At 39.9% G+C, this 523,288-nt stretch overlaps 2 protein-coding genes across 2 annotated transcripts; one reads left to right on the forward strand and one right to left on the reverse strand.

The window, feature by feature from the left end:
- The first annotated feature begins 80,023 nt into the window (after nucleotides 1-80,023).
- Nucleotides 80,024-83,816, forward strand: LOC115896496 (sphingomyelin phosphodiesterase 4-like). The gene is given in 3 exon segments (XM_030927540.1): nucleotides 80,024-81,400; nucleotides 81,464-82,234; nucleotides 82,237-83,816. Coding segments are annotated over 3 exon segments (2,481 nt in total). The 5' UTR covers nucleotides 80,024-80,112; the 3' UTR covers nucleotides 82,659-83,816.
- A 91,577-nt stretch (nucleotides 83,817-175,393) lies between these two features.
- SEMA5A (semaphorin 5A) lies at nucleotides 175,394-482,004 on the reverse strand. The gene is made up of 20 exons (XM_030927820.1): nucleotides 481,911-482,004; nucleotides 463,173-463,218; nucleotides 384,317-384,379; nucleotides 373,621-373,719; nucleotides 371,379-371,592; nucleotides 348,562-348,847; nucleotides 343,870-344,005; nucleotides 336,978-337,182; nucleotides 304,650-304,857; nucleotides 285,336-285,453; nucleotides 272,297-272,478; nucleotides 268,639-268,782; nucleotides 257,828-257,975; nucleotides 215,131-215,356; nucleotides 209,981-210,199; nucleotides 201,285-201,455; nucleotides 199,071-199,226; nucleotides 197,614-197,661; nucleotides 191,586-191,797; nucleotides 175,394-177,790 (listed from the first exon to the last, which is right to left on the reverse strand). Exons 5-20 carry the CDS (start codon nucleotides 371,551-371,553, stop codon nucleotides 177,671-177,673), a joined length of 2,754 nt encoding a protein of 917 aa, XP_030783680.1. The 5' UTR covers nucleotides 371,554-371,592; nucleotides 373,621-373,719; nucleotides 384,317-384,379; nucleotides 463,173-463,218; nucleotides 481,911-482,004; the 3' UTR covers nucleotides 175,394-177,670.
- Between the last annotated feature and the right edge of the window lie 41,284 nt (nucleotides 482,005-523,288).

Below are 523,288 nucleotides of genomic sequence, written 5' to 3' on the forward strand. Positions count from 1 at the left end.
ACTTCTGCCTTAATTTTATTCTTTTTTTTTCTTATTATTATTCTTTAAGTTCTAGGGTACATGTGCATAACGTGCAGGTTTGTTACATATGTATACTTGTACCATGTTGGTGTGCTGCACCAATCAATTCGTCAGCACCCATCAATTCGTCAATTATATCAGGTATAACTCCCAATGTAGTCCCTCCCCCCTCCCCCCTCCCTATGATAGGCCCTGGTGTGTGATGTTCCCCTTCCCGAGTCCAAGTGATCTCATTGTTCAGTTCCCACCTATGAGTGAGAACATGTGGTGTTTGGTTTCCTGTTCTTGTGATAGTTTGCTAAGAATGATGGTTTCCAGCTGCATCCATGTCCCTACAAAGGATGCAAACTCATCCTTTTTTATGGCTGCATAGTATTCCATTGTGTATATGTGCCACATTTTCTTAATCCAGTCTGTCACAGATGGACATTTGGGTTGATTCCAAGTCTTTGCTATTGTGAATAGTGCTGCAATAAACATACGTGTGCATGTGTCTTTACAGCAGCATGATTTATACTGCTTTCGGTATATACCCAGTGGTGGGATGGCTGGGTCATATGGTACATCTAGTTCTAGATCCTTGAGGAATTGCCATACTGTTTTCCATAATGGTTGAACTAGTTTACAATCCCCCAACAGTGTAAAAGTGTTCCTATTTCTCCACATCCTCTCCAGCACCTGTTGTTTCCTGACTTTTTAATGATTGCCATTCTAACTGGTGTGAGATGGTATCTCATTGTGGTTTTGATTTGCATTTCTCTGATGGCCAGTGATGATGAGCATTTTTTCATGTGTCTGTTGGCTGTATGAAAGTCTTCTTTTGAGAAATGTCTGTTCATACCCTTGCCCAGCTTTTGATGGGGTTGTTTGATTTTTCTTGTAAATTTGTTTGAGTTCTTTGTAGGTTCTGGATATTAGCCTTTGTCAGATGAGTAGATTGCAAAAATTTTCTCCCATTCTGTAGGTTGCCTGTTGACTCTGATGGTAGTTTCTTTTGCTGTGCAGAAGATCTTTAGTTTAATGAGATCCCATGTGTCAATTTTGGCTTTTGCTGCCATTGCTTTTGGTGTTTTAGACATGAAGTCCTTGCCCATGCCTATGTCCTGAATGGTACTACCTAGATTTTCTTCTAGGGTTTTTATGGTATTAGGTCTAACATTTAAGTCTCTAATCCATCTTGAATTAATCTTCGTATAAGGAGTAAGGAAAGGAACCAGTTTCAGCTTTCTACTTATGGCTAGCCAATTTTCCCAGCACCATTTGTTATTTAGGGAATCCTTTTCCCATTTCTTGTTTCTCTCAGGTTTGTCGAAGATCAGATGGCTGTAGATGTGTGGTATTATTTCTGAGGACTCTGTTCTGTTCCATTGGTCTGTATCTCTGTTTTGGTACCAGTACCATGCTGTTTTGATTACTGTAGCCTTGTAGTATAGTTTGAAGTCAGGTAGCGTGATGCCTCCAGCTTTGTTCTTTTGACTTAGGATTGTCTTGGCACTGCGGGCTCTTTTTTGGTTCCATATGAACTTGAAAGCAGTTTTTTCCAATTCTGTGAAGAAACTCATTGGTAGCTTGATGGGGATGGCATTGAATCTATAAATAACCTTGGGTGGTATGGCCATTTTCACGATATTGATTCTTCCTATCCATGAGCATGGTATGTTCTTCCATTTATTTGTGTCCTCTTTGATTTCACTGAGCAGTGGTTTGTAGTTCTCCTTGAGGACGTCCTTTACATCCCTTGTAAGTTGGATTCCTAGGTATTTTATTCTCTTTGAAGCAATTGTGAATGGAAGTTCATTCCTGATTTGGCTCTCTGTTTGTCTGTTACTGGTGTATAAGAATGCTTGTGATTTTTGCACATTAATTTTGTATCCTGAGACTTTGCTGAAGTTGCTTATCAACTTAAGGAGATATTGGGCTGAGACAATGGGGTTTTCTAAATATACAATCATGTCATCTGCAAACAGGGACAATTTGACTTCTTCTTTTCCTAACTGAATACCCTTGACTTCTTTCTCTTGCCTGATTGCCCTAGCCAGAACTTCCAACACTATGTTGAATAGGAGCAGTGAGAGAGGTCATCCCTGTCTTGTGCCAGTTTTCAAAGGGAATTTTTCCAGTTTTTGCCCATTCAGTATGATATTGGCTGTGGGTTTGTCATAAATAGCTCTTATTATTTTGAGGTACATTCCATCAATACTGAATTTATTGAGCGTTTTTAGCATGAAGGGCTGTTGAATTTTGTTAAAAGCCTATTCTGCATCTATTGAGATAATCATGTGGTTCTTGTCTTTGGTCCTGATGGGGTTTTGGTATAGGTGTCCTTCCTGTTTGATAGTTTTCCTTCTAACAGTCAGGACCCTCAGCTGCAGGTCTGTTGGAGATTGCTTGAGGTCCACTCCAGACCCTGTTTGCCTGGGTATCAGCAGCAGAGGTTGCAGAAGATAAAATATTGCTGAACAGCGAGTGTACCTGTCTGATTCTTACTTTGGCAGCTTCCTCTCAGGGGTGTACTCCACCCTGTGAGGTGTGGGGTGTCAGACTGCCCCTAGTGGGGGATGTCTCCCAGTTAGGCTACTCAGGGGTCAGGGACCCACTTGAGCAGGCAGTCTGTCCCTTCTCAGATCTCAGCCTCCGTGTGGGGAGATCCACTGCTCTCTTCCAAGCTGTCAGACAGAGTCGTTTGCGTCTGCAGAGGTTTCTGCTGCTTTTGTTGTTGTTGTTTTTTAGCTGTTCCCTGTCCCCAGAGGTGGAGTCTACAGAGACAGGCAGGTTTCCTTGAGCTGCTGTGAGCTCCACCCAGTTCGAGCTTCCCAGTGGCTTTATTTACCTACTTAAGCCTCAGCAATGGCGGGCTCCCCTCCCCCAGCCTCGCGGCTGCCTTGCGGTTAGATCGCAGACTGCTGTGCTGGCAATGACGGAGGCTCCGTGGCTGTGGGACCTTCCCGGCCAGGTGTGGGATATAATCTTCTGGTGTGCCCGTTTGCTTAAAGCGCAGTACTGGGGTGGGAGTTACCCAATATTCCAGGTGTTGTGTGTCTCAGTTCCCCTGGCTAGGAAAAGGGATTCCCTTCCCCCTTGCACTTCCCAGGTGAGGCGATGCCTCGCCCTGCTTCAGCTCTCGCTGGTTGGGCTGCAGCAGATGACCAGCACTGATTGTCCGGCACTCCCTAGTGAGATGACCCCAGTACCTCAGTTGAAAATGCAGAAATCACCGGTCTTCTGTGTTGCTCGTGCTGGGAGTTGGAGACTGGAGCTGTTCCTATTTGGCCATCTTGCTCCGCCACCCTTAATGTTATTCTTTACCCAAAAGTCCTTCAGTAACAGATTGTTTAATTCCCATGTAATTGTGTGGATTAAAATATCTTCTTGATATTGTTTTCTATTTTTATTGCATTGTGGTCCAACCGTGTGCTTGGTATGATTTTGGTTTTTCTGAATTTCATAAGAATTGCTTTATTCTGAGCATATGGTAATTCTTAGAATACGTGCTTTGTGCAGATGAGAAGAATGTATATTCTGTTGGTGTTGGGTGAAGTATTCTGTAAATGTATGTTAATCCTATTTGGTTCTGTGTTTAGATCCACCTATGTTTGTTTGTTTCCTGACTTGATAATGTGTTTTACTGTCACTGGGGTGTTAAAGTATCCCACTATTTTTGTGTGGTTATGCAAATGTCTTCATATGTTTCTAAGAAGTTATTTTATGAATCTTGTTGCTCCAGTGTTGGATGTGCACTTATTTGGGATACCTAAGGCTTCTTGCCAAATTGAACCCTTTATTATAATGTAATGCCCTTCTTTGTACTTTTTGATTATTGGTAAAGTCCGTTTTGACTGAAATAAAAATAACAAACTCTTTTCTCTCTTGTTTTCCATTTGCTTGATAGATCTTTCTCCATTTTTTTACCTTGAGCCTATGGATGTCTTTATATGTGAAATGGGTCTCTGGAAGACAGCATACCATTGGATCTTGCTTCTTTATCCATCTTGCCACTCTGGGCTTTCCAATTGGGTCATTTAGCAAGTTTACATTCAAAGTCAATGTTGATAAGTGAGGATTTGATGGTGTCATTGTGTTGTTAGCTTGTTGTCATATAAATTTGATTATATAATTGTTTGATAGTGTCAGTTGGCTATGTACCTAAATGTATTTTTGTGGTGGCAAGTATTAGTCTTTCATTTTCATGTTTTGAATGCCCTTAAGGACCTTTTGTAAATGTAATGCAGATCTGGTGGTAATGCATTCCCTTAGCATATGTTTCTCTGAAAAGGATTTTATTTCTCTTTTGCTTATGAAGCCTGCTTTGGCTTGATATAAAATCCTTGGTTGGAATTTTCTTTCGTTAAGGATGTGGAACACAGGCTGCTAGTCTCTTCTGGCTTTTAAGGTTTGTGCTAAAAAATCCACTGTTAGCCTAATGAGCTTCAATCTGTAAGTGATCTGCTCCTTCTCTGTAGCTGCCTTTCAATTATTTTCTTTCATATTTACCTTGGAGAATCTGATGAATGTGTACTACAGGGATGGTTGTATTATATAGTATCTTGAAGCAGCAGTTCTCTGAATTTTATGAATTTTCATGTGGACCTCTCTAGTGAGGTCAGGAAAATTTTTATGGGCAATATCCTGAAATATGTCTTCAAGTTGCTTGCTCTCTGTACATCTCTTTCAGGAATGCCAATGAATCATAGGTTTGACATCTTTACATAATTCCCTATTCTTGGAGTTTTTATTCATTTAAAACATTTATTTAATTTTTTTTCTGCCTGTATTGATTCAAACGAATGGTCTTTGAGCTCGGAGATTCTTTTCTCTGCTCATTCTATTCTGTTATTAATGCTTTCAGTTACATTATAAAATTCATTTAGTAAATTTTTTATTTTCTCTTTTTCTTTCTTTCTTTCTTTCTTTCTTTCTTTCTTTCTTTCTTTCTTTCTTTCTTTCTTTCTTTCTTTCTTTCTTTCTTTTCTTGAAATGGCTACGTCTTTCAACTTTCAGATTGTTTTACCATTTTCCTTGGATTGGGTTTCAATCTTTTCCTGTATCTTGTTTAACTTCCTTGCCATCTAGATTCTGAATTTTATGTCTATCATTTCAGTCTGGTTAAGAACCATTGCTGGGGAGCTACTGCAGTCATTTGGAGGTAGGAAGACACTCTGGATTTTAAGAATTGCCAGAGTTTTTTCACTGGTTCTTTCTCATCTGTGTGTTTCTTTAATCTGTGAAGTTGCTACTTTTTGCTTTTATATTCTTTGATGACCTTGAGGGTTTGATTGTTGTACAAGTTAGGTTTGGTCAATTGGCATCATTTCTGGATGGGTTCATGGGGCCAAAGTTCAGCTCAGCATTCTTGGACTACATGCTCTGACCCTGGGTCTAGGGTTAGACACTTTTGTTTTCTGGCGTCTTGAGGTCAAGCATCTGCTGTGCTGGAGGGGACTGAAATGGTCCCATAGCAACAACACTTTGACAGGAGCTGCTGGCAAAAGTGCACAGGCAGGGAATTGGTGCCTGAGACATGGATGAGTATGCTCTAACAGGGAAGTGTTGGGGGGAAGGTGGTTGCTGCCTGAAAGTGCAAAGTGGAACAGTGGCCATGAGCATGTGCATGCTAGTGGGCCAGTGGTGCATCCACAAGCACATGCATACCAGCAAACTGATGGATTTTCATGTGCACGTGTGTGCCTGCAGTGCAGCAGGGGAAGGCTGTAGACAAGTATGTCAGAGGGGTCTGTCTGCAAAAACACTACAATAGGAAGGTGGGGTTTTCTACCAAATGAGCTACGGTGGTGGTTGTGGGCAAGTATTCTGGTAGGGCAGCTGAGGCTGCACTGCAGACAGTACAGGTAGGCAGGGACTCTGGACAAGGCCAGCATACAGGGGGGCATTCAGATCAGACTAACTTCATCCTGTGGCAACACAGCCCTGCTCTCTCCAAGACAAGCAGCACGCAAAGGCTAAAGCTACCTTTAGGAGTATGGCAAGCCTTGGGGAATGAGCACCCATGGTCATGCTCCACTGCAGCCATTCCCATGCCAAATCCTCTGCATTCCATGCATCTTTCCCATCTCTGAACTATTCTCCTTGACAACTAAACTGTCCATGGGGGTTGTTGGGTCTTCTGCAGCTAGGATCCCAGAGGTCCGTGGCAAGAGTGGGCCACTTCATGCCTATTTCACTCATCCCTTGTCTAGGAGGGACTCAGGGTCAGGAATGAGTTGTAGTGCTTAGCAACCCATTCAGGGCTTTCAGTTCCCTACCCTTTCAGTCCAGGGTCTATGTCCTCCTTATGTCTACTCTCAATGTCTTCTTTCCAAAGATCTGCTTGGAATGAAATGCCACACTTTTAAACTGAAGTTTTCTTGGTTTGCCAATGTACTCATATAAATTTTTTACCAAATGAGCACCCAATGTCATGCTCCATGGGTTTTTTTGGGGTCTGAATGGGAAAAACAAGTGTTGTTGGCAACAACTTGAAATTCAGTTTTAGAAGCTTTGATCACATGTAATTCCAAATATTTCATTATGGTTTAGGAATCCAGTTGAAATCCATTTCTTCTGGATGAAGGCAATAACTAGATAATAGTCCTGTCTGACATAATGCTACTGTCTTGTTATTGTGATTTTCAGGATTTTAAGTGTTATGGGTATTAGATTTTAGGAATTTAGATTTAGGAATTTAGAATGTTGATTTTAGAGGTTTTTGAATTTTCAAAAATTTCAACATTCCTGATTATGGTGTTCAAGATTGTTTTTCAGGATTATACCACAAAGGCACATTTACCTCACCAGAAAAAACAAAAACAACAAAACAAAACAAAACACAAAACACAAAGAAGCACTGTGAGCAGATCATAATTCCAAACGTAAGCTTCAGTTTCCCAGTTGCTCAAACTATGATTTTCGTTTTTATTGTCTAGCAGAGAAAACATTCTTAGGGTGATTATGCTCCAGTGATTTATACTTCTTACTTTGGCTGCTTTCCTCTTGACATGGGCAGGTTCCCAGTGAAGGCAGGTGGCTCTCCAGAAAGATTTTCATCACCAGAAGGCTCAGAAACCCTGTAGATGGGGTTTTGACTTTAAGGGGAGATCCAGATGAAGTCTGTATGTGCTTTTCACTTGGAGAAAGGTGAGTCCCTCCAGGGCTCAGCCAGGCCAGGGCCTGTTGTGGCTGATAGGGACTGAGTCATCACAGACTGCTACAAGAGGGTGGAGGCACATGGACCCAGGTGGGACTTCAGGTGGGACTTGAGGGAATCCAGTAGGAGGTAAGAGATCCGGGCCAGCATCAGCTAGCCAGGTCCCAACTGGTCAAAGGGAAGGATATAGCAGAGGGCAGCCTTGTGCCAACTAAATAATAAAGCAGGTGGATTCATTTTATGTAGTCAAGCATTAGTTCTCAGGCTTTACAGAGTAGTGAATGGCCCCAGAGACATGTTGAAATTATGACCCAGGTCTGGTGGGGCCAGGATCCAGCATTTCCCACTTTCTTTGCCATGCCTATGCCTTGAGGACGAGTCCTGTGGACATTAGGGCTAGAGATGCAAAGTGAATGATAGACAGGCATTTCCCAGCCTAAGCCAGCAGTTAGGATCCCTCAAAGAGCAAGAACCCAGAGAAAATGCACAGTACAGTGTGGTGTGTGTGGAGATGGCAGGTCATTTAGGGGAGCCATCAGGGAGTGTGGAGCACACATCTTCAGACATGAAACTTGAGAGTATGTCTGAGGCTGGAGGCCTCAGCCTTGTGCTGAGATGCTTGCTTAATACCATCTGTAAAGACTGGAGCTCATTGAGTTATTGCTATCTGTAAAACTTTGGAAAAGGAGCTAACGCTCTTCATGTAATAACTGCCAGGCGTTAAAATAGGTATCCTGAACCTACTCTTCTTGTTCTTTAGAGATGTAAAAGGAATGATGGAGCCATAGTCAAGGATTGGAAAACTTCTCAGATGTCTTTGTGTAACCTGGGCTGAAAGAGAGTGATTGGAATCAGAGAAGTTGGTGGGGTGCGGGTGGAATGAACTGCTTCTTCCAGGCAAGGAGTGGAGAGAGTTGGGAAGAGACACCAAGCACCAAGGAACTGGGGCCCAGTCCATCTGAAGACAACTCAAAAACGGTCTTTCTCAGTCCAGATTTCTGCATATTTCTCTTGTTCAACATTTAGATTTCATAATTGTAGATAAAAAGATTGCTGTATTCTCATGGACATTGGGGATTGATGAGAGATTCATACTGCACACTCTGTAGCCCTCCTCAAATCAATATTATCCTCAACAGAGCACATTAGGAGCAGAAAAACACCCAGCAAACTGACAGATCCACCCAAGTAGGAGACATTGAAAGCATCACACACTTCACTATTATGTAAGACAATCGCATTGCCTTGACTAGCTATTAATAAAATCAGTAATTCTGAACTTCACTGAGAAACAATATCATGTCTGTAGTAGGATGAGCTGGTAAAAAATTCAAGGCTTTCCTTCAGCCTGTGTAAAGCCATGATTCATAGGCCCCGTTACTGTTCATGAAGCCCAAAAGTTGCATCTACAATAATGTTAATATTTTACATGTAGCACATTTACAATTTTCTGCCATACCCTGAGTTATTTTTATTTGATTATATTTTCTATATATGTATGTAGATTTATAATAGTGTATAACTTTTAGTGTATATTCCATTTGTAAACAAAACTTTTCCAAAGGGTTTATATCAATTTTTAGATGGTTTACACACCCCCAAGAAGTTGACATAATAAGGAAATGAGGCAAGGATAAAAATGTGAATACTCAAATAAAAAAGGGCCAATAGTTACCTTGAAAAGGAGTCAAGCATTCTGGGATTTTAAAATCCAAAGTCCCATTTCTCAAAGAAGTCAAAATGTCTTTGTTAGCAGATGACATGATCCTGTATATAGAAAACCCCATGGTCTCAGCCCAAAAGCTTCTTAAGCTGATAAGCAACTTCAGAAAAGTCTCAGTATACCAAATCTATGTGCAGAAGTCACAAACATTTGTATACATCCACAACAGTCAAGCAGAGAGTCAAATCATTAATGAACTCTCATTCACAATTGCTACAAAGAGGAATACAGCTAACAAGGAAAGTGAAGGACCCCTTCAAAGAGAACTACAAACCACTGCTCAAGGAAACCAGAGAGGACACAAAGAAATGGAAAACTATTCTATGGTCTTGGATAGGAAGCATCAGTATGGCCATTTTGGCCATACTGCAAAAAGTAATTTATAGATTCACTGCTATTCCTATTAAACTACTATTGACATTCTTCACAGAATCAGAAAAAAACTATTTTAGGATTCATATGGAAACAAAAAAGGAGCCCATATAGCCAAGACAATCCTAAGCAAAAAGAACAAAGCTGGAAGCATCATGCTACCGGACTTCAAACTATACTATAAGACTACAGTAGCCAATACAGCATTGTACTGGTACAAAAACAGACATATAGACAAATGGAACAGCATAGAGAACTCAGAAATAAGATAGTATATTATAACCATCTGATCTTTGACAAATGTGGCAAAAACAAGCAATGGGGAAATGATTCCCTATTTAATAAATGGTGCTAGGAGAACTGGCTATCCATTTGCAGAAAATTGAAACTGGACCTGTTCTTCACGACTTATACAAAAATCAACTCAAGATGGATTAAAGACTTAAATGTAAAACCCCAAACTATAAAAACCCTAGAAGAAAATCTAGGCATTATCATTCAGGACGTAGGCATGGGTAAAAATTTCATAATGAAATTGACAAAAGCAAAAACGAAAATTGACAAATGGGATTTAATTACACTAAAGAGCTTTCACACGGCAAAAGAAACTATCATAAGAGTGAACAGGCAACCTACAGAGTGGAAAACAAATTTTGCAACCTATTTATCTGACAAAGGTCTAATATCCAGAATTTACAAGGAACTCAAACAAATTTACAATAAAAAAAAACAACCCCATTAAAAAAAAAGTGGGCACAGGACATGAACAGACACCTCTTGAAAGAAGACATTCATGCAGCCAACAAACCTATGAAAAAGGCTCAACATCACTGATCATTAGAGAAATACAAATCAAAACCACAATGAAATACCATATCACACCAGTCAGAATGGCCATTATTAGAAAGTCAAGAAACAACAGATGCTGGCAAGGTTGCAGAGAAATGGGAACATGTTTACACTGTTGGTGGGAACGTAAATTAGTTCAACCATTGTGGAAGATAGTGTGGCAATTTCTCAAAGATCTAAAACCAGAAATGACATTTGACACAGCAATTCCATTACTGGATATATACCGAAAGGGATATAAGACATTTTATTACAAAGACACATGCACACATATGTTTATTGCAGCACTATTCACAATGGCAAGGACATGGAATCAACCCAAATGCCCATCAATGATAGACTGGATAAAGAAAATGTGGCACATATACACCATGGAATACTATGCAGCCATACAGCGGAATGAGATCAAGTCCTTTGCAGGGACATGGATGAAGCTGGAAGCCATTCTTCTCAGTAAACTAACACAGGAACAGAAAACCAATTGCCACATGTTCTCACTTATAAGTGGGAGCTGAACAGTAAGAACATGTGGACACAGGGAGGGGCACAACACACACTGGGGCCTGTCAGGAGGAGGCAGAGCATTAGGAAAAATAGCTAATGTATGCTGGGCTTAATACCTAGATCGTGGGTGATAGGTGCAGCAAACCACCATGGCACACATTAACCTATGTAACAAATGTACACATCCTGCACATGTACCCCAGAACTAAAAATAAATATAAAAAATAAATAAATAAATATAAATAAATAAATACAAATAAAATGCAATATTTCTCCATCACCAAGTTCGTCAAGGCAAAGAAAGTAAAACCACACAATGTTGTTTATTCCAGTCCTTCCCTTTGTTTACCTTTAGTAGAATTACAAAAAAAAAAAAAAAAAACCCACAAATTCACAAATTTTGAGATAAATGAAAAAAAAAATTTAATAGCCTTAAAAATTTGTTTTTCATTTACTCCATTTATGAAACACAGCAGAACTCCATGGAGTGTGTGATGAAAAAGACATTGTTAATTCCATTTGAATGGCATCCCTTGCTTGGTTTTTGGCTTCAACAACTTACTAGAGCATGGTGCTTTGGGGACAGAAGAATCAAGTCTGGGGTGGAGAAGAGAATGAAAACATTTCTTAGGCATAGCTGCAGGAAGTAACTGGTGCCTTACATGCAGCAGTTTGAATTGTGTGTTGGCAGAAAAGAGATAAAAGAGCGAGTTGGGGAGTAGTAATGAAGAAATAGAACAAATGTAGGCAAGTTTTTGGTGGAAAATAAGGGACATGGGTGACTGGAGAAAATGTTTTTCAGATATTTAAAAAGTAATTTTTTAAAAAAATAGGAGATTGTTGAGCATTTAAAAATGCTGATGAGGAGACGAAGAGAGTAAGGTTGAGTATAGATCAGGAAGAAGATAATTGCTACATCGGGGCTCCTGAAAATTGAGAAGGTTTTGGGATAAAGGAGCCCCAGTGCACTCGAGGAGAATGTGGGCTTAAGTAAGTAGCACCTGTTCCTAGTTGACAGGAGCGAAGAAAGATAAAATTAATGCAAGTAAAACTAGGTGTGTGCAATTAGTGAAAAAAAATCTGAGATAGATTCAGTGATGGTTAAACTCCCAGAGGTGGTAGAAATAGGGCTTCCGCAGAATTAGAGGTGGAGTTTTAGGAGAGTAGAAAATATTAGTATTTGTAATAATCTGCAGAGAATGGGAAAGTTATTTGGTTATAGTTTGGAGACTTAAGTGGATTGCAAGGGAATGAATTTATATTTCATTCTGTGATGCAATTTTAATCTAAAGAGGTCTGCACATTTGCCATCTTTACTATAAAATATTTATCAAAATCATACTTTTTATGAAAATTTTGAACAAAGATTCCTTTCTGAATATCATGTGGCTTCTCTGAATACTGGTGATATTTTTTCCTATTTACTATTTCTATAAGAATCGGGAAGAGTTTGATTTCTCTCCCACTCATAAACCCCATGGGTTTCATAAGACAAATACATAAAAAACAAAAACTAAACAGAAGACCAAACAATAATAAAGTTCAATCCCAAGTTTTGTTTGCAGAAAAGACTTTTCAGTCATTTTTGTTCTACATCATTTTATATTAAAAATGAGAGTGAGAAGAATGCTTAAAAGAATTAGGAACAACTACCTTTATAAAAGTATTACTAATGATAATCTAATGAGAGGTATTGAAACTTTCATATATTCTGTATATTGCATTTTACTAGACATAATCCCAATGGTCGATTTCTGAACTTTCAATATGGTTGTTAATAAGTTCAGTAAATTCCTTTCAACCGAATATTACATTTCTTGGATATTGTTCTAGGAGAATTAAATTTGTAAGTGAATCATGCTCACATTTCTATAATATTCTAATTAATAGATTTAGTTCTGCCACATTTTCCTTAACATATGCCAAATATATTTTAACTGCTTCCTAGACACAGCTATGGGCCAGTCAAATGGGGTATATTCTTTGTACAAGCTCACACTCATGCAATTCCACCCAGATCCTTTTGTTTCCTGTTCACCTTTTCCCTTCTTTCCTCCAGCACCCAAGTATCATAATGTCAAAACGTAAAATGTCAACAATAGGAAAACCCAGGCAAGCATAGCAGCATGACTTTAGCAAAACAAGGGTCTTGTTCTGGCAAGAGTTTTCAGCCTGGTAAAAATCCTGATGCCTTCTGGAAAAGGACACCAGATTTTACTTCGGAAATCAGAGGCCACAGATTTTCATTACCTGCTAGTTTTATTTATTTATTTTTAATTTTAATTTTTGTGGGTACGTAGTAAGGGTATATATTTACGAGGTATATGATATATTTTGATATAGCATTACAATGTGCAATAATCACATCAGCCTAAATGGGGTACCCATCACCTCAAATATTTATCCTCTGTGTTATGGACAATCCAATTATACTTTTGGTTATTTTAAAATATACAATTAAATTATTATTGACTAGAGTCACTGTGCTGTGCTATCAAACACTAGATCTTATTCATTCTTCCTATTTGTTGTGCCTTACTTCCCCCTGGCCCTCCAGCTACCCTTCTCAGCCTCTGGTAACCAACCTTCTACTCTGTATCTCCATCGGTTCAATTGCTTTAACTTTTTACCCTCACAAATCAGTGAGAACATGCAAAGTTTCTCTTTCTGTGCCTGGCTTAATTCACCTAACAGAATCACCTCCAGTTCCATCCATGTTGTTGCAAATGAGAGGATCTCATTCTTTTTTATGCATGAATAGTATTCTACAGTATATATGTACCACATATTCGTTCTCCCTAAGACTGTTCATAGACACTTAGGTTGTTCTCAAGTCTTGGCTATTGTGAATAGTGCCTCAGGAAACACAGGAGTGCAGGTATCCCTTTGATAATAGTGATTTTGTTTCTTTTGGGCATATACCTAGCAGTGGGATGGCTAGATCGTGTGGTAGCCCTACTTTTAGTTTTCTGAGAAATCTTCAAACTGTTCCATAATGGTTGCACTAATTTACATTCACACCAACAGTGTACAAGGTTCTCTTTTCTTCACATTCTTCTTGGCATTTGTTACTGCCTATCTTTGAATAAAGGTAATGTAACTGAAGTGAGATGATATCTCACTGTAGTTGATGAAATCCCTCAACTTTTGTTTGTCTAGGATGCTCTTTATTTCTCCTTCATGTTTGTAGATATTTTTGTCAATATAATCTTTTAGGGTACCAATTTTTCCTTCAGCATTTTCATGTCATGCCACTCTCTCCTGGCCTACAGTTTCCACTGAAAAGTCTGCTGCCAGATATATTGGAGTTTGATTGCATGTTACTTGTTTCTTTTCTCTTGCTACTTCTAGGACACGTTATTTATCCTTGACCTTTGTGAGTTTGATTAATAAATGGCTTGAGGTAAGGGGTTAAATTTGGGTTAAATTTGTTTGTGTTTTACATCTTTCTTATACTTGAATATTGATATCCTTTTCTAGGTTTGGGAAGTTCTCTCTTATATCCCTTTGAATAAATATTCTAATACCCCCTCCACGTTCTCTTTAGGCCACTAGATCTTTGATTTGCTTTGTGAGGCTATTTTCTAGATAATGTAGATATGCTTCATTGTTTTGTATTGCTTTTCTTTTGTCTCATTTGATTGTGTATTTTTAAATAGCCTGCCTTCAAACTTACTAATTTTTCTTCTTCTTTATCAATTCTGCTGTTAATTAACTTTGATTCATTCTTCAGTATGTCAATTGCATGTTTAGCTCTAGAATTTCTACTTGACTCCTTTTAATTATTTAAATTTCCTTATTAAATTTATCTGATATAATTCTGAGTTCCTTCTCTGTGTTATCTTGAGTTTCTTTGCGTTTTCTCAAAAGAGCTATTATGAGTTTTCCCGTCTGAAAAGTCCCATATCTGTGTGTTTCTAGGATTGATTCGTGGTGTCATACTTAGTTTGGTGAGGTCATGTTTTCCTGATGGTCTTGATGTTTGTGGATATTCATTGGTATCTGGGCACTGAAGATATCAATAGTCTTTGCAAGTCTGGGTTTGTTTTTACCCATCTTTCTTGGGAAGACTTTTCAGGTATTCAAAGAGACTTGGGTGTTTTGATCTAAGTCTTTTCTCACTACAGCCATTTCTGTATAAGGGTCACCCTAAGCCCAGAAGTGCTGTGGTCCTCAAAGTCTTGTAGAGGTACCGCCTGGGTGCTCCTGGCCAACATTTAGAAAAATTCTTTTTTTCTCTTTCCTTACTTTTCCCCAAACAAGTGGAGTCTCATTCTCTCTCTCTCTCTCCACCCCCCCCCCCCCCCCCCCCCACTGAGATGCTGGATCTGGGAGAGGAGTGACACAAGCACCCCTGTCACCACCACCACGGGAACTATTGGGTCAGATATGAAGCCACCATGGCACTGAGTCTCACCCAAAATGCACTGTTAATGCTACCTGGCTAATACCTATGTTTGCTAATGGCTGTACAATCAGCAGGTGGTGCATCCAATCAGGCTTTTTCTCCCCCCTCTTTTCAGGGTGCTAAGTTCCCCCAGGCTCTGGTTTGTTCTAGAGGTGCCATCCATTAGCCAGAACCTGGAGTTGGAAACCTTAGGACTCTACTTGATTCTCTGTTCTACTGCAGCTGAGCTGGGAGCCAAACCACAAGACTCTTCTCTCCCCTTTCCCCAGGCAGAGGTGTCTTTCTCCATTTCCGTCGCCACCACAGGCCCATGGTTAGTACCACTAGGCTACTGCTGATGTTTACTTAAGGGCCTCAGGCTCTTCAATCAGCTTGTGTTGAAAGCTACCAGGACTGAGACTCACCCTTCAGAGCACTGGGCTCCTGTCTGCGCCAAGATAGGTCAAGAAATGCTATCCAAGAGCCAAGGCCTGCAGTTGGGGACTCCAAGAGCCCTTTCCTTGTTTTACCACACTGTAGCTGAGCTAGTACCTAAGCTATAACACCAAGTCCCTTTTTCTCTTCTCTCTGTTTTTCTCAAGGAGAAGGAGTCTCTCCTCATAGCTACTGCAGATGTGAGTGTGCTGGGTCACACTGGAAGCCAGCACATGTTGGTCTCACCCAAGTTTTCCTTCTTGTACTTCCTACTTACCATTGCTAATTATTGAAGTCCCAAGAGCTCTTTAGTCAGCAAGTGATGAGTCCTGCGAGAGCTGAGCCCTTCCCTTCAAGGCAGTGGGTTACGTTCTGGCCCAGGGTGTGTCTAGAAATGTTATCCAGGAGCTAGAGCCTGGAAAGGGGTCCTCACAACTCTGCCTGGGGCACTATCCTACTGTGATTGGGCTGGTATTCAAGTTGCAAGAAATGTTGTCTTTCCTCTTTCCTCTCCCCTCTTCAAGAGGAAGAATAGGTCTCTTTCCAAGCGAACTTACTGCCTGGTGTAGGGGGAGGAGTAGCCAAACACTCACTTAGCCCCTCTAGCTGATGTTTCACTAGGTTGTGTGCTTCCCAAGTCGGCTATACCTGGGTTCTGAGCCCAGCACAGCACTAGGACTTGCCTAAGAGTTGCAGTCCTTGTGGCCTAGACTGCCTTTCAAGTTTATTTAGAGCCCCAGAGCCCTTTATCCCATGGTGGTAAGGCTTGCCAACACTGAGGTTTCAATTGCTGGGATGGGCAATTCCCCTCTGGTTAGGGCTCCTCTAAATGCTCCCTCTGTGAGTGTTAGCTGACTTCTGCCTGGTGTTGACAGCATGAGTTCCAGTGAACGTCCCACAGTCCCTGCACTCTTCCTTTCTCAGGCACGCAGATTCTCTCTCCTCACCCTGCTGAGGGATGGAGGAGGGATGGTGTTGGCAATTTAAGACTGTCTTTCCTACTTTCTTCACTGCCTCTTTCAGCAATCTAAAGTTAAAACCAAATTCTGTGATCACTAACCTGATTTTTGGTTCTTACGAAGGTGATTTTTGTGTATGTAGTTGCTAAATTTAGTGTTCCTGTGGGGAGTACAATTGGTAAAGGCTTCTATTCAGCCATCTTGCACCTCCTCCTAGTTTTAAAAACACATTTTCTTTCTTTTTATTGACATCTTTTGTATACACAGAAAAAGTGAAGAAACCATATAAATTCAACTTGAATTCTCCCAAAATGAACACACCCATGTAAACATTACCCGTATCAAGAAATAGTGCCTTTCTAGCACAAAGGAGATTCCCTCTGCCCTTCTTGATCACTGTCTCTTTTCTCTCCCTGAGTTGAAAAACACCGTTTTCGCTTCACATATCCTAGCTAAGTGTTGGACATTTTTGAATTTTTGTTTTTAAATCAGGAAATCTGTATTCTATGTCGTGCTTCTTGTGTGTTTACGAGATTAATTCATGTTGTTTTGTACATATTCTATTTGCTGTATAGTTTTCTACTGTATGAATGAATATACTTTGACACTGTTATTAATGACAATTTAAGTTATTTATTAGTCAGTTCTCACATTGCTATAAAGAAATACCTAAGACTGGGTAATTTATAAATAAAATAAGTTTAATTCACTCATGGTTCGTCAAGATGTGCAGGAAGCATGATGCTGGCATCTGCTCGATTTCTGGAGTGGCCTCAGGAAACTCATAATGATGGTGGAGGGAAAAGGGGAAGCTAGACATTTCATGTGGCAGGATCAGCAAGAGCAAGGAGGGGAGGTGGGACACACTTTTAAACAAACATATCATGAGAGCTCACTCACTATCAGCAGAACAGCTCCAAGGGAGTGGTGTTAAACCATTCATGGGAAACATCTTCATGATCTAATCACCTCCCACTGGGCCCCACCTCCAAAACTGGCTATTTCAATTCAACATGAGATTTTGGTTGGGACACAAATCCAAACCATGTCACTTTGCTTCTATTTTTTTTCTATTAAAGATAATGTTGCTACAGAATTATATATACACACATATATATGTGTGTGTGTGTCTGTGTACATGTACACATTTATGTTGGGTATACAATCAAGTATAAATTTGCCAGTTGATAATACATACATGTACTTAGGTTTTACACTAGTCAATCTTTAATGGATACTTCAGAGAAGGTTTCTCAACTTCAGTCCTATTGAGGTTGAGCCTTGCTGAGAACCACTGGGCCCATCTGAGAACCATGGAGTCCAGCTGAGAACCACTGCTCTGGAGTTTACAACATGAATTCATAATTACTTTCACCACTTCAAGGAATTTAGAATACTCTAACTCTATTTATTTTTATTTCATATCATGTGCACATTATATATTTTAACATTCTGATATTTAAAACTTAAAATTTTATAATTGATTCAGAAAATCAACAGATATTCGATTTTCACACATTTATTTTTTCTCTTTCTCTTTATTCATCCTAATATCTCTGTTCTTCTTTCTGTAATCATTTTACTCAGGATAGAGGTTGCAAGTTGTATTATGTTTTGATTGTCTAAAAATTTATTTATTTGCCTTTTTGAAATATATTATATTTTTATGGATATAAAATTCTAGGTTGTCATTTCAATATATTGAAGATTTTATTATCAGGTCTTCTGGCTTGCATTGTTTTCATTGAGAAATCTTCTGTAAAACTTTTTTCCTCTTTAAAGGTTTTATGTATTTTTGCCCCCTCTAGAATTCTTATATTTTTCCATTTGTCTTGAATTTGGAAGTATAGTATCCTAATGGGCATGCTTTTCTTCTTTATAGATTTAACAGTATACATTATAAATTACGAATATAAAGTTTGATGTTGCTCATGTTTTACTGAAAATTCTTGGCATTTATTTCTTCTTCATTCTCCTTTCTTCTCTACTTTTGGGACTCCAATTAGGCCTATATTAGACCTTGTTCATCATGTATTACATATTTTTTATGCTCTTAACTGTGTTTTTCTTCATTTTCTGACCTGTTTTCTTTTGATCAATCTTCTGGCTTAATAATCCTCTTTTCAGCCTCAGCATTCTGTTGGTAAATTAATGTATTATGTTCTTAATTATATTTATAATATTTTAAATTTTGTAATTTTTTCTTTGATTCATTTCCATGGTTTCAGTTTCTCTACTGATAATCTCCTATATGCCATAGATTTTATTGATTTTATTAATATATATGTATCTAATTTAAAGTTTATGTTTGGAAACTTCACTATCTATATGTGCATTTCTCAGAAACCTGATTGTTTCTGGTATTTTTCTTCTTTATTTTCTATCATTTGATGTTAGTTTCTAGTGTGTAAGTAACTTTTTAATGTAATGCCATACATATGTTTAAATGTTGTGAGGACAGTTTGTTATTTTTATAGAGAATTTATTTTTACTTCTTATAGGCAGAAAAAAAAATCTATTTTTACTTCTTACAGATGTTTGATTCATTATTAAGCATAATTTTCCCTTGGGGTATTTGTGAAATAAAAAGTCAGAGCCTATGGCTCAGAAGCCAATTATAAATTTAATCTGATGAGGGATTGATAGATAAAGGCTGAGTTTTAATCTTCTTGAAGGGTGGTTCATTCCTGTTTGTACTCCTTCATGGTCACCACTGAATGCCTGAGTTAATTACCAGACATCCTTCTCTTTGCTGTGACCTGAACTTCATCTGTGGTCTCTCTAGTGCAATGAAATTTTGGAATCTCTACTCTGCTTCTACTCTACTTAGCTTTCTGACTGGCTTCTGAGCCACTGGGAACTGGTCTTTTAGTGCACAAATTACTCAAGGAAAATATAGTGCTTAGTGTTAAATTTACTTCTTTGTACTTCCTTTCCCTGGGATCTTGGTTTTTACCATCTTGGTAATTCTGCAGAACCTTCAAATGGATATTTTCTTAACTTGGTCAGGGTTTCTAGTTTTTCTTGTTCAGAGGGTTGGCATGCAACAAGCTAATGTACAGTTATCAGAAAATCCACTATAACACATTAGAAACCTGGGCAAGTAGATACAAAATAATATAAAAACAGTTACTAATATCAGACAAATACATATATGATTGTCATGTACCTCCTTCCCTTAATCCAAAGGAATTTAATCTCCTACCTCAAAGCACTGTTGGTCAATGCAGAATAAGGACTGAGGATGTTTATGTTACTGCGAGAAGAGACCAGAACTGGAGGTCAGATACCTTGACTCACATCTGACTTTGCCACTCTCAAACTTCAAGACCTTGAGGAAATCATGTAACTTTTCTGTCTGATCTTTCTCACTTGTTAAAAAAAAAAAAAAAAAAATACAATAGATACCTTTTCCACAGCTTTACTTTGTGTATAAAGTAAAAATGAGATACTGATATGAGGCTTATATAAACTTTCTAGAATTAAAGAAAAAGTGTTAGTAATGTTAACTTGTATCGTTACTAGATTGATGTGTTTATTAGACCATAAACTATGCATCATTTCTCCTTATAATTGTGTTGTGCAGCAGAAAGGGCAGAAAGAACCATGAGAAGAAACAAGATCAGGTTTATTTTCTGATTACAAAATTTATATGATCTATAGAACTAAGGCTGCCCTTTTTTACCCTCAGTATTTGAAATTAAATGAATTTTAAAGGCTCATTGGGAAGAGAAACACAGCACCATTGACCCTAAGCACTCTGCCTCAAGGCCTAGTTGGTTCTGACCAATCTGAAAACATCTAAGAGAAGCTAAATTCATACTCTGATTCTTTCTTTCCCAATAGTGCTTCTGAGGGAGGGCTTAGTGTTCCACAAAGTCACTGGTTGAAACTCTGGGGAATTTTGGAGCCCTCTTCTGCACTTTAACGTGTTCCGTGAGATTCCTGGTAAGTGGGAAATCACAAATCTCTGTGGATTTGAATGATTCTTAAGTATTTACTGCTTTGGCCACATTTTATGATTTTAATTTATATAAAGCTTATATAAAACTTTTAGAGTGATGCTATCAATGACTTTTATTAATTTTCCTGATAGCGCAGTGTCTTCAGTACTGGCAGAAAGCAATAGTGGTGCTTCTATCATTGATGCCATAAAGCAAATCGTAAGTTATTTCCACATGTGCCTGGGTGAATGAAAGATCCATTTCAGAAAGAATCAATCACTAGATAAGTAAAAAAGCAAAGAGTATATGAAGGCATTTACTGTGGGAAATCACTGAGAAGATGAAGAATTACAGATGGCTTAAGTGCCTTCTGTGAGGGAACAGGCATTGTCCCTCCCTTCCCATTTCCCCACAAGGGAGTTCCATGAGAGCAGAAAAAGCTGGAGAGAGAGAATGTGGTGCTTGTGAATAATGCAGAGAGGATGACAAGCTTAAATCTGGTGATGACAGAAACCCACAACATTTATTTCACATGCTTCTGGCTGGCCGGTTTATTGTAAATCTCTGTATGATTTTATTTATGTATCTATAGTGAAAAGTTATCCTCCCTCATTCCCTTTGTGGCAAACTAGTTACAATGCTATTTTTATTGCATCATAGTTATAAATATAATCCTACGTATTTTGAATATAGTTATGAAAACCCACCATTTCTTATCATCTACATAAAAGAAAATAAAAGCAAGTAACAGAATAAAAATATAAATAAATGTATAGATAACATAATTATAGAATATTTAATAGAATGAAAACATTAACATATGAATACTTCTAAAATATTCATGTGGGGGAAACTTTGGGAAAAAAATGAGTGGCAAAATAGTGGCACAGAAGTAAGATGCTGTCCTCCCTCCTCACACCCCAGCAGTGAGATGCTGTCCTCCCTCCTCACATCCCAGTACTAAGATAGTGTTCTCCCTTGTCACATCCCAGCAGTGAGATGCTGTCCTCCCTCCTCACATCCCAGCAGTGAGATGCTGTCCTCCCCCATCACACCCCAGCAGTGAGATGCTGTCATCCCTCCTCACATCCCAGCAGTGAGATGCTGTCCTCCCTCCCTCACATCCTGGTAATGAGATGCTGTCCTCCCTCCCTCACATCCCAGCAGTGAGATGCTGTCCTCCCTCCCTCACACCCCAGTAATGAGATGCTGTCCTCCCTCCCTCACATCCCAGCAGTGAGATGCTGTCCTCCCTCCTCACATCCCAGTAGTGAGATGCTGTCCTCCCTCCTCACACCCCAGTAGTGAGATGCGGTTGAGATGCGGTTCTCCCTCCTCACACCCCAGCAGTGAGATGCTGTCCTCCCTCCTCACATCCCAGTACTAAGATGGTGTTCTCCTTTGTCACATCCCAGCAGTGAGATGCTGTCCTCCCTCCTCACATCCCAGCAGTGAGATGCTGTCCTCCCTCCTCACACCCCAGTAGTGAGATGCTGTCCTCCCTCCCTCACATCCTGGTAATGAAATGCTGTCCTCCCTCCCTCACATCCCAGCAGTGAGATGCTGTCCTCCCTTCCTCACATCCCAGCAGAGAGATGCGGTCCTCCCTCCTCACATCCCAGTACTAAGATGCTGTCCTCCCTCTCACATGCCAGCAGTGAGATACTGTCCTCCCTCCCTCACATCCCAATAATGAGATGCAGTCCTCCCTCCTCACATCCCAGTACTATGATGCTGTCCTCCCTCCTCACCTGCCAGTAGTGAGACGCTGTCCTCCCTCCCTCACATCCTAGTAGTGAGATGTGGGATGCTGTCCTCCCTTTTCATATCCCAGCAGTAAAACGGTGTCCTCCCACCACACATCCCAGCAGTGAGATGCTGTTCTCTGTCGCACCTGGTAACTGAGAGGCTGTCTCTGCTGTTTTACTGGCTTCTACCTCCACCTTCCTATGTGCCGTGTGTAGAGCAGCCAAAGTTAAATTCTCATATGTGGATCCCCCATTCACCTTTTGAAAGCACTTCATGTATTTCATTGTGTGTGAGTTTAAATAAACAAACAATGCTTCATATGCCCTTTGAGGCCCTGCATTACTAGAACCAGACTGTCTTTCTACATCCAACTCCTGACACTTCCTTACTTTTCTTTATAATGTCCAGCCATGGTGACCCCTTTTCTCATCTGAGAACATTGTCTTGTGCTGCTCCCACTGCTGAACTAACATCCCGTCTTCACCTACATCCCTCCTGCCCATCTCAGTCTACATATTACCTTGGAGACCACTGTCACTAATCTCAGACTCAATCTTTCTGCATCCTACGTATTTGTTTTAATAGCTGCATATTGTTTTCAATTACATAACTTATCACAACTTACAGTTGAAATTTATTTGTTCTTTTATTTAACATTTGTATTTTCCGAAGCCAAAATAATATTTTTTTATTCATAAAGGTGGTTGCACTATTTTTCACAAAATCCAGAATATAATTTGTTAAATAATTTTTGAAAGGATACATGACCTATATCCTCAATAATGATATACTAAGCTCCTCAAGAGAATACAGTGAAAATAAAGAAAAGGTATTTATAGTACGTTGCATATTTTTCCTTTTGGTTATAATCTAGATTGTCTTCAATTCTCAGAATAAAATCAGTACCTTTTGCCTGTATGTGTGTGTGAAATTCAATGTGCTTTTTTATGCATTTGAATCTTATAAACATCTGTGGGAGTAGAAAGGGATAACCATGCCCATTATATAGATGTCTAATATCCAATTTTTACTATGTATTTGTTGAGTAATTTTCTTTATAGCAATGACCTGTTTCTTATTAAATTCATTGTTTAATTCATCTTCTTCTTCTAACACAAGTGCAATATTCCAAGTGCCTTAATAAATAAGGAAGTAGGATTTTCTGTGCAGCCCCTACAATGCCTGGGACCCTAGAAGTTTTCTCACCTCTGCAGAAAGAAGGACATTTCTACTTCTGTGCAGAATTGGAAAAAATGAAAAAATGAATGTGATATAGCAATTATAGTGCTTGACAGTGGAATCATTATATTATTCTTTTGTTTTGTTTTATTTTTGAAATGTTGAGTGATTTTCTTCACAGCAATGACCTGTTTTTGATTAAATACCGGTCACTGTTTAATTTATCTTTTTCTTCTGACACAAGTGCAATATTCTAAATGCCTTAATAAATAAAGAGATAGGATTTCCCCTGCAGCCTCCACAATACCTGGGATCCTAGAAGTGTATGACATTTCAAAAACTAAACAAAACACCACCAAAGAATAATATAATGATCATTCTGCCAAGCGTTGTAATTGCCACATCACATTCATTTTTTACGACTATGCACAGAAGTAGAAATATCCTTCTTTCTGTAGAGGTGAGAAAACTTGAAGCTCAGAGAAATTAGAGAAATTGCCTGTAGGCATATCAATGATATATGTAAGTGTTACAATTTGAATCCAACTGCTTGTGACTTAGTCCAAAGCTCATGGTTGTTCCAATAAGCAATATAATGTTAGGACTGTGAGGGTAACCTTTGATGTCTCCAAATCATTCAAATAAAAGAAATGCGTTTACACTGAATCAAGAATGTTCACATCTTACAACGCACTTCATTTCCATATATACAATGGTACTAGATTTTTTTTAGAAACTAGTGCCTATAGTTCCTTCATATTAAAAGTGGATGAGAAGAATATTTTCTTCAGATCAGTTCTGATGTGATTTCAAACAAGCTTGAAACAAGGTGACCAGCGAGTGATGTCAGTTGACCCATCTTTATCTTTCTATAGGTACAAAAATTGGCCTCCAAAGGACTGCCTGTATTACCAGGACCTGGATGTGATCTGATAGATTTATAAGTGAACAAAAGTTCAAAAAGTGCTTCTTGAAAGTATATATAAACAAAAAAACTTACTACTCATTTAGTGTTTAAGAATATATGTTACTGGTGGCTCACGCCTGTAATCCCAGCACTTTGAGAGGCCGAGATGGGTGGATCACGAGGTCAGGAGATCGAGACCATCCTGGCTAACACAGTGAAACCCCATCAAAAATTAGCCAGGCGTGGTGGCAGGTACCTGTAGTCCCAGCTACTCGGGAGGCTGAGGCAGGAGAATGACGGGAACCCGGGAGGCGGAGCTTGCAGTGAGCCGAGATCGTGCCACTGCACTCCAGCCTGGGCGACAGAGCGAGACTCCGTCGCAAAAAAAAAAAAAAAAATATATATATATATATATATATATATATTACTGTTTTCTGTCATTGTATTGAACTTGAATCAAACAAATGACATAGCTCTTTATTCAAATATTTTCCCATATTAATTAAAAAAGAAATGTAGCTGGTGGCAATGTCTTAATCCCTTTTAGTATGGCACTTTTAAATATCAAGGAAACCAATAGCAGGAACGTCATTTTGTTTCTGCCTTGTCTGATAATATACCACCTTATTAAGAAAATATTCTTTATTCAGGCCGGATGCATTGACTCACGCCTGTAATCCCAGCACTTTGGGAGGCTGACATGGGTAGATCACCTAGATCAGGAGTTCAAGACCCCTTGGCCAACATGGTGGAACCCAGTCTTTACTAAAAATACAAAAATTAGACAGGTATGGTGGGGCATGTCTGTAGTCCCAGCTACTTGGGAAGCTGAGGCAGGAGAATCACTTCAACCCAGGAGGAGGAGGTTGCAGTGAGCCAAGATCGCACCACTGCACTGGGTGACAAGAGTGAAACTCTGTCTCAAAAGAAAAAACAAAAACAAAAACAAACAAAACAATTCTCTATTCAATTCAGGAAATAATAGTTCGTGGGATGTCATTTTATATTAAGTACTGTGTTAGCCGTGTTCCTATGTAACAAAGACATGTGTTATAGCAAATAAACCTGTAACAAAGGAACCACAGAAGGTAAGGATGCATTAGCAGAAGGCAGTACTGATTCTGACTGTGAATGAGACTTCCTGAAAGAAATACATGGCTACTCTATTTATTTATTTGAAATATTTAATTGAAAAACAAAAAGTGAAGACATTCAAAGTGCGCAATGTGATGATCTGATGTAGGCATACGTTGTGTAGCGGTCATCACAGTCAAGTTAATTTACGTATCCATCATCATCCATGCTGTACCTTACACCCCCAGGACTTGTTCATCTTGTTACTTATTCTCAAATTTGTACACTTTGACCAACATCCCCCCATTTCCTCCCACCATCATGATCAGATATCTCCTCACACCAGTTAGGATGGCAATTATGAAAAAACAACAGGAGATAACACGCTTCACAAAGGTGTGGAGAAAATGGAAACTTAGTACCTCATTGATGGGAATATAAATTGGTGGAGCCATTATGGAAAATACTGTGGAGGCTCCTCAAAAAAAGTTAAAGTTAGAGCTCTCACGAGATGGAGCAATTCCACTTCTGAATATATATCCAAAGGGAATGAAAGAAATCAATGTGTTGTAGTGATATCTGCACCCTCATGTTTATTGCAGCACTATTCACAGTAGTCAAGTTAAGGAATTGATATGATTTGGATTTGCGTCCCCACCCAAATCTCATGTCCAGTTGTAATCCCCAGTGCTGGAGAAGTGGCCTGGTGGGAGGTGATTGGATCATGAGGGTGGATTTTCCCCTTGCTGTTCTTGTAATAGTGAGTGATTTCTCACAAAATCTTGTTGTTTAAACATGTGTAGCACTGCCCACTTTGCTCTCTTCCTACTGCTCCACCTATGTGCCTGTTTCCTCTTTATCTTCTTTCATGATTATGTTTTCTGAGGCCTCCCCGGCCATTCTTCCTGTACAGCCCATGGAACTGTGAGTCAATTGAATCTCTTTTCTTTATAAATTACCCAGTCTCAGGTAGTTCTTTACAGCAATGCAAGAATGGACTAATACAGGAATCAACCTAGTATGCATGGATGGATGACATAATAAAATTGTGCTATATATAAGCACAATGGAATACTATACAAATTTCAAAAAGAAGGAAATCCTGTTCTTTGGGACAACATAGGTGAACCTGGAGGACATGATGCTAAAATAAGCCAGGCACAGAAAGCCTGCTCCATCTTAACTGCACAAAACTGGAGAGTGGAAGGGCATGAGCCCAGGAAGGTTAACAACTGAGCATGGGAATTTACTGAGATCACAATCTGTTCATACAATGGTGGGAACTCAGGCTGGAAGAAGAACTAGGAATAAGATTGTGAAGGGCCTAGGGAGTCCTGCTGGGGATTCTCAAACACAGTCAAGTTTGAAAACCGCTGCTTTTCTCAAATACAGATTCTTTCTGTTTTGGTTCACTATGGGCAGGAGCATGCTGCAGGCAGAGAGCGTTTGTCAGGTTTCACTTTCTTTCGGGTACTCTTGTCAGGACGTTGCATGCATATTCATTGCCCTAACAACCCTATGAATTAGGTACTGCTATTACACCAGCTTTAATGATGACGAAACTGGCAGCCGGCACAACTTGTCCAAGTGACAGAATGATTGTCGGTAGAGCCAGGACTCACATCTAGGCGTTCAGTGGCCATGACTCCCATGTGCCTGCTGAGCCTGGGTTTCCCAAGGTTGGTCTGAGCCCACATCATACAATGAGGTCTGGTTTTTCTCAAGCAGTTTATAGAATACTGGTTCAATTATAGTCATGGTAAAGTGGCTCCATATAAAAAAGCCTGTTGGTGATAATACAGAATTCTAGACCCTCCTCAATAAAGTGCTTGTGAAAACTCTTAGCTGAATTTAAGTAAGAAAGAAAATTATCTCTATTCTGATTGTTCTGATCAGAATTTATTTTTCACGTGTTCTGATCTTGTTTTCTTGCAAAAATAGACTACCATGTTTTCTAAGGTTTTGGTTTCAGTACCGCTTTATACTCTTAAAATATTAATGAGTTTTCCAAAAGAGCTTTTGTTTATAAATGTTACATCTATCTATGTATTCCATATTGTAAATATAATATGCATACAAAATCACATTTTTGAATATGATCTCCAATCTCAGGGAGTATGGCTTAGGTATTAAGAAGGAGCCAAACTCAAAGTGTCAGACATAAGTTTGCAAAAACTCTAATTTTCACTTGAAAGCTCAGATTTTATTGAAAACATATATTGTCAGCTGTTTACCTTGATGCTAATGGTTCACTTTATACATTTTAAAGAAAATATCTGCCAATTATTTACATTTAAATAACCATAGTTTGTCCTTCTTTCAAATATAAAAGGTGGTTTCTGGAAAAAATGGTTTGTACCATTTGCAACTCAAATAATCACATAACTGATTTATCTTGAGATAACCACTGAATTTCTCATTTTAACAGGTAAAATATTTTTAAAAGGATGAGTACTAAAGGGTTGAGATTTGATAATTGTGATGTTTAATATTAAGTGTCAAATTGATTGTATTGAAGGATGCAAAGTACTGTTCCTGGATGTGTCTGTGAGGGTGTTGCTAGAGTCGATGAACATTTGAGTCAGTGGACTGGGAGAGGCTGACCCACCCTTAATCTGGGTGAACACTATCCCCTCAGCTGCCAGCATGGCTAGGAAAAGCAAACAGAAGAAGGTGAAAAGAGTGGGCTTGCTGAGTCTTCCCGCCTTCACCTTTCTCCCATGCTGGATGCTTCTTGCCCTAGAACATCAGACTGCAAGTTCTTCGTCTTTAGACCCTTGGACTTACACCAGTGGTTTGCCAGGGGCTCTCAGGCCTTCCACTACAGGCTGCACTGTTGGCTGCCCTACTTTTGAAGTTTTGGGACTTGGACTGACCCACTGCTGACTTCCTTGCTCCTCAACTTGCAGACTGCCTATCTTGGGACTTCACCTTGTGATTGTGTCAGTCAATTCTCCTTAATAAACTCCTTAATAAATGTATATGTAAATTATATTAGTTCTATTAGTTCTGTCCCTCTAGAGAACCCTAGTACATTAATTGTAATAATTTTTGATGCATTCGTAAGTCTAACTTATTTGTTTTCTTTAGTGGGAGTATGTGGTGGGGAGGAATATAACTGCTGCCTACACAGTTTCATGCCATTGCCTTGATCCATAAGCCACCATTGCTTTTTGCGTCATCAATAAAAACATGAACACAATTCTGGGATAAACCATGATATTTCAAAATGGTTCTTTGATACTTGGAATATTTCAGCACCACTTAATGTTTTTGTTAGTCACTCACATAGTGGAAAATATTTCCTGATGACCGTTTCTCATATTGGACCAATGCAAGCAAAATAACAAGTCCCGCCACATGTACAGATGGAGCCATTTGTAAGGCAAAGGGAAATTCTGTTGACGAGATCTTACCCTGAGACTTTGGGTTTTCAGCAAAATGCTTGAATCAACAAGTTACTGTATGGTGGGAAAGTGGCCCTGTTTCTTATGTTGCATTTTCATCCAGCTGGCATTCAGCAGTGTGTGCCTCAGCTATTGCATGTGGTCCTTCAGCCAAACCAATGCTGTAACTCACCTTGGAAAATGCCGCCCTTGCTTTCTCATTTGTCATATGAAAGTCCGTAACAAATAATTCATGGATCTGAAAGAGTTCATCATAGCTCTGATTAGCATATTCAACTTCCTTTTCTTTATTCTTTGATTGATTGATCTCAAAGTGATGCTACGACTTACCTGGTACCATAACAGTATTCAAAAGGTCCCATTGCGTAAGATTATAGTAAATTATTAACATTTATAATGCCAGCATAAAATAGCTTTCATCATATTTCTATTTATTATATATAGTTTTACCCATTTCTTAGTAGATTATGTCCTTTAATAAGTTAGAGAACTCTCTGATAAGTCAACTCTGAAGAGTCTCTTCAGATATAGATGATATTGATATGGGTTAAGTATTATAATCGCTTCTAAAGCCAATGCTGAATTCTTGAATAGAATACAAATAAATTATCTTGTATTTTACAATAATACATTACTAGATTCTAAAATAAATAGTAGTATAAATCAACTTTAAAAATTTAAATATGTTTTCCAAAAAATTTTATTGCAAAATGAGACAAAAATTTTACTTGCTTCTGTGTTTCTGTGTACAACTAAGAAAAATCACCAGATTTGGTAAAATTATGTACTGAACAGTAATGAAGCTAAAGAAAATTTAGCAGGTATAACCAAAGATAGAAAGGACCAGATGGTAGGAGTACTGAGAACAAACTAGTTAATCTCTGGCAGTGAACATAAGAACATTCTAAATGTAATACGTTAGAATGCTCTGGAATACACATGAATACACAGACACACATTCTGTTAGTTATCAGACTGATGATGACATCACGTGATGTATCCTCCAGAAAACTCAACTCTACACTACAACAGAATAAAAGTGGAAAAGGCAAATAATGTCATCAAATTCTTTTTGCTTTGATGTTGCATACTGCCTGGAAGAGACACAGGACCTCTCTGGGGTCTTCAGGTCCCATTCTGAAGGCCTCTCATTTTCCACTATTTTTGACTACCTCTACTTACAGGTAAGTGTGTCAATCTCCTTTTCCTGGGAATGTTGGAGTACAACATGAATACAAAATTCACCTATTAAGCAGGACACTTATATTTTGTGACATTTTCTGGGTAGCAATCTTATAAAATTATCTGTCAAGGAGGATAGGTTTCAGGGCCATGGGATCTTCTTCTTCCTAAAGGGACATAATAATTCAACTGCCCTAATTTTAGAGATAATGAAAGTGAGTGCCAAAAAGAAATTAGTATTTCAAAATCACAACCAGATGGATGAAGGACGTGAAACAATAGGCCCAGTTTTATTTTTTGTCTTGCTTGTACTAATTGTAGTATTAAACATATTTGAAAGTACATTCATGTTTCTACCTAAAGTATAGAGCTTATTTAGTGTTCCCTCAGGGTATATATATAATGAACTACAATTTAACTATCTCCCAAAACACCCTATTTGCCATGCACAGAAACACTGTTTGACCTAAACTAAAAAAGTAAAACGAAATCCTCAGCTTCTGCTTCAATTAACCATTGACCCTGTTGTATGTATGATAGAACAAGAGCAAGATTCGGCTTGATGCATCTTTTTCTAACCTCAGGATTTAGTTGAGTGCAGAGGAGGAAGTCCTCACCTTTCTTTTATGACCTAGTCCTATTTAATTCCCTTTACTCCTGAATACATTTTCTCTGTTGTTACTCATTATCCCTACACCATAGTAGTTTATTGGCTGCCCAGAATAACCAAAAGTCTTTAACATACATACTTCAACCACCAAGAAACTCTCACTTTGCAGAAAATTCTTCCTGGATGGTAGAGGATGTCTTACCAACCAAAACATGGTACTTTTTGGTACCACTTCATTTAGCCATGTCCACCACTCCTCCCTGTTGCTGAGCTCCGCCTAATATCCTAATGACTAAATGAGACATGCATGTAAAATCCTTAGCACGATGCCTGGCAAATGCTAAGTACACAATTTTTGTGCACTATTACTGCCTCATTTTCGTGAAGATGTAAAGGTTACTGCTCTTACCTCTCCATGGAGTCGGCACGATTTCTGCATGACGTCTACAGAAGGAGTTTTTTGTTTTCTGTGTCATAACTTTGCCACCCTGGACATATCTTTATCTACTCTTCCTGTTACCTGGTATCACACACTTTAGATTAATATTTAAGGATAAGTACATATGCTTAATGTCACACATCTGATGTACTGTGTTCAGAATTTATATTAAGCTATAAATGTCACCTCTGAGAAATCACAGTATTCTGAAAATCTATTAAAACATTTATGTCATAATATCCAAATTGTGTAGTATTTGTTTTTCCCAGTTATGAAAAGTGTTCCTCAATGCATGTAACTGAAATACATTTAAATCAAAAATTCTATCATAAATATTTAATAGTAATAATACATGGATGAAACAATTACTTGTCCACATGGATTTGTAAACCATTTTGAGGAAGACTGTCTAATGAGGATCTAGACTTTAACTGTATCTTACTAAACCAGGACTTCTGGACTCAGCTGAGTTACAAATCATCATACTCTTGTTTTGAAAGTCTTTCATTGCTGCCAACAAATTCTTGTCATGAATAAGATAAACTAGAAAGTAAAATTTTCCAGGCCTCTTATAACATCCAAAATAGATTTAGTTGTTCTATGATAAATGTTGAAGTAAATACCATTAAATAGTTCAATTTTCTATAGTTTCAAATTCACTACATGAATATTTCTTTTGTTCCTTTTCAACAATGAAACCGAATCCCTGCAGTAGAGGCAGGCACTAGTACTGGACAAGAAATGTTTTGGCAAAGACGAAGGCATGTTCTATAATGGAGAAGCCAGTATTTTCCCAGGTGAATGGCTTAGCTGAGAGGTCAGTTCATCGAACTTCCACTCCAATGGGCCACCTGTCAAGTCATTCTGAGCTACAGAAGCTGGGCATCCCTTAGCTGGTTCAGATTCCTCTGGTGGTTCCACGTCACTGGAGAGAAGAGTGCTAAAGCTCTGGATAGGAAGAAAGACAGGCCCCTTTGTATGTTTCAACTAAGGAGATACTCTCCTCAAGCACAAGCTTTGTGGCTCCAAGGAGTGACCAACCCATATCCCCTCTTTCATCTCATGCCCAGGTGAGCAGGTGCCTGGAGGGGGGCTGGTCTCCTTTTTGCAAAGAGATGCAGGATGTACCAAAAGATCCAGTTGAAACCCAGCCAACCATGAGTCATGTGCACTCTCTCTGTGACACTGGGAAAGTCACTTATCCTCAATTTCTTTCTTACAGAGGAAAATATCCCTACTTTAGAGTTGTTGAGGAGGACTCTCTGCTGCCCCCGATGGAGGGAAGCTGAACTGCTCCTATGTCTCCCTCACTTTTTTTTTTTTTACATTTACAAACATATTTTTACTTTTTTAATTTTTTAAATAATTTTTTTATTATACTTTATGTTCTAGAGTACATGTGAACAACGTTCAGGTTTGTTACATATGTATACATGTGCCATGTTTGTGTGCTGCACCCATTAACTGCATTAGGGATATCTGCTAATGCTATTCCTTCCCCCTCCCCCAGCCCCACAACAGGACCCAGTGTGTGATGTTCCCCTTCCTGTGTCCAAGTGATCTCATTGTTCAATTCCCATCTATGAGTGAGAACATTCAGTGTTTGGTTTTCTGTTCTTGCGATAGTTTGCTGAGAATGATGGTTTCCAGCTGCATCCATGTGCCTACAAAGGACATGAACTCATCCTTTTTTATGGCTGCATAGTATTCCACGGTGTATATGTGCCACATTTGCTTAATCAAGTCTGTCACTGATGGACATTTGGGTTGGTTCAAAGTCTTTGCTATTGTGAATAGTGCCACAATAAACATACGTGGCCATGTGTCTTTATAGCAGCATGACTTATAATCTTTGGTATATACCCGTAACCGGATGGCTGGGTCAAATGGTATTTCTAGTTCTAGATCCTTCAGGAATCACCACATGGTCTTCCACAAGTGTTGAACTAGTTTACAGTCCCACCAACAGGGTAAAAGTGTTCCTATTTTTCCACATCCTCTCCAGCACCTGTTGTTTCCTGACTTTTTAGTGATCGCCATTCTAACTGGTATGAGATGGTGTCTCATTGTGGTTTTGATTTGCATTTCTCTGATGGCTAGTGATGATAAGCATTTTTTCATGTGTCTGTTGGCTGGATAGATGTCTTCTTTTGAGAAGTGTCTGTTCATATCCTTTGCCCACTTTTTGATGGGGTTGTTTGTTTTTTTTCTTGTAAATTTGAGTTATTTGTAGGTTCTGGATATTAGCCCTTTGTCAGATGAGAAGATTGCAAAAATTTTCTCCCATTCTGTAGGTTGCCTGTTGACTGTGATGGTAGTTTATTTTGCTGTGCGGAAGCTCTTTAGTTTAATTAGATCCCATTTGTCAATTTTTGCTTCTGTTGCCATTGCTTTTGGTGTTTTAGACACCAAGTCCTTGTCCATGCCTATGTCCTGAATGGTATTGCCTAGGTTTTCTTCTAGGATTTTTATTGTTTTAGGTCTAACATTTAAGTCTCTAATCCATCTTGAATTAATTTTTGTATAAGGAGTAAGGAAGCGATCCAGTTTCAGCTTTCTACTTATGGCTAGCCAATTTTCACAGCACCATTTATTAAATAGGGAATGCTTTCCCAATTTCTTGTTTTTGTCAGGTTTGTCAAAGATCAGATGGTCATAGATGTGTGGTATCATTTCTGAGGGCTCTGTTCTGTTCCATTGGTCTATATCTCTGTTTTGGTACCAGTGCCATGCTGTTTTGGTTACTGTAGCCTTGTAGTATAGTTTGAAGTCAGGTAGCGTGATGCTTCCAGCTTTGTTCTTTTGACTCAGGATTGTCTTGGCAATGTAGGCTCTTTTTTGGTTTCATATGCACTTTAAAGCAGTATTTTCCAGTTCGGTGAAGAAAGTCATTGGTAGCTTGATGGGGATGGCATTGAATCTATAAATTACCTTGGGCAGTATGGCCATTTTCACGATATTGATTCTTCCTATCCATGAGCATGGTATGTTCTTCCATTTGTTTGTGTCCTCTTTTATTTCACTGAACAGTGGTTTGTAGTTTTCCTTGAAGAGATCCTTTACATCCCTTGTAAGTTGGATTCCTAGGTATTTTATTCTCTTTGAAGCAATTGTGAATGGGAGTTCATTTGGCTCTCTGTTTGTCTGTTATTGGTGTATAAGAATGCTTGTGATTTTTGCACATTGATTTTGTATCCTGAGATTTTGCTGACGTTGTCTATCACCTTGAGGAGACTTTGGGCTGAGACGATGGGGTTTTCTAAATAGACAATCATGTCATCTGCAAACAGGGACAATTTGACTTCTTCTTTTCCTAATTGAATACCCTTTATTTCTTTCTCTTGCCTGATTGCCCTGGCCAAAACTTCCAACACTATGTTGAATAGGAGTGGTGAGAGAGGGCATCCCTGTCTTGTGCAGTTTTTAAGGGGAATGCTTCATGCTTCCAGTTTCTGCCCATTCAGTATGATATTGGCTGTGGGTTTGTCATAAATAGCTCTTATTATTTTGAGATATATTCCATCAATACCGAATTTATTGGGTGTTTTTAGCATGAAGGGCTGTTGAATTTTGTCAAAAGCCTTTTCTGCATCTATTGAGATAATCATGTGGTTTTTTTCTTTGGTTCTGTTTATATGCTGGATTACGTTTATTGATTTGCATATGTTGAACCAGCCTTGCATTGCAGGGATGAAGCCCACTTGATCATGGTGGATAAGCTTTTTGATGTGCTGCTGGATTCAGTTTGCCAGTATTTTATTGAGGATTTTTGCATCAATGTTCATCAGGATATTGGTCTAAAATTCTCTTTTTTTGTTGTGTCTCTGCCAGGCTTTGGTATCAGGATGATGTTGGCCTCATAAAATGAGTTAGGGAGGATTCCCTCTTTTTCTATTGATTGGAATAGTTTCAGAAGGAATGGTACCAGTTCCTCCTTGTACCTCTGGTAGAATTCAACTGTGTATCCGTCTGGTCCTGGACGTTTTTTGGTGGGTAGACTATTAATTATTGCCTCAATTTCAGAGCCTGTTATTGGTCTATTCAGGGATTCAACTTCTTCCTGGTTTAGTCTTGGGAGAGTGTAAGTGTCCAGGAAATTATCCATTTCTTCTAGGTTTTCCAGTTTATTTGCATAGAGGTGTTTACAGTATTCTCTGATGGTGGTTTGTTTTTTTGTCGAGTCGGTGGTGATATCCCCTTTATCATTTTTTATTGCATCTATTTGATTCTTCTCTCTTTTCTTCTGTATTAGTCTTGCTAGCAGTCTATCAATTTTGTTGATCTTTTCAAAAAACCAACTCCTGGGTTCATTGATTTTTGAAGGGTTTTTTGTGTCTCTATCTCCTTCAGTTCTGCTCTGATCTTGGTTATTTCTTGCCTTCTGCTAGCTTTTGAATGTGTTTGCTCTTGCTTCTCTAGTTCTTTTAATTGTGATGTTAGGGTGTGAATTTTCGATCTTTCCTGCTTTCTCTTGTGGGCATTTAGTGCTATAAATTTCCCTCTACACATGGCTTTAAATGTGTCCCAGAGATTCTGGTATGTTGAATCTTCGTTCTCATTGGTTTCAAAAAACATCTTTATTTCTGCCTTCATTTCGTTATGTACCCAGTAGTCATTCAGGAGCAGGTTGTTCAGTTTCCATGTAGTTGAGCAGTTTTGATTGAGTTTCTTAGTCCTGAGTTCTAGTTTGATTGCACTGTGGTCTGAGAGACAGTTTGTTATAATTTCTGTTTTTATACATTTGCTGAGGAGTGCTTTATTTCCAACTATGTGGTCAATTTTGGAATAAGAGCGATGTGGTGCTGAGAAGAATGTATATTCTGTTGATTTGCGGTGGAGAGTTCTATAGATGTCTATTAGGTCTGCTTGGTCCAGAGTTGAGTTCAATTCCTGGATATCCTTGTTAACTTTCTGTCTCCTGATCTGTCTAATGTTGACAGTGGGGTGTTACAGTCTCCCATTATTATTGTGTGGGAGTCTAAGTCTCTTTGTAAGTCTCTAAGGACTTGCTTTATGAATCTGGGTGCTCCTGTATTGGGTGCATGTATATTTAGGATAGTTCGCTCTTCTTGTTGAATTGATCCCTTTACTATTATGTAATGGCCTTTTTTTTCTCCTTTAATCTTTGTTGGTTTAAAGTCTGTTTTATCAGAGACAAGGATTGCAACCCCTGCCTTTTTTTGTTCTCCATTTGCTTGGTAGATCTTCCTCCATCCCTTATTTTGAGCCTATGTATGTCTCTGCATGTGAGATAGGTCTCCTGAATACAGCAAACTGATGGCTCTTGACTCTTTATCCAATTTGCCAGTCTGTGTCTTTTAATTGGAGCATTTAGTCCATTTACATTTAAGGTTAATATTGTTGTGTGTGAACTTGATCCTGTCATTATGATGTTAGCTGGTTAGTTTGCTCGTTAGTTGATGTAGTTTCTTCCTAGTCTCGATGGTCTTTACATTTTGGCATGTTTTTGCAATGGCTGGTACCTGTTGTTCCTTTCCATGTTTAGTGCTTCCTTCAGGAACTCTTGTAGGGCAGACCTGGTGGTGACAAAATCTCTCAGCATTTGCTTGTCTGTAAAGGATTTTATTTCTCCCTCATTTATGAAATTTAGTTTGACTGGATATGAAATTCTGGGTTGAAAATTCTTTTCTTTAAGAATGTTGAATATTGGCCCCTACTCTCTTCTGGCTTGTAGAGTTTCTGCCAAGAGATCTGCTGTTAGTCTGATGAGCTTCCCTTTGTGCGTAACCCGACCTATCTCTCTGGCTGCCCTTAAGATTTTTTCCTTCATTTCAACTTTGGTGAATCTGGCAATTATGTGTCTTGGAGTTGCTCTTCTTGTGGAGTATCTTTGTGGTGTTCTCTGTATTTCCTGAATTTGAATGTTGGCCTGCCTTGCTAGGTTGGGGAAGTTCTCCTGTATAATACCCTGCAGAGTGTTTTCCAACTTGGTTGCATTCTCCCTGTCACTTTCAGGTACACCAATCAGACGTAGATTTGGTCTTTTCACATAATCACATATTTCTTGCAGGCTTTCTTCATTTCTTTTTATTCTTTTTTCTCTAAACTTCTCTTCTCACTTTATTTCATTCATTTGATCTTCAATCTCTGATACTCTTTCTTCCATTTGATTGAGTTGGTTACTGAAGCTTGTGCATTTGTCACGTAGTTCTCATGTCATGTTTTTCATCTCTATCAGGTCATTTATGGACTTCTCTGCATTCGTTATTCTAGTTATCCATTCGTCAAATCTTTTTTCAATGTTTTTTGTTTCTTTGTGCTGGGTTTGTAGTTCCTCCTTTAGCTCTGAGAAGTTTGACTGACTGAAGCCTTCTGCTCTCAACTCATCAAAGACATTCTCCGTCCAGCTTTGTTCGGTCACTGGCGAGGAGCTGTGTTCCTTTGAGGGGGGAGAGGTGCTCTGATTTTTTGCATTTTGGGCTTTTCTGCACTGCTTTTCCCCATCTCTATGGTTTTATCTACCTTTGGTCTTTGATCATGGTGACATACAGATGGGATTTTGGTGTGGATGTCCTTTCTGTTTGTTAGTTTTCCTTCTAACAGTCCGGACCCTCAGCTGCAGGTCTGTTGGAGTTTGCTTGAGGTCCACTCCAGTTAGACTACTCTCAGTTAGGCTCTCTCGGTTAGGCTACTCAGGGGTCAGGGACCCACTTGAGCAGGAAGTCTGTCCGTTCTCCAATCTAAACCTCCATGCTTGAGAATCACTACTCTCTTCAAAGCTGTCAGACAGGGACACTTATATCTGCAGAAGTTTCTGCTGCTTTTTATTTAGTTATGCCCTGTCACCAGAGATAGAGTCTACAGAGGCAGGCAGGCCTCCTTGAGCTGCGGTGGGCTCCACCCAGTTGGAGCTTCCCCGTGGCTTTGTTTACCTACTCAAGCCTCGGCAATGGCGGTCGCCCCTCCCCCAGCCTCGCTGCCATCTTGCAGTTAGATCTCAGACTGCTGTGTTAGCAATGAGGGAGACTCTGTGGGCCTGGGACCCTCTGAGCCAGGAGCGGGATATAATCTCCTGGTGTGCCATTTGCTAAGACCTTTGGAAAAGTGCAGTATTAGGGTGGGAGTGACCCGATTTTCCAGGTCTTGTGTGTCAGGGTTTCTCTTGGCTAGAAAAAGGAATTCCCTTCACCCTTGTGTTTCCTGGTTGAGGGGATGCCTGGCCCAGCTTTGGTTCTCCCTCATTGGGCTGCACCCACTGTCCTGCACCAATTGTCCAACTCGCCTCAGTGAGATGAAGCTAGTACCTCAGTTGGAAATGCAGAAATCAACCGTCTTCTGTGTCACTCACGCTGGGAGCTGGAAGCTGGAGCTGTTTCTATTCGGCCATCTTGGCACCCCCCTCTACAAACCATCTCCCTCTCTCTTTTGCCAACCCTAGGAAGGCACCAAGAAGTCTGGAGCTCTAAAAAGCACTCACAGAAAACAAAGAAATAAAACTGCAAGCTTTTCCACGGAGATGCTCCTTTTGACGTTGCCAGACCTAGCACAGGGCATCCTGCATAGTCCCACTACCTGTAGTCACAGGACCTGTGTCCAGGGAGGCACAGAGGGAAGAGAACACAGACATGAGGGATTCCAACAACTTTTTCCCTGAATTATCATTTAATTCTTACTTCTGTTCTGTGATAACTGGTCCCATCATCCTCATTTCACAGATGAGGAAATAGAGGTTAAAGAATTCTTCACCTCCCAGTGACTTCTCTACTGAGGAGAGAGCAATGAGTAACAGAGAGGAACAGTGCTGCTTTGCTGTGGGGTCTCCCCATCTCCTTTCTCATGTCGCCTGGTCATGGCAGGTAAATGGGAGAGAAACCCACAGCCATGGCACTCCCATCACCCCGGTACCCCATGCAGGGAAAGCCAAGTGGCTACAGGTGGCCCAGATTAGTAAGAGAAGTAAATAATCTGATATCAAGTGCTTTCTTATAGCCTGTTAAACAATTGTTGAATCTATGTTTTCCAGCAGAAGTACATGCTTTTGAGTCATGGTTTTTCCAGGAAGTGCTGACATTAACATATATGACTATGTGTTTTATTCTTACACACAAACACACATAGCAACATCGATCCATTAATAACTGAAGGAGATTTGAAAAAAAAAGTCCAGATTCCATCCTACTGTCCAGTTTGATTTAAATGTGAATTCCCAAAAGCTAACATCATAACTAGACTAAAATAATAACCTCTTCCTCTATGTAAACTTTGAACAGATGACACATTGAATACCTGTGACTCAGAAATTTTTAATGTAAACAATATGTTGTAAATTCAGCTTCCTAGTAGGCCTTTGTGCCTCTGTAGTGGTTTAAGGTGACTCACATCTTTTCCATAAATTATTTCAATTCAAACTCTCAAAAAATTCATTAAGTAGTGAAGGTAGGTGTTCGGTTTGTGTTGCTTTAAATAAAGACAGTGAGGTTTTGGGAGGAAAATGCAGCCAGTAATTTTTCATGCTGAATTTAGAGTCCAGGTTAACATGTTTTCTACTAAAGCGTAATGGATAGATTAGATAATCTGATTGAAATTAAGATCAGGCAGTTTGCTCTTTAAGTATAATAGTTACAAGTTTTGTAGTTCACTAGAGGAATTATGTCACTAATAAAAATATAAATTAAAAAAATCAATTTGTATCACATAAAATATTAACAATGTAATTCCTCTTTTCAGTCTCTATTGTTTTGGGAACCCATTTGCTGTCAATGGTGGACAGCTGTGGGATTTTGCTTATACCAGGGGGTGCCCATTTCCAGATTTTTCCCTCCTGTTTCCCTCTGAGAGCTTTGTGGTGGTGAATCATCCATGCCTTGCCCCTAGTAGACATCCCCTGTCATTGCACAATGCGGAGCTCTGGGGTTAATGAGGAAGCTCCACGTGCAAGGCTCTGCTGCAGGTGCTCCAGGTGTATTCACTCATTTGCTGCCCACGCACAAAAACCCTTTGAGGTAGGCACTATTATCGTCATATTTTACAGGTAAGGGTCTTGGTTCAGGTTAACTAAGAAGCTGAAGTTGCATGACCAGTTAGTGGCAGGGCTTGGTTAGAGCCCAGGTGTTCTGGATCCCCATCTCTTGCCATTCACTTCAGTGCCGCACAGCCTGGCCAGTCACAGTGGGACGGTGAGCTGTTGCGGACACCCCCAAAGGCGCTGCACTTGCAGAATGATCTAGTTGCTCTTGTTCATTTTGAAAATAGTTTCAAAGTGAAACTACTTGTTCTGAAACCATCTATATCGATTCTGATCATATAATTTAATTCTGTAATTTGTAAATATACAGGTTCAAATTAAGAAAGGCATTATCTTATTTAATTATGCCATGTTTAATAAAGAATACTCTGCCCAATTATCAAAGTAAAGAGAGAGAGGATGAATTAATTTGTCCAGTTTCCCAATGGGGCACAGTTGAGGAGCAAAACTTCAGTGGGCAGAGAGGGGCAATTAACCTCCTGTGGCCACTGTGTTACAGGACGTGATACTCTGCCTCCCTCCCTCAAGAAGCCTAGTGTCCAGCTGCTGAGAATCCGGGCATCTGAAGTTGAATAATACCGTGGGAGAGCAGGTGAGAGTGAAACAGCCTGTGAAGGAGAGTGGCACAGAACAGAGTGCGCTTAGCAATGAAGGCAGAGTCCGTGGAGGCTGCAGCAGACAGAGGCCTTCGTGAAGATGCAGGCTGCAAACTGGGCTTCCAAGGTCCGTGAGTGCTGAGAGGAGGGTGAAGCCTGCCTGGCAGGGAGAGAAGCAAGGACAGAGTCGTGGATGGTTGGGGTAATGCATAGTGATTGGAAGATGCACAGAGATGGCTTCATAGAGAAAGGCAGGACCTAAGAGAGAAGTTCAAGGTAAGATTAAAGGGTAAACTGGAGCCCAGTTCAGGAGGAACTTGGATAGTAGACTGGGTGAATATTGTTTTTTGAAGTTTAAGAGTAGAAAAAGAGGAGAACACAAATACTTATTGCATACCTCCTATGAGACAGTCATGGTACTGGGTGTTAGAAATACAGTCTCATTTAATTTTCGTAAATCTTTAAACAGAGGGGCTTATTGCCATTTTACAAAAAAAGGAAACTGATGTGGAAATATGAGAATTAATGTGCCCCCAGTTCTTTCCAATTGGTACGAGCCATACATTGTGAGCTCCACTTTTGCCTTTTTACACTGCTGGAAGTTGAGACACTTCATCTTTGACTTTGGGAAGATGTGTGTTGATTCAACAAGTACCTTGGAAATGTGACCAGACAAGAACCAACACATTTGGTAGTTGCATTCTAAACACATTTTCTAGGAATTTTTCTGATACACAATTTGAAAGAGGCCTTTGAAAATATGGAGTTGTTTCATTGCCTCTTACTTCTGTAAGAGTAGGGTGTTCCTCTGGCAGGCTTCCAAATGGAATGCATTTTAAATCACTGCCACTGGCTGACTGTCAATAATGCTTCAAGGAAAGGAACTGGAGACCAAAATTCTACTCTATAATTAGTTCAGATTCTTCTGACAACTTATCTTTCCATAATACATCAGACAAAGCTGAAAGCATGATAAATTTAATTATAATTGACTGTGTGAGTATTGTCACTCATTTGCACATATACCAAGTCCCGTGGAATAATTTGTCTTACCTACTTGAGTGTTAAGAACGAGGAAGGATCAAATTATGGAAACATTTGCCTATAATTAAAAGGGAAGCTTCTCTTTGGGACCAGGTCTGCTACTGTCCTCATAATTAGAAACAACCTGATTCTCTCAGGTTGGAGGGCTTGTGGAACATATGGAGTATTTCTAGCAGATCGAAGATAGAACCTACCCCTAACTGCTTAGTGAGGAAGTAAAGAAGTGACCCTGAGGTCACACCCTGGAGATACAAGTGCCCCGCTGGCCTTGGTGCTGATGGGTTCTCTTGCTCAGTTGGGCCATAGGGGATCCAGACTCCCTGTCTCTTCAGTCCCTGTAGCACAGTCCAGTTCTGAGCAGGGTTGGTTCCCTGAGTATGGAGTTGTCAGGACCCGGGGCTCCAGGCATCTTCATACCTGGGGATGCAGAGAGCTGCTCCTGAGCGTTCTCCCAGGGGAGCAATGGAAACTTCCCATGAAGCCAGTGGGAAACTTCATTTTATACTTCATTGGCCCAGATGCTACCAGGTCTCCAATCCAGATCTCAACACTGGCAATGAGAATGGACTAAATCTAGTTGTTTAGATTACCTGGGGGGACACACCTACAAAGGTGTGAGTTATTGAATCGATATTTGAAAATAATATCTGGAACAAAATAAGGGCTATAGAAGGGGTTGCTAAATGAGCGAATGCTGAATGATAAATAATGAATGTGTGGATAGAACCTGCTTCTGTTTAATTACCTGAATATAGGGACCACTTGAATAAAATTACAGTTCTGTTAGGAGGAACTACTTAAGAAATAGGTAGGTACTCAGTAGGCAATAAATTGCACGTATATGCATGTGCCTATCTCTATATGCATGTGACTGAGTTACTAAAGAGAGAAGAAACTAACTAGTGCTATTTATTTAATTGGTTTTGGTGGTGGGGATGGTAGGGGAGCCAGAGCTTCATTAGGAAAGAATAAAGCAGCACCATCCCTGGCTCCTACCTTTTGATTTAATGGCTCTCTTTCTGGTTGTGAAGGCCTGGGCTTTGAGGGTCAGTTGTGGGGGAAAATAGTTTCTGTGCTTCCAGCTCACCGGAGGCCATTGTCCTGAGTTTTCTAGAACTGAGATGGCTGCTTAAAGTTGAGGCGGCAGAAGTGACTGACTCAGGATAGGAGAGAAGCCTGTCTCTGAACTTCGGGCATGAGAAGAATGGGAGATTCTGAAAGTTCTGGGATGCATTGAGTTGATGTGCACTGTGATAGAGGGCACAAAATCAGGAGGCTGAACTCAAAGGGGTTTGATAAAAGCCCATGGTTGCCACAGAGAAGGGAAACCCATGATTCTAATGAAGCACTCAGGCTCCATCTGTGTCTGCAGTTCTAAGAGGACATTGTGAACTTAGTTGAGATCATTTGTCAAGGCTGGCTTATGGCAGCACAAACCAGCAGGGATCCTGTACAACCTGCATAGGGAGGGAGCAGTGAGCAGAGAACAGGAATAGTGATTGAGATAGAACTTCCCAATTCCTAGGCAGGTGAGGGTCAGAGCAGATTTAACTTAAGCACAGAAAAGCAACTTTTGCCACAGCAAGTGTTGCAAGACAAAACGCATATGTAACTGATTTTATTCTTAATCCAGAAGACTCATGCCCAGTGCTAGAAATGACAGTGTTCCATGATCGGTTAGGTGCACTCCCAACACTCATCTTCTGACCATCAAATTAACACTAATGGCACCATACTTTAGAAATAACTGTATTCCTTTTTTCATATGGTTTGGCTGTGTCCCCCCCAAATTTCATCTTGAATTGTAACTCCCACAATTCCTATGTGTCCTGAGAGGACATGGTGGGAGGTGATTGAATTATGGGGGTGAGTCTTTCCTGTGCTGTTCTCTTGATGGTGAGTGAGTCTCATGAGATCTGATGGTTTTAAACACGGGAGATTTTCTGCACAAGCTCTTTCTCTTTGCCTCCTACCATCCATGTAAGATGTGACTTGCTCCTCCTTGCCTTCTGCCATGATTATGAAGCCTCCCCAGCCATGTGGAACTGTTCATTTTGTAAATTGCCCAGTCTTGGGTATGTTTTTATCAGCAGTGTGAAAATGGAATAATACACTTTTAAAGTAGTACATAATCTTATTTAGCTTCCAAAACAACATTTAAGGAGGAGTAGGGCAAAAATTATTATACCTATTTTAAGGAGGAGAAAACTGAAACTCTGAGTGATTTATGCCATTGGCAGTAGTGAGATTTGAGCATGGGTGATTGAATTCCAAGGTTAGTGGTCTTTCTCACTGGCCTCTCTACCTCTGTCATATTGTCTTTCCAATTCTATTATAAAACAATAACTGCAGGAATCAAGCTTGGATATCCATTTTTTATTACTTGTGTGACTGTAATGAATGAATGGCTTTGTTGCTAATGACTCCCCAGATGGGCCCCTATCAACCTGTAATAATTGAAATTTACATTTATTGTTGATGAAATCTAGGTGCTTTCAATACAATGATTGCTTGAGGGACAAAAGAAAAGCTGACCTCTCTTACCACACAATCTGTTTTTATGGCTGTTTTCTTCGTAGCTTCCAGCCCTCTATGCACCTTTTATTTTATCTGAGTAATATTCATTTCAATGAATGGTTCATTTATTATAGCATAAAATATTAGATGCTTCTTTCTAGAAGCAACGTTGTCTTATGTTTTCATAGATTTATTAGTATGAGTATAAATTGCTCTGGAATATATTTTGAGTATCTTTTTCTTCATCGTTTGCATAAGATGCCAGTAATTTATTCTCTTACATATAACAAAATGACAAAAGTATTTTTAAAAATTATCATTCCATGATAATGTGCCATTCAGTGGCCTGTTACAGGAATGTCTAATAATTTACAGAAAGGCATCCAGGGTAGATGAAACAAGAAATTAAGTAAAATAAGATAAAACATTTCTCCCACCTACAACACACACATGCACATCAAAGCTGGTCACTCTGCGGACATAGACAGTTGCAAAAGCTTTTTCTCTAATTGGAAGAATCAGGAATTTAGTCCTATGCCTTGGGACTATAGAAGAAATGATCTTGTCGTGAGGTGTGGTTTGCTTTGTAAGATTATTATATGTTGCCCTAAAGTAATAGTAGTTTCAAACACTTGTCAGTATATCTAGGCAATGTCCAAGACATCTAAGCTGATAAACTTGCTCCTGAAACAAGAAAATCATTTAAAATTCCCACTATTTATTATGCATCAGCATAAAAATTTCTTTCTGGAATATGTGGTGAAGAGAGAGTAGGATGCAATTAAGCAGTGGATTTGGGGATAGGATGGGACCACCCTAGATCATGTGTTTTCTTTTCCTGGGCTCTCAGTGCTAGTGTTTCTTTTCTGTGAATTTCCTGACACTTGTCTGCGTCTGGTATATTTTAGTGCCCTGAGAGTTCACATAACTTATCTCAAATTAAGTGACTTAATTGGTAAGGTGAAAGATTCTAGTGGCTTTAATTACCAATTACAGGATAATGATAGGTTTAAAATTATATTATAGGTTAGAGATATAAAATTATAATTATATAACTATAGATATAGGATCATATTTCCAGTTTAGATACCTTTATTGAAATATAGACAGAAATATTCAACCATCAACTGGATATCTTTACCCAGATGTACTACAGGCACCTCAGTCTCAACATGTCCACAGTGTATCAGTCATTTCCCCACCCAAATAATTCTTCCTTTCATAAGCCCCTCCTGAGATCATAGCATGTCCATTCACCTTGTCTTCCAAGCCTTAAGACAGGAATTTCCAGGAATTTTTGATTCTTCCCCTTTCTTAATACGCATGCCCAGTGTCTGTGGCCAGTGCACTCTACTCTTCTGACCCTTCAGCTGCCCTGTCTCATCTTAGTTCACACTGTCATTGTCTCCCACTAGGACGATTGCAATGAGCCCCCAACCGTTGCACCTGCTTCTAGTCTCCTTCTCTGTCACTCTACCCTGACAATGAGTATCTAAAACTCATTCCTGATCATTCTACTCTCCTGTTAAAAACATTTCTCTTAATGTTCAATTAAGTTTCTCTTAACATTCAATTAAGTAAAATTTTAGTTTAGGATGAGATGTAAAATCCTTTTATGATCTAGTCTAAGCCAACCTCCACAGTGTAATCACTGGTCTCCTCCATAAACTCACTTCAGAATTTCCTATACACTATGCCCAAAGTTTTTAATTGAGATACAATTTACATACCATAAAAATCGATCACTGTAAAGTGTACATATCAGCTATTTTTAGCATATTCACAAGGTTGTGCTACCATCAGTACAATTTTTTTTTAGAAAAATTTCATCACTCTGCCTTCAAAACAAGCCATGCTCATTAGCAGTCACTCCCTATTTCCCCTTCCTTTCAACTCTGGCAACAACTAACCTACTCTGTTTTTATCGATTTGTCCATTCTGGTGACTTCACAGAAGTGGAGTCATACAATTTGTGGCCTTGTATACCTGACTTCTTTCACTGAGTGTAATATTGTCAAGGTTTCTTCATGTAGCATGTATCAGTACATCACTCATGTTTACAGCCGAATAATATTCCATTGCATCAATAGAACACATGAAAAGGTGTTTTATTCTTCAGTTGCTGAACATGTGAGTTGTTTTCTTCTTTTGACTATTACAGCATTACTATTATGCACTTTCATGTACACGTTTTTGTCTGAACATATGTTTTCCACAAAGCTGGCTCATGAAAGATGCTCAGCATTATTAGTAATTAGGGAAATTCAAATCAACACTGTAACAAGACGCCATCTCACATCCACTAGGAGGGCTATAATAATTTTTCACATGAAAAATAATAAGTGTTTGGAAGGATGTGGAGAAATCAGAATGCTCATATGTTGCTGGCTACATTGCTGAATGTGAAGTAATGCAGCCTGTATGGAACACAATTTGGCAGTTCCTCAAAACCTTAAACATGGAGTTACTACGTGACCCCAAAATTCCATTCTTAAGTATACACCCAAAGAAATAGTTATGTCTCATTTAGCTTCTCTTGGGTGTGATATTTTCTCAGATTTTCTTTGTATTTCATGACATTGACAGTTTTGAGGAATACTGCTCATGCATGTTATGGGATATCCTCTATGTTAGAATTTATCTGATGATTTTCTTATGGTTAGTTTGGGATTATGGGCTTTGGGGAGGAAGTAAAACACCATTTTTATTGTATCAAGGGTCCATGCTTTAAACGTGACTTATAACTGTTGATACTTGCCTTGATCACCAGGCCAATGTAGTGTTTATAAGGTTTCTCTTTTGTAAAGTTACTCTATTTATTCTGTCTTTCCATATGGCAGTCTTTGGATGGAAGTCACTGTTTGCAGCTCAGACTTAATGACTATAGAGTCATGGTTCCCCTCCTTCAGACTGGAGTATGTAAATAATTTATTTGAAGCTCCATATTAGAGATCTGCAAATTCTCTCTATTAATCTGGAATATTAGATTGTAGTTTTCTTTTCTTGTAATGTCCTTTGTTCTGATGTCAGTGATATTGGCCTCGAAGAATGAGGTAGAAAATGTCCCTTCTTTTTTTTGTTAGATTTCATGATGGATTTGTGTTAATTTTTCTTAAATATTTTATAGAATTCAGCAGTGAGGTCATCTGGTCCAGCATGCATCTTTTCTTTGTTTCTTGGTTAGTCTAACTAAAAGTTCATCATTTTAATTGTTTTTCAAAGAACAGAATACACTTTAGGGTTTGTTGATTTTCCCATTTTTTAGTTCTCTATGTGGTTAATTTCTGCTCTAATTTTTATTGTTTTCTCTTTTTTGGCTTTCTTTCAGTTTAGTTTGCTTATATTTTTCTAATTTCTTTCTTTCCTATTTTGTTCTTTCCTATTTGTTTCCTCAGTCACCCAGGCTGGAGGGCAATGGCATAATCATAGCTCATTGCAACCTCCACCTCCTGGGATCAAATGATCCTCCCACCTCAGCCTCCTGTGCAGCTAGGACTACAGGTATAAGCCATCACACTTGCTATTTCTTTTTATTTTTAATTTTTTTTTTTTGTAGAGACTGGACCTCACTATGTTGACTAGGCTGGTCTTGAAATCCAGGCTTCAAGTGAACCTCCACTTTGTCCTCCCAAAGTGCTGGAAATACAGGCATGAACCATCTCATCTGGGCTTCTAGTTTCTTAAGATGGAAAATTAGGTTGTTGATTTGAGATCCTTCTTTTTTTAGTGTAGGTGTTTACAGCCACAATTTTTCCTATGAACACTGCCTTTGCTGAATTTTATAAGTTCCATTATGTTGTTTTCTTCATTTTCATTCATCTCGAAGTATTTTCTAATTCCAATTGTGGGAAAAGACAGTCTTTTCAAAAAATGGGGTGTTGAGAAAACTGGATATTCACATGCAAAAAAAAAAAATTGAACTTAGACCCTTATACTGTGTACAAAAATAACTCACAATGGATAAAAAGAGTTAAACATAAGTTGTAATTTCTTCCTTGACCCATTTATTATTAGGAGCATCTTATACAGTGTCCGCATACATATACATTTTCAAAATCTCCTTTCGTTGACTTTTAATTTTAAGCCAATGTGATCAGAAAACATCCTATATATGATTTCAATTTTTTAAAAGTATGATTTCAATCATTCTAAATGTGTTGACTCTTGTTCATGAAACAACATTACCTCTTCTGTAGACTGCTCCATGCACACTTGAGTATGTTGGGTGAGCATTCTGTGGATGTTTATTATACTTCGTTGATTTGTGGTGTTGCCCAAGTCTCCAATTTTCATCATGATCTTCTGTCTAGTGGTTCTATGCAAGATTGAAATTGGAGTACTGAAGGATGAGAGAAAATACCTATGGAAGGAATTATCGTGGAAAAGTCTCTACGTCCAACCCCAAGGCTGAGATTCAAACTTTGCTGAGGAGAATACACCTGTGGGCCACAGTCCAACTCTCCCAAAATCACAAGTAACAACAGCAACAAACCACTACTCACTAGCAGTGAAGTGTGTTGAGGTGCCATGGGACATGGTTGGCCAGCAGGAAACTAACTCCAGAGGTACATATGAAATTCACTAGAGGTGGTGTGCCTCGGCTAGCCAGGCTGTGAGAAGAAGATGAAACCCTTCCTCTTGCAGTGACTCTTCAGTGTCCTTAAATATCATGTCAGCTGGCAAATAATAAATGTTCACAGGTACAGGTCTAGCATTACCAGGAAGGGTGAAAAAAATGTAGCTTTCAGCCAAGGGGCAATAAATTGTTACATGATACAGACTGTTCCTTTAGCCTCTCAACTTCCAGTGCACCCTTCTACACATTTTTGAGCTTCTGTACAATAATGGGACTCTGTGTTTCCACCTAAAAAGGGGAAGCCATCCTCCATATAACTGAATGAGCTATTGTTTTTCTTCCTATCAGGAAGATGCACACAGTTGTAACAGTCTGTTAGACTCCTTTCTTGGCTGTATTAATTACTGATCAAATTCAGTTATGGTAGTATTAAATATTCTATTACCTAAAGACTATGTAAAGTTATTTTCAAACAACTTGTACATAAAATAAAAATGAAAAGGAGAAGGAAATTGCTTATTAAATATAAATAATATAAATATGTAAATAAACTATAATCCTCAGTTTTGAAATTGGTAACAAGGCTATAGTTGATATCTCTTTTTTCTCTTTTACTAATCATTTCACCTTTCCTTAACCAAATCCATAACCAAAGCTGGTCAAGGCTCTCTTTCTAGTGGAGTGGCCCAAATCCTCATCCCTGTATGGTATTGATACTCAAAAAATCCATTTTGATTACAGTAGTTGTATTTTATTATAAATAATATAAATATGCAAATAAACTATAATGCTCAGTTTTGAAATTGGTAACATAGCTGTAGTTTATATTTGTTTTTTGTTTGTTTGTTTGTTTGTCTCTTTTACTAATCATTTCACATTCCCTTTTCTTTCAGCCATAACCAAAGCTGGTCAGGGTTCCTTTTCTAGTGGAGTGGCCCAAATCCTGTATAGTATTGATACTTGAAAATTCTATTTTGATTACTACAGTTTTTCATTAACTTTTAGTGTTGAGAATGGGGAGTACTAAGCATCAGCCCTGAGAACAATTACGGGTTCTAGACATAGTCTTCCTTACCCTCCATTGGTAGCAGCAATGGATTTTTTTCCTCAATAATAAGAATCAATTCCTCCACCAGGCAGAGCAACTTCATTTTCTCTCTGTTGGAATAAAAAGGCCAAAATGTCCAGATAGCAGTCTCATTTTCCAATGCAGTGAATTCTCACCCTTTAGGAAACAGGACCTCAAAACCGGTAGATCTCTGAGACAAAAAGTAAAGCTTTTGCAAGTTGGCTATTAGGAATAATTTTGAGAGGAGATGGACCACCTTCTACACCTTGATCCTTAGACTCATGTGTTCTGCCTCTGGAAGGAGAGAACATCATATAGTGATCTCCAATTCAAAAACTATACTTCATCTTGTAAGACAGAATGTCATTCTCTTTGGGCATTCTGCTCAAACTGGTACCATGACTGAGTCCCTAGTAAACCATCCCACTGTGCAATTAGACCATCTGCTTCCAGGAAATGTGATAAGACCAGTTAATTCTATGCACATCAGCCCATTGCTGTACTTATTGCTGTGAAGTGAGTTCCAGATCAGAAGCATTATTGTGCAGAATACCATGCTGATGGATAAGAATTCTGTAAGTCTATGCATGGTGCTGCTGACAAGGAAAATTGATATTCAGTATGTGGCTATTTCAGTGAGGATGTTTATATTGTTACTCATATGTACATGTTTTTATAAATATGAAATTGAATACTCTTTATTTTTCCTTTCTCAGCATTCTACGTAACTTTGTTCCATGCAACAAATTGTTGCATATTCTTCATCATATTGAGTGGTTCCAAAGTTTCCATGTCAGGAATGTCCAGTTTTTGCTTGTGGGAAGTTAGGTGAATTCCGAGTGTTTCATTACAAACAAGTCTGTGATGACGATCTTTGTAAGTCTGTCTTAAGACATTTCCCATATTTGAAGTTACAGGGCCAATGTCTGGCACATTCTTGAGGCTTTTGATTTGATGGTTAAATTATTCTTTGGAAACATTATCCCAGTTTATATTTCCATCTCATTTCCAAATACCTTCACCAGTGCTAGGGGAAAATTATCTGTTTTTTAAAAAAAGTCTTTGTCGGTTTTAGAAGTGAAGTCATTCTGGAATTGTGAAAGATGCCGAGAAATTGTATGTATTTAATTAGGAGAAGGAGTGGTCCATCTGCATGAATGGTGGGAGACATCTCAACCAAGAGATCACAGGAAATAGTTATTGGGCAGTGACATGGCTATGTGAAATAATGATGTAGTTGGCAGCCACTGCATTGAAAAGTTTCCTTTGTGTTAGTGATGGAGCATCTGTCTTTTCTTCAAGGGCCTCCAGTTATTTGTGGACCGTAGAGGGAACCCTGTGTGTCCTCGTAAACATACAAGTCTGTCTCTTTTTCCTTCTCTCTGGGTAATTTCTCAGGGGCCGATGAGCTCTCCTGCAAAGTCTCTGGAAAACCCTCTTGCCTCCCATGCCTCCTGAGAACACTGAAGACCCAGAGTAGGTCTTGGAGCTTCTGGGCATCTAGGTTGAAGGCTGGTGCTGTGTAGAGGCTCAGAGGGAAAAGAGGCTGCCTCCAATTCTCAGAGAGAACTTTGGGTGGCCTGGTTGTGCTTTAGCTACTGACTTTCAAGTGTTACCAGCATACTGTGCAGAACCATTTGTAAACCAGGCTTGAGTCTGTACTTTCTCAGTCAATTGCTCCTAAGGAATTTCCCAAGAAGCCATAGGAATGAATTGAGGGAGAGGAAGCAGGGCACCAGAGTCAGCAATGAAGGATTTGGAGCCACCTGCTCATGGGACAAAACTTATTGTGAAAGTTTTTTACGGAAAAGTGTCATAACCCATTGATGGAAATTATACAGAATATTCTGCAGTCTAACAGAGAAAACAATTTCATAGTCAATTAAAAAATGAGATAAAGTAGCCTACACAAACCAGTTCTTCTCTTCAAAAATTAACTACCTAAATATACCCAGTAATTAAATAGAAAATATTATACTTATTTAATTAATCTGAATCTAGACGAATCATGTAAAAATGAAACATTACTTACATCGAATAAAAGGTTCATTAAGTTCAAAGCTTATCTTTAATGGTTAAACCAATCAAAGAAAAAACTTCAAGGGAAGGAAAGAAATAACATACCTCTTCTCACATATAAAGCAGATTCTTCCTTTTATGCTGTCCCATGGGTACTGACAGTGCTGTGACCTGGGAACATTTGGAAGACGGGCTGAATCAGAAAGGGGCAAAGGACCGTTGCATATCAAAGGACTGTTTGAAGAGCAGTTTAGGATATAACGCTCATCTCATTTTATTGACTTCCCAGGCAACAAGTGCCCTTTAGCACCAGGTCACAGAAAAAAGAAACAGTTCATCTAGATATCTTCCTGAGTTAGAGAATCATCCACAGCAATTTTTAACAACAATTATCCTGGAAGACAGAAATTTACAAGCACTGGATTGGGAAGCAAATGTGACTCTGGTTGAAACTGGAATGAAAACAAACAACAACAACAAATAAAAGAAACAATAGGAGAGAAAATAAAAAATACAGGGAATCTCAGGTTGGGGAATTGTTCTCTTGACTTCTTTTCATATGATTATATTTTTGTTGGGGAAGCAAGGTGATGGGATGAATCTATTCTTTCTAATGTAGGCTATCAGAGGCTGAATGTGTCTACTATCTCTGGTTCAAGAAGTCTGTGGCAGAATTCTCATTTTGTGTACATGAAATAGACCTAGTACTGATGGTTTCCTGACAAGGAACGTCCACGTCTCCCGTGGGTACCTTTTTAAGGATGAGATCTTGTGACCCATTCTTGTTTCCTTGTTCTCCCCTTGTTTGGTAAAGAAATGGCATCTGCATTCTCCTATGGCTGAGAGTTTCTGGTTTTGTAAGTGGCTTAGGATGCATTCAACTACTGACCACTTCTTACCTTCATTACATTATCTTCACATTTTTGTTTCAATCTCAGCAAGAATATATAGCTGACTTTCTCGTGGAACTGATGTAATTGGTTATTAGCGTTTTTGTTCTCTCTTAAATGTGCTTTTTTTTTTTTACTGATGTTTAATCTTCACTGCTATTGCATTTGTCATGAGTTTCTCTCATCTTGTGTAAAAACACTATCTAAAGTCTTAAAGTATACAAAACTATACTTAAGACTGCTATTACCAATGTGATTGTTTTTCTGTAGGTTAAATTACTGGGTTTTCAAAGCAATTAACTTGACCTGAATCTTCAGCCTCAAAAGCTGTACGTGTGCTATTAATATGTCCATCATCTTGTTCCAGGATAGAAGGTACTTCATGTACTGAAGTCTCATTCAGGGTCCATTAACTCAGAGTTCACTGGAGTCAGGCGTGCTGTGCTGAATGTTCCCCTGACAACCTCTGTAAGAAAAGGAGGCCCTGAAAAGTAATCACAATGCAAATAAAGAGCATTTTCTCCAAGTTAATAATAACACCAAACATATTGTCCTGGCTTTGCTTTTTAATATGTCTCAAATTCCAATGTGAAAGTGTGACACAAAATAAGATAGAAGTACCTAAGAGGAATAAAAGTCAAATGTTTACAAAGAATTCCTTATATTCTAGGCATCATTATAGGCCCAGATTAGGCTGCCATAACAAAATATGTAGGCTGGGGGCTTAAGCAACGGAAGTGTATTCTTCCCAGTTCTGGAGGCTGGAAGTTCAGGGTCAGAGTGCTGGTAGGACTGCTCCTGGTGAGGGCTCTGCTCTTGCCTTGCCAGTGCAGCCTTCTCGCTGTGTTTCCATACAGAGGAAGGAGGGAGGTTTGGTCTTTCTGTCTCATCTCAAATCCCATTATCATTAACTCATCACATCTTCTCTTTATAAACCCCATCGTGGGGATGCCTACCCTCATGAACTCACCTAATCCTTGTGCCTCCCATGGACCCTACCTCTAATACCATCACTTTGGGGGTTAGGGCTTCAATGTATGAATTTTGGGAATGCACAATTCAGTCCACAGCATCTTAGCTTCCCTCTAAGGAAGGAGATCTTGGTAAAGCGTACCTCTGAATAGTTGCCCCAGAGGCTCACAAAATGATGCAGAGTGTGTCAGGCAGAGAACACAGAATAAGCAAAGCCTGCAGGAAAAGCACATCATGATGTGCCCATTAGCACAGCAGAGGCCCAGGACCGAGCCAGTGGTCCCAAAGAGGGGCATTCAGAGTGGGGTGCCTGGAAAAATTGTCAGAAGCTGAAGCTGAAGGGAGGGTGGGCTTTGAGTTAATACTGAAATGAGTTAAGACTTTGGGGGACTGTTGGGAAGGCATGATTGGTTTTGAAATGTGAAAAGACATGAGATTTGGGAGAGGCCAGGGACAGATGATATGGCATGGCTCTGTGTCCTCACCCAAATCTCATCTTGAATTGTAATCCTCTTTTGAGAAAGGAACCTGTAACCCCCATGGGTCGAGAGAGGGAGGTGATTGGATCATGGGTGTGGTTTCCCCATGTTGTTCTCAAGACAGTGAGTGAGTTCTCATAAGATCTGGTGGTTTTATGTGTTTGGAAATTCCCCCTTCATTCTTCTCTCTCCTGCTGCCTTGTGAAAAAGGTGCTTGCTGCCCCTTTACCTTCTGCCATGATTGTAAGGTTTTGAGGCCTCCCTAGCCATGTGGAACTGTGAGTCAATTAAAACTCTTTCCTTTATAAATTACCCAGTTTTGGATATTTCTTTATAGCAGATTGAAATGAACTAATAAAGCATGGAGTGGAGGGAGTGCAATAGAGTTGGGATGGGCAAGAGAAAGAGGATACATTTTGAACCTGCGAAGCTTGAGGGCCCTGTGAAACCTGTAGGGGAGATGTCAATAGACAGCTTGCCATGTGTCCCTGCAGCAGGTATACTAGTTAAAGTGACTCCAGCTGCTGTAGCAGATAAACATGTATATATACTTCAAGCAAAGCAGAACCAAAGCAAAATCCTTTGTGTATAATACCTCAAACCTAAATAGAAGGCGATTACTACTTACATACATAAATCCCAGGGTCAGTGTTTCTGGTTGGCAGAAGGTTTTCCTTTGAGCAGTGATTTAGGAGCCCAGCCCCCCTTTTCCTTGTGCCTTCATCATCTTGAACATGTGGCTTCCAGGATCCCCATGCACGGTCATGGGGAGGAAACAATATACAAAATTGATTGAGAGAGGATGGATTGGGTCATTTCTGCAAGTATCAGATATCACATAGACTCACTTGCCATTGGCTGAAAATTAGCTATATGGCCACACCTAACTGCAAAAGAAGCTAAGGAAGGAGTACCTAGAAACTGTATTTATCAATCTCCATATCTCAGGGCCCTATACTTAGTATCTGTGCAATAAAGTTAGGTATTATCATTAGATGAGGGATTTAGCCTTAGGTGAAATGTATGAGAATACAGCGTTATGTGGAAGTCGGAGAGAAAAGTCCCAAAGCCAGAGAAGACAGTACATAAAATTCTGGGAACTATTTAAATGAAGCTTTAGAAGTGGCCTGGCACAGTGGTTCATGCCTGTGATCTCAGCACTTCGGGAGGCTGAGGAGGGTGGATCACGAGATCAGGAGTTTGAGACCAGTCTGGTGAAAACATGGTGAAACCCAGTCTTTACTAAAGATACAAAATTTAGCCCAGCATGGTGGTTCGTGCTTGTAATCCCAGCTACTCGGGAGGCTGAGGCAGAAGAATCGCATGAACCCGGGCGGTGGAGGTGGCAGTGAGCCGAGACCACACCCCTGCACTCCAGTCTGAGTGACAGGGCAAGACTCTGTCTCAAAAACAAAGACAAACAAGAACAACAACAACAACAACAACAACAAAAAGCTTTAGAAGTAGCGATGGAGTATTCTTCATCATCACTGCCATATGTCACAGCATAAATAAAGCTGATGAACATAATGTTGAGGAAAACAAATTTGATAAAAGGGTACGTGTTGCATGACACCATTCATATAACATTCACAATCAGATCAAATTACCCTGAAATGCTTGTAGCTAAGACAGAAGTTAACTTTATTTGGCAATGTGATTGGTGTGAGGGAGGAGAGGGCTTGAAGGTAGCACTTTAACATTTTTTAATCTTGATCCAGGTACTGGTTTTATAAGTGTGTTCATTTTGTTAAAAGTTATTGAGGTGAGCGCTCCTGATTTGTGTAAATTTTGTATATTTCATTTAAATAAAACATACTTTAAAATAAAGTTTATACTTTAAATTTTTCACATACATACTCTCGTATAGAAATTAATTAATACCTAACTCTCCCTAATGAGGAATTATTGACCTTTACTCCATTTTCTCAATTTATATATTCTGGTCCTTTTATACATTGCTTACTGCTCTACCCTTAAAGTAGGAATTATTTTATTTCAAAGGCAAGTCTTTCTAGCAATTATTTTTTGGATAATTGAATCCAATTGCTTTGGATATTTTGACGTCCAAGGCAAGCATTTTATAGTTTGGACACATTAAAACAACTTACTGTATTAATAGTCTTGAAAATTATTTTCAAACAGTACTTTTGTTGTCTGTGGTGGAGACAGCTCTCAGGCCACCAAAGACTCATGCCTCTCTTCCATAATATAGCTGTTTTTGCTGGCCACTTTTTAATCTAGATGTAGCCACATGACTGACTTCTAGCCAACCAGATATGGACAGATATGATTGATGCTGCTTCCAGACCTGACGCTCAAAGCCCACCAGACATACCCACCACTCTGTCTCTCCCTCAACCCGCTGAGAGGTCACCAGGATGTGGGTAACTGGAGGATCCAGGTGGTACACAGGTTGAGCTTCCCATGGTATGGGGCCGTGAATGGCCCCACAGAAATGAACATGCTTATTGTACTTTATAGGAGCAAGAAACAACTTTCTATTATATTGAGTCACTGAGATTTTAGATACATCTGTTCCTCCTCTAAACATCGTACTTGTTTTCCTTGTAATAGCTGTAAATTGCTCGCTTAGAAAATTGAGTGCTGTTTCTTTGTAGGACCTTCACAGTGTACACAGCCCAGGACTTCAACACTCTACCATGCACCATCTAAGCAGTCTATCCCTGAATCAGTCATTATATTATTAATTTATATTAACATTAGCCAGCCCTATTTGTTAAAAGTTCGTCATTATCTTGCCTTATAAGGAGAACAAAGAAACCCACTTACATGGAGAAAGCCTGGCAGTGGTTCAGATTTTGGTCTTCTTTAATTTGCTGCTGTTTCGCATATTTCTTTTTGAATGGAGCATTAGGTAAAGGCAAAAGATTGATGGGTGTCAATGCTCAAAAAGAGAACTAGCTTCCAAGTTGTTCTATGATCCATAGTGTTCTATGATCCATAGTGGTCCTGGTAATTAAAAATCTACCAGTACATACAGCCTCCATGTGGGATGCCCGGGTTAAACGGTGTTTTCTGCCATGAGATAGTATGTGGCTGTCATAAATAAAGACAAATACAGCATGCTCAGGGCCGTGGTGTTTGAAGATTCAGCAGGAGGTTGCTTTGCCTTTCAGGAAAACTCCGGGACTGGGTGATGGGGACTTCCACTGATGGTAAATTGCTTTATTTCCCTTTTCATTAAATTGAATCCCACATGACCAGTGAGCTCTGTGATTAAACAAAGCCTGCTTGTTCCTTACTCTAATTTATTTTTATTTGAGATCTCTTTTAAAGAGGAAAGTTTCTTACAGGACAATAAAATATTTCCAAATCTAATTTTGCATTTTCTCAATCAGCATCTCTAACAAAATTAATTCTATCAAGCCCAGTTTTGTACTCATTCATTGAGAGAAGCATGCATAGAGGGAACTGCACTAATAAGTGTGCAGCTCAAATGAGTCTATATATTCACATGCATATGTCCCTATAGAACATTTCCAGCACCCTGAGGGTACCTGAGTGCCCCTTTCCACTCAGTATCCCTCCTGCATGCAGTTGCTGTTTTGACTTCTATTGCTCTAGATAAGTCTAAACCAGTTTCTAAATATTCGTTCAATACTCATCTAACTTTTACCTATATCTCTCTGTTCTGGGCTTTAGAAAAATAGCTCTAAGTAGTGTTTACTTATTATTCAGTTGTTAAAAGCTGTTTTTTTCGTTTGGGTTTTCCTTTAGGTTTTATACCTGGTACTACATAAGTTGCCATTTTTAAAGTAAAATATTTAGAATTGAGAAACTTTTGAAAAGATGAGTCTGCAAGGGCAGCAAAAAGTATTAGCAAAATAAGGCCAAAGTGTATGTCACTCATTCGAAGCCCACAGTGTTCCAGGCTGCCAGGGCCTCTGACAGGGAAGGTGCTGAGTCTACCAACCCTGACTCACCAGTCTTAGCATAACCTGGAGCAGAAGTGAGCCACACAGAGCAATAGCAGGGATCCTTTATGATCCTCAGTCTGTCACTGAATCCTGAATTCTGGAATCATCTTTGAAAACGGTCATAATTTCTACAGCCTCATAGCTAAAATAAGGCTGTATGTGGGTCCATACATTCACCTGGAACCCCTATTTACTGCTTTTCAGCTTTCTAAAAGTCTTGAGACAAAGCAGTGTAAGTTGTCCAGTTTGTTGCTTCTCTTTCAAAATCATTTTGGATATTCTAGCTTATAAGCATTTCCACATACATTTTAGAAATATCTTGTTCAATTTCCTTAGAAACTTGTTAGATTTAATGTGGAATTACCTTAAATCTGTGGATCACTTTGAGGAGAACTCACCTCTTGACAATATTGAGCTTTCTAATCCAATAACAAAATAGGTGTTTTCATTTATATAAATCTTTTTATAATTTCTCTCAGGAATGATTCATAGTTTTCATTGTATAGGGCTTGAATATTAAATTCAAGGCTTTTATTAAATTTGTCTCTGGTTATCTCCTGGTTTTGGCATAATCATGAATTTCTAAAATTTTATTTTTCAAATGTTTATTTGCATATAAAAGTCATTGTATTTTTGTGTGTTGACTTTGTTCCCTGTAACCTTGCAAACATAACTTATTAGTTCTGCTATTTTTATGTAATTTTTTAAGGATATTCTGCATGACACATTCTTGTCTCTGAATAAGAATAATCCTGTTTCCTCATTTCTAGTCTGTATTTTAAAAATTTATTTCCCTTGCCTTATTTCAATGGTTGAGATCTCCAGTATAAGGCTTAACAGAACTGGTGAGAGCAGAAATACTTGACCTTTTCTTAAACTGAGAGAGGAAGTTTTTATTCTTTCAAATTCTGTATTAGGTTAGTTTAGGTTATGGAAGGCTTTTTTTTTTTTTTTAATTAATCTTAGTCTTCTGGTTTTAAAAAATATAATGAATAAGTTTTGAATTCTTACAAATTATTATTTGCTTCTGTTGAAAGAATTATAGAGTTTTTCTATATTGTCTCTGTGTGGAGAATTTAAATGATTGTGGTTTGAATGATGAACCGATTTTGCATTCCTAAGAATAAGCTCACTTGACCTTTAAGTCTTTCTATATATTTCTGCATTTGTTTTGCTAAGCAGTAAGATTTTGTAAAGGATTTTGCATAAATATTCTTGATAGTCATAGCTACACTTACTTGTACTATCTTTGGTTTTGGTAATGAATAGGGTAATGCTGGCCTCATAAAAGGATTTGTCAAATGTTTTGTCCTCTTACTTAAAAAAATATTGCATAAGATTGGTATTACTTTTGTGTTAAATATTTGATGGAATTCACCAGTGAATCCACCTGGGACTTAGATTTTTATAAAAAGCTTTTATTAAACATTTAATTTTGGGTTAAAGGTTATTTGAATATTTTCCTTTATGTTTCAATTTTGTTTTCATCTTTTGAGGAATTTATTTACTTATTTAAGTTGATTTTTTTTGACAAATTTATTCATCATATATTTCGTTATTCTAATTTCTTATTTAAAAATTGTTTTTATTATACTTTAAGTTCTGGGATACATGTGCAAAATGTACAGGTTTGTTACACAGGTATCCACATGCCATGGTGGTTTGCTGCACCCGTCAACCCATCATCTACATTTGGTATTTCTCCTAATGCTAACCCTTCCCTGGCCCCCCACCTGCTGACAGGCCCCAGTGTATGATGATCCGCTCCCTGTGTCCATGTGTTCTCATTGTCCAACTCCCACTTATGAGTGAGAACATGTAGTGTTGGGTTTTCAGTTTCTGCATAAGTTTGCTCAGAATGATGATTTCCAGCTTCATCCATGTCCCTGCAAAGGACATGAACTCATCCTTTTTAATGGCTGCATAGTATTTCATGGTGTATTTGTGCCACATTTTCTTTATCCAGTCTATCATTCACAGGCATTTGGATTGGTTCCAAGTCTTTGCTGTTGCAAACAGTGCTGCAATAATCACATATGTTCATGTGTCTTTATAGTAGAATGATTTATAACCCTTTGGGTATATACCCATTAATGGGATTGCTTGGTCAAATGATATTTCTGGCTTTAGATCCTTGAGGAATTGCCACACTGTCTTTCACAATAGTTGAACTAATTTACACTCTCAACAGTGTAAAAGCATTCCTATTTCTCCACATCCTCTCCAGCATCTGTTTCCTGACTTTTTAATGATCGCCATTCTAACTGGCATGAGATGACATCTCTTTGTGGTTTTGATTTGCATTTCTCTAATGACCAGTGATAATGAGATTTTTTTCATACATTTGTTGGCAGCATAAATGCCTTCTTTTGAGAGGTGTCTGTTCATATCCTTTGCCCACTTTTTGATGGGGTAGTTTGTTTTTTTCTTGTAAATTTGTTTAAGTTCCTTGTAGATTCTGGATATTAGCCCTTTGTCAGATGGATAGATTGTAAAAATTTTCTCCAAGACACATAATTGTCAGATTCACCAAAGTTGAAATGAAGGAAAAAACATTAAGGGCAGCCAGAGAGAAAGGTCACATTACCCAAAAAGGGAAGCTCATCAGAATAACAGTGGACCTCTCTGCTGAAACCCTATAAGCCTGAAGAGAGTGAGGGTCAATATTCTTAAATATATTTAAGAATAGTCAAGACCCATTGGTGTGCTGTATTCAGGAGACCCATCTCATATGCAAAGACACACAGAGGCTGAAAATAAAGGGACAGAGGAATATTTAACAACCAAATAGAAAGAAAAAAAAAAAGCAAGAGTTGCAATCCTAATCTCTGATATTGCATAATGGTAAAAGGATCAATGCAACAAGAAGAGCTAACTATTATAAATATATATGCACCCAATACAGGAGCACCAGATTCATAAAGCAAGTTCCTAGACATCTACAAAGAGACTTAGACTCCCACACAACAATAGTGAGAGACCTTAACACCGACTGTCAATATTAGACAGATCAACGAGACAGAAAACTAACAAGGATATTCAGAACTTGAACTCAGCTCTGGACCAAGCAGATCTAATAGACATCTACAGAACTCTTCACCCCAAATCAACAGAATATACATTCTTCTTGGCACCACATCAAACTTATTCTAACATTATTCTAATTTTTAAAGGATCTCTATGATAGTCTATCTTTCACTCCTGATCTTAGTAATATTTTCAATTCTCTTTGCTCCTTTGTCAGTGTAATAAGAGTTTTTAAATTTTACTGATGTATTCCAAGATCAAGCTTTTGCTTTTATTGATTTTCTATACTGTTGCTTTATTTTCTGTTTTGTTGTTTCAACCCTTATGATTTCCTTACTTATACTAATTTTGGTCAAACTTGGTCTTTCCTTCTTTTTCTAGCTTTTTTAGGTGAAGCTTAAGTCATTGATTATGACCCATTTACATTTAATGTAATTTATTATATTCTTGGGCACATGATTAACATTTTATTGTTTATTTTCTATATGTGCCATATTTTCGTATTTTCTTTTTTCCTCTTTTCCTGACTTCTTTAAGATTAAATGATTATTTTTAATGTTATATTTTATTCTCCACTTTTAGATTATTTGTTGAATTTATTTTATTTATTTTTAATAATTGCTCTAGACTTTCCAATTCACATATTTAGCTTACCATAGGCTACTTCTAAATTATATTATAGAGCCCCAGGTAAAGGATGAGAATCATACAAAATTTACCTTCATTTTTTCCTTCCAACCTATATGCTAATGTTTTCATATATTTTATTTCTATATATGTCATAAACTTCAAAGTACATTCCTATTATTTTTGCTTTAAACAAGTAGTTTCAAAAGTGTAGTCTGTGGTCTCCTGTGGTTCATAAGATCTTTTCAGGGTATTCATGAGGTGGAACAATTTTCATAATTGTAAGACACTGCTTATACTTTCATTCTCGTTCTCTCACAAGGGGAGTTTCTCAAACGCTGCATGATACACGATATTGCAACAGACCAAATGCAAAAGCACATATTATGCTTTAGCTTCTCCTTATTAAGTCTGACATTAAAGAGATTGGCAGAATACTTTTTTAAATGCCATTTTCCTCACAAATCGTTTTTCTCTCTTGAAAAAATGTAGTTACTTTTCTTAACAAAGTATTATTTTTGTTAATATAAAGGGTTATTATTACTAGTTTTAAACAAATTAATAAATAAATATTTTCATTAATAGATACTAATACATATGTCCGTTTTAATTTCTAATACAGAAAATATTAGTAGATATAAACCACATCGACACATTATCTGGGATCCTCTATAATTTTCACAACTACAAAGGTGTGATGAGACAAAAGTGTTTGAGAAATGCTTCTTTAAACTAAATAGAAGTCTAAAATACTTGTCTTATTTACATAGATATTTATCATTTCCAAGTCTGCACATTCCTTTATGTATATACAAATTTTCTTGTACTATAATTTTCCTTCAACCTGAAGAAATTTATCTATCCTATCTTGTAGAGAAAGTTGGCTAAAAAAGATTGCCTCTGATTTTGTTTGAACGAAATATGTCTTTATTTTGCCTTCATAATATAAAATTAGCTAGATTTAACATTCCAGGGCATTCCCCCATCCCCTATCCTGCCTGCCCATCACTTTGTGACATTCATTATATTATCCTTCCCTGCCCTCTTCCAGCTACAGATAATTATTATTTGAGAAGGTCAAAGTAAATTTCATGTTAAGAAAAGAAGGTAGTTGGAATGAGAGGATGGATATTAACTTAACATTTAATACAACATGTGCATCTGCCCTTTTTACCAATTCATGGTCTATAGGCAGAAGCTAGGGTATGTGAAGTTGAGTTGCATTATTAAGTTTATAATCTTCACATAACCTCAAATCTATAAAACCTTTGTTCAATAGTCCAAAGAAATTTAGATGAATTAAAACTCTTACTTTAGTCAATGGTACTGTGTGTTTTGAGAAAGAATCAGTTGGGTGACCTTTCTATTATTTTCCTGATATTTATTCTGCTAAAGTGACATAAAAAAAACTTTATTAGAACATGAAAATTCTTTATAGAATGTCATATTATTATTAAATTGTTTACTTGGCATTTAGGCACAGGTGTTTTCTTAGAAATTTTAAAGGGTATTGAGCTTTGCTTCTTTGATGCTGACAACTTTGACTCTATTTTAGCAATAGATGCAAACCCCAGAGCTTCCAGAAGACAAAAATGCAAACCTAGTTGCTGGAAGACAACAAGGTAAAGAACCTATTACCATCAAATACCAAACCAAAATTATAAAAAAAAAATTTAGTAAAATCCAAACTTTAAAAATATATGAATGTTTAAGAGTGTGTGCTATGTATAGAAGCTCAAGGCTGACCCCTTCAGAGAAAGCAATGCCTTGAAAGAAACGTGGAAAATCAGCTTGTAGAGAGGGGAAAAAAAAAATTCTAATAGATCTCAGATGCTTTCATCTCTTTTTTTTTTTTTTTTTTTTTTTTTTTTGAGACGGAGTCTCGCTCTGTCGCCCAGGCTGGAGTGCAGTGGCCGGATCTCAGCTCACTGCAAGCTCCGCCTCCCGGGTTCACGCCATTCTCCTGCCTCAGCCTCCCGAGTAGCTGGGACTACAGGCGCCCGCCACCTCGCCCGGCTAGTTTTTTGTATTTTTAGTAGAGACGGGGTTTCACTGTGTTAGCCAGGATGGTCTCGATCTCCTGACCTCGTGATCTGCCCGTCTCAGCCTCCCAAAGTGCTGGGATTACAGGCTTGAGCCACCGCACCCGGCTAGATGCTTTCATCTCTATGCTGTAGGATTTCCTATTTATAACTACTCTATTGGTGTTGGTATTTCTAGGAAGGCTGTGGCATAAACCAATGCACAGTTACTCCCTGTGCCCTTGGTAAAGAGCAGATGTGATTTGCTGAGAGTACACACATCCAAACCCTATAAGCTTCTCACCAGCTGAGCACCCTACACTCTTCTCAACCACTTGCCTTTACCCCAAATGCTTCCTTCCTGGCTCTATCCAAGTTTTACTCAGTATTTAGGCCCCCCCTTAATCGGCAGAACCTTCATGAAACTGCCCCATAAAATGCTGACGGTATTAGTGCTCTTTTTCTCAGCAGTGCAAAATAATGTTGTTTTATTTTACTTTAAGACTATGTTGGTTGGCTATTTACTTGTCTGTGCCCCTCTTGAGCTATGCAAAGGGGTTACTGTCAACACCACTAGCATGTGGTACAGAGAGTGTATGGAGTTTACTTGGGACAAGCTTAGGATCAGAGAGGTAGGAGGTATACACACCCTTGAACTATGTCAGTACCTAACATCATAGTCTTCATACCTATGTCCAACAAGCTGGTATACAGCACCTTCATGTCTCTGATCCTTTGTATATGTATATGGCTTGGGAGCATGGAGCACTTGTGTAACTAGTACCAATGGATGCTCTCTGGTTTAAAAGTGGCTTTATCAGGAAGAAGTAGTAGTGGCTGGTATCAGCTTGTTCTATTGAATTAACTATGACCTGCTGAGCTACTGATCTGATGAACTCCTAGAAGAATAAAGAATCTAAACCTTTAAAGTCAACTAGATTTGTCACCTTGAAAAAAAAAAAAAAAAAAGAAAAAGACCTTGGCCTTGTTTGTTTATTTAGCCCTAGGTTTAGCACATAGCCATGCAATAAATACTCTTTATGAACTGAGTGAACATCAATGACCAAAATATCATTTACTCTACTATTGTGGACAGGAGGACCCTGCATGCAAAACAATACATTAACTAATGTTTGAGGTCTGTAAAAAATCTTTGCCATCATTTTTCACCAGAATATTCCACCAGATTCCCTTCTGGGTTTCTCAAGACTCATTGTCTGAACTACAACCCAACAGGTGAGTGGTGGTATCAGGCTGTCCACTAACATAGTGAGACTCCATAATCTGCTGTACTTGGGCTCAGAACCTTTCTTGCTACTTTAGCTTTCCATGAGCCCCTGGCATCCTCTCATTTGTTCATTTGACCTCACTGTTTTGCACACTACTGCCTCCAACCTACCAGCATCAGAGATTGCCATTTCATGACTTTTTATGCTACACTTATTCTTGAAAGCACTCCAGTGAATAACCAAAAGATAAGACTTTTCCTTCAATTTTACCATGTGCTTCTAGAATTCAAATACACACTATGGAGTCTGTTAACAAGGAAGATGCAGTTCCAGCTATCAGACAAGTTACAGGCCCTGCTTTTTGACTCTGGCAGTTCAAAGTATTTTCAAATCTTCAGCAGACACAAGAGAACAAATGGAGAACATGCTTGTTGCTGTCACAGCGGTTATTCTAAAGTTTGAGCGCTGTTTGGTTTTGTATTACCCTATTTTGCAAGGCATGAACCAAGAGCAAAGATACAAGGAATTGCATTTTGAAAGGACAGGAACACTGGGGAGAGTATACTGACAACTTCAAATTCGAATTAGTCTAGGATCGCATCAGACAGAGCCATGCCTGTATTCTTCAGTTATACAACTAGGGACACTTTTTATTGCAGTCTGAGGTTCTGATTGATGTTTAATTGGGAATACTTTCTCATGCCTTTGTCTTAGTTTACTCGTGGCTTCTGTATTTTTTGCAGTCTCAGGTGGAAGTTCCTGTTACAGACTAAATTTCTTCATTAGTAATACATCTTCATTAGCAAGCAGCTATAGTAAATGAACCTTGCTATGTTAATTTTTAATGTAATTTTGTGCCTATGATCTCAGCTAAATGCCATCTACTTAGTTCACTGCCACATGTATAAGCTAATAACCACATCTCAGGTATGAAATGTTAAAACCAATAAAATAAAACCTCAGTGGGGAAAATTGACTTTCTGTGAAGCTTCTCATACAGAGTCTGTGGGTGTTGATGCCCAAATCACTGACCACTGGATTACAAAACTACATCCCGCTGCTTTTTTTATGGCTGTCGCGATAGGCAAAATCCCTAGAAAATCTGTTATTTTCAGCCCTAGAATCATAAAACTCTGAAACACATTGAAATTTGTAAATCACATTGGCCAAATCCCAGAAATTGCCAAATAAAGTCATAAACATGTTTTATAGCTGTAACACAAGAAAAATAATCTCTTTTTGGTAAGCCAAACACATTACTGTATGAGGATCATCATCACCACATATTAGATTAAGTTACTTGCAGAAAGCCACCATTTTCAAAATCCCACAGGGAGCTTTGAGAAGTTGAGTTCCAGTGTATCGGACAGAAGAAAACTGTGGTGCTTCAACAACAAACAATTCTAAAATCTCAGTAGTTTTCAACAATTCATGTTTGTTTCCAGGTTATACAATGAAGTCTGGCAAAGATACTGTGCCTGTAATAATCAACGCACTGCCAAACTGAAATAATCGAAAGGATCAGATTTGTATTTTAAAGAGTTTATTTAATCAAAAAGATAGGAATAGCCATTGTGGGATGCACCACTACAGAGAAACAGGGATAGTGCTTAGAAGTTAAAATTCTTGCTAACAGGAAGAAGACAAAGAAATATAATGGGATTACAACATTTTTTATACAAGGCTGGGCTTATGAGTTACAATAAATTAATTATTCATAGTTTGTTTTATTTTCTCTGTGGCTTGTTTTCTTTTCTTTATACCTGGATTTCATTTTCTTTCCAATATAAAAGAGTGTATTTAACATTCCATGGTAAGTCACTGTGATAACCATGAAGGCTGTGTGAAAAAGGTAAGAGGACTGGAGAGAGGCAGAGAAAGGTGGCAGAATAGAAGGCTCCATTGATCATCCCTCTGGCAAGGAAAACAATTTAACAACTATTTACACAAGGAATGTACCTTCATAAGAACTAAAAATCATGTGAGTACTCATAGTTCCTGGTTTTAACTTCATATTGCTGAAAGAGGCACTGAAGAGGTAGGAAAAGCTGTCTTGAATTACCTCTAACATCCCCTGGCAGCGCAGTGTGGTGTGGAAAGCGTCCCTGGGCACTGGCAGAGGGAGAGCACAGCAATTTTGAGGCATTGAACTCAATGCTGTCCTGTTAAAACAGAAAGGTAAACCAGATGAAACTCAGCTGATGCCCACCTATGGAGGGAGCATATACACCAGCCCTAGTCAAAGAGAATCACCAATTCCGACAGTGAATTTAAGTTCCTGAAAGCCTCACCAGAGTGGGCTGAAGTGCCCTGGGGCCCTAATAAACTTGAAAGGCAGTCTAGCCACAAGGACTGCAAGTATTACATGAGTCCTAGGGCTGAGCTGGGCACAGAAACAACAGTTTGGGCGCACGTAAGCTACTGAGACACTAGCCAGGGCAGCTAAGGGGGTATGGCATCACCACTTTCCTAATCCCAAGCTGCACAGTTCATGGGCCCTAAAAGAGACCTGTTCCTTCCACCTGAGGAGTGGAGAGGGGAGAAGAAAGAGGACTCTGTCTTGAATCTTGGATACCAGCTCAGCCACAGTAGGATAGGGCACCAGTCAGACTTGTGAGGTCCTCTTTCCAGGCCCTAGCTCCTGGACAACATACTACACATGCCCTTGGACAGAAAAGAACCTGCTGCCTTGAAGGGAAGGACCTTGTCCTGGCAAGATTCATCACCTGCTAATGGAAGAGCCCTTGACCTCTGAATAACCAGTAGCAATAGCCAGGTATTATGTTGAGGGCCTTGGGTGAAACTCTGAGACTTGCTCATATCAGTTGACACTCAGCACATTCCTAGCTGTGGTAGCTATGAGGTGAGATTCCTTCTGTTTGAGAAAAGCAGAGAGAAAAATAAAGGGAACTTTGTCTTGCACCTTAGATACCAGCTCAGCCACATTGGGGCAGAGTACCACCTGGGCTCTTGGGGTCCCCTACACAAGAACATGTCTTTTAGACAGCATTTCTGGACCTGCCCGGGGGCAGAGGAGAACCCACTTCCCTGAAGGGTGAGTCCAGGGCCAGGCAGCATTCACAAGTTGACTCAAGAGCTCTTGGGCCTTAACAAGAACATTAGCGATAGTCTGGCAGTACTCCTTGTAGAACTGTGATGGCGGTGGCCATGGGATGGGACTCCTCTGCCTCTGGAAAGGGAAGGGAAGAGTGGGAATGATTGTGTCTTGTGGTTTAAATGCCAACTCAGCCTGCAGTACAGTAGAACACCAGGTAAACTTCTAAGGTTTTTGACTCTAGTCCCAGACTCCTGGATTTACCTCTGGACCTGCCTGGGGACTGGGTAACTTGCTGCCAAGAAGGCAAGGACGTAGGCCTGACTGGCTTTACCACTTGCCGATTGTAGAGTCTGAGGGCCTTGAGTGAACATAGGCAGTATCCAGGGAGTGGTCACAGCAGGCCCTGGGCAAGACCCAGTGCTGTGCTGGCTTCAGGACTCACCCAGTAGTCATAGTGGTGGTGGCCACAGGGCTGCTTGTGTCACTTCACACCCAGCTTCAAGCGGCTCTGAACAGAAAGAGAGACTGTTTCTTTGGAAGAAAGTAACAAAAGGGAACAAGAGTCTCTGCCTAGTAATCCAGAGAATTCTCTTGGATCTTGTCCAGGACCATCAAGGTGGTACTTATATGAGTCTGCAAGAACCACAATATTACTGGGCATGGAGTGCCTGCTAAAGTAGACACAGCTTAAATCACAAACCCAAGTCCTTTTAATAATAAAGATCAGAGCAGAAACTAATAAAATTGAAATGAAAAAATACGAAAGATCAACAAAAAAGTTGACTTTTTAAAAAGTTTGACAAAATCGACAAATCCTTAGCCAGAGTAACTAAGAATAAAAGAGAGAAGACCCAAATAAATAAAATCAGAAATGAAAAAGGAGACATTACAACTGAGACTGCAGAAATTCAAAGGAGCATTGGAGGCTACTATGAGCAACTATGTGCCAATAAATTGGAAAATCTAGAATAAATGGAGAAATTCCTAGACACATAAAACCTACTAGGATTTAACCAGAAATAAATCCAAACCTGAACAGATCAATAAAAAGTAATGAGATTGAAGCCTTAATAAAAATTCTGCCAATAAAGAATCCTAGGACCTGATGGCTTCACATCTGCATCCTACCAAATATTTAAAGAACTAATACCAACCCTACTCAAACTATTCCAAAAAATTGGAGGAAGCAATGCCTCCAAACTCATTCTATGAGGCCATGTTACTTTGATACCAGAACCAGACAAAGACACATCAAAAAAGAAAGCTACAGGCCAATATCTGTGATGAATATTGATGCAAAAATTCTCGACAAAATACTAGCAAACTGCAATCAATACATTAGAAAGATCATTAATCTTAATCAAGGGGGATGTATCCTTGGGATGCAAGGTTGGCTTAACATATGCAAATCAATCATTGTGAAACATAAGATCAACAGAGTAAAGAATAAAAACCAGATGATCATTTCAATTGATGCTGTAAAGTATTTGATAAAATTTAGCATCCCTTCATAACAAAAACCCTAAAAAATGGGTATAGGAGAAACATTCCTCAACACAATAAATGCCAAATATGACAGACTCACAGTTAGTATCATACTAAATGGGGAAAAACTGGAGCCTTTCCTCTAAGATCTGGAACATGACAAGGATGCCCACTTTCACCTCTGTTATTCAACATAGTAATTCAACATAGTACTGGAAGTCTTAGCTACAGCAATCACACAAGAGAAAGAAATAAAGGGCATCCCAACTAGAAAGAAAGAAATCAAATTATCCTTGCTTGCAGATTATATGATCCTATATTTGGAGAAACCTAAAGACTCCACACACACACACACACACACACCCACACAGACCCCCCACACACAAACTTTTAGAACTAATGGACAAATTCAATTATGTTGCAGAATACAAAATCAACATATAAAAAATCGTTAGCATTTCTATATGCCCAATGGTGAACAACCTGCAAAAGAAATCAAAACTGATCCCATTTACATTAGCCACACATAAAATTAAATACCTAAGAATTAACTTAAAGAAATGAAAAATCTCTACAATGAAAACTATAAAACACTGATGAAAGAAATTGAAGAGGACACCAAAAAGTGGAAAGATATTCCATGTTCATGGGTTGGAAGAATCTGTATTTATGAAATATCCATATTACCCACAGCAACCTACATATTCAATGCAATTCATATTGAAATACCAATGAAGTGCTTCACAGAAATAGAAAAAAATTCTAAAATTTATATAGAACCACAAAAGACCTAGAATAGCCAAAGCTACCCTAAGCAAAAATAAAAAAATAAATATAAAAAAGGAAAAAGAAAGGAGGAATCACATTACCTGACTTCAAATTATACTACAGAGCTACAGTAACCAAAATGGCATGGTACTGGCAGAAAAACAGACATACAGAACAATAGAACAGAACCCAGAAACAAATCTACACACCTACAGTGAACTCATTTTTGACTAAGGTGCCAATAATATACACTAGGAAGAAGTTTCTTTAATAAATGATGCTGGGAAAACTGGATATCCATATGCACGCACACACACACACAGAAAACTAGGCCCTTATCTCTTGTCATATACAAAAATCAAACCAAAATTGATTAAAGACTTAAATTTAAGTCTGCAGACTATCAAACTACTTTGGAGTAAATCTCCAGGACATTGGCCTGGGCAAAAATTTCCTAAGTAATACCCTACAAGCACAGCAACCAAAGCAAAAATAGACAAATGATATCACATTAAGTTAAAAAGCTTCTGTACAGCAAAGGAAACAATCAACAAAGTGAAGAGACAGCCCACAGAATGGGAGAAAATATTTTCAAACTACCTATCTGAAAAGGGTAATAACCATATATGTAAGGAGCTCAAACAACTCTATAGGAAAAAATCTAATAATCCGATCAAAAATAGACAAGAGGTCTGAATAGACATTTCTTAAAATAAGGCATAAGACATACAAATGGCAAACACAGGAAAAGATGCTCAAGATCATTGATCATCAAGGAAATGCAAATCAAAACTACAAGGAGATATCATCTCATGCCAGTTAAAATGGCTTATAGCCAAAAGACAGGCAATCATAAATGCCAGTAAGGATGTGGAAATTAGGAATTTAAGTTAATACAATTACTATGGAGAACAGTTTGGAGGTTCCTCAACAAAAAAATCCAGCTACCATATGATCCAGTAATCCCACTGCTGGGTATATACTCAAAGGAAAGAAAATCAGTATATCAACGAGATTTCTGTATTTTCATGTTTACCACAGCACTGTTCAGAATAACCAAGATTTGGAAGCAACTTATGTGTTCATCAACAGATGAATGGATAAAGAAAATGGTACATATACACAATGCAATACTATTCAACTATAAGAAAGAATGAGATGCTGTTATTTGCATATGGATGGAACTGGAGATCATTACGTTAAGTGAAATTAGCCAGACACAGGAAGACAAACATTTGCATATTCTCCCTTATTTGTGGAATCCAAAAATTAAAACAATTGAACTCATGGAGATACAGAGTAGACAGAAGGTTACCAGAGGCTGGAAAGGGTAGTGAGGGGTGGAGGAGAGGTGGGGATGATTAATGGGTACAAAAATAATAGAAAGAATGAATAAAACCTACTATTTGATGGCATAGCAGGGTGACTATAATCAATAATAACTGTACATTTAAAAATAACTAAAAGAGTATAATTGGATTGTTTGTAACACAAAGGATAAATGCTTGAGGGGATGCATATCCCTTTCTGTATGATGTGCTTATTATGCATTACATGACTATATCAAAACATTTCGTGTACCCTATAAATATGGACATACTATGCACTCACAAAAATCGTGTACACATACTGCATACTCACAGAGTAGACAAATGGTTAACAGAGGCTGGAAAGGGTAGTGAGGGGTGGGGGAGAGGTTGGGATAATTAATGGGTACAAAAATAATAGAAATAATGAATAAAACCTACTATCTGTTGGCACAGCAGGGTGACTATAATCAATAGTGACTTAATTGTACATTTTAAAATAACTGGAATAGTATAATAGGATTGTTTGTAACACAAAGGAAAAATGCTTGAGGGGATGCATATCCCATTCTCTATGATGTGATTATTATGTATTGCATAACTATATCAAAATAGTTCATGTACCCTATAAATATACACACCTACTATGTACGCACAAAAATTAGAAAATTAAAAAAATGAATGGTAAGAAAGAAGTTAATCTATAATGAAAGTCAACAGGAAGAAGGAAGCATCTTCCCTGGCATCCTTCACCATTTACATCATTTTACAAAATAATGCAGGTAAAAGACTTAATTCAGACAAACAACAGCTTACAGCTGCCTGTCACATGACTTGGACCTGTAATTTACATTGCTTCAAGGTTCAAAAAAAATGTAGAGTTCCAATAGCTTAGATTTTGAATTACTTATTTTCACCATCTGGGCTAATGAAAGCAAAAGCTACATCCTGGTAGAAGTTACTTGCTGCAACAGGTTAGGGAGGACGTGGGAAGTGACATGCTGGCTCTTAGGGAGTCTGCCCGGCAGTTCTGCATTTCCTTCCACTCGCATGGCAATGGCGAAATCAGCTACACACCAGTCAGCCAACTTCTTAAGGGGCAAGGAAGTATAGCCCTGCCATTCCCTGGGAAGGAGGACAAACACACATCTGTAAATGTGTCTAATGATCATTTGATGGAGAAACTGTTGGTAGAGAATGCAAGTTGAGAGCAAAGGCACAGTGACCCAGTGTAATCTTGTCAGTTGACAAGTCGAAAAACTGTGTGGTGGTGGAGAGCCCTGAGGCTTTTGGGTCAGCCCTCGGATGGCCTCAGGGCATTTGGTGAAGTTATTAACTCTTTGGGGTTCTTTCGATTCCCTAGGAATTCTGCTTCTTATATGGGTAAAGTAAGGACACTCCTGGAGAGAGAAAAGGTACGTGAACTTAGTAGACATCTCATTGAACCTAGAAAGCTCATTTCTCCAAAGCGAATTGGAAACTTGAAGAGTATGTGTGAACAGAATTGCCATACTGTTGTTACTATTTTTAATTAGTTTTGGAATCAAGTCCAGAAGACAAAAAATATCTTTGGAACAATTGCCCGACATGGAAATACTTGACTCCAAGATGTATTTTCTGTGTAAATTCCTGAACACAGATTCTCTGTGATATCTACCCAGGGACCAAAAGTACAATGGTAACCATTAATGTTAATTGTCAGAAATGCATCCCAGGTGAGAGATAGGTGAGCTCCACAGTAACTTAACTTCAAGCTCTGACTTCCAGGGTAGTATCATATTAGTGCTCCTGGCTCATACACATTCCTGCCCACAACACAATGCTAGTTATCTTCCTCAGCTGACAAACTTATAATAAGTGATTGCTTTTCAAACAACATTTTATTTTTCTAGAATATTATTTAGCCCCTTGCAAATATAAGGCTTAAACTATTCGACCAGATCAGAGAATTCCTTCTCACGGAAGGTCATCAAGAAAGTGTGGGTCCCACTGACCACATGTAATACATTGAAAAGTAAAATCCAAATACTGAGGATTTCTTTTTCAACCTGATTAGTTACTGTTGTGACTTCTAGGTTAAAGTCTACAGGAAACAAAAAGTAAAAGAATGGGCAGTGCTGCTGTCCAGGCATGACAGAAGTGAGTCTTGCTAACCTCAATTATTCTCCAGCCATGTCATTGTCTCTAACAAGGGAGTGTGGTGTGTTGGTTCAGACAAGCAAGAAATGTCGCATGTTTTCTCACAAGAGACATACGAGGCCTCATGAAACAGCTGCCTGTAAACCTCTAGCAATGACAGGAAGGGATGAGCAACTGGAAAGCAACTGCCACTGCGATGGGGAACCTGTGGCAGGTACAGCAGATGGGAGTGCAGCCCAAGGCTTTTGCCTTGACTATGCCAGTGGCCCTCAGGTGTCCAGGAGGCTGCAGGTGGGCTGGGTCATCAGCCAATGTCTGTGCAGGACAAACCTCCACACAGAGGTGAGTGGTTTCTACACTTGACAGTGAGCTGGATGTGGCGAGGGGGCGAGGGGGTTTCTTCATAACATATCACCTAATACTAACATCTGTAGCTCCATTGAGTCTTCTGAATTTCAGAGGGGCCACCTAGTACTTATCTTAGTTCAGCTCCATGGTCACAGTCTCCTAAATTGTCTCATTCCAAACCCCCTTCCCTGCAGCCTCTAGTACACCCTGCAACTGGGAAGTTCCTTTGTTTGATACCAATTTGATCATGCCACTTCCTTGGTTGGAAGCTTGCACTGGCTCCAAACTACCTGTCACAAGAAACGTGGAAGTGCCTCTTCCTCCTCCCAGGCAGAGGCTGAGAATGCAAGGGTGCCTGGGCAGGAAGTCAGCTGGTTCTTGCAAGTGTTCCTCTTGAAGCGCCAACCAGGTTTCCTGCAAGTGAGGGAGGGATCCATTGCAAGTCAATGGACCCCAGTGGTTCTGCATCTTATTCCTAGCCAGACAGAAGGGCAGGATTTCATAGCATGGGATGAAGAAAAGAATACTAATCACTCACTTACTTGAAAAAAATCAACTGTCAGATACAACCACGAAGACTACAGTAGAAAACAATTTCTACCACCTTTGAGAATTGTTTTTGCCAGGTGTGTGTGTGTGTGTGTGTGTGTGTGTGTGTGTGTGTGTGTATTAGTGTCTAATTCATCAGTCTCCCTTGAAGCATTGGAAGTACACAACAGCATACCTGCTGTAACTCATATTTGACTGTGGGCAGAGATAAGGGGCTGTGATCCCTGACGGGGCTGGATAGGGATTGTCCCTGGCATCTCTGTCAGCCCTAGGCTCTGCAGCTGAAACTGGAATGTCAAAACCTTTTATGGAACATTGTAGCACCTGGAACGCCAGAGTACATCTGAGGTCTGAATAGTACTCATGCTTCTGGGAGAAGAGATGGGTTATAGAGCAAGCCCATGCTAGGTTTTGAGAGCCATTTCTGGAAAGATGGGTAGAGCCTGACCCAGCAGAAGTTGAGGAATTGCCTTTGCTCCCAGAGTCATGGGGATGTGAACAGGAGAAAACACTATGAAGTGGGTGTGCCCTGATGCACCTGTAGGGCCTTGGGTTGGTGGTGCTACAGGGAGTTAAGGAAGTATCAATCAAGGTAGGTGAGGTCTCCTCACCTTGGAGGCATTCTGTGTGGCTTCATCACCAGGGAAAGGGCAGTGGCTCAGGGAGGGGCAAGGGCTGTTAGGTAAGTGGAAGGATAGAGAGAGGATGAGGGAAGGAAAAGTGGGAAAGGTGTTGAGGGGCCAGGGAGGAGCTGGAAGGGTAGGAATGGATAGAGACACGGATGTTGGCTGGGAGGGGAATGTGGACCTGAAGAGTAAGTGCCAAGACCAGGCACACACTTGAAGGTTGAACATACACTCTGACCCCTTTTTATTCATCACCTGGCAAAGTGCTTTTGGCCTCTAAAGAAAGGAGAGGAGGATGATTAGACCATCATGTGTCTACTGAATAATATGGTCTCTGTAGTTGGGCTTTTAAGGCCATTTGCAACCTGAGCCCAATCCGTTTAACCCCACTATTCTCTCACACATTCCCGAAACCACAACTGTGTTAAAAATTGGTGCTTTCTCAGAGTGCAAAGAACTTCTGTCCTCTACAGCTTTACAGTGTCTAGAGATTGATGCTTTTCCTATCATTCATATGTGGACATTAAATATATCTACAGCTTTTAACAAGCTCCATGTCCCGTTCTCCAGGAGCTGAACTTCTAGGTCAGGTTGTTTGTGGCAACCTCATGAAACATACTGAGAGACCTTGTATTCGCATCAGTCATTCATCTCTGTTTCCTATTAGATCACATCTCCTTTTAGGTTTGGGAATATGTCCCACTTTTAATTGCCAATTGTAATTAGAAATGTGAATTGTAAAATTAAAATAACTTTAGCTATGGAAGCTACTAAAATTACCATCATTTAACATTAAGGGCATTTTTCATTTCTTGTACTAACTCCTTAGAAAAAGACAGTTGAATTGTGTTTGCTTCATAGTCATTCAATGGTTTTCCTTTAGCTATAGGATAAATTCAAATGGCGAAGTCCATCATTAATGGTTCTCCATAACTTGATTACATCTTTGCTTCCTCCTCTTTCTTCAATCCACACATCCCCAATAATCCAGAAACACAATGTCCAAGATGGAAGAACCCTTTTTGTATTACCTGAGGCCATGCTTCTTAAAGACTGAAGCCTCCATGAAATAAGTTTCCTTAACATAGAACTCCTTTCATTATGTTTGCCTGGCTTCTTCTCCCCTCCCCTTCCCTCCCCTTCCCTCCCCTCCCTCTTTCTTTCTTTTCTCTTTTTTTGAGGCTGATCTCAAACTCTACTGCTGTGAAGATTTCTGCTCCTGTCACCCTCCTTCTGTGCCCACAACAGATGCTCCCATCTCTACACAGCACATATCTCAATCTGACTTGTATTCCACTTGCCTGTTTATATAGCCATCTCCCCTGATAAAGTATCTTTCCTTTGAGGAAGCGATGTTGCCTTATTTTGCTGTTTTGTCTCTGATTCAAAATTACTAAATAAACAATTGTTGGTTGTGCAACCTTAAATAATGAGATTACCAGAGGATTTTTTAAAATGGTAACATCTGCTGTTGATATGGGGGAAAAAAACAAGCACTAGAGACTGATTAAAGATTTAAACATGATAATTAAGGATTTAAATATAAAGAAGTAAATAATAAAAGTTCTAGGAGGAAAAATATAAGTTCATGGAGGATAACATGATGATAAGGATTTTCTAAGTATAATACTAAAGGTTAAAACCTTAAAGAAAACAGTTAATTTTCATTTTCAAATTTTTAAATTCATGCATTGATAAAGCATGACAAAGTGAATAGAAAATAGACACCAATATTTACATTTTCATGACAACCCTTCAAATAATAAATGATGAATGCAAGTAGAAAAACTACGAATGTGTATGTATCAGTTTGCTATGCTGCATTAGCAATGTAAAGCAGACCGGGAGCCTAAACAACAGAAATGTGTCATCTCACAGTTCTGAAAGCTGCAAGCCTGAGATCAAGGCGTGGGCAGGACTGGCTTCTTCTGGAGCCTCCCTCCTCGGCTTATAGATGGCTATTTTTCTCTCTGTGTCTTTACAAAAGCTTCCCTATGTGTGTGCGTGTGTGTTCAAATTTCCTCTTGCAGTCATATTGGATTAGGGCCCTCCTTGCTGACGCCATCGAGTTTAACGTAATCACCTCTTTCAAGTGCCTGTCTCAAACAAGGTCTGGGGTATTGGGGCTTAGGACTTCCATACAGGAGTTTGGGGAGAAGGTGCAATCCAGCTCATAATGATACGGGAGGGAGCCGGGGAAGTGCTGGGTAGTGAAGGGCGAGGTCCCTGGTGAGTACTCCACCCTGGGGTCTGTGCCCACTGACCTAAGTGAGAACAGGCATTTCTGTTTTCATGCCCAAAACGGTGCCTTTTGGCCTGCCACGCCCCACATCCTGTTCCCATATTAACCTGAGACCTAGTAGGCACAGATACAAGAGGCTGGACGTCAAGAACAGCAGAGGAACACTGCGGCAGACACCAGTGGGGACACCAGCAGACCCTGGCAGACACCAGCAGACCCTGGCAGACACCAGCAGACACCGGGAAGACCAGCGATGGCAGAAGAACAGGGACGCCGAGGGCAGTTCAGCTGGGGCAGTCGGAGAAGACTTCCGCTTCCGGGCCGCCCAACTCCACGGGAGACCATCTTCACACTCCATTCCCCTTGCTGAGAGCCACCTTCACGACTCAATAAAACCTTGCACTCACCCTCCAAGCCCACGTGTGGTCTGATTTTTCTGGTACACTGGGCAAAAACTCGGGATACAGAAAGCCTTCTGCCCTTGCCATAATGCAGAGGGCCTACCTGAGCTGATTAACCCAAGTCGTTTGCAGGCTGCAAAGCTGGAAGAGCACGCTGTAACACACACCCACGGAGGCTTCGGGAGTCTTAAACACACCGCCAGACGCTTGCGTGGGGTGGGAGCCCAACAGCACTCCCCACAACCTCTGCTTTCCCTAGGGGTTTGCACATTGTGACACTGAGCAAGTGAGCCACACCCCTGTGGCACGTCCTGCAAGCAGGCTAAGACAACTCTCCCTTATCAATAACAGTATGTTATTATGTTATTATGAAATTATCCAACAACAAATTTGAATAATTAATAAAATGAACTAAACCTTTGTTCTTTCACATTATTTATTATTAGGTTAGAAAACAAACAAAAAGAAAGCTAACCCAGTGTTGACTTACTAGCTTCTAAGGTGAGGCTGTTGAAACTGTGTCTGAAATGATGGAGACTTTTTGGCGGTCTCATTACATCTCCTAGCAAAAGCCATTCTGTGTGCACATCCTCTGACCCAGCCATTACACCTCCTAAGGCAGAAATTGGCCCAGTTCTTTGAGATGTGTATGAAAGAATGGCCACCATGGTACTATTATATCATTTATTTTATTTGGAATTGACTGTGACAAATGGGAGTAATTAAGAATGTAGATATTCTCCACAGTGAGTATTGTAAATCAGTCAGTCAAGCAAAGCATATAGGGTGTGTAGTCAGCCCTCTGCCCCACAGCTGTAGCTCCTAGAGCTACGGGATGATGTTTTGGAAATTGATGATGTTTGGTGTAACTGTGGGTCTCTTCCCTCACCACCAGGTGCCTTGGCATGAGAAAGGCCCAGAGTTATGGCATAAGCCTTGGGAGCAGGGGTCACAACCCAAGGAGCTAGCACGAAGTCTCCTACCTGGCTGGTGAATTGGTAATTGAGACTACATTATGTGAAGCGACAGCCAACAAAGGTGTATTTCTCATACACATGTATCTGTGGGCTGGGATTCATAATCATAGCAGGTGCTATAGGACTGGAAGTTTGTATCCCTCATAAAGTCAAAACTCATATGTTGAAACCCTATGCTCAGTGTGATGATATTTGGAGGTGGCGGTCTTTGGGAGAAGATTCAGTCAGAAAAGGGAGCCTTTGCTGCTGGGGTTAGTGTGCTCATAAAAGAGACCCCAGAGGGCTTCTATGCCCCTTCTAACATGTGATGATACACTGAGAAGATGGTTGTCTATGAGGAAATGGACTCTTACCAGATACTGAATCTCCTGGGGCCTTGATCTTGGACTTCCCCAGGCTCCAGAACTGCAAGATATAAATTTCTATTGTTGATAAGCCACCCATTCTATGGTATTTGTGACAGCAGCTTGAAGGGAGGACACCAGGTATCACGCAGTGCAGGGTGGCATCACGTTGATCTGATGAGTGGGTCATATCAGAATTCTGAGATAAGAAAGCTGCCCTGTTAATTTGATTCACAAATGACAAAATTTCATTGAAATAGTTGTTATACTTGCACTGCATATAAACAGTATGAAACCCAGACATCCACGTAATAGTAATTAATTTGGTGGTTATAAATGGACAGTTTATCCAATGTCCCCTCCTCATATTTTAATAGAAATGTATTCAAAAAACATTCTAATGGTGCTTAGAAATAGGGATCACTAAACAAATAAATTCTAGGTTTCGGCCACTCAAAATGTGGTTCCTGGACCATCAGCCCAACATCCCCTGAAGGCTTGTTAGTGATGCTGTGGTGTGGGCCCCACCTCAGACCTCCAGAAATGGAACCTGCACTTTACTAACATCCCGTGGTGACTCATAATTCCAGGAAAGCATAAGAAGCATAGTTCTGGGAAACTACTCTCAGTCAGTTGAGAATAGTGAATGAGAGCATGGAAGACCTCTGGCAAAATGAAAGTCATAAATGGTGGTTCCATTTGAGCCTTGGTTTTAGAACAAGAAAATAGACCAGGGAATATGACTATTCAATATATGTGAATTGAATTGTATATGGTGAGTCCCAAAGTTTTCTGCATATTAAAAGTACCTGGGAGGTTTTTAAAAATTACAATATTTAATCTCCCACTTACCAGGCCTGTGGAGTGCAGCTCCCAACAATGGTATTTAAGACTTTCTAGGAATGGCGGCTCCTACCTCTGAGGCGGGCGACGTCTTGGGTCCCACAGTGGTTTGCTAAGAAGGCCATTTTCAACTCTCCACTGGAAGCTACTATGGCATTCCCTCACCTCCAGCAGCCCAGCTTTCTACTGGCTAGCCTGAAAGCTGACTCTATAAATAAACCCTTTGCACAGCAGTGCCAAGACCTGGTTAAAGTCATTGAGGATTTCCCAGCAAAGGAGCTGCACACCATCTTCCCATGGCTGGTAGAGAGCATTTTTGGCACCCTAGATGGTGTACTCATTGGCTGGAACCTCCGCTGCTTACAAGGGCGTGTGAATCCTGTGGAGTACAGCATCGTGATGGAATTTCTTGACCCTGGTGGCCCCATGATGAAGTTGGTTTATAAGCTTCAAGCTGAAGACTATAAGTTTGACTTTCCTGTCTCCTACCTGCCTGGTCCTGTGAAGGCGTCCATCCAGGAGTGCATCCTCCCTGACAGTCCCCTGTACCACAACAAGGTCCAGTTCACCCCTACTGGGGGCCTTGGCCTGAACCTGGCCCTGAATCCGTTCGAGTATTACATATTCTTCTTTGCCCTGAGCCTCATCACTCAAAAGCCACTCCCTGTGTCCCTCCACGTCCGTACTTCAGACTGTGCCTATTTCATCCTGGTGGACAGGTACCTGTCGTGGTTCCTGCCCACCAAAGGCAGTGTGCCTCCGCCACTCTCCTCCAGCCCAGGGGGGACCAGCCCCTCACCACCTCCCAGGACACCAGCCATGCCCTTTGCTTCCTATGGCCTCCACCACACTAGCCTCCTGAAGCGACACATCTCTCATCAGACGTCTGTGAATGCAGACCCCGCCTCCCACGAGATCTGGAGGTCAGAAACTCTGCTCCAGGTTTTTGTTGAAATGTGGCTTCATCACTATTCCTTGGAGATGTATCAAAAAATGCAGTCCCCTCACGCCAAGCTGGAGGTTCTGCACTACCGACTCAGTGTCTCCAGCGCCCTCTACAGCCCCGCCCAACCCAGCCTCCAGGCCCTCCACGCCTACCAAGAGTCGTTCACGCCTACTGAGGAGCATGTGTTGGTGGTGCGCCTGCTGCTGAAGCACCTGCATGCCTTTGCCAACAGCCTGAAGCCAGAGCAGGCTTCGCCCTCCGCTCACTCCCACGCCACCAGTCCCCTGGAGGAGTTCAAACGGGCCGCTGTCCCGAGGTTCGTCCAGCAGAAACTCTACCTATTCCTGCAGCATTGCTTTGGCCACTGGCCCCTGGACGCATCGTTCAGAGCTGTCCTAGAGATGTGGCTGAGCTACCTGCAGCCATGGCGGTATGCGCCTGACAAGCAGGCTCCGGGCAGCGACTCCCAGCCCCGGTGTGTGTCGGAGAAATGGCCCCTGAGTTGTTATCTGGGACAGCTTGTCACCTTGGCCAGGGAGAGTCTGAAAGCCCAAGGGGCGCCCTTTGTCCAGGAGAACCTGCTGATGTACACCAAGTTGTTTGTGGGCTTCCTGAACCGCGCACTCCGCACAGACCTGGTCAGCCCCAAGCATGCGCTCATGGTGTTCCGAGTGGCCAAAGTCTTTGCCCAGCCCAACCTGGCTGAGATGATTCAGAAAGGTGAGCAGCTATTCCTGGAGCCGGAGCTGGTCATACCCCACCGCCAGCACCGACTCTTCATGGCCCCCACCTTCACTGGGAGCTTCCTGTCACCCTGGCCACCCGCAGTCACTGATGCCTCCTTCAAGGTGAAGAACCACGTCTACAGCCTGGAGGGCCAGGACTGCAAGTACACCCCGATGTTTGGGCCCGAAGCGCGCACCCTGGTCCTACGCCTCGCTCAGCTCATCACACAGGCCAAACACACAGCCAAGTCCATCTCAGACCAGTGTGCGGAGAGCCCGGCTGGCCACTCCTTCCTCTCATGGCTGGGCTTTAGCTCCATGGACACCAACGGCTCCTACCCAGCCAACGACCTGGACGAGATGGGGCAAGACAGCGTCCGGAAGACAGATGAATATCTGGAGAAGGCCCTGGAGTACCTGCGCCAGATATTCCGGCTCAGCGAAGCACAGCTCAGGCAGTTCACGCTCGCCTTGGGCACCACCCAGGATGAGAATGGAAAAAAGCAGCTCCCCGACTGCATTGTGGGTGAGGACGGACTCATCCTCACGCCCCTGGGGCGGTACCAGATCATCAATGGGCTGCGAAGGTTTGAAATTGAGTACCGGGGGACCCAGAACTACAGCCCATCCGCAGCTATGAGATCGCCAGCTTGGTCCGCACGCTCTTCAGGCTGTCGTCTGCCATCAACCGCAGATTTGCAGGACAGATGGCGGCTCTGTGTTCCCGGGACGACTTCCTCGGCAGCTTCTGTCGCTACCACCTCACAGAACCCGGGCTGGCTAGCAGGCACCTGCTGAGCCCCGTGGTGCGGAGGCAGGTGGCCGGCCACACCCGTGGCCCCAGGCTCAGCCTGCGCTTCCTGGGCAGTTACCGGACGCTGGTCTCGCTGCTGCTGACCTTCTTCGTGGCCTCTCTGTTCTGCGTCGGGCCCCTCCCATGCACACTGCTGCTCACCCTGGGCTACGTCCTCTACGCTTCTGCCATGACCCTGCTGACCGAGCGGGGGAAGCTGCACCAGCCCTGAGGGTGTCAGCTGCCTTCAGAGCAGGCTGGGGGGATTTGCCACGCAGCCCCACCCTTGGGCCTGAGAGGACCTGGGAAGCCCCTCCAGGAGGGAACATGGTCATCCTCGGGCTTCTGGAGCAGGGTTCCTGCAGCCGCAGAGGCATCTGGAGGAAATGCAACCAAGAAGGGAAGGCAGGCGGGGCTCAGCAAAGGAGTGGCTGCCAGGGCTCAACAACCACGCTCTGTGACAGCGCAGAGCTCAGCGCCGGCCCCTCCCTCCCTCCGCCAAGGACTCATGGCCCAGCCAGCTCTCGGGGCCTTTTTCCAGCGCCCATTTGGGTACTCTGCCACACTAAGCTTGGGAGCCAGCCTGCCAACAGCCCCCTGGCCTGGCCTCCGGACTGGCTGGCCTTGAGGTGGGCAGAGCGGGTTGTGGTGCCTCCTCTCCCTGTGTGGGACCAGGACGGTGGCTCAGCCTCCACTCCAGGGAAGAATCAAAGTTTCTAGAGTCGTGAGAAAACTATTGAGAGTGGCTGTCCTCTGATTCTTCACTGTGAGGGGTGTTCTTCCAAGACTGGGCCATAGAATTCCATGTTTCAGGAGCCTAAGACCCGCCCAGAGCCCAGGTGCTGCACCGCAGACCCCAAGCCATCGAGCACATCGCCCAGAGCAGTGGCCAACATCATGGACCCCTGTGCCTTGTCACAGATGGGTGCTGGTCCTCAGGTGTTGCGGATACTGCTGGGTCCATGGGGTCGGATTCTGCCAGTTTCTGCTCTGTAGCCAAAGATGGTCAGAAGCATTGTCGCTTCACTAACATCAAGTGCTCAAAGACATGGCAACTGTTTGATGGTACTTAAGTATTCAAAATGGACGACAACTGCAGATTCTCTTGACAGAAACCAGCACGGGGTCTTCACCTTCCTTCACCCCACAGATGACACACCAGGGACAACAGCATCTCAGTGGCGATTTCCAAACCAAGCCTTTGTTTTTGGTGTGGGGGTTTAGGGGTTTGCTTTAATGTTTTTCATATTGTAAATGTTGGGCTTTGTATTTTGATGTAAACAGAATAATGGCATTTTAGGGCCTGTGACCAAAAATCAAGCTTGTAACTCGACCATGGATCTGAATAAACCTGTCCTTGCTTCTGAAAAAAAAAAAAAAAAAAAAAAAAGACTTTCTAGGTGATTCCAGCCTGCAGTTTATGCTGAGATCTGCGAACTACATTGCCTTGCCTTCTGACCCACTCAACCATCATTGAAAACTACGAGCACCTTATAATAAAATTTTATTTGAAATCCTAGAATAAAATCCCACCACATGGAAATGCCATATCCATATGTAAACTGACATCTTCATTTGCTCTGGGTTTACCAGTCACTTCTTAAACAAATAACCATTCTTATCATATATTTCACTCCATAATTTTGCCTTTGACAAACAATTCTGAAAAATTTTACTTTCTAAGTTCTGAATAGTTTTCGCTAAGATAGGTTCTAACTAAGTCCTTAGTAGTATTTAATGTTTAAAGTTATATTCTTTCTGTGTTCTGAGTACTTCTGAAGATTACTATCAGAGCTTGCATGTTGTAAAAATACACAGTCTGGGGACAATTATAGCTATTTGAGTGTCTAGGCTTCTGTTTAACTGTGCACTTGTAATTGGCAAGCTACTTTGCTATAAGAAAGTAGAATAGAAGGGGAAAGGACCTGCTGATTGGGCTAAGGACAGGTGCACTCTTCTGTAATGGTCAACTTTCCGAAGTTGCATTAAGCAAATGCATGCATGGCAAAAGCACAAATGAACTGAGAAGAGCTGGTATAGATGGGTCCCATGTGCTCCTTCTAAACATTCTTCTTCATTGCATAATGCACTTGAATGTGGGTTTCTGTGTGCCAGATTTTGTAGCACAAATTTATGCCCACTTCTATTGTGTTGTGAAGATCACAAAATACACAGTGGCTACCAGATCTATTATATGAGAGACTTTCATAGCTGACACGTATTGTAATTTCATTCAAAGCATATAAACAATAACAACAAAGTCAATCAAGGAATGAGAACAATTCAGCAGGAGAGAATCGTTTGAACAAGCTTCAGTGCAATTGTTAATGAACATTAAGTCATGCGCCAGAGACCCGAATGCTGCAACTTCAGGGTTTGCTCTTACATTGGATTTTCAGCTATGAAACAGAAATAAAAGAGAAATGTCGATATCTGTTTCCTATTAGCTCCCATTTCATTTTAGGTTGGGATTATGTCCTATTTTATTGCAAATTATGATTGGGAATACAATGGGTAAAATTAAATAACTGATTCTACAGCAGCTATTAAATTGGTACCTATTAACAGAAAGGCCAGCTTTTCATCTGCAGTACTGGTTCCTTAAACTACACTCAATGCATCTTGCTTCCCAATCATTCAGTGGTTTTCCTGCTCAGCCCTGTGCCACTGTCCTCACTCAGTGATACCCATTCTCCTCTCCCACCTCAACAGAATCCTCGTAATTGCACCACCCTTTTTCCTACACTAACACTTTATTAGAAAGGAACTATCAAGATTATTCATACCAACCTATAATTGATGAATAAACCAATCCACTATCTGCCACTCAATGAGTATTTTTAAGTAAGAGAGGCTAAGAACCCTAAGTTCTTAATTTTCAAAATAAGACACACACATATCAGGGAGAACAGGAAGCTACATGAAAGAGATGGTGAACTTTCAGGGATAATTCATTTTACTTGAAGAAAGGTTCCATAAAATATTTTTTTTCCTCAAAAGGTGAATGTATAATGTCACGCAGTACAAAATCCACATAACATTTACAGGTGAGATACAAATATTCACATATGAATTTCACTTTTTCTGAAGCGTCACTGCCAGCCACCCCCATATCTCAGTGGTCCCATTTCTCTTTCCTCTGCTTCGAGGAATAATTCAAGAGGAAGGTTTTGAGAGGCATTGCCCCAAGAAAGACCCATTGACCTCTTGATGAAATCCACTAGAAGCAGGGGAACTGCTTATTTTTTCCCAGGTCGGATGAAGGTTGACACTCTGGGTGATGTTGCCAGTACTTCACATTCTCAACAGTCAATTACGTACTCAAGCAGGAGCTGGAAACATGCAGTGGTCAGCCCTGCCCTACAATGACTGTGCCGTGAGAGTACAGAGAAGGAAAGGTTTCACTGCTTCCAAAGCCCCAGAGACAAGCAGGACTGCTCCCCAGAGCGCTATGTTTTACAGCTCAGGAGGTCGCTTTATGGGTGATAAACTAGAATGATAATCCTTTTGCAGGGAAACAGACATTTGAGAGAGAATCCATGGCTCATGATGGTACCTTGGAAAGTCTGTGTTGTTACATCAATGGTCTCTTTGTCCAAGATGGGGATGAGATGCATTAGACAACACACGATAGCTGAAAACGAAGAAATGTCAGGAACAATTGGCATTTTAACACTAGCAAGCATCTGCAACAAATGGTCAGGTAAACAAATGGGGCAGAAGAAAGCTTCTCTCCACTCCTGCAAGTTCCTCCTCTTATCTTGCCTTCTGGGAAGGTAATGGTAGAAGAACAAGGGGTCTGAAAGGTTCCCCAACCTTTCATGGCTGCTTTTTGCAGTGTTCCAGCCCAAAGTATGTTGGTTTCCTTTATCCCTCACCCTGCTGCAAAACTGCCATTGTGCTGACTTACTGGCTGGTGCAAGGCACCCCTCTGCTTAGAATGAGTTTGACCAGCGAGTTCCTGAAAGAGAATGGCTTTACAAACTGGTTTCTAATTGGCTTCAGCCCCTGAGTTATCTTTTCAATGTATAATACAGAGAAGAGCCTCACTCTCTGATCTATCAGGAAGCTAGCTGCTATGGTTGCTTAAGGTAAAGAGAAAAGACGGCATGGATTTTTCTTTGCTCAGGACCCAGGGGCAGCAGCTCCATTTCTCAACATTTACTATAGTGAATATAGACTCCTCTTTGAACACAGCATTTTGCTAATAATAATTCAATGGTTTATCCTGATATGTGGCCACTTCCTATTATACACAGAGATGAGAGGCCTACAACCCATGAGAGTCTGGGCAGCTGCTGTGTGTGGAGATGGAAGCATCATCTCCTGGGGGGCAGGGGAGTTTCCTCCTCTCTGTCTGAATGCTTGGAAACATGGAAGAACTACAAAGGTAGAGTATAAAAGCATTAACGACACATGAATTATCAGTTCACCCATAATTGGGGAAGGTAGATTCAACAATTTGATAATGATCTGGAACAAACATATCTGGCCAGAATGTAGATTAATAAGAATTATAATATACTGTTTTTGGTCAGATAGATAAGTATAAACACTGGAGAATTATTTAGCATTACCCAAAAACAAAACAAAATAGTAGATTTTTCCATGACCTCACAATTTCTACTCTTTTGGAGATACTAAAAATTAAATGGATTATACATTCACAAGAATATAAGCACTATTATGTTAATTTCAGTCTGATTTGTAATAATACATTTTTAAATATAAAATTTAATTGAGAGTTTAATGGATGCATAATGTGTGATGTATCTATACAAATATATTTATATTTATACATGTATCTTGATAAATCTAAGAAAGATGTTGAAATAAAATCTTGATACAAAAATATGTATGTATGTAATGGCTGCTTATATAAAATTATAAAAATTCACTGTATTTTATCAGACACACATCTATAAAATTAAACAGAATGTGTTACCATCAGAGAAGGGAGTAAAAGGATGTGAAAGGGATATAAAATGATTTATCCTCAATCTATAGTGTTTTACTTCTTTAAAATATAAGTGACTTACCAGTGATAACATCACAAAAAGAAGACAAATGAGATTGAAGTGTGTCCTGAGGTCACTCAGGAGGAGGCACCAGCATCCCCACTAGCATGTCGTTGCTTTCAGTGGTACCTTCCGTGTTACTTACGTGATCAAGTCTTTACAGATGACAGTCAAGGTACTGGTGAAATGGGAGTGTTCCCTGATGCCCCTGCAGGAGGGGTTTGACATCCATGTGCTCAAACCCCTTAGGGGAGGGGGAGCGTGCAGATGGGCAAGTGCAGGAGCCAAGGTGAGCACTTTTGGGGCTCCAGCCCCATGGTAGTGTCTAGGGGTGGGTGCCTGTGGCTCCCAAAGCCCCAGCAGTCATGTTACAGTGCTTTTTTTTTTTAGCTCTGCTGTCTGCAGACAGCTCAAGTGCTAACCAGTTCAGTGCCCTCTAGGTACCCAGGTTCTTGTCCCACATTCAGGAAGAATCAGGTCACATGGACAAACTGAAGGATGGTAAATGCAGGATATTTTATTACCAGATGGAGGTGGCTCTCAATAGGATAGATGGGGAGCTGGAAAGGGCATGGAATAGGAAGATGATCTTCCCCTGGTAATCCTGTGGCCAATCTCCTCTCTGACTGCCCCCATCCTCTAAGTTCAGAAGCTCCTACTCCTCTCTCCTTCTCTGCCGTGGCACTCTTCTGCTCCTCAGTTCTTCTGTTTGTTTGCTTGTCTGCTCATGGAGCCTGGGGTTTGGGGTTTATATGGTTACAGGATAGGGTGGTGGGACAAAAGGCAACATTTGGGTAAGAAAACAAGAATACCTGTTTCCATTTAGGGCCATGGGGTTCCAGGCTTGAGAGTAGGGTCTTTGCCAGGGAACCACCCTCTTCTACCCAGTATTTCTCTGTCTTCTGTCTGTATCATTGGAAGTACAAAAGAGAACCTGAACAGTAATTAACTTTATTCAGAATGTGGTAAATCCGACAGAACAAATAACCTGGATTTCTATAACCAATAGATGACAAGAAAAACAAAGAAGGGGCCAGAGAAAAAACCTAAGACCAAAAAATATTTGTTGACACTTTCTGAAATTTGAACAATGAATGAGTATTATATGGCATTCAGGAAACACTAGAGTTTCATTATTTACAATAATGGTATTGCCTCCTTATCTGTTAGATTCATAATGGCAAATATATTGGTGAAATAATATCATGTCTGGGGTTTGCTTTAAAATACTTCAGTGGATTAGGGAGTATGGGTAGTAAAAAGGTAAAAATGAAAGGAGGTTGGCCAAATATGATTGTTAACACTCATAGAAATCAACAGTCAAAAACCATATGTGTATGTGTAGATGTGTGCATGGGAATATGTATATAAGTGGATATCTGTATATTTCACTGTGTAGGTTAAAACGTATGTGTGTGCATACACACATACATAAACATACACACATACATACACACATTTTATACACATTTGTTTTGAGATAGGGTCTCAATTTGTCACCCAGGCTGGAGCACAATGGCACAACCTCAACTCGCTGCAACCTTGACCTCCTGGGTTCAAGTCATCCTCCTCAAGTGAGCCTCAGCTCCCCAAGTAGCTGGGACTATAGGCACACACACCTATACTCAGCTAATGTTTGTATTTTTTTGTACAGACAGGGTTTCACCATGTTCCCCAGGCTTTTATACACTTTTTATTTGTGGGAGTCTCTTCAACACACACATATATGATATTTTTCTCTCTCTCCTTCTCTCTTTCTGCCTGAACACTTTACCAAAGAAAAGATAATATTTAATAATAGTAAAATTGTATTAAAATACCAACATAAATAATACAGCTAATGGAAGAGAAAATTCATGCAATTCTTCTAGAGTTTTATTTGATGATAATAGAAGCTCAAAATCATTATTATCTTTAATCTAGGGGTCCTGTTTCACGCATTTATAATGAGGAATAAATTAGAAGTCAAGTAAAATGTTTATGTAAAATAATTTTATTACGGTACTATTAACAGATTAAAAATAAAAATAATTATATACTCTTCATTAAGAAAAGGTGGAAATAAATTATGCTCTAACAGACCGAAAATTGCCCCTTAAGAGATTTACATGAATAGAAAGACTCTTGCAGAGGAAGATTCATAATCTAAATATATTTATTATTATGAATTATTCTATGTGCTTAATAACTCAATCCATCTAGTAAAAAATATTTAAACCTGATGAGATATTCTAAAATTGTAGTGAACAAATACATATCTGACCTATAGTATCAGTCAGATAAACTAAATTTTCCTCTAGTAACAAGTGACACTCACATCTCAGTAATTAAAACAACAAATATTTACTCTGCATTCAGACCATTCCGTAATCTGCTTTGTGTCATTGTCATTTGCATGCCAAACCCACCCTGGAGAGACTCCAGCTGTCTGGAACATAGGTGAACAGGAAGGCAGAGAAAAAAGGGAACACGATGAAGAATCTGCTGGCTCAGACAGCAACACCTGGAAGTGTCACGTGCTACTTTCACTCACATTTTATGACTGAAGCACGTCATACTGCCACGTACAAATTCAGGAAATTGGGGAAGTACAATTCTACTAAGGAAGGACAGTGAAAACAGCTGAAGAATTTTAATCTGTCAAATGGGAAATAGTGAAACTAAGCCTCCATTAGAATATATACAAATTTATATTATTTAAAGCAGAAATAAAAACTCAGAAATTTGTACATGCGTGTTGTCCCCTAACCACACCTATATTTATGTAGGGAATTTATAATAATTAAGCCATTTAAGTAAGTTATAAAGATATGTATTTTGAAGCACATACTGATGGGGGAAATAGCCAGCCATTAAAATATGATGTAGCTAGGTTCATACTTTATCCAAAATATAATATAAAAACAAATTATTAGAAGAAAATAGGTGAGCATTCTTATATGTTATAGGTTGTAAAGGTCTTATTGTCAGGGCATAAATTTTGCAAGCTATAAAAGATCTATAATACAGTATTGCTAACTAAACTCTCATTGCTGGGCATTAGATTTCCAGAGTGTTTACAACTTGCATAACTGAAACTTTATACCCTTTGACCAATATCCCTCCATTGCTGCCTCCTCTCAGTCCTTCTCTCTGTTTCTGTGACTTCAACTTTTTTAGATTCCACATAGAAGTGAGATCATGCAGTATTTGTCTTCCTCTACCTGGCTTATTTCACTTAGCATAATGTTCTCTGGGTCCATCTATGTTGTTGCAAATGGCAGGATTTTCTTCATTTTAGTGGCTGAATAATATTCAAATTTTCTGTATGAATATATGTATACATACAAACATACACAAAAATAATATAAATATTTTGTTATATTAATATATATTATTTTTTATTCATTTATTCATCAATGGACATGTAGTTTGTTTACATATCTTGGCTATTGTGAATATTGCTGCAATACACATGGAAGTGCAGATACTGCTTTGACATATTGATTTAAATTCCTTTGTGTATATGCTCAGAAGTGAGATTTCCGGATCATAAAGTAGTTCTAATTTTAATTTTTTGAGGAACCTCTACACTATCTTCTTTCTTTTTTTGAGACAGAGTCTCACTCTGTCGCCCAGGCTGGAGTGCAGTGGCTTGATCTTGGCTCAGCGTCCCAGATTTAAGTGATTCTCTTGCCTCAACCTCCCAAGTAGCTGGGATTACAGGTCTGCACCACCATGCCTGGCTAATTTTTATATTTTTAGTAGAGACCGGGGTTTTTCATGTTGACCAGGCTTCTGTCACCTAGGCTGGAGTACAGTGGTGTGATTGCATCTCACTGCAACCTCTGCCTCCCAGGTTCAAGCAATTCTTGTACTTCGGCCTCCCTAGTAGCTGAGACTACAGGAGCATACCACCATGCCCAGCTAATTTTTTGTATTTTTCGTAGAAATATGGTAGAGATGAGGTCTTGCTATGTTAGCCAGGCTGATCTCAAATTCCTGACCTTAAGTGATCCATCCACCTTGGCCTCCCAAAGTGTTAGGATTACAGGTGTGAGCCACTGTGCCTGGCCTCTATACTATTTTCTATTATGATTGTACCACTTTACATTCCCATCAGTAATATAAAAGATTCTGTTTTCTCTGCATTCTTGACAACATGTATCTTTCATCTTTTTTATAATAATCCTTCTCTCTAGTGTGAGATAATCTCATTGTACTTTTAATTTTACATTTTCCTGATGATAGTAATGTTGAACAATTTTTCATATAGCTGCTGTCCATTTGTATGTCTTCCTTGAGAAATGTTTATTTAAATAATTTGCATTTTTAGTTTGTTTTTTGGTGTGTTTTGTTGTTTGCTATCGGGTTGTATGAGTTTCTTATATACTGTAGACATTATTTATAAGATACATGGTTTGCAAATGTATTTTCCTATTCAGTATGTTGTCTCTTCAGGCTGTTGACTTTTTGGGCTGTTGATTCTCTATGCAGAAGTTATGGAGTTTGATGAAATCCCATTTGCCATTTTTGCTTTTGTTGTCATAGTCAAAATATCATTGCCCAGACCAGTGTAAAAAAATATTTTCCCTTGTGTTTTTTTCTTGTAGTCTTCCAGTTTTGGGTAATACATTTAAGTATTTAATCTATTTTGAGTTGATTTTTGAATATGGTATAAGATAAGGGTCCAATTTTATTTTTTTGAATGTGGATATCTTGTTGTTTCAACACAATTTATTGAATAGATTGGGTATTCTTATTGGATATTCTTGACATCCTTGCCAAAGATCAGTTAACCATAAATGTATGAATATATTTCTGGGCTCTATTCTGTTTGATTGGCCTATATGTCTGTCTTTATGCTAGTGCCATGTTGTTTTGATTCCTATATCATTATGCTACATTTTGAAATCAGAAAGTGTGGTACTTCCATCTATGTTCTTGCCCAAGATGGCCATGACTATTCAGGGTCTTTTTTGGTCTTATTGAGGGAACCAGTAGAAAGCTTCAACAGCCATTAAAAATATAAAAGTGAACCAGATGAAAATTCTGAAAGTGAAAAGTTCAACAAAATAAATAAAAAATTAATTGAATTACTTAACAGATGACTGGAGTTAGAAGACAGACAATAGAAATTAACCAATCTGAAGAACAGAGAGATCCCAATTGAAAAGAATTGACCAGCTCTTCAAGAAGCTATGAGCAACATCAAATGATATGGTATACATGTTGTTGGTTCCTTAGAAGGAGAAGAGTGTATAATTAGAGCAGAATAAAATATTTGAAGAAATAATAGCTAAAGCCTTTCAATGATTGATAAAAAATCACTCATGCATTCAAAAATCTCAGTGAGACCCAAGTAAAATAATTATTAAAGACCCATAACTAAACATCTTTTATTCAAAACACTATAAACCAAGTTTTAAAAAAATGACCTGGAGAGTAGCCAGAGGAAATAGACACATTATGTACAGGGGGAAAAGGATGAGAATAACTGGGGATTTCTAAAAGATAACAGAAGTGCACTTTTTAAAGGGTTGGATATTAAAAAAAGAAAACAAAAATCTCTTATCAGAAAAACAACTTCCAAAAATGAGAACAAAACCAAGATACCTTCTTGCCAACAAAAGCTGGGACAATGTGCTGCCAGCACACCTGTATTGCAAGAATTTCTAATGGCTGTCCTGATTGAAGGAGAAGGCGTCTAGTTGGAAAAGCAGATCTACAGGAAGGGATTATGAGCACCATGAATGGCGATTAGATGATTAACTATAAAATATGGTATGCTCTTTCTTCTTGTAATTAATTTAAAATAAAACTGACTTTTGAAGAAATAAACAATAACACTGTAAAGCAAGTTTTTTGACAAATGAAGAAATATATAACAAAAATAGCAGCAATTAATAATTGAAGAAAGTACTTTTATTATTCCCTGTATTATGGAAGAAAAAGGACAGCACTGTCAATTAAATAGCTTACCTAAAACCACGTGGTCAGCAAGTGAGATCAGGACCTGACCTGCCACCCTGCTCTGTTTTTCACTGTTATTATCAACCTCTCTTATTAAGTTTTCATAGCATTTTTATAATTAAATTCTCACATTATGTTTATATGATGAACATTATATTATATGTAATACCATTATATTATATTGATTCATTCTTATAATTTCATACTTTATTCAGTTTCCTTAGATTTTATCTAATATCCTTTTCTTATACCACTATTGGGGGAACCCATCCCCGATAATTCAACGTTATTTCACATAGGTTCTTTTCTATTTCCCTAAGTGTCGTGTCGGCCAGTCTCAGAAATAAAGGGAAAGAGTACAAAAGAGATAAATTTTAAAGCTGGGTGTCTGGGGGAGACATCACATGTCAGCAGTTTTCGTGATGACCGCTGAGCCATAAAACCAGCAAGTTTTTATTAACAGTTTTCAAAAGGGAGGGAGTGTGTGAACAGGGTGTGGGTCACAGAGATCACATTCTTCAGGGCAACAAAAGATCACAAGGCAGAAGGTCAGGGTGAGATCACCAGGTCAGGGTGAAACTAGAATCACTAATGAACTTCCATGTTCTGCTGTGTACGCATTGTCATTGAAAAACATTTTAACAGGGTTCAAGAGCAGAGAACCGGTCTGACTAGAATTTTCCAGGCTGGAATCTCCTAATCTTAGCAAGCCTGGGGGCACTGCAGGAGACTAGGGCGTGTTTCATCCCTATCTACATCTGCATAAAGGCAGACACTCCCAGGGCGGCCATTTTAGAGGCCCTGCCCTGGGAATGCATTCTTTTCCCAGGGCTGTTAATTATTAATACTCCTTACTGGGGAAAATTCAGCGATATTTATCTTCCTCATTTTTGGTAATAAGAGAAATATGGCTCTGTTCTGCCCGGCTTCCAGGCAGTCAGACCTAATGGTTGTCTCCCTTGTTCCCTGAAAATCAAAGTTACCATGTTCTTAAGGTGCCCAGATTTCATATTGTTCAAACACACATGCTTTATGAACAATTTCTGCAGTTAACGCAATCATCACAGGGTCCTGAGGTGACATACATCCTCAGCTTATGAAGATGATGGGATTAAGAGATTAAAGACAGGCATAGGAAATCATAAGAGTATTGATTGGGGAAGTGATAAATGTCCATGAAATCTTCACAATTTATGTTCAGAGACTGCAGTAAAGACAGATGTAAGAAATTATAAAAGTATTAATTTGGGGAACTAATAAACGTCCATGAAATCTTCACAATTCAGGTTCTTCTGCCATGGCTTCAGCCAGTCCCTCCATTCGGGGTCCCTGACTTCCCGCAACACACCAGGATTCCATCCAAATTACGAAATTACATTGAGCAGTCATGTCTCCTTAGGCTCTCCTTGGTTGTGACAGTTTCTCAGGCTTTCCTTGTTTTTAACAATCTTCAGAATTTTGAGGAGTGCTGGTCAGGTATACTGTAGAATTCTTCTCCTTTGCAGTTTGCCTGCTGTTTCTGTCCTGATTATATTTGGATTATGGGTTTTGGGAAAGAAGATCACAGAAATAAAATGTCATTTTCATCACATTCTACCAAGGGTATGTACTTGGTACAATCAACATAACTAATTGCTGTTGATGTTAACTGTGATTACCTGCATGAGGCAGTGTTTAACACATACCAATAAAAAACAACACAAGGCTGCATTAAACAACTGGAAATATGATAGATATATTTTAAAGGCTGAGTTAAATGACACCGCTTTTTAAGACTTTCAAGGGTGCTAAATTTCTAGATGGTCTTATTATTAAGAGCTATGAACTACTCAATAGTAGATTAACTTTATAAAATAAATGTTATTTTACCCAATCTAAGAACTTCTGAGTTTTAAAGGCGATGTTAAAAAAATGAAAACAGACTTCATAGATTGGAAGAAAATATGTGCAAATCACATATTTAATAAAGTGCTTGTATCTAGAAGACATAAAGAACTCTGAAAACTCAATAAAGGGAAACAAACATGTTAGTAATAAAACGGGAAAGGATTTCAAAAGAAGATTTCACGAAGGGACACGTAAGAATGGCAAATACACAAATAAAAGTTTCTCAAACTCTAGTCATTAGGGAAATGCAAATTAAAACCAATGTTATATTATACACCTACAAGGAGAATTAAAAGTAAAAAGACAGCTTATAAAGACTGCTGGCAATGATGCAGAGTAACTGGAACTATCACACACTCTCAAGGAGGATGTAAAATGGTACAACTACTTAGAAAACAGTTTGACAACATCTTAAAAGTTAGAATTCCAAAGTTAAAAGCTTCATATGACTTGGACATTCCACTGCTAGGTATTTAACCAACCTAAATGAACACATCTGTGCACACAGAGACTTACATGCTAATGCTCATCTTAGCTTTATTGTCAATAACCAACAACTGGAAAAGTCTAGATGCTCATGAGCAGATGAGTGGGTGCTATACCCATACCATGAAATATTTAGAATATTAATAATCAAACAGAATGAATGATTGTATTTATACACTCAACAACCAGAATCGATCACAAAATATGAGTGAAAGAAGTATATTTTCCAAGTGTGTGTACATATATCCCTGTAAATATACCTACTCTACAATTCTACAAGATTCAACTAGATCAGTGTTTGCCTGTGGACTGGTGTGATGAAGAGGGAGAAGAATTTTAACCTTTAATTAGGCTTAATTTATGATGGATAACTAATTGTTTAAAGTAGTGTCCTGCTGAGTAGAACATGGTGCTTTATCTAGTGGAGCCGCCGGTGCGAGGCTCTGCTTTGTCATCACTCTCGTTTAATTGAGTATCATTAGTGGTTATTTATTAAAGAACATGCTGCTATTTAGAGTTTTGGACAAGAACAGTTTACTTGGGAGAGTGACTAAAAGAATAGATTTCCCCACTATTTAGAAAGGAGCTCCAAGTCCATAAGTGAAGTCCCATTTTTAAGAAAATCCTGAGCATTTTGTAATAGTTTATACATTTTGTAATAAGTATTTCTACTTCCATACCTTAACATTAATCATGAACACTGGAAAAGAAATTCAATAAAAATAGTTTTAGATGGTAACTATGGCAATGACTGGCTCTAAATACTTCTTATAAAAATTCTGGTGACTGTCGTGAATTAATTACCGGTAAAATAAGTTTATGCCTCTTTATTTGCATTTTTGAAGACATAGACTTAGATTCGAATTTAATGTAATATTATCTTTGATACCTTATACCTTTGACAATGTTTTTAGTTGTGTATCCTGAGTGGAAGGGAAAGAAAATTCTGTTGGCAGTCAGCCATATTCATTGTTAAGGAGTTCTTATTTTTTTAAATGAACAATAAATTTACAATACTTTTAGGTTTACAGACAAAATGCAAAGATAGTTTGGAGAGTTCCTGTATACTCTATGTTCCATTTCTCTTGTTGTTAAGGTCCTATGTTTTACAGTATACTTGTCACAACTAATGAACCAATATTGTTATATTATTATTAACACTAGACTTTATTTGGATTATAAAAAGTTTTTCTCTGATGTGTTTTTTTTCTGTTCCAGGATCTAATATGGAATAAATATCAAATTTATTCATCATGTCTTCTTATAAAGCTCATAAAAAATATATAGACCTTCTTATAAATCCCTTCCTAATAATTACTGACAGTCTTCCTCCCTGAATTCCAAACATGGCCATAGTTTTGTTCAGTGGAACTACACATAGGTAAGAAGAGATTTGCATTTCACGTAATAATTTGCCAAAACATGGATTCAGATGAAATTTCTCTAAGTTATCTGCTACTGAGGCTAAACCTGCCAATTGCCTTAAACCTTTAATCTTCCTTCAACCTCATGTGGCAATGCTGTGTGTGGCCATTCTGGTTGGTCTCCTGTGAGGCCTTGTCTTCTGCAGCGAGAACCCAGAAATGGAATACATAGTTCTGATACACACCATAATCACTGTGCTGAGGACAGCAGAGGGTGATTGCCACCCCTCTGGCATGATCCCTGAGCTTCCACCGAGGATACATTCACAAGGGGAAGTGGGTCAGACTGTCCCCAGAAACCTGTAAGCTTTGAATTCTGCTGATAGTTACAGCTAACTAAAAAATACACAGTCTTTATTTTATAAACATCACATCTGTACTTTTCTTTATAACATCTGGCTATTTATTATCTCAGTATAATAATTGTAGTTGAGTAGAAATGTAAAATCTTAGAGATACATGAGTTTTTAGAAATCATCCAATCTAAGACAGTGTGGTGATTCCTCAAAGAGCTAAAGACAGAAATAGTATTTGACCCAGCAATCCCATTACTTGGTATATACCCAAAGGAATACAAATTGTTCTATTATAAAGACACATGCATGCATATGTTCACTGCAGCACTATGCACAATAGTAAATGTATGGAATCAACCTAAATGCCTATCAATGATAGATTGGTTAAAGAAAATGTGGTATACATACACCATGGAATTCTATGCAGCCATAAAATTAAAGAGGTCATGTCCTTTGCAAGGATATGGCTGGAGCTGGAGACCATTACCCTTAGCAAACTATCACAGGAACAGAAATCCAAATACTATATGTTCTCCCTTATAAGTGACAGTTTAATGATGAGAACACATGGACTCATAGAAGGGAACAACACACACTGGGGCCTGTTGGAGGGTGGAGAGCGAGAGGAGGGAGACAATCAAGAAAAATAACTAATGGATACTAGGCTTAATACGTGGGTGATAAAATAATCTGTACAACAAACCCCCATGTACCCCTGAACTTAAAATAAAAGTTAAAAACAAGAAATCATCCAGCCTAATGCCCACCAATATTCACATTTGAAATATTTCGATATTTTAAGGGTTAAATGTATTTTTTCTCCGTCCAAGTTCAACATATGTCTTGTTTGGTATTTTAGAGCATCACAAAACAGATCACCTTGCCCTTCCACCACAGATCCTTTCAAATCCACAGATTTCATAGCATTGGCTATGAAATTCTTCTTTAATCTCTACTAAGACCGGACCAATGCTTGTTGTTACTAGTCCTGTCCAATGAAGCTTCCAGACCCACCCCATGTCCTGCCCACCCTCTCCTGAAATATGACAGTTATTGGTCTATCTCCTTTGTACCACAGAGTTGTTCTCTGGGCACTTTCTAATTTTATCTCTTTAGCTTTTGTCCCCACTAAAATCGAATTTTTTTCTTAGCCCAGATGGCACAGACCACTAGGGAGGAATCCCTTGTTGTTCTTTTATTGTACTTATTAGATGTATTCAGGCTTAGAGCTAAGACTCTATGATAAGCAGCTTCACAACCTCTCTCAAAAGTGGCTTGCTGAAGCTCAGATAATCTGGTTTTAAAAACACAAATGTCTCATTCATAATAATGAATGTTATATCCAGCAAACTCAATGTAGGTGAAAAGAGAAAGTACAGAAATCATACGTGGAAATAAATGAAGGCCAACCAAATAAGAACAGCAAAGGCTATTAATTCAGAGCTTCTTATAGTAAGAGATTCATCCAATCCCACCTGCATTTAGCAGAGACTCCAAGACAGGCAGAAGAGCTGGAAAGTTTCATGGGGGAGAAGAGGGAAGGCTCTAGGTGTGCCCTGACTGGAGGATGTTGGCCTGGGGAAGCTGTAGGTGGGCTAAGGAGAAGCAGGTGTTTTATGAGATGCATTAGGAGCATATTTGCCTTTTTTTCTAGTTGGTACTAAGTTTGAAGCAGGGACAAAAGTTAGGGAAACTGCCCATTAAGAATCAAGTCCTGGCCATTTTGGGCCAATTGTTACAGGTGTTACTGTTTGGTTTCCCATATCACTGCTAGAGAGAGTGCCCTGCCTTCCTACAAGTCTGACTTAGAGAGAGAAGGCTGCCTTCCTCGGCTGGTTACTGTAGGTCATGAGTTGGTTTCCTGGGCAGGATGCGGTAGATTATAGGAATTTTTCTGCCTCTCCAGGGTACCCCAGATGCCAGAGTGATCCACAGGACATGGCTCACAATTGTGCTTCCTTGAGGTTTGCTTCATACCGTAGCATTTAATAGAATATGCAGGTTATAACTCTGATGGAAATCAATTAGAAACTGAATGAACTAGTATGTTTTGGTGGTACATAGATACATCTATGCAGTATCAAATGTCCATGTATTTCCTCTCTGGGAAATATTCAGTGAATTAGAAAAGGAAATACATTATGTAGCCAATTTAAAAATAGGTCTTGCTATATGGATGCTCTGGTACCTTTGTAGAGTACACATGTATCTCCTGTATGTATGATCAATCAGATTATCACAAAAGCATGGACTTCAGTCCCTCAACAACTTTCAGACCACAGGACTTGCAGAATTTGTTGCTTGAACATCAAACAGGCTTAAGAAAGTCAAACAGAAGATGCAGAAAACTAAATTAAAATAAGAGTAAATCCTCAGGAAATAACAAATATTTATTTTAAACCACATTTCTGTGTATTTGATGAGAAATGTCTTAGGGGGTCCTCCCTTCTCTCCTGGCACTAATGGGTATGGGGTAGCGAGTGTAGTGGGAGCATGGGAGTTATAGTAATTATCTGTTTATTCTCTTCTCCTGCAATTGAATCTGAACCAATTTTGGCAGAAACTAATTTTGTTTGTTTGTTTTACTATCATCAGTCCCTGGGAACAGATCCCTAATCCTTCCTCCAAAGACAAAAAAAAGGAGAATTTCTGATTCATGGGAGGTGCTAGCGAATGCTGTTAAACACATGCATGAATGCAGCAATGAATGGATGAGTGAATGAATGACTTTACTGCCCTTTTCCTGTTCATTCCAGGGGTTAATAAAACTTTTGTATTCCATGGATACTTTATCTTTCACATATTTAGAATAAATGTCATACTTGTTGCTTCAGATGGCCTTCTTGTATTACATTCACAGAATGATACTGATTGAAATACAGTGTCTAAAGCAAAACACTAGTATATATTTCTCATGCAGGCTTACTTGAGACCTTTGGGCATAAGTGATTGATCAATGAGGGTCTAAAAAGGAAAAAGAAAATTATTTTGTGCATTTTAGACAGACACATTTAAACAGTAATAATTTAAGCAGTAGTGTTTATCCATATGATGAAGAAGCTGAGAATCCAAGCTGGAGTGTGTGAGGCCAGCCAGGGAAGAGCCACCCTAGACAGCTGTTGCCACCCTGGGCTTGAAGACCAAAGGCAGGAGGCAGGCATCAGAGCCTAGAGCTGGGGCCACCCAGTGGCAAAGGCAGGCACAGAATTCTACGGGGACACAGAGGAGACCCAGGCCCTGCCAGCCTCCACCTAAGAAAGGAAGAGAAGCAAAGCTCTGGTTTCTCCCTCTCCTTCCCATTCTCATTTCCTGCTGGGACTTCCTATTGGCTGAATCCTGCCAGATTAAAGCTGTCCTGGAAGAAGATAGGGATCAATCCTGTGTGCAGGGAAGTGGTGAAGAGTGGGATGAGGACCAAGAAAAATAAGAAGCAGCCCAGGGTGAGGGAGACACTTTCGATGAATATTTCTGAATCTAGCGTGACTAGGGCCATGGCTGTGATCAAGTTATTAACTTGCATGAGCAAACCCACTGCCAGTAGAGTTTTCCTGACCCCTCATGTTCAGAAAAAAATTGATTCCAACCTTCTTTCCAACAACTATGGAAATCTGAAAACATTCCCCAGGTCTCTCCAAATTTTTAGCAGGTCTACATTTCCCCATCTATGTTGTCAATGTAGTATCTCTATGAATTAGATTGTCTTGTGTGTGTTTTAAGGAAGTCCTCACATAATTGCTCTGATATGATCTCAGGTCCAAGAAACCATGTGTTCTGCTTTATTTCCCTCATCAAAGACATTTGAAACATCAGGGTAGAAGAGTCTCTACTGGAGACCTGGGGACATGGGGGGGTCACGTCGCATACTACATGAGGTAGAACTTACAATAGCCTGGGTCTCCTGACACTGATAGTCTCTCACCCGTTTATACAAATAGATACCTCCATTCCTATTTTATCTGCTTTTTTCCTTTGTTTCCTACTTCTTCTACATTAACTGTTCACTCTCTTTTCTCATGAATAGTGCCTAGACTCTCAAAATCCTTGTTTCTGTTGAGCATTTAAGTCACCCCTGACATCACTGATAAACTACACTCTACACCCACCTCGAAGTATTTCACAGACCAACAAGAACTCTCCGGTGATAGGACCTTTGTGGAAAATATAAGTTCTTAGATTGGATGAAACATTTATGGATTTTTTTTTCTCTAAGTGAATCTATTCTCAAGGAGTTTATAGCTCCTAATATTGAGATCATCTAGAGACTCAGCACTCTTGAAAGTCATAAAATATGTGTGATTTCACTTCGCCTTTAAGATACATCTATCATATTTAAAGTTATTTAATATACCTTAGCATTATATCATGTATGTATGTTAAAAATTACCTCATTCAGGTGATCAAAGTCAACATCAATAGCAATTAGTTAGGTTCATAGTATGTACCCTTGGCTGGGGGTGGTGGCTCACACCTGTAATCCCAACACTTCCAGAGTTCAAGACCAGCCTGGCCAACATGGTGAAACCCTATCTCTACTAAAAATACAAAAATTAGTTGGGCGTGGTGGCAGGCACCTGTAATCCCACCTACTCGGGAGGCTGAGGCAGGAGAATCGCTTGAACTCAGGAGGTGGAAGTTGCAGTGAGCCAAGATGGAGCCACTGCACTCCAGCCTGGATGACAGAGTGAGACTCCACTGCAAAAAGAAAGGAAGGAAGGAAGGAAGGAAGGAAGGAAGGAGGCTTGATAAGATGTGATGAAAATGGCATTTCATTTTTGTAGTCTTCCTTCCCCAAACCCACAACTTCAATCTAATCAAAAGTAAAACATCAGTCAAGTCCCAGTGGAGAGGGATTTTACCACATACCTGACCAGTGCTCCTCAAAACTGTGGAAGTCATTAAAAACAAGGCAAATCTGAGAAAATGTCACAGCCAAGGGAGCCTCGGGAGATATGTCTACCAAATGTAGGCTCTACCCTCAGCCTACCCTGGGTGATGTCACCCACCTATGGTTGTTGTCATGCACTTGGATAAAGGCAGAGTAGCATCTGATTCATTGCATAAACAATGAGGCTGAGTCCCTGATGCCAGTTCTGGCACCAAAGTCAATGCCATGAGACTCCATTTGTGGGATTTCCTCTCCACTTTGCCTGAAGTTTTAAACTCCCTTTAAAATATTAAAGGCAATTAAGAGAAGAGTTTTACAATTGATAATGGAAATGCTATAAAATCATGACATCATGATTTTATACGATACTTGCTCAGGGCAGATTGTCTTGTATTTAATATTTCCTTTCTGTCATTTCTGTTATGATTTTTTTTATTTAACATCTAGCACTGTTCTTTTCTTTTTGCCAAATCTTTGCTTTTGCTAAGCGATGGATTAGAATAGATTAATTTCAGTGCATTTTTCTCTGAATTTATCTTACATTAGAAACGTTCTATAGGAAATGAGTTAAAAATCAGCATTTTATTTTGATCATAAATTACAAGCTGTTGTGAAAATAGAATTTACTTTTTTTAAAGAAAAAGAATAAAAGAATATAGCTGGTATAGGTAGTATTGTGACCTGAATTTCACTGCTTTCTTTAGAAAGTAGGCCTGAACGAGGCAAGTTTTCTCTTCTCTGATGTTAACTGTGACAAATTTTTTTTTTTTTTTTTTTTTTTTTTTTTTTTTTTTTGAGACGGAGTCTTGCTCTGCCGCCCAGGCTGGAGTGCAGTGGCCGGCTCTCAGCTCACTGCAAGCTCCGCCTCCCGGGTTCACGCCATTCTCCTGTCTCAGCCTCCCGAGTAGCTGGGACTACAGGCGCCCGCCACCTCGCCCAGCTAGTTTTTTGTATTTTTAAGTAGAGACGGGGTTTCACCGTATTAGCCAGGATGGTCTCGATCTCCTGACCTCGTGATCCGCCCGTCTCGGCCTCCCAAAGTGCTGGGATTACAGGCTTGAGCCACCGCGCCCGGCCAACTGTGACAAATTTTAGAGCAACAAAAAATTGCTTGGATTCTTAAGGGTTTTGATATATTTTCTCTGTGGCTTGATAAAAGCCAAAGCCATTCTATGAAGTGCAGGTCTTTTGAGGGTTTGTTGTCTTTTTTCATTGATTTGGAATGAAGATTTCTGAAGCAGCAGGGATTAACATCAGGCCCTGATTTTGCAACTGTCTATCGTCTGCAGGACCATATTCCAATATGCTTCTTAGAAATCAACCCATGGGTGGTTGGGGCAGGCTCTCTCAGCAGGTGGATCTATGAGGACAAAAGAAATAATAATAGAGAAGGCAGGAAGAAGCTTTTGGAGGTAATGGGTATGCTTACGGTAAAGATTGTGGCTGCGGTTTCATGGATGTATATTTGTCTCCCAATTCACCAAGTTGTACACGTTAAATGTGTGCCATTTTTTATATATCAAGAATACCCTCCTTAAGTGGTTTTTAAAAAGAAATCAACCCAGTTTGCGATTTGAAAGTTAAATATGTATTTCTAAGAAGCATATAGGTAGAGGTAGTATTGTGACCTGAATTTCACTGCCTTCTTTAGAAAGCAGGCCTGAACGAGGCAAGTTTTCTCTTCTCTGATGGTAACTGTGACAAATTTTAGAGCAACAAAAAATTGCTTGTAAATAGGAATACAAAACGTTTGTGCCTTTAAAAAAGTGGATGGCACTATAAATCAAATACAAATCATTATCATCATTCATTTTCCCTTTCAATTTGAGTAACTGTAGAATTTGGGTTGAGAGCGAAGGTATTACATTGCATAAGAGTTCTAAGATAGTCCATTATGTTATAGGGGAAAACAGATAGAAAAGAGCAAATCTTTTTTCATGTGTGTAATGCAGGTACGTTTCCCCCAAGGAAACTACCTTTAACAGTTTTACTAATGACTTAGGTAATAAATGCTCATTATAAAAATAATGACAACACGAACAAAAGACCATCAGCAAATATCAAAGAGCAGTAAAAAGGATAAAGAATCATGAGAAATTTAAATACTTAATACAGGTAAATTTTCAGTGAACATTATTCACACCTTTAGTATGCACACACATATATACGTATGCTAATTATAAGTATATACAGTATTTTACATAGAATACAAATATAGACAATATGCATGGGTGGAGTAAGAAACTTAAGGAAATGGTGCCAACATGAGAGAGATCGCCTTACCAAAATATTTAAACAGTATAACTCAGTATTAACTAATTCCCAATAATTTAAACTCAAAGTTCTAGTATTTCATTTCAGAACGGCAGGTGATTATATGGGGACAATTGCTAGACCTTCTGCATTACTTTAAAATAGTTCCAGTTAGAAAAAGTAACAGCTCCCCAAAGATGTTCATGCCCTGGTTCCTGAAACCTGTGAATTTGTTCCATTAAATGGCAAAAGGGCTTTACCAGATATCATTAAATTTATGGATGGGGAGATTTAGCTTAGATTAACCAGGCTCAGATCGCATGAGTCCCTAAAAGCAGAGAACTTTCTCCAGCAGAAGCACAGAAATAAGGCACACAAGAATATTGTGAAATTTGAAATGTGAGAGAGACTTGAATTTGGCTTCGAAGAGGAGGGAGGTGATGAACCAGGGAATTCAGGTGTCCTTTAGAAGTTTAGAACATCTCTCAAAAAGCTAGGAAGGAAATGGGGACCTCAGTGCTACATCCACCTGGAAGTGATTCCCGCCAACAACCAGAATAAGCTTACGAGTGGATGCTCCACTGCCTCAAGGATGGAACACAGGTCTGTAGACATCTTGATTTCAGACTTGCAAGACCAGGAACACAAACATCAACCAAGCTACCTGGACTTCTGCTCTACAAAATTATGAAATAATAAATTTGTTGTTTTAAGCCTCCAAGTGTGTGGTAATCTGCCATGGCAGCAATAATAAAACAACTATAATACCTACATTTATTTCATTCTTATTTTGTTACAGAGCAATTGGAATATCTAAGCAGTACAGTTCACCTTCTACTAAGCAACCTTATATTTTGGCTTAAAATGCAGCAGCAAGAAGGGGTATGCTTGGGAGTAGTAAATTTACCTCAGAGACAATGGTTTTCTGAGTATAGGCAAGAGTCTTCCGAACTAGTTTTCTGAAGCCTTCAAAATCAGTTACTTTTTTCAGAATAAAGAGCGAATATCAAGTTGTGCAAAACAATATGGGACTGGTGAAAACAAAACTAAAATAGTTGTGCTTAATTTAAGCAATATAATACTCTTATTTTTAATTCTATTTAAATAAGTATATCCTCATTTAGATATGTAAAAATAATAGTTTAATTTATAATTTATTAATAATTTGCTTATTTTGTAGATTTTAAAACAATTTTTCTAGCTCTTATATTGGTAGGGAAACACCAGCTGTACTTATATTTTCCAAACTTTCAATAACCAAAATCTTTTCCACCATGTCAGAACACACATTTTAAAATTTAGCCCTAGCTTTCACTAAAATCACTTAGTTTTATCTAGATCTCATGAATCCTGAATATACCACTTTGGAAGTCTGACTTTTTTTTCTCTTAAAATATTGATTAGTTTCAGCATTTGCTCAGAGCTAACAACCTGCTTTCTCTTTAATGAATGAAAAAAATCAAAGACACTTTAACTGAAATGTTTGTTCTCAGCTTTGTTGAAAGAGATGCATTTCTCACTGGATATAAAATATGGTTGTCCTTAAGTAATACAGGAATTTTCGTGATCTGAACTTACTTAAACTAATAATAAAAATCTACTCCAGTGCTGATTGTAGAATCTTGGGTTTGGTCTTCTCTCCTTCTCAATTATTTGCAGCACACACCAAACAGCAGAGAATGTTGGACTGTCTTTTGAGGCTAGAGAAAAACTAGCGCATGCCCATGGATATTGGTGTAGGCAGATAAAGCTATACCATCTACAGGTGATTAAGATAATGTTCCACAGGTGTCATTAATTTGTGGCATTGGCTCTCTCTCTGCATTCTTCAATTAAGTGATTTTAAAAATCCTTCTGGGTCTCTATTTTGAGTCACTAAGACAATCTCAGGGCAAGAGTATCTGCTGCAATTGCTGTTTCTGTGGAAGTGAAAATATCTCAAACACCTAAAATGGCAGAAAGAACACTAAAATGCATTTGAAAGTATTACAGGGTATATTCTCTGTCTCTGGCTTTGGTCCATCTTACAGAGAGCTGACTGGTTCATTTTGACAGAGTGTTGATTGGTGCGTTTACAAACCTGTAGCTAGACACAGAGTGCTGATTGGTGCGTTTACAATCCTTTCGCTAGACAGAAAAGTTCTCCAAGTCCCCACCCCTCCCAGAAGCCCAGCCAGCTTCACCTCTCACTGGCCCTGGCCGGGGGACTTTGCGGCACCTAGGCCAGGCACTTCGGCAGCCCGGAGGGACCTGGTCCCAGACAATCAAGAGGAAAAGAGGGGAAGCAAGAAAGAGACAGAGACCTGCTCTCGTGGCCAAGACGGGAATGGCGGTCCACGCACGGGATTCAGTCTCAGATCGCGCTCAACAGGCGCTGGCCGGCCTCGCCAAGGGCGGAGCTTGCCGAGCTCTCGCTCACCTGGAACCCGCGCCCGGCGGCCCTGGCTCCCGCCCGCGCCTCTCTCTTCACACTTCCGGGAGCCGGCTCCTGCCTCGGCCAGTCCCAGAGAGGGGCCCCCACGGCGCAGCGGCGGGGCTGAAGAGGTCCTCAAGCGCGGCCAGAGCGGACGCCGAGGCCGAGGAGGCGCCCAGAGCCAGCGAGGGCTGCTAGCAAGCCGTCACCTCTCACCATGAGCCACAACTGGGGTGCTGCCTTCACGGCTTTCCTTTGCCTTTCAGGTGGAGACGCGCTGACCTGCCCCAATACCTATTGTTGTTTGCTAAATTACTCCAAGATATAGTCAAGGGCAAACACCCATTTATAAACACAAATCATGTCAGATTTTCAAGACCAGCGCAATCAAGTAAACAGCACCCTCCTTGAATATGTGGCAGGTGTGTGAGGATTTCATGAACCCGCCTGCGTTTCCAGATCCACCCTGAAGCCTCTCCCTGGACACAGGTCTGTGGATCAGCCTGTACTCGGGCGGTTTTACCCTCTGTGTCTGTTTGTCACAGTCCTCTTGTCCTAGTGCTCATCACTGCACGTTCCCAGCTCCAGCAAGTGGCCAACGCTTTTCCCTCCACAGCCACAGGCCCGACAGCCGAGCCCCAGGGTGGCAGGTGGCCCTTCCATGGCTGAGGTCACACACCCAGCCTCGCACGCTGCGCTTCTCGGGGCCTCGGGCACCTTCGGCTCTTCTCCAGGGACTGCACTTGTTCCTGCTGCCCACAGAGGTTCCTTCCTGGGATGACACTCGGAGGGGGCGCTTTTCTTTCCTGGCTTCAGCCATCACAGAGCTGCTTTGTATTCGCCGGCAGCTGCCGCGCTTCCCTGAAAAGGCGGCTTCCGTTCTGCTGGAGATGAACTGATTCGTCTGGCAGCCAAGTTAAACAAGGAGGTACTTTGAGACCGTTTTCTTGGTATCTGTCTTTTTCTCTCGACCTTCGGCTTCGTAGTTGTGAGATTATAAATACTCGTGGGGTTTAACACAAGGTCTAGGGGCTTTTGAGGATTCCATAGTGATTCCTGTATCCAGTGATGACCACAGAACAAGGTCACAGGGGAGAACAGACCGTTCATTGTGACATTTGACACCGGGCAGCAGATGATACAGTGTTCCCCTTGTCTGTAAAGAAGGCGAAGTTGCATTTCTGGTTTCCAAATCCAGAAATTAAGAGTTCACTTAATTGCCAGGAATCTTCAAGGGTATGGTAGGCTCTGAGCATTGGTCTGGCCCCTTATTTCCTGGCAGTAAGTAACAGTTCCTGAAATTCTTTTTCTACTATTAAATGTAACCTGCTGACTTGAAGAAGCATTTAGTCACTTACTGTCACTGTAAACAAAAAATAACAATGTTGGCTGGGCAAAGTGGCTCACGCCTGTAATCCTCACACTTTGGGAGGCCGAGGTGGGTGGATCATCTGAGGTCAGGAGTTCAAGACCAGCCTGGCCCACATGATGAAACCCCATCTCTACTAAAAATACAAAAAATTAGCTGGGCGTGGTGGCGGGCTCCTATAATCCCAGCTACTCAGGGTGCTGAGATAGGAGAATTGCTTAAACCTGGGAGGCGGAGGTTGCGGTAAGCTGAGATGGCTGCTGCATTCCAGCTTGGGTGACAAGAATGAAACTCCAATCAAATAATAATATTCATAACAATATTCATAATAACAATGCTCAGTGCTTATCTTGTTTCTTGCTTTCTCCCAAAATGTTAGTAGTTACATATAAAAAATGAATTCCCTCTTTAGTTAAACTAGCTTCCTATGTGGTGTTCACTTGCTGACATAGCATAGCAGGGATCCCGTGTGTAAAAAACATCCCTCTTCAAAAGAATGAGGACTGACACCCATAGACAGCCTTAGTGACACATTTTCTTGTCTCCACTACCCTCTAGTACATCAGTAAAACCGCTCAGTAGCCAGGCTCCCAGGTGGCACCAATTAACTATGCCTCCTGGTAGTGCCCTCCACGCTAATTTGGACGAGCCCTGTATAACCAAGAGAATGTAGTGGTGGCAATGCTGTGTGACTTCTAAGATTAAGTTATAGGAAGCTTCTGTGACCCTGTAGAGCATCTGCCTTGATTTTTCAGACCTCTCCGTCTGTAAAAATCCAGGTGCCAAATAAGAAGCCTAACTACCTTGAGACCACCATGGTTTGAGGAATCCCAAACTGGCCACGTGGAGAAGGTGCCTGCCTGGTCTACCCCGGCTTTTCCAACCCTCTCAGTCCAGATGTCAGGCACATGGTTGAAGAGGCCTTAAGATGTTTCCAGCCTCAGCCCCAGTCTGCCTGTAACTGATGGAGGAATCCAAGAGGGAAATGTCCAATTGAACTATAAACTTCCAGAACTGTGAGAGGCAATTATAAATTGCTGTTTTAATTCTTTTAGTTTTGGGATGGTATACAGCATAAACAGAACAGCACTTCATAATTGACCAAATGGGAGAATGTGTGTTTGAGAATTAACGAAGCCATTTTGAATTGAAACTAATGAGAATACTAACTTTGTTCACCCACACAACCCCCATCCTTTCAGCAAATGCCCTTTACTTAAATTCTTAGTTTTGGCAAACATGTATTTTGAGAAATATGTACACAAATGTATCTTTATCTCCATCACTAGGAGGTGCTCAGTGCAGAAATCACCTGGGTCATAAAGTTCCTAAATTTATCTGCAACACAGTGTGATCTTTGCAATTGTCATGTACATTTTCTTGAAATATCATAATCCTGAAAAGCATTAGACACAGAATACAGACATCCTTATTGGATACAGGACCCAATTTTAAATTTGTCCTTATTTGTTAGCCTTTTGGAATGTCTGACATCTTACAAATTCAAAACTGTTCTTGGCATTTTTGGAAAATTTAATGGTGTTTTCTGAAGTGTCTCCACAGAATGTAACTTTTGGTTAACTTCATGTAATGCATATGACAGAAAAAAAGCCAGTTTTTGAGACTCTCATCTTAGAATGATGGCATTTAATGCCAAAGAGAAACATGGAGATAGTCCAGCCTAACAACACATGTGTTCTTAATCCTGTAATCTGTTTTCTGCACTCCATGGAGAATGGTATTTTAGATTTAAAAGCAAATTTCATCATGTCTTTCTTCTAATACAAACTTTAAATGATTTTTTCAGGGCTTGTAGGATATAAAGACCAAAGTTTTTAATATATGTATGAGATCTCTGCATGGTCTCATATCTACTGTTCAATAAAAGTATTGCAGTAATTCCATATTCCAATGGAAAAAATATACACCTAACAGCATACAAATATTTTAAAGATGCATTAAATACTAGAAGACAATATTATTTATAAACTTGACACAATTAGCAAATATATACATAAACAGTGAAAGCAAAAGATTAAAAAGCATAAATGGCATAACAAATTTCACTCAATAAAATTATATTTTCTAGAATCAATAACACAGTCAAAATAAACAAAGAAAGTGAAGGAACAAATTGGTAGGAAATATTTATTACATGTACCTAACAAAGGGTTCTAAAAATTGATACAGAAAGAAGTAGCAAAAGCAACAAATAATTGACAAAGGATATGAACGGGCATTCATAAAACATATCGAAATGGATATGAAAAATAAAAATGTTATCTCTCTCTAGTCATTGGAAATCTGAATACTAAATGAGCGAGCTTGTTGCACATCTTGATCAAATCAAAACCAAACCAAAAAAGTAAATTACCTTGAAAAATTTAGTAATGACAATATTGTAGGAAAGTAGCCTTTTCCTACTGTGTAGTTCTATTCTATTTTAAATATGTTTCAACAGATGTCTTTTTTGAGATGTATGATATTTTTACACAGAAGACCGAGATGACAGGTTTCTCATCAGTTGTCCATGAGTCAGTAGCTCCCATTTAGGGAAATCTAGTCACTGCTATGCTCTTAAAACTTCTCACGTGAGCTTGGAGGATGGTGGCGGGAGGTGGGTGGGGGGTCCTAGAGAAGTCATCATTGTGAAAAAGAAACGTTTTAATGATTACCTCACCTGGAAACAAATGAAAGTGAGGCCCTGACATCCTCGAAAATTATTGCAACCATGAGTTAGATGAATCCTCTCCTGGGACTCTCTTTTAGACTTAAGACATGGATACATGTTGCTCTGACTTTAATGAGAGACCAGTTTTATAACAGTACCAGTAAAGATGACTCTGGTTTTCATATTTGACATTTTTAATCATCTTCATCCCTTGCCAGTATTCATTTTGAATGCAAACCTCTGTTTCAAACACCCTAGGAGCTTCCAGTACATGTTTTTCCAGTAGACTACCAGGGCCGAGGTGCCTCGCTCTTTATCTCCATCACTAGGAGGTGCTCAGTGCAGAAATCTGCTGCACTCCAATGCAGTGTGGGTGCCAGAGCAGAACCCCGGCCCACGGGCCCTCTGACCAGCTCTTCATGAGTGGTGCAGGATTGTGCATGAAGGAGAAGGCTGTGATCCACAACCCTTGCAAAGAGTGATGAGCAAATGCATGACAGTAGAATTGACCATTAAGTATATGAGTTTCAAAAGACTGAATTACTATTGGAGACACCATCGCTACTGATCTGCATGATAAAAACATGTATTTAAAAATTCTGTTACAACATACAGCATTTGGTTTGTAAAAACACTGTCTCTTATTGCCAGCATTGCTTCTGAAGCCCTATGGTGACATCTGTTTTTTTGGGAAGGGAGGCTTGTGTCTCCTAGTTGATATTCTCTTCACATACCTGACTTTGAAGGAGGACTTTGCACAGGTGCGTCCTCCCACATGTGTGTTCATTAGGTGCACTTAATGGTCTATGTAAAAATCGTCATTTTAATGATCACACCACAAAGACATAACATTTATTTCAAGCTTACCTTTTATCTTGTAAAATTTCTCTTGGTATTAATTCCTCAAGCAATTTTATTCAGCTCCTATTGCTGTGCTGGGAACTAGGACTGTAATCTGGGTCTACAGTAAGAATAAACAGTCCCTTTTTAATTTCAGGCAAGAAGACAGCGTAGACTGCGCTCCCAAATACATCTACATGGATTTAATGGACAAGGTAAGTAGTTCTCAAATTTAGTATATCTTACTTCTCTGTGTTTGGTAGTTGGCAGCACTGTATATATTTGCTGTAGGTGGATGGATGTTTTGTGTTATCATAAAGCAGCATTTAACATGGCTTTCTTAAGAGTTGGTTCTCTCACTCCTTGTAGCTCTCTCTATGATCAACGTAGGCAACGTTGGCAAGTATGTGGTGTCAGAAATAGAGATGTAGCTGTTACAGCTGTTATAGTTTACATGAGCCACGGTTATGTTTTTGTCTTCGTGTGTATTGGGGGCATATCTTTTCCATAGCACTTTCTTTCTCCTGATCCTTGGGTACTGGTTAGTCAATCACAGATTGGTTAAAAAAACCTATAAAATATAATTTAATATGAGGTGTTTTAGAAGTCATTTCCTACTTGTTAGAATAAATTTAAAATATGCCTTTATTTGTTTATATTTTTAACATATATTTTTTATTGTGATAGCTTTTGGTGTACAAGTGGTTTTTGGTTATATGGATGAATTATTTTGGTTATATGGTTTTTGGTTGTAGTGATGATGTCTGAGATTTTAGTGCACCCATCACCCGAGTGGTGTATGTTATACCCGATATGTAGTTTTTAATCCCTTAACCTCCTCCCACCCCTCCCCCTTCTGAGTCTCCAGTGTCCATTATACCACTCTGTGTGCCTTTGCGCATTCATGGCTTAGCTCACACTTACAAGTCAGAACATATAGTATTTGGTTTTCTATTCCTAAGTTACTTCACTTGGAATAATGGCCTCCTGCTCAATCCAAGTTGTTGCAAAATACCTTATGTTCTTCTTTTTCATGGCTGAATAGTAGTATTCGATGGTGTATATATGCCACATTTTTTTAGTCCACTCGTTGGTTGATGGGCACTTAGGTTGGTTCCAGATCTTTGCTCTTGTGAATTGTGCTGTGAAAAACATACACATGCAGCTATCTTTTTGATACAATGACTTCTTTCCCTTTGAGTAGATACCCAGTAGTGAGATTGCTGGATTGAATGGTGGATCTACCTTTAGTTTTATGAGAAATCTCCATACTGTTTCCTATAGAGATTGCACTACTTTCCATTCCCACCACCAGTGTATAAGCATTCCCCCTTGACCACAGCCACACCAACATCTATTGTTTTTTGATTTTTTAATAATGGCCATTCTGACTAAGATGGTATCTCATTGTGGCTTTAATTTGCATTTTCATGATGCTTAATGATGTTGAGTATTTTCTTTTTCATATATTTGTTGAGTACTTGTATGTCCCCCTTTAGGAAATGTCTATTCATGTCATTTGCCACTTATTGATGATATTATTTGGTTTTGTTTTCTTGCCGATTTGCTTGAGTTCCTTGTAGATTCTGGATATTAGTCTTTTGTCAGATGCCGAGTTTGAAAGTATTTTTTCCTGTTCCGTGGGGTGTCTATTTACTATGGTGATTATTTCTTTTGCTGTGCAGAAGCTTCTTAGCTTAATTAGGTTCCATTTATTTATTTTTGTTTTGCTTGCATTTGTTTTTTGGATCTTAGTCATAAATTCTTTGCCTAGGCAAATCCAGAAGTGTTTGTTCTAGGTTTTCTTCTAGAATTTTATGGTTTCAGATCTTAGATTTAAGTCTTTAATCTATTTTTGAGTTGATTTTTTTTATATGGTGAGAGATGGGAATCCAACTTCATTCTTCCGCATGTGGCTATCCAGTTTTACCAGCACCATGTATTGAATAGGGTGTCCTTTCCCTAATTTATGTTTCTGTGTGCTTTGTCAAAGATTACTTGGTTGGAAGTATTTGGCTTTATTTCTGTGTTCTCTATTCCATTCCATTAGTCAAGTGTGTTTACTTTTATGCTGGTATCAAACTATTTTGGTAACTATAGTCTCATAGTATAATTTTAAGTTGAAGAATTTTAGTCTATTCATCCAAAAGCAGTATAAATAAAGTGATAATTCTGTGTGTCTTGCAGAACAGTTCTCTGCTGGCTCTGATTTGCTCCAAACCTCGTCTGCTAGTGTTCTTTCTGGTCTGACTCATCTCTGTTTAATATGTAATGAAGTAGATTTAAGTGTTATCCTTAGGATGTGGTGCTCCCTTGAGGCAGGAGAATAGGGTCTGGAGGCAGGGAATATAAGGCCAATTCACGCTGACTTCCTAGAACTAAATTAAATGAAAACACTTCAGCAATGACAGGAAATATCCTCTCCATTTTCCTAGGGCATACGCCAAGTAAATGACTTTGTAACTTTACTTCGTCCTCTTCCTTTACAAAAGAGTGTACACCAAGTAACCAATAGAAACCTCTAGAGGGTATTTAACCCCCAGAAAATTATACAGCCAGGCTCTTGAGCCCCTATGCTCAGAACTGCTCACACCTGAGGAGTGTGCTTTCATTTTCAATAAATCTCTGCTTTTGTTGCTTCATTGTTTCCTCGCTTTGTTTGTGTATTTTGTTCAATTCTTTGTTCAAGATGCCAAAAACCTGGACATCTTCCACTGGAAACACCCTCACTCCCATTCTAATATTCTTTCTTCAGTGGGTAATAAAAGTCAGCTTCACGTGCATATGCTCTGCCAGATGGCAGAAAAGGCTGGGCTTTAATTAATTAATTAAAAACTTCATGAAATATCCACTGAAGACTCGTTATGCCACAGGACTAATGCTTGGTGCCAGGGAGACGGAGATTAAGGACTCAGATCCTATGCACCAGCAGTTTTGCTGCTCAGAGGGGCAGACAGGCAAGACAATGAAGGCACAGAGGGGAAAGCAGAGCCTCACACAGGAGCATCCCCAACCTACTCCATTGAGAGTCAGAAAACATGACTTAGAAGAAGTGAAACCCCTACTCCATCTTGGAAAATAAATAGGAATGAGTGAGACTGGATTTGGCTGGGGAGGGAGAACAAAGCCATTGGCTAGTGTGTGCCCAGACACCAAAGGATGCCTTGGCAATGGTCTGGGAAGCAGAGGCTAACTGTGCCCTGAAATGGTGGGTGTAAATCCCTCAAGATATGTATACCTGGGACAAGAGCTAGATTTCCATTCAGCCCTAAGCTTATTTTAGTAATCAGAATGCAGGAAGGCCACACCTACACATATTAATTCCTTTCCCTCAGCCTTCTGCCTCTAGGTACACATGAAAAAATTATTATTTCCTTTGAAGCAAAAGAGTTTCTCTGACTTTTAATGGGCAGAGCTTTCTAGGCCCTGGAGGGGGCATTCTGATGCATCTCCCGATCTTCTTTGTGTAGATGCATGCCCATTTTATTTAGAACTCTCTTGTAAATGGCCAGAATGAGAACTAGAACATCTAATTCCAACTATTTCCTTGGTGTAATTGCTTTTATGTGTATCCTGCTGTTTGAGAGATTTTTCTAAAAGCCATTCTTAACAGTTGAAGAACCTATTGAACCCAATGGGCAAAAACAGGAATGTCTGTTTTGTGACACTGATAGGCTTTTGACAATTTAGTGAGCTGTGGAGGGTAACCACTTTGAGGATTAATAACTTAGGTGGCCTTTTGTTCTGTGGGCTGAGGATTAGAAGACGTTTGTAGACAGCTTAGTGTCTCTTCACACTTGGAACAGCTGATAATGAGTAATTCTTACTGCTTTACTTTGGAGGTAGAAAACTTAAAAAAAATAAGTTACAGGAGAGAAAAATAAGGAAGTTATCCCATCAGAAGGTACATGCTGTAAACCTAGTCTATTCTGACTTTCCTTGGTGGTTTTCAAATAAATTCCTCACTTGGATTCTGGAAGGAGATTCTATAGAGTGAGGTTGCAGTGCAGCAGGAAGCCCATTGACCCAGCCATAGACATGTTTTTATCCCAGCTGGGTCCTGCTGCTAACTTATTGAGTGCATTCAGCACAAAACAAATAGTTTCTATGTTCGATTTGGAAAATGAAAAGTTTGGATCAGATAGTATCTAGGGTTCTCTTAGTTCCAAAATTGTGTGCTTTAAGTCAATGCCTTTTAACTGACTGCTTTTATTTTTTCTCCAAATTTTTCTTTTTAAAATAAATGTCAGAATCTGTAATTCCCATGGGTAAAAATAATAAGTAACAACAACTCACTCATCCTCACCAGATGTCAGCTATTATTCTAAGCAGGTAAATATATTAACTCATTAATCCTCATGGTAACATGAGAGGATGGATATTATTTATTGTGCCCATCTTACAAATGACAAAACTGAGGCACATGGAGGCTCAGTGAATTGCCCAAGGTCACATGCAGAGATTATGAAAGACTTCAAACCTGAGAGTGGCTCTGGAGCCTGTGTGGGGGCTCTGCAGTTTCACTTTCTATAGCACAGGGAGGAGATTATAGACGGGAAAGCGGTCAGTCTGATACATCAGGTTAGGACAGGCATTGTTGCTTTCTAAAACACATCACAGTTTCTAACTTCCCAATCTATTATTTAGACAGTGGATCCTGAGTTCCATGAGTACCAATTGGTCTGGTTTGGTTTGGTGGCCCTGGGAGATAGCACAGATCCAGCACCCCTCAAGCCTCTGGTGAGTCATAAGGTGACTGAGTGAATGTTAGATAGCCAGGTGGTAAGGAGTCCCCAGAGAAACCTGAACCAACCTGCACACAGGGCGGAGTGCACACTGGGATGGAGCCACAGAAGTTCATGCCATTTGCAGCAGGGAGGAGCCTGGCGCCTTCTCTTCCTGTGTGGGACCTGGGATTCAAACTGCGAGGCGGGAAGCACTAGAGGAACTCTGGCCTTGTGGAGAGCCCCTGTTTTCCCCTGATTTCTTTTTTTCTTTTCACCCAATAAAACTCTGCTTTACACACCGTTCAAACCATCTGCCAGCCTAAACTTTCATGGCTATGGGACAAGGACCTGTCTTGAGCTGAACTAAAGAAAAGTCCTGCAACAAGTGGACAATAGAATTTGGGGAAGGCAGAGGTTTCACAGAGTTTTCTAGGCTTCATCCAGCCTATCAATTTTGGTAAGGACCAGGATAAACCACTTATTTGTTAAGATTGACAGGTTTTATTCTTCGAAAATTTTTATTTTGCCTCACTTTTGAGAAGTGGCATAAAATTACATATTTACAAAACAAGTAAATTTGTGAAAGTAATGGAGATTTATAAAACAATTGACTATAATTTCATTGATTATAATTTATAATGCTACCAAATAGAACAAATCAAGAGATTGTGAGTTGCCATAAATTACCTTTGATTAAGGCCTTCTTGCATCAGTTCCTTGAGAGAGTGAATATAACAGAGGTCTGGCCCAAGGCTGTGGGCTTTCACCTTCATTGCTTGTGGTGCTTATGGCCATTTATCTTGAGTGACAGGTGCATGCTAGTCCCACACCAGAGTGTTTTAGCATTCTAGTCAGCATTTTCCCAGCTTCCACAGTACTAGTATTATAAATGCCGTGTCTTCTGTGTGAGCTTGTACTTATGAAGACACACCAGAACAAAGTTAAAGAGTCTACAAAGGGGAATCATATAAGAAGAGGATGGTGGTCTTATGTGAAATGTGTCTGCTAGATGGAAAATTGCCCAAATTGCATACCTATGGATGGCCAGAATGTCTGAAGCTGAAATTCTAAATCATTCAATATCATGTGGCTTAAACTATCTTTGATGGATCCAAATTTTTTTGTCTTCAAATAAAAATGTTTGACTAAAACAATGTAATCATAACAAGGAATACATAATGGGGCATGCAAATGAAAAAAGAGGCCACTCTTCTGATCCACTTGAATTATTATATTTTATCTTATTTCATTGTGTATGTTAATGTGAACTTCCTTAAGGCCTTTCTAAAGATAGATATTGTATGAATCAACCAATCAATCAACAAGTAAACTATAAACTATGATCAGCTCGGTGTATCCTGTTTGAATCTAAATTTTTGGTGCTATGAATCTATTTATATTAATGACTGAAGTATAAATATTGTCATGCTACCCTGAGGGGATAGACATATATTAGCAGAAAATATTTTAATTGGAACAGCATTAGCATTCAGCTCTGATTTACTCATTGAGGAAGAAAATCACACAGAATGAATTTCCTGAATTTGTCCCCATGTTATAAATAACACCTTATAAAGAAGCCTATATTATAATGCTAAAGATATGTTTATAATATATAGTTTTAGGCAAAGCTTTTCTTAATGAGAAAATGCTTTTATTCCTGTGATTATCATTTCATAGTGTGTTTCCTTTAAGTGGTATTGAAAACAAAATGGAAAGGTTATTAAATGCAAAGAATGATCTTGGATAATAATATTGATAAATTTGAGTGACCTAAAATTCTGGTTAAATTGTGCATTGCATATTAAATTGCATTTGCATATTTTTGGTCTATTCATCCAAAAGCAGTGTAAATAAAGTGATAATTCTATCCTTTGTGTGTATTAGTTTTATAATGTTTTGTGGGATAAAATTCTGTTGCTTTAATAATAACAGAAAATTTCATGCCAAATTCCTATGTTTTGTCCATATGTAGATAAAACAACTATTTTTGCTTTCTTTTGAGACGGAGTCTTGCTCTGTCGCCCAGGCTGGAGTGCAGTGGCCAGATCTCAGCTCACTGCAAGCTCCGCCTCCTGGGTTCACGCCATTCTCCTGCCTCAGCCTCCCAAGTAGCTGGGACTACAGGCGCCTGCCACCTCGCCCGGCTAGTTTTTTGTGTTTTTTAGTAGAGACGGGGTTTCGCCGTGTTAGCCAGGATGGTCTCAATCTCCTGACCTTGTGATCCACCCGTCTCAGCCTCCCAAAGTGCTAGGATTACAGGCTTGAGCCACCGTGCCCCACCCCAGTCTTAATTCTAAACAAAATATCAGCTTAACTTATTTTCATATTCCTCAATGTTTTTAATAAAGTAAGTCGTTGTTGGATGAATGATGCAAGCATAACATTTTAAGTCATACTTTATTCGATATATGCAGGATCAAATCAAAGGCTTCAAGTAGAAATCAATGCATTTCATTTATCTTGTGTAGCTATACTATGCTTATAGCAAAGTATAGCATTGTTACAACAATGCAACACAATTAAATTAGATTATTAATTTATTTTAATTTGACATAATATAATTACAAAATTATTTGTATTTATATGAAAATAATTCCATAATCATAAAGTTTCCTTAACATTGCTGAATAATATAAGATGCACTTGGTTTAAATTTTGATTATTAAATTTAGATTTTCTATGTGTGTATATACATGTGTGTGCTTGTGTGTGTGTGTGCAAGAGAGAGAGGCAGGGAAAGAATATAAAAGAAAAGTGTTAGTTAAGAAGGTAGTTGAAGGTTGAGGACATATTTGCATCTCATCTTTTAAGTGCAAAGATGTTTTGGATAAGTCAAGATACATTTACATGTGACCCTCACTTTTAAAAGACCATAATTAAAGCTTTAGGGCCTTTACCTATTGCAGGAAAATCTTTCAAATGTTTTAAACTATTTAAACCATTTTCTTCTTTAATATATTAATTTAGATCATGGTGTGGCTAAATGTGACAGGAACTTCAAAAATGATGTTGCATTTGGGGAATGTCTTTTCAGAGAAGTTTCTTCAACTTGAATTAAATCCATAGCTACCAGTGGTCTGATGTACGAAAATTCTCCCTATTCCTTGGACAGCAAACTCTATGGTAGCACATATTAAATAAAGGCATAATATTTCCTTAATATGAGGAACACCCACCATTCCTGAGCCTCTTCTTAAAGTTAACATTGCATTATCTGTTAATGTATTTCTGATTTTTTATTTCAAGAAAAACTGCCTTTTAAAAAGATACCATATTTTGCAAGGGATCTAGATTTTATATTCTCCATTTCTGCTAAAGGGAAACACTAGGTGTGTAATGACTCCAAAAGTATAAAATATATATTTTATAGACATTTAATAATATACTACTGGATATCATCATATAGGTTAGTAATGTTTGCTATAAGCATAGTATAGTGTTCAGTGTGGCATATATTTAATACTAGGACTGATAGATATTAAATTGTGTAGATTCCATTGTTGTCGTCGTTGTGTTTTCAAACTGTATTTGTCACACCAGAAAAATAAATAAATAAAATTAACCAAGTAACCTGTACATCCATCTCATGGCTCATTACTGACCATTTATAAAATATAGTGAGTTCATATTTTAAAATTATATTCCTGTACTTGTATTAAGTTTAATCTATGAAACAGCACAAACATTAATACGGAATCAGAGACTTCTGGTTTCCATTTTTGGCATGTAAGGAGTCTGGAAATCACCACTGCATTGTAACAAAAAGTAAAAAGCTAGACAAACATAAAAAGAAGCAATTCTTCTTACATCTTTACGAAAAGTAAGGTCACAAGGAAACCGCTACCCTCAAAACTTAGACAGACAGATAGGTACAAAGAATCACAAGGTACTGGAGCAGAAACTCATGACCAACAACCGCCATGGGAATCAATAGCAGAAGATGAATAACTTAACTATATTCAATGAATTCCTGGGAGCTCAGTGTGAACAAATACATAAATTAAAAATTCCAGGGCGACCCAGGCATAGGAAGGCTCCCACAATTTTGTGACTTTCACCACCTGCAGCTCTACCGTATTATCAGAGTAAAGACCTGAGAAAAATTCCCTTGATTTGCTTCTGTATTTTTATGTAGATGTGAAGGGAATAACAGCAATTATAAATGGTATGATACAGAGGAATATTTTGTTATTATAAGGTACTTGCAGTATGAAGTAATATGTTGCTATGTGAAGGTTGACTCGGATTATTCAAAAATGTATATTGCAAACTCTAGAACATGCACTACAAAAAGGTTTAAAAGGATAAGTATGATTTATATACTAACACAGGAGAGAAAATGAAATTGTATAAAATGCTCAACTAAAACCCTAAAAGGCAGAAAAACAGTGGAAAACAAAATAGAAAATGGCACAATGGCAACAAATACAAAGTGTAACAAATATGATAGATATTAATCCAGTTATATCAGTAATCACTTTAAATGTCAATGGACTAAATACATCAATTAAAAAAGAGACATTGTCAGAGTAGATTAAAAAATGAGATCCAACTATATGTTTTCTACAAGAAGTCCACTTTAAATACAAACATATGTAGATCAAAGGTTAAAAAATATATATATCTTTCCAACACTTGTCAAAAAAGCAGATGTAGCAGTGTGATTTCATACAGCAGACTTCATAGCAAAAAAAATTGTCATGGATAAAGGGGTGTGTTACATAATAATAAAGGGATCATTTCCTTAAGAAGATACAACAATCCTTGCTATAATAGAGCATCAACATACATAAGGGAACACTAATAGAAGTGCAAGGAAAAATAGATGAATTCCTGTGGGTCCATTCTCACATTTCTGTTAAGAAGTATCTGAGACTGTCAAATTTATAAAGGAAGGTTTAATTGGCTCATGATTCTGCAGACTGTACAGATGGAAGTATACTGGCTTCTGCTTTTAGAGAGGCTTCAGGAAGCTCCCACAATCATGGCAGAAGGCAAAAGGGGAGTGAGATGTCTCACACGGCAGGACCAGGAGCAAGAGAAAGAGATAGGGAGGTGCCATGCCTTTTTTAACTAACCAGGTCTTATGAGACCTCACTCATAATCACAAGGACAGTACCAAGAGGATGGTTGTATTAGTCCATTCTCACACTGCTGTAAAGAAACTATAGGAGACTGGGTAATTTATTAAGGAAACAGGTTTAATTGACTCACAGTTCCACATGGCTGGGGAAGCCTCAGGAAAATTACTATCATGGTGAAAGGCCAAGGAGAAGCAAGGCACATCTTACATGGCAGCAGGAGAGAGAGAGAGGGCACAGGGAAAACTGCCACTTTAAAACCATCAGATCTCTGTCAGGCACGGTGACCCAGCACTTTGGGAGGTGGGTGCATCATCTGAGGTCGGAAGTTTGAGACCAGCCTGCCCAACATGGTGAAACCCCATCTCTACTAAAAATACAAAAAATTGGCTGGGCATGTTAATGAATGCCCATAATCCAAGCTACTTGGAAAACTAAGGCAGGAGAATCACTTGAACCCAGGAAGTGGAGGCTATAGTGTGCTGACATTGAGCCATAGAACTCCATCCTGGGCAACAAGAGCGAAACTCCAAAAACAACAACAGCAACAAAAAACCCACCAGCTCTCATGAGAACTCCCTCACTGTCATGAGAACAGTATGGGTGAAATTGTCCCCATGATCCAATCACCTCCCACCAGGTCCCTCTCTTGACATGTGGGGATTACAGTTGCAGATGGGATTTGGGTGGGAACACAGAGCCAAAGCATATCAATGGTGGTAAACCATTCATGAGAAGCTGTGCCTATGATCCAATCACCTCCCACCAGGCCCCACCTCCGTGATTAGGAATCATAATTTGACATGAGATTTAGGCAGGGACACAGATCCAAGCCATATCCACTATTATAGTTGGTGACTTAAATACTTCTGTATCAGAAACGATGGAATCCAGCCGGCAGGTAGAAAATCAGTAAATACATACTTGAATTCAAGAGCACCGTCAATCAACTGGATTGACATCTATTGACATCTACTGACCATTCAGGGTACACATTATTCTCAGGCTCACATGTAATATTCCCCTGTGATCACACTCTGATCATGAAACATACAGTAACACATTTAAGAGAATAGAAATAATAAAATGTCGCCTTTTAGACCAAAATTGAATGACACAAAAAATACACGTCAGAAAAATGACAAAAAAAAAAAATCTGCAAATACTTAGAGATTATACACAAGACTTTAAAAGAACACATGGATCAAAAGGAAAATTCAAGGGGTGGAGGAGGATGGTTTACGGGCACAAAAGAAGACTTAGATAGAATGGATATAATTTAGTATTTGATTACAAAACAGGATATCTACAGTCAATAATACTTCATTATGCATGAAAATAACAGAGGATAATTGGATTGTTTGTAACAGACAGAAAGGATAAATGCTTGAAATAATGGATACTGCATTTACCCTAATATGATAGTTATGCATCATATGCCTTTAACAAAATATCTCATGTATTGTATAAATGCATACACCTACTACATATCCACAAAAATAAATTAAAATTTAAAAAATTGAGAATAATTTTAAAATATTTTAAATTGAATTAAAATAAAAATATAACATCAAAATTTGCGGGATGCAGCAAAAGTAGTGTTTAGAGAAAAATGTATAGCATTGAATGTACATATTTAAAAAGAAATATAAAAAATAAATAATTTAAGCTTTCTCTTTAGGAAGTGAAAAAAAAAGAAGAGCAAATTAAAACCAAAGTGAGCAGAAGAAAAGAAAAATTAGAGCAGAAATCAATGAAATTTAAAACAGGAAACCAATAGAGAAGATCAACAAAACCAAAAGCTGGTTCTTGAAAAGGTTAATAAAATAAGCTTGTATTCAGGCTAACTAAATTACAATGAGAGAAGACACAAATTACCAATATCTGAAATAAAGGAGGGAACATTACCAAAGATCCCTTGACATCAAAAATAATAATAAGTATTATGAACAAATTTATGCCAACAAATTTGATAAACTATAGGAAAGTAGTCATTTTTTGAAAGACATAATTTGCCAAACTCACCCAAGAAGAAATAAACAATATAAATAGCCCATATCTATTAAACAAATTATATAAATAATAACTTTACAAAACAGAAAGCACTAAGCCCATATGGGTTCATTGGTGAATTCTACCAGACATTTAAGAAAGAAATTATACCGATTCTATATAAATCATAGCAAAACATAATAAAAGGGAATGCTTTCCATCTCATTCCGTGAGGGCAGCATAACCCTAATACCATCACTGGACAAAGACACTGAAGGAAATGAAAACTACATATTGGTAGCTTTGATAAACATAGATGAATGCAAAAAAATGAACTCAACAAAATACTGGCAAATTAAATTTAACATTAAGTAAAAGGAATCACAGACCACAAACAACTTGGATTTATTTCGGGTATGCAAAGCTGGCTCAGCATTTGAATATCAGTTATGTAATTGTTTGTATAAATAATTAAACAGTAAAACTTATATAATCCTATTCATGGATTTGGAAATATCATTTGAAAAACTCAACACTCATTTATGATTTAAAAAATAAAATCTCAGCAAATACAAATGAAGGAGAATTTCCTCAAATAGATAAAAATATCTACAAAAACCCTACAGTTAATATTATACTTAATGGTGAGAAACTAGAATCTTTCTTTCAAAGTATTATTATGAGCAACGGAAGAATGTCTCTTCTTGCTACTAGTTTTCAACCTTATCCCAGAAGTTCTACCTAATGCCACAAGACAAGAATAATAAATCAAAGTTCTGCAGAGTGAGAAGGAAAAAATACAACTGTCTTTGATTGCTGTATAAATTTATTCTCAAATTGCTATAAAGAAATGCTTGAGATTGGGTAATTTTTAAAGAAAGTAGGTTTAATTGGCTCATAATTCTGCAAGCCATACAGAAAGTATAGCGACTTCTACTTCTGGGGAGGCCTCAGAAAGGTTCCAATCATGATGGAAGGCGAAGGGGACACTGAACATGGCCAGAGCAGGAGGAAGAGATAGAAGCAGGAGGTGCTACACATTTTTAAACAGCCAGATTTCATGAGAACTCACTGACTACTGTGAGGGCAGTACCAAGGGGGATGGTGCTAAATTATTTATGAGAAATTCACCTCCATGATCCAATCACCTCTCACCAGGCCCTGCTTCCAACACTGGGCACTACAATTTGACATGAGATTTGGTGGGGACACAGATCCCAACCATATCACTTCCAGATGACATAACTGTCTATGGAGAAAATCTGAAAGATTTGATGAAATAACTTCTGAACTAATAAGCAAATATAGCAAGATCACAGGATAAAAGGTTAATATACATAAGTCAATTGCTTTCCTATATGCCAGCAATAAATAAGTAGAATTTGATCTTAAAAATATTACCATTTACATTAACAACCTGTCAAAAATAAACACTTATAAATCTAACAAAATATGTAGAGTATTTATATAAGGAAAACTACAAAACTCTGAAAACAGAAGCCAAAGTTGAACAAAATAAATGAAGAGATAATCCATGTTCATGGACAGGAAGATATAATATTGTCAGGATTTCACTTCTTCCAAAATGAATATGTACATTCAATACAATCCCAATAAAAATTTTAGTAAGTTATTCTGTGGATATTGGCGACTGATTCTAAAATTTATACGGAGAGACAAAAGACTTCAAAGAGCTAACCCAGTGTTAGAGAAGAACAAAACTGGAAAACTGATACTATCTGACTTCAACACTAAAATAATCAAAGCAGTGTGATATTCGTGAATGAATACAAAAATAGATCAGTGCAGCAGAACAGAGAGCCCAGAAATATGCCTACATAAATATAGTCAAATAGTCTTTGACAGAAAAGCAAACGCGATACACTGAAGTGAAGGTAGTTTTTTCAACAATTGATGCTGGAAAACTGGGCATTCACATGCCAAAAAGAAAATCTAGACTCAGACCATAACAATCTTCAAAATATTAACTTAAAATGGATCACAGACTTAAAGTAAAATACAAAACTATAAAACTTCTGTACTAAATCATGGGAGATAATCTAGATGACCTTAGGTAAGGTAATGACTTTTCACATACAACACAAAAGGCATGATACATGAAACAAATAAGTGATGAGCTGAATTTCATTAAAATTTAAAACTGCTCTGTGAAGAACAATGTCAAAATAATGAGAAAACAAATCATAGGATGTGGAGAAATACTTGAACACACATGTCAAATAAAGGGGTATTATACAAATAAATCATAATATTCCACAATAAAAAATGGGCAACCCAATTATAAAATGGCAAAAATACCTGAACAGACACCATGCCAAAGTCAATATAAGATGATAAATAAACATATGAAAAATTGTTTGATGTGATATGTCATTAGGGAATAGCAATATCAAACAAACCTATCAAACAAACTGCACACCTATCAGAATGACTAAAGTCCAAAACATTAATACCAAATGCTGGTGAAGATGTGGACCAACATATGAGCAAACTCTCACATGTGGCTGATGGGAATTCAAAATGATATGATCACTTAGGTTTGGTTTCTTTAAGAACTAAATACACTCTTACCATACGATCCAGTGATTGCTCTCCTTGTTATTTACCCAAACAACTTGAAAACTTGTATCAACATAAAAATTTGTGCACAGATGTTTAAAGCAGCTTTATTCATAATTGCTCAAACTTGGAAGCAACCAAATACCCTTGAGGAGGTGAATGAATAAATAAACTGTGGTATATCCAGATAATGCCATGTTATTCAGTGCTAAAAAGAAGTGAACTGGGTGTTCAGGGCGGAGCAAGATGGCCGAATAGGAACAGATCCAGTCTCCAACTCCCAGCGCGAGCGACACAGAAGACCGGTGATTTCTGCATTTTCAACTGAAGTACTGGGGTCATCTCACTAGGGAGTGCCGGACAATCGGTGCTGGTCAGCTGCTGCAGCCTGACCAGCGAGAGCTGAAGCAGGGCGAGGCATCGCCTCACCTGGAAGCGCAAGGGGGAAGGGGATCCGTTTTCCTAGCCAGGGGAACTGAGACACACAACACCTGGAAAATCGGGTAACTCCCACCCCAATACTGCGCTGTAAGCATACAGGCACACCAGGAGAATATATCCCAATCCTGGCCGGGAGGGTCCCACGCCCACGAAGCCTCCCTCACTGCTAACACAGCAGTCTGCCGCGATCTATCCGCAAGGCAGCAGCGAGGCTGGGGGAGGGGCGCCCGCCATTGCTGAGGCTTAACTAGGTAAACAAAGCCGCTGGGAAGCTCGAACTGGGTGGAGCTCACAGCAGCTCAAGGAAGCCTGCCTGTCTCTGTAGTCTCCACCTCTGGGGACAGCGCACAGCTGAAGACCAACAGGGGAAGTAGCGGGAGCCGGTGCAGACGCGAACGACTCTGTCTGACAGCTTTGGGGAGAGCCGCGGATCTCCCAACGCGGAGGTTGAGATCTGAGAACGGACAGACTGCCTGCTCAGGTGTGTCTCTGACCCCTGAGTAGCCTAGCTGGGAGAAATCCCCCACTAGGGGCAGTCTGACACCCCACACCTCACAGGGTGGAGTACACCCCTGAGAGGAAACTTCCAAAGGAAGAATCAGACAGGTACACTCGCTGTTCAGCAATATTCTATCTTCGGCAACCTCTGCTGCTGATACCCAGGCAAACAGGGTCTGAAGTGGACCTCAAGCAATCTCCAACAGACCAACAGACAGTCCTTCTGACTGTCAGAAGGAAAACTATCAAACAGGAAGGACACCTATACCAAAACCCCATCAGTACGTCACCACCATCAAAGACCAGAGACAGATAAAACCACAAAGATGGGGAAGAAGCAGGGCAGAAAAGCTGGAAATTCAAAAAATAAGAGCGCATCTCCCCCTGCGAAGGAGCGCAGCCCATCGCCAGCAACGGATCAAAGCTGGTCAGAGAATGACTTGGACGAGAGGAGAGAAGAAGGCTTCAGTCCATCAAACTTATCAGAGCTAAAGGAGGAATTACGTACCCAGCGCAAAGAAACTAAAAATCTTGAAAAAAGAGTGGAAGAATTGACAGCTAGACTAATTAATGCAGAGAAGATCATAAACGAAATGACAGAGATGAAAACCATGACACGAGAAATACGTGACAAATGCACAAGCTTCAGTAACCGACTCGATCAACTGGAAGAAAGAGTATCAGCGATTGAAGATCAAATGAATGAAATGAAGCGAGAAGAGAAACCAAAAGAAAAAAGAAGAAAAAGAAATGAGCAAAGCCTGCAAGAAGTATGGGATTACGTAAAAAGACCAAATCTACGTCTGATTGGGGTGCCTGAAAGTGAGGGGGAAAATGGAACCAAGTTGGAAAACACTCTTCAGGATATCATCCAGGAGAACTTCCCCAACCTAGTAGGGCAGGCCAACATTCAAATTCAGGAAATACAGAGAACGCCACAAAGATACTCCTCCAGAAGAGCAACTCCAAGACACATAATTGCCAGATTCACCAAAGTTGAAATGAAGGAAAAAATCTTAAGGGCAGCCAGAGAGAAAGGTCGGGTTACCCACAAAGGGAAGCCCATCAGACTAACAGCAGATCTCTCGGCAGAAACTCTACAAGCCAGAAGAGAGTGGGGGCCAATATTCAACGTTCTTAAAGAAAAGAATTTTCAACCCAGAATTTCATATCCAGCCAAACTAAGTTTCATAAGTGAAGGAGAAATAAAATCCTTTACAGATAAGCAAATGCTTAGAGATTTTGTCACCACCAGGCCTGCCTTACAAGAGACCCTGAAGGAAGCCCTAAACATGGAAAGGAACAACCGGTACCAGCCATCACAAAAACATGCCAAAATGTAAAGACCATCGAGGCTAGGAAGAAACTGCATCGACTAACGAGCAAAATAACCAGTTAATATCATAATGGCAGGATCAAGTTCACACATAACAATATTAACCTTAAATGTTAATGGACTAAATACTCCAATTAAAAGACACAGACTGGCAAACTGGATAAAGAGTCAAGACCCATCAGTCTGCTGTATTCAGGAGACCCATCTCACATGCAGAGACATACATAGGCTCAAAATAAAGGGATGGAGGAAGATCTACCAAGCAAATGGAGAACAAAAAAAAGCAGGGGTTGCAATCCTTGTCTCTGATAAAACAGACTTTAAACCATCAAAGATCAAAAGAGACAAAGAAGGCCATTACATAATGGTAAAGGGATCAATTCAACAGGAAGAGCTAACTCTCCTAAATATATATGCACCCAATACAGGAGCACCCAGATTCATAAAGCAAGTCCTTAGAGACTTACAAAGAGACTTAGACTCCCATACAATAATAATGGGAGACTTCAACACTCCGCTGTCAACATTAGACAGATCAACGAGACAGAAAGTTAACAAGGATATCCAGGAATTGAACTCATCTCTGCACCAAGCGGACCTAATAGACATCTATAGAACTCTCCACCCCAAATCAACAGAATATACATTCTTCTCAGCACCACATCGCACTTATTCCAAAATTGACCACATAATTGGAAGTAAAGCACTCCTCAGCAAATGTAAAAGAACAGAAATTATAACAAACTGTCTCTCAGACCACAGTGCAATCAAACTAGAACTCAGGACTAAGAAACTCAATCAAAACCGCTCAACTACATGGAAACTGAACAACCTGCTCCTGAATGACTACTGGGTACATAACGAAATGAAAGCGGAAATAAAGATGTCCTTTGAAACCAATGAGAACAAAGATACAACATACCAGAATCTCTGGGACACATTTAAAGCAGTGTGTAGAGGGAAATTTATAGCACTAAATGCCCACAAGAGAAAGCAGGAAAGATCTAAAATTGACACTCTAACATCACAATTAAAAGAACTAGAGAGGCAAGAGCAAACACATTCAAAAGCTAGCAGAAGGCAAGAAATAACTAAGATCAGAGCCGAACTGAAGGAGATAGAGACAGAAAAAACCCTCCAAAAAATCAATGAATCCAGGAGTTGGTTTTTTGAAAAGATCAACAAAATTGACAGACCGCTAGCAAGGCTAATAAAGAAGAAAAGAGAGAGGAATCAAATAGATGCAATAAAAAATGATAAAGGGGATATCACCACTGACCCCACAGAAATACAAACTACCATCAGAGAATACTATAAATGCCTCTACGCAAATCAACTAGAAAATCTAGAAGAAATGGATAAATTCCTGGACACTTACACTCTCCCAAGGCTAAACCAGGAAGAAGTTGAATCCCTGAATAGACCAATAGTAGGCTCTGAAATTGAGGCAACAATTAATAGCCTACCCACCAAAAAAAGTCCAGGACCAGATGGATTCACAGCTGAATTCTACCAGAGGTACAAGGAGGAGCTGGTACCATTCCTTCTGAAACTATTACAATCAATAGAAAAAGAGGGAATCCTCCCTAACTCATTTTATGAGGCCAACATCATCCTGATACCAAAGCCTGGCAGAGACACATCAAAAAAAGAGAATTTTAGACCAATATCCCTGATGAACATTGATGCAAAAATTCTCAATAAAATACTGGCAAACCGGATTCAGCAGCACATCAAAAAGCTTATCCACCATGATCAAGTGGGCTTCATCCCTGGGATGCAAGGCTGGTTCAACATTCGCAAATCAATAAACGTAATCCAGCATATAAACAGAACCAAAGACAAGAACCACATGATTGTCTCAATAGATGCAGAAAAGGCTTTTGACAAAATTCAACAGCCCTTCATGCTAAAAACGCTCAATAAATTTGGTATTGATGGAACGTACCTCAAAATAATAAGAGCTATTTATGACAAACCCACAGCTAATATCATACTGAATGGGCAAAAACTGGAAAAATTCCCTTTGAAAACTGGCACAAGACAGGGATGCCCTCTCTCACCACTCCTATTCAACATAGTGTTGGAAGTTCTGGCTAGGGCAATCAGGCAAGAGAAAGAAATCAAGGGTATCCAGTTAGGAAAAGAAGAAGTCAAATTGTCCCTGTTTGCAGATGACATGATTGTATATTTAGAAAACCCCATCGTCTCAGCCCAAAATCTCCTTAAGCTGATAAGCAACTTCAGCAAAGTCTCAGGATACAAAATTAATGTGCAAAAATCACAAGCATTCTTATACACCAGTAACAGACAAGCAGAGAGCCAAATCAGGAATGAACTTCCATTCACAATTGCTTCAAAGAGAATAAAATACCTAGGAATCCAGCTTACAAGGGATGTAAAGGACCTCTTCAAGGAGAACTACAAACCACTGCTCAGCGAAATCAAAGAGGACACAAACAAATGGAAGAACATACCATGCTCATGGATAGGAAGAATCAATATCGTGAAAATGGCCATACTCCCCAAGGTTATTTATAGATTCAATGCCATCCCCATCAAGCTACCAATGAGTTTCTTCACAGAATTGGAAAAAACTGCTTTAAAGTTCATATGGAACCAAAAAAGGGCCCGCATTGCCAAGACAATCCTAAGTCAAAAGGACAAAGCAGGAGGCGTCACGCTACCTGACTTCAAACTATACTACAAGGCTACAGTAACCAAAACAGCATGGTACTGGTACCAAAACAGAGATATAGATCAATGGAACAGAACAGAGTCCTCAGAAATAATACCACACATCTACAGCCATCTGATCTTTGACAAACCTGAGAGAAACAAGAAATGGGGAAAGGATTCCCTATTTAATAAATGGTGCTGGGAAAATTGGCTAGCCATAAGTAGAAAGCTGAAACTGGATCCTTTCCTTACCCCTTATACGAAGATTAATTCAAGATGGATTAGAGACTTAAATGTTAGACCTAATACCATAAAAACCCTAGAAGAAAATCTAGGTAGTACCATTCAGGACATAGGCATGGGCAAGGACTTCATGTCTAAAACACCAAAAGCAATGGCAGCAAAAGCAAAAATTGACAAATGGGATCTAATTAAACTAAAGAGCTTTTGCACAGCAAAAGAAACTACCATCAGAGTGAACAGGCAACCTACAGAATGGGAGAAAATTTTTGCAACCTACTCATCTGACAAAGGGCTAATATCCAGAATCTACAAAGAACTCAAACAAATATACGAGAAAAAAACAAACAACCCCATCAAAAAGTGGGGAAAGGATATGAACAGACATTTCTCAAAAGAAGATATTCATACAGCCAACAGACACATGAAAAAATGCTCATCATCACTGGCCATCAGAGAAATGCAAATCAAAACCACAATGAGATACCATCTCACACCAGTTAGAATGGCAATCATTAAGAAGTCAGGAAACAACAGGTGTTGGAGAGGATGTGGAGAAACAGGAACACTTTTACACTGTTGGTGGGATTGTAAACTAGTTCAACCATTATGGAAAACAGTATGGCAATTCCTCAAGGATCTAGAACTAGATGTACCATATGACCCAGCCATCCCACTACTGGGTATATACCCAAAGGATTATAAATTATTCTACTACAAAGACACATGTACACGTATGTTTATTGCGGCACTATTCACAATAGCAAAGACTTGGAATCAACCCAAATGTCCATCTGTGACAGACTGGATTAAGAAAATGTGGCACATATACACCATGGAATACTATGCAGCCATAAAAAAGGATGAGTTTGCGTCCTTTGTAGGGACATGGATGCAGCTGGAAACCATCATTCTTAGCAAACTATCACAAGAACAGAAAACCAAACACCGCATGTTCTCACTCATAGGTGGGAACTGAACAATGAGATCACTTGGACTCGGGAAGGGGAACATCACGCACTGGGGCCTATCATGGGGAGGGGGGAGGGGGGAGGAGGGAGGGCTTGCATTGGGGAGTTATACAAGATATAAATGATGAATTGATGGGTGCTGACGAGTTGATGGGTGCAGCACACCAACATGGCATAAGTATACATATGTAACAAACCTGCACGTTATGCACATGTACCCTAGAACTTAAAGTATAATAAAAAAAAAAAAGAAGTGAACTGTATGGAAAGATACAGAGGAACCTTAAATGTATATTATTAAATGAAACAAGTTCATCTAAAAGGCTACATAATGTATGATGACATTCTGGAAAATGCAGACCTATGAGGCAGTAAAAAGATGAGTGCTTTCCAAGGTTGAGGGTTAGAAGAGGATGAATAGGTGGCGCATAGAAGACTTTTAGGACAGTGAAACTATTCTGTGTGATACCACAACTGTGAATACATGTCATTATACGTTTGTTAAAATTCACAGAATGTGAAAGAAGAGTAAACTTGAATGTAAACTATAAATGTTTGTGTAATAACAATGTGTAAATACAAATTTATTGATTTTAACAACTGTAGTACCGTGATATGAGATGTTGATAGTGGGGGGTGTAGGTGTTTGGGGTCAGGGACTTTAGAAACTCTACTTTCTGCTTGATTTTGCTTTAAACTTAAAGCTTCTCTAAAATGATCTCTGTTAAAGAGAAATGAATCCTTACTTGTCAAAAATAAGATAATTGGATTCTCTTGGTTGAAGAATGCAAAGGATACCTTTTTTGTTTTTGTTTTTTTTTTTTGTTTTTTTAAGAGAGAGAGTCTTTCTGTGTTGCCCAGGCTGGCCTCTAACACCCAGGCTCAAGCAATCATACTGCCTCAGCCACCTGAGTAGCTGGGACTACAGGCATGTGCCACTGTGCCTGGCTCATACCTCATTTTTATCCAGTTATTTCACACTTTTCTAATTAACAAACCATGTTAAAATTTTTCATTGTATTGCATTTTAACATGGTTCCACGTTACTGTGTAGAGTTTTATTCACCTTTTATATTTTACAAAATAACAAAATTACTAATATATTACTGATTGCATTAATAGCTTATAGTTGTGCTTTTATTTCATTTTCAAAGGAGACGAAATGACTTCTGTTACTATTTCTAGAACTACAGCCTAGACATGTGTGTCTTAAGAATAATTATACTAGATATTTTATGTTGAGTGTAAATTGTGTGTCAGAGATAAAAAATGTTTTCCAGCAGTGTGCCTAGTTCTCATATTTGATCTGGTAGGTGTCTCTTAATCTATTTCCCATTTTATAGTTGGCTATATCAAGGATTGTAAAAATTAATTTATTATTATATCTGGTGTATTAGTCTGTTTTCACACTTCTGTAAAGAACTATCCAAGACGGGGTAATTTTTTAACAAAAGAGGTTGAATTGACTCACAGTTCTGCACGTTATTCAGGAAGCATGGCTAGAAGGCCTCAGGGAACTTATAATCGTAACAGAAGGTGAAGAGGAAGCAAGCACATCTTATTTTGGCAGAGCAGGAAAGTGAGAGATGGAAGGAGGAAGTGTCACACTTTTAAACCATCAGAGCACATGAGAACTCAATCACTGTCATGAAAACAGCAAGAAAGAAATCTGCCCCCGTGATTCAGTCACCTCCCACCAGGCCCCTCCTCCAATACTTGGGGATTTCAATTTGACATGAGATTTAGTTGGGGAGACAGAGGCAAACCATATAATTCTGCCCCTGGACCCTCCAAAATTGTCATTTTCACATTTCAAAACCAATCATGCCTTCCCAACAGTCCCCCAAAGACTAAACTCATTCCAATATTTACTCAAAATTCCAAGTTTAAAGCCTCATCTGAGACAAGACAAATCCCTTTTGCCTATGAACTGTGAAATAAAACACATGTTAGTTATAATACTTCCAAGATACAATGGAGATACAATAATTGGGTAAATATTCCTGTTACAACAGGGAGAAATTGGCCAAAAACAAGGGACTGAAGGCCCTATGCAAGCTCAAAACCCAGCAGGGCAGTCATTAAATCTTAAAACTCCAAAATAATCACTTTTGACTCCGTGTCTCACATCCAGGACATGCTGATGCAAGAGATGGGCTCCCAAGGCCTTGGGAAGCTCTGCGCCTGTGTCTCTGCAGGGTACAACCCCTGTGGCTGCTATCATGGGCTGTCATTGAGTGCATGTGACTTTTCTGGTTGCATGGTGCACACTGTCAGTAGATCTGCCATTCTGGGGTCTGGAGGACAGTGGCCCTCTTCTCATAGCTCCAGTAGGCAGTGTCCCAATGGAGATTCTGTGTGAGAGCTCCAACCCCACATTACCTTTCTGCACTCCCCTAGTAGAGATTTCCCATGAAAGCTCCGCCCTTGCAGCGGGCTTCTGCCTGGACTTTGAGGCATTTTCATTCATCCTCTGAGATCTAGGTGGAGGTTCCCAAACCTCAATTCTTACTTTCTATGTACTCACAAGCCCAACACCATGTAGAAGCAACTACAGCTTGGGGCTTGTACCCTCTGAAGCCGTGGCTCAAAGTGTACCTTTCCTTTTTTAACCATGGCTGGAGCTAGAGCAGCTAGGATGCAGGGTACCACAAACCAAGGCAGCATAGAGCAGGAGGGCCCTGGGCCTGGGCCACAAAACCATTTTTTCCTCCTAGATGTCTGGACTTTTGATGGGAGGGACTGCCACGGAGATCTCTGAAATGCCCTGGAGACATTTTCCCTCATGTCTTGTCTATTAGCATTTGGCTTCTCTTTAGTTTCAAAAATATCTGCAGCCAGTTTGAATTTCGCCCCACAAAATGGGTTTTTCTTTTCTACCACATGGTCATGTTCCGAAGTTTTCAAACTTTTATGCTCTGCTTCCCTTTTAAATATAAGTTTCAATTTCAGACCATCTTTTTTCACACATATGAGCATACACTTTTAGAAGCAGCCAAGTCATCTCTTGAACGCTTTGCTGCTTAGAAATTTCTTCCATCAGATACCGTAAATAATCTCTCTCAAGTTCAATGTTCCACAGATCTCAAAGGCAAGGGCAAAATGCCACCACTCTCTTTGCTAAAGCCTAGCAGGGGTGACCGTTACTCCAGTTCCTAATAAGTGGTTCATCTCCATCTGAGACCACCTCAACCTGGACTTCATTGTCCATATCACGATCAGCATTTTAATCACAACCATTCAACAAATCTCTAGGAAGTCCCAAACTTTCCCAAATCTTCTGGTATTCTTTGGAGTCCTCCAAATCATTCCAACCTCTGCCTGTTAGCCATTTTCAAAATCACTTCCATGTTTTCAGGTATCTTTATAACAATGCCCCTCTCTCCTGATACCAATTTTCTGTATTATTCCATTTTCACATTGCAGTAAAAGCTATGTGAGACTGGGTAATTTATGGAGAAAAGAGGTTTAATTGACTCATACTTCTGCAGACTCTACAGGAAGCATGTCTAGCAGGCCTCAGGAATCTTACAGTCATGGTGGGAGGAGAAGAGGAAGGAAGTATGTCTTAACATGGTGGAGCAGGAGAGGGAGAGAGAGAGAGGAGGTGAAGGGGAAAGTGCCACACTTTTAAACCATCAGATCTTGTGAAAATTCACTCACTATCATGAGAACAGCAAAGGGATAATCCTCCCCCATGATTCAATCACCTCCCACCATGCCCTTCCTCCTATACCTAGGAATTATAATTCAAGATGAAATCTAGGTGGGGACACAGAGCCCAACCATATCATCTAGTAAGAAAGAAAATATGATTCAAACATAGAACTCTTGTTTTCCTATATATCCAACTCTTCACGCTAATTAAACGTGTTTCTATTTTTACATTTGATTATGATCAAACTCGAATGTGATTAGAAAGGAAATGCAGTAAAATCCTTCTGAGTAAGTCCTGTGTGATCCTGTTCTTGTTCCCCTTTCACATTCTCATCATCCCCCTGAGGTTTTTGAAGCAAGCCGGTCTTGCTTTGTAGAGCTGCCTGAAAGCTAAGTGGATGCTGTCATCCACATGCCTGGGGAACAGCCCTGAGCATGATCTGTGCTTGGTTGCTGCAGGAAAGAGCTGCTCTTGATCTTCCCTGAGAGGTACTTCCCTGCTGGTCAGTATCTTAAATTCTGTTAATATGCAAATTGAAGCTTCACCTCCAGCCAAGATGTAATAGTAAGAATAGGATATATTAATTTCCCCAAAACAGTAAAAAATGGAGAACTATATTTAATAATGGATTTCAAGAGACAGCAAAGGAGATGGATCCTAAGAGACAGAAAACAAATGAAGTAAAAACTACAGATCCGTCCAGTTTACTGCCTTTGAGTTTCCAAGACAGAGCATGGAAAGGGAAGGTGGGCAGAACCTAACAGATCCCCTTAGTTGAAGAGGCAACTGAGAGTCTAGGGAGACCAAGATGGCTAGAGTTTGCAAAACTCTAGAGGCCTAGAGGGAAGGGAACTGCAGAAAGAGATGAATCTGAAGTTCTTTAAAGGATCTGTTCCATAGAGCACTGAGGAGCACATACAGGTGGAGTATCTACTGGAAGCTGGGACTTAGACCAAAAACTTCCCTCATCTTACCTAACATATAATAAAAGCAAGAACTGACAGGGTCACTAATTCTTCCAGTGGCCAGAGAAAATGAAAAGATGGCCTTCACCCTGAGGAAGACTGTAGAAGAAGCATATTTAGGTAAGAATCAGAAAGTTAGTATTGAATGTATAAGTATCCAATGGGTATATCAGCAGTAGTGAGTCTGTATGGGTCTGCAGTAACCTCAATTCTTGCCTCCTCAGAAGAGAGAATTTGACTGCAGGGCATATGGCAGAGTGGGAGACTGATGCAAGTTTTAGAGAGTGGAAGTTTATTAAAAAGTTTTAGAGAAGAAATGGAGGGAAGTACACTTGGAAGAGGGCCAAGAGGGTGACTTGAGATATTCATGTGCGGTTTGACATTTGACTTGGGGTTTTACATGCTGGCATGCTTCCAGGAAGTTGCATCTCTTTTCCCCTGATTCTTTCCTTGGGGTGGGCTGTCTGCATGTGCAGTGGCCTGCCAGCACATGGGAGGGGCTGCATGCAGAATGTATTTACTGAAGTTGTATACATGCTTACTTGAGATGTTTTCTTTTATCAATTGAGTGTCACCAGTTAAACTCTGCAATTTCATCTCTTAGTGCACATGCTTGAGCTTACTCACCTAACTCCTGAGGTCTTATCAGGAGTTGCTGATCATCAGTTTTAGTTTTTTTAATCTTTTGGGAGACTTTCTTTCCCTGGCACCAGCTGTGACCAGTTATTATTTTAGACAGATAGTTTAACAACCAGCTGACCATTACCTGATGGTCTCCTTACATTCCTGGTGGGGTGGGGGATAGAGGACTCTTTTGCCTTGTTTATGTCTAACTACCTACTGTAACAGTTAGGCGTCTACGTGGAGCTCTTAAATAGGCAATCGGATACCTGAGAGGGGGAGTTCAGTGACGAGATGTGTACTTGGGTTTCATTTTAAATGTTGACTCTACAGAAAGCCTTCTCAGGCTATTTTAGCTAAAACCCTTCATCTCCATAAATCTCTGGCATAATTTCCTTTTTGTTTTCATTATGCTCACTAGTTAATCTCATCGGTTATGCTTGTATTTGTTTGTTGGTGTTCTCTCTCTCCAACTGTGATGTAAAGCCCATTAAGTAGAATCTGGTGTTCATTCTTTTATCCAACTTTTATTTTAGAATCAGGTGGTACATGTGCAGATTTGTTACAAAGGGATATAGTGTGATACTTAAGTTTGGGATCTGATTGAACCTGTCACCCAGGTAGTAAGCATAATAACCGATAGGTAGTTTACAGCCTTTTCTCTCCTCCCTCTCTCCATTCTAGTAGTCCCAAGTATCTATTGTTTCCATCTTTATGTTCATGCGTACTCATTGTTTAGCTCCCACTTATAAGCGAAAGCATGTGATATTTGGTTTTCTGTTTTTGCACTAGTTCATGTAGGAAATTGGTCTCCAGCTGCATCCATGTTGTTGCAAAGGAGATAATTTCATTTTTTGTTACTGCATAGTATTCTATTACATATATGTGCCACATTTTCTTTATCCAGTCCAACACTGATGAGCACCTTGGTTAATTCCATGTTTTCGCTATTGTAAGTAGAGGTATGATGACCATATGGGTGCATGTGCTTTTGGTAGAATGATTTATTTTCCTTCGGGTATGTACCCAGTAACGTGTTTGCTGAGTCAAATAGTAGTTCAACTCTTAGGTCTTTGAGAATTTTCCAAACTGCTTTCCACAGTGGCTGGAACAATTTACATTCCCACCAACACCCTACAGCCTCGCCAACATTTGTATTTTTTGACTTTTTAACAAAAGCCACCTGACTGGTGCCAGATGGTATCTCATAGTTTTGATGTGCATTTCTCTAATAATTAGTGATAATGAGCATTTTTTAACATGTTTGCTGGCTGCCAGTACTTCTTATATTGAGAAGTGTCTGTTTATGTTCTTCAATCTGTTCAAAGATTTTATACACATGTCCTGGAAAAGTACTGCCCACAAAGGAGATGCCTGATAAAGACTGTGGAAAAAATGTCTGAACATATAGTCATAAAAAAAGAAGAGAGATATGTGAGCTAATGTTAATGATTTTGGAATTATCAACACACAGATGGTAACTTGCTATTTCGAAAGTATGAGTTTCCTCTGAAAATGAGATGAAAATAGAGTCCATGCAGAGTTCTGAGAATATCATCATTTAAGTAATCCACAGAGGAAGTCGATAATACACTAAGCAACTCCTAAGCAGGATAAACAAAATAAATTCATCACCTTGGGCACAAAATAGTTAAATTCATGTAAACCAAAGCTAAAATGAAACTCTAGAAAGTAAAAAGAAATAAGATAACACATTGCATACAGAGGAATGAAAGTATGAAAGGCAGCTAATAGCACATTAAAACCAATGCAAACATTGTCAGCAGAACAAATCTTCTCCAAGAAATGTTAAAAGTAATTCCATCAGGCTGAACTAAAAGGTAGTTAAAAGCCTAAATTTTCAGGAAGGCATGAATAACACTGGCAATAGGAAAATATGATACACAGAAAAGTAATCTTTTTTATTTTTTTAAAGCACATGACTATACAAAACTATGACATTGTATTTGTATTTTATATGATATGAATATGTAATGCATATATATCAATTATAGCATAAAAATTCATGCATGTTAATATGAAATCTTGGTGTTTCTAGGCTGGTTCTATAGGAAGGGGTACAAAATGAACTCTAAGTAGTCTGTGAAGAATCAAGGATGTATTTTATTTTACCATCTTGGGATGGTAATCCCAAGAACCATCACTACAAAATAGCATGCAAAGATTTATGGCTAAACTGTCAATGGTTATTTATGCCTTACACCACATAAAATTGTACTCAAAGTGGATTAGAGACCTAAATGTAGAACCTAAAACTACAAAGTTTCTGGAATAAAATAGAAAAAACATGTTGATGACTTGGAGTCAGCCAAAGAATCCTTAAATAGAATATAATATGGATGGATCACAAAAGCAAAAAAAGTCTCATCAAAATTTAAAAATGCCCACAAAAGAAATGAATAAAAGGCATCCAAATTGGTAAAGAGGAAATCAAACCACCTCTGTTTGCCAATGATATAATCATATACCTAGAAAACCCTAAAGACTCATCAAAAAAAGCTCCTAGATCTGATAAGTGAATTAAGTAAAGTTTCAGGATACAAAATCAGTTTACACACATCAGTAGCACTGCTATACACCAAAAACAACTAAGCTGAGAATCAGCAAGAAAAGAAATCCAAATAATCCCATCAAAAACTGGCTAAGGACATGAATAGACAGTTTTCAAAAGAAGATATAAAAATGGCAAATAAACATATACAAAAGTGCTTAACATCTTTAATGGACAGGGAAATGCAAATCAAAACCACAATGCAACACCACCTTACCACTGCAAGAATGGCCAGAATTTAAAAATCAAAAATTAATAGATACTGGTGTGGATATGGTTAAAAGGGAACACTTTTACATTGCTGGTGGGAATGTAAACTAGTACAACCACTATGAAAAACAATATGGAGATTCCTTAAAGAACTAAAAGTAGAGCTATCATTTGATCCAGCAATCCCACTCCTGGATATCTACCTAGAGAAAAATAAGTAATTATATAAAAAAGACACTTGCATAGGCATGTTTATAGCAGCACAATTAGAAATTGCAAAAATACAAAACCAGCCTAAATTCTCATTAACGAACCAGTGGATAAAGGAAATGTGGCACACATATACCATGAATACTACTCAGCCATAAAAAGGAACAAAATAATGGCATTCACAGCAACCTGGATAGAGTTGGAGACCATTATTTTGAGTGAAGTCACTCAGGAATGGAAAACTAAACATCATATGTTCTCAGTTATAATTGGGAGCTAAGCTAAAAGGACACAAATGCATTTAGAATAATACAATGGACTTTGGTGACTTGGAAAGAAGGGTGGGAATGTAAGGGATAAAAGTCTAAACATTGGGTACAGTGTACACTGGGTGATGGGTACACCAAAATCTCATAAATCCCCACTGAAAACTTATCTGTGTAACCAAACACCACCTGTTCCCCCAAAAACCTATTGAAACAAAAAACCCTAAAAATAAAAAGATGGCATAGTCCATACTTGCCTATAGCCTATGCAGCACATCCTTCTGTGTGGCTTACGTCATTTCTAGATTGCTAAAAATACTTAATACAATGTAAATACTAGATTGGTATTTTTATGCTTTATATTTATTTATATCATTTGTTGTTGTATTGTTATTGTTATTTTTATTGTTCAAATATTTTTGATTCACAATTGAATCTGCAGATGCAGAACCCACAAATACAAAGGACCAACTGTATTACGAACTGTACATCTGATAAGGGCCTAATATCTAAAATACAGAAAGAAAATAATAACAATAAAACAAATAACACAATTTAGACATAGACAAAGGAGCTGAATAGACATTTCTCAACAGAAGAGATACTAATGGCTAACAGATACATAAAAGATGGTCAACATTTGTAATAATCAGGGAAATGCAAATTAAAATCACAATGAAATATCATCTCACACCTGTTAAAATGACTATTATCAAAAATAGATGTGTTGGTGAGGATGTGGAGAAAGGGAACACTTGTACACTGATAATGTAAATCAGTACAGCCACCTTGGAAAACAGTAGGAAGCTTCCTTATAAAAATTGCAGTTGAATTACCATATGATCAAGCAATTCCACTTCTGGGTATATATTTGAAAGGAAATCAGTATGTCAAAGAGAAGTCTTCAAATCCTATGTCCATTTCAGCAGCACTAGCCAAGATATGGAAGTAAATCCATTAATAGAGGAAAGAATAATGAAATGTGGCATGTATACATAAGAATACTATTCAGCCTTTAAAAAGAAGGAAATTCTGTCATTTGTGACATTATGTATAGAACTGGAGGACATTATCCCACAAGCCAGGCAGAGAAAAACGAATTCTGTATGATGTCACTTATGTGGAATGTAAAACAGTTGATCTCACTGAAACGGAGTAGAAAGATGGTTACATGCAGTTGGGGATAGTGAGAGGAAAAGCAAAAGTAAAAATGTTGATTAAATGGTGGAAAGATTCAGTTTGACTGGAAGAACAACTTTTAGTGATTTATTTCACGGAAAGGTGGCCACAGTTAATAATAATGTATTGTATAATTCAAAATTCCTAAAATAGATTTTTAACATTCTCACCACGAAAAAAGATAAATTGGTGAACTGATGAAATTGCCAATTATCTTGATTTAATGTTTCTAAATGTACGTATAGATCAAAACATCACGTTGTATCCCATGAATATACAAAATTACATTTTGTCAAGTGAGAAAACGAGAATATTAACTGGTACAACTTCTTTGGAAGGTAATTTGAAAATATGTTTTGAAAGTATAATTGCATATGTACTTTGATATATCAAATCCTATATGTGAAGCATTCCATCAAAATTCTTGCACACATGTATTAATAAAATGATATACTGCAACTATTCTCAATAAAATACTGCTTGTGACAGCAAAATGTGGGAGCCATCCTAAATATTCTTAGCAATAGTCTCTAAGTAAACAGATTATACTCATAAAACAGAGCAGTAATAAAATCACATTTCATTGTATACTGCTTTATATTTTGTGAATTTTAAATTTTGTGAACTTTTTGTTCAGGCAAAAAAAAAAAAAAATATGAACTAATGAGCTAGTATCCTCCAAGAAAAAAAATAGAGGTATATTTAATTTTGTAGCAAAATCGATTAATATTGGCATCATTTTAACTTCAAACATATTTTACTCAACGCATATGAGATAGATTGTAAAGTCATTGTTTTGTAAAACATTTCTGATTGTCATTAATATTATTACTCTGGGAAACAAGAGTAATTAAAGGGCCTCAAAATGGTCAGCAAACTATTACAATGTCAGTTTCTTCATATGTTTTCCAGCATTTAATTGTGCCATTGGGAGGGTGTTAGGTTTGCTCTCAGAATTGTGCAGCAATATTTCATGTGGTAATCTACATTTCCCTAATGAATAATTACATTAAGTGACTGTTTAATACCTATATCAATGTTTAATTTTCAGTATTGTTTTTGCTCTTTTGTTTTGTATGTTTTGTTTGCAATTTGGAACATTTCTTCATCGGGAATATGTTTTGAAAATATTGTCACTCTGTATACGACTGGATTTTTTTTGTTTTGTTTTGTTTTGTTTTCATCTTCATAAGTCTCTTTTCAAAGAGCAGGCATTACATTTTTTTTCAATAGTTTTGGGGGAACAGGTGGTTTTTTGTTACATGGGTAAGTTCTTTAGTGCAAATTTCTGAGATTTTGGTGCACCTGTCACCTGAACAGTGTACCCAGTGTACACTGTACCCAGTGTGTAGTCTTTTATCCCTCACCTCCCTAGCCTGCACTCTCTGGAGTCCCTAAAGTCCATTATATCATTCTTATGCTTTTGTATACTCATAGCTTAGTTCGCCCCACTTATAAGTGAGAAGGTATAATGTTTAGTTTTTCATTCCTTAGTTACCTAACTAACTAAACACTTCGAATAATGGTCTCCAACCATTCTGGGTTCTGTAGGATGGTGACCCTCTTATCACAGCTCTACTAGGAAGTGACCCAGTGGGGCAATCTGTGTGGGGGCTTCAACCCCACATTTCCCTTATGCACTTCCCTAGCAGAGGTTCTCCTTGAGGGTCACACCTCTGCAGCAAAGTTATACCTGGACATCCAGGCATTTCCAGACATCCTCTGAAATCTAGGTGAAGCTTCCCAAACATCAGTTCCTTTAAAAAAATTTTTTTTTTGTTATTCTTTAAGTTCTAGGGTACATGTGCACAGCATGCAGGTTTGTTACATATGTATACATGTGCCATGCTGGTGGACTGCACCCATTAACTCGTCATTTACATTAGGTGTATCTCCTAATGCTATCCCTCCCCCCTCACCCTTCCTCCCACCCAACAATGGGTCCCAGTGTGTGACGTTCCCCACCCTGTGTCCTAGTGTTCTCATTGTTCAGTTCCCACCTATGAGTGAAAACATGCGGTGTTTGGTTTTCTGTTCTTGTGATAGTTTGCTGAGAATGATGGTTTCCAGCTGCATCCATGTCCCTACAAAGGACATGAACTCGTCCTTTTTTATGACTGCATGGTATTCCATGGTGTATATGTGCCACATTTTCTTAATCCAGTCTGTCATTGTGGACATTTGGGTTAGTTCCAAGTTTTGGCTATTGTGAGTAGTGCCGCAATAAACATACGTGTACATGTGCCTTTATAGCAGCATGATTTATAATCCTTTGGGTATATACCCAGTAATGGGATGGCTGGGTCAAATGGTATTTCTAGTTCTAGATCCTTGAGGAATCACCACACTGTCTTCCACAATGGTTGAACTAGTTTACAGTCCCACCAACAGTGTAAAAGTGTTCCTATTTCTCCACATCCTCTCCAGCACGTTGTTTCCTGACTTTTTAATGATTGCCATTCTAACTGGTGCGAGATGGTATCTCATTGTGGTTTTGATTTGCATTTCTCTGATGACAAGTGATGATGAGCATTTTTTCATGTGTCTGTTGTGAAGCTTCCCAAACATCCATTCTTGACTTCTGTGCACCTATAGGCTCAATACCATGTGGAAGCTGCCAAGGCTTGGACCTTGCACCCCATGATGCCACAGCCTGTGCTGTACCTTGGTCACTTATGTCCATGGCTAGAGTGGGAGGGATGCAGGGCACCAAGTCCCTAGGCTGCATACAGCAGGGAGACCCTGGGCCAGGCTCACAAAACCATTTTGTCCTCCTAGGCCTCTGGGCTTGTTGTGGGAGAGGCTGCCTCGAAGGTCTCTGAGATGCCCTGGAGACATTTTCCCCATTGTCTTAGGAATTAACATTTGGCTTCTCATCAACATATACAAATTTCTGCAGCAGGCTTGAATTTCTTGTCAGAAAATGAGTTTTTCTTTTCTGTCTCATTGTCAGGCTATATATTTTCTGGACTTTTATGCTCTTTCACCTTTCAAAACTGAATACTTTTGATAGCACCCAAGTCACCTTTTGAATGCTTTGCCACTTAAGACATTTATTCTGTCAGATACCCAAATCATTTCTCTCAAGTTCAAAGTGCCATGGATCTCTAGGGCAGTGGCAAAATGCTGCCAGTCTCTTTGCATACCAAGAGTGACCTTACTCCTGTGCCCAACAACCTCCTCATCTCTATCTGAGACCACCTCAATCTGGATTTTATTGTCCATATTACTATCAGCATTTTGGTTAAAACCATTTAACAAATCTCTAGGAAGTTTGAAACTTCCCAACATCTTCCTGTCTTCTGAGTACTCCATGTCTCTAGGAAGTTCCAAACTTTCCCACATTTTTCCATCTTCTTCTCAGCCCTCAAAACTCTTCCAACCTCTGCCTGTTACCCAGTTCCAAAATTACTTCCACATTTTCAGGTATCTTTACAGCAGTGCCCCGCTCCCAGTACCAATTTACTGTATTTGTCTGTTTTCATCCTGCTGATGAAAACATACCTGATCCTGGGTAATTTATAAAGAGCAAGAGGCTTAATGGATTCACAATTTTACATGACTGGGGAGGGCTCACAATCATGACAGAAGGCAAAAGGCATATCTTACATGGTGGCAGGCAAGAAACTTGTGTGGGGGAACTCCTATTTATAAAACCATCAGATCTCATGAGTCTTATGCACTGCCGTGACAACAGTACGGGAAAAACTGCCCCCATTCAGTTTTCTCTACCTGGCCCCCCTGACACATGGGGATTATTACAATTCAAGGTGAGATTTGGGTGGGGACACAGTCAAACCATGTTACTAAGTATTTTGTTGTTGTTGTTGTTGTTATTATTATTATTATTATTTTCAGCTCTTGTAAAAGAGGTTGAGTTCTTGATTTTTTTCTCAGCTTAGTTGCTGTTGGTGTATAGCTGTGCTAACAATTTGTGTAAACTGGTTCCCTATCCTGAAACTTTACTGAATTTATTCATCATATCTAGGAGCTTCTTTGATAAGTCTTTAGGGTTTTGTAGGTATATGATTATATCATTGGTAAACAGTGACAGTTTGACTCCTTCTTTGTCCATTTGGATGCCTTTTCTTTCATTCTCTTCTCTGATTTCTCTGGCTAGGACTTCCAGTACTATGTTGAATAGAAGTGGTGAAAGTGGGCATGTTTGTTTTGTGCCAATTCTCAGGGGAAATGTTTGTGACTTTTCCCAATTCGGTATAATGTTGGTTGTGGGTTTGTCATAAATGGCTTTTATTATCCTAAGGTGTGGCCCTTCTATGCCACTTTTACCGAGGATTTTAATTAAAAAAGGATGCTAGATTTTGTCAAATGCTTTTTCTGGATAAAAAGACTAGTGAAAAAACAAAGGAAATCACACTCCTAAACATATATGCATTTAATGCTAGACCTTTCAAATTTATAAAACAAATATTACTAGACCACAGAAATGACATAAATGGATACACAATATTAGTGGGAGACTTCAGTACTCCACTGACAGCACTAGACAGGTCATCAAGACAGAAATTCAGCAAGGAAACAATGTACTTAAACTACGCCCTAGAACACATGGACTTAACAAATATTTACAGATCATTGTACCTAACAACTGCAGAATATACATTCTACTCCTGAGCACAAGGAATATTCTCCAAGATAGACCATATGATAAGCCACAAAACAAGTCTCAATAAATGGAAGAAAATGTAAACTTTATCAAATATTCTCTCAGACCACAGTGGAATAAAATTGGAAATCAACTCTCAAAGGAGCCCTCAAAACCATACAAATACATGGAAATTAAATAATCTGCTGTTGAATGATCAATGGATCAATGATGAAATCAAGACTGAAATTTAAAAATTATTTTAACTAATGCATAATAGTGACACAAGCTAGGAAAACCTCTGGGATGCAACAAAAGCAGCACTCAGAGGAAAGGTCATGGCATTAAATGACTACATCAAAAAGTCTGAAAGACCGCAAGTAGATAATCTAGTGTCATACCTCAAGAAACTAGAGAAAGAAGAACACACCAAACAAGGCGGAAGAAAAGAATAACGAAGATCAGAGCAGACCTAAATAAAACTTAAACAAAAAATACAAAATATGAGTGAAACAAAAAGCTGGTTCTTTGAAAAGATAATAAAATTAATCGACCTTTAGTGAGATTAACCAAGAAAAGAAGAGAGAAGATTGAAATATGTTCAATTAGAAACAAAATGGAGGATACTACATCTGATACTACATAAATACAGAAGATCATTTAAGGATACCATGGACACCTTTATGTGCATTCACTAAAAAACCTTGAGAGGATGGATGAATTCCTGGAAATATACCACTTTCCTTATTAAGCAAGGAAGAAATAGAAACTTTATACAGACCAGTAACAGTGACATTGAAGTGGTAACCAAAAATATTCCAACAAAAAAAGGTCCAGAACCAGGTGGACTCACAGCCGAATTTTATCAGACATTCAATGAAGAATTGGTAGCGATCCTATTGAAACTATTCCAAAAGATAAATAATCGCTCCCTAAATCATTTCATGAAGGCAGTATCACCCTAATACAAAACCAGAAAAGTACATAACAAAAAAAGAAAACTACAGGCAAATATTCCTAATGAACATGGATGCAAAAATCCTCAACAAAATATTACCTTAATGAATTCAACAGTGTATCAAAAAGATAATTCACCATGATCAAGAGGGTTTTATGTCAGGGATGCAGGGATGGGCTAACATATGCAAATCAATAAATTTGATACACCACATAAACAAAATCAAATATTATTCCATTTTATATATTAGACTTGAGCATCAGTGAATTTTGGTATCAGCAGTGGCTCCCGGAACTGAGGAAATGCTGAAAAGTTTCAGTATTTTCTCCCAATCTGTGGGTTTTCTCTCAGTCTGTTACTTGTTTCTTTGTTGTGCAGAATATTTTTACTTGGATGCAATCCCATTTGTCTAATTTTGCTTTCGTTGCTGTGCTTTAGGAGTCCTATTAAAAAACACCATTGCCCAAACCAAAGTTGTGGAGTTTTTCCATTATGTTTTTTTGTAGTAGCTTTACAGTTTTAGGGCCTTACATTGAAGTATTTTACCTATTTTGAGTTGAATTTTTATATGTTGTGAGCTAAGGGCCTAATTTTATTTTTCTGCATGTGGGTATCCAGTTGTCCCAACATCTATTTATGTATTCTTTTCCCATTGTGTGTTCCTGAAACATTTGTTGAAAATCAATAGACTGTAATTACTTGGATTTTTTTCTGAGCTTTCTATTCTGTTCCATTGGTTGATGTGTCTGTTTTTATACCAGTTTCATACTCCTTTGATCACAGTAACTTTGTAATATATTTTGAAATCAGAGTGTGATGATGTGATGATTCTAACTTTTTAATTTTTTCCAATAATTGCTTTGTCTATTTGGGGTCTTTTCTTTTTCTATACATATTTTGGGATTTTTACTTCTATTTCTGTGAAGAATGTCATTGACATGTTTAAATAGGGACTTATTAAAACTGTAGATTGCTTTGGATAGTATGAATATTTTGAGGGTATTAATTCTTCTAGTCCATGAACGTGGGATATCTTTTCGTGTATTTGTCTTCTTCAATTTATTTCCACAAAGTTTTATTGTTGTGGTGCACACATATTTCACTCTTGGATTAAATTTAATTCTATGTATTTTTAGTGCTATTGTAAATGAGGTTTTATTAATTTCTTTTCAGATAGTTTATTATTAGTGTATAGACATGGTACTAATTTTTGTATGTGAATTTTGTAAACTGCAACATTGCTGAATTAGTTTACACATTTTAACAGGTTTTTAGTGGAGTCTTAAGGGTTTCTGGGTATAAGACCATGTCATTAGCAAACAAACCTTCATTTCTTCTTTTCCTATTTGGATGCTTTTTCTTTTCTTTTCTTTTCATTTCATTTCTCTTTTCTTTCCTTCTTTCTTTCTCTTCGTTTCCCTTTCTTTCCCTTTCTTTTCCTTCCTTTCTTCTTTCTTTCTTTCTTTCTTCTTTCTTTTCTTTTCTTTCTTTTTCTTTCTTTCCCCTTCCTTCCTTTCCTTCCTTCCTTCCTTCCTTCCTTCCTTCCTTCCTTCCTTCCTTCCTTCCTTCCTTCCTTCCTTCCTTCCTTCCTTCCTTCCTTCCTTCCTTCCTCTCTCTTTCTTTCTTCTTTCCTCTTCTTTTGCCTAATTGCTTATGCAAGGACTTTTACTACTATGTTTAAAAAAGTAACAAGAATGAATATTCTTGTCAAATCTCTGATCTCAGAGGAAAAGCTTTCAACTTTTTCCTCATTCAGTAGGCTGTTAATTGTGAGCTTGCTATAAGTGGCCTTTAATGTGCTGAGACACATTCCCTCTATATCCATTTTTTGAGAGCGTTTAATATGAATGTATATTGAATTTTGTCCAATTTTTTTCTGTATCTATTGAAATGATCATGTGGTTTTTGCCCTTCAGTTAGTTAATATAGTATATCACATTGATTTACATATGTTAAGTTAATTTTGCATACCTCACATAATCACTTGATCATGATAACTAACTTTTTTATGTGACGTTGAGTTCAGGTTTCTGTTATTTTGCTTCTGTGTTCATCAGAAAAATTGATCTCTAGTTTTCTTTACTTGTAGTGTACTTCTTTTGCTTTGATAGATGGTAATGGTGGATTTGTAAATTAAGTATGAAAGTACTATCTTCTCTTCAATTTTTTTGAAACAGCCTGAGAAGAATCGGTATTAGTTCTGGAAATGTTTGGTAGAATTCAGCAGTAAGACCATCAGGTTTTTCTCTGATTGAAGACTTTTTATTACTGATTTAATCTCCCATTTTTTATTTGTCTTTTCAGATTTTGTATTGCTTCTTGATTCAGTCTTAGCAGGCTACATGTTTCTAGGAATTTATCCATTTTTTTCTAGGTTATTCAATTTGTTACTATAAAGTTTTTCATAGTAGTCACTTGTGATCCTTCTTGATTTTTGTGTTATCAGTTGGAATGTCTCTTATTTCTGATTTTGTGTGTTTAAGTCTTGTTCTTTCTGTTAGTCCAGCTAAATGTTGCTGATTTTATTTATCTTTTTGAAAAACAAACTTTTTAGCTTTTAAAATACTCCCTGTTATTTTTCTAGACTTGATTTTGTTTATTTCTGCCTCCTTCTTTGTTATTTCCTTTATTCTGCTAAATTTGGGCTTACTTTTTTCTGTCTTTTCTAGTTTTTTGAGGTGTAACATTAGGTTTTTTTATGTGAGATCTTTCTCTTTTGTTGTTGTAGCCATTTTATTGCTATAGACTTTCCTCTTAGTAGTGCTTTTGGTACATCCAATAGGTTTTGGTATGTTGTGTTTCCATTTTTTTTTTGTGCATCTCAAGATAATTTTAATTGTTTTTAAATCATTCTTTCACTCTTTGGTTGTTCGGTAGCATGATGTTTAATTTCCAAATATTTGTGAGTTCTCCAAGATTGCTGTCATTATTGTTTTTTAATTTCGTGACAGAGAAGTCAGAAAAGATATTCTATATGGTTCAATTCTTACCACATTTATTAAAAATGGTTTTGTGACTTAAGTTGTAATGTATCTTGAAACATGTTTTGTTTCAACTTTAGAAGAATGTGTATTTTGTTGCTGTTAGATGAAATGTTCTGTTTTCTCCTTCTGGTGCATCAATAATGCATATGTTATTTTACTGGATAGTATTATAAAAGTTTTTGAGGCTGTCTTCACCTTTTTCTTCATTTTTGCTCATCAGATTGGATGATTTTAAATAACCTGTCTTCAAGTTTGCTTTTAAGTATGTGTGGTATAAAGTGTAGTTCAAGTGTAATGTTTCTTTATTAATTTTATGTCTAAATTATTTGCCTAATGTTGAAGTGGGATATTGAAATATCTTATTATTATGGTATTACAGTCTATCTTTCCCTTCAGATTTATTAGTATTTGCCTAATAATTTAGGTGTTCTGTTGTTAGGTACATATGTATTTGCAATTATTTTATCTTCTTGAGAAATTGACCATGTTATTGTAGAATAATGACTTTCTTTTTCTCTTTTACAGTTTTTTACTTAATGTATATTTTGTTTGTTATACATATTGTTACACATTCCGTTTGTTTTTTATTTCTGTGGGATATCTTTTTCCATTTCTTTACCTTCAGTCTATGTCTGTTATTAGAAGTGAAGTGAATCTTATAGATAGCATACAATTGGCTTTTCTTTTAATTTATTCAGCCACTTGATGCCTTTTGATTGGGCAATTAAATCCATTTACATTTAAAGTAATTGTTAATAGGTAAGGACTTACTATTGAAATTTTAAATATTGTTTTCTGGTTAATTTTTATATCCATTGTTTCTCTCTTGCATTCTTTTTTGTGGTTTAATTATTTTCTTTGTTGATATTATTTGAATTATTTGCTTTAATCATTTGTGAATATACTAGACATTTTTGCTTTGTGGTTTCCATGATGCTTGCATAAAAAATCTTATACTAATAAAAGGCTATTTTAAGCTGATAATGACTTAACTTTTGTCAACTGCATGAAGTCTATGCTTTTGCTCCCCTTGCCCCACAATTTGCTTTGTTTCCAAATTTTATATGTTTTATAGTTTGTGCCTCTAAGAAATTATTGTAGCTATAGTTATTTTCACCAGTGAATTTTGTATTTTCATATTACTCCTTGGAAATACTTTTCTTTAGTTTTAAGGACTCAGCTTTTTTTGTTTGTTTGTTTTGGTAAGGAAAATGTAGGGATAATAAATCTCTCAGCTTTTGTTTGGGAAAATTTTTTAATCTCTTCATTATTTTTGAATGACAGTATTTCTGGGTACAGCATTCTTGATTGATAGTTTTTGCTTGTTTGTTTAGCTTTTGAAGTATAGCATTCCATTCCTTTCTGATCTCCAGGGTTTCTGTTGAAAAATCCCATGAGAATGTAATGGGGCTCCCCTTGTATGTAACAAGTCACCTTCCTCTTGCAGCTTTCAATGTTCTCTCTTTGTCTTCAAATTTTGACAATTTGATTATGATGTGCCTTAATGTGTGTCCCTTTGAAATCATCGTATTAGGTGTTCTTTGAGCTTTCTAGATCCGAATTTCTGTTTGCTCTTCCAAACTTGGGCATTTTTCTGCCATTATTTATTTGAACATATTTTATGTCCCTCTCTTTCTTTTCTCCTTCTGGTGCATCAATAATGCATATATTATTTTACTGGATGGTATTATAAAAGTTTTTGAGGCTGTCTTCACCTTTTTTTTTCTTTTTGTTCATCAGATTGGATGATTTTAAATAACCTGTCTTCAAGTTTGCTAATTATTTTTTTCTGCTTGATCTAGTCTGCTATTGTACACTTCCATTGAATTTTTGAGTTCAGCTATTGTATACTTTGGGGCAATTATTTCTGTTTGGTACCTTTAATATTTTCTCTCTCTATGTTTACGGTCTCAGGTTGTTCCTTCATTGCTCTCCTTACCACAGTAATCATCTGTACAGCTATCTTTTTGAATTTTCTATCAGGTAAACCACATATCTCTATTTCATGGGATTTTATTCTACAGCTTTATCTTGTGCTTTCATTTGGAACATATTTTCCCATCTTCGCTTTCCTTGACTTTATGCATTTTTCTGTGCATTAGGTAAACAAACAAACAAAAATCCAAAACAAAACAAAATACTACTTCAAAGTCTTGTTAAACTCGTCTTGTGTCAGAGATATTCCTCCTTATTCAACCTATATAGAGATGTTAGGTGCCTGAAAACTCTTTATGCTTGTCCAACCTGCTGCCACTGTTCTTAGTGGCACCCAAGAAATTAGAAAGTGTCAAAAAGTTGTGTTATTGCTTTGAGGAAGTGGAGATGGAAGCCAGTCCCTTCACATGCAGTTGAAGAGCATAGAGTGATAAATTTGTGGTCCAGTTTCTTCTTTTCTTGCAGAGAAACTTAGAGCCAGAATTTAGTTTCTATACCTTCTGCCCTATGTCAAGGAGAGGGTCTAAGGCAGATGTCTGTACTCTTTATCACACCGCTCACTTTGAATGGGGAGAGATGGCTGCTGGACATTTGCAAGTTTAAAAGTCCTCTATGGCCGGGCGCGGTGGCTCAAGCCTGTAATCCCAGCACTTTGGGAGGCCGAGACGGGCGGATCACGAGGTCAGGAGATCGAGACCATCCTGGCTAACACGGTGAAACCCCGTCTCTACTAAAAAAATACAAAAAGCTAGCCGGGCGAGGTGGCGGGCGCCTGTAGTCCTAGCTACTCGGGAGGCTGAGGCAGGAGAATGGTGTAAACCCGGGAGGCGGAGCTTGCAGTGAGCTGAGATCCGGCCACTGCACTCCAGCCCGGGTGACAGAGTGAGACTCCGTCTCAAAAAAAAAAAAAAAAAAAAAAAAAAAAAAAATAAAAGTCCTCTATTTGTTCTCTTTAGTATAAGAGTCTAAGGAGTGCAGAGCTTTGTGAACTCCCAGAGTTAGGTAATTTATGAGGCAGTTCTTTGAGTGGAGGGTATAAATGTTAAAATTTTCAATATGTACAGAAACTACTCTGAAGGAGATTCTTCCAATCTGAATTTATTGCTGGAGAAAACTAGGACATAAAGTGTGGGGAGTACCCACTCTCCTGTTTCAGCAAGTTTACATCCTGTACCTTCCTTACAGAAATTTCTAGTCTGGAGTTATCACCGAAGCAAGCCAGCAAGGAAGGCACATGCAATGTCTATTTTTCATTTCAGGCATGGAGAAGTCTCCTTGCCTCCTTTCAATGAAAAATTGAAGGAGTTAATTTCTGGAGCAAGCTGAGGGAGAAAGCTGAGGAGTGCCATTCTTACTGTTTTTGCTGGCAGAGGCCTGTAACCTATTTCTATGGAATGATTTCAGGGCCGGAATTATGGCTGGCGAAAGCTGGGGAAAAGGGCACAGAAACTTCTTGCCCTTTTGTTCAAGCAAGCAGCCTTCTCAGCCCTTTTGTAGGATGAATATTCTGGTCTGGAGTTATCATTGAATTAAGCCAAGGAAAAGTACACAGGGAGTTCCCCCTTTCCCTTTCAGGAACGAAGATGTCCCTTAGCCTCCCTATAATAAGAAATTGAAGAAATTTTCCTCAGAAACAAGCCAGGAGAAAAGTTGTGAGGAGTGCTGTTTCTCCCATTCTTTTTTTTTTTTTTTTTTTTTTTTTTTTTTATTATACTTTAAGTTCTAGGGTACATGTGCATAACGTGCAGGTTTGTTACATATGTATATTTGTGCCATGTTGGTGTGCTGCACCCATCAACTCATCAGCACCCATCAATTCATCATTTATATCATGTATAACTCCCCAATGCAATCCCTCCCCCCCCCCCCCTTGATAGGCCCCAGTGTGTGATGCCTCTAGCCTCTTTTGTGGGAGAGATTTGTATGGCTGGACCCACTCCTGTCTGCAATAAAACAGATGGTTCTCACCCTTCTTGCAGAGGGAACTTTTTGTCTTGAGTTATTACTGAAACAAGCCAGGAGAAAAGGGTACAGGGAGTGTTAGGCTTCCCATTTAGGCTGGAAGAGATTCATTTTTTTATTTTCTTAGTATGCTTCCTGATACTGGCTTGATGCAGGCCCGAATGACAGGGAGCTGCTGGGAAAGTGTGCAGCCAAACTCTTTCTGGGAGATGTTACAGTATCTGGGAGTGACCATGCAGTTCAAAACTCCTTTTTGTTTTTTGTGCTTGAGAAAAATTTTCTGATGCCCTGTCACAGCCATTTTTCAAGTAGGGTGATGATGTAAGAGCCATGCCCTTCTACAGGAACTGTAAAAGTTGGACATTCTATGTGTGGTATATGCCTCTCACTCTAGAAAAGACCTTGGAGCTGGGGATTCCTTCTCAATTACAAGGTGCTGTGCTTGGCATAGGGTTAGTGCATAGGTGTATCTTCACTTTTCCCATCTATTTTGATATGGATATTTTCTCAGTCTCCAGATGTTTCAGAGTCTTTAAAGTAGATTTTGGCTTCCTCTGTATCCATGTCTAGGTGTTTACTTGTTATGTCTGTGGGAGGAAGAGTCAGGAGCCTCCTATTCCACTATGTTGTTGACGTCACTGCAATTTAAAATCTTATCAGCAATGTATGAGAGGCTAGCTTGGTTTGAAATAAAAGTTTTAATTTTCCATAGCAAGAGTTCCGGTCATTCTTAATTTCCCACAGATTGCAACAAACTCAATCCAGGTAACAAGAACTTTAAGCTCTTATTGTATACATAGAGATGTTGTGGGGACACATGGAACCAACCCAATGTGACAGTTCTGACATTTTTGAATATGGCACTGTGAGGCATTAGGCCGCCACCAGCATGGTATTGAGGAACTTTCCCTGACCTGTTACCATCACAGCTGTGAGATGAATTCGGGATCTTTTCAGGGAAGACTCGTGTCATCATTGCTCATTGAATTGTAAGTGGAGAAAAAGGAAAATGAGGTAAAGAAAGATTTCTCTAGAGCAGCCACCTTAGGTGGCAATGTCTAAAAGTATTTTTGTCTGACAAAACTGGAGAGGTGTATTCTACTAGCATCTACTAGGTGGAGGCGAAGAATACTGCCAAACATCCTACACAGTGTATATGACAGCACTCTAAGCAAAAGAATGATATGGCCCAAAATGTCAACAGTGTGAGGTTTAGAAAACTTGGTATATTTTTACCTCTTCCCTCGCCCCCTGCTCCCACCAAGACACACATACGAGCTGTTAAAAATGGTTCCTTTTAGGAAAGAAAGTAGCTTTGGGTAGCAATATGTGGAAACTCAGAGTGAGGAGAAGGAACATAGTCCTTTTTTTGTAGAACATATAGTACATACTAATATATGTATTATAAACATAATATATTTTACAAAACACCCTACTGTATTTCTCAAATGATTGAAAAAACATGTTGTCATGTAAATTTTGTAAATAAAAAGTTAAAGATATAGGATTATACTGTATACCAATAGATAAAATTTTACTTCTGTCTTTCTGATGTATTCTTTTTACTTACTTGTTTTTCTGATTGTTCTTGCCAGTATTTCCAGTACTGTGTTGAACGGAAGTGGTGAGAGTGGACATCCTTCCTTTGTGCTGAGTATTAGATGATTATAATGTTAACTGTGGGTTTTTTCATAAATGTCCTATAATACATTGAGTAAATTTCCTATATAGCTACATTGTTAATGATTTTTTTGTCAAGAAAATGTGTCAAACTATGTCAAATGACTTTTATGCATCAATTAAGATTGTATAAGAAGTGCTGGGGAGGTTATTGAGAGAAGGAAGTCCGTGTACACTGTTGGTAGGAATGTAGATTAGTGCAGCCATGTAGAAAACAGTATGGAGATCCCTAAAGAAATTAAAGATAGAACTTACATACCACCCAGTAATCCCTATTCTGGCTACAGATCACAAAGAAATCAAATCACCACCTCATAAAGATACCTGCATTTCCATGGTAATTGCAGTGCTGTTCACAATAACCAAAATATGGAAGCATTTGAAGTATCATCAATGGTTGAATAGATTAAGAGACTGTGGGATGTGTGTGTGTGTGTGTGTGTATGTGTGTGTTTGTGTCTAATAAAATATTGTTCAACCTTAAAAGAGAAAGAGATCCTGACAGTTGCTACAAGATAGATGAACCTAGAAGGCATCATACCACATGAAATAAGCCAGACACAGAAGGAAATTTGCTGTGTGATCTCACTTAAATGTGGAATCTAAAAGGAGAATTTTTAAAAAAGTCAAATACAGAAAGAGAGAGAATAAAACGGGTGATTACCAAGGGCAGGATACATTCATTTCCCTAGTTGCATAAACTGCCCAACTGTGTTTTATTACATTTGGCCACTGGCTTGGTATTTACCTATCTTTTCTTTGTACTTTTGGGGATTTATTTCCCAGTTCCAGTAGGTAAAGATGTTCTCCTATTTTGTTTCTAATTATTATCAATTTTGTGGACTCAGTTGCTATGGTAACAACATAAGGCTTTATCAGGGGAAAGGAGAAGACAGATTTGTTCCTGTATTGCTGTGGATATACTGAGTACCGAGTTTACCTTAGAATATAAAGCAGCTCCTCCACAGGTGACTCGCACTCATTCTGTTTTATTGGGTGCACATTCACAAAAGCAGGATGTAGAGAATGGCTAGACATATCCTTCCCTGCAATGTAAAACACCATCCAAATGGCGCTTACCATACCTCACAGCACAGATAGTCGTCTTCAGTGGCCTTGAGTGCAGGGAATTGGTATGCAGTCCCAGACCCCACTGGAAGCTCCCATCCTCAGGAGTGAGCCACAAGAGCAGGTTTACACCTGCGTCTCCCATGGTTTCAGCACTCCGGAGACCTTAAGCCTTAGGATCAAGAGCCCAGGAAGGAGAAAGGCACCTGCAGCCCGTTCTGAGTGGAGAGACCAGAGATGCATAGGGACCCTGGAGAACTTTCTCTTTCAGCTCCATAGCGGTGTAATCAGGAGCCTAATTTGCTTCACTGGGGGTGCCTGTCTTGGCAGCTTTTTCTCTCTGCCTTTTTCCAGTGCATACAGGGAGTCATTGTGTTTTATTTTCCATAATTAGTTCCGTTGGGACATTTCTTTCTATTCCCTTTTTCCAGTTTATTTCCCGGGTTCATTACTATATGGTGATATTACCCAGGCAGTCAGAGCTGGGTGTAGTTAGCACAAGGACAGAAGTAGACACGGGACAACAAGAGCTGGGAAGAAGCATAGATCCCAGGCTGGGGCCTTAGCACAGCTGGACTGAGAAGGGTGCGGTTCTGAAGAACGTGGAGCTGCTGCAAGGGGGAATTTCAGGGAGCAAGATCAGTAGCCTGATGGAGTATGAAGGAAAGGACCTGTTTCTGAGGCTCCTGTGGCTGGAGGGGTGGGCCAGAGTCAAATCGACCTAAGTCTCTATGTCTCTCTAAGGAACTATCACTGAATTTTTGAGCAAAGTTGCTCTCTTTTCTGTCCCCAAGATGGGCATTCCTATTGCACTCTTCCTTGGTGTGGAGTATGAGGTTGTGGCTAGGCCTCTTCCTCCAAAATCAACACTGTAACATGATAGAACTCCCCAAAGACTTTGTAACTGGGGTCCTCTCCAAGGGGTCAACCCACTAAAGGGAGTCACGCAAGATTCCTCCTGCAAAGCCACCTTGCACAGCAATCCTTACCAGGCCAAGAATTGGGTAATGTGTCCACTGCTCCCTCTTTCTTGCACTGCCCAGCTATCCTCAGTTCTCTTTTTTCCCCCATTTAGTTATCTCGGGGAAGATCAGAAAAGTCATGAAAACTTATATCTTGCTAGGATATAAGATCCCAGATTCCTCATTTTGCATATATCTCAATCTTTATAGAGGGATATGAAACCGCAGCAGCAATCTCTGAGCCCAGTTTTATAATAACGCATGTGGGTTTTAGATTTTGTCTCATATTAAGCATTTGACTTTCAAAAAATGCAATTTGGTAATCTCTACTTTCTTTTTTTTTTTTTTTATTATACTTTAAGTTCTAGGGTACATGTGCATAACGTGCAGGTTTGTTACATATGTATATTTGTGCCATGCTGGTGTGCTGCACCCATCAACTCGTCAGCACCCATCAACTCATCAGCACCCATCAACTTGTCATTTACATCAGGTATAACTGCCAATGCAATCCCTCCCTCCTCCCCCCTCCCCGTGATAGGCCCTGGTGTGTGATGTTCCCCTTCCGGAGTCCAAGCAATCTCATTGTTCAGTTCCCACCCATGAGTGAGAACATGCGGTGTTTGGTTTTCTGTTCTTGCGATAGTTTGCTGAGAATGATGGTTTCCAGCTGCATCCATGTCCCTACAAAGGACATGAACTCATCCTTTTTTATGGCTGCATAGTATTCCATGGTGTATATGTGACACATTTTCTTAATCCAGTCTGTCACTGATGGACATTTGGGTTGATTCCAAGTCTTTGCTATTGTGAATAGTGCCACAATAAACATATGTGTGCATGTGTTTTTATAGCAGCATGATTTGTAATCCTTTGGGTATATACCCAGTAATGGGATGACTGGGTCATATGGTACTTCTAGTTCTAGATCCTTGAGGAATCGCCATACTGTTTTCCATAATGGTTGAACTAGTTTACAATCCCACCAACACTGTAAAAGTGTTTCTATTTCTCCGCATCCTCTCCAGCACCTGTTGTTTCCTGACTTTTTAATGATTGCCATTCTAACTGGTGTGAGATGGTATCTCATTGTGGTTTTGATTGGCATTTCTCTGATGGCCAGTGATGACGAGCATTTTTTCATGTATCTGTTGGCTGTATGAATGTCTTCTTTTGAGAAATGTCTGTTCATATCCTTTGCCCACTTTTTGATGGGGTTGTTTGTTTTTTTCTTGTAAATTTGTTTGAGTTCTTTGTAGATTCTGGATATTAGCCCTTTGTCAGATGAGTAGATTGCGAAAATTTTCTCCCATTCTGTAGGTTGCCGGTTGACTCTGATGGTAGTTTCTTTTGCTGTGCAGAAGCTCTTTAGTTTAATTAGATCCCATGTGTCAATTTTGGCTTTTGTTGCTGATGCTTTTGGTGTTTTAGACATGAAGTCCTTGCCCATGCCTATGTCCTGAATGGTATTACCTAGGTTTTCTTCTAGGGTTTTTATGGTATTAGGTCTAACATTTAAGTCTCTAATCCATCTTGAATTAATTTTCGTATAAGGAGTAAGGAAAGGATCCAGTTTCAGCTTTCTACTTATGGCTAGTCAATTTTCCCAGCACCATTTATTAAATAGGGAATCCTTTCCCCATTTCTTCTTTTTCTCAGGTTTATCAAAGATCACATGGCTGTAGATGTGTGGTATTATTTCTGAGGACTCTGTTCTGTTCCATTGGTCTATAGCTCTGTTTTGGTACCAGTACCATGCTGTTTTGGTGACTGTAGCCTTGTAGTATAGTTTGAAGTCAGATAGCGTGATGCCTCCAGCTTTGTACTTTTGACATAGGATTGTCTTGGCAATGCGGGCTCTTTTTTGGTTCCGTATGAACTTTAAAGCAGTTTTTTTCCAATTCTGTGAAGAAAGTCATTGGTAGCTTGATGGGGATGGCATTGAATCTATAAATAACCTTGGGCAGTATGGCCATTTTCACGATATTGATTCTTCCTATCCATGAGCATGGTATGTTCTTCCATTTGTTTGTGTCCTCTTTGATTTCACTAAGCAGTGGTTTGTAGTTCTCCTTGAAGACGTCCTTTACATCCCTTGTAAGTTGGATTTCTAGGTATTTTATTCTCTTTGAAGCAATTGTGAATGGAAGTTAATTCCTAATTTGGCTCTCTGTTTTTCTGTTACTGGTATATAAGAATGCTTGTGATTTTTGCACATTAATTTTGTATCCTGAGACTTTGCTGAAGTTGCTTATCAGCTTAAGGAGATTTTGGGCTGAGACAATGGGGTTTTCTGAATATACAATCATGTCATCTGCAAACAGGGACAATTTGACTTCCTCTTTTCCTAACTGAATACCCTTGATTTCTTTCTCTTGCCTGATTGCCCTAGCTAGAACTTCCAACACTATGTTGAATAGGAGCGGTGAGAGAGGGCATCCCTGTCTTGTGCCAGTTTTCAAAGGGAATTTTTCCAGTTTTTGCCCATTCAGTATGATATTGGCTGTGGGTTTGTCATAAATAGCTCTTATTATTTTGAGATATGTTCCATCAATACCGAATTTATTGAGCATTTTTAGCATGAAGAGCTGTTGAATTTCGTCAAAGGCCTTTTCTGCATCTGTTGAGATAATCATGTGGTTTTTGTCTTTGGTTCTGTTTATATGCTGGATTACGTTTACTGATTTGCATATGTTGAACCAGCCTTGCATCCCAGGGATGAAGCCCACTTGATCATGGTGGATAAGCTTTTTGATGTGCTGCTGGATCTGGTTTGCCAGTATTTTATTGAGGATTTTTGCATCGATGTTCATCAGGGATATTGGTCTAAAATTCTCTTTTTTTGTTGTGTCTCTGCCAGGCTTTGGTATCAGGATGATGTTGGCCTCATAAAATGAGTTAGGGAGGATTCCCTCTTTTTCTGTTGATTGGAATAGATTCAGAAGGAATGGTACCAGCTCCTCCTTGTACCTCTGGTAGAATTCAGCTGTGAATCCATCTGGTCCTGGACTTTTTTTGGCTGGTAGGCTATTAATTATTGCCTCAATTTCAGAGCCTGCTATTGGTCTATTCAGGGATTCAGCTTCTTCCTGGTTTAGTCTTGGGAGAGTGTAAGTGTCCAGGAAATTATCCATTTCTTCTAGATTTTCTAGTTTATTTGTGTAGAGGTGTTTATAGTATTCTCTGATGGTAGTTTGTATTTCTGTGGGGTCGGTGGTGATACCCATTTATCATTTTTTATTGCGTCTATTTGATTCTTCTCTCTTTTCTTCTTTATTAGTCTTGCTAGCAGGTGATCAATTTTGTTGATCTTTTCAAAAAACCAACCCCTGGATTCTTTGATTTTTTGGAGGGTTTTTTGTGTCTCTATCTCCTTCAGTTCTGCTCTGATCTTAGTTATTTCTTGCCTTCTGCTAGCTTTTGAATGTGTTTGCTCTTGCTTCTCTAGTTCTTTTAATTGTGATGTTAGAGTGTCAATTTTAGATCTTTCCTGCTTTCTCTGGTGGGCATTTAGTGCTATAAATTTCCCTCTACACACTGCTTTAAGTGTGTCCCAGAGATTCTGGTATGTTGTATTTTTGTTCTCATTGGTTTCAAAGAACATCTTTATTTCTGCCTTCATTTTGTTATGTACCCAGTAGTCATTCAGGAGCAGGTTATTCAGTTTCCATGTAGTTGAGCGGTTTTGAATGAGTTTCTTAGTCCTGAGTTCTAGTTTGATTGCACTGTGGTCTGAGAGACAGTTTGTTCTAATTTCTGTTCTTTTACATTTGCTGAGGAGTGCTTTACTTCCAATTATGTGGTCAATTTTGGAATAAGTGTGATGTGGTGCTGAGAAGAATGTATATTCTGTTGATTTGGGGTGGAGAGTCCTGTAGATGTCTACTAGGTCTGCTTGCTGCAGATATGAGTTCAATTCCTGGATATCCTTGTTAACTTTCTGTTTCATTGATCTGTCTAATGTTGACAGTGGGGTGTTGAAGTCTCCCATTATTATTGTATGGGAGTCTAAGTCCCTTTGTAAGTCTCTAAGGACTTGCTTTATGAATCTGGGTGCTCCTGTATTGGGTGCATATATATTTAGGAGAGTTAGCTCTTCCTGTTGAATTGATCCCTTTACCATTATGTAATGGCCTTCTTTGTCTCTTTTGATCTTTGATGGTTTAAAGTCTGTTTTATCAGAGACTAGTATTGCAACCCCTGCTTTTTTTTGTTCTCCATTTGCTTGGTAGATCTTCCTCCATCCCTTTATTTTGAGCCTATGTGTGTCTCTGCATGTGAGATGGGTCTCCTGAATACAGCAGACTGATGGGTCTTGACTCTTTATTCAATTTGCTAGTCTGTGTCTTTTAATTGGAGCATTTAGTCCATTTACATTTAAGGTTAATATTGTTATGTGTGAACTTGATCCTGCCATTATGATATTAACTGGTTATTTTGCTCATTATTTGATGCAGTTTCTTCCTAGCCTCGATGGTCTTTACATTTTTGCATGTTTTTGCAGTGGCTGGTACCAGTTGTTCCTTTCCATGTTTAGTGCTTCCTTCAGGGTCTCTTGTAAGGCAGGCCTGGTGGTGACAAAATCTCTAAGCATTTGCTTATCTGTAAAGGATTTTATTTCTCCTTCACTTATGAACCTTAGTTTGGCTGCATATCAAATTCTGGGTTTAAAATTCTTTTCTTTAAGCATGTTGAATATTGGCCCCCACTCTCTTCTGGCTTGTAGAGTTTCTGCCAAGAGATCTGCTGTTAGTCTGATGGGCTTCCGTTTGTGGGTAACCCGACCTTTCTCTCTGGCTGCCCTTAAGATTGTTTCCTTCATTTCAACTTTGGTGAATCTGGCAATTATGTGTCATTGAGTTGCTCTTCCCGAGGAGTATCTTTGTGGCGTTCTCTGTATTTCCTGAATTTGAATGTTGGCCTGCCCTACTAGGTTGGGGAAGTTCTCCTGGAGGATATCCTGAAGAGTGTTTTCCAACTTGGTTCCATTTTCTCCCTCACTTTCTGGCACCCCAATGAGACATAGATTTGGTCTTTTTACATAATCCCATACTTCTTGCAGGCTTTGTTCATTTCTTTTTCTTCTTTTTTCTTTAGACTTCTCTTCTCACTTCATTTCATTCATTTGATTCTCAATCGCTGATACTCTTTCTTCCAGTTGATCGAGTCGGTTACTGAAGCTTGTGCATTCGTCACGTATTTCTCGTGTCATGGTTTGTATCTCTGTCAGTTCGTTTATGGACTTCTCTGCATTAATTATTCCAGTTATCAATTCTTCCACTCTTTTTTCAAGATTTTTAGTTTCTTTGTGTTGGGTACGTAATTCCTCCTTTAGCTCTGAGAATTTTGATGGTCTGAAGCCTTCTTCTCTCATCTCGTCAAAGTCATTCTCCGTGCAGCTTTGATCCATTGCTGGCGATGAGCTCCGTTCCTTTGGAGGGGGAGATGCGCTCTTATTCTTTGAATTTCCAGCTTTTCTGCCCTGCTTTTTCCCCATCTTTGTGGTTTTATCTGCCTCTGGTCTTTGATGATGGTGACATACTGATGGGGTTTTGGTGTGGGTGTCCTTCCTGTTTGTTAGTTTTCCTTCTAACAGTCAGGACCCTCTGCTGTAGGTCTGTTGGAGATTGCTTGAGGTCCACTCCAGACCCTGTTTGCCTGGATGTCAGCAGCAGAGGCTGCAGAAGATAGAATACTGCTAAACAGCGAGTGTACCTGTCTGATTCTTGCTTTGGAAGCTTTGTCTCCGGGGTGTACCCCGCCGTGTGAGGTGTGGGGTGTCGGTGTGCCCCTAGTGGGGGATGTCTCCCAGTTAGGCTACTCAGGGGTCAGGGACCCACTTGAGCAGGCAGTCTGTCCGTTCTCAGATCTCGACCTCCGTGTTGGGAGATCCACTGCTCTCTTCAAAGCTGTCAGACAGAGTCGTTTGCGTCTGCAGAGGTTTCTGTTGCTTTGCTGTTGTTGTTGTTGTTTAGCTGTGCCCTGTCCCCAGAGGTGGAATCTACAGAGACAGGCAGGCCTCCTTGAGCTGCTGTGAGCTCCACCCTGTTCGAGCTTCCCAGGGGCTTTGTTTACCTACTTAAGCCTCAGCAATGGCGGGTGCTCCTCCCCCAGCCTCGCTGCTGCCTTGAAGTTAGATGGCAGATTGCTGTGCTAGCAATAAGGGAGGCTCTCTGGGCAGGCATGGGACCCTCCCGGCCAGGTGTGGGATATAATCTCCTGATGTACCCATTTGCTAAGACCCTTGGTACAACGCAGTATTGGGGTTGGAGTTACCCGATTTTCCAGGTGTTGTGTGTCTCAGTTCCCCTGGCTAGGAAAAGGGATTCCCTTCCCCCTTGTGCTTCCCAGGTGAGGTGATGCCTCGCCCTGCTTCAGCTCTCGCTGGTTGGGCTGCAGCAGCTGAACAGCACCGATTGTCCGGCACTCCCTAATGAGATGAACCCAGTACCTTAGTTGAAAATGCAGAAATCACCTGTCTTCTGTGTCGCTTGCGCTGGGAGCTGGAGACTGGAGCTGTTCCTATTCGGCCATCTTGCTCCGCCCTCGAGAATTCATTCTTGACTCTGCTATTTATTCAACGAAATTTCCAGTTCAGTCAACTGGTTGTCAGTCAATTCAAATTACAATCAAATTCTATTTAGTAAATTGTGTTCCACCTGTCTCTTCATGTCTCCTCTTTCCCCAATAAATCCTTTGACCACTTTGCCTTTCCCTCCTTGCTGCCCTCTTGTTGTGTTTACTCCCAATCCATCTCTGTGTTAAGTCTCAATCCAGGAGTCGCCTCACCAGGGCTGTTTCCTTTTCACTTGCATGGCTTTGGTGCCTATGTTATAATAATCAGAGAGAAAGAGCTCGTCTCTGCCCACAAAGAGCTTATTAAAATATTAGAACTTATTTTGTCTAATCCTTGTCTTTCTGGTGTGTATATTCTTTAGGCCTTGGCCATCCTGTCCCACATAGAGACTGCCATCATAATCAGAAACAGAAATTTAGCTTCTGCATCTTTTGTCCCTTTCAGATGATCTTTAACACGTTCTGCAAAGCCAATAACAGTCCTCTTGGTCATCAAGCCTCACATTTCAAACCTTTTGAATGTTTAAAAGGTTGTGCTTAAATGTGTGATATTTGCTGTCATTAGACAACTACATTTTTGACCTTTTATTGCATTGTTTCCATCTTATCAATGATCATTGTCTCAATATTAGGAATTGATACCCAAAGTCTTATCTCAAGAGTATGTGACAGAGGAAAATTTAAACATTCAGAAAGATTCCTCATGAAGCAACAAATTAGCTTTTCATACACAATATTTGAGCCCTAGGTTTTTGTCAGGTTACTGGATTCCACTTTTCAGACCTGTGTTTCCCAAAACAACACAAAACTATTTCCCTCACCTGAGCCGGTTGCTTTAGAAAGAAAGCAAAATCAGAGCTCTGCAGGCAAGAATTAGGCAGGAGTGTAATCCACTTTCCCATAAAGGAATAACCTCTCCTGTCTTCAGAAATGAGGCATGTTTTACACATTTATGCATTATTATTGGTTAATTTCTCAAGGCATAGATGGGTAACATATTAAATTATAAAAGTTGAAGGTTCTAATCTTGGTTAGTGGTAATTACTTCCAGAGAATATTGCTTGCCTTCCTGATTGTTAACTGCAGTCATGAATTTACCCATGGGCCTCCCATGAACCTTCTCCTCATTTGTATGGCACATATATTTCACTCAGGCTCAAAGGCTTCTGCAGTCATTCTTATTAATTTATAAAATTGGTTCACCTACAACTTTGAGTCTAAAGAGGGAAAATGGCTTGCACTGCTCCCAGGGAGAGAAGATGAATACAGGTAAAGTGAGTCCCTGAGTGATAATAATGACAACCACACCATCATTTATTGGGAACTTACTATATATCAACCATTGATGGTATATCTTTCAATTTTATTATCATTCATGTTCTTTCTATATGTTACTGCCCTATGGAATGATGAGGAGACTGAGCTTCAGGCAGTGGGGATAAGGAAGTCAGATGGTTGAGCCATTTATCATTTCTGGATCTTCAGGCTTGCGTAAGCCTGTCTTTCGGGGTTTGAAGTTAAGCCCCTGCCCCAACTTCCTTCTCCATCCTCCCATGTCCATTCAAAGATGCAGATTAGATCGAGGGAAATTTCTCTTAATAAGGCAGGATCTTTATTTCATGAGAGCTTCCTGAGTATATCTAATGCTCAAGCAAAACATAGCAAAGTCTTTGTAACTTACCCAAATTTTTGTGAAATGTCTGATTTAATGAACTTTTCCAAAGAATTATGGTTTCAAGTACAAGCAATAATACTGCTTACATAAGGAGGAGAATGGCTAGCCCAAATTGTATGCCCTATTATAAAAATCTCATTAGTAACTGACAGTGTTCATTTGTCATGGGCTTATCCCATGTGTGCATGCTAACTGTTGCTCAAAATGGTCAGTTTGACTTATCTTCAGGGAAGATGAACATTTTCCCTGTTTATGGGATGCACTTACTGAAAACGTCATGTACTAATTTCAATTATTCAAATTTAGAATAGATGGAACATGTGTCAATGAATTACGCTGTTGAATTATAACAGCCAATATTTGTGAAAGAACAACATCCCACACAGACACCCTCTTTTCTTTTGAGAAAGGCCCACCAAGCCTGGATCCCATAAAGTATTCTAGTCTCAGGAAAGAGAATAGTAGGAAATAGAATGTATTCTTTTTTTCTCTTGGGGGAGGGTTAAGATGAGATGTAAGAAGGTGGGTGGGGAAGAGCTCCAAGGTGGGAAGCCACACTTAGCATTTCTCCTGCTCCATTTTCTAAGTTGATATCAAATATGGGGCCAACAAATGACCTTCGACCCAACTTCATTTATAATCTCTTGGGAATTGTGCATTTGCTGTGTCCTCCCAATCTCATGCATTTACTTCCTTAAACTTCTGTCTCTGTAAAGGACTCAATTCAGCTAAGAGAATAGCTATTTAAAGGGCATGGACCATGCCACCCTTCATTTTATCCCTGCCTAGTAGCACAGTGGAGGAATACTGGAGCCTTTCCAACTATCTGCAAACATGTGAATGTCTTGTTCTGGGTTATCTACTTTTCGATTGTCTCCAGATTTTAGAATAGGGGTGGTAAGAACTCTAAATGCAGAATCAGAACATGTCTTTGAGCACAGAGAGTTGGAAAGTGTATTTTCATGAAACACTTTCTAAAGAGCTCACAGAGATGAAAGAGTTCAAGATTTTGGAGTTTGAAATTTACTTAATTATTTCCAAGAACAAGGCTGGAGGGAAAACAGTCTTGGTGGGGATTTGCCAAGCTGGGTTTGAACCTGGCTGCACTTGTTTGGGTCCTTGAGGCATCCTTCTCCCCTCTGTAAAATCAGGGAATTTAACTACTATCATTTCACCTCAAGATAAATTCAGGGATCAAGAAAATTCCATTGTTTCACAAAACACAATTTCTTAGAACTTCCAGCTAGAAAGGAAGTGGAGAAAGGAGGGCAAATATATTGCTCCAAAGGGAGGGTGATATGTTTTGTGGCACTGGGTGGAGGAGGCCTTGTGAGCTGTGCTGTTGCCTGGAATCCACTCTCTAAAAGGCTGCTCCACTGTCATCTCCCATGCATGTTCCTGATAGGGATTTCCAGACATGTTGCCGCCACCAGCATCCTTCTCTTGGGGAAGGGTGGGTTCTTGTCACCAGGAGGCACAGGACCTCAAGAGAACCATCATGAAACCAGGTAACCTGCAACAACTATAGGAAACAGGAGGTGACTTAGAGTGTTCCAAGGCAGGAGAGAGGAAGCAAAGTGAGGGGACAGGAGATAGAATGTAGATGTCTTCACTACCTATGCATTACTTTCAAAGGAAACATGGCCTGTGAATCCATCCTTGTGAGGAACAGCCAACCCTCTGCCATTTAGGCAAGGCCACTTAGATTGAGAATTAAAAATCATATTTTAGCAGTTTTCTGTTTCCTGTGATAAAGCTCATTTTCAAAATATTACATTTTATTTCAAACTCACAGTTTCTATGTATTATATGAGGAATTATATTAAACATAATTATATTTGCGCTTCATTTCCTCCATCATGCTTTTAGTAGCCCTACTCTTAAGATCTCTGCAACACCCAGATCTATGTTAACCAAACGTGAACTTATGGTTTCAGTCCAGGGTCTCAGTCTGCCTGCAGGGACATGGTAGGAGCTGCAATGCTTCCAAGAAAAATGTACACCAAGCAGAATAATGTGATAAAAGCAATCTCTGACACCATTTTCTCTTTGACTTTAGAAAGAAAATCATATCTATTTTATAAAAAATAAACCAAGAATAATTTCAGAAAAGTGATAGTTTCATATTACTTTAAGGGAAATTTCCTCTTAGACTAAATATCCATAATTGTGCAGTCAGTTACATTCAATCCTTTCTGCTCTTTTCCCCAAATGGGACTTGAGGAGATACTTTAAATGAAAAATTGCATCATATATTTCAAATAGGTCGAGAAAAGTATTTGAAGTCATATTTCAACTTATTGTTTAAAGCGAGTGAATGAAAGGAGGAGGACCTGGATACACAAGCATTTTGTGAGACCATCTAAATATCAGAACATATATTACCAAGATTACAACTGTTCAGGAACAAAAAGGCAAGAAATAAAATTATGGTATGACACTATTAATTCCATTCACTTTCTAAACTCATAGCCAAACATAGGTTATTTATGTAATGCTTTAAAATTTTAATTTTTCATTGCTTAATAAAAAAATAAGTAATTTGGGGGTTAAAACAGTTTAATCTTTATAACATGCTTCACTAGTTCATATATTTATATAGTTTTATTAATTTTTGGCCCCATATTAAGTGTGCTTTTTCAGCTTTTTGGTCAACTGAGAAATATATATGAAATAACTATACACATATACATTTATATATACATTTGTGTATATATGAGATATAGAAATACATATATACACATGATTTTTTTTTCCTTTTTTAATGGGATCATGACCATTCAAATATGGCTTTCACTAAACAGGGTGGTCTTCCTGGGTCAAGCTTCTTGTCTTTGTGTTCATGCCAACTGACAGCCGTTCATTCAAGAAAAACCTTGTTTTATGCAAAGAAGAATGGAATAGGGTGTGTCAGAGAGAGGGTAAGTATAATACAACTCAATGCATCATTCATCAGCTCAACCTGATACCAACGCTTTGTAAACAGAAAGCCTAATTGACCTTCCTTGTCACATATTTCCTGTTGCCCATGGAAATATTTCTAAAAGTGCTTTAATACATCCTCATGTCCTGTCCTGGCCACCATTCAAAAGGCCTGAAGATTAAACAGGAGTGTTATGAGGCTTCCCCAGCAGGAAGTGGTCTGCACTTCAGTCTGACGAAACTCACTCCTTTGAGCAGTGGCCATTGCTTAGCACCTCTGGGGAGACAGTACACTTGGAGACGATACAAAGAAAAACACCACTAAATTGTCTCCTCAACAGTAGGATTTATTTCAATTCTCACATACAATTGAATGAGACAAACTATGTACATAAAACATAAGTACAAAAAATATAATACAATTTATACTGTACATAATCAGGATTCCCTCGTTTTATTCCCCACACAAACGGCAGCTAGAGATGGTAAGAAGGGGGTTGCTAGGAAAGGGTGACTGCGCACTCAGCAGTGCTGAGGATAGATCTTCAGAATGTTTTTTCATAAAGATGATGAATAGGGTTGAGATACAGAAACTGGCAATGCACCAACAGCAGTAAGAGAGCACAACATATTCACTCCTGTAATAATAGCTACGTTTTTCTTTCTTATAAACGTGTTTGTTTCTCAAAGTTGAGGCTTGGAGCAGATGTGAGTTGACTTACACTGGTTGGTTAGGTGACCTCCACCCACCCCTACTCTGACTTCCATAGTTGATCCAATGTAGCAGGTGATGAGCTTCCAGTTGCCACAATTGGTGTCTTAAGCTGATTTCAGAAAACACTGTATCTGTCAGGTGTCATTAAGCAACGATCTGGGATACAGACCTAGACAGCTCTCAGGAAGCATTGAAAACCAGTGAATTGATGGACAGGAAAGATAGAAGTCATGACCATTAGAAATTTCTATTGCGTACATCTAATAAGAAGGTTTTGAAGACTATCAATCGTTCAAATGTAAGGATTGAAAGAAAGTGTGGTGTGCCCATGGCCCCCTTGGGAAGGACCCAGCAATCCACAAGCGTTCTAGCAGAGCAACCCAAGATCCATTTTCTCATTCAAACAAAGGGGAAATTTAAAGCTATCTCATTGTTTTAAAAAGCTAAATTGTAATTAAGATACATGGTCTTTCAAAATTAAATTTAAGATCAGTAACTTGTCTGTAGCTTGTCTGCAAGCTTACCAAGGGCTGAAATTGGCTTTGGAGAAGGTTAACAAAAAAAAAAAAAAAAAAAAAAAAAAAAAAAAAAAAAAATCTCAAATACGTTTATTTTGTGTCACAAAACAGCCAACAGCAAATTAGCACAGAATGAGGCATTTAACATTTAATAACATCTTTAAAAGTCACATCAAGCTGCATAGCACAAAAGTTTTGCTATGCACTTTTGAAGAATCCAACATTGGACCAAGTTTGTGCATTTTCTTGCAGATGATGTAGAATCTCAGTGGTGAAACTAGGTGCTTGGGTTAAAAGTTCATACTGTGCTTTGTTTCAAAGTGTAGAAGTTCAGCTTGCTTTTGGCCAACAGTCACGGTAAAAGAGAAAAGCAGTCAACTTCAGCAGAGATAATACTAATATTTTTCTTAGCCCAAATTAAGAGTGACAACGTTTGTGAACTTGTGAAGCAGTTCTGATATGAACTTAAAAATAATCAGGCAATGTTGTAGGTGGTTCTCATTCCGTGCTCACCGTATCTATGCCAGTTGTCACCAGCCTGCGTCTGATTTTCCTCTATCTATGGACTTGCCTGAAGAGAAACAGAAACAAAAACCTCTACCTTCTACAGGCATCATGTTGACATTCTTATTACAGAACAAACACTATCATGTTTTTTTGGAACAAGTAAAAATTAAAGTGATGTTAGTTTCTAGAAGGCAAATACTGAGGTCACCTCTCTTCTGAGCATATATTGTACTTATTCTGGTTCTACATCCCCAGTGAGGGCAAAAATCACATCTGAAGATGATGTGCTTCTCGATCATTTTCTATTCCTGAGTTCAAAGAGGCATAGGAGAATAATTTTCTTTAAAGTAAATCCAATCAATCTTCTGCTTCTAATTGGACCAATAGTATCCACATGAAATGATAAATGATCATCTTAAACAAGGCACTAGCAACTTTTTCTAGGAAATTAAATTATCCGCACTAACAGAGAGGGGAGAAAATGATGCTCTCATTTTAGCAACATGATAGAATAGTTCTGATTTTTCAGAGTCCAGATTTTGCTCTCAGCTTGTATTTATCTAACATTTGAATCATTTTATTACCACCATTCATCTAACATTTGGACCATTTGGCATTAAATTGCAAAAGGCTGAGAAAGAACAGGATCACATTTGAACTACTGGCTCCAGATTTTAGAGCAAATATGAAGGGGTGGGATAAATTTTCTTGACTGACAGTTTAAGAAGCACAAAAGAGTGATTTTCTACCTCCTCTTTCCTCCTTCCAGGTCTGAAAGTACCCTTGACTAGTTCCTGCCATTGCACCAACACAGTAAAACATCTTTGCTTGAGCAATAATTGATATTGACTCTGATTGCAGGGAGTAAGCCTTTCTATGGCAGATATGATCTAATATGATCTGTCAAAAAGACTGTGTTTTGAGACAGCTTTCACTAGGAAGTATACATTTTGTGCCAGGCTCTGAATTTGGTTTTGAGAATGCTCTATGTCACTTGCAATGTGAACTCTATTTTCAAAAGAGGATAGGATTCTCTTCCTCACGCTTCTATAACATGTACCACATTTCTGATAATGCAACAGATGACCACTGAATGTATCTCTGATCTATCTGCCAAAACAATGTGTACAATGCATCTTTAATATAAGTCCACAGGAAAGCAGTATGAAAGTCACTTTAGAAATCATCACCAGCAGTTCAACATTACATCTTGTTTACCTTTTCTATTACTAAACGAGAAAAGCAGCAAGGATTAAAGCAACATATTTTCCTTTGCTTTATTAGGTTAACAAAGCACATAACCTGAATTCCTTGGCTCAGTATTTGTAGAGTTAAAAAATATTTAAATCAATTATAATTAATGACCTCAATACGGGAGAATAGCAGAAATAAATTTCACGATGATCCCGTCTCCAAATATTTTATCTTACATCGTGCATGGCATTCCCTTTTGTGCATTTTTTAGGTCAAAGTGAACATTTTTCTATGTTCTCCCATTTCACCCACTGCCCAAAGAAGTAAGGGGCTCAGATGGCATCTAGTGTATGACAAGATAAGCATAGGTAATTACAGATAACCACAGGTAATCAAACATCGGCAACGTTGTGTCAACATGCTTCCCCAAGTACACCAGGAAGTGGTGAAGAAGTTAGGATGAACGAATGGGCTAGGCATGGCCGAGGCCATCTGTAAACTCCAGTTTGTACCATATCGTAAGTGGTGAAGAATTTGCATACAGTTAAGGTTATTAATACCTTCATAGACATTGATTATTGGAGGTGTGGGGCTTAAGCACAGCCCTGCCATGTGGAAAACGGTCATGCAGTTGCAGTTTGTTTTATCAACCATTGGTGCCTGTTGCCTCTGGTTCTGTGTTCCCGAGCCACCTCTTGAGATAGAAATGCTGAGGTCAATGGAGTTACCCCCAACACCACACACAAGAAAACCTCACTGAAATGTAAACGACACCTGGAGACTAAAGAAAGCTGATGGCCCAGGGACAAAGTTGATGAATAAATATCTTGACAGTATTCGGGAAATATTTATGATTTATTCTAAAAGCAAAAGGAACACTGCAAATAAGCAAACGAATATTTGTAAATTCAAATGCCAACAAGGCTGTGTTTAGACAAAACGATTAGCTAAGTATAGACTTGATATATGTTTAAGGTAAAATTCCCTTTGATATTCAATTATATGCTAATGGATCCCCTTAGAGGGCCACTTGGGGACATGGAGAACGCCACTGAGACTTTTCTTTTTTGGAGACATGGTCTCTGTCTGTCACCCAGGTTGGAGTGCAGTGATATGATCTCAGCTCACTGCAACCTCAACCTCCAGGGCTCAAATGATCCTTCTGCCTCAGTCTCCCAAGAAACTGGGACCACAGGCGTGCACCACAATGGCTGGCTAATTTTTTGTATATTTTGTAGAGACAGAGTTTCACCATGTTGCCCAGGCTAGTCTCAAACTCCTGAGCTCAGGTGATCCACCCACCGTGTCCTCCCAAAGTTCTGGGATTATAGGCATGAGCCAGGGCACCCAGGCTTTGTCCATGACTTTGACAGCATGACTCACTAATTCTACCAGAGACTCCAGTGGGAACACTCAGCAAAATAGGCTTTGACTCCCACAATTTCCATCCTTTTGCAGATAAATGAGGAAGTAAGGACGCCCTTGACTAAAACTCTGGCACTCAGGGCAGTTGATCCCGGCAGAGTCCAAGGGTCAGACCCATGGACCTGTGAAGTGGGCCACCGTTTCTGGGAACTGTCCATAGCACTCACTGAGGTAACCAGGTCCCGCCTTTCATGTCACCTACTTATCCGACTGTTTCCTTCATTTGCTTCTTTTCTATTTGCCATCACCTGTGACCCGATGGGGCCAGACCCCTGGTTCATCCCAGATCATATGAACATGAATGGACTCTCCCTAGGGACAGAGGTTTCTCCCCGGCAGGGATGCTCTCACCTTCATTCAATGTTCATCATCTCTTTTCAATTCTTTTAGAACCTCAGCCCCACACAAACACATTAAATGCTCTTTTTTTCCCTCAAATATGAATGCTAACTCTAGTGAGAGTCTACTTGAACAGGCTTAGGGAAACATCCCTACACACATGAGGAAGCTGAGATGCCTCATGTAAGTCACAAGAAGCAGCAGCATAGAAATATGCTTGGAGTGGAATGGGGAGTTCTAGAAGGAATGCCACGAGTCTGAAGACTGTGGTTCTTCCGTGCGGTGGAGCCTGACCACGTGTCCCCTGAGTTCCTTAGAATTCACTAAGTCCATATCATTCAGAGGTTACAAAACCAGAGGTTACAAAACCCCAGTTTCACCAAAGTCACATGTCTCTGGAGCTAAAGGAAGCCCACATGTTGTGCAGTGTACAGAAATTCTGTTCTTCTTCCTGTAAACTGTCAGTACACTGTAAAATCAATATTAGATGGTGATGAGTCTAGCCTCAAGAAAGGACCCTGAATAGCACTGGGAGTCACTTTCAAAGAATTTAAATGTAAGACTAAAGCCAGCTTCCTCATGAAAACCAGCCAATCTCCAACTGTATTCAGAAATAACTTTAGAAGTTAAATAGTGATTAATGTCATTTTACATCAGGTGCAGACAGGTGTAGCTTAAAACTATTTGTTGCTTTTTGTTCCACTTGTACCAAAAAAAAAAAAAAAAAAAAAAGAAAAAAAGAAAAAGAATAAGGGAAGAATTAAAGAAGAAAGGAAAGAAGAAAAGAAGGCAGGAAGGAAGAACAAAAGGAGTGAATGAAGGACAAAAACAAAGATAAAGAGAGAATGAAAAGGTCATTTAGGAATTTAAAATGTGAACCACAGAGTTTCACCAGGACTCCCAAACAGCCCAGTCCTAAGGAAGAATGGCTTTATGAAGGAGGTTCCAAGACAGGGGAGAGATCGCACTGTGAAAGCCCAACGTGGAAGGGTTCACTCATTAAGCATGGAGTACGGAGCCAGAACACGTGAACGGGAGCTACACAGTGATGGAGAAACACAACTTATTCCACAGCTGGTAAAAATACTTAGAATATACCTGAAATTATCTAAACACTTGCTATTCTGTCAAATAAAAGAGAGAAAGAAAGGAAGAGAGAGAAACAATGTTCCTTTGAACAGTGTGGTAGGAAACAAAAATGGGATTCTTTTGCAATGCTAATTTCAAAGGTTTATATTATTAACACCACGAAGATCCTGTAGTGAGGGGGGGTGTTTTCCCAAGTCACTGCAAAATAGTCATTAAAGACCAGCTTCGATGGCATTTAGAAACCATTTCCCATCAATTCCAGTGAAGCATTCTTGAAATATTAGAATTCTCTTTCCCAGGGAAAATAAAATGTCCCTTTAAGCTTACAAAATATTAGGGAAGAAGACTAAAAAATAACTAAAACGTGCTACATAGTGATAATTTTTTTTTTCTTACAAGAAAGTGATGAGATGAGTTGAAATACCTTATGAAAATCCACCCTAGGAACAATTAGAGAATGAGCTGGCTAGATTTCCCCTACTGAGTATGGGCTTTGATCATGTGCATATAGACAGAAGACTCTGACATATGAGGAATGCGTGAGAGGCAACATGAACTCCCCACTGCAAAGACCCTGAATGTCATTTACTTGCAATCCAAAAGAACTTACAGAGCCCACCTGCCATTTCAATACCATGTCATTTCTGTAAATTTGGGTATATTTATATTTTGAACTCAATATTCATTATTAAACATAGAATTCTTCTAACACTTTCTGAAATTGTTTCTTGAAATTGGAAACTAGGGTAAGGGTAAAAAGCACATATGCTAATAAAATTCTGTGTTCCTTAGTACCCCTACTATATATTTTTTCATAGATCTGAAGGTTCATTTGTCAGTAAGAACACATTTCCATGTCTACCCAGAACTTTAGCACATGGTTAGAGGCATCAGATGAACTTTTTCAATCGTGTTATTATTTTCAATATTTATTCAACTAACTGCCATATGTTATGTATCAGTTGTTTGTGAGAAACGTATATATTTTTTTCCGGTGACCTCCGTGAATGGTGTTATCACACTCTTAAATGCTTATCGATGATCAATGATGAGACCACAGGGATCCCAAAAACCCTTACTTCCAGCTATCCTGACTTCCCAAGGTGCACCTTGAAATGCTGTTGCCTCCATGCAGGGAGAGGCGAGGGTGGATGGACTGGTTGGGTGGGAAGGCAGCACTGAAATAAAAGAAAAGGCACCAGAGCTGAGCATCTCCTGCTCCCCTGGCCTGGAGGCAGCAAGTAACAGCAGAAACTGGGGGTACCACTTCGTATGGACTTGGCGGACTCCAGAAAGCCAGCTTTACATGGCATTAATGCTCTTGGTAGGGGCTGATTACCCACACATTGGTTATATCAGAGAGATGAAAAATAAAACATTGATTATCATTAATATCAGTTCCTTCAATATTCTCTATAACATAAAAAAGTTGCTTTTAGTTATAATTTAGTATTTTCAGTACTTTCACTAATTGACATCATAAATGTTCAAGATTTTCTTTGCAGGGAGAGAGGAGGTGTGGAGTCTATCCAAACGCTAAGTAAGTGGTTGGTTATTTTACAGACTGGCTCTTCAGGACATTACTATGGACCAGACAGGTGGGCTTCCAGGTCAACCGCATGGCAAGGAACTTCCTAGAATGCCATGAAATCCAAAAGTCAGAATAAGGCGAGTTTTGCAGCAACCTGCAGAACACATCCACGCTTCCTTGTGCCTGCGCCACTGCTCCGCTCCCTCCACCAGCAATGGCACAGAAACTGCATCAGGAGCAAGGTGAGGTGCCTCACAGTCAACTGTAACCTCTGCAGATGTGGGCCAGGTAGAATTCCTGTGCTTCCCAGGCAAGATGAAAACACACAAGCTGCTTCCAAGAATCCCATAGCTTTATCCAGATTTGGGAAGTTGGGCGATCCATGGTGAATAATTGTTTGGCCACATTCTTTTTCTTCATTTTTTGAAATATTATGGACCTAAGCACTTCTTGTGGAGGGAGCAGGTCTCTCAGAAAAAGTGCCTATTTTCTTGAATTAAAACATCATGAAGATTTGCACCCCAAAGCAAGAAGACATTCATATTTCTAAAGACTCCTTCCAATGTGGGTGGCACATTTATAAAACAAAGCTCAAAAAACAAACCAATGGACTGGTCAGAAAAATAGGATGAACACAATTAAAAACTTCACACCCTGATTCATTCAACAATGGTCAAGATTTTCACGATGTCATATTTCAATTTTTGTTGCTTTTAAAAATGTGTATTTTTGGCAGCAATGGGACACTCCAGTGGCTTGAAATGCACTTGAAATGTATCCAAACTTCAACTCTGAAGCCTCAGAAACATGGACAGTCATGGGGCACAGGCCTTGAGGAACTGGGGATTTACAAGAAGCCAAAAACATAAGAACTGTTAGTACTCATCATAATTATTGAGATCTGTAAAGTAGGCGTTAGAATAGGTCTTCCCAGTGAGATGTGGGTTGAAGTATTTGTTTCTTTCCTCTAGGATCAAGTTGTTTTTGTTAAATGCCTGGAAAATATATTAAGAAAAAAAAACAGGTTTAAGAATGCTAAGTAAATGAGGATGACTATTATGTTGAATTTGAGCTCTCTGCTAAGGCTCCATTATTTTAAAATATGTTTTCTTATTTATTTGCTTCCCCAGATTATTTGCCTCATGGAGGACTTGCCTAATTACCAGAATAAGGTTGGCAGTTTGTGATATCTTCTGGTTAAGTTTTCAACTTCAGCTATGAAGTTACCAAGAGAAGCAGGGGGTTAGAAAACCCAATTCTAAATCTCTAGAAAACCTAAAACTCTAATGATTTCAAATTAACAGACAGTTTGAATGTAACTGAATATATATAACTGAATTCATATTCATATAACTGAATAGATATGTAAGTAGCTTTCAGATGACCATGGGTGAGTACATTTATCAGAGACCTTGGCGGAACTTATTTAAGTAAGGGCATCAGGTTTCAAATACCTTAACTGCTTTTCATTCTGAACTTGTTAGAAGGTGATCACTGTAGCCATTTTCTGTGCATAGTCATTAAAGTCACCTGCAGTTTCAAAGAGTCTCAACTGAGCCAGATAGAAGATATATATGGAGAGGGATAAAATGAAGATGAAGGAGGGTGCCCAGAAGCCATCTGTCCAGGATTAGTCTCGGCAAAGTATCAGAAAAATGTTCTAGCAGGATTCGTTAAAAGACTGGGCAGCTGTCTGTGCCTTCAAGGTCCTTTACCTTCATGGCAGAAACATTTCTGATTATCTTAAAAATGGCTGTTGAATCTTCAGTGGGAACACAGGACTGGGTAAATTGCCTTCTGATGCCCGTAGTAACAGTGACCAGAGACAAGAAGATGTGTTGGAATCACGCTCAGAGGAACCCTTTTCTTCTCTTTTCTTTATTATTATTATTATTATTATTATTATTATTATTATTATACTTTAAGTTCTAGGGTACATGTGCATAACGTGCAGGTTTGTTACATATGTATACTTGTGCCATGTTGGTGTGATGCACCCATCAACTTGTCAGCACCCATCAATTCGTCATTTATATCAGGTATAACTCCCAATGCAATCCCTCCCCCCTCCCCCCTCCCCATGATAGGCCCCAGTGCGTGATGTTCCCCTTCCCGAGTCCAAGTGATCTCATTGTTCAGTTCCCACCTATGAGTGAGAACATGCAGTGTTTGGTTTTCTGTTCTTGTGATAGTTTGCTAAGAATGATGGTTTCCAGCTGCATCCATGTCCCTACAAAGGATGCAAACTCATCCTTTTTGATGGCTGCATAGTATTCCATGGTGTATATGTGCCACATTTTCTTAATCCAGTCTGTCACAGATGGACATTTGGGTTGATTCCAAGTCTTTGCTATTGTGAATAGTGCCGCAATAAACATACGTGTGCATGTGTCTTTATAGCAGCATGATTTATAATCCTTTGGGTATATACCCAGTAGTGGGATGGCTGGGTCATATGGTACATCTAGTTCTAGATCCTTGAGGAATTGCCATACTGTTTTTCATAATGGTTGAACTAGTTTACAATCCCAGCAACAGTGTAAAAGTGTTCCTATTTCTCCACATCCTCTCCAGCACCTGTTGTTTCCTGACTTTTTAATGATTGCCATTCTAACTGGTGTGAGATGGCATCTCATTGTGGTTTTGATTTGCATTTCTCTGATGGCGAGTGATGATGAGCATTTTTCATGTGTCTGTTGGCTGTATGAATGTTTTCTTTTGAGAAATGTCTGTTCATATCCTTTGCCCACTTTTTGATGGGGTTGTTTTTTTCTTGTAAATTTGTTTGAGTTCTTTGTAGGTTCTGGATATCAGCCCTTTGTCATATGAGTAGATTGCAAAAATTTTCTCCCATTCTGTAGGTTGCCTGTTCAATCTGATGGTAGTTTCTTTTGCTGTGCAGAAGCTCTTTAGTGTAATTAGATCCCATGTGTCAATTTTGGCTTTTGCTGCCGTTGCTTTTGGTGTTTTAGACATGAAGTACTTGCCCACGCCTGTGTCCTGAATGGTACTACCTAGGTTTTCTTCTATGGTTTTTATGGTATTAGGTCTAACATTTAAGTCTCTAATCCATCTTGAATTAATCTTCGTATAAGGAGTAAGGAAAGGATCCAGTTTCAGCTTTCTACTTATGGCTAGCCAATTTTCCCAGCACCATTTATTAAATAGGGAATCCTTTCCCCATTTCTTGTTTCTCTCAGGTTTGTCAAAGATCAGATGGCTGTAGATGTGTGATGTTATTTCTGAGGACTCTGTTCTGTTCCATTGGTCTATATCTCTGTTTTGGTACCAGTACCATGCTGTTTTGGTGACTGTAGCCTTGTAGTATAGTTTGAAGTCAGATAGCGTGATGCCTCCAGCTTTGTTCTTTTGACTTAGGATTGTCTTGGCAATGCGGGCTCTTTTTTGGTTCCATATGAACTTTAAAGCAGTTTTTTCCAATTCTGTGAAGAAAGTCATTGGTAGCTTGATGGGGATGGCATTGAATCTATAAATAACCTTGGGGAGTACGGCCATTTTCACGATATTGATTCTTCCTATCCACGAGCATGGTATGTTCTTCCATTTGTTTGTGTCCTCTTTGATTTCACTGAGCAGTGGTTTGTAGTTCTCCTTGAAGAGGCCTTTACATCCCTTGTAAGTTGGATTCCTAGGTATTTTATTCTCTTTGAAGCAATTGTGAATGGAAGTTCATTCATGATTTGGCTCTCTGCTTGTCTGTTACTGGTGTATAAGAATGCTTGTGATTTTTGCACATTAATTTTGAATCCTGAGACTTTGCTGAAGTTGCTTATCAGCTTAAGGAGATTTTGGGCTGAGACAGTGGGGTTTTCTGAATATACAATCATGTCATCTGCAAACAGGGGCAATTTGACTTCTTCTTTTCCTAACTGAATAACCTTCATTTCTTTCTCTTGCCTGATGGCCCTAGCCAGAACTTCCAACACTGTGTTGAATAGGAGCAGTGAGAGAGGGCATCCCTGTCTTGTGCCAGTTTTCAAAGGGAACTTTTCCAGTTTTTGCCCATTCAGTATGATATTGGCTGTGGGTTTGTCATAAATAGCTCTTATTATTTTGAGGTACGTTCCATCAATACCGAATTTATTGAGCATTTTTAGCATGAAGGGCTGTTGAATTTTGTCAAAAGCCTTTTCTGCATCTACTGAGATAATCATGGGGTTCTTGTCTTTGGTCCTGTTTATATGCTGGATTACGTTTATTGATTTGCATATGTTGAACCAGCCTTGCATCCCAGGGATGAAGCCCACTTGATCCTGGTGGATAAGCTTTTTGATGTGCTGCTGAATCCAGTTTGCTCGTATTTTATTGAGGATTTTTGCATCGATGTTCATCAGGGATATTGGTCTAAAATTCTCTTTTTTTGTTGTGTCTCTGCCAGGCTTTGGTATCAGGATGATGTTGGCCTCATAAAATGAGTTAGGGAGGATTCCCTCTTTTTCTATTGATTGGAAGAATTTCAGAAGGAATGGTACCAGCTCCTCCTTGTACCTCTGGTAGAATTCAGCTGTGAATCCATCTGGTCCTGGACTTTTTTTGGTGGGTAGGCTATTAATTATTGCCTCAATTTCAGAGCCTGCTATTGGTCTATTCAGGGATTCAACTTCTTCCCGGTTTAGTCTTGGAAGAGTGTAAGTGTCCAGGAAATTATCCATTTCTTCTAGATCTTCTAGTTGATTTGCGTAGAGGTGTTTATAGTATTCTCTGATGGTAGTTTGTATTTCTGTGGGGTCGGTGGTGATACCCATTTATCATTTTTTATTGCGTCTATTTGATTCTTCTCTCTTTTCTTCTTTATTAGTCTTGCTAGCAGTCTGTCAATTTTGTTGATGTTTTCAAAAAACCAACTCCTGGATTCATTGATGTTTTGGAGGGTTTTTTGTGTCTCTATCTCCTTCAGTTCTGCTCTGATCTTAGTTATTTCTTGCCTTCTGCTAGCTTTTGAATGTGTTTGCTCTTGCCTCTCTAGTTCTTTTAATTGTGATGTTAGAGTGTCAATTTTAGATCTTTCCTGCTTTCTCTTGTGGGCATTTAGTGCTATAAATTTCCCTCTACAAACTGCTTTAAATGTGTCCCAGAGATTCTGGTATGTTGTATCTTTGTTCTCATTGGTTTCAAAGAACATCTTTATTTCTGCCTTCATTTCGTTATATACCCAGTAGTCATTGAGGAGCAGGTTGTTCAGTTTCCATGTAGTTGAGCGGTTTTGATTGAGTTTCTTGGTCCTGAGTTCTAGTTTGATTGCACTGTGGTCTGAGAGACAGTTTGTTATAATTTCTGTTCTTTTACATTTGCTGAGGAGTGCTTTACTTCCAATTATGTGGTCAATTTTGGAATAAGTGCGATGTGGTGCTGAGAAGAATGTATATTCTGTTGATTTGGGGTGGAGAGTTCTATAGATGTCTATTAGATCCACTTGGTGCAGAGATGAGTTCAATTCCTGGATATCCTTAACTTTCTGTCTCGTTGATCTGTCTAATGTTGACAGTGGGGTGTTGAAGTCTCCCATTATTATTGTATGGGAGTCTAAGTCTCTTTGTAAGTCTCTAAGGACTTGCTTTATGAATCTGGGTGCTCCTGTATTGGGTGCATATATATTTAGGAGAGTTAGCTCTTCCTGTTGAATTGATCCCTTTACCATTATGTAATGGCCTTCTTTGTCTCTTTTGATCTTTGATGGTTTAAAGTCTGTTTTATCAGAGACTAGGATTGCAACCCCTGCTTTTTTTTGTTCTCCATTTGCCTGGTAGATCTTCCTCCATCCCTTTATTTTGAGCCTATGTATGTCTCTGCATGTGAGATGGGTCTCCTGAATACAGCAGACTGATTGGTGTTGACTCTTTATCCAGTTTGCCAGTCTGTGTCTTTTAATTGGAGCATTTAGTCCATTTACATTCAAGGTTACTATTGTTATGTGTGAACTTGATCCTGCCATTATGATATTAACTGGTTATTTTGCTCGTTAGTTGATGCAGTTTCTTCCTAGCCTCGATGGTCTTTACATTTTGGCATGTTTTTGCAATGGCTGGTACCGGTTGTTCCTTTCCATGTTTAGGGCTTCCTTCAGGGTCTCTTGTAAGGCAGGCCTGGTGGTGACAAAATCTCTAAGCATTTGCTTATCTGTAAAGGATTTTATTTCTCTTTCACTTATGAAACTTAGTTTGGCTGGATATGAAATTCTGGGTTTAAAATTCTTTTCTTTAAGAATGTTGAATATTGGACCCCACTCTCTTCTGGCTTGTAGAGTTTCTGCCAAGAGATCTGCTGTTAGTTTGATGGGCTTCCATTTGTGGGTAACCCGACCTTTCTCTCTGGCTGCCCTTAAGATTCTTTCCTTCATTTCAACTTTGGTGAATCTGGCAATTATGTGTCTTGGAGTGGCTCTTCTCGAGGAGTATCTTTGTGGCATTCTCTGTATTTCCTGAATTTGAATGTTGGCCTGCCCTACTAGGTTGGGGAAGTTCTCCTGGATGATATCCTGAAGAGTGTTTTCCAACTTGGTTCCATTTTCCCCCTCACTTTCAGGCACCCCAATCAGACGTAGATTTGGTCTTTTTACATAATCCCATACTTCTTGCAGGCTTTGTTCATTTCTTTTTCTTCTTTTTTCTTTTGGTTTCTCTTCTCGCTTCGTTTCATTCATTGGATCCTCAATCGCTGATATTCTTTCTTCCAGTTGATCGAGTTGGTTACTGAATCTTGTGCATTTGTCACGTATTTCTCGTGTCATGGTTTTCATCTCTGTCATTTCTTTTATGACCTTCTCTGCCTTAATTATTCTAGCTGTCAATTCTTCCACTCTTTTATCAAGATTTTTAGTTTCTTTGCACGGGGTACGTAATTCCTCCTTTAGCTCTGAGAATTTTGATGGACTGAAGCCTTCTTCTCTCATCTCGTCAAAGTCATTCTCTGACCAGCTTCGATCCGTTGCTGGCGATGGGCTGCGCTCCTTTGCAGGGGGAGATGCGCTCTTATTTTTTGAATTTCCAGCTTTTCTGCCCTGCTTTTTCCCCATCTTTGTGGTTTTATCTGCCTCTGGTCTTTGATGGTGGTGACGTACTGATGGGGTTTTGGTATAGGTGTCCTTCCTGTTTGATAGTTTTCCTTCTAACACTCAGGACCCTCAGCTGCAGGTCTGTTGGAGATTGCTTGAGGTCCACTCCAGACCCTGTTTGCCTGGGTATCAGCAGCAGAGGTTGCAGAAGATAGAATATTTCTGAACAGCGAGTGTACCTGTCTGATTCTTACTTTGGCAGCTTCCTCTCAGGGGTGTACTCCACCCTGTGAGGTGTGGGGTGTCAGACTGCCCCTAGTGGGGGATGTCTCCCAGTTAGGCTACTCAGGGGTCAGGGACCCACTTGAGCAGGCAGTCTGTCCCTTCTCAGATCCCAACCTCCGTGTTGGGAGATCCACTGCTCTCTTCAAAGCTGTCAGACAGAGTCGTTTGCGTCTGCAGAGGTTTCTGCTTTTTCTTTTGTTGTTGTTGTTTAGCTGTGCCCTGTCCCCAGAGATGGAGTCTACAGAGACAGGCAGGTTTCCTTGAGCTGCTGTGAGCTCCACCCAGTTCGAGCTTCCCAGCGGCTTTGTTTACCTACTTAAGCCCCAGCAATGGCGGGCGCCCCTCCCCCAGCCTCGCTGCTGCCTTGCAGTTAGATCGCAGACTGCTGTGCTAGCAATGAGGGAGGCTCCGTGGCCGTGGGACCTTCCCGGCCAGGTGTGCGATATAATCTCCTGGTGTGCCCATTTGCTTAAAGCGCAGTATTGGGGTGGGAGTTACCCGATTTTCCAGGTGTTGTGTGTCTCATTTCTCCTGGCTAGGAAAAGGGATTCCCTTTCCCCTTGCACTTCCCAGGTGAGGCGATGCCTCGCCCTGCTTCAGCTCTCGCTGGTCGGGCTGCAGCAGCTGACTAGCACCGATTGTCCGGCACTCCCTAGTGAGATGACCCCAGTATCTCAGTTGAAAATGCAGAAATCACCGGTCTTCTGTGTCGCTCTCGCTGGGAGTTGGAGACTGGAGCTGTTCCTATTCGGCCATCTTGCTCCGCCCTCAGGAACCCTTTTCTTAAGATCCAAATGTTTGTTTTGAAAACTCTTGTTCATGGAAGAAGCTCGTGCTCCTCTTCTAGCCTCCTCCCTACTCTAGGAGCTAATTTCTGAGAGGCTAGGAAGGGCGTGTTATTAATTCCTGGTGCTTCATTCCCCAGATCTACCATCTGAGTAGCAGGGGAGATGCTCATGGCTTGTGGATCTTGGTTTAAGCAGGGTCCAAGGGGAAAAGTCAGTTGGTGTGTCTCCATTCAGGTGGTGGAAAATAGAGGCCATGTGGCTGAGAGGAGACAAGTATGGACATTGTGGCTCCTGGGACATAAGGTCTCCCAGCCACCTGAAGTCGCAAGGGCTAAAGATGGTCCTTATTCTCACAGAGGAAGAAAATTCAATTTCAAAGGAAACCACCACAGCAGAGAAAAGGCATCAAAATACTCCCTCCGAGTGTTATGGGAAACCAGGCACCCAGCAGAATTATCAAAATTTACTTAAACTTAGCTCAGGAGATTTCCCTCCATTCATGTGGGTAATAAGGGAGGTTGGGTGCAATGGACAGAAGCCCTTGATGTCTTTCCAGCTACACCCTCACCTCTGTGTACACACAGTTAGAACAAAGCCTCATGTTCTTTAGGACATTTAAACCTCACAACAGCAATACAGGAGCATGTACTCATATCCATTTTAAAGATAAATAAACTAAGGTTCAAAGAAGTAAGTAACTTGTACTCTGAACCATAATGTGAAGTGCCTCAAGTAAAAACCACATTTATTTTGCTAGGCACTGTTCAAAGCATTTTAGACAAATGACCCCATTTAATTCTCATTTTCTCCAGTTTATAGAGGAGAAAATGGTGGCTGAGTGAATGAAAAGAACTAGCACAGGTTTACCCAGGTATACATGCTGTCCACCCATGAGCCAGGCCTGTGAGGTTCTAAGCTGATACCCACCCCACTTCCTCCTCAGAATGCGAATGGAACTAACCATTTACTCTAAACTCCTGGGTCAAATCCTGGATTAATTACTCATGGGGGAAATTAAGAACACACATCACCCAACACCAGGTACAGCAATTTTACATTCTGTAGAGTTGAAAAGCCTTTACTCTGCTTGAACATTATTTAAAGATAGTTCTTATAATAATAGAAGATGGCTGAATAGGAACAGCTCCAGTCTCCAACTCCCAGCGTGAGCGACACAGAAGACCGGTGATTTCTGCATTTTCAACTGAGGTACTGGGGTCATCTCACTAGGGAGTGCCGGACAATCGGTGCTGGTCAGCTGCTGCAGCCTGACCAGTGAGAGCTGAAGCAGGGCGAGGCATCGCCTCACCTGGAAGCGCAAGGGGGAAGGGGATCCGTTTTCCTAGCCAGGGGAACTGAGACACACAACACCTGGAAAATCGGGTAACTCCCACCCCAATACTGCGCTGTAAGCATACAGGCACACCAGGAGAATATATCCCAATCCTGGCCGGGAGGGTCCCACGCCCACGAAGCCTCCCTCACTGCTAACACAGCAGTCTGCCGCGATCTATCCGCAAGGCAGCAGCGAGGCTGGGGGAGGGGCGCCCACCATTGCTGAGGCTTAAGTAGGTAAACAAAGCCGCTGGGAAGCTGGAACTGGGTGGAGCTCACAGCAGATCAAGGAAGCCTGCCTGTCTCTGTAGTCTCCACCTCTGGGGACAGCGCACAGCTGAAGACCAACAGGGGAAGTAGCAGGAGCCGGTGCAGACGCGAACGACTCTGTCTGACAGCTTTGGGGAGAGCCGTGGATCTCCCAACGCTCAGGCTGAGATATGAGAAGGGACAGACTGCCCGCTCAGGTGTGTCCCTGACCCCTGAGTATCAGCGATTGAGGATCAGATGAATGAAATGAAGCGAGAAGAGAAACCAAAAGAAAAAAGAAGAAAAAGAAATGAGCAAAGCCTGCAAGAAGTATGGGATTATGTAAAAAGACCAAATCTACGTCTGATTGGGGTGCCTGAAAGTGAGGGGGAAAATGGAACCAAGTTGGAAAACACTCTTCAGGATATCATCCAGGAGAACTTCCCCAACCTAGTAGGGCAGGCCAACATTCAAATTCAGGAAATACAGAGAATGCCACAAAGATACTCCTCCAGAAGAGCAACTCCAAGACACATAATTGCCAGATTCACCAAAGTTGAAATGAAGGAAAAAATCTTAAGGGCAGCCAGAGAGAAAGGTCGGGTTACCCACAAAGGGAAGCCCATCAGACTAACAGCAGATCTCTCGGCAGAAACTCTACAAGCCAGAAGAGAGTGGGGGCCAATATTCAACGTTCTTAAAGAAAAGAATTTTAAACCCAGAATTTCATATCCAGCCAAACTAAGTTTCATAAGTGAAGGAGAAATGAAATCCTTTACAGATAAGCAAATGCTTAGAGATTTTGTCACCACCAGGCCTGCCTTACAAGAGACCCTGAAGGAAGCCCTAAACATGGAAAGGAACAACCGGTACCAGCCATTGCAAAAACATGCCAAAATGTAAAGACCATCGAGGCTAGGAAGAAACTGCATCAACTAACGAGCAAAATAACCAGTTAATATCATAATGGCAGGATCAAGTTCACACATAACAATATTAACCTTAAATGTTAATGGACTAAATGCTCCAATTAAAAGACACAGACTGGCAAACTGGATAAAGAGTCAAGACCCATCAGTCTGCTGTATTCAGGAGACCCATCTCACATGCAGAGACATACATAGGCTCAAAATAAAGGGATGGAGGAAGATCTACCAAGCAAATGGAGAACAAAAAAAAGCAGGGGTTGCAATCCTTGTCTCTGATAAAACAGACTTTAAACCATCAAAGATCAAAAGAGACAAAGAAGGCCATTACATAATGGTAAAGGGATCAATTCAACAGGAAGAGCTAACTCTCCTAAATATATATGCACCCAATACAGGAGCACCCAGATTCATAAAGCAAGTCCTTAGAGACTTACAAAGAGACTTAGACTCCCATACAATAATAATGGGAGACTTCAACACCCCACTGTCAACATTAGACAGATCAACGAGACAGAAAGTTAACAAGGATATCCAGGAATTGAACTCATCTCTGCACCAAGCGGACCTAATAGACATCTATAGAACTCTCCACCCCAAATCAACAGAATATACATTCTTCTCAGCACCACATCGCACTTATTCCAAAATTGACCACATAATTGGAAGTAAAGCACTCCTCAGCAAATGTAAAAGAACAGAAATTATAACAAACTGTCTCTCAGACCACAGTGCAATCAAACTAGAACTCAGGACCAAGAAACTCAATCAAAACCGCTCTACTACATGGAAACTGAACAACCTGCTCCTGAATGACTACTGGGTACATAACGAAATGAAAGCGGAAATAAAGATGTTCTTTGAAACCAATGAGAACAAAGATACAACATACCAGAATCTCTGGGACACATTGAAAGCAGTGTGTAGAGGGAAATTTATAGCACTAAATGCCCACAAGAGAAAGCAGGAAAGATCTAAAATTGACACTCTAACATCACAATTAAAAGAACTAGAGAGGCAAGAGCAAACACATTCAAAAGCTAGCAGAAGGCAAGAAATAACTAAGATCAGAGCAGAACTGAAGGAGATAGAGACACAAAAAACCCTCCAAAACATCAATGAATCCAGGAGTTGGTTTTTTGAAAAGATCAACAAAATTGACAGACCGCTAGCAAGGCTAATAAAGAAGAAAAGAGAGAGGAATCAAATAGATGCAATAAAAAATGATAAAGGGGATATCACCACTGACCCCACAGAAATACAAACTACCATCAGAGAATACTATAAACGCCTCTACGCAAATCAACTAGAAAATCTAGAAGAAATGGATAATTTCCTGGACACTTACACTCTCCCAAGGCTAAACCAGGAAGAAGTTGAATCCCTGAATAGACCAATAGCAGGCTCTGAAATTGAGGCAATAATTAATAGCCTACCCACCAAAAAAAGTCCAGGACCAGATGGATTCACAGCTGAATTCTACCAGAGGTACAAGGAGGAGCTGGTACCATTCCTTCTGAAACTATTCCAATCAATAGAAAAAGAGGGAATCCTCCCTAACTCATTTTATGAGGCCAACATCATCCTGATACCAAAGCCTGGCAGAGACACAACAAAAAAAGAGAATTTTAGACCAATATCCCTGATGAACATTGATGCAAAAATTCTCAATAAAATACTGGCAAACTGGATTCAGCAGCACATCAAAAAGCTTATCCACCATGATCAAGTGGGCTTCATCCCTGGGATGCAAGGCTGGTTCAACATATGCAAATCAATAAACGTAATCCAGCATATAAACAGAACCAAAGACAAGAACCACATGATTGTCTCAAAAGATGCAGAAAAGGCTTTTGACAAAATTCAACAGCCCTTCATGCTAAAAACGCTCAATAAATTCGGTATTGATGGAATGTACCTCAAAATAATAAGAGCTATTTATGACAAACCCACAGCTAATATCATACTGAATGGGCAAAAACTGGAAAAATTCCCTTTGAAAACTGGCACAAGACAGGGATGCCCTCTCTCACCACTCCTATTCAACATAGTGTTGGAAGTTCTGGCTAGGGCAATCAGGCAAGAGAAAGAAATCAAGGGTATCCAGTAAGGAAAAGAAGAAGTCAAATTGTCCCTGTTTGCAGATGACATGGATTGTATATTTAGAAAACCCCATCGTCTCAGCCCAAAATCTCCTTAAGCTGATAAGCAACTTCAGCAAAGTCTCAGGATACAAAATTAATGTGCAAAAATCACAAGCATTCTTATACACCAGTAACAGACAAGCAGAGAGCCAAATCAGGAATGAACTTCCATTCACAATTGCTTCAAAGAGAATAAAATACCTAGGAATCCAGCTTACAAGGGATGTAAAGGACCTCTTCAAGGAGAACTACAAACCACTGCTCAGTGAAATCAAAGAGGACACAAACAAATGGAAGAACATACCATGCTGATGGATAGGAAGAATCAATATCGTGAAAATGGCCATACTCCCCAAGGTTATTTATAGATTCAATGCCATCCCCATCAAGCTACCAATGAGTTTCTTCACAGAATTGGAAAAAACTGCTTTAAAGTTCATATGGAACCAAAAAAGAGCCCGCATTGCCAAGACAATCCTAAGTCAAAAGAACAAAGCTGGAGGCGTCACGCTACCTGACTTCAAACTATACTACAAGGCTACAGTAACCAAAACAGCATGGTACTGGTACCAAAACAGAGATATAGACCAATGGAACAGAACAGAGTCCTCAGAAATAATACCGCACATCTACAGCCATCTGATCTTTGACAAACCTGAGAGAAACAAGAAATGGGGAAAGGATTCCCTATTTAATAAATGGTGCTGGGAAAATTGGCTAGCCATAAGTAGAAAGCTGAAACTGGATCCTTTCCTTACCCCTTATACGAAGATTAATTCAAGATGGATTAGAGACTTAAATGTTAGACCTAATACCATAAAAACCCTAGAAGAAAATCTAGGTAGTACCATTCAGGACATAGGCATGGGCAAGGACTTCATGTCTAAAACACCAAAAGCAACGGCAGCAAAAGCAAAAATTGACAAATGGGATCTAATTAAACTAAAGAGCTTTTGCACAGCAAAAGAAACTACCATCAGAGTGAACAGGCAACCTACAGAATGGGAGAAAATTTTTGCAACCTACTCATCTGACAAAGGGCTAATATCCAGAATCTACAAAGAACTCAAACAAATACACGAGAAAAAAACAAACAACCCCATCAAAAAGTGGGGAAAGGATATGAACAGACATTTCTCAAAAGAAGATATTCATACAGCCAACAGACACATGAAAAAATGCTCATCATCACTCGCCATCAGAGAAATGCAAATCAAAACCACAATGAGATACCATCTCACACCAGTTAGAATGGCAATCATTAAGAAGTCAGGAAACAACAGGTGTTGGAGAGGATGTGGAGAAATAGGAACACTTTTACACTGTTGGTGGGATTGTAAACTAGTTCAACCATTATGGAAAACAGTATGGCAATTCCTCAAGGATCTAGAACTAGATGTACCATATGACCCAGGCATCCCACTACTGGGTATATACCCAAAGGATTATAAATTATTCTACTACAAAGACACATGTACACGTATGTTTATTGCGGCACTATTCACAATAGCAAAGACTTGGAATCAACCCAAATGTCCATCGGTGACAGACTGGATTAAGAAAATGTGGCACATATACACCATGGAATACTATGCAGCCATCAAAAAGGATGAGTTTGCATCCTTTGTAGGGACATGGATGCAGCTGGAAACCATCATTCTTAGCAAACTATCACAAGAAGAGAAAACCAAACACCGCATGTTCTCACTCATAGGTGTGAACTGAACAATGAGATCACTTGGACTCGGGAAGGGGAACATCACGCACTGGGGCCTATCATGGGGAGGGGGGAGGAGGGAGGGATTGCATTGGGGAGTTATACATGATATAAATGATGAATTGATGGGTGCTGACGAGTTGATGGGTGCAGCACACCAACATGGCATAAGTATACATATGTAACAAACCTGCACGTTATGCACATGTACCCTAGAACTTAAAGTATAATAAAAAAAAAAAAAAAGAAAAATAATAATAATAATAATAATAAAGGTAGGGTCCACCCACCTTCTGTGCACACCTGGCTGCCACTGTCGCTGCCGACTCCTTACCTTGATGGCCTCCACCGAGTCGTACTTGTCCAGTTTGTTGATGTGGTTGGTGATGCTGGTATTAAGGGGGGCGGGTGAGACGGGGTGGATGACAGTCGCATCGTGGGATTGCTGCTGGTACCTCTGGCAGTAGGTGTAGACGAGCAGGGTGAGGAGGCAGCCAAGGATGGAGCTGCTCAGCCCCACGGCGATCATGTGGAACATGTTGAACTCTAGGGAGCCAAGAGCAAAGTGATGCCACATTTGAAAAGAACATCCTGCCTAGCTACTCAAAACGCTAGGATGAAAAGAGAAAGTCAAAATGAAAAGCCTCATCCCCATTCCCAAATTAAAGAAACCAGCATTCTTAAGTATTTTGTTGGAAATGTCGTGACCATCAAGAAACTTCTCCAGAGCGAGCGCAGAATATTTTTTTTTTTTTTTTTTTTTTTGAGATGGAGTTTCACCCTTGTTGCCCAGGCTGGAGTGCAATGGTGTGATCTCAGCTCACCACAACCTCCACCTCCTGGGTTCAAGTGATTCTCTTGCCTCAGCCCCCCACGTAGCTGGGATTACAGACATGTGCCACTACACCTGGCTAATTTTGTATTTTTAGTAGAGACTGGGTTTCTCCATGTTGGTCAGGCTAGTCTCAAACTCCAACCTCAGGTGACCCGCCAGTCTCGGCCTCTCAAAGTGTTGGGATTACAGGCAAGAGCCACCATGCCAGGGGGAGCGCAGGGTATTTTAAATTCATTCTCTTACGGATGATAGTCCTTTGGAGTGACCTTAAACTTTAATACACTGCCAGAAGCATTTTTTTTTAATTTAAAGGTTTGTACAACAGTGTTCTTCTGCTTCAAGTTCAGCCTAATCTGTAGTGTGCAAGGTTTCTGCAGAAAAGGTTATTTGTGCTCTTCAATGGGTTGGGCCTCCCTGTGTGCAGCAGGGCTGTGTCCTGAAAACAAGGGAGAAGCAGCTACTCTCCCAACCTACTGCTCATCTGCAAACCAGACTGCTTTTAGCCCTCTCTCCATTTCATCCTATTTAAAATGTTTTCTATTCACATAAACTCATAGTTTCCATTATATTTTTTGAGTATGAATATGTACACATTAGAAAGTGCAAAAAGGTCTACAGGAAAGATCCTTTTCTACAAGTAACTATTATAAGCACTTTCTCCTGTGCCCTTCCAGAGACACTCGGCACATATGTGTGCTCTGTGTGTGGTGTCAATACTCTCCTGTGTGCCACTTTTCTCACTTATGTTGTATTTTGAAGGTCTTGTCAAGAAAATGGTTGACTAAAAAGAAATAAGGGATTTGTGTTCAATCAATAAAATATGATCTTTTAAACAGTCATGAAATGACCTTCTTTTCCCCAATGTTTTCCTATTTAATGGCATCTCTTCTGTTTCATTATTTTCCTGGAGTTATGAATACAAAGCATTCAGAAAATTTGCCAGCATGGACTTATATCTCTAAAATAGGATTGGCTCAAGTGACATCAAGGCACCATACCAAGGCCTGTGTTATATCTCAGGAAACAACAAAGACAACAGATATTCCTTGTGTGTGTTGGTAAAATACTACTATTAAAGTTTCAAGCCTTTCCGGAAACGAAGGCAGCATCTGGGCAGTGCCACAGCGCTGGGTTTCGGGAGAACTGGGTGAAGCAGAACAGGGCCTTATCTTCCTCTGTGTTGTTGGAACCAAGTGGCTGCTGCCCATGGGGTACTGGCCTCATGTGCCACCTACTCAGAGCACATCCTGAGGACACCAGCTTTCCTCCAGGGTGTCTCCTCCACACACCACCAGGGTGAGGGGCGGTGTCACCAATACCTTTCCCTGACCTGTCAACCCTGCACCCAGAGGGACAATTGGAGCTATGTGCTGAGCATCACTGCAATGCTGGCAAGTCTGCCTGGCTACAGAGCAAGATTTTCCAGGCTCTAGAGATAATGAGAAGAGCCTGCGGGTTTGCCCCTGAACCCAGAGTCTGTGTGCATCTTAACCAGCCCAGTCTCCTCCCCAGGGATTTTCTGAGCCGCCTTCCCTGTGCTCATGAAGGGACTCCATCCTGCCAATGCTGACCCATGGGGCTCTAACACTTGGTGTCAAAAGGAGGGACACTGTTCACTGAGTGCCCACCAGACCTAGGTCTATGGGGCTCTGTTTGAGTACTTTCTGAACCTCCTGTAACCCTCCAGTGGCTGAGAGGCCTCAGGGAAGCTGAACCTACAGTCAGGAGATGCCATCAAGGCCTCACCTGTGATACGTGGCAGAGGTTGGCTATCTCTCTTTGTCCCTAAACCCTGAACATTCCCCTCTAAGCTGTGCTCCTTGGCTGCTCCAGATGTGTTCCAGGAACCCAGGACTTTGGAGCTGGATCTGCCCCCTCGGGTACATGGACACTATGAAGGGAGGCTGCCTTCCCTCTGACTCACTGTCAGGCAGAACTCCCAAGACAATCCTGACCACTGAAGTCCCAGTGGACAATGCAGTTCCTAGCACAGGTGCCCAATGTGGTCAGCACTAAGGGCTGGATCATCCCAGACGACAGCACTAGAACATTCCAAAAGGATCACCCACTCCCTGACAACCACCTCAGTTTTTCACTCGCAGCTTAGTTGGTCAATGGTTTCAGAATCTTTGGCATTTCCTGACGCTGTGATGAAGCCTCTAGGGCTGTAGAACCACCAACCTGGGACAGCCGGATAAAGCATCCAGGAGGCATTCCACCAGCAGCCACTGGGACTTTAACTGTAACACTGACGCTGTACTTAGATAAGCAAGAGCTGATTTCACACAAGTTCTTACTTCTCTGTATTTCAGCTGCTAGCGCTCCCCAGGGTCAATGCCTTGTACCGAAGGAAACACTTCCTACTGCACTGATAACCCATGTTTCATTATAACACAGGGAAGATGCATAGTGGTCTCTATATGCAGATACTGTGTCACTAGTCAAATGAATCATTCCAACAGGTGCCTGGGAAGGGCTGGGGCCAGCTGACATCTTTATGACGATTACATAGTCTTTATGTCTCATGCAACTAAAAATAGCTCTCTAAGATGAAAAATTTCAGTGGAAGCACATTTTTCTGCATGGGGAAAGTAGTGCCCATTAAATTTCCTGTGAATGTGCTTACTGTCATTCTTTCCTTTGAATATGATTTTCTGCTGTTGATTTTGATCAGTAAAGATGGAATACAGACCAACTACGCTGTTGGTTCAATTGACTAATTTTCTGTACAAAGTTTGATTGATTTTCCAACAAAATGAAAAAAAAAGATAAAAAGATGCCTATGTTGTCAAAAACATCCTTGCTAGGTAACTGTTTTCAACTATTAGCCCTACAATAAGATTCATCTAAACTGCCTATGCCATTGTGCCAGGGCCAGTGCCAGCAGCCTAAAGATCTAAAAAAAAAAAAAAAAAAAAATCCATTCTGAATATCTCAGAGAAGTTCAACTTCCTGTGCTTTAACCAATAGCATCTCAAGGCTTGTGCAGCCATTAGGCATAGCTGGTTCAGACCCACAGAAGTAGTATTTTAAGGTGGGGATGGGCTTTGCACAAGGTTCTCCTGGGTGCTCAAGGCCCTTGAAGGTCTTCCACAGGGTAACTCAGGCTCAGCGGGAGGAAAGTGAACTGCACACGTCTGGCAGCAGGCACAAATATCTAGCCAGCTCTGCTGAGGCATCAGCTGTTTGAGCCTCAGGCTCTGCATGGCCTCCCTGAGAATGGGAACGCTTATAAACTCTGCTCCACTCTTGACCTACTGTCCTTGATGACAGCAGAGAGTCATGGACTCTGGGTGTTGTCCAATAGTGTTACTTAACCAGGGCTACTGTGGCTGGAGCCTCCCGAGTACTTATTGCTTTTGAGTACTTATTGTCAGGGCTCTTCCTACGGTGCTTTGGGTTCAAAACTCACACTGGATCCCACTGGCTAAATTCCATGTGTGCACTTGGGCCAGTGACATCACCCCTCTGAGCCTCATGGTCTCCATTTATAAAATGCAGATTAAATACATAAGCACTGTTCCTTTTCTATAATTCCCAAGTGCAAAATCTCTGAAAAGTAATGTTTCCTCAGTCATCTGGTATTAAAATGTCACTGACCTGACCCATTTTCTGTAGATCTGAGCAGAACTTCTAGGAAGACCCTTACTTAGCATCTTCACTTTTTCAACATCTCACAGCAGCATTGTTAAGGAGATTGGTTGTAGAACAACCCCAGGCCCTGTGCAGGTGTCATGTAATTAAAGGCCCTACGTACCCTTCTACCATCTGAAAACTGCTGAGTTCCAAAACCCTTCTCTATCTCCAGAGGTGTTACATGAAGAAATGTGGATCCTGGTGCCTACATGAATGCTCCTTGTGAGGACCAAATGGACTTTGTACCATATTCTTGTCTATAACATGTAAAACAGTGTAGAGCACACAATTACTGATCTAAAAACATTAGAGGGTACTAATTGGCATGATCATTTTTATGTGAACTGGTTGCATATTCATCTTGTAGTTGGATCCCACGTTAGCAACAGCCAGTTAGTGAACTCACTCCACTGACTGAGCTCAGACACCTAACATTGCCCTTCTGAGGCACTGGGGTCTCTGATTATATGATTGCTTGTCAGAGGGCCTGAGACTGCCTGGGTACCCATCACAAGCTCAATGGTCTTCACACAACTGACACAGAGCAGGTGTTCAGCAAGGTTTACTGAATGAATGAATGAATGAATGAATGAACTAACAGACTGCTGACTGAGCAGACAGAATGTCACAGATAGTGAGCTCTTTTATTAATTAATTAATTAATTTATTTTTGATATAGGGTCTCGTTCTGTCACCCAGGCTGGAATGCAGTGGCACGATCTCAGCTCACTGCAACCTCCGCCTCCCAGGTTCAAGAGATTCTCCTGCCTCAGCCTCTCCAGTAGCTGGGACTACAGGTGTGTGGCACCATGTTGGCTAATTTTTATATTTTTTGTTAGAGATGGTGTTTTACCATGTTGGCAAGGCTAGTCTTGAACTCCTGACCTCAGGTGATCTGTCTGCCTCGGCCTCCCAAAGTGCTGGGATTACAGGCGTGAGCCACTGTGCCCAGCCAGTAAGCTCCTAACCAAGGTAGTTGATAATGGTAGTTAGGAATGATACATTCCTGAAACAGGCCTATGAAGCTTCAGGTTCCGTGTGAACATGTCAGAGGCAATGTTGGACTGGGCTCTCTGGGACACCCTGTGGAATAGATTAGGGGAGCAAATGGGAATCTATCATCATCAGTCACACATGTGGAAGTGAAGGTCTCAATGTAGACATTGGCTCAGATTCTGAAAGGCGGACATGGGCTATTCCTTGGTTGCTGGACAGCCAACCTCTCTATCCAGGCATGTTTACAATACCGACAAGTACTTTGTGGGTATATGTAAGGCACAGACTGTAAAGTCCAAATTTGTCATGGACTTGAACCAGATAATGTTGTCTTTGACATTCAGGGTGGCAGCAGGTTTGAAAAATTCCTCTGGCACTATAGGTATAACCTTATACCTCATTATAGTTTAGTCATTTCAGTGGGTTGCAGATTGGAGGCTAGCTGCCATGGATTTGTTGTATAAATATAAACAAATTGTTTGAATTCTACTTTACTCATGAAACTAGCTGTAGTGAATACCAAGACCACTGGTTCATAAAGCTTAGCATCCATCAGAATCACCTGCAGGGTGAATTGAACCACCGACTGCTGGGACCTTCCCAGGGAGGTCCAGATTCTGTGGATCAAGGTGGGTCCTGAGGATGTGCATTCCCATCGAGCTCCCAGGCCATGCTCTTGACGTGGGTCTAGGCACCCCACTTTGAGAACCACCAATCTGCACATCAAATATTGACTATTAGCATTTATGCCAAGGTAGAATGCCTGGGATCCAAGACTTTCTCCAGTTTTTCATTCTTGGCCAAGAGGCAGAAACATTATAGAAAACATGCAGGAAGGGAAATGATTAGAATATATCAGTATACCCATTACAATTACTTAAAAGGAATAACATACCTCCACACCTTTTCTCTTCTACGCTACTGGATCTTGCCACAGATACTTCTGGAAAAATAAAAGTCAAATCACAATGTGTAAAAGGTGTTGGGAAGACAGTTCACATTCATGCTTTGTGTATGTTTGTCTAATGATTCTGAATTTTATGTGACACAAAGTTTCAAAAGCCTGATTAATTATCAGAAAAATTCTACTTGTTCATTTGCTTGTTTTAACCAACATGATATGGATTTGGCCAAATCACTTTGACTGGGGAGAGATGAGATTCATTTATCACAGAAAGATAATGCTATGGTCTCTTGGGTTGAAAGCAGGGAATGTGCTCATTTTCCATTTCAAGGTGTCCTGCCAGGGGTGAACCCCCTGCTCTGTCCAACACACAGAGTACTCCTATGGTATTCTTGCTTCTGAGACTTGTTCCATCAAAGCCAGTGTTGTCACCTTCCCAGCAGAGGGATGGCCCATTCACCAGAGCTCAAGGACGTCTCCAGAACAAGTGAAGTCCCTCTTCAGGAGGCCCCTGATCTCTTTGCATGCCACACATGAAACCCACAGCAGGATGCAGAGAGAGGCCGCATCTCTGACGTGTTTTAACTCCCGAGGATAAAATATTACTCAGGAGTATAGAAACACCATCCTTTCCTGTACTGATTTTTTATTAGACAACAAGAATTAAAAATATGAGTATGGTTAAAAAGGAAAACAGTAACAACCACTCTTATAGTTCTGTGTCATACATGATTGAGGTATGGTGTACTAATTTTCTCTAAAATAGTATCTTCTACACAGACGAAAGAAAACAAATAAAACTGGCTTATAAAATTCAACTCTACTATTTATTTGTAAGAGGCTGGTCCACGTAATAGTCCTAAGGCACACAGTGGACATATGCTCAATGATTTATGCATTCGTATAGCACCTTGTTACAGTGAGCGTACAACAGGTGACCAGCTATCACCAACAACTATGACTTTACCATGAAAAGCTGGCAGAATGAGGGCCAACCTATTCTCCAACAGGAGAATAATGATGCATTTCTACCTTCCCAAGTATATTAAAGACTGCATAAAGAGAATGGTGTTTTTTCTCTGTGTACCAGTGCATATACAGCGAGCATTGCCTAAACATTTAACCTAATGTTAAAATAACCAAATAACTAAATCAGATTTAGTAATAACCAAATATTTTCATTTTTTGAGCAAAGTCTTCTGATTGTATTATAGTCAATAAACTGCAAAAGACACTTTGCCTAAGAAATCTTAAACTCATGAACTGAATTCACGTTTAAATCTGCAGTTATCTATAGACCTACATTTTAAACACCTTGAAACTACAGGGCTTGATAGAATCATCCCTATATCACCAAATAAGCCAAATACACCTCTGACCGATGAATCATTTTCTCTCTCCATGTTGGAAGCGATTTTGTTCTTATTGATAGATACCTCTGCTCTTACCTGGGATGAAATTAGAGTCAAACACACACGGCCGGCTCTCCGTGGTGTTCCCGGAGCACTGGCTGCCCACGGGGAACAGGAGGATGCACTGGCGGGCACGGACTTGGACACCAGAAGCTTCGCACTCAGACCAGTCCGACCACTCTGACCAGCTCTCTGCAGAGATCAGAAGAGGGGAGATGGGGTGGAATAGCTAATAGGCTCAATCATCCTGGACTCACTGGCAAGTTACATATGTGATTTCTGGATTCCACAACATGTTTTTAATGGTTCTGTGCATCAGTAAGATGTAGTTGTATCATCTAACAGGTCCAGAACATACAGTACACATGAGGATGAATAAAAATGCCTGCACTGGTATAGATATGATCAGATATCATGTGCTTAAAATAAACTTCCTAAGACAAACATTATTTTAACGTTGTAAAGTAATTGTATTTATACACTCAGTAAGTGAATCCATGAGACCCAGCTGTGTGTGTACCATCAGCAGCAGAGGCACATACGTCATCAATGCAGGTGCCATTTCACTATGGGTAATGCTCCCCTCAAAGAGCGTCAAATGCTTTCCTGGAAATTCTCTACTTCCTCTGTGCTCAGGCAAGAGAAATAATTGTGTGCTCATGAAGCTCCCAGATTGCTCAAAGGGAGTCTGAGGCTACACAATTACTTTCTCTTCTGTCATAAAAACAATTCTTCAGAGTCAACGTGCCAAAATCAGGCTACCCTTAAGGTAGAATTCATCTTATCTCATGTCTGCTGTCTCTGAAGAGATAACGTCAATGCATAAGTCTCGGGTCAAGGCCAAAAGATGGGCATTGACAGGAAACTTGACCCCCAAGTGGAATATTTACTAGGATTTGTGAAATTCACCCAGTCATACAAACGTGTGAAAAGGAAGGAGTAACACTGCTATATAAGAGGGTTAAAAAAGTAAACTCTCAATATTGTTTATGAAATTTTAGCCCTGATAATAAGGTATTTTTCCATGCAATTTGCTTTTTTCCCCTTTTTAAATAGAAGCATCCACTTTGCAGTGGCAGGGAAAATTTTAAAATCAAACCTGTGCCTTGTTCGAGGTAAAGGATGCAATGTTTCCTTAGGAATGCAGAAAGTGTCAGTTTTTGGAATGACAGTGAGAATCTGGCTTCAAGGCCCTTTTCAATATACATAGAACCTTCTAGAAAGATGTGCAGGAGCAAGCTAAAAACAAAAGTGCGTGTTTCAATGTCAAAGTCAGACGAAGAAAAGAAGAGCTCATTTTCATTCCAGGTGGTTCCTTCATGTCAGTAAACCAAGCTATTTGTGATGTGGTGGTGGTGGTGGAGTCCCTGGGCACCTACATCAGCCACAGGGAGCTTGCAGCCAGGAGCTCCCACACCCACGGGCCCATGTCTGGCTTCTGTGAGTTGCACTTCACAGCGGTGCTCCCTGCTCCCCACCCTGATTTTCAACAACAAAACCTCAGACTCTGTTATTAGGCTACTGGCTTTAAAAATGCTTTGCTATCACCAGTTTCTGTGGTTTGCTGTGCTCCTCCTCTTACTGATTTGATGTCATGCTTTTTCTTTCCTTTAATTGCACTCCCTCTAAATTACAGCCCATTGCCCATAGATGAAGCATTCTCCAAGAGTGCTTAGGGTCCTCCTGTCACATTTGAGAAGTCATTCCTGGAACACAGGTCTGGAGATCTTTGGAAGGCACGTGGCTGCACCCAGGCTGGTTTTGAGACAAAAAAGCTGCAGGTGATTTCCCCACTCAGACCTACAGACTCGGAGCGGGCAGTACAAATGCTTGTTCTTTCCCACCTTTCCTTGGACTTTCTCTCTCCCTCAACACAGCAAGGTGTTGCCTGTGGGTCACTAGTGTTAGTTAGCAAAGTCAAGAATAAATTGGGATGTTGATGTTTCCGAATTAGGGAGATTGGGTGTTGTACCAAGCCACAGATCCAGAACTCGTGTTTGAAGCCTTTAGCCCTCTCCCATTGCTGGACTAAAGGCTTCGAACACGAGTTCTGAATCTGTGGCGCAGTGAGAACTGTTTTATTATAGATACTATGTTTTAAAGTCACTTCAAGGGTAATAGCATGTTGTTAACTTGTCCACCCCCCTTTTAGTACTTACTGTGATGGGGTATTATCAACTTCCCCATTTATCCATTAAGGAAAGAGGCCAATTTGTCCTAAAGCTGTGCAATAGGTGAGGTGCCGCTTACCTGGGCAGGGCTGCGTGTTGCAGAGTGCCTCTTCTGTGTGCAGCCCCAGGCAGATGTCTCCTCCATAGGCCGGGGCTGGATTGGAGCAAGAACGGGTCCTCATATAGTGTCCACCGCCACATGTTGCTGAACATTTCGTCCAGGGAGACCAGCAAGACCACATGCCATCCACTGTGAAGGAACACAATGTCATAGCACTTCTGTAATCCAATCCCAACCAAGCGAAAGGAGTCACTAAATGGAAGCCAAGTGGATTCTGTTTAGTAAGGGAAACAAAATGCAATCTGCACTCCAGGAAGGCTTCCGTGCATCGGTGGGCACGTAGCAACGAGGCTTCTGACCCCTCGCGGGGCTACATTTGGAGTCTTCCTCTTGGTGACAGATCCAGCTTTACAGATTCCTCCCTATACTTTTTCAGTTCCCTTTATTCATTCTTTCAGAAAATATTTCTAAATCTATCGTATCTAAGTACAAGCATGACAGCAGAGCGCAAGAGGTGTCATACTAATTCCAGCCCTTGAGAACAACCATGAACCACGTTGTACGGTTATTGATGTAAAGCCCCAGCCAGTTCTCACCTTTGCCATCTAACTAGCCAGACAAGACTTAAAGCCAAGGTAAGTAGCTCAAGTCACAAACTCCTTTACTAATTGGAGTATGGTTTACTCCCTGACAGTGGGGTAGAGAAAAGCTAACGGGTCCCATGAGGAAGGCAACTGAAGAATGCTCGGTAAATTCAGGCACAAAGTGACCAAATTAAGTATATCCACACAGACTTGACACTATGTTTAAATCACTACAGAGAGGAATCTGAAAATCTGCCGCCATATGTCGGCTTAGCTATTAAGGGTGCAGTTTTACAATGTGAACATTAGGCCGAACTGGTTCCTTGACTAACCATTTCCATGACAGCTCATAACCCAGCACATGTCTCTGCCTGCTCAAGTTAGCCTCCTGAATTCTTTAGGCTGGGCTCTTGGTACCTGCAGACTGGCCTGCCGAATGCTGGGGTCAGGTGGCTCACCTGAATCTGGGAGACTTTAAGACTCAGTCCTTTATTAGCTGATCTTGCTAAAACCAAGACCTCATGTTGGCTTGGGCTTGTGACAATGTCAAATATGATTTTCTGTTTAGCTAACTCCTGACTGTGCCTCTCTCTTGCTAACCAGACCTTCCCTGTTATTGCTGAGTCCCAGGACAAAGCAACAGGATTTTGTCAAACAAGGTGTTAGATCCTAATCAGGGGTTAAGCACCAATCATAACCACAGCCAACTCAATTAAAAAGCTGAGGAGAGACTCACTATTGCTATATGTAGAGAGTGTCACATTTTAAAGTTCTTTGTAGCCTACACAAAGAAACAGGAGCAACTATGACAGAGGGTGCCAAAATCATTCAGGGTATAAGATTGTTTTAGCTAGAATAACTTAGATTGTATTTTAATACGCCTGTCGTGATATATTACATCATTATGGTGTAATGTTTCTTTTTAGATATTGGCAAAGGTAAAAAGAAAGCATTTTTGAGAAACCAGAGCAAAAATATCATCTTTATGACAATATTCTAATTTGCAGAAAGTAAAAAGAAAACAAAAATATTTAAACCCAAGTTAGAAATAAGTTTGCAATCTAACCGGAAATTGTGTGATTCAATAGTTTACACAAACTTGCAGAATTCAACAGTATTTTCCCTAAAAGTTATACGGTATCTCAGACAGTTACAGGAACTGATCAAGTATTTGATACTGGCTGTAATGTCAGCAATAAAAAAGGCAGGCATGTGTTTTCTTAGAACTTTTGAATTTTAAAAAACTCTCTCCCATATCTATCCTCACTGAAGGAAGCACTTGCTGACAGTTTTTTCCTGTTTGCAACCTAAATTGGAGCTTGGCCTCCAGGGAGTACCCTTGCATGCCCCATACGCCAAGGCAAAAATAAGTCCTTGTGACTTATAGTAACAGCAAGTGTCTTAGATCTTGGCTGTCTAAATGCATACAAGGCAGCTCAGGGCTCAGAAGGGTCTAATGTGTGCCCTAGATTGTGTCAGGGCCTGATGTACAACTAACCATGTGTTCTGAAGATCTCTGTATGGCATGATGAACCTGCAGATGAATGGCCGACAAGTATGTGAAAAGATGCTCAGCATCATGAATCAACAGGGAAATGCAAATCAAAACCACAATGACCATCAATTCATACCTGCCAGAATGGCTATTACCCAAAAAACAAAAGATCAGTGTTGGCAAGGACGTGGAGAAATTGCAGCCTTTGTACACTGTTGGAGGAAATGTACAATGGTGCAGCTGCCTTGGAAAACAATGTGGAGGGTCCTCAAAAAATTAAAAACAGAGGCCGGGTGTGGTGACTCACACCTATAATCCCAACATTTTGGGAGGCCAAGACAGGTGGATCACCTGAGGCCAGGAGTTCGAGACCAGCCTGGCCAACATAGTGAAGCCCTGTCTCTACTAAAAATACAAAAATTAGCCGGGCGTGGTGGTGCACATCTGTCATCCTCACTACTCAGGAGGCTGAGGTAGCAGAATCGCAGGAACCTGTGAGGTGGAGGTTGCAGTGAGCTGAGATGGCGCCAGTGTACTCCAGCCTGGGTGACAGAATGAAACACCATCACAAATAAAATAAAAAATAGATAAAAATAGAATTACTGTAAGATCCAGCAATCCCACTTCTGGGTATATATCCAAGAAACTGAAATTAGGATCTCTGAGAGACATCTGCATTCCCATGTTCACTGCAGCATTTCTCACAATAACCAAGATTTCAAAACAACCTAAATGTCCATCAAGAGATAAATAAAGCAAATGTGGGAGGTACATACAATGAAATATTATTCAACCTTAAAAAATGAGATCCTGCCAGATGTAACAACATGGATGAACCTAGGGGAGGACATTATGCTATGTGAAACAAGTCAGACACAGAAAGACAAATAATATGTAATTCCACTTAGATCAGGTATCTAAAATAGTCAAACTCATAGCAGCAGTGAGTAAAATGGTGGTTGTCAGGGACTAGGGGAAGAGGGAAATGGAGAACTGCTGTATAGCTGGCATAAACTTCCAGTTATTCAAAATGAGTCAGAGCTAGAGATCTACTATACGTTGTGGTATACCTATACTTAACAATACCTGTTGTGCATTCAAAAACCTGTTAAGAGTGTAGGTAGATTTTATGTTGAGTGTTCTTACCACAGCAAAAACAAAAATAAAAAGAGAGACTAAATGGGCTCATTTCAGTGGTTCCATAATCATGCAACATCTAATGATCTCACACCAGGAAGCTGATGTACATAATATATCCTGTGATATTTCAAACAGTATTGATTCCTGTCCACATTTCTACTAACATGTGTGCCAATGTGTATGTGATCTAGTCTAATAAATCCTCTCCCACACACACACCAACCGTCCATCTGGTATCATGGTAAATTCTCCTGGCACAGGATTGTTAAACAGAGAGAATGGAATTGTTGTTTGAATAATCGTTTAAGAGAGCATTTGGAACAGATCCAGTTGCTGAAACATTCCCACTTGGGAGTTCAAATCGCAAGATCACATTCTACCTCCACCAATTTCAACAGTCAAATAACTGGGGAAATGGATGTTTCTAGTACAGAGGGAACTCAAAGGAGGCCTGGAACCACGTCCTCACTCTGTCCGGGAGTTGCTTAGTCTGCCATTGCCCTACGTCCCCAGACCAATCCTAATGCGGTGCTTGCTTTCTGTCCTCTCGATCCAGTCCTGAGGTTACAGGTTTCAACCTATATCATGGAGCTGTGATGTAGGACATTATTGTACTAACAGTTCATATGAGAAAGGTCAAAGCATTTCTAAAATAGAGATTACAGAATACAAATCTTAATGAAATAGTCTTCACCGTGAGGGAGCCTGTACAACCTGGTGGGGAAGTAGAAAGTTGCAGAGCCAAGAAAACAAAACAAATGTAAGCCACTGTGCAAGGCACAGCGTGTCAGGGGCCTGAGCGAGGCTGAGCCACTAAAATAGATTTTTTTTTTCCTGCTATGTGAACTCTACTGGACTAAAAAAAATAACATTAGTAATAATAATAATTAAAATAAACTCATTCAATTTCCATCTCTGTCCTCACAACTGCCCTGGGGGTTGTTCCAGAAATGAATGACTTGAGGCATACAGAGGTTAGGTCCTAGGCAAGTGAGTGGGAAGCTGGGGCTGGAACACTGGCAGGCTGAGCACAGAACCCGATACACAAACACAGGTTATAGCTTCCCATAACTCCTCCCATGTTGCTAAAAATCACATAGGAATCTCCTCATGGCTTGAATCACCACCTAATTTAGCTCAAGAAATACTGGTTCATGGGAAGATCAGACAAAACAAACTCAAGCTCAGATCCATGTTGCTTTCAAGGAATCAAAGCAATTATAGGAAATTATTTTTGATAAAATGAAATTTCTACATGAAGTGACTTGATAGAAGAAGATACCATTCTTGTTGTAGAGATTCTAGCTGAATATTCCACCCACTACAGTAAGATGAAAAACAACGGCAGTAACCAATGTACAATTGCCAGAGATCTAAATAGCAAAGTAAAAACTAAATAACTAAGGTTTGCACAACAGGCTTCCTGTGTGTGATCAGAGATGTGAAGCCCTTCACTCACAGTCTCTCGGGACATGGGCAAATGTAGTATTGATTCTCCAGCATACTGAGGTCTGGACTACATAGGTTTGCACCGCAGGATGGCTATGCTGTCTGCTCCTAAGGATCTCTAAGAAGAAATTTCCTCTACCCACTGCCCCCTGCCTGGCTCCACTTCAAAGTATGGACTCAAGGACTCCAAGAATGAAAAGGAAGAGAGGGTTCTGAGCACACCAGAGATGCCTAAGAGATTTGTCTATAGGACACACAACTGCCAGAATTATTCTTTTGATTCAAAGAGTCTGTCTCTCCATTAGATTTAGTGTTCCTTCCCCCATAGAATTATTTTTGCAAAATACAAAACAGAACCATCTTAGTTAAGTCTGATGAAAAGAGTTTGTGTTTACTTCATTAGGTTTTATGGGGTCTAAGCCAAACTCTGAGGTTACTTTCATCTTAGCTGAACATTACTTAGCAACAAAAAAACATCTGCTGTCTGTACCTTTGTAGGTCAAGGTCTGGAGTCTTTAAGGCTGAATCGAATATGCATTGAGGAAAAGGAGTAAAGGAGAAATAATTAGCTATTTCTCAATGCTGGGGTAAATTATGTAGGTGAAGGTGAATAAAATGATCATTTCAGCATGGGCTTGACTTAGAAACCTTATTATAGTTTATTATACACATTAGTCTTAGAGGTAACATTTACATTCTCTGGTTTATTTTATTTTATTTTGAGACAGAATCTCACTCTGTCACCCAGGCTGCAGTGCAGTGGCATGATCTCAGCTCACTGCAAACTCCATCTCCTGGGTTCAAGCAATTCTTCTGCCTCAGTCTCCTAAGTAGCTGGGATTACAGGTACATGCCACCGTGTAAGGCTAATTTTTTTCTTTTTAGTAGGAATAAGTTTTTACCATGTTGACCAGGCTGGTCTCAAACTCCTGACCACAAGTGATCTACCCAACTCAACCTCCTAAAGTGCTGGGATTACAGGTGTTAGTCACTGTGCCTGGCTGATTTATTTTCATATTTAATTTTAATGAGAAAATATATTTTAAATAAAACACACTGTCCATTTGTAATTATCCACTATGAACCCAACAGGGTTAAAAAGGAGTAAATTCGCAGTGGAGAGTATCCTAAATGAGACAGGAATTGGCCTCTAACTGGCTTCCTGGTAACTATGCAGCTCAGCATTCACACCCCTAGCACTTCTAACCCTCCCTGCTGGGTTACGCCTTGTCATACATTTAGGAATTTCCCAGGCAGGGGAAGCATCACTCAACCCTGACTCACCCACTGCGTAGTGCAAAGTGACATGGGCCACCCTGAATGACTCCACAACACTCCGCAGAATCTTGGCTTTTAAAAAGAAAATGGGGACAGAGTTATTTCAACATATTAAAGTTATGTATACATGGTATTGGCTTGACCACCAAATCAACTAAAATGAGAGCAACCAACAGATCATGTTAATAGAGTGTCTCTGAGATGAGTGGTGACCCTTTGTACTTGTGCACTAGGACAGCATCCAAATGTCTGGAGGAATCTGCACATCCTACCCATGGCAACAAGGATAGGGTCTGGAGCCCAGGGAGACAAGGGTGGGTGGAGGGACCCTGACATTCCCATGACATCTGCCCCGTTCCAGTTTATAGCATGGACCCGAGTCTAGTGCGCTCGCCCACAGGATTCCTCTCAGCCCCCAGAGGAGGACTCCTCCTACTGGGACTATGGGAAAGAACAGTTCAGTGACCTTTCCCAGACTCTCAGCATCAGCTTGGCTGGGAAAGCTGGGTCGGCAAAGGAAGAGTCTCCTGAGGCTGGAGAAATTCAAGCAGAGACACCCTAGGAGGAGCCAGGCAGCTGATAAGAGCAGAAACGTTATCGGAAGACTCAGCTACAAATCTGGAAACTATATATTTTCAGTTTTATATACATGTTTATTCATCTATCCATTCATCCATCCATTATCCACCCTTTCACATACCCAATCCAATGAAGGTTCACTGAATATCTGCTACAAGCAAGTTTTTTGATGTAAGAACTCAGACAGTTTTATCTACTAGAAATATGTTAATATTCTATGACTTTAAAAATGTTGTATCCAACTTCAGAATGAGCCTTCCTCCCAATTTCCCATCTCTGGTTGTCAGTTTCACCAGCTCCTTTCTGTCCCTCAAGACCCAGCTTAAGGGCAGCCTACTTGCTGTAGCTGCCACAATTTCTCCTTGGCGAAATCCACCAAGGGGCTGGCTCCTTGGTGGATACAGCCACTGCACCTGGTTGTCATAAACTCAGTATCCAGCGACCATACTGGGTTAACACTGCTCCCAGGATGCATCTTCCCTAAACTCTTAAGTTTCTTTCTGACCTGGATCATAGCAGTGCATCTGTGTATACCCTGTAAACAGTGCACAGTCGGTTACTCAAAAATGTTTCCTGAGAAATGACATGAATGAAGAAAGATCAGTTAACCAACTTTTTGTTTCCTCATTATTAACAAACAATCCCTGATGGGTATTTCTAGTATATGCCAGGCCCCTGCTGGGAGCTGAGGTCACTGCCATGAGTGAGACCATGCCAGGAGTCCCTGTCCTCATGGAGCTTCACACAAAAGTCAAGGCAGCCTCCCCAGTCACAGATCGGCCCTTGGGATGGCCATAATGTGTGGGCCAAAGACTTTCCGTGGGTTCTGGACAGAAGAGCAGGAGGTGGGAAGCTCTGGTGGAAGTGTGTTAGGTGCTAGGGACCCTGAGCTGTGGCAGAAGGAAGTCAGAAACAGGGGCTTGAATATTATAGGGAAAGACGGAGGAGCGTTTTGAGCACTGTCAGAGCAAAAGCCCTGGGTGGGGGCTCTTTCGGCTCATTTTCATGACTCTATGCTTGCTTGGGAATTCAGTGGAATGAAAAGCCAGGCCTCAGGAAGAAGACCAAGACAAACAGCTCTGCTAGGCCCACAGGAGAGAAGAGCTTGCATCTTTGGAGGACTTAATTAATGAGGTAGAATCTTTGTGACAGAAGACATGGGGACCAAGTCCTGGCTTGGCAGGCCCAGGGTCCAGGGGTTACACCTTTGATACCCGTGACCCTGGATGACCACGTGATGGTCCATGGAGGCCATATGGGGGAGGGCTGGGTCCATCAGTGGCCTGGGAAGGGATCAGCCTCCAGAAGGAGCTGATGGTCGCTCCAAAGACCCCGGATATTTCAGACCACATTAGAAAGGCTGGCTTTTCCATCAGACACAACAACTAGAGTCCATATCCTTTGAGTAGCTCATGGGAAAGTTTTAATTCCTTTTACAATCAGAAGAAAAAAACATGAACACAATCTAGCCTAGATGGTATTTGTCTTTCCCCAATGCATTAGGAAGTGGGGAACCCCTGCAGACAAATGTGCCCAGGGTCCAGGGAGGGCCCACTGTGACCCGGCCTACCAGATCTTTCTATACAGACAACTAAAGCTGCATCCTGTCTGAAAGGAGGGCTGAGAGAAGGGTCTTAATATTGCTTGGAATGATTTAGGATTTGGTTTCAGGTCTGCTGGAGAGAAGAGGTTTATTTTTCTTTCCTTTTTCCACTCTGGGCTAATCCAGCAGGTGATGACATCACACAAGACATTTTTTTATTTGTTTGTTTGTTGATTTACTTTTGAGACAAGGTCTCGCTCTGTTCCCCAGGGTGCAGTGCAGTGGGCTGATCATGGCTCACTGCAGTCTTGATCTCCTGGACTCCAGAAATCCTCCCAACTCAGCCTCCAGAATAACTGGGACTACAGGTGTGCACTGTCATACTTGGCTAATTTTTGTATTTTTCATAGGGATGGGGTCTGGCTGTACTGCCCAGGCTTGAGCTCTTAGGCTCAAGTGATTCCCCCTCATTGGCCTCACAAAGTGCTGGGATTACCAGCATGAGCAACCACGTGTAGCCAAGACATTTATTAAGAACACAGATCTCAAACATGAAGCCAGGGAGCTGTGTGAGGCCTGGTAAATAAGAAGACTCTCCAAGGCCCTTGAGTTTTCAGATGTTTTGTTGATTACACAATCCACTTACCTGGGCAGGGCAAAATGTTGCATTCCTGATATTCTAGAGATGGGCCGAGGCAAGGCATTCCCCCATACTTGGGTTCGGGGTTGTTGCAAACACGCTTCCGGTTCCGAATGCCCCTGCTGCAGTCACGGCTGCACTGTGACCACGACGTCCAGGCTGACCAAGCCCCGTTGACTGTGTGGGCAGAGTATCTGCCAGCACGCAGGAAATCCCCAGAAAGCCCTGCCAAGGAAACAGGTGAAGTGTGATTCTGTTACAAGTTTCAGAAGAATCACAGTCCATGCTGACTTTCATTCTGTATCGGCTGTCTGCCTTATGTCTAGAACTACCCTCTCACATTCTGTCGAGCTCCTTTTACACTTCAGTAGCCAAAAATCAGACAGCCTCTTATATCTCAAGCTTCTTTTCTGCAGTTACTATGAAATAAGGCCGAAATCAAGAACTCCATTTGTGAATGTGGTGAAGCCTTTACACCATAAATAATAGATTCTATATAGGTAGTTCATTTACTTTTTGAAGAAACTTCTTACAAAGTAAATACAACTTTCTCACTTCCCTTGGGAATTCTACAACAAACTGCCCTCAGACACAATGGGTAGAGCCTGCCCCGAAGGACCTCCATCTGGAGGAAGGGAAACATAATTCAGACATTTTCTAAACCTATTCTTTCAGCTGTTAACCTTTCAAAGGTGAATTAATGCTGGTGAAAGGGGCCAAGTCAATTGCTCCTGGATCACAGGCCAGAGAAACTCCTGTCTGCTCCGTAGAATTCATGCCCTAGAACTGAACACCGCGCTGAGTGACTGCCAAATGTTTCTGTGAAGTTTAGAGCACACTGTCTAACAAAAGGTGTTTCGCAAGGAGCCAAGAAAGGCAGCAGCAGCAGCAGGTGGGCTGTGGGGTGAGTGGGGAGTTGCTGTGGCAGGAATCACAGCCAACAGGCTTTGAGACATATTGTGGGTGATGTGTACAGTGAGCACTTTCACTTGTCAAGTCATGTAATTAGCCATAGTCAAAATTTATATGTGTTTTTATGAAAATGTCTTCCCACTCACAATACTAAAAAATATTCCATAATCTTCTCAAATGTAGGCAATGTGACACCAGCTTTAACAAATAACTCTAAAGGTATGCAGTGAAGTTCCGGGTAAGTGTGCTCAGAAGACAAAAGTGCCAACAACTCTCGGCGTTGTTAAGCAACTCTGTTGTTTACTTTGAAAATCTGTTTCTGAAAGGATGGCCGGATACTCTTCAGAGAAATTGAATTAGAAGTGTCTTTCTATGATAAACTAGTATTCTGTGGTGAATCAATAAAGAAAACCTATGCACAAATCAAACCTAATTTTATGTGGTCAGAGGAAAATGAGTCCCATTTTGTGTTTTCAAGATATCAATACCAAAATGTGAGACCATCATGAGAACTCAAAGCCATTAAGACAAAGGAGGATTAAACTCTGTGCACACGTATGTTTATGGCGGCACTATTCACAATACCAAAGACTTGACACCAACCCAAATGTCCATCAATGATAGACGGGATAGAGAAAATGTGGTACATATACACCATGGAATACTATGCAGTCATAAAAAAGGATGAGTTTGGCCAGGCATGGTGGCTCATGCCTGTAATCCCAGCACTTTGGGAGGCCAAGGCAGGCAGATCACAAGATCAGGAGATCGAGACCACGGTGAAACCCTGTCTCTACTGAAAATACAAAAAATTAGCCGGGCATGGCAGTGGGCACTTGTAGTCCCAGCTACTCGGGAGGCTGAGGCAGGGGAATGGCGTGAACCCAGGAGGTAGAGCTTGCAGTGAGCTGAGATCGTGCCACTGCACTCCAGCCTTGCCGACAGAGTGAGACTCCATCTCAAAAAAAAAAAAAAAAAAAAAAAAAAAGGATGACTTCATATCGTTTGCAGGGACATGGTTAATCTGGAAACCATTATTCTCAGCAAACTAACAAAGGAACAGAAAACCAAACACTGCATGTTCTCACTCGTAAGTAGAAATTGAACAATGAGAATACATGGACACATGGAGGGGAACATCACACACGAGGGCCTGTTGAGGGGTGGGGAGCTAGGGGAGGGATAGCATTAGGAGAAAAACCTAATATAGATGACGGGTTGATGGGTGCAGCAAACCATCATGGCACGTGTATACCTGTGTAACAAACCTGCACACTCTGCACATGTATACCAGAACTTAAAGTATAATAAACAAAATGTATTGAAGTCAGATACAAAATAATATATTAACATTAATTGTATATTTTATATAAATCTAGCCATATATTTAAGTAATCCAATGTTGAACTTTTTTTAAAGGGAGTGGTAAAAATCAGCTTAATTTCTCAAACTTCAAGTGTTTAATACTTATCAAAAGTGCTTTTAAATTCCAAGTTTTCGTATGTTAAATTTCACACCTCAAATTAAAATAAAACTGTTGTTTAAATGGAAAAAAAGACAAGTCCATGATCAACTTTTGAAGGAAATACAGACTATCTTTTATAAATGTGTATTCAAATTTTCCTTAGTTAATATTATGAACATTAAAACAAATATTAGCTCTGGTTGTATATGTATCTGAAAAAGGGGGGAATAAAATGTGTAAGTTCAGAAAGGAGACTGAAGTTGATGTACAGAGAAATACCATCATTCATTTTCTACTTTTTCTTTAATATCGTAAGAAATACAGTTCACAGCTCATTTTGAAATAAGAGAATAAGTGAATAAATTAGAGATAGTGTTGCCAGATTGAGCAAATAAAATACAGGAAACTCAGTTAAATGTGACTTTCAAAAAAATAAATAATATTTTTTGATAAGTATTTACCAAATATTAGATGGGACACATCTATATACTTAAATAATTGGGCTGGGTGCACTGTCTAACACCTGTAATCCCAGCACTTTGGGAGACCAAGGCAGGCAGATCACTTGAGCCTAGGAGCTCAAGACTAGCCTGGGCAACATGGAGAAAATCTGTCTCTACAAAAAATAAAAAATTAGCTGGGTGTGGTGATGCACACCTGTAGTTCCAGTTACTCAGGAGGCTGAGATAGGAGGATTGATTGAACCCTGAGATTGAACCATGATTACACCACTGTACTCCAGCCTGGGCAACAGAGGGAGACCCCATCTCAACAAACAAACAAACAAAAACCAAAAAATTGCATGGGTCTTAGTCATTTAAAAAGTTATGTGGGATATACTTATCCTGAAAAAGATTCATGGGATATACTTGTACTAGAAAAAACTTCTGAAAGATAGCTGAAACCTTCATTTAAATTTTGTGCTTTATCTCACCACCCTAGGTGGAGTTCACAAGATCATCCTTTATAAAATGTACATCTTTAAGTCCTCAGTTATCTTTCTCTTGGTATTTCATCATATACCATCTCTTCTAAATACAGCAAGAGTTTACAAAATTAAAAAGAATGACTATTATTTTGTTACTTATTTTTCCAGGGGGGTGGTATTTGTTTAAGTTGTATGTTTATTCACATAAAACACTGTATGAAAGCAGACTCTTTTTATTTGCTTCAAGAAACAAGGAGCTTGTGTGATCACTGAACTACAGTGAGCAGTGGTGTGAGGACAGGACAGAGTTAATGTCAGTGAGAACAACAGGATGAGGAAGCAGGCTTGTAAAGCAAGTGGCTTCTGCTGCACCTGCTGGGCCTCCAGGCATCCAGGCTGTTCACTGGCTCCCAGGAGAAGTCATGGTGATCTGTGACAAGAGAGCAGCTGGTGGCCGTCACGCAGAACCACGCTGTCTCAGAGCCTTCCTTGTGGCAACATCAAGTAGATCCACCAAACCTCCATGAATTTATCCCACGATAAATTCTGTCCAATATGGCAACACATCAGCTTGGTGGCACTTGTCTAGGCTAGTCACTCTGGGTATAAGACCCCTCCTCTATAAATGGTGCCTGTCCTTTCATGTTGGGAGAATAAGGTAGAATCACCAGTGCGAAGATGCTAAGGCATATCTAAAAATGGCCTCAAGATATAACAATCACTGTTCTCATCAAACTGTGTATCAAGGACCCATCTATGAGTATCCATTTCCTTTTCTCTTGGTATCTTTTCTTTTGGAAGAGATTTTGCCCAATTAGAGGAGACTGAAAAACAGAAATGAAGAACAAAGCAAAGCATCAAGCTCTTAAGGACCACCAGGCTCAATTCCTTTTTCTGCAGGTGAGACAGCTGAGCTCTAGGGAGAGAAAGTGAATTGCCCCAGGTAAACGGACCACTTGGTGTCAGGGCCAGGCAGAGGCCAGATCTGGTTTCTGCCTCAGGACTTTCTCCATGCTATTACTATGGCATTCAAGGGATTTACTCAATTATGAGGAGCAAAGTGATTTCAAAGACTAGTCTAGTATCCTCACACACTGTGCTTTTTAAAAACAGAAAACTCCTTTTATAGGTACAAAGAGAAATGCACTTCCATTGCCTTTGCGCACTTTCGGGATAAAGAAAACTTTTTTTCAGCTTACGTTTTAGTGCCAGAAGACGTATGAAAGATCACTGATGCTTCCCCAGTACATTTTCTGATACTAAATAAATCTCACACAAATGATTCTGGGTCTATAATAAATATAATGCTACTGGGGGGCTGATTTCATAGTATCACTTCAATATCTAACTTCTTACAGTAAGGCTCTTTTCTTTCAATTTGTCCTACAGTCAGTTGTGCTGTACAGGGATCATTGTTTTCAAGGCTGCTAAGCCATAAATAACCAAAAAGAGGCCGGGTGCGGTGGCTCACACCTGTAATCCCAGCACTTTGGGAGGCCGAGGAGGCCGGATCACGAGGTCAGGAGATTGAGACCATCCAGGCTAACACGGTGAAACCCCATCTCTACTAAAAATACAAAAAAAGAAAAGAAAAAAAAATTAGCCAGGCGTGGTGGTGGGTGCCTGTGGTCCCAGCTATTCGGGAGGCTGAGGCAAGAGAATGGCGTGAACCCGGGAGGCGGAGCTTGCAGTGAGCAGAGATCGAGCCACTGCACTCCAGCCTGGGCGACAGAGCGAGACTCCATCTCAAAAAAAAAAAAAAAAAAGGTCCTACTGCTGTTTATGACCTTAGAGATAAGATCAAAGGCCCTTCCATGGAAGTGGGTCAGTCCCCACGGAATCACTACTCACCGTCTGTGGAGCAGCCACTGGTACCGTCGCTAGAACAGTACCGCATTTCGATTCTCTGTCTTCCCACCTCCAGCAAATTCGGATCGGGCAGGCGGGCTTTGCACGTGTATCGGAACCGCTGCTCGTAGTGGCCGCCGTTGTCAGAGATGTTGACAGGCGTCCAGGGTGTCCAGGGTGTGGTCTTCTTCAGCTCAGGACACGGGTTGGTGTTGCAAGGCTGGTACTCCTGGGGAGAACGTGCAGGCGAGCATTACCATACAGGGTGAACAGAGCAACCTCACGAAGGGCTCCTTTCCTTTAGGGAAAGATAGGCGTCTCTAAAACACCAGCTCCTAAGACACAGCTACTCTACCAAACTAGAAACACACTTAAGTTAAATTAGGCATTCAACAGAATGCTCGGTGTTCAAGACATCTCCAAAAGGAATCCGCAGTCTCTCCTGTGTAAACAATGGGAATGAGACAACCAACTTAATTGCTTGTGGGAAAAAACCCCAGTGATCCCATAAAAATCATCTTCCTTTCACTTAATGACTAGCTGAAAGTACCCATTATTCTGATGTTAAGTTTAGCATTTTCTTGAAAAGATTGATCTGTAAACCTCATAATATTCAGTTTGAGATTAACGGATGTTTTAAGACCTGGGATCACAGATGTGAGGTGTTAAGAGTGGTAGGGGGGCCACAAGATAAAATGATGCAAGAGACTTTTTTACGTATAAGAAGGTTTCCTATCATCTCACAGCTAACACCTTCAAAGCCCTTCTCAGCATCTCCTGAGAGTACACTGAAATGTAAGTTCTGTTCCCTCCCTCCCAGGTACCTCCCTTGGATTCACAGGTAGGAGGGTCCTGGGTAGATAAGCACACAGTGGCTTTGGAGGTCTGGCAGGTGGAGATGATGCAAATCTGCCTGGAGCACCTACTGATTTATTTGACAAGCATTCTATACAATTGCTGCAAACACAGAGCCCAGTAGGAGGGATACAGGAGTTGACCTTGGATGCAGTGTGACATAATTTCTCCATTTTACAGCAATGGGTTTCACTGGAGGGGAAACCTTACGCATAATACACCTAGTGATGGACGCTGGATCAAAGATTTTTAACAATATTTTATTAATAAAATAAGAATAAATCACTCATTAAGCTTTATCATAAAATAAGAAAATTGCTCTATCATTTCTCCACTTCTTTCAGTTGCATATTTTGATACTTATCACCATACCGCTAAACTTGACTTTGGGTTCTTTTGGTAAACCTTTGAATCTACAAATTCCTTTGGTTTTAGAATTATTATTATTATCATTATTATTATTATTATTTTGAGACGGAGTCTCGCTCTGTCGCCCAGGCTGGAGCACAGTGGCGCGATCTTGGCTCACTGCAAGCTCTGCATCCCCAGTTCACGCCATTCTCCTGCCTCAGCCTCCCGAGTAGCTGGGCCTACAGGCGCCCGCCACCACGCCTGGCTAATTTATTGTAGTAGATATGGGGTTTCACCATGTTAGCCAGGATGGTCTAAATCTCCTGACCTCGTGATCTGCCTGCCTTGGACACCCCAAGGTGCAGGGATTACAGGCGTGAGCAGAAATATTCTTGATTACTTCATTTCATGCTCCCCCTCCCTTTTCTTGCTGCATCTCTTATCTTTTGGATGTAAACTCATTTATCCATTTTTACATTTCTCATCTTTTATCTCATAGTTTCCATATCTTCATCTTTTGCTCTAGTTTCTGGAAGATTTCCTCAACCTTATCTTCCAAAATGATGATTGAAATATTCATCTTATCTACTACATTTTAAATTTCCAAAAGCCTTTTTGTGTCTATTTTTTGGTTCTTGATTATTCCCTTTCATTGTATCCTATTCTTATTTTTTTTGGTCACACTACTTTCTCCAATTTGAGTACATTGATGATTTGAATACACTGAGTACATGAATTATTTCAAGGTTGTAGTCTCTCTCTATAGCTTCTGTATCTTCAAATTGCTGAATTCCCTTTGCTTTTTTTGGATCGCTATCTTTCTTGTTAGATTGTTTCTTCTGTGATCTGAACATTCTTTGTTTTCTGCTTTGAATTAGAGTGGAGGGCTAAAAAGTTTAACTGGAAGGTCTAAGGACAAAGAAGTCTATAGACCTGGTCAGATCTGGTTAAGCATCTTTAACCAGAATTTAAGAATCTTTGTCAGAATCTTAAACCTTTCCTGCTGGACTCTTCAGAGACCGCTGAGAAGACTGCTCCAGTGTCTTATCTGTCTGGATGCTGGAGACTGAGCCATGGAGGATCTGGGAGCCAAGTGGAGGAAGAGGGCTGAACTCTCAGTGTCCAGTAGACAGTCATTTATCTGACTCTGCCTTTCTCAGTTCTGAAGCACCCAGTTAACTGAGCTCAGTGCTCAGAGGTCCAGAGATGCTCTGTTTTCCTCTCCAGAAAATAAGCTTCCTAGCATCTGTCAGACATAGCAGGTCTAGTCTCCTTGGTGGAGTGGGAGAGAGATATGGAGGTCTGACAACTTCTTAAACAGAAGTCAGCCAATGTTACTTTGCCACTAACAAAGAAAACGGGCTGCTGATTCCTGAGCTCTCTGAGGGGCCTCTGGTGTGCATTGAGATGATTCTTTTCATGTATGTGCTGGAGGTCCCCGAGATCCCTCCAGTTTCTATGATTAGATAGCAGGATCCATAGGACTCTGTATGCAGCAGTGTTCTCAGCTATAATTTATTACAGTAAGAGAATACAAAGCAAAATCAGGAAAGAGAAAACGCACACGGGGTAGAAGTCCAGACAAAGCCAGGTGGCACAACCAAGAGACCTCTCTCAGCAGAATCACAAAGGATGTACTCAGGTCCCCCAGCAGCTAGTTCTGATGATGTACAGGGAAGATGGTCTACCAGGGAAGCTCACTGGAGACTTGGTGCTCAGGGTTTTCACTGGGGTCTGGTTGCAGAAGCATCCTTGCTTTGCATTTACCAAAAGTCCAGATTCCCCCAAGGAAGCTTTCAGTATACACCACATTGTTTGTACAGACAATTTAAGCACAGAGAGCCACTCTTGCCATCTGGGAATGGTAGAAACCTTCCTGAAATCCAGATTCCCAGATGCCAGTCAACAGCTAGCCTTGCAAGCAGGCCATTCTAAGAATCATAGGACTGGTCAGCATTGTCTTCCACATAATTCTCCTCTGCTAGACTTGAATTCATGCTTCTTCAATGTATTTCTAGATTCTACTTTTTAAAAACAACATGGTTCTTTCTCTTTTATTCTGACTTTGTGCATTTATGCCTTGAAAAATCAATCCCTCTAATACTGTATTAGTATGTTTCCAGTAGGATAGAAAGCAACTTGTGTGTGTCCACGCCACCAACTTTACCTGGGAACCTAATACGATCTTTATTTTGTACTGTTTTCAATACTCTAACTAGCTTTTTTTTTTTTTTTTTTTTTTTTTTTTTACTTACAATGCATTTATTTTTTAATTTTTTTATGGTGGATAACACTCGGGATTTTTGTGACATCACAGGCTTTTAACAGAAAATATGTAAAGCGATCATCGCTGTTTCTTTGATTTAATACTCTCCAGGCATTCCTCCCAGCCTACACCATCTCTACATCAACAAATACTAGAAAGATAGATGACTTCATTTTCTTGTGTTTATAGCATCTTTTATTATGGCATCTTTTGAATGCTGCCTCTTAAATGAAAAAGCCCCAATGAATGCCAGAAACCCAATCATGTAAAAAGCCAGGCACAACACGTGTGTGATCTCTTTCACTTGGAATGAAAACCACACGACAGGAAAGCAATAAACCCTTGTCTTGGACCCTCTGTGCCTCTGGTATGGGGTTGCTCTCACCTCTGGATTGAAAATGCCATATGCCACGGCCCTTCCCTCCCTCACTCTGAGCCAGCCTGGCCAGGTAAGCATCCCAGAGCTCCTTGCTGAAATGGGCTCAAAACACATGCATCTTGGCCATGTGTGGTAGCTCACGTCTGTAATCCCAGCACTTTGGGAAACCAAAGTGGGTGTATCATCTGAGGTCAGGAGTTCGAGACCAGCCTGGCCACCATGGTGAAACCCTGTCTCTACTAAAAACACAAAATTAAGCTGGGCGTGGTGGCAGGTGCCTGTAGTCCCAGCTACTCGGGAGGCTGAGGCATGAGAATTACTTGAACCTGGGAGGCGGAGGTTGCAGTGAGCCGACATTGTGCCACCGCACTCCAGCCTGGGCAACAGAGTGAGACTCCATCTCAAACAAACAAACAAACATCATGTGCTGTTTATGGACCTCTGTTTGAAGAGTGCTGGTCTTGGGTCTTCACAAATGCAGCATTACCTATAAATTAGTAAAATATTACATCTTCATAAACATATTTAAAGGATTCCACCAATAATTCTTGGGTTTCCCACACTGTAAGCTTCGTTCTTTCTATGGAGATGAAGTCTAATTTTTGAAATGAATGAGGCACAAATGTGTTTGAAAGCTGGCTCAAGTGTCTGCATTGGCATCTGTGTGTTGTTCCCAGAGGCAGGTGCAGCTTATGGCTAAGAAAGATCAGTTTAGTCTCTTTAGATCTAAGCCTCCAACAACAGTCTATTCGTATGTTCTTATTTTCTCATGGTTCAAAGCTTAACGTGAGACTCAGAATTTCTCCTTTCAAGTGCTTTTTGAGATTTAATTATGATACATTCACTTGAAGTATCAAATTATGAAATGGTGAGAAATAGTATGGCCAATTTGTTTTATCTTAATGAGCAAAATCATGAAGTGATTTAATTCTATTGTGATCACTTATATGGCTTAACTGAATATGTATGTTACAATTTACTAGAGAACCGCTGCTGCAACTATCCAAATGTAGATGGAACTTTAACAACACTGCACTTAATACTAAAGAGATAAATGATTTTAAAAAGGATTTCAGGAAGCTAACTATTATGATTTGGCACATAAAGTTATTAATATTCTGGTGGAAAACATGAGATAAGAATGTTTACTAAAGCAATTGTAAATAATTCCTCCAAATATGTTCCCTATGTATTATGTATTCCAGTCAACAGTGACAAAAGCACTCATTTAAACATTTAATCCTGCAACGTGGGAGACACGCTGCTGGTTCTCCCTTACTTCTATGCCAAGTTCTACAGTCATGGCTTCCTGTGTTCCTTCTGTTCTCTCCATCTTAATGGCCTCTTCTAATTCAGGCCTCCATCACCATAGACCTGATTTACAGAATGCAAGCTTGTAGTTCCCTAAAGCTTAAGTGCCTATTTATAATTCTGCATCCACTAATAGACTGCAAATTTGTCAAAAGCAAGAACTTTGTCATGTTTATTTTATATTAGCAATCTTGAGCATAGTAACACTTTTTGGTAAGTGGATAAATCATATTGATTAAGTAACAGATAAGCCTATTGAGATGAAATTTGCATACATTTGGGGAACAGATTTAGATAGTTAAGTGGAACCTCCTGTTTTGCTGTTTATTTTTCCTTTGAGAAAATTAACATATCTTGTATTTCATACACTGAAAGTAACGTAGAGAGATGGAGACAATCCAAGCAGAATTTTGATACCACATGCTCAGAGTGAAGCACAAAAATTACCCTTAAAGTCATCTCATCCATAGCTGAATATGTAAACTAAATTTATTCTCATATGGAATACTTATGGTTTCCATATGCATTTATCAAGTTCTCTTTCAGTAACTAAGCTTAGCCTGCTGAGACTGAAAGCAATTCACATAAGATAAATAACAAAGTAATTGAATTGTGCTTACAAAGAGCCACAATACTCAAGCATCTACATGTAAGTAGAACCATGCTCCCAGGAGCCTGTGGCAAACAGAACAAAGACTGACTGGAAGTTCTGGAAATTAGTTTAGTTGTACCCAGTAAGGAAGGTATATAAAGGAAGGTGGTGGATTCAAAATTATATGGTCACAAAGTGTCTTCTGCTTCCCACCAATATGGAGTAACAGAAACTGGATTAACCCTTTTACCCAAATAACACAAATTTATATTAAATAATGGTTCTTAAGGTACTGGACTTCAGGCAATGAAGGTCAGTGATCCCTGAGTAATAGGAGACATATTAGGGGAGACCCACGGTTGCCACAGCCTATAGCCTTGAGAAGGTTCCCAGGCCACGGCATGGGGAGCAGAAACCTAGGCACAGGCTAGAGACTGAGGAGAGAGTTTGGAAACGAGAATGCCAAAGTGGCTGAAATTATTGGAAAGGAGAAAGTTGCACAAAGTGATCATGTCAGTGAAGTGCAAAAATCACCCATCAAGATTTCAACTGAGTACAAATCAGGTAACAGAGGTTTTGACTTAAAAAATCAGTGTGTTCATGTGAAGAAACTACACAGGAGTAGGGAAAGATCTGCCTGAAATCGTCAGCGGGAATAGTGTGTGTTACCCACACAGGACCAGGAACAGTGCTCACTTCAAAGAGGAAAAGTAAAAGACCTCATATCATTGGTTGGTTACCCACACAGGACCAGGAACAGTGCTCGCTTCAAAGAGCAAAAGTAAAAGACCTCATATCATTGGTTGGTTACCCACACAGGACCAGGAACAGTGCTCGCTTCAAAGAGCAAAAGTAAAAGACCTCATATCATTGGTTGGTTACCCACACAGGACCAGGAACAGTGCTCGCTTCAAAGAGCAAAAGTAAAAGACCTCATATCATTGGTTGGTTACCCACACAGGACCAGGAACAGTGCTTGCTTCAAAGACCAAAAGTAAAAGACCTCATATCATTGGTTGGATACCAAAAGGGGCCTTGCTTCCACAGTGGGGAAAAATTACTGCAGACTAAGCGTGGCTTTGATCCCAAGTAACTAAGACTAAAAGCAAGCACCAAAACCATCAAACTGGTTTTACATAATTTAATTATGTCCCCAAAGAGAACCCTAGCATATTTTTAGGACAACAAACGTGTCTACCAGTTTAAATTCACAGTGTCTTGCATCCAATCTAAAATTACCAGGTATGGAAAGAGGCCAAAAACACAACCTGGAATGAAGAGAAAAATCAGTCAATTGAAACTGATGCAGATATGACACAGATGACAGAATGTGTAGTCAACAGCATCAAAACAGTAATTATAACTGCATCCCATATGTTCAAGGAAGACCTCAAAGATATAAGAAAGAAATAACTTGCAACATACCAGCTGTAACATACAAAACATTTGCAGACAATTGCAAATGAGACAGTATCTCCAAAGACGCTCTGTGAAGCCAACTTTGATATCAAAACCAGACAAAGACAGAAGGAAAGAAACCTACAGGTGAGCATTCCTCATGAATGTAGATGTTAACATTCTTAAAAAGATTTTAATAAATCAAACCAAAAAATATACCAAAAGGTTAATACCTCATGGTCAAATGGCTAGTATGTCATCAATGAAAGACTGGGTTATCATCTGAAATTCAATTAATGTAATTCATCATATGAACTGTGTAGAAGTAAACTTGTATAATAATCTGAATAGATGCAAAAATTATTGGATAAAAATCAAAATTAATTCCTTATTACAACTCTCAACTTGGAACACAAATACATTTCCTAAATTTCATGAAGGACAGCTATTAAAAACCTACAGACTGCATCACACTTAATGGTTAAAGCCCGTGTCCTTTCCTCCTAAGATAAGAAACAAGGCAAGGATGTCTGGCCCTATCACTTCTATTCAAGATTAAACTGGAAGTTCTAGCCAGTACAATCAGGAAAGAAAAAGAAACAAAAGTCATCCATATTAAAAGTAAGAAGTAATTATATTTTTACTCATGAACAATATGATTGTCTATGTAGAAGATGTTATGGAGTCTACCAAAAAAAAAAAAGCTACTAGAAGTAATAAATTTATTTATTAAGGCTGCAGAACACAAGATCAATGTAAATATAAAATATTATTTCATTCCTATGCACCAGCAACAAGCTACCAGAAATTAAAATTTTAAAAGAACACTACTTAAGTAGCATCAAAACATAACATACTTAAGATTAAATCTCAAATAAATAGGTGCATGACTTTTATAATGAAAGGAAATGGAATCACTACAATCCTAATTATACTTCCAGGAGGCATTTTTGGTAGAAATTAACGAGCTAATTCTAAATTTCATATGGAATACAAAGTATCTAGAATAGTCAAAATATTTTGGCAAGGAAGAATGAAGTAGGAAGACTTATACTTTCTAACTTCAGGATTCATTATAAAGGTACAATAATCAAGATGCTGCAGTGTAAGCATCAAGATAGAAAGACTGAGCAAAAGAACAGAATGGAAAGTCTAGGAAAAGACCCACCTGTTTATGGCTTATTGATTTGTTTTGTAAATGTGCAAAGGCAATTCAATGGAGAAAGCATAGTCTCTTCTGAAAATGATGTTGGAATAATTGAATATCCGTATGTGAAAACATGGAAAACATGAATTTTGATCAAAAACTTGTTCCATCTATGATAATTGACATAAATGGATCATAGTTCAATATCCAAATCCAAAGAACTCCTAGAAGCAAACACATGAGAACACCTGTGGGGTCTTAGGTTAAGCAAAAATTTTCTAAATAAAATACCAAAAGCATCATCCATAAAATAAAAAACCAATTAAAGTGAATTAATCAAAATCAGAAGTTTCTGCCCTTTAAGGATCACTGTTAAGAAAATTAATGGTGAGCTATACAGTCTGAGAGAAAGTATTTGCAAATCATATATCTGATAAAAAGACTTGCATTCATTATGTATTTTAAAAGTTAAAACTAGAGTATAAAAACTAATAGAAAAACTGCTGAAAGATATGTATAGGCATTTCAACAAAGATATGTGATCACAAAACAAGCATACGTAAACTTAGAAAAAGGTAAATTGAAACCACAAGTAAACCACTACACATGTATTAGAATGACTAAAATTCAAAAAACAACAACAGGAAAAAAAAAAAAAAGCCCCCAAACCCAAAATCCTGTGACAGTATCAGATGCTGATGAGGACACAATGTTTTATATTTACTCAGCCATCCCAAATAAACATCCAGTGCATGTATTTAGATGTGGCTCATAGAAGGGAAAAAGACTCGATATTCAGAATGCTACAAGACCATTTCAGTATATGCTAGTTACTCTGAAGACAGGTTGATGATTTAGAGATTTTAGATATTCCTGGTTTCTTTCCACTACTCTTAATAGTCATAAAAACACAATAAAATACAATAGAAATGTTTTGAAAAAAATGTGAAACGAACATTATAGCCAAAAAGTTGAGTATTTCTATGTAGAAATTAATCCACAATCCCACTGTTCTATGCAGTAACTCCATTTCTGCAGGTTTGCTCTATCTCATACACTGCTGACAGCATTGTAAATGGCACAAAACTGTTTGTTTGACAACTGTTTGATACTTTCCTAAGAAGTCAAACGTATACATCGCACATAGCCTACTCATTCCATTCCTCTATACTTACCCAAGAGAAAATAAAACACATGCCCATACAAACACTTGTACATGAATGTTCACAAAAGCTTTATTTGTAATAGTCAAAAAATCTGAGACAACTCATACAGCCATCAGCAGATGGAAAGCTAAACGAAGAATCTTATGGAATATTACTCAGCAATTAAAAGAAATGAACTCTTGATATACAGAACAACAAAACATCTGAAAATAATCACACACATAAAAAAGTCAGCAAAAAAAAAAAAACGGAGTGACACTGTAGAATTCTATTCATATGTTAGGGAATATGAAAACTAATGCAGAGAGACAGAAAGCAATCGGTGGTTATCTGAGACTAGGGAGTACTGGGAGGGGTATCAGGGAGGTGTTGCAAAAGGAAATCAGGAAACTTGGGTTGATGGACATGTTCACTACCTTTATTGTGTTAATGGTTTTATGAATGTACAAATACCTTAAAATTGATCAAATTTTTATCATTGTAAACATGTAGTGCATTGTATGCCAACCATACCTCAATAAAAGTACAAAACTGTATGGTTTCAGAAAAATAAGCTTCTTTCTAATACATGGTGTCTTCTTTGCTCATTTAGAAATTATATCTTGAGGCCAGGCGTGGTGGCTCATGACTGTAATCCCAGCACTTTGGGAGGCTTAGGTGGGCGGATAATGAGGTCAAGAGATCAAGACCATCCTGGTCAATATGATGAAACCCTGTCTCTACTAAAACTACAAAAATTAGCCAGGCGTGGTGGCAGGCGCCTGTAGTTTTAGCTACTCAGGAGCCTGAGGCAAGAGAATTGCTTGAACCTGGGAAGTGGAGGCTTCGGTGAGCCGAGACCATGCCACTGCACTCCAACCTGGTGATAGAGCAAGACTTCATTTCAAAAAAAAAAAAGAAAGAAATTATCTTGAAATCATGTCATTTGCATTTGCAGCAACACGAATGGAGCTGAAGGTCACTATCTTTAGTGAAATAAGTCAGGCCCCAAAACACAAACATCACATGTTCTTACTTATATGCAGGAGCCAATAAAAAGTGGATCACATGGAGATAGAGAAATACAGTAAACAGAGTTTGAGAAAGGTAAGTGGAAGAGAGAGGAGGATGAAAGAGAAGCGGACTAAAAAGTAAAAACACGCAGCTGGATAGAAGGAGTAAATTCAGTATTTGCTAGCAGAGTAGGGTAACTATAATTAAGCAGAAATGCATTGTACTTGGGTGGTGGACACCCTAAATACCCTGGCTTGATCACACACACACACATTATATACATGTAACAATATTTCACGTGTACACCACAAGTTGTACAAATAAAAAATGGTATCCCAAACAACTGTGAGTTTGTACATACCTGCATATATTAAAATTATAGTAATTTTTCTCATGGCATTTATGTTTGGTTACTTAGGACTGAATATGACCAGTATTTGTAGATAAATGCTTCATAAATATAAAGCATGCACCATCCGTTCCATTTTTACATTCCACCATATATGTCCAAAAAATGACGCTATTTTCTACCACATAGCCAGCCAGTACATTGACTATGCATTATGATATGTGTGTATGTGTGTGTGTGTGTGTGTGTGTGTGTGTGTGTGTGTGTGTGTGTGTAGCCTGTGCATGTTCCTCATTCTTTTAAAATCACTTATTTCCCTTCTAATCAGTTTCTTTGGCAACAGTGCATTTTCCTGCTGGCACGGGCCTTTGAACATGAGGGAATTATCATACAATCACCTTCCATGGGATTTGGAGAAGTGTGGGAGTCACAGGGTAACTTAGGAGAACTTGATTCCAGGACTGTTTCTTACTTCCTCACCATCCAACCCTCTAAAAACATATTTAAATGCTTGTAGTATCTCCCACCAAATGCCATGTAAGAGGATAGACGAGCTGATCTCCTAACACCAAAATGCCTTTGCAATCCACAACCTTGCTTTAGATTTACTCAGCCCTCCCAAATAAACTCCCAGGGCATGTATTTGGATCTGGCTCATAGAAGGGGAAAAGAGGCGACATTCAAAATGCCAAAAGACAAACTCAGTATATGCTAGTTACTCTGGAGAGAGGCTAATGATTTAGAGATTTTCGATATTCCTGGTTTCTTTCCACTACTCTTACTAGTCATAAAAGCACAATAAAATACAATAGAAATGTTTTGGAAAAATGTGAAAACAATATTGTAACCAAAAAGTGAGCATTTCTAAAGTAGCAAATCATCCACAATCCCACTATTCTACGCAGTAACTGACTTTCTGCAGGTTTGCTCTAAGTAGCTACAGTACTCTCTAAATAGCTTATCATGCATCATGAACGTTTACTATGCCACTTGTTCGCAAAGGGGTCTCCCAAGCCTGTGAGCTTCTCTAGGGCAAAGCCTGGGATGGATGCGACTTCATGTCTCACCTGAGTAACTGGCACCCTCACTGGCTCCAAGTGGGGAGCAACTGAGCCAAAATCTCAAGGGCTTTTCAATGGACGGGTTCACTTTCAACCTGTAGCCAACCTGGGTTCTTCTAAGTGCAGAAAAGCAAACACATACTCCTCTGCTTTCTTGCTCAAAAATTATGTATGTATGTGCACACACATTTATATGTGTGTGTGTATACAAAAATGGAACTGGCTTTCCTCCTTACACATTATTTTAGGCATTCCTTTTTATAATAGTCTAAAGCTCAGGAGAATAAGAAAATCAGTGCTGCCACTGGAAGTCTTCTTTATCACAGAGGCTGTGATTTGAGGGCACTTTTGCTTCCATAAACTTACATCTGAAATGATAAGATCCATCTATTTATTTTATTGTCTCACTGTAATGTCTTTAAATTCTCACTCTCTGAGAGCAAAAGCCAGGAATTCAAATATCTTTTTCCTAGCAAATATCTTGCAATGAGAGGAGTAAGTACTTTTAGATAGAAGTAAATACCCGTCCTTTGGGAAAAGTGTCCTTCTCAAGCTAACAATTGAAATGGGTGACCTTGAGCAGAGACATCCACCTTTTACTTCTATTCTTCCGTTTTTAAGGGAAAATGTTTAAATATACTGTAAGTGCTTGAGAACATGAAGATAATTTGTACAGATTTTAAGAGTTCTTATGAGGAACTTTGGAAGCATTCGAATACATAACAAAAATCAAAGTGAGATTTTGTTATTTAAGATTAAGGCTTCAGCTGAACTGTCATGAATTTGCTTTTACAATAATTCATGGGGACATTTACCCTAGATTCTTTTAAGGACCAAAAAAAGTGGCAAATATTGGTCTGCCATCTTACCAGAAAATTTCAGCTGGGTATGTACACACACACACACAGAGTCATACATATGCAACAATAAGAAAAACAAGATTTAGAAAAAAAATTCTACCTATAATAATAGGATATGTATGTGATGATTACAGTCACATAAACATACTTGTATAGGGCCAACCTGGCTCCAATTTTTTGGCAAGAAAATATAAAATAAAATTAGAATAATAGAGTACTTATGGCAGGCACAGGATAAAACCATACTCATGTCCTTGGTGAACCATCTCTTTGATAAAAATATATACTGCATTAAAAACTCTTCATTCAGCAGCATAGGCCACTAATGGTAAATAGTTTGCAAAGACCTGATGATTAGTCTATGATAAATTAATATTTTCTGTTTAAATTGATATCTAACATTTTTAAGTTTTGAGATTTGATAAATATAAAAAATATAAATATACAAACTATAAATAAAAATAAATGTGAATCGCATGGTTTAAATATATAACAACTTGCTTTTTACCTGAAAATTAAAGGCAAATAATTTAAATACCATTTTCCTCTCCCAGATCATTTGGATGCCATTAAAAATTTTTTGCTTTTTAAAACTAACACTCCTTAGCAAATGCAAAAGGACAGAAATCATAATAAACAGTATCTCAGACCACAGTGCAATCAAATTAAAACTCAGGATTAAGAAACTCACTTAAAACCACACAACTACATGGAAACTGAACAACCTGCTCCTGAATAACTACTGGATAAATAACAAAATTAAGGCAGAAATAAATAAGTTACTGGAAACCAATGAGAACAAAGACACAATGTACCAGAATCTCTGGGACACAGCCAAAGCAGTATTTAGAGGGAAATTTGTAGCACTAAATGCCCACAAGAGAATGTAGGAAAGATCTAAAATTGACACCCTAATGTTACAATTAAAAGAGCTAAAGAAGCAGCAGCAAACAAATTCAAAAGCTAGCAGACAACAAGAAATAAGAACGAGCGTCTGCGCAGCAAAAGAAACTATCATCAGAGTGAACAGGCAACCTACAGAATGGGAGAAAATTTTTGCGGTCTATCCATCTGACAAACGGCTAATATCCAGAACCTACAAAGAACTTAAACAAATTTACAAGAAAAAAGACAACCCCATCAAAAAGCGGGTGAAGGATATTAACAGACACTTCTCAAAAGAAGATATTTATGCAGCCAACAAACATATGAAAAAAAGCTCAACAGCACTGGTCATTAGAGAAATGCAAATCAAAAACACAATGAGATACCATCTCACGCCAGTTAGAATGGTGATCATTAAAAAGTCAGGAAACAATAGATGCTAGAGAGGATGTGGAGAAATGGGAACGTTTTTACACTATTGGTGGGAATATAAATTTGTTCACCCATTGTGGAAGACAGTGTAGCAATTCCTCAAGGATCTAGAACCAGAAATACCTTTTGACTCAGAAATCCCATTCTGGGTATATACCCAAAGGATTATAAATCATTCTACTATAAAGACACGGGCACACATATGTTTATTGCAGCACTGTTCACAATAGCAAAGACCTAGTGTCTTTCAAATTGTCCGTCAATGATAGACTGGTTAAAGAAAATGTGGCACATATACACCATGTAATACTATGCAGCAATAAAAAAGGATGAGTTCATGTCCTTCACAGAGACTTGGATGAAGCTGGAAACCATCATTCTCAGCAAACTAACACAAGAACAGAAAACAAAACACCACATGTTCTCACTCATAAGTCGGAGTTGAACAGTGAGAACACATGGACACAGGGAGGGCAACATCACACAGGGGGGCCTGTCGGAGGTGGGGGTTAGGGGAGGCATAGTATTAGGAGAAATACCTAACGTAGATGACAGGTTGATGGGTGCAGCAAACCACCATGGCACATGTATACCCATGTAACAAAACTGCATGTTCTTTACATGTATCCCAGAACTCTTAAAGTATAATTTAAAAAAATTAAAAACTGAAGGAACTTAGGATGAAACAATTGTAGCATCTTCTTCTATTGTCTTACTCAATTGGTAAAACTCCTAAAGACCTCTCACAAAGACTCAGGGGTAGCCACGTAGTTTGCACTACCCAGTCTTCTTGTTTTCATGAGGCATGTGGTATTGTGTGTCCTCAGGGTCCACAGGTGAACAGTCCTGCTTAGAGCCTTCAGAGCAGCTGGTCCATCTTCTTCCATCACCTGCACCCTGACTCCTTCATTGTGATGCAGCTCTGATCTGAGGGGCCCTCTGATAGGAAGCACCCACTCACACACCTGTGGTGGGGAGAATTCTAACAAACCCCGAGATTCCCACCACCTGGGTGTCACACTCTGCATAATCTTTTCTCTCTTGGAGTGTTGGTGAGAAGATGATGGGATAGTCACCCTCTTAATCAGGTTACAATAATCCACAACCTCCTCGTACCTAGAAAGAGATTTTTTTTTTTTTGCTGGCTTTGAAGAAGGAAGCTGCCTTGTGGTGAGTGAGCCATATGGCTAGGACTAAGAGCAGCCTAGGAGCCGAGAACGCCACCCTCTAGCCTATAGCCAGCAGGAAACACAATACCTCAGTCCTAAAACTGCAGGGAACTAAATTCTATAAATACCTAGCAAGCTTGAAACACTCAGCCACAGAAAGACTGCAGTTCTGGCCAACACCTCAATTTCAGCCTGTGAGACATTGAGCTGAGGGCACTGTCTGAATTTTCCCAGACTTTGATGCATGGAATAATCAGATAATAAATACATGCAGTATTAAACCATTGAATTTGTACTAATTTATTACAGAGTAATAAAACCCTAATATACATATGTGTGTGTAGATACAGATATAGATGATATAGATATAGATATACACATCCAGTTTCCCACTGGCAAGGAATTTTCCATATGGAAGACTCATTATCATCTTGCTACGGTATTTCTACAGCGTTTCCTCATGGAAAAGTTTCAGTTAAAAAAAAATGACCATTACTTGTTATTAATGGTACATAGGCAATTTGAGGTGTTGATGAAAGTCCTGCAGGTTATCTAGCAAGGTGAGGTCAGTGGTTACAATTCATGTTATTTTAAGGTACCTGATACTATTCAGAACTCACATTTCTGAATTTAACTTTCCAGAATAGTGATAAACTATGCATGTGTTGACAATTTGTACTTCAACTTTAACAATTCCATTAAAGCTGTGAATTTCAGTCCACTATTTTTGAGTGAAATGTGTTGAGTAAGTATCTTTTGCTTTAAGGGAATTCACAGAACTTAAAAGTGGTGTTCTATTCCTTCCAGGGACGAGTTTTTCCTAAAGGACGACTCCGCAGGGTACTAATGAGTGCTACAGGAAAAGCATCTGTTGTCAAGAAAGACTGTGAAGTCTTGGGTTAAAGAAAGTTAAATGGGTTTCTCCAAATGAGTGATCAGAACTGCGCTTGGAGCCCTTTTACTCAGAGCTTCTTGCAAATGCTGCCAGGGAGAATGCTATCTGGAATCAAACAAATTCTCAAGAGATGTGAGAATTTCGTTGTTGAATGACAGATTCTACAATCGATTTACTGATTTAAAAACTGAAAATAAGGGTGTATCCCTACTGTTTTGAAATTGTATAGAAGTTACCTTTCTCTGCCCAATGTAAAAAGAATTCAAAAGATTGAGGATGGAGTCTTATGTTCATAAAATTCTTAGCCCATTGCTTCTGTATTTTAATGGGGAAAACTGTCTAAAATATCCATCTCCTTTAAGACTCTTTGTAGGTGACTGAGTTTCCAGTGACTACCTAAGACAGAGAGAGTTGATTCTTCATTAGTGTTGACGTCTTGAAAATGATTTTCTTCTCTGAGTTCACTCAGAAGTGGGCTAGTCAGCCTAAACTGTGATGCTCTGTGCTCACTCCCAAGTTCATTGCTCTGTGTTATAAGCAGGAGAGTTCACCAAGGTCTGCCCAGCGTTGTACTCCCTTCAATCCTTAACCTAGTGCCTCCACTTTCTCATCTGTAAAATGGGATAGAAAGAAAGTCATCCACAATGCTAATTTAGAGGCATTAAGTGAGATAATGTGTTTACAGTGACTGGCATGGAGCCTGTTCTATAGGGCATCTTTACAGAGCCCTGGAAGCAAAGATCAGATGCACATCACGAAAGCATCATGGATTCTCCAAAATGGCCACTGGAGAAATCATCCTCTCTCCTAGAAAATGCACATGGTCACAATACCCCATAATTATCCTATGAGGAATATCCACAGCAGGGTGCATTTATATAACTGGTAAAAGAAGTTTAAATTTAACTTGCATCCAAGTTTCGAGGGGTATCATTTTACTCCATCTGTGCTCATCCAGTGGAAAATTATCTTCTAAATATGATGTTATCTGAGTTTACATGAAGCTGTCTTTTTATCAGTTCATATTCTATAAATAAGTAGTTAAGATTTACTGCTCTAAAAGATAGTAGTAGAAACATTTATTTAATCTAAAATTCTCACATCATGAATGAAGTATTTGCACAGCTATGGTCAATGTCCTTGTCACATTTCATTTAATTGTATGCAAATATTTGGAACTCTTGGGAGTTTTCCTGGCTCTCTATGCTGGGATTTCATCATTTAATGGATCTGAGAATTGGAAAATATGTATGTGTTATCAACATCACTTTCCTACAATTTAAATCCCAAGAAACTGCATTTTGTTGTTCTTTTATTGGTCAATTTACTATGGGAAATTAATTGTGAGAGCTAAGGGCACTGTCTGAATTTTCCCAGACTTTGATGCACGGAATAATCAGATAATAAATACATGTAGTATTAAACCATTGAATTTGTACTAATTTATTACAGAGTAATAAAACCCTAATATACATATGTGTGTGTAGATACAGATATAGATGATATAGATATAGATATACACATCCAGTTTCCCACTGGCAAGGAATTTTCAATATGGAAGACTCATTATCATCTTGCTACGGTATTTCTACAGTGTTTTAAATTCCTCTTAAATTCAGATTTTAAATGACTTTTTAAAATAACTCAGGTAATTTAGTTAGATTCTTATTATGGCATTAATATTTCCTGCCAGAACTTATGGATAATGACCTATATACCATAATTTAAACATGTACATGTTTGAAACTAAAAGTCAAAGTAATGTTGCCTAAGTGATACTTTCTATTTACAACACAGTTACGATAATTGAAATATCAGGTTTTCCATTCATTCATCCCTCCGTCCATCCATCCATCCATCCATCCATCTTTCAGTGATCACTGTTCGAACATCTATACCATGTGCAAGATGCTGAGATTTCTCCTGAGAATTCTCAGACACCAATGGTTAAAATAAACCCATGAAGTTTAAGGAAGACATGTGGAAGTGCCATCAGTCCTACAACAACTACTTATGAAAGGAGTTAAGATGCAAGAGGGACTTAGTGTTCCATAACACTAGTACACAGTAATTGTCACTCTGGCCAATCCCATGAACCACCTGATCGAGGACTCTGTGTCTGACAGACTGACTTGTTTCATATACAGGTGCCATTGTCTTCCTTGATCATGGTACTAGAATTGCAACACATGCAGCAGTTTAGTTACCTTGAGCAATCAATTCTGCCTAAATTATCCATGCCCTAAAAGTGGAATATCATTGCTAACAAAAGGAAAACCTTAGAGAAATCTTAGCCCCTTAGCCCCTTTAATAAAAGTTGAAAATCTTGATCAAAGAAAATAAAAGACCTACTAGTTAGAAATAATAACTTATCAACATAGTTGGATGCAAATATTATTTTTGTAATAAAGCTTAAAATTTTTGAGCCCTGGTTTTATAGATACTCAAGATGTGTGCTTCCTGTTCCAGCAGTCATCCAAATGAAAAGACTAGAGTATGATGGTGGCCTTTCCAGAACATGCAGTCCCAACTGAGGGACAAGGTTAATTTGAAAGCCCACAGGATGAGTGGGGCTCCTTGTTCTCCAGTGATGTTTCTGTTGGCTTCCCTCCCGATACGGTTGGGCTATGTCCCCATTCAAATCTTATCTTGTAGCTCCCAAAATTCCCACGTATTGTGGGAGGAACCTGTTGGGAGATAATTGATTCATGAGGGCAGGTTTTTCCCTTGCTGTTCTCATGAGTGAGTAAGTCTCATGAGATAAAATGGTTTTAAAAACAGGAGTTTCCCTGCATGAGCTCTCTTCTCTTGTCTGCAGCCATGTGAGGTATTCCCTTCACATTCCATCATAATTGTGAGGCCTCCACAGCCACGTGGAATTGTAAGTCCAATAAACCTCTTTCTTTTGTAAATTCCCTGGTCTTGTGTATGTCTTTATCAGCAGCATGAAAACAAAATAATAAAGCAAATTGATACTGTGAGTGTGGTACTGCTGAGCCCCAAAATCTAGAAGTGACTTTGGAACTGCATAATAGGCAGAGGTTGGAACACTTTGGAGGGCTCAGAGGACAAAAAATGTGGGAAAGTTTGGAACTTCCTAGAGACTTGCTGAATGGTTTTTCCCAAAATGCTAAAATGCGAATAGCAATATGGACAATAAGGTCCAGGCTGAGGTGGTCTCAAATGGAAATGAAGAACCTGTTGGGAACTGGAGCAAAGGTGACTTTTATTATATTGTAGCAAAGAGACTGGTGGAATTTTCCCCCTGCTCTAGAGATTTGTGGAAGCAGAACATAAAAGTTTGGAAAATTTGCAGCTTGACAATGGGATACAAAAGAAAATCCCATTTTCTGAGGAGAAATTTAAGCCAGCTGCAGTAATTTGCGTAAGTAACAAGGAGCCAAATGTTAATCCCCAAGACAATGGGGAAAATGTCTCCAGGGCAGGTCAGAGGTCTTTTTGGTAGCCCCACTCATTACAGGCCCAGAGGCCTAGGAGGAAAAAGTGGTCACGCGGGCTTGGCCCAGGTTTCCTGTGCTGTGTGCAGCCTAAGGACTTGGTGCCCTGCATCCCAGCCACTCTAACCATGGCTGAAAGGGGCCAACATGGAGCTCGATCTGTGGCTTCAGAGGGTGCAAGCCCCAAGCCTTAGCAGCTTCCACATGGTGTTGAGACTGCAAGTGCACAGAAGTCAAGAATTGGGGTTTGGGAACCTCCACCTAGATTTTAGAGGATGTATGGAAACACATGGATGTCCAGGCAGAAATTTGCTGCGGGGTGGGGCTCTCATGGAGAATCTCTGTTAGGGCAGTTTAGTAGAGAAATGTGAGGTCAGAGTCCCCTCACAGTGTCCCTACTGGGGCACCACCTAGTGGAGCTGTGAGAAGAGGGCCACCATCCTCCAGACCCCAGAATGGTAGATCCACTGACAGCTTGCACCACATACCTGGAAAAGCTGCAGACATTCAATGCCAGCCTGTGAAGGCAGCCGGGAGGGAGGCTGTACCCTACAAAGCCACAGGGTTGGCACTTCCCAAGACAATGGAAACCCACCTCTTGCATCAGTGTGACCTGGATATGAGACATGGACTCAAAGGAGATCATTTTGGAGTTCTAAGATTTGACTGCCCTGTTGGATTTTGGATTTGCATAGGACCTGTAGCCCCTTTGTTTTGGCCAATTTCTCCCATTTGGAATGGCTGTATTTATCAAATGTATTTAGGAAACAATAATTTCCTTTCGATTTTACACCCTCATAGGCAGAAGGGACTTTGCTTGTCTCAGATGAGACTTTGGACTGTGGACTTCTGAGTTAATGCTGAAATGAGTTAAGACTTTGGGAGACTGTTGGGAAGGCATGATTGGTTTTGAAATGTGAGGACATGACATTTGGGAGGGACCAGGGGCAGAATGATATGGTTTGGCTCTCTGTCCCTCCCCAGATCTCATCTTGTAGCTCCCATTATTCCCACGTGTTGTGGGAGGGACCTGGTGAGGGTCTGGGTGGACCCACATGAAGGTGGAATTTTTCCTGTGCTGTTCTCATGATAGTGATAAGTCTCACAAGATCTGATGGTTTTAAAAATGGGAGTTTCCCTGCACAAGCTCTCCTCTCTTGTCTGCCGCCATATGAGATGTGCCTTTCACCTTCCACCATGATTGTGAGGCCTCCCTAGACACATGGAATTCTAAGTCCAATAAACCTCTTTCTTTTGTAAATTGACCAATTTAAAAAATTGGGTATGTCTTTATCAGCAGCATGAAAATGGACTAATACACCTACCAAAGCCAGGAGCAACATTAGCCAGGAGCTTCCCAATCTGCAAGCAAAAGAAATGTATTTTCTCACAAAAGCAAATATTCTTTCTAAATGAAGTGACAACATCATGACCCAATAATCTGTTTATGAATGCTGGTGATAGATTTATTTCTGAGATTTACGGCCATTTCTTTCTGAACTTAATTTAGTTCCTGGAGTTACAATTAAGTTTATTTATTATTGAGAATACTATTAATGCATTTGATTTTATTTTCTTTTTTGGCCATAGCCTAAACACAGTTCTTACATCTTCTTTTTTTAATCTTACATTTTTTTTAACTTAAGTTTTAGATTATCAGGCAGCAACTCTGCTGCTTTCTCTGTGCCCACTTTTGTGGACTTCTCTCTACTTCCATCTGTGTGACAATCTGGGAAATAGACGACTAAGCTGATAGAGAAAGTATCAAGGAAACAGCCAGATACAGCATGATGTGAGGACATCATCTAAATCCTTGCCACCAGGTATGGGTCAGCAATATCCCTGTTGCTCACCTGCTCCCTAAATCAGACCCTGATCCTGGCTGCCATTACTGACATGGCTATTTTCACATAACTGAGCACTGCAGTGTAATTAAAATATTTAGGATGTTTAAATCAAATGTATAAGTTGAATTTAAACATTTCTAGACTTTAAAATACTTAACATATGGCAATGATATAAAATAGTTCATTTATCTTGAAATTTCCTATAAAATAAATAATTATCCAAATCAATGTTTAAAGACTGGATCTTCATCTGCTTTAATATGATTTGAAAATCATTCTGCTGTGCATTTCTAAAACATAAAATGGTGATTAAATAATTAAATGGGCAGATTTCTTTCAAATTCATATTTTTAGTCACAGATATTTATTTTTATTATATTTGTTTATTTTATATTTATTTTTCCTAATGCATGTTGTATATACATTCTTTAGTTTCTGGCTGTACAAATCATTCTCCTTATCACTATAAACACACACACATACACACACTTTTATATATTAAAATATGATAACTTATAATGGAGGTCACTTATATGCCAGTTCATGTATAAGGTTATCTAAGCCAACAAATGCAGTTACAAATCTGTTCTAGAATGTTGCTTCTTTAATAAGGTGGGATGTTTCTTATTCAAAGTCCTCTTTCAGGCCTATAGAAAATGCTTCAGTTGTTATTCATAGACTTCTGTACCCTGAATAAATGTTTTTATTTATTTTTCTCTCCTAGGAAACATTGCAAAATTTAAGCAAGTGTACTGACTGCATTTTGCTTCAATTTCTGTTCACTTAGACAAATAATTCTATAAAAATTATAGAATTATAAAGTTCTATATAAAAAATAATTGTATAAAAATTATAGAATTATAAAATTCTATATAAAATTCTCTATAAAAAGAGCAGATGTTTCGTAAAAACATCTGCTCTTTCAAAATATGAAGACAGTGGCCAGGCGTGGTGGCTTATGCCTGTAATCCCAGCAAAAGTGCAAAAGTGGCCTCCCAAAGGGGAGGCAAAGGTGGGCAGATCACGAGGTCAAAAGATTGAGACCATTCTGCCCAACGTAGTGAAACTATGTTGTCTGTACTAAAACAGCAAAAATTAGCTGGGCATGGTGGTGTGTGCCTGTAGCTCCAGCTACTCAGGAGGCTGAGGCAGAAGAATCGCTTGAACCCAGGAGGCAGAGGTTGCAGCGAGCCAAGATTGTGCCACTGCACTCCAACCTGGCAACAGAGTGAGACTCCGTCTCAAAAAAATAAATAAAAATAAATAAATAAATAAATAAATAAATAAATAAAATGAAGAAAATATTTTTTAATTGCTTAATTTTCCTATAAATATAAGTATATAGAATAAGAATAATTGCTATGTTAGGGTGAGTATAGAAATCTAAGTTTTCTCTTATACTGTTACAGAAAAAAAATGTTAGTTTTCTTTATTTCAGAATGCTCCTCAATATTAGCGGTTGCTCGGCTTTGTTGTACTCTGAAGTTTTCTAATCATATTCAGATAGAACATTACAAAATATCGGGAATGAGATGTGTGGTTGTTTAAACAAGAATTTACACAGGCAGACGCAGATGACAGCAGCAGCAGGAAGCCTACATTTATAAACACACACACACACACATATATATATGGAATTCCACAAAATTATAATCCAAATAGGAGTGTAGAGGCTCTCCTGCAAGAGATTTTGAACGGTAGGTCATGGTGCCAGTTTCAAAGGCACTGGGCTAATTAGTAGTAATTGCATTTCTGCAGTTCCTTGTTACCAGCAGAATCAAACTCAAAGTGCTTAGCTTCTCCGATATTTGGAAAAGTCTCATCCATGGCACTGTGTTAACCACTCCCACCCCTGTGGCCGGTATACTAGCCACATGCCACAGTCTGATGGCTCACAAATGCCGTGGGTTCAGGCCTCGATGCTTTTGCCAGAGCTGCCATCATTCATGCAAGATTCTATTCTCCTAAATTTACCTGAAAACACTACTCCTTCTTTGTGCTACCACTGTACCCTAGAACTGGCGAAGGATGCAATACCCAGTGACCTGTCTGTGCAGGGGTCTCCCTAACAGACTGTGAGACTTGAGAAGACAGTACTTATCTATTTCTCATTCCTTTATTTCTGGCCAAGCACTGGACACTTGCTATTTATCACACAGCAGGCACTTGGCAAGGATCAAACCTCACAGCACTTCCTCTGTAAGACATGGTGCTAATGTGGCCCCTGCACCAGAAAACAAGCTGCTGTCCCTTGGATAATTTTTCATAACTTTTGGTCAATGGTGTTCAAAATCTTTAAAAATACTGAATAACTCTTTACTCAATAAACAATTTTAAAAAGATAAAAAGAGAGAAAGATCAAGCTGCTAGAGTTCAAATGGGTCAGAGACCAGGAGTGCATCCAGTTGTGAGTCCCCCACCAACTCCCCCCCATAGAGGCTCAGCATGGCATCTGTCACGAAAGACGGCAATGGGCGAATATTGCACTACATGTAATGACCAGTCATTAACCAATAACCTCTGACCTTTGAGATGCAGGCAAGAGGGCTGGAGGGAATCTTTGAGATAAATTATCCCCGTTCTTGACCTTACCACCCTTATTTCTTTACCTTGTTGCATTGAATTGGCTGTGATCTCCAGTACAATATGGTATTGAACGCTAGCAGCCCTGGCAGGAATCCTGGGCTTTATCTTGACTTTAACAGAAAGGCTTCTAACCTTTCATCACTAAGTATGTTTGTGGTAAGATTTTAATAGGTATCCTTCATAAGGTGAAAGCTCCCATTCACTCTATGAATTATTCACTCACAATTCATATTATGATGAGTGTTAAACTTATCAAATGTTTATTCTACATCTATTGAAATGATTGTAACTTTCTTTCTCTCTTAATCTTATCAACATAAAATGCATTATTTACAAGATTCTCCACTTGGTCACTATAAATATCATATTGTGAATATGAATATGTAAATATAAGTGAAATGTAAATATGTGTGTATACATGTGTAATTTATATTTAAAGCCTGATGAATTTACTCTGTACAAGATTGTACAGTCTGTACAATGCACAAAAGAAGCCATGTGAGAGCGTGGAAATTCAGCCAGAATCACCTCTTGTGCCCTGAGCCTTGACATAGGGCTCTCTGTGCCCAGAGGAAGGGGGCCAAGTCTTTGCACAAGAGCATGCTGGCTACCTGCCAAGACCTGAGCCTATGGTGTTGTGACCTCCAGCAGGGTAAACTTGTTCTACTTCACACAAAGGCACTTTACAAGATAGCAGTGCCTCTGGATGCCATTTATTTCTAATTCTCAGCCCCAACGCCATTTACCCAGTAACTCAAGCACTGAACATATTACCTTGGGTGAACCTGCTACAAAGGTCCTCACTTTCAAACAAATTTCCGTTTCCATCTGCTGATAGCTCTTTAACTTGCAGTGCCTTTCCCTACTCCTAAAGGTGGCCCTGGAAAAAGCCGTGAAAGATTAAGTAAAGAAGAGAAAGATAATACAACTTAAAATGTTGAAAGAACTCTTCTCTGCATGTCTCCTTACAAATGCGATGACTGTTTGGGGACTTCTGGCGAAACTGTTTGATCTGTGCAACTGGCCTCAAACTTGAAACAGACAGTTCTCCCTTAATCTGAATTCTGTCAATGCATGTAACGCAACGCCTAAGAAACTATTCATGGAGCAGTTACTTTATGCCAGGCACTGAGAATGTCCTGAGGATGCAATGATGAACCAAAGAGACAGGGCACCTGCAGCTGGGGAGTTTGGAATCTCAAGCGATTCTCCAAGAGTATCCCTTGGTCCCTCATGCAGAAGCACAGGAAAGCCCCGGCATCACCAACTTCCTCTCACTTCGTGTTCACCAGTGACTTTACCCTAATATAGTTATGAGAACATGATTTATAATTTAAAGCTGTGCCAAGCAAATATCTGTCCTCCACTGAGATGTAAATGAAATGTCTGCAAAGTCCCAGGCTTGTAAAACCTCCTTTGGTAACAGGAGGCCTGTTGTAAGTAGTTATGTAGAAAGCCTATCACTTTTACCTTGAGTGCTTAGGCTGGGAGTTAATTCAGATTCCTCTCAAACCAAGAAGGCAAAAGCTGAGAGGTTCACAGTAAGCTCACAGTCATCCCTACTCAGAGGCCTCTGCTACGCAAACAGCAGTGCTAAAGCAACAAAGGGAGGTTACAAATTCTGCTGAGGGAAAATAAACCAAGTCTACTTAGAAAAATTTACAACATCCATTGATGACTTTTCTTTCCCCACAAAACATCAAGTAAAAGTTGGAAGCCAGTAGTCACAATTTTAAAAATCAACAATTTCTATCAGAATGAAATGATGTTTCCCTTGTCCAGATTTATCTTGTTATACTGTAGATGTACAGATACACATGGGGTATATCTGAGAAAAGCAGGGCTCTATAGAGCTGAAGATGACAGTCCAGACAAGGAGAGAGCAGTGCAGGCCCTGAGAAGGTTGTGTAAAACATGTGCACCTGAGGAGAAGCCTGTCAAATCCCTTCAGGAAGGCACACACATGGAAGCACCAGATTTGTGGTTTACAAAATTCAACATAAATCACAATGGGTCAGAATTATTTCTATTTCTAGTTTAAGACACAAGCTAAAAGACCCATTTGTTTTCGTGAGATTTGCAATTGAAAACATAACAACTGCACTGAAGACCCACAGGCCAACCCCTATTCTGTCATGTAAACCATGAGGGCTCCTCAGTGGACATAATATGGCACCTTCAGGACCGTAAGCAAGCCACTACCACAACTCTAGGAAAACAACAGAGCCTCAGTCAATTCCAATGCCAACTCCTCTTGCTGAAACAAACGTCTTGGCATCACCATTTGTATGACAGTCCCGTTGAGCACTGACCTCCTGAAGTCTCAATAACCACCCAAGAAAACCCAAATGATGGCATGGGACTTCTTCAGAGAAGCCTGGCTCATGCACAAGGAGTTTAAAGTTATGAGCTTGACTCCTTCCATTCTTTGAACACCTGTGGCTTGCATTCAACTATGATACTTTCTATCAGGCATCTGTATTATTTGGTCTTGGGATCTTTCTGATTCCAGAGTGACAGCTCCTTAAGGTCAAGCTCAGCAAGTCAACCAGCTTCATATTCCACCCAGCTGCATCCTGAGTGGTGCCTCACACTCATGGTTGTTCAAGGCTTGTTGTGAGAGAACTAAGCTGGACTAGACGACTAGACTGCAGTTGACGTGCATGAGGTGCGGCATGGGAAATAAGACTGCATTTGATGAACATGCAGGATGATGGCCTGCAAAGGGCTCAAGGCCATTATGTTTACAATTTTATTTACAGGAGGAAGCTCAAATATTGGAATTCGTACCATTTTAAAGTATGAGATTCAGATTTCTTTTCTAATGAGGCTCTCCATATTAGTTACATGCGCTCAATTCTTGCCTGTGGGGGCCTGATAAGGTTCTGGAAGGTCACTGCCAAGTATTATCTAATATCAAAACCAATTTTAATGACTGTACACTATTACTGCAGGCACACGGATTTTCAATGCTAACATTTTACCATTTGGAGCAGCCTTGCAAAGCTAATTAGAAAGAATTTGAAATAATTTAAGAATATGAACAGGAAATGAGATGTTCATAAGCATATATCATCGAAAGAAAAGCTAAATGTGAACTAAGAGTAGCTCCATTTTAGTGTGAGGAATCGCTTTGAATGAGAACACAAAATGTGTTGCATTGTAAGAGACAGTAAGAATGAACCCAAGAGTAGACAAGAACAATATAATGCACAAGAATAATCACTTCGTCTGAAAAGGTGGTGACACTCATTTCCCAAATTGCCATTACCTTTAAAAAAAATACATTAAGTAACTAGGTTCATTTATTCACTATCCTACTCTGCAAGGTGTTGAGAAAACAATAGTGAATAAAATATTGTCCCTGATTGTAAAATCATAAAATGTCATTTTTAGAACAGTAGTAAGCTTTAAAACAAATTAGTTCATCTAATAGTGTAATGGAAATTTCCTCTTTGAAATTGAACGAAATCCAAGTTTATATAATTTATTTTGAAGAAACATCAACCTTAAATTTGAGTTTTTTAAGATTAGGAGTAGTTACTAAGGCAAATAAATTGTAATAAGGAAGGAAGTTGTAACTAAAGTTGAAGCAATGATTGTGGAAAAGAAGAATATGACTATACACATTTATCTGAAACCATAACATTATGTATATATATACAATCAGATAGCTTGCCTCTTTTAGATAGTAAGATCAACATGTTTTCTTCCCTGTAAGAAAAAATAATTTAAAACATGATGTAACATTTTTTGAATTATTAATGAAGTTCTACTGTGTAAATTTTAACCCAAGAAAGTTGGTGCAGCTCTAATTATGCAACTGTGATAGCAAGCTAAAATAACTGAATGGCCAGGCGCGGTGGCTCACGCCTGTAATCCCAGCACTTTGGGAGGCTGAGGCAGGTGGATCACAAGGTCAGGAGTTCAAGACCAGCCTGACCAATACAGTGAAACCGTGTCTCTACTAAAAATACAAAAGTTAGTCAGGCGTGGTGGCGGGTGCCTGTAGTGCCAGCTACTCAGGAGGCTGAGGCAGGAGAATGGCTTGAACCCGTGAGGCGGAGCTTGCAGTGAGCTGAGATGATGCAGCGAGCCGAGATCATGCCACTGCATTCCAGCCTGGGCAGCAGAGTGAGACTCTGTCTCAAAAAATAATAATAATAAAATAAAAGAAAAGAAAAATAAACTGAATGACTGTGCACCCCCCATGCCTGGTACTGAAGCCCTTTCAGGAATGATGACTACTTACTCTCCAGATCTGTCCCTTGCCGCATCCCTGTACACATCCTCTAGCCCACAACTGATTGTGCTTCCAGTGTTAGGTGTGAATCCCATGTCCTTGGGTCCACAACCTGCACACACAGCCTTTCAGGGAAGCTCCTCCTCTTAACTTGGCCGAATCCTGCCCGCACCGGTTGGTGCCCTTGACCCTCCAGCAAGGTCACTTCTCCCTCCTCATGTTCCACTCAGTGCTCTCTCATAATTGTTCTGATGGCATTTGTGACTTCTTTACCATTTGGCTATTTGAATTATGTTTTTTCCTCCTAAGCTAGAAAGTAGGTTCCTAGAGAAAGTTTACTGTATCCATCTACATGGGTCCTCTTGCACCAATTCTTTACACACAGTAGGTAGTCAACATGTGTTCATTGACTAAACACATAGATGAAAGATCTGAAAATTCTGTAAAGTATAATACCACAGACATGAATCAGTCATTTAAGTCACTGAGAATTTTCTTTTCTTCCACACACAAAATTATTTCAAAATGAAGAGTATCATGTGAGATCACACCAAGCGTTAGAGAAATTAATGATCAAAGATGATGCATGTAATAGGCAGAGTTTCTTTCTTCTTCAGTTTCAGATGTCAAGGCCTTATTACTGAAAGCTATTAGCAATTGCAAGAAGATAAGAGAAATAAACCAATTAAATGAGCTTCATAATGAAAACTGCCCAGTGAATGTCAGAGACTCCTCTGAGTGTCTGGATTCCATCTGTTTGCCTCTGCCACTTTGTCTCTCTATCTTTCGAGTTTGAGAGTCTTACCCTTCCAGAGCTTCTGACTTTATGTGCAGAGCCCGAATAATTTTATAAGACAGATTTCACATTCCTTTCAGCCACTGTCATTTCTCCCACACGACGACATTAGAGGGCATTCAAGGGCTGCTTTCTAATAATCTCAGCTAGGGCAATTTCATGGGATGAGGATAGATCGAAACAGATGTGGGCAACACTTTACGTCATGATAGAAACAAGATGCCAAATAATAGTGTGTGGGATGTTACTTTCTCACGCAGCATGGCTTATAAAATACTGCAGGAATGTGACATGGAATGGGAAGAGTGTTCTTTGCAACTCTTTCTTCCACAGTAGAACCTCATGAGATTCTGCAAGTCAAATAGATCTTGGAAAAAAAAAATATGTCATGGAGGGAAATGAAGGGACAAGTGTTCAGGAATGACAGTCACTATGGCACATCATCAGACCACAGAGAAAACCAGCTATTTATTTACTTACACTGACATATGTTGAAGACTTCTAAATGTAACCTTGTATTCCTCTTCAGAAATATTAACAAACTAACACAAGAACAGAAAAGCAAACACCGCATGTTCTCACTCATAAGTGGGAGTTGAACAGTGAGAGCACGTGGACATGGGGAGGGGAACATCACACACTGGGGCCTGTCGGTGGGGGTCGGGGGCTAGGAGAGGGATAGCATTAGGAGAAATACTTAATGTAGACAGGTTGATGTGTGCAGCAAACCACCATGGCATGTGTATACCTATGTAACAAACCTGCGCATTCTGCACATGTACCCCAGAACTTAAAGTATAATAAAAAAAGAAATATTAACAAAACATATAAATATACAGTAGCAGCTGTTGTGCCTTTCTCGCATTCACATAGAAGAGTTCTGAACTAGGCTCCAGTTCTTAAAAACTTTGAGGATTACTAAAGGGAGAGTGCTTGGGAAGAAAGAAACAATGGAATCTATAAAAAATAGTCAATGTTTTCAAATAATTTTTCACACTCCAACATCTGTTGTTTCTTCTTTAATTACAAGTTGCCTCGAAAATTATTATGTGTACAAGTTGTTTTAACAACCACAATGACACATGCTCAATACCATTGGAGGCACTCAGATGAAATAATTTCAAAATGGAAACGGCAAATCTTAAGCAAAACACAAATTAAAACATATTGTTGATATAATTAAGCATTTCTGTCACTTCTACCAAAGGAAGCATGGCTTTCCATGAGGCAAACCAAACAAGTATAATGCAATCAAAACATATTTTGAAAGCCTCTGGCTGCATTTGTATAAACATGTGAACTGTTCCTATAGCATGCCCCATTCTTGTTCATTGAACATTGGTATTAAGATTATACTGTATATTGCGAATAATGCTACAGTGAACGTGGGAATGCAGATGCTTTACAAGGTAGTGATTTAATTTCCTTTGGGTATATGCCCAGAAGAGGGTTTGTAGGGTCCTATGGTAATTCTATTTTTAATTTTCTGAGGAACCTCCACACTGTTTTCCATACTGGCCATACCAGCCTACATCCCCACCAAGAGAGGACAGTCTACATTCTCTACACCCTCACCAGCACTTGTTATCTCTTGTATTTTTATAGTACCTGTCCTAACAGGTGTAAGGTGACATCTCATAGTGGTTTTGATTTGTATTTTCCTGATGAACAGTGATGTTGAGCACCTTTTCATGTACCTTTTGGCTATTTTTATGTCTTTGGAGAAGTTTCTTTTCAAGTCCCTTGACATTTCTTAATTGGGTTATGTATATTTATGGTATCAAGTTGTATGAGTTTTTTATATACCTTGGACATTAATCCCTTATCTGATATATACTTTGCGAATATTTTTCCCAACATGTAGGTTGCCATTTCATTCAGGAACAACTTAAGTGTCTATCAGTAGATGAATGGATAAAGAAGCTGTGGTACACACACACACACACACACACACACACACACAGTGGAACATTATACAGCCTTAAAAACGAGATCCTATGATTTGTCACAACATGGATGGATGTGGCACACATTATGCTAAATAAAATAAACCAAACAAAGCCAGAGAAATAATGCATTATCTCACTTAGATGTGAAATATAAAAAACAAAAGGTCTCATATATGGAGAGACAGAATAAAACAGTGGTTACTAGTTTGGCAGGAGAGTGCAGGAGGAATGAGGAGATATAGGTCAAATAACACAAAGTGGCAAATACGTAGAATGAACACCTTGACAGATCTAATGTATAACATTAGGACTATAGTTAATGGTGGTGTGTTGTATTCAGAAACTTGCTAAATGAGTAGACTGTATGAGTAGCTGTTTTTTCATCACAGAGAGAAAAATGGGTAACTATGAGAGAAGGTGGATATATTAATTTGTTCCACTATAGTAATCATATGACTATATGTATCTTTTAACATCATGCTGTATATCTTAAATATACACAATAAAATTTACTTTAAAAAGAGAGGGGAAAAAGTATACTGTGAACAGTAGCATCAACACATCAAAACAATGTAAATAATAAACTGGTACCCAGAGGATTCTGATTTAAGCCTCACAAGTAGTAATACTACCCCAGGTTTAAGTAGAGACCACACTTCCCTTATTTACCCTGCTATCCCTGAGTCCATCACAGGCTGGAAACTTACTCTTTATTAAATAAATGGTGGAATAAAATGGGTAAAAAACCAAGATGCTCAGATTCTAGGTACAGAGTGTGAGCTCAGGTAAACCTCACTGAATACTATGATGTATGCAGGGCTTTTGAACCTGAACAAACCAAATGAAGACCACGCTATAAGCTGCACAGTCAATTAAGGAGATGACAATATCTTTTCAGCAGATGTATGTCTCTGCAGCTTTTTGTCGAATTTTCTACTCACTTCATTTTAGAAAGGTGTTGGAAATGAGTCTGCAGAGGCAATATGCTGGCCTCTACAACATGGAACCTACAATGGGCGATGGCTGAGGTGATCTCCACCTTTTCTGTATGTTGGATGAGCAGAGCTAATATCAATTAGACCCACAGGTTTCAGATTGGGATCCTGGGGTGGGGAGAGTGTTACTCTCACTCAGTCATGGCCCAAGTGCCACATGGCACGAAAATATGTCCTGGAACCACGGCCCAGCCTGTACAGCAAGGTGATGGGCTGAAATCGAATTTTGAAAGGGAGAATGAGCTATACAAAGATGCAAATGAATACAAGAGCCCAGCCTTGATGCTACAAGTTGCACATCACAAAAAGGAGTACTTAGCTGCTGGTAAGAGGGACAACATTAGTACATCACCTAAGTTGGCTGGATGGCCAAATCTCTTTTTAAAATACATGGGCTGAGTGTGCTGGCTCATGCCTATAATCCCAGTACTTTGGGAGGCTGAAGCAGATGGATCACTTGAGGTCGGGAGTTCAAGACCAGCCCGGCCAACATGGTGAAACCCCATCTCTACTAAAAACATAAAAATTAGCTGAGTGTTGCTCAGCTACTCAGGAGGCTGAGGCAGAAGAATCACTTGAACACGGGAGGCAGAGGTTGCAGTGAACTGAGATCATGCCACTGTACTCCAGCCCGGGCAACAGAGTGAGACTCTGTCTCAATAAATAAATAAATAAATAAATAAGAAAAATATGAATAAGCAACACTACTCCAGGAGACCATTGTCTTCTAATTTCAATAGCAAGTGCTTGGTAGAATCCGAAGTAGACAAGGTGAGCTATAGAAATTGACCAAAAACATCTGTCCAATTTGAAGGGAACATTTAGTTGACTGAAAGGCCCAATGAGTGTTCTTTATGGATGATCAATTGATTAGCCCCAATCTGTCAGCAGGACCACAATCAAAGACTGAAGACGCATTTGGAAAAGGATATTGTCTGATTGTTCTTAAATAAGCTTCTATTAAGACTTTAAATTTAGAGAGTTACTCTTAATTACTCATTTTTAACAGTTAAAAATCTGACATTTAAAAAACCAGAGACATGGATTCCATATGACTGAGCATTTGTTATGCCTTCAAAAAAATCTGTTCATTCTGCATGTACTATCTAGTCATGTAGGCCGATAAAACATTTTTTAAATTGTGGCCATTTAGTAGAAATTGTTACAATTGAAATATCATTATTGTGTCTCCATATATAAGTTCTGGTTATTTTAATATCAAGTATTGAATAATCTTTATCATGGAATTTATTGGAAAGTTATAAAGGAAAAATTGTGTGTGTGTGTGTATGTAATTTAAGTCACTTTTACAGTAGAAAATCTCTTCATGAAAACTTCTTTCAATTAACTTTGCAATCACTGTATTTGAATTATTGTAGGCATAAAATTTTTTAAAACCATAGAAATGTACAACAGAGTCTTCCAACATTATAAATAAAACATTTTGGTGAAATATTCCAGATCTCCATACCAACTGCAATTTCCAGAGATTGCTGATGATTATTTATATGTCCTAGAGGCAGACTCTTGATGGATTAATTCCTATAATCCATCATTTTTCTTTTCTCTCCATCTGTGCCATACATCATTCTTAAACTTGATTGAGAAACTTTCAGTGCTAAATTTTAGAAAACTTATACTTTTGTGGCCATCTGTTGTACCACTCAATTTTGTGTACTGATATTAACTTTTTCAAAAAACTTAAGCCTCCTCTAACAACATGTGGCATTTTCACTCTGACAGTCTTTCATATTTGCAAGGTCTTCGCTGAGACAGTTTATAAAAAAAAAAAGAAAACAAACTTTGCATTCCCATGTTTGTGAAGATATAACATCCAATTTCAGCAAGGAGGATCAATTATTCCCTTTGCGGAAGAATATTGGGAAATACAAGTGAATGCATTTTACAACCACAATGCAATGGAAGAGTTCTGACTGCAACCTTCTTCATAAAGGTCAAGGTCATCTCTTTAGCTTTTGTGGAAATGGGTTACATGAAAATCCTAGATCATCGCCCCCAGATACAGCAATTGTTAAGGAGGGTCACGTCTTTCTCCATGGCTACTGAACGATATTTGAAGGGTAGCTTCCATAAAGGGGAGGGGAAAGACAAAGCCATTATAATGATTTTGACTCAAACTAGCTGAAGCCACCAGAGATTTGATTTCACACATCAGCCTGTGCCCAACAAGGGTAGATTTTGGGGAGATGAGCCCCTTGGTGTCCTTAACTCTGTCTCCCTGCTTTGCTCCTGTCCTCCTCCTCCCTGACCTAGCTACTCTCAAGGCTGCCAGCTAGTGGGCAGCAGCTCCAGCTTCACCCCCACATTCTGTGTGCAGAGAAAGAAAGGACCTTCCCTTCCTGTATCTCTCTTATGGAGACGAGAGAACCTTTCCAGAAACATGACTTTTCTTGCATGTGTCCCAGGCAAGAATTGGTCCACACAACAGAGAAACCCTGTGCTAAATAAATATGCCTGGCAGAAAGTAGAGTGCCATCTGGCCTAATACTCAGCATCCATGGCTATGTGATGACTGGGAAGTTCTCACTAGTCCATGGGATCTGTAAGGCAGGAGAGCCCCAGATTCTGTTTAACCCCAATTATTGGATTGTAGCCTCAGAAATCCTTTTCTCATTGGTCCGTTCTAGTGTGGTCAGGATTTGTTGTCACAAAGCCAGGTGTAGTATGTGCTTTCGGGGCCGCACAGCCCCTCAGCCTTCTGTGGTCCCAGCTGTGAGCAATGTGGTGGTCAGTTCTCTGCCAGACACATCCACCTGGGGCACACGCCTTCTTTCCTGTGGCTTTCCACGTTGGGAGTCTTCTCTGAAGCCCCAGGAGACTGCTGGGTTAGTGAAGGTGCAGCCTGGGTGCATCCTCATCCAATGGTAGCTGTGAAGGTGGCACATTCCTGAGAGGCATCTGCAGGCTTCTCAGAAAATCAGTTCTGCTGCCCACAGCAGTGACCTTGGTGACAAACCCTAATAGGAGCTTTTCCCTCTTTCCTGCCTTACCCTCTCATGCTCCGCACCTGCTGCTGTCGACTTATATATAAAACCACCTACCCTAAGCCCTTGTCTTGTCTCAAAATCTACTTTAAACAGGGGTCAAGCTATGATGCCAGACTTGTCCCTCTCACCTCCTATTCCCATGATGAAGAATGTAGTCCAAAATAAAGGTTGGGATCCTATATGTCTCTGAGGCTTTGAAGAACACACTGAGTTTGTATGCACTCAGTTCAGGGCCAGGGTGGCAGCCAGGGTGCACTGCCCTTTTTCAGAAGTGCTACTCACATCTTCGTAATGTTTAACACTCCCTTTGGAATTCTGCAGTGCACAACCTGCACAACTGTATGCAGTGCCTTTGGGGGAGAAAGTGAAAAAAAAAAAAAAAAAAAGGAGAAAGATGGGCATCACTCCTCAGATGCATCTGGATATCTGGGGCTTCCCCAAGGTTCCTTGCATTCTTCTGGACCCTCAGTTGCATGCACATTCTGAAGCCACCAGGGGTTGTCTCAATACGTGATTAACTGTTTGCTAACTGTTAATAGTTAGAACCATTCACTTTATCAAATCTCATATGGGTCATATTTAGCTGGATACAACAAACCTCTATAAGCTCATTAGTGTTTAAGTTAATGTTATGAAAACTACAGTCCTTAACCTTTTCAATTACTTATCAAATATTAGATGAGGCCACACAGTGTAATGGGGCAACAAGCAGGCCACCATTACAAATGTCTGGCTTTGAGGCTGGCCACACTTCCTACAGGCTGGGCTATGTCGCTTCTTTGCTTCAATTTCTACATCTGTAAGTTGGTTATGCTAATAACAATACTACGCCATTGGATTGTTGGGAGGAATTCCTCACCAATTCCCTAAGGAGTACTTTAAATGATACCTGGCATGTAAAATTATAATGACAGATGATGATGGTGATGAAGAATATTATTTTTATCTATACAAATTCTGCACATTTTCAGTGGAGTTAGAGTCAACTATTTTATGTATTTCTTAAACTTCATTTTAGAAAATTTCCTTTCTAGGATTATAAAATGGTATTTTCATGACCAATGGATAAACTGAGTTGTATCTAATCCAGGTCCACTGGCTTCTTAACATAAGAACAGCTTGCAGCCACATCAATAAGTAGGCCATATAAATAGCCAACTATCTGTATAGGGTCTGCACCAGTATCCTATTCAATAGTAGTCTGTATGAATACCTTACTATTCACATAGGGTTGGTATCAGTGAGGTTTCAGGGGTATTGTTAAGGGCAGCAAATGAATTTTGGAAATGGTTCTAGGCCCAAAGTCAAATAACAATCCTTTAACAAACACATATAATTTAATGTGAGCTGTAATGTTCAAGTATCCACAGCTTAGTATATGGTGGGATGACATTGCCCAAACATAACCAAATAAACAAACAGAAGTGAAAAAGGAGAACACTTGTCATGTATCTCTTCATAACAACCCACCTGCCATCTAAGGCAGGACTATGAATCTCTAGGAAGCCACTATTCAAAAATGAGGAAACACCAAATATGAATACAAAGGAAACTAATGATTACAAACAAACAAGCAGCTAATTTTAAAACAGCTTGTTCAATTGTACAAATGTCAGTCATCTTTCTCAGGCTACCTTTCCCGTATATTCTTTGACAAAAGGAAGTGCTAGCTGTCTCACTTGAATAAAAGTACATACCACTGTAAGGAGGTTGTTAAGCTCTTGAAAATGTTTTAGTACTAAAAATTAAATGGGGAAGTAGAGATAATTTTTACAGTCTAGGAAGACAGGAAATGAGTATTTCTAAAACCCACAGGAAAACATTGTCCATGGAGCATTAAGATGCTGCTCACCTGATACCAGTCAAATAGGAAACTTACAGATAAAATTGTCCCAGAAATCAAAATTCTATCAGAGTCTAGTAAGATATACTACAAAGATGCTCAGAAAATGTTTTACAAAATATATCCTGAAAATATAGTTTTTTATACCATTAAATTATTTATACTTATGAAAACACTAGCATTGTCAGAAGTTAAAATTAAAACATTTCTTGAAATGAAACTACAAAAATCATCTACAGTTTGCTTTAAATATCACCAATTAAGAACAATATAATAATTAAAATGTATACAAAAATATTTACAACAAGCGTGTGGTTTGTAGAAAAATCCTGAACATGGATTCAGAGCCCTAATTCTGAATAAAAGCAGTAATATTAGGCAGATGAGGCTACATGCAGCTCATACTTTTTAAAAAGTGCGTAACATGTGAGCCTCAAATAGTTTTTGTCATATTAGTGAGGTTGTTTAACGTTGGGCTTACACACACATTACTGGCCAGAGGCAAATACAGCTGAGACTGCTGAGAAATAAGACTGGAGCTAAAACAAATACAAAATATGCCTGTTTGGGGCTTTTGAATGGTCTTGTTTCATGGGTATGAGATATCAGATCTTTCCCATTAATTTCACTGTTCTTGTTCCTGTACTTCCTGAGGGAGATACAGCATGCTGGATTGTCTCAGGACCTCTGAGTGGAAAGACCTGGACCCAGGGTCTCGCTGTCTCCAGCTGCAGGGTTTTTGGGTACCTAACTGGTTTTCTATAGGTCTTGACTTTCTCCTTTGGAAAATCATGAAAACACGTGACGACCTTCCCCAAAGCATTTTGCAGACCCTAACGTGCTACACAAAAATGTGGTATTTTGTAATGTCTGTCATTATTTTCATATGTCACAACCTCTTTAAACTTCCAATGGTCAGGTTTCATTTGCTCTGAAGATTATCCATTGTGCCATTATTTGACACAAACAAATGTTAGTGTGTTATATCAACTCTGATTGACCCTCATAGAATCCCTTTTGACAGCATGTATTGATTATAATGTCTTTCTTCTTGACCTTTCCAGGCTTTCTGTGGTCTGGTTCCTTTGTATCTAGGAAATAAATATCTACCCTATGCTTCCTGTTGCTCTCTTCAATCATAGCTTTTGGTCAATTGTTTCATACTTTACATGATATTTCAGTAAGAAATATAGTGCTGGCAATACTAAGTCCGTTGTTCTTTGTAAATTATTTTTGCTGTATCTGACGCTGTCTTTAGCTCTGATACAGCAAAAAAGTAATTTAAATCTGCTAAAACTTTGAGGAAATTTTGACTTGCATTAATTTAAGAACTAATTCTATGTATACAACATAATATTTTATATCTTTCTTCCTTTCAGGTGTTGTAATTTTCAGCCAAAATGTAGAGTTAAGATTTGTGTTATGAGTTTATCTTTGATTAATTCCTATGTTCAGGATGATCTCCTAATAGTACTCTTATGGCTGGCTAAAATGATCACAATATGATAAAAATCAAGAATGTAAACCAAGAGAAGAGCTATAGAAAGACAAAAAGCTCCTCTTTCTTTTAAGCTACACTTCAACCTAAATAGGAGTAAAGTAAGGCTTATCATTTATTACTTAACATTGGGCAAATAAATTATGCAAATGGAGTTGTGCCAGAGGACCAGTTCTCAAATGCTGGTCCAGTCCCCCACTGGCAACTTGCTACTGGGCAAGTTCATTAATCTTTCTCAGGCTGATTTTTTCCATCTCCAAGCAGAGGTAATAATGAAAACTGCCTTGCAGGGATACAGAGAGAATAAACATAATAAATTTTAATTACTCTTAGTATAGTGCATGGCATGTAGTAGGCACTCAACAAAAGTTATTTTATGATGTAATACAGGATTTCGGGCTATCATTAAATATTAACTCCAGCATGTGTAGTTATAACTTAATTTCAATATTTAATTTGACATCACCTAGTAAGTCGGGATTTGCAAAGCTTCATCCAACAAGAATTGTTACAGTTACTATTGTCAAAACAGGGTAAAAAGGAACACACATATGATGGTGATAATCATTCCTTTTTTTTTTTTTTTTTTTTTGAGACGGAGTCTTGCTCTGCCGCCCAGGCTGGAGTGCAGTGGCCGGATCTCAGCTCACTGCAAGCTCCGCCTCCTGGGTTTACGCCATTCTCCTGCCTCAGCCTCCCGAGTAGCTGGGATTACAGGCGCCTGCCTCGTCGCCCGGCTAGGTGATAATCATTTCTATTTTATAAATGTCTGTGTTAGACTTGGCACTGGGCTAGGATATATAGAAATATTAGGTACTATATGTAATCTTCTAAACAGCTTTGTCATTCAAGCGCCCATGCTTCATATTTCATTTGAAAACAACCGTGTGGAGAAGTAGAACAGCAGGTCAAATCTCACAGTGACTCAGAGGCAGAGCCCCTCTGACCCACCATCCTGTTCCTTCCACCTGCTCTGTGAAGCCACAGGCATGAGGGGCTGTGACACAGACCTGGAGAGCAGCAGCAAGGACCAGAGGACCCCAGACGCTGCTGTGGGTTTAGCCTACTTGGAAGTGGGGAGTAAACATCTGTTTTTTAAGTGTCTCATTCTGAGCTCATCGGAGCTATCAGCCACCAGTGAGGGATATTTGCTAGAAGTGGTCCCTCAATCAGCTGGAGCATGTGCTCCAGGGTCCAAAGAAGGAATGCCAGGGTCAGGGTCCAGAGAAGGAATGCCAGGGTCACAGAATCATCAATTTCAGGGTCTGGCCCTGCATTTTGCAGAGCAAGACAGAAGCCCAGAGGGTAGTGAGTGTATCTCAAGTTCACAGAGTTAAGTGACAACACAAGATCCAGGTCCTCCCTCTGCGTCTGTCAATCAGCTCCCCAAACTAACCCAAGGCTCCGGAGTTTCCCAAGCTTTCGACATTGAGCAATTTACAAGTAGGGATTCGTGGAGAGAACTAATAGCTCTTGGCAAGGGTCCTTCACTGCCTCTTTATTGAGACTCAGATAAGGGCTTGGTGACTTAGTCTAAGACAAGGACATAGAAATTTCACAAGTGAAGCTGGGAAAATCCTTTCATGAAATTTCAGCTTTAAAGTGTTGGCAGAAGCAAAGATTCTTGAGTCTTTTCTAACCCGATGCATACTTGAACTTGAAATAATCAATTCTTTCTTTTTCTATAAGCTGTCATAATAATCAGGAAATTCAGGCTGTTATACTTTCCACAAACATGTTCTGTATTGTGTAAATGACATTTCACTAGCTGACTCCCATTTTTAATAAGATGGAGTTCAGAGAGAAGCAGCTGAAGCCCATGGAAAACAATTAAAGAAATGAGACTAGGAAGGAGCACTCCAACGTGAGACCTGCCAGACCTTACAGATGGCGCCCTCCTTGATACAGGAGCTCTGGGTAAGAAAAACCGTCACCGCCTTCTCCAAGGATGACGCTGAGACTCAGAAATGTCACCTCTTCTTATCCAGTCACACACTGGCAAGCAGATGGTCACTTCATGACTCAAACATGAATACTTTTTTTATACTTAGAGCTACTATCTTGATATTAGAACTCAATAAAAGCCAAACCCTTTGTGGCCAAAGATTTATGAACTGCAGCTAGAATATGAAGACCAAAAATGTTGCTTAAGTAGGTAACTACCATTTTTAAATCAACTTCTTAGGAATTCAACTGATAGTATAGATCTTGCAAACAATCCAAAGAAACTGAGCCCTTCCTTTCTACTGCTTGCATTCCTCAGTTGATGTGAGCGGCATTCCTGCCTTAGGACAGACAGAAACCGAAAAGCATGGGAGAAGCCATGTCAGAAGAAAAATAAATAGACTTCTACCACTGAGAAGTAGATTGCTCCTCACTGCCGCAATAACACCTTCCTAGAAGTAGACTACCCAAAGGCTAAGTTTGGTGGTAAAAACAAAAAGAAAAACAAAACCTTAAATTTGCTAAAAAGTGACAAGAGTCTCCTTGGAGACATATGTATTTTTCTGGATTTGAAAGCAGCGGTTACACTTGTTTCATAAACTGTAATTCTGTAATAAAGCAATAAATACATTGATATTTTAGAAAGACCTTCAATGTTTACATTTATAATCAGATGTATGTCACACATACACACCTATTACAGTAACTACATAAAAATGCTACATTCTTGCTTAATATAATTTTTTTCGTTCATTAAGCTATATTTGAAGATAACTATAAAAGTCAATTAACAATGAGAAAATTAATGACATGGACTGTTTTCTGAATTTTTCACACTGCAATATATTTAGAAACTAAGGTGTGAGACCAACCCAGATCATCCATTCCTATGGTTTCCCAGCAAATGAGACAAACCTTGACATGGCAATGCAGACCTTGGTGGGCACACATCATGCCACCAGGAACAAAACATGACATTCTTCAGCAAAACAGAAAGTTACCCCATTTGAATGGTTTTCCTAGAACATGTGAGTGTTCATAAATTTACCATTTTAAAATTATTTTAAATAAATAGTTTTAAATGTCAGCATCTGAAATATCAATAAATATATATCTTAATGAAGATTTTTCATGGTCTACAGTTAGTTCAGGCTGATCTGGAAAGAACTGTCTTTATAATAAGTACTAGATTATATAAGAGCTATGACAATATCTTTTCCAGTGTGAAGGGGAAGAAATCTAATTGTAATTTCCAATAACAGAAATCTCCTCGGGTCTGGTGTAATATCTGACAAAGCACCTCATAACCCTCTTCCTGTCTCTGAATTTCCCAAGGATATCTCGGCTATGTGGTTTTTGCATGTCACAAAAGCAGGCTTTACAGCAGCACATAAACATTGCTCAGCCTCACAAACCAAAGGATAAAGAGGCTGCAAAGGCCAACTGGAAAGATCAGTGAGGAAGGAATTTAGCTAGACCTTCTCATGCAGAGCTTCTCCATCAAAACTTTTGCCACTGTCTGTGTCCACTCTGTGGAGCCAGCACCAGGGGCAGGCGAGTGAGCGGGAATGCTGTTATTCTTACAGAAGAAGCAGGAAGAGCAAAAGGAAGCCTTTTGGAAAGAGCCTGCCCAAGTGGAATTTTATTTGACAGTTTACAGTGTTAAAAGAAATATAAACTGCAAAGGCAGGATTTTTTATTCTCTCTGCATTGGCACCAACTTGCTCTAACAACGGCTCCATATAGTTTCTCAGTCCTCAGGGTGTGTCTGGTTCATCCCACAATGTGCTATACCTTGGTGTAGGCCTGGCATGGAATAATATTCCATGTCCCAAACCAAATAGAGTGGCCATATATAAGCAGGCTGAAGGCCTGTCACTCAGAAATCAGGACAGAAAAACTCCTGGGACAGTTTATCCCATGTGTGAATATTTAATTCACGAAGCCTCCAAGCTACTCTGAATTTCCAGTATTTTCACCAGATATTCTAATTAAATTGAAAAACTTGCATGATTTTGCAATCCAGTGCTTGACCATGTTGTGTTTACAGAGCACTTAATGTTTGCAGAACATCTAGTGTCTGCCAAGAACCTAATGTTTGCAGAAGATCCAGTGTGTGAGAGGACCTAATACCTTCAAAGCATCTATTGTATGGGGAGCATCCGGCATCTGGACATGTCATATTTACAGAGCATTTAGTATCTGGAGAGCATAAAGTGTGTGCAGAGCTTCTGGCATGTACAAAGCACCTGGTGTGTGAGACCACTTAGTGTTTGCCATGTACCAAGTATGTGCAGAGCCCCTAGTGTGTGCAGATCATTTATTGTTTGCAGAACCTCTAGTGTGTGCAGAGCATTTTGTGTGTACTGAGTCTGAATTCCTGGTTCTGGATTGTGAGCTGGGTATGAGAAGGAGGCTACTCACCACATTGCAGCCTGCACAGTCAGGCCCATTCTCACAGGTCCTGCGGCGAGCTTGAATGCCACCCCCGCACTGGGCTGTGCACCGTTCCCAAGGACCCCAGCCTGTCCAGAACATGTGTGGGGGACATAGCAAATGTTCATTGCAGTACCTGTAATGAGGAAACCAAAAGGAAAAGGAAACTAATTAGTGCCACTTGAAACCACTGACGTTTCCATCTCCATCCCTGCAGCAGATGTTGAACCCATGGGCATGCTCTGCGTGGAGGAGCTTTTTGTATTTTGAGCAGTTGCACCATACAGAAGGCAGATGTGGTGCTGGCCATGCTGTGTGTGCACAGACAATGGGATGCGCGGCAGACAGTGAAGAAAATGCTAAACTCACAATGCAGGATGGATCTTCCTGTGCAGCCAATTGAAGGAAAAACAAACAAAACCCTTCAAACAGACACCCAAAAATAAGAGTATACAGAAAATATCTAGGTAGGGCATTTATCTTCTGAATATAAACATTGAAAGATAAAGCAGATTACAAATACAAAGTCAGCATAACTTTACTTGGAATCCCTTTCTCATTCTTGAGTCAAATCAGCCCATAGTTATATTAGGATAAGCTAAAGAAAAGTTAAAGCATGGGATTAGCATGAAGGCCCATGCTATATATTGCTTAGCCTATTCTATTTTTAAATTTATTTGTAGGCTCTCAGAATAATGCCAAACAATTTAAAAGACCACTCATTATTCAAAAAGAATTGAATTATTATACAGTTTCACAAACACTAGTTCAATTTTTCAGTGTTTGAATACACTTCTATACTTCTACATATTTTGCCAAATGTCAGCCAAATATCCAAAGCCTCCTTTATCCTTATCATGAGTCATATTTCTCTTCAATTTTTAACACTGCAAGTGAAATGAAGTGAAGTGAGGAAAACCAACAAACAAAAAACGAAAAGGAAACAGCCTGGCATTCTACAGATTACAGATCATAGAAAGGAAGAGGTTACTCTGAACAGCAGCAAATGCAGTGAGACACACTCGGCAATTAATAGTCCATCTAGAGAATACTAGAATGCACAACTTTTTCTCAAGTCCTCCTCTCTTGCCAGGCCATCTGCCTTAAGAAACAAGAGGCAAAGGTTCCCATCTGCTGGCATAAGTCAGATACCTTTATTGTCATCAATATTAATAAGACTTAATCCTGCAGGGCCTATGCAAGAGGAATTGCAGGGGGCTTCCTGATCACAGGCGTTCACAGTTGAAGAGAAACACAGGGGCATGAACACGGCTCAGGATGTGCAAAACTATCTTAATACACAGTGGCATTACTGTAATTATTTATGCAGAAGTAAATGCTTTTACGGAACTGAAAATAAGGGCAAATGGTAGCCAGCCACCAGGAAAATAAATTTGGAGAGTGTAGTTTCCTGACAGTAAATGCTGGTAAGATGGAACTGTTTTCCTATCAAACCAGAAAAATTTCATGGGGAATGTGAGGGCTTCAGGAACAGGGACAGTGTGAAAAGCAGAAAGCAAGATCAAGCTGAGGGGTGCCGACAGGATGGGGCACACTGAACCCCTGCCAGCGTTTTGAAAAATAATGGAAGGTAGAAATGGAATTCTATGCATGAAAGGTCATTGAGAACAACAAAACAGAGAGAGGCAACAGGGAGTGGGATGATCTGTCTTTACCAAATACAGTGGAAAACTGGAACTTTATGAGAAATCAGGAAAGTTCCACAGAGCCCCAGAGACAAAATAACTCCATGAGAGTTAGATGCTGGACTCATCTCCAGGAGTTGGTGTTTCATCTTGACTATGCTCTGGAGTCCCTGAGATTCAAGGAGCTCCTCATATTTCAGTATGGGGTCTGCATCTCCCCAGACAGGGCAGTTTAGCAGCAGGAAGAGCCCATAGAACAAACAGCAACTAGAGGACACTGGATTGCAACAATTCAAATGAGAGATACTCCAACCTAGAAAAAAAAAACTACAATGGTGTTGGAAAGAAGGGGAAGAAGTGGTGGACATGGAGCTTGGTATAGTTAAAGAACAATATGGCAACTGTGTGACTGTATAGAAAACGAAACAAAACAGTGGAGTCCAAAGTCAGCCTCTTAACTGAAAGTGGAAGGCAGAAGTCTCTCTTCTTACTTCCAGGGAGAGACAGTTGATATGCAGTGGGTGAAAGAACCTCCAGAGAGTCAAGAATCAATTGGGCAAGCAGTTTAGTTTGTCTAAACTTACATATTTGAGCATAGCCAATGGAACTGAACAGTTATCACTCTTCCTTATCTTTTCCACATTTAAGATAACACAGAAATGTAAGGTTTTCCTCTTTAGATGGTAACTATAGTCTCCCAGGGTCCAATTCTCAGAGCTCAGGGCCACTGGACATGCCTACACGTAGTAGAGGAAGGGAAAGGACCTTCCAATTAAGAGATCATGGCCTCCAGATAGGAGAGACAAGACAAATGTGAGAATACAACAGATGAAAATCATTTGATCTTAGGAAGTACATGCAAATGTGTCGAGTTCCAATAAGTAAATATTAGTATGTGTGTTGGTTCATGGAGTATTCCAGGAGAAAATTGACATTTGTTTAGAGAACATATTTTGAGGAAGTCAAGAAAACTCAGAATATCAGAACTCTCAGCATTTAGTTAAAATATCTATGTGTAGATCACTGTGGGTAGAAGGAGAGGTAGGCCATCTCCATTTCTAAGCTGATTCACCAGCATTTAAAAGGCATGGACTTCTTAGAAAACTTGATCCTAATTTCAGCTTTCAACAACCCCCCTCCTAAAAAACAACAACAAAAAAATAGGTATGGAAGGCAGAGGGAAACCTTACTAAAAATGTTTATAAGGCCCTTAACTTTTCATAAAAAGCACAGCAACTGAGCTACTGTATCCCCAAAGCAAAATAAACCATAGTGCACAAATCCTTTCTCTTATTTGCTGACAGCAGGCCACCCCTGAAAATGCTCAGCATGTTATTATTGTAAAAATCTACTGCAGGGTAAGCTGTGCATGGAATTTTCAGCCAACGTTAATAAATTGTCTACTGAGCTGCATTTTAAGGTTGTCAATAACCTGCCTTGTTTTTTTCTCTTTCTGCTATAGTAGTCCATGAAACAAGCCACACCAGGATCTGCTGGGGCGTCACCCTCTGAAATTGCAGCCTCCCCAGTGAGAGAGGTCAGAGGGAAATAGAAATTGTTAGGCTAGCTCTGTCTCTTTGTGTCTGGGTTTTCACTTAGGAATTCACCGTGGAAGAGACTGCTCAGAGGCAGAGTCCTTGGAAGCCTGTAAGTATGGATCCTCCACAATTGTGAGAAAGCATTTCCTCTGACCCTCTCTCTTTCCCCACCCCAACTTACTCATGCTCCTGAGAGAAGCCCCTCTTATGAAGCTATACAAAAAACAATGAGGTTGGAAGTCAGTTACCCTGGCATCTCTGCTGGTTAAGCGTTTTTAAAATTAATTGTGGATAAAATATCTACACAATGGGCCAGCAGTTGGTCTCCTTTCTCTAGTCCCCAACACGCTGCTGACTTTTAGCAAATAATGAGCTACAATGTTTTTCAAATGGCTCTTGAGTGTCTCTACTATGTTAAAGCATTGCAAGTCACAGATGCATCTCATGATGCATTAACAATTAAGATTTTAATTTAGCCCATGACTGCTTATTCTCATTTGTATTTAAAAGTCAATTAATGACCCAGCACTGTTTCTCTATAAATTATCCACTTTTTTTTTTATCACAAATCTAGTCTCTTATGAAAATAATGACCTTTTATAATTCCATATGGACTAGATTCTCAGCACTATATCATGCATAAATTGTTCTTTCTGTTACAAATTATAAATTGCATAAATTATGTTCCATTCTGGTTAGATCCATGCTAGTTGCTCACTGCAATCTCTGTTAACCTGAACCAATCAGGGCCTCTTCTGAACTATGTTCTCCTTGCTTCATTCTAAATGATCAGCCCTCTACTGGGCCATACTGCTATAATTAAATTTTTATGTCAACAGAGAAACTGCATGTACATTAAGTCTACCATACTATTTAATTCAAGCCATTTAGGAAGAAAAATAACTTGTGAAGAACATCAGTTTGCCTCACCACAGGATTCAGCAAACATACCGACGACGACAAATAATCACATAATAAAAACCACTGAGCCCTGGGACTCTTAACTTTGAGAACGCATTGGACAGGCTCTATCATGGTCCCCATGATCCCCAGCTCCTAGAATTCACACCTTGTGTAATCTCCTCCTATTGACTGTGAGTGGGACCTGTCACTGGCTTCTAACCAACAGAATATGTGAAAGATTTTGGAATGTCACTTCTGTCATTATGTTGCATAGATTGTAATGCCCTTACTGCAAGAAAACTTTCTCCCTTATTGGCTTTGAGGAAGCAAGCCAAAAGGTGAGAAGGACCCAGTTGTCAAGGACCCAGTTGTCAAGGCAGCATCCAGCTAACAGCCATCAAGAAACTGAGGCCCTCAGTCTGACATCCCACAAGGAACTGAAGGATGCCAACAACAACATGATCTTGGGGGCTGGTCTTTCTCTAGCTGAGCCCCGATGACATCACAGTCAGGGCCTCTATGTTGATGGCAGCCTTGTGAGAACCTGAAGTTGTGCCCAGGCTACGAAACGCACAGACACCATGAGCAAATAAACACCTGGTGCTTCAAATGCCTAAGTCTGTGGTAATGTTATTATACAACTATTAAAACAGACCATGGTACGTGGGAGTGTGGTGCTACTGTAAGAGGTTAAAATGTGAAACTGGCTTTGAGACCAGGGAATGGCAGGAAGCAGAATAATTTTGAGGAGCACATTAAAGAAAATCTAAATCACCTTGAATCATCCATTAGTAGAAATCTGGACTTAAAAGACATGGCCAGTAAGGGTTTAGAGGAAAATGGGATAAAGAACTAAAACTGGACATCAAAAAAGACAATCTTTCCACCACACACACAACAAAGAAAAATATGTGACATGATGCATGTGCCAATTGGTTCAATTTAGCCATCCACAATGTATTCATATTTTAAACAACATTTTGTACATGATAAATATTTACAAATTTTGTCAAAAATAAATTAGTTATTGATAAAGACAAAAACACAATTAGAGAAACAGGCAAAATATTTGAATAGACATTTCTATAAATAAGATACACTAATGTCCACTAAGCACACAAGAAGATGCTCAACACTATTAGTCACTAAGGAAATTCAAATCAAAACCACAATGAGATACCAGTTCATACCTACTAGAATGGCTAAAATTAAAGAAAAAAAGTAACAAGAATGCGAAGAAATTGGAACTCTCATACATTGCTGGTGGGAATGAACATTGGTGAAGTCCCCTTAGAAAGCAGCATGGTGTTTCCTCAAAAAGATAAACATAGAATTAACATACACTGCAGCAATTTCACTCCTAGATAAACAGTATTCACAAAATAATTGAAACAGGGACTTAAAAAGATACTCATATGCCAATATTCAGTACAGCATTGACAATACTCAAAAGACGAAAATAAACCAAGTGTCCACTGATAAAAAAAAATGGATAAACAAAATGCGGTATAGCCATACAACTGAATCTTATTTAACCTTACAAAAGAAATAAAGTTCTGACACATGCTACAACATGAAGGAACCTTGAACATTATGCTGAGTGAAACAAGCCAGACACAAAATGGCAAATACTTTAGGATTCCACTTATGTGACCTATCTATAACAGGCAAATTAGTAGAGACAGAACATAAATTAGAGGTTACCAGGCATTGGCAGGAGGGTGGAATAAGGAATTGTTATTATTGCTTAACAATTACAGAGTTTATGTTTGGGGTGATAAAAAGTTTTGGAAATAGTAGTTATGGTTATACAATAATGTGAATGTAAATAATGTCACTGAATTACACACTTATAAATGATTAAGTGGCAAATTTATGTTTTTCCTGTGTGTGTGTGTGTGTATAAAACCACAATAAAAACTTAAAAAGTAAACAGGAATATATTATCAGGAACTGGAAAAAGGGAGAATCACATTACACAATGGGTAAAAGCTGCCAAAATTGTCACCTATGGTAGCATGAAAGGCAAAACACCTAAGTTGAATTACTTAACTAAGGAAATTTCCAAGCAAAGTGTTGAAGGTACTGCTTGGTCTCTTCATGCTGTTTACAGTAAAATGTAGGTGAAGAAAGAAAGACTGAGGAATGGATTATTAAACTAAAAGAATAGGGACTGGATGATTTTGGAAATCATTCACTTCTAATGGAAAATGATGCAAAAAATACAAAATAGCTTTCACAGTCCTTTCAAGTACTGTTAGGGAAGGTTGGAATAGTAAAAGCTGAGGTAGTGACTATCAAACCTTTTATTGCAACCTCAGAAAGATGAAAGAATTGGAGAGTATTTAGTTACACAAAGAGTCCTTTCTAGAGCAAGTGTGTGCCTCACAGATCCTCTCAACTGCATCAGATCACCTCTAGTGAGCGGAACGGTGTTGTCTCTCAGCCATCTCAGCAGCACCCCAAGGTAGAGAAGGGCTAACTCAAAAAGGTCTGTGAATGTAGCTTTTGTTTAGTGGAGTAAACCTTGCGGAAATCCATTGAAGATGCACAATGTTTTTCAGAAACTTACTTCCACAAAGATACCAGCAGCTTGGATGGAAAGGGACAGAGAAAATACCCATGAAAGGCTGCTGGAAACCCTACACATTCTACTGACAGGAAGGAAGCTGACAAAACTACCTAGCTACAAGCACATGCTCTCTTCATGAAAAAGCCTGATTCAGGAAGTATAACTAACAGCCCAGAAGGCAGAGCCAAGAACCATAAAATATTATGCCCATTCCTTGAACTTAATGCCCAACACTTGCTCAGCTAGATTTCATAATTTATATGGAACAGTGATTCCTTTATAATTTCCATCACCCCACCCACCTACTGCCTTTTTGAACAGAAATGACTAAAGCTGTTATCCTTTGCCTGACTCTCCAAGTGTGTTAGTGGCACATAACTTCTCCCTTTGGCTTTAGAGATTAACAGACTGATGGGAACTACACCCAGACAGCCTCTTCCACATGTGAGCCTGATGTAAATAGTAAGGTTCTGGACTTTGGGGAGATGGCTTAATGGGATAAGACTGAGGGGCCTTGAAAGTGGGTGAAATGCATTCGGCATGTGAGAGGTAGGGATGTGAATGACTGGGGAACAGAGAATCAGCTCTGGAAGATAGACTTTATGGTGACCCTAGTGAGCTCTGCCTCCTGATATTCATACCCTGTGTCATCATCTCCTCTAGGTTGTGGAGGCCTGTGTCTTATTTCCAACCAACAGAATATGGCAAAGGGGTGAGATGTCACTTTTGTGATTATGTTACATAAGTTTGTAATGCCTGTCTTGCAAGGAGACTGTCTTTCTTGCTGAATTTTAAAAGGCAAATGACAACACCAGGAAGGATCACTTGGCAAGAAACTGAGAGTGATCTCTGGATAACAACTATGTAAGGAATTGAGGTCTGCAGTTTGACAGCCCACAAAGAACTGAATACAAACAACAACCACATGATCTTGGAAGTGAATCTTTCCCCACTGGAGCCTCAGATGAGACCACAGCTCTGGCCCATGTTTTGATTGAAGCCTGCTGAGGACCCAAGCATAGGATCTAGTTAGCCATATAGGAATTCCTGACCCATTGGGACTATGAGATTTCAAAAAGAAATGTGTGTTGTTTTGAGCCACAAAGTTTATGGAACTACTATTACACAGCAGGAGGAAACTAGCACAGATAATAACATTTGCATCTTGATAATATTTACAGAGGTCCATTTTTTCCTTTTGTTAGTAGCCTCTCTGGGAGTTGGTGCTTCTACTCAGCTCTTGATACTCCCGAAAATCTTTTCAAGGAAATGTCAGAAGAGAAAAACAAAGTGTCTATACGTTCTAAAGTACATGCAAAATTAAGCTAGCATTATTTTTCAGAAAAAAATAATGTAAATACTTGTGAGATTTTTGTTGCAACAAAGCTCCCATTGAATAATTCCACATATTGGAGATGTCCCAGATGAAAAATCACTAACTATAAACCTACCATTCACTTAGGGAATCTTTTGGAAAGATCAATTCATTATCTTGTGGCTACCCAGGATTTCTTGAGGGTTGATGGTGTTTAAATAAATATGATATAAATTTATTATTTCTTATGCCTAGTTCTTAGTCTTTTGTATGCTCTCATGGAGATCATAGTCTCCTTCAATCTTGAGTTTAGTCCTCAAATATCTCCATTGTTGGATCAGAATGCTTTTATATTTCTTAGGTGAACAGACCTTTCATATAACATGGCAGAGACACCTAAGAACCTATTGCTTATGAAGACCACGGAGGAAACTTTAGGTACTTGGATTTTCTGGTTTTCATTAAGCTCCCAGTAGCCCCCTAGAAAGACTATTCAATAGAAAAGCTTACATTTTATAAAAATTTTACATAGTCCCTGTTCTTAGTATCCATCTCTTATTTAAATTCACGTTTTCCCCCATTGAGCAAATGCTAATCTACCAGTGAACATTTCTTCTGTACAAAAGGAATATGTTACATGTAAGTCCCTCAAACACACTTGCCATCTTTATTCCTCATCTTTTCCTGAAGACACTGCTGTATAAAAATCCTATGTGGATGCAAACATACACATCTGTCCGCCACAGTGTGAATCAGCCTCTTCTTTCCTGAGTGATCAGCCTGGGAATGGTGATAACACATGCTAAGTTTGTGGTGGTGCCTTGACTCTAGGGAAGACTTTGCACAGATGGAAGTGACTTTGCCTCGATGGGCTGTACAGGTTGAGCATCCCTCAGCTGAAATTTTCAGGACCATTAGTGTTTTGGATTTCACATTGTTTCAGATTTTGGAATATTGCTGTCTATATAATGAGATATCTTGGGGATAGGACCCAAGTCTAAATACAAAATTCATTCATGCATCAAATATACCATATGCACAAAGGCTGGATGTAGTTTTATATATTTTAAATAATTTCTTGCAGAAAACAAAGTTTTGACAGCATTTTGACTGCCACCAGTCAAAAGATTTTGACTGCAAAAGTCAAAAAACCAGTGTGGAAATTGCCACTTGTGACATCATGTCAGTACTGGAAAAGTTTTGGATTTTGAAGCATATTGGGTTTCAGATTTTCAGATTAGGGATGCTCAGCCTGTCCTAGATGACAATTTATAGCATTTAGAAACTTCCAACCAATTTAAAATTGTACAAGGCTTGGAAATAATAGGGAGACAATTCTTCCATAATAGGCTTTCCCACTTATCAACTGGTGTTAGAAAATGACAGGCTTGCACAAGACTGTCTCAGGGACTGCTTCAAAAATGACAAACCCTGCTTGGTAAAAATCATCTTCATTTCCTATTAGTCAAAAGTAGTGAAATCTTAATTGGCAAGTGAGGAACTCACTTGAAGAAAGAAAGGAATGATTCTCCTTATTTGATTTTAGGTTGTAATAAACACCTACTAGAGAGCTATCTAAACAGTAAGTCGAGACGGGTGGATCACGAGGTCAGGAGATCGAGACCATCCTGGCTAACACAGTGAAACCCCGTCTCTACTAAAAATACAAAAACTAGCCGGGCGAGGTGGCGGGCGCCTGTAGTCCCAGCTACTCGGGAGGCTGAGGCAGGAGAATGGCGTGAACCCGGGAGGCGGAGCTTGCAGTGAGCTGAGATCCGGCCACTGCACTCCAGTCCGGGCGACAGAGCGAGACTCCGCCTCAAAAAAAAAAAAAAAAAAAAAAAAAAAAAAAAAAAAAAAAAAAAAAAAAAAAAAAAAAAAAACAGTAAGTCTGTTGGTTCTGTTCATATAAATACTAAATGCATAGGAAATAACTATATACAATATTTTTATTCGAGGCTCCACTGAGCTCATGTCATCAAATATAAACCTAGTATATTTTAATTAAAATGCATTGAAAGTCATTCAATAAATTTATATTAGTATAGCTGAATAAGAATTCTGAAAGCACTATGAAATTTACCTACTTGAATTCTTTCCCAATAGTGACAAATTAGAATAAACATTAATAGTATATTTAATGCATATTAAGACAGATTCATTGATCTTGCAAAACAGATTCAATGATTACGATTGCAGAGGTTGAGCCTGAAACCAAACGTCTAATTCTACACCAAGAAACAAATGGTTAAATCCAAGACTAAATCAAAATGTCGCCATGATGTACTGATAGCTCAAAATATAATGGAAAAGAATCCCGAATTTGGGTTGTGCTGCAGCTTCATTGAGAGTATTTCTGAATATGCCCTTCCATGTCTTCCAGAGGATTAACTGAGTACGATGAAAACCTTACCGCACCTGCCCAATAATGTCTGCATCCGGGACCTTCTTAGGTCCTCCTTGGAACTGAAGCTTTGAGACCGGTCTGGTTAAATTCTCACCAGAGTAAGTCTCCTGCAGACGTACTTCCATAGTCTCCAGGAGCCTAACACAGCACAGAGGTCCCTGGGTACTCTAATCCCTTAGCAATTGCTCACCAGAGCCAACCCAGCTGTGTAGGCACCAGAGCAGCCCAGTGACGCTGTCAACGAGGCTTTGATCAAAATTACAGGTTGCCAGGAAAAGAAGAGGACGACTGGCTCAGCGGAAAGGGATGCCACACATAAGCTAAGGTAGATCCAAAACCAAAACCGCGGGGAAACCGACCTGGCCGGAATGACAGTAAGCGTGAGAGTGGCGGTGCTGGCAGCCGGGTGGTCACGTACCTTTCCTCGCGGTTCTGTCCCACGCACACCCGGCCTCCGTGCCTGGGAGTGGGGTTGCTGCAGGAGCGCTGCCGCACCTGGAAGCCGATCCCACAGGTAGTGCTGCAGGGAGACCACGACGTCCAGGGAGTCCAGCCTCCGTTCCTGAGGGAAGGGAAGCAATGCAATCATTAGGTCAGGCAGACTCAGAGTCCAAGCCCTGTCTGCACCCACAGCCAAATGCCTGTGTTCCCCAGGAGGATCATGCTTGGGGCTGCTGCGGAGAGGGCACAGCAGACACGAAACTGAACGGACTGCACCCTGTGAATCTCAGTTCCTGCGTCTGCAGCCCCCAGGCGTCTGGTTTCTAGTTCAAGATAGGAAATTTGAGAATAAACTTTTAAGTGCACTAGAAATAATGGACTATATTAGAAACTATCAAAAAACTTGAGTTATGAAAATATTAAACTAATAAAGAATAAGGTTATTTCACTGACAAGCATTTAGAAATGAATGCCTACACCTCTAGAGTTTATGAGTTTTTTGGACTTGTATTATATCATTTATAATCTATGAAAAGTGCACCTTTGGACAAAATGCTCATCTAAAACTGCCTAAAATGCTTTCTTTTAAAATGTATTAATATCAGTGAAAATCAGTAACTCTCCTGATAGCATTCAAACTGATAAAGAGTGTTGTATTGTTAGAATAATGTTCAAAGCTTTCAAATGAAAGAGTGTTGTATTGTTAGAATAATATTCAAAGCTTTAAAAGGAACTTTATTAAAAATTTAAAAAGGACATTTACATTCAGATTCTTGGCTATCTTTTAACAAACTGACAGAGACACAAAGAGTGCAAATAAGAAGTGCAAATTGCATATAACTAACTGTGTATTTATGTTATTACACATATACAGTAATGTAGACATATAAAAATATGAAATAAAAATAGGATGTACTAATTTTTTAAAAGTTTTAAATTATATTGACAGCTCTAGAAATGTGTTAGTATTGTATTTTTTCCTCAAAATGCCTGTATTCAGACTGGTTATAATTTAAGTGTCCCCCTTAACACTTTGTTCCTGCTATTAAAAAATAGATAGGTGTTTTTAACTTTATGTGTTAAAATATATATTAAATCCACATTCCAAACTTCCAAATAGATGGTCTACTTTATGCAGAATTTTTTTCACTTCTGCAATCACATATGAATTTCTTTAGATAGTTGTCACCTTCGTCCATAAGATTTACATTTCCTGTGAAAAAATATTAGCTCACATTAATTCTCATTTTTACTTTATGCATTTTCTTTTAAAACATGGAGGTCAACAACTATGCCACTGAAGGTCCTGGTATAAATAATATGTTGAATAATATCATATTAAAAATAATTTCAAACAAAAATTATTCTGAGAAAATTCTTAGAATATTTCATGTTTTCCTACTTTATTGAAACCTAATGATTTAATAAAATATGTAGTCATAGCTTTATGTGTGATATTATAATAAAATTGCTCTATAATAATTTAACCAAAATTATCACACAATAAGACAAATCTTCCCACATTTCTTATAAAGGTAATCAGCTAGTATCTTATACCCTGCTACCTACAACCTTAAAAATTATCCATGTTATTCACTGAATTATATTTAAAAATTTAAATAGCAGTTTTAGTATAAATAAATTACATTTAACTTGCAAAGTTTCATTATATATGAAAAAAGTTGTTAGATCATGCAGAAAATGGTGCTTTCAAATTTGTTTGGAAACTCTTCATTTCTTAAATCTTTTAGCAAATGTGGATTGACTTTTTTGAGACAGAGTCTTGCTCTGTCGCCAGGCTGGAGTGCAGTGGCACTAACTCAGCTCCCTGCAACCTCCGCCTTCCGGGTTCAAGTGATTCTCCTGCCTCAGCCTCCCAAGTAGTTGGGAATACAGGCATGCACCACCATGCCCAGCTAATTTTGTATTTTTAGTAGATTGGTTTTCTTCATGTTGGTCAGGCTGGTTTTGAACTCCCAACTTTGGGTGATCTGCCCACCTCAGCCTCCCAAAGTGTTGGGATTACAGGCATGAGCCACCGGGCCAGGAGACAAATGTGGAATTTTATGACATATTCCATTTACAATATATGGAACATGTTTGTATATAGGGTAGTAAGTAAATAAAAGTGTATATAAGTAATAGGAAAAGAATATCTGAGGAAAGAAGTGAATGCAGCTTTACATGTATATGTCTATTACCCAGACCTGAGTTTCCATACTTCTAAATGCTGCTTAGAGGCAGACATGGTTACCAAACAAGTCACATAAAGTAAACAGACATCAGGAGGGGGGTCACTTTCATGATTATTAGTACAAAGCTATCCACTCATGCTTTTGAAGCCTCATTCAAACTAGTTCACTTACTAGATTTTTAATCTTAAAATAAGTACTAGTTGCACTGCAGCTCTGCTTAGAAAATGACTTTCCAACTAGAGCAAGAACTGAAGACATACCAATAAATAAGTTATAGCAATTCATTTGATAGTCTTATTTTTCCATTAAACAATATGAGCAAAGAGTATTAGCTACTTGTTGTCATCTTCAAACAACAGCACTTTGATAGCTTTTGTAAGTTTCAGCCAGGCATCTGTGGAAATCATTTCATTTAATACAAAGCATACAGTACATAATACAATGTTGATATGTCTGTGTCCTCTGTAATACAAAAAACAAAAACAAAAAACCCTAATCTCTGTGGCCCTGATTTGTTCCTTTCATCTTGGTGGTGAGAAAAATGTGAGCAGAGGGCAAAGTCCACCTTTTGCTCCCACACTTTACTTTCCTGGCCCGCTTCCTCTTAGGCATGCGTGACTGCATGACCTGGGCTCTCCTATAATTTGATCACCCAATCTGATGTCCACTGTTAGTGACTTCATGAACAATTGTCCCAGAGACTTTTTTCTTTTTTTTTCATTCTAAGTGGGCTCATGGAAAGCAGATAATATGTTTAAAAAATGCTGCCAATTAATGAACAAGTGACAAAGGAGCATAAAGACTGATCTCAGAAGTGTTCCTGATACTTGCTTTAAAATTTCTCTGTGATCATGGTGTTATAGGTGCAAGGGATGGAGAGCAAATAGAATATAGTTGTAAAAAATAAAAATAAAACAAACACCACCACAATAAGCGGAAGCAACAGGAAAGCTATTCAGTAGGTTATGTTATTTAAACTGGCCTCTTGATTACCCAGTGCCTAATGTTAGCTGAGGTGAGAGGTGAGGTGTTCTGAGTTCCGATATCCTACAGAGTAGAGCAAGTTGATCAAGGACTTGGCTTCTTCTGCCTCCTAACCTAGAGTTATTATGTCCTACCCCTAATGGACTATTAGTTGTAGTATTCCAGGAAAAGATTATTAAATAACATGGAAGTTTTCCTTAAACAAAGTCAATCATATTGTTCAAATTATAAATACTTTTCCTAATCTAATGAAGAGTATGTGAATAGGTGTAGATCTGTAATCCAGTTTGTAGTTTAAAATCTCCTTCCAAAAATCATGTAATTTTTAAATGGTGATTGTCCATGGTGTTTCACCACAGTTCTCTCCAAAAGGGAGTTATGTTATGATGTCCCAAATTCCTCGAGAGTCTGAGTTTAATACACAGCAGCACAACTGGCATGTTCTGAGGGGCACACCTGGAACAGTTGGCGATCTCCATGCTAGGGCCTTCACACTGCCAGCCACCACACTGCGGGGCCGGGCTGTCGCAGGAGCGGGTTCGACAGAGGCAGGATCCCACTGCACTTCCATCCGTGTGCGTGCAAGGTGTCCACCGAGACCACATGCCAAAGTGTCCATCCACGGTGAGATTCCTGGTCTAGGAAGCAAAACCAAGTACAGGTGTCAGAAAAGGTTCAAGCTGAACACATACTACAGTAAAAATTAAAAATCCCTCATAAGACAATCAAAACTCCTTTAGTTATTTTTTTGTTGTTGTTGCAATTAGAAAAAGATTGCACGAGGGAGTATTTCAATGCAAAGCCGCAGAGGTCATTGCTGGAGATGGTGAGGAAGAAGCAGGGAGGGAGGCAGAGGGAAGGGAGAGGCAGAAAAGGAGAAGAAAAAGAAGAGAAAGATGAAGAAGAAGAAGGAAAAGGAGAAGGGGGAGGAGAAGGAAAGGAAGGAAAAGGAAAGAAAAGAGAAGGAGAAGAATGATGGGAGAAGGAGGGCTGAGAAGAGAGGAGGAGGAGTGAAGGATACTAGTAACTTGGCAATCAAGTTATGGCCAAATTGTCCACTAATTTGGAAAATTCAAAACTAAGAGGAACTGGAGTGAAAAATCACAGCTGCACAACCCCATTTCATGTTTATGTGCCTTTAAAAACTGAAAGCTTAGTAACATTTATCATTAAAGACTTGGTTTGGCTCTCAAACTGAAAGCATTCAATTCAGGACATATTTAAAGAGCATCTACTAAGCAGCTGCAGCACTTCTCTTTGTTAAGCATATCCCAGTCAAACCTGTGTTCTGATCAACTTCTAAGAGCTTATGGCCAGTGAGAAAGAGCTAGACACGTAATTGTTACCTCATGTAGAATCCGACGATGGATTCACAAATGGGGGCCATGGGAGCAGAGGAGAGAACACCCAACAGGCTCACGGGGTCTGGGAAGAGCAACGAGGGGCCTGTGTTGAGTCTTAAAGAGTGAAGAAAGAGCCAAGTAGAGGGGCTGTCAAGGGCTGGCAAGGGTGAGGGCAGAGGAATGAGGCTGCCAAATGGGAAGGGTACATGGGCATTCTCTGTCAGTGTGGGGTGAGCTGGTGGTTCAAGGGGAGCAACACCAAGGACTGAGGAGGAGCCCAGGGCAGGGACCTCATGGGGAGGGGTCATGGAGCCCCCAAGCTTGCTGGTGTGGCACCTCTGAAGGCATTCAAGGGGAGGGCATGGCATTGCTGGGACATGCATGACCAGCTCTGGTGTGGCAGAGGCACCAGCATGTACCTGGCTCATTGAAGAAGGGACAGCTTCCTGCCAAATTCGATAAGCAAATCTGCTCAGGAGGTGGCAGTGCCGCTGGGAGGAGAGACTCATGCGGCACAGCCTCACATCACATGCCCAGAAACCAGCTAATGGATCTCTCCTCAGAAAGGCAATGGGAAGACGGTCTAAGACTCCTGTTTTGGTTGTTGTTGTTTTTGAGATAGAATCTTGCTCTGTTACCCAGGCTGGAGTGCAGTGGTGTGATCTTGGCTCACTGCAAACTCCACCTCCCAGGTTCAAACGATTCTCGTGTCTCAGCCTCCCGAGTAGCTAGGACTACAGGCACCCGCCACCACACCAGCTAATTTTTATATTTTTAGTAGAGACAGGGTTTCACCATGTTGGCCAGGCTGGTCTCGAACTCCTGACCTCAAATGATCAGCTCTCCTTGGCCAATCAAAGTGTTGAGATTACAGGCATGAGCCACCGTGCACAGCCTCCAAACTTCCTAATATTAATATGGAAACTTAAGCATCCCTGAGAAAATCTGACCGAGGAAGAGCTTTGGTGATGAGTGAACCGCATGCTTTCACCTTGCCCTCTGTGACCGGCTGCACCCCTCCTCCTCTGCCAGAGTTCTCTTCCAGAACCATCTATTACCTTCAGAAAGACTCATCATCCTCACAAGAAACAAGTCACAGGAAACAATTCTATGTACCATACAGTTCATTCTCTTTGGGTTACACACTATACCCACACTTCGCCATTTCAGAATAATGCCGACACCATATTTTGTGGGTAAAAATATAGGTAAACGTTACTTTTGATTCATCATTGCCCCAAATGCAATAGGATCTAAACATGAAAAGTGTTCGTTGTCTTTGACATAACTGGTTGGCCAAATCCAGTTGCTATACTTATGACTATCCCTCCTTTCTAACCAACCCTCTAACATTTTCTATCCAGTAAGGTGGATGGGATCGGGAATTTCCCCCCATACCTGGCTATTTATGTAAGAAACTGTGACAAAAGGGATGGAATGGAGCTGCACCATCTGTTAGAGCAATTCTTTTCTTTTTTTAAATTTTACTTTAAGTTCTGGGATACATGTGCAAAGCCTGCATGTTTGTTACATAGGTAGATACGTGTCATGGTGGTTTGCTCATCATCTAGGTTTTAAAGTCCACATGCATTAGGTATTTGTCCTAATGCTCTCCTTCCCCTTTCCCTCACCCTCCAACAGGTCCCATTGTGTGATGTTCACCTCCCTGTGCCCATGTGTTCTCATTGTTCAACTCCCATTTATGAGTAAGAACATGCAATATTTGGTTTTCTGTTAGAGCAATTCTAAGTGATAAGCTGGATCCTACTCAAGAGGAAAACATCCCTATTTCCAAGGTCCTGGTGGCCTCCCTGTTGGCTTAGATGAAAAGACAGCATCTACTCTGATCATAAGGTTCCCTGAAGACCATAGTGTTTTCTTGGAGAAACCAAGCCTTGCATGACAACGTGACTCAAGCCACTAACATAGCAGATTCGGTTGTTAAAGAGGCAAAGACCCTACCATTTGGGAGTTTCAACATTCTCCTTTCACCTCTTTATCAGCCCTCCCTCTTGTCTTCAGCCAAAGGACTCCTGTGTCAGTGGATAAGAGGTGGACAGTCAGTTTCAAACGCAGTTTCTATGAGCAAACACAGTTCCTATGCTAGCACATCCTCGCTGCTTTAACATCCAGACTCCTGCTTGCTGTGCAAACATTGCTGGTATTGTTTTGACTATAAAAAGCACAAGTCTCTTGTTCACGGAGCCAGCCTCAAGCAATAACGTGGTCAGACAGACAGAATATTTGCGTCATAGTTACACAATATATAGGTCTGTACTATTTTGACTCTTCACAGTGTGGGCTCAGTTAAGAAACCTTCCAGGGCTGCTGAAGGCCCCAGAGAACACCACCACGGGAGCTGTGACCATCCTAAGCCTGCAGGTGTGAGCGAGGACAGGGTGGCTGGAGCCATCCTTGGTTGAAGGGGGTAAGGGAACGATACTCTAGTCTCATTCCTCTTGCCTATGCCTCTCATTACGTGAGCCCAAGATCACAAGACAACAAGGGAGAGAGGACCGGACACTGGATGTAAGGAAGGTCAGACCCTTGGGGCAGAGAGTGAGTGGGGAGGGAGACTCTCTGAGAGGTTCTCTGGGACAACTGGTCATCCTTTGCCTCACTTCTTCTCTATGAAACTGTAACAACTCCAATAGTTCATCTTGCCTCCGCTCAGAAAGCCAAATGCACTGGGAACAACAGGAATGACAGGAAAGAAAGAGCTGAATTATTATAGGGCCAGGCAAGTGAGGAGAACAGAAAGAAACTCCTCAAGCCTGGCTCCCTGAGAATTGAGAGACCAGGGGTTTTTGTCAGTACTTTGGCAGGCCAGGGCTGGGGAACCAAAACAGTTAATTAAATCACAGGGGTGTTAAAACTGCCTTCAGGCAGCTGAGTCAGTTCCTGAGAGGGGGTCACAGGACTACCCAGCAGCTTTTGGTCAGCTGAAGTGCTAAATCTGAAAAATATCTCAAAGACCACTTCTTAGGTTTCACAATTGCAATGTTATCTATAGGGGTAGTTAGAGACGCTATGAATCTTGTGACCCCTGGTTACCTGAATCTGCAGTAAACAGCTTAAAGAAAAGCAGGCCAAGTGTCAGCAGGTCATTGTTTATACCTATTCTTCAGCAAAGTTCAAGCCCTTATCATTGTGAATACAGATTCAATCTCTGAATAAGAGGACAGGGAGGTAAGTTTTCCTTGCCTCAAAATTTAACCATAAACTAAATTTCTCTCATAGTTATCTTGGCCTTGGCCTCTGTGTTATTATATGCAAAACAAGAATACATAAAACAATTTAGCCTGCGATGTTAGAAGCAAGATGGAATCAGTCACGCTAGAATTCGCTCATCACTTCTAATTCTGCAAAGGCTGTTTCAAAGGCGTGAGGGGTCATGCAGGTTGGGATGCTGTGGAGGTCAAAGTAGTTCTATCTTGGATGCTAATCCCCCATGCTGACCTCTGATTAACCCCAGTTCTGGGAATGCCTCTAAGATTTCCAGTTTACCTATTGTTCCTTGTGTAAGAGCATGTACTTAATGCAAACACTACCCTTCAGCAAATTCCTAGGCATTTCCTCTGAAGCACATATACCCTTTCCCTATGGCACATAAGCCCTGGGAATAATCCACGGAGCTCTACCGGTCTTGCAGCTGCCCAAGAGCCTATTTCTCTCTGTAAGTTCCCAATAAACTCACCCTATACCAACAAACTGAATTTGTCTGCCTCACTCTTGGGTTTCTTGAGTCCTTCTGTGTTTGGGGGTTTATTTGCACATACGTCCCTTTCACGAAGCAGATGCATTTGTAATTTTTTTTTTGAATGTTTATAAATCTCCCTAGTATTAATCGGAAACATCTGAGATGGCAGAATTGGGACAGATTAGAGAATCTGAGGCAAAGAAGAGTCTTTCTAAGCCCCTTTAGTCGCCATTTTCTCATCTAAAATACAAACGGAATGAGCAGGAAGGTTCCTAGGATCTCCTTAGCTCTAAGAGGTCATGAGGAAATCCTAAACTCATGATGATATAGATGATAGAAATATCTAAGACTGTGAGGCCAGAAGGAAATACAATATGATGGTGACAATGGAATGAAGATGGAAGCACAAATCACTCATAGTTCCAGTCCACGTGCTTCCTTAAAATAATCTCCTGTCCTGGAGGGAACCTGAGAATTTCCATTTTTCCAAAGAGGCTAAGGTAGGGACACCAGCCAAGGTAATGGATTTTTATGAAGAAAGTACTTTGGAAAAAAGAGGATTTGCATTCATTATGGGAATTATTCCTCACCATTGTGAGGTGAAGCAGAGGGAGTAGGAATCTATGGTGAGTTGGGCTAGTACCACCGGCCATGCTTCTGAACCTCAAACAGGACATATCTGAGGTCAGGGTTGAATCCTGACTAGGCTATAAGCCAATCATGGCAACCCCCTCAGTTGGGCCAGTGCTGGGTCTAGAAACGGACATGTGACCCAGTTCTGGCCAATGAGACTCAAGAGGACACTGCAAGAGGTTTCTAGAAACTATTTTCTTTCAAATGAAGAGGAGGAAGTTTCTCTGCTCCTTCTCTTCCTTTCTGCTTTGGACATGGTTATGTGTGAATATGATACTTGGCAATCCTGCTGCCATCTTGTGAGCAAAAGGAGAAAGGCTAGGGAATCAAAGACTTGATCATCTGCTGTCCTCCCTGAACTGGGCAGCAGAATCAGCCCCTCACGATGCACCACAGGGTGAAAATAGTCCTTTATCAGACCCTATTCACAGGAAGTTTAATTACCATTAGGCATATGCAATCTATCTGATTTAATATCTTTATGCTATTTTTATAGGAAAATTAAACTAAGATTCAAATGAATTTGATAACATCCCAAAGATTCCCTAGCTAGTTATTTGGAAGATGTAATTTGAAGCACTGGTCTTCCTTTTTCCCACTGCCCCAGAGTTTCTCCACATCAGGATTATTGACATTTGGATTGGATAATTTGTTGTAGGGGCTGCCCTGTGCATAACAGGATGTTTAGTGACACCCCTGGCCTCCACTCACTGGATGCCAGTGCCCTTCCACCCCCAGATGTGACAACCCAAAATGTCTCCAGACATTGCTAAATGTCCCTCGGGGCAACATTTTCTTGACTGAGAACCACTGCACCAGACATTCTTTGTTCGTTTTCTTTTGGTCTAGCATGAGTTAGTAGGGTCTTAAGCAAAGAGATGCTATAAATGTTCTTTTTCCAAATATATGAATCAGCAAAAGAGGAGCTTATAAGAAAGGCACAGGAAAAGAGAGGAAGAACTTGAAATAAGTGATGGCTAATGAAAGAATGAAGAGGAAAGGGCAAATAAAACAGAGCAGAAACAGTTACCAAACACTGGAAAGAAAAGGAACTGCACTGGGCAAATCAAAGTGACAGCAACAGCAATTGCGCTTCAACAGGATGAAAATGTGAGATTCAGTTTCTGGCCATGGCTGGAGTAGCTGAAGACTTTAAGTGTAGCGTTTTCAATCCAGGATCACTGTAGTCAGTTCTACTACATTTCAGAACGAGAACTTGCAATCCTTAGAAAAGTACATGGGTGTTTGGGTGCAGGTTCTCTGTGTTGCATTTAAGTACTTGCTCATTTTGACCCTGAGTATATTCGTTTAAGAATCTGCCTAGAAAGCAGATCCATGAATAACAATGTAAGTTCTGTGGCTTTACTTTTTCAAATGAATAGGTATTTTTATATTTTCTTAGGCTTCCTTAAACAGACATCAGACATATATCCAGAATAAATTATCTGTAGTTGCGCTATCTTCTAGATTTCTGTAATGCAACTTTCTGTTAGGAGTATATGTATTATACTATTTAATATTAAACATTAGACCTTAGTAAGACATACACCATTAGTGGTAGTTTCGTGTATGCCAGGCACTGTGCTTTACAGGTATTAACTCCTTGAATCTTTAACACATCCCTAGCAACTACAGCCCATTTTACAGATTTGAAATGGGCTGAGATAGGATAAGTAAGTTGTTCAAAGTCACTCTGGTTGTCGAGACCATCCTGGCGAACACGGTGAAACCCCGTCTCTACTAAAAATACAAAAAAATTAGCCGGGCCTGGTGGCGGGCGCCTGTAGTCCCAGCTTCTAGGGAGGCTGAGGCAGGAGAATGGCGTGAACCTGGGAGGTGGCGGAGCTTGCAGTGACCGGAGATCGCGCCACTGTACTCCAGCCTGGGCAACAGAGCAAGACTCCATCGCAAAAAAAAAAAAGGTCACTCTGGTTGTAAAAGACCCAAGAATCAAACAAGCTAGTCCAGAGCCTGTGATCTCAACCAGTTCATTCTGTAAAGTGATTTGTAGATCCTTCTTTGGTGAGAGTCTCAAAGAAATGAGCTTCAAGTAATTTTACCCCCAATTCTGTAATAGCAAATTTCCCTTCAACTAGGAAATAGCAGGTTTCCAAGTGCCAGCTAAGGAAGATGCAATTTTTGTTACCAAGCACGATCTACAATCCTATATTTCATTTGTTCATGTCCATTTCATTAATTTCAACTGACCAAGGATATAGATGCATTTGGTGAGTGCAGAGGTCCCTGGAGCATATCTTTGGATTCTTACTGTATTCCAACCACTATTGTTTCATGACTTAATTGAAGTCTTATTTTTCTATTCTGATATTTTTTCAGAAGTTAAAAAAAAAACTTCCTTTTTTAAATTTTCAGGTAAATTTTGCAACAGAATATAACAAACCAGAATGTTAGATATGCTCCCTGGGAAACCTTGTCTCATGCTAGGATATCAACTAAGCATCATCCCTAAGCCTATCTCTGCAAATGAGTTACACAGGAAACACAGTGCCTCTAAAAAGAACTAACCTGAAGCGATGTGCAGCCTCTGATAGGATGGGTGAACTAGGGAAATAGTTATCTAATACCTCTGAGCCCCACCTCTTCCATTTACAAAATGGAAGCAAAAATGTCCGTCCCTGGGGATCACAGTGAACATTAAATGAGACAATCCATTGAAAGTTGCCTCACATGGCACTGAGCACATATTCTAGACACACAAGTAAACCTTCATTCTCTTTTCTTCCTCTTATATCAAGATTCTATCACAAATTCAGAAATAATCTCTCACCTGCTTTCTAAGCATCAGTTGCCTCTGCTTTAGGAAGATGTTGAGAGCTTAGAAGGGCATTATCCCGAAGATTAGGGATAATGTCAAAAATATTCAATTTAAATCCTGGTTTCTTTCCCAGTGCAGTTTTGATACATTTGATAAATCCTTTAGACCATAGTCTATGGTACTGCCATCTAAAAGAGGGCTCTGGGCTTCATCATTGCTAAAATCCCCTTTTATTCTAAAGAGACTAACTACATAATGGCATTGAGAAGAATCCTGTTATTAGGAGACCCCTAGGTGTATACTTGGTCTTTCTATTTTTTAGTTATTACATTATGTATAGCCCATTTTGCTTTGCTGGAAAGGAATACCTGAGGCTGGGTAATTTATAAAGAAAAGAGGTTTGTTTTAGTCACAGTTTTGCAGACTGGCCAAGAAGCACAGTGTTGGCATCTGCCTCTGGTGAGGGTCCCATAAAGCTTACAATTAGGGCAGAAGGTGAAACGGGAGCAGATGTATCACGTAGTGAGAGAGACAGTGAGAGATGCCAGGGTCTTTAAAACAACCAACTCTCGTGTGAACAATAGAGAAGAACGCAGTCATTACTGCAGAGAGGGAATCCAGCCATTCATGAGAGATTCGCCCCCATGACCCAAACACGTCCCACCAGGTCCCAACTCCAACACTGGGGATCACATTTCAACATGAAGTTTCTGGGGAGTGAACTAGAATACATGATGAATTTTGGAATAAGGACTCATTACATCATATGGTACCCTGGTCATCATGTATCCACAAAGGATGTGGATGGTATTCATGCATAAATAAAGCCCAAGTAGATTCCTAAGACTATGCTACCCTTGTTAAACAACATTATGATTTATGCAGGACATATATATTATTCTAATCAGTCTAGATATGCCAATTTAGATTTTACTGATGCACTTCAAATCTCTTAAACTGAGAGTAATGTTTTCAATTAAAATTTTATAAGCAAACAGAACATTAATCAATATGTCAGTAAACTATTGCCCTGTCATCTGGACTACAAAAACCCATAAACATTTTTAAATAGGGATCTCTCTGTAGAAAATAAGTCTTCTTTAAGTCCCTAATTCCCTAGAAAGGTTTCTTGTGGGTCCCTTATCCAATTCAAACTCTCTGGGTAGCAGAGGATCTAAGCCACTGCCATGGCCTGAATGTACTCCTTCCAAATTCAGGTGTTGCCAGTGTGATACTATTAAGAAGTAGAATCTTGAAGAGGTGATTAGGCCAGGAGGGCTCCTACCTCAGGAATGGATTGGGTACCCTTATAAATAGTTGTGACAAAGAAAGTTGGCTCTCTCTTGCCCTCCTACCTTCTTCCAGGTGGGACACAGCAAGAAGCCCCTCACCAGACTAAGTAGCAGTATCTTGATCTTAGACTTACCAGCTTTCAAGAAGGTGTGAAATAAATTTCTGTCCAATTTAAATCATTCGGCCTTAGGTATTCTGTTGTAGCAACATAAATGGTCTAAGACAGTCATAAGTCACAGCCACTGCATGAGGTTTGACTAGAACACTAACTTTGGGAAAGTCAGTTGTGCTATGTCATTGATCCAAGGTTTGTGAAGGTTTACTTTGGAGAGTTACACACAAGAGGGTCTGAGGGTGACTCACCATCAACAACATTCCTATAACTCTTACTGCACTCAATGTAACAGGATCTCCTGTCTTTCATTATGCAGCTTGCACTTTTACATGAGGTATAAGATATTTGGTCTCACTCAAAAACCCCTCAGCTTATAAAGCTTAATTTCCTTTGGATAGAGATACATACCTCTATAATCTATATATGTAGAGGTAGGTAAAAGTGTTGACTGATTGCAAACTTCCCTCTGCTTTTTTGTATTTTACCGTCTCTAAAATAAACTGGTATCTTACAATCCATGAGAGAATTTTTTGTTGTTGTTTCTTAGCAACATATAAAGCAGTGGTACACATCACAACCAGTGGCATATCAGAAATGATTATATATGATAGATTTGCCCAATAAATTTAAACCCTTGTTCCATTTCAGTTAAAAAATAACATGGAAGAAAATTACATTTCAATCTTTTTTTAATACCTCTCCAAGTTAATACTGCTCTATATTAATGCAAATCATTTACATCTAGGTCATCTCCTTCTAAGAGATAGATTTTTCGAAAGAGATGTACAGTTAGATAATATGAATTTCTCGTTTTCAAAATGGTAGCCTATACAACTCAGAAATATATATGGTTTCCTTTCCTGTGTTTTGCTCAAAATGACATAATTTATTGTCTTTTGTTGCCTTCTTTGTATATGCTTATCTGAATTGTATCTTGATATGTGATACAATACATTGTGTGGGATGACAGGGATAGTTTTATGTAATTAAATACTCTGTCATCAGAAGAAACAGACCTTGTAATGAGTGTTTTACTGACTGAGAGCCAGATATCACATCTAAGCTTTATTTTTGAAAGCAGAGATGGTAGAGGAGGCAGCCTTGACACCATGACAGATCCTTGTTACCTTCTGACCTTACATGTTAAAAACTCAAGTAAAGTCAGACGGCAACAAGGACCTCAGGTTCTCCCAGTAGCAGGAAACAACTTTAGTGACCACCCTCTCTTCAAGTCTTCAATATTAAATCCTTCCTTTTTGTTCTTTTTTTTTTTTTTTTTAGACAAGTCTTGTTCTATTGTCCAGGCTGGAGTGCAGTGGTGATATGCTTTGACGCCATGTCCCCACCTAAATCTCACCTCAAATTGTAATCCCCACATGTCAAGGGAAGAACCTAGTTTGAATCATGGGGGTGGTTTCCCCCATTCCGTTTTCCTGATAGTAAGGGAGTTCTCACGAGATCTGATGGTTTAAAAGTGAGTTTCTCCTGAACTCTCTCTCCTGCTGACTTGTGAAGAAGGTGCGTGCTTGCTTCTTCTTCACTTTCTGCCATGGTTGTAAGTTTCCTGAGGCCTCCCCAGCCATGCAGAACTGTAAGTCAATTAAATCTCTATCCCTTATAAATGACTCAGCCTAGGTATTTCTTTATAGAAGTGTGAAAGCAGACTAACACAAGTGGCATGATCTTGGTTCACTACAGCCTCAAACTCCTAGGCTCAAGCAATCCTCCCACACCAGCCACCGAGTAGCTGGAGCTACACATATGCACCATCATTCCTAATTAAATTATTTTACTTTTCTGTGGAGTTAGGGCCTCACTATGTTGCCCAGGCTGGTCTCAAACTCTTGGCTTCAAGCAATCCTCATGTCTCAGCCTCCTAAAGTGCTGGGTTTACAGGCATGAGCCACTGTGCCCACCCAACTCTCCATTTAATGACTAAAGACATATACAAGACATACATTCATCATAAAGCAAGTGTGTGGGTGTGTACTTCTAGTCCATGAACTCCAGCCCACAAACACTAGAGCATGGAGGGAAAGGCCTCTCTAGTTTGAGGGTCCTATGGGGACACGCTGCCTGCTGGGAAGCTCTCATCACAGATACTAATAATTACATAATTAGTATTTCTCAGATATATGCTAAAACAACTCTGGGTCCTAGACAGTGACCTTATTACTTAAGAAACAAAGCTATTATCTTAAGCCTTTTTTACAATAAAAAATGCAAGATCAAAGATCTACAAGAAGATTTGCTGATCTTCTAAAGTGTATGTCTGTACTTTGGAACCACATTTCAGGTATTAAACATTATGTTTTATCAAGCCGCAAAGAATGAAAGGTGAACACCCTTATGCTCTTAGTATTTTTCAGAAATAGGAAGGGATTAAGAACAAACAATGGCATTTTTCTAACCATTTTAAAGGGACTTTGCAGAAAAATTGGATTCTAAAATAATAGATCTGAAGTTAAATAGTCACAAGGACTCACAACTAATCCTACTAGGAAGCTCTTCAGAGCCTAGATGTGGTGATGCACACACTGTTACAGCGAAGGCCCCTTGATTCAGTGCCAACATTTGGGAAGTGACAATGGTTTGAATAGCCCCAGACTTCCTTGCTTCATCCCGTCTGGCTTTCCGAATTTCAAGCTGAATAACTGGCTTCATGAATATGTGGCTGAGATAACAGAAAGGGTAGGTTCTTTGGTGGGAAACAGGCTGAGGGTTGTGATGCCTTAGAAGTTCTAAAGCATGGAAGAAACAGCAAGGAGTTCACACACTGAATGTGCCACACCTCTGTCTTGCAGAGATACCACAGAACTGGTGGGCAGAGATTAGCAGTTTTGTGAAAGCAACATGACTTATGACTTTTCCATTATGTGGAAGTTAATAGTTGTTGTTCACATTCTATGAGACAACATAAGAGAATTTGAGATGACTGGACAAAATGTTCTATAGACCAAAAATCCTCCACAAACAAACAAAAAAAAGCAAAAAATATTCTAAATACTAGTTCCTGTAAATGTGGACCCAAACAAATACATTAGCAAAGGAAACCATGCAATGTGCTTTTCTTGGATTCAGTCTGGCTCTCAATACAGGTGAGTTTCACCTCACTCCACAGTCTTATATGGGAACGCACAGTAGGCTGTCTCTTCCAGACCTTCCTGTGACCTCGAACAGGATCTACGGGTTGGCCCCACATGAAGGTGACAATAATATCCTTTAGTTATTCTTTTCTCATCTTTCCTTATGTCACCCTCTGGAATTATATCTCCCAAAAGAAATTTATGGATGTGGAAGTTCCTGTTTTATTAGTGCTCTAAGGGGCAAAATAGTCCACACCAAACTCTGGAGGGGGAAAAAAAAATCCAAGAATAAAACAGAAACCATAAACTCCATTATCAAATCAACACAGTTTTCTCTGAAGACATTTCTCTTCAAACAGGCAAAAAGCCTGTAACAGCATTCCATGTGGCCCTGTGCAAGCAAAGAATCAAGTGATCTGAGAGAGCACAGACTGGGTTTGCAAAAAAGGTTCTCATATGAAAAGGTGCAGACAGTGTGGCTGAGGATCACCAGGGGAGCATGGCTCCCGTGGGCAGCATTTTCAGAGGATGGAGAAGGCGAGCACTCACCGGACATGCAGAGATGCTCTGTTCCCACTGCGTCATGCTCAGGCTCTCCTCCAGGCTTGTGCATTTCTTCATCACCACGTCCCAGCCACAGTAAGGGTCCTGGGCCCCAATGCAGGTGCTGTAAAGACACACACCAAATGGTGAACAGAAAGGTCGCTTTACCCAAGATAAGACACACAAGACAAGGCAAACCTGTCCCTTAGTAGAGAGGTATGGGATTTCTTAGATATGAAGCCCAGTGGGTATTTATTTAGGCTGCACACTGGTGAACACAGCTATCTGCACACTCCAGTAAGTACCTAATATTAAACCATTTATATAGACATTTTGAAAAATCTATGTTTTAATCTAACATACATGACAGATGACTAAAGATGAGCCAACATGAGTATTTTGCTGTCACAAATAGTGCTAAAATCAAGATTCTACAATGTTCAAAAACAATATAGCTGTTACCACCACTACCGTCACCATTATCATCCTCCTCCTCTTTACAACAGGTATTATTTGTTGCAGATGCTTAAACAATTTGATAGGCAGGTGTTATTTTCACTTTATTTACCATTACCATCATCATCATCATCATCGTTATTACCACCACTTTATTGATGAGAAAACCGAGGCACAGAAAATTTGAGAAATTAGCCCAACGACATGCAGATACATACAAAACTCTTCAACATGAATCATTCAAAAAAATAGGAACATCTTTCATTTGTTTACTGTAGCTTAAATGTATTAAAACTTTCCATTTCATAGTAATTTCATATAGCTGTGTCTATAATATCCTACATATGATATCAGAAGTATTGGAGATGGCGGATATTTTCTTTTTAACTTTGTCTAAATGAAAGAGTTCATACACTACATGGGCATTATTAGATGAGGGCTGTGGCCTTTACATTATAAATACAAGCAAAGGTAAATGAGGGAGGAAGAAGACAGAGATGATAGTGATGGAGCCAGAAATATACAGAAGATCATGCCATGGGCACACAGGACATTGAACCTGGGAATTCTGTGAGTGGACCGAGAAGTTGGACAGGCAGGAAGCAGATGTGAGGAAAGAAAGGCAATGCCAGCATGGAGGTGCTAATGACCCCTCTTGGAGGTAGGATAGTACTTACAGTGAGGGAGGAGGACCTGTTACAAATTAACCAAGGACCAGAAATCTGGTAGGACCAGAAATCATGGCTTAATCATCAACCCTGTCAGCAGGGAGGTAGCAGAAGTAAGTAATGATGAGTTGTTCATATTCATAATACAAAATAATAATTGTTAACAGAAAAGGTACTAATTATATATAAAGCTCTGTTCTAAGAATGTGACTTTTATTTGGTCATTTAAACCCGATGACAACCTTATAAATACAGTACCTCAGTTAGGCACTACATTGATTCTCGCTGAAGGAGGGAAAGATTGATTTGAAGGTTGTACAGCTAGGGAAGATATGTTTGCAGTTGATAAATCGACTGATATGTAGTAAGTTATTATACAACTATCATTTATTAATTACCTAAAGAAGTGCAAATGATTTAAAAAGCTGTTTCTCAGAAGTAGGGCTAGGTTGGGGTACAAAAAGGTATGGAACAATTACCTGTTCCTATAACCTCATTAAAACTCCTTGATATGAGACCACATGCAGACATGACTTCTATTAAAAAATACAAACAAGGCAGTTATAAAGGAAAAGGTGAAAGCCTATTTCCCCAGTAGTAGGTACTGTTGATACTAACTTACATATTCTGCAGATATTTTATCCACACATATGAGCATGCTTGTGTGCACATATCTATATATACACATATGTATTTTGTTACTGTTTTTTATAGGCAAATATATGTTTTATATAATTATATGTAATACACACAAATGTGATTGTACACGCTGTTTCACATTTTGCTTTCTACAACCAATAATATATTATTGCACTATTCTTGTCAATAAATATAGCTCTACCTTATTCCCCTTAACAGCTGTGTAGTGCTTCATTTTCTTTCTTTTTTTTTCTTTTTTTTGGAGTCTGGCTTTGCCGCCCAGGCTGGAGTGCAGTGGCTGGATCTCGGCTCACTGCAAGCTCCGCCTCCCAGGTTCACACTATTCTCCTGCCTCAGCCTCCCGAGTAGCTGGGACTACAGCCACCCACTACCACACCCAGCTAATTGTTTGTATTTTTAGTAGAGATGGGGTTTCACTGTGTTAGCCAGGATAGTCTCGATCTCCTGACCTTGTGATCTGCCCGCCTTGGCCTCCCAAAGTGCTGGGGATTACAGGCATGAGCCACCGTGCCCGGCCAGTGCTCCATTTCTTTTATGAACCAACATTTATTTAAATTTCCCCTTCATTTTATTTATTTTATTTTCAATTTTTTATTTCCATAGGTTCTTGGGGAACAGGTGGTGTTTGGTTACATAAGTACTTTTGTGGTGATCTATGAGATTTTGGTGCACCCATCACATAAGCAGTATACAATATCCACTGCATCCAATTTGTGGTTTTTTATCCCTCATTCCCTTCCTACTCTTTCCCCCGAGTCCCCAAAGTCCATTGTGTCATTCTTACGCCTTTGCATCCTCATAGCTTAGCTCCCACTTATGAGAACATGCAATGTTTGCTTTTCTGTTCTTGAGTTATTTCACTTAGAATAAGTCTCCAATCTCATCCAGGTTGCTGTTAATTTATTCCTTTTTATGGCTGTGTAGTAGTCCATCATATATGTGTATCACAGCTTCTTCAACCACTCCTTGATGGATGGGCATTTGGGTTGGTTCCACATTTTTGCAGTTGTGAACTGTGCTGCTATAAACATGCATGTGCAAGTATCTTTTTCATATAATGACTTCTTTTCCTCTGGGTAGATACCCAGTAGTGGGGTTGCTGGATTAAATGGTAGTTCTACTTTTAGTTATTTAAGGAATCTCCACACTGTTTTCCATAGTAGTTGTCCTAGTTTACATTCCCACCAGTGGTGTAAATTTCCCCTTTAAAACTGTTAAATTTCCCCTTTTAAAGCAAGGCTGCAGTACTTATTTTTGTACAGATTTTCTATAGGATAAAATTTTATTCGTGTAACTGTTGAGTCAAAAGTTATGGGCATTATTAAGTTTGGACCAACCAACAATATGGGAGTGCCTCTGCTGCCTCATCCTGTTACATATTGGATGTTACCATATTTTTTTTTAACTCACCCAAAGGATAACTCTTTCAGAAAGCTGGTATATGAAAAAAAAAAAAAAAAGAATTTCTCAATTGTCTGTTTTCATTTCTTTCAGTTGTGTCTTAGGTTAAGGCTTAGCATACATGCATATACTTTTTAAACATTTGCATTTTCCATGTGTAAACTTCCTATCCATACCCAATTCCAAGGAAACTTCCTATCTATATCCAAGATTTGATCTCTTTCATGAGTCATTCATTTTATTACATGGTCATTGGAAGGGGTGATTTTTGCATTAAAACGTAGCCCTCTCTGAGTAATAATTTCCCTGTTTGACATTTTTTTCTTGAGATACACGTTATAAAATTTTACGCAGTAAAACTTATGAACATTTTCCTTTATAGCATCTAATGTGTGTTCCATGTTAAGATTTTTCTCACTTAAATCTTCCCAACTTAAAGATTAAGCATCGAACATTACAGAAACATTAAAGAGTATAGAAACATCACTCTCCCAATTCCTTCTGATTCTTCTAAGGTATCATTTCTTTGGCTCCCCATCCTTTTTCTATTTGAAATGTATTTTTCTCCTCCTCATAAATGAACAAACAAAATAAAAAATCACATATACATATTTAAATATCTAAACATCTCAAATCCCACACAAAACAAACAGATTCAGGTCTTAGAAGAAGAATAATAGATGTGAGTATGCTTTCTTTTCCTGTTATTCAAATGACATCCTTTTGAAATACTACAAGTTTATAACAGAGTGTGAGCATAAGCACTTTAAAATCTCTAGCTTTGGGAATATGATTCCCAATAAGGTACTATTTTAAATAAAAAAATATTTCAATGATCAGTTTCATTGAATAAAACTTGAACCTGTATTTTTATTGTAAAACACATATAAAAATTTTCTCAATTCTCAAGACACACAATTGACTTAATAACACTTTTTTTTTGTGCAGGGAATAGAGATGGTGAGAATAAACTATCACAACCAATGACTAAGACCATGAAACGTGTGCATTTATTATCCAGGTGTCAGCAATTTCTTCCTGAGTAATTTTGCATGTGCAGTGTCGTTCTGTAGAAAAATACCCAGAGGAAGTTGCTGGAAATCTGAAGACACTTCAAGTACAACCCATGAGACAGACCTGGGTGCGGTGAGCGCCAAGCGTCCTTCTGCTCCCTGCTGTGACCTCACCTGCTTGTGCCAATGAGATCGGATCTGGGAGTGTCCTCATCTTACTAAAGTAGCCAAAAGTGGCATATTTATATTTGCGGCTCCTATGGCGAAACCTGAGAGTAATTCTTTTATTGACAAAATCACATAGTGTATATCACATATGGGAACTCTCTGTGCATGATTCTTTACACAGAGCAAAAGTATAGCGAGGCTACACTTAAGAGATCATTCAAAAGATCTGCATTCCTTTTCATGTTTCTTATTAAAGCAACATGACCAGTAGGTAAAATTAAACCTCCAAAAAGGGAAAAATTCCACAGACTCCCTACATTTACCCCAGACTTCCTGTGCAAAGCTGTTTGGGGACTTAAAACAATGCCACAGTGTTAGAGGGAAGTATTTCAAGCTGTTTTAAATGGAAAGCTGCATGTGATAACATCTTTTTCTTCTGATGATGCCAGTGGTTCTGCACATTCTTAACATTACACTTATCCTTTAAAATGTTAAAATGTCTTTACAAATACAAATGCCCATTCAATAAAATACCATGTATATTTCAATATAATTTCCTCATGCAAAATATCTTACACTATGGGCAAAATTCTGATGAGATCTACCTTTATTCCAAATTATGTCTTAAGAAAATCTATCACACAATTTTATTTCTGGAAGCTGGGTCTCTAAGAAACTGTGGAAAATGGCAGGTTTCCAATTAACCCAGCCACCGTGAAAGTGGCTTTTCTGTATTCCGCTTTGAAAATGCTTTTCCTTGTGTGATAAATATTTTTAATACGAGTTTTAGCGTGATTTAATTATTCCAAATTGTCAACATATGTCATAGCATCATTTTGCACCCCATAAATATATTCTGTTCAAATATAATTGTCAACATTCAATTTTTTTTTTTTTTTTTTTTTTTTTGAGACGGAGTCTTGCTCTGTTGCCCAGGCTGGAGTGCAGTGGCCGGATCTCAGCTCACTGCAAGCTCCGCCTCCCGGGTTCCCGCCATTCTCCTGCCTCAGCCTCCCGAGTAGCTGGGACTGCAGGCGCCCGCCACCTCGCCCGGCTAATTTTTTGTATTGTTAGTAGAGACGGGGTTTCACCGTGTTAGCCAGGATGGTCTCGATCTCCTGACCTCGTGATCCGCCCATCTCAGCCTCCCAAAGTGCTGGGATTACAGGCTTGAGCCACCGCGCCCGGCCTCAACATTCAATTTTAAAATTTCCATAACGTGTTAATGACCTTACACTACTCTCATTGTACATATTACCCTGGTATTTGAAAGTACTTGAATTTAGATAAAAATGTTAGTCAGAATCTGAAGGTTTAGTTTTTTCGAAAACACACTTACTGAAGGTACTTTTTAGAGCTAAACGTGTATTTGGAGGCAGGCCTTAATTCTAAAAAGCAGGATAAATGTCTACTTTTCTTTTCACATGACAATAACATCAACATACATCTAAATTATTTCTTTATGTTTTAAAAATTTGCAATTACGTTTTTTGTTAGTTTAACAGAAAATAAGTTTATTCACTAAAATATTTTCACTGTATTTCTGAAAAGTTGAGATTTATTACTAAGTACAATTCCTCATGCATATTAGATTATCTAAGTATCTGTGATGACTTTATCTGGCTTGTCATTGTCACACTAATTATCATGAGGTCAGTTTATTTTTGATATTAAAAATTCTTGACATTTTGTTAATACATAATGTATTCTTAAATATAGGATTTTAAAAGTGTTTCAATCATGTATTGATTCAGCACATACTTATGAGCACTTGGCTATGAAGTTGACTTTGAAAGTGCTGGGTGTACCATGGCAAACAGACACTGTCACTGAGCTCCAAGAACTTACCATTTGGATAAGAAAGTAAATATTAAACAGTTACATGATAAATGTCAACAACGAGTTGCAAAGGAAGAATTCAAAGGGCCATAAGAGACTGGTGAATCCCCACTATGATGGGTGGTTGAGTCTGGAATAAGAGGATATGTAGGTACTGGAACAAACGGGATGAACAGAAGTGACCCATTTGATAGGAGCCAGCAAGAACAGAACCTTTTTGCAGAGAGATCAGCTTGGGAAAAGCACTCAGTGGGGAGAGAACTTGGAGAGTTTGAAGAACTGGTAAAATGGAGGCTGGACTTGGGCTGAAGCTTGAGGACTGAAATGGGCAGAGTCCTTGGGCCCCATTAAAGATTGAGGGTTTCCTTGCAAGTGTCGCATACTTTAAAGTGCTTCCCAAATACTGTGCAAGAGCCACACTTCAAACATCCATATTAATTTCTATTATCATTACAGTGATTGTGGTAGTGATCAACCTGTCTATGAATTATCCCTTCCCCAATTTCTAAGAAAATCTGTCTTATTCCTAAGCACCATGTTACCATATACTTCATAAGCTATTCTTTTACTTTAAGAGCTGCAACTAAAAACATTATCTGGCCAGGCACGGTGGCTCATGCCTGTAATCCCAACACTTTGGGAGCTAAAAGTGGGTAGATCATTTGAGGTCAGGAGTTCAAGATCAGCTTGGTCAACATGGTGAGACCCTGTCTCTACTAAAAATACAAAAATTAGCCGGGCATGGTGGCACATGCCATGCTGGGAAGCTGAGGCAGGAATCACTTGAACCTGAGAGGCAGATGCAGTGAGCCGAGATCGTGCCACTGCACTCCAGCCTGGGTGACAGAGTGAGACTCCATCTCAAACAAAGAAACAATCTTACTAAAAATAAGACTGAAGAAAATTCCAAGTAGACAATAACCTTCTTGAGACATCCACAGATCCTTCAATTGGTAAATCCAACTAGAACATACATTTTCTTTGTTTTCCTCTTCTGCAAAACTGAAACAAAAATACTTATTCACAGGGCTGTTTTGAGAGTTATATCATGTCAGATAGTATATTAAAAAGTTTTTTTTTTGAGATGGAGATGCATACCAGTTGTTATAATTAGTCCCTAAGCATAATTTCAAGTTATTACACACTATGGACTTCTGAGGTAGTTGAAAACATTCTATATTGAATACTAAGTCCAATAATAATTCATGCTACATGGTATGATTTGTACGTGAAGCTAATGTACTCCATTTCAATTAGTGACTAACTTTTAATACTTTTAATGTATTAAAAACTACTCGGCTTAACATTAAATGACATTGATCAAATACAATGGCTATTTTTTACATTTTATTTTGCACTTAATATTAAATTTAAATAATTGACTTATACTGGCACTAATACTAATCATACTTGGCAAATGTTCTTTTAGTTAAAATCTTAATAGGCAAATATAACATTTCAATTTTCCTGAAAAATCTGTTTTAAAATTGAACAAGATTGATACACATTTTACAGTGAAGCATTTCAGGAAAATTGATAATTTGAAAAATAGTGATGAGATTAGATAGAGCATATTTGAAATAAGCGAGCCAAAAGTTCTTTCTGGATCTAGGACTTGTGATTAACTTGGGTTGCCAGCTTTGGTTTCTGACCTGATGCAGAGACCCCGTTCCACTCCCTCTTTAAACACTGAATCGTGAGCTGTTTATCTTGACCTCCTTGTGGGCTTCAATCATTGTGAACTTTTCTTGAGAACAAATATAAAATCTTTCTAGAAAGGCCAAGACTGTCTCCAGGACAAAGCTAAGAAAGGCAGCCTTTTCCATGGCTAGGATTGTACCAGGGCACCAAAACCAGGACAAAGGGGGCATAGGGTGTTACAATGGCCCAACATCAACCATCCATGGTTCCACGATGTGGAAGTACCTCACCAGGAATGGCAAACAGAAAAGGCTGTGTCTATGTGCTCGAGAAGAAAAGAAAATAATTACTGGTCACTTCATTCAGGGAGAAGCCCACACCATTGGTATTCCACATTCTCTATTCTATGAGTAGGCATAATTATGGGTACCTCCAAAGTTCACCCTTCCCCAATGTCCTCTCCTCTTGGCTAATTAAGATTTAAAATGAAGACACAATTACTTATTTGCTATATAACGTGTTTTTCTTTTTCAAGAGAAACACTTCTGTGAAAGTGTTTAAGGGTCAACAATTATGCCTGAAGAATGCAGAAGGTGTCAAGTAATACATTTTAATTTTTACTCAAAACCTTAAAGGGGAGTACATCCGGGGGGGAAACATGTATTATTCCGTTTTCTTATAATTCACCTAACTTAACAGTTTGACCTCAATTGAGTGGATGAGGTTCAATGCCAGGGAACCCTTCTGTGTAGTACAGCCCACCCCTCGGAAAGAACATTTGTCCCTCTCAGCAGGTAGTTACAGCAAGTGTGGGTCTGCCTTGAATTTGGATTCTCTGGTGCCCTCATGGCTGCTAGACAGCTGGTGACAGTGGTGAAGGCAAGCACCTGGCTCTCTTCACACTAGGCCCTGTGTAGCTTTCATCAGTGCCGAATCCCAGTTGCTCTTGTGTGGATAGAGACATGTTCATTCGAGACAGGGAATTATTGCAAATCTACTGACAGATGTTCCCAGTGCCTGGATGAGGCCATGCTGACATTACTCACCCAAGCACATAATGTGGTCATGCTAGAGTCTCAAGAACTGTTGATTTGCCCTGACAGAGGCAGTTAACAGTTGAATGCAAGGAGCAGAATCTGGCCTGATGGGCCCAGCACCTCTCAGACAATGTGAAGTTATTTGAAGGCAGAGCAGCAAATGATTGGCTGGTCAGTTTGCCTTCAGTTTAGTCCGGAGACCATGTGAAGTACATGTGGGCAAAGAAGGCAAACCACACATACAAGAGCAGTCTGTCCTGTTTACTTTCCTTTTCTTTCTTGTTTATTCATGGACTTTTTATTTTGACTTACGTCTAGGACAAAGGGAGATTTGAAGCCCAGCCCTCAACATAGTGTGCAGAAAGTGTAAAAGACCACTCACAGGCAATGCCAGCTCAGAAGGACCTGCATGAACTGAGTATAATATTAAAACAGGAAATGAACTATCTTGTGTTGAATTCTTATTATGTACCAGACCCCTAACATAGCCTCTCTCTATCTCCAATAACACACTCCTATGGAAACAGGGCTGAGAAATGAGATACGAAGAAGTTGAGTAACTGGCTTATGGTCACACACCACACAAAAGCCCCGTCCAGAACCACCAGAATGCAAAGCTCGTGCTCTTTCCATAGGTAGGCTGTTTTGCAAACATATGAGAGCAGTTATTTCCTTAAGAATTCACTGGACTATGCAGCAAATAAAAAAAAAAAGGAGAAGCCCAGGTGCTCCTATTTAGGATAACTCAGGTACAGGGGTCTGGAGCCAAGAAATTGGGGCAGCTGAAGCTGCTTTCCCATGGAATTCTTACATAACTTTAAATTTGAGAGCTCAAAAGCAGGAGGCCTGTGAAGTAGATACTAAAGAAGAATTTTTCTTTTTTCTTTTTTTTTTTTTTTTTTAAGATGGAGTCTCACTCTGTCGCCCAAGCTGGAGGGTAGCGGTGTGATCTCAGCTCACTACAACCTCCACCTCCCTGGTTCAAGCAATTCCCCTGCCTCAGCCTCCCGAGTAGCTGGGATTACAGGAACCTGCCATCACACCCAGCTAATTTTTATTTATTTATTTATTTTTTTGTATTTTTAGCAGAGACAGGGTTTCACCAGTGTTGACCAGACTAGTCTTGAATTCTTGACCTCAAGCAATCCACCCTCCTTGGCCTCCCAAAGTGCTGGGATTACAGGCGTAAGCCACTGTACCTGGCCAAGAAGGAAACTTTTTCTTTCTGATCTCCATTAGTTGTGTTTCTCAACTGAAGTACAAAAGGTTGGTAATAGATTTTCAAACTTTACCCAACTGACTGTTGAAAACACACATTGCCATTTAGAGACCAAGGATACAGTCTCTTAGTAAAGCAGTTTCACGTGTTGATGAGTTCTTACCCACCCTCCCCAGGGCCTGGGGATGTTACCTTATAACAACACTGGAATACACTGTGCTCCAGCTCAAGCCTAACTTGGAACCCCTCTAATCATGTCTTTCTCACCGTCCTAATTAGCACTTACCACTTTTGTGAGTGCCAGCACCAACAAAAACTAGGTGCATTTACTTTCTGCCGTTTCTCTATTTTTTAAAACAGATTTAATGGTGGCATCCACATAATGTTGCTGTGCTTTATTACATTTTTGTTGTATCATAAAGATGTCTTCATAGGCATCGCTTAATGGCTTCAGAATAATTCAATCAGAGAACAATCATTGAAAGGGTGTATCATAAGTGGTGATTAATTCCCTTACTACTGGAAGTTGAAAATTAGAACACTGGTTATGATACAGATACAGCTTAAAAAATAATCGGAGAGGAACATTAGGTGAGGATGTTAGGTCCTTGCGTATTCCAGGATCAGACTTTAAGGACAAATCGATTTTGGAATAAATTCTAAGGTAACTTCAAGGTCCTTTGGCGCAGTTCCATGATAGCAGGTGATTTTACTTATACCACAATTTCTTATTACAATCTGAGTCCTCTGAAGGCAGGGTCAGAGATGCCTCATTCATCATCCTCTATGCAGGGCCTCACTTGGTGTTTGGCATGTATTGAGTTCAATAAATATAATATGATGGAATTAATTACAAAAAATCCACATTCTCTAGAGGGTAAACCAAAGCCAGCACAAACAAAAACTCAAGACTTTGAGATTTGGCAAATACTACATTCATTCTGAGGGGATAATATTAACTTTGTCAAATGGGTACATGCCAAAATGTCCTCCTGAATGTTTATTTGATTAATGACCAAATGAGTAAGGTTGTCTGGCTGGGAGACCATGTGGGAACCCTGCAATTTCTCTGTACACATTGTATGCTTTTTCCATTGGCAGATGCTGTCTTTAGGGAATATTTAATTATGAAAGGTGTCAACCTATTAACTCTGGCTTTTAAAACTTTGACCTTTAGAGCAATAAACGTCCTGTAGTAATCTAATTTCCATACTAATTTTTTGATGAGGTATTAATTTCTTTAACTAAATGATACTATTAAAGGCTAACTGCATTAAGAACACCCAAATACCAGTTCACTCAATGGAGCCAATGTCTTTTTCTTTTTTTTTCCTAGACCGAGTCTTGCTCTGTCACCCAGGGTAGAATGCACTGCAACCTCTGCCTCCTGGGTTTAAGCGATTCTTCCGCCTCAGCCTTGGAGTAGCTGGGATTACAGGTGTGTACCACCACACCCAGCTAATGTTTTTATTTTTAGTAGAGACAGGGTTTCACCATGTTGACCAGGGTAGTCTCGAACTCCTGACCTCTTGATCCACTCGGGTCGGCCTCCCAAAGGGCTGGGATTATAGGAGTGAGCCACCACGTCCTGCCCAAGGTCTTTTTCTTAATGCTCCATCTTTCCCTTTATTTTTATAAGGCACAATTTAAAAGGTGTGACTCTTTTATATGTAGGTTATAATTCTTCCAGTTCCCAGATTTTCTCTCCTTTTCCCCAATTAGTTCATTAAGCAAAAATAAAACAAACCAAAAAAAAAAAAAAAAAAAACCACCCCACCTAAGGCCCAAAGGCTTTCAATGCTTTTGCTACTGTGTGATATTGCCACATTTTTCTGTAAAGGAATTTTGTTTTGTCACAAGAATTTTGCTTGTTTTCAAGGTATGAAGTAAATTAGCAGATAAGGGAGACGCAGAAGGTCCATTTGTTAGTTTAACAAATACTATATTTACTGACCCTTTTTTGAACTGGATACCAGGCTGGGGCCTTCATTGAACCCAGAAGCACAGAGGAAGCCCAGCCTTTGGGAGGTCATGTTCCCATATCTTGAATGAAGCCTGTGCTGGCATGCAGGAACTCATAGTCTACTTTCTGTTCTCTGATGAAAGATTAATTGCACACTCTTTCAATGAATATTAACTAAAAAAGTAAGATTGTATGAGTAAGTATCCAAAGGGTAGAAAAGTCTATGATGTTCAGAAAATATTAGGGTACCGATTAACCTATGTAATGTAGTAGCTCATTTGACAAATAAAATATCTAATTTTATAAATTAGTGTTATTAAGGGACATTCATTTATTCAAAAGGCAGATGATAATCTAACTTATGGGTCAGCAAACCACACAGCCTGTGGCCAAATTCATACGGCCCCCTAAACTTTTCCTGAAACACACAACTGGGGAATGTTCCTCACTGGTAACTGTTCATGAGTGCACAGAGGCCACAGGGCAAGGCTGACTCACAGGTGACCTAAGCTTTGGTCCCAAGATCCTCCCTGGTCCTGCAACATGGGAGGATTATGAGGAACTGCTGCAAAACCATTTCTCCCGCATCCCTATGTCCCAGGAAGGCTGTCAGGAGTTTCTCATTGCTTTCCAGGTTCTGATGAGTTGAAAGGCTTTCTGCCCCCTCATACGCCCATACTAGGATACAGCTTTAGGCTCTAAAACTGCCAGCATGAAACAGGCTCCTGGGAGTGCAATGCCTTAGTTCTCCTCCTGCACCATCACCTGGCCATCTTGTTTTGTTTCGGAGACAGAGTCTCACTCTGTCGCCCAGGCTGGAGTATAGTGGCGTGATCTTGGCTCACTGCAACCTCCGCCTCCTGGGTTCAAGCAATTCTCTTGCCTCAGTCTCCCAAGTAGCTGTGATTTCAGGCATGTGCTACATGCCCAGCTAATTTTTGTATTTTTAGTAGAGATGGGTTTTAGCCATGTTGGCCAGCTGGTCTCAAACTCCTGACTTCAAGTGATCTGCCCTCCTCAGTCTCCCAAAGTGCTGGGATTACAGGTGTGAGCCACTATGCCTGGCTGCCCCTTTTGTTTTCATGCCATCCAGGGATGTGGTGAGTAGACTCTTTTTTTTGCTCTTTTTTTTTTTTTTTTTTTTTTTTTTGGCTAAGTAATAAACTGTCTGGATCTAACAGTGGATCACAATTTTCTCACCAGACAAACCCATCAGCCTTGCTTGACCCACACATCTACCCATTCATAGGGTCTGTGGCTGCGTTCACACTGCAAGGGAAGAGCTGAGGAGTTTCAACAGAGACTGGACATCTGTGCAGCCTAGAACAGCTTCTCTCAGGCTCTTTGCAAAGAAAGTTTGCTGACATGCTGATCTACTCAACCCAGTACTTAAAATGACTTTAAAAGTCCATATCAGGGCTGGGCACCGTGGCCTATGCCTGTAATCCCAGCACTTTGGGAGGCCAAGGTGGGTGGATCACTTGAGGTCAGGAGTTCAAGATCACCCTGGCCAACACGGCGAAATCCTGTCTCTACCAAAAATACCAAAAGTTAGCCAGACCTGGTGGCACACGCCTGTAGTCCCAGCTACTCAGGAGGCTAAGGCAGGAGAATCACTTGAGCCCAGAAGGTGGAGGTTGCAGTGAGCTGAGATCACACCACTGCACTCCAGCCTGGGTAAAAGAGCAAGACTCATCTCAAAAAAAAAAAAAGAGTCCAAATCCGCAGCCGTCCCATCACCACACCTCTAAGCTGTTCTTTCCTTAGCCTTGAAGAGGTGCAATCAGTCATACTACTTAGAAAGCTATAATAGTTTCTTGCGGGAGAAAATAACAACCTGATTTATAGACAAGATTATTAGAGTGCAAGTCCTGTGATTGCTCTTTCCCTCCTGAAGTACAGAGGTAGGAACCCTATTAGGTCTTAGCCAGAGCTCATAGGGCAGCAGGTTCTGAATTCACACTGGTGTTTACACCAGGCGGGCAGTCAGTGAGTGGCTGCTCTTGGCTGCTCCATCCTGGGCCTCCTTATGGAGACTTTTTCCACTTAATTAACTAATTTATGTATCGTAGAGATGGGGTCTCACCATGTTCCCCAAGCTAGTCTTGAATTCCTGGACTCAAGCAATCCTCCTGCCTCAGCCTCAAGAAGTGCTGGGATTACAGGCATGAGTCACCACTTCCAGCCTTTTTCCACTTTAAAGACACCAGTTAGAATGGCAATCATTAAAAAGTCAGGAAACAACAGGTGCTGGAGAGGATGTGGAGAAATAGGAACACTTTTACACTGTTGGTGAGACTGTAAACTAGTTCAACCATTGTGGAAGACAGTGTGGTGATTCCTCAAGGATCTGGAACTAGAAACACCATTTGACCCGGCCATCCTATTACTGGGTATATCCCCAAAGGATTATAAATCATGCTGCTATACAGATGCATGCACATGTATGTTTACTGCGGCACTATTCACAATAGCAAAGACTTGGAACCAACCCAAATGTCCATCAATGATAGACTGGATTAAGAAAATGTGGCATATATACACCATGGAATATTATGCAGCCATAAAAAAGTATGAGTTCATGTCCTTTGTAGGAACATGGATGAAGCTGGAAACCATCATTCTCAGCAAACGATTGCAAGAACAGAAAACCAAACACCGCATGTTCTCACTCATAGGTGGGAATTGAACAATGAGAACACTTGGACACAGGAAGGGGAACACCACACACCAGGGCCTGTCATCGTGTGCTGGGAGCGGGGAGGGACAGCATTAGGAGATATACCTAATGTAAATGATGAGTTAATGGGTGCAGCACACCATCATGGCACAGGTATACATATGTAACAAACCTGCATGTTGTGCACATGTACCCTAGAACTTAAAGTACAATAAATAATAATAATAGTAATAATAAAAGATATGTCAAAAAAAATGACCACATGATGCTATTGGACCATGAGCCAGGTGCATGGCCTGGCCCACAGGATGAGGTCAGCTTTCCTGTTTTCTTCTGCTACACATTGTACTCATATCTGGGCTTACCCAGATTCCTGAATTCCTCAGAAATTAGTGAATGTGAACTCACTTTATGCAACTTATACACAGATGTGGTCCATAAGGCCTAAAATGAAAAAGGATACGCATGAATAGTGCGGTTTCTCTTGCACTCTACATCCCCAGAGATCACCACCAATTCCAATGAGTTAGCTTTATCTTTTGCATTATTTTCTCACTCTATCTATTAAATGTCTGTGCTAAACAATGCTAACATCAAAGCACAATTTTTGGCTCATCTTTGAGGTCAAACTTGACTAAAATAGAATTTTGAAATATTCACCTTTTAAAATAATTTTCCAAGGGAACAATGCTGTGTTCCAATCAGTCACAACACATGTGGGTAGTCAGTACAGGGAGGTGCTTGTCACTACTCCCAATCCCCCACGTCTGAGGTCGCACGATCTCCTTAAGAACAACTGGAGAATGGAGACTCAGCTTAGAATGCTTGGAAAAACAGAGTACAAAACCTCCTTCATGTTTGCTTGATCCAGTCTGACAGCAAGCAGAATGAGGAAGAGGCTAATGGGACGAAGGTGTAAGTATCTCTCAGGAGACCTGGCTTCTGCCTGTCCGGGTACTGACCACCTCTACCTCTCAGTTGCACACATGAAGAACGCAATCCAGCAGCTCCTTCAGCCGAAATCTGACCACAGAATGGGTGGTCCTCATTGTACTAGGGGCAGCAGAAAGAACCAGTAATACAGCATAGGCCTGGGACAGTCTCGGCTCTGACCCAGGTCTCATGTTGCAGTAGCTATGAGACTTTGAGCAGGACACCAAAAATCTGAGCTGTCATTTCCTCATCTGAACAATGGATATGGTATGCTACTTTACTTTCAGGATTGACATAATCATTCTGCAAAACTCTCATAAAATCTACCATATTGTCAGACATGTAAAAGAAATTTGTGAAATTGTATCAGTTATCATTTATACACATTTTAATAAATGTCATTGTGTATTGTCTTTGGAAAAAAAGACTCAAGAAAATTAAACATGTAAATATGATTTTGAAGGAGACAGGTAATTTAGATAAGCATTTTCCCTTTTTAAATACTTCTAGATTCATTTATAAGACGGTTTTCCAATAATAAATGGCATCACTGAGATTCTATGATGGAAAGTATATTGGAAAAGAAATTAGTATCCAAATGTTACCCAATTGTTTTCCTATTCCTATTTAGTGTACTTCTTTAAGCATCTTTCTGAAAGATTAAAATTGCTTTTGTCAAAAAAAAAACCCACGATTTTTCCTTATAATTTATAAAAAAAGTTTATGTAGTTTGTATTCTTTTTAAAAAGATTATTTTCTCCATGGAATGTTAACTAGGGAGGGTTTCCTAACTTTCTACAGGAGTAGGATAGTAGAGAAACACATTGGAAATATTCAGAGAAATGCTTGGGTTGAAATCTTTAGTTTTCTTTTCTCGAATGAAATACTAAAGGGCCAGGCACAAACTAACCCCCTCTGAGGACGGGCACACAGAAGACCACAGTCTATCAGTTGAAAATGCAGTTACGATCTCTTGTTGCTTTTCTCAGAGTAAACAGCAGGGTGATTAAGCTCCAGCTATAAATGTCAAGCTCTTTCCCTCTCAGGAGCCCAATGAAGACACACCAGTGGCATCATTCTCCTTGAAAGAAAAGAGGGAACAGCGAACTCCTCCCGAGGCCTCTGTGCCTGGAGCACCAGTTCCTGTGGATCTACAAGTGGGCTGGCAGTTCAGGTGCATGAGAGATGCCAGGGACACTGTGCCTCTCATCGCTAATCTGATGCAGAACTTAGTTCCTAAGCTGCATGCACAAGAGGCTGAGCAATTGTGACCCAGACTCAAGGAAGTAGAACAACCTGTAAAAGATGAACTGCCTCAGGTCTGTAAGCCATGCACCCCCATTCTGGCACCAGAATCACCCTGCAGACAGCACAGGCCTGCGGCTTCCTGCGGGTTATCCTGTGTCACCCTCCATAAAGGTCATCCTTCACTGGGCTGGAATTGGAAGACGGGTGTCCTTCCAGATACATTCCAGCTATGACATCCTGTTGACCAGCCCCCAACCCTGTTACCCACTGAACCAACAGCAACCAGAGAAGAATTTCTTCCCTAGGCTAGTTCTGCAGGGAACACATACCAGAATAAATTTCAAGCAGCCACTGGTTAAATTTACGAAGTAGGCATATATAACAATGGCAGTTAATAAATATCACTAGCTGTTACTAAGGCTCACAATATCATTATGATTAGCTGGGAGGTTCCTCACATTATTCCTCAACTCTCTGTCTCATTTCAAAGGAAACATTATATTATAGACTTCATTTTCTAGAATCATCTTGAAAGGCATATTGTTGTGATTACACACAAAAAATTTCCTTCCACCTAAGAATGCTCACTTTGCAGAGTACTTTAAATTTTATACTCTCTATATTATCCTATTTGATTCTATAGCAATTCACACATGTTGGATGAGAAAGTGAATTCTCAAATACTTTTGTGACCTGGGTCAAAAAATAGCAACAACAGGGCTGGGCGCAGTGGCGCACGCCTGTAATCCCAGCACTTTGGGTGGCAGAGGCGGGCGGATCACTTGAGGTCAGGAATTCGAGACCAGCCTGGCCAACATGGCAAAACTCTGTCTCTACTAAAAATACAAAAATTAGCCAGGCATGGTGGCACATGTAATTCCAGCTACTCAGGAGACTGACTCAAGAGAATGACTTGAACCCAGGAGGTGGAGGTTGCACTAAGCTGAGATCACACCACTGCACTCCAGTCTGGGTAACAGAGCAAGACTCCATTTCAAAAAAAAGAAAAAAGCAACAACAGGTCTGTACCATGAACCCTAGCTTCTAAGTGCCAAAGCCAATGTCATTAGGCACCCTGTTTTGAGAGAGAGTGGCCCGTGTAGGGTCGATGTTTGTGAGCGGTATATCAAAAAGGACTATTTCTACTCCAAATCTGCAATTTCACCCCACTTTAGGGGGTGGAATTAAACAAGATGCCTAAGAACATTTAAGATTCTGATTTCCCCAAGGGTGATCTTTTGTCAGGGGTCAGAGTGTATATACAATTTCCGGGAGGAAAGTGCTGGTCAAGTGTGTGATGTATACAGTACTTTTTCATTTCCTAAGCACCTGGGCCAACATGTTTCCAAATTAAATTTTAAACACAACCGTGGTCAATTGTGGATGTCCCATGGAAGATAAGACTGGCCTGAGGGTAAAGCAAGATGCAATGACACTTGGGGTTTCCCTGTGGCTAGGAGACCTCCCTCCCTACCCTCTCTGCAGGCTCAGGAGAGAAGTAGCACTCCAGGGGAACTTATGTCAAAGACAGTGGCCGTGGGGGGTGTCCCAGAAAGTGGGGGCCACCGCAGCAACATCAACCATTCCTTCTCACGGGGTTATCAGCATAAGAACTGTGGTCGAGAAGGACATATACCTTAGAATATTTTTTGTTATTTCTATATTCAAATAAAATATAAGCTTGAGGCCAGGTGTGGTGGCTCAAGCCTGTAATCCCAGGAATTCGGGAGGCCGAGATGGGCAGATCACTTGAGGTCAGGAGTTCAAGACCAGCCTGGCCAATATGGTGAAACCCTGTCTCTACTAAAACTACCAAAATTAGCCAGGCATAATGGCACACATCTGTATTCTCAGCTACTCGGGAGGCTGAGGTATGAGAATCACTTGTAGCCAGAGGTTGCAGTGAGCTGAGATCTCACCACTGTACTCCAGCCAGAGTGAGACTTCATCCATCTCTCTCTCTCTCTCTCTCTCTCTCTCTCTCTCTCTCTCTTTCTCTCTCTCTCTATATATACACACACACACATACATACACACACACACACACACACACACATATATATATATATGCTTGTGCCAGATTAACAGATTAATACAGTCACCAAATATCAGTATTATTGCTGAGTGTTCTAAGGCACCGAATGATTTATTTTAACCTTGACAACTGCTTACAATTATTATATCGTGGCTTCTCCTCTGAGGAGAACTGATGGGTTATCCTCATCACGGTTAATCTATTTTCATGAAAGCTCTGCATCCTAGAGCACAGGACTCTCAGAAGCATGAAGGGCGGCTCTGAGGCCATTCAACTTCAGGGCATCTGAAGTCTCCCCGGCTCTCTCTGGGTGGGCCCTTCACACACACTAGTGCATCCTGACCCCGGAGATGCCCTACCTGCGTGTGTGGTAGAACTGGCACCTCTTCAGGGGGATCTTGACCACGTGCTCCCGCAGGCCCACGAACAGGACGCTCTGGCTGTGCAGGATCTGCAGGCTCCTGATGGGCTCCCTCTGCCTCTCCGGGAAGAGCTCAATCTCTTCCAGCAAACAGCTGCTTGAGGTCTGATTCAGGGGCGCCCGCACTTTCTTAATGGTTCCGTAATCTGTGAAGGCCACAGGATGAGAAGGAAACAAGGTCAGCGGGTCTCACAAACCAATCCCTGGTTAAACAGAGTGTGCTGTGTACGCAGCCATGGATCTCCAGCCAGGAAAGCCATCTAAGCATCCTTCAAAAACAGTACACCTGGGCCCCACTACAGACCAGTGAGGTCAGCTGCACTGGATGTGGGGCCCAGGCAGCAGTATCTTTTAAAATGATGCTCTCATGTAGCAAGAGACGAGGACTAATCATCTTCAATTGGACCCTTCCAGTTCCAAGTCTAGGGATGGAGAGCTCAAAGTAGCAAGCTTTGTGCCATTCCATGGAGAACATCAAGGGAGAGAGACCCTCAAGGGATGATCTTGGATTCTTGGTGTCAGAGGTGCTGACTTTGGTGCCCAGTAGGGCAAGGAAAATGCAATGTGATGGGCAGTTTCAAACATCCAGGACGACAATGATGCCCCCTCCTCCTTCCTGCCCAGAGAAGTACACCCTCCTCCATCTCCCTCCCTCCTCTGTCTACATTAGTTCCTTCTTTCCTTCTAGTGCCTGCTCTTTGGGATGATTTTCTTGGGCTCAACTCCTCTAAACCTTCTTTTCTGTGCTTCTGAACATCCATTTCTGGCCTGATCTAAGCCCTCCCCGCTCCAAGTTTTCTGCTCCCTGGGTGTTTCTGTGCACTTATTTATCTGCTTGACTGCTAACACTGCTGGAGAGTGAGCAACCCCTGAACCATGCAGCCTTCCCACCTATGAGGGGCATGGAGCAGCGTCTTCCCAGCATGCCAGTGGGAGGGTGGTGGGGACAGCATGGCTAGCACCTGTGTGTAGGGGGGACACACAGTTGAAACAAACATTGCTCTCCCAGGTACCCTGTGCTGCACCCGCAACCCCTTGCTGACACCTTGCAAATCCCAGGCATGAAATCCAGCCTTCTGGAAGCCCCTCAGAGATCCACTCAAGTACCTGGAATCACCCTGAAGGCCCTGACTGAATAACACCTTCCATGATCCTGAGTTTTGAAACATCATGAATCTTATTTTGCAAACACAGAAAACGAGTTTAAGAAGTTATTCTAAAACCAGAAGTAGTCAAGAATATTTGACTTCAAGGCTTCCTATCAAGCAATTAATTGCAAAAGACCTTGGATAAAATACTTGACATTTTTCTCTCTCTATGAAAGTCTTAGAGATGGAGGCTATTTTTGTTTTAAAAAAATACATATGCAGACATGTTTTACTGAATTTACTTTAAAAAGTATATCTGAAACATCTCCAATGAGCATTTTCTGATTATGCATTGACTGAAAAATCATGTATACAGTACTGGCAAACAATTGCTTGCTTTTGTTTTAAGCTAGCTGGTTATATAGGTTACTTTTGAAAAAGGTCAAGCATACACTGAAGTATGCTATATGCTGGGAAGATTTTAAAATGAACTTGGAGAAAAGAGTATATATTTGTGTTCATGTAAAAGGGTGAGGACAAAAGAGAGTGAGAACAAGAGACAGGAGAGAAAGAGGCAGCTCTGGCATAGAGAGGCAGGCATTTTAACAAATTCACAGTTCACAGAGGTAAGCATGTAAGAAAAAATTTATGTCTTAATTCTACAATTCAAATTAATTTTGACTTGGACATCACAGTTCATGAGCTTGTTGGAAAATTCAACCTCAGTGATTCTTAGGTCTCTCTGCCTGGGATAGAGTGAAGCATCAATAAACTTACACAGCACCGAGGAACTAACAGAGAGAAGACGGGGGCTTCAGGCAAGGTGACTTCAGTACACATATGTCAGCCACAAGGCCCTGCAAGGAGGTCCCCATGAGGCACCAGCAGAGGGAGGTGTCAGCCTTCCTGTGGAGCCGTGATGGGCATAGAGCCTGTGGATGCCTTTGGGACATCATTACACACGGGGACATGATCTGAGCCACAAGTTAAGAGGGAGGCAGGAGCAGAGCTTGTGTGAGAGACTGCTGTGTGAAACAGGAACTTTCATAGAAGTTCAGGGGTGGGGTGGGCTGCCTAGAGTCGGGAGTCGGCTGGAGGATCACTGCGCTGTGACCAGCATCACACACTAGTTGCTTACCAGCCTAGCGTGGCATGGGAAACAGAGTTTACAGAACTATAGCCTATCTGAGAATTTAACAAAGACTCATTGCTATTTATTATTTATTTTGTTGAAGGATTATTGTTCTGAGAAACCTGCCCAAATTAACAACAGTCCAAATGTCAATATGCTCATATGTATTTCAAATTCTTAAGTAATTGTGGAAAGAATCGAATTTGTAAAGATCTGTGATAATTTGACTTAAAAGAATGAGCCATCATTGATCGTAAACTTTCACTGCATATTTCTGCACACCTTGTATCTGATTTTCCAACTGGTGGAAACTAACAAAACTATAGGGCTTAGCATTTCAGAGCAAAGTGCTCAGCGTGGGCTTGCATGCTGGTCCACAATGCATGACCTTGCATCTTCACTCTCTGGAGTGTCTGGCATGTGACAAGTCCCCTCCACAGTTCCCCCTTCCCTCTGCATCAGGTTCAGCACACAGGGACCCTTCCTGTCTCCTTGAAGCTCTTCCTTCCCCAGCCTGTGCCCTGCCCTTGCTCTGAACTCCTGCATGCTCACACATTTGGTCACAGCCTTCTCATCCCCTGTTCTCATGATCACCCTCAGATCTATCTTCAAAGCGGGGATCTTACTGCTGAATGTGGGCTCTGTATCTGCAACTAAACTTCCAGGGACTGGAGACACCAGAAACTTGACAGGCCTCCCTGACTCTCCATGTGGCCTACCAGCATGTCCCACCTCCTGTGACCTTGTCTAAGGGACAGCAGCACCATAATCCCAGTGCCGATGATGGGACCCCTCCTTCCCTGTCACCCACAGCTCACCTAGTTCTCATCCACCCACTCCTGCCATCCCTGCCACTCCTGAGGCTTCCTCTACACCTCTGTCACCTGCATCTCCTCAGCACACTCACTCTGCTCTCCTCACTGCATCTAGAGTCAGGCTCAGGGCATGCACTTGGTGGCCCCACGCTCCTGCCTCCACCTTCGCCTGTGCCTCTCTGTGCTCTGGCATCGGCCACCAGGAAGCACTTGTAGCCCAAGAGCCTGTGATTGTGGCATACCCTGGACATGCAGCTCCTGTGCCTGAGGTGACAAATGACAACGTTATTTTCTTTCAGTGGCAGAAAGACGGAGACTGCCCTATCAAAGAGACATCCCCAAAAAACCCACAGATTTCTATTTGACATCGGAGGACAATAGCAGGACCCTGGTGGATCTTGCAAAGCTATTTGTATTTGGTTGCTGTTTTTACTTTACAACATTTACCATGGTTTTAGTTACTAACTTACTTGTTTTGTGGTTTTTACACTTGATCTTAGGCTCCATGGGGACAAGAACTATGCCAGTTGTGTCCTGTGATGTATGCGTAGTGGCTGCTATTAGGGCCGGTAGAGATCAGATGTTTCATAAATATATGCTGGTGAAAGACTGAACAAATTAGTGAGGGAAGGAAGTGTGGCCAGCCTGGAATGAGAACGTCATTATTACTCCCATATTTACTAAAGAGTGCTGATTAATATTTTTCCCATTATGATCTCTAGCAGGAGTTATGATATTAGGCAGTGTGAAGGTGAAACGATAAACATGAATTTCACCAATATGGAAAGATTTCAACCCAAGATGTCATAAACTAAATATAAATGAATAATTGGTTTCATACAAGAAAATATTAACTGTGAAAATTTGCCACAAGAAATAAAGCCACAGAAACCTTCTATATATCTGAAATGTAATACTCCAATCAAAGTTATTTGCATGAAAAAAAAAAAGTACCAGAAAGATACAAAATCTTCTCAATCATTCTTTAACATTCAGAGATCAACAAGTTAAAAAAAAAATAGGTATTTCCTGTCCATTGCAGCTCCCCTTCCCAAGGAGGGAGGAAAATGTGATGTGGAGCTGCAGAATCAGTGCTAACCAGAGGATGCTCCGAATGAACATTGCTTCGGTGCAAACTCTCACACTAATTGCCGTTTTGTGAAAATGTCCCCTACTCATTATGCCATGGACACAAATCTGAGTGTCATGTTTTTATAGTTTCTCTCTCAAATAGAAAACTATAGATACTCATCATGAAAGGGACAGAGCTACTTCAAGACTTTAAATATCCATTAATGCTGATATAGCTATTATTCAAAAGACACAAATACTTGTAATTACATGAAAATATCATTAAATATTATACTTCACTACGTATTTGTCTCATCTTAGTAGAAGAGTAGGGATGTTACATTCTAGGATTACCAGATTAAATATAGGCTGCCCATTTCAATTGGAATTTCAGATAAACATGAATAATTTTTTAGTATTAGTATTAGTATGCGCTATTCAATATTATTCATGATTTATCTGAAATTCAAATTTGAGTGGGCAGCCTGTATTTATATTTGCTATATATGGCAGCCCTATGACATCACATCTCCTTTGATCGTCTTGGCAAGTTAGTGAAGATATATTGAATATATGTAGCAACATATTCCTACTTTATAGGTGAAGATATGGAGTCTTAGAGAACAGAACTGATACATATTTTCTATGAACTGGTTAGACATGAAATGCCTTTTCACTTCAATGTTGATGAATGAAATAAATGATTATAACAATGAACTCTACAGTAAACATTAATCATAAGGCTATTACTGAGGATACAGACTGAAACAGAGGAAGAGGTAGCTGTGCTTTGATTGCATTCTTCTATGCACTCTTCTAGAAGTCATAGAACTTAACCAACTGGAGGGCAATGAAAAGAAAGTCAGTATTCTAATGAATGCTGAAGAAAGCTCAATATCATTGATCATCAGAGAAATGCAAATCAAAACCAAAATAAGATGCCATCTCATGCCAGTCAGAATGATGATGATTAAAAAGTCCAGAAACAACAGATGCTGGTGAGGCTGTGGAGAAATAGGAATGCTTTTACACTGCTGGTGAAAATGTAAATTAGTTCAACTATTTTGGAAGACAGTATGATGATTCTTCAAGGATCTAGAACCAGAAATACCATTTGACCCAGCAATCCCATTAGTGGGTATATACTCAAAGGAATATAAATCATTCTACTATAAAGTCACATGCACACATATGTTTATTGCAGCACTATTTATAATAGCAAAGACGTGGAACCAACCCAAGTGTCCAACAATGATAGACTGGATAAAGAAAATGTGGCACATATACACCATGGAATGCTATGCAGCCATAAAAAGCAATAAGATCATGTCCTCTGCAGGGACATGGATGAAGCTGGAAGATATCATCCTCAGCAAACTAAAACAGGAACAGAAAACCAAACACTGCATGTTCTCACTCTTAAGTGGGAGTTGAACATTGAGAACACACGGACACAGAGAGGGGAACAACACACACCAGCACCTGTTGGGGGAAGAGGAGTAAGGGGACAGAATTTAGAAGACAGGTCAATAGGTGCAGCAAACCACCATGGCACACGTACACGTATTTAACAAACCTGCACATTCTGCATATGTATCCTGTTTTGTTGTCGTTGTTTTCAAGAAGACACAAAGAAAAAAAAGTTAGCATTCTCCTCCATTAGAAGCCTTTGTCTGCCATCCATCTCAAGGACAAGCAGAGGCACATCTGTGTCAGAAGACAACGTGTTCTTCTGGCCTCAATGACCCCCTCCCTCCATACATACAAGGTAGACTCAGGCATCCTTGGGCAAACAGTGAAGGACCTTCTTGCTCCCTTAAACCATCTGTTTAAAGAGAGTAACATGCAAAGAAAAGTTTAAATAACTATAGATGAGTAGAAGTTATGTGTACACTTAAATGTTGGTATTTCTAAGAATAAGACAAAAAGATGACTGCCTAAAGAAACAAGGACCATGGAACATGCTGTCACCAGACCAGCTCTCGAACAAGCAAATGGCTTCAGTGGCATGCCTGCCAATGAGAAGAAGAGAACCCTCCTCAGCACAGATCACTACACTGTAGGTCTAAACAATTCTTTATACACACACACACACACACACACACAACCAATGCAGTCAAAGAAGACCAGGAGTAAATCTGATGGCAGTTAGAAAATGCAGAGGTAAAACTGGATTACCATAATGGCAGAGATGGTCTCTTCAACCTCTACAATCTGAGTCATTAGGAAAATGACCACAAGCAAAAGAAAAGGTCATAAACGAAAATAGTTTACAAAGGTAAAGTTTGCACATTGTCACACAAAACAGTGATAAATTCCATTTGAAACATGACTACTGGGGAAGCAATATTTACACAATGTTTATCAAAAGACAGGAGTGTAACTTGAAAGGGACAAAAAGAAATTACCCTTGAAGAATTCCAGCCACAAGAAATGACCCATGACACACAGAATCTTGTATTCTCAATCCCCATCCCACAGGAAAACGTGCTCATGTCCTGGAACAAATGAGTTACTAAGTACGCTGTGGGAAGAGCAACTGGAAAGATATATGTGTTTTTTAGCGGGGCATACTTTTTTTTAATGGGAGTTTGAATGAAATACTGTTCTTAGAGTAGAGTGTGGTAGTAAGCAAAGCTGCCAGGACAAATGGCTAATGCATTTCATGGGAACACAGTGACCTGAACGTGGGACCTGGGGAAGCAGTAACAGTGATTAGGATCCCCACAAAACCCTCAAGCACTGAGGTTTAGGAGGTAGGAACCAAAAGGGTTTATCTAGACCAGCACTGTCCAATGGAGATGTATCAGAGTCCACAAAAGTAATTTAAATTTTTTCTAGATGCCACATTTAAAATGGAAAAAAAGGAAACAGGTGAATAAATTTTAATTATATATTTTACTTAACCCAATGTTTCAAAAAAATTATAATATGTGATATGTCATATGTAATCAATATAAAATACTCGGATTTTTTATATGAAGTGAAATCCAATTGTATTTTATACTTATAGTCCATTTCAATTCATACTAACCACATTTCAGCTGGCCAGGGACATATTTCAGGAGGTTGTGGCTAACGTACAGGACTGCCTGAGGATGTACAGGGGTGTCTTCATGCTGCTCTGGAGAGCCAGGTACTCCTGGCCACACGCAAACAAGAGACAAGTCCAAACCCACAACATCATGAGCTTCAGTTTTCTGCATTTCACATATTGAACCTTGCCCTATTTTTTAAATATAGAAGTCCTTCTATATAAGTGTTTAAAAATTTCTGCAGCAGGCCAATTGCCTCCTCTTTCAAGTAAGATGATGGAGGTTCATCAAGGTGAAGTGACAGCTCGCAGCTACATGGCCAGTGAATGTGGCCATGAGAATGGAAGCTGGTCTCTAACTCCTTACCTGGACACCTGCTATCACTCGCTGGCACACAGCTTACAGGCAGTGGCACATGCCCTGTGGGAGTGAATGTCATTATTGGTGTTCATTTCAGAAACTTACTGATGGACAGAAAGCAATCACAACCATTAAAGAAGGTTATTTGTTTTTTTTCTGTTTGCTTTGTAGAGTTTTCTATCTACCTAGAGGTCAAGCTAGTTCCTACTTTTCTTTGGAGTGTAGCTTCTGTGTCACTTTTATGAATAACCCTGACTGACTTCCCAAGCAGAAACACTGTGGCCAACAAGATTTTCCATCATCCAGAGCCTGAATAATCCACATAGTAAAGCCAGTGCAAATCTCAAGGGAAATCAGATAAATTTATTCCTGAATTAAGCTAACAAGGAAACGCAAGCACAGGTATACAGCATGATGTTCAAACAAACAAGTGTATGTGTGTATATGTATATATACATATATATGTATATATATACACCATCTTTTCTTCATTAATGTAAGAAATGCAGTTGATTTCCTTAATCCAGAAAGATACATTCTTGGGGAGACTATGAGTGGCCCTACTGATTTTGGTCATCTCTAAATTTCAATCTTCTTTCATCATTATATTTTCCAAGTTAAACTTTCAGTCAAAGATGTGATGGATGTTAAGGTTGGAAGGTACCTAAAACAATATTTTAAATTGTGCAGTTGAGAAAAGCAAGGTCCAGAAATGTTAATTGATTTCCAAAGGTCAGACTACTGGGCCAGAGTTTAGGTCTTGTTCATACAGATCAAGAGCTGGTTTCTGAATTTTTGAAGGTATTTTTGTTTCAAAAGTATAGAAAGAGAGATATGCAATCCCTATAACGGTGCCTCAGTAATAGCAGGGATTGTGAGTTCCTAAAAATCAGGTGAACTGATACAACAGCATATTAAATAGTAGTTGTTATTCCAGGAAAAGATGTGGCTGTGATTTATAGACATGTGTTTATCTTATCATACAATTGACTACACAGAAAACTAGTGTCTAAGGGATGCCAGGTCCAGGGCAGATGTGACTTCTCCATCAGGCTTCAAGCTCCCATTTCTATGAGCTCATGAAGCAAACAGGGGAACAAACTGATTTAAAAAAACAAAAAAAAAAACAAAACAAAAAAAAAAAAGTTCTATTGCTGTTTCATTTTTTTAAAAAAGAATTTAGATAACAAAGGATGTGTTTAAACATTAAAATTGACAATAAAAATAAGCCCCTTAAATCACTATTTGCTATAAATAATGGAGACTCTCATGTGCATAATTCAATTATCAGTGGTTAAAAATTAACCATATTTTTGGCTCTGGGGGAAAATAGCTATTTTTTAATTTTCAATGTTCAAGTAGCTAACATGAATTTTCTGGTTTGAACAAGATTCAGTTTTACATCTTCAGAGTACTGGTCAATTTAAATGAACACAAATGTAACGATCTCTCATTTGTAAGGCAAATATGCCTTATACTAAGATAGAGACTGCTATGAGCTGAACTGTGTCCACCCAAAATTCATATGTTTAAGTCCTGGCCTTCAGGACCTCAGAATGTGACTGAGTGATTTAAGGTAAAATGCAGTCATGAGTGTAGGCCCTCATCCAATATGAGGGATGTCCTTTTAAAAAGATGAGGTTAGGATACAGGTACAAAAGAAAGACCATGGAAGGACAAAGAGAGAAGGTGGCCCTCTGCAAGCCAAGAGGAGAGGCCTCAGGAGAAACGGAACCTGCTGATGGCTTGATCTTGCACTTCCAGCCTCCAGGGCTGAGAAATCAATTTCTGTTGTTTAAGCTGCCCAGTCTATGGTACTTTGTTATGGCAGTCCCAGCAATATTGTATTATAGAACAATTATAAATTATTTATATAATATATTTATAATATAAATATTATTTATATATTATAAACATACATAATATAAATATGTCAAGAGTAGGAAATAGAAATTACAGGTTTTGGCATCCAGATAAACTGTTAAGAGCAATTTAAAAACTAGATTATAAATATTTTTCTGCTTTCCTCTAAAATATTGTGATTCAAATTCTAATATGGAAGCATTATAAATTATACATTAGATTCTATCTTTTTAACCTTGTACTATAACCTTGTACTCATATTATGAATAGCCTGTTATTTTTACATGTTTTCCTTTATTTCATGTAACCACCTATAAATGTAGTTTTCATCTAGAAAAGTGGCAGGGAATGACATGGGACATGTAACATTTTGCAAAATTAATGCATTTTGATAAACATTATGTAATAATTCATATGGTTGGTGCTACCACTCAAAGCCTTTATGCTAATGCCTCTGGTGATCTTTAGGGGAAATTCAGAGAGAACTAAATGAGCACTTAAGAATGAACGTTCAAGTACCTAAAGAAAAGGTCTCTGATTATAATGAATTTCTTATTGAGGGATTTCTAGAATTTTAGCTCCATCAACATTTGAAAATTTTACAGAAATAAATCTTTTGAAGGAAGAAAGTAAAATGGGAAACAAGGAGGGATGGAGAGAGGAGGGAAAGGAAACACAGTGAATCCAATATAACATTTACCATCACAATGAGTAAAAGTAGCGTGCAAGTGTCCATACTTGTGTAAGATTAGCTAGCCTTCCATCATCATTAATGCACGAACAATGAAAAACTTTAATGCTTAAACAGTATTTACAAGAAAGTCCCTGTGTCTCACGTGTATAATGGCTTAAATCCTGATATACCTGAGAACACTGAGCAATGAAAAAAGATTCAAAGAAGTTATTTTTGTCCCAACAACAGCAGCCTGAAGCACTTCCAAATCAGAAGATAAATATATATTTTCTCTAAGGTGCAATAAAAAACTTAAGGGTAGAATTGTAATATATCTGATATATATACAAATTCTTATTTTGTATGAAAAGAAAAAAAGTCATATCCACAAAGGAAGGGAAAGGAGTTGAGGAAAATGTGATATAAAAATAGATTATTGCAAAGCATTGGATGATGGTTAAATCCATTATCTGGATTCCATTCTCATTTCATTAATTCTGTAACTTTTGTTATAGTTTAAGGTATTTTTTAAATTATTCAGCCTTCAGTGTGCTGAATACAATAAAGAAATTAAACCTGTGAGGAAGACAAGTGGTACCCCTGACAATGGTCACTTGTGACAAGACTGGAGATTTATGTGGACACGGAGTCCACTAACCTGGGAAGCTAAATTAGTTTATTTCCAGTTGTGCATTTGGATTCTATTTGATTCTCTGCCACTATATCCAAGAGGCATTTCTAGTGTTTGGCTCTTCGACCCAGAGTCACTGCAGAGTAAAAGAAAAGCTTTTGTATTTGTGTGTGTTACCGTACCAAGCATTATCAGGGAGGTAATGATGAAATACCCGCTTCTACTCACTGGGCAGCTCGTCACCATGGCAACAGATCATTATATAAAGCTCATCAATTCAGCTGGTCATTATCCCAAAGCAGCAGACAGCTAATATGTTAAGGAAAGTTCTTTCTCTTAACTTGTAAATGAGCCACTGAATTAAATTGGTCTTGGCAGTAGGAGCTCAATATTACATTTATACAGAAAAGGAGAATTCCAAGAAGAAAAAAAAGGTCTTCTTGGCAGTGAATACTTGAAAAGGAGAATTTAATTCACTCAGTTATCAGATTCAACTAATGGCTTATTTTTTCCTTGAAAAGGATAGCCAGTCAGTTTAAACTTTCCTGGTCATAAATTAAAAGCAAAATTTTAAAATCACAAAGTATTGTTATTTAAAACCATATTCTCATAGCCTGACCCTCTGCGTGTAAGTTCTGGAGAGCCGGCACTAAGGAATGCAGCCTGCCTTGTTCACTGTGACCCTGTTGGTTTCCAGAACAAAGTCCGGCACATAGTAGGTGCTCAAGCAGAGACATGTTCAGTGTGTGGCCTCTGGGGCACAATGGCCCAGGTTAAACTCCAGACTCCCACAATTACAGGCTGTGTGACCAAGCGCAGATCACTAATATCTCTGTTGTCTTCTCCCCGGTGCCCAGCTCACAGGGTTGGGGGCCACTAAGTGAGTTTATCTGTATGTTTGCTTGGATGGCACCTGGCACACAGGACACATTGTATAAGAGTTTGCTGTTATTCTTTTCTTGTTAATGTTTAGCTTGTAAATGGTAAGTCCTATTCAAGTTTTGTCTAAAATCAGCAAGATCCCTGCTTCACCACTACTCACTGCACATATGCCAGGGGGAGAAATGACATCTCTTTTACAGCTGCTTTGGCTGCCTTGCTGAACAAAACCTCAAAAGCTTGCAGTACCCTAAATCATAAGCCAGTGCTTATAGGAAATTTACCACTGCGTTTCCTGTGAATAAAAACCATATTACTTTTAAAACAAGAGTGCAATTAATAGAGTCCTCTGGGTATGCTTTCTAAACTCTCATCTAACCCACAGCTTAAATATAACTCCAATCATTCTGTTAAGGAGGCAATTCAAGTTTCTGAAAGGAAATTACTTGCCTTAGATTTATTGTATCTAAATTACAAAACAACCACCCAGTTGGTAAGGTTGGCAGCCCTTCTCTGACAGTCACCAGGCAGGCATCCAGAGTCTAAATTACCCTCTAGCCCCCAGTGGTGAAATTTATACTGTGTCTGGTCCCATTAGTTGTCAATTGAGATGGTTGAGAAAAATCTATGCTAAGCACTTTTGCACTTTTGAAACATTAATTCCAAAGGAAAAAAGAGAGCTCTCTTACTCAGTGGAATAAGAAAATTATTTTGTCATTTTTCTCAGTGGCTACATTACACCAATTACGACTAGTGCCTGATGTTCCAAGTTGTTTGTTAGCTCGTTATGAGCTTTCTTTAAGCACTGTCTTCTCCATTTCTGTGGTTTCAAATAAAACCTGAGGCTGCCATTACTGACCTAAACCTTCCTCTCTGGCTTCAAAGAAGGCTTTCCAACCAACTCTCAGGCATACCGCATGCAGCTAGAACTCAGTATACCCCAAACTGGAAACTCAATGTCTCCCCTTTGTATAAAATCTGTCCGTGCACCTGAAATCCTGAATCCACTGACTAGGATGACATATTCAATCTGACTACCCTACTATTCAGCTTCATCTCCTCGCTCTTCACCCACAGCTGCAGCTCATTTCAATGTCTCCTCCTTTCCAGAACACCCCAGTTTCTAGAGCTGCATGCTTTGCATATTCTGTGCCCTCTCCACCATCCAGCCATCTCCCCATCCCCTAAGAGCCAACTCCCAGGCCTCTGCTCCAGGTGGAGCGGGGGCCTTTTCTCACCTCCCAGCCCAGCTCAGTGCTCCCAAAGTCTGTGTGCTCATAGAAGGTATTCTTCCTTCAACTAAGACAGTGCATTGAGTCAAACCAAAGAATAAACGTCTGTCTTTTATGGGACATAAGCTTTCCTTGGTGTGATGTGCTGAGCTTATCCTTATTCATAACACCTTCATGCTCTCAGGATACAGTAGGCCGTCAGTTGAGGCTTAGTGAATGAACATACAAGGATTTCACAATCCTAGAATCATGCCTCAGAAGTCAATCTTTAAGCTCAAGGTGGAAATATGTCTTTCAATTTTCCTGGTTATTGTCCAGAAATAGCAGAATAACCATGTTAAAAAGTTCTATAGGTGTCCGGAGCACACAGGTCACTCCTAACTTTCTATGCACCCCTCTCATTGACCACTCCACTGAAAGTTGCCCAAGAGGTGAGAAGCTGAAGTGAGCTGGGGTGGCATGGGGATCTGAAAAGGAAGGTGTGACAGGAGAAGAGCCCTAAGTACAGCAGAGTGGTTCCCAAGCTTTATGACTAGAGAAGCTACTCGGGGAGACGGCTGAGATGGACTTTCCAGGTGCAACCCCTGAGACCGTGATTTGGGAGGTCTGCAGTGGGCCTGGGGACCATCGTCAATCATTAACAAACATTCTAGGTGTCTCTAACTCAAAGCATCTAGGATTATCCTTTGACCAACAATAAGGGACTGTTTTTAGTCCACATCACCAGATGCCAACAGGGAGGTCACTGATGAAGGAATTTTGAGTCTTGACTATTCTTTAACTTCCAGAAGCCCTTATGTAAAGTGCTAATCATGGTGCCAAGATCAAGGGAAGCACTTTCTGTGTCTTTGTCATTGTTACCATGTGGGTGAGGGGGAGGCGGATGCCATGGCCAAGGGCCTCCCTCCATCACAGAAGCTCTTCTTTCCTTATATTAAAACTGCTACAGGAAAAACCAATGGGCAGGGATACTACCTTCAACCTGTGAGTGACAGGGGCTGGATGGACACTGCTTCCAACTTAATGAGTGATAAATAGTGTGATTCTTGCTTGACAGATGCAAAATCTGAGGTTCGCAGAAGCTACATCATTTTCTGACAGCACCCAGCTTACAAGAGGTGGAGGGAATATTTGACTCAAATGCACCTGGAACAAAGGCTTAAATGTTCCTCCAGGCCATGTTGCTGTGGCTTGATCCTTTTCTAAGTACTTTATTCATATATTAATCTCATCCTTGTTCTAAAATCCTAGTGTATTAACCATCACCCAAAGAGTTACATTTAACACACACTTGAGTCATTCCTTAATGACATCACAAGACTCAGGCCCCTCTGCCAAAACTGGAACCTCTTGAAGTTAAGGATGAAGCATTTGAGTTACAAAAGATGAAAAAACCCTGGGAGTCTAATGTACAGCAAGGATACTAGAGCTAACAATGCTGTATGGTACACTTGAAATTTGCCAAGAGAGTAGATTTTAAGTGTCCTTACCACAAGAAAAAAGCAAACAAGCAAAAAAGAAAGAAAGAAAGAAACAAAGAAAGAAAGAGAAAAAGAAAAAGGTAACTGTGTGACCTGATGGGTATGTTAATTGGCTTGACTGTGATGATTTCACAGCGTGTTCGCATATTGAATCAAGTTGCAGACCTCAAATATATACACTTTGTATTTTTTAAAAACCCTTAATAACCACCTCTTAAGTTTCTCTTATATCTTGAATCTCACATAGTAAGTAATGTGTCTTCTCTCCATGCTTGTTTATTAGTCATGAAGTAATACATATATAATGAGTTTGGCTTTGTTTACATAGTTGGATGATAGCCACGGCATGTAAACGCGTTGAGTTGACTGTGTCACACCCTTGTTTAGTACTTACTAACTGGACTTTCCCTCTAGGAGCAGAACTGTGTAATGCTCATGTGATGCAAAAGACATACCCAGCCAGGCTGGGCTTGCTCACCTGACATTCTTCTATTGTTTTCCATCTGTCCTTGAACAAATAAAACCCTGGCAGAGCCAGAGGCTCTCCCACTCTCCTCTCCATTCTACACATAGAGCAGCTTTGGTGTGGCCTCTGACCAGGACTGACTATTCCTTCAGCTGCTTCATGACAAGGAGGGGCCTCCAGGCTGCTCAGGTCTGTGGTGACCACTCAAATAACACTGCCCTCGTGATAATTACCGACTCAGAACTACCAACGATTTGCCCTAGGACACAAATACTCATTATTTCATTTGCTCATTGGGTGAATATTTATTAAGAGCTTATTTGGGTCATATTCCAGCTTAGCTGCTCTTGTTACACAAATATCAACTTCCAAAGGTTTTCTGATGTTTGGACACTGGGCTCAATGTCCACTGATTTCTTTCGCCTGAGGGAAAGTGTTACTTGGAGGGAATTATTTTCACCTGTCAGTGTTCTGTCCAGGAGGCGTGAGCCACAGTGAATGGTGCATATGAATTAACAAGTCAGGACTGACAATGCCTCCCTTTTTCTAGCCTAAGTATGAACAGCGTCTGTGCATTCTGAGGGCTTTCAAATGCTTCGGTGTCCTACTTCCCATGTCCAGCCTGCTAGGGTGGAGGAACCTCAGTTGTGTGCATGAACATGGATGACTTATGTGCAAGAAATGTGGAATGAAAAATCAATGTAAAACTTGGATACACAATACAGTTCTTCACTTTTGGGAACTTATTTTGAAGTAAATACTCATGCATGTCACTAGTACTTTGTGCCATACTCCACTCCCCAACATGTACATGTTATAGGAACCTACTCTTAGATGTAAATAGATTAACTCTACAATAAAAAATAAAAGACAGGGCATGTATATTGAAATAGGCTGAATGTTTGTGTCCCCACCCGCCCCCGCCACCAGATTTCGAGGTTGAAATCCTAACTCCCAATGCGATGTTATTTGGAGGTGGGGGTCTTTGGGACGTGATTAGGTCATGAGGGTGGAGCCCTCATCAATGAGATTGGTGCCCTTATAAAATAGGTCTCAGGGCCCTGACTTGTCTCTTTCCCCTGTGAGGACACAGGGAGAAGGTGGCTACTTATAAACCAGAAAAGGGTCCTCATGAGAACCCAAGCATGCTGGCATCCTGATTTCATAGCTTCTCATCCCCCAGCACTATGAGAAATACATTTCTGTTGTTTCTAAACCACCCAATCTACAGTCGTTTTTTATAGCGGCCAGTACTAAGACAAGTATGTAATACAGGAGATCCCTTCATTCACCAACAGTCCTACTGGGGAATTTCCAGCCATCCTTTGGGTGGTGCCCTGTACAGAGTTTGACCTGAAGCCTACACCCTCCTCCTTCCTCACCCCCAGACCTACATATTGGTTGGGTCAAGAGAGCTGAGAGAAGGGGCTTCATACGGGAGAGGGGTTGGAATTCCTCTATCCTCCTGAAAGAAACAGAAAAGGTGAAAGAAGAGGGGTGAGAGTGGAAAACTAGAAAGATAGCGAAAAGATGCCTGCACCCCCATTAATCCTTCCTTGTGAACACAAGTCCTCCCGTAATGTTTTCAACTCACACAATTCTGTCCTTTTTTTTCTTTTAAAACACAATCTGGGGAAGGGGTTCAGTTGGTGTTTGACAGTGAGAGAAATTCATTCACCCTGAATATCGACAGGATTTGGTGAGCATAAGCTCAGGGATTGGTAACAGAAATGATGGGGAGGGCTGTGGACTTTGAAATTGAGAGTCTGAAAGACGAAAGCAAACAGCAAACATCTGGAGGGCAGGAAAGGCCCAGCTGGCATCGGAGGGGCAGGAGGGACAGTTTTCTCAAATGTCGATTTAGAGAAAAATGGTTTTAAATTGGGACTCACGGTTGAAATGACAAGCTGAAAGATTCAGCCACTAAACATGCCCCACACGAATGACGCAGAGTCCAGGACCTCCAGCTCTCTGGCTTCCACTGACTCTCCAGCGAGGCTCCCCAAATCTTTTCATGGATGCAGATTTACTTACGATCTATGAGGAATCCCAGCCCAGTTCTTACTGGGCAGCAGGAAAATTATGAGTCTGAACCATTTCACTGCTTTCCTTAACTGGGATGTAGGTGGCTGAGACGCATTCTGGTCCCAACACTAGCTATATGTCCTCCAACCAACCACACAGGCTGTGGCAAGGGTTCCAGTTAGACAGCAGGAGTCAGAAGACTTGGGGGACAAGAGGTCGGTGCCTGGAGATGGGGCGGAAGGAGCGGGCACCAACTCACAGGGCACAGGAATGGCTCTGATTTTGAGATGGGGATATGTCCTGGGATGCAGGACAAAGCTCAGACACAAGAGCAAAGAACTGTTCAGTTGAGATGTCAAAGGCCAGGTCACTCAAACTGCATGAAAGGCTCAGAGCTGAGCCAGGACAAAAATGAGGTAGCACTGACCCTGGGCCCCTGAGCTCCTGGCAGGCCCTGACTCCAGGCCGGAAAAACTCCAGAATACGGGGAACTAGAAGTGCAGGTTAAGCGACCCCAGCTGTAAGTGTTAGAAGGTTCCAAAGACAAGCTGCCAGGTGAATCACCACAGGTCAGCAACCCCATAAAGCCCCAGACACCTGGCTATTATCCAATCCATGCACAGAGAAATGAATGCTGTGTAGAGATATTAAAAACGGCAACACTGTGTAATCAATATGATTTCTAATTGAAGGAAAATTATAGTTTAACTCAAAGAGCAGCAGCTCCTTGTGAAGACTGCCATTTAAAGACAATTTACCAAGGACAAATCAAGGCATTTGTGATTGAAACTAATTTTTTCACTATGAATCAGTGTTCTTCTGTTAAGGACAAGGTCAGATTTTTAAAATTAATCAAATGATCCTATCATTGAAGGCCTAAATGAAGTTTCTACCCTGATAATTAATCTTAGCAATCACTTCAATACTAAAAATAACAATTTTTTAACTAAAATCCCTTAATCATACTTGGGCATTCAAAAAATTAATTACTAAATTTTTATCATGGTCACAAATACGTGAAAATTGAAGCCTACAAAAACCTCTAAACTGTTCTGGGGTTGTGGAAATCAAATTCCACCTGGCAAAACTGAAGATCACTTTAAAGGATTTTTTACTAATTTCAGACAACAACGCTCAATATTTTAGTAACACAGAAGAACAATTCTTAACATATTTTCTGGTTACAAGAAAGACATCTTCAGTTTCTTGAGCAAACTTTCCTTTCCTTTATCTAATTTTAATTCCTCAAAAAAACATACTATGTATTTAACCAGATTCATGATATTCAGCTGAAACACAGTGGTTAGAGTAGAAGTAGGTAGCAAGAAAGGCCCTGCTAAACAATGCTTTAACCTCAAAATGGTTTAAAACTTGCAAACATAGCTGAGCTTTCGCAGCCTTCAAAATCCAGAACCTAGTGATAAGTGTTTCTTTTGGTCAGAAACTTATGAAACTCGTGTTGATTGCTCTTAAACGGGAAAACAAAACCAAAAGCTCTTTACCACTGTTTTCATATTGTTCCTGTTTTGGGATTAGTCAAAATAACGAAATGGAGCTGGTGAAGACCTGAAGAAAGGATGAACGCACACAGGGACAGACGGTTCGTTGCTTTCCAATAACTCATTCATTCAGCATTTATTTTGCACTTACTATAGTCAGACAATTCCACACAGGGAAAGTTGTTTTCTTCACACTGTTTTTTGTTTGTTTGTTTTGTTGTTGTTGTGGTTTTGGTCTAGAATAACTGGCTACATAATTATAACTTCAGACATTCTCAACTTTAGGAGCATCTTTAGTCCACTCAGAGTGCTATAATAAAATACTATAGATTGGGGTGTGGGGTTATCAACAACAGAGATTTATATCTCATAGTTCTAAAGCCCGGGAGGTCCAAGATCAGGGTGCCTGCAGATTTGATGTCTGGTCACAGGCAGTTCCTCACAGATGGCATCTTCCTTCTGTGTCTCAATGGTGGAAGAAGTGAGGGATCTCTTTGGGATCTCTTCTATTACAGCACTAATCCTCCTCATGAGAAATCCATCCTCACGACCTAATCACCTCCTAAAGGCTCCACCTTCAGATACCCTCACATTGGGGATTAGATTTCAACTTATCTTCAATCTAGAGGGACACAAGCACTGGGACCATTGCAAGAGGTCTGGTTAATGACAGGCTACTTTGATTCTTCAAACAAGGTCTCATTAACACATTGCATGTCCTCAGCTTCTCTGAGGAAATGTGGATCTGACGAGTAGGATAGGATCGTGTAGGAGAAGCATTGCCCCTAGGGACACAGCTCAAAACATCATTCCTTTCTTAACATTATGAAAACGTAACATGATGGAACTCCACAGCATCCTTTGGTAAGAATTCTGTTTAAACACCAGAAAATACCACACTTAAGAAACATAGTGTTGGACTTCTTTAGGTTTCAAAAAGGAAAGGGAGATGAAAATACTATAAACCAATAAATAATGGAGCAGATTTTTAGGCTGTTTTGAAACAACCAAAATGAAAGTAATTCTGATGTTGACATCTCTGCAAGCGACAAATACTGTTTTCCCCATGCCTGGGACAAGTATGCAGTTAGACTTGGGCATTGTCAGTAATTGCACCACTGTAAATTACAGCTTACTGCAGACATTCTGGTGTAAGGAAATGTTCTAAGTGTTAATTTGCTGGGAGATTTGAGGCGTTTGTTTCCACTAATGACTTCCAGGTGGGAAGTGCGATATTGACAGTCGCACCTTACTTCCTACTCCCAACCCTCTCTTACTCCCAGATATGTGAAATATCTTCCTTCTGTTCCTCAAGGTATCTCGGTACCCTCATCTTTTCTGCAAAGGCTTTTTTGAAAAGATGTGGTTAGGTACCTTTTCTTCCAGTCACTCTGCTGTGTAGCAACTCCTGGAGGAAAGTTTGTCTGTAACACCATTGTTACCACCATTTTATCATGCATTGGAGGATGCACCCATTCCTTCCATGTCCTTCAGAATGCACTGCTGTCTGTTTTAGAATTTAATTACAGAGGTCAAGGCCTAAACGTGCTTAGTAATGGCTGGTCATCATTGCCAGGCAGGGGCATCTATACAAGTTAACAAGGATGACAGGATGTGCTTAGATCGAGAATAAAAGCATCAGACACTCAAAAATCAAGGCAGAAAAAAAATCCTAGAAGGAATTTGACTTCTGTGATTAGCTGTGGTTCCACTTTGCACCAGTAAATACAGTCCAAGCAACCTCACTCCTTCAGAAAGTCTCTGTTACCGTGTCCTTCATGTTAGACTACATCATAATAGGAAGCTTTACCCTGCAGACCTTTGAAGGGGTAAGAGACGACAGCTCTGTGGTGATCTGAGCATGGAGTCAGAGAGGTCTCCTTGAGCAAAGATTCCACTTGTTAACACATCACAGCAGAATCAAATTATTCCAGTTTTTACGGTTCCAAGAAGAATTTTGTTTTCTGATTTCACAGCTTAGAGAATGACTATGGTGGGCCAGGTGACAGCAATTTTATATACTATTCTAATACTCAGCAGCAAGTGGAGGTGTGGTAGAGTTCTAAAATTCTGCTCTCTGCATCTCCAAAGGAATTGCAAAGGTCATCAGGTTCCTATGTGTTTATGGAGGGTCAAGTTACTCCCAAGCAGTGGATACTCTTCTCTTGCAGGATTCCTTAAATCCTCTCAGTGGCCCTTGAATAACTGGGTGTCAGAGATGCAGCACACCCTGGGACAGAGATGCAGTCACCTCACTGCCTGTGTTTCTGACTCCAGTTAGGCACATGTTTATGCCCCAGTTAGGAAATGAACACACATCCCACTGGCAGTACAAATAAAGGGAAGAAGGAAAGTACAGAGATGGCTAGAGGGGTGCAAGCAGAGATGGCGGTGGCCTTTACACATTTAACGCTGACAGGTAGGAGTTTCGTGTGTTCGCTCACTTGGTTTTGGTTAGTAGGAAATTACCCTTTGAATGCCATACAATATATGGCATCTTCCTCTTGTCCTTCTCTTCTACATTCCTGAATTTTTCTTTTTCATTTAGACATTTGCTCATGGAGCATTTGTGAAAATGGAAAATAACTCTGCTTGGTGGAAGCACTTCAGCCACTTCAGCCAGGTTTGGATAACTAGAGGTAGAGCAAATAACCAGTGTAATGACTCATGCAGCACAAACCAGAAGAACAATTTCTCCCTTTAAATAGGAAGAGCCCTCGTAATTGTAGTCCTAGCTGTTTGCTCCAAGGAAATCCATTTTACATTTAATTTTAAACTTTCAAAATTAAAATCTATTTAGAGGGTTTTTGGGGGGTGAGACTAAGAGGTGGTAACTGTAAGACAGAGGGCATCTAATAGACCTCCTATTTCAGGCAGATTCCTGAAACAGTCCCTACCATTCCCAACCCCTAGTGTTCATGTTCTGTGTAGTCCTCTCTGGTGAATATTGACCAGACCTATGAATATGACGGTGTGTCACTCCTGTGATTAGATCACATGACATGGCAACAGTGAAGGAATCCTGCAGATAAAAGTTAGATTACAAATAAGTTAATTTTAAGTTAATCAAAAGCTGGATCATCTTGGATGAGCCTGAGTTAATCAGGTGAAACACCCTAAAGGACCTCTCTGAGAAGACAGGCTCTCCTTGCCGGTTGCATAGAGTAAGTGGCCACATTGAAGAAGGATATGGGCGGAAAGCTGCAGGTGGTCTTAGGATGTGAAAGTAAACTCTGCCAACAGCCAGGAAAAACCTAGGGCCCTCTGTCAACACCATGAGGAAATAAACTTTGTTAATTAACTGAATAAGCTTGGAAGCTGACTCCTCGCTAGTCAAGCCTTCAGATGAGACTGCAGCCCTAGCTGGCATCCTGATTGCAGCCTAGTGAAATCCTGAACAGAGGACCCAGCTAAGCAGTGCCTGGGGTCCTGACCCATGGAAATTGTGAGCTAATAAGTGTATGATGCTTAAAATTGCTAAGAATATGATAATATGTTGTACAACAATACAAGAATAACAACTCCTTTGAATACCCTATTTAACACCTTATTGAACTGTGTGTGAAGCCCAGGGTTCCCTCTGAGGTTAGCTGTCCTGCTCTTGTTGAAAAAAGAGGCTCCAGTTCTGGCATAGGTAACTTAGTTCCTGTTCCCAAAGCTGATGGTGTCAGAGGTGGGTCCCTCACCCAAGGATGGCCACTCTGCCAGTTGACCAGCAGCCACAGCAGGGGCCTAGCCTGTAGCATGTGGCACATGCAGGATAATGGTGATGTGGTAGTCAGGTCAGACTCTCCCTCTCAGGAATGTGAGTTAAGGAATGCACAGATGGGTGACCACGGATGGGGCAGCAGAAACATGTATCCTTAAAACATACCCCATTGCTTAAAATAACCCAAGGATTTCCTCACTGCCAAAAGAACCTAATTGAAATTAGGTAGAATTTAAATAGATTTATCAGGTAGGGACAACAATAAAGACCATGCTTACCCAGCATGTGGGTGCCACTGTAACTGGATTGCTCCAGCAATGCAACAGAATTAACCCCATAAACAGACTCAGAGATGCAGGAGCAGTGTGATCACAGTTGATTCATTGGAGTGATAGCACTTAAATTCTTCCTATGTGGCTAGATGTGCAGTCACTTAGAAACCAGAAAACTGGGGCAGTTATAGGCTGCTGAAGTCTCTTGGGAACCCGGTTACCCCATAGAACTGAGTTCAGGGTGTAGGTTACAGAAAATGAAGGCAGAGGACAAGATGAATGCTTTAAATGATGGAGTCATTTAAGATGTTCTTTTAATTGCAGCTGTAAGACAAAACTATGGGAACCAGTGATGTTGACTCTATCCCAATATGCCTGAGGTTCTATGAGGGCAGGCTGTGTTCCTGATATAGCCTCATCTGAACATTTGGAGGGCTTCATTCTGGTGTAAATATACATGTATTTTCTGTCAATACGCATTTTCTGAAGTCAGTGCTTTGACTTGGTCTTCGTTGAAGATTGAATTGTTTGTCTTTGTTCACAACCATGGTGAGACCCATGCAGGTCCTGAGAAGCCGCCAAGGCTCATCTCCATTGTCTCTTCCCAAACTTGGGCATCCCAGGACATTCCTAGGAGATGCAGGCCTGGGCTGCTGTCAGGTGACGCTAAAAGACATCCTGCATCTCACAGGTTACTAGGGTTACGTGGATTTTGATTTTGAACTCAGCCTTAGCACCCTGTTAGAACTCTAAAATTAAGCATGAGGATATGGAAATGGGCACACAGGGACACATGTCAAGAATCACCATCCAACAGATGAAATGGATTGGCTTGCGAAGACTTAATTTTTACGTATTTATCAGTATAATTTTAGTTCTATCTCTGGTATCCATAAACACCTTGGCAGAACTTATAATAAATTAGAATTTACATGACAACAAATCAGATAAATTGAAACCTTCAGCCTGCCTCATTCAAAACTAACAAAATTGATGTCTCACGGTGACAGAACATGGAATTATTCCTCCAAAAAAAAAATTTATTTGGTAAATGCTCGTTATGGAGAAAACAATTTTTAAAAAACTACCGAGAATCTCATTATCCAAGTTACATCACCAGCAGAATCTGCTCTTTTAAATATTTGTTTAAAAATATTCTCATCAGACTATATTGAACACAGGAAACACTTTCAACTATATTCAGCTTGCACACTTGGATCTTACCAAAGTGAGCTCCAGAGTGGTGGAAAAAAATGGATACTTTTTTTTTTTTTCTTTTTGAGATGGAGCCTAGCTTCGTAACCCAGGCTGGAGTGCAATGGTGTATTCTTGGGCCACTGCAACCTCCATCTCCCCGGCTCAAGTGATTCTCCTACCTCAGCTTCCTGAGTAGCTGGGATTACAGGCACACACCTCCACACCCGGCTAATTTTTATATTTTTAGTAGAGACAAGGTTTCACCATGTTTGCTAGACTGGTCTTGAACTCCGGATCTCGTGATCCGCCTGCCTCGGCCTCCTAAGTGTTAGGATTACAGGTGTGAGCCACTGCACCGGCCAGATAAGCTCTCTTTTAAGATATGCCAGCATTCTGTATGGATAATAGTTAAAAAGTGTTGGTAATGATTGTAAAATATGTTTTACCACAACAAATAATATGGGTGAAGATGGAGGAGCCATTTAATTGAAAGTTGTTAGTACCCGTAAAGACCTATGTGCTCACCATCAACTAGAAAAGTCCTTTGTGAAAACACTGGCCGATTCATCATCAAATTAACCGTCAAGTGGGTCTTCTCATTACTGAATTTTCCAGGGTAAATAGCTGTTAAAAATTCCTAAGCATGTATCTACATTATATACTCCAGTAACTTGTGTTCTATGTTAGACTTGTCTCATGAAGCTTTGATGTAGAAAATGTGTTGAATGTCCCTCTGTAGAAGTAGAGATTAGACTTAGCAAAAATAAGAAAATCTGGGGCATTGAATCAAGATTATAAAAAATCCTTGTAGGTATATAATACCATCATCTCAGACAGAAACAATACTACCCTAACTGGGTTTTTGTATAAGCAGAAGGACAGCAGGTTTGGGAACAGGAGTCCACTGTGCTTCATCTCCTAGCCACTGCCATTAAACCTAAAGGAGTTATACCAAAAATTTGTATCAGGTAGGATCTATATAAAAAGAGGTAAGGAAAAACAATTTTATTTACTTATGCATTTTCTGTCCACAGACCACAATCTTTACTACCGAGGGCAATCTTCAATCAATACTAATCATGTGAAACCTGAGAGAAAGATCATCTGCTTCAGGTGGGTCCAAAGCAAAGCGAGGTGAAGAGGAAGCAGGAGGCCACGAAGAGAACAGGAAAATTCCTCCATGAAGATGAGGTTGGTTGCATCCTATTTAGAACATATTGGGAAATTGACTAATTCATAGCTTATAACTTCATATTATTTTGTGATTGGGAGACCAGGCATCAGCTACTAAAAATATTCAGAAAACATGTTTAAAAGCAAAACACATTAAAATGCAAGAACTAATGCTCCCACATTTAATTAAACAAAACAATTAGTTGTTGTTATAGCATTTTAGGTGGTTTGGCATATATTGAATTATATTCAACAGTATATTTTCATTTTAATTGGGCCTAACACAAACTCGTACTAAAGAACTAATTGTGTTCATGGAGTTCGGGATACTGAACAGCGTCAGGCAGCAGGAGAAAGCCAGGCTACTCTTTAAATTTGACTGTAAGAGCAGATGCAGTGTGGCAAAGTCTACACAGGTATATTAGTAACCTAGGGCTGCTGCAATAAAGTATCACAATTCTGGTGGGTTTAAAGCAGCGGAGATGTATTGGCTCAAGTTCTGGATGCTGGAAGTCTGAAATCAAGGTATTGGGAGAGCCATGTTTCCTTAAGAATCTGGGTGGAATTCTTCATTCATCCTAGTTTCTGATGCCAGCTGCCCATTCTGGGTGTTCCTTGGCTTGCATGTGTGCACTCCAGTCTCTGCCTATGTTGTCACATGGCATTCTCCCGGCTTGCCTCTTTTCTCATCTCACAAGCACACCAGGCATATTGGATTAGAGGTCCACTGTACTCCAGCATAACTTCATCTCGACTTAACTAATTACATGCTCAAAGGCCCTGTTTCCAAATAAGGTCAAATGGGGTACTGAAGGGTTACAAATTTCAACATACCTTCTTTGGGAACACAGTTTAACCCATGCCACCAGGCAACTGAGTTGCTATTACTTGCAGTAATTATTCCATCAATAAATAAAAAATGCATTAAATTTTACCAAATAAGCACTCAGACTCTACAATGTACCCCCTTCAGTTGATGGGAGCCCCTTACATAAAGAAGCACACGTAATGCAAGTCCAGACTCGGTTTGGATTTATAATTTCTGGTGAGAAGGACTGAATTTGGAGTGAATGTTAAAAAAAAAAAAAAAATCCAACATAATTTTTCACAAGTTAATACCTGTTCCTGACACTTAGATAGTTGCAAATTGCTTAGAAACACTGAGTGAGATAATTCTTAGGAGTAGTGGCAACCGTAAATGTATTAACTTAATTTTTGGTACCCGGACGGATATCCTTGGGGTCTCTAAAGTCTTATGTATGTTGTTCAAAGGGAATGTCAAGGTCTGTTCCTCACTCAGCCTCGCTTTACTTTTTTTAGATAGGGACTTGAAAGCCTTGGACATTAGATGCTAGAAAAAAAAAAAAAAATGAAGGGAGTTAAGAAAGTTAGAAAGAGAATTTCCCCATTTGCCGAGTTAGTTGGCCACTGTCACTCTTGCAGAAGAAACTTCTAGAGTATATAGAACATTGTTTCTTTGTCTTTTCTACAAGTTCATTTGGGAAGTCATATTGATCTCCTGACTTTAAAAATGATTCGTAGAAAGCAACCATAAAAAAGCACTCTTCTGTACTTAAAACGAGTTTGGAAGGGAAGAGCGGGAACGGGGCGGTCCCTGGTTACACTTCCTCCCTGGTGCTCAGGGCAAAGCTAAGTGAAGGTGACAGGTGTGAGTCTCAGGCCCCCAGGTACATCAGGGCATCTCTTCTTTTTTCCCTGAGGTTATTCTGACCCCTGCCCCTACCCCTTGTGCACCTCAGAACCTCTCCCACTTGGGGACCCCTCTTTCTTACTCCCTCATTCTTCCTCCTCAGTGAGATGATGTCCATTGGCAGTAGTAAACTTTTAAAAGCCAGATTCATAGGTTCACAGGATCTAACCTATACTGAAAACAGTCAAAATTGCACGTGCCAAAACTCCAAAGTCCTTACAGGTGGAATTCCATCTTTACCTGGTATCAATACCTTTCAAAAGCACTAAATGGCATGGATTTCAGGTGTTGCCCTTAGAAACTCTTCTGTTGTTGCCTTTCTCACTTGTCCGGTGGCTGGTTTTTCTCAATTGGCAGACGCCCAGCACCGCATCAAACACAGACACACACAGTCACGCCTCCTTTCCCAGCTCACACCCTCTCTTGGTTCCCTTTGGTGCTTTATTTTCAGCCCCTCAGCCAAGTCCTCTCCTTCCGCTTGGCCTCTCAGCCCAGGTTCTACGTCTGCATCTCGGAAGACTGGGGATGGGATTGATAGAAACAATGCTCTGAGGTCCGGAAGGGACGCGATAGTGAGCACGTGGAGATGGAGAGGGGAGATTAGAAACATTTACAGATGCATTTCCCCGTGACAGGTGCAAAACTGGCTGCTGACACCCACAGGTAAAGTGCCCATACCAATCCCCCGTGGTCCTCCATTCTGCTGTCTCCCCCAACCCCCTGCCCCACCTCACTCCCAGCCTTAGAGTCACTCATCTATTAAGAAGTTGTCTAGATGTGTATAGATTTCCTCAACTCGCCCCAATCTCTCTCCACCCAACTTCCCATGAAAAACAGCACAACTTCCAACTTTAATGGACCTGTTTCTCTCCTCACATTGCACGTTTCTTCTTAACACTGAAAGCCCTGCCTCCCCCATCCCATCTTCCTGTTTCATTTTTTCCTATTTAACATTTAATGTAACTGCTTGTTTTATTGCTTCTGCCCCCCTCCAAAATATACGCTTCCTGAGATCAGGGTGTCTGTCTATCTTGTCCATTGCTGAACCCTCTCCAGTGAATTTTGGCACAAAAACTCCAGTGTCTTCTTTTCAGGAAAGGACACCAGGAGTATCAACTGTCCAAACCAAAAACATCAGGAGTCATTCTTTTCTTTTTTTCTTTTATTTATTTTATTTATTTTTTTGAGACAGAGTCTCGCTCTGTCACCCAGACTGGAGTGCAGTGGCTGGAGCTCCGCTCACTGCAAGCTCCGCCTCCTGGGTTCACGCCATTCTCCTGCCTCAGCCTCCCAAGTAGCTGGGACTACAGGCACCCACCACCATGCCAGGCTAATTTTTTGTATTTTGTAGTAGAGACGGAGTTTCACCGTATTAGCCAGGATGGCTCGATCTCCTGACCTCGTGATCCGTCCGCCTCGGCCTCCCAAAGTGCTGGGATTACAGGTGTGAGCCACCGCGCGGCCAGGAGTCATTCTTAATTGCACCCATTCTCCTACTCCTCCAAAACACCTGCTGTGTCTGTCAGTTTCTCTTCAAGAAATTAACCAACAGCAGCATTTCTCAAACTGATAGGTGTTCCATTATCACTCCTACAAGAAGACTTCTCACATGTTTTTCCTGATTGTCCCCTCACCCATGAAATTTTACTACAGATATTCTGTACTGTATATTTGCTTGTATAGTGCATGTCTATTTGAACAAAAATAAGATTTTTTGTCCCCCAAGAAGTAATGTTTGCTTCCTTGAGGGTGACACCTGCCTATCTTCAGGCTGAGCCTGCCATGCTCACCTCCTCCTAGGCCACCTTGGTGACTGCAATAGCCTTGACCCCGGCCTATTCTCCCTCACTCAATTACAATGCAATGACATCTAGAATGCCTGCTTATTTTATACAGTGTCAGATCCTGTAGCAATACAGTACTGTTAGTATAGAAAGAAATTTTACCCCAAATTTTACCCTCCTTCTACCCTTTTTGTTACCCTCTGATTCATTCTCCAGGATTTATAGATAGTAATCTTTGAAAACATGCCTCATATCATGTAACTTCTTTACTTTACAGAACTTTCAGTAATTATAATTCTGCTTAGATTAAAATCTGAAATTTTAAACATAGCTAGAAGGCATATATTAGCTATCCCTGCCTGCATCTGTAGCCCTGAAACTCTACAGGGTTGAATGAACTCCAGGCATTGTTGGATCCCTTACTGTGGTTGCCTAGAAAACAGAGCGAAGGATTCAAGGATTCGGTGCTAATGCATTATTGGCGGTGCAATCCCAGGGCTGTGTGGTGAGGGAAAGGAATATGGAGCAGGAAAGAGCAGGGAGTGATGCTACATGATTTGTTACCAAGGTGCTCTTCCTTTATGATGAAACAGAAAGGGACATCTGCTTGGCTACATGAGGAGCCTGCCCTTGGACAGTCACCTGGAGGTGAAAATGGAAGGGGAATTCACCAGTTGCATTTTGCTCATATCCCACATCCCTCTGGGTGAGGCTTGCTTCACGGAGAGTTCATCCTCCTGCCCTTCTGGGCTGCAGCTACCAGCTCCTCCAGCACCTGCTGGAGAAGCCATATCCTACTCCCAGAAGAGTGGGATCTCATCCAAGCCCAGGTGTAGCAAGAGCGCTACAGACGCCTGACCACCAGCTCCTCAGCATCACCTGGAAGAACCTCCTGGTCCTGCGCAGGAATCTGTCAGCCACGGTGGTAGCTGAAGCACAGCATATGGCTGAGGGTTCAGGGTCAAGCAAGGCTGAAAGAACTTGCTGTTGAACTCATGACCTGACCAATCAGCAGTCCTTCTGTTGTCTGAGCTCCTTATGCTCCGCTGCGCCCCGAGTCTTAGTTCAGGTGACACCCTATTGCTTCTTCCTCAGGTAGTAAAACAAGTCCCCAACACCTCCCTCACCCTCTCTCCACAATGTCTTTCCTGAGGTTTTTGTTCTGATTTGCTTCTTCGGCTAGCAGCCAAGGTTTTCTGTTTTTGAAGTAGGAATCACAGATACATTATCCCTAAATTTTCCATGTACCTTTACTTTTGATGGAAAGATTACCCTAGAATCACATTCTTGAGTCACATTTATTTTCCTCTAACGTGTGCATGTATTGTTTTACTTGAAATCTGGTATTGAGGATTTCCCTATTTGGTTTTCCTTTCTTTCTCAAACCTTCTCACATCATTTGGCTGAATGTAGCCCCTAATTAGTCTTATTTTGTGTTTGTAAAAGAGATTTTTGGTTTTCTATTCCTTGAGATTTTCATTGTTGAGAGTGTCTGCCTTTTTTTTATTCTTGGGTGAGTATAATATGCTCAATTCACATTTTCTTTTTCTCAGAATTTTGTATAACCATGTTTCACAGATTTATACAGCTGCAGACTATCCTGAGAGCATGTGACTTTTTTTCATTTTTGGTTACTTTTTTTTCTCCTCAATACCTAAATGTTTCTGTATTCTTGAAATTCAAAAACTTACATGGCTAGTGTTCATTTATTCTGAATTAATATTGCGCAAATACAGTGTGTTTTGAAATTTGCAGACTCAATTCTTCCTTTATTTCAGGGTAATTTTCTTCAATAGTGTCTTTGGGCACAAGTTTTTAGCTCCACAGACAGGGTTCTTTGGTTCAAAGACACCAATCACTCTGTGTGTTCTACGGTCTTGTGGGTCCTTCATATTTAAAACCTTATCTTTTATTTCTACATGTTCCACCTTAATCACTGAAAACATTTACTCTCTGTCTAAGCTTTAGGTGTGTTTTTGTTTCCATGAAGTTTCTAGTTTAATTATTACTCTTGTAGAATAGAGCATCATTTTGAGCTTCTATTTATTCCCTCATCTCTGTGAACTTCCTTTTCATCTCATTTTGTCTCTTTCATCATTTCAACTCTGGGTAGTTGATTTACATTGCTCTTCCTTTTTTTCCAAGCGAAGTAACTTTGTGGCACATGCCCTTTTGCTCCTGCTGGGATGCCTGCTATTCCATCTGCTTTTCTGTAGACTGAAGTGACAGGACAGGGATGCAGAGAAGGAAGCTCAGCTCAGGCTGCCTCTTTGTTGAAGGTCTTGAGCCTTCATCTTTTCCCACCCTTTTTGAGACAGCATCTTACTCTGCTGCCCAGGCTGGAGTACAATAGTGCAATCCTAGCTCATTGCAGCCTCAAATTCCTAGGCTCAAGCAATCCTCCCAAATCAGCCTCCAGAGTAGCTGGGTGCACCACCATACCTGCCTAATTTTAAAAATGTTTGTAGATGTGCAGTGCCACTCTGTTGCCCATGTGGGTCTCAAACTTCTAGCCTAAAATGATCCTTCTGCTTTGGCCTCCCAAAGTGCTGGGATTACAGGTATGAGCCACTGTGCCCAGATCTATTTTTTGAGATTTCTATAAATATTTCATTCCAGAAACAATCCTGCCTGCCGTCTCATAAACAAGAAGACAGTGCAATGGTAATTCCTTCTTTTCTCTTAAAACAAACGAAAATCAACGAAATCCTTTCCTTTTCCTCCCATCCCCTCCAGATAACTCATCAATCCTCCACTTCCCTTCCCTGAAAAGTTTCTAAAAGAGACGCCCTAAGCAGCTGGTTCCATCTGACTTCAGCCAGTGCTCCTCCTCCTCTCCACTTCCTCCTCTTCCCACAAACTGGCCCTGAGAGGTAGCTGTGGCTTCCATCTGCCCACCCAGTGGTCACATCTGTCCTTACCTTACCTGACCACTCAGTGGCATTGCCTGCCACCGGCCAGTCCCACATCTGGCTCATTGATTGTTTCCCTTATGGGTGCAGGGCTGGCCCCACCTGCTCAGTCCCTGCTCAGCTTCATCATCACTTCCTAGCAGAGATCAATGCTGACTAGCAAATGCAGGAGCTTGCTGGGCACCCGGGGCCACAGCCCTCTCTGCGTGTCTGCTGTGTCTGCTCGCCATCACCTCCCTGGAGTCTTACTGACTGGTCTGTTTAGTATCTGCTGTCCCCACTAGAACGTAAGGTCCAGCAGGGCAGGTGATGCCTGTGTGTTCACCAGTTTACTTCCCAGTGCTTCAGATGAACTCCATAAATAGTAAAGGTTCAGTACATAGTAGCAACTTCACGGAAAAAACAAACAAAAAAACAAAAAAACAACTAACTGGTAAATATGTGGTAAATATGTAATTTGGAATTGAGAAGTTCTTTCAACAAAAATATATATTATTGTCAGCAACCAAAACAGTAATTGTGCTCCATGAGAAAGGACAATTATACAGAACACTGGCCAAAGAATGGGGAGGGCAGACTCCACCGTGAGGTGGCTCTGTCTGGGGATCTGAAGGCAGGAAAGAGAGGGACAAGTCCACAGAGCTGAGCCAGGTCCCTCAGAGCTGTCTGTGTAATAAACTGACATGGAACATGCTTTCTACACTCTAGTTTCTTTGGAAACTGAAGAGATCTAATGGTTATTTGTAATTTGAAAGTATCGCTGCCTATATTTGCTGTAAATGTTCCATTATTTATGCCCCAAAACATATTCTTTGAACAGCGCCATGCACCACCATCCACGCAAATATTTTGCTGAAGGCACTGTTTTTGAACAAATGAGAAATCACCATGACAATCCCAAGATAATATTTCACCCAGCAATGTCTTCCAACAAAGCATACCTTTGTCTTAAATTATCCAAATTCAAATGGTCTTGCCAAGAAAAGACTTATTTTATGAATATGTGAGGAATAATAGCAAAGAAACAAGCCATTGTCTTTCCAATTAAAGTTATGACCAATGTAGTGAAAATAAATTGAGATTTTCAAAGAGAGGCACAGAGGCTGAGGAAGATAAGTGAGCATCACGGGTTTTGCTGGTTGCAGAAAGAGATAGCAGACGTAAAGCTTGAAATTGAAATTGCATGTTTAGAATCTAAATCTAAAACACAAAATCAGAAGATGGTAGAAAACCCCTCAGAGGAGGGCAGAGCTCCTACCTGTGGCCAAATAGATGATGTGGACGAGCGCTTCTCTGCCCTGCACCACGTCGACGGCCACGTGGGAAAAGCGGCTATTGTCCTCCATGAAGGAGGGCACTGTGGTCACCGGCTGCACCACCTCATGCATCAGAATGAACTTCTGAGCATCCTGCAGATTTCTCTCGGTCAGGTTCACGTACAGGCCCTGGTCCACGGTGCCACACTGCAAGGGAAGACAGGCCGGGTTACTAGAGCCAGCAGCCTGGACACCCACAGCTGGCTGTGGCCATCCTAGCTGGAGAGTCACTTGGAAATCAAGCCACAATCCATGATTGAAGTATGCAAACACGTCTGCTTCTCCATTCTTCCTGCAGCCCCTATCCTTAGCATCCTTTTCATGTTAGATTTGAACTCATATCTTGGGAGTCTCCCAACATCCTCATAAATGAACTGATCAGAAGTTAAAAAAAAAATTAAAGTGGGAGTGATTGCTAACTTTAAACAGTAGATGCATAGAAACTCCTCCTTTTCTGTCGAGTCACTTGAAAGCTGCGTGGCTAAACACATACTATTATATCTGTCTAATAAATCAGGCAGCAAATTGAAAATGCAACAATCAAGACTCTCATATAGATGTATTAGTTTTTCTACTGTCGCAGGGGGTCTGTAAGCAAGACACAGATTTCAAGGTGATAGCATTAGGTCATTCTAATCTGTAAAGCAGAACAGCATTCACATGGGCTACAAAAATACTGTGCTCACCTTATTGCTTTGAGCTTGTATTTCAAATTAGAAGAAATTATTTTTAAAAGTTTAGAGTCCAGGAATATGGAAAAGAACGTGGCAAATTTATAAGAAGAATGGGAAATGAGGAGGGAAGGGAAATGAGGAAGGAAAGGAGAGGAGTGGGGAGAAGAGAGTAGAAAGGAATAAAGAAGGAAGAAGGAAGGAAAGATATTTCAGATAGAACAAGCATCATGGAGATGAATCTGGGGATATACAAGGGGAAAATCAGCCCTGTACAATGCTGGGAAATAAATTCAGAGCTGTGTAGTGGGGAGGCTGGCAGGTGTTACATAAGACTGTTTCTGGCAAGGATGAGGTAAAAAGAGGGATAGAAAGGAAAGCACGGCTTTATTAGAGCCAAGTTCAGAATCAGAAAACTGCTACCAACCTTTCTCATGTCTTTCATAAACTTTAATTCCTGGTACAAATGGTGACTGATCCCAGTAGAACTTCACATAAGTAAGTTTGATGGAAAAGAATTTCCAGGCCCATGCCACCTGAAACTACTGTTCATAACATGTCATGTCTAATACGAGGTTTTATAACAGGTAAGAGGTACAAATGTGTAAGATGGAAATTGCTTTTTTAAAAGTAGACTTTTTCCTTTTTTTTGAGATGGAGTCTCGCTCTGTCGCCCAGGCTGGAGTACAGTGGCCGGATCTCAGCTCACTGCAAGCTCCGCCTCCCGGGTTCACGCTGTTCTCCTGCCTCAGCCTCCCGAGTAGCTGGGACTACAGGTGCCCGCCACCCCGCCCGGCTAGTTTTTTGTATTTTTAGTAGAGACGGGGTTTCACCGTGTTAGCCAGGATGGTCTCGATCTCCTGACCTCGTGATCCGCCCACCTCGGCCTCCCAAAGTGCTGGGATTACAGGCTTGAGCCACCGCGCCCAGCCTGACAATATTTTTACAGCATTTGATGAAATGCTCCATATGCCATAAAATGATAGGATGGTTGTTGACAAAGAGAATCTGAGAGTTAAATGGATTTCATGCATCCAGTCCAAGGCTTAATTTAGTATCACACCCTTGCAGGGACACCCCGTGTTCCACAGGCAAAGACTGTGTGAGTTTAGGTGAGGGGCTCCGCCCTGCTGTGACCCGAGTGCTACTCTGGCTTCATAACTCTCAAGCCACACGGAATCAGGTGAGTGGTAACTCTCCTGCCACATGGTCTGAGGTGAGGTCTCGCCTCTCAGTGTTTGTCTCTTTACCTGTCTGTCCAGTGGCTAGGAAAATAATTACTCTGCTCATTTCTCAGGGCTACTGTGAGACCAGCTGAGATGATCCATGGAAAGCATTTGTAAATTAACTGAAAGTCCTTATAAATGCCAAAGAACAAGACAATGTGCCTGGCACTAAAGAGAAGCCATTCAAACTCATGGTGAATGGTGAATGGTAAATGCATTGGTCTTGGAGCAGGACAGCAATTCTATGGTCTGTTGAGTTTCAGTGACCAGAGGGAAATGAGTGTATAAACAAAGAAGGGAAGGAAACACTGAGTGAATACGCGAGCAGTTGTAATTGGGGGGTGAGGGGATGTGCTAGGAAGTCTTATATAATTACAGTATTGAACGGTAACATTTGGAGGTCAGGGACATGTCCTTACCTGTCAACACATGTTTTGCAAAATGAAAAAGAGCTTTACTAGGCTTGATCTAATGTCTACACAGGTGAGTGCCAGTTCTGAGCATGACGTTATGTGTGATGGTTTACATTCCTGAAATCAGTGGTGATATCTAAAGTATAGTGGCAATGAGCTGCCTACCTTCTGGGTGAAGTTCGCACACAGGTCATGTTTTGTAAGTACAGTGTTTAAAAAAAAAAAAAAAATTGGTAGCATGAAAGCCAGGAGGCATAATATAAAAATGAGAATCTCTTGCTGTTCTTAAGGAACTCAGAGAAATTGGAGACCTAACAGGGAGTTCTCAGTGGCAGGGGTGAGGCAGGATCACTCACCATGCCTTGTCATCTTTATGTATATGTCGCCTGTATCAATCTTATTTGTGACTGCCAGAATTGCCAATAATTGGTTTTGAGGTATACTCTGCTGCTTCTTGGTTTCTTTTTGCTGGCTATAATGAATACTCCACCCAGTGCTTCTATTTCAAATAGTTGGAAGAGTATTCAGAGTTATAGAACCTATGTATTGGATTGTAAGCAACCCACCGAGCTCTCTAATACCTGAAAATTTTCAAGCCTTGCCTTTTATGCTGAACTCGCATTGTGTCTGTGTGGGGCACGGTGTGACGTCCTGGGTTCACCATGCAAGAAGAAAACAATAAAAATAGTAAAAGCACAGCCAAGCTCTCATGTGCCCTACAATCCACAACCAGTTTTCATGCCAACCTCTCTTCAAGTAATTCGTCAGTAATTCTATTTTTTAAAATGATAATAAATATTTGCACTTCTGTTTATTTACTTCTTTCTAGGACAACAAATCCATTCTTGTTCTAGCACACTAGCACATGGTAGTCAAGCCCACAATCACCTAACCTCCTGCAGGAGTGCCCAGTTTAATCAGCCCCTTCGTGCACTCACTCCCTTGCATCTTGATGCAAACATGCTGGGCGGGCCAGGGGGTGGCGGCTCACATCTGTAATCCCGGCACTTTGAGAGGCCGAGACAAGTGGATCACAAGGTCAGGAATTCAACACCAGCCTGGTCAAGATGGTGAAACCCTGTCTGTACTAAAAATACAAAAATTTGCGGGGTGTGGTGGTGGGCACCTGTAATCCCAGCTACTTGGGAGGCTGAGGCAGAGAACTGCTTGAACCCAGGAGGTGGAGGTTGCAGTGAGTTGAGATCGCACCACTGCACTCCAGCCTGGGCAACAGAGCAAGACTCTGTCTCAAAAACAAAACAAAACAAAAACCTGCTTTGCGTATAGAAGGGTCCTAATGGACAGGGTCAGATCCCTCCACTTGCTCCTCCAACAACTGCCTCCTCATCCACTTAACTACATTTGAGGGTCTATTTGTCCATTTCAACTCCATCCTTTCCGAGTGACACTAATCAAAGTTGCACAGGAAATTCTGGAGTCTGTCACAGCTCAGCTGTGCCACTGGACCTGGGTGACGTTTTACATCAGTGATTGTCACGTGTCTTACTGAGGGTCAGGGTCTGGATGACTTTGAGGACTGCAGCCTCTAAGAGGGTGGGGCTCTGAAGCACCACCTGGAGTGGTTTATACATTTTGTCTGAGAAAAATGATACTTTTTGTTGTTTTGTTACTGTTTTGAGATTTCTATATTAAATGTTGAAATATCATGCACCATCTCTCCTAACCCATTCTTCTTCCTGAATCCAAATCTAGTTCTGCTTCTCTGATTAATCAGCTACTTCTAGTATGTAAGTACTGCACAGACTTCTAAATGTCAGTAGGAAAAACAAGAATTTTAAAAATCTAACCACTTTTCATTGTTGGTTATTGCAAACATAAGGCCTCTTATACATGTCTGGGGAGGGATCCTTAGTTCAAATTGAATTCTCACTCTGTGCCAGTCTGGATGGTTTCATGAATGTCAGTGAGGATACTTTGCCAGTGTGGTTATCAAATAGAGTAAACATAAAGAAACCACTTGCTATATACTTGTATTAGGAGTTATACAAAGAACCACCATCATCTGTAACTTGAGCTCCACTGGAGTCTTAAATAATACTCAGAGAAGAGCAGCTCAGCAATGCAAGCTTCCAACACATGCCAATTTCTGCATGCCTCATTCATTATGCTACATGGACTGGCTTCCATCCCTTAATGAGAGTAAGCCCTTCAGTGTGACACTGGCATTATAAAACCAGGCGCTCCTGGCCTTAGGAAATGAGATTTGCTCTGTGCTGGAAATGCATCCAGATGAACGGGCTACAAGTTATCCACTGCCTGGAGGTGGTAAGGCTCTATGAAGTTTACTAAGCCAGGCTGTTCACAATAAAGACTTTTGCAATACAAACATCAGTGTATTGAAAATACATTATAAATACAGTAAGCATTATTAATTATTTAACCTTCAGGATTCTATTATACAAAGGACTTTCTTAAAAGGAGTATTTCCTGTACATAAGAGGAGAAAATGAGACAAAATATGCATTTACACAACATGTGATACGTAGAAAGCACCAAATAAATGATTCGTTTTTGTATTTTTAGAGACAGGGTCTTGCTCTGTCACCCAGACTGGAGTGCAATGGATGGATTATAGCTCACTGATTGAACTCCTGGGCTCAAGCAATCCTCCACCTCAGATTCCCAGATAGCTAGGACTATAGGTGTGTGCCCCTAGGCCTGGTTAATTTTTTTTATTATTATTTTTGTAGAGATAGGGTCTCACTCTGTTACCTAGGCGTGGCTCGAAATCCTGGCCTCAGGAGATCCTCCTGCCTGGGCCTCACAAAGCACTGTGATTACAGGCGTGAGCCTCTGTGTCCAGCCCCTAAGAGTTGTATTTATCAAATATTTTATACAGCAAACAATGCACATTAATCAGTGTTATCAAAATTTACTCCTAAACTATATGCATGCATTTTTATCCCTCTCCCCTTTTTTTGATGGAAATATGCAATAAAGATGCATAATAGATAGATGTGTGATAAAAATGCACAGAATTTGCTCAAGGAAAGCGGCACACGGCAAGATGACATGTAAGCCAGCCATCCCATTTTTCATCCCATGCTCCTTCAAAAACTTAAAGACAACAACACACACAAAACTCCTTCAAAACCACCATAATTGAATGGTCCTTGCAAAAATCAAAGTAAAGTGTAAAATCATGGAACCTTTCCATACTCCCAGTTGTGGGAATTCCAGATACAGGACCCACTTCTACCACTGATTAGTAATAGTAACTAATGGTCATTTAGTTGGAATAGGCTAAGATTTTGCATCTGAGGATGAGGTTGGGATCCTCCCTTGGCTACTAATCAGCTGTGCGGCCCTGGCCAGGTGATCTGCCCCAGGCCCAGTGTCCTACTCTGCACATGGAGAAGGCATTACCCACCACAGCACTGCCGCCAGTGTGTAAGCTGATCTGTCTGAAGCATCTAGAACAGGGTCTGGGACTTGCTGGTGCTAAAAATGACAGCCATGATAATGATGATGATGATCTTAAGAAAGCTGTCAGAAGGCCGTCCAGGGAAGCCTGCTGCTATGGACCCAATGTCTATAAACCACCCAAATTCCTACTCTCCAGTGTGGCTGTATATGCAGATGGGGTCTTAATGGTAGTAAATGAGGGTAAGCGAGGTTATAAGGGTGGGGCCCTGGCCCAGTGGAGCTGGTGCCCTTGCAAAACAGGAAGAGATACCCCAAAGGTGTCTCTCTCTCCACCATATGAGAACACAGCAAGATGTCCACCTGTAAGCCAGGAAGATAGAGCCCACACCTGAAAATGACCTGGTTCGTGCTTTTGTCTTGAAGGTCTCCTTTCTAAAACTGTAAGAAAATACATGTGTCTTTTTTAAGCTACCCAGTCAGTGGTGTTTTGTTACAGCAGTCCAAGCTGACTAATACACCTGCCAGCTCACCAAACATGAGTAAATTGCTTTATCTCTTTAGGTCCCAGCTTCTTCTGAACACCAGGAGATGGATGACTCACAAAGCCTTGGAAGCTTGAACCTCCTACAGTTTTGTGATAACAGATGAAGGGCCTCCACCTCCTTTTCTTTCCTAAGCTGCCTGCATCACATTCTGTCCTTCCCAACAGGGAATCCCGCCACATTTGCCAATTAGTGCTCTAATCCTGTTTGTGTGTCTCCACTGCTCTGTGCCCTGAACCCCATTCATTAGAATGTCATTCATTAGGGATCAGAGATTCTGAGGACACATTGCCCAGCATCATTAGTACTAATTGAAGCCTGGATTCCTAACCTGCTGCAGAATGCTGGCCTTTTTCCGCCCAGTCTCAGGCATCACAGCTGACAAAAGGCCCTTTTTGGGTCCAGGCGCCACAGTTCACAAAAGGCCTCGGTCTATTGACATTAGCCAGCAGAGTGTGGGGCTGTCCATGAGGGGCCAGGGAGACAGCTGCATGGTGCATGCACCGCGGTTTAAATTACCTTTGCCTGTCTACACAAGGCTTCTGCATTCTTCATGGCGGATGTCGACAGTGCCCCTTTGCCCCCTGAAAATTACCTGGAAGTTGGGGTTTGGGTTCGGATAAGGTAGCCAGGCCGAGCGCGAGTTCTCTTGGTACTTGAAGGGCCCGGCGAAGGCCTGTGCGATGGCGCTCAGGTTGAAGATGCACACAGCTGAGGCCGCGATGCTGTTCCTGGGAGCCGAGGGAGAGAGAGGAGAAGGCAATCAGAGAGCTCAGCAGCACCTGCTGACCTCCCCTCTGGAGTAGGCAGCAGCTGTGACCCAGAACAGCTTCCAGAGGTCTCAAGGCCACAGTCTCTTAAACATCCCAAAAGGATGAAGTCAGAGTGTGAATGGGACTCCCCTGTGGAGGAACAAACATCTTGGTCTAGAAGCCAGGCTAGTTAGCATTTACCACACTCGTAATTCTGTCAGCCAGGATTAATTCACTCAGCTGCAACAGAGGCCAGAGGGATTCTGAAGAGCTACCTGCTTCACCTTTCAAATTCTGGAAGAAAAAGACTTTCTTCTCCAGCAGATGGCATCTTTCATCAGCCTCAAGCAGTTCCCTTCCTGACCTAGCTGGTCACTTTGCCCAGCAGCAGGGCAAGCTGTTGTGTGTGTGTGTGTCTGTGTGTGTGTATTTTAACCTAGATATTTGTCTTGTCATCCTTTAAAAAAAAAAATCAACTCAAAGTATTTTATGAAAAGTGACTGTCTGACTCTTCATATTTTCTTTTAATTTAAAATAGATTTTAAATTCAAAGGGTCAAAGAGAAAAATCTGACATAGCACTGACATATGAAATCCTGAAGTTGTAATTTAGAATTCAGGCTCTGAAAGTAAGTCATAAATGGGAGCCCTCAGAAGGTCAGTGCCCTCTGACTAAGTATGGAAACAGCAACATTATTTGGTTAAGTAAATTCACATTTTGAACTCAGTCTGGGTTCTTGAAGGGGAAGTGGAGATAAAAGGAGAAAGCTTACATATATTTTCTCTTGCTCTGAGACAATACTACATGCACTTCTCATCCATTTTTTTTTTCCTGCATCAAAGGAAAGGTCAAACAAACTCCAAAACTGAAATACCTACCTTCTATTTGTTTGATTTGATAAATACTGAATAGGAGCTAGGCACTATTCCAAGGACTTTACTAATTCCCATTCATTTAATCCTCATAAGGTGAAGGAAATTCACAGGTAAGGAAAACCAGGCACAGTGAGGACAAGACCCTTCCCCAGTGTCAGCCAGCTACTAAATGAGGAAATTGGACTTGAACCCCAGGCTGGCTCCAAATGTCAGGATTTCCAATCCTTTGCAATATCTCTGGGTGAAGTAGACAGGATCAGGATTCTACTTCAGCAGAGCAGACAGTAAACACATCCTTATGGAAAGGTAGGGCCTTGAGGATATTGAGCGCCTTCTGCATTTTCTCTAGAAGTCCAGCACCAAGGACAAGGCCCAGCATGATGCATACAGGACCCGGTGCTGGAAAGTAAAAGAGTGAACACCAGCTATGGGTTTGTTCAGTTTGCTATTTTTTTTTTTCTTCATTATCCCTAGAGAGAATGGGAGAAGTTAAAACACAAGGACAGGGAAGACACTGGCCTTTGAACACGTGAGTACACTTTAATAAGGAAAAGAAAACAAGTATGCTGGGGTAAGAATGGCTAGACACACGACATCCCATCCAGACGTGCCTTGGGCCAGGTGCAGAGGCAGGCAAAGCGAGGATATTATGAATAATAACAGTATCTCCTTGAGCCCCCTGCTAAGCACTTGATAGGGATCATCTAATTTCTCACACAGAACCTATAGATCCTGGGAAGACCCTGACTTACAGATCAGAAAACAGTAGCACAGAGAGGTTGCTTAGCCCAAGTCATAGGCTTCAGAGAAATGAAGCAGGATTTGTACCTGCTTTGCATGGAGCCCCAGAGTGCCAGGCGGCTTCCAGGTAAAGGAAGAACCTAATCTTCTTCCTGCTGGCATATGTTTCTCTGTTCACTACAACCACCAGGACTGAATGGGCTGACCTGGGCTCTGGTGTCACCCAGAGACTCCCCTGGATGTCCCAGTAGTTGCCAGTGTCAGCATCCTTTAATAGTGTTGTGGGAACACTTCCTCCTGTCCCCTGTGCCATCCCCTGGTGAGCACAATTGCTATAGTAGACCCCATGCCTGCCTCTCTATCCTTTCACTTGCTGTGCTCTGGGGGCAAAGGGTGAGCCTGTGTGACTCCAGTGTGCTCCTCCCTCTGCCCTGCCCCCTCTTCCTAGGATGGGATTGTCTACAGGAAGTAATTATTCACTCACTTCTACAGGGTCTTCAGACCTGTGGGCAGGCGAGGGCAGGCCAGGTCTAGATCATGACCTTGAGAATGAGTTGGCTTAAAGCTGGAATCAGTATGAACAAGCTCACTTGGATGACATACCTGTAGCCACCTGTTGCAACCTGGCTTCTATCAGCAATCAAGGTAAAAATTTAGAAGAGCAATAAAAAAACCTACCCCCCACAGGAACTTTACTATCTGTATATCCATATCTATACATAGTAATACTTTACTACAATCTCTACACTATAAACAACTATAATGGTGAGCACCATTTTTAGATATCTAGGAAAAAAGCCAAATCTTTAGAGACTCCACTGTAGCAGCACACCATTTCCTTCAGTCCAACCCATACTCAAGTGATTGAGAAAACTACACAGTCGTGCTAGGGACAGAAGGAGTCAGAACGGTTATCTTTTCCCTGTTACTCTAGAGCTGAGAAACCTTGATGAATGTACAGAGGCAAAGCAATATTCTAAGCCCTGAAGCTCAGCCCAGTATTAAACAGCTTTCTAATTCATAATATCTCTGATCCTCATTTTCTTTCCATTTGAAGCAAACGTTGTCTGAGACACGAAAAGGAGGTGGAAAATATTGTGACATTTGAAATGGGCATATTAGAAATGCATTCCCAAGACCTAACACAAATTAGTATTCCAAGGAGAAAGGGGAGAGGTGATGCTTCTATCTCTAAAAATACAGATTCTGTACATTGGGTGACTTCTGACATGATGGGAATTTGCAACACTAAACAAATAGTCCAGAATAGTCTGAAATTTATTTTTGCAACTATCTAAATTGACCATATACCATCTTGGAATGTTTCAGGCATGGTACTTTTATAACTTCTGAAATTGGTGTTTTGTTTTGTTTTGTTTTGCCCAGAGCCAGGGGAATGAGGAGCTAAGTAAACCAGACTCTCCTTGTGCATAAAACTGATGTCAACTGAGCAAATGCACACTTACCTTGTGCGACCTACATTAGTTTTTAAACAAGGTTTTGGAAAGAAAATCAACTTCAGAAACTGTAGATTGATTTTTTAAAAGAAACTTATCAAAGAGAAGAAATAACCTCTGGGTTGAAGACCAGATTTACGAAAACAAATATGGTCATGGGGAGTAAAGGGTATGTGTGAAGCCATCCAAACTAGCCTTACTTTTCTAACCTCATGTCAGAAAGAAGACTCTTCATGGGGGGTAAAAGCTGTTACTAAGCAAATATTAACACCCAAGTTAAGCAGTTGAGAGACCAGGAAGAGAAGGTTAATGAGGAAATAAGCTGCAGGTAAAGTGACGTTTTAGCAAGGCCACTCGTGGGCAGGCATCTGATGCCCAAGAGATGAAAAAGTAAATTAAAACACTTAGGAAGCAGAGAGGACATCCTAGGGTGACCAGCTGTCCTGGTTCACCCAGGAATAAGAGGTGTCCTTAGTTACAGGGCTGTCATCAGTGCTAAAACCAGGATAATCTCAGGCAATTCAGGACTTTTGGTCATCCTACCTCATTTATCAGCACTTCCAACCCAACTAGATTTGGATCCTTTACTTTGGATACAAATATTTGGCTTTTGCTTAAAGTGTTAAGTCACAAGACGAGAGATTTCAAATCAGAACCCATAGTGTAGGATCAGCAGCACCACAGCCAATGTGTAGGAAAAGTGATGCTCAGAGTCTCAATGTGATCCTTGGTTCCTGGGTTTGGCATGTGCTCCTGTTGAGTCTTACACAGCATATCAGCTAAGGATGGGAAATGACTTTGGGGACATGTGATAGTCCACTAGACTAAGAATGAAGGAGATCAGAAAACTTCATAGGCTTAAGCCAGCCCAAATATTGTTCATTCTAAAGTTAGGAGTATCTCCCTGTCCCACCCCCAAATAAAACATACTATAATTTTTATAAAAATATTTTAAAAGTATAATTGACATAAAATGCAGCTATGGAAAATGTGCCTTTCAAATATGAGCAAGGTTTAAGCAAGAATCATGTTATCTCAAAGATTTCAGATTCTCCAGACAACACTATTTTCATTATACACAAATGCATGACTTGCATATAGAAAAAAATATATGTATAATATGTACCAGTATTTCAAAAAGTGTCCAGAACACAATGGCAAATCAGGAAGGAGCAATTTATAGTAGAATAATTTAATGTCACTATATCCTAAAGATTGACACAAACTTTCTTGATTTGGAGTATTTTTCCTAATACCTAATACCAGTCTCACAAATCACGTATCTTTGTCTAAAGGTAGTTCATTGAAAAGTCCTTTTTTTTTTTTTTTTTTTGTCTGTTTAGCCCAGTAAAATAAGAAAGATTTTCTTTAAAGCAAATTTAAAACCTCAGAGGTCAAAGAACAAAAGACTTATTCAGAATGAGTGAGAGAGAGGGGAGAAAAATTATTTCAAGTTACATACACATTGGTGGTAAAGATGCCATAGATCAAATCCAGCTCAGGCAGGAAGAAAGTACTCTGCAATTCGTTGTAGTAAAATGGGACTTCCCCAGGACGGGAGCAGTTCAGGCGAGCCTTCATGAATGTGGTCCAGGTGTCTTCCAGCAGGAAGCGCCCACCAATATCATTCTTGCACACCCGGGCAGCTCTGGAGAACACTGTTTTCCCACAGTCATGCTCTACTGCATTTTCTCGGAAAAAGAAGTAGGTAAAATTTCCGATGTCATAAGATGACACAAAGTTTGGCTCTGGAAAAAACAGAAAAGAGGGAAAATATCTCAACATTCGTGTCATTCCCTTTTGGTCTTGCCTGCTCAGTACTTTATCCAAAGAGACATGGTTTTGTTTAGATAACACCTGGTTCCTATAGGGCAACTGGGAGGCCCTGTGAGCAGCTTCACGATCTACACTGTTGGGAAACTCAGTGTCATACACAGATTCTACATAATGGGAAGGCACTAGTATGAGTGCACACTCAAGTATCCTGAGCTAAATTAGGGCTCAAGTTAATGTGACGTTAATACCATCAAACATTGGCAGCAAATATTTGCAGTACATTTTAGAGCAATATGTATTACTTTATTTGCAAATTCTTACATAACCTTCAGAAAGAGAGGGAGAAAATAGGATTAAAAAGATGAAATGTGACTCAGAATATAGCAGTCTACAATCCTATTTGTGTGCAAGACAACAAAATTATTTGACTTAACTTATATACATTCCTGTGACTTTGACATAAGGTATGTGCTTTTACTAAGGACTTTAAAACTGTTTTCATTGCTGGGAACGAAAATAAAGACTAAAACTGCAAGGTGTTTCTGGAATTAGCTTTAGCAATTTCTGTTACTATGGTGACCATGGAACGGTGAAAAACAACTCTGATTTTCTGATTTCTGGGTTGCTTGGTAATACATTTAGAGGAGGGAAGAGTATTGGGATGGAGACACTGCTTTGTAGTTTTCTGGTCTCACAATTAGCTTTAAAATGGGGATAAAGAAATGAGAAAATTATGACAAAGCCTTTACTTAATCACCAAGCTCATTAGGACTTTAGGAAACATACATTATCAACTGAATTTTACATAAAGCATTTGAAGTTTTAGCTTCCTAACCTCCAGTTTGAAACCAGTGATAACAGAGATAGTACACGTTGAGATACACATGCTCCCTAATATTTGCTTTTAAAAATCTAATCACAAGGTTTTATTCTTCCCTATTTCTAAATGCTATTCATTCAATCAGCAAGTATCTTAATTTTATGGTGCAAACCAGGATAAATATAGCAGTAACCTTTGGTGTCCAAAATTAATGGAAAGATACAGACAACAAGTATATTCACAAAGGCACATTTTCAGGGACAATTAGTTTGTTGGGGCAATTCAATTGGCCTTGCACTTTTCCAGATACAATTGCATTGCAATAATAACATGCTACTGGCAGGACAACTAAAATATGTGTGGCTGCAAGATAAGCCATTAATGTTAAGAGTAAGACACATAAACGGAATCATCTAAGGTCTGAAATGCAGAAGTTGACTTCAGACATTGACAAAGGGTTGGCATTGACTACTCTGTTATTCTGTCCAGGAAAACTATTGTAAATTTTCAATCAATACCTATATTTGATATTTTCACAAAATGTTTTAATTTAATCCAACTTTACATTTTTAAAATGTAACAAATATTCTAAATGGTTTATGTATGATACTTTTCCCTTCAGTACAATACATTGTTAAGTCATTGAAGTATATCAAGTAATATACTGAGGTGATTTTAATTTATAAACTGTCAAACATATTCTTAAGTCACTATTGCTTTCACCCTAAATGACTATTAAAAAAAAAACTTGAATTGCATAACATTGTAAAAGATGGAGGTTAGATATCTTTACTATAATAGTACGCTTTAATATCCTGGAGAGATGCTCACAAAAACAGCAGATTACACATCTGTCATTTGTGTTTTGGGAACATAAAGAAAATACTGGGGGCGGGCGGGGGGCAGTTAAGTTTGTGTTCACTGTAAGTCTCCAAAAAAGAATTACTTGATAAAGCAGGCCCCAAAAGCAAAGATATGAAACAATTTCAAAACCATGTGTAAAGAAAATAATCACTGGCATGTCTAATTCTAAAGAAGAGGCTAAATTATTTTGGAATGGGTCCTGTACCCTGGCTAAACTAGAGTTTGGGAATTGTACTAAAACAAGCAAAAACAACAAAAACAGCAACAAGAAACCCTACCTAAAGTGGGGAAAACAAAGAGAGAAGGCGTAAGAGTCCAAAGGTGTCTAGCCTGGGACTTAGGTTACCAGCACACATACAGGAGGCTTGAGGCAGAGTCCACCAAGATTTATCAAATATACTCACTACTACCCACTTCTGCTATTAACTTGGGGACAAATGGCATGAAAACCACATAGTAAATAGCTCCAGTTTCTCAGAAGTCCTGAGCCAAAAAATAAGAAGATACAAAGGAAGAAAGATCTTTTATGGTTTCCAGCTGAAGGCTGAGTTTATAATAAAACAGCTAATATCTGTAGAATGTTAATTCTTGCGCCAAGATCTGTGCTTGGTGCTTTATATTCCCATTGAACTCACAAGAATCACAGAGCTAGGTGCTGTGCTATTCTTCCCATTTCATAGATGAGGACACTAAAGCCCAGAGATTTAATAACTTGTCTAAATTCACGTAACTAGCAATGGCAGAGGGGGATGGAAAGTCCTGAATCCATTAGACCAGGGGTCACCAACCCCCAGGACATGGACCAGTACCAGTCCACGGTCTGTTAGGAGCCAGGCCACACAGCAGGAGGTGAGCAGCAGGCAAATGAATGTTACCTCCTGAGCTCTGCCTCCTGTCAGATCAGTGACAGCATTAAATTCTCATAGGAGCGGGAACCCTGCTGTGAACTGTGTATGTGAGGGATCTAAGTTGTACACGTCTTATGGGAATCTAATGCCTAATGATCTGACGCAGAACAGTTTCATCCCTAAACCATCCCCTCTATCCACCCCCAGTTGATGGAAAACTTATCTTCCATGAAACTGGTTCCAAAAACTTGGTGCCAAAAAGTTTAGAGACCACTGCATTACACTATACTGAAAAAAAAAATAAACAGTGGTTGCAAAAACAAAACAATCAATTAAATGCTAGCAATATTCAACAGGATTTGACTTTCTGCTTTAGAAAAACAATGGTAAGCTCTTGGCTGGACAGTCATCTTTACACAGCGAGTGGTAAGCAGGTTTACCTAGGAACAGTCTGAGGGGGGTTTCAGAACCAACTAGAGAGGCAATAAATGATGAGATGAAACTTTAAACCACAGCTATCACGGATGTCAGGAATGACACAGAAAGAAGAAAAAGTGGGAGGAAGAAGAAACAATTTAAGGACTTATTAAACAAGAACATTGTTGGAAAGTGTTTGACCCAACTCCAGAGGGTGTTTCAAGGAGGGCCCACCACAGCCTCAGACAGCCAGTAAATGACTCTCGGGAGGTCATTCCATACCCTGTGTCTGTTCCAGCAAACCACATCCGCTTTTGCAGATAAGGACAAAACTGAGTAATGGTAGGCAGATTGATGCACAGTTTCCTCTTTCCACAGAGAGCCTCCACCATGTCTCCAAACTACCCTGAATCAATGTTATAAGATCACAATGTGCATTTTAGATAGAAATGTTCAAATGCAGGTTTTCCTTTTGGTTTGCAAAAACAAGAGAAGAATTTGTATTCCAAGTGTAGTGAGTGCTGTTTGCTAATTCACCATGCAGTGCAGGTCGTGCTGGTCAGGGAGTGAGACTGCATTTGGTAACACATCCTGTGGGCCTACACTGGTCCTTCAGGATGAGGGTGGACCCCTGACTGTGTGACCTGCCATTAACTAGGGAAACACAGTTTCTTGAAAAGTAGAGTCTCTTGAAATTCGGCGAGCATCCTGTTCCTTTTTCAAAGACAATAAAAAAGTGGGAATAATTGTAAAACAGACAGTCAAATAGCTCTTATATTTATTGATAGAAATTTGGAAGTAGGTGATGTTAGAGTCTTGCCAGGCAGGATGATAAGATGAATTTTGTTTTCCTTCCATTATTTAAGTTCTGTCTTTTCTCAAAATGCAATTCACCACAAACTAGTTTCTGTCACTCCTGAGTGAGCTGAACAAGTCAGAAGGAAAATCAGGCCTTTTCTTCTTGTGTACAATGGATAGGAGTGCATGAAAGAGAGATCTCAGGTGTGCTGCTGACTGCATCACAGGAAAAACAGGCGCGTCAGCCGCTATGTAAATACATGCATGGAGAAACTGTCTTTTCTAATGTTTGTAAAACAGACTGAGTTATGTATTACAGTGTTGTACAAAATATATCATGTTAATAAGAATTATTCTTCACGATATAAGAACTATTCTTCATGATATAAGAACTTTTATTTTGCATGTTTTCCTACCCAATAGTGACCATACAGATAGGACTAGGAGAAGTGACTCACCATATATGTAATTACAAGTGATGCGAAGAAAAGCATCAAAAATTTTGAGATTTTGACCACACAAAACCAAATACTGAGCATCCAAATGAAGCCTCCCATTCTATATTCTTTCTATTCCAATATCTAAAGCATCAATGTGGGGGTATACCATATTCAAATGGCTCGATCTGATCATTGATATAAAAATATTTGTCTACAATGAGAGTGAATATTAAAGGCACAAAGGAATCCCAACTCTACAAAAATCTTACTAGAATCAAAATCTATTATAAATTATTTTGCAGTCAAAAGTGGCCTTGTGACACACTTGCCAAAGTCAGGCTGAAAAAAGCCTGTACTCGATGCCTATGGCTCTGCCCTGGCTGGACCGTTGACATCTGATATTTTATGTTGTTGCATCTGACAATCAGACCTAGTTTGCAAAGCTGTAAACATTAAACGGGCTGATGCATAGTAGGATGCCAATAAATGGTGGCTATTATTATTTTGGCATAATGTACAGGCATTTTCCAGCCTGACTTTGGCAAGTATCACACAAAGTGGCTTTTGACTGCAAAATAATAGTCACCATTTACTTACTCTCAATGTCCCTTGCAATAATTTCTATTGAACAGAACTTCACATAATGATAATGATCAAGTATATATATATATACTTGATATATATATATAAAGCTTAAAGGTGATCAGAGTTTTAGGATCATAAATAAGCCATGCTGAATTTTGTTTGTTTGTTTGTTTTGAGACAGAGTTTCACTCTTGTTGCCCAGGCTGGAGTGCAATGGTGCGATCTCAGTTCACTGCAAACTCCGCCTCCTGGGTTCAAGAGATTCTCCTGCCTCAGCTTTCCGAGTAGCTGGCATTTCAGGTTTTTGCCACCACACCTGGCTAATTTTGTATTTTTAGTAGAGACAGGGTTTCTCCGTGTTGGTTAGACTGGTCTTGAACTCCCAACCTCAGGTGATTTGCCCACTTCAGCCTCCCAAAGTGCTGGGATTATAGGTGTGAGCCACGGCACCTGGCCTACCATGCTGAGTTTTTAAATAGCAAGCTATTTCACAAAAATAAGATGAGTTAATGGAAACAATATTCAGAGGTGACACACAGCCAGCAGTTTTCTGTTCCTAAGTTGTTAGTATCAGTCACTACAAAATGCCTTCCACAAGCATTGCCAGATTTTAGACCCTCTTTTTATTGGGTACACTGTTTCCATTGTCATAGTTCATGGAGATAAAACTGCTGTAGAAGCTTCCAGGGCAAATATATTTTTATCTAGGTATTCATTAAAATTAAAAGCTGATAACTTAAAATTAAATGAAATTAAACAGGTTAAAAGCTATTGGTAGGCTAAAGTTCTTTTCCTGAGGTTTCTACTAAAAGACAGATGATAATGATTGATAGATAGATAGATAGATTTCAATAGATGGATGCACACGTTTGTGTCTGTGTATATGTGTGTATCACATATGTGAGTATAGAGATATATGTATAGATGGCTCAATACCTCCACCTACTGGCTGTGTGAACTTAGTCACATTATTTACCAGTATATTTCCTTTGTTTTCTGTTTTTGAATAACAATAGCAACATCCAACATGGAGTATCATTGTGAGAATCAAAAGCACTTGGCTGGTAATTATCAAAATACAGATCTCTATTTATTGAAAATGACTCCATAAATTAATGTAAACACACGTGTGAGTAAATATCATCAGTATTTAATTAATAAGATAACTCATTGAGTATGCATTCTGTGTATCAAATTAAAGTCTACACTTATTCCATCAAGACTGAAATCAAACATGGTGGCAGAGCCAGCCAGAGTACTGTTCCAGGCACTTCCTCACTGCCCCAAGGGGCAGTCCTGGCCACTGGGTACTCCTTAGTAAACTGATAGACACAGCCCCTGTGCCCTCAAGAGCAGTGTGAGGAGACAAACAAGACAGATCAACAAGTGCTTACAGTGAGGACAAGGGTACGGAGGGCCAGGGCGGGCAGGAGAAACAGAGATCAGAAAGGAGAGAATAGGGAAAAGGCACGGGTGAGGCTGAGAAGGGGCCACTCAGACAAGGATGGGGGAAGAGAACATCCCTGCCAGAAGGAGCAGCCTGGGAGACGACCATAAGCATGGCAAGGAATGAAATGAAGCCACAGTCAGGATCAAAGGGATCAACAGGACAGGAGGTGGAAAGCCAGGCAAGGCCAGGAGCCCATAACAAGGAGTATGGATTTCAACTGCCATTGGAGAGACACCAAAGAGTTTTAAAGAAAAGCTTATCATTCCATTTCCTGGGTGTGTAGTGTGGGATGGGGTGGGGAGTTGGAGTCAAGCACATCCTTGGTAACTATCTACACAGCAATCGGGGCCTTGCATCCCCAGGTGTGTCACTCATTGAGCCCCTTGACAGAAAAAAAGTTATTGCTAAGATCCTTGCAGTAGGACTGGAAAGACAGTTTCAGCACATTTGATTCCTTCCTTCTTCCTGGGGAATATGACCCATTGAAAATGCATTACTTTCATGAATTTGCTGATTCAAATAGGAACCACTTGTACCATGGCGACACGGGCTGGTTTCCCCTAAATGAGAAGCACCACTTCTGTATACCACCCTACAAGACCAAAACTCACACCTACAATTCTCCATATCTTTGGGTCTATAGGAGTTTCATTAACTGGATATTTGTCTCAATGTTCTAGCTTAAAGTGACAGACTTTAGTGTCTACTCTGCTCTTATTCCATTCCAAGCACGTAGCCCTCTCTTATAAAAGTCTGCCAAATCACACATTCCTATTAGTGATACATAATTTCATGAATATTTGTGAAAACTGCCAAAACACAAAATTTCTATTTGCCATGTTCATTTTTTCTGATGCCATTTTAAATTTACAGATTCACTTCTTGGAAGAATGAATCATTTTATCTGCAAGATCAAATTCATACTTATGAGTTTTTTAATTGGAATGTTAAATTTAAAAATCTGGTAAATATTTTAACACCTAAAAATTATGTTAAAAGACTGAAAGGAAACCATGTAAGATTTTACTGAAAGAAGACATTGAGCTCCAACGTTATTCAGTTTTTATCATCCTTCTTCCCAATAAGCTACTGCAGAATAAGGAAATGTGCATGACGGCTCTGGCTTTGTCTCCTGAGTTGATCTGAGCTGGGGCAAACGGAGGACCAAGACACAGGGAGCCGACTTCCCAATATGTGGCAGTGAGTGAACAAATGTCAGAGGCCCTTGACTGGGGTCAATAAAAAGTTCAATAGAATAATATAGAGACAAATTTATAGAAACACATAAAACTGGGCATTTTAGAAACAAGATGACAAGATGATTTATGCTAGAAACTGGGATGCTTTTAAGAAGGAAAGGAGGCAACATGAGTCACCAGGCAAGGACATCAAGAGGGATTCAAGACCATCACTAGGAAACTGCCAGAATCTCTAGACAATGAACATTGAGCCATTTCCCAACTGTTTTATCTGTTCTAGTACATGTCTGCCTGAGATCTTCTCTACAGTGAGGCATCCCTTCTTGTAGTGGATTTATTTTTTATGACGTTTCCCTGACTCGTGTATATACAGTTCATGCAAGTATCCTCATAATGTGGTAGTAGGAGAAGGAAAGATTCATTCATCCCTTTTCTTTTGGAATGTGCACATTAAAATTCAAAGGTAGTAAAAGACCTTTGGCAAGTGTATTGACAAGTGTATTGGCAAGTGTAGAAGCTTCTTCACACGATTGGAGAGGACCTGTGGCTCCCCAGCTTTTAGGCCCTCTGTGCTTGATGTACAGGATGGAGCGATACGGTGTTTTCAGAGCACCATAAGAACTGACTCCTTATGTCACTTAACGACACTTTTGTACCCATAAAGATCTGCATTAAATTATCACACAGGCTCTTCTACTTTGGGTTTAATAACCCCAGTTTATTGCATCATGTATGCAAGTCTATAACAATCAAGAAAAGGCTCTCAACTTTTTCCAGAGTCCACATACCCCTCTTCCATGGCAGCTCATGCATGAAAATGTGGGCACTGGGAGAGAGAGATGGAGGCTATTTGTAACACTGGTATTTCCTAAAATGCCAACTAAACAAAAGGAAGGTCAGCAGCTTGTAAAGAAGGAAGGAGGCAAGCTCTGGAGTGGATCTGTTTTCAAGCTCTAGCTCAGGTATGCATCAGGTATGGCCTGTGTTCAGGGGGCAAGTCCCTCTGAGCCCCACGGTGCTCATCTGTAGGAGGAGGATAATGCAATCTCCCTTAAGAGATTGTAAGAAGGATGGCAGATGACATGGGTTTGGAGCCTCCCATCTACCTGGCATATTATAAATAGCCATTGTGACTCTTCCTTGTGGGTGGTGTAATAACTACAAGTAACAGATACTCTAATAAGTGTATGGACAGGCAGGCGATATGCATGGAGGTCATTGATTTAAAATGATTTCTGACCTACAAAGATAATAGGATTAGATTCACAGCACGATGTCCGAACTGCAGCCATCCCACAAGGCATAGGCAATTGGCAATGCCGGCTGACAGGCTCGATCAGGCCTGAATATTAGAAGAGGGCATCTCATTGTGCTATGTCACATGTCACACAACTTTGCTCAATATACTTTCCATCCATGTTGTCTCATCCTCACCCTAGCAAGTTTAAACTTGAATGAGATATCAGCCTTGCACTTGTAATGCTGAAAAGAACTTATTTTTCACAAGAGCATTCTTTTTAAGCATCTCCCCAGGTGCTTATTTGGAAAAAAAAAAAAAAAAAAAAGGAAACCAACACTAGGCTGCTGACTATGCAGTCTTGATTCTATTCTGGCTTTACAGAGCTTCTTCTTTTTCTTTACAGGTACTTGCATTTTGGTACCCATATTCACTTCATTCCCCCATTTGTCTTTGTTTTGCTTGTTCTCTGACCTCTACTTCCATTTTTGAATTTCCAGCTGTAGTGAATCTTGTCAGTTGAGAGAGCACCTCTTACAGACCAGTCACAGCTCCAGGTACTATGCTGTGTGTATCCTACCAAACAGGCTCTCACTGTCTCCAGGGTGGAGCTCAACAAAGTCACACCAGCCTGGCTGTGCTCAGGCTGTTTGGAGTCAGCACCTGGTCCCAAGGAGAAGCATTGAGCTCCCCAAAGCACCTCTCTTCAGGACAAGCAGAAACAATTTCTCCTTGACTTAAGTAAGCATGGAGGAGATTTTCATCCTCCAAGTAAATTATCATTAATCATTAGAAGGTTAATAATTGCATTTTAAAGACCTCAAGAGTCTACTTAATGCTTGAGTAACACCATCAATGTATTTCAGACCAACAGAATTTAACATTGTTGCCAAAAGAATTTTCTCAACTAGAATTATAATAGCTCATAAAAAATGATACCGTTGAAAAGAGAATGCTTGTGGATTTCAAGTGAGTTCACCTCCACATGAAATCCTGGCCGAAACCTCAGAGACTGCAGGACACTGTGGAGTTCCCTGGGAGAACCCAGTGGGACAAGTGCACATTTCCACCAGAGAAGGAAAGCCAGCAGGTCTCTGAGTATTAATAAGTCTACGTGGCTTAGATGTTCATGCTGAGTTATTAAGGCTCATTTAGGAGTTAGTTTTTCCAAGTTCCTACTGAAGATTTTCCTCTGTGTGCAAGCACATAGTTCCTTCAGAACTCACAAACTCAATTTGCACAATATTAATTTGGAAATGTATTTTCACATTTTCATGGGTTTATTGTTTCCCCAACTTGACTGCCAGTTTCTTGAAGGCAAGTTTTATTGCTTCTCTATTTCAAGCATCGACCATTAAACATTTATTATCCTGCCTTACAGTAATCATTTCATACAGTTATTAACGATTAATATTTTAATGCATTAAAGCTGTTAAGGTATTTCTCTAAACACATAAATTTGTTTTAAGAGCAACTTTGGCACAGGGGAAAATATGACTTTGAAATATATTCATTACCAAACACATAACTTAATGTTCCAGATTCATCCAGAATGTTATCCAATTGATTGTACTGCCTTTGAAAAATGACAATAAATAATGGCTGAAAACAGGGGTCCAAGTGAGATGGGGGCTCAAAGGGAAGATGTTATAAATTTTTGGACCTGGTTCAATTTCAAATATGCATATCTGTGTTTTTGTTGCTGTTTAATTCTAATGTATAATTAGTAGAACATTCTCCCATGTTTAACATTATTCATATTTCTGCTATTTGTGAAGTGTGCTAATCTCTTACGCATTCAACAAATACGGATTAATCCTGATCTATATTTCAGACACTGAATAAGATGCTAGCACACAAAGAGGCTTCCACAGAGCCCCTGCCCTTAAGGAACTCATAAAATAGTGGCGGTAACAAAGAAGTCAACTATCTACCCATTGTCTTCGTCCATTCCAGCTGCTGTAACAAAAATACCATAAACTGGGCCGCCTATAAACAACAAACATTTCTTTCTCACAGTTCCGGAGGCTGGGAAGTCTATGATCAAGGCACCAGCAGACGTAGTGTCTCGCAAGGGTTTGCTTTCTGGTTCCTAGCCGGCACCTTCTCACTGTGTCCTCACAAGGTGGGAGGAACGAGGGAGCTCTCTGGGGTCTTGTTTATGCGGGCACCAATCCCATTCATGAGGACTCCACCTTTATGACCCAATCAGCTCTCAAATGCCTCACCTTCTAATACGATCACCTTGTAGGTTTGATTTCAGCCTACTACTTTTGGAAAGACATAAACGTTCCGACCATAGCACCATTTAACTCATTAATTAGAAAAATAGCCATTGAGTGCTTACTTTAATGCCAGCACTGTTGTAAGCATGTGGGACCCAGGAGTAAGAGAAAGACATAAGCCCTGGTCATTGGGAACCTTCACTGTAGTGGCGGGAGGAGACAACATTATAGCTGAGTCTAAAGCCGAACATGGTAAGAAGAGCCAAGAGGGCTAGATAGGAGGGAGCTGTGATCTGAAATAAGGTGGTGAGGCGTGGGTTCCATTAAGAAGATGGCATTTGAGCAAAGACTCAAAAAAGATGGGAGAGTTGACCAGATGGGTTTTCTGGGGGAAGAGCTTTCCAGGCAGAACAGGGGCCAGCAAACTGTAGCCCATGGGCCAAATCCTACCTGCTGTCCATTTTGTGAATAAAGTTTTATTAGCACCCAGTCACACTCATGCATCCATAGACTGTGAAGACTTTCATACTATGATGGCAAGATGAAAAGATGCAACAGTGGCCATGTGGACTGCAAAGTCTAAAATATTTATTCACTGGCCCTTTATAGAAAAGTTTGCTGAGCCCTGAAAGGCAAGGAAGAACCAGAGGCACTGTGTGGCATTTCAGAGGCTAAAGCCAAGAGAGCACATAGATGAGAACGGGAAGGGAACAGGAGGGCCATGGCAGCACTCTGGCTTTCTCTGCAGGTAAAATGGGGGCTCTCATAAGGTTAGGGCAAGAGACTAACCAAGAGCTCTGGTAGTATGGGAGAAAGTGCAGTCTTGAACAGTGTGAGAAAGGGATGGAACAGATCCACCAGAGACTGGGGAAAATGGAAATTTAAACTAACCTAACTAGGAGCCAGAATTAGCCAGGAGGCAAAAATCAAGGGAAGTGAGGACAAAATAATCACAAACTGCAAAGCAACATGGTAAGGAAGGCAGAATGCTCCCAGGAAACTGCACATGGCTCCTGAAAGGACACTAAGCATGCATGCGGGAAAAATAGCAGGAGCCAGGGCTGTAAAAACAGGCAGAGCCAGATCATAGCAGCCAGGCAAGAGGAAACAAGAGGAAATAGGCAGAACCCACAAAGGCTTCCAGAGCTCAGGCCAGGCCTGCTGGCCCTCTCCAACCCAGCTTGTGCTGACTACTGACAGCACCTCCCACCATCTGGGAGCCCCTGCACAGGTGCAGAGGATCGGGGGCAGGGAGTGTGTATTCATCAGTATATAAAGAATAATGCTGGAAGTGTCATAAGAATTTGTACCTGGAACTGCAATATAAAATCCAAGGGACTTAGCTTGCTAAAGGCAGATTTTTAGAACCATACCAGATATTTCTGATGGGTTTCTGCAAGATGTGGTGGAAAGGTTAGAAGTCTGGTAGGTCCTTACTCAGGGATCTCTGTACCATGGCCAGATGTCACCATGGAAAAGCCAGTACCATCATTTGCCTGAAGATTAGTTCTGGAACTCTGGCTCCTGGGGTTGCAAAAGGCCATAGCCTGTCATGTTCTGCCCACATGTTCTGATGATGCATGCTTCGTGCCTCTGTGCTCATCTTAGGCTCGATTATGAGAGCACTCATTTCTGCCATCCTTCCCTGTAGTCTTTTGAGATAGTAATTCAGATGTAGAATAAGCAACACAAGATCGAGCTCACTGTTGAGCTCAAGCATCAGCAATGCTTAAGAGTTTTAGCGTTGTTCAATTCAACAATGAATCTTGACTTGCTGGGTCTTGCATTCTTGAGTTTTACAGAGGAGAGAAGCACCCCTTCCCCAGAGACATAGGGACAGGGAGGGATGCAAAGCAGCAGTTTAAGTGAGTGCATTGTCCACAGCGGTACTCTAGAGAGAGGAAGAAAGAATCACAAGTAAAACAGCCCTCTGCCTGGGGCAAAGCAGACAGGAGATTGCCATCCCTACCTGAGGACTTATGATTCTCGTGGGAAACAAGAAGACAACCCCATCTGCTAACAATGGGAATGATATGGCTGAGATGGGAAGCCTGAAAAGTAAACGGGTTTACTAGCAGTAGAAAAAAGCATTAAGATTGTCATCAGAAAATAAGATGTTGTGACTTCAGACTTCAACAGTTGAGCACTTCTTCCTTTGGACAGTGTTATAGTTTAACTGTACCCATCCCCCAACCAAGAAATATGTTGACGTCCCAACCCCCAATTTTCATGAATGTGACCTTATCTGGAAACATGGTCTCTGCAGATGTAATAAACTTCAGATATTCCAACATGACTGGTATCCTTATAAGGAAAGGAGAATTTAGACAGAGGCACAGGAAGACAGCCATGTGAAGATGGAGGCAGCCATAGGAGTGAAACCATCATAAGCCAAGGAGTGTCTGGGGCTACCAGAGCTAGAGGACATAACCATGGTTCTCCCCTCAAGGATTTGCAGAATGCATGGCCACGCTGGCACCTTGATTTTGGACCTTTGGCCTTTAGCACTTTAAGACAATACATTTCTGGTAGTTTCTGATGGTTATTTTTATTTCTGTGGGGTCAGTGGTAACATTTTCTTCTTCATTTCTAATTATGTTTATTTGGATCTTCTCTCTTTTCTTCTTTATTAGTGTAGCTAGTAGCCTATCTTATTAATTTTTTTTCAGAAAACCAACTCCAGGATTCACTAATCTTTTGAATGAGTTTTCATGTCTTGATTTCCTTCAGTTCAGCTCTGATTTTGATTATTGTCCAGATGAACACTGTGGGGCTCAGAGAGATTTGCCCTTTAAACACAGGCCATATATGATGCATACCTGAGCTAGGACTTTGGGCTTGATTAGGTCCTGTTTCTTCTAGCTTTGGGGTTGATTTGTTCCTGTTTCTCTAATTCTTTCCTTTGTGATGTTAGCCTATTAATTTGAGATCTAACTTTTTGATGTGAACATTTAGTGCTATGAATTGCCCTCTTAACACTCCCTTAGCTGTGTCCCAGAAATTCTGGTATGTTGTATCTTTGCTCTCATTAGTTTCAATGAACTTCTTGATTTCTGCCGTAATTTCATTGTTTACACAAAAGTCACCCAGGAGCATGTCATTCGATTTCCATGTAGTTACATGGTTTTTGGAGTGATTTTCTTAGTCTTGACTTTTATTTCTATTGCACTGTGACATGAAAGTGTGCTTGGTATGATTTTGGTTCTTTTGTAGCTTCTGATGATTGTTTTATGTCTAATTACGTGGTCAATTGTAAAGTATGTAGCATGTGACAATGAGAAGAATGTATGTCCTGTAGTTTTTTGGTGGAGAGTTCTGTAAATATGTATCAGATTCATTTGGTTCAATCTTGAATTCAGGTCCTGAATATCTTTGTTAATTTTGTGCCTTGACGATCTGTCTAATATTATCAGTAGAGTGTTAAAGTCTCACATTACTATTATGTGAGTCTAAGACTAATTGAAGTTCTCTAAAAACTCTGAAAACGTATGAATCTGGGTGCTTCTGTGTTGGGTGCATATATATTTAGGATAGTTAAGTCTTCTTGTTGAACTGAATCCTTTACCCTTCTTTGCCTTTTTGATCTTTGTTGGTTTGAAGTCAGTTTTGTCTGAAATTAAAATGGCAAAACCTGCTTCTTTCTCTTTTCCATTTGCTTGGTAGATTTCTTTTCTAACCCTTTATTTTGAGCCTATGGGTGTCATTTCATGTGAGACAGGTCTCTTGAAGGCAGCATACTATCGTGTCTTCCCTCTTTATCCACCTTGCCACTCTGTGCCTTTTAAGTGGAGCATTTAACCTGTTCACATACAAGATTAGTATTGATATGCATGGATTTGATCCTGTCATTATGTTGTTAGCTGGTTATGATGTTGGCTTGCTTGTGTGGTTGCTTTATGGTGACACTGGTCTGTGTGTTTAAGGGTGGTTTTGTATTAGCTGGTAGCAGTCTTTCCTTTCTATATTTAGTGCTCCTTTCAAGATCTCTTGCAAGGCAGGTTTGGTGGTAACAAACTCACTAAACATTTGCTTTATCTGAAGAGAATCTTATTTCTTCTTCACTTGGGAACCTTAGTCTAGCTGGATATGAATTTTTTGGTTGAATACTTTTTTTTTAAATTTAAGAATGCTGAATATAGGCCCCCAATCTCTTCTGGCTTGTAGGGTTTCAGCTGAGAGGTCCACTGTTAGCCTGATGGGATTCCCTTTGTAGATAACCTGCCTTTTCTCTCCAGCTGCCTTTAACATTCTTTCTTTCATTTTGACCATGGGAAATCTGATGACTGTGTGTCTTGGGGATGATCTCCCTGTGTAGAATCTTGCAGGCATTCTCTGTATTTCCTAAATTTGACTGTTGGCCTCTCTAGCAAAATTGGGGAAGTTTTCATGGATGATATTTGAAATATGTTTTCCAATCTGTTTGCTTTCTTCCCCTCCCTTTCAGGGATGCCAAGGATTCATAGATTTGGCTTCTTTACATAATCGCATCCTTCTCAGAGGTTTTGTTCATTCCTTTTATTCTTTTTTCTTTGACTGTCTTATTTCAGAGAACCAGTCTTCAAGCTCTGATATTCTTTCCTCAGCTTGGTTTATTCTGCTGTTAATACTTGTGATTGTATTGTAAAATTCTTGTATTGGGTTATTCAGCTCTGTCAGAACTCTGAAGTTCTTTTTTTATATCGGCTATTCCTTCCTTCAGCTTCTGTATCACTTTATTGTGATTCTTATTTTCCTTGGATTGCGTTTTGCTGTACTTCTAAATCTGACTTCATTCCTATCTATATTCTCACTTATAAATGAGAGCTAAATAAGGAGAACTTATAACACAAAGAAGAAAACAACAGACACTGGGGTCTACTTGAGGGTGGAGGGTGGGAGGAGGGAGAAGAGAAGAAAATATAACTATTGGGTACTGGACTTAACTCCTGCGTAGTAAAATAATCTGTACAACAAACCCCCATGACATGAGTTTTCCTTTGTAACAAACCTTCACATATCCCCCGAACCTAAAAGTTAAAAATTAAGTATTTTTTTAAAGAAAGAATAAATTTCTATTGCTTTGAACTACCCTGTTTGCAGTACTTTGCTTTGGCAACCTAGGAAACAAGCACAGGCACTGTTCAAAATGTCACTGAAGATATGGCTTGATGAAACAGAATTCACTGGTGGCTGTCTGCTGGCTGGCTCGAAGTTTGGGCCGAAGGGTGCCCAGTATATGTGCATGCAGTAAAAGTTAGTGACAGTTCTACTGGGTGTTTCATCAGTTTGCCCAATATATGTTAACTAGTACAATTATGCAAAGGGACTACCTAAATGCATAAGTAAATTGTACCATACACAATTTAATCATAGTTCATCTGAATGCAAAAATTTTGCTGACTCAGGTTAGCCGGTACTATACTCTCCCAACTTCTCCTGCTGAGACAATTTTCTTTCCTCAACACAAAAAGGTTGCAAAAACTGAAAAGCATGCAAAACAAAGAAGGGAGTTTTGTTCATTATTATATGTAAGCAGCTGCTAGCTGAGTGGTGGTCTTCTAGAGGATTCAAGTCCTGCTAAAGTTCTGGAAGTCCCAAGACTAGATGGTGATGGATATATCTTGAATGTGCCAGTAAAGAGGAGGAAACAGAAGGTTGGAAGGTGTCAGTAATTCAGGAACCACAGGCCCAAATAATCACTGATTTATTCAGTCAACAAACATGTATTAACTCCCTACTACATCTCAGATATTGCATTGGACTTTGGGGAGTTCACAATAGCTCCCCTTATTTGTGGAGTACTATGTGCTGACACTAATACTCATCATCTTTGTTGTCTCACTTTATTCTCACAATGTCCAGGTCAGGTAGTTAGCCATCTGCAATATGCAGGTGAGGAAGCCAAGAACTGGTAAGACAAATTTATGCCCCAAGGGCCAAGCCTCCGATCTGTCTGACGCCAAAGTCTCTACTCTGTACCTTAGAGCTTCACGCCACATATTACTGGCTACTCTTTGGAGAGTGGATCAGAGAGGGGTTAGTGTAGCATTTCAGATGAGGAAGCCTTGAACAAGCACAGAAGTGGAGGAATGAGACGAAAGACTCAGGTCTGGAAGCCACTCTGAAAGTGGTCTCTGTAGGACCTGGGGTTGAGTGGGTCTGGAAAGAGAGGGAAGGAGTCAGCTGAGATTTGCAGGTGTCTGGCTCAGATGAGAGGTGAATCATGGAACCTGCTCTGGGCTGAGTTGTGCCTCCCAAAACTTATGTCAAGGTCCCAGCCCCCAGTACTCCAGAATGTTACTATGCTCAAAAACGGGGTCTTTAAGTGGTTAATGAGGTTAAAATGAGGTCATTGGAGTGTGCTTTAATCCAATATGACTGCTGTCCTTATAGGAATAGGAAATTAGGGGCTGGGCACAGTGGCTCATACCTGTAATCCCAGCACTTTGGGAGACCGACAGGCAGATCACTAGGTCAGGAGATCAAGACCATCCTGGCTAACATGTCGAAACCCTGTCTCCACTAAAAATACAAAAAATTAGCTGGGTGTGGTGGCAGAAGCCTGTAGTCCCAGCTACTTGGGAGGCTGATGCAGGAGAATGGTGTGAACCCAGGAGGCGGAGCTTGCAGTGAGCTGATATTGGACCACTGTACTCTAGCCTGGGTGACAGAGGGAGACTCTGTCTCAAAAAAAAAAAAAAAAAAAAAAAAAAGAATAGGAAATTAGGAAACAGGCATGGACAGAGGGAAGACCACGTTTAGAAGACACAGGGAAAAGATGACATCTACAAGACAAGGAGAGAGGCCTCAGGAGACAACAACCCTGCCAACAGCTTCTTCTTGGACTTTCAGCCTCCAGAACTTTGAGCAAATAAATGTCTGCTGTTTAAGCACCCAGGCTGTGATACTTTGTCATGGCATCCCTAGAAAACTAATATGGGGCCCACACCCAAGATTGAAAAACAAAGAAATGAATGAAAATGGAGTAGGCTGAGCTGAAAGTACTGCAAGGAGCATTCAGCTGGAAGTGAACATCGCATCTGTGGACTAAGTCGGAGCTGAGACCAGATCTGTGAATGGTCCTCAGTAGGCGGGTATGGTGTGAGGCAGGGGAGTTAAAATTTTAGAACAGAAAAAAAAGTGTAATATGTATACACCATGGACTACTACTCAGCTATAAAAAGGAACAAAATAATGTATTTTGCATCAACTTGGAAGGAGCTGGAGATCATTATTCTGAGTGGAGTAATTCAAGAATGGAAAACCAAATATCGTATGTTCTTACTTGTAAGTGGGAGCTAAGCTATGAGGATGCAAAGGCATAATAATGATATAGTGGTCTTTCGGGACTTGTGGGGAAGGTTGGCAGTGGAGTGGGGGATAAAAGACTATATACGGGGTACAGTGTACACTGCTCGGGTGAAGGGTGCACTAAAATCTCAGAAATTACTACTAAATAACTTATCCATGTAACCAAAAACCACCTGTACCCCAAAAACTATTAAAATAGAAAACTAACAAAAAACAACAACAAAAAACTTCGGAATAGATGGGAATCCAAGAGGAGCATGTGGAATGAGAAGAGTAGGCAGAAGGAAGGGATTGAGGACAGAATTCTCAGCGATAAACAAAGCTTAAAGACCAGCTGAAGGAAAATTGTCAAGGACAGGACAGGCACTCAAGCCACAGGGTGCACCAGCTACGTATGGTGCGGCACAAACATTCTGTAAAAGAAACTTCGAGGCAACAATGTCATCCTTCCAATAAGATAGTTAAGGTAATGGCTGGAAATTGGTCCTCAAATAATGTAACTAGACACTGTGGGACTGGGGAGAACCACCGCAGCACCACATGGTGGGATGCAGAGGGCAGAGAAGATGTGAATTGCCTGAAGCTGAGGGCTTAAGAATGCTGTCCTCGATAAGGCCAGCCAATAATGGAGGGCAAGTGATGGGGCAGGGACTTACCCTCCATTCCTCCTGTTTCTGCTGAGAGAAAATTTCCACTGCATGGCCACCAAAGCAGGAAGTCCTACCCTTTTACCACCCCGTTGTAGCCTCCTTCTGGAAGAAGTCCAGCTCTCAAATTTGATTTTGCTGACTTGGTTGAAAGCTCAAGGGAAAAATCTGAAAGGGTCATTTAAGGGGTCCTTAAAATCACCACGTGAAATTGGAGCACTCTTGGACACGGCAGAACTCAGGGTGTTTGGTTTTAGCTTGTTGGGTTTTCTTTGTTTTTGTCTTATTTAAGAGAAAAGACATCTGATCATTTTTCTGAAATCATGAGTCATCATTAGAAAGGAAGAAATATGAGGTTATGGTGAAAAGAAAGATAATGGATAAGGCGGCAATATTTTCCAAAAAATGAAAATTACTCCAGAACACAGCAGAAAGAATCAGCTACAGAACCCGAGTGACAAGAAAAGGTAAGTTTGAGGACTTACTGGGAAAAATCCTTTAGAACCTAACGTTTCTCTATAATGTAGGAGGAAAGATAAACCCACTGAGAATCCCTGGGAGAGGCTGGGAGAGGACTGGAGTAGGGGTAGTTGCAAGGGGAGAGGACAGGAACTGGGGTGCTTAGACCTTTAGGGAGCTGCTCTGAGGGCCTCACTGAGGACAGAGGCTCTACCTTTTCTGCTGCCCTTTCCACCACAGGGTGATTCTCTCTAGCACCCCAGTGTTTAAGAGACACAGAAGCCAAGGGGTGGGCCCCTCTGGGGCTGGATTTGGTGGGAGTCAATGCAGGCGGGCAGGAGGGTAAGGAGAAGTAAAGGAGGAAGACCTGAGACAAGGGGGTCTGGCAAAGAACAGATGGATGCAAAGCATGTGTCCTAGTTAGGCCAGGGAGGATAAATGTCCCTGTGTTCAGACTCAGCAGGAGATGGAAGCAGAACCTAGTGTGGTTAGAGGCCAGAATCCATCCTGGATGGAGGGTCAATCAGAGAAGCAAATCAGGGCCAACCGGAAGTGGAAATTGTATCTCAGGGTTGAGCAGTGGCAGAAAGTGCCCTAACAAAACACAGGAGAGATATGAAGACAGCACTTCTATGCAATCAGTCAGGGTCCTCAGGCAGGGCTCTTGGTTTTCTACCCTAGGAGAGAGGGTCTTCCCAATGCAGGCCAGGGAAGGACAGTGCGGGAGGGTGGTGGAAATGCTGCTTTCCTGAGAAATGCAGGCTATTCATTGTCATGCAAATTGTGCTGCTCTTATGGCCTGAGTGGTAGAGCCAGCACATTTACCTCTGAATTACTTTCAGTGTCTGCGGTTATCAGATCTTAGAAATGAACAGCAGAATGTTTTAGGAATCCGAAACACTAATTTCTTTGTAAATCAAGTGACAGTGTTTTGCCTACCACGACTGTGATCAACACTGTCTCAGTTCTTCCATTGCCTGAATGGCAACACATGACTCTCCAATGGAAAAGGAGAATTTACAGATGCTGACAACCAGGGATTTGACAGATACTGAGCACCTGATCAGCTGGTGGTCACTCAGTCACATGTAAGAAGGCGGCTAGTGTTTATAACTCATGCTATGATCTGAATTGTTTTTCCAGGATATTCTTCAAGTGTCACTTTGGGAAAAGAGAGGGTACTCCCAATTGCTTTTTACTTTGCTTCTGGCAAATTCTAATTACAAAGCCTTTATTGGGATAGGGATTCTTGATTTTTAAGTGGAAACTTCTCGGCCAGTCAGAATCAACAAACAAATGGAAAGAAGAACTTGAAGCTGCACAGATGAAAGTTTCGGGGCCAAAAGGGGATCATCCATATAGAATCAACTGATTCTGTTGAAGCCAGTTCAACAGAAATGATGTTAATGAGAGAATCTAGTTAGTGCTTCAGTTTGGGAAAACAATTCATGTTTTCCTTTGGAAGCAATTCGGTTTAATTGAGAAAGTTAATAATGAGGACATCCTTTTTTTTCTACAGGACAGTCTTTTAAAGGCAAACTCTGATGGTTAGGTTGACTGTATTATTTGGCAAAATCTTTGCATTGAATATATGTACATGTATTCATGGTTCTGCATATGTGATGAGTCTAAAGCAGTGGTTCTCAACTAGAGTTAATTCCCCCCTCCCAGTGAGTACTGAAAAATTGCTGAAAACATTTTTTGTTGTTACAAGTGGGCAGAGGAGGATGCTACTGGCCTATAATGAGTATAGGTTGAAAATGCCAAGGACAAGACCGCCCATCCCACAGCTAAGAACAATTTGGCCCAAAACATCACTAGTGCTGAGGTTGAGAAACTCTGGTCGGCCAGGCGCGGTGGCTCAAGCCTGTAATCCCAGCACTTTGGGAGGCCGAGATGGGCGGATCACGAGGTCAGGAGTTTGAGACCATCCTGGCTAACACGGTGAAACCCCGTCTCTACTGAAAAATACAAAAAAAAAGCTAGCCGGGCGAGGTGGCGGGCGCCTGTAGTCCCAGCTACTCGGGAGGCTGAGGCAGGAGAATGGCGTAAACCCGGGAGGCGGAGCTTGCAGTGAGCTGAGATCCGGCCACTGCACTCCAGCCTGGGCGACAGAGCAAGACTCCGTCTCAAAAAAAAAAAAAAGAAAAAGAGAAACTCTGGTCTACATAATTAGCCGGTATGTGGCAAAAGTCTACTCACTCTCAAGATTTCACCTTTGTACAAATTATCAAATAAATGCTTGGGGCAATGGATTATGCATAGTACATATACATCGCCTTTGTAGGTGAATGTGTATGTGTGTGTGTGTGACCACACTCACACAGGAATGCACAGATATAGAGAGGGATGCATTTCAGCTGATACACATCAGGACTTTGTACACAGTGAACCTCAATTTGGATGGTTATCACCATCTTCTGATTGCTTAGTGAGCAAGTGACCAAGTTCTGGCCCAGAACTGAAAGAAGCCTTCTAAGGGTTTCTGGTTTCTTTAAAAAGAGATATACAGATGAAAAGCGGACAGGGATGTAGCTCTTCTTTGAGTGGACATTGCCACATGTGGATGCAATACCTGAAATGGCAGCAACAATTTTGCAACCACAAGCAGAGATGGCCTGAGGGCCCATCTGCCAGACTGTGGATGGCAGAGACTGCAGTGAATACTTGCCTCCTTATTAACTCCTGAGCCACTAAATGAATAAACCCTGATGATGCCTCCTACTAACTTCTAAGTATGTGAGTTGATACATTTCTTACATTTTTAATTGCCAAACTTTTTGGAGTTACCTATAGACAAACAAATTCTTTTATACAGGGGCTGAAAATTACATGCCATGTTAGTAATTTCCATTTCTAGACACATAAAAAGGAAGTTAAGAAGTAATGCACAGAACTCTACACATATCTATGACAAGCTGTCAACTTTTGTAGACATTAAACAACAATATAGAAAAAAAAACTCAGCTAGCTTCTATAAGTGGTCATATCAACATTAGCCATATTATCATGGTCTGGGGGGTTGGAAGTTACACTTCTCTTCCAAATACTAAATACCCATATGATGTCCTTTTTATCATTAGTCCTGAACAAGCTACACTTTGATTTCTTTAGAAGATGAAGAATTCATTTTTATTTAGAGTGTTGTTGTTTGCTTTTGAGCACCAAATCACCAGGAATCAAAAACAAATGAGGTGGGAAAGAAGGAGTGACGGAAGGCTTACCATTGAGCCATTTGGAGTTGTACTGTGCTGTGCGGAGAGGAGGTAAAATGCCCAGGCTTCGGTAAATGGCAGGATCACGTCCTGGAAAATCCATGGCTGTAGCAGCATAGAGCTCCCCACCAGCTGTGAGGAGCGCTGTGGAATTGTGCTGGGGACTGTAGGGACAGCGGGCCATGCCACTGATCTGATCGTGGATCTCAGTCAGGTTGCTCAACTGTGGGGGAAGATGAGGTGAAAAGCAGTTATCTCTGCACAAGCCCCTTTAGTGATGCTTATGGATCACATCCACCATAATCACAGTGATGCTTGTGTAACAGCCTCTCTGGGGCTCATGGGGAGAGATGACCCACTTTTACACTCCAGCTGATGAAAACAGCCTGCTCCACTCACGGTAAGAGAGTCCCTCAATCAGTCTCTTTCTCATCACTTTAGTTTACTGAACCTCATACCACTGAATACTCACAAAATAAGATATAAGATCATTGTATATATGCCTTTGATTTATAATGCACAAGTATTGCATACTTTTCCACTTTAATTTAAAAACCAGTGTCAATATTTACAGAAATAGGATCACAATAAAGAATTACGTATAATTGCCTGGGCGCAGTGCCTCACGCCTATAATCCCAGCACTTTGGGAGGCTGAGGAGGGCAGATCACGAGGTCAGGAAATCGAGACCATTCTGGTTAACACAGTGAAACCCCATCTCTACTAAAAACAAAACAAAACAAAACAAAACAAAAATTAGCTAGACATAGTGGAATGCTCCTATAGTCCCCACTACTCGGGAGGCTGAGGCAGGAGAATCACTTGAACCTAGGAGGCGGAGGTTGCAGTGAGCCAAGATCACGCCACTGCACTCCAGCCTGGGAGACAGAGCAAGACTCTGCCTCAAAAAAAAAAAAAAAAAAAAAAAAAAAAAAAAAAAAAAAAAAAAAAAAAGAATTATGTATAAATCTATCAATATATAAGTGAACCAAAATATAATGAATAGCCCCGAAAAATGTGTTCACAGGTAAGGATGTGTGGATATTAAACACTACGTGGCCCACATTTTCAATACTTTCTTTCCCTTTTTTTTTTTTTTTTTTTTTTCAGTTTTCAGAGAGATATCCAAGTGTCTTGAAGTCATTTCATATGAATCCAGTTTCCCAAATGCTGGATTCCCAACAAATCATTGAAAGAGAAAAGCTCTTGGGTACTGGTGGATTTTTAGCTCAATTCAGTTCTTGGTTCTCGCCTGAGAGGTATTGGAGCAGAAGGGTCAGGGCCAGTAGGTACAGGCACTCTGCTGTTCTGCTATGAGATGTGTACCCAGGTAAGTTCCCTCAGCTCTTTATGTCTCAGGTTCTTCTTTCATAAAATGGAGCCCCAAAGAGTAGCGATCTTGTGGGGAGATGTTGAGGACTGAACCATGGCACTGGTGAAAGCGTTTCAGGGCAGGGTGCGGCACCTAGAGAGCTCCCTGAGCTTCACACCCCTTGTCATCCATCTCCTCCCTTCATTTCCAATAACTGAATGCTAACCTGAAATCATGAACTGTAAAAGCAGATGGTCAATTAAGGTCTTGAAAAAGTTGTGCAACCAGGGAATGAACATATTTCTTCATGATATTCCCAGAGGAAGATTGCATTTATACCTGAATTAGGAAGATTCTACGTGTGTTCTACTGACCCTGCCATGCTACTGCTATATTGTGTGCAGCTCAAAATTACTCTGTCAATGATTGCCAGGTTAAAGACAAGAAAGAGGGTCAGTTATAACTGGACTTTGCCTAGGGTTCAATTTCTTAGTTTGCTTATTTTTTTTACATACTTCTTATCCAATTTGTAGGTTAATTTTTTCTTCCCTAGGATTGTGATTTTAGACCATCTTAATAATTTTAGTAAATGTAAATAACAGTAACAGTATCTCTACCATAAAGCAGAATTAGACATCAAAGAATATGTTTAGGATTAATGTTTAAAGTCACTGGTGAGAAAAATGCTGGTTGAAATAATTTAGAAACATATTTAAGTTTAATTATATAAGTTATAATTATTTCCAGTTATTTATCTAATTGATGGTCCTGATTAGAAACACATCAATAAATCAAATATTTATTCAATTTGACAAAAAGTGCTTTTGAATTAAACAGCAACACCTTGGTGTATAGAAATTCATTTAAAACTAATATTTTAATACAATGTTTGACCTCTTCTGATATTAAATTCTTTTGAGGCACAAAAGGAAGCCATACCGAGCGGTTGGTGCAGACAGGTGTGAATGCATTGGTCCCACAGGTGAATAACCGGTCGCCACCCACCAGAAGCACCCGGATGTAGTTCTGACATTCCTCCTGAGGGAAAAAAATATATATATATACACATATATATGTGTGTGTGTATATATACACATATATATATAATGAAAAACACGCTAACAAAGTCTAAGCACAAGAAGAATGGTGAGAATGAATACATTTTATCTAATAAATATGTAAACCATTAATAAAATGTAAACCATTAAAAAAAAAACCTTTCAGATATTGACGAAAAAATAACAACAGAGTTATGAAACAATTTGATTTTTATCAAATAAATTTACTTGCTGTATCTGCATCTTGTTTGATAAAGAATATGAAGATAAACACAAGTTCAATTAAATTCTCAAAGCATGCATCTAATTTTGACAGAACTGATTTCATTTTGAATTGTGTCTGATAGTAGCACAAACACTAAATGGCCTTGGACGGCTATTAGGAAAATAAATAAAAGGAACCTATTAGATACCACTCGTAAAACAGTGCCTTGGAAGACTTCTTCAGGACTTTGAGAAAATGCTGCAAGTGCTTCTTGATCAGAAGGTCACACGAGAAACTCGGTATGCAAACTGGAACAAATTTTACTTTATGGGATGAAACTGCATATTTTAAATACAGAGCAAGTATCTATATGCATTTTTAATTCATTGATTGAAAAGTGAAAATATGCTTAATGAGGAAAAGATGTTCGAAACATTCGGGACAAAACCCTAGGCTGAGGGATACTCCAAGAATGGAGTATTTTTGTGGTTACCAATGTTCTTAGAAAACCCTGGGTATGGTAATAGCAGTGATGGACATGTGAGCTGGAGAGCTCCTCATTTATTCAGCAAGCATCCACTGAGTAGCTCCTCTTTGGTAGTCACTGGGGTAGAAGTCCCAATCCAGGCCCCTGGCAGAAAAATACAGGTTCATGACAATGACCACAGAGCTGTCCATGCGCTCTAATGAGCACACACGGAAGAATAGCATATTACGTAGCTCCAAAGGAATAGGGAAGGGAAGAGGTGTACAGAGGCTTCCTGAAAGAGCTGACAACTAAGTGGTAAATAAAGTGAAAGATTTAGTGAGGCTTCCTGGACGGGGTGCTTGTAGGACACCTGTCGGACTTTACTGAGCAAAGGAGGGAAAAGACTCCCCACGCAAAAGGAGCAGACTGTGCCAAGGTGTCATGGCTAGAGAAAGCAAGGTGCTCTCACTGTGTACAGAGGAGCTCACACAGAAGCCGAGGAGCCTGAAACAGGCCAGGTGTGCGCAGGTAGTGAGTTCACACGTTACTCCGAATGTGAAAGGAGCCATGAAATGTTTTGACTGCGTGAAGTATTGATGAGTTCTCGTGTTTTATCACTGAAGAAGCACTCAGACACCAATTTGCAAGAGTCAAGCTGAAGATAGAAGCCTGGAGTCAGGAAGCCAAGGAGGAAGTCACTTCCATAACTCAGGCTTTTGTCATTTCGTACCTAGATCAAGGTGGTAGGTGTGAAAGGACAAACCCAAAATAGCGAGTCGACTGCACGCAATGGCAAATGAATGATGCATGAGGCATGAAAGATGCTGCATGATAACATGATGATTTGAATCACATCATGCTGGAAATCAGGGGAATCTGGATGTAACGGTATAGCTCACCTTCTCTTCAATCAAATGGACCCTCATTCTAGATGAAAGTGTTAATTTCCCATAACTCAGTCTACTGCATAGCAGTGATACAGTGGCAAAGCATAGTGCTAATTTTTGTATTTTCTTTACTAGAGACAGGGTTCTATCATGCTGCCCAGGCTGGTCTCGAACTCCTGGGCTCAAATGATCCTCCTACCTTGACCTCCCAGAAGTGTTGGGATCACAGGTGTCAGCACCGCTCCTGGCTCAGATTGGCTTTCTAAATGTAAAGTGAAACACCAAGGGTGGCTTATTCTCCTAACATTCTTCCTAACAGTAATAGTAATCACTTATCATTGGAAGCTGAACTGAGGAAGACAGAAAACAACCACAAAGATCGAAGTAGACTTCAGAAGAATTACCAAATGCTTGTAAAGAGTAGACAGTGAATCTGTAACTGAGAAAGGTACAACAGAGGTGGGAGGCTTGTCTTGTTCCCTTTTGTCTTTATTCCTGGGGAAAGGTCAGGAGAGTTCTAAAGTGAAACAACAAAACAAAAGACTTCAAAGAACGACAGAGTTCCTCCTTCCCAGGCTGAAGAGAACACAGGCAGGCCAGGGAAGAAACCAGAGGGTTACAGGAGCCTGTAAAGACAGGCAGAGTGAGGAAAAAAGAAGGAAGCCTTTGCCTGTCAGAGGAAACCCACAAAGACATCTCCCAGAACACAGGACAGAGCAAGCTGATGGATTTAATGGATGACACAGACTTGTTAATGACACCATCATAAGGACTGGAATGGAAAATTACAAACATTATACAAGGGTGGGGATTTTGTTTGGTTTTTGCTGTTGCTTTTGGAACTCTTTTAAAAGCAAGGCAAGATGTAAAAGAACTTTTACTTTAAAAAAAAAAAAAAAAAAAAAAAAAACAAAGCAAGAGCTTGCTACAAGGTAAACCACAAACAACATGGGCAAGGGTAAGTTGTTCCAGGAGAATCATCTGGATTGAAATGCGATTTCACAGCAGAGTTCTACAGCCCTGGTGAAGAGAAAGCAAGGGCCTCCAGTCAATTACGGAAAGGAGAATAACCAAGATATCAAATATGGTGTTTACGTTAATTTCCCAAAGGAAGAACAAAGTGCAAACAAGACTGTAGGTTGTTTTCTTTGGTTTTTGTTTTTTGAGACAAGGACTCACTCTGTTGTTGCCCAGGCTGGGGTGCAGTGGCTTAATCACAGTTCACTGCAGCCTCGACTACTTGGGCTCCAGTGAGCCTCTCACCTCTGTCTCCCAAGTAGCTTGGATTACACGTGTATGCCACCACCTCTGGCTATTTTTTTTTTTTTTTTTTTTTTTTTGTAGAGACAAGGACTCATTATATTGCCCAGGCTGGTCTCGAACTCCTGAGCTCAAGGGATCCTCCTGCCTTGTCCTCCCAAAGTGCTGGAATTGCAGGCATGAGCCACAGTGCCCGGCAACTGCAGGTTGTTAACATCCCTGCTGACCATTCTCAAGCTTGATGAAGAACCGGCATGTTGGTCAGGATGTGTGATAACCATGGTAACCATGGTGCAGCAGTTTGCCAGGGAGGGGCAGGACACCAACTGACAGTGTCAGAAAATCAGATAAAAAGTAAATGAGGAAAGGGACAGAATTATTTCAATGAGGGCAGAGAATGAAAGAGCATGTTCGGATCATCAAGACCATGTGAGAATACATGAAGACACTGGCTCTATTATTGGTGATGAGCCACATCGCCACGTGTCACTGGTGTGCTGCGCAGAACTGAGAGTGTGGAAAAAAAGGAGGAAGATGTCAGAGATCTGGATGATCGGGCAAGGAGGTCTGTGCAAAATCTTTATAAAACGATGGAAGGTGGCCCCAGCCCTATGGAACTCAGAGGAGCCTGTGGCAATCAGGAGCTAATGAAGGAAGGCAATAGTGTAGTTGGCCCCAGCCTTAACTAGAGGTCTGCGTTATCACCAACAATGGTAGGTGTGCTCATTCACTGAGTCCTACAGGAGTAATGTGTGGAGGTAGGTGGTATTTGAGTTTCTTCTTAACTGTCAAGAGCAGAACGCAGTCACCCAACTGACCAAGGGCATCTCACATACTTCCCCGTTCTTACTCCCTTAAAGGCATCCTCGTGCTTCATTCACAGATTGTGAATTTCAGATGTGAATTCCAAACAAATTCATTTAAAATAATAAATGTTTTAAAAAGAGAGATTGCTACAAGTTCAACTGAAACAGAATGTGAAAACACAGGGAAAAAAAAAAAGGTAGAAGTATTTAGCTTTTGAGCGGAAGATAAATTTGGGAACTGGACAGTCAATACTGTGGATAAAAGGAAATGAGTGGCTGGGCACGGTGGTTCCACACCTGTAATCCCAGCATTTTGGGAGGCCAAGGTGGCCAGATCACCTGAGGTCAGAAGTTCGAGACCAGCCGGGCCAGCATGAGACCCCCATCTCCACTAAAATTACAAAAATTATCCAGGCGTGGTAATGCATGCCTGTAATCCAATTGCTTGAACTCAGGAGGCGGAGGTTGTGGAGAGCCACTGCACTCCAGTCTGAGTGACAGAGCAAGACTCCAGAGTCTCAAAAAGAAAAAAAAAAAAGGAAATGAATAACAGTTCTAGGTTGTGTAATAATTAGTCTCCTCTTGATGGTGTTTTGAAAACTCAACTTCTCTCGCAGATCTACTGGCAACTCACTCTGCCAATCTCTGTTACAAACGTGGCCTTCCATGGGTTACCTGAACTTGCTTGAAGTACTGCTTGGAGTGACCTATTTTAAAGTAGAGTCATAATGTAGAAGTCCCTTTAGGATATTCTTTTAAAGGTTTCTCTTATAAATCACCATACTTAAATGTCTATGATTTTCCTTTTCTCATCTAAGAATTTTTTCTTCTAGCCCATTTCCATACCTTGAAAATGGGTGAAGAGGATTTAATGAGTTTTGATTTTCTAAGAAGTCATAGTGCACATCTCCAAGGCCTTGAGCAGCTTGCTGCCACATGGCTTCTAGGGTTGATAATGAGAGTCATCTGTCTACATTTTGATCACGGCAATTGAACATTAAAACGACCCATGTGGGCCTGTGATCCACAGACGGATCAACCTTTCCTTCACTTCAAGGCATTTAATAGCCAAGGTGCATGGTTGCTGACTCATAGAAAGGGCTTTTAGATGGAGACTGGCCAATACCCACTTGGTCTCAAGGACACAAGGCCCACGCCCCAGCAGAGAAAACACGTTTTAGGGCTGTTTTCTTAATGAATTAATTGGTTTTGTCATATAGCATTTCATGATTTTTTTTAAACAGGTATGTTCTGTGGATCTCTCAGGTGTCTCTTCAGCAACACCCAGCCCATCGCCCATTCCATTAATTTTAGGGAGGAAAAGATACAGGTGAGAAGCTGACAGCCTTTATGTTAATCATAGTGCTCACAATGAAAGTAATGTGTCCTCTTCATAATGTGTTATCCTTGTCAGCATCAAAGTGCTGAAGAAGAACAATTTATAGGAATTGCATGAGCCTTTCAAAGTGGAACCCACATCAGCCTAAGTCATGATGACCTGGTGACTCTTGCAAAACCATACCTAACCCAATCAGATGCATATGTGTATGTGTGTGTGTATAAAGGGTGTGTCTATATAACTGTATACATGTATTACTTGTGAATATATGCACATGCATATAACAGATGCAATATGTAGAGACAAACACACACATACATATATTAACATGCTATGTAATGTACAGTGTATCATATATAAAGTATACTATACTGTATATATGTACATACTCTATTTTCAACTGAGCTGACTTTGTGGGAAACCTTTTTGGGCACCTCAATTAAAAAAAATAAAATTAGGTGTGCATAATCTAATTTTAACCTAATGTTAGTATTTAACCTAAAGTATTCTCAATTTTTAAAGCAATTACACAAAATAAAAGCAGGGCTACAATGTGTCCCATGTATTGATTAACTCGCAGCTTTCAAAATATTGGCACTTAGGTACAAAATGTCAAGATCCAAGCCTGCACCAGCAGGTTCTCAGGTAGTACGTGTCACGAGTTTCTTCTCCTATTCACTAGGAGTTTACCTCTTTAAAAGCATTATTTGACAGCTTGGTGAACAGGAACACAGGATATGACAGGGAGAACAATATACGTAGCTCTGGATTCTAATCAAAACTCTCCCACTAACTAGCAAAATAATTCTAGGAACTTGGTGTCAAAAATCCTGAAATGAGATCATGAACAAAAACTTTTGAAAATTACAAAGTGTAATAGAAGCATACAGCAGCTCTTTCATTCCCATAATAATCAGCTGTGTTTCCTTTGTACGGTTCCTAAATGTCAGAGTGGGAAGAACGTTGGTTCAGACATAATAGCCCAACACACACAAGGAACTCTTGTTAGGTCGTGAGAGAATTGACTATTTGTGTTTAAAATAATATTTGTGTAAAAGATACTTAAATAGTTATAGAATTCAATTTTTATAATGCTATGTCCAGAAGAACTAAATACAACAGGTTTTATTATAAGTTTTTGAATCCATAAAAACAGATTCCCCACCCCCACTTTTTTTTTCCATGAAATATTTAAGCCATTGCAGGCAAAGGCACTCCCTCTTTTCCAAGTGAGCTGAGCATTTTCTAAATAAAATAGAACACAAACTTGACAAGGGCTTGGCAGCTTCAGTACTTACCTTCTTTTCAAACCTGACTCGAATAAAAAATCTGGATAACTTCTCTTGACCGTAATTCCCTAAATTATACTTTTAATGGATTACATGTGAAATCGTATCTGTGTCTGGACACAGATATCCCAGGGAAACAAGGGGAAATCTGTCATCTCTACTCTCCTCTGCTCTGCAGCAAGCTGAGGAATGCTCCTATCAGAGCAGCAAGTGGGCACAGGCAGTGTCCTCCCTGCAGACCCAGCCACCTCCTTCCAGGCATGCATTCCAGCTCAGCTCTGCAGCTAAATGCATTATGTATGGAAGCACAGACCACTTTTCTCAGAGTAGGAAATAAAACAACTTCAGTTTAAATTGTTGGCATTTTTCTCATTTCTGAGATGTCACATTTTGCATTATTCTTTTTATTTCAGGGAGAAGGGAAACTTTGTCATTCTGTTCTCATAAGAACTTCAGTATAAGCAAAACTACAAAACAGCTGAATTCGCCATCTAAGCTCATGACCACTAAGAAAAGTCTTAATTCCATTCACCCAAAGAGACGTTACCTATCAGTTAAATTGACTGTGAGAATGTTCTCTGAATTGGCTCCTAGAACTGTCAAAATGGGGAAATGTGGGTTGTCTGAGTTATGAATTCAGAGGGGCAGTCCTTTGGAGGCTGCATCTGACCCAGTTGTCCCTGTTCATAGGGGCTGCCTTGTTTCTTTCCCTTCTCTGCCCCAGGAGCTGGGCTTGGTCACCCAGGTTGGTCACATCATGGTCACTGTTCAGTTACTACGTTAAGAAAGAAAGAGAGATGACAAATAAGAGAGAAGAACTTGTAAAGGTAGATGAAGATCCCTCTCCTCTCACCACCCATGCACCAGCCTAGTGCTGTCTAGACTGGCATGTTTGTTTAGCTACTGCATCATTTTTGTACATAGGAACTTCCAATGCACACAGCTCTGCTACATAAACCGAGTTCTCCTTCAAAGCAGCAGAAGTTATTTAAATTCTCTGTGAATTTATCAATATACTTAATGCAACCTAGAAGAACGTGTGATTCATCTTTCTCAGAGTACATGATGCTTGACACTCATCTTCATCTGTCTTACTATAATAGTGTTAAAAAATCCATTCACCAATGCAGTTTGAGTCAATTAATAATTACTGATTTCCCATTATTTTTAATCCATTAAAACCCAAAGCATGTGAAACATAAAGGTTTGATTTTATTTGAAAATATTTGTTGCCCTCATTTGCTTTCTGTGTATCAAGAAAATTCAATTAAGTGTAGTAACGATTGGCCTCCTCTGTGAATCGAGGATATATTACCTACCAGTCACAAAAGATGGCCTTTTCCTAATAGTTCTCTGGGTTTAATTTACTGAAGTTCTAAGCTCCAAACAACCAATGATCACAGCTTAAGGCAAAACGTGGGCTAGTTCTGCTTCAGCAGAAGCAAATTTTCACCCCAAGTAGAAATAATCTATTAGCAAAAGGCAACCACACAGATTCTTTGTAAATTATGAACTTCCAGACTATGAGGAGGAAAAATCCCTGGCTACATGACATAATCTGATGCTTTGCTTTAGTAGGACAAGGAGTACAAGGACACTGAAGCTCATGGAGGGGAAGGGAGTTAACTGTTAACGTCTTTGTAACAAATATATACATGTAATCTAGATGAAATATGAGAGCACTCTAGGAAGCATAAAAATAAAAATAAACAATGTAAAAGTGACAAATAAATTTACAATTTTGGAAATCAAAGCAGGGATTCCCAACCAGGCCAATGTCTGGCAATGTGTTTCCCGCCACATACGGAATAGCTACCATGTCGAAGAACAAAGGTCTGGCCCCAAATATCAGTAATGACGAGGATGAGAAACCCTAAAGTTCACTTCCCTGGTGCGGGCTTGTCATGTTCATTCACTCATCCAGTGGAACATCTTTAAACGTTCACCGTGGGCTGAGTGTGTTAAGATCGGATGAGGAAATAGCACTGGAACCTGGGAGAGGGAAGGAGGGTGGGGACCATCAGGTTTGGGCTATCAGCTAAACATTTTCAGAACAGACACTGATGAAAAGTGTGCATCAACAATCTCTGTTGCTGGGTTGCTGAAACCTGAATAGTGCTTATTGGTGTGTCCATAAGACCCAGAAAGAAAGAAGAGGAGATGGAAGAGCAAAGTACCAGAAGAAAGATAAAGACAAGAAGAAAGAGGTGAGAAAAAGCAAGAGGGAGAGCTAGATCACTGTATTAGTGTGTCGTCATACTGCTAATACCCGAGACTGGGTAATTTTAAAGGAAAGAGGTTTAATGGACTCACGGTTCCACATGACTGGGGAGTCCTCACAATCATTGCCGAAAATGAAGGGGAAGCAAGACACATCTTACATGGCAGCTGCCAAGAGAGCTTGTGCAGGGGAACTCCCCTTTCAAACCATCAGATGTTGTGAGACTCATTCAATATCATGAGAACAGCATGGGAAAGCCCCACCCCCATCATTCAATTACTGTCCACCAGGTTCCTTCTAGGACACATGGCAATTATGAGAGCTACAATTCAAGATAGAGTTTGGGTGGGGACACAGTCAAACCATATCAGGCGTCACACGGAGCACCCCCTGGGAGGCACTGATATCCCCAGGCAAGGCCCACTGCAGGCCTTGAGAGCCTAGAAGGCTGGCGCTCGCATCAGTGAATCTTACTAGTTGAAACAAAGAAATCCATCTTTCCACCCCTCATTTCATATAAGTCTGACTCTCCAGGTCCCAGCTCATTCCTTAGCACAGGTGGTATTATTTAAAGGACTGTGCTCTGACCAGCGAAGTGGGGCCGAGGGCCGAGCCACACAACCCCCACACTGAGACTCAAACACCACAGGGAGGAAAAAGGAAACTACTTAGAAATCACTTCCTCAAAAGTTCTATACATCATTTCTACAAACTCACCAAGAAGGTTACAGGGGTCCCCGATGTGCGGGTTTTGTATTATTTATTTATTTTGGGGAGCATTTGAAGATACCAGATTCGAATTCTTTGACAATTGGAGTACCTTTAAATCTCCTTACATCTCTGATTATTTATCTCAGAGGCCTTTTCTGAGGTGAAATATCTTCCAGAAAATAGTCTTCATCAATTCCTGCTTTATTTCCCCCTTGTCTCCAAGTGTTTCCCTGGCTAAGACTGCATCTTCCTCCTCCTCTTCTTCCTACTCCTTCATTCAGGGTTGGGAAACCCCATAACGAAGCTGGCTGACATCTGCCTCAGTGTCTGACTCCCACAGCCATTCAGTTAAAAGGCAGGGAAGCAGACAATGAAATTGGGTAAAACAAGGTACGTAACACTCTTTTATAAATCCAGATAGGGGAGGATCTTTTGCCAGTGCTCTCTGCCTTTGCTATATTTTTTTCCCCAAGCTCTTGGTCCTGTGACCAACTTTGCAAGGCAAGCCCTCTTTTCTACTCTGTGTATAACTGCTGTCTTCTGTAACCCAAAGCATAATTCACCATTGGAAAAGTCTGTGCTCCAATAAAATGTAAGAAGATTACTAACAGAGTAAGACACAGTGAGCCTGTGCACAAGCTGCAGAATTTCCTCAAGTTGATCAAGAATAATTTTCTCAAAGACACATAGTCTTCCTGGAAAGGCAAAGAATCACGCATCTTTTTGAGCCAGACAAACATTTGAAAGAAGCCTGCAACATGTACAATTGCTTCAGAAACACATTTCCAACCTTAGCTATAAACTGCGCATTCTATAGGAACATGGGATGTAGATTTTAGTATGAAAAGAGAATTTATTATAAAGAATATGTTAAGATAAATTATAAAGAATTAAGCACAAATAATTAATCACAAATAACTAAAAGATGTATATTTTAGTATGAAAAGAGAATTTATTATAAAGAATATGTTAAGATAAATTATAAAGAATCAATCACAAATAATATTTTACATAATTTCATTTATCATATCATTACTTTCTAGATTTAGTTGTAAAGTATGAAAGAAGGAATTTAAAACATTTTAAAAATTCAGGCCCATATTTTTTCCAGTGCTATCAATCAATTAATTTCTTATCTTAGTCTAACAACCTAAAGGACAAATTAGCTCTGATCTTCTTGTATTCTGAATCCTTTTTGGAAGTGATTGATTATTGTGGTTAATTTTAATTAATATTAAAAACGAGGATATACCATATACAAATTTTGAATCTTGCTTTTTTCACTTTTCATGGCATCATAATCAAGAATACTCTTCTTATCAACGTGCTTTATATAGTGCAGAGTCCTTCAAAACAGGGTGATGGCTGTTCATAATTGCATCCTTCTTACCTTTGATTTGCCTTTGCTGTAACAGGCCTTCTTGGTAGCTTCGTCACACTCCCATTCCACAGCCTGTAGAAAATACCAAGACAATAGCAGCTATCATGGTTTTGACTGAATAAAAGGGAAAATATAAATAAGGCACTGGTAACCAGATTAGGAAATATGGCTGCACCCTAGCAGCAACATTTTCACACTCAGAGAATTTACACCAAATACATGAAATTTATCCATGGGCTTAGATTTAGCTCTGAATTTGAGGAACAAGGACCTTCCCCCTTATTATTTGCTTTTAGGTAGTAATGATGTGATGTTTAGATCTAGTCACTGTTAGAAAAGAACTACGAGTTGGTGACTATGGCACTGACGGTAGAAATGATCGCTTTGGTGAAACTATAGAATAGACCCAGACGAGGCTTAAAGGAGAGGCCTTGAGACAAGATAATTTAAATATTCATTTTAACATTTATATTTTATTCAAATAATATGTCATTTATAAATATTCATAGATAATGAAGAATGATTTTGCATATCCTTACTACCAAGATACACCTGTAAATGATAATCAATCAATAGATAGCTCAGGCAAAGAACATAGCTAGGATTTTTCCCCAACAGCAGTCATTTTCATACTGTTATTAACTCTGACTAAATATTTAGAGCCACAGCTTTAAAATATTTTTTCTCAGAATTTCCAAATCTCACTTATGCTGATGAATTTGCTATGTGTGCTTTCACGTCTGATGCTAACTCACAAATGAAATATGTGATTAGTGAAGAACACGGACAGGGTTTGCTTTACAGAAAGGATGCCTGCAAGCATCCATGGCCTAGCTCTCGTGAATAGTTTTTTGTGCAAACTGAGGCATCTGGGCTTTCTTTTTTTCTTTTCTATCATTGTATAGAGTGTGAACTTTTACAGGGTAAAAATATTTTCTCCATACTCCACACCTGTTATTATAATTATTTTCTATTTTACTATTAAAATTGGATTTCTGAAGGATCAGGAATGTGCGATAATTCAATCATTAACAGAAAGACATTTTGAGATAGAGACTTTTTCTGTTAATTTGAACTAATGTCAAATAATAAACTAAACCAAAAGTTACCTAGTGTCAAATCATATGAAGGAAAATAATGACTTCATCCTTATTTCTAGTAAGAATTTTTTTTTCCTAATTATCCAAACTTGGGAGAATAATAAAGTCAGGCTAACACCATTCTCTAATATCTTCTGCCTTCCAAAGAATGTTACATAACAGAATTAAATCATAAAACACTACATCTTGCATAATTTATGTTACTTGGCAAATGGGAGTCCATAAGAAAAGTATTCTAGAGAGAACCACTTCAGTGTCTTTGAAACCAAAACAATGCTATAACTGTTTTCCCTTGTGCAGACTTGAAAATTTTTGTCAGTGTCAACATCTGATAAGAGAATTTGTTAATTCCTCCTGTGTTGCTTCCCTGTTCACAATGTTTGATGGCAACAATAAAGTCACAGCTAATCAGCATCTGATGCAAACGCATGACTTGAATTCCATACCAGGATGACAAATATTTTCATGAAAAGCAATGACACCTCCAGAGAAACAGCCTCCCATACAGTTGCATAACTATATCCCCATGAAGTGCAGATAAAATAAACGAAAATAAATGCACTGTTGTTCATCTGATTTGGCCTTTAGTATATTCCTTTCTTAGATCTCTTTACAAAATATCACTCTGTTGTTTGTATTTAAGTAGATATCTACCTCTTGGCCTTGACTTAAAACAGTATTGAGGACTGATTAAAACAGTATTGAGGATTGAAAGAATATGATAAATTCTTTCAGCAGAGTAAACCTCATTATAACTTTTATTGTATATGGCCAGAGCATTTAGTATTACATATCACCAAGAGGAACTGCTGTTAGACAATTACTAGGAAAACTACACAGTGAAATACTGTAGATAAAGAGTCATTCACGTGGCTTTCATTGGTCTAGTGATGTTGTTAAAAGTTAAATAATAATGTTCTCTTCCATAAACATGAAAGCTATGAAGAGAAGGATTAGTCCCAGGGCTAACAGAAAAGAATATTTACCAAATGCCATCAAAATTGTTCAGATCCTGCCGCTAAAATGGCAAACAAACAGCTTCACAAGTCTACCTAATGCCCAAACAGCCTTTGCATTTTCAAGATAAATATTGGCCAAAGATTGAAAGGACAAATAGGAGAAGAAAGAATGTGAGAGTTTTAAAAAATATTTCATTACTTTATCCAGCATACCAAAAAATAACAACTGCTCTTAGAAGTTTATCAGACCCATAATAAATAGGACAAATCTTACAGATTTTCTGAAGATAGTGATTAGAAAGAAAAAAAATTTATTTCCTAAGGCATTTTATTACAGTCTCACTAGCTTGCCTATAATATTCAAATCCAGAATTAATTAAAGACCATGATTGCACAGCTTTTCTGTTCACTTTCTACCTGAATAGAGAACAGGATAAAGGGAAATTTTATATTAAGAATGGAACTTTACTTATTCCAGAAGACAGCAGGAATATATACATATTATTGGATAGCACAGAATTTGAAAAGGAATAGAATGGAGAAAAGTGCCTTTTCCAGATTATACTAGAATAGGATGTTCCAGATTCATCCCATAGCATCCTCCTATTCACTAGGTCATTTAGACTTTGCCCATTTCATTAGTGGACAGACTTGAAATTAAAAAAAAAAAAAAAAATCCATCAGAGACAAATAAGAGTATCAGTGAACCTCCTCTCTATGGGATCTTATTTCTCACAGTGACCCATTTTTCTGTTTGAAATTAGGCTGTGTTTTAACCTGGTCACAACTTCCTTATTCTTCTAGATCCATTCTAATGAACTAAATACCTTTTACTCAAGCCTTCTCTTTCATTTATCATGTATCATGATTATAGAACAAATCTCACTACTGATTTGAGAAGCCACATTTCCACTTGTATTCAAATTTATTTAAAGATGTTTTTCCACCAACCCAAACCTATCTTTACAATAGTCAAAATAAGTGCTAAAGCATTCTACATTTCAGATCTCAACCCAACGTTCATAGTCTCATTTCTTGTGTCTCCCTTTTAAAAATATTTAATTTTTGTCATCTTTTGTCTTTTTCTATTTCAGGATAGCCCAGTAGAGAAAAGAAGTATTTCTACTGTATGCTATTCAATACTTTGACTGCATTATATATTTCAGCAGCAGACATATAGCAGAAATATTGTCGTTACTTGAATATTCAAAGATTAGTAATAGTAGGCAGTGAGTCTGAAACATCTACATTTTAAAAGACACAATGATTTCTGTTTGTAGTAAATTTTTTTCTGTAAATACATACAAATAAAACCTGTACTACTCAGCACTCACAGAAATTTTGCTTCATGCAAATGCATTAATTATCTCCTTTATTTAACAAATATTCATTAAGCATCTACCAAATGGAAGACACTCTTCTATGTGATTGACAGAAGGAAAAACAGACATAGAGATACACATGAGATATTAATTTACAATACAGCATAAGTGTATTCCATCAGCCTAGACAGAGTTATATTAAATCTGAAGAGTCAATAGTGTTCATTTTCATTGCCCTAGTAGCCATATGCAAGTTAATCTCAGGTCCAGTGACACACTCTGACTTATAATACCATTAGATTTCAGGATGGGACGAACATACAAAGAGAGCTACAAAAAAACAAAAACAGAAACAAAAAACAGAAGAGGCTTATGGAAAACCCATTTTATATCTGCATAAATCCTGGGGATGCAATGAAGCCCCCACTGTTCCCAGATACAGCACCCAATGGGCCGTGTTGCACACAGACATACTATGGTTAGAATAAAGGGAACTGTGATCTCAAGAGTAAATCAGATGCAGAAAAGAAAAAGAGATTGGCTCTTTTTATATATGTGTTACACACATACAAATCCACAGTTCTCAGAAGTATATAAACAAAGCTGTGTATTATCACACTCCACCACCAGATAAGCTAATTAGATAGGGACCAGCAAAGGCAGACACTTCATAAAAATGAAGAGAACAACATTCGAGGCAAATGGGCTACTACTCTTTCAGCAGATGGCTTTGCTAATTAGATACTGGCAAAAGATAACATTAAACAAAACTAGTTTAATTACACAACGCCAAAAATTAACAATCACCTGAGGGCTTTCTTTTTTCATATGTTTACATTCATATTCTTATGTCATGTATTCTGCGATGTGCTGGGAAATGTTACATTGCCATGGCAATTATAAACAAATCGACAGGGTATGCAAGACTATATCTTGGTTCAAAAATGTAACAAAATCCAAGTGAGCTGGAACTAGAAACAACTGTGATTGGACTTGGATAAAATGTCAATCTATAACAGTAACTTTGAGAGAGGACATCTTTGCTAATTATAATACCATCAAGGTCACATGTGTCAGGATCCTAGAATGGTGTGCATTGAACAAAAAAAGGCAGTAAATATTTTAGTCCATTTGGAAGGATTTGTTCGATGTTCCTCTGCCTTTACTTCCTAGTGGATATTCAAAGTGTTTATTATTTTTTCATATTAATTTTCAGTATACTTGCATTTCCATCCATGTCAAATACAAGCAAGTACAATTATAACCTCAAAATCAAAAGACTAGCCAAACATCTTATGTTCTCACTGATATGTGGGAGCTAAGCTATTAGTAATGCAAAGGCAAAAGAATGATACACTAGACTTTGAGGACCTACGGGAAGAATGGGAGGGGGACGAGGGATAAAAGACAACAAACGTGTGCAGCGTACACTGCTCGGGCGATGGGTGCACCAGGATCTCACAAATCTCCACTACAGAACTTACTCATGTAACCAAATACCTCCTCTACCCCACTAACATATGGGAAAATAAATTTTTTTTAAAAAATGATCAATGTCAACATTTAGAAATTAACTTTAAAAAGACTGGAAGAGCACTAGAGTCATATCATCCCACTATTTTTTGATTCTCATACACTGCCATCATCTAAAATTAGAAGAAATAACCTTAGAGATATCTATGAAAAGTGTTCTAATCATCTTTAAAGCCCTTATGCTAATATCCAAGATTTTCTTTCACATAATAACATCACAGTAAACTTGCATTGATAAGGAACTGCAGAGTGGTGCTCCCAGCCCGTTGAATGCTCACTGGGCATTCGGTTTTCTAATTGGGAGTTGACAATGTATTTATTCCCTAGAGCTGTTGTGAGAAACTACCACAAACTGGGCGGCTTTAAGGACTGAAATTTATTCTTACAGTTCTGGAGGCTCATTGGCAGGGGTGACTCTGACTGAAAACTCTGAGGGAGAATCTGTCTGGGCCTCCCTCCCAGCCCCTGGGGTCTGCCGCTGATCTGTGGTACGACCTTGGCTTATGGGGCATCACTGCAATCTCTGCCTCACTCATCGCATGGTGTTCTCCTTGTGTCTTTCTTTGTCCAAATGTTCCTCTTATAAGGACACCAGCCACTGGATTAAGGCCCACTGTAGTCCAGCAATGACCTCAGCTTAACTAAGGACATCTGGAAAGACTCTTTTTTCAAATAAGGCCATATTCTGAGAATCTGTGTGGACATGACTTTTGGGAGATACTCTACAACCCAGTACAAATAGTGTGGCATAAGAGATTTGGAGAATCAATTCATAGTCACAAGTTAGGGTCATTGCTCTGCCACAAATTAGTTGCAAATTCTTAAGCAAAATAGTGGTAACAATTTATTTAACTTGTGACGTGCTAGCTACAGCGCTAAATGCTTTCTATATACTTACCTCGTTGAATGTGAGAGGTACTATTATAATCAGATTTTGGACGAGGACTTTGGGTAAATAACTTGCCAAAGGCCCCAAAGTATTAAGTGGCAGCTCCAGGACTGGCACTTTATAACTTGATTTGGAGCCTGTTATCTGAACTACTTTCCAGCTATTTAAATTACCGAATTAAGTACCCCTTGCTACCTGATTTTTACAGTGTCTTTGTTTTCCACCCCATAATTTAGAAAAATATATATCTGAAGCATAGAAATTTGTGCATGTCTAAGTTCAGAGCTGTTGGCATTCAGTAAATATTAATCAAAAAAGCCATCAATTCCCTTGTCAGAGAATGTATTCATGTATAAAGCCTCTGGGCCCATTCACAGCCCTAGTATCGATTTTAAAAGGACCATGATTTGTCTAATGAAACTCTAAAGTCAAGAAAGATACAGCCAGGGTATGATATAAGAATCTTGGGTTGGTTTTGTGAAATTAAACATCTTATATATAAGAACAGTTGGTTCCTGACACAGCAGCAATGTCCAGATTTCAAAATTCAGTCTGAAGATCCATCACTCTTCTACTAAGCCCTTCTGGGGCTTCCCACTCCTCCTGGATTAAGAGCCAAAGTCATCTGGAAAATTCTGCCATGTCCAGGTACTTATTTCCTAGTTCCCCCACCCCATTCTTTTATGGGTGGCATGGGTTTCTCAGCGTGGTCTCTGAACAAAGCAGACACATTCCCTATGGCCTGTGGACCTACTGGCCCCATTACCTGGAATACCTTCCTCCAGATGCCTACCTAGCTAATGCCTGTCCCTCCTATGTACCTTAGTTCAAGGGTGAGCTCCTCGCTGGACCCTCTGTAGCCATATATGTACATGTGAAACTGCCATTTGCCTCCCCCTTTCTCACTAGAAAGCAAACTGCACTTGGTCAGGCAGCTTGGCTGCTTGGTACACTTCTGTATCTGCAGCACCTAGGACAGTGCCTCACATGCAAGTACTCAATACCTAGTTGTTAAACAAATGAATGGATGTATTAATAGAATGCCCTACACCCATGCCCTTGGAAGTAGCTCAGGTATCCTTCTAGGGACCCCCTGTAGAATGGGCACATGAGGCTTCTCAGCCCTTGAGCTGGTTGGGTGAGCCTACCGCATGTTGCACCTCTGTGGCAAAAACATACCACAAGAATTTCTCTTCCACACTTCAATTTACCTGGCACCGGGAAGAAGAATATGAATGCATCCGCTCTGGGAAGACAGAAAGGGAAGGATCAGAGCAAAGATTTTACTACTTTTTCAGCAGTAGACATTTTTTTAAAGTAACGTCTTAAGCCTAATCTCAAACAAAAGGAGATAAAAGTGATACAGTATTCCCCTTGTCTGCAGTTTTACTTCTTGATACCATGGTCAACTGAAGTTCAAAAATATGAAATGGAACATTCCAGAAGCAAACAATTCTTAAGTTTTAAATTGTGGACCATTCTGAGTAGCATGGTGAAATCTCAAGCCACCCCACTCCATCCCGCCTGGGGAAATGAAGGATTCCTTTATCTAGAGTATTCACACCTCTATGTTCCCTGCCCATTAGTCACTTAGGAGCCCTCTCAGTTATCAGATCAAAAAAGCATAGCACACACAGTGTTCAGTACTATAAGAGGGTTTAGGCATTCCCTGGGGGTCTTGGAACATATCCCCCGTAGATAAGAGAGGGACTACTATATTATGTCAAAGTCATGTTTTAAGTGCAAAATTATAATAAGTCATTAGAAAAATGTGAGGGCAAGTGACTGCTGAGTCATAACACCCTCGGTATCCAAGCATTTCTGTATTTTGCTTTGGTTGCCTACTTTTGAAAAAAACACAAATTTATAAAAATTAATAGTTATAAACAAGACCACTTTGAATCTCAGTAAATTTGGAGTATAAGTTGAAATGACAGCGGACACCTTATTCCATACTCTATAATAAACCACGTAAGCCAAGTAATGCCACAGTAAAAGTTAATTTACTGAGTGAAGGATTCTAAAGTCTTAAAATTCTGTACATGTTATACATTGGTATAAGTGTTTGGTTTTTTGTTTGTTTGTTTTGAGACAGAGTCTCACTCTGTCACCCAGGCTGGAGTGCGGTGGCCCAATCTCAGCTCACTGCAAGCTCCGCCTCCTGGGTTCATGCCATTCTCCTGCCTCAGCCTCCCAAGTAGCTGGGACTACAGGCGCCCACCACCACGCCCAGCTAATTTTTTTGTATTTTTAGTAGAGACGGGGTTTCATCGTATTACCCAGGATGGTCTCGATCTCCTGACCTCGTGATCTGCCCACCTCGGCCTCCCAAAGTGCTGGGATTACAGGCGTGAGCCACTGCGCCCTGCCAAGTGTTTCTTAAATAATGGGATTAAAGTAATATATCATCTCAAATCCCTGAAGCACCTCTAGAATCTGAGAGTTCTGAGAAACACAGTTGGCAAGTCACTGTTTTAAGGAACCACATTTATCTGATAAGAAATGTTGGGGCTGGACCTGGGGTCAGACAGAGAAAAACGAAGTGATGGAAGATGAGTTCCAATGACCCTGCTCCTGAACATGAGTGAACCCTGCTGGGATGATCTTTTGAAAGGAGAACATTAGAGAAAGAGAGAGAGAGAAAAAAAAAAAAAAAGTATCAAGGACATTATAATATCTGGTATAAAATTGAAAACCATGATTGTCAGACCCTGAAGCATGAAACAACTGGGGCACTTCAAGAATATTTCTAAGGTAAGGCTCGTAAGAGCCTTATTTCTTGGCTGCAGGGTTTTACAGAAATTATTTTCATGGATGCAAGTAGGATTGGTTTAAAAAATGGTACATTGTCAAATTTGTAAGACTAAATGTAGTGAAAAAAATCAAATCACTGGAGGGATGGCTATTTTTATACATGAATTTCCTAAAAGTATTAGTATAAGCAACCCAATTCAAAGTCAGTCAAGCAGGGATAAAGGTATTGACATCAGAGTGTATTGACTTCCCAACGATTGGCTTGCCTAATTTAATATTTCCCAAATGCATTTGGTGGAAAATTGATTGCATCTAACGTTATATTTTCTCTCTTTTACAACATGCAATTATATCTTATATCACATGGATGATGCCATCCAAGTGCCACAATATCTGTATAATGTTCAACAGAAATTATGTTTGCTAGAAATTAGATATATCACAAGCAAATTAAAATTAGATGTTTTATCTGATGTAACATTTATTCTGCATATGTAGAGATATCACAAGAGGAATAAGTTGATTATAGAAAGTTATGAAAAATATCACACCAAGCTGAGCTTAGTAAGACTATCTGAAGATTGTATGGGACACAAATATGAGGTCACAAGATACATTTTTAAACAATATGAGAAGCAGCATGTTGGCATGGGATTCTCTGTAAAACCTTGACCAACACTAGGGTTACACAACTTGATATAATGAAGCCCGTCTTGAAAATATCTTTATAAGGCTAAGTTTGTGGTGTGGCTTTGATCAAATCTTTCAGGCCGGGCGCGGTGGCTCAAGCCTGTAATCCCAGCACTTTGGGAGGCCGAGGCGGGCGGATCACGAGGTCAGGAGATTGAGACCATCCTGGCTAACATGGTGAAACCCCGTCTCTACTAAAAAAATACAAAAAAAAAAAAACTAGCCAGGCGAGGTGGCGGGCGCCTGTAGTCCCAGCTACTCGGGAGGCTGAGGCAGGAGAATGGCATAAACCCGGGAGGCGGAGCTTGCAGTGAGCTGAGATCCGGCCACTGCACTCCAGCCTGGGTGACAGAGCGAGACTCCGTCTCAGAAAAAAAAAAAAAAAAAAAAAAAAAAAAAAAAAAAATCTTTCTTTCACACACCAGTTAACTACTGACAATAATATTCTAGCACTATTGGTAAAAGTGAAGATAAATCATCCCGTCCCTAAAACAAGAAGAAATTTCACAGATATATGCCAAGGTTTCTTCTGGGAATATAGTTAAAGGGTTCAAAAGGGACCATATGTAGCAAGTAATAAGAAGTACCAATCTTTTTATTTCAAGGCAACATGAAATAGATGTAGAAAACAACGCCAGCAACCACAGCATGAATGCAAATGAAGGTGCAGAAACCATGCAACTCTTTGTTGTATGGCTTAGAATTTTATTTTACTGATATGAAAGAAATATTTTTATGTTTTCAAGAGGAATACCCCATTTGTGATTTTGTGTGTTAGATTTCTCTTGCTTAAAATGTAAAGCCAACTATATTGGCATCATCGTTTGAGTCCTATTATTGTGTATTCTGGCTAAATCTTAATGAAGACATTCTATATGAACTGTCAGCCTAATAGGCAATATTGATGTAAATATACGGGTGTTTGCTTTCAGTTTCTCGATAAATCTTTTCTATTTTCCTATTCTTCTGAAACTGGCTTCATGAAAACAAATAACACTTCATACCTGATTACTTTCTCTAGAGTTCTGGGTTGATATCTATGCACTAGATTCACTGGAGCACTTACAAAACCCAGATTATGAATGTTTCCTGGGGAATTGTTTTATACTCATGGAACCACTCAGAATTTATTCATTATTCAAGTTAAAAATGCTTGCTTCCTGAGATACATCCTATCAAAGTCAACAAAGATTGACTTTACTTCCAGCTTAAGAACATATTGATCTATTTTCCAGATCTCAAGGTATATACAAAACCCTCCTTATGAACCTTATTCAGCATTATTTCCATAAGCTTTTGTTTTCAGCTTAAAAAAAATGAACATGAAAATTTGTTTTCTAGTGTAAGTTTGGGTAGTCATTTTTTACTGTTATTTTAAATAAATAACAGGATAATATACTCTGTTCAAGAAACACATTATTTACTATATTATCACAATGGTAAATGAACACTTAGTGAACATGACTGATATATTCATGTCCTAGTTAATATTTAACACTCTTATAACTTAATGACTATCCGCTTAAACTTATTAAATCAAATAAATAATTTAGCATTAAACAGTAATTGTGTGGTTTTGTCATTTATTTCTCCCAACATTTTTCTCTCTTCTATAATTTGCTCATTTGCATGCCAGAGATGTCCTAAACTACTGTCATTACTATTATTAAGATGTTTGATAAGAGCTCCATCTAAGAAAAACGTGCAAAAGCATTTCAAGTGTGGGAGAATAAGAGTTGGCGAATTTTTAATGTCTATAACATGAGGTATTTTGATGGAAAAATTGATGCCTTTTGTTATAATTTTACAACAAAATGAAGGGAACATGAGGCACTCTTTCCCTTCCATCTATTTAAATCAGTCCTTTTGTTATGTGATTAGCCAGGGTTGGCAACTAATTGCCAAATGTTACAACTTTACTCAATTTCCTACTGAAGGAATTTGATTTTGAAATAAATTGCCTACAACAATTAGGGCCTAGAAACACAAATTTGTGTATATCTGAGGGTAGAACATTGGAGTAGGATGAATACTGGTCCCTTAAAAGATATCCATCACCATCTCTGCAACCTGTGAATGTTACCCCATATGGCAAAAAAAAAAAAAAAAGGGACTTAAGATAATTACATGAAGGATCTTGAGATGGAGACATTAGCCTGCATTATTCAGGCAGCATCTCAACATCACTGAAAACATCCTTATATGAAGCAGGCAGAGGAAGATGCGGACAATACAGAGGAGAAGGAAATGTGACCGTGGAGGCAGAGATTGGGATGAAGGAGCCTCAAGTCAAGGAGGCTGGCCACCACCCGAAGCCAAATGACAAAAAGAAGAAATTGTTTGCCCTGAATTTCTGGAGGAAGTGTGGCCCGGAGGACCACTTTATTTTAGTCCCATAAGAATTATTTTGGACTCCTAGCCTCCAGAACTATGGGAGAAAAAATTTCTGTTGCTCTAACCCACCAAGTTCATGGTAATTTGTCACAGCAGCCATACAAAACTAATACACACATACATACACATGAATTACACAGATGAACACAGTCACACTCACGTGAGTTTAGGAGCATGGGGTGGACATGTTAACATCTGTGTGTCTGTCTACCAAACATCTGGGTCAGGCCCATTGTTGGAAATCAGAACATGTCATCCCAAAATATGCCTTTGTTGTGGGATTATTTTGAGCTGATTATTTTGAGAAAGCCTAGACACAGGAGAAGCTCTGAAAACAGAGTAGAAGTTGTCTTTTTGTAAGGTAAGCTTACATACAAAAAGGAAATCTCTATTTGTAAGGTTGTCTCCCTTACTGTACCAGGAAGAGAAAGATGATCCTAAATCAGGAGGTAAGTCAATGGAGAAGGCACTGACTTAAATGTGCACAACAAACCTTACTCCTGTTAACCACACCATTTCTGGTTGCATTGCCATTACTTGCCTCTCCCACACCCTTCTTTCTTTTATCTAGCTGAAGATGGTATTTAAGCTTGAATTCTAAGATATCTCTTTGAGAGTGACTCATTTCCCTGGGTATCTCCCATATGTATACAAGGCATAAACATATTTTTAAAACTTGTTTGTTTTTCTATTGTTAATACGTCTTTTGTTACAAGGGCCCAGCTGAGAATTTAGAAGAGCAGAGGGAAAATTACTTCTTCCTGCCCTACACCATATATATGAAAGATGTAGTTGTTAATATCAAAGAGCTCTTGGGGAAAACATGCTGTGATCGTGGGCGTCTTGAAGGGGAACACTCAACCCAGATGTAGGGATCTGGAGATGGATGAAGGAACGTTTCTTAGGGAGGTCAAGGCTTGAGCTGGATCTTGAAGCAATTGATCAGTGAGTGAATAAGTGGAAGAGTAGATAGATGTTCAAGAAAATCAAATGGGCCAGGCGCGGTGGCTCAAGCCTGTAATCCCAGCACTTTGGGAGGCCGAGACGGGTGGATCACGAGGTCAGGAGATCGAGTCCATCCTGGCTAACATGGTGAAACCCCATCTCTACTAAAAAAAATACAAAAAAAACTAGCCGGGCGAGGTGGCAGGCGCCTGTAGTCCCAGCTACTGGGGAGGCTGAGGCAGGAGAATGGCGGGAACCCGGGAGGCGGAGCTGGCAGTGAGTGGAGATCCGGCCACTGTACTCCAGCCTGGGCGACAGAGCGAGACTCCGTCTCAAAAAAAAGAAAAGAAAAGAAAAGAAAATTAGATGAATAAGCCAGTGCAAAGGCCTGAAATGGGAAGAAAGGACATCTAAGCTGGAGAACCGGACCCCAGGGTGGGGACTGGAGAGGTCTCTGGCTACACGCTGATATTCAGCTAAGGACAGGCCTCCTGAACCATGCTAAGAGGAGTTCAGATTTATTTTTCACAAGTTGAAGAAAAGCCATGAATAAAATTTTAAGTAAGATATTGGCATGGTGAAATGAGTAATATTGAGAAAGACTTCTCTGCGGGTATGAGAAGACCTGGAATGCAGTGTGGCTGTAGGGGTGAATACAAGGAGAGTGATGTAGAGGTCATTGCAGGCAACCAGCAGGCAGGCATTGGGAACCTGAAATAAGCAGGGACAATAGAATGACAGAAGAAGGGATGGGTAACCAGCTATTTAGTCATGGGAAAGGCACTGTCTTTTGATCATGTAGATGTGTGGGTGGACAGCAGTAGCACATGTCTGCCTAATCTATAGTATGAAACTAATTCCCACCCATTCCTTAAGCTGGGTTTAGACTGAATGCCATACACAATTCTGGACTGCTTTCTTTCCACCCCCCATAAGTAACTTTAACCTTAGACAAATAAAACTACCTTTACAATCCTGTTTAAAGAAAATATAATAAGACAGTAAATCTCCGTCCAAAATAGCAAAGTAGTTCAAGAAGAAAGACCAAATTCATACAATGTTTTTGATCATCACACTTTTAAATCAAACACACTTTAGTTCACTGGTAATACATTTTGGATTTTCAAAACAAATGAGAAACCAACCAAACAAAATCTTATGAATCACATGAAAGTTACCTTTAAAACTGTAGGAATTCAAAGTAAGTCAGTACAGAACTTCTTTTTCAAAGTAATATAATAATGATTTATTTGTTTAGAATTCTGTGTCCTGAGTCAAGCAAATAAGATGATATAAAAATGACACCAACATAAATTTAAAACTGAGAGAAAATGTAAGAGAAAACTTACAACTCTTGACTTCCAAGACATTTAGCAAAGCTAAAGAAGCTGGAATTTGAAAGTGGAAAAACATAAGAAAAATAGACTAGCAAATTAAGATTTTCATATCTCTGAGTCTTACATTTTTCTTAGATTTTCGCATGCTATGGTTTTAACACTCCTCCAAAATTTACACTGAAATTTAATTGTTGTTGTAAGTATTATAAGAGGTAAGAGGTAAAACCTTTAGGAGACAATTAGGTCTTGAGAGCACTTCCCTACTAAATGGGTTAATGCCATCGTCACAGGAGTGGGTTAGTTATAACTGGAGTGGGTTTCTGAGGAAAGGGTAAATCTGGGCTAGTGTTCTCCCTCCATCTCATGAGCTTTCTTCATATGATGCCTTCCATCCTAGGATGACTCTAGTCAGAAACTGACACCAAACTCTTGGACCTCACAGCCTCCAGAACCATGAGTCAAGTAACCTAGTATTTTGTATAAATTACCCAGCCTGTGGTAGTCTAACAGCAGAAAAAGTGCTAAGAAAAATTCTGAAAAGAGCCATGCTATTAAATGCCAATATTAATTCTCTCTCCAACCTAGAAGAGGAAGGGCATTTCTTCCTTAGTCAGCCAACTTCAGAACTCACACTAAAGTGTCAGCTTTACTGCATCTCAATTACAGTTCACAATATCAACAGCAAAAATTCAATGCTATTTTTTAAAAAAATACTTTAGGTCTGACTCTGATTTCTCAAATTTTGACTATGACTATGAGTCACGACTACCAACATTTAGATCAGCACTGTGAGATTAACCAGAGCCAATATGTAAATGTATACAGCAGAAAGCCATCAATCAATCTGCAGTGGACACAATGTTTCCAAGTGTAACTATAATAGAGGAGCAAAGCAACAACAGAATCCTGGAATTAGACAATGTGTGACAGTACAACAGCCTAAAAGACCTGCCGGCAAGACATATTGGGAAAATTAGTCAAGGAGCACATGCATGCTCAGAGATGAGAATGAACCAATTCCTGATGGGGAAGATGGCTGGTACTCTTCCACCCATCACAACTAACTTTACCCTCCCAACAATCTAGGGTGTAGGTACCAGTATTACATTCATCTTACACAGTAGGTAGAAAGGGGCTAAACAACTTGCCAAAGATTACTGAGCTTTTAAATGGATGACCTGGGATTATGAAGTCAGGCCACCCTGGCTCCAGGGTCCACAATCTTAACCCATGTGCGATGGACTCTTCTTTCAGTGAAGGAGTTGGCAGGATCTCCCAGATTCCTAATTCCTTCCTGTCTCACCAGCGCTCTATGACAGATTGAGTTTGTTTGCTTTGAACTTGTCAGAAAAAATAAAATGTGGATGCTTTTGAAAGTCAAACAGGCCCTCGGTAGGAAAGCAGGGAATGAAATGGTTTGGCTGGAGAGATAACACTACTCCACATCTTCACTACTGAGAGTTCAACACAGTTGTTATGATTTCAATGCTGATTTCATACAGTCATCGATTTGAAAGCTTCCCCCTATTCCCGCCCTGCAATCTGAGCTCTGAAAGTACATAGAAACCACAAAAGTAAACTTAATTGAGAATAGTCTTATTATTCTGCGAGTTTGTGTAATTATCCAAACCTACTTGAAATAATAACAGAGGTCAAGACAAAGAGCATGCATGGTTAAACATGAATACCATTCCATAATCTGACATAATGTATGTGGGTAAAGATCATTACACTATACATAGAAAATTCAAACTGGGTTATATTTCCAAAACAAGTTTATATGTTGAATTAGGAGAATATGGCAAAAACTATCCCACAGAGACATTATGCAAGCTGACAAGCATGGAGGTCAACAAGCTTTGTGTACTGGAGATGGTAGGACAGATCCATCCATTATCCGGGCACAGCCAAGAAAGTGCACTTAAAGTTGCAATCTAAGATTCTAAGATACCATATCCCTCCTTTATGGTGAAAGATGGGGTCCAAGTTTCCCATATGGAATATAACGGCCAAGTCCTTTCTCATACAGCACAGAGCAGGGACGCCCTGGGGAGGTGTGAAGAACCATGGAAGAGATGAAGATGAGGGCCTGGTGCACTCTTTGGTTCTCACCTTTTTGCATGGACTAGCTCCCTGGTTTCTGACCTGCTACCTCCCAGAACACAACTCTTCCTCATCCCCAGCCTCATTATCCCCCTACTCTCCTCTAATTGGAGTATCCACCTCATTAGAGTCTCCTTAAATGGTCTCAGGGCTGACAATAACACAACAATTTATGAAAGAGCTAAACATTCCTCCCTATGCTATCACACAGGCAATGGGTAAGTACTACATTTTAAATTTAGTGCTTTCTAGCACAATCATACCCCAAAAGAGCTCTAATATGTCTGAAACAAGTAATACTAACAGAGTTGTCTGCCTCATTTCCTAATGCTTCGAGCTCTTATTAGGCCGAATAATTAAGAAAACTATTTTTTCTTCTTTGTTTTTCCAAGTATGATAACTTTCCTCCATACATGTCTATATGAGCTTTTACTCAAGGACAGCTGATTTAATGGGTTGTGATGATGGATAATTAAGTCTCTTAATTATTCTCTTAGGATTATTGTAGCTGTGAAAATCAAGCCGCATACACATACATTCAAACAGCAATTAAAACATATTTAATTGCTTTTTAATTTAGAAATGATTTCTGGTTTTGGAAGCTATCTATGGCCTCAATATGCTCATCATTTTATTTGCATATCCAAAGACTTTATCAGTCTTTATAACCATTTTGATTGGTCTACCTCCTATGGTGTTTTGACAAATATTATTATAATCTGTTAGATTTGTGTTCCTACTAATACACTATCCAGGTGATTTAACAAACATATAGTGCTTCATTATCCAGTTTTAATAGAATCTATAAAAACACAAATGTAACTAGTCCAAATGTGGTACAAAAGCATCTCAAAATCTCACCTTTTCAAGAAATCTGAGTCTGGTTATTACCGAAATAACTCCTCCCTGTGCCATCTACACTAACCTCTACTTTCCCTTTAAATAATGATGAGCCTCAAGAGAAAGAAACTCAATATTAGGAAGTAGCTTCTACACAGCCTTTACATGAATGACAAACAAAATTATTGTAGCATGATCATCCCAAGATAAAACAGTTAAAATTGCTCCTCCCATGCCTAACATCATTAAGGACATTCCTTGAGGTTCAGTAATGTTTAATATCAACAGATACACAACATACAAAATAGAAATAGAAACATTATCAACTATATAAAATCATTTGATTGGTTCTACACCAAGAAAATGCCACCAAATAGGAATTGTTAACTCTCCAGTCATATTCCCACATAGTCAGTGGAACTTGTAAATGTATTCAACTAATATTTACCGAGCACATATTAAGTAACAGAATTTGGGATCCAATATGAGCTTTCCTAAAGCCTGCTGTATTTTAGAAATTCTCAGCCTGCTAAAGGCAAGAGAAAAAAAAGTAATTGTAATACAAGTTGAGAAGTAAAGGTAAATACTGTAAGAACAAAGAGAGAAAATCATGTTTGTAGAGAAGATGGAGGATTACACAGCAATGCCCAGCCCAGCAGCCATCTGAGCAGGAATGGAGGGAAGATAGAAGTTCTTGAGAGACAGGAGAGACATATGCTTGCTGAAAACAGGTACCAGGATGTGCAAAGTCTGTGAGAAGTAGAAAAACATCTCACGTTCATGAAACTGCAAGAAATGTGTATGGCCGAATCCCACAAGGAATGGTGAGGAACAAGCAGATCTTGAAGCTGGAAAAATAGAAAAGGTCAGACCATGGTGTTTCTTTCATGATATTGCTTGAAAATAGGATTTTATTTTTACATTTAAGTTTTAGGCAGTAAGGTAATGTCACAGTTTACATATATTAAACCATGAACCACAGTAGGAGGCAGGAGGAATGGAGGACACAGAGCATTACAAATAACTGCCCAAGGCCAGAAAGCAAGTAAAGGAGCTAAGATTCAAAGGTGATCAGATGTGCAGTTTAGAAGGATAACTTGAGGAAAAAGGGATAGAATGTATGAGAGGACAGAATACAATTAAGAAAAGAACATGAGCTAGTTTAAGCCCAAGGGGATAAGGCAATGAGCCTGAATTCAAGAAGCCTGAAGAAGGCTGAATCCGCTGTAAGCTGCAGACTGGACAGAACAGTATAGGTATACATTCAGGGACCATTTCATGAGAATGTGGAACTAGCAAAGACATCCATTGCTCTGGACAAAAGGTTTTGAATCTGAGCTCTGACGTTAGTTTAAGGAGCTCCATCCAACTGATGATGGTATGAAAAACTATTCTACTGTTCAGGAAATAAGTTAATTTGGAGGTAAAGACAAAATATTCGTTGTCTTGATTTTTTTTTTTTTTTTTTTTTTGACAGAATCTTTCTCTGTCACCCAGGCTGGAGTGCAGTGGTGCGATCTCGGCTCACTGCAAGCTCTGCCTCCCAGGTTCACGCCATTCTCCTGCCTCAGCCTCCCAAGTAGCTGGGACTACAGGTGCCTGCCACCACGCCCAGCTAATTTTTTGTATTTTTAGTAGAGATGGGGTTTCACCGTGTTAGCCAGGATGGTCTCAATCTCCTGACCTCGTGATCTGCCCGCCTTGGCCTCCCAAAGTGCTAGGATTACAGGCATGAGCCACCATGCTTGGCCTATTTTGATTTTTATATGTCTTTGCTTGGGAACAAAGGAGATACAGTGACATAAGTGTGGCTCAGATGTTTTGTTTATTTTGACTTTTGTTCTTTTGAGGGGGAGGGAATGGAACAAGAAGTCACTTACAATTGCTCACACAATCGTCCATCTGCATTTGTCATAGCTGGTCAACATGCAGGGTCCACACCAAGGTGCTGACCACATTATGGGTATGACTAAGGATGAGGACAGTCATGTGAAATAGCTTTGTTGAGCATGAGAAATGATCTACCCTAACACAAAGACAAATGGCTTGATCACCGTGACGTGGAGATCACAACGATGCGCTACAGCTCATTTTCCTAAAGAACAGACCAAAGTGTCCATTATAGCATTTGACAATCTAAGCATTCCTGCTGGGACCACCTTCTGCCCATGGCTTATCCTCTCCGGGTTTTCTTCCTCATCACTAGCTGCTCCTTCTCAGTCTCCTTTAGCAGACCTAGCTGTGTTTCCTCCAATGGTGGCATGGTCCTGGCATCTGCTTAGGATCCTTCACTTTCCACTCTACCTTCCTCCCTGGGCAGTATTACCTTGTCTTATGACAGTAAACACCATCAATACAACGCACCTGCATTCATGTTCATTTCTGGAAACTATTAATTCTTCCATCTCTCTCCTGGGTATATTCCTTGGCATATCCAAAGTCATCTCACACATACTACATGCAAATCACCAGCCATGATTTCCCTCTCTGCCTCCCGACTTGCTTCTCCCCAAGTGTTGCCCATATTACTACCCTCTTAGTTGCTCTGGTCAAAGGTATACAAGTCATCCTTGAGTCTTCTTGTTTCCTCACTGCCAATATCCAATCCACGAGCAAATCATGTTGACTGTAACTAACAAACAAAACATTCCAAATGTGTCCATTTCTCTACCAGTATCTCTTGCCTAAATTCTAATACAATTTCCTAATGGATGTCCTTTCTCTAACTTTGCCCCATTTTAACCCTTTCCTCTACAACTCACCCAAAAGTATCTTTTTAATAAGAAAAATAGATGATGTTTAATACCTTTGAGTGGCTTGCCATCTAGATACCTAAAACACAATTCTACGTCTTGGACCTGGTTCACAAAGCTTGAAGAGTTTCTGCCCCCAATTCTCTGACCCCATGTGTTACCATTCCTCTACTCTCTTGAGCCCTGTGATCTAGCAACTCTAAACCTCTGTAGGTTCCATTAGCCTTATCCATCCTGTCCTCTTCCAAACTTTTGTATTCACTGAGCTCTCTTCCCCGAAGGTGCTTTCCCTCAGCTGTACCTGACTCCTCATTATTCAGATATTGACTCAAGTGCCATTCTCTAAGAGCAGACCATTCCTTGCCACCCTATCTACAAGAACTTCATAAATACTTTCTATCACATCCCTGCATTTGAATTCTTGGCAGCACACTTACTACTTTCTAACACTTTTCCTAACTATTAATTGATTAAATGTCTCCTCCAACTATAATGACACTGCTAAGAGAAGTCTTTCCCTTGGTTCAACACTTTATTTCCTGTACTTGGAAGTCTGACTACCCCATAGGAGATCCTGATTGAATATGTGCTGAAGGAAGGAATAATCTAGGAGTTTGAAAAGATGCAATGAGTTTACTTTTGGAAACTTTCTATCTGAAGATAGGAATTTCAAGGTGAGAGCTTCATCACATTTGTTATCAGGTGAACCTGGTTTTAAGAGCATAAGTTCAAGATTAGCATGAAGACTGAAAAAATCACTTTGCATTTAGTTCTCAAACTCATCTTGCCTATCTATGTGATGCAAATAATAATCTCTGAACTTCTTGGTTCATAAAATTGTTGTGAGACTTAATGAGATGGTTATGGGGGCACTGTATAAACTCTCAAAGTAGTTTAGTAGAAATAGTTGGGTCTGGAATCTTCTGTCTGCATCACCAATGGGAGAGCTTATTCATGGCATCAAGGTATTTGCTGGTACACTGAGTGAGTTACCACCTGACCTTTGAAGAGTTTTGCGTCTGGCAATAATCCAAAGAATGACTCCACTGCGAGGTAATAAACACAGAGAAAACTCTTTACCTATCATCTCTATTACCTTCTCATAGCATCTTGTATTGGAGACATTTCAATTGCTCCTTGGATGGAAATTAGCTCACCTTTTACTGTCAGTAGGACACATGGTACATGTGCCATTACACTGGGAAATGGCTGCACAACTATTCTAAGTGGAAAGTAAAGCTCAACACATCTCTAAACCACCCACATACATCTTTTTTTCCATTCTACATTAAATGTGACTGAAAGCACATCAAACGAAATGAAAGCTCCCATGTTACCCTGAAAAATGTCCATGAAAACAGTCAGCTTCAACACGCAATGTGCGGTTTATACTAGGGACTGGGATTCTATTTTGCCCTAAAAAAAGATTATAATTTCTCCTTCTGACAGATGAGGTCAGTGAATAATGTTTAAAATAGATGGCGTCCCCTCACCTCTTCCCCTTGCTCCTGGGTCATAGGCACCACTAGTGGTTCAGAACCCCCAGCACTACAACCACCGTTACATGCACCGTGGTGGTAGTCAGGGCTTGCAGATGTTTTATTACAACTATACCAATGGGCATCCATGGGAGTGTTCAGCAAAGCCCAGGAACAGGGTACACAGGGGTGTACAGGGCAAGTCAGCCCCTAGACAGCTCTGTACCCAGCAACTGAGGCCTCAGAAGGCAGACAGAAGCCAAGCAAAGGGCAAGGAGGGTGTTAGGGCGTTTTGTATTCTTCCTTCAAGGCTGTAGATGATACCACTACACTCTACAACTAGCTGCCAGGACCCAGTGCAAACAGGCTGAGATTTTGACCTGCTGAATACACATTTGAACTGAATATTGAAAACTCACTGAGAAGAAATACTATGGGGAAGAACTGTCAAATGGCATGGCATATTACTAACATAAAAAAAAGAAGCATTCCTGCTGATTTGAAAAGAATATCAAGAGAAGTTATAAGCCTTACCATCAAAATGCTGGCTTGAGTCCTTAATCTATATTTTCATGTAAGTTCTTAAATTAAAAGGCTCAGTGAATCAAAATTTTACTAGGCAATGAACATCTTGGTTATTGGGTTACAAATGAATTGATCGAACTTACTTCATCTTGGGATTGGATTTAGGTTACCTATTGAAGACTGGTAGCCAACAACAGGCATGTTGTCCTTCAGTGAGGTGGCGAGAGACCACAGGCCTATCTCTTATTCTGTCTTCTCCACTTGCAGGCTCAAAGGCCAAGGCCTCAATGTGCCGGGTCTCTCTCTCTCCTTATGTGTACAAGACAATGGAAGAAGTCTTGCCCTAATCACCCTTAGGTTATCTAGGGGTATGAAGAGCTGGGCTGAATCCTGGCGATGAGATTTAGTCAAGTCTTTTTATTTCCCTATCCCTCATTTTTCCTCACTGGTTACTGTATATAATAAAAATAGCAACCTCAAAGGGTCTTGGTGAGTATTAAGGAGTGCTTACAAATAGCATTTAATCCAGTGTCTGCACATAGTAAGCCTGTGATATTGTTAACCACATAATTACTTCCACTATTCTTTCTCTCTCTCTTTCCTTCTTTCCTTTTCTTTCTTTCTCCTTCCTTCCTTCCCTCCTTCCTTCTTTCTTTTCTTTTCTCTTTCTTTCTTTCCCTTCCTTCCTTCCTTCCTTCCTTCCTTCCTTCCTTCCTTCCTTCCTTCCTTCCTTCCTTCCTTCCTTCCTTCCTCTCTCTCTCTCTCTCTGTCTTTCTCCTCTCTCTCTCTTTCTCTCTCTCTCTCTTTCTTTCTTTCTTAGATGGAGTTTTGCTCTTATAGCCCAGGCTGGAGTGCCATGGCATGATCTCGGCTCCGTGGAACCTCTGCCTCCCGGGTTCAAGCGATTCTCATGCCTCAGCCTCCCAAGTACCTAGGACCACAGGGGCCTGCCACCACACCTGGCTAATTTTGTATTTTTGATAGAGGCGGGGTTTCGCCATGCTGGCCAGGTTAGTCTGGAACTCCTGACCTCAGGGGATCTGCCTGCCTTGGCCTCCCAAAGTGCTAGGATAACAGGCATGAGCCACCAGGCCCGGCCCCATTACTTTTTATAAAAAGCCTTTTTAATCCCATTCTAATTCTTTTGTTATCTGCCTTTCACTTGGAAATACAGCTACGATGGAAGGGAGAAATGCAAACTGCTCCTGGGCAAAATTTGCTTTTAATATTCTTAAAAGGTTTGTAGTAACAAATTTTTCCCCACATGTTCACTTGAAATTATTCTTCGCTTTGGGGGAAATTTAAAAATAAAATTTTAAATAAATGCCTAAGGAATTCCAAATGATTTGGCAAGTTAAATCCATTCTGTCAGTAGAAAAAAAAAGATACAGATGTCTGCCAACAAAAAATCGGTTCAGAATATTGGGTTGCTTATTGCAATATTTGAAGAAACCTACAATGGTTCTGTGCATTAAGAATTTTTGAGAATTTGTTATCATTGAAAGAAAGAAAAACTTCCCCATTCTTTTTTACTCTGTCCTCCAGGTCATCTAAGTCAGGGGTCCCCAACACCCAGGCCATGGACTGGTCCTGGTCCACGGCCTGTTAGGAACCAGGCCACACAGCACGAGGTGAGCAGCAGGCCAGTGAGCATTACTGCCTGATTTCCCCTGCTTGTCAGATCAGCAGCGGCATTAGATTCTCATAGGAGCATGAACCCTCTCGTGAACTGCGCACTGCAGTGAGGGATCTAGGTTATCCACTCCTTATGGGACTCTAGTGCCTGGTAATCTGAGGTGGAACAGTTTCATCTCAAAATCAACCCCTGCCCTTTCCCTACTGCTCCATGGCTTGTGGAAAAAATGTCTTCCATGAGACTGGTCTCTGGTGCCAAGAAGACTGGGGACCACTGATCTAAGTCATTAGAACTCTTGTACTCTACCATTCAACCTTTACCTATGACATGAATTTAGGTTCTTGCAAAATAAAGAGAAGATGGGTTTTAATGCCTATGATCTGCACTTCGCCATGTGATTACATGGTGGAAAGCAAGTTATCCTCATTGATCACACTTAGAGTATAACCACATGAGCTACTCTAAAGAAGACGTTCTCATGGCTGAGTTTTCCCTGTGTCTCTTGGGTATTTCTCAATGTGCACTGCATTTAGAAATAAATCTCGAAGTGCTCTGATGATGTATCTTTTCTCAAACACACATTCCCCTCATCTCTCCCCATCTCCCCTGCAGAAATTGGTAAGAAGTGAATTTTGCTAGAAAATCTATTTTTGTTATTGCCATTAAACTAATTTTAGGATTGGAAACTCGCATATGGTCACTATGTGCCTACCTTCTTTTTAGGAAACATGAGTCTGTAATGAAAGATATAAATGAATCCGAATTCAAGTTTAATTTTGGAAACCATATTGTAAGATAGGAAGAGAATAAAACATAGCATGCAAATAGATCACATTAGTTTTCATTTAGACCTATTATTTACCATTTAAGTACATTTTACATTTGCCAAATACATTTCTATAAGCCAAGAAGAATCAGGTTTGTAGAGTTGGAATAAAGACAGAAAAAAAGCAGGAGCCCGGAAGGAGGAAAAGAAAGGAAAAAGAAGGCCAGGAAGGTGAGGGGAAGTGGGAATAGTCAAAGGAAAGAGGATGGCAAGGACAAAAAGGAAGTGAAAACACATTAAACCATCTAGGCTTAAAGTAAATAACACATTTTATTTCAATATGTTCAAAGCAAATCCTAGAATAATGTACCAAGCACTTGAAATTAAAATATAGCCATATGCTCCGGGAATGATTTTATAAAGAAATGAAGGCAGAACTGATGTCAGCTGAATCACTTGAGAAGAAAATACCCTAAAGTTCTCAGCTTCAGGGTTCCAGGTTGCTGGGGGTGTGGCATTCTCGTAGTGACACCTCCCACCCTGAGGTCGCCGTGGGTTAATGTTCAGTTTGCCCTTGGTAGATCCTGGCAACCAGGAATGGAAATGTAAAAAAGGAAGCGCAGCTCTGGTTTTATAATTTTCTGTATATTTGAGAACAAAAAACATACCTTTCCAAACAAAATGAATATAGTTCTTAACTAACAACAACATTCATCACTCTCAAAAGGGTGAGGGGCTGGCTGACTTGGGGATGGGGAGAAACATGGGGAAGGGGTGCAGTGGGGAAGAATCAAGTTTCTTTACCTACTAAGTACATTATCCCTTGTTTCAAACCCCAAAGATGTGAACAGAGATTGACTTTGATCTGAAATTCCTTCTAATCTTACTTTGGGAGTCTTCATTATAATGCACAAGCATTTTAATATTTAGGAATGAAAGTTAGGGAAAATTCTTCCTATGTGGATTGAATGACTAAAACTCTGAGTGAATGGTCTGCTGTGGGTGAAATAAATACATTCCCCACAGCCCCAAACCAACGCCAGACATTGTGGTGTGAGCCTAAAATTCAGCTCCATGGTTGTGTGCTAGCTCAACATCTGGGAGAAACCAGGAGGGTCACCAAGGGCCTAATTACATATTCCCCTCCTGAGGCTCCTCTTGTGAGTGACGAGCTCTAGACAAACAACCTCCTTATTAGAAAGACCAGGCCCAGTTCGGGCCTATCCCTGAGGTGTGGGCTTCAGCTCCCTATCAGCCCATGTAATTTATCTAACAAGTCAATCCCATCCTTCTGTGGAAACCAGAGGCATCCCACTTTCCTTCCACTGTAAGGCCTGCCTCCCACGGCCCCGTGATGTTCAACTCTTCTCCAGCGGGACTCCCATGTGGCTTTGTGTGGTGTGTGGGGTCCTCCTGCTGCAGGCTGTGAGCATACATGACTCATAAACTGCTGCTGATCTCACCTTTCCAGTGCCTGGCGTCCCATGTTCAGCTATCTCCATAACTCTAGGGCAAGGCATCCCTCCCTCACAAATAAGACAAATAAAAGGAAATTAAAACAAGCATCAATTTCTGGGGTATGCTAAACCAAGTTCAAGTGAGCTGTCCACTTAGCTTCTGTTTAGGCCACTGCAAGGCAGCTTTCTCCCTCCCCTGCAAGTCTGGGTTCCAGACACAGGATTCAGCAAGCCCTGGCTGGCTCTCCACCAGGCGCGCTTGAGAATGTTAAGGGCTCAGCAGGCACACCGTGTTTTCATGTTGAGGGCCTGGCATTTGAAAAATGCTAGGGGGAGAAGGGCAGTGTTTTGCGGAGGAAGACCAAAGAGTCATTGCTACATTTCAACATTCCTTGCCCCACAGCTGCCCTGCTTCCAAATCTCTCCCACATTTTCTCCCACTTACCACGAAAAAAATCCATTTATCTCACATTTCCTAATCTGTTTGTGAACAAAAGGCATTCGTGCTCAATGCCACACTGTATGAACTCCAAATACTGCTGGTGCTACGTCTGCCTCGAGGGCATTTTAGGATATCAGGGAATGGTTCGAGTCTCTGAATACAGGTTGATGTTTCCAAAGGAGAGAACAGTTTTATCCATGGTTCTGTGTTTTATTTGATATATCAGATAACACAAGATGCCAGAGTTAGCCAGGGCACATTTTAAAGCACAAGCGAGCTTCTGTGCTTTCTAAGTATCTTATAAATAGAGTCTTTTGGCAAACTTCTGCTTTTAAATACTGTTATTAATGAGAATGAATGGAAATAAATTATCTGGAGGGTTTCCTGTTATTTGTGATAATCTCTAGAGAGCCATGGCTCCTTAAATAACTAGATACTACACATTTTAAAAGTCTCTATCCATCTAATGATAAAATGCTAAGTTGAATACACCATTATTATTCAATGTAATTTCAGGCCAAATTAGAAACTTTTATCTGGTCCCTTAAGGCAGTATTAGAAAACAATATTTTATCTTTTAAGCAACTTCTTCTCACCCTCATGAGAAAGAATGTAGGAAGATTATGGCAATGAAATAATTATAACTATTCTCTTTTGACAGGACAAAGTAAGCGCGATTAACTTATTTCTCCTAGAGTAATAAAGGTAACTTATCCAGCTCAGAAAGCCCACCAAACTCTAGCCAACTTGTGGCCAGACCCTGTGTAACTCACTACTGTACCCCAAGCTCAGGCTGCTGAATAAATCAATACAAACTCAACTTTACCAAAGCAGTATCAACATGGAAAGTTCGGCAAGCTCTGGAAATTGGAAGAGTAAATATGAACACCTGCTACAAAACACCTAACTGGGTACAAAATGAAGGAGAGAGATTTTAAGTATGCACCTAATTTAATTCTCAGACTCTCTTAAAATCCCATTGTAGAGATTAGAAGCCTGAGATTCAGTGAAGCTGTGAGATACCTTACAGAGCTCTGCCCAGCTAGAAAGTAGCAGAATCATGATGGATTTCTAGGTTGCTGGCTCAAAACCTTTGAACAGCTCTCTGAGTCCACACTGCAAACAGGATGAGGCTCTTACGTGACATTCACATTCAGAAAAGATTAGATTCTTGTTTAATATATGAGCCAAGAAGAGTTTCAGCTGAGAAGCCTGCCACACTTTGTAGGTCTCTGGGTTTGGAAAAACTCACAACATAAAATCTCACCTGAATGTCCTGTACTTTGCCTCTATATCACACTATCAAGCTGTTGCCCGATCCACTTGAAAACCCTGGTTAGTTGAAACCATCAATTCCTTGTGACAGTTCATTGCATCTTTGGCCCACTTTACTTTAGGAAGTTCTTCCTTAAACTGAATTGACATCAATCACCCCATACCTTGTACTCTTTAGTTCTGGGTCTATGCCTTAATGACACAGAGATAAATTCTTAACTGGTTTCCACATTATTGTGCTTTTCTTATTTACAGACCCTGAAATCTTCCTCCTGGGTCTTCCAGACCAGTGTTTCTGAAAGAGTGTTCCTTCTCTCATTTCTCAAATCAAAGGCATCTGATTCCTCTGACTGTCCTGGTCTCTTGCTTTGCTCTTCTTTCTGATTAACTAGACCCCAAAAGTATAGAATTCAACTAAAATAGTTAAAGATAAAAAGACACATCTGACATTGACTTCAGAATCATCTCTGGCCGGGGTGGGCATGGTGGAAGTGGGTAAGGGAAGAGATGAGACAAGATTTACAGAACACGTGGATACCTTTTTAAATCGGCAGCTGGGTACAAAGGGTTTTATTACACTATTCTCTTTACCTTTGCTAATGACTGAAATTTTCCATGATAAAAAGCTTTTTTCAAAAGTGTAGCATTCAAAAACATGCATATGACAGGATCTGTTAGAGGAAGCTAAGTTATCACATCCTGTATCATAATAATATACACTGAGAAATGAAAATATGATTAAAAATTATAGAGCCATGTAAATATGCTGATTTGTGCCTTCTGAAATACCTGTAGTATTTCCTATTCTTGATAAACGTAGTTGGTTCTTGTAGCTCTTGTCAGTGATAGATTTAGCACAATTGTAGGGCTTCTTATTTGCCCTTCAAATTTTTATATTGGTAGATTTCATCTGTTAAGAACCTATGGACCCTAAAGCTGTCAATCAACTGATGCACTTGGGATGATCCTCAACAATTTTTAAAACATCAATAAAAATACAGAGACAGGCTGAGTTTAGAAACCTAGAGAATCAACTTCCAAGACATTTTCTGTGTGTGGAAGATGTGCACAGTTAGCAATTCAGTCTGGAAGGATGACTGAACAAACAGTGATAAGACCACCCGTTCACTGAGGAAAAAACAGAAAATGGAGTCATGAGACTCCTGGGAAAGGAAATGTAAAGCTTACTTTTTATGCTTTTTTGGCAACACAGTTCAGAATTTGTCAGTAAATAGTAATGTGATAGCACTGATCTGGAATTTGAATAAAGCTAAATTACGATGGAACTAAAAATGCCATCTTAGTAAATACTACTGCCCCCAGGCCGTAAGAGCTGATATAGAGGTAGGCCATATTGAATCCAGAATTGAGCAAAAGATAATTAGATGTTAATAAAGAATTTATTTTCCCTGCACTGTGGCAAATTTCATTTACATCACACTTTATAAATAATCACCTTCAACACTTCAACAGATTGCTGTAATCTATCATAAATTTTTAAAATGCTACCTTGTATATAGATAATTAATCAGCACCAACTGCTTGAATTTGTAATTGCTTAATAATTTGGGGATAAATGATTATCTGTGTTTTAACATACTAATTAATTTTTAAAGTAAGCATATTTCTATTTGTTTTAAAAATGATGACAATTTCCAGATCAAGAGCTTGGAAAGCACACAACATTTACATCGTACAGTTATCTTCTGGATGCTAAGGACAAAATGCATTTTTTTCCTCCAGGTTGCAAAATCTATAGACTGATAGAAATGCATCCCTCTGCAACAACACACAGCACATGTAGTGGAGGAATGACCTGAGAGAAAATCCATGGGATGGAGACTGGGAGCCTCACGCCTCTAATTTGTTATCACACTGAATCATCCAACATCCTCACCTACAACAAATTACTGAGACTCTGCTTACCCCCTCCCCCAGCTCTGTGAGAGACACCTTAGCGCCAGATGCCAGGCAGGAGATGGCCAGGTAGATAATACACGGTCTCCTGTAGGCATGGAAGCAGTACAAATAGATATTAATAATAATAACCTATTGTGTTAGAGCTGTGACTTGTATCTACCTCAGTAGAAAGACACTGGAGATGGCTGTGGAATTCCTAAAAGATACAAGAACAGGATTTGTGTTCTCGCTTCGTTTTTATTAGCTATGCAGCCTTGAGCAAATGGCCTCACCTCTCTAAGTTAGCATACTCACTCGAAAATACGGGAGGAAAATAATAAATGCCCTAATTACCAAAAAATGGTGAGGTAGAGTTTGAAGGAGATAATGTTCATGAAAATATCCTTGTTAACACTAAAACAGAATAGAAACATTGCAATTATAACTACTATTGTAAGAGTAGCAAAACAGGCATAAAATATAAAATGTAAGATTATATATGATGCTGACCTTAAGGCTTCTATAACTTTTTATAAAATGTATCTAGTCATATTCTCTACGTCAATATACATAGTATGAAATGTAATAAATCTGCATATGCAAAACATAAGAATTAGTTCTAACATTCACTTCTGAGTTAGAAAACCAGTGTTATTAAATTCCATATGACAATGAACTCCATTCAGTCTCCTTTTTACAGCTGCACAAAGAAGACTTAGCAGAGTAGGCCTGAGACTGCCATCCTAGAAGAGCCTGCTTGCAACAGTGGCACCTTAGCTGGGGTCAGATGTCAGGAGGGTTTCCATGATTCTCTGTTAAAAATGGCTCACTGTGCCTCAATTATTAATACATGCAAGGTGGTTTATGCAAGCATCTGCTTTCCTTCCAGGAGCCTGCAATTTTAATACATTGTAGGCAGACAGTGCCTATGTGATCAGCCCACAGGAGAAACCCAGGGCATTAAGCCTCTCTGGTAGACAACACTCTCCTCGTGTTATCACAATTTGCTGATGGAAGGTTTAAGTGTGTCCAGTGTGATTCCACTGGAAGAGGACTCTTGGAAGATTACACCTCATTTTCTTCATAATCTATGCATGCACCACTTGTCTTTGCTGATTTTGTTTTTTTCCTTCACTGTAATAAATCACAGCTGTGCATATGACTATATGCTGAGTCCTTGAGTCCCAGAGAATTATTGAACTTGGGGGTGATCTATGAGACCTCCAATTCAATAACATTACAAATCTATATGGAAATGACAATTTTCAGAGATAGATGACCCAAAACTTGAGCAAGTCCCATAGGAAACAATAACAATCTAGAATCTTTCTAGATTCTGGCCAGAAAAGGAAGTATGAAAGGTACTCAGAGTTGGGGAAAGTCGAGGCTGGTTGGAAACATGGCATTCACTTTGGGAGAACATTCTCAGGTTGCCTGAGAACTGACTGGAGATGCTTCCAACATACCTAGAAAGCAGCAGCCCAGATATGGCATACTCTGACGTTGGGGCAGCAGGTAGGGGCGGCGGGGAGGAGGGTTTCCCCAGAACAAGGTTAAAGAGCTTTGCTTTACCTGGAACTTCTGGTCAGAAAAGAAAAAATAAATAGATGAAATATGAGCCATAATGTTATTGAGATGTAAGAGGCAGACTTCTCCAATGTATATCAGAATGGCAAACTACAGCCTGTGGGTCAAATCCAGCCCACTGCCTATTATCTGATGGCCTGCTTGCTAAAAATGGGTTTTATATTTTCACATATTCAAGAAAGAATTTGCGAGTGTTTGTTTTCTCCTTTTTAACATGAGGAACTTGATATGGTTTTGTTCTGTGTTCCCCGCAAACTGCGTGTTGAATTGTAACCCCCACCTGTCAGGGGAGGGGCCTCGTGGGAGGTCTTTGGATTATAGTGACAGATTTCCCCCGTGCTGCTCTCATGATAGTGACTGAATTCTCATGAGATCTGATGGTTTAAAAGTTGACTTGCTCTCTTCTTCTTCTCCATGGTAAGATATGCTTGCTTACCCTTTGCCTTCCACCATGATTGCAAGTTTCCTGAGACCTCCATGCTTCCTGTTAAGCCTGTTAAACTGTGAGTCAATTAAACCTCTTTTCTTCATAAATTAGCCAGTCTCAGATAGGTCTTTATAGTAGTATGAGAATGAATGAATAAAGAAAATTGGTACCAGGAATGAGGTACTGCTATAAACATAACAGAAAATGTGAAAGCGACTTTGGAACTGAGTAACAGGCAGAGGCTGGAACAGTTTGAAGGGCACAGAAGAAGACAGGAAAATGTGGGAAAGTTTAGAACTTCCTGGAGACTTATTGAATGGTTTTGACTAAAACACTGATAAGTAATAAAAACAAAGAAGGGGATTGCTGGCAAGATGGCTGAATAGGAACAGCTCCGACCTGCAGCTCCCAGCGAGATCAACGCAGAAGGTGGGTGATTTCTGCATTTCCAACTGAGGTACCCGGTTCATCTCATTGGGACTTGTTGGACGATGGGTGCAACCCCAGAAGGGGGAGGCAAAGCAGGGTGGGGCATCACCTCACCCAGGAAGCACAACGGATCAGGGAACTCCCTCCCCTAGCCAAGGGAAGCCATTAGGGACTGTACCCTGCACTCCGTCCCAGATACTGCATTTTTCCCACTCTTCGCAACCTGCAGACCAGGAGATTCCCTCTGGTGCCCACACCACCAGGGCCCTGGGTTTCCAGCACAAAACTGGGCGGCTGTTTGGGCAGACACTGAGCTAGCCACAGGAGTTGTTTCTTCATACCCCAGTGGCACCTGGAACACCAGCGAGACAGAATCATTCACTCCCCTGGAAAGCGTGCTGAAGCCAGGGAGCCAAGTGGTTTGCCTTGGCAGGTCCCACCCCCACAGAGCCCAGCAACCTAGGATCTACTGGCTTGAAATTCTCGCTGCTAGAACAGCTGTCTGAGCTCGATGTGGGTCACTGGAGCTTGGTGCGGGGGGAGGAGCATCTGCCATTGCTGAGGCTTGAGTAGGCGGGTTTACCCTCACAGTGTAAACAAAGCCGCTGGAAGGTTCGAACTGGGTGGAGCCCATCACTGCCGCTCAGCAAGGCCACTGAAGCCAGATCGCCTCTCCTCTCTGGGCAGGGCATCTCTGAAAAAAATGCAGCAGCCCCAGTCAGGGACTTATAGATAAAACCCTCACCTCCTTGGGACAGAGCATCAGGGGGAAGGGGAGGTTGTGGCTGCAACTTCAGCAGACTGAAACGTCTTCCCTTACGGCTCTGAAGAGAGCAGTGGATCTCCCAGCACAGCATTTGAGTTCTGATAAGGGACAGACTGCCTCCTCAAGTGGGTCCCTGACCCTGGTGTATTGTGAATGTGAGACACCTCCCAGTATGGGCCGAGAGACACCTCATACAGGAGAGCTCTGGCTGGCATCTGGTGGGTGCCCCTCTGGAACAAAGCTTCCAGAGGAAGGAACAGGCAGCACTCTTTGCTATTCTGCAGCCTCTGCTGGTGATACCCAGGCAAACAGGGTCTGGAGTGGACCTCCAGCAAACTCCAGCGCACCTGCAGAAGAGGGGCCTGAATGTTAGAAGGAAAACTAACAAACAAAGGAATGGTATCAACATCAACCCAAAAGGACGCCCACTCAGAGACACCAGCCATCACTTTCACTGACATCAAAGACGAAAGGTAGATAAATACACGAAGATGGGGGAAACCAGTGCAAAAAGGCTAAAAAGTCCAAATTCCAGAATGCCTCTTCTCTTCCAAAGGATCACAACTCCTCTCCAGCAAGGGAACAAAACTGGATGGAGAATGAGTTTGACGAATTGACAGAAGTAGGCTTCAGAAGGTGGGTAATAACAAACTCCTCTAGGGTAAAGGAGCATGTTCTAACCCAATGCAAAGAAGCTAAGAACCTTGAAAAAAGGTTAGATGAATTGCTAACTAGAATAACCAGTTTAGAGAAGAACTTAAATGACCTGATGGAGCTGAAAAACACAGCACGAGAAATTCATGAAGCATACACAAGTATCAATAGCTGAATCGATCAAGTGGAAGAAAGGATATCAAAGATTGAAGAGCAACTCAATGAAATAAAGTGAGAAGACAAGATTAGAGAAAAAAGAGCGAAAAGAAACAAACAAAGCTTCCAAGAAATATGGGACTATGTGAAAAGACCAAATCTACGTTTGATCGGTGTACCTTAAAGTGACAGGGAGAACTAAACCAAGTTGGAAAACACTCTTCAGGATATTATCTAGGAAAACTTGCCCAAACTAGCAAGGCAGGCCAACATTCAAATTCAGGAAATAAAGAGAACACCACAAAGATACTCCTAGAGAAGAGCAACCCCAAGACACCTAAACGTCAGATTCACCAAGGTAAAAATGAAGGAAAAAATAATAAGGGCAGTCAAGAGAGAAAAGTCGGGGTACCCACAAAGGGAACCCATCAGAAAAACAGTGGATCTCATAGCAGAAACTCTACAGGACAGAAGAGAGTGGGGGCCAATATTCAACATTCTTACAGAAAAGAATTTTCAACCCAGAATTTCATACCCAGCCAAACTAAGCTTCATAAGTGAAGGAGAAATAAAATCCTTTACAGACAAGCAAATGCTGGAGATTTTGTCACCACTAGGCCTGCCTTACAAGAGCTCCTGAAGGAAGCACTAAACATGGAAAGGAACAATTGGTACCAGTCACTGCAAAAATATACCAAATTGTAAAGACCATCCATGCTATGAAGAAACTGCATCAACTAATGGGCAAAATAACCAGCTAGCATCATAATGACAGGATCAAATTCACATATAACAATATTTTATTTTATTGTATTTATTTTTTGAGATGGAGTCTTGCTCTGTCCCCCATGCTGGAGTGCAGTGGCATGATCTCAGCTCACTGCAAGCTCTGCCTCCCGGGTTCACACCATGCTCCTGCCTTAGCCTCCCAAGTAGCTGGGACTACAGGTGCCCACCACGACACCCAGCTAATTTTTTTGTATTTTTAGTAGAGATGGGGTTTCACCATGTTAGCCAAGATGGTCTCGATCTCCTGACTTTGTGATCCACCTGCCTAGGCCTCCCAAAGTGCTGGGATTACAAGCGTGAGCCACTGCGCCCAGCCCACACATAACAATATTAACCTTAAATGGAAATGAGCTAAATGTCCCAATTAAAAGACACAGACTGGCAAATTGGATAAAGAATCAAGTCCCATTGGTGTGCTGTATTCAGGAGACCCATCTCACGTGCAAAGACACGCTTAGGCTCAAAATAAAGGGATGGAGGAATATTTACCAAGCAAATGGACAGCAAAAAACAAAAGCAGGGGTTGTAATGTTAGTCTCTGATAAAACAGACTTTAAACCAATAAAGATCAAGAGAGACAAAGAAGGGGATTACATAATGGTAAAGGGATCAATGCAATAGGAAAAGCTAATTATCCTAAATATATATGGTCCTAATACAGGAGCACCCAGATTCATAAAGCAAGTTCTTAGAGACCTGCAAAAAGACTTAGACTCTCACACAATAGTGGGATATTTTGACACCCCACAGTCAATATTAGACAGATGAATGAGACAGAAAGTTACCAAGGATATCCAGGACTTGAACTCAGCTCTGGACCAAGTGGACCTAATAGACATCTACAGAACTCTCCACCCCAAATCAACAGAGTATACATTATTTTCAGCACCATATCACACTTATTGTAAAACTGAACACCTAATTGGAAGTAAAACACTCCTCAGCAAATGCAAAAGAATGGAAATCATAAAAAACTGTCTCTCAGACAACAGTGTAATCAAATTACAACTCAGGATTAAGAAACCCACTCAAAACCACACAACTACATGGAAAGTGAACAACCTGCTCCTGAATGACTACTGGGTAAATAACGAAATGTAGGCAGAAATAAAGACGTTCTTTGAAACCAGTGAGAACAAAGACACAATGTACCAGAATCTCTGGAATACATTTAAAGCAGTGTATAGAGGGAAATTTATAGCAGTAAATGCCCAAAAAAGAAAGCAAGAATGATCTAAAATCAACACACTTACATCAGAATTAATAGAACTAGAGAAACAAGAGCAAACAAATTCAAAAGCTAGCAGAAGGCAAGAAATAACTAAGATGAGAGCAGAGCTAAAGGAGATAGATACATGAAAAACCCTTCAAAAAAATCAATGAATCCAGGAGCCGGTTTATTGAAAAGATCAACAAAATAGATAGACTGCTAGCCAGACCAATAAAGAAAAAAAGAGAGAAGAATCAAATAGATGCAATAAAAAAAGATAAAGCATATATCACTACCTATCCCACAGAAATACAAACTACCATCAGAAAATACTATAAACACCTCTATGCAAATAAACTAGAAAATCTAGAAGAAATGGAAACATTCCAGGACACATACACCCTCCCAAGACTAAACTAGGAAGAAGTTGAATCCTTGAATAGACCAATAACAAGTTCTAAAATTGAGGAAGCAATTAATAGCCCACCAACCAAAAAAGGTTGAGGACCAGATGGATTCACAGCCGAATTCTACCAAAGGTACAAAGAGAAGCTGATACCATTCCTTGTAAAACTATTCCAAACAACAGAAAAAGAGGGAATCCTCCCCAACTCATTTCATGAGGCCAGCATCATCCTAATACCAAAACCTGGCAGAGACACAACAAAAAAAGAAAATTTCGGGCCAATATCCCTGATGATCATTGCTGTGAAAATCCTCAATAAAATACTGGCAAACTGAATCCAGCAGCATAGCAAAAAGCTTGTCCACCACAACTAAGTTATCTTCATTGTGAGGATGCAGGCTGGTTCAACATATGCAAATCAATCAAGGTAATCCATCACATAAACAAAATCAATGAGAAATAACATATGATTATCTCAATAGATGCAGAAAAGGCCTCTGACAAAATTCAACAACCCTTCATGCTAAAAACTTTCAATAAACTAGGTATTGATGGAACATATCTCAAATAATAAGAGCTATTATGACAAACCCACAGCCAACATCATACTGAATGGGTGAAAAACTGGAAGCATTCCTTTTGAAAACCAGCACAAGACAAGGATGCCCTCTCTCACCACTCCGATTCAACACAATATTGGAATTTCTGGCCAGGGCAATCAGGCAAAAGAAAGAAATAAAGTGTATTCAATTAGGAAAACAGGAAGTCAAATTGTCTCTGTTTGCAGATGACATGATTGTACATTTAGAAAATCCCATCGTCTCAGCCCAAAATCTCCTTAAGCTGATAAGCAGCTTCAGCAAAGTCTCAGGATACAAAATCAATGTGCAAAAATCACAAGCATACCTATGCACCAATAACAGACAAATAGAGAGTCAAATCATGAGTGAACTCCCATTCACAATTGCTACAAAGAGAATAAAATACCTAAGAATACAACTTACAAGGGATGTGAAGGACCTCTTCAAGGAGAACTACAAACCACTGCTCAAGGAAATAAGACAGAACACAAACAAATGGAAAAACATTCCATGCTCATGGATAGGAAGAATCAATATCGTGAAAATTGCCACACTGCCCAAAGTAATTTATAGATTCAATGCTATTCAAATCAAGCTACCGCTGACTTTCCTCACAGAATTGGCAAAAGGTACTTTAAATTTCATATGGAACCAAAAAAGAGCCCACATAACTAAGACAATCCTAAGCAACAAGAACAAAGCTGGAGGCATCATGCTACCTGAATTCAAACTATACTACAAGGCTACAGTAAAACAGCATGGTACTGGTACCAAAACAGATATATATACCAATGGAACAGAACAAAGGCCTCAGAAATATCACCACACATCTACAACCATCAGATCTTTGACAAACCTGACAAAAACAAGCAATGGGAAAAGGATTCTCTCTTTCATAAATGGTGTTGGGAAAACTGGCTAACCATGTGCAGAAAACTGAAACTGGATCCCTTCCTTACCTTATACAAAAATTAACCCAAAATATATTAAAGACTTAAATGTAAGACCTAAAACTGTAAAAACTCTAGAAGAAAACCGAGGCAATACCATTCAGGACATAGGCATGGGCAAAGACTTCATGACTAAAATATCAAAAGCAATGGCAACGAAAGTCAAAATAGACAAATGGGATCTAGTTAAACCAAACAGCTTCTGCACAGCAAAAGAAACTATCATCAGAGTGAACAGGCAACCTAAAGAAAGGGAGAAAATGTTTGCAATCTACCCTTCTGACAAAAGGCTAATGTCCACAATCTAAAAAGAATTTAAACAAATTTACAAGAAAAAAAAAAAACATCACAAAGTGGGCAAAGGATATGAACAGACACTTCTCCAAAGAAGGCATTTATGCCACCAACAAACATGAAAAAATGCTCATCATCACTGGTCATTAGAGTAATGCAAATCAAAACCACAATGAGATACCACATCATGTCAGTTAGAATGGTGATCATTAAAGAGTCAAGAAACAACAGATGCTGGAGAGGATGTGGAGAAATAGGAATGCTTTCACACTGTTGGTGAGAGTGTAAATTAGTTCAACCATTGTGGAGGACAGTGTGGCAATTCCTGAAGGACTTAGAACTACAAATACCATTTGACCCAGCAATCCCATTACTGGGTATATATCCAAAGGATTATAAATCATTCTACTATAAAGACACATGCACACATATATTTATTGTGGCACTGTTCACAATAGCAAAGACTTGGAATCAACTCAAATGCCCATCAATGATAGACTGGATAAAGAAAATGTGGCACATATACACCATGGAATACTATGACGCCATATAAAAGGATGAGTTCCTGTCCTGTACAGGGACATGGATGATGCTGGAAACCATCATTCTCAGTAAACTAACACAAGAACAGAAAACCAAACACCACATGTTCTCACTCATAAGTGGGAGTTGAACAATAAGAACACATGGACACAGGGAGGGGAAAAATCACACACTGTTGGGGGTGGGGTGCTAGGGGAGGGATAGCATTAGGAGAAATACCTAATGTAGATGATGGGTTGATGGGTGCAGCAAACCACCATGGCCTATGTATACCTATGTAACAGACCTGCACGTTCTGCACATGTACCCCAGAACTTAAACTATAATTAAAAAAGAACACATCTAGTAGAGACAGCATTGACTTATCAATAGACCCAGAAAACATGTTTAAATCAATTTCTGGAGAGGTTTTTATTTTACTTTATCAGTAATTTTAAAATCAGCTGTATTTACTAAAGATTATTAAAGTTATGTAAACTTGAAAAAAAATACGAAGTCCCAGCTGATGAGGTCTCAGCTAGTAATAAGGAACTTACTGGGAAGTGGAGTGAAGTGATGGTAACCCTTGCTGTGCTTTAGCAAAGAGACTAGTGGCATTTTGTCCCTGCCCCAGAGATCTGTGGAACTTTGAACTTGAGAGAGATTATTTAGGATATCTGGTGGAAGACATTTCTAAGCAGTAAAGCATTCAAGAGGTGATCTGATGGTTTCTAAAACTGTATGTTCATATGCATGAACAAAGAGATTATCTGAAATTGGTACTTAAAATTAAAAGGAAAGCAAAGCATAAAAGTTTGGAAAATTTGCAGTATGGCCATGTGGTAGAAAAGAAAAACCCATTTTCTGGGGAAAACAATCAAGCCTGCTGCAGAAACGTACATAAGTAAAGAATAGCCAAATGTTAATAACCAGGACAATGGGGAATATATTTCCAGAGCATTTCAGAGACCTTCATGAAAGCCCGTCTCATCACAGGCCTGGAGGCCTAGGAGGGAAAAATGGTTTTGTGGGCGAGGCCCAGGGCCCTGCTGTTCTGTGCAGCCTCAGAACACAGTACCCTGTATCACACATGCTCCAGCTCCAGCCATGGCTAAAAGGGCCAAGGTACAGCTCAGGCCGAGGCTTCAGAGGATGCGAGCCCCAAGCCTCAGCAGCTTCCATGTGGTGTTGGGTCTGCAGGTGCACAGAAGGTGAAACTTAAGGTTTGGGAACCTCCACCTAGATTTCAGAGGATGTTTGTAAACATCTTGATGTCCAGGCAGAAGTCTGCTGCAGGGGTGGACCCCTCGTGGAGAACCTATAATAGGGCAGTGCAGGGCAGGAATGTGGGGTTGGAGTCCCCACTGGAACACTGCCTAGTGGAGCTGTGAGAAGAGAGCCACCATCCTCCAGAGCCCAGAATTATAGATCCATGAACAACTTGCACTATGCATCTGGAAAACCCACAGGAACTCAACACCAGCTCATGAAAGCAGCCAAGGGGGCTGTACCATGCAAAGCCACAGGGGCAGAGCTGCCAAAGGCCTTGGGGGCCCACCCTTTGTGTTAGTATGGTTCTCGATGCAAGACATAGCGTCAAAGGAGATTACTTTGGAGCTCTAAGATTGAATGATGGCCCTGCTGGGTTTTGAACTTTGATGGGGTCTCTAGACCCTTTGTTTTGGCCAATTTCCCCCATTTGGGATATGAATATTTACCCAATGCCTGTACCCCTATTGTGTCTTGGAAGTAACTAACTTGTTTTTGATTTTACAGGATCATAGGTAGAAGAGACTTAGCTTGTCTCAGATGTGACTTTGGACATGGATTTTTGAGTTAATGCTGGAATGAGATAAGAGTATGGGGGATTATTGGGAAGCCATGATTGATTTTGAAGTGTGAAAAGGACATAAGATTTTGGAGGGGCCAGGGGCATATGGCTTAGCTCTGTGTCCCACCCAAATCTCATGTTGAATTATAATCCCTGCATGACAGGGGAGGGGCCTAGTGGAAGGTGATTGGAACATAGGGGCAGATATCCCCCTTGCTGTTCTCACGATAGTGGGTGAGTTCTCATGAGATCTGATGGTTTAACAATGTGTGGCACTTCCCCCTTCTCTCTCTCTCTCTCTCTCTCTCTCTCTCTCTCTCTCTCTCTCTCTCTCTCTCTCTCTCTCTTTCTCTCCTGCCCCACCATGGTAGGACATGCTTGCTTTCCCTTTGCCTTTTGCCATGATTGTAAGTTTCCTGAGGCCTTCAAGTCATGCTTCCTGTTAAGCTTGTGGAACTATGAGTCAATTAAACCTCTTTTCTTCATAAGTTACCCAGCCTCAGTCTCACGCAGTTCTTGACAGCAGCATGATAACTGACTAATATCAACTTGCATAGGACCATTTTGTCACTTGGTCTGCTGAGGCTAAAATATTAACTATCCAGCCCTTTCCAAGAAAGAGGTGACTGAGCCCTCATGCAGAATGATGAGTGCTTGCAGAACAGGATTTTGGAGCAATTTCTTTTAACATGTATTTTTTCTTAGAGGAATTTCATCTTAGGAGTAGGAAAAAAAAATACCAATGTCGAAAGCAAATCTAATACCAGGGCTTTGTACACTGACAAATCCAGGACCCCTAATTACAGATTCTGATTTTTTACTTTACATTTACTGCAGCAGATGTCTCTGTATTCAATAGATTCCATTTAATTGTTAATAAATGGACCAATCACTACAAACAGCACATGATCCCTGTTGCTCTTTTCAATGAAGAATAGAAAAGTAAAGAAAAGAAAGGCAAAGATGAAAGCGGGAAAGGTTCTTCAAGACCACCTGAGCAGCATCATTCTTCACAGGTGAGAAAGTGAAGTACATCTGGACACAGGACTTGGCCCAGGCCACACAGCCCTTGCAGAACCAGGACTCCCTCAGCCTGACCCCCTGTTAGTGTCTATTTCCATGAACAGGACCAGGGTTACTACTCATAGGAGAAGCTCTCACTTGCCCAGCCTCAAATTATAATTATATCAAGGATGACAATGTAAACATGATATTTGAAGTCCAGTTTCCTACATTAAAATATGCAGTGTTCAAGACTTCAGTTATTTTGGTACATAGGCAAATTGGATACCTCTGAAATTAAGAGAAACAAGAATTTGAAAAGCAAAACAAAACTTTTAGGTGGAGGACTCTCAAGTTAAACAGGCTTGCTAAGATGAGAACATTACTAACAACAGCAATATTCATCCAATTGTCTTCCTCAGACCTGGAAAGAAATTGTTCCAATGACGAATAAAATGTAAAGTTTTAGAAAATAACAATAAACAATTATATGTGTAGGTGTATCTGTGTGTATACAATTTAAATAATTCCTCCATTAATCTAACCCTATTCTTTGTTAATAATATTAGTTAACATGAATTAAGAACTTCAAGGCATGAGAAAAACCACTTTAAAAGTCTCATTTAAGCTTCATAATAACCCTATGAGGTAGGAACCATTATCATCCTTCCTTTATAGATGAGAAACCAAATATATTTATATTACTGAGTTAAGATGAGTTATCAGAATTTCATTTCTAATATTTAATGATCCTGGTAGGACAGAAAATACACAAAAATAATATATCAGTTACTGTACTTTGATAATGTACTTTACTTCTATAGGAATAAAATTTCCATTTTCCCTCTAGCACAGAGTTTTTCTTTTCTATGATGTCAATACCTTTACTTCATGCAAATACCTAATTCAAGCCAGTCAACGACTCCCATCCAAAATGTTTTCCCTAGGATAATTTTGCCCCCAGGGGACATTCAGCAATGTCTGGATACATTTCTGGTTGTCACAGCTGGGAAGGGGTTGCTACTGGCATTTAGTGGGTAGAGTCCGGGATGATGCTAAATATCCTATGCTGCACAGGGCAGCCTACACAACAGTGAATTATTTAGTGTAAAAAGTCAACTGTGCCAAGACTGAGAAAGCCTACTTTATATGAAAAGCAAATCCCATACCCATATTATTTTATTGATTATCTCTTGACTTATGGACTAACAGCGTTCTTCAGGGACAACGAGAATTATCTGGATTCCTACAGACCCCCAGATCACCCAACAGGGTAAGACAAATAGAGCCATACAACCTGATTGACAGGAACTAAGAGATACTGCTGCCCCAGACCAGGGAGAAGACAGCATGCCGTGACTAATGGGCAACAGTCAACAATTTCATATCCTTTTTGGGATACAGGCACTTTTTATTTATTTTTTTTTTTTTTGAGACAGAGCCTTGCTCTGTCACCCAGGCTGGAGTGCAGTGGTGCAATCTTGGCTCACTGCAATGTCTGCTGCCCGGGTTCTGCCTCAGCCTCCCAATTAGCTGGGATCACAGGCGCTTATGTAATTTTAGCCACCACACCCGGCTAATTTTTGTATTTTTAGTAGAGACAGAGTTTTACCATCTTGGCCAAGCTGGTCTTGAACTCCTGACCTCATGACCCACCCGCCAGAGCCTCCCAAAGTGCTGGGATTACAGAGGTAAGCCACCGTGCCCAGACCAGGCACCTTTTAAGTAATGTGAGAGACAGTTCATGCCTCATTTCCTTTCACCTTTAACACAAGAGCATCATGGCAGATTAGTTCAAATCTTGGAGCAAAAATATTAATGCCAAACACTTAAAAATGAATAAAAATAAAATTACAAAAACCCATCAAATAGAAGATAGTAAAACAAACAAACAAAAAAAATGAAGCGAAGAGGAAGTTGGTTGGAAAGACATGAGACCAAAACTGATTCAAGCAGTGAAACCTGTGAACATGGGTATGGGCCACATATTTGTCTCTGTGGTTTTCAATAATGCAGAGAAGAGAACACAGGATTTCTAAAGGCAGAACCCTGAAAAAGCAATAACTTGCCCATTCCCAAAACTTTCAACCAATGTAATACACATGTACAAAATGACACTCTCTCCTCTCTAAAAAAATGAATATTAAGGAAAACGGGCATTATACAACATATATTTATACCTAAATCCTAAATATTTTCTCTAGAAATTAAGAAAAAACAGTATAATCCCAAGGGTCAGAGGTCCATGGAGGCATCATGCACTTTCTGGCGGTTGTAGCTGACCAGATGGATAAAGGAACCCCCAAGCAGATCCTTCCTGTGTCATCAGATTGCTCTAAAATACATAATTCCATCTTCTCACATGTGCACCTCCCCATCCCACAACATCAATCCTAAATTCCTAGTGGTAGGCAAAATAGAGTCCCACTTCCTAATCCTTACAACCTGTGACCATGTTATGCTTCATGGCAAGGGGGAAAGTTCAGATTACAGACAGAATTAAGGCTCTTAATCGATTGAGCCATGAAAATCAGGTATCTTGTAGAAGCTGGAAAAGGCAAGGAAACTGATTCTCCACCGAAGAGCATCCAAGAGGGAAGCAGAACTGCCAACACCTTGACCTAAGCATACTAAGCCCAGTTTTGAACTTCTGACATCCAAAACGGTAAGATAATAAATTTGCATTGTTTTAAGCCACTGAGTATGGGATAATTTTTTTGCAGCAGTATCACAAAACTGATAGATCTCTTCTTTTAGTTTCCTTTTGCTGTCTAATAAATTGCCATAAACCTGGAGCCCTGAAGCAATACCTATGAATTATCTCTCAATTCTCCTGGGTCAGGAGTCCATTCGTGGTTTAACCAGATCCTCTGTTTAGAATCTCATTGTCCTGAGACTGAGATGTCTTCTAAGTTTAGTCTTCTAAACTCATTTGTTGCTGGAAAAATTCAGTTCTTCGTGACTGTAGGACTGAGACCCTTTGATGCTAGGGAATCCCACCCCTCTCTGTCCTGTGGTTCTCTCCACACATGGAATTTTGCTTCTTCAAAGACAACAGAAGAGCACCTGCTGTGGCCCTTTTAAAGATTCGCCTGTTAGGTCAGATTCATCCAGGATGATGTCCCTTTTGACTAACCTATCCTCAACTGATTAGGGTTCTTAATTCCATCTGCAAAATCCCCTTACTCTTACCATATAAGGAAAACTAATTATGGTCCTGCCCACACTCAAGGAGAGGGGATCATATAGGGTATGTCCACCAGGGGGCAGAATCCTGGGGCCATCCTGGAATTCCACCCACCACACTCCGTAGCTGGGCAAAGTAGCTACTGTGCCAGTGTGCCTCTGCCTGTTAATTTTTAACCAAATGCCCCAGCACAAGCAAGTTAGTAAGTTTTGTCCACTGCCCTGGACATGCTCAGTATTATATAGATAGAACATATGCAAATGTAGGCACATTCCTCTCTCTCCAATGACTGTTCCCAAGGTGTTCCCCAGCTGCCCCTCAACAGTCTCGAAGAGTGCTCAAACTTCACCTTATTTTCACGATCGCAGGACATAACACAGAACCCGAGGTACATGGACTTAATCATTATACATCTCCATGCATGTGATACGTGGTCTTACTAAAAAATAGATAGATAGATAGATAGATAGATAGATAGATAGATAGATAGATAGATAACAGATAATAGATGATAGATAACAGATAATGGATAAATATCAAATGATAGCTAACAGATGATAGATACCAGGTAATAGATTAATAGATATTAGATAGATAGATAGATAGATAGATAGATAGATAGATAGATAGATAGATGCTATCTGTGCCAAATTTTTTCTCTTGATTGAATACTCTAATTCCAAATGAAAGCACACCATAATGGATATCTAACACAATAGTAATTTGCAGTCGGCTATAAAACAGTAGCTAATACAGAATTCTGAGAGAAACTAGTAGTGACAAGGAGAAAGCAAAAGACCTTCAGTTTCATAATGTAAACTCAAACTCAGATTTGCTTGCCTGAAAAGTATCAATGTAGACACATCCTGAATGAATTATGCAGAGAAGGCAACCATTAGGGAGTTAACAATGAGCCAGCATATAAGGAAAGATGACAATATAATTACTTCCATTCCTTTTCTATAATGGATTGAGCTGATTCAAATTCAACATATTTCATCAATTTTTTTTTAACAATCGCAAGTGATGGTATTTTTCCCTTTATCTGCTAACTCAGTAATTCTTTTAGGGGGCAAAATTTTGAGGAAATCACAAATGAAACAGACTCCCTGATCATCGGCTAATACAGACCTAAGATGTTTCTTGTAAAATGAAGAACAGTCTTCTTATTTGTTCTTGCAGTTTTGAGCTGGAAGAAGCCTACCAGCACAAAAAGGATAAGCTTTAATATACAGCTCTCCTTGTGACAATGTACTACACATTGCTTCAATTATAGTTCTATTCTAGTACTGAGGGAGGGAAGGATCTGTCCTGGCAGCCAGAACCCTGCCCAAAAAAATATGATGATAACACAGGAAGGGGACACCCCCTTAGCCAGCCAGATAAACTCTACCAGTCTGAGGCAGACTTCCCAGCAAGAAAATTCTCACATCCTCCTATTCTAATAATAGAACCAAAGTAGAGGAAGGGAGGAAGAAACATCTGTAGTTGTGTGCTAAATTCCTCAAGCCTCCAACACTTTTCGAGGCCCCTCCCTTTAATTCGAAGCATTTACACATCATTCCACAGCCTCTTTTTCCTTCCAACTATCATCTAGTATGTCTTCTACTCTAGAAAGGATTTCTAACATTTCTTGTTACAAAATGTTCCTGCGTGAAAAATGCTAGTATTTCATGATACAACTGACTCAACTCCACAGGGCAATGTAGGATTCTGCAAACCATCTTGTTATTCTCCATAAATATACCCCTTTCCTTCTTCTGGAGAAAATCTCAATCTTCAATCACTGGGCCGTGAACCTGCCAAGACAGTGACCTCTGAGTCAGTTTGAAAGAACAAAAATGCCTAGAGCTTTCCTCCACAAAGAAACATGGGATTAACAAGAAACTCTTCAGTCTCTCAACATACTGACATCCAAATTAAACACACGGTTTAACACAAACTATAGTTGTCCTGATAAAACCATCAGTCCAAAGACTAACTCAAAACTAGCCAGGCCTGGTTCTTCTCTAAGGCAGACTTAAACACCAGCTGACAAGTTCCCACATATCTGTTTCTAGATACGTGATCTATCTCCCTGCCAATCATTCCTCCACAGGCAGGCAGAGGTGACTTTTGAAGCTTCAAGGATGGATCTCATGAGCATAGCATGGAGAACACACTCTCAAGGAGATGAAAAGCCCTTCTCAAGTCATGAGGGTGACCTCCTGTAATGACCTTGACCCAAATGTTCTGGTGATGGCTGCTTCATAGGGAGCAAAAGGAATACTATCTTAACATGAAATTTATTGTCTATTTCAAAATAAGCAGAAAAATAGATTTAGAATGTTTTTGACACAAAGTAATGATAAATGGTTGAGGTGATGCATACCCCAATTAGCCAGATTTGATCATTATACACTGTATTTGCTTGTATCAAAATATCACAAGTGTTCCATACGTAGGTAAAACTATAATGTATCCATGTAACTTTTTTTTTAAAAGGATGCTTCCACGAAAACTGAGGCAGGCTGCACTAAGTGATATTTATCTGTTTGTATAATGTTGCAGAATGATAGGAGTTTGTTTCACCATATTGACTAAATATACTTGTTAAGATAAGGTGTAGCAATTCTATCTTTAACATTACAATAAAAAGAATTACCCAGGAGACTTCTTAGGAGCCTGAATTTGATAATATGCCATGTGTATTATACATAGTTGGGTTACCTTTAACTGATTATAACAACTTAAAGGGAAATTTTCAAGTAATTGCAATGTTTTTATAAGTTGATTTTTAAAATTTATATTATATGCACTTTTTTTCCTACCATTGATTTTTTCCCCCAGACTCTGGCACCCCTCTGTACCCTTTTTTTCTACCTCCCAGATCATATTAATACAGTTCAGCAATCATTGTTTGCTGACTGGGTTTGACTTCCCATGTACTGCTTTGGGTAAGGGATATTTGCATGCAGACAAGTGTGGTCCTCTCCTCAGCTCACCACCTCACCGCCAGTAAACTACCCCTTCAAGAGTTGACTGACCAAGGCTGGACAGTTAACTCACTCCTCCAGTCCAAATAATATATTCCTTATTCATGTGCTTTTATTCAATCATTCATTCATATTTTCATAATCTCCCCCTCCCTTACACACACTTATACACACACACACACACACACACACACATGACCTGAAGTTTTATAATTATGTATATTAAGACTGAAAAATGGCAAATTCACCTTGGCAAATACCCAAAGTAAAGCCCATCCGCAGAGAATAAGAAACACTGAGTGATAAGATAGCTGAGAGTCCCCCAAGATCTTGGCCTTGGGACGGGCCCCTTCTGCACCTTGGACCAGAACTGGCTTTGGACTCTTCGATCTTTGAACACATTTCCTTTTTTAGGTGCAAGCAGAACAACCGCAAGCAAATGCTGTCCGTCACTGTTTTCCTACATGTACCCAATGCATTGAGGGAGAAAACATACACTGCTGGGGTGGCCAGGAATGCAGAGGACCAGAAGCGAATGGGTCAATTACCTACTAACCCTCCCCCATCCACCTGCACTTCCTCCAGAGACACAGGCAACTGTGCACTGGAGCACAGACACAGGCACACACGTGTACGATGAATACAGACATTCATCTTTATATTAACCCAGGCAGCAGCATGATCCGAAAAATGCCATCTATATTAACATCATTGGCTAGGGTTAATTGAATATCTGTTAAGTGGCTTTGGTGTCAGCAAAAGTATCAAATTCAGCTTTTACACATCACATAATACAATAGATATTATTCAGTTTAAACAGAATAGACACTACATCCTTTCATATATACATAATTTCTAAAGCTGAGTATTTCTTTGTACATGGTGATTATTTTTAGAGGAATGTAACTGAAACTTTTCCCTAAATATGATTTAAATAATAATTTAAATGTCAAAAATATTTAAATCTTATCCATTGCAAGAATTTATAATTTATAAAACTTTAAAAATTATATTCTTCTGAAATAAATTATATCAATTTTCTAATGTTATGTCACCCTAGTACAGGACGTGGCAAACTACAGTCAGCAGGCCAAATCAGGCCCACCATCTATTATTACAAATAAAGTTTTATTAAAACTCAGCCATCCCTATTCATATACATACTGTCTACAGCTGGCTTTGTACCATGATGGCAGAGTTGATTAGTCATACCAGAGATCACATGGCCTGCAGTCTCCACATTTACTATCTGGCCCTGTACAGAAAATGTTTGCAAACTCTTGCTCTAGCCAAATATGGCAAAGTAACTTAAAAATTATTTCCCTCGAACCCTAATGTTTTAAAAATAAAATGTCATCATGTTCAACAAAACTCAATAGTTTCTGAATATCCTTCCAAATATCCTGAATATTCTGAGTACCAGAATAGTAGATTCTGAATATTGCTGTCTTCAAAACCACTTATGGATTAAGAGAATAAGCAAGCAAATGTTTAAGATAAACGTAAAAGAGACACATGACATATCTAAAATAGAATCAAAAGCAGTTCCCCAAACTGGGAAAATATTAAAACTTATTTTAGGATTATTTATGAATCAAGGGTTCTATAGGAATTACATGACACCATCACATAAGATAATTTGAAGAAGGCTTGACAAGACAATTATCAACAAAGACACGGGTGTCGAGGAGGCAAACACAAGGGTTCCCAGTGGAACCAGGGGGCCCAAAGGAACACTGGGGGATGAAGGGTCATAAAGGGAGAGCCAGGTGGGTGTGGTTGCTGCGGTGTGAGGCCATGGCCACAGCCAGTCCCAGGTGACCCAGGGGCAGCCAGTGGGGGAAATCGTAGCTGAGACTTCCCTCCCCTTTCTCCCACAGGCCTTCCAAGGACCTTTTCCATGGCCCATCCAGTTGGCCATGAGAGGGCACAGGGGCATGATGGCAGTCATAGGAGCTTCCCAAGTACAGAGGCACGAATGGACACTGGGAGGAGCAAGAGAAAATAGCCAGCAGGAGTTCACTTTCTTTCAAAGATGATAAAACAGGAGAAAATAAATGTGAAACTGTTCTCTGCAGTGTTTATATTTCTAGCCAAGAACACTCTCATGAATGAAATTCATTTTCTAAAATTAGGGCAATGCTAAGAATAAGTCTTTTCTCCAACACTAAAATAAAAGCAAATTTACCAAAAAGTGGTTGCATAATGAAGTGGCTGGAACCAAAATGTAGTCTTGGTAAGATTAAGCCCACAGTAGCTAATGTACAAGTTGTAAACTAGATCTCATTCATATCATGTTGATATTTGAAAAAAGTAGAAATGAGGACACAAAACCAAAAAAAGGAAAGCATTTTTACCTCATCCTTCAAACAAAAACAAAAATATTTTTTTCTCCCCAAATGATTTTTAAATTAAATGTTTCTTTTGTCAGAAAGTGAATCCTAGCCTAGTTACATTTCCATTGATGGTTTAAGCCTATCAGAGACGGTGTTGCTCACAAAGCATATTGAATAGGTCTCTAATGGTATTTTCATAAATGTTTTTCTCCTACACTCTCATCAATGAGATCTGACATTTGCTTCCAACCAATGTATATGTCTTCATTTATATATTATAAACACATGCAGCTGTGCATGTATAGAAGCATATTTTAACTACAGTATACCTATTTTAAAATAATGACATAAAGATAAAATGACTGATAAAATAAAGTAAATATTATGTTATAGTCTAATTTAATGAAAGTTTTTAAACCTTAGTGCAATACTTTATGATAGAATGAATTAACATTCTGTTTCCTACATTCAACTTATATTAATTTTTAGTTTAAAAACTGCTATAACTGAAGTGGGCACCTCAAACAGATACATAAATCCAATTTCTTGGGAGGCCGAGGCAGGCAGACCACAAGGTCAGGAGATTGAGACCATCCTGGCTAACACAGTGAAACCCTGTCTCTACAAAAAAAAAAAAAAAAAAAAAAAAAAAAAAAAAAAATTAGCCGGGCATGGTGGCACACGCCTGTAGTCTCAGTGACTCAGGAGGCTGAGGCAGGAGAATTGCTTGAACCTGAGAGGTGGAGGTTGCAGGGGGGCGCGATCTCGCCACTGCATTCCAGCCCGAGTGACAGAGCCAGACTCTGCCTCAAAAAAAAAAAAAAAATCCAATTTCATCATTGGCTGTTTTTAATAAATTTTGATATACTACTTTTTCAACTTTACCAATCAGACAATGATTTTTGTTGAAATTTGCCAAGCACATTTTCATCTTCACTGATGTCAAAATCTTGTGCTTAAAAATTCATCAGAAAGATTAAAAAATGAGCTTAAAGTCCACTGAAACTTGCCTTTGGGGAGTTTTTAAAAAAGGATAAAAGTACATATAAGACATTTCAAAAGTGAATTTTCTAAATGTATATATTTAAAAATCAGGTAAGATTGTTATTATAGTGACTGTTGAACATCATCTTTAATAACCAAGTCACATAAGGACAGAAACCTTTTGAGGTATCTGGTTTAAAAATTACTTTTAATTTTTTTATTTCCATAGGTTTTTTGGAAGCAGGTGATATTTGGATACATGAATAAGATTTTAGTGTTCATTGCTGAGATTTTGGTGCACCTATCACCCAAACAGTGTACACTGCACCTCGTGTGTAGTCTTTTATCCCTCACCCCCTCCCACCCTTTCCCCTGAGTCCTCAAAGTCCATTGTATCGTTCTTATGCCTTTGAATCGTTAGAGTTAAGGCTCCCCCTTAGGAGTGAGAACATATGAAGTTTGGTTTTCCTTTCCTGAGATGCTTCACTTAGAATAATGGTTTCCAGGTCCATGTAGGTTGCTGTAAATGCCATTATTTCATTCCTTTTCATGATATATATATGTGTGTGTGTGTGTGTGTGTGTGTGTGTGTGTGTGTGTGTGTGTGTGTGTGTATATATATATCACATTTTCTTTATCTACTTGTTGATTGATGGACATTTGGGCTGGTTCCATATTTTTGCAGTTGAGAATTGTACTGCTATATTGCATGAGTTTCTTTTGGAAAGCAATTATGGTCTCATTAATTGTGAAACAAGACAATTTCTTTTCTACAAGTACCTACTATTTATCATACTATTAAAAACCACAGGAAGTTCGGCAAACTTGGATCCCTTATATCTTAAAAAAGGAGAAATAGGTACATAGAGATGATAGTGCTAGATATACAGAAACATTCATATATGGGTGTATACATACACACTCATCTATGTTAAGCCTCACAATTTTTCAATATCTTAAATTAATGACAGCTCTTTAAATATGTTGCCACTAGGTACCTAGAGACCCTCTCTATAAAGCCAAAAGTAATGGTTCTTTCCCACCTCATTTCAAAACATTATAAATATTCTCCCATTTTAAATAACGTAACACAAAAATGCACTTTACGGGAACTTGTAAGTCAAAACCCTTCCAATATTTCCCTGATTCCCTCAGGATGCCTTAGAAACTCACTTTGGCATGGGTCAGAGCTTGACATATTGAGCAAGTGATGCACCAGCATCAACTTACATTTTAATATTAGTAAATTTTACATTGCTGTGGCATAGACATTGCAGAAACAGAATTTCCAATTTTCTTTCCACCCATTTTTGAAATCACTGCTATTGACTACACTACCTGCTTCAGAATCACATCTAGATGTTTGCTAAAAATGGTCATTCTTGGCCACTGGAGTCAGAATCAATGGGAAGTAGAGTCACGAAATCCAGAGTTTAAATAAGCTCTGGATGGGGCAGATTTTGCACTTCACAGATGGTCCCAACAGCATGTCACCCACAGGCTCTCCTGCATGCAACCTGCTGGTCATCCATCCACAACTGGAGTCTATTTCTCTACCACCTTGGATTCTGAAAAGCCTAACTCCTTTGACCAATAAAGTATGACCGAAGGGCTCCTGTGCCAGTTCCAGGCATGGCCTTAACTGGCCTGGAAGCTTCATTTCCGGTCTCTTGAAGGCCAGTGCCATGTAAGAAGTCCAACCATCCAGAGACCACCGTGTCAGGAGAGAACAAAGAGATGATGTGGTGGGTAAAATGACAAATGGAGAAGAAAGGGAGATGTAGAAGCAGGAGAGAGGAGAGAGAGACAGACAGACAGAGAGAGATACCAAGGAGCAATGGCATGCAGTCCCTGTGAGTGGATCAACCACCTTGCATATGGAACCTCCAGTTCAAGTGGCCTCATCTGATGCCAACACAATCATAAACTTCCTAGCCAAGATTTTTTTGCTTTGTTTTGTTTTTTTTTTTTAAGTCCTGATCAACAAAAGTGTGAGCAAAATAAAATGGTTGTTTTAAATCACTATGTTTTGTGGTGGTCATTAGGCAGTAACAAATAACTGAAACAAGAAGTCATTATTTTGCTACAAGTAAGGATGTGTAGTCAAGATTCTCTCCCTGCCCATCACAAGTGCCCATACAGGAAGCCCCATTCCCCTACCTGGGATTTATGGTGAGGATGCAGCCCTAGCAAGGTGGCTGGCTGTCATCCCTGCCTTAGGAGTCCTCAAGGCTCCTTTTGATCAACACTATAACTGAAGCAGAAGCAACAGTGGCATTTAGAAGAGGTCAAACATCAAAATAATGACTTCTTGGACTTACACAAGAGTTTAACCCTCCTTTCCCTTTGTTGAATGTCTGACATTCCACGTTTGTAAATCAATTCTGTGAATCCTCCAGCCCATTTGTGGTCCATATCTTAAATTGTATCAAATAATTTCAAACACGGTAGTTACCAGTATATACTTGATTTATAAAATTCATAGTTATAACAATACGTTAACTCGTTGACTCAATCTAAACCCTTAAGGAAGACATTACTATTATTCCTGAGAGGGAACTGAAATACGGTGAGATTAAGTAACTTGCCTGAGGACACACACCCAGTAAGTTGAGGCAGTGGATACTCAGATAATATATCCCCAAACCCTCTTCATTACTATCTTCAGTTATTAATACAGAAATTGTAGTTAGGATGTCAGATAAATAAATCTGGTGAATTTCTATAAACCAAAGGGAATTTACAGAACTATTAACTATTCTAAAATTCTTTCCAAGTTTAAACAATCCATTTTCCTGGTGACTTATTAAATAAAAGCTGCAAAAAATCGTATTTGTTTGAACATATGCACTCATTTCCATACAAAGAAACAAATCAACTGTTTAGATTATATGAATAATTCAAAATGTGAAGCAGTTTCTATTGGTGTAGGCCAGGGGTTCTCAACTAGGTGCAATTTTGCCCTTCAGGGAACACGTGGAAATGTCTAGAGACAGCTTGGGTTGTCATTACTAGTATGTGTGGGGTGTGCTACTGGCATCTGGGGTACAGGCCGAGGATGCTGTTAAACATCCTACACTGCACAGGATAGCACCCCCATGACCAAGAATTATCTAGCCCAAAATATCAATAGCGTGCAGGTGCAGAAACGCTGATGCGAAACATGATTGAGGGGTGCCTTCTGCCCTGACCATCCTTGCTTGTGGTCGTCTCCTCTCCCTGCTCTGAGCTTTGGTAGCACTGTTTCATATCACACACTGGTAATTAATCACAGAATACCTTGTGATGGCACTGCCACTACTACTGTTCATTTTTCAGGTCCATAAATCTTATCTTGTCAACTGGAACGTGAGCTTCTAGAGAGCTCTCAGGTCTCTCTCTCTCCCTCTCTCTCTCTCCTGGAAGAATGTAGTGCAAGGAGGTGGCATCTGATATCTTTTTGTCAACATGGTTTATAATTTCTAATTTCTTGAATACTTGAAATGAAATACTCAAAGCCATCCAGGTAACTGCCTCCTTCCGAGAAAATGTCTTCCTTGAGTGTCTTTTACTTCTTAAGGGTTTAAGAAGCCATTTCCTCACCCAGGGCCATATGAAAAATAAACCTCCCTTTGTTTTAATTTCCAAGCGGAAGTTATCACAAAAGTACACAAACTTGAACTTTTAAACATGTAATTGTCAACATTCCAGCTTTGATACTCACTGTGTGGACAATCAGTAATTGCTGCTTTTTAACAGTAGCAATAAATCTAATACATGTTATTAAATTCTGCAGTTTGTCACCGTTAGTGTTTGTGTAATTTTTCTTTCATGTCTGTTGCACTTGTGCTATTTGATCATCTAATTTCTCTTTTACTTTTCTTTCTCCTCCTCCAAAATGCAGGCTTATTTGGATCAATTATTGATCTATGTCTACATATATATCTATATATATATTGATCTATGTCTATAAATATATGTATGTATATTATATACACATATATTATATACATATATGTCTAACAGCCCTATGTCCAGTATTTGAACTTGAGAAACTGTTAATCCAAATTAGTAATAACGTTTAGGCTAGAGGTGGAGGGGATATTGGGTACTTTTTGCAAAAGTGAATACACAATTAAATAAAAAATAGTAATACTGTTGGTGGCCACACTAGCTGCAACTAACACAGAGAAAAGAAATAACGAGCAATTGGTTCCTTTCTTTGTAATATCCCAATTGTAGTCCATACAGTTATCCTCCATGATTTACCACAGGGTAGTCCCTCTGCCAATAGTGGTGTAAGTGAATTGAAAACACATTAAATTTTAATGAATCATTTAATTAAAGGGAAAGGAGAGACATGAAAATGAAACAGGGAACAAAAGCTCAGGTCATATACAGCAATGGGTGATCTCCAAATCTCCCTGTCTTTGAAATAAGACCAGACAGCACTTGGCCTTCCTGCACATCATCACCTCCCCTCTCAGCTCGGCTGCAGCCACTCAGGGTTTGGGACTTCAAAGTGCTGTGACTCCTTAGTGCCTCATAGGCACTAAGCCTCCAGTATAAGCCCCAGCATCCCCAATCTGCCTCGCTCTATGGACTTGCACACAACCATGGGCTGCTTTCCATCCACATCAGCAAAGCTGTCCAAAAATGGGGCAGGGGACCCTGGCCTTCGTTTCAAAAATCACAGTTCTGCCAGATGCCACAAGATGGATGCTAAAGCTCTGTTCCTTCCATTCCTTCCTGGATTCCCCTGCCTGCTCCTCACACAAATATGGATGCCACACCTCTTTCATGTCAACACCTATTGTGCCGAACTCTCCACTTGGAATGTCTCAATACCCAGTGCTATCCTTATACCTTGACAAAAAAACTCTCCCTAGATTTACTGAGCACTCTACTCGCTTAACCACTCAGAATCCAAGCACCACATGTGTCATCTGCTTTGTCCAGGGACACTGGACTTCTAAACACTTCCCCCACGGAGAAGACAATCCACTCTTCCTTTACACTGAGAGGTCTCAATGAAGAAATGGCTTCCAAACCAGCCAATAATCTAGCCCCATTTTCAGGTCTACCTGGTTCAACAATTCATTCATTCATTCATTCATTCATTCATTCATTCATTCGTCTCTCACTCATCCACTTTCACTTGCTCTGTTTTCCTCCTTCGTCCCTCTCCTCCTCTTCTACCACCAGAATTCTAAACTTGTCTTTCAAATACTCACTAGACAGTTTGACTGGAATCCTCACCATCACTCAAGGTCACTAGGGCCAAAGCACAGCTTCCTATCTTCCATCCCTACAACTGGCCTACACATCTAGCCCCTCAAAACCCACTCTCCCTGCTACTCTCCAGTGCTTCTCGGATCAGATACACTATTTTCACAGCCCCTGTGAGGGTCCATTCCCACAAAGTATGACTCAAAACAGGCTCCAGAGCTCTAGTTTCCCAGGGTTCATGCTCAAAGCAGGGATTCCCACTACCCCAAATCCTTATTCTGTAAGCATAGAAAGGATTTGGGAATTTCCATTATTAAAAGTCCATTTGGGTGAATCTGATGATCAACAGATTCTAGAACTCCTACGCTCAAAAGGCAGTAAGCCTCTTGTCCTAACTGCCCTTTGTAATACTGATGCTATTGACACAGGCAGTGCCTAGGATTAAACCCCCCTTTGTGAGTTGGAATTCTGGTTTGCAAACTCCATCTACTTTTCAGAATTAAGTGAACAAAGAGAAAGATGAGAAACCAAATAATTCACACGGAATGTTTGAATCTTCGGCTAGGCAGAATTTGACAGTGGTCTAGGTGGTACATGGGAGTGACTGGGGAGAATGACAAGACAAGTAATGAGGAAGGAGGAGGAGGATTTTCTGCTCTTCAGAGTTTATGGCAGAAAGTTAACAGCATGTGAGCTGGAGCCAGGTGGTCTGAGAGCTAATCTGGAATGCACCAAGGCTAGAGATACTTGACGCTGACCTGTTTTCCTCAAGCAAAATCAGGATAAAGATGATACCCATCAAATATAAGCACCGATAAGATTAAATGGAATAATGCATGCTGAGCTCTTACCATACAGCTGCATATAAAATAACTCAATATTAGCTATGAACATCATTATATGCATAAGATTCAGGAAAATTTAACCTCTTCATTTTGTTATATATCTTCAGAAAACTACCTTGTACACATCCAGAAGACCTGAGTGGAAATCACTGTTCTCATCCAAATATCACTCAATGCTTCTTTAATTCTAGGTAGAATAATCAAAAAAGACACTTTGTCTCCATATGCCAAATAACAGCCCCGATCGACCAGTGGAACAACCAGATAATTACTTATCAACTAAGGGGTATTTTAATGTGATGCATGATAACTAAGGACTTAAAATCACAAATACAATCATGTTAACTTTTAAAGGGATGTGTAATTGGGGCAAGAAAAGAGAGAGTTGAACCCCACAGAAGGAAAGAAATAGAATCTAAAAATACCAGTGATTTTAAAAGTTCAAAAAAAAGCGTTTAGTGTATAACATGTATAATTAATTTCCTATCTGTATACCCATTTACAGGCTTATCATATCTTTGAGGTTGAGCTAGAAATCATCAAATATATTAACTATATTTAACCAGCTGCGGTAAACTGTGATTTGTCAAAAACTGGTAAAACACTGTTTTCTTTTTAAAGCAGCTAAATGTAACATATCTACAAGGAGTCCTCCTTGTATCAGCTGTAAGTACATGATATGACATAATTTACAACTATAAATACACATTTTATATGTAAGTAGAAAAGTCTCTGTGTTCTATCTGAAATACTGTACTTTCACAAATGCATTGTTTAACAATTAATGTGGTCAAATCTTATAATGCCAAAATGTTTTTTAATTACGTATTTCACACCTTTATGCTCAAGCTTAATTTGGTTACCTGTTATTCTCTAATTACAAAAAGGAATCTATATTTAATAAAGTCTTGGACCAAATATAAAACATCATTCAGAAAGTAGGTTGGTCAAAAAGTAAAAGCTTTTGGTTTCTAAATTTGAGGATTTCTTTATGAAAAAAATGTCTTCGGTAGTATTTTATAATTTTTAAATTTCAGGATTTGTACAGGCAGTAATACTAGGCAGGAAAGGAGGATAAGGGGACGGAGAAACAGCGTATTTCCTACAGGTGAGACATCATGCTCCAAACTGTTATCTCAAAAAAAAAAAAAAAAAAAAAAAAGATATAAAAGCACCTCCTTAGGGAGCTTTAATGGATTACTGAGTTACTAGGGGTAGAAGCTTCTTGATCTTCTTGATCTCTTTCTGGGAGACAACCAGAGCAAAGAATGATGGGAAATAACAAAGGTGCGGTTAAAGCTTAGAGAAGAAAACCAGCATGGCTGAGTTTCCATTATGAGAAAATTAAAGGGGTAAGGAAAAGCATGAAAACAGTGTGGGATGACGGTCACCCAAGAAAATGCAATAATAGCTGAATGTTGGAAAGTGACAAATTCAACTTAAAATAGATATATCTATAAATACACATACATATGTGTGCATATACATATATATACACACACAGGTATACACACATACATATGTGTATATAGGTATGTATATACACACATATATGCTTTTTCCTAAGTTTTTTTCCATCAACTCAAATATTCCACAAAGGGGGAATTATGCGTGCAGGGGCACATAGCTATGGTGTGAATGACTGTGTCCTCTGAGAAATTCGTATGTTGAAATCCTAACCTCTCAAGGCCGGTAGGAGGTGATTAGGTCATGAGGGTGACACCTTCTGATTGAGATTAATGCCCTGATAAAAGAGGCCTCAGAGAGCTCAGTCAGTCGCCACGTCCACTATGTGAGGACACAGAGAGAAGGTTAATTCTATGAAGCAGAAAGTGTACCCACACTAGACATTGAACCTGCTGGTGCCTTGTTCTTGGACTTCCAGGCCTTCAGAACTGTGAGCAATACATTTCTGTTGTTTGTTTGTTTGTTTGTTTTTGTTTCTGAGAGAGTGTCTCACTCCAGTTGCAGGCTAGAGTGTAGTGGCATGATCTTGGCTCACTATAGCCTCAAACTCCCAGGCTCAAGTGATCCTCCCACCTCAGTCTCCTGAGTAGCTGGGACATGCCACCATGTCAAGCTAAATTTTTTTGTATTTTTAGTAAAGACAGGGTTTTCCCATGTTGCCCAGACTGGTCTTGAACTCCTGGGCTCAAGCCACCTGCCCACCTCGGCCTCCCAAATCACTGGGATTACAGGTATGAACCACCATGCCTGGCCAATTTCTATTGTTTACAAATTACCCAACCTAGGGTATTTGGGAAAACAGCCTATATAAACTAACACACATACAAACACACATAGAGTTAAAGAATATATAGTTATAAAGTTAGGAGACAAAAATGTCCTCTAGTCATTACAAATTATACTAATGTCATTGTGACTTGACTTGTGTCCTCCCCAAAATATACGGTGAAGTCCTAACCCCCAGTACCTAACAAATAATCTCATTTGGAAATTAGGTTTTTACAGAGGTAATCAAGTTAAAATGGATCATTAGGGTGGGCCATAATCCATATGAGTAGCATCCTATAAAAAAGGGAAATTTGGATGCTGAGTCAGACAAGCATAGAGGAAAGAGGATGTGAAGACATGCAGAAGAAGATGGCCAAAAGGCTCGAGTGGTGATGTGTGTACCAGCTGAGAATGCCAAGGATTGCTGGCAACCACCTGCAGCTAACGAGGCGAGGAAGAAGACTCCCATAGAGCCTTAAGGAAGAATACGGCCCTGCCAACACTTGATTGTAGATTTCAGGCCTCCAGAACTGTGAGGTCATCCATTTCTGTTGTGTTAAGCCACCTAGCTTTTGTTCCTCTGTTACGGCAGGTGTTAGAAACTAATACAGATGCATAGAATAAAAGCAACACAACCAAGTCCTTTTTTAATCTTTTAAGATTTTTTTTTAAAGTTCTTTCCTAAATAAACAAAAATACATAAGTAATTTTTAAAACTTACATAGGTTAATTTTCTAGTGCTGTACTGATTGGTTCAATTGCTAAGAATAGGCTGGGCATGGTGGTTTGGGAGGCCGAGACAGGCAGATCACAAGGTCAGGAGATCGAGACCATCCTGGCTAACACGGTGAAACCCCTGTCTCTACTAAAAAATACAAAAAACTAGCCGGGCGAGGTGGCAGGCGCCTATGGTCCCAGCTACTCGGGAGGCTGAGGCAGGAGAATGGCGTAAACCCGGGAGGCGGAGCTTGCAGTGAGCTGAGATCCGGCCACTGCACTCCAGCCTGGGCGACAGAGCGAGACTCCGTCTCAAAAAAAAAAAAAAAAAAAAAGAATACCGACTATAAGGTCAATTTTCTCTTTGACATAAGGGTTTTGAATAAGGAGTTTGATGGAAAATATCTGCAGATTAAGGTTCTTTTTCAAGACTGTGATAGTTAAGCTGACATTTTTGCAGCTTTAAATATATACCGAGTCACATCCTTACTAAAGAAGGAAGGTAATCGTCAAACATTTTAAAACATCCCATTCTTACAAGATTTTGAAACGCCATTATCACAGCTTTTCAGTAATGAACTCTCACAGTCTTCAGCTCTGCCCACTGTTGAAGAGAAGTAATCAGTCTAGATGGATACTTCCCTTATGGAGCTTTTAGGGGCATAATATCCATCCAGTCAGTCATTTGGACAGGCTTGATAAACCAAGCCCACAGTCAACCCGCCATTAAAAGCACAGAGTGAGTTAGATTTGTGGCACTCTCAGTATTAATTAGACATTGATGGTGGGCATCACTGTTCAGAAGAAGGGGGCATCTCTAGCTAATGTGTGTGCAGATCTCAACCGTCTTAGAGCTGAAAGGGCCCTTAGAGATCATCTGTTCATCTGCTCTAATCCTGTCGGAATGAGGAAAAGCATATTAGAACTGCAGGTAAGAGAGTAAGTAAAGAAGGAGCCTGGCATTAGAGGGGAGAAGATTAAAATAATACCTGGCAGGAATTGGCATTGGGGGAGAGTATAGACAGAAGACGTTTGGTGCCGAGCAAGAGAAAGAGCAAGTAGAGGTGTGCCTGGAAGGTTTGAATTCAGTTGGAGGAAATCAAGCAAACATCCAGGAGGCAGGCAAGCTGGGGATGATGAATTCATGTCCATCTCCTGCAGGGGACTTTCTCTGAGCCGACCTTGCATTTTCACCAGCTTTCTATCTTGGGTGGGGTGCTGACCAGTGGAGTGGGAGAGGAGGACTTGGCAGAAAATCTTTACTAGTGACCCAAGTCAACCTTGCCAGCGTTGGGCTCAGATGTCAACTTTAAGCATCCCTTGAGGTATAAACTTAGGCAGAATTTGATCATTTACAAACACCTGTCATTTGAACAGGTTTTGGGAAGGAGGCCATAAATGTTAGCACCTTTCTCTGCTCTCCCAACTGAAACTCCAAAATGCCAAAGCATATTTTCAGGAAAACATAGTGTGCTAACTCCAAATGGCACAGACAAGAGCCACACTTCACATCTCCTTCCCTGATCGGGCTGGGCCTCAGATATCCAAATGTAGCTGAGAAGTAACAGAAGAGTAGCTGAGAAGTAACAGAAGAGTTTTGAGGCCCCTCAGGGGCCCTGCTCTAATAAGAGCCAGAAGCTCCCAATGCTGCCACCTCCAGATATTATTAAAGTACTGAAATGGCATCCAAAACATGAACAAAAAGAAAACTGAAATTCTACCCTCTTGTTTCTCCTGGTTTTTTTTTTTTTTTTTTTTTTTTTTTTTTTTTGGCAAGTCTTGCCCTGTTACTCAGATTGAGGTGCACTGGCACAATCATGGCTCACTGTAGCATCGAGCTCCCCAGTCTCCAGTGATCCTCCTGACTCAGCCTCCCATGTAGCTGGACCTACAGGCACACCCCACCACACTTGACTAATTTTTGTATTTTTTGTAGAGACAGGGTTTTGCCGTCTTACCCAGGCTGGTCTCAAACTCCTGGGTTCAAGTGATCCACCCATCTTAGCCTCTCAAAGTGTTGTGACTGCAGGCGTGAGCCATCGCACCCGGCCGTTTCTCCTCATTTCAAATGCCATGTCCTGGGTGCTGAACAGGACAGTCCCCTACAACACAGAATTATCTGACCTACATTTCCATAGTGCTGAGGTCAAGAAACTCTGAGAGGGAGAAAAAGAGGAGTAGTAATTTAGAACAAATCTTACAGCCATAATACAAGGTGTAGCCTTATGTCACCATGGGTAGGTAGAATCTCTTCCAAACAAAGAGGCATAAACCCAGCCATATTTTCTTCTAAAGGTCTCCCAAATACTACTTGAATGGGGTTGAATGGTAGTCTCCCAAAATATATATCTAATTTTTGGGATATATACCATTGTAATGGTAATGGTAATGGTAATGATAACCTTATTTGGAGAAAGGATCTTAGCAAATGTAATTAAGAATCCCAAGATGAGATCATCCTGGATAATCCTGGGGAATCCTAAATCCAGTTGCAAGTATCCTTGTGAGAGAAAGTTCAGAGCTATATTAGACACACAGACACACAAAGGAAGCCATGTGAAAACGGAGGCAGAGATTGGAGTTAAGACACCAAAGAACACCTGGAAACATTAGAACTGAAAAAGGCAATGAAGCTTTCTCCCCTAGGGCCTCCAAAGGGAGTGGAGCCCTGCTGATACCTCAGTTTCTGACTTCCAGGCTCCAGCACTGCAAAAGAAAAGATTTTAGTTGTTTTATGCCACCACATTTGTGGAAATTTGTCATGGCAGCCCTAGAAAGCTAATACACTACTAAACAGATAATATGTTCAGACAACTTATATTCTTTCTAATGGCCAGAACTGACTCGTTTAAATGTGACTTCCAAAAAACTCTGACAACTATATTAACAAGCCAAGTGTTTCTCATGAGTTACATGAGCTAAATGACTCCCTTCACCAAAGGTAATGTTTAGTATTTTAAACAGAAGAAAGTCACACTTGGTATTTGTCTCAGACAACTCTCTATAAAGACAGCCTCTTATCTCAGAGTTTAAGATAAATTTTAGGCAGCGAATTCATAAGCATCAGGTGTCTCAAAATGTGAAACGCCATTGAAATCTGTTTCGAGAAGTTTTAATGTGAGCAGCAGACAGGTGTAAAATCATATTATGCAAGCCCTTAGGGCTCTCTGGCAAGTGATAAAAACTCAATGCCGGCCGAGACGGGCGGATCACGAGGTCAGGAGATCGAGACTATCTGGCTAACACAGTGAAATCCCGTCTCTACTAAAAAATACAAAAAACTAGCCGGGTGAGGTGGCAGGCGCCTATAGTCCCAGCTACTCGGGAGGCTGAGGCAGGAGCATGGTGTAAACCCAGGAGGCGGAGCTTGCAGTGAGCTGAGATCCGGCCACTGCACTCCAGCCTGGGCGACAGAGTGAGACTCCATCTCAAAAACAAACAAACAAACAAACCAATGCCAAATAGGTTATGCAAAAAACAAAAGTGCAGATTCAAGCATAAACTCAGGAGTCAAAGTATGCTGTAAGAATTCTATGGTTCTTACTCCTAGTTACAATGGCCTCTGCTGGGCCTTCTTCTTGGAAAGATTCCATGTGGTGACAAGATGGCTCCAAGTAGCCTGCACTTGACGTCACTCTTTGAGCTTATGATTGCAAAGAAGAAATGGGTCTTGTGTCTCTCAGGCACACTGCAATGTCATTAAAGGTCACAAATTAAGGGCACTTGGGTCATTTACAGCACTCAGGACCCAGAGGGCATTATTCTCCTGTTAGGCTTCCTGGGAGACCTGTCCAACTGCAATATATGAGAAAAAAGGAGCCATGCATATTAGCTTCCTGTGGCTGCAATAACAAATGGCCCCCAATTCGGTCGCTTAAATCAATATGACTTTATTCTCTCACGGTTCCAGAGAGAAAGTCAGAAATCAGTATCAATGGGCCAAACTCAAGGTAGTAGCAGAGCTATGCTCCCCTCGGGGGTCCTAGGGGAGAATCCATTGCCCTTTGCAGCTTTGGGTGGCTGCCAGCTTTCCTTAGCTGTAGTTGCATCACTCCAATTTTTAAAGTCCATCTCTTCAAATCTCTCTCAAATCCACCTTCACATGGCTTGCTCCTCTGTATGTGCATAATCTTCTTCTGCATCTCTCTTCTAAAAACACGTGTGATTGTATCTAGGAGACACCCAGATAATCCAGAAAAAATCTCCCCATTTCAAGATCCTTAACATAATCACATCTTGGCCATATAAGGTCACATTTACAAGATTCAGTAAGTAGGTATGTTTTGGAGGGCCATTTTTCAGCCTACTGCATCTTGTCACTGACAATGCTGCCCAAATCACAGCGATTAGACTCCTGGCAATCCCAGACAAAAAATAAACAAGGCACTGACAGATGCACCTTACAGGCTAATGCATGGATCATCTCTCAGCTCTCTGCTAAATACAATGACGTCATTATAGATTTGAACCATCACATAAGCCAAACTCAATCTCATACTTGCTTTACATTTATGGTGGGACTAAACAACAGATAGTGGTAGAAACAGCACATTTCATTTCATGCTCTCATTCATGTGTTCATTACGCTTATGAAACTCGATTAATTCACAGCTGTTTCTCAGTGCAAATATACAATGTTCATCAAGGCATGATCTCAGAACAGAAGCATCAAAGATGCTATGATATCAATATTAAACACATCTAGACAAAGACAAGCCTTTAGACACTGACATAGAAGCACCTACTGTCACACGCTAGCAGAGCAGGGAACTGTGCTAACTATCCATTAGTTCCCTGTGTTTTCCCTGACTCATCTTAGGCTCTAAACAAGAGGAAGAAAAAGGGGCCCCTCCACAAGTACTAATTAAAATGTAGATAGAAATTTCAAAATCAGATTTTTTAAATTTGCCTGTTTTCTTTATGAATCAATTTAAATTTATTAGCTTTTGCTAGTACTATAAGTCATGCATATATATGACAGACAACTTGGGAAATTACAGTAAAATATAAAATGAAAAATCCAAACCACTCACCACATGGAAAACTGCTCCAATTATAAAACAAATAGGATTATTTTGAGTAGTTGAGTCTAAGAAATGAAAACAACAAATTTGGGTGGAACATAAACACCACAGTCTATTTGTGTGTAATTTTTCAGGCTTTATTATAGTTCATGATAAAATCAATTTTCCGTAATGTTTATTTTGTTTTTCTTCAACAAGTGGTCTATCTTGTACAGAAGGGAATATTTTGCTGGAGAAATGCTCATTGTTTCCCTTCTGTATGTCTTTGAGAATAATGCTAAATACTGTTTTCTCTTATATATCTATTTATATTTGTTGTCTATATAATTTCCAATAGCAATTCTATTTTTCTTAGTGATAAAAATAATCTTCATATAATTAACACTTTCCCTTTGTTAACCTTGTGATTTGTGTAAAAAATCTACTTTCCTCTTAAAGTCATTTTTATAATCTTCTAATTTGTTCCTTAATAATTTTTGATGAACTATATCTATGAAAGAACATGTCCTTTTTTTTTGTGACTTCTTTATTGATCTGATTTGTCTTTTTCATGTCATTTCCTTAATACTTTATGAATATAATATCATCTTTATACTGTTTTTAGCTGAAGTTAAACATACACTCAATTCATAAAGAAATCTACAAGATCTAAAATAAAATATTAAAGAAAGCCCTCTATGTCATACAGCCTATATAGTTTGCTTAAAGCAAAAACTTTCCTTTTTTTTTTTTTTTTTTTTTTTTTTTTTGAGACGGAGTCTCGCTCTGTCGCCCAGGCTGGAGTGCAGTGGCCGGATCTCAGCTCACTGCAAGCTCCGCCTCCCGGGTTTACACCATTCTCCTGCCTCAGTCTCCCGAGTAGCTGGGACTACAGGCGCCCACCACCACGCCCGGCTAGTTTTTTGTATTTTTAGTAGAGATGGGGTTTCACCATGTTAGCCAGGATGGTCTCGATCTCCTGACCTTGTGATCTGCCCCTCTCGGCCTCCCAACGTCCTGGGATTACAGGCTTGAGCCACCGCGCCCGGCCAAACTTTCAACTCTTTGACTGGTTTATCTATGTATTTTTCTCCAAATTTGCAACTAATAATATTTTACTGCTGTTTCTTGGTATTTTTAGTTAGAAATATTATTTACTGGCTCCTTTTTACTTTATCCCTCTTCCACCATCAACATAGATGCATGCTCCCTCCCCCACTTTCTCAGTATTGATTTATGATGATTCTGCAGGAATATGCAGAGCCTACATATTTATAACTATGCAAATATTCTTCACAGATGGGCCATGAAATAAGATTTTAGTACATCTTATTTCTCAAAACAATTATACATTTCCTAGAGTTAATACTTGTCTCTTGTTTTTCTATGGAGTTATTATCTTTTTGTCCCCCACACCAAAATGTAAGTCTCCTTTTGGTCTAAATGCATTCAAACACCTCAGACATCCCATTATTGATATCCTCCTGGAAAGATGCCTTCAGTAACTGTAGCATCTACTCCAGCCTGGACTGGTGGCTCCCAAGGCCCACTGCACAACAGTTCCACAATTATCTTCCTTTGCCCTCATCCCAGGAATGTTTTCCTCCCTCTCTCCTGTATTGGAGCCTCTATTTCCTGGGCCTAGTGTGTTAACCATTCATCTATTTCCCTTCATTTTTCATCTCTTAGTCTCTATTCAACTTTCTGGGAAATTTTTATCAAATTTATTTACTAATTTTCCATGGATCTTTTTATTTCTATGATCACATGTTTTCAAAATAATCTATGAAGGCTTTTTAAATACACTGAATATTTCTTTTCTCCTTGTTTCATGGTGGTAATATCATCTCTAATTTCAGAAGACATTCATCATAATTTCTTGTCTCTCTGTCTTCCAAGTTTCTTAATTAATTTGGTCCACTCTGTGTTTTTCATACTGGGAACTGCAAGAACATTGGAGCTGGGCACCCACACTGCTTTGTAGAGCAGCCATCATTATTTACTCTGGGTGGGACTTTTTTGTACTGGAGTGACTACCAATGTCACTATCCTTAAGGTTCTAGTTGTAAGCTGATTAGAAACCACAAAAGTGTACACCGAAACCCATATAAAATATATGCAAAGAGAAATACCAACACTGGGGAGAAGGGCTAGGATCTCAATATACATGACATATATACTGAACTCTCCCCTTCTTTTTTAAGGGAAGTTCTCAGGGGATATCTGGGTCCCCTGGTCCAATGTATCAGCAGCTTTGTCATCTTCCAGAATTGCACTTCTGTCTTCTTCCAGCATGGCAGAGGAACCTCTGTGTTGAGACACAAAGTGAACAAGCAGGAAGATCTGGGTTCTAGCTGCTTCTTCCATTGTCTCCTGAGTTTGTGGTTTCTCTTGAAAAGTTGGCTGTGGATCTTATTTTTACTCCTCTGAAGGTTATGTCTTTTTCTCTTACTTGATTGTTTTTAAGACTTTTCCCTTTTCCACCAGTTTTCAGAAGTCTGACTATAACGTGCTGGTATGGTTATCTATCATATTTGAGGTTTGCAGAACTTCTTAGTCTGTGAGTTGATAATTTTCATCACTTTGGAAAAGTTTCAGTGATAATTACTAGGCATATAGCTTCTGCCTTGTTCTCTCTCTTCTCCTTCTGAGACTCAAGTTGTATGTGAGCTGGAGTTTTGAAGGTGTTATGTGTGTCTTATACTCTTCTATCTACCCTGTCCAATTCCTTTCTGTACTTCGGTTTGAATATTTTCCACAGACTGGTCTTCCAGTTCACTAATACAATATTCTCATATGTCTAATCTGCTGTTAAAATTATTCATTTAATTCCGTATGTCAGATATTGTTTGTTTTTAAAAATTATAGGAAATTTATTCAATTCTTTTTTATTCTAATGTTCTGGTAAAATTCTCTACTCCTTAATTAATCTATCAAATTATCCTCTACTTTCTTCCTTATATTAATCGTAATTATTTAAAGTCACCTACTGCTAACTTTACTAACTGGATCATCTGTGAATTTCATCAACCAAGAGCAATTCTCCAGAGGAAGGGGCGGCTATGAATCAGTATCAACCAACCCTCACAACAGCCAGGGATAGGGTGCCCTATTCTATAAGGAGAGCTGGGTAGGGTGTCTCTTGTGTTATAGAGATTTTCCTTTGATGTACCTTTATTGTCACTTAAATGCTTTATTTTAAATCAATGAAAGAACAGTGTATATGTTCCCTTCATCTTGAATGAGAACCTAATGGCTATGATTTAAAATTGCATTTGATTTTGATGCTCTTTTATTCAAATGGTGCTTAGCAATTTTAGCAATTTTTAGGCAATGAATTGCATGAGGTCTTTGGACTCCAAATACTATCAAAATTACATGTATAGTCATGTCTATTTTCTTAGGAAGTAGACTATTCTTAGTAGGGAATTTCTGCATAGGCAACTTGCCTCTGCAATCTAAGATGCATGTAAATAATAACTGAGTATTACCAAAAATTGAAAGAACTGAATTTCAAAAATTAAACTGTACAACCAACCCATATAAAATCATTGAAGGGATCATGCAGTATCACTTGAAAAAGCGGCAAAAGCCCCCACAACAGTAAGAATTGATACAAGCAGATTAAACATTGTGTTCTAATGGAGAAGTATTATATAAACTCTTAAAGGTTAGCTATGGGAGCACAGCAAAAGGACTGTTTGACAAACATACATTAAACAAGGGTGTTGCCCATCGCAGCCCTATCCACAATGACTCTACCCATCTCTGTGACAGTTATCAATCAATTCTGAATGACATATGGCTTACATGTTAAAGAGTCCAAAATTAAGACTTTCAATCCATCCGCTCCAGACAGTGGTTAGCCAATGTGACTCGTTTTTGTTTTTGTTTTGTTTTGTTTACGTTTCCCCTTTGCTTTTTATTTTTCACTTGGTTCTTAGGTAATTGGGAGACAGCTTACAGAACACATGATCTCTTACTCAAACAAGAAATCATTACTAAAATTTGGAGCAACAAGTTTTCCTGGTATGTTGGCTTATTTATTTTTGTTGGCATTTTGGAAGGGGCATACAGGTAACGGAAATGAACACAGGGCAGAGAATTCTCAGCATGTCCATCACTCAGCAGTCATGGCACGTACGGGGGCCATTTTTGAAATAGAAGGAGAAATGCATTTTAGATAAATGAAGTGAACCCCTCCATTTATCTAGCAGCTTGTGATTGTCAGACAGTGTTTGCTGTTGGATTACAGAAATTGCCCGACTTCATTTCATGAAACTAAATGACATACATGACTAACAAAAATATTCATGCATCTTCAAATTAGTTTTTGAGGCCACAAGCAAAGCAACAATTTAGAAATGGATAAAGAGAGTTATTAGAAATTAAGATATGCACAACACAAAAGAATGAATTCAATAATAAAGTATGTATTTTTTTGTCAAAGACATAAAAACACTTCATTTCAGTGGCAGAGACTAGTGTCTGTACAGTCAGAGTCAGGAATATTAGGAAAACTCTAAGTAAGATACCTAAAAGTATTGAGTATTATCAATCATAGTGGGTGCTATTGGCACCCCATCCAGCTCTTCTTATGAAACAGGATACTGTATGCTTGGCTGCTGTCAGTGTTGGCTGATCCTGGTTCATAGCTTCCCAACTCTTTAGAGAACTCCTCCTGGTTAATGAGAGCTACCTCACCAGGAAGTTACGTCACCAAACACTCCAAATTCAACAGCCGAAGAACAAGGGAGAGTTGGTTATAAATCGCCACAGCCCTTGCCTCAGATGGGATCAACAATGGTTCTATTTATGCTCCAGAGCTGTGTCTGGGATCGGGTTGAGGCTATACTCCAGCTGACAGTAAATTTTTGCCTACTGCCTTTCTTTGCTATATCACTCACTCCCTACCCTTTCAGAGCATGCCTTAAATAAATCACATGCTTGAGAGCCCCTGTCTCAGATTGTGTTTCCAGGGTACCTGACCTAAGCCTCATATATGAATTTCAATTAAAAATTAACAGTTATATTCACTGTAAGGCAGACGTCAACTATAGGAGGTATTTTGGCCAGTACAAATGAGTACAATAAAGCAGCAATTGTCTTCTGGAGCCCTACATACCCAGGTCCAAACCCTAGCTCTACCACCTATCAGCTGGCTGATCTTGGCTAAATCACATAAACTTCTAGACCTCAACTCCTCTGCTGTTGAATGTTGAAAATAATACCCCCACTGTAGTGCTGCTGGAGAACTCAATGAGATGATGCTTGCAAAGAGCCAAGAACAGAGTAAGGGCATAATGAGTGATGCCTGCTATTATTTTTGTTGCCGTCATCATGATTTCATGACAAATTAGGTCATTAAAGTTACATCAAATAAGCATAATGCCAAGTTTCAAATTAGTAGGGAATGTTTTCCTTAAACAAACAGGAATTCAGGCATTACTTAAGCATGACAGAAGAAAGAGCAAGTGGAAGGATGATGCATATTAAAAATTTAATCCTGACAGAGAATTTAGGGATAAACCCAGTGTACTGTTCTTCCTGGCCGTCCTCTCCAAAATGTACTATAGAGAAAACTGAGGTACAGAAAGATTAAGTGGCTTGCTCAAAGTATTCCTGCTTGTTATTTACAGAAATGTTAGAAGCATGAAGAAATCTGTTTGTATGTAGCAAAAAATTAGAATGGTATGGCAGGGTGAGATGAGGGTAGAACAGGGAACAGTTAAGTGTATCCCCAGGGGCTAGTCTTGTTTTCCCTAGCACTGACTAGGAGAAAATGCTAATATCTGTCAGTGTCTGAATGCATACAAACCACGGTTCCCAACCCGCCTTGCGGTTTCTTGAAGCTATGTGACTGAGTTGTGGCCAGTGGAATTTGGGCACAAGGGATGCACTTTCTGGCACGGCATGATCCTTTGCATGATCCTCCACTCGACTTTGTGTTTCTTCCCTACTGCCCCTGGAGGCATGGGCTGAAGATGGGATACCATGAGACAGAGGACACTGTGGGCTCCTGAATGGCAGCATGGAGCCAAGCCCCACAGACCGCACTGGACTCACTTGCAAGGGAGGAATAAGTCTTCTGCATGTGAGTGTTCAGCTTCTAGGAGGGTGGAGTTGTTTTAATGGCAGTTAACTCAACTTGGCTCATATTCTCTGAAACTAGTAAAATCTTAGTCCTCATCTACATAAAATATACATAATCAACTATAAATCTTCCAGAACATTATTTAAAAAGTAGAGTAAATACGTTTGAATAAATGGGTATATAAAACAGCATCTGACAGAAAATCTTCACCAAGGGAACAGATGTAAGAACCTAGAATCTGAGGAGAAATGAAAGATAAGAGCCTAGAATCTGAGGAGGACAGTTGGTAACACTGTCTCAGGTTACAAACTTCTGGGTCAAGATCAACTGGGGATCATGTAATTATTACACAGGGAGTCCAAATAAACATACCAATCAAACATTGATAAACTAAAAAAAAAAAAAAAAAAAAAAAAAAAAAAAACTGAGTCATCTTGTGTTCATTTATCAATTCAGGAAATATTCATTGAGAACTTGCTAAGTACTAGGTATGATAATAGGTGACAAACTTTTTCTTAAAGAGAGAGTCACATAGGCTTGGTAGGCCAGACAGTCTCTGTTGCTACTGGTCAAGTTAGCTGAATAGCAGCCACAGACGTTATGTTACAAAAAAATAAAATGCAATATGTCTGGATTCCAAATAAAACTTTATTAACCATTCTTACAGGCCAACAACATGCAAATGAATGTCTATGTTCCAATAATACCTTAACTATGATCAACACACCTTAGTTTTTAACTCCTGAAAAATTTTAATAAAAATAATCTTTAAAATCCACTTCTATGACACTAAGAACATATGATAAAGATAAGCAAAAAAAAAAAAAAAAATGAGCTCAGAATCATGATTTTTGAGAGCTGTGGGGGAGACAAGTTTCTCCTTGCCCAATAAATATAAAACATAATTTAAAAAGTTAATCAATGTGAATATCTCGTTGGAATAGTTATTATAAATTATTAATTAATATATCATGCTTTAAATTATACAGAAGAATTTCAACAGAGGGTAGTTATATTATAGTGTTATGACCCATTAGAGAGGGTATTACAAATTGCCTCAATTTATTTTTAAATTTAATTTCATATTAATAATAGAAAGTAATTTAAACTCAAGAATCCCAGCAGCTTCTTTAGAACTGGCCACTAAAGATTCATAAGTGTGTGTGTGTGTGTGTGTGTGTGTGTGTGTGTGTGTGTGTATGCAAACTATGAATCTTTACTGTTTAGATTTCTTCATATATGGAGACATATATATTCAACATATATATGAAGAAATCTAGGCTGGGCGCGGTGGCTCACGCCTGTAATCCCAGCACTTTGGGAGGCCGAGGCGGGTGGATCACAAGGTCAGGAGATTGAGACCATCTTGGCGAACATGGTGAAACCCCGTCTCTACTAAAAATACAAAAAAATTAGCCAGGCGTGGTGGCAGGTGCCTGTAGCCCCAGCTACTGGGGAGGCTGAGGCAGGAGAATGGCGTGAATCCGGGAGGTGGAGCTTGCAGTGAGCCGAGATTGCGCCACTGCACTCCAGCTTGGGCGACAGAGCGAGACTCCGTCTCAAAATAAATAAATAAATAAAAGAAGAAATCTAAACCAAAAAATTCCCTAAGCACATCAAAGATATTATATGTTCAATTAAGTAATCTTAATATCACAGATTAGAAAATGGCTTCTTTAAAACATATGGAAACTGAGGCAATAATCAACTAACACAGGGTTTCTCAACGTTGGCACTGTTAGCATTCAGAGCCAGGTAAATTTCGCTCAACAGGGAGGTCCTGTTCTGTGCATTGTAGAAGGTTTGGTACAACCCTGGTTTCTACCCGCTAGATGCCAGTCAAAGCTTCCCCACCAGTTGTGACAACTACTAATGTCCCCAGATATTGCCAAATATTCCCAGAAGGTAAAATTGTCAGGAATTGAGAACTTCTAGTCTAAAAATTGACTCATGTTGACACTGAATCCCCCCAACCCAGATATACAGGAAAGAAGTTAATATCTACTTTAACTTTTGAGAGAATTCTCTCCCAATATTGATCATGTAGTCAGAGAGATTTAACAGTTTTCAATTTAGAAACCATAGAGAGGCAGGTGGCAAATTGGAACACAGATTTCATTTTTTCTGCTTATCCCAGCAGTTGTGAGTGAGAAACAGGCAGTGAATTTCTTTCCGTTAGTAACAAAACAATATAAAAATGGATTTGGAGCTATTTCCCAAAAGAATTTTAGGAAGACAGTGAGGTTAAATGAGCTGCAGCCCCTTTGTGTTTTTTAAACTCTGTTCAGCGAGCATCTACCTCCAGCCATCTGCGGTGGGATCCCAGATGGGCAAATGCTGTGAATTAGTCTTGAGACCAGCTGCAGTTTTATATTTTTCAAAAAGCTTTGTTCTTATAAAATAATCTTCGTGATTAAGGCGAGAAGAAAACTGATACTAAAGATGTGAATCTATGATTATGGTATGAGGTAGAAGAAACAAATTATGGTCCACCCTTGCTATGCCTGAAAATGATTGGTTTTCAATATGAGATGGCTAACCTTCAGCACGCAGCGAGTTGAAAAAAAAAAAAATCATAGTCTCTGATCAAAAAGGTACCTTATAAGTGAAAATAAATTAATATCTGATTCTCTAGTCATCGATGATAAACAGTTTTACTTCCTTAAATTAAAAGCAAATCTTGGTCTTTAAATGTTAAGAGACATCTTCTCTTAGTATGTTAAGGCACACCTGTCTGAAAATCATAAGAAATATTCCAAATATAGCCATTTTACTTCATGGTACATTTATATGTAAATATGCATATGGTCATGCCAAGAGATTTACCTCATACAGATAACATTCTCTCAGGGTAACAGAGTACTTGTATCCCAATTCCTGCTCAAATCTTCATGTCTTTAGCAACTCCACCAGTGATGTTTCTAGTTTGTCAAAAGACAAGATTCTTTTTTTTTGTCAAAAGGGAAGAGACTTCTGATTTGAAGTATGTTGACTCCATGTCCAAAATATTACTTGCACCACATTTATCAGGCAACCTGACTTGGAAGTGAGTTTTCTCCTTCAGAAGCCACCCCACAAAAGCCTATTTTTCTCATCACTGAATTTCAGTATGGTTCTACAGAGCTGAGCCGCCATGTGTGACAGTGCTTTGATAGATATCATAAGGTTGGGGAATGGTGGGAGGAGACTGGAGAGGGTGCACTAAGGCGGTATCCCCGTGCTCCTACTGCAGCCAGGAAGTGTGCTGGCTGCTGGACGGAAAGTCCCACCCTTGATTTCAGGGCAGTTGGCAGGGACAATGCAGTGGGGTCTCCAGAATCCTATAAATGTCACTAAGTAGAAAAAAAAAAGAATCATTATTCAACATCTGCTTTCTCATCATTGTTGCTAAACCAATGTTAAGGCAGGAGAAAAAATTTGGGAGATAGGAAAATTGAAAAACAGTATTGAGAAGACAAGTGGTTGCTATGTAAGGAATGAATATATCAGTCAGGAATTGCCTGTCTCATCCACAAATTGTCCTCTGGGGTGACAGTATGCACACGAGTGTCTTAGGATGTCTCTTCCAAAAGCATTTCTTATTACTCTAGATTCTGGGTTAACATTACTTTACTTTTCTTTTCTTGAATTTAGGGACAAAAATATCATGTTTACCTACCACTCCATTAGTGTTAAGTTTAAAAAGGTTAGGGAAGAGTGAACATATTAAATACCAAGGGATGGAAATTTGTAAGCCATCTGTTTTGACTCTACCACCTTCCAGGTAACTAATCTAATAATCTCATCTAATTCTGAACAAATAAAAAGAAAGAAAACACTTCTTACAATACAGGAATGAATTTCAACACGAGGCAATAAGTACTAGTCAGAAATAAAGGTTACAAGGCTGTGAAATGCCTCAGAGGGTCACCAGCCAAGCAGACACAGAATGGGTTACAAAGAGGTGATGTCTCCAGTGAAACTCAAGGATGGGCAGTCTTTTTCTCCAAGAAAAAGAAGATAAATAGGGTGAAGGTGTTTGAGACAGGACAGCAAGAGCAAATGCTTCAAGTTGGAAAATAGCCTACAGTTTGGAAAACGATACGCAGCATGACATGACCAGACAAGGTAGAAACTGCCCCCAGGTGATCAGGAAAGACACAGGTAATGCAAACTGCCACCTGGAGGTGAACCTCTGTCCTGTACAGGGGCAGGACCCAAGGATGCCCTGTCTAGTGCTAAATAAAGTCTACTGGTGAAGCACATTAATTTCTCATTGTCTCCAGTTTTCTTGAAATTGGTTGTCCTCCTTGATCTGTTTCACCATTTTTCTACATTTAAACAACAATTTTTAACTTTGGAGAGAGAAAAGGGGAAAAATATTAACCTGAGATATACAAATCAACTCCCATGATTGGTGGTAGAAAACAATCTTTCTACGTAATAATTGAAGGCACACAAGTCAAATGTTCTGTCACTTATTATCTAAAACAACGCTTTCCAGTGGGGCACACCAGCCACCCAGAACACTTCAACTCTGGCTGGTCCAAATGCAAATGTGATGGAAATATAAAACATACACTGGAGTTTGAAGACTGAGTTCCAGGAAAAAAAAATGCAACAGATCATTAATTTCTTATAATGATTCTATGCTGAAATTAAAATATTTTGGATATATTGTGGTAGTAAAATATACTGTTAGTAGTCATTTCCCTTGCTTCTTTGTACTTTTTTCAGTGTGCCTAGCAGATCACCTTAAATTGCCTATTTGGCTCACATGGTGCTTCTATCAGACAGCACTGCTATCACACCCTTTGTCTACCAATGTGCTTATTCCTTTCTGTTACCCTTGGGAACTGTTATGTAAATTAAAATAAAATATTCATAGAAACCAACAAGACCTCTTTGCTGGAGACATGTGATATATTAAAAAAAAAAAAAAAAAGTGTGTCATGAAGAATTGCCAGCCTTCTCTCTCCAGGCTAAGTAAACAGTAGGCTACAGAACTCCGTACACAGCCACAGAATATGAAAAAGCAGAACAGCCCTGCTTTGCACCAACGGCACAGCAGTCTGACCTCTATCATTAGAGCTGCATGTTCAAAACCACAGTTCAAACAGTTACTGTCTTCTTGCTTGGTGCTATGTCAGTAGACTAAGCTCTCACCAGGTGCTGGTACTGATGGGCATCTTATACTTCAGTAATAGCTCATTAATCCCATCAATAGTTGCAACCTGATTTCCACCAAAGGCAGCCAAGACCAAGGGAGGCAATGATGAGAAAAGTACAATTAGTTTCCTTGACCTCACAAAAATATATACACATGAGTTAATGGAAATACATCTCCTCACTTTTTTGCATCTATTTATTTGGACATCATGTTAGTAAAACTTGCAAAAATATCACAATAGACTTTCATAAGTCCTTTACCTAGATTCCCCTGTTAATACTGTATCATATTTGCTTTATTATTTTTGCCTCTGTATACATGTATAGCTTCTGTGCATGTATGTGTGTAACAATTTTAAAAGCTATTTTGATATAAGTTGCACAAATGATACCCATTACCCGTATATATGTTAGCATGTTATTCCAGAAAACAATGACATTCTCCTACATTAGTTATCAAAATCAACAAATTAATATTAATACATTTCTACTATCTTATCCAGACATTTGAATTTATCCAGTTGTCCCAATCATGTTCTTTATAGTAAGAAAAAATATATCTGCTCCAAGATTCAATTTGAGTCAAGTATTGCATTTGAACCCCATGTCTATTTGTTCAGCTTTGTGATGGAGTAGCTCTTTATTATTCTTTTTTCATACTTTTCATGACTTTGTGATATCTGAAGGGTAGGGGCCAGTTTTCTTTGTAGAATGTCCCTCAGTGTATCTGATGGTTCCTCATAAGGTTAGTAGTCATAATTTTTGGCTGAAATATCAAGGGCATCTTGTTGTGTCCTCCATGCATCAAATCACTGAACTCTGTCCCCTTGCTGGTGAAGTTCCCCTTGACCTTTGAGTATTTGGTCATGGGTTATTTGCCAGATTTCTTTACTATCAAGTTATAAGTTTTCCTGTTGTAATTAATAAGTATCATATAGGTAAGTACTTTAAGACTACTATTAATAAACATCCTGGCTGTCATCAAACTCTGACCCACAAATTAAGCATCCATTGATCACTTTTGCCTAAATAAATTTTTAGTATAATGGTTGCCAAATCATGACCTCCTAATCAAATTATTCCTTCAATATTTATTAGTTGGCATTTGTTTAGTCATTCATTGATGTTTTATGTTAGTATCTACTCATGGATTCTTATGTTTTTCGATGTGTTATAATCTACTATTGGCATTATCTATTTTGACAATCAAACTGTCCCAGATTTCTTCAGTGAGCTCACTTCAAGCTGGCTCCTAGTTTCTTGTGACACACCCTCATCATTCTTTAAATATTTTCCTTAATTTCTGAAACAACAAGCTCTTCCAGTCTTATCTGAGTTCTCCCTGCCCAACTCTAGATTAAGTCACTTCTCAAGAAATCCTTCATCTGTTTTCATGGAGAATTAAGTTTAGAAACAAAGTAACCTGTATGAAGTGTGTTCACTGCTACTAAGACAAGACTTCTAAACCCTCTCAGCTGACAGAGCTAGTAAATTTGGAAATAAATGAATGTGTATATGTAAATACATGCTTGTGCACACACAGACCTACACAAGCTCACTTTTTAACACATGTGATATGCCAGAGAGTATACCATGAGAATCAAAATGAATATAATATGTAGTTTCTATCTACTAAAAGATACAGATTTTAGAAACTGTTATCTAAAACAATCTTTAAAATGCCATTTTGATTAAATTATTGATCACTCTTTTTTTTAACTGGCAAATAAAAATTGTATATATTGATAGTGTACAACACGTCACTTTGATATATGTACACGTTGTGGAATGGCTACATCAAGCTAATTAACATGCAGGTATCTCACATACCTTTATTTATTTATTTACTTATTTATTTATTTATTTAGGTTGTGAGGACACTTGAAATCTACTCTCTTAGCAATTTTCAAGCATATAGTACATTGTCAGTAGCTATAGTCACCATGTCATACAATGGATCTTTTTAACTTATTCCTTTGTCTAATTGGAATATTTTGTCCTGTGGCCAACATCTCCCTAACACCTTCCCTGACCTTCCGGGCCCCTGGAAACCACCAGTCCACTCTCTGCTCCTAAGAGTTTGTCTTCTTTAGATTTCACACATAAGTGAGCTCTTGCAGTATTTGTCTTTCTGTGCCTGGCTTATTTCACCGAAAATAATGTCTTCAAATTGCTGATCATTCTGATTCCTTAATAACAAATTCATAATTTTACCACTCAATTAGCTCAATGAAAGACTCCGGATATATACTAAATTGCAGTAGAAAGACAATTTATTGTCAATTGTGATTAAACTATTATAATGGAGATTATTATTTATTATTATCACTTTAAAAAATCAAAAACAATAAAAATTACTGATAAATTGCTATGTTTTATCTCTTTTGAATGTCTTACTTATTTTTTACCATGCTAATATGGAGTTGGTAGTGATTTGTGGCCATTTCACAGATGAGGAACCAATAATTCCTAGAAAGTTATAGAATTAGATCACAAATAAGGTCGATGCGTCTTCAAAGCCCTTGCTTTTTAATCAATATTAGCTTTGATCGTGGGACTGGCTGATTTTAACACCCTGCTAAAGTAAAAGATCTAATACTAAAACCTAGCTCTGAAGTTCCCTGAGTGCTCAAAAACAGCAGCATTAAAGAGAGAATAAAATAATATAAAATCCTCTCCAATCACTTCTTAGAGCTCTAGTACATGAGAGTGAGACTAAAATGGGTTGAAGAACTTTTTCCAAACTCTACACAGCCCAAAGATTCTGGCATGGTCCACAGGGAGTTCCAGAATCTTGGTGAAGAAGATATTTGTGTCTTAACTCTCTTATTTTCTAGGAGACACTTTTTAAAGACTAGAGGGAAAAGTGGGCTTTTGTGACTCTGATCTGCTACTAAAATAAATACTTCATTTAAGCACAAGATCTCAGGTCCATTGTCCAAACCGCAACAACAGAAATAGGTAAATTTCATTTTGATCTATTTCCCTTTATTCTTTGTTACAGTTAGCTTTTAACCCAAGTATTCATATTTATGTTAATATAAATTATAAAGAGGAAACAAAGCTGTTTTACAAGAAATTGATGCCCGAATACATCAAACTAAATAATCGATGATTGCTCTGGGGAAACGAATGCATCCAGGCTTTGAGGTAATGTTCCTTGAATGGCCTCTCATCTAAGGAAGGATAAATCAGGATCATATCCATGGAACAAAGAGGGCCACCTGGCAGGAGGAAAAGGCTAATTGGGAATTAAGGGAGGTGATGACTCATAACAAGTAGGGCAGCCTTAGTCCTGAGGCCTGACCCACTGAGAAAATGAGCCACTACTCAGCCTGGATTAACATCTTTATATACATCTGTCTTCATCCCTTCAAGCAGTGAGTTAATTGGGATGGAAAATGAAGTTCGAGAAAAATAAATTTCACCTACCTGGATAAGAGACAGATCCTCAAGTTGTAACCTGAAGAGGTAGTTTCTACAAAATATAAAAAGAGAGCAGTTTTATTTTTAATCGATCCCAGAAAGTTAAGAGTTTATAAAAATTTCAAGAACAAAGAAAATAAAATAATAATTTTGACTTCAAAAGCATCTTCTTTCTAAGAATATGGTTAGCACTACTTTCCTTGGATCTTAGAGTATAAAGAGGAATTCAAGATGTCAACAAATACACATTTGAGATTGGTGAGAAAGCTAACGAATAAGTGGGGTGTGTTTGTACATAATTACAGTAAGTGTAAGTCATTAACTGGCTCTCTTGATCTATATGGAATAAATAAAAGGACATGGGCATTCCATTCTGAAACCGAGTTTCACTTAAGCAAGATGATGTAAAAATATTCCTCATAGGTCTTCCTTTTTAATCATCACCTAAATTCACCATGTTTTATAATTAAGATTTTGAATTCAAGCAGTGCTCTGAGGTTCACAGTAGTCTACCTTGTAGGATGGATTCAGTATGTAATAAAAGTTTAGAATTATGAACTTGGGTGCAGTATGGTGGCTCACACCTGTAATCCCAGCACTTTGGGAGGCTTAGGCGGGAGGATGTTTTGATCCTGGGAGGCGGAGGTTGCCAGGCTCCTGGGAACCATGGCAAAACCTGTCTCTACAGAAAGTACAAAAATTATACAGGTATAGTGGCATATGCCTGTAGTCCCTGCTACTCAGGAGGCTGAGGCAGGAGGATGCCTTGATCCTGGGAGGTGGAGGTTGCAGTAAGCTGTGATCACCCCACTGCACTCCAGCCCGGGTGACAAGGTGAGACCCTGTCTCAAAAATAAATAAATAAATAAATAGTATATATACACACACATATAAATATAATTTTCAGTTTATGGAATTTGGTTTAAAAAAAAAGAAAAGAAATATAAACTTGGTGGTCTGCCCAAAGGAAACTGATGACATCAAGGGCTTCGAAGAGTCAGTTTCACTGCCCAAGCCTAAAATAGGAAATCAGAGAAAAGAAAACTATCAATTTCAACAAAGAAGGGGAAGAACAGTGAAATATGAGTGAAATATGCAGTGGAGATCAGTAGAGCACAGGGAAAAAGATACAGATTAGTTATACCGGGCTTTGGACTCTAGTGTTGCAGGTTTTAGAAATAACTCATTAACCTCCCTCAGTATTCTTTGTTTCAGCCTCTAACTGAAATCCTGGCATCATGTAAATGGGAAAATGGGGCAGGGATGTGCAGCAACAGCACCCCAAAGAGGAAGGGAGGAGACAGCCAGCCCAGTACAAATAACAATGGCAAGAAGATGCTGACACATAATGGTAAGCAAACTCTAAGATGCAAATGAGCATGAGGTGGGATCTCCAAGAAGCCAAGGATGTTGTTATAATGGGCTGGTCCAAGGTCACTTCTATGGAACAAAGAGAGAAATTTTACAACACCAATAAGACATAAATGTTGAGTATTTTCACTATCGTGGGGAGGGGGATAAATATATAAGCTGGACATATGTACCAGTAGAAGTGACAAGTGATAGCCAAAGCGGCCCAAGGGCATAGCCTCGAGATGACCAAGAAACATCCCTATGGTTATGGACAGAGTTAGGGAGGACAAAGCCCCCATGCAAGCTGGCACTCAGAAGCACATGTACACACACAGCTGCAGGATGAAAGAGGACCAGGCTCACATTCAGTTATCTCATGAATCCAGGCATTGGCTCCCGAGCATTCAGGTTTCGCACAATTTGCCCCCTCACATGGGCGTACCACCTCTCTAAACTGAGTGAAAACGGCCTCCCCTAAACCACAGCAATAGTCTCCTTACCACACTCTTTCTACCTTTCCAGTCTCACCTCTGATATACCCCAAGAGAAGCTCCCAGAAGCACTGCTTGGCACACGCCACCTCCATCACAAAGCCATTTCAGGAAAAGTTGCCCTGTCCTTTATTATAATGCTGCAGCCCTCTATGCAGAACCAGGTAAAGGATACCTCTGAGGGGAGGGAATATTACAGGAAAGTATTTTGATTTAGTCGGTGCCATGAGAAGTCTAGGACTCCAACAGAAACGTCATCTGCAGGCCAGGCACATTGCCGTGTAATCCCAGCACTGTGGGAGGTCGAGGTGGGCTAATCACTTGAGCCCTGGAGTTCTAGACAGGCCTAGGCAACATAGGGAGACCCTATCTCTACAAAAAGGAAAAAACACAAAAATAAGTCAGGCGTTGTGATGCATGCTTGTAGTCCTGGCTACTCAGGAGGCTAAAGTGGGAGGATCGATGGAGCCTGGGAGGTCAAGGCTCCAGTGAGCCACGATCCTGCCACTGCACTCCAGCCTGGGAGACGGAGAGAGATCCTATCTCAACAACAACAAAAAGTTGTTTTCAGAGGAACAAATGTGAACTTGGTGCACACACAGAAGAGTATGTTGAAGCAGCCAAGGTAGCTGGCACTGGAGAGTGACTCGCATTTCAACATCAGCCAAGCTTTCACCCAATGTGACCTAGAAACCAGCACACCTCCTCTAAGGGAAGTGAGAAATCTACACACACACACAGACAAGGCTTTCAGAAGTGGGGCTTACCAGTGTGATATCGTTTGGCTGTGTCCCCACCCAAATCTCATCTGGAATTTTAATCCCCGTAATCCCCATGTGTCCAGGGAGGGGCCTAGTAGGAGGTGATTGGCTCATGGGGGCGGGTTGCTTCATGTTGTTCTCATGATACTGAGTGAGTCTCATGAGATCTGATGGTTTTATAAGCATCTGGCATTTCCCCTGGTTGCATTTCTCTCTCCTGCCACCACGTGAGAAGGCCCAAGCTTGCTTCCCCTTCACCTTCCACCATGATTACAAGTTTCCTGAGGCCTCTCCAGCCATGTATAACTGTGAATCAATTAAACTTATTTTATTTATAAATTACCCAGTCTCTGGTGTTTCTTTATAGTAGCATGAGAACAGACTAGTACACAGCAGCACCAGGGAAATCACTGGCCATTGCACACCCATCGCCTCTATGGGCAGCTCAGCTCCCCACTCTCACATATTTCTCACTGTCTTTCTGGTCTCCAGAGGCTGCCCCTCTGCTATGGGAGGCAGTATTACCTAGCGATTAAGAATATTCATGCAAAAGCTGGAGTTCTGCCTCTATACAATCTCAGGAAGAAAGTATTTCTCTCTATGCCTTAGTCTTTTCATCTGTAAAATGGAGCTAATAATCAAACCCATCCCCTAGCATTGTTGTGAGGTTTAAATCTAAGAAAAACACTTAGAATGAAGTCTGACCTACTGTAAGCATCAATTAATGGTGCCAACTTCTATGTTTATTTTGTCATTGGTCCTGGAATCCAGTTGTCCTACCCCTTTTCAACCCACTGGCAATTTTAAGAAAGACTTCTTCAGTAAGTATTTCCAATAAAAGAAACTCATTCATTTAGTAAACGAATTACCTAAGAGCTTTGGTGATATCTCATGGTTCCTTCTTTCTTGCATATTCACACACATACGTGTGCACATTTATGTTCACACTACGGTATCTGTCTCCAGAAACTTTCTTGAAAAGAAGCTCTCATACACAAAGAAGAGCTGGAAATGCTGTCAGGCCCTTTGAGAAAAGATGACAGCAGAGTCTGCAGTGCTCTGTAGAGCTCTGTGCAGATCAAGCGAACAGCTCTGTCTACTTGGGGAGGGGAGTGGAGGAGACACAGAGATGGCCGTATGCAACACCTGCTTCCAGTTTTCAGGTGTTTTCCACAGAATAAGATAATGGCTTATAATAAAAAATATGCCACATTCTCAGTCCACATCTCCATAAGCAAAGATAACTCTTCTGATCATTATTTTTCTGCTTCTCAACTTCCAATGGGTTGTAAGGTACCCCTCCTCTCCAGAAACATTGCTAGTGGAGTTCAACCATCTACCTCTTCTCCTTCCAAATACCTGAGAGCTATGGTGCCCTTCCAATTATCTCACAAGCAATAACAAATCAATGTGCCAGAGGTGTTCAATAGGTGAAAGGAAGGGGCAGAGAGGATGGAGGGGCACGCTTACTATGAAATTCCATCACCGCCACCATCACCATCACCACATCCGATACCCCAGGAAGGAAAGCACCAGAGGATTTGAACTTTTCTTTTGTAGTATTTTCTGGGTTGCAAGATAAAAATTGGTGATTATTTTACCCCATTCTCATATTTTTAATCCAATAATATAGAGTCTAAGAAATCGAGAACTAATCTGTCACTAAAGAGTATATACCCCTTGATTTATAGATGAGGAAACTTCTATAAATTAAGAGGTGCAGTGAGATTTATCCAATAGTGTAAGGCTTCAGAGAAAGTCCTGGGATTAGAAACAAGCCCCCGTCTTAATGTCCCTTGTCCCATTATGCCTCATGGCCTCACCTATTAGTCATTCTTAATTTCTAATTTCACCTGCACCAAATTCCTAGTTTCACCTGCACCAAACATGCATACCCACAGAAACAAACACAGCAACAGCTCTTTTACTACGAGTATTTCATATCTTCACTGGTCATTTACAGGACCATTTACAAACCATTTTAAGAAAATTCAAGTCTTAGTTCTGCTAATAACAAATTTGATCCTAGGCCATCAATTTTCACCTCTGGGACTGTGATCTGGCTGTGATGTATGTCTCCCCATGAGGAGAACAGTTTGAGCCTACGAGTCTGGCTGTTTAAATGGCACCTCTTTTCTCTCTTTTTATACGGGCCTGAATAACTCCCTGCCCATACCTAATTCTAAGAAGAGCCCTATTTCTTAACTTATGAAATGAAATAGATAAACTACACAATTATCTCAATGTATTTAAATAATACAAATTCCCAAAAGACTGTGACCATGTTTAGATATACACAATGCCAGCCGGGCGCGGTGGCTCACGCCTGTAATCCGAGCACTTTGGGAGGCTGAGGTGGGCAGATCACGAGGTCAGGAGATCGAGACCATCCTGGCTAACACGGTGAAATCCCGTCTCTACTAAAAATACAAAAAACTAGCCGGGTGTGGTGGTGGGCGCCTGTAGTCCCACCTACTGGGGAGGCTGAGGCAGGAGAATGGTGTGAACCCGGGAGGCGGAGCTTGCAGTGAGCCGAGATCGCGCCACTGCACTCCAGCCTGGGCGACAGAGCGAGACTCCGTCTCAAAGAAAAAAAAAATATATATACACACACACACACACACACACACATACACATACACAATGCCTAAGTTCTATGAATAAATGGCCATCTAACAAAAACCTTTTTATTATGGCAAATTTAAATCATTTCCTGAGAAGTGTTTTTCATGTGTTATTTTTCACAACTGAGTAACTTATTTCAAAATAATCTTAAAAGAAACCTCAACATATAAAACAGATACAATAATTCTTTAATAGTATAAATTTATGTAATCAGTACTTATGTATTTGTTAATAATAAAATCAGCTGATGAAGCTTTCTTAAAAATTGTAAAACTCCACTTATCAGAACTATTTATCATCTTACAAAGATCAACATCTATTTAGTGTGTATATTCATGCCAGTTGATTGGTTATATTTTTGTTGCTTTTTATTTGTTTGATTTTTAAGGCACAGAGTTGGTAGATGCTTTTAATTTTTTTTTTTCCCCCCGAGATGGAGTCTCGCTTCTTTGCCCAGGCTGGAGTGCAATGGTGTGATCTCAGGTCACTGCAACCTCCGCCTCCCAGGTTCAAGCAATTCTCCTGCCTCTGCCTCCCCAGTAGCTGGGATTATAGGGACGTGCCACCATGCCTGACTAATTTTTGTATTTCTAGTAGAGACAGGGTTTCACCATGTTGGCCAGGCTGGTCTTGAACTCCTGACCTCAAGTGATCCTCCCACCTTGGCCTCCCAGAGTGCTGGGATTACAGGTGTGAGCCACCGCGCCTGTCCTAAATATTAGTTTAATAAATGACTATGGTCCATGTAAAACCTAAGTAGTCAAATGCCTCGCTACACAAACAATTTAGTATTTACCTTATCTTATTACAATTTTCAGCTATTTTAAACAATATTTTAAAAGATGAACCATAAGTAAAACAGCTGTAGAATTCCCTAATCACATCCCAAGAACCTAAGAATCTGACAAAACACAGTGTGGATTCTGCTATTCTCAAATCTCTTTCCTCAAACTATTTGGCCCCACGTACAACTCCAAATGCATTTTCGCCGTAGGAAAAATTCCAAGCCAGCTGGCAACGTGAGGGACTTGAAATCTCTCAAGACAGCTTGATCCATCACAGTTTAGGTCAATGACCTACAAAGTTAAAGGTTACAAAAAGAAAGAAAACCTTCTAAAGGGGATAAAAAATTGATATTCCCTGGTGTTGGGCCACTCACAAACTAAAGTAAGATCTATGAAACCCTGCAAGTGGCTGTCCTCCAGGGTATTACAGAAGAGGCAACCACTTTATCTTGCAATTGTGCCAGCACAGAGGAGGGAAAACAATATGCGTGAGGTTCACGAGAAAGGCCACCAGCCTTTCCAACATGAAGAAGTAATGCTTCTGGCCCCTGGCCAACTGTAAATGCTAACCAAATGTTGCACGTAGGGTCAGTCTCCCTAATAGGGCAATGCTTTGGGCAACCCAAAGCATTTAAGTGATCTCATTAATCTTCATAACACCCCTAGATGTAAATAGGTAGTAATAAGGACTATTGCCATTCTTCAGGGAAAAAGGCAGTAATGCAAGAGGTTAAGAGATTAGATCCTTTGAATGTATTAGTTGTAGCTTGGGGGAATGATTCTATACTTCTATTTTTCTCCTGTCATTACCAAAGTGAAAAGCAAGAGTTTGCCAAAGTGTAACAGTTCAGTTTTGTGGCTATAGTAAATAAAAATATGAGTTTTTCTTCCCTTGGTATGGATCTACTTTTTTGTTTTTTTGTTTTTTTTCAAATGCCATGGAATAAAATTTGACATTGCACATTCACGTGCAATAAACCAGATTCCTTTTAGGAGTAATAATATATGAGGAGTACATAAATCCAATGGGCTGAATAATTCAAATCACAAAGCTATTAAATTTGGCAGATGCAAAAATCACAATATTAAAGCCCATTCTCCGTTTCCCCACTAGACACCTGAGTGGGTTTTGTACGTCTTCACCAAAGTTTCTTTCTTACTGACTCTAGGATTGAATAACTCATTCCTGGGTCCCATCACTTCCCCTAGTGGCCTATTAGAAACAAATCACTAAGCACAACAATATATTCTCGGAGGGAGCAGTGGGGACCTTAATAGATGAAGTTCATTTGTATCTTCATGTAAAGTAATAAAATGCAGCCGGCATTAAAGAAAAGGTTGAGCCATCACGAGCATATTAACTAAATGACTCATTTCATCTAGAGACACTATAAAACTTAACTTTGACCTCCATAAATTATGAAAGACACAGGTGTTTTAAAATGACATTCTCTTAGAATAACTCAACTGGTCTCTGATGAATATGACTATAAAATCAAAGAAAAAATTACAAGTTCCTATTGAACATGTGAGTTAGAGGCTTGCTTATAACTGAGAAAAGAAGAATTAAGGAAGGTAGATTGGTATTTTGTACTAGAGCAAAGGAAGGCAGAAGCCAAGTAAATGTATAAAGACATTTTAACAGTGATGACAGAAACATTTGTTGTCGTCTAATAAAAGTTTAGACCAAGGCCAATCATGAGACAATCTGGAGACAAAACATACACTGCCCATGAGCCAGCTGGGGGAGTCTGAGAGCTGACTAGTCTCTCCTGTCCCTGCACCAGCTTCCGGCCCACAATACTTTCCTCACTGCCAGTTTCCTTCCATCCTCACTGCTGTCAACATCTAACTGGCATAGAACTTTTCAAGTATAGTGACATCCTACATGATACCCACATTTTCAATTGCACTGGTAGACTTTTGAAGATAACAAATGACGTTTGAGATGGAGTCTCACTCTGTTGCCCAGGCTGGAGGGCAGTGGCAGGATCTCAGCTCACTGCAACCTCCATTGCAGGCATTTAGTAATTCTTGTGCCTCAGCCTCCAGAGTAGCAGAGATTACAGGTGCGTGCCACCATGCCCAGCTAATTTTTTTTTTATTTTTTATTTTTAGTAGAGATGGGGTTTCACTGTGTTGGCCAGGCTGGTCTCGAACTCCTGACCTCAGGTGATCCACCCGCCTGGGCCTCCCAAAGTGCTGGGATTACAGGCATGAGGGAGGACGAAGCAGGTAGATCACCTGAGGTCGGTAGTTCGAGACTGGCCTGGCCAACATGGCGAGAACCCACCCCTACTAAATATACAAAAAAATTAGCCAGGCATAGTGGTGCACAACTGTAATCCCATCTACTCAAGAGGCTGAGGCACGAGAATCCCTGAACATGCCAGGCAGAGGTTGCACTGAGCAGAGATCCTGCCACTGTACTCCAGCCCAGGCTACAGAGCAAGACTCTGTCTCAATCAATCAATCAATCAATAAACTAAGGAAAAATAGTAACTATATCCTTTAAAACATAAAATGTTGTTGTAAAATTAGTTTGATTATCTAAATGTAAATATTTAACATCGTGATCATATCAGTAACTTTAAAGAACACAATGATTTAATTTAATCATGTAACCAAACTCATATAATTCACCAATTCACCAACCTATCTATAATTGTGATTTCCAAGACTTTACATTATGCTGGTCAACTATAAGCAAATTCCAGGAGCCTTTTAATTTTGTGGTCATAACCATCCTAAAAAATGTCTGCTTCATGTAGTTTTTTCATGGGTTTCTCAGAAGATAATTAAATGTCAAAATTACAAAGCCTTTCTAAACAGTATAACATTATACTTAAATAGTGAGATCACATTTAAATTACAGTTTTTAATTCTTTTGTGAATTTTTTTCTAAAATATTTTCAAATATGGTGACAAATTTATAATATGGTCATGTGATTAGCTATCTCCTCAATCAGAATTTTCTCTACCCTCCTCAAAAACAGTAAATATGTATTCTTCAGGCTATACAAAGTTCAAGATAACTGTAATTTAATTTTTGTTGCTGTTAATGCTGTTACATGTGTCCGGTACCCATTCTCCCAGAATCATATTAACTTCTTTCATTCCCTATCCCAGAAAGACCATTTCAAGCTCCTTAAAAGTCTTGGTTATTAGAAATAAATTTCAAAGAACACATTAAAACCGAGATCAAACCATTTTAATAGCATTCTTATATATTTAAATACCAAGATTAAAAGGTACAAAAATACATGGACAGCCTCTTATTATTTAGCAAGTAGAATGAAATAACAAAGATACATTTTAATGGCATGCAATAACTAGAACAATGCTGCCAGCAAATCTCAGAGATATAAAATCAGAAAAATATTTTCCCACAAATATGTTTAGGGTAAAAGTGATTAATCAATATTGTTAATAATTACACTAATAGTTTACATTTTATTATGCTTTAATTATTACTTGCAAATCTCTAAGTGCTGTGAGGATTACAGATGACGATTTATTGCCCTAAATTTAACTCTCGACTTTTGTCTCTGTGGGTCCACTGGGTATATGATTTGTTCTTTTCCATTTCTCAGTTAACAGAGATAATTTTTCATTTGAAAAAAAATGCCAACTGAGTATTTCTATGGTTCCTTTAACTTGTGATTTCCTAGGACTATTCATGCTTTAAATTATTTCCACATACAATTAATTTTCTAGGTTATCTTCAGTATTCATACAAATCTGAGATTTTTTTTCTCATGTATCTTCTAATAATCAAAGAATTACAGCTCATTCTCCCACATGCTGTATCCCAGTCACACTCCCAAAACTCACTGAATGGTTTAATCCTTGCCACCAGCCAACCCATTCTGTTGGCCATCAATTGCTGTCAAACCCAGTACTGAAACATGTCTCAAATCTGGCTTCTCATCTCCAATTCCATCATCACCGCCTAAGTTTAAGCACCCTGTACCCTCACCTGATCCACAACCCTCAACTGCCATGCCTCGCTCCAAATTCTGCAAGTTCTAGCACGTCCTGCACACAATATGAGGGACATATCTTCCTAATGCAAACATGATTATTTGAATACATAAATGTAGAAATCTCTTGGGCTTCTCAATGACTTTAGCAGAGGTTCTCAAATTTACTAAGCCAGCAGAGCAATGGGAGCTTGATTAAATCAAAGATTCTGGCCAGGCACAGTGACTCACACCTGTAATCCCAGCACTTTGAGAGGCCAAAGTGGGTGGATCACTTGAGGTCAGGAGTTTGAGACCAGCCTGGCCAACACAGTAAAACCCTGTCAACACTAAAAATACAATTAGCCGGACATGGTGGTGGGTACCTGCAATCCCAGCTACTCGGGAGGCTGAGGTAGGAGAATTGCTTGAACCCAGGAGGCAGAGGTTGCAGTGAGCCTAGAGAACCAAGTCTAAACTTCTTTATAATCTGACCCCAGCTAATGCTCAGGGCTTCACCTATAATTACTTCCCCCTCTCTTTCACCAACAGGTGCCATGGAGCCAAGCACTTTTCAGCCTCATCAGAATCTCTGACTTTCCCCATGTGTTTCTCTGTCTTCCCTGCCAGATTCCTCATGCATCACTCAGGCCCAGTTGGAGGAGCACCTTCTCAATGCAGCCTCTTCAGATCCATGTACCATCATATCCCTTTACTCTTGCTGTTTTCAGGACCCTTTACTCAGACTTCCCTTGAAGAATTGAATTGCTTATGCCCCTGTCTCACCCACTAGGCCAGGATCAGCATACTTTTTGTTATGGAGCCAGAGAGCAGATATTTTGCTTTTGTGGTCTATGTCCCAACTACTCTTCTCTGCAGTTTTAGATCAAAAGCAGCCACAGAAGATGTGTGAATGAGTGGGTGTGGCTGTGTGCCAATAAAAGCATATTTACGAAAACAGGAGGCAACTCTGGGGCCCCAGCTTGCCAACCCTTGTGCTGGACTAGAAAGTCCTCACCAGGTAGAGAAGATGCTTCATCTTTGTTTCTCTAATGCCTAAGATGCTTCCTGGCATAAAGTAGATTCAATAAATATTTGATGAATACAGAATCTTGAAAGAATAACTACATGAACTAATACATTTGGATAAACCCTGTGTGGACCTGGGTAGGAGAAAAGCTCTTATTACTTAGTCTGTAGCACATGCACATGCAAATAAGTTATTCAATTATTATCACAGCCCTTTGTTGGTTTGTTCATGGGATCTGGGAAATAGGAAGCCTTTGTACATTTATTTATTTACAGCTGTCTCTTGGTATCCCCCAAGCATTGGCTCCAAGAACACCTCGAGTGCCAAAATCCATGGATGCTCAGGTCCCTGATATAAAATGGATTGGTATTTACCTATAACCTACGCACATCTTCCCATATACTTTAAATCATCTCTAGATTACTTATAATATCTAGCATATTACACATGTAAATAGTTGTTATACCATATTGTTTTTATTGGTATGATTTTCATTGTTGTATTGTTTGTTTTTAATTTTTCCAAATATTTTAGGCTTGTGGTTGGTTAAATCTGCAGATGCAGAACCCAGGGAAAACCAACTGTATGTTCTTAGTTATTTATAACTAAATAGATAACTGTTGTACTAGGCCGATATTCTCCCAACTCAAGCAGGGAAAAAAATACAGATTATTTTGTTTTGGTTTTTGTTTTTTTCACAATAGCAGAAGAAACAGAATGGTTAGAAATCTTTCCCAGGCCTGTCAGCCGGCCACCAGTTTGTTAAAAGCACACACCCTGAGCCACCTAAATCAGCTGAGCTGGGAGGGACATCTTAATTTCGAACAAATGCCCTAGCTAATACTTAAGAACACTAATGTTTGGCAAACATTGGACAAAAGGTAACAAAGCCAGCAGACAACAAGGAGACCTTTTAACATATATTGGATAACTAATCAAATAAGCCAATTAGAAGAAAGGGGAGAATAGGTAGAAGAAAGAGAGAAGCCCAGAGAATCTTAAAGGACATACCTGTGCATAGGGGCCAGCCCTGAGAAGGAAAGGGACAGAGAAGGGGAAACCTTTAAACCCTAAAGTGGAGGTTCATAATTTGATTGGAAGAGGATAAAAAAGACCGCAATGAAAAGCACCGCTCCTTTTCCATCACCAGCTGCTTGTCCTAAGTCATAATTAATGTAAACACAACGTGAAAATCAGCATTACCTCAGATCTCTTTCCACAATGGAACTCTACTCCTCTTTGCATTCGCTGCTAATCTCTGATTTCATACCACTCAGCATGTATATCCTTTAATTGTGTAAACTTGACTAAAATATATCCTTTGGAAAAGACGAATAAGTGTGGCTACTGGAAGCAGAATCGCTAATCTGATAAACATCTTCAGTTTTCCTGTTAATTATATATTGCCTCCAACAGAGTAATTCCAAGGTAAAATTTTCAAGTAAAAACAAGAATTATAATCACCGAAAAATAATGATATTGGCCAGTTGTTTAAAATAAATTTTATGTGAATTTAAAAGTAATCCCCCTTGTTTAGAACCAGAGATAAAGTCATTTTTTTAAAAAGAAACTCATTAAATAGAAACCTACCATTTATTTTATGTGATCTTATAAGAATATATGCCATGCTAAAATAATTGGGAGGCCGTTAGACTGAGAAGGCTTCACTGTCTTGAGTTCCTATGTAAACAAACCAAAATTCAACTCAATGTAAATAGTAAAAGGAAACTTAAGCTTAACCAATCAGAAACGAAACCCTAACTAAAGTCTAACTTGAGATTTAACCAATTAGAAACCACCAACTAACCTCTAACTAGGGAGTTGCCACCAATGAGAGGCATTTTCTTTGTCTTGCTTCTGGGAAGAACATTATAAAAGTTTCCTCCCTTGCCACCCCCACCCACAAGTGGAGAGCTGCTGGAAGTCTGGTGATACTTGATTCCTGAATCTCTAAATGTTCAAATAAACTTGTTAAAATATCAATGCACCTAAGTTTATCATTTAAGGGCTTTGAATACTTAAAGCAAATTCAGCCCAAGCATAAAAACAGCAAGTTAATCTTTCCTATTTTATCTTTAGTTCTATAAATCCAAACCACCAGCCAAACAAATGGTTCAAAATAATTAACTAAAATGATCAGAAATCCGTACTATTTGTTGTACATACACTTATACAGACATATCTTCTGATATCTAGAATTACTGTAATGGTAAGTTAAGGGGTTTAGTGCAAGGTATTCAGACAACTGTGGGCTGCTACTCACACTGGGTCAGGTGTGCAAGGTGTGCAGCTATGGGCTGCTACTCACATTGGATCAGGTGTGCAACGTGTGCAGTATGGACTGGTACTTACATCATGTCAGATGTGCAAGGCATGCAGCTATAGGTTGGTACTCACATTGGGCCAGGTGTGTGAGGCATGCAGCTATAGGCTGGTACTCACATTGGGACAGGTGCACAAGGCATGCAGCTATGGGCTGGTACACTGGGTCAGGCGTGCAAGGCATGCATCCATGGGCTGGTACTCACATTGGGTTAGGTGTGCAACGTGTGCGGCTATGGGCTGGTACTCACGCTGGGTCAGGTGTGCAAGGTGTACAGTTATGGACTGGTACTCACATTGGCTCAGGTGTGCAAGGTGTACAGTTACGGACTGGTACTCACATCGGCTCAGGTGTGCAAGGTGTGTAGCTATGGGCTGGTACTCACATTAGCTCAGGTGTGCAAGGCGTACAGTTATGGGCTGGTACATCAGGCCAGGTGTGCAAGGAGACTCATGCATCCCTAGTGCCTTTTGTTCCCTTGGTGACTTAATGTTCTCCTTTCGTGATGTTATTTTGTATAGAATTAAAATCAAACATTTCCAAGGACATAAATCATTATATCTGCTATGAATTATGATCATTACCCGATCCAAGTATTGGGTGTGTGGCCTCAATCCCACCACCTTACCCATGGCAGATGTTTAGGCCATATGGACTCACAGGTATTTGTTTGAGAGCTTACAGATGAACTTCCTCACTAAAGTACCATAGTTTGTAAGACTGTACCCTTTGATTTATATTTATATTACACTCAAGCTTTTTGGAGAAAAGTAAGAGAATCAGAATTGAGTAATTGGACAAAAATAACTTAAAGACCAAGAAACACATTTAAAAGCCTGAAGAAAATTCACATTTTAGAAACTGAGATAGATGTTAAAAAAATGTTTTCATTTAGAAAAATTGCATTTTGAATAAAAGTACCTACATAGCCAGAAAGAGTGACTCCACATCTTCCCCCACGCTTCAGTGGCAAAGACGCACGCTACAGATGCTTTGATAATAAACTCTTTTTCATTAGCACTGTAGGGCTTTATGCATTATAAAAATATGGCCAATTTGTAAATGCCCAATAGCAGTCAAACACTGCCTTATGTGTCAACCGAGTTAGTTGCCATTTGGAATAATACTTGGATTCAGCACAGAATACATATCAGAGTGATTCAGGATGGAATCACTTGCCACCCTTAGAATGAACCTGAAACACTAAAGACAAACTAATTCATTTGGGAAATAAAAATGTAATCACCCTCCCTTGCATCTGTTGCAACAATTCAATCTGCAGTGAAACTTACACTTGCATCAAGTGTGTGGAGTGTTATCACTGCCATTCCTTTTATAATCTTCTATACAAAAAACAGTCATAATATATTCTTTCATTTTGAATATTTTTATACCGAGAAACTGATCTTAGTAGGATTTGTGACGAAGAACTATGCAATCACTCAACAAATATTATCCCAAGAGTAGGAAAAAATAGAAATCAAATAATGCAAGGAAACAACTGAAAAGCTTCACTGTGATTATCTCTGAAATTTTTTTTTCTTTATGCTTTACAGTGTATTCTACATTTTCTAAATGAAGATGCCTAATTTTCATCATTGAAAACAAATATTATTAACTTTTAAAGAGACTGGAGTAAAACAAGATATGACTGTCGATGTATTTAAGGCAATATGAAAGTTCATGTGCATCTTGGAAATGAAAATGTATGACTTCTTCCAGAAATTCCCTGAATTCAGATCCAAGTACCTTCCGATGCTCCATAACCACAAATCGCCTAAAGAGAGGCTTCTCTTTTGCAGCACAATGAACTTCCTTTATCAAAGAGTACAATGAATCTTTAACTGAATGCAATTTCAGGAACATAAAATATCACTAGTATAAAGTGAAACCATCCAATAAATGGCTCCACAATGCCTAGTGCTATGAGAAAAAAAATCGAGTATCATTACATTTTTTCACAACTCATATTTTTAAACCATTACTGATTTCTGAAATATACACCTGTTATCTAAACTTACTCTTGCTAAGTCAAGTTTTGCCAAACAGGAATCTGAGGGCTGGGTTATTTTTAAAGTTTTATATCTGACTCATACTCCCTCTCAAACTTTCTGAGCCTAATCCCATGAAATTTCCCAGATGAAATTCCTATTCTCTTCCTCAGGTAGTGTCTGCCTGAAAGGCATATGCACACGTATGTAAAACCCATGAAGGCCCTCAGAGTTTCCCTAGGGCTGCGCGCTCACCAGCTTGCCTGTTAATGGGACAATAACTTCTTGTGGGTTATTTTAGCTCATGTTCACAACAGCTGAAAGGGGTAGAAATTGTTACATCATCTTTACAGATGAGAAAATTAGGCTCTGAAACTGGCTTAGAGTCACTTCGGTAAGGGCCAGCCTCTTTTCTTCTGTTATTTATTTATCAAATGTCTATAATGTATCACACACTGCTCTAGAATAGAAAACTACAGCCCATGCTCCTGGGGTCACCAAACGTTTGGAACATACTTATGATAAAAATATAAAAGGTTGTTATTTGGAATTCAAATTTAACTGGGTATCGTGGATTTTTATTTGCTAAGTCTGGCAATCCTATGTATTCATGCCCACTATGCCATACAGCATGCTAGGTTGACTCAGTGGCCCATCCAATCCTTCCCACCAGACCATGTTGATATGCAATGGATGGAGACCTCCAGGAATGCTGGGATGAGGACTCCAGGGATATTGGGATGCAGATTCCAGGGGCCCCGGGATGGAAGCCACAAGACATATTGGGATGGAGACTCTAGGGACACTGGGATGGATACTCCAGAGACATTGGGATGGAGACGCCAGGGACATTGGGGTGGAGGCTCCAGGGAAACTAGAAGACGCTGGGATAGAGACTTCCAGGGATGCTGAGATGAAAACCATCAGAGAAACTGGACAGAGACCTCTAGGGATACTGAGAGAGAGATACCCCACTGACACTGGAATCGAGAACTCCAGGGACTCTGGTGTGGAGACCTCCTGGGACAGGTACCCCTTGAAAACAATTCCCAGCTGCTATCTACAGCCAGAACAGGAGCAGGAGACATCTCTTCACAATACCCTAATTTGCTCTGTGGCTTCTCACATCTCTTAGGAAAATCTTGAGTCACTGACCAAAAGCCAACCACTTGCAGAATGATGTGCTGGTCTGTTCACACAGCACCCAGGACCTCCAGAGACAACAGAGAATCTCGTGAGTCGTAGTCATAGAAAAACCTTGTCCAAAGTTCTTTAGAGATGAATGAGGGATGCAAGACTCAAAACTCTAGTTGGGGTCACATTTGTACCTGCTCCCCCGGTAAGGGGTCTGTTCCCTTGGCTCAGAGTGAAAGTTCATTTTCCCTCAGGGTGAGCTTTGGTGTATACAGCCTGCCACTGGCTCACACCCTTGCCAAATGTAGGTATCTGGGATAAGCTGTTATAATCCCAACCCCCTTTTCCCTAAGTGTTCACCCAGATGCAGAGGGGAACACATACAAATTCAACTCTGGAAATAAATGTGTTGAATCAACAGGTATCTTTGAGCTTCTATGAGCAGGAAAAATCTGTGCTATATTCTGGAGAAATAAAGAAAAGACAGGCACTTCCCTTGCCTTCTGGTAAGTCGCCATCTGAAAAGGGTGACTTGTCAAGAAATAATGCAATATCCTACAATAAGTGCAGTTAAAAGGAAAAAAAAAAAGTAGATGTCAGGTATGTTACTAGGGCCATACAGGACAGAGAATGTGGCAGCTCAGGACTGACGGTGGACCCTTGAGTCAGGTCCTTACTACAGTGGGAGTTTACCAAGCAGATAATTTGGAGTGGGGGTTGGGTGGTAGCCAGTATTCCAGGAAATGAGGAAGAGGTCAGAAGGGAAAAAGCCCAGAAGTAAGAAAGCATATTCCATAACTGTAGGCAGAATAAGTAATTCGACATGTCTGGACCATGTGAGAATGAAAACAGGCAAGTCTGGAAGGGAGGTGGGAATGCAAGGCAGAAGTGCTGGCGTACCTCACCAGGGAGACAGCATTGATCCAATGGGAGCTACTAAAGGTGGGCATTTTTAAAAGATGATGTTGGCTGTGGTATGCAGAAGGAGGATAACATCTGGAGGGCAGGAGACTGATTTACCACCACTGCAAAACACAGGCCGAACTCCAAGTGATGAAATTTGATGGAAGTGAGCATCAGAAATCCCCCAGTAATGCTACTTGACTAAAGTAAGGAAGAGAACACCAAGTAGCCTTGTCCAGTCCGAGGCGAAGGTAACTTGCTAGGTGCAATAAACTACGCCAACTTCTTCCTGCTCATGTAAAATTACAACCATTCATCACTTCAAGTGTTGAGTGGATGTATGAGGACACCTCAAGATCTGAGAGCAAAAGCAATGACCCTAGAAACTGTTCAATGTTTATCTAGAGTGCCCAGAGTATAAGCTAGATTTAGCTGCACTCGGGTTTATAGAGAGACTGCAAAACCTCTGTAGCTATGACAGGTATGCTTTATACTCTGGTACATTTGGATGAAAAATATAATGAACTCTCCACTGCCCAATGTGTTATCCTTAGATGCCAGAAGAACCCAATTCTACAAATGGACCCTTTATTCAACTTTAATGTCAATTTTCCTAAAAGATGGTTATATAATCCCCAAATACGTAATTTGAATGCAAGGATTATGCAGGTTTTCTAAGGAAGTGATAGTGAAAACAGGGGAAAGAACTATTTATTAATTATTCTTATATGAAATCAAATTTGTTTTGATTGTCTGCCGGCGGCCTCATCATCAAACTGGGATGCAGATATTGAGTAGATACGGGAACACGCACACCCTTAAGAGACAAAGATAAAAATAACTTCATTGAATCTCAATTTACTGGTATATGGCCTAATCAAAGTGACAAAGAAAGATGGTGGTGGACCTTGGAGTACACATCAAGATCTCTGGATCTCTAGAATCCTATTGAAGAATATAGTGGGAAGTCAGGAACATGTTTTCAGGAGTCAAACTGCCTGGGTTTGGAACTCAGGTCCATCTTTTCTTAGGCATATGCCCCTGGACAACTTATTTAACTACTTTCTTCCTCAGTTTCCTCATCTCTAAAACAGCAATGTTGATAGTACCTACCTCTTAGGTTTGAATGGAGGAACAAATGAGTTAACTCATATTAGAACAGTTACTGGCACAGGGTGAGGGCCCAGTCAATGCTTGCTCTAAAGGGCAGCCATCAACATCTTATTAGCAGCAGTATATTTTATGACACTCATACTGTATTTCATTCTTATAAGGAATAATATTATTCAACACTCTTCAGTTTTGTCAGGGAAGGTCACATGTAACTGCACAGATGTAAAATGAAGTACAAAAGTATCTGCGGTGGCAAAATACAGTATCTCTCACCTTGCTCCTACAACAAGTTCTTTCTGTCCTGGATCAAATGTTAACTGCGAGAAATCCACAGCATTCTTCGCTCTGAACTCCCGTAACCAGGGGCCAATTTCTAAATAGAAAAAATAAATAAATAAAAAGATAAAAATGAATTATTTTTCCTCTGGGGACCACAGATAGTGCACATCAGGTAGCAGACGTTACCTTTCAGAGAGGATTCGGAGGTCCCTCTATGCCATCCTTCAGAGGCCACTGGAGGTTTCCCTCAGGATGCCCCACAAGCCGTACTAGGAACTTGTAAAGCACAGAGGGCAACCACCCAATAAAGAGCAAGCGAGGCATCAATGCTTGGTTGTGATTTACAAGCCAGATGTGCATTTTCCTTTTGGCTTTGGGCTGGGCAGAAAATAACACAGCATTCACATGATTCATCAGAGGAATACTGAATGCACACAAGACCATTTCCTGTGCAACTTGACTCAACAGAGCTGCAGATTTTTAAATATTACAAAAGCCTCCTTAGGAGCAAGGACCAAGCACACAAGCACCATTTGCCTTCTTTCACATTAGATGTTCCATTTCCCTGTCCTTTGGGTTTCTATTTTGGTCCCATGATTAGACTTGTTAAACACATTCAGACCTTTCTAGATGAGAAATCCACAGTTACTTCTAGGCTTCATTTGCATTTTTTTTTTCTAAGGGAAATCAGGAAATAGCCACACTATAGAGACAGGTTTTTACAAGCACGGTTAACTCCTATTAGACAGCCTCCAGTCCAGAGTCCGATAATTATAAAATGACAGTATTTGAAGAGAGATAGGATGCTGCTTTAATGAGCCATTTTTGCAGCTTTCATTAGCTCATTTTTAACACTAAAAAATATTCAGTGAGTTGACCACCAATCATGGGATACCTTATCATTATCATTGACAATTAACCATGTCATCTGATTGTCTTTTTTTCTGGGATTTAGTATTTTGAATAACACCACCCTGACTAACCAGGCACATAACAACTGTCAAATCAATGAAGATGTTGGTTTGAGGAAAAAGTGTGTAACACAGGAAAGAATCTCCTCCAACAAACACTGATGGTAAACATGTCAGTGTTATGTTTTTAACGGGGACATATGGAAATATGCTCCCCATTCCATATCATATCCTGCAGAAATAGCTTTGTTGATGTGAATGAGAGTGACTATTTTTTCAGGAATAGTTCTGTATAATAAACATGTCTTTTCTCTACTAACAGTTATTGGGGGGAAGTGATATCATGTAAAGTTTATCTTTTGCTTAAAGGAAACCGGGGGGAGTCATATAGAGAAGGATTTGTAATGTGTATGATATCTTGAGGTTTTAAGGATTTTTATATAAATTTCTACATTTTATAGGCAAATCAATTAAAACAAAATACAAAGAGCAAGGTATGTACAATGCAATGGAACTATGAAAAGTTATTAATAAACAATCCTTCCAGGACTTTATAATTCAGTTAAAGAAATAGCACTAGTATCCTTAAACAGGGTGTCTATCAACGCAAGTGTTTATAGGGGCTTGTGGGGTTACAGGAATTATTCTTATATGAAAAGAAGAGATGATTGAGAGCTGGGGTAAAACAAAAGGAAAGATTTGACCAGAGAGTGACAGGAAAGATGTCTTAGAGGGGCAAAGCAAGGCAGCAACATGGGAGTCCATGGTGCTCCCTGTGGCCATAACTGGTATAACTCATCTTCACTCCATCAATGTCTCCATTCCTAGGCAAGAGAGAACCCAATGGCTCTTGCGTCTGTGTTGCTCCCTGCAGTGCATGCAGCATACAAAACAGCACCTTGAATGTGATAGGAAATAATAAATGTGTGAAATGAAGTAAGAACAAGTAAGTGAATTCAAGAGAGAAATAATAAAAAAGGAAACGAAATAGGAAAAAGAGAAAGGAGAAAAGAAAAAGCAATAGCAACTTATGAAACTACTAGGACAGGAAACTGAAAGGTTTATTTAAATACAAACTGTAGAAAAATTCACTCTCACTTTAAAAGGTTTGGACTTCATTTCATATGTGACAGCAATGCCTTGAAAAGTTTTCAGGAAAACACTTGACCCACTCGAGCAGATGCCTTTGGAATATCAATGAGCCCTTGACAGAAAGGATGGTCTGCAAAGAGTAGAGAATGGGAGGAAAAGTAGTATATTTTTTAAAAACCTAAAAACCATACAATTAGGTATGGGCTTACAATTTAGGTATTGGCTTTGAAAATGAATAAAGAAGATGTGGGATCACTGATTAGAGATGAAGTCAAGGGAAACAAGTTCAAGAGAACAAAACAGTTTCCAAATTAAATGAAAACGAAAACAATGATGACTGAGAGGCAGGTATCAGGAGTTTGAGGTGGCTTTAGAGAAAGATAATAACTTCAGGTACAACAATGGGAATGTTGCACATGAAAAATTTCCAATGGTAGGTTGGCCCACAGCCATTGTTAAACATTGCTAAGACCTAGAAATGTCCATAAAGATGTTCTAGTTCAGGAAGTTCATCATTCAGATGGGAAACACATGACCAGGGAGCACTGCCAGGACCAGGCTCCAGAGTGAACATCAGGGGCTCTGTTCACCACGACTCACAGCCCCCAGAGCTGGGCTCACATCCAATCTTCAAACCGCGTGAGGGAAGAACAGAGGGCCAAGGGCTGACCTTCCTGCTAGGGGAGTGAAGAGATGAGCCTCTAAGAGGAAAGAAGACTGTGAAAGATAGAAGAAAATCAGGTTACTCATTTCCCATGCATTCATCTTTCTTTTTAGTTAGAAGACTGGGAAGAAAGTGGCCAGCGGGAACCAAGCTAAAGAGACATAGTGAGGTTTTGGTCCCTATACTGAACAACAGGAAGGCAGTTATGCTACTTCCTAAAATACCCTGAAGTAATAAAAGGAGTCATGTACAGAGGAAAAAATGAGTTAACAGCATATAGTTCTGTCAATATTGTTCAAGTTTCCTTATTTGAAATTCTAATGAACTTTCCCAATAAAACTGTATTTTTATGGTTAACATAGATCAAAGTTGAGTAATCTGCATATTCTCTTCTTTTTGACTTTCCTGCAGAAGGTCGGCCATCTTAACTTTGCATATTACGTTGGCTTCTATCTCACTGATACCATGAGAACCTTGTGAGAAAGTCTCTACACCAACTTACCTCTTGAGCTAAAAAGAAGCCTGCACCAATAACTATCCTCCCAACTTTCCCAACAGATCAGAGAAAAGGCACTCGATCCTCTTTTCAAAGATCAGTTGCTCTTATCTCTTCTTTCCTCTTTAATCGCTTCTCTAAATTACCTAGATTTTCCTCTGAAATCTCCAATGTTACCTAGGCCCTTTCCCTCTGCCTATATGTACATCCTGTCCTATTTTTAAAAACATTATATATTTTTATTATACTCCCGTGTTATCATAGCTTCAAAAACCCAAATAAAATGCATAATAAACTTCCAAGTACAATATAGAAATATATCAAAAAAAACACACACATACAGACACACACACACACATACACACACACTATATTTCCTATGGAATAGGGTTTATCCCAGAAATACAAGGATGGCTCAGCAATCTTAATAACAGAAAATCTATTACTACAATTTATCATCCCAATAACAGATTTCAATGGTAGCAGGAAAACATTGTCAGTACAGCTTTCTAAGGAATCAGAAAATGAACAGTTTTGGAAATAGAAGAGCTAAAAGAGTTCAGGGCAATTGGTCACAAGCTACATGCCAGAGGAAGGTCGGGGAGAGTGAGGGAGCAGGAGGGGGTCCACAGCAAGTGGTGAATTGAGGGGATAGAATTTTCAGTAACATTAAGATGCTCATTGCCCCCAAATAGTGAGTTTACCTTTTTCCTCCTATCCCTATTTTCTGATATTGCTGAAATAACCATATGATGAAATGAAGCTTAAATATGAGAGTCAATATGACTATATATATATATATATATATATACACACACACACACACACACACACATATATATGGAAGCTAAGTTATAACACAAAATTTATAAATACCAACTGAATACTTGATAGATAATTTATAATGTTTGACATTAACTATCCTAGATAATCCAATTTTTACACAAACCTTTCCATGATTGTTGAAACATGGTCTCCAGCAATGATTTTTTTATTGCAAAATTACATGCATTCATTCATATTTGCCTTCTCTTACAGCTACATAAGCTCCCATGTGATTGGTGTGTCAATATTTTATCAAAAGTATAATTCCATTTTTTAAATAACACAGCCTTACAACTTCAAGAAACGATTTCTTTTATGAACAAGTCAGTATTCATAAATTTGGTGCAAAATATTTGACAAATATAAACTAGAGATAAGCTAAATAGATTCAAGTTAATGTCCCTTCCAAAAAAAGAAAGAAAAAAATCAAAGAAAAAAGAAATGCAAAGAAAAAGAAAGGGAAAAAGGGGTAAAAGCTACTATTTTGAAAAAGCAGACACTAAAGATAGCCAAGGTATCTTTTTTTTTGTAAGCCAAAAAACAACAACAAACAAACTATAAAGAAAAGTTCTTGTGGAAGACATGACAGTCATTCCAAAATCTGATTGAGAGCCACTCCACATGCTAACACCTGCAGCACCAACTGTCCAGAAACCAATCCGATTTGTTAGCAAACACTAACCAAGGAAACCTCCCAGGTACACTAAAGGCTGGCTCCAGATACCTGTTTCATTCCTCACACCTTCAAACTTCAGTTAATTAAGGGGCTGAGAAAGCAGGATTTCAAAAGCTATATGGGTGACTTGAAACCCACATTGGAAACTAAGATGCAAGTCAAACTAGGTGGGACCAGGACACGGTGGGTACAGACTGTTGAAAAGCACGGAGAGCAACATACATAACACACAAAGGTACAGTATGTAGAAACTGCATATCACAGCCTGCTTCTATTTATCATCTAGTTATGTAACTGATTTAATCTGCATCTCTGCATCATGAAAATAATAATGCTAACAATATGATTATCAGTAAAACAGCTCAAAAATAGCTAACATTTAAATAGTAGGTTCTATCTTATGTACTTTATAAGTATTAATTCCTGTATTTCTCACACCTGCCTTATCATAGGTGAAGAAACTGAAGCACAGTAAGGGTGAGTGTTGTCAAGATCAATAGCTGGTAAGATACAAACCCAACCAGCCTAGTTTTTGTGCTTCTAGTCAGTATGCTGTATTATTAAACTTCAGCAAATATAAATTTTAGTTTCCTATATAGCACATTTGGAAAATTACAGGAAGAAAGAAAACTTGACAGCCTCTCCACTTTGAAAGTTACTCTATTCCCATTCATAGACTATTAAGCAGAATCACTACTCACTCAGTTTTCAACTACGGACTAGAGAAAAATGAAATACAACAGGAAGCTGGGTTTCTCAAAACCAGCTACTACTTTAACCTGTGAATAAAACATCCATTGTTTTTGCCCATGTTAATAAGGGTGATGATCTACACAAAAACCATTCATCATTTTTATTACCCAAGTGTCTTTATGTAAGAATGGAAGGAAAAAAATGACAACCATACGCTGATCTGCTTCATTAGAGTGAAGAACATTCTGAAATCAGAACATAGGAATGATACAAGCCGTGTGGAATGCTTGCGTTTCTAAGCAGTCTAAATCACTCAACTCCAATATGGCAGAAGGGGGGTGGGGACCAGGTACTGCCCTGAAAATGGAAGAGCTGGGTCTTCACCTCCCCAAGATGGGCACTTTCTGTGGGCAGCACAGGAAAAGAAGTGCAGGGCATATTCTCCATGGAAGAATTCTGGAAGTTCTTTTTTCTGACCTCTTCCTGAAGTGGCAAAAAGAGCCATCCTACCTCAAAGGTAGGTAGGTACCTATTACGCTTTAAAGTTGGCATGCTTCTCCCTTCTATGGACTTCATTTTTGGTTTCAGTGCATTACATAAACCATCCTATCAATGAAATCTGAGCCACAACTATGATAGGAAAACAAGGGAGTGGAATGTTTAAAAGCCAACACAAGTAAAAGAAGAGCACGGCAGGTCTGTGCTGGTGTACAATGCTGTGTCTTGCCTGCTACCAGTTTCCTTCCCTTTCCTTTGCAGTCTGCATTACCAGGCCCTGTTACTCCAGCAACCACTCAGAACAAGGTAAGCTCACTTTGGGCAATAAATCAGCAGCAACCCCATGCCATGTGTACCCCCAAAATAAGACACATCAGGCCTTCAGTCAACTTGGTTCTCTCTGAAATCTCTTCAGTGATTACCATAGCTTTCGGTCCCAAAGCTTCACACACTTGTCTGGTGCCAGTGTGTGAATGCAAAACACTTCATAAGAGAGGAAACATGCACATTCAGAGATGTTTAAAATATGCTGGTGAAAAACATACATATCAGAATAACCAACATCTCTTACACTTTTTTATTTACTAACTATATTTTTAGTACTGACTTGGTATCAGGAATTGTGCAAGATACTTTTACATATTAACTATTTTTATGTTTATAATCTTGTGAAGCTACAGCTATCATTTTTGTTATAAACTTTTTTAAATCCCTGAGATTTTGAGAAGTTAAATATCCAAACATGACATAAGGATTAAGTAGCTAAACTGGAATTTAAATCCAGAATAAGACCAAGGCAACATTTTAATTTAATTGTAATAATTTAATTGTAAGAAACAAATTAAAAATCAATTTTCCAAGGAATGTGTAAAGAGAATGACTCCTTACTGCCTGGTAACATATAAGCACGGTTTAATTTATCAAAAATGGTAGTTGTACGCACCAAAGGAGAGCAAAATTGGAAAGAAGGGAAGCTGGTAACTTCCAGATAGAGACAGGAATGTTCCAGCCTGGCTGCCTACTGGGTAGAGCACAAGTAAAGAAGGAGTACCCCAGAGAAAAAGAGAAAGAAATCAGGGCACACTCCAGGCAGCAAGAAGTCTAGGGTGAAGAAGATCTCAATAGTGGAAGATTTTTCTCCCTCAATAGTTTTTCCAAGACAAGTCCTATTTACATCAGCAAGCTCCAAAATGTGCATATATGCTAAACCTTACTTTTGCTTTGTAGAAAGGTTGGAAAATATGAGGCCAATTTTTTTCTCCAAATATATGAGCCTCTACTATTTTCAGTATAACTCCTATCGAGGGCTTAGTTGAATCAAAGCAGCTTACAGCAGGACATGACATTAGCTGCCCTGCAGTCCAGCCCTTAACTTTATAGTTGAGGGCAGATGTGTTACACCACCTGCCCAAGGCTATGCATGTGTAGTGAGCTGGAAAATCCCAGGTCCTAAGATTTCTTTGCTGGTCTATTTTCTTCCCCATCACAGCACTAGTAGAATATCTAAGTAGAAGTACCATGGCTGAACCTCACCTAACAGTGGTGTTTAGATCCTGAGATTTGACAGGTATTTATGATATGGCCTGAAAATCATGCAAACAATTGAAAACATGACATAAACCTACCCCTGATTCAGAATGGTAGTGCAGTTCTATTGGTTACGAGATGGTCATTGTTTCCAGTGGAATTCTGCTTCCTAACATGTCTCTTAAAATACCCTGGAAAAATATCAAACACGTTTCTTTAGTTGTTCTATATTATCCTGCGACAATCTAACTTGGAGAAATGATGGGCCTGGAAAGTCACATGGGAGTCCCTTCCAGATATGAAGTCTGTCCACCACCTGCCCTGTCAGCCTTGGTCACCAGCTACCCGCCCCATGCAGGCCCCTGCTCCTGCCTTCACTGGAACAGTGCATGCATTCTTTCCTACAATTTCACAGATTGGTGGTTAGTATTTAATGCTGATTTACATTATGGATACATTTTATAACATGGATTCCAGGACGTAAAAAAAAAAAAAAGTGGTCTGTACCAGGCTGACCACATTATCTAAGCACATGAAAATTTCTAAATGATAGTACTTTAAAGGACCAAAATTATATATATCTATAGTTATCAATATATCTAGGTCCCAAGGCCACCACACTCAGCAAGCATCCTCCTTCAAACTACCCAGCATAAGAACAAGAATGCTCTTGCGGACTGCACAAACTTAGTGACTTAGATTAAGCTTTCCAAATGCGGATTATAGTCATATTGTATCTAGATATACTGTGTAGATGTATATATACAATACATATACTGTATTATACACAACACAATGCATATATTGTGTATAGGTATACAGTGTATACCTATACACATGTATTTATTCCTATACATGTGTATACATACAGACACATAAATACATGATAGGGACAGAAGGCAGAGAAATTCTAGATGGACATGTAAGGGTCTCTGGAGAAGCCCCACCCTCAAGCTGAAAAGCCTGAGACTGCAGCCCAAAGTGAGAGCTTATACTCTGTTTTCCCGATTGAATGTTACCTCTTCCTAAACCACCCATGGCCCCACCCTACCCCGTGCTGTGGCTATAAAGACCCCAGACTCAACTGGCAGAGAGGAGAAGCTGCTGGACATTGCAGACCATGGCTGGATGTTGGAGAGAATTTGGCTTGACTTCAGAGGGACAGTTTGATAGCGTAACTTTGAAGAATCCGGCCAGAGGTGGCTGGACTCCAGGGAAAGATTACCTTCCTGGCCCATCCTGCCCCTGGAAAGGGGATGCCCTTTCCAGCTCCCCTTCCACTGAGACCCACTTTCATTGGCATTTACCACCATTTACCTCCACATTTACCACCTTTCAGTTCGTTCATGTAACCTCATTTTTCCTGGACACCAGACAAGAGCTTGGGAGTCATGAGTGCAGACACAAAAGGGCCCACTGAGCTATTAACACTTAAGCTATCTGCAGGCAGCAGCGCTAAAAGAGCACTGTAATACGTCCCCTGGGGTTTCAGGGGTCACGGGTTCTCTGCTAGATGTTGGTGCGGGGCCCACAGGGAGTTGGCTCCTGCCAGCATCCAACATTGCTCACCCTGGCTCCGGCATCTGCTCACCTGTGTGCTCCCTCCAGCATGGGGTGGAACACAGAGGGTCTGAGTGAGTGGAACTCACCCCTGCCAGTGCCATAGTGGCCAGCTGGTTCCAGCACGTGTGCACTCCAGTTCCCACCTTGTTTGCAAACTCCCTCCCACAAGAGTTGAGAGTTGAGGGCTGAGTAAATGAGGCACCCTTATCGCAAGTCCTGGGAAGTGTCAGGGAAATATCTTGCTTCATACACACATAGATATATAAACATAGGCATCAATGTAGTCATTCATACATATATGTGTGTATATATATGTATTTGCCTCAGTGTGTTTAAATAGATATTATAGACACTTATAGACTAAAGAGAAAAAAAATCCCAAAAAATTTCTATATGAAATGAGTATGTCCCATTTATAGAACTTTTAAAAAATAAAAATATTTAATAATAACCAATTAGAGAAATTAAAACATTTCATATCAGGAAAAAGACCCAAAATAGCAAGAAGCATAAAGCATCTTTCATTTGCATTTTCATTTGTAAATATGACACTTAAAACACAGCATTTTAAAAATGCAAGCAATGCTTTTTCAAATCTTTTTTGGTTTCTGTTGCAGTCTGTTTAAAGCGAGTCAGGTGTTCTACCAAGTCTTCATATGACTTTGTTGCATTAACACATAGTATACCTAATCCATTTTTCACACGTTCATTGTAGAAAAATATTCACAAACTACAACTTTTGCAAAAGGTCTACACTCTGGGTTTGGATTCTTGTGAAGTTCACTGTTTCATCTTGGGCAGCCTTCCTGGTGGATGTCTCAGAAACCAAAAAGCTGTGATAGCTCCTCTTTACTCCATGAGCTCCTGATTGGGTCGTCCCTCAAACACCATTTGAAAACTGCAAGTCTCTTGTCACACATTTTTTTTTTTTTTTACATCCTGGAATCTATGGCATAAAATGTATCCATAATATAAATCAGCATTAAATACTAACCACTAATCTGTGATTGTAGGAAAGAATGTGTACACTGATTCAGTGAGGGCAGGAGCAGGGACCTGCATGGGGAGGCAGCTGGTGACCAAGGCTGCTGGGGCAGGCGGCCAACAGGCTTCATGTCCAGAAGGGACTCCCGTGTGACTTTCCAGACCTACCATTTCTCTAAGCTAGATCGTCACAAGATAATACTTAACAACTAAACATATTTTTCCCGGGTATTTTGAGAGAAATCGTAGGAAGCAAAATTTCACTGGAACCAATTATTGTCTCATAACCAATTCAAATGCACTACCTTTCTGAAACAGGGGTGGGATTAATGCATTCCACTGTTACCCCATGTTTTCAATTCTTTGCATGATTTTCAGGCCATACCACAAATACCTGTCAAATCTCGGGATCTAAATGCCAGTGTTAGGTGAGGCTCTGGCTACTCTGACCCAAGGAGTTCTGAGTCATTCAAGGGTTGCCTCAGACCCACTTGGCAAGTGCAAAGAGACACTAGTGAAAAGTTGTCAGCAATCTGGGTTCAAAATCTGTCTCATGGCCTAGAGTTGCCTTCCCTTTTGTTTATAACTTTTAAGATCTTTGTAAATTCCTATTTCATTAAACCATCTGAAGCAATTAATTAGGATAAGAAACAAGCTGATAAGTGCCTGGGTTTTATTGCTAGATAACTCATAGAAGAAGCAATTTCTACTCATCCATCAGGAAAGACAGATTGTTTTTTAATTTATAAGATTATGCAAATTCATGTATTATAACACAAACTAAGCTTGACCCTCAATTTCCTGATAACTTTGTCCTTCTTGCTATGAAGTTGGTACCCAGCCTGCCACTCCTTTAAACTTTACGTGGCTTCAAAGTACTTCGAGTCACCCATAGCAAACTTTACCCACTGTGGAAGGGTTTTAATTTTGACTCCTGACCTGCAGCATATTTAGGCTATAAAATCTAATTGCAAAATCTCCACGTTGTGACAAAGAACAACAAAAAGTAATTTCCTTTAGATTTATAACTTTAGAATTACAAATGATGTTAATATGACTAAAATTACAAAAATGAACAATTTTCATTCAATAGGCACTTAGATTATTCCAGAAGTGGCCAAAGTGCTGGCTGTGTAAACAGTGATAGCCAGAAGACTGACAGGTACAAAGAAAGCCATTCGCCACCAGATAACGACAGAGATTGCAGGAGAACATGTCAGAGATTTCTTAGAGCTTCAGGGTGTGTGGTTTTAAAATATCCAGAATAGTTCTGCTACATATTCGGAATTTGCCAGACCTCAGCTTTAAGACAATAAATCATTTGCTTAAGGAAAATCTCTTTCTGTCACATCCTCACAATTCACGTATAAGTTTCCTGTCTGCCTCTTCACTATTGGAAAATCTTTATGTTCTAATCTAAGTCACTACTTCTGCAGACCTTAGGATCCAAGGGAAGAAGAAAGCTATGGGAACTCAGGAGACAAGATAGGGTTGTGCAAGGAAGTCTTCTTGCTTGAAGAGAGGTCTAATGAGTCCCAAGGTGGCCTCTTCGCTGAAGTACAGATTCTATCTACACATCAGAACTAGAATATGTTTTCCAAGTCAGACCAAGGTTTTTCCAGGAACTTTAGGGTTAAGCATTAGGTGGATGTGCACCAAAAATACTGCAGCAGCACAGTAATTCATTGATGTAGTCAAGTAATACTTATTTATGGAGTACCTGTTACATGGAACAGTAGGTACTGCCTGGAATACAAAGTTATACAAGACAGACCTCTGCCTTCAAGGCATTTATAATTTAGCTAAGATGAGATGCACACAAAAGAGAGTTAAACTGAAGAAGATAAATACTATCTGATCCCAGGGAAAAGCATAAAGATGATAAATGCTCTAAGGCAGCACCATCCAATGAAAATATAATGTAAGTTACATATGTAATTTTGTATGTCCCAGTAGCTATGTTAAAAAGCTGTTAAAAAGGTTTGGGTGCAGTGGCTCATGCCTGTAATCCCAGCATTTTGGGAGGTCAAGGCAAGCAGATCACTTGAGGTCAGGAGATTGAGACCATTCTGGCTAACACGGTAAATCCCTGTCCCCACTAAAAATACAAAAAATTAGTCAGGCATTGTGGCATACACCTGTAATCCCAGCTACTCGGGAAGCTGAGGCAGGAGAATCGCTTGAACCCAGGAGGCAGACGTTGCAGTGAGCTGAGATCGTGCCACTGCACTCCAGCCCCAAGCGACAGAGCAAGACTCTGTCTCAAAAAAAAAAAAAAAAAAAAAAAAAAAAAAAGCAAACCATGCTATCAAAATAAAATTCATTGAGATATTTTTGTGTGTATGTATTCTAAGTCTGAAATCCTTACACTTACTGCACATCTCAATTTGGACTGGCTACCTTTCAAGTACTTTGAAGACATACCTGGAGAGTGGCTACACGATTGGACAGCACATACCCAAGATATTAAGAACAGGCTCCCTTGGTAACATGGAGGCTTTGTTGAATGGAAAAACAAATTTACTTGTCTTCTCAGAACCAGCTGCCATGGAGGCTAGCACAACCTAATCAGGCACTGATTCCAACAAAACTACCCTCCATTTACCAAATATACTGATGAAAGTAACACAGTCCTTGGAATTTGGTTGACTTGGGTTGGAATCTCACATGCAGAACTTTTTTCTGTGGAACCATATTCATCAAGTAGTTTAGTAATGGGTTGATTCAGCACGTCTGGAGTATTCAAGCCAAGCATGTTCCAAGATAATGTCTGGTCTTTGACTGCCTCCTGGGAAATAATATCTAAGCCCTTACAATATTCTGACTGACAGGAGTGTCTCTCTCTCTCGACCTGAGATCTTTGAGCCATGCCAGATAGTTTACACTGACAATGCAGTTTACGGTGGGGACCTGTGGCCAGGCTGTATCTGGTTGACTTCAGGAAGAGCTGGAGTCTGAGTAACTAAGGTCGGCCATGCAAGTATTCCATGCCTTTGTGATCAACCCTCAATATCCCTGGAAACCAAGGCTACATTGCGTTCCTTTGGTTGGCAATATTCCATTCATTTTGTCAAATGTCATTTCTGGGAGAACACAGTGCTGTCCTTATGACTCCACTGGGAGAGAACAGTCTTTCCCGAGTTTTCCTGAGCTCAGGATTTATACAGTCTTTCCTGAGCTTTGCCCCACATGCCTTTTATGGGTGCTAACTTTAATCTGCATCTATCCCATCACTGTAATCAACCCTAACTGTAAGTATAAATGCTTTTCTGAGTTCTGTGAGTCCTTCTAGAGAATCATTGAACCTGATAGTGGTATTGGACACCACCAACTCAAAGCTTCTCCCTCTTGTGATGATAATCCCAGTAAACACAATGACAAAACCTATATAAATATCCCTGGACACAGATGTGTTAGTTTGGAAGAGTCAGAAATACATAGAAATCACTCTCTCACTTTATCAGGGCATTATGGTAATCTAGGAATTATCTAGGAAGACATCCAGTTCTCTCCAATAGCATCAGAATCTCTTAGGCAGCCAGTCTGTAGCTTTTCCAAAGGGTAAATTCCTTCCTAGGATCAAGCTTGCAACTTCTTTACATGAGCTGTAATAGGCATGCGGCTATAAACCAGACAAACGCCACTCATGATCCAGTACCCTCCAATAGCATCAGAATCTCTTAGGCAGCCAGTCTGTAGCTTTTCCAAAGGGTAAATTCCGTCCTAGGATCAAGCTTTATTTGAGTTGTAATAGGCATGTGGCTAGAAACTAGACAAACGCCACTCATGATATGATTAGTGCGTTTCATTGTTATCGTTCTTCACATATTTTACAGCCCCTGCCCTGTTTTTTTCAAAATTAACGTAAGAAGTTTCTTGCCTTATGTATTCTTACTCTCTCACAGAAACCAGTACATTACCAACAAATTAAGAAAAAATAATAGACATTCCATTCCATTTTCCATTATTCTATTGAGCAGTTAACAATGATATTCAATGAAGAAAGACAAAATGCATTCTGCTTTGGATAAATATTTCAACAGAGTGGGATAGAAGAAAAGTCAGATCCCACGTCATGAGTGTCCCCAGTTCATTGTGAAATACACCCACACAGGTGAAGACATATTCTTAGTCTGTGGTGTCCCCATGGACTTCCAGACATATGGACTAGCTAAAAACTGTTGGAAGCCAATCAAATCCCAAGTCTCAAAGCTGTACTCTACTTGCATTAGCTTTCTCTGTCTGCGAGGGTCTACAGACCAATGCACTCTACTTTTGGCCTTCACTCTTTCTCAAACTCCCCTGCTTTTCACTTCTTTCTCATCATTCATTCAAGGAGACCCCCTTAGCCTTGTCATAACACTGATTCTCATTTCTCCATGTTGATATCAGGACTCCATCCTGTCTGAATTATCTTCCTATGTACTCCCTGTTTTTTCAAATTCTAATGAATATAACAGGTCGGGGGGTACTTAAGAGTAGGGTATAAGTTTACTAATATCTGTCTTCTCATATCTAGTGAAATAGTCTTCAATGCATGTGTTAAATGGAACATGGGTCATATCAAAGCAGCATGCAGTCCTATATATCATCTGTATTCTTCCTTAATAACCTCCCTAACCTCCGTCCTTTCCAGGCCAACAGACACTGCCAATCTGATACATCTTTTTTTTTTTTTTTTTTAATTTGTATCTATGTATCTATCTATCTCTCTATCTATCATCTATCTATCTGGAGACCAGTTTATGGCACTGGCAAATTTTTGTATTTTTGGTAAAAACAGGGTTTCGCCATGTTGCCCAGGCTGGTCTCAAATTCCCAGGCCCAAGAGATCCACTGGCCTCTGCTTCCCAAAGTGCTGGGATTACAGGCGTGAGCCACCATACCTGGTCCAATTTTATATATCTTGACTAGCAATTGTGTTAAAGAAGCACTTATAAACTATATTCTATCATTCTTCTGATCATTTTACATGGGATTGTTTATATCTAAATAATATTGTGAATTTAGTGAAAGGTCATTTTTAACATTTACAAAATATAAGTATTAGTCTCTAGGCTCTAAAAGAGGGATTGGCAAACTATGACCTATGGGCTCAATCTATCCCATCACCTGTTTTTGTTAATAAAGTTTTATCGGAACACAGCCATGCCCATTGTTTATATATGTTCTATGGCTGGATTTGTGCTACACTGGCAGAGTTGAGTTCAGACTATTTGACCTGCAAGGGCCAAAATATTTACTATCTTACCTTTTCCAGAATAAAAGTATGCCAACCCCTGCTCTAGAAAATCATAGAGTAAAAGACTCAACAAGTATGTATTACAGATAATTAAACATGCTAAGCATAGTGTTTTAGAAATGAAAGAAAGAAGAAAGAAAGAGAGAGAGAGAAAGAAAGAGAGAGAGAGAAAGAAAGAAAGAAAGAAAGAAAGAAAGAAAGAAAGAAAGAAAGAAAGAAAGAAAGAAGGAAGGAAGGAAGGAAGGAAGGAAGGAAGGAAGGAAGGAAGGAAGGAAGGAAGGAAGGAAGGAAGGAAGGAAGGAAGGAAGGAAGGAAGGAAGGAAGGAAGGAAGGAAGGAAGGAAAGAAGGAAGAAGAAGAAGGAAGGAAGGAAGGAAGGGAATGCACGAGAGCAGAAGACGGAAAGAACGATCCGGGGAAAGGCTGAGAGAGAGCAGAAAAAAAAGAGAAGACCAATTTAAAGTAAGAAGGAACCACCTCTGGGCACATCTACTCAAACCTCTTCCCTAAGACTCCAGAAGAGTAGAGGGTCTTGCTGAAATTCACCCAGCTCAATATCAGTGTGGATTAGCTTAGAAAGAGCCCCTAATCGTTCACTCCAAACAATTTATCATATATCACATGGCATCAGTAAGGAGGAGCACTTCTACAATATTGCATCCCATAGTTTTATATGGCCTTTAATATCTTCCAGTGAAAATGATAAGGACATGCAGGAAATCATTACCATCTACATAAGTTGAGTATTTTCTACACTTTCACACAAAACCATTTTGAAACTCCAGCTAATTACTATACTTCCATTTCCTCTGAGGGAAAAATAAGAAAAAAGCAAACCTTCTCAAATTCCTAGCACAGCCCATTGGTTAATGTTATCTACAGTCCCATCAAAGCCACTGGCCTCACTCCCAGGCTTGCTTTGGTACCAGCAGCCCCAAGTCAAACACCCAAGATGTTAAACTTTAAAAAAAGAAAAAGCACATGTTAAAAAAAAAAGAAACAAAGGCTGACATTTATGGTTTCAGGGTTTTTATTTCCAAGAGAGGTGGATTTCTGCCATGGCCCAGCATCCCCCAGAGAGCTCAGCATGCCACACCTCCAAATCACCAGGCTCTGCAAAGACAGGTTCGCAAGGCAATGAGGAAAATAAATATCCTTCCTTGGCTTTGCCCTTTTTGGTTTATTTTGGCGAATCTCTTCACAGTTTCATTTCAAGGTACTAACCTGCCAAGACCCATATGCCAGGGGGTATAATAATCACTCTTGTTTCCCAGCGAGGGACGAAGCCATCACATGGACAAACTAGAAGCTGTATTTACCGCCCCACTGACTTCCTGGGAGAGGGTTGTGAATTCAACGTGACAGTCGCATTTCTAATCTTGTTTTCAATTTTTCTTGACATGTTTATATTCTCATTTCCTGACGTGTGCCAAACAGCTTCAGAGACCCTTTTCGTTCTGGGCCCAGTTTTCAGTGTTTGTCATGGTGAACTTTAATTATTTGCTTGACCCCATTAATGTTTCTTCACTAGACCGTCTGCTCCCAGGCACGTGACAGCTGTTTGTTCATTCAGGCCTTCGTGCGGCACATGCGTACCTACTCCGTGCCTGGTCCTGCTGTAGACACTACAGACACTGCAGGAAAACAAGCAGAGAAGGCTGTTCCTCTCATTAACTGCTTATCCTAATGAGAGAGGCAGAATCAATGAAATAAGCAATCACTGCCATGATGTAAATAAAACAGAGTGACTTTGTAGAGTGTGACTTAGAGCAACATGGTGGAGTCTGTGAGGAAGGCCACTCTGTGCAGGTAACATTTAAGCTGAGACTGGAATGACAAGAAAAAGCCACATGAGGTCTTGGCAAAGGGCATTCCAGGAGAGGGAGTTGTCTGGGGAAAGGCCCCAAGGTGATGATGATCCAGGGAAAAACTGAGCAAGAGAAGCAGGACAGGAGTGTAACAAGAGACAGGAGAGGAGAGGTGTGAGGGAGGTAGGGCCAGTGCATGCATTATCTTGCAAATAGAGGTAAAAAGCTTTGGATTTTATTCTACAGGAGAGGTTGGCAAACTTGCTGCAAAGGTCTCATAGTATTTTAGGCTTTGTGGGAATATAGTCTCTGTTATAACTCCTCATCTCTGCCGTTGTCACCACAGACAAGAGTGGGCATGGTTGGGTTCCACTAAGACAATATTCACAATGACAAGTGGGAGGCTGACTCAGCCTGTGGCTATAGTTTTTGCCAACCCTCGTCTATGGCACTAGGAAGCCAAGGTATATGTAAGGAATAGTTGAGGAAGAGGCATGAGCTGCGGGGCAATTTTTTAAAAAATCCTAGGACTGTAGTGTGGGGAATGGTCTGCAGAGGATGGAGAATGCAGGAAGTGGGATAGACCACAGCGGTCTAGAGGAGGTGGAGGAGGGGGGGCAGATGTAGGAAGCGTTTTGAACTAACTGATTAGGAAAATAAGAAAACATGAGAAACTGAGAATAACACCCAAGATTTTCACTAGAACAACTCAGTCTATGGGGTGATTTCTGAGACAGGAGAGATGGAGAAAAAACAAATTTGGGGAACAATCCAATAGTTCTTTCCTGGATGTCTACGCGGAAGTCTTCACTAGAAATTGCAATGGAGATGTGAGTAAGGTGGGAACAGGGAAGTTCTGGAGCTCAGAAGGGGCTGGGCAGAAGATAAGGGTTTGGTAGCCCTCAACATACAGATATCATTTATTTTATTTTATTTTATTTTATTTTATTTTATTTTGTTTTATTTTATTTTATTTTATTTTTTTTTTGAGACGGAGTCTGGCTCTGTCGCCCAGGCTGGAGTGCGGTGGCCGGATCTCAGCTCACTGCAAGCTCCGCCTCCCAGGTTCACGCCATTCTCCTGCCTCCCAAGTAGCTGGGACTACAGGCGCCCGCCTCGTCGCCCGGCTAGTTTTTTGTATTTTTTAGTAGAGACGGGGGTTTCACCGTGTTAGCCAGGATGGTCTCGATCTCCTGACCTTGTGATCCGCCCGTCTCGGCCTCCCAAAGTGCTGGGATTACAGGCTTGAGCCACCGCGCCCGGCCCAGATATCATTTAATAAGGTGCTAGAGGGGACATCAAGGCGAAGCATGACAGAAAGAGAAGAAAATGGCCACTCATACTGAGAGTTGGAAGAAAGATGTGTGGAGTGTTCAGCATTAGAACAAATGAATGCATGCAGAAATGAATGAATAAAGCCCACATCCCTGTATTACGAGGGTCATCTTATTCCTCTCTATCTACAACCTCTACAGTTCACTGGAGAATTTCAGAGCGAATGGCTATGACGAGTTTGATCTTAGAATCAATTTGATTATTTAATGCCATCCCTGATACATCCCTTATCTTCATACAGGCTTTTAAGGACTTCCCAATAGGATTCTGTTTCTACTGACATCAATATAAATTGGAACCTGCTCCTTCACTTCAATTCTCTCCCCAGAAGTGAGAGCTGATAGCCCCAGGTAAGTCCCCAGCCACCACTGTAGATGCATCTCTTCTCTGGGGGTTACCTTGAGAGATCGAGGTTCTGTTGGTTATGATTAGATGGTTTGCTAACATAATTGTGAACATAATTTGTTCTGATCTGCTTCTGCCTTCCAGTCAACCCATGTTCTGTGTATTAGAAGAAAGGGTTGGTGTGTGCATGTGCGTGCACACACGTAAGTGAAGAGCGTTTAGTTCTGCCTGTCTGTGCCTCAGGATATGGAATGTAACAGATGTTACAATAACACACATTTCTGGCTTTAAGAAAAGGATGAAGGAGGTAGAGTGGGCCAACTTGTAGACACTTTGGATTCCAAATCAAACCAGAAAAAAAAAAAGGAAAGGCTGCACACAGTTACAAGAAAGTGCAAGCGGAAAAGAACCCCCACCAAGTTCAAAGGGACTTGTGTTTAATCAGACAAAAACAATTTTTATAGCCTCGGGAGCCCATGTGGTGTGTGAGGAAGTTGTGCAGCAGGATGGCATTAGGCATTTAAGCCAGCATGCTTTTGTGTTATTTTCTTCTTTCTTTGTTTGCAACCAGGGTTCAAAGAAATTCACTGTGCAAAACAGATACCGAAGTAGATCATACCCACGAATTAACACTGTCATGACAAGCAGCTCTGTGTTATGAGCAAAATTACAAGTGATCCATCAAATAAAGCAGTTTATTGTCTAAGTAAGAGCTCCTTTCTTCCAGGATTCCACCGTGTTGCTAGCTGTGCCTCTTCCAACGAAACTCTCATGCACCTAATATGAACACCAAGCAGCCTCCTGAACATATTCAGTGAGCCCGACTTCAAGAGAAAGCCCTGAAAGATGAGGATGTAGCAGCTGGCAAGACATAGAGAATCCTTTCCTTCTGAAAAAAATCATTCTCCTTCCTGAGCCCACTCACACAGGGCTTTGACTGTTTCCTACCTGAAGGTCACATGCATGGCCAAATCTCCCTCTCATTAATTATAACTCTTGGCAAGCCATTAAAAATCTCATTTCATTTTACCATCCACCCTCCTTTTAACTGACTTTTCATAATTATAATTCTATTTTTGATATACTGGACCTATTAAATTTAATGCCATACAGAGATTTTAGAACTCCTTAAAAAATGACTCAAGCTGGACTGTGTCCACCGAAGGATGTGTAGTCCTTGCTTAGGAATATGAGAGGGGAAAACTGCAGTGCATTCTATTTTCATACACAGAGGAAGAAAAGTCAAGTTAATTGCATATGGTCAGTATCATAACGCTGTCATTCTAGAAGGGCTATAATTAGCAAGAATTGTTTTCACAAACAGAACCAACCAAGCCCATGACTCCAACTTGCATTAGTTCTTTTCTTTCCCCCACCAGTTATAAACATTTCTCTTTTTGTTCCCCCCAAACATAAACATTACTCCATTAAAAATACCCAGGAAGAGGAGATCCTGACAGTATCACTGCAAACTCAGGGAATACAGATAAGCCTCTTTGCAAATGTTGAGTCTATTAAAGGGATTAGAGTGCCAAGACAGGGTTGGAGGAACTGTTATCCAACAAGCTAACCTTTACCTGGTAACTTCAAGACGGGAAGCCCCAGGCGAGGCACCTCTCCGGGACACAGAGGAGTGCTCCAAAGCCCCATGTGAAGATGAGGGGCCGTTGGTATCTTTCATGTCTGAAGATACATAAGGCAAAACTTACTTAGCTCCATGTCATGTCGTATAGTATGGATGAAGAACTATGGGACAAAATTCTCTCTCACTTTAAACTACAGCTATTTAACAAACATTATTTGGACAGGAATTCTGAGCAGTGCATTTTCCAGTGCTGAAATTCAGTTAAGAAAGAGGGATTGTTAAATTTTGTCACACTAGACTGAGACAGTGGATCATCTGGAGTATCTAACAGTGATTATTTCCCCAACATGTGTTCAGAGTCCTGTTGCTCCAGCTTCTAGAACACACTTTCCTCTGTCCCTACTGCTTTTGGCTTGTACTCTCCATACTTCTCATTCCATCACTACTTGTCTGCCTATGCCAAGTCTGTTCCTTGGTGCCTGAGTGCTCCAGGCAGCATCTCTAACATGCAACCTCAATAAGACCAAAGCCACTAAGAACCCCACTGGCTCCGTTTTACCTTCAACCCCATTTTCAGTGCTGTCCCATGTGCTTTTGGTCCAGGGACCACCCAGAGCTCCTTTGGCTTCCCTTCCCTTACCTGGTGTTCTGACACCTGTCATTCTGACTCCAGCTGGGATGACAGCTGCCACAGAACCTCTCTATACATCTCCTTCAACAAGAGGAGGGTCCTCCCTGTGCACACAGTGCCCAGACCTTGCCTCTCAGGCCCTATGCTGCAGTGTTCAATTTGTCGGTTGACACATCCATCTTTCCACTAAATGGCAGGTGCGCTGCTGTGTCCTACGCTCCCAGTGCCTAACACAAAGGCTGCCCTGATGCGGGCACTTGATAAAGATGTGATTTAGTGAATGAATGGATGTGGGTTCAAAAAGTGACTGAATGAATAAATGTCAAACACATTGATGAATGAATGAACATGAGTCATTCAGTGCACCCTCTATGTTGAAAGAAATGAAGCTGGAACATAAGACAAAGCTTGGGATGCTAGGAGAGAGTTATTTGAACTACATTTGAAGTATGCCTGTCCTCTATGCTATGATAAATATGCCTGGAATCCAAAAGGAGGCTCTAGATTGAGGCACTGAGGTACATGATGAGATAATTTTCCCTCAAAAATTTTTGATTCAAGGAGCAAAGCACTGGTTCAGAGGCCTCTTGTAAAGATAGTAGGATGTGGGGCTATGGAAAAATTCCAAGTTGAAAAGGTGAGCACATACCTGTTAATGAGGGCTCAACCCATTTCCGCTCCCAGGCAGGCCCCCCGATCCTCAGCACCAGCAATCAAACCAGACACACACACACTCATAGACACGCACACAAGGCAGGAACACCACAGTAGCAGCTCCTCCCCCGACCAGCTAGAGGCTGCAGAATATGAGAACCTGGCCTTTGCAGTGTGACAGGCCAGGAATCTAGCCTCTGCTCTGTTCCAGAAGCATCATGGGTTCGTGGACAAGTTAATTAAATTCCTTAGTTTTTTTTTTTTTTTTCCTCAGCTATATAAAAGGGGAAAAATGGTCACTTTATACAACTTTTATGAAGACTAAATGGTATACTGTATGTAAGGCACTCAGTAAGCATTTGTTGTTGGATTGCTATTGTGAGGCACTGTTGGAACTTGACATTGCTATGCTTAGCTTGGCTTGGTCTTTATCCAATAGATTCCCTTTATAACATAGTAGCCAGAGTAAAGGAATGGCCAGAGAAGGAATTTCCTTGCATAACCAAACTGAAGCTGAGTTGATGATAGGTTAGACATCTATGGAATCTGAAATGAGTCAGTCCTTCCTTTCCTGAAGGTCATGATGTAACTTTCGTACCTATAATAACTATTCCTCTACAGCTGATTTTGCCGTGTTTTTTTTTTAAGCCAAAATTTAACCAATTCCAATCAATTCCGTCTTTATATTTGCCACCACTCCATGCTGACTTGTTAGGCAATTAAGTATTCAGGTTAGTATAACTCTCAAACAAGTATTTCCTTGCAGAGGAAAAACAAAGAAACAAAAAACTATGAAAAAATATTACCCTTTAAAGGCAAAATGTCCATCCAGTTTTGAAGATTAAGAACCACTGGGGCAGAAGAGGTAGAATGATCTAGAATTCAGAACTGCGCTGATAAAATCATTCCTTTGACAACACTAGGAGGTTGATTCTCCTAAGGTTGTCTAATAGATTTTAAAATTTTTGTTATCCTTGTTTTATAGAAATACAACGAGAAATATAGACATGGTTTTGTTTAGTTTTTAACTTCCAGATAAACAAGAATTTCAACTGTGACATTATCTCTCAGCAACAGCCTTTGAATCTCTTGTGTAGTTCAATGAACTATTCACTAGATGAACCACTATTAACCTCTGCAGTGGGTCATCCTACTTCACCTGTACTGTTAGTACATTCATCAGAAGTTAGCATCAGGTAGGCACACACCTGTGGAGATAATGTATACCGTGTTCTCCAGACGGATGGGATTTAATTCTGTAGGGGACACTGATGGAATACAGCAGTGAGAGTCTTAAGAAATTTGATAGATATCACAAAAGAGACATTTTTAATAGTGTAAAAATCAGTAAAGGTGTTTTTCAAAATACATATAATTGAGAAAATATACACTACTCTACAGAGAGAGTAGATTATGAGATAGAGACGCAGGAAAGAACTATCTCAATTGCGTCCCCCAAAGCAAATAAATTTTTATTAAGTCCAGTGCCTTGCTTTTTATAACAATACAATAGCTTACAAAAGAAACGAAGCTTTAGTACACACTCTTGGAAATACCTTTTCAGATGATGGTGAAAATAATAAAACAGCAATGAAAATAATGACACCCATAATAGTACACACTGGGTGCATACAATATTCTCAGCACTAGGCTGAGCAACACAGTGGGTATTTTACGTACACATTCCTGAATCCTTGAAAAATCCCTGAAGCCATATATTACTACTTACATTATTCAAGCAAGAAAACTAGAGCTCTAAGATAGGAAAAGCAAGAAACACAAATGATTCTTTTCATTTTATAATTTTCTTTATCAATCCATGATTTATCTTTTGAATGCCCAATTTTCTATCTTCTTCATCCTAGGGGAGAGAGTATTAAGTTCTTTAACAGCAAAGGATTAAATATATAGTCATTCTCTCCACCAAGATCTATGAAGTATTTCTTTGGGGCACAAAAATAAACAAGACAGAAATCTTGCCCTTTAAAAACTCAAGTCTGGCCAGCTGCAGTGGCACATGCCTGATATCCCAGCACTTTGGGAGGCCGAGGCAGGTAGATCACCTGAGGTCAAGAGTTCGGGACCAGCCTGGCCAACATGGCGAAACCCTGTCTCTACTAAAAATATGAAAACTAGCTGGGCAAGGTGGCGGGCGCCTGTAATCCCAGCTACTCGGAAGGCTGAGGCACAAGAATCACTTGAACCCAGGAGGCAGAGGTTGCAGTGAGGCAAGATCATGCCACTGCACTCCAGCCTGGGCAACAGAGCAAGATTCTGTCTCAAAAAAAAAAAAAAAAAAACCCACAACCACCACCACAAAAACTCAAGTCTATGCAGCATCACCTACTTTCTTCCTTAAAAATAAGACGAATACATGGTTCTGTTATACAGAAAGGAGGGAAAGTGATGAAAATTATACCAGCATCACCTCCATTTTTCCTGTGAGGTAGGACTGAGTCACATATATGTTTATATGTTGTGAGTTCTAGATAAATAATAAATGTCTTACTCTGGGTTTAAATGTGAGTTAATCTGTTCCTCTCCATGCATCACCTTCTAAGAGATTTCCTCAGCATTTTCTTCCACCTCATAATGCTCTTTCTCACTACATCTATACTCTCTCTCATCCACATCATGATTTCTTGCTCTGACCTTATTGATGCTACTAGGTTGGTGCAAAAGTAATTGCTCTTTACATATGTATCTCTTTAAACACCTTCAAGTCTGTTGGGAGTTGGTCTATTTCGCAGATCTAGGGTCCAAATTCTGTCACCGATTGCTCTGCTGACGCGCTTAGTCCCATTCATTGTTTCATCAGTGGGCACCCTTTGACTTGAGTTCACCATCACCAAAAAGCTGTGTTTACGAGAGCCCCAAATCCAGGAACGGAGAACACTGCCATGGGCATGAACACTAGAGGGCGCACTCAAACGCGAAGATTTGGTGTTCAGGACTCTGCTGGCAAGGAAGGATCTTATTTGAGCACCTCGTGGGAACCTAGAGGCCGCACCTTCTTCATGAGACAATGTCTACCCACAGCCATCTTCCTCTTCTCGTCGTGGGGGGCGAATCTGCAGTCTTTTTGTGTTTTCGTTTTGCAGGTAGAACAGCTCACTGTGGCTTCTGGATTCAGTTTCTGGCCTCCCTGCTCATCAGACTCAAACCTCACCGGCTTCTCCCATCCCTGAGCATGTGAATAAGCCCCAGCCCCCAGAGACATTGCAACTTGGGTTCCTACTGAGGATTCCAGACTTGACCTCTCTTTTTTGTTTCTGTCCCCTGGAACTGTCTGTCCCTTTCTTGCTTTGGGGACGTTCTCTATTTTTTTAGTGCCACTATATGAGGGTAAGAGATTTATCCCATCAACTCAGCCTACTGTTTTGCTGGAAATCTTACCAAAGAACTATCTTCTTTATGTTTTCACCTCAATTCCAGAGTAACTAGAAATACTACCCTACGTAGTGTGTAAAGGGTACACACTAATGAAACAATGAATGGAACTAAGCGTGTCAACAGAACAATCAGTGACAGAATTTGGACCCTAGACCCGCAAAACAGACCAACTCCCAACAGACTCCCAACCCTACGTGGGCAGAGACACTTAGTTTGAATGCTATTCCAGTGTTTTCATGTTGAGAAATATGAACATTTTAAATCTTAAGGGAAGATAGGTAGTTTTAAGTCCGTCCTTTCAATTTTACGTCTGCATTTAAAAATATAATTTAAACTACTATTTAACCATTAATTATATCCCAAAAAAAGAGGATATAAAAACCCAAGTGAACACAAAGTTAACCTACTTGCCCATGGTTTTGAAACCCAGCCCACACACTTCCCAACCTCTGTAGTATGTTCCCTTGGCTAGATGAATATCAAATGTAAGATGATTTCTGTGGTTAGGAGCTGAGTTGAAAGCAGAAACTCTTTAGTCTTAAACTAGAAGTTTCATTTTTTTATGTGCAAAAGCATCTATCTGCAAATGCCCAACTGAGAAACAACAGACTGGCTGAAACTATTCAGCACCAGACCTGGCCCCGAGGGAGTCTACAAGATTTTTTAGGGACTGCCTCATCTCAGCATAATATTTATAATGCATCTTACTTTTTACTTTTGAGTTTTTATTTCTTTGAACAGGGTTAGGAAAATCCAGTAATTAAAGATTCTAGGACTCTAAAGTACATTTCAAAAAAGCAGAATTGTTCATGAGATCTTACAACCATGCTAGGTTCTTCGGACATAACTTTGTTTGGTTATGTGGCCAGAGGAGTTTGGTCTCAGGCTACAAAAGGCATAAGTCTTTCTAATCTGTGTATGAGCAAATATAGCACACAGGAAATCATTGCAAAGCGCTGATATAATCTTTTCTGTTTTACTCCATCTGAAGATGGCTCCTGTCTGAACCATGCACACTAATCATTTCATGTTCTACAGAAGAAAAAAACAGAGCAGGGAGGCAAATGTGGTCATATACTGGATCGACACTTAAAACAGTGAATGGCTGCTACCCCCCACCTCCTGCAGTAGGAAAGGGAGGTCATAATTATATGGTGGGGCAGGAATGGGTCAAAAGCAAATTGCCTGAGTGAGAGAAGTTCTAGAAGGTCACATGGTAAAACTGGCTGAAAAGTACCTCCAGAACTAGCAAATGTGTTCACTTGGCTTGAAGTTACAGAAAGAGCATTGCAGCATAATAGAATTACACATCCTTTAGGAGATATCCTTCTCTCACTTGGAGTGTGAAATTCTTGGTGATATCAACCGAAGCTCCACATAGTTATGGAGGTAAAGGAAACTGGAGGCTTTGAGAATTACAAAATATACCACAGATGGAATATTATCCAACTATATTTCTTGCCTCCCCTAAACATCAGTTACATGGTTCTGTCAAGAGATTCAGAGCTGCCAAGGGTCAGTTGCTCAGTTGTAGCAAAAACTATTTTCAGTTCATGGAATGGCATGACTAAATCAAAGAAAAATAAAATAGAATAAAAAGGCATCTCAAGTGCCCAGAAAACATGGGGCATATGGAAGTAGGCAGGCGATGAGGCAGGATGCTCACAGGAGAAGCACAATATTTCATTAGCTCCTTTAAAAAAAAGTTGCTAAAGAAACCTGGAGTGCTCAAATTTGGCTCAGAAGGAAGGGGAAGTCTGAAATAAGTATAGTAATGATAAACACATGCAAAGTTCACTATAATTTTCCCACCGTTTCTTTCCTTGCTAAGTTAATTTTTCTTATAGCAGGCATCTTCAACAACCAACTATGTAAATGTATTATTTCCATATGTTCTTTCTTTTCCCTAAATTCCAAAGACTGGTCATAATTATATGGTGGGCCAGGAATGGGTCAAAAGCAAATTGCCTGAGTGAGAGAAGTTCTAGAAGGTCACATGAGCTTTCAAAATCTGAATTAAATCAGAGAAGACATTGAACAATTTTGTGCAGACACCTGTGAGAGTGAAGAACTATATCTTATAAATGGTGTGAATAATGCACTTGACCCTTAATACAAGCTTATTTGATAGCCCTGAATGTAATTCCTACTACATATCTATATTAGTCAGGCTTCACAGGTCTAGATGAAATTCTTTTCATATAATATTTTCACTGAAGGAGCATAGCTAGTATTCACAAGGAACATCCTAATAGAATTTTAAAGCTTTTCCCAATGAGAGATGGCTTGCTTTTATCATGCTTCTTGAGGAGAAAAAAGCTTAAGAGGTTTCAAATAAACACCTTATCAATACAGAATATTATTTAATCAGACCAGAGACATAGTGAGATTAAAATTATAAGGACACATTATTGTGCACTAGCTTTCATAATTTTTAATTATAATTTCTACAATTTTATAACGTAAGTTATTTGAAAACATACTTAGCTATTCCTAAAGAGAGCAAATTCCCATTGCTCATCTCAAAAGGCATAAAAAGCACCAACACATCCTTCCATTCCTCCAAACCTGTTGTGAATCATATTTTGAATTTCAAGTCATTCAATAAAATGTTTTCTAAAATACAAAAAATATATAAAAATGAGGAATTATTTATTTTCTTCTTTGTATCTCAGATTTGATTGGGAATAAATCGCAAGGGTTTTCTGTTTCTTGTTAGAAGAGCTTCTGTTCAGTTATTCAAAAAAACATGTATTGAGTACTCATTGTTCAGAAAGAGCCCTATGGAAAGCAGAAGATGGAGTATACATTTATTCAGAGTTTTATCACAGGAGAGACAGACATATTCCATGACACATATATAAGGATACCCATTTCTGTGGGCAGATGCATTAGAAAAGATACAGAACTGACAACACCGCTGAGGAAACACGCTACACTATCCTAGTACAGACCTTCCTTGCTAACAGAACCTGATTTTGTTAAATAACCAGGGCTGGAGCAAGGGCAAGGCTAGTAAGTACTTTGTTTGGAGTGTAAAATTTCAGGGGATATGAAAAAATTCAGTAATCAAGATAAATAGTACTTTAATATAATTTTTAAAGGTCTAAATTAATGCAAAAATCCAGGATGAGCACACCATCAACATTTTGAATAAAGACCCTGGAGCCCCAACGGAGCTTGGCAAGAGACTGTCTTTATTTAAAATCTAGAGTGTTGTTCATCATTGCTTGATTTTTTGCATTCATATACCTTTTTAAAATATTGAATTAGTATATTATTTCTCTTGATTACTGAGTGTTTCAGCACCATTTAAATAGTGTACCCAAGATCACTTCCTCACTCACCTAATCCTGGTCCCAGGCCTGCTGGACTCAGGAGTTAAATAGTGGTTTTTTCCATTCCCCCTTGGCAGACACTTCCTTTTCAATTACACCTAGAGGCAGCCACACAAATAGCTCTGGCCATTCATATGCAAACAATTCTGCACATGGCTTCCACGTAAGATTTGGCTTTTGTTGTTGATTTCTGATACTAAGCAGAGAGCAAAGAAGCCAGTTACCCCCACCCTCCCACTACTGCCTGTCTCTGAACACTGCCAGCAGCCATCCTAACATGAAATAAAAACCAAGGGCAAGAGCCAACCCCGTGAGGATGACTGAGCAAAACGACTGCACTTGGGTCCTTGCTGCCGCTGCTGAGCTCTGAACCAGCCCTGCACTGCTTACTCTTTGCATCTAGTTAGGAGACAATGAACATCCTTATGATATAAACCACTATAGACTAACTATTACCTGAAGTCAAAATATTTCTAATGGATATTCTAGCTTAATAGCCAGTGAGCTTTTGGAGTAAGGGTTTTTAAACTTTACTGCATTGATGACTTAAAACATATATGTTAATATTTCATCTCTGAATCATTTGCTTCTAGGTAGTGAAGCAGTGCAAATTCTCAATGGAATTCTCAATTGGAACATGGCTGTAATCTCTTTATATGATAATTAATTGTGGAAATGTATGCAAATTAGAGGTCAAACCATCCTTGAAATAAAATATATTGATTTTTTCCTACTAAATACTTGTGATAAAAATGTCAGTGTCAATAATGTCAACAGAAATCTCCATTTGTATTTTGCTCTTGCAATAAAGAATTCTATTATGTTGTCGTTTGAGGATGAAGGAGGGAATTTTCCTGAAGTGATAAAGAATGTCCCAAATGTCCCTTAAGTTCCGTTGTTTTCCTAGATTCAAGAGCAATAGAATCAATGTGGTAGGAACCTTAGATATAATAGCCCTATAGGCTCATTTTTCACTTGAAGAAATTGAGATCAAAATAGAAGACAATAGGAGATTCCCTATACATCAGAGAAGCAGTTAACAGCAGAGTCGCAACAATTGCACAGGTTTCCTTTCCCAGTCTAGTATTCTTTAAACATGAATCATGATGCTTTCCAAAATATTTGACTCAGAGAGGAGGCCAAGGCACATGAGTCTCTGAGTAGAACAGCCTACATCGATATTCATTAAGTAGTGCTGGAATGCAAAGGTCTATAATTGTGCTATCCAATTTGGTAGACACTGGCAATCGATGACTACATTTAACCAATTAAAATTAAATACAATTAAAATTTGTTACTTTAGAAGTAACATTTCAATCCTCAACAGCTATACATGGCTAATGGCTACCATATTTGTCAGTACAGAATATGAGCATTTCTATTATCATAGAAAGTTCTGTTGGCCAGCACTGCTTTATAGCCACGAGTTCGCTTATTGTTCTGTTTCTAATTATAGGAACAGGAAGAAGGGAAGGATCACCTATAGAAAATTCACCCTGAAAAAGCAAAAGAAGAATTGCATGCATTGCATAGCTACTCAGGCTAAATATGTATCTCTCTCATTTCCTCTGCATGGTTCATATAATATCTATTAATTCCGAAAAGTATTTTTATCACTTAAATTCAAAAGCAATCTGAAAATCAACAATTCTCAAATGTGATGGCACCTTCTGAAAGCATGCATACATCAGAAATTTTCCTCCAAAGACTGGCTTTGGGAGTTAAATAAATTAGCTTTCTTATGCCAAGTTAACATGAACTTAGCCCTTAAAATAACTTTGGGAGGAAAACTTTACCGATAAAACGGTCTGATATAGTCTGGTTGTTTCTTCTCTCCAAATCTCATGTTGGCATGTGATCCCCAATGTTGAAGGTGGGGCCTAGTGAGCTGTGTTTGGGACATGGGGGAAGACCCCTCATGAATGATTTGGTGCCCTCTTTGCCGTAATGAGTTCATGTAACATCTAGGTTGTTAAAAAAGAGTCTGGGACATCTGCCCTGTCTGTCTTGCTCCCACTCTTGGCATGCGATATGCCCACACCACCTTCACCTTCTGCCATGAGTAAAAGCTTCCTGAGGCCTCACCAGAAGTCAAGCAGATGTTGGTGCCATGCTTGTACAGCCTGCAGAACTGTTAGCCAAATAAACCTCTTGTCTTTATAAATTACCCACTCTCAGGTATTCCTTTACAGTAATGCAAAATGGACTAAATCACAGTCTATGGTGAATTTTCATTAAAGATAATCTTGGATTTTAAGTAATTTGCTGAAACATGTACACATACATACACACACCTAGGTCTTATTAAATGTTACATAACACATTATTCAGAATTATCTTTCACATGGTAAAGTTCTCACATAATGCTTGGACTTGATGCTCAAGAAGATGTGGCATTGTATCTTAACAAACTCAGCCTATTTCTAAAGTAATATGATTGCTACATTCGACACTCTTGACAAGTTTCTGAATCTTCATTTGAGTTAGGACTAACACAATTTTTAAAATTAGCTTCATAAAGGTGCCATTTAGATAGAATAATATTTACTCATTTAAATGTAAAATTTAATGACTTTTAACAAATGTATAAAACCTGTCACCACCTCTTCATCTTGATATAAAATATTTGCAGCAACTCAAATAATCTCTCATATACCTTGCAGTCAGTTTCCTCCTTGACCCTGTATCCAGGCAGCCATTAATAGGTATTCTGCTGCTACAGTTCTATCTTCCATAGAATGTCACCTAATGAGATAATGAATACATAGTCTTTTGTATCTAGAATCTTTCATTTAGCATGATACTCTGAGATTCATCCAGCTTGGTCTCTGTATTTGTAGTTTATTTCCTTTTTATTGCCCAATAGTTCTCCATTTTACATAATTAATTTGTCCATTTCCATTGATGAACTTTTGGGTTGTTTCCAGTTTGGAGTTTTTAAGAATAAAGCTTCTATAAACCCTTGGATACAATCTTTCTGTAGACATTATTCAATATTATATTACTCTTGGGAAAATACCTAGGAGTGGATTTTCTGGGACTTATTGTAAGTATATGTGTAACTTTTGAAGAAATGTCACATTTCCAAAGTAGATACGTTATCATGTATCATCATCCTGCATTATTAAAAACAAAACAAGTGGTCTAGTTGTGCCATATCCTTGTCAACACTTGGTATTGTCAGCCTTTCTAATTTTAGTCAGTCTACAGTGTGTGTGGAGGTATCTCATGATGCAGTTGTATGTCTAAATCTCTAGTCCATTTTTTAAAAATTAGATTGTTTTCTTAATTTTAAGACTTTATATATGCTGGGCATAAGACCACATATACATATGGTAAATGTGTGTATCTCGCTCTGTGTGTGTATGTATATCAAATATTTCGCAAATATTCCCACACAGTGTATGGCTTGCTTATCCATTTTCTTAATGGTGTCTTCAAAGAGAAAACGCTTTCCATTTTGAATGTGATCAAATTTATCAAATTTTCTGGTATGTGCTTTTCATATTCTAGCTAAAAAATCTTTCCTAATCCAAACTTTTGGAAATGTTTCTTATATGTTTTCTTCCATAAGCTTTTAAATTTTTGCTCTTAACCTTAGGTCTATCATCCCTATCAGTTAATTGTATATTGTGTGAAGCAATATTTAGAGTTTACTTTTTGCAGAGAGATGTACAATTTTTCCAGTACTCCTTGTTGAAGACTATCATTTCCTCATTGATTTACCATAGCCTCTTCATTAAAAGTTAATTGACAATATATATGTATATGTGGGCCTATTTCTGATCTCTGCTTTCTGTTCATTGCCTTATAGTTTTCCTCATGCAGTTACATCATTGTTTTGAGTTTTTGTAGTGTAGGTCTTCCAGCATTTCCCTGCAGAACAAGCCAAAATGAAAAGGCAGTGGTGGAGCTTAGAGGCATACCTAGTTATCATGATGAAAGTTGCGAACTCCTTCCTTCACTTAACCCATTCCCTGCCTTTTGTTTTTCCTTAACCCTATCACTATGTAACCAATTCTACTACATGTCTATATCGCCTTATTATTATCTGATTCTCCTAATAAAATGTAAACTCAGTGTGGGCCAGGATTTATTTCTGTTTTACTTCCTGGGGTAACCCTAGTAACTAAAACCATTTCTGGCACATAATAAGCACTTAATAAATATTGAGTAAATTATTAACGAACTGGACCTCTGCTTTCATCTTTAAATAAGTAATGCTCTGTGCTGAAGCCAGAGAATTGAGTGGCGCAAAAAATCAAACATACAAATGAGAATGACAATCATGAATCACCTCTGGGAGCTGCCATGAGCACTCTGCTCAGCTGTTCCTGGCGTCAGGGTCTTGCTTCATTGATTTTAGTTAACAGGGTTTGCAGCCTCTCTGAGGCATACCCAGATGTATTTTCAGGGTAGGATGGGTCAAATATTGTTACCCCGACTTTTTACAGTGGGGATTAGAGGAATCCATTCATTTTGGTGCTTTAGCACACAACATCACTGTGGATGACAGCATGAGTCTTCATCCTGTCCTTCATAATGGGCCCTTCATTATGAATAAGAATACTTTCTCACTCATGGAACATGTGTGATTAGACTTGCCCCTGGGTCATACGAAGGAATTGGGAGAGCAAAAGATAAAGAATAATTCCACCTAAAGCTAGAGATTACCTCCCAGCCCCTCTTGAGTCAATCATAAAAAAGATTCAAGACAATACAAATTTAAAGTGTTGATTAAATTAAAAACCAAGCTAATTAAGATTTGGAAACCTTAATGCACTCTTTTTTTGTTGTTGTGCTGGTAACAGAGAGACATCACCATTGCTGTCCACCGGAGATGGCATAAGCTTTGTCTCCCAAATGTAACCAAGGTGGCTTACCTTGTTTTGATATAAAGAGAAGACAGGAGGACATAATCCAAGAAAAATACTGCCTAATTAAAACGTTACTCACCCCACATTTAATCTCCAACTCTTCCTCTGTACATAAGATAGGGATTTTTATCTACCTTCAGTATGAGAAATAGATGAATTGCCCATTTAATGCTTAGAAAGATTATAATATACTTAAAGATAAATAAAATACAATAACATACCATTTGAGGCCAAATGGAAACACTATTTTAAATCAGGATTCTAATTTTACAAATTCTTATTCCCAGTTTTAACTCAATCACATTGCACAACTTTACTTATAAAGCAATCCACTCAAAGACTTAAAATAATAAAAACTATCTATCTCCCTATTGAGATAAATCAACCAAAAAACAATTGAAATTTTACCTGAAGATAAAATATAAATATTCAATCTTAAAAAAATTATTTAATTAGTGGCCCTAGAATGCAAAAGTAACATGAAAGTTATTAATAACTTTCAAAACTCAATAAACCATTTTCATCAGAGTCTAATTATTGCTTACAAAAATGCACAACAGGGACCCTCTCAGCTCTCATGAGCCAAAGATCAATAACAACATTAAAGCCCAGTCTACATATTAGAACCAATTTTCTTTGTTAATAACTTAGAGTGGTTACATGCAGCATTTTCTCCTAACATCTCTGTGCACTCCTGAATAATCATTACACACCTAGATTACACGATTGAAAAGTGGTTTTTTAAAAATATTTCATTTCTCCAGACAGAAAACTGACAACATACTTTAAAATCAGAAACGTATCCCCAAATGCATTTTTTAATGTAAAAAGCAGGCAATGTGGTTATACCTTAGCTGGTTCCTTTGCAAATAGATTAGAATATTTTGCCAAGATGATTTTGACATTACATCACATAAAACATCCAGTCATGTGCATGACAATGAAAAGACAAATTATTCACAGAACAAAGGATATTTAAGGATTCATAACAACACGTTTCCTCCCCAAGTAAACTCTTAGGAGGACAAGTCATATTCTATAGTGAAACAAGTGACGATCACACTCGGTTTATGTAAATTTTAGTTTACAGAGAAAATGTTGAGTTCAAGAGAGTTTTCAACAATTAGCAGTGTCTTCCTATATGTTAACCAGATTCATATGAAAATATTAAAACTTAATATTAAAAATAATGTCATGCTATCTGTTTCTAATTAAAATAAATGTTCTTAATTCCTCCTTGGAGAAAGTAGGACATTATCATGCAATCACACACATTTATGATTTCTAAAGGTCAGAGTGGTAGATCTGAGACTAGATGAACAGAGAGAAATACTGGAAGCAATTTTACCCAAGATTTATATATTCAGACTCAGAAACCTCTGGAATCTCAGAGGGACTCAAGGAATCCTCTACTGCAGCCCCTCCTGTGGCAATGAGGTTGCCGTATCCTAATGAAGAGGCTAAACTCAGCCAGTACCATGACTCTACACAACTGCTTGGTGCATTAGACACCAGACAGCCAAAACCCAGAGAGGAAACAGAGCATCATGAGACATGCATGGAGCCATGGGACACTCATGGAGCCATGGACACGCATGGAACTGTGGGACAGGCATGGAACTGTGGGACACGCATGGAGCCATGGGGCAAGAAATGATATGTGGACATGAGTGGAACCACGGGATATGTGTGGAATCATGGGACACGCATGGAGCCATGGGACATACATACATGGAGTTGCGAACATGCCTGGAACCGTGGACACACATGGAAGGATGGGAAGATGCAGGGATACATGGACACACATAAAGACATGGATATGCCTGGAGCTGTGGGATCTGCATGGAATCACAAACATGGAGCCATGAGACATGCATGTAGCTGTGAGAGACCCATGGGACCACGGCACATGCATGGAGCCATGAGACACACGTGCATGGAGCCATGTCACACACATGGAGCTGTGGACACACATGGAGCCTAGCACAGAAACATCTCCTTCACTCATCCAGCATCCCCTCATTTTCTGAGAGGTTACAGTTTGTTGTGCTTGACACTGCCCATGTTACGCCTTCTCCAGCCACAGGAGAAGCAGGTGGCAGGTTGAACAATGCCAGCGGCCCACAGGACAACACAGGGGTCAAGGGAAGAGTGACAGAAGACTGGAAAACAGGAAAGAAAGGCAGTTATGATGACAACATGTAATATGCACATGGCCACATTAGAGAAGGGCAGAAAGAGCTTTCTTAGACTGGGAGAGGGGCTGGGGGCACAGTGAGTGAATGTGAACAAGAGCCAACTCAGAGTTACAAAACATATCAGATATCCTTCCTGTCAACATTTAACAAAGCAATGTGTGCAACACACACAAATATAACGTAATACAATGATACGTTTTGAAAGGAAAATATAGGATCCATGAAAAATAATCATTCATACTGTGATATAGGAATAAAACCCAAGTTTAAAATCCTAATTGGTCACTTTCAGTCACTGCTTTTTCAATCACCTAAGACTACATACAGGGATAAAGGCAGCTGTTAAAACCCGAGATTCTTAGGGAAGCAGCAGAAAACCAAGTGCAACCCCCAGCCCAGTCCCAGTGATGGCCCAAGCTAGAGCAGTCAACTCAATTCCCTCCATGCCTTTCCCAAGGCACTGGAGCTAAATATTGCAAATCCTCTATCATGAGTCCATGCAGCTCTTCCATGAGTTTCAGAACAATTCTCAGGCCAATCAATAAACCCATAAGTAGGAGGACACTCTACAGGAACATCAAGGAGTTAAAGATAAAGATCGCTGGGACCTGGGAATGGAAATCGATAGGGCCCTGCCTGATTCTGCAGGTAGGAGTAATCTTAGGCATTGATGCTAAATGCTGCCAGCTAACAGCCTGAAGAAAGGCCTCCAAATCAGTCATACGAAGGACCCAAGCAAAGTACAGCATGACTCACATCACTGGTGGTCTTTCTTTGTGAATAATGTGAAATCGCTTTCCACAAACCAATTCCTATAACAGGAGCTTGCTCTCTAAATAGCCAGCATACTGAGTAAACTTTAATCAATAAACAAACAAAAGCAGAATATGGCACCTCGCCTTAAGTAGACATTAAACATTTAAAACTAATTTCAGAGATGGTTTTGAGACTCAGTAGGCATGCTGAGAAACACGCTGTCTTGAAGGGTCACGATATTTTCCCTCTTTATTGGAATAGACGTTTAAGCAAATGACAAGGACATACGTGTGAACGGTGCATCTGTAATGGGTCAGGGTGTTTTAGCAGCCACTGCACAATCAGGGATAAATACTCCAGAAAACACAGTCAAGCAAGTAACCTTGCAAACACAGCAAGCTGTAAAAGTGTGTTGTGCAATGAACTCCACTAGACAGGAGGCGCCTGCAGTGGCAAATACTTCCACAGAGGCTGGAAAAAAAAGATTATACCAGCATCTTCTGCCTAGCCAGGTAAATCAGATCAAGACTGTGACAGAACATTCTAAGCTCCATGAAGACATTCTGTTAGCATCCAGTCCTTCATCAGTAGCATCCTGTGCAGAATGGCTCCAGTTCATAATACTCAATCACGATATTTTAAACATGCATGGAAAACAGGATTTTAAGTCAAGATTATCTAGTTCTTCCTTTATTTCCCCCTGGTCAGTGTTTCATCCTGCTTTCTCAAAGGTTCTTGGAACGGTGCCTTACAAAAAAGTGTTCACGGGGAGTCGCGGAGGCCACTTGTTCAGCTGTAACATGAGCCATTTCAAGGCCTGAGTGGGCCCATAACATCACATGACATTGTGTGTGTGTGTGTGTGTGTGCGTGTGTGTGTGTGTGTGTGTGTGAAAAAGTTTTATTCTCTCCTCAGAGAAGCATTTCCTTTCTAAGGCCCTGTTCTCTTGACCTGGGACCTACCTACTCCTCTTCAGCCAAGACAGAGATCCTCAGGAACTCCTTCCTCTCCTGCATCCACTCCCACCCACCAGCTTTCCTGCATCCTGGGTGCTTTGGCCTCCTGCCCTCCAGGCTCACTGGAGGTGGAGTTGGCTTCCTATAACTTAACTGGGCACCTGTTCCCAGTTGCTATCCCCTCCTACAGCACTGGGGTCTCTGCTTAAACAATCATCTCCCCGCTCCTCTCTCTTTAGCCTCTTCCTTCACCTCGTTCCTTCCCATCACCATTTGAGGATGGTTAAGTCGTGCTCTTTTAAAAGTTGTTCCCTGCCCTTATGTCCCTGTGTGACTGACATGAGTTCTTCTCTCCTTTTATATCTATCATATCGTCCCTAACCTTCGATGTATCCCCACACACATCACCATCTGGTTTCTTCCCCCAACCCTGTGGTGAAACTGCTCTGATAAATGCTGCCTTTTATGTGTCCTCCCAGAAGATATACTGAAGTCTTAACCACAGGTACCTCTGAAAGTGACCATATTTGGAAACAGCACCTTTGCAGATGAATTGTTTAAGATGAGGTCATACTGGATTAGGGTTTACCCTAAGTTCAACATGACTTATGTCCTTATAAAAAGAGAAGACAGAAAGACAGGAACACAGAGGGAGGATAGCATGAGACTACAGACTAAGAGACTGGAGTGATGCATCCACGAGCCAAGGAATGCCAAACATTGCTGACAACCATGAGAAACTAGAAGGAAGCAGAGAATGGTTCTTCTCTAGAGCCTTCAGAGAGAACACAGACCTGCAAACACCGTAATTTTGGACTCTGGCCTTCAGAAATGCAAGAAGAGACAATTAGGTTGTTTTAAGCCATCTAGTGTGTAGTAATTTGTTACAGCAGCCCCAGGCAGCTAATACAGTGCTGCTGACAGAATTTCTCAGAGTGACCAGTTGTCCTGGCTTTTCCAGAACAGAAGCAACCAGGAAAGTCCCAGGAAAACCAGGACAAGTGTGTCACTCTTCCCTCTGGCACACACCTGCCTTGAACACTCTGCAGTATCTGACGCTCTGCTGGACACCGCCCTCTTGAAAATATCCCCTTTCTTGGTTCTCAGGAAGGCTTGCTCTCAACTAGATAATTCCATCTGGTGGCTCACAGGAACTCAGCCTTTTCCATCTAAAATCACCACACCCCTCATATCTGCTTTCTCTTCTTGATTCTATATGGAATCAACAGCCAAGAATGTGGGGATTGCAGTCAGGGTTTCCTCCTCGGTCCTGCTCTACATCTACTAATCCTCAACCACACTCCTTTCCAATTTCCAGAATCCACCTCTTCTCTACATTTCTGCCTCCCTTCCCTTAATGCAGTTCCTCCTCCCGTTGGTCTCAGTAGCAGCCTCAGAATGGGTTGTCCCTGCCAGCATTTTGTCATCCTCCAGATAGAGGATAAACTTGTTCAGATGCCTTCCAATGCCAGGCACCTCTGAATCCCCACTTGCCATGTGACCTCATGCCCTCTACCTCCTCCTCCATATCTTAAAATAAGATGTCCTGACTTCCTGTACGTGGGGCTTGCCAGGACCTGCAGTGTTTCCTCTCTCACTTCAGGGCTTATCACTTGCTCTTTTCCTCTCCATGGAAACTTCTCCTTTCACAAGTTTTGTAAACACGTTCTAACAATCACTTGGGATGCAGCTCTGGCATGGCTTCATCCTAGAAACCTTCCTCAACCACCATCCTACAGCCCAGGATGTGGGCTTAGAGCCCCCTCTCCTAGGATCTGCAGCACCCAACACAGGCACCTGTTAGGACCCTTTACAGAATGTTATGCAATGGCCCTTTTGGTTCCCATTCCTAAAAATAGTCTAAACCCTTTTAATAGGAACTGAGCATCTTCTCGATCTCCTCAATATCTAGCAAAGACCCTGTACACAACAGGCTTCTCCTAAATGTTCATTGAATGTTCACTCAGAATTAAAAACATGCAAATAGAAATACACTGAGACACCATTTATGCATTGAGTTTTGTCCAGATCCCAAAGCCTGATGGTGTACTCTGCAGGAAAGGCGGCAGAGAAACAGGTATTCATATCCAGGGCAACTAGAATGCAAAGTGGGACAACCCCTATGAAAGAGAATTGGGCAACATTTCCAAAACCACATATGCATTCACCCTTTGGCTCAGAAATCCCAATTCTAATAATCTCATTCAATGGTACACTTGCAAAAATGTTAAACAATGTTTACAGGAGGCACTGCTCACTGAAACACTATCCATGGTCACAAATGACAGAAAATAACCTAAGCATCTCTCAATAAGGAGTTTTTGATTAGGTTAGGGCTCATCACATAGTGGAAGCTATGTAGCTACCAAAAAAAAAAAATGACATAAATCTCTACACTCTTCTAGAGAGTAGACTCCAGCATATACCATTAGGTTAAAATAATGCTACACAGAGACAAGTCTATATAATAGCCACCTTTCATCTAAGAAAAGATAATGTAAATATATGTTTGTATGTGTGTGTGTGTTGCTTTGCTTCTATTACGAAAGTAGCCTAACCCATAAAATATACGTAAATAGCTAAATGCAGAAAGAGCTCTAGGATAGGATCAAGAAAACAGGAAGTGAAGCTAGATTCCTTTGAACACCTTTTGCTTCAATAATTTGACTTTGAAACACTGCATAAAAACTTAATGTCAATTTTAAGAATTTCTAAAAATCAATAGAGAAATTAAACAAATGATAGTAACTGGGTCTTGGGGTGGGGGCATAACCACACAGAAAGAAATTATTTCTACTGATTTTAAAGCAGTAATTTTGCTAATTTTGCTAGAATTTTCCAGTGAAATATTTACTGTGAGGACCAAAAAAAAGAGAGAGAGAAAAAAGTCATTTTAAAGATTTTTCAATAATCAAAAACAACTAGGGTTGCATGGAGCTGTTATTCTAAAATGACTGAGTGTGTACTAAAGAAAAAAGGCAAATAAATAATTAGGTTGGTCTGCAGAGACTTGAGATTTTGTGCAAGGAAGAAATAAGCACTAAGATGGGAAAAGTTAACAAAGACCCTAGAGTCCTGGAGATGAATTGTAAGTACCGGGAGAAGCTTATGGTCTATTTTTAAAATGCTTTTCTTAGCACTGTCCACTGAGAAGACCTGTGGGCATATTTGGTGCTCAAAGCATCCAGAAATCAGTGATTCCCAGATCTATGGAAAGAAATAGGTAAAAGGAATAGGAACATTTCATCAACCCAGAGAGCAAAGAAGCTCTCAAAGATGACTTGGATGGAGTCAGAAGAATCCAGAAGCCGCTCTCAAGAGGTTACTCTGGGCTTAAAATGCTGCAATTTCACCGTGTACAAGGATGTAAGCCACATGGATTAAAATACATCAAATATGTTAAAATTCTTGTATTAATAATAATTCTAATAATCAAAATAAGAAAAAGTCAAACATAACATCTTATCCATCCCCTTTGGATGACAAATGAATGACCTCTGGGATATTAAAGAACCAACATACTTGTATATTTAAAAAAAAAAAAGTATAAATTGGTGGGGGACGGGGACCATTTATTTTGCCTTTCCTGCATAAAGTGTACCTTCAGGATATTCAAATAGTTGATGAAGGAAATATAGTTTATATAGAAGTATTCTAACCACTAAACAAGCAAAATAATAAAATGAGAAAATCCCAGTTGTGTACCCATGGGTGAATCAGTAGACTGAGGCAGTGATCATCAATGACTGATCATTTCCCAGCTGGATATGCTCTGCCTCCTGAAGGAAGTACACAGCACTACCCATGACATAGTCAAGACAAAAACATCCAAACCTGGATCTCAGCAGGTGTCTTGAGACTACTAGGAATTTACAGACATCTTTGGAAAGAGCAATATTTGAACCACACAATCAGAATGCGATGAGCGAAATTCAACTGTGGGAAACTGTCCAGGACAAAGAACTTGGTTTCTGTAATTTGCAAAGGGTATGAAATAAAAGTAAAATAGTAAAAGAGACTCAAGAAATATACCAACCAATGGCAGTGGGTGGAATTCACTTAAATCCTGATTTGACTTAACTGGCCAAAAGATGCCTAAGTATTTATGAACCCATGAAAGATCTCTCAATGCCCACTGGGTGCTTGATGATGTCATGAAATCATTTATTGTTTGTTTGTTTGTTTGTTGTGATAATGGTACTGAATTCCTTATCTTTGAGCATTATAAACTGAAATCTGATGGATAAAATTATTTGATTTTTTTTTAATTTCCTCCAAAATAATTTAGTGGATGTGAGATGAAGCATGAGTGGAAATTTAGATGAA

This window comes from Rhinopithecus roxellana, chromosome 3 (assembly GCF_007565055.1).
Source record: "Rhinopithecus roxellana isolate Shanxi Qingling chromosome 3, ASM756505v1, whole genome shotgun sequence".
NCBI classification, from domain to species: domain Eukaryota; kingdom Metazoa; phylum Chordata; class Mammalia; order Primates; family Cercopithecidae; genus Rhinopithecus; species Rhinopithecus roxellana.

Bases quoted from the DNA above. Each gene is read 5' to 3' on its own strand.
- SEMA5A (XM_030927820.1), bottom strand. From the start codon at position 371,553: ATGGCCCGCTGTCCCTACAGTCCCCAGCACAATTCCACAGCGCTCCTC. The intron at 304,858-336,977 runs GTAGGAGCTCTG...TGGCCTTCACAG, and splicing joins CATCATCTATTTGGCCACAG to ATTACGGAACCATTAAGAAA. The intron at 257,976-268,638 runs GTACGTGACCAC...TCCTCATTACAG, and splicing joins GGACAGAACCGCGAGGAAAG to GTACTGCAATGAACATTTGC.